This window comes from Scyliorhinus torazame, chromosome 11 (assembly GCF_047496885.1).
Source record: "Scyliorhinus torazame isolate Kashiwa2021f chromosome 11, sScyTor2.1, whole genome shotgun sequence".
Taxonomy (NCBI): Eukaryota; Metazoa; Chordata; class Chondrichthyes; order Carcharhiniformes; family Scyliorhinidae; genus Scyliorhinus; species Scyliorhinus torazame.
The window spans coordinates 155,572,713-156,149,428 of record NC_092717.1 but is presented as its reverse complement, the minus strand read 5'-3'; the positions used below and the strand labels follow the sequence as shown (position 1 = coordinate 156,149,428).

The 576,716-nt window shown below is 48.0% G+C and overlaps 2 protein-coding genes and 1 long non-coding RNA gene across 5 annotated transcripts; 1 reads left to right on the top strand and 2 right to left on the bottom strand.

Moving 5' to 3' along the window:
- Positions 1 to 1,066: 1,066 nt before the first annotated feature.
- On the bottom strand, positions 1,067 to 27,042 carry LOC140385596 (myosin regulatory light chain 2, smooth muscle minor isoform). Its single transcript, XM_072467910.1, has 4 exons — positions 26,869 to 27,042; positions 5,956 to 6,157; positions 3,485 to 3,646; positions 1,067 to 2,059 (listed from the first exon to the last, which is right to left on the bottom strand). The coding sequence occupies exons 2-4, from the start codon at positions 6,137 to 6,139 to the stop codon at positions 1,887 to 1,889; spliced, it is 519 nt and encodes a 172-aa protein (XP_072324011.1). The 5' UTR covers positions 6,140 to 6,157; positions 26,869 to 27,042; the 3' UTR covers positions 1,067 to 1,886.
- Positions 27,043 to 180,851: 153,809 nt separating this feature from the next.
- myom1b (myomesin 1b) lies at positions 180,852 to 427,584 on the top strand. 3 transcript variants are annotated; one of them, XM_072467907.1, is made up of 38 exons: positions 180,852 to 181,097; positions 220,536 to 220,727; positions 256,666 to 256,755; positions 269,195 to 269,390; positions 276,068 to 276,225; positions 287,728 to 287,820; positions 304,237 to 304,325; positions 304,424 to 304,483; positions 310,158 to 310,322; positions 330,088 to 330,249; positions 331,079 to 331,220; positions 334,583 to 334,782; positions 337,445 to 337,501; positions 338,309 to 338,433; positions 339,260 to 339,443; positions 340,189 to 340,363; positions 342,417 to 342,538; positions 348,702 to 348,719; positions 357,526 to 357,722; positions 358,987 to 359,113; positions 360,052 to 360,236; positions 360,841 to 360,955; positions 370,979 to 371,135; positions 376,737 to 376,843; positions 378,820 to 378,864; positions 379,000 to 379,136; positions 385,766 to 385,910; positions 387,246 to 387,305; positions 389,376 to 389,443; positions 390,875 to 390,988; positions 397,327 to 397,414; positions 402,501 to 402,539; positions 402,626 to 402,731; positions 403,371 to 403,534; positions 407,264 to 407,300; positions 423,644 to 423,666; positions 426,543 to 426,598; positions 426,947 to 427,584. In XM_072467907.1, exons 2-38 carry the CDS (start codon positions 220,591 to 220,593, stop codon positions 427,223 to 427,225), a joined length of 4,422 nt encoding a protein of 1,473 aa, XP_072324008.1. In that variant the 5' UTR covers positions 180,852 to 181,097; positions 220,536 to 220,590; the 3' UTR covers positions 427,226 to 427,584. The 3 variants fall into 3 exon arrangements, with proteins under 3 accessions (XP_072324008.1, XP_072324010.1, XP_072324009.1); XM_072467909.1 differs by lacking the exon at positions 256,666 to 256,755; XM_072467908.1 differs by lacking the exon at positions 348,702 to 348,719 and having other exon boundaries at positions 180,854 to 181,097.
- LOC140385595 (uncharacterized) lies at positions 359,025 to 490,002 on the bottom strand. The gene is made up of 3 exons (XR_011933407.1): positions 489,473 to 490,002; positions 432,200 to 432,326; positions 359,025 to 359,164 (listed from the first exon to the last, which is right to left on the bottom strand). It is a non-coding gene; the product is annotated as an uncharacterized lncRNA (long non-coding RNA).
- Between the last annotated feature and the right edge of the window lie 86,714 nt (positions 490,003 to 576,716).

The following is a 576,716-nucleotide window of genomic DNA, read 5'->3' as shown; positions in this document are numbered from 1 at the left end:
TGATGTCTGTTGATGTAGCATGACTAGTCTATCATTCTACCACAGTTGCCAGGGTATTTGCATGCTATGCCATCAGGGATACTGCATTGTTCACTTGTGAAAATTAGGCAGAACAGGATGAAGTCACAGACATCATTAAGGCAGGCATCAAGTATGACTCAGCAACTGGAAGTACAGAAATATATTAGGCGGAGAAATTTGTTACCCATTGCTACAAGTGCATCCTTTCAGCCCACACACAGTGAACCAAGGTTGGAGGAGGCGGTAACAAAATGCATTCAAGAGATTAAAATTCCAATGTGGTGTAGACAAGGGTTATAGAGACTTGTATTTATTTCTAAAGCAGCTGTGAATAAATGACAGGTCTTTTATCCAAATTCCCCCAAAACACAGGTTGTGATTCAAACATCTACACAATTCAAATTTTATATCTTTCCCAAGCAGCAGGAAATTCTTTGAATATTGCCTGAAAAGTTTCCATTTGTTTGTACAGTGTTTTGTTTTTAAAACACGGACCAGTTAAAAGACTAACAACAAATACAGATTGTGAAACTTGAAGATTCTCATTACTAAACTTCATTTGTTCGATGGATACAGTTCCGTAGTCACTGGGCAGCATTGCAACCAGACATTCAGTTGACCAAACTGCAGACAATTATAAACAGCAAATGGTAGCAACCAAATGTTTGCAATTCCCTCAATCAAGTTCAGGCCTGCTCTATTGGAGGTTTTCCAACAGAAGCCTTTATAGTACTTGTTTTTCTTTCAGTCCTTAGCATTTAAACCAATTTTATGCTCTACCACTTCCTGGCTGAGATCAAGCCAACTCCAGCCAAATAAGGAATTAAGTTGGGACTATTCGGGTCCATGTTGACTACCACACCATGCAATAAGTTTAGTCAGTAGAGCTAGAAATTAATCCACAAGTGTTTTGGGTTGGAAAGAGGCAGGAAAATTGTGATTACACCAGGTCCGTGGCCATGTTTCAGCTTCACATGGTCCATTTATCAGAATTCAATAGACTTGAATGCTTTAAATAACTGCTTCAAATGAAAATTTAAACAAATTCAAATGTAGAACTTTTATTTTTTAAAAAGGAAAAATTTGGACAGGATGTAAAGTACGATCAAGAATAAGGCAGAACATATCTACACCAATCTGCATAGTCACTTGGGACACCTTGGTCAAGGACAGGGAAAAAAAATCTGCATATTAAACGGAAATCTTGTCATTTGGATAATTTCCCACTACCTCAAGATATAGCTTACTACTCTTCATACCCCTTTACAATCATTCACAAGTATTGCCAAATATCATTGATTAAATGAGTATCTTATATATTTAAACAAATATAGTTCCAAGAATGGAAAACCCAAATAGACAAACATCATAACTCAGACTTGCATATCAAGTGTGCTGTGCCATCGCCACTATACCATGATCTCCAATGCAAAACCAACTGCTTTTACAGGACATATCGTTAAGGTAGTCTGAAGAGTGTGTAAAGGTTTGAGTTAGACAAACCAGTATATTGATCAGAATACAGTTATATGAACAATGTGGTATATTTTCCCTAGTCCTGCAAATAACATTGGATGACAAATTTTAAAAGTATGTTTGATACATAAATCTGAAACAAAAATTCTGACAAGGCATTTATTCAAAGTGATCTGTTTCTATACTTTTGCTCCGCTGCCTTGCTCCCTGCCACTAGTCTTCCCCTTACTCCAAATGTGTACTAACATGACTGGAAAAATATATAAATAATGAAAAAGCAATGTTTATTAGAGAGCCAAGGCATGCAATATGTTCCAATGGGCATAAATTCTGCAAGTAAAGGAACAGGGGTATTTATTTACCCCCCTCCCCCCACAGTTTATATTACATTAGTCATCTTTGTCCTTAGCACCATGTTTCAGTATGCGAGTAAACTCAATATAATTGAAGTTGCCCTTGTTATCAATTGGTGCTTCACGGAAAAGTTCATCCACATCCTCATCAGTAAACCGATCACCCATTGTTGTCAACAGATCTCGCAGGTAGTCTTCCTGGATATAGCCTGCAAAAGGGAACACAGTCGGAACAGATGCTTCCACTGAAACTAAAATTACCCTCGTCAGAACCGAAACTGTACTAGAATCACATATGAATGATTAGAAACAGAATAACTTCTTGCATACTGCTGTGTCACAGTATAAACTTAAACTAACGCCAAATGCAACACAAGGCAATGTGCAAGGGACCAGATGGTTTGCCACAAAAAGCAGCAGGGTTAATAACCCACTAAGAAACAGCTTGTGCCTAATGGCAACCTGATAAAGCAGTATTGCCAGAAGTTTCAGGCAGATTATGGCTGGAAGATTGCATGCATACCTGTTCTGCTTCCCATATCTAAAGGAAAGTGAACAAAATAAAGGCAAAAGCAAAGAAATGGCCATTCAATCATGGGATTTCAACTGAAAATTCTCTGAACCATTTACATTAAAATACAAAAGACATTTATCCAGAATTTACTTTAACCTTGGTATTCCTACTCCCTTTCAATTTTTTATCTTACCCCATCCAATGGATGGCAAATCCTTTTGCTGGCACAGTTCGTAAAATTATTCTGTATATGAGCCCAATGAGAATCAGCAGATTCATAACAGTCTAAACCACTTACCCAGGCCAAAATTGGGGCAGAATTCCATCCACCATGGTGAGATATTCTTGACCACACCTGTTTTTTCAGTTCTAGGCATTTACATGCTACAGATAGAGCACTCTACATTTCAGCAAGAGTTGCTTTAGACTGGAGGTTTCCACACAAGACAGCAATTGTGCTGCTTGAATAAAAGTCTTCCAAGTCAGTACCAACTCAGTAGTTACAAGGGATTTTAAATGTGCCTGCATTTATTTTTGAATGAAGGGCCTGACAGATAGCCCATGTAACACAAACTGGGCCGATGCATGAAACATATCACAATTATAACCACCCACAATATACAAACAGGCAGAGCTGCCACAATGGCCCTGGGAACAGAATGGATTAAAAAAAAAAAATTTAAAGTACCCAATTCTCCTCTTTTCTACAATTAAGGGGCAATTTAGCGTGGCAAATCCACCTGCCCTTCACATCTTTGGGTTGTGGGGGGTGAGACCCACGCAGACACAGGGAGAATGTGCAAACTCCACAGGGTCTCCGCCCAGGGCTTGGATTGAAACTGTGGCCGTGGCACTGTGAGGCAGCAGTGCTAACCATTGAGCCACCATGCCGCCCCAGAATGGAGTATAGAGGTATATGCGGAATACATTCCTAGCTCAGTTCACCCAGATCCATTGGAAAGCTAAGAGAAGTGGGACCAGAAATCCTAGATCCCAATATCTAGATTGCTTCGAACTGAGTCACTGATGCCAATAAAATTAAAAACCTATGAATCTTCGGCCTAGTATCAGCATGCTAAGATCGACTATAGCGCTCCTGCAGTTTGACCACTTTTCTTACCTGTTCCTTCTTCATCGAAGCATGCAAAGGCATTTCTAATGACATCTTCAGGGTCTGTCCCATTCAGCTTTTCACCAAACATGGTCAAAAACATAGTGAAGTTGATAGGCCCTGGGGCTTCATTCATCATTGCCTCTAGGTATTCATCAGTTGGGCTCTTTCCTGCAGAAAATTCAGAAGTTCAAAATAGTTCATCACTTTACCTTAGAAACACAATGGTTCACAATGCAAAGAGCACTGGAGAACAAGGATCAAAACTATTCCTGTCCCCAGGCATTGCTGTACAGTAAATGCAGACATTTTTCTTTATTTTTTGATAGGATTTGGGCATCAATATTTATTGCCCATTCCTAATTGCCCTTGAACAGGGTAGCTTGTTAGGCCATTTCAGAGGGCAGTTAGAGTCACTCTTATTGTTATGGGTCTGGCGTCATGTAGGTCAGACCAGGCAAGGATGGCAGATTTTCGCCCAAAAATGATTAGTGAACAGATGGGTTTTTAGCAACAGTTCATGATAGCCACAGTCAATATTAGTGACGAATGTGATATAAAATAGTTACTTTAGAGATATTAGTTACTATAATGTAGATAGGCCAGTCTCATTCTGGTGAGTTCACAGACAAAGGATTTCAGACCGCATGGCAAAGCAGGAAGAGGTGTCCACCAAAGGAGGAGAAAAGGATGCTGGGTAATAGGGGCCAGAGGAAGGGATTGGAAGTGAGCCAATCAGAATATATCAACAGGTCAGGAGGGATATAGGATGACCTATGGGCATCGTGTATGTGAAACTTGATGCCATTTGAATGTATCAGTACAGACTCCTTTGTTCCACAGCCTCACTTGATTCCAGAAGTCTACGAAGCAGGATGTGCTTCGTGCTCCTGAGAATTGAGGAAAGCTTGCAAGCTAAATAAAATAACTAATGCTGTACCTGCAAATCCATCTAGACTTTTATTGAGGCCAGACTGACAGGTAAAGAAACTTGGGATTTCACATTAGAGACCAGTATTACATTACATTTTTTTATTATTCGAATTTTAATTCAACCAACTGCTATGGTGGGATTTGAACCCATGTCCCGAAAGCATTAACCTGGATTATGCCCAGTGACAGAACCACTACACCACTGTCCCCTGTAAAATCATTCAAGTATCCATTAGCTCCTCCCCTGAAATCAGTTAGTAGATCAGGGATCTTTCTAATTTGCATGGCTGTTATTCCCTGGGTCAATTAAGTCCAAATGTTTTTTTAAAAATAAACATTTTATTGAGGTATTTTTGGTATAGTAACAACAAAATAAACAATATACATGAAACCATAAACAGTGCAAAAGCCATTTACCTTTCGTACAGGTCCCACCCTTATTACCCCCCTACTCTAACCTAAACTACTCCCCCACCCCCATCGCCAGGCTACCAGGGAAGCAAAGGCCAGAACACCTGCCTCATTCTCCTCCAGGATTCCCAGATCTTCCGACACCCCGGAAATCGCCACCTCTGGACTCAGCGCCACCCTTGTTTTTAAAACCTTGGACATGACATCCGCAACCCCTGCCAAAATCCCCTAAGCTTTGGACATGTTCAAAACTTGTGGACATGGTTCGCTGGTCATCCTGCGCATTTTGTGCACCTGTCCTCCACCCCAAAGAATCTGCTCATCCGGGCCACTGTTAGGTGAGCCCGGTGAACAACCTTAAATTGTATCAGGCTGAGCCTGGCAACACTCAACTCAACACGTCTGCCCATAGACCATCCTCTATCTCACCTCCCAGCTCTGGAAATTACCCTGTCCTGAATCCCCCTCAGCGGTAGGAGCGGGAAGGTTGACACCTGTTTACGAAGGAAGTCTCGCATCTGCAGATACCCAAATTTGTTTCCCCTCGCCAGCCCAAACTTTTCCTCCAATGCCCTCATACTCGGAAAGCTCCCCTCTATGAACACATCCCTCATCCTCTCAATCCCCACTCTCCGCCATAGCCAGAATCCCCCATCCATACTCCCTGGGGCAAACGGGTGATTATCACAAATTGGGGATCAGACCGATGCTCCCATATGCCGCTTTCACTGGCCCCAAACTCTCAGGGCCGCCACCATCACGGGGCTGGTGGAGTACTGTGGCGGCGGGAGTGGCAGAGGCGGTTAACGCACCCAGACTGGTGCCCTTACAAGAAGCCGCCTCCATACGCACTCATGCCGACCCCCCCCCCCCCCCACTTCATGATCATGGCTATATTAGCCACCCAGTGTCCCAAGATGTCTTTATAGAATGTTTGAACGTTGCTGCCTAGAACATGAGGAAAAAGGCACATTACACCAGGGTGACAAAATGACCGCAATAACACCATGTAGAATGCAAAACCAAACAGTTACAACCTGTGCAATATTTAAGGGAGCAGGGAAGGTGGAAGCATTCCTAAGTATCTTCATTTTTATCTTTGATATGCATGGTATAAGCAAACACAAACTAATTACCAAGTGAAGCCAACATGTCATGCAAATCCTCCTTATCAATGAAGCCATCACGGTTCTGATCGATCATGTTGAAGGCCTCCTTGAATTCTTGAATCTGCGACTGATCAAACATGGCAAATACATTGGAGGTTGCACGCTGAGGGCGCTTCTTGGTGGTCTTTCCCTTGGCTCTTTTGCTCGACATGGTGGCTATGTATTGAATCTAAGAGAAAAACACATCCGAAGATAATCAACCGGAATCTATTAACGGTTCTTGCTGAACTGCTGAGTGTTTCCAGCAGTTGTTTGATTGCAGATGTAGATTGTGGACTTTTCCCAAAGCTTCAGAAGTGAAGAGAGTGCATTTTCCTTAAAGTTCAACATTCTCTTTAACTCTTGGATTCACAAAAAAATAATTGTTAAAAGGAGCAATGCTAAAAATCCCTAGTTTTAGATCAGACCACTATTCAGTGAAGGCACAAGGGAATGTCACAAATTGCAAGAAAGCATTTACACTTCATGTGCCCCCCCCAGCTTCATTTATAGAATCATTAAACCTCCCTTCTTAGCTGGGGACAGCATGTAGCACAAGATAAAGTTTTTCTTTCTTTAAACACAAGCTCAAATTTATCAGATTAAAGTTTTAGGATTGGAGTTAGTTTTGTTCCACAAATACCCCATTTGCTTACTCCCAACTTTTATTAGCACAGATGGCCCAAGATTACAAGTGCAAAACGTACCACAGACCGGAGCTATTTTGGAAAGTAGGAAAGATTGACATATTGGCTCTGTTGCATATTATGATATTATTCAGACTTGAATAAATGAGTTTCAGGATTTATAAAGCACTTCACAACCAATGCATAGCGACTGCATATCAAGCAGTCACAGATAAACAGTCAACTTTCTTTGTACTGAGCCATAGAAATGTGGTTGCTGCACATGTTCATATTCTGGAAGCATTCTTGAACGTAACCACTATTTCAAAGAATTTACTGTGCAAGAGGCCATTGGGCCCATTGAGTCTGCACTAGTCCTTGGAAAGAGCACCCTACTCAAGCCCACGCCTCCACCCTATCCCAGTAACCCCACCTAACCTTTTGGATACCAAGGGGCAATTTAACATGGCCAATGCACCAAATCTGCATGTCTTTGGACACTGGGAGGAAATCCACACTACCCATACAGTCACCTGAGGCTGGAATTGAACCCGGGTCCCTGGAGCTGTGAGACAGCTAGGCCGCCTAGTTAGTTGAGCAACTTCTGTATATCTGCCATGCAAGCAGTTTTACCTGTTCAAATTTAAATAGGGAAATTACTGTCACCAAAACTGGCTTTGTAGCATCTGTAAAAGTGAAGTGGCTACAGAAACCACCCCACAATAAGTTGGTAGAGGAGTGACAACCAATAATGTAGCACTAAATTCTTCCTGCACAACTTGTTGTTAGAGGAAGCCCTACAACCTACTCAACTCAGGGGCCCCCTAGTGATAGGAAAAATTAAATGCAGACAGATTTCAAACAAATAATTTCACAGGATCAGATCCTTACACTACACAGGATCAGATCCTTACACTACACAGGATCAGATCCTTACACTACACAGGATCAGATCCTTACACTACACAGGATCAGATCCTTACACTACACAGGATCAGATCCTTACACTACACAGGATCAGATCCTTACACTACACAGGATCAGATCCTTACACTACACAGGATCAGATCCTTACACTACACAGGATCAGATCCTTGCACTACACAGGATCAGATCCTTGCACTACACAGGATCAGATCCTTGCACTACACAGGATCAGATCCTTACACTACACAGGATCAGATCCTTACACTACACAGGATCAGATCCTTACACTACACAGGATCAGATCCTTACACTACACAGGATCAGATCCTTACACTACACAGGATCAGATCCTTACACTACACAGGATCAGATCCTTACACTACACAGGATCAGATCCTTACACTACACAGGATCAGATCCTTACACTACACAGGATCCTTACAGAATAATGAATGCCTGGAATCAATTGCATGATTTTTCAATACCCAGATTTAACACTTGGGTGATTCATTGATTATGAAATGCTTTGCAACACCCAATTAGAGTATCCAATTTTTTTTCAAATTAAGGGACTAGTTAGCATGGCCAATTCACCTACCCTGCACATCTTTGGGTTGTGGGAGCAAGACCCACGCAGACATGGGAAGGATGTGCAAATTCCATACGGACAGCGACCCGGGGCCAGGTTCGAGCCCGGGACCTCAGTGCCGTGAGGTAGCAGGATGTATATAACTTGCAGAGGCAGGCTGCATTTGAAATATTTTCAAATTCTATCATAGAGGGAGACAAGCATAAACCATTTTCTGCAAGAGATTTTCCTCCTTTACTACAAGTTCAGTAAGACTTCCCAAGCACTACCAGCTGTAACAATATTTATAGTGGAGGAGCTTTCCATGCAACAGTTTACCCATCTTCAGGTAGGACAAAGTACAACACGTTAAAGCTGTAACAATTAAATTTAGCTAAAGCCATCTTATTTAAAGAAGTGTCTGCTGTAGAATATGTAGCCTTATCGATTGCAATGCAAAATCTTAACTGGCCCCAACATCAGCAAGCATAATTTAAAAAAAAAAGTAAAGCAGTAAAGATTTTTGGCTCGAATACTATAAATTTCCGTGTCAAAAGGGAAGCGGTGAAGTAACCACACAGCCAAGTTTCTGTTAAAGATGGATTCCAGTTTATAAATTACATACATCAAGAGTTTACTGTTTTAAATAAGTCAGTCTTCTTCAGCGATCACTAACTAGTCATGGGTCATGGATTGTGTTCCTGGTCATGGATTGTGGGTCCTTGCATGGCTGATGAGCCAGATCTTAAGAGTCGCATCTTTGACCAAACACTTGGTAGGCATTTCTGAGAGTTGGGGTTCAGTCCTTGGGACTCTAGATCACTGGTATGCCTTTCTCAGACTCCTTTTCTGGACCTCCACGAAGAATTATATCCCTTTAATCTGGAGGTGACTCCAAGTAGGTCTTTTCTGAACAAGGATCTCCTCGGTATGGACGTCTAGTTGCATTTTTTGAGGCTGTCTTTCTAAAAAAAATTTTTTTATTTTTTTATTTTTTTAAAGAATACCCAATTCATTTAAAAAAATTTTTTTTTACAATTAAGGGGCAATTTAGCGTGGTCAATTTACCTACCGTGCACATCTTTTTGGGTTGTGGGGGAAAAACCCATGCAAACATGGGGAGAATGTGCAAACTCCACACGGATGCTGACCCAGAGCCGGGATCGAACCTGGGACCTCGGCGCTGTGCTAACCACTGTACCACCGTGCTGCCCCATCAGGAGCCTGTCTTGAGCTGGACAGAGATTTGCTTTGGCAATCATCGCATTCTAAGCACATGGCTGGCAAAGCAGAGTTGGTTTCAGATGATTATGGTCTCAATGCTGGTGAGCTTGGCTCCTTCAAGGACGTTGATGTCAGTATGCCCGTCCTCCCAGCTGAATCAGTCTCAGACAACATTGATGGTACCTTTCCAGGGCCATGAGATGGTGTCTGTACTAGTCCAGGTTTCAGAGAGAAGAGTTGGGAAGATGACTACTTTGTACACGAGGATCTTGGTGTTAGCACGGATGTTGCAGTCAAAGACTCTTGTCCTTGGGCATCTGAAGGAGGATTGAATAGGATGTTGGATCTCCACATCAATGTCAGCCTTAGGTGAGAGGTGGCTCCCTAGGTAGGGGAAATGTTCCACGTTTGGAAGGGTTTTTTTGTCGATTCTGGCGGGAGTGACTGGGTTTTGCCCTGGGGCAGGTTGGTCATAGTATTATATGAGAAAAAGACCACCAGAAAGAAACTAGGATAACAAAACTGGATATCTAACAAAACTGAACGTTTACACACAAACACCATTTATCGGGTATCAGCAGGTCCTTTGTCAAAGTTAATTGAATTTCTAGGACATTCAGCACATCCCCACCGCACCTGCACCAACCCTCCGAAAAAGCACCCTAACTATGCCCCATCCCCCACCATACCCCCATCTAACCGTTCGACACCAAATTGGCATGGCCAATCCACCAAACCGGCACATTGTTAGACACGTGTGAGACGACGGAAACATAGAGGAAACCCACACAGCCATGGAGAGAACGTACAAACTCCAGTCACCAGAGATCAGATTTCAACCCGGTCTGGCACTGAGACAGCAGTGCCATCGTACTAACCCACTGTGCCACCGTGCTGTCCACTGTTAATGATTTCCAAGACCTCATGTTTCTCATTCATATATTCAATTTTCCCTAAAAAATAATTGTGCAACAGGCCTCTCAATTAAACAGGCAGTGCTCCTAACAGACAAAAAAAAGTTTGTAAAAACAGAACAAACATGTAGAATTTACCATGGCATTTTGCAGCCAATTATTCGAAAGTGTAGTAATCTTGGTTTCTTTCGTAGATAATTCAGTGCAAGGTCTCACAAACAGCAATTAGAATAAATTAAGTAATGGCTGTGGTTGGATTAATGTTAGGTCAGACATTAGGAAACCTCTTTCAATGAAGAGCACCAAGGGATCTTTACATTTTTACTCAAGATAAAGTGCCTTGGTTGGCCCACTCAAAAGTTACAGCATTCCCATGAAATCCCAGCTTGGACTATGGGGTCAAGTCCTAAAATACAGTTTATGCCTTTTTTTTTTTGAACATAAAATTTAGATAATTCAATTATTTTTTCACAAGGGGCAATTTAGTGTGGACAATCCACCCACCCTGCACATCTTTTGGATTGGGGGGGGGGGGGGGTGAAACCCACTCAGACACGGGGAGACGGGGCAAACTCCACACAGACCGTGACCCAGGGCCAGGATTGAACCTGGGACCTCGGCGCAGAGACAGCAGTGCTAACCACTGCACCGCCATGCTGCCCTCAGCTTAAGCCTTCTGATTAAGATGCGTGCTGGCATTGAACCAAAGTCAACACCATGGTACCAATTCCCACGAGTAGAATACCAAAGTTCAACGGTAACCTCAAAATAAAGATTTGCTGATTTCTTTTCACACTGACCCCACTTTTAATTTTAAAAAACTCACGCATAAAATAACCCATAAGCTAAAGCTCAGTATTCATAGCTCACGAGATGTTCTTTGAAAAGATGGCATGTAGATTTGAATGCAAGTTTTACGGAGATCTATCTTCTACTTGCCCCAAAGTCTGTAGAAAGTGGAAAACCTATTTCCGAGCCTTAGGAAGGAGGTCAACTGCAAGAGATCAGCTAACAAGCATCAGTCTATGGTCAATGTTAATAGCAAAATATCTATCACCAAATGGGCTGCAGAGATTTTCAAATTGCTATTAATTTTCTGCAGCAATCTACTACTTTAGTAATCAGGCACGGTTGCTTCACAGCTCCAGGGTCCCAGGTTCGATTCCCAGCTTGGGTGATTGTGTGGAGTCTGCACGTTCTCCCAGTGTCTGCATGAGTTTCGGTGCTCCGGTTTCCTCCCACAAGTCCCGAGATACATGCGGTTAGGTAATTTGGATTTTTTGAATTATCCCTCCGTGTACCCGAACAGGCGCCGGAATGTGGCAACTAGGGTTTTTTCACAGTAACTTCATTGCAGTGTTAATGTAAACCTACTTGTGACAATAAAGATTATATTCTAAAACTGACTTTGAAACAGATTTAATGTGGACCCAAATGATAGAAACGGAGTGTTTGGGAAATAAAATTCTACTGAAAATCCTCTTTTTCAGGATATGAACTTGCTTTTTGGCTTGCATTTCATACCCATATGTCCCAAAGCATGTTACAGCCAATGAAGCCATATGAAGTGGAACAATTTACAAATAACAAAGCTTCACAAAAAACAATGCTGCATTCACAGGTCAGCGCAACATCAAGAGCCGAAGGGCCTGTACTGCGCTGTAATGTTCTATGTAGTAAAACAAAACGTGAACAACACGGACTAGCTCACTTTTATTATCCATCTCCAATTGCCCTCGAGAAGATGGTATGCTGCATGCTACAACCACTGCAGTCCATGTGGTGTAGGAACACCCAGTACTGTTAGGGAGTTCAGATGATGTGGGGCTAGGAGGGGAACCTGTAGGTGGTTGTATTTCCAGGTGTGTGCTGTCCTCGTGTCCTTCTAGGTGGAAGAAGTCATGGGTTTAGAAGTTGCTGACAATAGAATCGTGTGAGCTGCTGCAGTGCACCTTGTAGATAGTATGTACACTGCTGCCACTGTGATTATGTTTTAGCAATGTTAGTTGGAGGATAATTGTTGGCCAGGACAATAGAGAACTCTACTGCTCTTCAAAAGTGCCATGGCTTGCTTTATGTTGAGCAGAGGGCTGCAGACAGGCACTTACCAACAGAGAACAATTTCCTCACTCCACTGAACTGTCAGTTTGACTAAACACATGACATGCTGGCTCTTGCAAGGGTATTACCAATGAGCAAAGTTTAAGTTACACCTGGAAGCTACCTAAAGCTATCAAAAACACCACAAACAAACCTGTTTACAGTTGCTGAGTATGCCTATTTTGGTTAAAATAGCCAGATCTAAATTATAGACATGTGGCTTTTAAAATTGGTTTGTACAGAAGGAATAGTTTCACAAGATTGTACAGGGATTAACAAAACTGCAGGGAAACTGGAGGCATTGAATTTTTCAAATTCCTTTTCATCAATTTCTATTGTATCCCACCCATGGCATTAGGCAGAGGACAAAAAAAGGTCAAGCTGCCTATGGACAAATGATCGCGTTAGATGCCATTTCCCCCTCCCCACCCAGACAAGAGAGTCAGTTTCATTGGGATTCCAAATTGTATCTATTGAACTTATATCGGTTAACACCATTTATTGCTTAGAGGAATAGGAAGACAGTGCTGCCAAAGTAGGCAGTTTTACAAGACAGGAAAATACAGGATGACTAATACATTAGAAGTACTTAAAAAATGCAAGCATGTCACTGCATACAGCATTTTGATGTATTGTCAAAAGCTTTTAACAGACAAGTACTTGCAAGTAAACCAATTTCCCCAAGCCTCAAGGGCACAGGAAAAAAAAACATAAAGTTTAAGTTTCTTTACCATTTAACAGTTCAATTTAGGGAGTGGCATCTTTTGACTGGAAGGTTAAACCAATAACCTTAAGAGCAGAAATTTCCCCTGTTGCCCATATATTATCCCTCAAGTAATACCAAATTAATTGACCATTTCTCAATCGTGCAGAGCAAGATACCATAGACAACAAATCAATCCCAGTAGTAGTAAGTGTGGAAGGTACTGAAAGTATATTGCTCTTTCAGCTCTGCCTTGAACAGTGAAAAGCTTTCTGGTCAATGATTAGGCAAATCTATTTAAAACATTTTTCTTCATTAACAAAAATTCCTTTCCATCAATCAAAAGCAGACCACAATCTGTTTCTAGTTCTGTCGATGCCAGATGTGGTCAATTTGCCCAATTTCTTAAATGCATTTGAACCATCTTCCAACTGTGATTCAACTAGCATTACAGCCCTTGCACGTATACTGGAGACCTTAAAACAGCACACTTCCTAATTTTCTAACTCAGTAGTGTGGAGGGGGAAAAGGTGAATCCTGCCAACCGAAGCGGAAATTGGCAGCCTGGGGAACTGGGAAAGAGCAGACTTGCAACACTCTGGAAAGGCAGAGGCTAACATGGATTCTGGGAGACTGTAGTCAATACTAGAGACATTTACCATCCACATTGTAAAATATTTTAATTCAACTGACTAATACATACGCACAAGCCTGGTTAAGTGTCAGAGCTAGTCAAGTGAAAGGCCACCACAAGAATCTCAAAAGCAGTCTTCATCCATTGTTTGTTCACATTTCCATGAGTTCACAGATTACCAACATGGTATCAATCTTGACCACAGATTTCTGGAGCACTACACTGAATAACCAGTTAGAGATCCGGCTATTTTACATAGACAAGAAAGGACTAATTCCTAACCTTACAGTACAGGAGCCATTAGGAAATACTAACTAACATGATAGAGCTTTATGTTAAGCCCAAAAGTGATATAGTTCATTCTGAAACTCTGGTCCCAAATCTAAACAAATGGAATTCTGAAGGTATGAAGGTGAAGTTGGCTATGGTGGATTGGGAAAATACATTAAAAAGATTTGATGGCAGACAGGTAATGGCTAGAATCGCAGCAGACAGGTAATGGCTAGAATTTAAAGATTTGCCTCGTCTACAACAATATCATTCCTCCAAGACAAAAAAAAACAGGAAAGGTGGCGAATCAACAGTGGCTAACAAAATTTAAGCACTGCATTAGGTCAAAGGAAGTGGCTTAGAAATTTAAGAAAAAAAAGTGGTAAACCCAAGGAATGGGACTAATTAAAAACCCAGTAAAGGAGAACCTGCAAGCTAGCAATTAACAAAGGTTCACTGCGAAAGCTTATTTAGGTATGTGAAAAGGAAAAGATTAGGGAGAATAAATGTGGGCCCATTACAGGCAGAGGCAAGAGAATTTATAACGCAGAATAAAGAAATGGCAGAGAAACTAAATGACCTTGTGGGTGTCTTAAGACACAGAAATCTCCCAGAAACATTAGGGAATCAAGGAACTTGTGAAAATGAGGAACTGGAAGAAAATAGTATTAATAAAGAGGTAGCACTCAAAAAAATGTTTAGAATGGGGGGGGGGGGGGGGGGGGGAGCTGCCTGGGGGGGTGGAGGAGCAAGAGATAACATGAAGAGTCAGGGAAACTGGCACATATGGGAGAGAGCCAGTGTACAAAGCTATGTAAATATACTATTTTGCCATGTATATATCTTGCTCCGTGCGATTTCTCGTTTCTTTTTTTTGTTACGCGGGGGGGGGGTTATTGTTTGTAAGGGAGAAAAATTGTGTTAAAAACTTTAATAAATATATATATTTTTAAAAAATGGTTAAATTGAAGGTTGATAAATACCAGTGACCAGATAAGGTATATACCAGAGTAGTGAAAGAGGAAGCAGTCTTTCAAAATTCTTTTGGAAAAGTTCCAGCAGACTGACAAGTTGCTCAATATAACCCCCAATGTTGAAGGGAGAAAGAGGGAAAACAATTACAGACCTGTTAGGAGTAGGGAAAATGTTAGAATCTATTATAAAGGATGTGATAACTGGACAATGGGTGGGGTTCATATGGATTAATGAAAGTTGACAAGCCTGAGGTTTTCAGGATGGTAAATGTAGCACAGATTTTAAAAAAGAACCAATAAAGGGGACATTTGAGATTTTCAGAAGGCTTCTGACAAGATCCCATACTAGGCTAGTAAACACAATTCTAGCACTTAGGACTGGGGGGCAATATATTGCTGTAGATTGAGAATTGGTTAATGAACAGAAAATAGGAGGAACAAAGGGGATGCCACAAGGATCAGTACTTGGACCACAGCTTGAATAACTGTTTCAATATGGGGACTAAATATAATATTTGATGACAAAACTAGGTGGGAATATGAGAGTTGAGGACATAAGGAGGCTTCAAGAGGATTTAGACTGGTAAGTGAATGGACAGGAACACAGGATGGAATATATGTGAATAAGTATGAAGTTTATACACTCGATAGAAAAAAAAAACAGAAAGGCAGAATTTCATACATGGTGAGTGTTGGTGTCCAAAGGGACCTGGGTAACCTTATTCTGAGTTACTAAAAGTTAGCAAGCAGTTGCAGCAAACAATTAGGAAGGCAAGTTGTATGTTAACCGTCACACAAGGGGAATGGAGTACAGGAGTAAAGATATCTTGCTGCAATCATAGAGAGCCTTGGTGAGCCTGCACCTGGATTACAATTTTGGACTCCATATCGAAGTTATACTTGCCAGAGGGAGTGCAGAGGCTCACCAGACTATTCCTGCGACAGCAGGATTGTTTTATGAAATTGAGCCTGTATTCGCCAGAGTTCTGAAGAATGAGGGGTGATCTCATTGAGAAAATTCTTACAGGAAGATGTAGATGGGATGGTTTCCCTGGATGGAGTGTCTAGAATCAGGTGACAGCCTCAATAAGTGGCAAGCCATTTAAGAATGAGACAAGGAGGAATATCTTCATTCAGTGGTGAATCTTTGGAATTTCTGTCCCAGTGGGCTGTGGAAGCTCAATTTTTTTTATTTTTTTTATAAATACATTTTTTAGAGTACCCAATATGAATTCATTTTTTCCAATTAAGGGGCAATTTAGTGTGACTAATCCACCTACCCTGCACATCTTTGGGTTGTGAAACCCATGCAAACACAGGGAGAATGTGCAAACTCCACATGGACAGTGACCCAGAGCCGGGATCAAACCTGGGACCTCGGCGCCGTGAGGCAACAATACTAACCACAGCGCCAGTGCTGCTCTTATGGAAGCTCATTGAGCATGTTCAAGGCAAATCAATAACTTCTTGGATTTTAATGACATCAAGGGATGTGGGGAAAAATATCAGTGATAGATGCCAGCCATGATCTGTTTGAATGTCAGAGCAGGCCTGACTGGCCAAATGGTCTGCTCCTATTACCCATGTTCTAACTTCTTGTGCCTTCAATATTAACTGCTGCACAGTCATCTGCTTTGGCCCTAGAATTCCTATCCTAAATTATTCCCTCTCATGCAATAAAACTTCTCCCCTGGTGGATCAATGTCAAATTGTTTGATAATACAGAAGTATCTTAGATGTTTAAACAAGTTAAAAGGAGTCCAAGTAATGTGAAAATTGGATTGTTGGCTGTAGGTCTGCAGGGTAATTGATCAACAGCACTGGAGGCAGTTTGACACCTATATTTCAGCACCTCAGCTACCTATAGATTTGACACCATTTGAAGTTGGAGCACATTTGATGTTGGAGCAAGAAAAAAACACAAGGAACATCTGGCATTTTAGAATATGGCTAATTTTGTAAAGCATTACATTCTCCAAGAGGAGACAAAACAAACCTCAGGACATTTAAATGAAACCCCAGCACATCCAGTTCTTGCTTAGTGTTGAAGCAGTGAAAATATGAACTGCCTTAATCAAGAATGACAACTGTACATATTCATGATTTGTAATGGAGTAATATTAAAGTAATGTAACTCACAAAAGGGGCAACAGGAGATTCTCTCCCTCTCCCCAGCACCTTCTTTGACTGTATTTTTCAATGTTGTGGACTTTCAGAGAATCCCCCCCCCCTCCGACTCTCAGGTTTGTGGGAAACTAAAGTTCCTGGTTGCACGCTTTTATAGAGCAAAAAGTCCTTGCAGATACCGGCCAAATTTTAAAATTTTTACAAGTAAAACCATTCAATATATCACAGAAGAACTGTCAAGAGCAGGAGGCAACCATTCGACATGCAGTGCCTGCGTCAGCTCTCCAAATAAGCAATTCGCCAAGAGGGATTCCCCACATTCTCAAAAGTCTAATTCCCCTTTGAATGACTCAACTGAACCTGTCTTTGCCACATTCTGGCAGGGCGTCCAGACTAACTACTCACTGCATGAAAAGGTTTACCCAAGTCATTTTTGCTTCTTTTGCCAATTATCTTAAATCTGTGCCATTTCTTCTTCATTCTTTCACAAGTATTAAGGGGAAATTAATGGGATTGAAGGTGGACAAATCTGCAGGGCCTAGTAATCTTCATCCCAGTGTATATAAGGAAGTGGCCCGAGAAATAGTAGATCCGTTGATGGGTCATTTTCCAAAATTCTTTGGACTCTGGAATGGTTTACAGGTTGGAGCGTAGCGAATGTAACCCCTCTATTCAAAAAGGGAGGTAGAGAAAAACACAGGGAACTATAGACCAGCGAGCTTAACATCGGTTGTAGGGAAGTTGCTGGAGTCCATTATCAAGGATTTCATAGCACAACATTTGGAAAGCAGTGGTGTAATTAGACAAAGTCAGCGTAGATTTATGCTTGATAAATCTACTAGAATTCTTTGAAGGTGTAACTAGCAGAGTTGGCCAGTGAGAACCAGCGGGTGTGGTTTATTTAGACTTTCAGAAGACTTTGGACAGGTCTGACCTAGCCTAAAGTTAAAGCATATGGGATTATGGATAGTGTATTGAGATGGATAGAAAGCTGGTTAGCAGACAGGAAGCAAAAAATTGGAATAAATGGGCCTTTTTCTGGTTGGCAGGCACTGACTAGTGGGGTACTGCAGGGATCGGTGATAGGACCCCAATTGTTCGCATCATATATTAATGATTTGGATGAGGGAACTAAATATATTCTCTGTAAATTTGCAGTTGACACAAAGTTGGGTGGGAGGGCGAGCTGTGAGGAGGATGCAGAGATGCTGGAGTGGGATTTGGACAGGCTCAGTGAGTGGGCACATGCAGTATAATGTGGATAAATGGGAGGTTACCTCTTTTAGCAAAAATAGGAAAGTAGATTATTAAAATGGGTGTAAATTGAGAGGCGGATACTCAGCGAGACTTTGATGTCCTTGTACAGTCGCTGAAAGCAAGCACGCAGGTACAGCAGGCAGTAAAGGTGGCAAATTGTATGGTGGCCTTCGTGGCGAGAGGATTGGAGTATAGGAATAGAGATGTTTTACTGCAATTGTGTAGGGCATTGATGAGGCCATACGTGGAGTAGTGTGCACAGTTTTGGTGTCCTTATCTCAGGAAGGATGTCTTGCTATGGAGGGAGTGCAACAAAGGTCTACCAGACAGATTCCTGGGATGGTGGGACTGATCTATGAGGAGAGACTAAATTGGTTAAAATTATATTCATTGGAGTTTAGAAGAGTGATAGATGTGGTGAATCTGTGGAATTCGCCACCACAGAAAGTAGTGGAGGTCAAAACTGTGCAATTTCAAGAAGGAATTTGATACAGCTCTTGGGGCTAAAGGGATCAAGCGATATTGGGGGTGGGTGGGGAAGAGGTGGGATAAGCCATGATCATACTGAATGGTAGAGCAGACACGAGAGCCTGAATGGCTTCTATTTTCTGTTTGCACCCCATCTACTCAGTCCAGTCACCTGATTTTGAGCACCTCTATCAAATCTCCTCTGTCTTCTCTTCTACGAGAAAAGCCCTAACCTCTCCAATCTATATCACCATGACTGACGTTCATCCGTGGAACCATTTTCAGGAATATGTTTTGCACGCTCAACAATTAGTTCACATCTTTCATAAAGTGTGGCACCAAGAACTGGTCACAATACTCCAGCAGAGGCTGAATTAGTGTCTTATACAAGTTCCACATAACCTCCTTGTAAACTATTCCTATAAATAAAGCCTAGGGTGTTGTATGCAGTGTTTTCCAAACTCTCCCCCCCCCTCCCCAGTGACAAACAGCCCCTCAAACACGGTCACAAACATCCCCCACCTTTCCTGAACCCCTCTGAAGAGCACTGTAACTTATACGTTATCTTCTTTAATCGCAGGAATCCGTACAGGTCACCAAACCAAGTCACTACTGGTGGCGATGCCGACCGCCACTCCAGCAAAAGTCACCGCGCAATCAGAGAGGCGAAGGCCAAGACATCGGCCTTCCTCCTCTCCATATCCGGCTTCTCGGAGACCCCAAATATCATTACCAAAGGGTCTGGATCCACCTCCTCCTCCACTACCCTGGCTAAGACTGCGAACACTCCCGCCCAGAATCTTCCCAATTTTTCGCAACACCAAAACATGTGCGCATGATTTGCTCGTTCCCGCCCACACCTCACTCCTCTGCTACCCCTTGAAAGAACTCACTCATTCTCGCCCGAGTCATACGCATCCTGTGCACCACCTTAAACTGTATCAGGCTCATCCTTGCACATGAGGTTCCGTTTACCCTACGCAGTGCCTCACTCCATGCTCCCCAATTGATCTCCCGATGTTGTGACGAGCTAGTCTGAAGCGAAGATCAAATCAACCTACTCCCAATCATTCTAGCGCACTCCATATGCCTATCCAATAACCGCTTGAAAGTTCCTAAAAAGTGTCCCACTCCACTACCATAGCTGGAGTGCGTTCCACGCCCCAACCACTGAGTGAAGAACCTACCTCTGACATCCCTCCTATATCTTCCACCATGAACCTTATAGTTATGCCCCCTTGTAACAGCTATAATGAGGTGACCAGAACTGCACACAATACTCCAAATGTGGCCTAACCAAGGTCTTGTACAGTTGCAGCATAACTTCACAGCTCTTAAACTCAGTCCCCCTGTTAATAAATGCTAACACTATAGGCTTTCTTCACAGCTCTATCTACTTGGGTGGCAACATTCAGAGACCTATGGACATGAACTCCGAGATCTCTCTGCTCCTCCACATTCTTCAGAACCCTGCCGTTAACCCTGTAATCCGCATTCAAATTTGTCCTGCCAAAATGAATCACCTCACACTTATCAGGGTTAAACTCCATCTGCCACTTTTCAGCCCAGCTCTGCAGCCTATCAATGTCTCTTTGCAGCCTACAACAGCCCTTCACATTATCCACTACTCCACCAATCTTGGTGTCATCAGCAAATTTACTAACCCAACCTTTAACTCCACCATCCAAGTCATTGATAAAAGTCACAAATAGCAGATTACCCAGCACTGATCCCTGTGGTACACCGCTGGTGACTGGGGAACAGGATGAAAATTTACCATCTACCACCACCCTCTATCTTCTATGTGATAGCCAGCTACTCATCCAATCGGCCAAATTTCCCTCTGTGCCATGCCTCCTTACTTTCTGCATGAGCCGACCATGGGGCACCTTACTAAAATCCATGTGTACGACATCAACTGCTCTATCTTCATCTATGTACTTAGTTACCACCTCAAAGAATACAATCAAACTTGTGATGCAAGACTTACCCCTCACAAATCCGTGCTGACTATCCTGGATTAAGCTGCATCTTTCGAAATGATCATAAATCCTATCCCTCAGGGCCCTTTCCAATAATCTACCTATGACCGAAGTGAGACTAACCGGCCTATAATTCCCAGGGTTATACCTATTCCCTTTCTTGAACAAGGGGACAACATGCACCTCTGTCCAGTCTTCTGGCACTCTTCCTGTAGACAATGAGGACAAAGATCAAAGGCTCTGCAATCTCATCCCTCGCCTCCCAAATAATCCATTCTTAACATGGTTTGGTGCTCATTTCAACCTTAAGACCAGTCTTTGGGCATATTTATATCTAAATGTTTTGTAGTTGCGATGGTTATTCTTTGGAGAGGTGACGAGAAGGGAGCAAATGGAAAGGTGGCAGGGACCTACTCGTTTTTGAACTTGTAGGCTATGCACTATTTTCTTTGACTATCATATTTGTGCTGACTGTATTTTAACATTGACATTCTTTATTTGGGATTTAAAATACTAATGGTAGAAAACGTGCGCTGTTTTTATAGTTAAATTCAGTCCTTGTGGTTTCTGTCTGTTTGGGTCTGAAGTTCCAGCTCACGAGCTTGATTGGCTCGGTTTGTGTAGTTTAGTTTTTAAAAAAATTTAGAGTACCCAATTCATCTTTTCCAATTAAGGGGCAATTTAACGTGGCCAATCCACCTAGCGTGCACATTTTTGGGTTGTGGGGGCGAAACCCACGCAAACACGGGGAGAATGTGCAAACTCCACATGGACAGTGACCCAGAGCCGGGATCGAACCTAGGACCTCAGCGCCGTGAGGCCGCAGTGCTAACCCACTGCGCCACCGTGCTTGTGTAGTTTAGTTAATTCATTTTGGCCCCTCCTTTGTGATGTTACATGCTATGTAATTTTAATAAACAAATTATGTGTTTTTGTTTCCTTGAAGTTTAAAATGCATTATGGTGAAATAATGAAAGGCACAAATTAAACACAGCTAGAAATGTGGCTTTAATTTCCACTCTTCTCTCCTCTCTCAAACAAAAACTGTCGGTCATCAATCCTTCAGTACCAGAGATTGTAGTGTTGAAAAGTCTGCCTCATGACCTGACTCCAGGAAGGGCAGGACTGGGTGTAACATATTCCTGATGCAAGGTATTCAGGAATGATGGGAAAGGGGGAAGACTAATGGTGTTGATTTAAGGAGTGCATTGTGTGCCGGAGGAATAAGGTATCTCAATTTGGCTAGAGCTAAGGAACATAAAGGTGCAATTACATTGCTCAGTGTAGCCTATAGGCCACCAACGAATGAGAAGGGTGTAATTGGAGAGGAACACATTTGCAAGCAAGTTATAACAGGGGACTTTATAGGAATACACACTGGGATTGTAGTGTAAAAGGAGAGGGCGGCAAGAGTTCCCAGAGTGTGTTCACAAATTTTTTAGCGCGTTTCCAGTCCAGCATTTGGGGATCAAGTGGATTACATATCAGTAGGAGAATATTTGGGGGACAGTGACCATGTATCATAATGTTTGGGTTTACTATAGAAGATGACCAAGAACAATCCAGAATAAGAATGATTAACTGGGGGAAAACCAACTTCAATGGGGTAAGAAAAGATTGGGCCAAATAAATTAGAATTGAAGATTGGCAGAAAAAAATGGTAGCTGGTAGGCTACCTTCAAAGAAGTACTTCAGGTATAGGTACTTCAGGTGTATTCCCTCAAAGGGGAAAGTTAATCCAGAGCAAGCTCCCTGGGTGATGAGAGATAAAAGTTCTGTGACAGTTGTCAGGTTAACAATAGAAGTGAGAACCAGGCTGAGCATAGATGGTTCAGAGGGGAAGTAAAAAAAGCAAACGAAGAAGCGGGTGGGAGTATGAAAAGCAACTGGCAGCTAACTGGGAGGGTGGTAGAGTGGGTTGCCTCTCATCGTTTAAAAGGTACCTGGATGAGCACTTGGCACACCTTAACATTCAACGCTATGGGCCAAGTGCTGGCAAATGGGATTAGGGTTGGCAGATCAGGTGCCTTTCATGCGGCGGTGCAGACTCGGTGGGTCGAAGTGCCTTTTCTATTTTTCTGTGATGCTGCCTGTCATGGTCCCGATCGAGGGAGAAGCACCCAACAGCTGCTACTGACTTTTACATTGAGAATGGCAGCCACTGCTGCCTTTTAAATGAAAATAAATGAGGCTGTGTGACATCTTCTGTCCAGGAGCAGCAGCAGTAAGATGATCACGTGCCCTGCATGTACACTTGACATCAAGTGTCCTCCAGGTATATGCTTTTGGCATCAAATCAGAGCAGTGTTGCTTCCATTTTCCATCTGGGGCAAGTGAACTGTGAAGATGAATGGTTTTCTTAAAAGACTGTAAGAAGTCTTACAACACCAGGTTAAAGTCCAACAGGTTTGTTTCGATATCATTAACTTTCGGAGCGCTGCTCCTTTCTCAGGTGAATGAAGAGGCAAGTATCACATACCTCTTCATTCATCTGAGGAAGGATTTTCACCCAGTGGTGGGTGAAAAATCTGGTTGAGGTTGTCACCCCAGTCAGTTACTAACTTTAAGAGTGGACTCTAAAAGACTGCGCTGCTTTGGCTGACTTGTAATAGCACAATAAAAACATGCCAAAAGCCCATTAGGTTGTCAGCATTCTGGTGAAGGGCCTGTACTGTACAGTTCTATGTTCTATTCTTAAACACTAACATTTTCAGAGAAACAGGGTGTGCTTTCATGAACACTAGAAGGAAAGAGCAGCAGATTCTTGAGATACCACCTACAAGTTCGGCTCCAAACCATCCTGACTTTAAACTAAACCGTTGCTTCATGGTCAGTTAAAATCCTGGAACTCTTTAACAACACCTGTGTGCCTACACCACATTGACTTCAGCAGTTTAAGGCAGCAGCTCAGCACCACCTTAAAGGGTAACAAATACTGACACTGCCAGCAATCTCCACATCCCATTAAATTCAACTATTCCAGTCATGTTTAATGAATCACGGGACACGGGAAGCCATTAGCTATGCTGACATCCAACAAAAGAACTGCCCCACTCTAGTGTTCTTTTCCCATGGTGCTGCATTTACATAGATGTCAAATTGCCTATGGAAAGGACCATTTAATGTTTCTACTGCCCCATCAGCAGTGCCTTTATTGTGCTGCCAAATATGCTCGATTAAAGCTGCCATCCTGGTTACTGCAGGTTCTCATAACAGAAACATTACTACGATACTCAAACAGCTGCACATTCACAAGTACCAGCATGTATCTGATGCTCATATTCTACTTCAACTTGAACAACCACTACGTATTCTTAGGACCGAGTACAGTTTACACATGTAATTTGTTGAACTATCTTGGTTGCTTCCCCCAACCAAGTCATCTCTACTGGGCAAAAATCTAGCTATTAAGAATGAGCAATACAATTTGGGGCCACTTGCAAATACTGACAAATTTAGTACACAAGTACCCAGTGTTATGTTAATTGGGATTGGTCATTTTTATTTAATGCACTTAAAAAAAAAGGGGGAAGTAAACAGGCAAATGCAATTTCACACTTAACTCAAATGAAATTCGCAGTTTGAGACAAGTTTTCCTTTTCATCTTCCCAAAAATAATAAAATGTTTGTGGACATATTATTCAACAAAGCTCCAGGCATCTTGTATCCATTGAATCCCTACAGTGCAGAAGGAGGCCATTTGGCCCATCGAGTCTGCATCGATCCTCCAAAACAGCACCCTATGTGGACCCACTCCCTTACCCCATCACCATAAACCCACCTTACCACCACATCTTTGGACTGTAGGAGGAAACCCACAATCACCCAAGGATGAAATGGAGCCCAGTCTGGGGAGTTGCGAGGCAGCAGTGCTTGCCACATGCTTTTTCCCTTCCTTATCTCGAGGGTCAATGATCGTTAATCCCATGCCTACTTACCCGATTCAACAAATAGTATTTGTCTGCCCTACTCAGCTATTTACTATATAGTTAGCTAATCCAATGAAACCGTTAAGGCAAGAGATCACAAATTTTCAGTATTCCAATTTGTGGAAACATGCGATAAAGTTACAAATATTTAACATGTCACTACAAACTGAAGGCTGCAAATACCGAGATTAAATGTTGGTACACACAGACCACCAATTCTTTTTCCACTGTCAGATTCAAAGACGGGCATATGTAGATCTGAAGTACTCAAAGTGGATAATTTCCAAACAAGATCAGAAAGTAAATCAATCATTTAGCTATTGCCCAACTGGAGACCAGCTAACTTAGAATCAGAACTCCTACAGTGCAGGAGGCAGCCATTCAGGCAATCTAGAGAACACCTCACTCTTCAAAACTCTAGAGAGTACAAGCTCAGTCTGCCCACTCCCCCTTCATAAGTCAGTCCCACCATCCCCAGAAAAAGTCTGGTGAACCTTCATTGCATTCTCTCTATGGCAATAATATCCTCTTGTCATGGGACCAAATCTGCAGTCCCCAAGGTGCTTTTCAAGCAAGACCTCAATACTCCTGTACTCAAATCTCTTGTGACAAAGACCAACATTTCATTAGCCATTCTAATAGCTTGTTGCACCTGCATAATAGCCTTCAGAAACTTTTGCACAGAACACAGTTCCCATTGCACATCTACACAATTTCTTACCATTTAGGAAACACTCTACACATCTGTTCCTTCTACCAAAGTAGATTACCTCATTATATTGTGCTTGCCCACTAGCCAAATAGTAAACCTCGTGGCAACCATAGCCTTTTGCTCCTTCCCCACCCCAACCTACAGCCTAAGTAACCAAGTTACGCTTTACAGTAATTGGGAGCTCATGAAAAAAAATTGCACTCAGTCAATTCAAGAAATAGGCAAAGAAATTTGCATTTGTGAAGAACCTCACTACAATGCATAATTAGTGAATTCTAGGCAAACTCAGCTGATATGACCATAGCCAAAAACCTAAAAACAGCAAATGGGAAAAGTGACCAGGTACTGGCTGAATATGGCAAATCGCTTGGTGTTTGAAGCACTTCATGGCATGCAATGTCATGAGTTATGAACACAGCCCAGTCCATCACACGAACCCGCCTTCCATCCACTGACTCAGTCTATTGTTCTGCATAGAGGCCAGACAGATCATTCCATAGGTGAAAAAAATAATAGGACATGCAAAAATATACAATGCAAATAGATAGGCACAGGCATCGGGTTGGGTGAGCATAGAGTGTAGTACTACTCAACAAATATGTGAGGAGATCAGTTCAGTCCATAAGAGGGTCATTCAGAAGTTTGGTAACAACGGGGAAGAAGCTATTTTTGAACCAGTTAGTGCATGTTCTCAGACTTTTGTATCTCTGCTCGATGAAAGAAGTTGAGAGAGAACAACTCTCCCAGGTGGGAGGGGTCTTTGATTATGCTGCCTGCGTTCCTAAGACAACAGGTGGTGTAGACAGATTTATATAGCACCTTCCACAACCACTGAATAGCCCACAGGACTTGGCAGAAACAGAACTGGAGCCACTGTTTTTATGTAGGAAATAATGGAAAACTGAGGACATCAAAGGCATGACAGCAACATTTGGCTGTGGGGACAATTTCATAGCAACTGCATCCCATGAATGGGACACCAAATTATCGATCTCCTTCAAAAAATTTCTTACGTATTTGGAAAAGTTCTTCAAACTGAGTTAAATTAACATCCCAAAATGTTGTCAGCACTTTTGCTCAAGTCTTTAAGAGAAATATCGTTCCCGTATCAAAACTATAAGACGACCCTTCCCGAATTCGACGCAATGGCGTCCCAGAGTTACAACTTCAAAACTTCACAGCCCCATAACATCCCCTTCCGCGAAAAGTGCATCTTGAGAGATGCGCAATCTGTTTGTGGGGCGCCACACGGCAGCTTTGACACCGGTGCCACTAGGTTGGCGGCGGCTGCAACGATCCCTCCCTCCCGGGCCCGCGCGCGCTGCCCGAGCTATTGCTGGGCCTCCATCCCCGAGGGGAACCAACTCCCCGAACCCCAGACAGGTAACCGCTCAACACTCCGACCGCCAGCTCTCGACAGCCCACCACGGAGTTAAGGGAGTGAGAGGCGCCCACCCATGGGATAAGAGGTGACCCCCTTCCTTACCTCGCAGGACGCCTATAAAACTCGGAGTCTCTCCAATTTCCTCACTGCCGCTGCCGCCGCCCAACTTCCCTGATAACCATCAAGCCCGGGGCAACCGCCGGAAATAAACCCATCACCAACCTCTCTCCAAAAGAGGGGGGCAGAACATTACAGAAACCAGATGATACTGAACCAGAGACCGGTTTCAATGTGAAAGGACACCAATGGCTCTGTAGAGCTATTTAATTACACAGGCCTCTAAAATGTTAACGTTAAAGGCGTCGTTTGTTGCTTGAGAAATGTTACACATCTCTATTCACCCCCCCCCCGGCAGTTGAAAGTGGTAGAGCCGGTTACGGGGGGGGGGGGGCCGTGCCAGCATTCCTGAGGTGTCACGTGCGCGCGGAGGAGCGCCAGACATTGCCTTATTAGGCGGTGGAGAGCAGCGTTTCCTGCGCCGTGTCACTGCGTCACTGCGCCGTCCGGCGCGCTAGCGGCCGGGAATAGCGCGTGCGCTCATGGTGGCAGCTGGCAGTAGAGCGATGGCGCATGATGCCGCAATTTGAATGGGTGTCAGTTCATACAGACTCCGAGAGCAGCAGCTCCCGCCCGGGGTCAGTTCTGACCGAGTCGTCACCGCCTGAATTCCAGTGGCTCAAAAACCTATTAACGCTTCTCTCTATTCCTTCAAAGTTCTGATGAAAGGTCATGATCGACCATTGACTCTTGTTTCTGCCTCCACAGATGCTGTCTGGCCTGCTGAGTATTGCCGGGTTTTTTTTTATCTCAAATTTCCAATATCCACACAGTATTTTGCTTTTAGCTTATAAATTTATCCGGCTTCCTTGCCTTTTCTCTTTATGGGATGCCCTTTCTTGATTTAAACGTTAAGGACACACTGTTGCTTCCATGCTCTTGAACAAAAACAAACTTTGGGTGAATTACCCTGAACGATTATGAAAGGGTCTCTCTTTTGCTGTGTAATTCATTTCCTTCTTTGGGAGGAAGGAATGGTTAGAGATTGTTCTACAGAAGGAACGTTTAGATCCGAAGATTAACTCTGTTTTTCTCTCCACCGATACTGCCAGACCTGAGTTTATCCAGCACTTTCTGATCTTATTTCAGATTTTCAGCATCCATAGTACCTTGATTTTATATTATTAGAGATATGGTGTTAAATAGATTGGATGGAGGGGTTGAGTATGGGATCTTGAGTAGAGGTAATTACAGTAGTTTTGAGGGGTGGCGAGACTGAAGTAACGGAGTCATCGATTATGTTCAAGCAGTGGTAATTGTGTTGTAAGAATTGGTTGAGAGGGGATTTGTCATGGAGATCTAGAATTACCACATAGAAGAAGGCCATTTGGCCCATTGTGTCTGCTGGCTCTCCTTAGGAGCAGTTAGCATACTGCCACACTCCTGTCCTCCCCATCCCTGCGCATTCTAACTTTTCAAATATGTATATGGTATAGAAAAAAATGCAACACTGGAGACCATACTGCCAATTGTGTCTGTGGGCCAAAAGATGAGCACCCCCCCCCCCCCCCCCCAAACCACACACCGATGACCCCCATTTTCTGGCACTTGGTCTGTAGCCCTTCCAGGCACCTTTTAAATTAATTAAGAATTTCTGCCTCTACTACAGACACTGAGTTCCAGATCCTTACCTCTGGGTGAAAATATTATTCCTTGTATCCCCTCATTCAAATCTCTTCTCAGCCTCCTCTGTTCCAATGAGAACAGCCCCAGTATATTATCTTTTCTCATAGCTGCAATTTTCCAATCCTCGCAATATCCTTGTAAATCTGCTCTGCTCCCTCTAGTGCAATTACAACCTTTCTTTAATGAGGCGACAAGAACTGCACACAGTACTGAAGTTGTGCCCTAACTAGTGTTTTATATATTTCAAGTGTAATGTCCCTGCTGTTGTATTCTTCGACTAATATAGGAAAGAATTCCAGGTGCCTTTTTAATCACCGGCGCAGACACGATGGGCAGATGGCCTCTTTCTGTGCTGTAAAACTCTATGACTCTGACACCTTTTTGACCTGTTTGGCTCCCTTCAGAGATCTGTGCACACATACTGTAAGGTCCCTCATTCCCTCTACACCTCTCGGTATCCTCCCATTTATTGTGTTACCCTTTGTGTTTTTTGACTTCTCGTGATTAAATTCCATTTGCCACTTTTCTGTCCACCTGAGCAGTCCATTGATATCTTATTGCAGCCTACAGCTTCCCTCCTCTCTCAGCTTCCCTCCTCTATTAAGTAAGTGGCCAATTTTTGTGCCAGCTGTGAAGTTCTTGATCATGTCCTTTACATTTAAGTCCAAATCATTAATATACACCACAAAAAGCAGTGTACATGGTACTGAGCCTTGAGGAACCCCACTTGAAGCAACTTTCCAGAGTCTCGGATCACCTGCCAACCATAACCATTTGCATTCGGAGCCAAATTCCTCTGGATCCATTGGACTTTTATTTTTTTAATCAGTCTGCCTTGTGTGACCTTCTAAGACTTGCTAAAATCCATGCAGAACACATTGGGTGCACTATCCTCGTCAATCCTCCCTGTTACCACCTCAAAAAATTCAATCAAGTTAATCAGACACAATCTTCCTTTAATTGATTCCAATAATTTTCCCGCTATCAAAGTTAGATTGACTGATCTGTAATTATTCCTCCCTATCGCCATTTTTAAGCTAATATTTGCAGTGCTCCTGAATCCAGTGAGAAGATTATGCTCAGAGCATCTGCTATCGACCCCCCCCCCCCCCCCCCCCCCCCCCCCCCCCGGCTTATTTTAACAGCGAAATGTGCGCTGGCGATTTATCCCTTTTCAAGGATACTAATTCCCTTCATATACCCCCTCTCATGTTTATCACATCCTCCTCTTTAACTACAATAGCTGCATCCTCCTTTTTTGTGAAGTAAGAGATTTAAGTGTTCGTTCAGAACCATACCCTTCTGCCTCTACACACAGAATAGCTTTTTAGTCTTTTATGGGCCCTACTCTTTCCTTGGTTATCCTCGTAATCTTAATATATTGATAAAACACCTTTGGTTTCAACTTCATTTTACTTGCCAACATTCTTTCATGCCCTCTCTTTGCTTATACTTTCAGCTTTCTCTGGAATTGAGTTCTTGATGTCTGACATGAGCTTTCCTTTTCTGCCTCATCTTAGCAATTTAGCGTGGCCAAACCACCGACCCTGTACATCTTTGGGTTGTGGGGGCGAAACCCACGCAAACACAGGGTGAATGTGCAAACTCCACACTGAAAGTGACCCAGGGCCGGGATTGAACCTGGGACCTCAGTGCCGTGAGGCAGCAGTGCCAACCAGTGCGCCACTGTGCTGCCCGTCTCCCACTGATCAGATACTGATTTACCTTCAAGAAGTTGTTTCCAATCCATTCTTGCTAAATAACTCCTCTGTTTAGTAAAATTGGCCTTGCCCCAATTTAGAACTTTAACTCCTGTTCTATTTTTGTACTTTTCCATAATTTATGTTAAAACAAAATGAATTATGATCACTCAGCAAAATGCTCTCCGATTGCCAGTCTTTCCATTTGCTCAGCTTCTTTTCCTAAAACTAAGTCTGGAACCATGCTCTTGTCATGTTGGACTTGCTACCTATTGGGCAAAAATAATCTCGTAAGAATTTTGTTCCATCTATTCCTTTCGCACAAAATCCATTCCAGTTAATATTGGGGATAGTTGGATTGGATTTTGTTTATTGTCACATGTACCGAGGTAGTGAAAAGTATTTTTCTGCAAGCAGCTCAACAGATCATTAAGTATATGAAAATAAAATGCATAATAGGGCAACAGAAGGTACACAATGTAACTACATAAACACCCACATCGGGTGAAGCATACAGGGGTGTAGTGTTAATGAGGTCAGTCCCTAAGAGCGTTGTTTAGGAGTCTGGTAACAGTGGGGAAGAAGCTGTCTTTGAGTTTGTGCGTATTCTCAGACTTTTGTATCTCCTGCCCGATGGAAGAAGTTGGAAGAGTGAGTTTGCCTGGTGGGAGGGGTCTTTGATTATGCTGCCCGCCTTCCCCAGGCAGCGGGAGGTGTAGATGGAGTAAATGGATGGGAGGCAAGTTTGTGTGATGGACTGGGAGGTGTTCACGACTCTGAAGTTTCTTGCGGTCTTGGGCCAAGCAGTTGCCATACTAGGCTGTGATGCAGCCAGATAGGATGCTTTTTATGGTGCATCTGTAAAAGCTTGTAAGAGTTAATGTGGACATGCCGAATTTCCTTGTTTCCTGAGGAAGTATAGACTCTGTTGTGCTTTCTTGGTGGTAGTGTCGACGTGGGTGGACCACAACAGTGGTTTGGAGATGTGTACCCCATGGAATTTGAAACTGCTAACCATCTCCAACTCGGCCCCGTTACTTTGCTTCCTGAACTCAATGACCAGCTCTTTAGTTTTGCTGGCATTGAGGGTTAGATTGTTATCGCTGCACCACCCTGTATTCTGACTCATCGTTATTGGAGATCCGGCCCAGTATGGTCGTATCATCAGCAAACTTGCAGATGGAGTTGGAACCAAATTTTGCCACGCAGTCGTGTGTGTACAGGGAGTATAGTCGGAGGCTAAGTACGCAGCCTTGCGAGGCCCCGGTATTGAAGACTATTGTAGAGGAGGTGTTCTTGTTTATTCTTACTGATTGTCATGGAATCATAGAATTTACAGTGCAGGAGGAGGCCATTCGGCCCATCGGGTCTGCACCGGCTCTTTGAAAGAGCACCCTACCCAAGGTCAACACCTCTACCCTATCCCCATAACCCAGTAACCCCATCCAACACTAAGGCCAATTTATCATGGCCAATCCACCTGACCTGCACATCTTTGGACTGTGGGAGGAAACCGGAGCACCCGGAGGAAACCCACGGACACACGGGGAGGATGTGCAGACTCCGCACAGACAGTGACCCAAGCCGGAATCGAACCTGGGACCCTGGAGCTGTGAAGCAATTGTACTATCCACAATGCTACCGTGCTGCCCGTGGGCTGTGGGTCAGAAAGTCGAGGATTGAGATGCAGAGTGAGGAGCCAAGTCCTAGGTTTTGGAGCTTTCATATGAGCTTGGCTGGGATTAATGTGTTGAAGGTGATCTGTAGTCAATAAATAGGAGTCTGATGTAGGAATCCTTGTCGTTGAGATGCTCTAGGGATGAGTGTAGGGCTAGGGAGATGGTGTCTGCTGTGGACCGGTTGCGGCGGTATGCGAATTGCAGTGGATCAAGGCATTCTGGGAGTATGGAGGTGATGCGCTTCATGACCAACCTCTCAAAGCACTTCATTACGACTGAAGTCGGGACCACCGGACGGTAGTCATTGAGGCACGTTGCCTGGTTGTTCTTTGGCACCGGTATGCCGGTATGATGGTGGTCTTGAAGCAGGTGGGGACCTCTGAGCGGAGTAGGGACAGGTTAAAGATTTCCACAACACATCTGCCAGCTGGTCCGCGCAGGCTCAGTGCACGACCAGGGATCCCATCCGGACCCATTGCCTTCCGAGGGTTCATTTTCAGGAAGGCCGATCTGACTTTGGAAGCTGTGATGGTGAGTATTGTTGTGTTATGTGCTACCGGGGCACTCGACAGCGGATCGTTGGTTTCCTGCTCGAACCGAGCATAGAATGCATTGAATTCATCGGGAAGGGGTGCGCTGCTGCTGGCGATACTGCTTGGCTTCACTTTGTAGCCCATTGTTTAGGCCTTGCCACAACCACCGAGAGTCTGTAACGATAGTCTGTGACTCTAACTTGGTCTGATATTCTCTCTTGGCATCTTGGATGGCTTTGCGGAAGTCATACCTGGATTTCTTGTATAGGTCGGGGTTGCCTGGCTTGAACGCCTCAGACCTGTCCTTCAGTAGGTAGTCAATCTCGCGATTGAGCCATGTTTTCCGGTTGGGGAATGTACGTACTGGTATCTTTGGCACGAAGTCATCCACACATTTGCTGATGAAGTCTGTGATGGTGGTGGCCTACTCATTTAAGTTGGTCGCTGAGTTCTTAAATATGGACCAGTCCACTGTCTAAGCAGTCACGTAGGAACTCTTCTGTTTCCTTGAACCAGCACTGCACGGCCTTCTCAGCTGTATTCTCCCGCTTGAGTTTCTGCTTGTATGCCGGGAGAAGGAGCATCGTCTTATGGTCTGGATAGTTAAAAATCTCCTGCTTTTGTTGCTCTATTAGTTTTGCACTTTTCAGAAAATTGCATACATATTTGCTTTTCTATTTCCCTCTGACTGGATGTCTATAGTACACTCTCATAATACGACTGCACCTTTTTTATACCTTTACTCAACCCATACAGCCTCATTTGATCATCCTCCTACCCCATCATCCCTCCTCATAGCTGTAATTGTTTCCTCAACAATATTTCCACCCCCTTTTTATACTTTCTTTCCCATCCAAAACCCTGTAACTAGGGCAGACGGTGGCGCAGTGGTTAGCACTGGGACTACGGCGCTGAGGACCCGGGATCGAATCCCAGCCCTGGGTCACTGTCCGTGTGGAGTTTGCACAATCTCTCTGTGTCGGAGTAGGTTTCACCCCCACAACCCAAAAGATGTGCTGGTTAGGTGGATTGGCCACACTAAATTGCCCCTTAATTGGAAAAAAAATAAGTGGGTATTCTAAATTTATAAACTGTAACTAGGAACATGGAGCTGCCATTCATGTCCTTTAAGCCATGTTTTTTAATTAGCTATGATATCATATTGCCACATTTCTATCTGTGCCGTCAGCTTGTCTGTTTTATTTGTTATAGTCCTGGCATTGACGTATATACACTTGAGCACTTCCAAACTCACTTTTATTTTCTAACCTTTATCTCCTCTGCCTCCCAGACTTGTTGATCAATTTTATGCCTTCTATTTCCATTTCTGATTTTGTCCCATCTGAATTCACCCATCGGTCCCATTCCTCTGCTAAACTAATTTAAACTTTGCCTAATAGCACCCACAAACCTCCTGGCAATATTATACTGTTAAGTGTAGTGAGAAGATAGAAATTGCACATTGATAAGTGGATAAAGTTAGAGTATGACAGGGCGGTGGAGTATGACAGGGCAGTGCATGGGGAGGAGCTAGAGAAAACTGAGGTGACCAAGTGGATCATCTTGATCTTTCATATGAAAAATATCCATGAGCTCATCACACTTAACGAGGATCGGAGTGGGAGGATTCAGTTTGTCACCAAAAAGGAATGGTTTGGGATTATTTTTATCCTTTGGGATAATCTTTACTTAAGGTTGTTCAGCGACATTTAGTGGTGAATGATCAGGCCAATCGTGCCAGGTGAGATCAAATCTGGGGCTTTCAGACACTCCGGAAGTAAAAGTTAATCGGCACTTAGTTTTGGGAATCAAGGCAGCATTGTTGCCACAGAATTTTCCTGAATTTGGCTGAATGAATGAAGTTCAGTACAAAAGTGTGATAGATCAACCATGTTTGACTAACTTGATTGAGTTCTTTGATTAACATATGGAGAAGAATGACAAGAGTAGCGTGGTTGGTGTGTACGTGGACCTTTTAAAGGCATTTAATAAAATATCACAAAACAGACTTCTTACAAAATTGAAGACAATGGGATTATGGGGACAATGACAACACAAACAAAACTGGCAGAAAACAGATTTGTGACAAATGTTTTTTTTTCACCAGAAAGAAGGATACACTGATATCCCCCCAGAATATTAACAGCACAACTCTTTTTATTGTATTAATGATTTGGACTTGGGTATACAGAACACCATTTCACTATTTTTAGATAGCACTAAACATGGAGAAGTAGTAAACAGTGAGTATTACCATTGTTGAGTCCACCCCATCAACTTTCTGGAGGTCACGATTGGACAGAAGCTTAACTGGACCAGCCTTATAAATGCTGTGGCTGCAACACTAGGCCAGATTTGGAATTCTGAGACAAATATCTCGCCTCCTGAATCCTCAAAACCTGTCCACTATCTACAAGGCACAAGTCAGAACTATGAAAAATGTTCCCTACTTGCCGAGATAAGTGTGGCTCCAACTACATTCGAGGAACTTGATAACCATCCAAAAAAGATTAACACTCCATTCACCACCTCCACTACAGCTCCAGTGTGTACCATTTGCAAGTTGCACCAACAGTTTAACAGGAGCTTCCAACTGGTGACCTCAACCACTTAGGACAACAGGAAACTGGCACACTTGGAGAACACTTTCCTGACTTGGAACAATATCATCATTCCTTCACTATTGCAGGGTAAAAATCTGGAACACTCTCCCTAACAGCTAACTGTGGGTGTACCTATACCACAAACTGTAGCAAGGTTCATTCAAGAAGGTGACTCACCACCATCTTTTCAGCGCAGTTATGGATGGGAAATAAATGCTGGCCGTACCAGCGACATTCACATCCCAGGAATGAGTAACAAAAACATGGTAAGAGACTTTAGGAGGCCATAGATCGCTGAAATGGGCAAATGATTTCTCTCGGCAGGAGGTCACTTATTCTCTTTGGCAGAAAAGGAGACATGAGTCCTTCATGTGCAAGCTTACTAAAGGTCTAAAACATGGAAAACTGTGCAAATAATGCTCAAATGCTAAAGAGCTTGGTGTTTACCCAGAAGTGACCAAACCCTGAATGGGGTGTTGGTTGGTTCAAGAAGAACTCTAGAAAGCTATATATATCATCAGGACTGTTGCGGCCTGACGGAGAGAGGTTTTGTGGAAATGTGCCTTGTCGATGATGATAACAGTACTTGTGAAACTTTGATGTGAAAGCTGTTGTCTGATAGGATGCCTATAATACTCTGAATAAAGAACAGAATATTATGAAACTAACTAAAGTAGTGCCATGTAGTAAAATGAAATGTATCTTTTATTTGAAATGTAATTTCCTGTTGATGTTTATTTTACGTTGGTTCTGAATTGTGTTAAAGTACAGTTTCAGAAAGTGAAATCTTGTTGGTAATTTCATTCATTTAAGGATCATTCAGTAAACTTGGTTATTTTATAATTTGTATGTGCAGCTTTATTTATTTTAATTTCCTTCTTGTTGGTCAAGGGTGTCAGATCACATTTCTTATTCAAGAAAATTACAATTGATCCCTTTATATTCAAGCAGGCTTGATGCACGATCAATGACCACTAAAGCGAGGTTGTAGTCCAACTGAAGGCTTTAATAAGCTAGATGTTTCCCCCAGCAGCTCAGGTACAGAATGAAGGCTGCTGGGCCGGCACTGGTTCTTATATCCCGCCTAGTAGAGCGGAGCTATCATACATTCTAACCAATAGAAAGCATACAGTTTCCACCAATGGTGCTTTAGCCTATCAGGTACCGTAATTGATGGTTTATATTTACAGTTTACAATTAAAATGAAGCAATCAGTTGATCGGGGGCCCTGGCCATCCTCTGTGATCGTCGCAGCTTCAGTGGTGACTCCGGTGGAGGCTCGGGAGCGTGGCTTCGATCTCAATGGCAGCTTTGGCACCCCTAGACGGCGCTGGTGGGGAAAACGTTTGACCTGGGAAGGGAGCGCCTGCGGGAGGGCGTCGGTGGGTGGAGGGGCCTAGACGGGGCTGGCGGAAGGACCGATCCTCGTGTAAGGTGCTGCGGTGGAGGGGAGGGTGGGACTGGGGGCTGGGATGTGCGTGGTGCTCCGGCGGGCGCCAGGTCCCATAAGGAGACCGTATCTTGTCGGCTGTCGGGGTACGCCACGTAGGCGTAGTAGGGGTTAGCATGGAGCAGATGGACCCTCTCAACCAACGGGTCCGACTTGTGCACCCGCACGTGTTTTCGGAGCAGGATGGGTCCAGGTGCTGCCAGCCAGGTCGGGAGCGAGGTCCCAGAGGAGGACTTCCTAGGGAAGACGAGGCGTTCGTGAGGTGTCTGGTGGTCGTACAAAGCAGTGACCGGATGGAGTGGAGGGCATCCGGGAGGACTTCTTGCGAGTGGGAGACTGGCAGGTTCCTGGACCGTAGGGCCAGTAGGACGGTCTTCCAGACCGTTCCGTTCTCCCTTTCTACCTGTCCGTTACCCCGGGGGTTGTAACTGGTCGTCCTGCTCGAGGCGATGCCCTTGCTGAGCAGGAATTGACTCAGTTTGTCGCTCATAAAGGAGTACCCCCTATCACTGTGTATGTAAGCAGGGAACCCGAACAGTGCAAAGATGCTATGGAGGGCCTTGATGACGGTGGTTGCGGTCATGTCGGGGCAGGGGATGGCGAATGGGAACCGAGAGTACTCGTCAATCACATTCAGGAAATGCGTGTTGCGGTCGGTGGAGGGGAGGGGGCCTTTGAAGTCCATGCTGAGGCGTTCAAAGGGATGGGAAGCCTTTATCAGATGCACTTTGGTCGGTAGAAGTGCGGTTTGCACTCCGTGCAGATTTGGCAGTCCCTGGTTGCTGCCCTGACCTCCTCGGTGGAGTAGGGCAGGTTGTGGGTCTTGACAAAATGGAAAAAGCGAGTGACCGCCAGGTCCTTGTGGAGGGCTCGGAGGCGGTCCACTTGTGCGGTGGCACATGTGCCGCAGGACAGGGCGTCAGGAGGCTTGTTTAGCTTCCCGGGACGATACAAGATCTCGTAGTTGTAGATGGAGAGTTCGATCCTCCACCGCAAGATCTTGTCGTTTTTTATCTTGCCCCGCTGTGCATTATCAAACATGAAAGCAACCGACCGTTGGTCCGTGAGGAGAGTGAATCTCCTGCCGGCCAGGTAATGCCTCCAATGTGGCACAGCTTCTACTATGGCCTGGGCCTCCTTTTCAACTGAGGAGTGACGGACTTTGGAAGCATGGAGGGTACGAGAGAAGAAGGCCACAGATCTGCCTGCTTGGTTGAGGGTGGCCGCCAGAGCTACGTCGGACACATCGCTCTCGACCTGGAAGGGGAGGGACTTGTCGATGGCGTGCATCGTGGCCTTTGCAATGTCTGCTTTGATGCGGCTGAAGGCCTGGCGGGCCTCTATCGACAGGGGAAAAGCTGTGGATTGGATCAGGGGACGGGCCTTGTCCGCATAGTTGAGGACCCACTGGGCGTAGTAGCTGAAAAACCCGAGGCAACGTTTCAGGGCCTTGGAGCATTGAGGGAGGGGGAACTCCATAAGGGGGCGCATGCGTTCAGGGTCGGGGCCTATAACTCCATTTCGCACTACGTAGCCGAGGATGGCTAGGTGGTCGGTGCTAAACATTCATTTATCCTTGTATGTAAGGTTAAGGATTTTAGCCGTCTGGAGAAATTTTTGGAGGTTGGTGTCGTGGTCCTGCTGGTCATGGCTGCAGATGGTGACATTATCGAGATACGGGAATGTTGCCCGTAAACCATACCGGTCAACCATTCGGTCCATCTCGCGCTGGAAGACCGAGACCCCATTGGTGACACCAAAGGGAATCCTTAAGAAGTGATAGAGCCGCCCATCTGCCTCGAAGGCAGTGTATTTGCGGTCACTAGTATGGATGGGGAACTGGTGGTAGGCGGACTTGAGATCCACCGTGGAGAAGACCTTATAATGCACGATCCTGTTTACCAGGTCGGATATGCGGGGGAGAGGGTACGCGTCCAGCTGCGTAAACCTGTTGATGGTCTGACTGTAGTCTATGACCTATGCTTCTCCCCGGTCTTTACCACCACTACTTGAGCTCTCCAGGGGCTGTTACTGGCTTCAATGACCCCTTCCCTCAGTAGCCTTTGGACCTCTGACCTAATATAGATCCGGTCCTGGGCACTGTAGCGTCTGCTCCTGGTGGCGACGGGTTTGCAATCCGGGGTGAGGTTCGCAAACAGGAAAGGCGGGTCGACATTAAGGGTCGCGAGGCCGCAGACAGTAAGGGGGGAGATAGGGCCGCCGAATTGGAAGGTCAGACTTTGAAGGTTACACTGGAAGTCTAAACCCAGGAGTGTAGCCGCGCAAAGGTGGGGAAGGACGTAGAGACGGAAATTTTTGAACTCCCTTCCCTGGACTGTGAGGTTTGCTACACAAAACCCCTTTATCTCCACTGAGTGTGAACCGGAAGCCAGGGAGATTTTTTGATTAATGGGGCGGATGAGGAGAGAACAGCGCCTTACTGTGTCAGGGTGTATGAAGCTGTCCGTGCTTCCAGAGTCGATTAGGGAGGACGTCTCGTGCCAGTTGATTAATACGGTCGCGTAGCAGTTGAGTGTGTTCGAGGCCGAGACTGATCCAGAGTCACCGAGGCTAATCGCAGCAGTTGAGAGTTCTCTTTGGGCAGTGCGTGGTCAGCCGAGCTGGGGTCCTGGGGGTTCATCCAAGATGTCGGCTCCCATTCGTCGCACATGGCTGGGGGTGCACAAAATGGCGGCGCCCATCCCTCCAACGTGGCGTCCGCGGAAGAAGATGGTGGCGCCCAGGGTCCGCACTGGGCCCTGGAATATGAAGATGGCGGCGACCGCTGGCCGCACGGGATCCGTAGAGACGTTTGTGGTTGCGGTCCGCATTCGCCGCCGGAGACCGCGGCAACCGCACGGGCCTGGCATACCCCCACGAAGTGGCCCTTTTTGCCGCATACCTTGCAGGTGGATACGCGGGCCGGGCAGCACTGGCGCTTGGCCTGCCCGCAAAAGTAGCAGCGGGGCACCTCGGGGTTGCCAGGCCGCCTTGCAACGCAGGCCTGTGGGGGAATGGGGGAAGTCTCTGGGTCGGCCGCTGAGAGGTTCCACGCTGCCCAGGGGGCTACCGTGCGGTCAGGAACGTAAGCGCGGGCGTTCCTGGAGGCCACGTCCAGGGAGCCTGCAAGGGCCCGTGCCTCCCTGAGACCCAGGGTGTCCTTTTCTAACGGACGCTGGCGGATTTGTGAAGATAGCATACCTGCCACGAAAGCGTCTCGGACTAAGAGTTCTGTGTGTTCGCTCGCTGAAACTTGCGGGCAGCTGCTGCAGCTTCCCAACACCAGGAGTGCATGGTAGAATTCCTCTAGCGATTTCCCCAGGGATTTGTCGCCTTGTTGCAAGCAGGTGCCGGGCGTAGACCTGGTTTACCGGGCGAATATAGTGTCCTTTTAGCAGCTCTATTGCTGCATCGAAGTCTTCCGCTTCCTCGATGAGGTTGTAAATTTCCGGGCTCACCCTTGAGTGCAGGACGTGCAGTTTCGGCTCTCCTTTGGGTGTGTTTTTGGCCGTCCCAAGATACCCTTTAAAGCACGCCAGCCAGTGCTTCAAGATTGCCGCTGAGTTTGCCGCGTGGGGGCTAAGTTGCAGACACCTCCGGCTTGATTCGGAGCTCCATCCTTTCTTCTTAAAAAAAAAAACTAGCTTATTACATTGATGCACGATCAATGACCACTAAAGCAAGGTTGTAGTCTAACTGAAGGCTTTAATAAGCGAGATGTTTCCCCCAGCAGCTCAGGTACAGATTGAAGGCTGCTGGGGCGGCACTGGTTCTTATACCCCGCCTTGCAGGGCGGAGCTATCATACATTCTAACCAATAGAAAGCATACAGTTTCCACCAATGGTGCTTTAGCCTATCCGGTACCGTAATACCTATTATACCACAAGGCTCTTGAGACCTTTTCAAACATTCTTAGAAACAGATTCCACAGAAAATTTAAGGAAATTACAAATTTCTATCCTACAGGAACTGTAACATTGGGTGTCTCCTTCCCAGCAGCAACAGATTGTGCAAAGTGCAGCAAAAGTATCACAATCTGGGAGATCCTCACTGGGTCATATTGAATTGTCCCAGGGGTATATTCCAGGCACCTGAATCACACCTTCAGGAGATCTATGGTCTGCTCAATGGTGGCTTGAGATGCCCCGTGACTCGTGTTGTATTTCTCCTCTTCCTCTATCCTGGGGTTCCTCGTAGGTGTCAACAGCCATCACTTTAATGGGTAGCTTTGACAGCAAGTATCCTCCCCGTAAGACATGAGTGGATGGGGTGGGGGTTGAAAACTCTGGCATTGAGAGTGTCAGAATATGTCGGCATCATGGCTGCTCTCTGGTTACCAAACACATACCTGCAGTTGGCGGTGGTCGCAAAGCAGTTGCACATTGATAGAATGCAATCCCTTCCTGTTAATGAAGGCTGCCGGCTGGCTTGTGGGAGATTTGACCTTACACCTGAGGGAATCCAACAATGGTGCCAAATCCTCTGGCTCTCTTAACCTGACTGTCAGTTTGATTGTGCAAACTTTGGCTGGCCCTCTTGAGGGCACCAGTCGCCACTTTGATGCAATGATGTGCGGCTAATTGTGAAATGCCACACATGTCCAGTGGGACCCTGGAATGAACTGAGATGTAGACTGTAATGGACTCTGGCATTGTGTGACCATCAAAGCCATTGGAGCTCTGCTATTCTGTCATCATGACACATAGATAGGTCATGGTCTCTTGGGTCTCTCTGACATCTGGAGGTAGCTCATTCTCTGTCTCTATATCTTGTTGAATAGTACCTTCATCTCTGCACTAACACCTACTTGTGGTCCACTCTGCGGCATTTTGCCACTTCCCCATTCTGAGGCTGTCCCTGCAGGTAGCCATGAGATTGCTGCTGTCTAGATTAGTGTGTTTGCATGTCCCTCCCTTTCAGATTCTCCTCCTCGCTGGAGGATCCATCTCCTGAATGGATGATTCCACTTGGGTACAGTTAGTCTGAAAATCGATTCTACCAGTTGCTTCCTCTACACCACCAAGTCCAGCCCCCTCTTAGGACTCTGGACCCAGAAGCTTGATGAGCTAAATCTCTTGGTACCTCCCCCTCCTCATTGCAAATAGCTTTTGTCACACTACACCAGCCTTACTGCCTGACTCAAGGCTGCCAAATGCAGCAATGACCTCAGCTGCCACCCTCTTTCCAAACTACTCAATACAAACATGTGCATCAGAGAAATAAAAATCACACTTGCATTTCTGTTGCTCCAATTGACCTTGTGTTGAAAGTATTGCACTGGTGCTACTTTTCTATCTTATCTGTTGCCAAGCTAATGCTGCCTCCCTGTGGCAAAAAGCACAGTGACTCAAGTCTGCAACTACACAGGCCATTCAACACTTAAATTGTCCCCCCCCCCCCCCCCCCCCCCCCCCCCAATTAAGGGGCAATTTAGCGTGGCCAATCCACCTAACCTGCACATCTTTGGGTTGTGGGGGTGAAACCCACGCAGAAATGGGGAGAATGTACAAACTCCAGACGGACAGTGACCCAAGGCCAGGATTCGAGGCCTGGTCCTCAGTGCTGCAGTCTCAGTGCTAACCACTGTGCCACGTGCCGCCCTTGGGCAATTAAACGCTTATACACTGACCATACTGCTGCTCCTCCAATGTTCATGCTGCCAAAGTTTGTGAGTTTATTGCGAAGGCACCAAATCAGCATAGTGAAGCAGAGGTCAAAATATGCCTAAATCACTATGCGTAATTCACAGGCACTTTAACTGCTGCAACCTGCTAGGAAATCTGGTCTATAGCTTCAGGTTTCCTTGGGGAGAAGTGGCGGGGTGTGGTGGTATGTTGATGAGATGGAGTTGGGCAAGACCCTAAAGATGGACTCTCTTGCCATTAGGTTAACAGCCAGTATGTCTCTTTTCACTGGGCATACTGGTCACCACTTCAATGGCAGACCACGGACATGACAGGCTTTGGCAGAGGAAACTCAGTTTTTAGGAGGCCCCACCTATAACTGATGTCAGGGAAAAAAAACTGAGGTGAATGGAGGTTTAACCCGGCCGCAGATGAGTCCAAAATAAGAGGTGTAAAGAAATTTATCTTATTGCAAAAACTATTTACACGATACACCCCAAGTCCCAGCCAGGACTACTCATGCTTGGTTCTCATCTGGGCTAGGGTTTATGACAGAGTCCATTACTCTGCTGATGGGGAAGTTCATATTTTACAAGGCTCTCAGGAAGGCTAATTGGCCCGTGCCCGTAGGTCTTGTGTGGGGCTATAACAAGCCCAAACAAAACCACACACTGAAACAGCATCCTTTTCTGCACTTCTGCTGAATCTACTGCAATCATTTTCCAGGTGATTTTTCAAAATGATATGTCTGAGAAGCATAATGGATATTAAATTGTAGAATCATATCAGTGTCTAGACTTGTATTGAATCATTAAACATGTGTGTTTTAACAGGGTGAGCTTTCTTTTCATACTAATGACCTCTGCTTTTGAAAACTTTGTAGGTGCAATATATCAGTACTAGTCAACTTTGGACATCTTAACTAAGTGGACAGATTTCATGGATCTAACTATTGCCCCTTGACATTAAATAGTACTACCATAGTTTAATCCCTCACTATCATTAAAAAAAAAGTTTATTAAAAAATTTCATTAAAAAACGAAATCATACAAAAGAACCAACCAGTTATACACAATAAACACAAAACAAGACTAACAAAAAAATGTACCTGTTAACTTAACCCCAAAAGACTAAACTGAATCTCTTAACAGCTAACGGTAACTAGCTCTGTAAAAAAGGAAATGAATGGCTGCCATCTTGGGTAGAACCCTTCTACTGACCCCCTGATAGTATACTTAACCTTCTCCAAATGTACGACTGACATGAGGTTACCCACCCAAGCCGAGGAACTGGGAGTAGGAGACCTCCACCCAAACAGAACTCGTATCCGGGCAATTAATGAGGCAAAGGCAAGGACATCCACCTTCACCCCCGGCTGGAGCACTGGCGAGTTTGACACCTTGAAAATAGTCACCAGCGGACATGGCTCTATATCAACATTAAGTATCTCTGACATGGTGTTGAAGAAAGAGACCCAAAAGCTTATTAACTTGGGAAAAGACCAGAACATATGAGTGTGGTTAGCTGGCCGTTGAGAACAACACTCACACTTATCCTCCACCTCAGAGAAGAATCCCTCATCCTCACTTTAGTCAGGTGTGCCCTGTGCACCACCTTGATAGTGGGCGGCACGTTAGCACAGTGGGTAGCACTGATGCTTCACACCTGGGTCCCAGGTTCGATTCCTGGCTTGGCTCACTGTGTGGAGTCTGCACGTTCTCCCTGTGTCTGCGTGGGTTTCCACTGGGTGCTCTGGTTTCCTCCCAGAAGTCCCAAAAGACGTGCTGTTGGGTAATTTGGACATTCTAAATTCACCCCCTGTGTACCTGAACAGGCGCCGGAATGTGGTGACTAGGGGCTTTTCATAGTAACTTAATTGCAGTGTTAATGTAAGCCTACTTGTGACAATAAAGATTATTATTAAATTGGATTAGACTAAGCCAAGCATGTGAGGACGTGGAATTGACCCTGTGAAGGGTGTCGCTCCATACCTCATCGTCCAGAATGAGACCCAACTCACCATCCCATTTCACCTTCAGCTCATTCAGCGGAGCTGACTCCACTGTCGTATATGCACAAAATAGTCTCCCAGCCAAAGACAGAATCCTCTTCAACAGTAAGGAGTGTGGTGCCAAGGGGAAAGGCCTTGCACGAAAAATCACATCAGAAAAGACTGGAACCAGGCAGTTGGAATTTCTCTGTCAGCTCCTGAAAGCTGGCAAATCTTCCCTTCACAATCAGGTACCAACGCCTTCCCCTCCCAGGAATTAAACTTTGAGTCCAAACCCACTGGCAGAAAAGGTGGTTGCTGCAGATGGGGCTAACAAAGACATGGGGCTGGATTCTCCGCCTGCGGGATGCTCCGTTTTGCTAGCAGCCCGGCGGTTTCCTGAGGCTGTGGGGCTGTCCCACAATGGGAAACTCCATTGACCAGCCGGCGTAATGGTGCATCCCGTCGGCGGGGTGAACCTGAAATGTGGCGTGGCGGGACGGAGAATCCATGGAACAGAATTAAAATGCTGCCTGAACTGCTTCCATATTATCAGAATGGACACCACTACCCGATTCAAAGAAAATCTTGCCAAAGAAAAAGGCAACGATGCGGTTACTACAGCACCCTGGCGAGAAACCTTGCAGGAGCTCACTTCCATTTGTCCCCATATGGAGCCTGGATCACTGAACCACAACAGTACCTTCTGAATATTGGCTGCCAATAGTAAAATAATAAATTGGGTAGAGCCAAGCCTCCTAACTGCCTACCTCTCTGGAGCAATGCCACCACGGATCTTTGGTGTCTTATCCGCCCAAATAAATGAGAACACTAATTCATCCACCTTGACAAAGAAGGACTTGGGGAGAAAAGTGGGGAGACATTGAAAAATAAATAAAAATCTCGGGAGTCTGAACCTTGCCAGCCAAGGACAGGGGGAGATAAAAGCAAATTACTGCGGATGCTGGAATCTGAAACAAAAACAGAAAATACTGGACAATTTCAGCAGGTCAGACAGCATCTGTGGAGAAAGAAGGGAACTAACGTTTTGAGTCTGGATGGTGCTTGTCAAACCTTTGACAAAAAGTATTCCAGACTTGAATGAATGAAAGAAAATCGCTTATTGTCACAAGTAGGCATCAATGAAGTTACTGTGAAAAGCCCCTAGTCGCCACATTCCGGCACCTGTTCGGGGAGGCTGTTACGGGAATTGAACCGTGCTGCTGGCCTGCCTTGGTCTGCTTTCAAAGCCAGTGATTTAGCCCTGTGCTAAACTTGAAACGTTAGCTCCCTTCTCTCTCCACTGATGCTGTCAGACCTGCCGAGAAGGACAGGGGGAGGTTGTCCCACTTAATCAGATTTGACACCATTAACCAGATTAGTATAATTAAATTTATGAAGCAAGGCCCAATCATGGTCCACCCGGATACACAGATAACAAAAGCTAGTCCTGGCAAGGCGAAAAGGTGATGTCCTCAGATGGCCACTTTTCCCTGGGAGGGTTTACCAGGAAGCATGGCAGATAGTGTTGAGGATTGTCAGAGGATACAGCAGGACATAGATAGGTTGGAGACTTGGGCAGAGAAATGGCAAATGGAGTTTGATCCAGACAAATATTTTTTTAAAAATTTAGTGTACCCAATTTTTTTTTTCCCCAATTAAGGGGCAATTTAGTGTGGCCAATCCACCCAACCTGCACATCTTTGGGTTGTGGGGGTGAAACCGACGCAGACATGGGGAGAATATGCAAACTCCACATGGACAGCGACCCAGGGCCGGGATTCGAACCCGGGTCCTCAACGCCACAGTCCCAATGCTAACCACTGCGCCACATACCGCCCCTAATCCAGACAAATATGAGGCAATGCATTTTGGTAGGAGTAACATAGAGGGGAAATATACCGTAAATGGCAAAACTCTTAGGAATCTAGAAAATCAGAGAGATCTGGGTGTGCAGGTCCACAGATCTTTGAAGGTGGCAACACAAGTGGACAAGGTAGTCAAGAAAGCATACGGAATGCTTGTCTTCATTGGCCGGGGCATCAAGTATAAAATCTGGCAAGTCATGCTACAGTTGTATCGAACCTTGGTAAGGCCGCACTTGGGAATATTGCGCACAATCCTGGTCGCCACACTACCAGAAGGATGTGAAGGCTTTGGAGAGGGTGTAGAGGAGGTTTACCAGGATGTTGCCTGGACTGGAGAGTGTTACTGTGCAGAGAGGCGGAACAGACTCGGACTGTTTTTATTAGAAAGACGGAGGTTGAGGAGAGACCTGATAGAGATCTACAAGATTATGAGGGGCGTGGATATAGTGGATGGGCAGACACTCTTTCCCAGGGTGGGTCAGTCACCAAGGGGCATAGGTTTAAGGTCCATGGGGCAAAGTTTAGAGGAGATGTACGAGGCAGGTCTTTTACGCAGAGGGTGGCGAGTGCCTGGCACGTGTTGCCAGGGGAGGTTGTGGAAGCACATACATTAATGGTGTTTAAAAGGCATCTTGAGAAACATATGGATAGGATGGGTATAGAGGGATACAGTACAAGGACGTGCTGAGGGTTTTGGTCAAGGTTGGTATCGTGACCGGTACAGGCATGGAGGGCCGAAGGGCCTGTTCATGTGCTGTATTGTTCTTTGTTCTTTATCCAACTTCAACTTGTACCGAGAGAAGGAGCCAAAACTCCCAAGCAGGTTCATTATCTCATCCATGAGATACTGGATCCATAATGTAAAGAAGCAGGTCATCTGCATACGGGAACACCCGATGCTACACCCCTCCCCAATTTATTCCCCTCCACTTAACAGAAGATCTCAGCGCTATGGCGAGTGGTTCTATTGTCAAAGCAAAGAAAATGGACATCCCTGCCTTGTGTCCCTCTTCAGTGGGAAGTAGGCAGAATTCAAAACATTCGTGCGAACTCTAGCAGTGGGGGCCCTTTACAGTAAAGAAATTCAGGATATAAACTTTTGTCCAAGTCCAACCCTCCCAAGAATTTCAAAGAGATATTCCCACTCCACTCTATAAAACACCTTTTCAGCATCTAGGGAAACAATCATCTCTGGTTCGGACACCGAGGAGGGGGAAAGGACAACATTCACTTTGGCCATCAGAGATATCTCCACTTCCAGTGAGGAAATCTGGTCACTATGCCTCGAAAGGGCCACCTTCATGCCTTTTATCGGAGCTCCATGGGCCTTATTGTTTCATTGGCCCTCTTCAAGGCCATTCGGATGGAAGCCAAGGTCTCTTACATCGATTTGCGGAAGTCCACCGACACAAGCTTGCCAGTGTTTGTCAAATTCTATCGCCAAGGTGTTAGTACGCATCTTTACCATTAGTGGAGTGGCTGAAGCCCTAGAGGCAACCATCGCCTACTTTTCCACTGACGAGCCTCGAACGGCCTCTGACTCTGTCAATGAATGTCTACTTTCAGCCTTTCTTCCCCTGATCTTTCTGAGCATTTCACCTGTAGAGAATTCTTACTCCATTAAATATGTGGGTTTTCAAAAGACAAATTCCTTGGAACTAAAAGAAAAGGTCTAAAACTGCAGTACTCAAGCGGGAGCCGACTCGTGCACAATGTAATGCCATCGGGAGTTCCCAATCCCCCATTATCAATGCTCTGGGGGTCTCATTGACCAGAAACTGAACTGGACTAGCCATATAAATACTATGGCTACCAGAGCAGGTCAGAAGCTAGGAATCCTGCGACGAGTAACTCACCACCTGACCCCCCCAAAGCCTGGTCACCATCTACAAGGCACAAGTCAGAAGTTTAATGGAATATTCTCCACTTGCCTGGATGAGTGCAATCCGGAAACACTCAAGAAGCTCAACACCACCCTGAACAAATCAGCCTGCTTGATTGATACCCCTTCCATAAAAACTTAATCCCTCCACCACCGATGAACAGTGGCAGCAGTGAGTACCTTCTGCAGGAACTCACCAAGGTTCTCTTTTGTTATGCTCTTGACGTAGCATAAGCTGCTTCCTTGATGTGCACTCTGACAAAGGAAGGTTCAGACTTGGAGATAGCTTCAACACGTTTATTAAACTGTTAACAATTCTCCTACTTGGATTCGACGCTACTGTTAATCCTTCTATAGCTACTCAGACTGACTAACCAGTCTGCTACAATCCACGTGGTGGGAGTGATGTGTTTCAATCATCCCTGTGTCTGTACTCGCTGAGAGTCTCCACTGGAAAGAGACTGAGCATGTGTGATGTGTCCTTTTATATGGGTTGGTGTAATGCCCCTCTGGGTAGTGTCAGCTCTGTGTGTATCGTGAATGCCCATTGGTCATGTCCTATCCTACTGACCTATTGGTTGACTGTCTGTGTGTCATGTCTCTGGTGTTCCCTCCAGTGTCTAGCTAGGTGTAGTGTATGTACATTAACCCTTTGTGTACTTAGTGATGTATATCACCACAGGTTCCTTAGGCAGCACCTTCCAAACCCATGGCCACTACCATCTGGAAGGACAAGAGCAGCAGATATTTGGGAACACCACCACCTGGAAGTTCCCCTCCAAGTTACTCATCATCCAGACTTTGAAATATATCCGTTCCTTCACTGTTGCTGGGTCGAAATCCTGGAATTTCCTTTCTTACAGCACTGTGGGTGTACCTGCACCTCAGGGACTGCAGTGGTTCAGGAAGGCTGCTCACCACCACCTTCTGTAGGTCACCTGGGGATGCAGAATAAAATGCTTCTCTAACCAGCAATGCCCACATCCCATAAATTAATAAAAACATGTGTGAGCCATGGCAGTCATTGTTCATGGGTTATTCCATTGTATTGGCTGTGGCATCACAGGCAAGTCTGATTCTGTTCTCACCTGATGCCCACGTATGCACAATCACCAGCAGGAGACACTGCATGCATTGGAACAGGAGCCTAGTATGATTTTGTCCGTATCTAGCACAGAGGCAGTGAGTCCAATTGTATCACCATTATTGTCATCCAGAATACAAATCGATTCTGGGATGTTTTCACTGATACAGTTGCATCATCATCTCAAGAGTGCTCCAAGGTTCCAGCCTTGTTTCCCGATTATTTCAGGTGAGATGAATGTAGGAATTTCAGATATATTGTATTGTAAGAATTTGGTGAAGTTAGGGTTAAAAGCCTGGTGTAGAGTGTGTGTTTGACTGCTGAAGTCATGTTTTAAACGATTCTTAGGTTGAAAGAAAACAAAGCTCTTCGGAGTTAGAGGTGCAATTAACAATCGTAAAAAGCTTGGGCCAATTTTGTTTTGATTAAGGAGATTCCCAGGGGAGTTCAATAATTTTCAGTTTGGTGAGATGATGTCATTGCTGGGCGGAGCTAAGGCATCGAGCTTTTCGGGAAAGCATTTTTAATTCAGTTCGGATCTGGCTGAAGCTGTGTGCACACTGAAACAGTTCTGCTCTCACTGTAAGTTAGTCAAAAGAGATTAACAGCATTTAAAGCAGTGCAGACTTGTCTGAGGTAAAGGGGGTGATGAAACAAGCCAGTTGAAACAGCTTTTGAAGACATAGAGCCAGATTTACAGAAAATACAATGTAGGAGAGGCCCTTCAGCCCACCAAGTCTGCACCGGCACATGAAAAACACTTGACCTACCACCTAATCCATTTGCCAACACTTGCCTCATAGCCTTGAATGTTATGACCTGCCAAGTGCTCATCCAAAGTACTTTTTAAAGGATGTGAGGCAACTTGCCACTACTACCATCCAAGGCATTGCATTCCAGACCGTCACCACCCTCTGGGTAAAAAAGATTTTCCTCACATCAACCTTAAACCTCCTGCCCCTCACCTTGAACTTGTGTCCATTGTGACTGATCCTCAATTAAGGAGATCAACTGCTCCCTATCCACCCTGTCTATGGCCCTCTTAATATTGTATACCTTGATAACATCACCCCTCTGTCTTCTCTACTCCAATGAAAACAACCCAAGCCTATCCAACCTCTCATCTTGGCTTAAATGTTTCATCCCAGGCAACATCCTGGTGAATCTCTTCTGCCAGGAGTCCGATCTTTTCTGTAAAGCAGTCAAGGGATATCTTTCTCAAAGAATAATTCTGTAAAACAAGTATTCCCCTGTGCCAATGATATTTAAGATGGATTGAGAGCAGAGATGGGTGTTTTGTTCTTGGTGTTTAAGTGGGAATAAAGATAGCAATTACAGGTATATGGGCCGGGATTCTCCGAGCCTCCGCGCCGAAATCACACTCTGCACGGGGGCGGACAATGGGGCTTCAGACCCACGATCGGGTCCGGCGCCTTCCCGTGATTCTCTGCGGACCAGAGAATTGCCGCCAGTCGACCGAACAAGGGCCATTCAAAGAGGCCCCCACAGCGTTTCTCCGCTGGCAGCTGGCCGAGTTCTAGCCGGCGTGGTTCTAACATGGTTCCACCCGGTGGGCACTTGGAGTGGCGGCTGCCGCGGACGCCCTGGTGGGGGATGGAGGGATCCGTCACCGGGGGGATCATCCAGGACGGCCAGGGTCCCGATCAGGGGCCACCAATCAACAGGCGTGCGTGATCTCGGGGGGGGGGGGGGGGGGGTCTATTTTGTTGGGGCCGGCCCGCTGTGTGGGTCCGCCATATTGCGCGGGGCCGCCGCCACAGGTGGCCGCCACGTGCATGCGTGGAACAGGAGCCTGGTATGTTTTTGCCCCTATCTAGCACAGAGGCAGTGAGTCCAATTGTATCACCATTATTGTCATCCAGAATACAAATAGATTCTGGGATGTTGTCATTGATACAATTGCATCATCATCTCAAGAGTGCTCCAAGTGCTGGATGTGCAGGGCCCCGTATCGCAGCCGGAGCTGCACAGAGCACTCCGGCGCCCTGCTGGCCCCTTTCAGGTAAGTGAATCGCTGGGCCAAGGGGCCCGTTGACGCCGGTGTTTACGCCGAGGTCAACACTTAGCCGCCGTTTCGGAGAATCCCGGCCATGGTATTGTATAAGGGATAATTGTAAGCTATTTTCAGGTGTGGGGCGCAATTCTCCCATCAGGAGACTAAGTCCCGACGCTGGAGTGAAAACCGGAGAGTTTCACTCCGGCGTCGGAGGCCGCTCCCAGCCCCCTATTCTCCCGTCCCCGGGAGGCTAGGAGTGGCGCCGCGTCATTTACATGCGCCGGGCCTTGCCGCCGCGTAAATAACGTCATCCGCGCATGCGCGGTTGCCATCCTCCCCGCGGCCGCCCCGCAAGAAGATGTCGGATGGATTTGCGGGGCGGCGGAGGAAAGGAGGTCCTCCTCCAGAGAGGCCGGCCCGCTGATCGGTGGGCACTGATCGCGGGCCAGACCCCTTTTGAGTCCCCCCCCCCCCGGCGCAGGAACCCCACTCCCCCTCCCCACAGGCCGCCCCCCCCCCAGCGTTCCCGCCGGCAGCGAACAGGTGTTTCTCGCCACGCGGTTTGGGGGGCGTAGGAGAATCGCTTGCGGGTGCCGGGGTGGTGTGGCGGGACTCGCGCGGCGCCCCGGCGATTCTCCCACCCGACGTTGGGGGGGGGGGGGTGAATTCCGCCCATGATGTTAAAGATTTGAATACCGTGCTATTAATAAAGTTTGTTTTAATATACCATATCCCTATTGCTTCGTGTAATCGAAACCTGGAGCGTCCTTTCCTCACAGTCTTACAAAATTAAAATAAATTATTAGGGTTTCTGTCCAGTATCCTAGCCACTGGTGGGATCTGGTCTGGGATTGTAATACAGGTTTAGATGCTATCCTTTCACATGTGATGTGAATCACAGTCACCTTTACCCCAAAACAACTTCCGATGGCAGCCATGGAGTGAGCAGTCACACATTTGGTGGCTCCCACTCAAGGTGGATTTTTTCGGTCTTTTCCTCGCCCGATGGGTGAAGTATTCGAGTGTAAGAGGTGCAGGAGTGCTTGAGGAAGGCTTTACTCCTCTGGTTTGGCTGGTATTAGAAGTGGAGCAAGAGGAAAAAGAGCGGCTGGAGCAGGAAGGTCTTCATGGTGCGCCACAGGATAAGATGGCGGAGGGCAAAGGGAGCTGTTCTGCCTGCCCAGTAGTCAATGGAGCAGCTAATAGATTTCTTAAATGCAAAGTTCTGTCAGCAGAGAAAGGAGGCCCTGGAAGACCTGGTCAAGGCGATGGAACCGATTAAGCCGGGGATCAAGAGAGTGGAGCAGAGGCTGGAGTACCAGGGCCGGGCGATCCAGAAAGCAGAGGAGGTGTTGGGGCAGCTGGCCTCATTGGCGGCTGAGGTGGGGGTGATGCGGAAGACCCAAAATAGGCTCTAGGTGATGGTGGAGGATCTGGAGAAGCGCTCCAGAAGACAAAATCTCAGGGTCATGGGATTGCCCGAAGACATCGAAGGTGCGGAGGCTGGCGCGTATGTGGCCAAGATGTTGGAGAAGTTGATGGGTGACGGGGCCTTTGACCGGCCCCTGGAGGACGACCGAGCGCACAGGGTGCTGATGAGGAGGCCGCAGGCAGGTGAGCCGCCAAGGGTGATGGCGGTGTTGTTGCATCGCTTTCGGGACGAGGAGAGTATTCTCCGGTGTGCGAGACAGACTAGGAAATGCACCTGGTTTTCTGGAGGGCAGGTTTTTCATGAGGTGAGTGTACCTTTTGTTGCTCTTTAGGGGGTATGGTTAAAGTGGGAGGGGAGCTGGGAGTGGCAGGGAAGTTGGAGGCTTGGGCGGGGACACCATGCTAGTTGGGCAGACTAGTTAATGGGAGTGAAGTCCGGGTTGTCAGGAGGTAGGCGCAAGAGGGGATGGGGCTGTGTTTAAGGGTGGCGCAGTTGAAAAAGGATTGATGATGGTGGACATCCGAGGGTAGGCCTGGAGGGTGGCGGGGGTTGGCCCAAAAATGGATATGGTTGATCGGCAGGGGATGGGGGCGGGGGGCCCCCCAACCAGGCTGGTCATGTGGAACGTGAGGGGCCTGAATGGGCCGGTCAAACAGTCATGTGTGTTCGCGCACCTGAGGAGTCTGAAGGCGGATGTGGCCTTTCTGCAGGAGACGCACTTAAAGATAGTAATAATCTTTATTGTCACAATTGGCTTACATTGCAATGGAGTTACTGTGAAAAGCCCCTAGTCGTCACATTCTGCCACCTGTTCGGGTACACAGAGGGAGAATTCAGAATGTCCAATTTACCAACAGCACGTCTTTCGGCACTAGTGGGAGGAAACCCACGCAGGCACGGGGAGAACGTGAAGACTCCGCACAAACAGTGACCCAGCCGGGAATCGAACCTGGGACCCTGGCACTGTGAAGTCACTGTGCTACCATGTTGATAGGGAACCAGACAATAGAGTTCATAGAATTTACAGTGCAGAAGGAGGCCATTCGGCCCATCGAGTCTGCACCGGCTCTTAGAAAGAGCACCCTACCCAAGGTCAACACCTCCACCCTATCCCAGTAACCCCACCCAACACGAAGGGCAATTTTGGACACTAAGGGCAATTTATCATGGCCAATCCACCTAACCTGCAGATCTTTGGACTGTGGGAGGAAACCGGAGCACCCGGAGGAAACCCATGCACACACGGGGAGGATGTGCAGACTCCGCACAGACAGTGACCCAAGCCGGAATCGAACCTGGGAACCTGGAGCTGTGAAGCAATTGTGCTATCCACAATGCTACCGTGCTGCCCCTCATTATAAACTTAAACGCTGCCTCAACAAGGTTGAGGAAAGGATGGGGCAGGTGTTCCACTCGGGACTGGACATGAAGATGAGGGGGTGGTGGTGTTGGTGAATAAGTGGGTGGCGTTTGAGTTGGAGAACATTGTGGCAGATTCAAGGGGGCGGGGAGGTTCGTGATAGTTAGTGGGAAGCTGGAGGTGTTGCCGGTGGTTTTGGTAAACGTTTATGCCCCAAATCGGGATGATGTAGATTTCATGAAGCGAGTGTTAGGGAAGATCCCAGACTTGGACTCGCACTGGTTGATTATGGGGAGTTTTTAATGCGGTTATAGAACCGAGCTTGGACCGGTTGAGCCCGAGGTCGGTAAAGGTGTCGGCAGTGGTGAAGGAGCTAACGGGGTTTATGGAGCACATGGGGGATGCGGGGCGGGGAGAGGACCCGTGAAAGTTCAGGAGACCGATGGCGAAGGGATTTTCACATTTCTCCCCAGTGCACTGGGTGTATTCCTGGATTGACTTTTTCTTGTTAGACAAGGCGTTACTGGCGGACTGGTTAACTCGGGGTACTTGGCGATCGTGGTCTCCAACCACGCGCGCATTGGGTGGATTTACGATGGACCTGGATGGGGGTGGGGACTTAACACCCGCAGTGGAGACTGGATGTGGGGCTGTTGGCAGATGAGGAGGTGTGCGAGTGAGGGCTGCTATTTGGGGGTATGTGGAGCTAAACAACACGGGGGAAGTCATGGCCGCCACTCTGTGGGATGCACTCAAAGTGGTGGTTAGTGGGGAGTTTATCTCAATTCGAGCGCATAGGGAGAAAGCTGAGCGGGCGGAGATGGCAAGGCTGGTAGATACGATTCTGAGGGTGGATAGGAGGTATTCAGCGGCCCCCGAGGCAGGGCTGTTGAAGGTGAGGCAGAGGCTCCAGATGGAGTTCTGGAGGGCCAGGGTGGCAGTGTATGAATACGGGGAGAAGGCGAGCAGGATGCAGGTTTATCAGTTGAGGAAGTATGAGGAAGTGAGGGAGATTGGCAGAGTAAAGGATGATAAGGGCAGGATGGTTTTTGACCTAGAGAGGTGAATGGTGTTTCTGAGGTGTTTTATAGAAGGCTATACAGGTCGGAGCCCCTGGCCGGGTGGGGAGGGGATGCGGCGGTTTTTAGACGGGCTGGAGTTACCCAAGCTGGTGGAGAAGCTGGTTCAGGGATTGGGGGTCCCAATTGGGTTGAAGGAGATGATGAAGAGTATGGGATCGATGCAGGCAGGGAAGGCCCCTGGTCCGGACGGGTTCCCAGTGGAATTTTCTAAATTGTTTGGGGTGGACCTGGGGCCGCTGCTGGTGAGAGCTTATAATGAGGTGAGGAAGAGGGGGAGCCCACCCCATACTATCACAGGATTCCATCTCCATGATGTTCAATAAGGACAAGAATCCGGAGCAGTGTGGGTCGTACCGCCCGATATCTTAACTGAACGTAGATACCAAGCTGTTAGCGAAGGTGTTGGCCTCGCAAATCGAGGATGCGTCCCAGGGGTGATAGGCGAGGACAAACGAGGTTTGTGAAAGGGAGGCAGTTGACCGCGAACGTGAGGAGGCTGCTCAATGTAATTACGATGCCTTCAGAGGGGCAGGAGGTGGAGTTAATGGTGTAGATGGACATGGAGAAGGCGTTTGATTGGGTGGAGTGGGAGTATTTGTGGGAGGTGTTGGGGTGGTTCGAGTTCGGGCAGAGGTTTATGGACTGGGTCCGGTTGCTGTACAAAGTGCCGGGCGCAAGTGTGCGGACGAACCGAGTTAGTTCAGGATATTTTAGGCTGTATTGGGGGACGAGGCAGGGGTGTCCACTCTCCCTGTTGCTCTCCCCGTATTCATACACTGCCCCCCTGGCCCTCCGTAACTCCATCTGGAGCCTCCCTGTTGCTCTTCACTTTGGTGATAGAGCTGCTGGAGATGGCGCTTCGGGCGTTGAGGCACTGGAGAGGGATTGTGCGGGGGGCGCCGAGCACAGGGTCTGGCTGTATGCAGACAACCTGCTGCTATACATCGCAGACCCGCAAAGCAGCATGAAAGAAATCATGAAGCTCTGGGAGAGTTCAGAGCCTTCCCGGACTGCAAACTCAACCTGGGCAAAAGCAAAGGTTTCCCAGTGAACCAGAGAGGGGGAAGGGCCAAGCTGGATGGTCTTCCATTTAAAATAGCCTGAAACAAATTCCGCTATCGGGGGATCCAGATTGCCCACGTCCCATCATGGATCCACAAGTGGAACCTGACCATTCTGGCGGAGGAAGGCTGAAATGACCTGCAGAGATGGGATGTACTCCCGCTCTCCCCAGAGGGGAGGGTGTAGACAATCAAGGTGAATGTACTGCCCAGGTTCCTCTTCCTGTTTCGATCCATACCGATCTACATCCCCAAGGCCTTTTTCCAATTCAATAGACAAGATGTTTATGCCGTTTGTTTGTGAGTGTGGAGGAGAGGGGGGGAGATCCAAGAATCCCCAAAACAGTACGACAAAGGTGAAGAATCACGGGAGAACCTGGCCCTCCCAAACTTGCAATACTACCATAGGGCAGCCACTGCGGAAAGAGTGAGGTGATGTGCAAAGGACCCAGACACAGAGAGGGTGAGGGTGGAGGAGACCTCCTGTACAGGGACAGCCATCCAGGCCCTCACCACAGCAGCGCTCCCATCCCAGTGGTGGTAGCGACCTTGATGAACCAGATGAGGCAACACTTCGGTCTGACCGATGTGTCCATCATGGTCCCCATCTGTGGCTGTTGAAGAAATTCTAAGTCAGCACGTCGAGTTTTCACCAAATACCCTTTAATTAAACACAAAGTTCGTGGGGGGATTGGAGAGACCACCGTCATTCCAAATGCCCCTGCTTTACAGAGGTAAAGGCAGACAATTTATATGATACAGTAAGCAATATCTAGGACAGAAAGCATTCTTTAGATTAGAAAGAGACAGAAAACTGAACAGGCTGGAGTTAGATTTTAATAACAGGCCTTGGATTCCTTGCCTAAGAAAAATAATAATTATATGCTGTCAGCAAAACAATATGCAGCTGTAAGCTTGTTTACATTGTATGACCTTCTGACTGTTTCATACAGAATTCCTGACTGAAATAAGGCTAAATATCCATCATGCTTTGCCAAGTGCCTATTTCAATGAAATGTAGTCAAGCAGCTGGTTAAAATGAATACAGGGTATTAAGGCAACTAAACCGCCAACTAAAGTCCCTTCTACAATTCCCTCCTTGTTGATCTTACGATCAACATACTGTTAGTACATTACAGTGTCCTCAGCAGCAAAGAGTGGGTTATAATGTAAGGGGAATGGATGTATGACAGGCACCTGATTGTTACATTGCTGGCAATGCTGAGATACTCGCCCCCATGCCCTGACAACATCCAGAGCAACATTTAAACAGTAACCATACAACAATCAGGATTACAACGATGATTATAATCCAAATCACAATCCTCTGTCCTAATGATCCCTACCACCCAAAGCCAATGTCCCATCCCCCATCCTAATGCAATCGTGTTACCTCTCTACGAATGTGATCAACCAGGTTATCAATTTTCTCTGAGTTATCAGGGATGTATGTGCAGCAGTCACTGCCAATCAGGGCACAAGTACCTCCCTTTTCAGCTAACAAGAAATCAAGGGCCATCCTATTCTGCAGGGCAACCACTCTTATAGCAACCATCTCAGTTTATATCTGGTTAACAGCTTCTGCAGGGTCATTAGCTACCTGCTCAAGGATGTCTCATAATTCACGTAGTTCGTATGCAGTAGTGGCATTGTGTACAAATCCAACAACTGGATTTATTTACCCTCTCTGCATATGAGTGGTACATGTATGTCAACGTGTTAGTGTTCAGTTTACTCTCTACATGATGTTGGATTAATATGATAATATATAAGAACAGTAGCGCCGTCATTCTCTTCAGTCAGCGTTTCGCTAGTACTCTCAATGTTCCGTATGATGTAGTTTACACGAGTTGCGTGGATCCCATCTGGCTTTTCTTTTACTTTAACGGCTGTTCGGGTTGTTAGCAGCACTTGGCAGGGTCCATTCCACCTAGGAGAAAAATAATCTTTATTTAGTGCTTTCACACATACTTGATCTCCTGGTTTAAAGGGTGTGCATGTCCCTCTTTTGAAGATTGTGAGCAATGCTCCTGTAGCGAGGCTTGCTCCTGTGCTTGTTTTAACTTTGGTTCTGTTGTGGTGGACGGAAGTTCAACTGCAGCAGCTTGTAGTTGTGGCTGCTGTTTGAGAGCTACTTCCTTTGCTATTTTATCAGCAAATCTATTGCCGCATGAGACTTCATCGTCTGCGGTAGTATGCGCTTCACACTTTAAAACGGCTATCTTGCTGGGTAGCTGACCAGCATCTAGTAAATTTAAAACCAATTTAGCATGTTTAATAGGTTGGCCAAAGGAAGTTATGAATCCCCTGTTTTTCCATAATTGGCCAAAATCATGTACTACCCCAAAGCGGATCGGGAATCAGTATAAATATTGGCTGTTTTATTTTTAGCTAGAATACATGCTTTAGTAAGGGCAAACTATTCGGCCGCTTGAGCAGACGTTCCCGAAGGCAGAGCAAAAGCTTATCATACATATACAAAGAACAAAGAAATGTACAGCACAGGAACAGGCCCTTCGGCCCTCCAAGCCCGTGCCGACCATGCTGCCCGACTAATCTACAATCTTCTACACTTCCTGGGTCCGTATCCCTCTATTCCCATCCTATTCATGTATTTGTCAAGATGCCCCTTAAATGTCACTATCGTCCCTGCTTCCACCACCTCCTCCGGTAGCGAGTTCCAGGCACCCACTACCCTCTGTGTAGAAAACTTGCCTCGTACATCTACTCTAAACCTTGCCCCTCTCACCTTAAACCTATGCCCTCTAGTAATTGACCCCTCTACCCTGGGGAAAAGCCTCTGACTATCTACTCTGTCTATGCCCCTCATAATTTTGTAGACCTCTATCAGGTCGCCCCTCAACCTCCGTCGTTCCAGTGAGAACAAACCGAGTTTATTCAACCGCTCCTCATAGCTAATGCCCTCCATACCAGACAACATTCTGGTAAATCTCTTCTGCACCCTCTCTAAAGCCTCCACATCCTTCTGGTAGTGTGGCGACCAGAATTGAACACTATACTCCAAGTGTGGCCTAACTAAGGTTCTATACAGCTGCAACATGACTTGCCAATTCTTATACTCAATGCCCCGGCCAATGAAGGCAAGCATGCCGTATGCCTTCTTGGCTACCTTCTCCACCTGTGTTGCCCCTTTCAGTGACCTGTGGACCTGTACACCTTGATCTCTCTGACTTTCAATACTCTTGAGGGTTCTACCATTCACTGTATATTCCCTACCTGCATTAGACCTTCCAAAATGCATTACCTCACATTTGTCCGGATTAAACTCCATCTGCCATCTCTCCTACAAGTCTCCAAACAATCTAAATCCTTCTGTATCCTCTGACAGTCCTCATCGCTATTCGCAATTCCACTAACCTTTGTGTTGTCTGCAAACTTACTAATCAGATCAGTTACATTTTCCTCCAAATCATTTATATATACTACAAACAGCAAAGGTCCCAGCATTGATCCCTGCGGAACACCACTGGTCACAGCCCTCCAATTAGAAAAGCATCCTTCCATTGCTACTCTCTGCCTTCTATGACCTAGCCAGTTCTGTATCCACCTTGCCAGCTCACCCCTGATCCCGTGTAACTTCACCTTTTGTACTAGTCTACCATGAGGGACCTTGTCAAAGGCCTTACTGAAGTCCATATCGACAACATCCACTGCCCTACCTGCATCAATCATCTTTGTGATCTCCTCGAAAAACTCTATCAAGTTAGTGAACCATGACCTCCCCTTCATAAAACTATGCTGCCTCTCACTAATACGTCCATTTGCTTCCAAATGGGAGTAGATCCTGTCTCGAAGAATTCTCTCCAGTAATTTCCCGACCACTGAAGTAAGGCTCACTGGCCTGTAGTTCCCTGGATTATCCTTGCTACCCTTCTTAAACAGAGGAACAACATTGGCTATTCTCCAGTCCTCCGGGACATCACCTGAAGACAGTGAGTGTCCAAAGATTTCTGTCAAGGCCTCAGCAATTTCCTCTCCAGCCTCCTTCAGTATTCTGGGGTAGATCCCATCAGGCCCTGAGGACTTATCTACCGTAATATTTTTTAAGACGCCCAACACCTCGTCTTTTTGGATCTCAATGTGACCCAGGCTATCTACACACCCTTCTCCAGACTCAACATCTACCAATTCCTTCTCTTTGGTGAATACTGATACAAAGTATTCATTTAGTACCTCGCCCATTTCCTCTGGCTCCACACATAGATTCCCTTGCCTATCCTTCAGTGGGCCAACCCTTTCCCTGGCTACCCTCTTGCTTTTATGTACGTGTAAAAAGCCTTGGGATTTTCCTTAACCCTATTTGCCAATGACTTTTCGTGACCCCTTCTAACCCTTCTGACTCCTTGCTTAAGTTCCTTCCTACTTTCCTTATATTCCACACAGGCTTCGTCTGTTCCCAGCCTTTTAGCCCTGACAAATGCCTCCTTTTTATTTTTGACGAGGCCTACAATATCTCTCGTTATCCAAGGTTCCCGAAAATTGCTGTATTTATCCTTCTTCCTCACAGTAACATGCCGGTCCTGAATTCCTTTCAACTGACAATTGAAAGCCTCCCACATGTCAGATGTTGATTTGCCCTCAAACATCCGCCCCCAATCTAGGTTCTTTAGTTCCCGCCTAATATTGTTATAATTAGCCTTCCCCCAATTTAGCACATTCACCCTAGGACCATTCTTATCCCTGTCCACCAGCACTTTAAAACTTACTGAATTGTGGTCACTGTTCCTGAAATGCTCCCCTACTGAAACTTCTACCACCTGGCCGGGCTCATTCCCCAATACCAGGTTCAGTACCGCCCCTTCCTTAGTTGGACTGTCTACATATTGTTTTAAGAAGCTCTCCTGGATGCTCCTTACAAACTCTGCCCCGTCTCAGCCCCTGGCACTAAGTGAGTCCCAGTCAATATTGGGGAAGTTGAAGTCTCCCATCACCACAACTCTGTTGTTTTTACTCTTTCCCAAAATCTGTCTACCTATCTGCTCCTCTATCTCCCGCTGGCTGTTGGGAGGCCTGTAGTAAACCCCCAACATTGTGACTGCACCCTTCTTATTCCTGATCTCTACCCATATAGCCTCACTGCCCTCTGAGGTGTCCTCCCATAGTACAGCTGTGATATTCTCCCTAACCAGTAGCGCAACTCTGCCACCCCTTTTACATCCCCCTCTATCCCGCCTGAAACATCTAAATCCTGGAACGTTTAGCTGCCAATCCTGCCCTTCCCTCAACCAGGTCTCTGTAATGGCAACAACATCATAGTTCCAAGTACTAATCCAAGCTCTAAGTTCATTTGCCTTACCCGTAATACTTCTTGCATTAAAACATATGCACTTCAGGCCACCAGACCCGCTGTGTTCAGCAACTTCTCCCTGTCTGCTCTGCCTCAGAGCCACACTGTCCCTATTCCCTAGTTCTCTCTCAATGCTCTCACCTTCTGACCTATTGCTCCCGTGCCCACCCCCCTGCCATACTAGTTTAAACCCGAGGCCTGCTTCCGAGGGCGCGGGCAAGAGTGTAGCAGGGTTGACAGCTGGCACTCGCTTGTAGGTAAAGTTGGTTTTAGAGAGGATTACTTCATACCCAGTGCGTCGAGCCGCAGATAAATGCTGCGTTATGGATGAATTAAGCAGCAGCAAAACAGAGTGAGGAACCAATACTGCACAAGGATGGTTGAGTACAAGGGATCCTGTTTTTTTTTTACTGTGGCCGCTGTGGCTGCTACTGCTCTTAAGCAACTTGGCATACCCTTTACCACAGCACATCGGGCGATCGAGTGATAGACAAGGGGTCTTTTCCCTCCTCAATGCTCTTGCACCAGGACCCCTGTTGCAATCACCCTGCTTCATTCACATAAAGAGTAAAGGGCTTGCTGAAATTAGGAAGTCCCAAGGCAGCGGCGCTAATCATGGCTTGTTTCAAGTTACAAAATGCTTGCTCCCTCTCTGGGATCCAGGTAACAACTGAAGGGGCGTCCTGTCGGGTAGCCTTGTGCAGTACTGCGTCCATCTCTCTATAGTCTGGTATCCACTGCCTGCAATAGCCCACCATTCCGAGGAAGGTAAAGGTTTATTTTTCCTTTTTGGAACCCTTGCTACAGCCTGTACACTTTCAGACCCAAGCCTCTGCTGTCCTTGCTGCAGCTGAAATCCCAAATACTGCTGTCTCCTGACAGAATTGCAGTTTGTCCATTGAGACCCTATGCCCTCTTTCTGCCAGATGTGATAATAACAAAAGGGTATTCTGTTGACAAACTAACCCTCCCTCTGAGGCTATCAATAAATCGTCATCATATTGATGGAATCTTGAGCCTGCAGACAACTGGCACTCGTCCAAGTCTCTTTTAATACTGTTGATTCCGTATGTAAAGGCAAATAGATATTGACCTTCCGGGTGCAATGGTATGGAGAAAAATGCTGAGAAAGTATCCGTTGTTGGTGGTATAGAAGACGAAATGACATTTGTGTCCGCCACTAATGGAGCAATAGTGATAACAATTTTATTGATAGCTCTGAGATCTTGCACAAACCACCACTCATTGGATCTTCCTACCTTTGGAATGGGGAGTATAGGGGTGTTACAGGGGCTTTGTGATCTCTTCAGCACCCCTTGCTGTAATAGTGCATTGATCACTCCCACTCTGGGATCCCTTTATCTGCTTCCAGTGCCAACCTGTATAGATTTAAGCAGGGCAGGGCAACATTCTTCTGTAACTGCATCCTATGCGCTGGGGCAGAATGTACTTTTCCAACATGGTTTTTATGTTGGGCCCATAGATGTGCCAGTACCTGGGCCAGAATTGAAGGGAGTAAATGATGGCTCTCTAGGGGAGGTTGTTGTCTTTCAAATGTAGCAGGCCATTGCTCATCTTTCCAGGTCACTTTGCCCTCCTGTTTGCCATAAAACCCTATCAGGCAATTTTGTCCGTCTATTTCAACATCAATCTGATGTATTACTTTTTTTTTCTTTGGCCTCTTTCATCAGTTCTCCTATTTGCTTTGCCTTAGCGGGATGTCTTACGGTCAATGTTAAATGGGATTCTGAAGTTAAACCCATCCTAAAGAAGTCCCTCTAACTATGGGTCAACTGTCCTAACATTCCTAATCCCACAACACCGAAAAATAAAAATGGGGTGACATGCAATGTTGTCCGCTTTCCTAGGTAACATTGCGCTTGTAAATTGTATGCCTGCTCATCCTCACGAACATACCAAGCCATGCAATGGGTCACTATATTCTCTTGTCTGGACTCTATCAGGTGTTTTAATGGTTGTGCCCAAGGATCATTAACCTTTTGTAAGACTTCCTGCAGTTTAAAAAAAACAATTAAAAAAAAACAGTGGTACTGTAAGGGTTAACGTTCAGCTGCCAGCATACAACACAGACACAGAGTGATCGGGTGCAGGCTCAGAAGTTGTTAAATTTTGCAGCTGGTGAGCTCGTATTTGAGATAGTTCTATAAACATTCCATTGTCAATGCAATGTATTACCGCTCCTAATTTGCAGAGTGTCTGTCTGCCTAATAGGGGAAGGTGACGCTAGGTGGGGTCCATCCTTCCTGGGGGTTAAATGCTTCTTTGCCCCTTGCATGATAGCCTCTTTCCCTCTATTTGTTGAGCAATGTTCAAAGGACTCATTTCCTTCATTCAAATGATGATCATTATTGGGAACCCAGTCCCCATTTATGCAGGGTGGGACTGCAATCCTATCCTTCAAAGCTGGCCAAGATGCACCATAAGAGTATTTTAGAAGCAGCAAAACATCCCATGGGAGGGGGCGAAAGTACCACACATTTAAGTTAATTTCCAATGATTGATTTTATAGGCATTAGCTATTCTTAGAGAAGGTAACTGTAAGAGGGACTGGGAAAAAACAGTCAGTGCAGGGATCCCCTGTGGTCGTTCCCCTGAGAAACAAGTATACCGCTTTGGATACTTGTGGGGGGGACGACTTACCAGGGGTAAGCCATGGGGTACGGGCCTCTGGCACGGAGTCTGTCCCTGTTGCTCAGAAGGGAAGGGGGGAGAGGAGCAGAGCATTAGTAATTGGGGACTCTATAGTCAGGGGCACAGATAGGAGATTTTGTGGGAGCGTGAGAGACTCACGTTTGGTATGTTGCCTCCCAGGTGCAAGGGTACGTGATGTCTCGGATCGTGTTTTCCGGGTCCTTAGGGGGGAGGGGGAGCAGCCCCAAGTCGTGGTCCACATTGGCATCAACGACATAGGTAGGAAAGGGGACAAGGATGTCAGGCAGGCTTTCAGGGAGCTAGGATGGAAGCTCAGAACTAGAACAAACAGAGTTGTTATCTCTGGGTTGTTGCCCGTGCCACGTGATAGTGAGATGAGGAATAGGGAGAGAGAGCATTTAAACACGTGGCTACAGGGATGGTGCAGGCGGGAGGGTTTCAGATTTTTGGATAACTGGGGCTCTTTCTGGGGAAGGTGGGACCTCTACAGACAGGATGGTCTACATCTGAACCTGAGGGGCACAAATATCCTGGGGGGGAGATTTGTTAGTGCTCTTTGGGGGGGTTTAAACTAATGCAGCAGGGGCATGGGAACCTGGATTGTAGTTTTAGGGTAAGGGAGAATGAGAGTATAGAGGTCAGGAGCACAGATTTGACGTCGCAGGAGGGGGCCAGCGTTCAGGTAGGTGGTTTGAAGTGTGTCTACTTCAATGCCAGGAGTATACAAAACAAGGTAGGGGAACTGGCAGCGTGGGTTGGTACCTGGGACTTCGATGTTGTGGCCATTTCGGAGACATGGATAGAGCAGGGACAGGAATGGATGTTGCAGGTTCCGGGGTTTAGGTGTTTTAGTAAGCTCAGAGAAGGAGGCAAAAGAGGGGGAGGTGTGGCGCTGCTAGTCAAGAGCAGTATTACGGTGGCGGAGAGGATGCTAGATGGGGACTCTTCTTCCGAGGTAGTATTGGCTGAAGTTAGAAACAGGAAAGGAGAGGTCACCCTGTTGGGAGTTTTTTATAGGCCTCCTAATAGTTCTAGGGATGTAGAGGAAAGGATGGCGAAGATGATTCTGGATATGAGCGAAAGTAACAGGGTAGTTATTATGGGAGACTTTAACTTTCCAAATATTGACTGGAAAATATATAGTTCGAGTACAATAGATGGGTCGTTTTTTGTACAGTGTGTGCAGGAGGGTTTCCTGAAACAATATGTTGACAGGCCAACAAGAGGCGAGGCCACGTTGGATTTGGTTTTGGGTAATGAACCAGGCCAGGTGTTGGATTTGGAGGTAGGAGAGCACTTTGGGGACAGTGACCACAATTCGGTGACGTTTACGTTAATGATGGAAAGGGATAAGTATACACCGCAGGGCAAGAGTTATAGCTGGGGGAAGGGCAATTATGATGCCATTAGACGTGACTTGGGGGGGATAAGGTGGAGAAGTAGGCTGCAAGTGTTGGGCACACTGGATAAGTGGGGCTTGTTCAAGGATCAGCTACTGCGTGTTCTTGATAAGTATGTACCGGTCAGACAGGGAGGAAGGCGTCGAGCGAGGGAACCGTGGTTTACCAAGGAAGTGGAATCTCTTGTTAAGAGGAAGAAGAAGGCCTATGTGAAGATGAAGTGTGAAGTTTCGGTTGGGGCGATGGATAGTTACAAGGTAGCGAGGAAGGATCTAAAGAGAGAGCTAAGACGAGCAAGGAGGGGACATGAGAAGTATTTGGCAGGAAGGATCAAGGAAAACCCAAAAGCTTTCTATAGGTATGTCAGGAATAAGCAAATGACTAGGGAAAGAGTAGGATCAGTCAAGGACAGGGATGGGAAATTGTGTGTGGAGTCTGAAGAGATAGGCGAGATACTAAATGAATATTTTTCGTCAGTATTCACTCAGGAAAAAGATAATGTTGTGGAGGAGAATGCTGAGCCCCAGGCTAATAGAATAGATGGCATTGAGGTACGTAGGGAAGAGGTGTTGGCAATTCTGGACAGGCTGAAAATAGATAAGTCCCCGGGACCTGATGGGATTTATCCTAGGATTCTATGGGAGGCCAGGGAAGAGATTGCTGGACCTTTGGCTTTGATTTTTATGTCATCATTGGCTACAGGAATAGTGCCAGAGGACTGGAGGACAGCAAATGTGGTCCCTTTGTTCAAAAAGGGGAGCAGAGACAACCCCGGCAACTATAGACCGGTGAGCCTCACGTCTGTAGTGGGTAAAGTCTTGGAGGGGATTATAAGGGACAAGATTTATAATCATCTAGATAGGAATAATATGATCAGGGATAGTCAGCATGGCTTTGTGAAGGGTAGGTCATGCCTCACAAACCTTATTGAGTTCTTTGAGAAGGTGACTGAACAGGTAGACGAGGGTAGAGCAGTTGATGTGGTGTATATGGATTTCAGCAAAGCGTTTGATAAGGTTCCCCACGGTAGGCTATTGCAAAAAATACGGAGGCTGGGGATTGAGGGTGATTTAGAGATGTGGATCAGAAATTGGCTAGCTGAAAGAAGACAGAGGGTGGTGGTTGATGGGAAATGTTCAGAATGGAGTACAGTCACAAGTGGAGTACCACAAGGATCTGTTCTGGGGCCGTTGCTGTTTGTCATTTTTATCAATGACCTAGAGGAAGGCGCAGAAGGGTGGGTGAGTAAATTTGCAGACGATACTAAAGTCGGTGGTGTTGTCGATAGTGTGGAAGGATGTAGCAGGTTACAGAGGGATATAGATAAGCTGCAGAGCTGGGCTGAGAGGTGGCAAATGGAGTTTAATGTAGAGAAGTGTGAGGTGATTCACTTTGGAAGGAATAACAGGAATGCGGAATATTTGGCTAATGGTAAAGTTCTTGAAAGTGTGGCTGAGCAGAGGGATCTAGGTGTCCATGTACATAGATCCCTGAAAGTTGCCACCCAGGTTGATAGGGTTGTGAAGAAGGCCTATGGAGTGTTGGCCTTTATTGGTAGAGGGATTGAGTTCCGGAGTCGGGAGGTCATGTTGCAGCTGTACAGAACTCTGGTCCGGCCGCATTTGGAGTATTGCGTACAGTTCTGGTCACCGCATTATAGGAAGGACGTGGAGGCTTTGGAGCGGGTGCAGAGGAGATTTACCAGGATGTTGCCTGGTATGGAGGGAAAATCTTATGAGGAAAGGCTGACGGACTTGAGGTTGTTTTCGTTGGAGAGAAGAAGGTTAAGAGGAGACTTAATAGAGGCATACAAAATGATCAGGGGGTTGGATAGGGTGGACAGTGAGAGCCTTCTCCCGCGGATGGATATGGCTGGCACGAGGGGACATAACTTTAAACTGAGGGGTAATAGATATAGGACAGAGGTCAGAGGTAGGTTCTTTACGCAAAGAGTAGTGAGGCCGTGGAATGCCCTACCTGCTACAGTAGTGAACTCGCCAACATTGAGGGCATTTAAAAGTTTATTGGATAAACATATGGATGATAATGGCATAGTGTAGGTTAGATGGCTTTTGTTTCGGTGCAACATCGTGGGCCGAAGGGCCTGTACTGCGCTGTATTATTCTATGTTCTATGTTCTATATTTTTCTTTGTCAATTCAGAAAAGGTCAACTGTCTGCTGAAATGGTTAATGTTTCCTGCAGAACCTAAGGGGGCGGAGAACTTGGAATGATGCCATTTACGTCTTTTCACGTAATCTAAAAACTTATTCATTTTCAATTACTTTTATTCGTAAAGGCACTTTCTTTCTTTTAAACTGATTTTAATTTCCAATGTTTCAGTGCATTAGAGAAATCTCAACACAAATCACTTAAGTTATAATCTTGGGACTCCGACAACAAAAAATACAACCCACTTAGCACTTCATGCTTTGACTAAAATTAATTTGTTAAAACAAAACACACAGATTCTCACAGCTCACACATATCACAGTTAACCGTTAGCCTTATCTCACAGCTACACACAAATCTGAATTCCCTTTTTCTACAGGAACTCATCTGTTACGCTTTTACCTTAATCTTCTATTTACTTTTACTCCCCTGTTTTTTTTTTTTGTTTTGAGAGGGGGTCAGCTTCATTAGATTCCTATGCGGGACATATGGGTTTTCCTACCTCATTCCGTTGCTTTACAATTGTTTCTTTTCATTTTCTTACTCATTTTGACTCCCTTATCTGTCTTGTTTAAGGAGTTCACCTTCTTTCTCGCTCCAGATGTCTTTACTGAGGCTTCAGGATGACCTGTAAGGGGGCGTCCAAGTTTATTGCCCATCATGGCTTCTGAAAAATACTTTAGAGCATATACATATAACAACAAGGACTGCAGGAAATGATTAACAAATACTCCAAGGAGCGCTCACGGGTGTCAGTCCTTTTGTGAATCTCGAAGCCTGTTGATTGTTCAGTTCTTTTTCAGTCTCTAAGGCATCTTTATTCTTCTCATGCAGCTATCATTAATTTATTAATTAAGATAACTCTCTAAGCATGAGTCACTAGCCAGTAATTAAGGCTGCCGAGCGACAGACCCACTTTCAGCTTGGGTCGCGCTATGGCTCTCTCCCTTTCAGCTGAGAGAGTCCTGTTTAGAGATTCGTTTTGGGGTTCACTTCCTATTAAATTAGGGAAACTGCACGACTACGCCAATTTGTTGAAGAAATTATAAGTCAGCACTTAGAGTTTTTGCCAAAGGTCCTTTAATTAAACACAAAATTTGTGGGGGGGTTGGAGAGACCACAGACATTCCAAATGTCCCCGCTTTACAGAGTTAAAGGCAGACAATTTATATGATACAGTAAGCGATGTCTAGGACAGAAAGCATTCTTTAGATTCGCAAGAGACAGAAAACCGAGCAGGCCGGAGTTAGATTTTAATAACAGGCCTTGGTTTTTTTGTCTAAGAAAAATAATAATTATATGCTGTCAGCAAAACAGTGCGCAGCTGTATGATTGTTTACATTGTATGACGTTTTGACTATTTCATACAGAACTCTTGACTGAAATAAGGCTAAATATCCATCATGCTTTGCCAAGTGCCTATTTCCATGAAATATAGTCAAGCAGCTGGTTAAAATGAATACAGGGTATTAAGGCAACTAAACCGCCAACTAAAGTCCCTTCTACAGTGGCCATCAAGAGGTGGAGACAGGATGGGGGAACACCGACTGTTCGGGGCTTTTACACGGGTGACAGACTAGCGACCTTAGAGCTGACGGAGAGACTGGACGTACATCTACAGGTCAAAAGCTTTTTCCAGAAGGAGTCGACTACATAACTACAAACCCCGAAAAGCACAAGGCTAGAGGAGTTACTGGACGCGGACATTCTGGGGAAGGGAAACTGTAGGGACCTGTACGGATGACTTTTAGAAAAGACATGCTCCCCACTGGACAAAATGCGAGAAAATGGGAGGATGTGCTCGGGATGAAAATTGGGTGCGGACTCTGGAGCGAAGCAATTCCACCTCCCCATGCACAAGGCCTAATGCAACTGAAAGTGGTGCACAGACTGCACCTGACAAGAGCCAGAATGAGCAGATTCTTTCAGGAGGGGGAGAACAGATGTGAATGATACCAGAGGGGCTTGGCCAACCACACCCACAGGCTCTGGGCATGCCCCAGACTTGTCAGGTTTTGGACACCATTCTTTGAGGCAATGCCCAAGGTTGTAGGGACAAGGATGGAGCCGTGCACAAAGATGGCAGTCTTCGGGGTTTCGGACCTGCCAGAACTATTCATGGGGAAGAGGGCAAACGCCCTTGCCTTTGCTTCTCTAACAGCCCGCCAGTGAATCCTGCTCAGCTGGCAATCAGCAACACCACCCACAGCTGCAGACAGGCTGGCAGACCTATTGGAATTTCTTCACCTGGAGAATATCAACTTCACCATCTGAGGGTCAGAACATGGCTTCCACAGAGAGTGGAAGCCATTCACCAAGTTGTTGCAGGACCTGTTTGAAGCCAACAGCCAATAGAATGGGGGGAGGGGACGCACAGCAGCCAATGGGACCACAGGGAGCAGACAGGAAGGGGAGAGGGAGGCCAGAAAACAGCCAACACAGAGACAGCGAGTCTAGAACAAAAACATAAGAAAAGGAACCCCCAAGGGAAGGCCTAAAACAGGACAGAGAGAAGGAGGGAACAAAGAGGGGGCCCAACAACATAAGGTGGGGGGGAGGGGAAGGGAGGGCACCACCCACTTGTAAATAGCAGATAACTACCCATTGTAGATTGAAGGGCCCAGGAAAGAACTGTAGCCATCTTTGCTGGCCATTTCCAACTAGGTACAGGGAAACTCGCAAAGCCTAGTGGGTAAAATGGACAAGCCAAGACTCAGGCAGGCTCAGAGCCTGAAATGCATATTTGTAAGCAAGAAGTCCAGACGGTATCGAAACTCCGTCCAATTAGCATTTTAATGGGGCCGATTAGCATTTGATGGCGCATCTTCACCAAAACAAAGTTAAAGGCAGACAATTTATATGATACAGTAAGCGATGTCTAGGACAGAAAGCATTCTTTAGATTCGCAAGAGACAGAAAACCGGGCAGGCCGGAGTTAGATTTTAATAACAAATAACAATTTGTCTAAGAAAAATAATAATTATATGCTGTCAGCAAAACAGTGCGCAGCTGTATGATTGTTTACATTGTATGACATTTCGGCGCCACTCCCTGTTCAAGGGAAACGCAAACAACGGGGTCAGAGACTGCTTGGGACACGCCCAGCCATTCAGATCCCCACCCACTTATTGGTTAGGAATCGAACGGAGTGATCAGGGATCATCCAATTAGTAAGGCCCAAACCGGAGGACCACCCAAAAGAGCGTGAAAACCCCCGAGTATAAGAAGAAGAGTTCGCCACATGTTCGTCCTCTCTTGGTCCTGGTACCCCGGTCACGGTCATCTCCAAGTGCAGCAACACCAGAAGCAAGTACAAGATCAACGCTCGCTACCAGATGGATGGGCCTAGGTGAGCAGCAGTTACTCCTTCGGACCCGAGAAGATCCAGAATCGAACAGCGGCCACTGTTCTCTGACCTAAGCCGGGTACCCGAAGTTAAGTACAGGTTGGCTTAGTCGATAGGTGTAGTTAACTGGTAGTGTTTATGTTGCATGACTAATTGTGTGTAAATAAAGTACCCTTGACCTTGAACTAACTAACTGGTGTTTGGCTCTTTGATCGATAGCCGGTTGAAACTTGTGGTGGTATCATTTGATACCTGGCGACTCGAAGCATAAGGACATAGATAGTATAAGAAAGAAGAGCAAATTCACTGATTGCCATAATTGGAATTGAGCCACGGAAAGGACAGAGAAAAAGTGTATAAGAAAAGAAAGGCAACAGAACCCTGAAAGAACGAGTGAAGGGGGTGGGGGGAGGAGACCAGCACAAAGGAAATTGATATGTACATTGTAATCGGCACAGTTATCCTTACTGCTTGTATAGAGTATAATATATAAAAACCTCAATAAAAAATATTTTAAAAAAAAGTTTTTGAATCCAATAAATTGCCGGAGCAAATTGCCTTCCATCGAGCCAATCTTGGCAATCATTCTGGGGACGACAGGCCACCTCCGGAACAACAATTGGAACTGCAGGCTGCCATTTCTGCAGGTTGAGTTTGAAGTGACGGGACTACTCCTTTCTCTGTGCTACCGACCTGAGAGAGAAAATCTGGACCTAAGTGTTATTGAATTACCATATTTACATGGCAATGATTTAATGAATGAATTAAATTAGAATGGCAAAGCCTTCAGGCTGCAGATTGAATATGTGTGCGCTGCTCAAGTATGTGAATGTATGACCTATAATGCAAAATCTGTGAGGTATTATGAGGTCTGGGCCAGGGCAACAGTAAGTATGGAACAGGCTGATGGGGCATATTTTTTGCCATGCAATCTTTGGCCATGGAATTTTTCAGTAAACCTATCTTCCCAGGTGCCTTAAAGTGTGCTTTCCTCTCCTGCATTTGTTCCCATGTTATCTAGATGAAGCTTTCAGTTTTGGGTTCTGACATCAACCCCTCAAGTCCCACTTCTGAGGAAGGTGCCCAGCAATGATAAAGGGACCAATGTCTTCTGACACGCATTTCATGCAACAACACTTGCTCTGACCAGCCATCAAACAGGAGATTGACTGTTGTTCTACTTCTCCAATTACCCATCAACTTTGTTTTGTGCCTCTGCATTGGATTTGCCTCCTCTTGATTTTGGCCTGCCATTTTTGTCTCCGCATACATCCTCACAGAAAGGCTGACAAACAGCTGAAGGCTATCGTCAGCATATCTGGAAGAATTTCCCCACCCGAGAACACCGACAGGCATATTAAAGGTCAGTGGAGGATAGCCCTGGTATTTATACATATCAACATTATCCTACATTCCTTAGCATTAAATCCTGTTATTACTTCCCCTATCTGGCCATCCTTAAGTCCTCTGCAGATTTGGATATTACTTATGGTAAATTTGTCAAGGTTATTAGTGATGTTTCTGAACAGCAGGGGTCCCTGCTGCTTACAAGATTACTATTTAGGGAAATATAAAGCATTGTGAATTGATACTACAGCATTTGTGTTTAGTGCATATGAGCTACTTCGTAACTGAGCAAATGTATTAATCAAGCTGTCAATACCTTTGCTGATGGATATGGTAGCATGTCCGTCAGCATTGTTCTCTTGACCTTTCTTCTTCCTGATTTAGTATTTGGCAACTACGAGTCCAAAGCCTCAGCATTGTAAATATAAGGCTCTGCAGGAAACGGTAAGATGCATCTGAGCATGCTGAGGGAAGTAAGGGTGGAAATTACAAAGGCATTGGCATATTCTGCCAATCTACTTTCGATACATGAGCAGCACCAGGGGATTAGAAAATTGCAAATGTTACATCCTTGTTCAACAAAAGCTGCAAGGATAAGCCCATCAATTAATCTTGGTGGTGGGAAAGTTTTTAAAAACAATAATTCAAGGCAAAATGAACAGTAGTTTGGACAAATGTGGATTAATTATGGAAAGCCAGCATGTATTTGTTAGGGGCAAATTTGATTTAGTTTTTGTCATGAGATATGAGATAAATGAGAGGGTTGATGAATATAATGGGCTGGATTCTCCTTCCCTTCACTGTATTGAGATTCTCTGGTCCTGCTGCACTGAATGAGAAGTTTGACTGAGCGCACAATTTCCCGTTCTCGCTAGCAGAGGTAGCAGGGCAGACTCGCAACAGAGAAACCTGGCCAGTATGTTTAACATGGTGTACAAAAAGTATTTGATAAAGTGCCACATAACAGGTTTTTGAGCAAAGTTAAAGCCCATAGAATAAAAGGGACAGTGGATATGACAGTGGTCAGCACTGTTGCTTCACAGTGCCAGGGTCCCAGGTTTGATTCTGGCTTGGGTCACTGTCTGTGCGGAGTCTGCACGTTCTTCCCGTGTGTGCGTGGGTTTCCTCCGGGTGCTCCGGTTTCCTCCCATAGTCCAAAGATGTGCAGTTTAGGTGTATTGACCATGCTCAATTGCCCTTAGTGTGCAAAAAGGTTAGGTGGGGTTACAGGGATAGTGTGGAGGTGTGGGCTTAGGTAGGGTGCCCTTTCTATGGGCTGGTGCAGACTCAATGGGCCTTCTTCTTCACTGTAAATTCCATGATTCTATGATAGTGATGGACTTCAGGAGAACATGGACAGGCTGGTGGACTGGCAGCCATGAGTTGAATGAAATTTCATGAATTCAGTTTATAGCATGAATGAGGAGAGGCAATATAAAATAAATAATACAATAATAAAGGGAGGTGAGGGAGCAGAGGTACAGAGAAGATAGCACACAGTCATAGGAAGAGGTGGAGACATAGACAGGCAGGGAGGGGAGGGTGGGGGTGGGGTTCGAGTGGGGGGGGGGCAGAGGGGGGTCTCCACTGAGTGCCAACTTGACCATTGGCCATGTGTGTCCACCGTTACCACCAGGAAGGAGATCTTGTTCCAGACGTCTGCAGATGTCAATAACAACCTTCCATTAATACTGGGCCTCCTGAGGCATTCGTGCTCACAGGTGTCAAGAGAGTTGCTCCTCTGCCTATAGACTTTCTCTAGACCTTTACATTCCTTCTTCCAATCTAGCCCCTTGCTTTATATTCACAATAGGCTCCAACCTACCCCACTCTGACCCTGACAAATCTGTCCTTAACAAAAGCCTCAGCTTCATCCCTTTACAGCACCACCCTCAATGAAGTTTGAGCTCAGTATGATGCTGAGCTCTTCTGCTCTCTTTGCCTCTGTGCCAATTTCTTTGTTCAGAAACCCACCGTGACCATATACACCTCTCTAGTATTCTCCCTGCACCCTGAGCCCTCTCTCTGACATCTTTCCCTCTCTACATCTTCTCATTGAGTATTGCTGGTATGGGCCACCTCACTCACTCTAACCTATCTCCCTCCAAACTTGCAGTACTCTGTTTTTACAGGTCCAATCCTAACATTGTAATGGACTTCCAATTGCTCTAAATCTTCACACCCACCAGAATGTTCGGAATCTTCACCTCGTCCATGATTGTAGGCCAAACCAGTCCCCATCCACCACCACCACCCTCTTCTGTCTGACTGCACGTATTCTCAAAATGAACAACTTATCCTTCAACTCCACTCATTTCCTACAAATAAAAAGTGTTTGAGCACGGGTCCTAGCTAGAGCTTCCTTTTTGTGGAATATATGGTGCATTCTTTGTTTCAGTCCTACTCAGGCCCCCTCCCTCATCTCTTTATCTGATACATTGACAACAATGTTGGTGCTATTTCCTGCTCCTACCCTGATATGCAAAATGTCATTGACATTGTTTTCATTTCCACCCATCTGCTGTCGATGTCCAACACTTCCCTTCCCTCCTTTACTTCTTGGTCTCAGTTTCTGGGGACATGCTATTAATCAATATCCACCATGGCTCATTAACTCCTGTAGCTACCATGACTACAGTCCCTCACACCCATGTTCCCAAAGGATTCAGCTGCATTCTCCCAGTTTCTCGGTCTCCCTTCCATAGGTGCAGATGATGCAACCATCCATACTAGCGTTTCCAATATGTCTTTCTCCTTCCTCACCCAAGGATCCCCCACAATAACAATTGACAGAGTCCTTGACCATTTATGTTCTCTTTCATGCACTTCTGCTCTCCTCCTACGTTCTCCCTCCCAGAACAATAATTGGGTTCTGTTGTACTCACTTTCCATTCCACAAGTCACTGTATTCAGCAAGTCATCCTCTGACTTTTCTGCCACCTCTGGCATGATGCCAACACCAAACCCTCAATTCCCCTCCCCTTTCAGCATTCCAAAGGGACAATTCATTGTGCGATATCCTGATACACCCCTCAGTCAGCGCCTACCTCATCGTTCTGTTGCCTTTTCTTTTCCTTTACTCTTTTTCTCTGTCCTTTCTGTGGCTCTGTTCCAATTATGGCAATCAATGAATTTGCCCTTCTTTCTATGTTATCTATGTCCTAATGCTTAAGAGTCACCAGGTATCAAATGATACCACCACAAGTTTCAACCGGCTATCGATCAAAGAGCCAAACACCAGTTAGTTAGTTCAAAGTCAAGGGTACTTTATTTACACACAATTAGTCATGCAACATAAATACTGCTAGTTAACTACACCTATCAACTCAGACAACCTGTACTAAACTTCGGGCACCCGGCTTAGGTCAGAGAAACAGTGGCCGTTGTTCGATTCTGGATCTTCGCGGGTCCGAAGGAGTAACTGCTGCTCAGCTGGGCCCATCCGTCTGGTAGCGAGCGTTGATCTTGTACTTGCTTCTGGTGTTGCTGCACTTGGAGATGGCCGTGACCGGGGTACCAGGTCCAAGAGAGGACGAACATGGGGCAAACTCTTATTATTATTCTTGGGGACTTTCGTGCTCTTTTGGGCGGTCCTTCAGTTTGGGCCCCACTAATTGTGTGATCCCTGATCACTCCGTTCGATTCCTAACCAATAAGTGGGTGGGGATCTGGATGGCTGGGCGTGTCCCAAGCGGTCACTGACCCCGTTGTTTACGCGTCCCCTGAACAGGGAGTGGTGCCGAAATGTCTGGGACTGTACCGGTTGCTCGAGTACCAGTCCTTTGTCTTGGTGAAGATGGGCCATCAAATGCTAATCGGCCCCATTAAAATGCTAATTGGTCGGAGTTTCGATACTGTCTGGACTTCTTGCTTACAAATATGCATTTCAGACTCTGAGCCTGCCTGAGTCTTGGCTTGTCCATTTTACCCGCTAGGCTTTGCGAGTTTCTCTGTGCCTAGTTGTAAGTGGCCATCCCAGATGGCTACAGTTCCTACTGGATGTTTAAGTTCTGAAACATCTGCGTTGATTCTGTCGCAATTTTAAGCTGGGTGTGCTGATGAGTGGAAAATGTTACACACATTAGTCACTCACTACTGTATTTCAAACTTCCTAAAATCAGTTGTGGCACCAATCGGATGAGATGTAGAGGAGCTCCACCTACGTTCTCTTGATAATGTGCCGAAATACCAACTGCAGGTCATCATCCTTTAATACAGCATTGTAACCTCTATCATTTGAGCCTTTTAATCTTTCCAAGAAAACAAATCTGGCAAATTTAAAGGTGGAATCTTGCTGTTGGCTGATACCCATTTGAATTTGATTTGGCATCACTTCAAAATAATTTCACTTTGTGTCCTTGGAATAGTAGATAGCTGATAGTAAAACCGAGAAAAGATATAAAAAGGACACTCACTTTCTGGCAATTGGATTGAAAGGTCTATGTGCTATTTGGATTGCCGGGGGAGATTCCAGCTTCTAGAACCCCTCTTTCCCTTGTCTTTTTGCCATACTTGGCCTCAATAAGCTTCATCTGTTTATCGTGGGTGCTGTTAAGGACAGCTTCATTTGGATGGAAGAACACTTGGAGGAGGAAGAGCAGCAGCAGCTGCACCTAGTAAAAATAACAGGTGAGGGAGATGCATGTAAGAGACAATGCCAGGTTACAGTGGGCTCAGGCCTAGAGCCACCTTCCTTGGGTTTATCTGAAGAGCAGTTCATCAAAAGGCTGCACTTGCCTTGGTAGACTATTGCAAACCTCCACAGGCCCCTGCAGCAGGACCTGGTGAACTGGGTCAGGGCAGGGATTGGAGACATCAACATTAGTCCTGTGGCTTTTCCTGTGGCTGTCAGAGGCAACACAACCCTTAAGTGATTCATTCCAGTCCACTATAAGAGACATCAACTGCATCTCCCAGTCTGCAGTTCACAGCTGCTTTAAGCAGGTCATTGAAACTCTGCTTGTCAAGCCTATCAAGAAGCAAAGGTAGTTTTAAGTGATATATGTTTGTATTGTTGCATACTAGAAATAAATAAAGATTTAAGTAAATTTAATTTAGTGTTTCTGTGTAAAGAAAGGTAAAACTCTAGTTACATTCATGTTAAACAAAGGTGATTTTATGTATGAGAGCTTTTGGTTTCAGTTTAAACTGTGGCTGTATTGTGCTGAAAGAGTTTACGACATGAAAAGTAAACACAAACTTTGAGAAAGAATGAGATGTTGCACGGCAACCAGGACCCACTGTAGGAGAGACAGACCTTGTGATTGGTGTTTTAGCTGAATTCAGAGCAGGTGGAAATAGGAAGCTAGAGAGAGAACAGTTCTCTTAGCTTTGTCAGAAGCAGAGCTGCAAAAAGCAACCTTTCCAAAAAGCCTACCAGAAACCAAGGAACAGTTAATTATGGAAAGTACAGAATGAAAAGAGATGTCCCAGGATGTTTTGAAGTCAAAGGAACAAACCAAAACTGGATTTGGAACAGGGTATTGTTCATTGAAGTCAAAGACAGAGCTGAAACGTGAAACAATGGGGGAAGTTGGCTAGTGAGGAGCCAGAGACAGATCTGAAGGTAAGGTTTGGTGTCCTTATTCCCAGTCTTTGAAACAATAGTATTCTGTTGAGGACTGAATTCCTCAGGTTTTGTGTAGAAGTTTGGATGCATTTGGCAATTTAAGACAGAGGAATACTGAAAGGAGACTTGGAAAACCTGGAGGCAAAGGATCCTTGCAACAACAACTGAATGAAGCCTCGTTTAAAATGATAGTTGGAACACCTGGAGGTGGACCCTTGATGAAAACAGCTGAGGGAAAGCATTGTTTGAAAGAGAATTTTAAAGCGTGTCTTTTTGAGAGTGTAGTTTGGAAACACTCGGGTGACAATCATCTGGGGGGAATTTGAGAAGAAATCCACAGAAGATCGATTGAATGGCATCTGCCATTGGGTTTCAAAGTGGGGTGTTGGCTGACTACAGCCTTTTGGGTTACAGCACTGTGTTTATTGAGAACATTATAGCATTAGATATGGCATGTAATCTGTGTTATCCTTGAAATCTGAGTGCATTTCTGAAGATATTGTCAAACTTTTCAAGTTTAATATACTTTTTTTCTTGCTATTGAAAGTTAATTGGAAGTCCTGTGACTGTTCTTCCATGTTTTCTAAAAAATGTAAAGGTTTTGCAGTGGGATTCTCAGTTCAATGCATGCTGCCCAGGCATTGGGTAGCTGGTAGCTTCAGTGGCCAGGGTACCTGGCTATGGCAGCCTATAGTGGTGCTGGCATGTGGTGCAGAATGGGGGTTCTGCTGCCCTCCTGGTGGGGGTTGATAGTCGCAGGTGTGTGGGACGGGGGTTGGTGCCGGCGCGCAGTGCTGCCTACTCACCCTGGTCGTCCTGAGGTGGTTGTGCCGTTTTTATGCCACGACAGGCTGGTCCGGGTAGTGTTTCCGGTGGCGTTGACGGCCTCTGCCACCTGTGCCCAGGCACGGCGAACGGCGGCGGCTGGCAGCCTCCTTCCCGGACCATGGTACAGGGTGGCCTGCCTCTCCTCCATGGCGTCTGGTAGGTGAATTGGCCATGCTAAATTGGAAAAAAAAACAATTGAGTACTCTAAATCCATTAAAAAAAACCACTTAAACTCAAGAATGGAGAATCCCGCCGATGGTCTTTTAAGCCAGGATTCCATTCTGGGATCTTCCGCTCCAGTCATGGGTCGTAACACACCTTAAAAGTACATCACCTTCTTCATTGATCATGACATGCGACAGCTCAGAGATCTTCAACAGTGTCCAGGGCATGACTGACTGCACTCCTGTAGCCATCAGTGCACCAGTACACCAATTTGTCCATTGAAAAGGCTACCATTCCATTAGTTTCTGAGTAATGTATGTTTGTACCCAGGCAACTGTCACAATGCTGCAACAGTATATCACCCACCCACCCCCATCCTCCAAAAATCTTTCCTTTACAAGAACATTGCAAATGGTTGCTGATGACCAAGGGATAAGGAATATCACTGATACATCTGGCTCTTAGTACCCCTCCACAACCCACCATTCAGAGCAGGTTGAGAGGGCAGGGGTGAAAAAGCAGATGTGGTGGTATCCTGAAGGATGGCAACATGTACAGCTTCAATTGTATCACTCCCAGTCCTGTGGAGCTGGGGCTCATTGCTTCCACTGAGACTGAGCAGACTGCAGAAAGAGAGCGACTTCTTGAAAGCTCTTAACTGTTTGATCCACCAAAATCTCGAAGTTTGACATCTGTCTCTATAAAGCGCGTGTTTGCCTCTTAACCCATATTAGATGTTTGAGCCAAGTGTCAGCATGGCAGCCATCTGAGCTCCCACTAAAGATGCACAGGCTGGTGACCCTGAAAGCCCAGCTGCGGAGTCCCTGGAGATGACTGTAGCCCAAGGGTAGACTGTTTTTTTCCCCAATAGAAGATGACACCACCACACATTTAGCCATAGTGCTGAAACTCCTTATCAGGTCTTCCAATACCTCACAAGGCTGCATGTCTGAGGCCAGCAGTTTACTTTGACTGACCCCCTGTATTCCTTAGCTCTGTCCTGATCAGCGGATCTTTGAGAGGATCTCATAATGAGTTCTCAGCTGAATGGTCGCATCCACCAGTACCTACTGTGATTCACTTGGTGCTGGGTGTTTCAACAAGTTTAGACCTATGTCTTATTATCTAACCCACACTGTGTGATAGCCCCTGTGCTAGAATTCATGGGAGATGAAACATGTGATCATACATCTTCAGGAGGATTGTCCTTCTCGGAGGTATCTTCTTTACACTCAGAAGGACCAAGAGGAAAATGCATTGATAAAAGAGAATGGCACCGAGAGGCTAAAAAGAGAAGCTAACAGTCTTGAGAATGCAGCTTGGAGCTGTGAACATTGCTGAATACGTGCTGAGTTAAAAGAAGGATGATAAGTAATATCAAGAGTAGTGAGGCCGTGGAATGCCCTACCTGCTACAGTAGTGAACTCGCCAACATTGAGGGCATTTAAAAGTTTATTGGATAAACATATGGATGATAATGGCATAGTGTAGGTTAGATGGCTTTTGTTTCGGTGCAACATCGTGGGCCGAAGGGCCTGTACTGCGCTGTATTGTTCTATGTTCTATGTTCTAATAGCAGACACCCTGCTGGCTTCAGACTATACTATCTCAGCAATCTGTGCTGCAGCAGTCCTGGGCTGGCTGCCTGACACACAACAGCAGTGGAATGGCAGGGCCGCAAGCAGCACTGCTGTCACCCGAGGGAGGACAGTTCGGCTCCTGTGTCATGGAGGAACAGCCACTCTTTCAGGACAACACTACAGCAATTCCATTGCTTTGTTAGGGAACAAACTGATGAACTATTGTGATGTTGTGACATCCTGGGAACCCAGGGGAGCAGTGACATCCAGAGTCATGATGACAGAATCCAAAAAGCAGCAGTCTGAGATTCTAATGCAGCACTCAATAGAGGCAGTGATAAAGGCATCAAACAAAGCTTTGTGATTGGTTCCACAGGCGTTTTGAAGGAAATAAGCACTCATTCCAGCTTGGAAAGGATAGGCTCTAATAAGATCTGTGCAATGCTTTGTTCCAAATTAAGCTGGACTCCATGCCTTGACATTGTATTAAGGCTTTTTGGCAGTCTTGCCAGTTCACTATGTGAATGCCTGTCATCCTTCCTTTGAGGCACAGGCCAAAGTCCTACTAAAATTCCGTAAGCTTTCGGATACTCATGAAAAAGGTACGGCCAATGGGGGGCACTACTTTGGCGGTCCAGGTCCACGGGCTGTGACCGCCATGGAGCACAGCACGGTCGCTGCAGGCTGCCGCCGTGCGCATGCAGCGGTCTCTGAACCGGAAGTGCTGGGGCCGTATCGGCAGCTAGAGCTGCGAGCTCTACGCTGCCTCCCTGCCAACCCCCAGCACAAATGGGGAATCGGTGGCCTTTTGACACCAGCTTTCCTGGTGTAAAAGACCACCGTTTTCACGCCGACGTGGGGACTTAGTCTCCAAAACGGAGAATCCAGACCAGGATCTATGCACATTTGGAAGTGAATGGCCTAATTAACAACAGGCAGCATGGTTTTGTACGAAGGAGGTCATCTCTCACTAATTTAGTTGAACACTTTGAGGAGGTGACAAAAATGATTGACGAGGGAAGGGCTGTGGATGTTGTCTACATGGACTTTAGTAAAGCATTTGATAATGTCCCGCAATAATAATAATAAAATAATCGCTTATTGTCACAAGTAGGCTTCAATGAAGTTACTGTGAAAACCCTCTAGTCGCCACATTCCGGCGCCTGTTCGGGGAGGCCGGTACGGGAATTGAACCCATGCTGCTGGCATTGTTCTGCATTACAAGCCAGCTGTTTAGCCCACTGTGCTAAACCAGCCTCTCATGGCAGGCTGGTGCAAAAGATTAGATCACATGGGATCACGGGTGAACTAGCTGGATGGATTCAGAACTGGCTTGGCCATAGAAGACAGAGGGTAGCAGTGGAAGGGTGTTTTTCCGAATGGAGGTCTGTAACTAGTGATGTTCCACAGGGATCAGTACTGGGACCTCAGCTCTTTGTAATATATACAAATGACTTGGAAGAAAACGTAGCGGGTCTGATTAGCAAGTTTGCGGATGATACTATGTTAGTTATATAGAACGTTGGTTCGGCCACATTTGGAATACTGTGTCCAATTCTGGTCACCGCACTACCAGAAGGACATGGAGGCTTTGAAGAAAGTACAAAACAGTTTTACCAGGATGTTGCCTGGTATGGAGGGTATTAGCTATAAGGAGAGATTGAATAAACTGATTGTTCTCCCTCGCGAGACGGTGGCTGAGGGGCGACCTGATAGAAGTTCATAAAGTTATTAGGGGTATAGATAGGGTGAACAGTTGGAGGCTTTTTCCCAGGGCGGAAATAACAATTACAAGGAGGTACAAGTTCAAGGTGAGGAGGGAAAGGTTCAGTGGAGATGGGCGGGGGAAGTTTTTTACACCGAGGGTAATGGTGGCCTGGAATGCATGCCAAGTGAGGTGGTTGAGGCAGATACATTAATGACCTTTAAGACTTATCTGGATAGGCATATGAACAGACGGGGTATAGAAGGATACATGCGGTTGGTCTAGATAGGACACGTGATCGGCGCAGGCTTGGAGGGCTGAAGGTCCTGTTCTTGTGCTGTACTGTTCTTTGTTCTTTGTTCTAAAAAGAACTACTTCAGTACTCTGCAAGGGCACCCAGCCATTGAGGTTCCCTCTCTCTGGAGCTGCAGCTTCAGCGATGGCCACTGTTAACAATGGTGCTGCTCTGGCTGCTGAGCTGCCTAAAGCTCTTTAACCCACTATCCTTATTGGAAGCAGGGTTGCCTCCCACCTTTGGCCCTGGTAGTGTGGCTCGCCATAAATCAACAAAAGTCAGCCCAAGATTTTCCCTCTAAACCTTTGGAGAGTTGTTACTTGATTTTGACAGAATGTTTGCCTGTCAATTTTTAAAGACTTTGTGTAAACTGATGATGTATTGTCAACATGTTTGAGTTAGAACGACTCCATTAACAAAATAGCTAGTGATTTAGAAAAAATAATAAAATGCCTGGAAGCAGAAATGAATTATTAACTTACTGGAAGCAAACATCAATCAATGTACATTTTGTTCAGAGTGGCATGAAGATCACATGGCACCAGCCTTACATCATTGTGCTATCAAAGCTAGTTTGAAATATGCCAGTGATTTATCTAAGTACCTGTCACAAAGCAAGCTAATGAGCACTGTAGTTTAATGAATCTTTGTCTCAAAATAGCTTAGACCATTTGAGCCTCTACAGACCAGCCCTTGTGACCCATCGGATAAAGTATACAAAACAACATTCTGTGTAGAATGTTCTTGATCATTTTCCGTATTGTTTTCCCACACCATTTTCCCCATCCTTTCTGGTTAAACATGTTGGGCGGGATTCTCCTACCCTCTGCGCCGAAATCGCGCTCGACGCAGGAGCGGAAAATAGAGGGGCTGGTTTAGCACAGGGCTAAAGAGCTGGCTTTTAAAGCAGACCAAGGCAGGCCAGCAGCCTTCAATTCCCGTACCAGCCTCCCCGAACAGGCGGTGGAATGTGGCGACTAGGGGCTTTTCACTGTAACTTCATTTGAAGCCTACTTGTGACAATAAGCGATTTTCATTTCATTTCATTTCAAAAGAGGCTCCCATGCCGGCACGCGATTCTCCGGCGACCGGAGAATCGGCAGCAGTCGCGCGCTGCGCGCCGCGGTGACGGTTGGGGGCTATTGAAAGCAGCCCCCGCGGCGATTCTCCGCGCTCGACTTGCCGAGTGCCTGCCGAATTCCGCCGAGTCCCGTGGCGTGGTTCACATGTGGTCTCACCCAGCGGGACCTCGGCGTTCTGGCTGCGGCTGCCATCCTGGGGGGGGGGGGGCAGGGGCATCCGACCTCGGGGGCAGGGGGGGCCTCCACGGTGGCCAGGCCCGCTATCGGTGACTACTGATTGCCGGGCTCATTCATTCCGGGGGGGGGGTGGGTGGCCTATGTTCCCCTGCGCCAGGCCCCTGTACAGCTCTGCCATGTTGCGTGGGGCCGGCATGAAGACGGCCGCCGTGCGAGCGTAACTGCACGGCCCGGCCGTCAGCCGGAACTGCGGGACGCACGCCGGGGCTCTGCTAGCCCCCTTGAAGACAGAATCACCCCGGACTTTCTAGGAAAAATTCTGGAGCGATTCCTGCCCGTTTTCCGGTGTGTGTGGGGACTTAGTCCCCAGAAGGGAGAATCCCGCCCCCTATCTTCTTACTCTGGTACAGTTCAGTGGGTGTTGGTTGCCTTTAGATTACCTCATCCAATAATCACTATTTATGCTATGCTTTTACTGAACAGTGAATGTTCACAGACTGTACAACGATTGGAGATAACACTCATGCCCAGCGTTAACCTCACACAATGCCAACATGATGGGAATACATATCCCAAACATTTTTCCCTTTTCCACCTCGGTGTTCTGTGGACAATTGTATTGCCCATTAATTGTCTTGGTTGAGATCAGCTGAATCTGTACAGGCCATAGGTTATATCTGGGATCGTCTTGGCCTGTGGATTTAGCAACTCATTAGTTAAACTTGCTGGCCAATTGGGGAAACCTCCTCTTGATTTCATTCAAAGCCTTAAAAAAAATATATATATATTTTGTTCTGAGCACAATTTTTAATTTCAGGATAAAGAAAGCAATTATATTGTTAGCGGATAGTTACTTTCAGATTTTTGAAATAATCAGCAAATATCTTTGTTTCTAAATATCACATCTCTGTTACCATTTTGCATTTTAGAAACATATTTGTGCTCACAACTCTTTAAAGGCCATTATTAGCATTTTTATAGTGAGTCCACGTTGTGGACAAAGCTAATTCGCATGATGGAAAATTCAGTTTGTATCATCAGGAACAATACTAAGTTTTCAGAATCCAGGTGATAATGTAATTTCTTCCTTAGAGCCATATTTGTAGAAATTTCTTGGAATAATTAACTACTGTAACAAAAGCTATTGATTCACTGGCATCAATTCTGCGACCTCCTTTGTTCATATATTATTGCCTACATAAAATTTATTTTGAAAACAAGTTACAAGAAAATATTATTTCCTCTGTCCAAAAGTCATAAAAAAATAAGAACATAAAGGAATACAGTATAATGCTTAGGATAGGAAATTAGTTATGAGAAAAGACATCAGACTAGGGGGCTATTTCTGTTGGAGCACAGATTGTTAAGAAGAGATTCAAGACTAGCTTATAATTATGAGGATTTCCCCCCCCCCCCCCACTGTTGGTCGTGCTTGCTGAGCCGTTAGCCATCGCGTTGAGGAGTTCGGAGGTGACAGGGATAGTGTGGGGGTGGGGGGGTGGTGGTGGTGGAGTAGATCACAGGGTATCTTTGTACACGGATGACTTGCTGTTGTGTATATCGGAACCGAGTGCGTCGATGGGGGCATATTGGAGCTGCTTCGAGTGTTTGGGTCTTTTTCGGGATTCAAAACTAAATTTAGATAAAAGTGAATATTCTGTGGTGTCTCGGCCAAAATCAAGTAACAACTCTCCAAAGGTTTAGAGGTGTCATAATATGCACCCATGCACATCATGAGGTAAAAGCAGGCAGTGACAGACATCCAGGTGAGCCAATCAACAAACAGAACAGAACACGACCAATCACAAGACAGGATACCAGAGGGGGGCTTACACCTATAAAACACACGAGGCATCAGCACTCTGCCTCTTTCCACTGGTGACAACTGTAGCGACAGTCAGGGTGTACAAATCATTCAACACCTCCTACATGTGGATCAGAGCTAACCTGGTTTAGATAGTTAATTTTAGTTTACTTAGGGTAGTAGAGAGTCAACCCACAGGCAGCTGTGTGTTCCGTTACTAGAGTTCAATAAATCTCATATTGAACCAATGCCTTGGTTTGGTGTATACTTGATCAGTTAATTGCATCGTGTGCAATCCGTGTTACTCCAGGGTGAACAACCCGACAGGGTGGAGGCAGCAAGGGGGGGGGCTACCATTCCGTAGGGCGGGGACTCACTTTAGGCGCAGGTGGCATGGGATGGGGGGGGGGCTCTGCAGGTATAACATTACTAGTCTGGTGGGGAGGGTGAAAGGGGATCTGACCAGGTGGGATGGTCTCCCTCTATCGCTGGCAGGTCGGGTACAGGCAATTAAAATGAACGTGTTGCCGCGATTCTTGTTTATTTTTCAGTGGCTGCCAATCTTTCTGCCAAAGATATTTTTCAAGGAGGTTGAAAAGATGTTTACCTTGTTATATGGGGGTGTGAGGGGTGTGGGGGGGGGGGGGGCGGGGGGGGTGAAGGTGGCCAGGATTAAGAAGGTGCTATGGCAGAGAGGATGGCGGTCGGGGGTTGGGTCTTCCAAATTTATTGTATTATTACCGGGCGGCGAACGTGGAGAAGGTGAGGAGCTGGGTTAGTGGGGGGGATTCCCAGTGGGTCAGGATGGAGGAGAGTAGGGGTTTGGGGCTGAGGGCGTTGGCAACAGCGCGGCTCCCGATGGCCCCGGGGAAATACTCAGGGAGTCCGGTAGTAGTAGTGCCGTTGAATATCTGGAGGCAGTTGCGCCAGCACTTTAGGCTGGGGGCGGGGTCAAGGGAAATGCCAATTCGGGGGAATCACAGATTTGAGCCAGGGAAGTGGGATGGGAGTTTTCGGAAATGGGAGGAGAAGGGAGTCAGGGCATTAAAGGATTTGTTTCTAGGGGGCCGGTTTGCGGGATTGAAGGAACTGGGAGCGAAATATGGGTTGGGGTAGGGGGAAATGTTTAGATTTCTGGGGTGATTCTGGGAGAAGAGAAGCCACCGCTGGAGGGGATTAAGGCAAAGTGGGAGGAAGAGTTGGGAGAGGGCAGGGAGGAGGGGTTGTGGTGTGAGGTGCTTCAGAGGGTGAATGCCTCAACGTCATGTGCGAGGTTGAGCCGACTCTTTGAGAGGATGAGCCGACTCTTTGAGAGGATGTTTGTGAACTTTGCGGGAGGGGGGCCCCCGCAAACCACGTTCATATGTTTTGGTCCTGTCCAAAGCTGGAGGGGTATTGGAGGGAGGCGTTCAGGGTAATTTCGAAGGTGGTACATGTGAGGCTTGAGCGGGTCCACTGGAGGCCATATTCGGGGTATTGGATCGGCCGGGATTGGAAGCGGGTGCGGAGGCAGATGTTTTAGCCTTTGCCTCGCTGATCGCCCGAAGGGGGATCCTGTTGGGGTGGAGGTCAGTCTGTACCCTGGCGTGATGGGGGGATCTGTTGGACTCTTTAACACTCGAGAAGGTGAAGTTTGAGTTGAGGGGAAGGATGGAACGGTTCTACAATTCATGGGCTTTGTTCATTATGCACTTTCAAGAATTGGATGACACTGAACATTAGGGTTGGGGGTTGGAAGGTGAGGCGGGTGGGGGACTTTGTATGTTGTTGATGACTATGTATGGGTGGGTGGTCGATTCCGGATTCCTTTTCTTTGATGTTTGCATTTAAAATGTTGAGGGTTGGTGGGAGGAAGGAATTGGTGGCCAGGGGATTGACATTGTATTTGTTACCATTAATTGTTTGTTGGTGAATGTAAATTTGGATAAAAATGTGAAAAAGGAGGAGAATAAAAATATTTAAAAATAAATAATTATGAGGAGTTTTGAGAGAGTGAATCGGGAAAGACAATTTTTTCTGGTTGGGGAGTTAGTGATGAGGGGCTCAACAACTGAACATTAAAGCAAAACATGGGGAGTGTTTAGGATAAATTTAATGTGCTGTGTTCACATCATTTGTCCATAAATTCTATTGGGAGATGGAAACTTCAATTTAAAAAGCAACGTATAATATGGACTTTGGACCTTCACAAGCTGGACACCGGAGAGTGAGGCAACTTCTTTTGTAGTTTCTGTACAGACAGCAACATGTCTGAGAAATTAAAATTATCTCTGAGAAATTAAAATGCAAACATCCTTCCAGATGCTGATTGACTACCGCATACAATTTCAATGGAAGAGATTTAAAGTGACAGTGGCTGCCAGTCTGGCTGTCCTTATGAAAATGGAATTTCAAACAAAGCTGATCAGAACTGGAAAGTTGATAAGATAGCAAACACCTTCCATTGTGTGTTGAATTTCTTAGCCATCAACCCATTGTACCCAATGTATAGATGATGGAAAGCATCAATACATGACAGAAACTGGCTCTGATTCTATGCATTCTATGCTCCGTTCGAGCAGGAGCCCGAGCAGCCCCGGACACAACAATACCCACCATCACAGCTTCCAAAGTGAGATCGGCCTTCCTGAAAGGGAACCCTCGGAAGGCGACGGGCCCGGACAGGGTCCGTGGTCATGCACTCAGAGCCTGGGTGGACCAGCTGGCAGATGTGTTTGTGGACATCTTCAGCCTGTCCCCACTCTGTTCTGAGGTCCACACCTGCTTCAAGAAGACCACCATCATACGATGCCAAAGAAGAACCAGGCAAGGTGCCTCAATGACTACTATCCGGTGGCCCTGACATCAATCATAATGAAATGCTTTGAGAGGTTGGTCATGAAGTCATCAACTCCATACTCCCAGAACGCCTAGATCCACTGCAATTTGCATACGCCATCTCCCTGGCCCTACACTCATCCCTGGAGCATCTCGACAACAAGGACTCCTACATCAGACTCCTTTATGTATTTTTATAAGTTTAGAGTACCCAATTCATTTTTTCCAATTAAGGGGCAATTTAGCGTGGCCAATCCACCTACGCTGCACAACTTTGGGCTGTGGGGGCGAAACCCACACAAACCTCCACACGGACAGTGACCCAGGGCCAGGTTCGAACCTGGGACCTTGGCGCCGGGAGGCTGCTGTGCTAACCACTGTGCCACCATGCTGCCCTATACATTTTTATATAATTAGCAAGCCCCCCACCACATGATTTTAATCCTCACTGATGTTATGTCACAACAGCCAATTAAAAACATGAATCAGTCGAGGGGATCCTCCATGGGCAGTGCACCAAGGGAAGTCGCAATCTGGCCAGGAGGCACTGCCATGGGCAGTTCTAACCTGTGCCAAGGGGCAGTGCTAGGGGAGGAACTTCTATGGAGCCCTATGGGGGGCAGGGTTCGCATTATGGTTGTTGGGGATGGGCCTGGGGTGTTAATTACAATGGGTGATTGTGGTATAAGAATCACTCCGGACTGGTCTTTAGGGTCAAGCTATTTAATTGCAGGCCTCCTCCACAGGGCAGCTGGCCTACAAAGATTTGAACCACAAAAGTGTTGCAGCTATCTGAGTTGTGCTGGCAATTCTCTTAACGAGGTAATTACCACACTAATTTGTAGTGTATTGAGAGATTCCCCGCTTTTCTTTTTTAAAACCAAAGCCACGAAAGAAAAAATAAAACATTAAAAACATTCTTTTGAATCTTAAGTAGAAATATATCATCTCACATTTTCATATCTATGAATCCTGTAGCTCCTTTAACCAATATACATAAGGCATTATAAAAACAGACATTCGTTTTTCATTTGACCATTATAACATAAGATGCCCGTCTTCTAATACATTAAGTAATTTCTTAGAGCAGACACTTCTTTTTGTAAAACAGTCGAACAGTAGATGACTTGTGACAACCCAGTGTAATTTAGAGATTTTCCTTCTTTCTCGGTAACTTCATTGCAGTGTTAATGTAAGCCTTCCTTGTGACACTAATAAAGATTATTATTATTAACATTTATTTTATGCTGGCTAGGTCTATCCTTAACCTTTTTTCAGTTACATTCTTTGTTGAATGAACATTGTCCCAAAGAGATTGGTTATCTACAAAACATTTTATGGGTAAACGTTTCTGACATTCCCCCTTATGTAAAACAGACATTCCCCCTTATGTAAAACAGGGGGGGGGGGTGAGAGGCTGGCACGCCGATTGGCGGGCCCTGATCGTGAGCCAGACCCCATCGGAGGCCCCCCCCCACCGGTGAAGGAGCGCTTTTCCCCGACCCTATGCGCAGAGTTCCCGCCGGCTGCGAGCAGGGGTGAACGGCGCCGGCGGGACTCTGCCGTTTCCGGGCGGCCGCTTGGCCCATGCGGGCCGGAGAATCGGCGGCCCGGCCGTGGACAGTGGCCCGCTACCGGCGCCACGCCAAACGCTCTGAATCGGCCAAACGCCGATTCTCCGCACCTCAGAGAATCGCATGCTGGCATCGTGGCGGTGTGGCGCGGTAGCGGCGATTCTCCGGCCTGGAGCGGGGCTAGGAGAATCGTGCCCAAGATGTTCAAAGTTGTATCAAGATTTACAGTTGTGGGTTTAACCTACACAACTGGCACAATTCTGTGACATTTGTAGATCATTCATCTCCACTCGTTTGCACAGTATTGTGTTTTGAATATCGCATTCACATCTACCCCGGTAACCTTCTATTCTCTTGCTTAACAAGAATCATCTCCCTCTGCCTTACCAATATTCAATGACCCCGTCTCCACTGCCGTTTGAGGCAGAGAGTTCCAAAGTCGCACAACCCTTTGAGAAACAAATTCTCCTCAACTCTGGCCAAAAAGGACGACTTCTAATTTTAAAACAGTGCCCCCTAGTTCTGGACTCACCCACAAGAGGAAACATCCTTTTCACGTCCACCTTGTATATAAGATCCGGAACAGTATTGACATCAGTCAAGTCGCCCCTCACTCTCCTAATCTCCAGTGGCAACTAAGCCTGGCCTGTCCAACTGTCCTCATAAAACAACTCCCAAATGACCTCTGGCTTTCTTTTAAATCCCCCCTTCCATTTTAACATGTAAGATTACAGAGACATTCAAATAAATGCAATTCAGAATAACTTTCTGCATTTCTCTCTTAACAAGTGCTCGAGACCTAGCTGTAACAAGAACTAAGAAGGTCGTAAGATGCTGCGACTGAAATTTATTGTCATTTTCTTTCTATTTTATGCTAATACATCACTTCTGTCCATAAATTCAGGCATGAACATTCCTGAAAAATCAAATTTTTTCCACGTGAGACCATTGTGATAAGCAGCCAGGCAGTGTCAAGAAAACAAATGAACATATTTTTATTCCTTGTGATGTTTGGAGTTTGGCAAACAGTTATCAAAGCTGCACTGCTCTCACTGCTTATAAATAGCAATGACATACAATGCATATAATGTAGCTGTGTGGTATTCCAGACTGCCCTGGAGTACCACTTCAATTACCAAATTATTCTCAGCTCCCATGAAAGCAGCTTTAACCTCTGAGTTTCCCTTGTGCATATTCTTTCTGCAACCAAATGCGACTATTTCAAAGGAGCATTATCAAACAAAAACTAACACCAAGCCACATAAGGTGCTATTAGGACAGCATGTCAAAGAGAAAGGCATTAAGGAGTGTTTTAAAGGAAGAAAAAGGTAGTGAGACAGAATGTTTTGGGGAGGGAATATCAACGTTTAAACATTTTAGACCAGTTGTAAAAAATTACAGTAGTCCAAATTGATAAATCAGTCCAATTGCTGTTGTGTTGCTATAGCTCTCTGTATAACATTTAAAACGATGTAACAATTCAAATAAATTTACTTCTCTGTAAGATACTTTGACTCCCCCACCCTTCCCCGGCCACCCCTCTACAATAAAAATCCTGAGTATTTGGTTGGTATATTAAGCACTGCTTAATATGGAATTTTGTCATAACTGTTCTTTAAAGTTCAAAGTATGACCACGTTTTCAATTTATTATTCTCTGGTCGAGCCTTAGACTGGTAAACAGGGTTGGAGCATTGGCTCAGCTACTATTCCTGCCTCCCTTATTTTCCTGCCTGGTCCCCTCATACCAACCTGTACGAAAGAGTTACAGACACAAGAACAGCGCCAGCTTTTTTGGGTGGTCCTTGTATTGCATGATCATTGAAGAAAAATACAGTGAAAAGCTTGTGAATACCCCTCCTTCCTTATTTCCATGGTTTCCCTATGTGCTGGGAAGAAGAACAGAGGGCCCACATAATCTGTCCATTTCTGAATTATGATGCAGAGATTAGAATTTTTAATAGGGAAATATAATGGGTGGAATTTAATTCCTCTCCCCTTCCCCTCGGGAAGATGTGGGGGGCGGGGGTGGGAGGGGGCGGGAACATAGAATTGGGAGGCAAGGCATGTGGCAGAATACCCATCCTCTTCCTGATTACCCCTGAGAAGTTGGGGTGTTAAAGATGGAAAAGAGCCTTCCTGCCCAAAGGCCAATCGAGATCCTTAAGTGGTCAATTCATGGTCAGTTAAGTACCCCACCCCCACAGGGACCATATACCAACTGGAAGGCCACCCAGTAAAAGCTGGCAGTCTTGTTGCTGGCGCGACGAGGGTCCTTCTGATTGGGTGGCCTGTGGCCCATGGAGGGTCCCCTTGTGGAAAGTGCTAAATGGGTAACCCTGCCTTCCACAGCAACCAGCTACCACCCTCGCGATGGCCTGCCAGGCTGGCCTCAATGAGCCCTACCAAATTACCTATGCCCTCAGGCCTTTCCATGCTCTTCTCTCAGTGACACTGCTGGGACTGAAGAGTTGCTAGCCCTCTGATTGGTCTGCAACTTTTGAGGCAGGTTCTCCACCCTTCAAGGCACAGAAGCCCTGATGGCAGTCAGTTATCTGCCTGATTAACTTTGAATCCCATCAGGACTTCTGAAAATGGTCGTGGCAGGGTTGCTCATGGCTCTCTGACCAGTGGATGGGCCCGTAACTTTGGACCTATGGGGAAATTCTGCACCCGCGTTCACCATCAGCGAGAATAGCAATGTGGATTCAAAATAACACGAGAGTTGGGATACAAGATTCTCACTTACCCTTCCCGGTGACATGGCACGATTTCTGCCCACAAAAGACAGATACCTCATTTACATACATTTTAATGAATTTACATGTTATTAAAGGGCGTACACACCACATGATTCCCCCCTCACTGAATATTCAAAGCTCACTGAATATTCAAACAGCTTTCCGAAGGCGGGAAATAGTCAGTGGGATCCTGCTGGGGCCGTCAAGATCACAATAGCTCCTGGGGGATGAGGGGCATGCCTGGGCATTGCCCTGGCACAGGTTGGCACTGCCAGCCTGTGCTAACATCTGTCAGGGGGTAATGCTTGGGGTGGGCCTTTTGGGGAGCTCAATGGGCGGGGGCGAGGGTTTCCCATTATGTGTGGTGGGCAGGGGTAGAATGCTGACCTCTTTGAAGTCGGGGACTTGGCAGTGATGGGTGGAGCAGACTTTGAAAGGGACGGAATGGGCATTGAGGGGGAAAACCTTTCATCAAGAGGGGGAGCGGGCAATGGGGGGAAGTGGCGGTGAGACTGCTGCAGAGGTTGTGGAGGGGGGGGAAGATACCTTTATAATCAAGCTGAGGGTGGGGGGAGAGCCCTTGATAATTGTGCCGTGGGAGGAGAGAGCCCCCGATACCGTGTTGGTGGTGGTGGTGGGGGGGGGGGGGGGGAGGGGGGGGGGTGTTTTGGAATTGGGTGGGTGGCGCTGGGGAGAGTTTAACGTCAACTCTGATCAGGATCTTTAAAGATGGCACCCAGGTCTCTGTGGAGCCGGCCTTGCTGGTTCTATCAGGACCTGCCTGCCAGACTGATGGCCTAATCCATACCCCCCCAATCTTATTTTTGTCAGATTGGCTCAAGATCTCTGGTCTGAAAACGCGGCATTGCACCTGGAGAGAGATTGAAGTCAGAGCCTGACACTGACAAATAATGGGAAAATTCCACCCTATGAGTGCATTTTATGAACAAAAGGAATGAGACAGATAAGAAACTTATTGAAATTCATACAATTTTAACAATAAAATGCATCAGAATCGATTTTGGATCAAATCAAGAAAATTTCAATCCAAATGAGATTTGACAGGACTGAATTCACATATATCTAATATTTAAATATATTTCCCCCTCGGCTCTGTGTCAATGCCACTTTTTATATGGTCTCTAAGAGATACATGGGGCGTCATTCTCCGACCCCCCGCCGGGTCGGAGAATGGCCGTTGGCCGCCGTGAATCCCGCCCCCGCCCCCGCCGAAGTCTCCGAAGGGAGAAAAGTCGGCGGGGCGTTAATGGCGCCGCTGCCGCGGAGAATGTCACGGGTCTGCGCAAGGCAGCCGATTTTCGGCCTGCCGATATTCTCCCTTCCGGATGGGCCGAAGTCCCGTCGACGTGATGACCGTTCACGTCGACGTCAATCAAACCTCCTTTTCATCGGCGTGACCCGGTGCTCCAGGCTCACGCCGACCAGCGAGGAGGTGAGTGACGGCCTGGGGGGTTGGCTCTGGGCAGGAAATGGCGTGGCCGCAGACTGATTGCCTGAGGAGAGGTGTGTCTCGGCTTGTGTGTGTGTGCGGCGGGGGGGGGGGGGGGGGGGGGGGGTGGTTAGAGTAGGCTGGGCTCCGGGGGAGTGCCGGGAGGGGGTCCGTGCCGGGGTGGAGGTTGGGGGTTGTGGAGGGGGTCCGTGCTGGGGTGGAGGTTGGGGAGGGGGTCCGTGCCGGGGTGGAGGTTGGGGGGGGTCCGTGCCGGGGTGGAGGTTGGGGGGGGTCCGTGCCGGGGTGGAGGTTGGGGGTTGGGGAGGGGTTCCGTGCCGGGGTGGAGGTTGGGGGGGGTCCGTGCCGGGGTGGAGGTTGGGGGTTGGGGAGGGGGTCCGTGCCGGGGTGGGTGATGGGAGGGCAAATGAGTTGGTCCACCTGGCCAGGTGCCAGCCTCCAACAGTTGGACCCATGCGGTCCATGCCACCTGGCTGGGGGGAGGAGGGGATATGGGCAATGATGACATGTCGTCGTTCCCCTCCCCCCCACCAGGTCGTCATGTTTTCAGATCATCCAGCGATGTTGGCCGCCGTGGTGGCAGCCGCTCATGTCTATGTTGCCCTGGATGAGGAGGAGGAGGAGGAGGAGCGTGCCAGAGAGGCGGCGCAGGCTGCCGCAGAGGGGCAGGCGGCAGCCGCCCAGGCTGGAGGGACACCTGACCGACAGGACGAGGAGGGGGAGGAGGACGTCGCGGCCCCACGGCAACGGAGGCACCCGAGGGCGCCCCGTGTGTACCGGCCCCGGCAGTCATACCAGGACCTCACGGACCGGGAATGCAGGAGGAGACTCCGGATGAGCCGGGAAACCGTGGCACACATCTGCCACCTGCTGGCACACCTGTCACCGCGTGGCACTGGCGGGGGACACCCTCTCCCCGTGTCCGTCAAGGTTACGGTGGCCCTGAACTTTTATGCAACGGGGTCATTCCAGGCACCGAGTGGGGACCTGTCCGGCATATCGCAGACATCGGTGCATCGGTGCATCCGGGCAGTGACAGATGCCCTTTATGCCATGGCGCACCGCTACATCCGCTTCCCCGTGGACCGGGCCAGCCAAGATGCCCGGGCCGTGGGCTTCTCTGCCATTGCCGGGTTCCCCATGGTCCAGGGCGCGATCGATGGGATGCACGTCGCCGTGCGGCCACCTGCAGATAACAGGGCCGTGTTCACTAATAGGAAGGGGACCTATTCGATGAACGTACAGGTGGTCTGCGACCACCGCATGATGATCCTGCACGTCTGCGCCCGTTACCCAGGCAGTGTACACGACTCATTCGTGTTGTCGCGGTCATCCATCCCCGGCATGTACGAGGGACGCCATCCCCGGCTGAGGGGCTGGTTGCTGGGCGACAGGGGCTACCCATTGCGATCGTGGCTGATGACGCCTATACGGAGGCCACGCAATGAGGCGGAGAACCGCTACAATGATGCCCATGTAGCGACAAGGGGAGTGATCGAGAGGTGCTTTGGCGTGCTGAAGATGCGTTTCAGGTGCCTGGACCTCTCTGGGGGCGCCCTCCAGTATCGGTCAGATAGGGTCGGCCGCATCATTGTGGTGTGCTGCGTCCTGCACAACATAGCCCAGCAGAGGGGCGATGTGCCGCAAGCAGAGGAGGGCGGAGTGGAGGAGCAGCAGGAAGAGGCCCAGTCCTCCCCAGATGAGGGGGATGGGGGCAATGGTCAGGGCAGACGGGGTAGACACAGACGGGTGGCTGTCCACCGTTACCGGCTGGCCCAGCGGGCACGGGACAGACTGATAGACGCCCGCTTCACTGACTAGATGGGCGTGGGAATCGGGTAGTATGGCCACAGACCGCACACCATGACAACAGCCGACGACCCACACCCCCCACCCATCCATCCACCCAGCACCATCACCCCCCTCCCCAACCCCACACACCCCACCCGCATGCACACCACCCCCCCACTCCCAATTGCCGATCCACCGGCGGCACAACGGGCCGGGCTCACCCAGTTGCGGGTGGACGCGTGTCTATCGCAGGCCATGGAGAATGATGACAACCCGCCTCCGATGAGCTCCTGGCTCTACATCGTTGGACTATGTCTGACCCATGTCCACAGTACCACCATCCACCCGGACCATCCCTGCATGCGGCTGTGACACTGCAGCGCACGGTCCCGTCCTCTGCCCGGGGGATGTTGATGGCGGCCCAGGGGGAAGGGGGCAGACTCACCTGGGGCTGAGGTAAGACCACCCCTCACACACACACTTGCGCTCAACGTACATGACACCCCCGCACACTTTGGACAGAGCACAAAGGCAGCTTCGGTAGGTGTAACATTGACTTTAATAACCAAAGGAGTTCATGCACGTGCCCTAGCGCCTAAAACTCATCTGTGCCCTGCACCCGTGCCAACTTACTCAGTGTCTAATTGTTTGGCCTTACGGGCCCTTTGACTACGTCTACGTGGTTCCCCAGACGGTACAGCAGAACTGGAGGTGGACTCCTGTGATTCCTGCCCTCTGACACTGGATCCCTTTGGCGGCCGTTTCCTGGGGCGTCCTGGCCTAGATGGGCCAGGCTGCGGCCCGGGCGACTGGGATGGCGAGCTGCCAGCCTGTCCTGCCCGTTGCCCACCCGATGCACCTGGGACGGAAGGGGGGGAGTCCGAGGTGTCGCGGTGTACCGGGACCTCCCCTACGGAGGGAGCCGGGACGGACCACACCACCTCCTCCTCCCTCGGGGTGCCCGATGGCCCCCAGGCCTCTACATGGGTGGGGGATGCGAACGGACTGGCCATCCGACGCGCCCCCGACATCTGGCGCTGCCAGTCCTGGAGGCCCGTGCTGGTATCGACAGGGGTCTGCAGGTTTGCAGCCATGGAGCCCAGGGGGTTGTCGAACCCTGTCTGCGACAGTGCGACGCCAGCTCGCACATGGCCACTGGCGCCGATGCCCTCAGCGATGGCCTGCTGAGACTGGGCCATGGCCTGCAGAGACTGGGCCATGGCCTGCAGAGACTGGGCTATGGCCTGCTGAGACTGGGCCATGGCCTGCTGAGACTGGGCTATGGCGTTGAGCGCCTCTGCCATCTGGCGCTGGCACTGGCTCATGGCCTCCTGTGAGAGGGCAGCCATTTCCTGGGCCACAGACGCCGCCTGCACGGAAGGCCCCAGGCCTCGCAAACCGTTCCCCATGTCTGACACCGTCGCACCCATTGCCTCCACCGCGGACGCCACCCGTGCGGTGTCAGCCTGGGTGGCACGCATGACCGGGACCACTCCCAGCTCCTGGACGCGGGTGGACTCCTCCACCTGCGACCGCAGCCGCCGCAAGCCACCCGTCACCCTATTCGCTCGTCTCCGTGTCGGTGGTTGCATCGGATCTATGTGTGGGTGTGGTAACTGCAGGAACCCGGGATCCATCTGGGCGGCAGATGTTCGCTTGGCCTGGGCTGCCCTCCGACCGCCCGGTCCCTCTGCTGCTCCTACCTCCACCTGCTGTACCGGGACGGCTGTGTTGTGCGCACCAGTGAGTGTACCAGACGCCTCATCACTAAAGTGCCCAACCGTGGTGAGTGTTTCTGCGATGGTGGAGGGTGTTGGTGACAGCAGTGGCGTTGTGTCGTGCTCTTCGTCCCACTCTGAGTCCATGGCACTTTGGGGTGGGGGTTCGTCTCCACCCATCCACTCTGAGTCACTGTCCGGTCTTTCGTCTTCCCGGGTAGGGGTGTCCTGGGTAGTGCTGTCCCGGGTAGTGCTGTCCCGGGTAGTGCTGTCCCGGGTAGGGGTGTCCTGGGTAGTGGTGTCCCGGGTAGGGGTGTCCTGGATAGTGGTGTCCTGGGTAGTGGTGTCCTGGCTCGGATGTGACGGGGGCCTGTGGCTGCCCCCCTCATCGCTGGGTGGTCGCTCCCGCACGTGACGGGGGTGTCGTCTCCCTGTTGCTCCAGGTCTCTCCGTCTCCCGTGGTCTCCGAGGGGCATCCTGCGGGCGTCGCATGCTGGAGGGTCCGGGTCTCTCCGTCTCCCGTGGTCTCCGAGGGGCATCCTGCGGGCGTCGCATGCTGGAGGGTTCGGGTCTTTCCGTCTCCCGTGGTCTCCGAGGGGCATCCTGCGGGCGTCGCATGCTGGAGGGTGCGGGTCTCTCCGTCTCCTGTGGTCTCCGAGGGGCATCCTGCGGGCGTCGCATGCTGGAGGGTTCGGGTCTCTCCGTCTCCCGTGGTCTCCGAGGGGCATCCTGCGGGTGGTCTGCATCTGCGGGGATGGGTGCCTGGACGTTTGGTCCTGCGATACACAATGAAGCATGCATGGTTAGACATCAGGCAGTGATCAGGTGATACGGGAGAGGGGGATATAGGGGAGGGGTGATATGGGGACGGGCTGTTGGTGGCTCACTTGCTCGTGGGGCCCCGACCTCTGCATCAGCAACCTCCCGGTCCTCAGGTCCGCCAGCCAGTTCCAGGGCCCTTTCCTCGTGTACGGTCAGTGGCCTCTCATCAGCGGGCCCTCCTCCAGTCCTCACATGCTCCCTATTGTTGTGTGCGCGCTTCTCCTGGGGGGGGGGGGGGTGGTGGCAGGGGTAAAAGGCAACAGTGTTAGGCAAGTATATGAATGCACGCCATCGGTTGCGCGTGCATTGCAGAGGTTAAGGTTAGAGCTGGATTCACTTGGGGATATGGGGGATATGGGGAGGGGGGAATATGGGGGATATGGGGGAGGGGGGATATGGGGGAGGGGGGATATGGGGGAGGGGGGGATATGGGGGATATGGGGGAGGGGGGGATATGGGGGAGGGGGGGATATGGGGGAGGGGGGATATGGGGGAGGGGGGATATGGGGGAGGGGGGATATGGGGGATATGGGGGAGGGGGGATATGGGGGAGGGGGGATATGGGGATATGGGGGAGGGGGGATATGGGGGAGGGGGGATATGGGGGAGGGGGGGATATGGGGGATATGGGGGAGGGGGGGATATGGGGGAGGGGGGGATATGGGGGAGGGGGGATATGGGGGAGGGGGGATATGGGGGAGGGGGGATATGGGGGATATGGGGGAGGGGGGATATGGGGGATATGGGGGAGGGGGGATATGGGGGATATGGGGGAGGGGGGATATGGGGGAGGGGGGATATGGGGGATATGGGGGAGGGGGGGATATGGGGGAGGGGGGATATGGGGGAGGGGGGATATGGGGGAGGGGGGATATGGGGGATATGGGGGAGGGGGGATATGGGGGATATGGGGGAGGGGGGATATGGGGGAGGGGGGATATGGGGGATATGGGGGAGGGGGGAATATGGGGGATATGGGGGAGGGGGGATATGGGGGATATGGGGGAGGGGGGATATGGGGGAGGGGGGGATATGGGGGATATGGGGGATATGGGGGAGGGGGGATATGGGGGAGGGGGGATATGGGGAGGGGGGATATGGGGGATATGGGGGACGCTCACCCTGCCTGCTCTGACGAGGTCGTTCACCTTCTTGTGGCACTGGGTGCCTGTCCGTGGTGTTAGGGCCACAGCGGTGACGGCCTCTGCCACCTCCCTCCACAGACGCCGGCTGTGGCGTGGGGCAACTCTGCGGCCGTGCCCGGGATACAGGGCGTCCCTCCTCTGCTCCACCGCATCCAGGAGCGCCTCCACATCGCGTGACTCGAACCTCGGGGCTGAGCGACGGCCAGCCATCAAGTCGGGTGTTGCGGTCGGCTGTTCCGGTCGGGTGGGGGGGAGCTGCGCGGCCTTATGAGCCGTCACGCCGTGCAGCGCGTATGACGCTGCACGGCGTGAACCACTGCGCAAGCGCGGATCCCGTTACGTCGCTGCTAGCCCATTTCGGGCCGCAGACTATCGGCCCATTTTTATGACGTGACGCAAGTGGGATTTGCGCCGTTTTTTGCGCCGATCGGCGGAGTTTCCGCCGATAACGGAGAATTTCGCCCATGGAGTGGCCTGATTTAATGTAACCTGTTTTCCTATTATATTTCCAATTCCTTTCTTTTTGTTGAGGACCCACTTTACACTTGTGCCATATTGAGAATAAATGGGAAGTTTAAGGGACAGATAAAAAATCTTCATCTTGAACAAACTGGTGAGTCTGCACAATGCGGAATCTATTATTTTAAGCAGGGCCATTCCACACAAAGAATAATAGTGACAGTGAACATGTTACCTGGGAAAGCCATTAAAACATTTCTTATAAATTGATTAAAGAGTCAACTAAATAGACTGCTGGAGGAAGATTGTGAACTTAGCATAAGGGTGAGCAGTTATGATATTACAATTTTAAGGGCAGCACGGTGCGCAGTGGTAGCACTGCAGTCTCACGGCGCCGAGGTCTCAGGTTCGATCCTGGCTCTGGGTCACTGTCCGTGTGGAGTTTGCACATTCTCCCCGTGTTTGCGTGGGTTTCGCCCCCACAACCCAAAGATGTGCAGGCTAGGTGGATTGGCCTCGCTAAATTGCCCCTTAATTGGAAAAAATGAATTGGGTACTCTAAATTTAAAAACAATTTTAAAAAAAATGATATTACAATTTTTTATGAACATTTCTTTGAAGACCACATTTTTTAAACCTTGGACTAAGTTTAAAGGCTGTTTCCAAAATGGACTCTGAGAGTCTGGAAGCCTTTCAGCCAGATAGACGGGCTGTTTAGCACAGGGCTAAATCGCTGGCTTTGAAAGCAGACCAAGGCAGGCCAGCAGCGCGGTTCAATTCCTGTACCAGCCTCCCCGAACAGGTGCCGGAATGTGGCGACTAGGGGCTTTTCACAGTAACTTCATTTGAAGCCTACTTGTGACAATAAGCGATTTTTATTTTTCATTCATTTCAGAGAGGAGACATCCTCAGACATATGTAATTAAAATTCAGTGAGACTAAACCGAAACCCATTGGGCTGGATTCTCCGTTCCTGAATCTAAGTACTGACACTAACGGAAGATCCGTGGAGTTCCACGTCAGAAATATCGGTCCCACACCGATACCACTACTGGTGAGGGGCTAGCACCGATGACACGTGGAACACCAACGTGGAACACCAGAACACAAAAAGAATGGTGCGGGAATCGCCCGGTCTGTGATGGACACGTGCAGGGCTGACAAGCTGCAGCTGGGCGTAGATTATACACCCCCCCCCCCCACACACACCGATCACGTTTGAAAAGATGGCACTGGTTGTGCTGGACCGTGACCCCATCCACCCTGACCCTACAGCCCACCTCCTGGCCATCCCCCACTACACGCCCCAACCCTGGCAGAAGCCCTCCCAGCCAGCGGCACGACTGTCGGTGGACTATGGCGGTGCTGGACACCGTCCGTACGCCCTCGCTCTCTCTCCACAGCCAACATGCCAGGTTCACGACTGTTGAGAGCACATGTGGACCGCAGCGTCGGGAACTCGGCCCATCAGAGGCGGCGCATCGTGAGTGGGCCTGCTAATGAGATGCGAACTTGGTTGCAACTACGAGTGGCATGCAGCGCAATGACGCTGTTTTTGAGGAGGCGGAGCATCATGATTCAGCGTCAAACTGGTGCCTGCCGCGTGTTTGGCATCGGGAGCTATTCTCCACCCGATCGCGTGGCCCGATTTCGGCGTCGGCCAACAAAGAATCCCACCCATTGACTTATGGATTTTCTTCCAAATGCAAAGACACTAACTGATAGTCACTGTAACCTTGCCCGTTTTGATAATTATTATAGGGGGCAAGGAGACGTCAGGTAAATGTAATGGAATTACCACTTGTCTTGTATGGAAAGTTTGTCAGCATTCTTGCATAGGTCATATGATAATGGTGATTATCTGCAAAAAGCACTGAAAAGGGCAGGACGCTGGCTGCAACACAGAGATCCATTTTGAACAGTCTGGAAGAAGCTTCAACCAGGAAGAGATGGAGAAAAGCATCTAGAAACAGCCACGGTTTCTGCTGTCAGGAATTAAGCAGGTTGATAGTGCCAAACTTGCAGACCAGAAAGGATTGTTCTCTACTCCCTGTAAATCTAGTTCCACCTACTAAGCTCTTCTGATAAAAGCAAACTCTGGCAATTTTACACCGATAGCCATCATAGCTGCAGAGACAGCTATACAACCTCTAGACCTTCTCGACAACGCAAAAGGTGCAATTTTCCCAAAAGAGAACAAAGCCCCCTAGCGTGAACGTTTAGCCGTGTGTTTCCCGCCATTCGCAGTGCCGAGAAACACATGGTTATTCATCGCGCGTTGAGTAAGGAGCCTGAACGGGGAACGGGCGGCTGAGGCTGCACATAGCCCCGTTTTGTACAGTGGGGAGCTCCGCTCGTCGGAACCCCCGAATGTAGCAAAAGATCGAGACACCATTTTTAAATGGCGTCCCGATCTCAGAGACCCCCCGAATCAATCCCTGAACTTCTCCCCAGCCTGAATACACAGTGGGAGGGTCCCTGTATCCCCCCCTCACAACCCCAACACCCACAGCGGGCAACCCGTGTACATAAAATGCCAGCTTGGCACCCTGGCAGTGTCCATGCCAGGGTGCCAAGCAGGCACTTCCAGGTGCCCAGGTGGCACTGCCAGGATGCCCAGGTGGCATCAGCAGTGCCAGAGCACCACCCTGCCCAAAGGGCATGCGGCTGTGGGCCTCCAATCTCCTGGGAGACCCCCAGGAGTGCCGTTCCCTCTGGTCCCCATTTGTGGGGACCAGCGCTGAACGGCGCTCGCCCGGAGTCTCTGAGGCGAAGGGGTTGGGAATCTGCACATTAGAGTGAGGCTTGCTGCCTCGCTCTAATATGCAGATTTCCAAAAAGTGACCAGCCGATTGTGGACAGGATTTTCATCACAAGGTCTCGCGAGATTGGGTTGAATTTTGAGAGGCATGGCTGGGTAGATCCCCGGAGTGAGGTCTCCCGGCTTTCAATGGCCACGCTGCGTCGCAGTGAGCTGTTTTTCAGGCACTTTGGATCGCGCCCAACACCTCCACTTCAAAACATATTGGGCCTGCCTCAAATACTGACTAAACATGATTCATATTTATAATTCTTGTTTTATTTTCATTTGCAACTAATCTTAATGGATGGGCCATTGATGAACACAGCATGACTATCAAGACAGCATGTTGTGTGCAGCAAGTACCATTTCAAGATGTTTACTAAGAGCTGAAGATTTTCCTGATTGGAATAGCAAGAAGAGGAAAGAGCAATTCCAAGTGTGTGCTGCCCATGAGGCTCTTTTGGACCAGTCAAGAATATAGAACATCAACTGGTGATATTCTTACTGACTGCTGGAGGCTGCTGTCCGCAGACAGAAACATCTCATTATATCACATATAAAAATACATGCAAATTTGGAGGAATTTTGGAGTGGAAGTAAAACGAAATACTGGGCGCAATCTAACTGTAAAATAATAGTCAGTTCTGGGCGGGATTAGCGAGGGACATTCCCAGCGCTAGACACCGCTATCTAACAGCACTCTGTTTGATTTTAGTGCCCCGGTGGGGAATGCCTGCACTGAGGATGCCCTTGGTGCCATTTCCTGCACTGAGGAGTTCCGACGAGCGGAGCTGCCTCAGTGTAGGAAGAGATCAGGACGTAATTTTAAAATGCCGCCCTGATCTCTCAACCCCACCTCTCTCTTCCACCCCCCCCCCCCCCCCCCGCCATAACCCCTGAACTGGCCCAACTCACTTATAAGGGGATAACTGAGTCCCCCGCACCCCACCGCACATGGAAAGGGCACCCCCAAGCCCAATCCCGGCACAGGCAAAACGCCTGCCTCTCACCTTGGCATTGCCAACCTTGCAGTGCCCCTGCCAGACCTGGCAGTGCCACCTGGGCACCCTGGCAGTACCAGTCTGTCATCCAGGTGGCACTGCCATGGTGATGCTGCTAAGGTGCCAGTCTGGCAGTACCAAGGTGCCTAGGTAGCATCAGCAGTGCCAGGGTGCCCCCCTGCCCGGAGGCCGACCACCCGAGGGCCTCCAATCGCCTGGGGGACCCACCCCCCAGGTACCCTTCCACCTGGTTCCACTTTTGTGGGCACGGGTACTGAACCACACCTGGCTGGGATCTCCCAGGGCAGCAGTTAGATCCAGTGAGTGCACGGCTAAGTGGGTTCTTAAACTCATGTAGCCATGTGAGACTGGGTCCCGCCCATTGTGGCCTCTACCAGCCGGGTCACGTCCCAGTTCTGGAGCAACGTGGCTGGTACATCGCGCCCATTGAATCTCAGGAATCAAATGTTAGAAACTGGGAAAAGTTCCTTTCATAGTTTATGGAGGAAAAATTTGTTTTCATGGCACTATTTCAAGCTGGGGAAGACAGCGTGTCCAGCCATGGCTGCACAGGTTTCTTCCTCGGTATAGTTGAAAAAGCCCACATGGGTTAATCAGCTAGCAGCCAGCGCTATCTGTTCTCAGTGAATTGATGTGGTCTGCTTAGCGCTACTTGAGATGATGCGACGTGACCAAACCCTTCCCCAATGAATCTGTCAGAGGCAGAGGAGAGAGGCAAAATAAAATCATTCTTTCTCTCCCTGTCTGTCTGAAAGCAAACTTGTTTTAATTTTTTAAATAAGCTTTGACATGTTTCCCCAAACCCTCTATTTGCGAAGTCAGTTTTAAAGTGATTCACAACCAACTCTCGGGTTAAATCAGCAGTATTGTTTATTCATACATTCAAACCAGGGGATGGTCATCACAACTTAACTACATACACACACAAACAAGCACACACAAGAAGGAGATAGGAAAGAAGAGTTCTACAATTAAGAATAACTTAAAACAAAACCCCCTCTGCCAAAGATCTGAATATTAATTCATGCGAATGTCAGAATCCCGAATATCAGAGTCCAGTGAGGGTTATTTCATGTGGAGTTAAAATTCAGATGGGTTCAACTAAGTGAAAGCAGACTTTGTTGAATTCCTTCAAAGTTAATGATGATGCAGGACGATGACTTGGTCCACTCTCCAGGCGATGAGCAACCATCATCCAGAGAAGGTTTAGGCTTGAGACAGGCTTTTCTGTCAGCCTGGAGTCCATCTTTAGTATTGACAGGCTGGATGCTAACAGCAGCTTGCCTTGGGAGTCAGGAATGTAACATTAAAACTTCCAAAGGTCAAAGGAGCTTAGGCACATGTTGTTGCCCATACTTTCAGGTTAACAATCAGTTTCCATTTCTCTGGTCTAAATCCATTGTTCAACTTGGGAGAGAGATGGTGGTTATTCACACCTCTGTTGGTACAATGGGCTGGATTTTCCGATCGCCGATGCCGAAATCACGTTCGCTGATTGGCTGGAGAATGTGTTTTTCCGCTGGAATCGGGGGCGGTGCCATTTTTCCAATGTTCCGTCCCCTCAAAAACAGCGTACTCGAGGAGCATGCCGCACGTTGCCGGAATGGCCTCAGGGCGTCACCTGAGGCCCACCCCCGATGCTCCGCCCCCAATGGGCCGAGTCCCAGACGGCGTGGGGCTGCGGACTATGTCCAGTGCCGCCACAGTCGTGAGGGGGGGAGCCCGTTCCGCTGGCAGGGGGGGCTTTGGTGGGGGCTGAGGGACTGGTGGGGGTTGGTCCGGGGGTTGCTAGGGGGGTTATGGGGGGCAGTCTTTGGCAGGCCAGGTACGTGCGCGGCCGGCGTCATGTTGTACGGCGCGGCCGCCGCAGGCTGCCACCGCGCCCATGCGCGGCAACAGACCTGGATATTCTGCGGCTGTAGCGCAGGTAAAGCCAGGGCTTTACGCGGCGTGGCTGCTAGCCCCCCACCGGGCGGAGGATCGGTGCAGGGGCTGATGTTTTGGTCGTAAGACCAGACAGATCCTGCAGACATAGCCACAGAATCGGAGGATCCAACCCAATGAGTTTCAATGCCTCTCTCTCGCTCTATGTTATAAATCTAAGCTGGGAGACAGACCAATTGCTGCTCCCTTATTTCATTGCTTGTAATGGGTCACCACAATGATAAGTGTGAAATTCTACGATGATCAGGCTTGAGCTTTGTCATGCAATGGAACTTTTCATAACTGTAGCCAATTTGCAAATCATGTGATTTGTAGCAGACATGTTTTTGGTCCAGCAAAGTCAACTTTTAAATAAACAAAAAGTAAGGCTAAACAGTTTATGATCTCTTTCATATCTTATGGACATGACTAATCAATGTGACCATTGATATAATTGTAAAAAAACTAATTTGTATTTCTCACAGCACCTATCATGACCTCAATGTCCCAAACTTTACAGAAAACTAATTACTATTGAAGCATTGGCCCTGTTCCTTCCAGATATTCTCAATAATTCAGCAATTGATTTCAAATAGGAGTTACTGTCAGCAACAAAATGAATATTGAACTAATCAAATACAATCAAATTTCAGAACGCCGTCAAAATACTTAAAAGTCTTAAAAAAAAGTGTTTTCCATCTGAAATAGAAATGATCATTTCAGTAATCCATGCTATTTCAGTGGCTCAAACGTTTGTTAAGAGGATGATCTTGAATGTGATGAGCACATGGAAAGTTATTTAATTTACAAGCAGAAACTGGATAACTTGACCATGTCAAAAGGGGAATGATAGCAACAATTGCTGGGATGAAAATAGATTCCAGGGAACATTTGCCTATCATTGTAATTTATTATACTGCGAATTGCAGAACGGAACCACTAGTTCGCTACCTTAATCACACTGAGCGAAGAGCATTCTGGGAATTGGACAGTGTTTAATACAACATATTTTTGGCCTGTTGTAAGGTGTCTGGAGATGAATAAACTCAAACATTTTAACCTTTGTAAGATTCTCAATGACCTTGGGGTTTGTTTTAGGAAATAGAGAGAATGGGAAGAGGAGGAGGAAGAAAAACTCATCTGTTATGAGCATGTGCTAACCAATTCCTTCATTAACACTTCATTTAGATTTGTGCCATTTCCTTGTGCAGAAATTGTCACAAAACCATATACTTAAAAAAGCTGCTAATGCACCTCTGATAATTGTACAAAGCACTCTCGTTGCAAAATACTGTGCTCACTGATGGCTCAGTCAACTTGTTCAGTGAGTGCAAGGGAGTCCCAGTTCTAATCCCTAAATCGGAATTTAATCCTCAGTAAACTTTATCCTCAAAGTCAGAGTGACGGGAATGGATCTGAAACCCATTCCCACCTGAGATCATGTTGTTAAAGCATTATTATACTGAGTGACCAATTAAGGCCCACCTAGCATGTAACATGTCTACCGGTTGGGTCTCTGTGTCGGCTGGTGGGGGCAGGAATGCAGCACACACCAGGTCCAATGAGAATCTGGCGGGGAGGGGCTTAAAACCAGAGGAGGCAGTTCCCTGAAAGATGCCAGGATTTGTGGGGGAGGCTGAGGGAGCTGTGTGGCTTATGACCAATAATTTTATTGCTGTCCAGCAATGTCACCAGCGCCAGGAGGTCATGGAAGGCATGAGGACAAATCGGGTCGGGTAAGTGTCACCTGTTTCACAGATGAGTGCTTTGTCTGTACTAATGCAGGAGGTCAGTGCCAGGCACAACATTCTAATGTCCAGGGACGGCAAGAGAAGGCAGCCCTACCTGACTAAGAAGGCCTGGACTGAGGTAGCTCTTCAGATCAGTGGCCATGCCATTGTGCGCCACACTGTTTTGTGGTCAGCAATGGGGAAATGGCATAGTTCTTTGTGGTGAGGTGTAGTTGGGTGTCAGTTCTCCCGTGTCCTCAGGGGTCTGTATTTGACAATGCCACGATGACTGAGGAGCGCCCAGCCATGGGGCTGAATTATCTTCCCGGGCTGAAGCCAACTCAGGTTCTGATGGCAAGAGGGCATCCACCTACTTGCTGAGGTGAAAGAGAACCTCTATTGCTCTGAAAGCAGCGAGTGCCTGGCACATCCTTTGCTGGAAACCTGAATTGATGCTGAATCTGCAGAGAAGATGGACAACCTTGCATGAGAAAACCATCTCAAGCCTAGAAGGAAGAAGTACCAAAATGAAACCGGAGACTTCGGCGGGGGCGGGGGCGGGATTCACGGCGGCCAACAGCCATTCTCCGACCCGGCGGGGGGGTCGGAGAATGACGCCCCTGTTCTCACTCGCGTGGATCTTACGGGGTAAGGATGATCCATTACCCCGTGGAGCTTGCAGAATATGAGCTCTCACAATAAGGGGGCGGGGAACCCTTAAGTCAATGCACCTTTGTATGAATAGAGTCCAGGGCAGCACGGTGGCGCAGTAGTTAGCACTGCTGCCTCACGGCGTCGAGGTTCCTGGTTCGATCCCGGCTCTGGGTCACTGTCCATGTGGAGTTTGCACATTCTCCCTGTGTTTATGTAGGTTTCGCCCGCACAACCCAAAGATGTGCAGGGTAGGTGGATTGACAATGCTAAATTGTCCCTTAATTGGAAAAAATGAATTGGGTACTCTAAATTTATTTTAAAATGTATAAATAGAGTTGGCCAGTCACGCACCGACTAAAGAAGACCCAGTAGGGAACTACTGAAGCTGTGGATATAATAATAATCTTTATTGTCACAAGTAGGCTTACATTAACACTGCGATGAAGTTACTGTGAAAAGCCTCTGGTCGCCACATTCCGGCGCCTGATCGGGTACACAGGGGGAGAATTCATAATTTCCAAATTACCTAACAGCACGTCTTTCGGGACTTGTGGGAGGAAACCGGAGCACCCGGAGGAAACCTGTATATTGTTAACGTATTAAAGAGAAATAAGTTTTGTTTTACTCCACAACTCTGCTTGGACTCCTTCTGTTGCCCCTTACAAAACCACCAAAACTGGTAGGTACGGGAAATCCCTTTGTTTTTGGTGGCATTTTGTAATTCAGAAAGTTGTTAAAGCAAAACCTACGCTTTTAATAATGTAACCATCAGAATTCAACATTTCCAGATCAATTTGGACTAATCCAAAACCCAGATCAATCCCATATTTGGGAAGTTTGGAGGAAGAGTTTCCTAAGATAAAGCATAATTTCAGGTCCAGACAAAAGTCAGAAGCAGAGCAGGTTAATACACTGCTTTACTTGGTAGATCCAATTGTGGACAACATAATTGCAACATTGAGAAATAAATGAATAATCTGTTAACTTTGAATAAGTACAAAATCACTTTTTTAAAATCTCAGAAGCAATGAAATACTTGAAAGAGCTAAAGTTAACAAGCAACTCCAGCATCCAGGAGAAGCTTCCGACTCATTCACCAATGATCTGTATAGGATGGTAAAAGGTAGTGAAAGCAGAGACAGAATAGTGGTAGGAGAAGCTGATGATGCTAATGGAAAATCTATTTACTATTCCCTGTAAAAGTGGATCCAGATAGTTAGGCGGTCAGAACTCTTGTGAGCAGGTTAGAACCATTTTAAGGGGAGAAAATAAACTGTGGTGCAGAGGCTGAGCAACAGTTCAGCGAGGTAAGCATCAAAGATACAGGGACATTCCAGTCCAGGGAAAACAATACACAAACCAGCCAGTAGATTGACCAGTCTCAGGCTGTGGAGCCAAGTGTCCCCACAGGTGATTTGATATGATTGATTTAGAACAAGAACAAAGAACAAAGAAAATTGCAGCGCAGGAACAGGCCCTTCAGCCCTCCAAGCCTGTACTGACCATGCCGCCTGTCTGGACTAAAAACGAATACCCCCTACCCTTCCGGAGGGGATATCCCTCTATTCCCATCCTATTCATGTATTTGTCAAGACACCCTTAAAAGTCACTATCGTCTCTGCTTCCACTACCTCCAACATTGTGACTACATCCTTCCTATTCCTGAGCTCTACCCATATTGCCTTGCTGAATGAACCCTGCAAGGTGTCCTCCTGCAGAATGGGTGTGATATTCTCCGAAACCAGTAGTGTAACTCCCCCACCCCTTTTACATCCCCCTCTATCCCGCCTGAAACATCTGTATCCTGGAATGTTAAGCAGCCAATCCTGCCCTTCACTTAACCAAGTCTCTGTAATGGCACCAACATCATAATTCCAAGTACTAGTCCAAGTTGTAAATTCATCTACCTTAACTGTTACACTTCTCGCTTTCAAACAAATGCACTTCAGTCCACCAGACCCTCTTTGATCAGCAACCATACCCTGCCTGCTCTTCCTCTGAGTCTTTCTGGCCCATCCCTCTAATTCCACTTCAATTAATTCACCTTTACTTTGGTTCTCACCCTCCTGATTTGATTTATATGTCAGTGAGATCTTGTCCTGCAATATCAGCCCAATGCTTTCAGTGCAAGAGGATTGGACACTGCAGCAAACTGTGCAAGACAAAAACTCTGAAATGCACAGAAGGACCAAAGATTATCCTCGAGATTGAGATTGCAATCACGGAAGACATATAGCTATGCTTCTTGGGTGAGGTCAAAGATCTTTAGTTTGTCATTTTGGAATGTGGATACTCTGGGAGACCTTTGCTCCGGAGAGACCTACTTGGAGGAACGTCCTGATTGAAAGGACACAATTGTTTGAGGATACCCGACGGCAAGAAGAGGCCTGAAAAGGAGCCTGAGAAGGGAATACCAGCATTCCAAGGACCAATCCCCGCCCCCAGAAACACCTGCCAAGTGTGCGGTTGAAGATACGGTTCTAGATCAGGCTTATCGGCCATGCAAGGACCCACAGAACCCATGATCAGTAACATAGAGTTTCTTAGGTGGACAACCATGGAACTTACAGTGCAGAAGGAAGGCATTCGGTCCATCGAGTCTGCACCTGCCCTTGGAAAGAATACCCACTTTAAGCCCACACCTCCACCCTATCTCCATAACCCAGTAACCCCACCTAACCTTTTTGGACACGAAGGGGCGTGGCCAGTCCACCTAACCTGCACATCTTTGGACTGTGGGAGGAAACCGGAGCACCCGGAGGAAACCCATGCAGACAAGTGGAGAATGTGCAGACTCCACACAGATAGTGACCCTAGCTGGGAATCGAACCTGGGACCCTGGAACTGTGAAGCAACTGTGCTAACCACTGTGCTACCATGCTGCCCATTGCTACCATGCTGCCCATACTCATACTCGTTAGCGTGTGGTCACCAAAGGAGAAGAATTTCAGTCAATGGCCATTTAACAAGTGTTAAATTAGGCACGAGTCAGCATAACAGTCCTGTTGGAAAAAGAACCGTGACTAAAAGACTTATGGCTTCAAACAACAGACACACCACTCCATGTGCCCAAACTTTTAGTCATAGGCATGATTCAAGAATCGCTAATTGCCAGCAAAGCAAATCTTTGAGCTGATGTAGATCACCAATAACCTGCCTTTCTCTCTCTTGAGCAGAGATGCCTGTGTAGCCCTGGATCTCTCAAGATAGCAAAAGATGTCAAGGCTACTGTTGTTAATCATACAAAATTGCAGCTTCCCAAGTACTCAAACAATAAAGAATATCCTGACTGGGACTTGCCTCTGTATTGGATTCTCTCTTTGTGGAGCAGATTGTCCACTTTCTTTATAGGTGCTGGAAAATCCCCAATGGTCAAACCAGCCAACCACCCAACAAGTAACCATGATACTTGCAGTGGAAGATGTAAAAGAGAATGATCACAGCCCAATAAGCCTCAACCTCCCGCTCTGAAGACAGTACAGCTGGTCAACGTCCAGTCAACATGACAAAGGCACAAAAGATGCTGGAACCTGGTAACAGCCAGCCATTGCTGACAGCGAAACAGAGGTGAGAGAATGGTGAACATATATATATATATATATATACAGGTTTGTGCCCGAGCCCCTAAAGCTATACGATGAGCTGTGCCTGTGCCACTTAACTGGTGTTTACCTTTCTGGCCTTATGGGTCCTAACGCTACATGTAGGTGGATCTCCAGGTGGAACATGAATGGAGGCAGCATGCTGCATTCTCGCTCGGTGACCTTGGTCCCCTTTGGCGGCCGTCTTCTGGGGCGATCAGGCCTTGATGGGCCCGTGTTCTGCCCGCTACCCATCAGATGCACCAGAAACGGCGGGAGGGGGGTGGGGGTGGGTGGGCGCGGGGTGGGGGTGATATACAAGATGCTGTGGTGTTCTGGCCCTCTGCGAAGGTCACCGGCAGGGGCCTCAGCACCTCCTGCTCCTTCGAGGTTTCCAATGGCCGCCGGGCTACTCCTTGGGATGGGGGTGCAGGCGGACCTAATCCCCAAGACTCCACCACCATCTGACGCTGCCGGTCCTGGAGGCTGCTCCTATCTCAACCAGGATCTCAATGTTCATGGCCATGGACCATTTCCCTCTAGGACTGTGCCACATCACCCAGTGACTGTGCCACCACCTTCTGGGTCTGTGGCACAATCAGCCAGTGACTGTGCCACCTCCATCTGTGACTGGCTCAGGTCAGCTAGCACCTGGGCAATGCCGCTGATGCCATTATCCATGACCCGCTGTGACTGGGCCAGGCTCAGGAGCGCTGCTGCTATGTCCAGTTGGTCCAGGAACATGGCTGCCTGTGAAGGGCAGCCTTGTCCTGTGGCTCAGCCACCGCCTGCACAGAGTGCCCCAGGCCTTGGAAATCCGGACCCATGGGCAATACCTTCGCCCCCGAGGCCTCCACCTTGGGCGCCACCCTTGCGGTGTTGGCCTGGGTGGCACGCATGGTCGACACTGTCTCCTGCCCTGCAGGCATTTGGACTCCTCGAACTGCACCTGCAGGTACTGGATGCTCACCGACAACCCTTCATGTAGCCCCTGGCACTGTGACTGCATCTCCACTACCGATGGGACTGCCCTTTCCAGAAGCCTGAAACCCATCCGGACGGTAGCTAGTCCCTGCGGTCGAGCCGCCCTCCGACTGTCCGCTCCCTCAGGGGTTCCTACCTCCGCCTGATGTACCACAGCATGTCTGTGGTGTGCACCAGATAGTGCCCCAGGAGCCTCTTCACTAAAGTGCCCAACCGAGGTGAGTGTCTCTGGGATGTTGGAGAGTGTTGGAGACAACTATGTCGGGAAGTCAGTGTCGTCCCCGGACTGATGCTCCAGGTTATCTCGGGCTGCGGTTCGAAGGCCACCGTCGCAGTCCATTTCCTCTTCCTCGCTGCTGTCCGCTTGGGAATGGGGATGGGGATGGGGGACACCAGAAGGGCCCATCTGGATTGGATTGGATTGGATTTGTTTATTGCCATGTGTACCGAGGTACAGTGAAAAGTATTTTTCTGCGAGCAGCTCAACAGGTCATTAAGTACGTGAGAAGAAAAGGGAATAAAAGAAAATACATAATAGGGCAACACAACATATACAATGTAACTACATAAGGACTGGCATCGGATGAAGCATACAGGGCATAGTGTTAATGAAGTCAGTCCATAAGGGGGTCATTTAGGAGTCTGGTGACAGTGGGGAAGAAGCTGTTTTTGAGTCTGTTCGTGCGTGTTCTCAGACGTCAGTATCTCCTGCCCGATGGAAGAAGTTGGAAGAGTGAGTAAGCCGGGTGGGAGGGATCTTTGATTATACTGCCCGCTTTCCCCAGGCAGCGGGAGGTGTAGATGGAGTCAATGGATGGGAGGCAGGTTTGTGTGATGGACTGGGCGGTGTTCACGACTCTCTGAAGTTTCTTGCGGTCCTGGGCCGAGCAGTTGCCATACCAGGCTGTGATGCAGCCTGATAGGATGCTTTCTATGGTGCATCTGTAAAAGGTGGTAAGAGTCAATGTGGACATGCCGAATTTCCTTAGTTTCCTGAGGAAGTATAGGCGCTGTTGTGCTTTCTTGGTGGTAGCATCGACGTGGGTGGACCAGGACAGATTTTTGGAGATGTGCACTGTGGTAGTATGTATTAGGGGTCATGTGGGACTGGAAGCCCTAATGTCATTGGCTGACAGATCCCGGGTCCTGGTTGGCCGTTGACCTCTAGCTCCGCCCTGAAGGCGGAGTATAAGAAGCCGGAGTCCTTCCCCGCAGGCCATTCTACTATCGAGCTGCGGGGGAACAGACACGCTTAATAAAGCCTCATCGACTTCACTCTATTCGTCTCACCGAGTCTTTGTGCGCTACAATTTATTAAGCGTGCCTAAAAAGGACTATGGAGCTCAGGATCATCCCGGAATGCCTTAGGATCAGCCCCCACGCAGTGAACGCGGCAGCAGCCTTCAAGCACTGGCAGACTTGTTTCGAGGCCTACCTCAGAACGGCCACCGGCCGGGTCACAGAAGACCAAAAACTACAGGTCCTGCACTCGAGGGTAAGCACAGAGATTTTCTCCCTCATCGAAGACGCGGAGGATTTCCAGACGGCGTTCGCAGCACTGAAAAGTCTCTATGTCCGCCCAGTTAACCAAATGTACACTCGCTACCAGCTCGCGACGAGACGGCAAGGTCCCGGAGAATCGATGGACGAATTCTACGCCGCGCTGCTGATTTTGGAACGAGCCTGCAGCTGCCCTTCGGTGAACGCAAATGAACACACGGACATGTTAATGCGCGATGCTTTTGTGGCAGGTATGAATTCCTCCCAAATCCGCCAAAGACTTCTAGAAAGAGAGTCGCTAGGACTCTCAGAGGCCCGGGCCCTAGCAGCCTCCCTAGACGTGGCCGCGCGTAATACTCGCGCCTACGGTCCCGACCGCGCGGCAGCCCATTGGGCTCCGTACATACCCGTCGCGACAAACCCTCCCCCCCCCCCCCCGGACACCCCACAGGCTTGCGCAGTCCAAACGCCAAGTCGCACCGGGGGCGCCCGCTGCTATTTCTGCGGCCAGGCGAAACACCCCCGCGCAGCAATCTGCAAGAGCTGCGGGAAAAAGGGCCATTTCGCGGTTGTGTGCCGGTCCCGCGAGGTCGCCGCTGTCCCGGGAGAACAGGGAGCCCTGCAAGCCGTTTACGCTCCCCAACCCCCCCAGCGCCCCATGTACGACCCGCAGGCGCAACCGCTCTGGGTCCCGACCACCGCGGTCCCGGGAGAACAGGGAGCCCTGCACGCCGCTTACGCTCCCCAACCACCCCCCCCCCGCGCCCCATGTATGACCCGCCGGCGCTACCACTTTGGGTCCCGACCACCGCTCTCCCCGGAGAAGAGGGAGTTCTGCGCGTCTCTAACGCCCCCCAAACCCCCTCCCCCGCGCCCCACGTCTGACCCGCCGGCGCTACCAACTTGGGTCCCGACCACCGCTGTCCCCAGAGATGAGGGAGCCCCGCACGGTTCTAATGCTCCCCAACCCCCCCAGCGCCCCATGTGCGACCCGCAGACGCCGCCATTTTGGGTCCCGGCCACCACGAGGGGAGGAAGGGCGCCGCCATCTTGGACCACCCCAGACCTGTACGACGCGTGGGGGCGGCCATTTTGGCCACCCCCGCCGCCATCTTGTGACCCCCCCAGCCATGTGCGATGTATGGGGGCAGCCATTTTGTTCATCCCCGACGCCATCTTGGACGGCAACAACGGACCCCACTCCACTACTACAACCACGTCTCGCTTCAATTACGCTCGATCAAGCTTGGCACCGGCCACTCCAGATGACGACGACAACGGTGCTAATAAACGGCCACGAGACACCATGCCTAGTCGACTCCGGGAGCACGGAGAGCTTTATCCACCCCGACATGGTAAGACACTGTTCCTTGACCACCTATCCCAGCGCACAAAAGATTTGCCTAGCTGCAGGATCCCACTCCGTACAGATCCAAGGTTTCTGCATAGTTACCCTAACGGTGCAGGGGAGGGAGTTCAAAAACTACAAACTACACGTCCTTCCCCAACTCTGCGCCCCACTTTACTGGGATTAGATTTCCAGTGCAATCTACAGAGCCTTGCGTTCAAATTCGGCGGCCCAATACCCCCACTCACTATCTGCGGCCTCGCAACCCTCAAGGTGCAACCCCCGTCCTTGTTTGCGAACCTCACGCCGGATTGCAAACCCGTCGCCACTAGGAGCAGACGGTACAGCGCCCAGGACCGGACCTTCATTCGGTCCGAAGTCCAGCGGCTACTAAAGGAAGGCATAATCCAGGCCAGCAATAGTCCCTGGAGAGCACAGGTGGTAGTAGTGAAGACAGGGGAGAAACAAAGGATGGTCATAGACTATAGCCAGACCATCAACAGGTACACACAACTAGACGCGTACCCTCTCCCCCGCATATCCGACATGGTCAATCGGATTGCCCAATATAAAGTCTTCTCCACCGTGGATCTCATGTCCGCCTACCATCAGCTCCCCATCTGCCCAAGTGACCGCAAGTACACAGCCTTCGAGGCAGACGGGCGATTATACCATTTCCTAAGGGTCCCATTTGGCGTCACAAACGGGGTCTCGGTCTTCCAACGGGAGATGGACCGAATGGTTGATCAACATGGGTTGCGGGCCACGTTCCCGTATCTCGACAATGTAACCATCTGCGGCCACGACCAGCAGGACCACGACGCCAACCTCCAAAAATTCCTCCAGACCGCCAAAGCCTTGAACCTCATGTACAACAAGGACAAGTGCGTTTTTAGCACTAACCGGCTAGCCATTCTGGGCTACGTAGTGCGCAATGGGATAATAGACCCCGACCCCGAACGTATGCGCGCCCTCATGGAATTTCCCCTCCCGCACTGCTCAAAAGCCCTGAAACGCTGCCTGGGGTTTTTTTCATACTACGCCCAGTGGGTCCCCCAGTACGCAGACAAGGCCCGCCCCCTAATACAGACCACGACCTTCCCTCTGTCGACAGAGGCTTGCCAGGCCTTCAGCCGCATCAAAGCGGATATCGCAAAGGCCACGATGCGCGCCATCGACGAGTCCCTCCCCTTCCAGGTCGAGAACGACGCCTCCGACGTAGCTCTAGCGGCCACCCTTAACCAAGCGGGCAGACCCGTGGCCTTTTCCTCTCGAACCCTCCACGCTTCAGAAATCCGCCACTCCTCAGTGGAAAAGGAAGCCCAAGCCATAGTGGAAGTGGTGCGACATTGGAGGCATTACCTGGCCGGCAGGAGATTCACTCTCCTCACCGACCAACGGTCGGTAGCCTTCATGTTCGATAATGCACTGCGGGGCAAAATCAAAAACGACAAGATCTTAAGGTGGAGGATCGAGCTCTCCACCTTCAACTACGAGATTTTGTATCGTCCCGGAAAGCTGAACGAGCCGTCCGATGCCCTATCCCGCGGCACATGTGCCAACGCACAAATTAACCGCCTCCAAACCCTCCACGAGGACCTCTGCCACCCGGGGGTCACTCGGTTTTTCCACTTTATCAAGTCCCGCAATCTCCCATACTCTTTAGAGGAGGTCCGTACAGTCACAAGGGACTGCCACATCTGCGCGGAATGCAAACCGCATTTTTTCAGGCCGGATGGTACGCACCTGATTAAGGCTTCCCGCCCCTTTGAACGCCTTAGTCTCGATTTCAAAGGGCCCCTCCCCTCCACCGACCGCAACACATACTTTCTTAATGTGGTGGACGAATACTCCCGCTTCCCATTCGCCATTCCCTGCTCTGACATGACCGCGGCCACAGTCATTAAAGCCCTGAACACCATCTTCACACTGTTCGGTTGCCCCGCATACGTCCACAGCGACAGGGGGTCCTCTTTCATGAGTGACGAGCTGCGCCAGTTCCTGCTCAGCAAGGGCATAGCCTCAAGCAGGACGACCAGCTACAACCCCCGGGGGAACGGGCAAGTAGAGAGGGAGAACGGCACGGTCTGGAAGACCGTCCTACTGGCCCTACGGTCCAGGGACCTCCCAGTTTCACGGTGGCAGGAGGTCCTCCCGGACGCTCTCCACTCCATCCGGTCGCTATTATGTACGAGCACTAATCAAACGCCTCATGAGCGTCTCCTTGTCTTCCCTAGGAGGTCCTCCTCTGGAACGTCGCTGCCGACCTGGCTGGCGGCCCCAGGACCCATCTTGCTCCGAAAGCATGTGCGGGCACACAAGGCGGACCCGTTGGTCGAAAGGGTTCACCTACTCCACGCGAACCCGCAGTACGCTTACGTGGAGTACCCCGACGGCCGACAGGACACGGTCTCCCTGCGGGATCTGGCGCCCGCCGGCAACACACACACCCCCCCGACACCATTCACCCAACCCCCCCCCCTTCCTGCCACCGCCGCACCCCGCGACCGCCCCCTTCCCAGGAGGATCGGTTCCCCTCCCCTCAGGCCCGACCAAGAATAAAGCCCAAGCTGAAACCGTAAGGCTCCCGGAGATGACAACACCGGTACAAGCACCACCACCACCACCGGGGCCGAGGCGATCGACACGGACGACCAGACCGCCCGACCGACTCGTGGCGTCGATCTAAATCAATATATGGACTTTTCACAAGAACATTTTGCTTTTCTCCCGATACCTTCTGTAAATAGTTGAAACAGGACAAAATTGTACATACTGTATTGCCATGTGAATGTTTTCCTCCCAGGACCAGCCCTGTAAACCCTTACCACCATGCGAAGCATCACCCCGCCGGGTTCATTTTTGACAAGGGGTGAATGTGGCAGTATGTATTAGGGGTCATGTGAGACTGGAAGCCCTAATGTCATTGGCTGACAGATCCCGGGTCCTGGTTGGCCGTTGACCTCTAGCTCCGCCCTGAAGGCAGAGTATAAGAAGCCGGAGTCCTCCCCCGCAGGCCATTCTACTATCGAGCTGCGGGGGAACAGACACGCTTAATAAAGCCTCATCGACTTCACTCTATTCGTCTCACCGAGTCTTTGTGCGCTACATGCACCCCTAGGAATTTGAAACTGCTAATCATCTCCACCTCGGCCCCGTTGATGCTGACAGGGGTGTGTACAGTACTTTGCTTCCTGAAGTCAATTACCAGCTCTTTAGTTTTGCTGGCATTGAGGGAGAGATTGTTGTCGCTACACCACTCCACTAGGTTCTCTATCTCCCTCTTATATTCGGACTCATCGTTATTCGAGATCCGGCCCACTATGGTCGTATCGTCAGCAAACGTGTAGATGGAGTTGGAACCAAGTTTTGCCACGCAGTCATGTGTGTACAGGGAGTAGAGTAGGGGCCTAAGTACGCAGCCTGGCGGGGCACCGGTGTTGAGGACTATTGTGGAGGAGGTGTTGTTGTTCATTCTTACTGTTTGTGGTCTGTTGGTCAAAAAATCGAGGATCCAGTTGCAGAGTGGGGAGCCAAGTCCTAGGTTTTGGAGCTTTGATATGAGCTTGGCTGGGATTATGGTGTTGAAGGCGGAGCTGTAGTCAATAAATAGGAATCTAATGTAGGAGTCCTTGTTTTCGAGATGCTCTAGGGATGAGTGTAGGGCCAGGGAAATGGTGTCTGATGTGGACCGGTTGCAGCGGTATGCGAATTGCAGTGGATCAAGGCGTTCTGGGAGTATGGAGGTGATGCGCTTCATGATCAACCTCTTGAAGCACTTCATTACGACTGAAGTCAGGGCCACTGGTCGGTAGTCATTGAGGCACATTGCCTGGTTCTTCTTTGGTACCGGTATGATGGTGGTCTTCTTGAAGCAGGTGGGGACCTCGGAGTGGAGTAAGGACAGGTTAAAGATGTCCGTGAATACCTCTGCCAGCTGGTCCGTGCAGGCTCTGAGTGCATGACCAGGGATCCCGTCTGGGCTCGTCGCCTTCCGAGGGTTCACTTTCAGGAAGGCCAATCTGACTTCGGAAGCTGTGATAGTGGGTATGGGTGAATTATGGGCTGCTGGGGCACTCGCCAGCGGATTGTTGGTTACCTGCTCGAACCGAGTATAGAATGCATTGAGTTCATCGGGGAGGGGTGCGCTGCTGCCAGATACTGTTCGGCTTCGCTTTGTAGCCCATTATGTTGTTTAGTCCTTGTCACAACCGCCGAGAGTCTGTCTGTGAGTCTAGCTTGGTTTGATATTCTCTCTTGGCATTCCGGATGGCTTTGCGGAGGTCGTACCTGGATTTCTTGTATAGGTCAGGGTCATCTGCCTTGAACGCCTCAGATCTGTCCTTCAGTAGGGAGTCAATCCCGTGATTGAGCCATGGTTTCCGGTTGGGGAACGCACGTACTGCTTTCTTTGGCACGCAGTCGTCCACACATTTGCTGATGAAGTCTGTGACGGTGGTGGCATACTCATTTAAGTTGGTCGCTGAGTTCTTAAATATGGACCAGTCCACTGTCTCTAAGCAGTCACGTAAGAGCTCTTCTGTTTTCTCGGACCAGCACTGCACAACCTTCTTAGCTGGATTCTCCCGCTTGAGTTTCTGCTTGTATGCCGGTAGAAGGAGCACCGTCTTATGGTCAGATTTCTCAAAGTGTGGTCGGGGGATGGAACAGTAGGCGCCCTTGATTTTTGAGTAGCAGTGGTCAAGAGTGTTGTCCCCCCTGGTGGGACAGGAGATGAGCTGGTGGAATTTTGGCAGTACACTCTTGAGGTTGGCCTTGTTGAAGTCTCCGGCCACGATGAACAAGGCCTCCGGGTGTTCTGTTTCGTCGTTGTTTATTTCTGTGTGTAGTTCGTCCAGCGCCTTCCTCACTACTGCCTGGGGTGGGATGTAGACCGCTGTGATAATGGCTGAAGTGAACTCACGTGGAAGATAATATGGGCGGCACTTCATGGTCAGGTATTCCAGGTCTGGGAGCAGTAGGTCGCCAGAGTCGCCACAGGTGATCACCAGGTGATCGTGCAAGACATGACACATGATTGGATCATGGGATGGGATGGGATGGTGGATGGTGGTGGAGAGTGGTGTGGGGGATGGTTGGGGGGTGGTGGTAGGGGAGGGGGAGTGGGGGTGGTGTGGATGGTGGTGTGGGGGTGGTAGTCATGGAGATGGGGTGTGGGGGTGGTCAAGGGATAATGGTGACACGCGTGCCATGGGGAACCGTAAATCAGCAGACTCTCACTTGCTTGCCCGATGACGACCTCCGCCTCGGCGACTGCCCTCTCTCCGGGCCCACAAACCAGGTCAGTGCCCACTGCTCCATTGAGGTGAGGGGCCGCAGGTCCGGCGATTCGTCTCTGGTCTTTTCCCTAACCCGGTGGCCCGCTTTCTCCTGGTGAGGGCGGGGGAGACAGAAAGCACACACACTGTTTGACAGTTGGACACATGCAGCACAGGGGTGGGTAGCTGGTGGTCTTCGTGGCCAGGGCATCTGGCCGTGCGGCCAGTATAGGTGCTGGTATGTGGTGCAGGGAGGGGTGCATGCACACCACCGGCGGGTGGGGTCCGGTCGCCTTCCGGGTTGGGGTTATGGGGGTGTGGGACGAAGGTTACTGCCAGGGGCGCAGTGCTGCCTACTCATCCTGGCTGTCCTGAGGTAGTTGTGCAGTTTTTTGCGGCACTGCTGGCCGGTCCTTGCAGTGGGGCCCACGGCGTTCATGGCGTCTGCCATCTGCGCGCAGGCATGGTATCCGGCGGCAGATGGCAGCTTCCTTCCCACCTGGGGTACAGGGTAGCCTGCCTTTCGTTCAAGCAAGGTCCAGCAAGGTCTCGAGCTCTTTGTCCACAATCTGGCGTGCCGCTGTCTGTGCTGCCAACTAGTTGGCTGGGATGTGTGTGTGTGTGTGTTGCGGGGGGTGCGGAGTGCTAATATGCGGCTGCAGCTTGTTAACCTCTCGAGTGACAATCCTGGCCCGGCGAATCCGACACCATTTCTCATTGGAATCGCTCATGTTCCACGTGCCGCCAGTGCTAGCCCATTAATGGTTGTTGAACTGCTCTGGGACCAGCACTGTAGAAACCGTTGCTGTCGTAGAAATCCACCGATTCTGTTCTGGCGTCAGCACTGTCTCTGAAATGGAGAATCCCGCCCATGATTTTTAAAGTCTGGACAAATTTCATCAACACGGTGGACTTTAGGGGCAGCACGGTGGTGCAGTGGATAGCACTGCTGCCTCATGGCTCCGAGGTCCCAGGTTCGATCCCGGCTCTGGGTCACTGTCCGTGTGGAGTTTGCACAACCCAAAGTTGTGCAGGGTAGGTGGATTGGCCACACTAAATTGCCCCTTAATTGGAAAAAATGAATTGGGTAATCTAGATTTATGAAAAAAACCAAGGTGGACTTTGTGGTGTTGGGTGCTCTGGTGCACAGATGAGCCAACACAGTTGTATGTGGTACAACTCTATTTTATTTTAACTCTTGTATACAGTTCGTTCTGGATACTCTGCACGTACTGTCTCCCTGAGTGTGTCGTGTAGCAGGTCTGTCCTTGTCCTCGTCTCCAGCTAATACTGACCACCAGGTGTCGTGTTTGTGCTTTTACATCTTTCTGTGATTGGTTGTGGTGTTGTGTGTTCTGATTTGTCTGTAGGTGTGTCTATCATGATGTGTATGTTTGAATATCATGACATCCCCCCTTTTTTACAAAGATATGTGCCTACGTGGTTATAAATATGACCGTGTCGTGAGTGCATCTAAGAGTGTGTGTGTGTGTTGTGTACAGCGTGTGTATATGACGTAACTATTTACATGGGGCGATGTCGGGTGCGTCACACTAACAAGGTTGTACCATAACAAAACATGAATGCGAGAAAAAAACAACTTGAACAGTGGTCCGGTCAGACGATATCTGGAACGATAAACAACAACAGGTTATAATACAGAAGTGTTTGACTTTTTGAACGTATGAACAGCGTTATAAGTCCAGTCTAATGGGTGACCGCCTCAAGAATAGGCTGGTCCTCAAGCTGGTTCAGCTGTGGAGATTTGGGTTCACACTGGTTCACCTTGGACTGTTGGAGGTGATGCTGTTGCCGAAGTCTCTACTTTTCCATTTGTTGTACTTCGTGCAGTGCTTGGTTTTTCATTCGTGCAAATATAACATTCAACATCTTTGTTAGTGTTGCCTTGGCTGTGGTTTGGTTTACTAAGTTTTTTTGCTGGCCAGGTGTATATTGTAGCGCGTTCTAACAGCCTGTAACACAGTTCCTTCGTGTATTTCTATGTGCTGAGATGTTACTGTAGTTAGTAAGGCCTTAATTATCTGCAACTGGACACCTTCGTCGGTTTGTGGTCCTTGAGAACAACCACATATTGTCTCTATAATTCTATCAATTAATTTCTGTAAACAGTCAGATGATGTGCTGACTATGCGGGGACATTTCGACTGGCATGCCAACTCAAAAGGGAGAAAATACTTGTCTGCTTCAATAAAGTTTGCCCTGGATTTGACAGGTGGCAAGGTCCCAGAAACAGCCTTAGCTTCTGCATGGGGAGGATTTTAGCTGCTGTGGCCTGGTCACGGGTGGCGATGGAAGGGGCATGATCCGTGGCATCTCCACGAAGTCATCCTTGGGAACCAGTGGAGGATCCGGCGTGTGCGTACGGTTCAGTTGCGAGCGTGGAAGGCGGCGCAAAGCTCGCTGATTGCGCCTACGCCCCAATCCATCCGCCCTGCATGCCAGGAACAAGGTGGAGTCTTTTTTCTTTTTATGTTTGTGGTGGACGGCATCTTGTAGCCGATGGGTCGTTGCCATCGAAGAAGCACCATCACTAATATCATGCAAGGCGATGACTGTGCCAGATGTGGAAGTTGGCCGAAACCGTGCACGCTGGTTCCGGCCACCTGCTGTGCCGGAAGGGCGACTCCGCAGAGAAACGTCGAAGCATGTCGCCTTGGAGAGAGAATTGTTGCTCGCATCAACGTCTGGCGATGGCGCGAATTGGTGTGTCCGTCTTGGACCGCCGGTGCTGGTCGCCACTGCCGACCCAGTGGGACCGCCACGCGATCCATTCCCTGTCGCCGTGGCATCCGCCGTCACCCTGAGCGTGCCATCACCGAGGCCGCGACACCGCCTGTCCGGAGCAAGGTCTGGCGTGCGCGAATCAGAGTCGGCGCTTGGCTGCTCCCCATCTGGAGTCCGGTCTGCCTTCCGTCGATGCTCCCCGTCCGGAGTCCCAACAGGTTCACTGGAGGCAGCCGAGATTCCCTGAAGCTGCACTTCTGGAGTCGGAACATGCAGGAATGCACCGACCAGTGGAGAGGCTCGAGCCATCGAGGGTGGAAGCGGTGCGCCGCCACCGCAGTCGTCAGTGGTCCCACCGTGATCGTCGAGTGCCTCGGTACGCACTAGGCGAGGTCTGTCACCTTGCACCTTTTGCATGGGAAGTGGGATGCTGTCGTCACTCGTCTCACATCCCGTGGATAGATCCTCATTAGCAGCTTGCTGTTCACTAGGGTTGGGTAAATTGTCAGAGTTTTCATCTGGTGGTGCACACCATGTCGGTGGACTGTCATTGTCTTGCCGTTGTCCTTCATTTGGGCTTTTCTTCTTTGGAATTTTAAATCTTCCCCCAGACATTGCAGAACCTTGTTTATTACCCCCAAATTCTCCCATATGTATGGTCTCGAATATAGGATCCAATGTTTCTATCGACATTGTACTATTTTCCAAAGAACATTCCGTTTCACTTTTCTTCTCAGGTACCTCATATGTATCTTTGTCTAATGTACATGCCTTCATGGTCTCTGGGTCTGATTTTGCTGGGACTGGCATGGTCACAGTCTCTCTTTTACTGTTCTCAATTGCCCACATTATACTCCCCATACATAACTGCTTAATCACTGGGGTTAGTGTGGTTAAACATACAGGTAATTTCTTTAGCAAATCCTCAGTATCCTTCTGTGACCGTGCAGCATTATTAATCTCTGTTCGGCTACAATGATTCTGAAGGTCAGCGCATGAACCTTTTTCCTTCGGGCTTGGAAGAGGCGATTCCTTTGGCTTGTCTTCAGTTGGGCTTGAACAGTCATCAGCGCTGTGCCCTTCATTGTAGCATGAGAGACCGTCATGGTCATGCTGCTGTGCAGTGGAGCATGGTAGGCTGTCATAGCCTTCGCGCTGTTCACGTGAGCATGGCAGACTTGCATCGTCTGCCGCTGGTTGGTCAGGAGAGGTTGCTCGACCCTCATGGTCTTGTTCCTGCAAGGACTGCGCATCGGAATCAAGCGTTTCTTCTATCGTGGAGGCTGTCCACGAGCTCTCTGTGGAGGCTTGTGACACTGGAGTCACTTCTTGTTCGTGCAAGGACTGCGCTCTGGAGTCTTGCGTTTCTGCAATTGTGGAGTCTGTCCACGAGCTTGCTGTGGAGGCTTGTGACACTGGAGTCACTTCTTGTTCGTGCAAGGACTGCGCTCTGGAGTCTTGCGTTCCTTCTATCGTGGAGTCTGTCCACAAGCTCGCTGTGGAGGCTTGTGACTCTGGAGTTACTTCTTGTTCATGCAAGGACTGCGCTCTGGAGTCTTGCATGTCTTCTTTCATAGAGTCGGGAACGCTGAGCGGGACGTGGACCATGCTCTGTGTGGCAGCAGGGCGCTCTCCGTGTGCTTGCACCGCTCCCTGTCTGTTAATGTCAGGCTGCAGCATCATCCGGCACTGATAAGTTGGGACGTCATATCTGCTGGGTTGAAGATCTTCAAATCCGAAAAATGAATCCGCATCTGCGTCGGATTCAATGTGAGGGCCGCCAATGTGCAACACGAAAGGTTCGTCCGAGTCATAGTCGTATAGGACCACGGAGCTATCATTGGGCTCGCGAGGTCCGGAAACACTGTAAAGATCGTCATTGAAGTATTCGAGGTCGGAATCATCGGCTTGTGCGTAGGTAACTGCTTGTCGGAGGGTTCTTTGGAGGTCAAATTCATCTCCTGGGTCAATTTGCGGCAATGTGCTGTCATTCCAGGTGAGGGAAGGTTGTTTTACAGCTTTAACAGATTTTTGTTTTTTTGATTTGGGACGTTTCCCTTTTAAATTGGATTTGGGACGTTTCCCCTTTAAATTGGTGCGGTCTGGGGCCTCTGACATCCTGACGCTCGGTATGTAGCACGTAGGAAGCGACTGCGAATGCGCAGATCGCTGTTCCTTTACCGATGGCCGTTTTCTTGACTGCGCATGCGCAGCATCTCGCGCATGCGCAAACGAAACTTCCGGTTCTGCGCACTGCTCGCGCAACTGTGCTAGCGTGATACCTTTAGCAAGATGGCCGCCGACCTCGACCCAGCCCTCTCTCAGGCCCGGGATTTCGGACTCTGGGAATTCGGGCTCCGGGATCCCGGCCACGAGGTGAGTACTGCCGCTTTTCTTACCTTTACTTGCCGATTGGATTGCGTTTTCTTCACTGTACTTGGAGAATTTGTCCAGGACTGCGTGGTAATCGTACCTTTGCTGCCTCCTGAAGAACCTGAACCTTGTGAATATTTCTCTTGCCCTTGCACCAGCGATGGTGAGGAGAAATTCAATTTTTTCGCTATCATCCAGGTCTTGGAGTTCAGCTGCCACCAGGAACAATTCGAACACTTGCCGGAATCGCCGCCAGTTTTCGCGGAGATCGCCGTGGCACTGGAGCGGCTGCGGAACCGGGAGCTCTATCATTTTGCCTGGGCACTGCTGGTTGTCTGTGTACACTGAGGTATGCCGGCAGGTATCGATCCACTCCTGTACCATGTGGTGTTGGGTGCTCTGGTGCACAGATGAGCCAACACAGTTGTATGTGGTACAACTCTATTTTATTTTAACTCTTGTATACAGTTCGTTCTGGATACTCTGCACGTGCTGTCTCCCTGAGTGTGTCGTGTAGCAGGTCTGTCCTTGTCCTCGTCTCCAGCTAATACTGACCACCAGGTGTCGTGTTTGTGCTTTTATATCTTTCTGTGATTGGTTGTGGTGTTGTGTCTTCTGATTTGTCTGTTGGTGTGTCTATCATGATGTGTGTGTTTGAATATCATGACAGACTTTGGGCGAGTTAGAGTAGGATGATCCTGAAGATTTATGTGATCCTTGCGATTTGGGTGATCTCAGAAATTTGTGTGATGTCCTCGAAACTGACATTTTATACTTGTTATCTAGATAATGTTTGCAACACAGATATTTCATTGAGAATTGTTAAGCAATCAGTCAAGACCTTCAGGACAGGAGGCAATGGGAAAACTGGATGGGAAAATTAGTTGTGGAAATTGTTATTCCTTTGCTTGAATGGTACAGCTCCCTTTGTGCAGTCAGGTTTGAACAGCGATGCAAACAAATGATAGTTACAAACCGAAACAGACATAGCCAGGCAATATTATTTCAATTCTCAAAAGATAATTAGAGTGCTCATGTGATACAGATTAGATTTGCTGAGAGATGTAACTTTGAGTCGGTGCTGGCTTGCTGATTATATTTCAGCAGCTTCCCTTTCGAAAGCATGAGTGCTGCTGACTCTCCTACTGAAGCAAAGGCACGATGAGAGATGTATCAAATTAACACTGCAGCTTCGGTACATTGAGCTTCCACTCGACATGGGTTCTGTTTCTCAAACACCCTAATCTATCGTTACCTACAATTAATTTATTTTTCTTCTTCCATTCCTTTCTTCGTTGTTTGTCTACCCTTCATTGCCTCCTTTGCCTTTGTATAAGAATGGTAATCAGCTGAATAAGGAAGGGGTGCTTTCAAGATGTGACATCTACTGAGATTCAAAGAAGTAGAAATTGGGTATGTAACACTTTGGAGATATTTCATCACTTGTTTGTCAGTTTATGGGAAAATCTTTGACCTTATCACATCAACGTTAATCTGACGGGGAGGATCACCCAGCCTTTACAGAACCTATCCCATTTTTCATGAAATCAATTTGTTTTCTGTCCCTATGTGCTTTGTAAGCCAGCACCCATGGAGATTATAACATTTAAGGCACTGAATGTTCCCATAATTGTTACACCTGATCCTGCTTAGTAACAAGAGTGGGATTCTCTTGGAGCGTTTTGTTGGGTCACTTAAATCAGATTAAGGATTAGTGAAGACCAGTTCAAAGATCAGTCAGTTTTCGTCAGAGAGGGGCAGCACGGTGGCGCAGTGGTTAGCATTTCTTCCTCATGGCGCCGAGGTCCCAGGTTCGATCTCGGCTCTGGGTCACTGCCCGTGTGGAGTTTGCACATTCTTCCCGTGTCTGCGTGGGTTTCGCCCCCACATCTCAAAGATCAGAAGCATGACATCACTGGAAAGGAAGTGTGTCATGTGATTCTGTTTCAGTTTCACTTTGGCCCGTGAGGTGAACACTGTACACACAGCTCTGCCTCTGACGTCTTCAAGCTTTCTATCTTTGTACAGCTGTTCTTATGTACCAGATCTAAATAAATGAATCCATAACATGTTCACTCTACCCCTTAGGAATGATTGGTGCCTTTGTATCATTGTAAAAAACATGGCATAGTGTTCTGCAATGGTCAAAAGGCGTGGCGGCAAGATTAAGTATGGGTAACATATGGTGACCAGCCTCAGATCATATTTAATAGCATGAGTCCTCAACAAAGTTTCAGCATCTGAGACTGTTGAAATCACAGAAGGGTGACTGTGCAAGAGACACAGCACCGAGATAGAGCTCAATTAATGAGCAGATGGATTCCTTGTGGTGAGATTTCACTGCATGGCCTGTCAGTTCACTGAGAAGGACAGTGCATCGAGAGGACCGGCACAGTGTTAGCTCAGTTGGAAAAGGTGAGTGAGCAGTATGTGGGCCAGAAGATAGCAAGGCAGAGAGAGTCAAACAGAAAACCCAATAAAGCCATCAAAAACATTCGGTCAGAGAAAGTTGTGATTCTAACAAGTGGCTTCAGGAGTGGCTGAACAATAAATTGAATAATGTTCTCAGAATTCCCCAGTTTGAATTGAGATGCAGCTGACCTACTATCCAAATTCAAAATGTTTAAGCAGTGTACAGAGCTATACGGCAGAATTCTCCGATCCTGAGACTAGGTGTTGACGCCGGGGCAGGATTTGTGGACTTCTACAGCAGTAAAACTGGCGCTGCACCTGGACCGATTCAGTGACTGTTGAGGGGCTAGCACCACGTGCAACACAATTCAATCCAAAGTGAAACGGTGCTGGATTTGCCGGATTCACGATTGACACTCAGGAGGCTGACAAGTTGCAGCCGCACATACACACTTCACTCTCCACACACAACATCCCAACAAGATGACAGCGAGGAGAGCGGCACCCCATTTTAAGGAGGCTGAGCTCGAGACCTTGCTGGACTCCGTGTAGGAGACCCTACGTAATCATCATCGATTACTTTTCAAATTATCCAGAGGTCATACACCTGCACGATTTAACATCGTCTGCTGTCATAAGCGCCTGCAAAGACACCTTCGCTCGACATGGCATTCCGATTACTGTCATGTCGGACAATGGGCCCTGTTTTGCAAGCCAAGAATGGTCTTCTTTTGCTGCTTCGTATGGCTTCACACACGTGACGTCCAGCCCTCTGCATCCCCAGTCAAATGGCAAGGCGGAAAAGGGCATTCATATCGTCAAGCGGCTCCTCTGCAAGGCTGCTGATGCCGGATCGGATTTCTGCTTAGCCCTGCTGGCCTATCGCTCGGCCCCACTAGCCACAGGCCTCTCAGCAGCCCAGCTGTTGATGGGTCGCGCCCTCAGGACCACTGTGCCATCCATTCTTGTCCCTACACTCGACCACATTCCAGTACTGCAAAGGATGCGACAGCAGTGTGCTCAGCAGAAGGTGGCACACGACACTCGGGCAACTGATCTTCCTACCTTGGCGCCTGGAGACAACATCCGCATCCACCTACCGGAGGGTGGCTGGTCGGCAACTGCCGAAGTTCTCTGACGCGTGGCTCCCTGCTCGTTCCTGGTTCGCATGCCTGATGGCTCCATTCGCCGGCGCAATCGCTGGGCTCTTCCCTGCTTCCGCGCTCGCTACGTGATCATACGCCGGTGCCACGCCCTCCTGTTGTTCCTGATGTCGAATTCGTGGAGCTTCCTGCCACCATGCCCATTCCTCTGCTGCCTGTGGTCAGGCCCATTCCTCAGCCCGTGGTTCCTGAACCACCCTTGAGGCGGTCAACCCGAATTCATCGCCCACCTACTAGGCTGGACTTATGAGCCTGTTTAAACATTGGACACACAAAATGTTTTATGCCACTATGTTAATAAGTTTCTCTTTTATCATTACAGGAGTTCGTTTTTGAAGCTTGACGTTTACACTTGTTTTGTTGATGGTACAACCTCGTTGCTATGTTGCACCTGACACCTTCCGATGTATATAGTTTAGCCTCATGTACATGTTGTAGATATTGCACACACACACACATTCAGCTGCACTCAGTACACATCTATATTTATTACTACATAGGCACATATTCTTGTAAAAAAGGGGGATGTCATGATATTCAGATAAACATCATGGTGCAAACATACATACACACTGATGGACAGATCAACGGACCAATCAATACACACGCAACATCACAGCCAATCACAAGCAAGAGCAGACACACTATAAAACAGGGAACACGACACTTCCGAAGCATTCCAGCAGGAGACAGCTCAGGGCACGGAGATCACAGCAAGCCACTCAGACATTCACCATGTGCTGAGTGCCTCTCCAAGATAGTGTTAAGGGCTGGGTCCATAGGTTTCGAGGGTAATGAACGAACCACAGTAACCAGTTCATAAATGTTAATGTTGTTAGTAATAAAACAGTTGTACCTTCCGCAACCGTGTTGGTTCGTCTGTGTAGCAGAGCACCCAACACGACACTAACCCATCCTTCACAGTTGCTTCACAGCTCCAGGGTCCTCGGTTCGATTCCAGCTTGGGTCGCTGTCTGTGCGGAGTCTGCACGTTCTCCCAGTGTCTGCGTGGGTTTCCTCCGGGTGCTCCGGTTTCTGCCCACAGTCCAAAGATGTGCAGGTTAGGTGGATTGGCCATGATAAATTGCCCTTAGTGTCCAAAAAAGGTTGGGTGGGGTTACTGGGTTATGGGGATAGGGTGGAGAGCTTAAGTGGGATGCTTTTTCCAAGGGCCGGTGCAGACTTGATGGGCCGAATGGCCTCCTTCTGCACTGTAAATTCTATGATCCTTGGCCCAAAATTGCATCTGACATCTTTCATGTCCATGGCACTGACTTTATCATCATTGTCAACTCCTTTCTGAAGTACCCATTTTCAATAAAAACAAAGAACAAAGAAAAGTACAGCACAGGAACAGGCCCTTCGGCCCTCCAAGCCTGTGCCGACCATGCTGCCCGTCTAAACTAAAATCTTCTACACTTCCTGGATTGGTCACTCACACTCTAAGGGCTATTTTCAATTAATTTGACATCTGTACCAAGAATGGTGTTTAATTTGTTTGTAAGCCCTTTCAAAATATGTGCGAGAAGTAGAATACCGATCACAAAAGAACCAATTTCTAATTTTCATAGGCTACAAAACATCATGGTCTTTCCAAGGTCTGGTTCAAGAATAAGCTTCATTGTTTACCAAATGATTAAGTTGACTAAGTAAGGAACTATTGTTTTCCATATACTCTTCTTTTGAACTGATGTGTTATCATTGAAAGATGTAATTAAGGACCAATCAATGAGCTAACAGCGTAGCATCCACAAAAATGGTTAAAAACCCGTCTAAAAAATGCACATTGCTGGCTGTGGAGGCGGCACGATGGAGCAGTGGTTAGCACTGCTGCCTCAAGGCGCCGAGGATCCGGGTTTGAGCCTGGCCCCTAGTCACTTTCCATGTGGAGTTTGCACATTCTCCCCATGTCTCCCCATGTTCCCCCACAACTAAAAGATTCACCTGAGGAAGGAGCAGCGCTCCGAAAGCTAGTGACATTGAAACAAACCTGTTGGACTTTAACCTGGTGTTGTAAGACTTCGTACTGTGCTCACCCCAGTCCAACGCCGGCATCTCCACATCATAACTAAAAGATGTACAGGGTAGATGGATTGGCCATGCTAAATTGCCCCTTAATTGGGAAAAAATAACCAGGTATTCTAAATTTATATATTTTTTAAGTTGCTGGTCGTGTATTGGAAGTACCTGAAGAAACAAGATTCTAGAAAAGAATTTTTGTCAAAGAAGAAGTATTGAGGGTTATGCTTCCGCAGACTGACCAACTGTTAGGGTCCCAGGGTCACTGTCAGTGTGGAGACTGCACGTTCTTCCCGTGTCTGCATGGGTTTTCTCCGGGTGTTCTGGTTTCCTCCTGAAAGATGTGCTGCTAGTGTAGCCATCTGGGATGGCCACGTCCCGATTACAAAATGGACACTTGCAAAGAATGCAGGGAAAATTGGACAATACCGAAAAAGCAAGCAGGTGCAAGGTCTGTCTGTTGATTAGAGCCTTAGCTCTCAGACAGGACCGGTACTGCTAAGCCATCTACATACAAATGAGCCATCCCCAGGAACAAAAGGCAACATTTAGGTAAACAATGCTAAGACAGACATCCCAGCGCCAGAGGAGACTAAAACAAAGCAAACCAACGGCCACCTAGGACATGCCCAGCAACCAGGGAACCCACCCCTCTATTGGAGGAAAATCGATCAGGACAATTGGGAAACGGCCCAATTAATTGGGGCCAAGTTCAAGGCCCGCCTAAAAGCGCGCAAAGTCCTTTTGGGGTATAAAAAGGACTCCCCAAGAGAGGATCTTTCTCTTGGCCTTGGCTCTCAGCGAGGAGAGATCTGCCTAGCAGCTACGTCAGGCCAAGTAAGTTCCAAGTCAACGCACGCTACAAGATAGACGCTCCTAGTTGCTATCCTGTAAACAGCTCAACCCAGCAGCCTCAAAACCGAGCAACAGCCATTGTTCCTCTGAATGAGTGGGCACCCGAAGCTAAGGATAGGCTTTTAGTAATAGTGATAGAAATTTACAATGTGCAGACATTTGCAGGAATAATGCTCCTTCTTTTTTTTTAAATATAAATTTAGAGTATCCAATTCATTATTTCCAATTAAGGGGCAATTTAGCGTGGCCAATCCACCTACCCTGCACATCTTTGGGTTGTGGGGGCGAAACCCACGTAAACACGGGGAGGATGTGCAAACTCCTCACGGAGAGTGACCCAGAGCCGGGATCGAACCTGGGATCTCGGCGCCGTGAGGCAGCAATGCTAACCACTGTGCCATCGTGCTGCCAGAATGCTCCTTCTTTTTACATGTCTTTGGTATTGAAAACATAAATAAAAGTGAAAAAATGAATCTGAGTAAACAAAGTCCTGATGAGTCAACCCATGTTTTTGGTAACTGACTATATGACTTATAAATGTTCTCCCAGGACTTCCGGTTGCGGCCATGCCTGAATAGGTTGCACATTCAGCAGCTCCCGCCGGGAACGGACTTTAGGGCTCTCTAGAGGGGCCCCAACGGCACTTGTTCGATGGCTTCCAGTGTGTTAAAGTGACAGCAAGGTCCCCCCGACAGTGTATGGATTGGACCAGGAGTGGAGTGGTGAAAAAAGGGCACCAATGAAGGCGGCGATTGAGAAGCTAGTGGAGACCCAGAGGGCCCAGGGAGCGGCGATCTGGGAGGTGCGACAAAAAGCCTCGGAGAACGAGGATGAGATCTTGGGCCTGGCGGTGAAGGTGGAGGCACATGAGGCGCTGCACAAGAGGTGGGCGGAAAGATTTGAGGACCTGGAGAATAGGTCGAGGAGGAAGAATCTTCGGATTCTGGGTCTCCCTGAAGGAGTTGAGGGGCCCGATACCGGGGCATATGTGAGCACGATGCTCAATTCACTGATGGGCGCGGGAGCCTTCACGAGCCCCCTGGAGCTAGATGGGGCTCATCGGGTCCTGGCAAGGAGACCCAAGGCCAACAAGCCACCAAGGGCTGTAGTGGTGAGGTTTCACCGCTTTATGGATAGAGAGTGTGTCTTGAGATGGGCCAAGAAAGAGCGGAGCAGCAGGTGGGAGAACACGAAGATCCGAATCTACCAGGACTGGAGTGCAGAGGTGGCCAAGAAGAAAGCTGGCTTTAATCGGGCCAAGGCGGTGCTCCATTGGAAGGGGGTGAAGTTCGGTATGCTGCAGCCAGCGCTATTGTGGGTCACATTCCAGGATCGGCACCACTATTTTGAAACGCCTGAGGAAGCTTGGAACTTTATACAGGCTGAAAAGTTGGACTCAAATTGAGGGTCTGTGGTTGTGGGGGGGATGTCTGCTGTATATATGGTTGTAACTACGTGTAGGGAATGTTTGCTTAGTTGGGTGCTGGATGGGGATGGGTGAAGGGATTTGATGGGGAGACAGTGGGAGAGTGTGGGCGCCGGTGTTGGAGGGAGGGGAGGCCCGGGGATGGGGGAATTGAGATAAGGCCGCAAAAGGAGCTGCGCCAGAGGGGGCGGGGCCGGCTCAGGATAGCGTGGGCTTTTTCCCGCGCTAGGGAAGGACGGCGGTGGGGGTCGGAGGAGCGCACACTGACTGAAGGGGAGGGGGGATTCCCACACTGGGGGGGTCGATGGGAAGGCGGGAGAGGCCGGGGTCAGCAGGAGTCAGCTGACTTACGGAGTGTTATGGGGGGAGCAAAAGAGCTAGATATGGATCTAGCGGGGTGGGGGTGGGGGTTATAGGGTTGCTGCTGCATTGGCCAATGGGGAACTGGAAATAGGAGAGGTGGTCGGGGCGGGAGTCCACCGTCTGGGGGACTGGAGGGTGCGGGATGCGCGGGCACGTGACTGGCCTAGAAAAGGAGATGGCTAGTCAGTAGGGCGGTGGGGGGGGGGGGGGGGTGAGAAGCCCCCCAATCCGGCTGATAACCTGGAATGTGAGGGGCCTGAATGGGCCGGTTAAGAGGGTTCGAGTGTTCGCGCACTTAAAGGGACTGAAGGCAGACGTGGTCATGCTTCAGGAGACACATTTGAAGGTGGCGGACCAGGTCAGGTTGAGAAAGGGATGCGTAGGACAGGTATTCCATTCGGGGCTGGATGCGAAGAACAGAGGGGTTGCAATACTGGTGGGGAAGCGGGTGTCGTTTGAGAGCAAGAATATTGTAGTGGATAATGGAGGTCGATATGTGATGGTGAGCGGTAGGTTGCAGGGGGTGTGGGTGGTATTGGTAAACGTATATGCCCCGAACTGGGATTTATGAAACGCATTCTGGGTCGGATTCCGGACCTGGAGGCAGGAAGCTTGATAATGGGTGGGGATTTCAACACGGTGCTGGATCCAGCATTAGATCGCTCCAGATCTAAGACGGGGAAGAGGCCGGCTGCGGCCAAGGTGCTTAGGGGGTTTATGGACCAGATGGGGGGAGTGGATCCATGGAGGTTTGCTAGGCCCCTGGCCAGGGAATTCTCATTCTTTTCCCATGTACATAGAGCCTACTCCCGGATAGATTTTTTTGTTTTGAGTAGGGCGCTAATCCCGAAAGTGGAAGGAATGGAGTATTCGGCCATAGCCATCTCAGACCACGCCCCGCACTGGGTGGAGCTGGAGTTGGGAGAGGAGAGGGACCAGCGCCCGCTGTGGCGTCTGGATGTGGGATTACTGGCGGATGAGGAGGTGTGCGGGAGGGTGCGGGGTGCATTGAGAGATACTTGGAGGCCAATGATAACGGAGAGGTGCAGGTGGGGGTAGTCTGGGAGGCGCTGAAGGCGGTGGTCAGGGGAGAGTTAATCTCCATTAGGGCCCACAGGGAGAAGAGAGAGGGCAGGGAGAGGGAGAGGTTGGTGGGGGAGCTCTTAAGGGTGGACAGGAGATATGCAGAGGCCCCTGAGGAGGGGCTACTTAGGGAGCGGCGAAGCCTCCAGACGGAGTTTGACCTGTTGACCACAGGGAAAGCAGAGGCACAGTGGAGGAAAACACAGGGGGCGACGTACGAGTATGGGGAGAAGGCGAGTCGGATGCTGGCACACCAGCTCTGTAAGAGGGTGGTCAGCGGATCCTGTACACAATTAAAGTCACTCCCCATAATCAGTTGCTGTGTGTGTCAATGTTGGGGATTCCTGCCTTGGTTTTTAAAACAATTTTTTTTAAAGAGTACCCAATTCATTTTTGCCAATTGAGGGGCAATTAGTGTAGCTAATTCACCTACCCCGCACATCTTTGGGTTGCGGGGGTGAAACCCACGCAAACATGGGTCACATGGTCAGTGACCCAGGGCCGGGATCGAACCTGGGGCCTCAGCGCCATGAGGCAGCAATGCTAACCATTGTACCACCGTGCTGCCCCGGTAATGTCCTTTTTAATGCCATTTCCCACAAAGTGGGAAGTACAACACTTGACACTAACATGAACATCCTTTCACAACAAAGGAAATATCCCAAACTCCACTGTAGCCATCAATTAGGCTTGTTGGTATATTTAGCTCTCTGACTAAGTGACTCTCAATAAATGACAGTGATGCACAAATGAATAAAGTGAAGCCAATGTAATGTGCAATATTTACACATGAAAGTTAATTTTGAAAAACACCCATATCACCTTTGTGCTCTCAAGTCTCATGCTAATGGTTATGCAGTTGAGCAGGAAGGTTGATGCCATGATATAGATATATATATGATATATGTTTGACCAGGCAGCTCTTTAATAAACCGCCCATACCTGCTGCATTGTCAGCCGACAGCAGGTTTCAGCAATTAAAAGCTTCCCTGTCTTTGAATTGCATGTGTTTTTCATGCACGCTACCAACACTTAGAATTTTAATTGCAATTTTGTGGGAAACGGGAAAGAGAGAGAACATAAATGACACATAGTTCCGGGGCGAGATTCTCCGACCCCCCGACGGGTCGGAGAATCGCCGGGGGCTGGCGTGAATCCCGCCCCCGTCGGTTGCCTAATTCTCCGGCACCGGAGATTCGGCGGGGGCGGGAATCGCGGCACGCCGGTTGGCGCCCCCCCCAGCGATTCTCCGGCCCGGATGGGCCAAAGTCCCACTGCTGGAATGCCTGCCCCGCCGGTGTGGATTAAACCACCTCTCTTACTGGCAGGACAAGGCGGCGCGGGTGGGCTCCAGGGTCCTGGGGGGGGCGCAGGGCGATCCGGCCCTGGGGGGTGCCCCCACGGTGGCCTGGCCCGTGATCGGGGCCCACCGATCCACGGGCGGGCCTGTGCTGTGGGGGCACTCTTTTCCTTCCGCCTTCGCCATGGTCTCCACCATGGCGGAGGCGGAAGAGACCCCCTCCACTGTGCATGCGCGGGGATGCCGTGAGCGGCCGCTAACGCTCCCGCGCATGCACCGCTCGGCAATGTCATTTCTGCGCCAGCTGGCGGGGCACCAAAGGCCTTTACCGCCAGCTGGCGGGGCGGAAATCAGTCCGGCGTGGGCCTAGCCCCTCAAGGTTAGGGCTCGGCCCCCCAAGATGTCGAGGATTCCGCATCTCTGGGGCGGCGTGATGCCGGACTGATTTGTGCCGTTTTTGCCGCCGGTCGGCGGACATCGCGCCGATTAGGGAGAATTTCGCCCCCGGTTCTGACAATGGAATCGACACAATGGGCGAAATTCTCCCGAAACGGCGCGATGTCCGCCGACTGGCGCCCAAAACGGCGCCAATCAGACGGGCATCGTGCCGCCCCAAAGGTGCGGAATGCTCCGCATCTTTGGGGGCCGAGCCCCAACATTGAGGGGCTAGGCCGGCGCCGGAGTAATTTCCGCCCCGCCAGCTGGCGGAAACGGCCTTTGGTGCCCCGCCAGCTGGCGCGGAAATGACATCCCAGGGCGGCGCATGCGCGGGAGCGTCAGCGGCCGCTGACAGTTTCCCATGCATGCGCAGTGGAGGGAGTCTCTTCTGCCTCCGCCATGGTGGAGACCGTGGCGGAGGCGGAAGGGAAAGAGTGCCCCCACGGCACAGGCCCGCCCGCGGATCGGTGGGCCCCGATCACGGGCCAGGCCACCGTGGGGGCATCCCCCGGGGCCAGATCGCCCCGCGCCCCCCCCAGGACCCCGGAGCCCGCCCACGCCGCCTTGTCCCGCCGTTCAAAAGGTGGTTTAATCCACGCCGGCAGGACAGGCAATTTATCGGCGGGACTTCGGCCCATCCGGGCCGGAGAATCGAGCGGGGGGGGGGGCCCGCCAACCGGCACGGCCCGATTCCCGCCCCCGCCGAATATCCGGTGCCGGAGACTTCGGCAACCAGCGGGGGCGGGATTCACGGCAGCCCCGGCGATTCTCCAACCCGGCGGGGGGTCGGAGAATGACGCCCAATGTTGCAAAATCCCGGCCACTGACTCTGTGGCTCAGCATGCAAATACACTGCCCACTGTGGTAAAGAAATGAAATAATTTTCATCACAATCATGAGCTTGGCCAGAATTCTCTGGTCATTGCGATTCACTTTTCTCGCTGGCAGCGCACCCCCGCCAACAGGTTTCGCAGCGGCATGGGGTTGGTACAATGGGAAATCCTATTGACAAGCGATGGGAAGATAGAATCTGGCTACCAGTGAATGGTACGCAGTCAAGAAACATGAGGATGGGGGACCGGAGAACCACACTCCTTATCTTTTCCTTAGGATTTCCCAAGGTGCTTCACCGTCAGTGCTACTGTTGTGGTACTGTTGATTTCGGGAAATAGGTACAAGTGTGATTACTAGATTATTGTGTCACTAGTCACTTTATTAATTTGGTTGTTGATATTTTCTGCAGCTTTGATAAGCAGCAGAGCTCAGCATATCTATATTTTAGTATGCTCAGTCTTACTTAAAAAGTACTAGAAAGTTTTATTTCCTCATTTTAAGGAATGATGATGACATGCTTAAAATTAGGTTGGTTCCCTTTAGAAAGAGGTCTAATTTATAGTTAACATAGTAGACCTCCACAATCCCTCTCTGCTAATTATACTTCCATAAATTCCTTGCAAAACTCCAGTTGTCACTTCTTGTTTCTATTTGCACCACTGCTGCCGTTCTTTGTGTCTGCAAATAAACATTCCATAGTTAAAGCATGCTCTCACCATGCAGAAGTATTAAAAAGATTAAAAGATGAATGGATCTTACATGTTCATTCTACTGTGCAGTCAAATTGCAAAATAACTGGCTGGGTATGAAGAGCAGATGGGGATAACTCTACGTCTGTGCGCACAAAACACGTATTTGTAAAGCTAGAAAGGGAACAAGGTTTTGGTGAGATTTACTGTCCATTAATTGAAATATTCCAATCAATGTAAACCTCCTGTTAGTAATCCTGATCATGTACCATACTGGTAAGCATCATGAAGATATTTGATTATCTTGTCAAAATTAATTCTTGTATGTTGTGTTAATTATTGGAGCAGCCAAAATGTGGGATTTTGCCACACTTTTTGGCACCCTATCTTCAAAAGATAATTTTCCGGAAAGAATTCAGAGGAGTTCAAACAAGGTGAATTTGAGAGTGCGATTCAGCGGTCTTATCTCACCCGACTTGGTGTCGGCACAAGGCCGATGAATCTCATGGGTGGCCTCTCAGGGGTTGGACTTGGCCGGAGGGTTTAAGCATTCCAGGTCAGGGATTGCCCCTGGGCCGGGGGGGATGAGGGAATTTGTATCTGTGAGGTTTCTAAGCCTCTTTAAATATTGTGGAGACCCATAACAGAGGTAACCACAGCTGCAGTCTCTCTGTCCTACCAATCACTTGCAAGACCGAGCCCTGCTGCAGCTTCTCTCCTGAATGTTAATTTCACCCCTTTGACTGTGAGCCCCTCCCCTGATCCACACACTTACCCTTTAGCCATGAGAAGATCCCCAGTGTCTATATGGTGTCAGCAACATAGAGACACCATAGAGACACCATATAGACAGCTGTCAATAATCAAACACTAAAGATTGGGCTCCAGCACTGGGGATCTTCTCATGGCTAAAGGGTAAGTGTGTGGATCAGGGGAGGGCACCTGAGCAGGGTCTCCTGAATGTTTCCGGCAGAGGTCTGGGATCTGGGAGTCTAGAGGCTTCTGATGTGGCCAGAGACGAGTGTGCAGAGCAAGGTTTGCCAGCACAAGAGGCTCGCTGGATGGCAGCCTGAGAGAAGACGGGACATGTAAGGAAGGGGGAGGCTTGTGGGATTTGAGGGTCCCGGGATGGAAGCTCTAACTGATTGTTGGTCTATCCCCTTCTCAAATTCCTTCCATATACCAATGGCGGAGAATCGCCAGGCTGGGCGCTATTCACGCGGCGATGCCCCGACGCCGGTCTGCTGATTATCCGGTCACCGGAGGATCGGTGCCATTGGCGCCGACAAGGTCGGCGCAGTGCCAGTCAGGGGCCGCTATCCATGGCCCCCCTGCCGATTCATCGTGCGGGATGGGCTGAGTGGCTGCTGAGATAGGCCGAATCCCGCCGGCGCCGTTCACATGTGGTCTTACCTGGCGGGATCTCGGCGTCCATCCTGCGGGGGGCGGCCTGGTGGGGGGGAGGGGGTCCGACCCCGGGGAGGGTCCCAACTTCGGCCTGGTCCGCGATCGGTGCCTACCGATCGGTGGACCGGCTTCTCCTGGTGGCGGCCTATTTTGCTCTGTGTCGGGCCCCTGTAGCTCTACGCCATGTTGCGTCGGGGCCGGTGCGGAGAAGGGAACTAGCGCCTGTGCGCGAGTTCGTCGGGATGCAGTGCGCATGCGCAAATTCGCACCGGCTGCAGCTCGCATGCGCAGACCCGCGGCGCCCGGTTGACGCTGGTATCCATAAGACCATAAGACCATAAGACACAGGAGCGGAAGTAAGGCCATTCGGCCCATCGAGTCCACTCCACCATTCAATCAAGGCTGATTTCAACTCCATTTACCCGCTCTCTCTCCATAGCCCTTAATTCCTCGAGAAATCAAGAATTTATCAACTTCTGTCTTAAAGACACTCAACGTCCCGGCCTCTACTGCCCTCTGTGGCAATGAATTCCACAGACCCACCACTCTCTGGCTGAAGACATTTCTCCTCATCTCTGTTCTAAAGTGACTCCCTTTTATTCTAAGGCTGTGCCCCCGGGTCCTAGTCTCCCCTGCTAATGGAAACAACTTCCCTACGTCCACCCTATCTAAGCCATTCATTATCTTGTAAGTTTCTATTAGATCTCCCCTCAACCTCCTAAACTCCAATGAATATAATCCCAGGATCCTCAGACGTTCATCGTATGTTAGGCCTACCATTCCTGGGATCATCCGTGTAAATCTCCGCTGGACCCGCTCCAGTGCTGGTATGTCCTTCCTGAGGTGTGGGGCCTAAAATTGCTCACAGTATTCTAAATGGCCATCTGGCAGCTGGAGCTGCGTGAGTCGCTCCAGTGTCATGCTGGCACCCAGGATCACTGCTCCTGGGGGCCTGTTGACGCCGTTGTAAAACGACGGTCCCGCAGCGGCTGCCCTCACGTTGCTGGTGGCAGCCAGGCAGCCAGGCACTAGAGAAGGCAGTTGTGATGATGCAGGCTGGAGGCGGTACCCCATGTGCAGGAGGCTGCCACACACACTGAAGATCCCAGCCGCCCATCAGGCTGAGGAGGAACTCAGAGGAGGAAGCCAGTGATGGCCCAAAGTGTACAAGCGTCATTGGTCTTTCAATGAGATGATGGATAGCATGTGCTGCAGAAGACTCCGTCTCAGGAGAGAGACGGTGCGGAACCTGTGCCACATCCCCGTGGACAAGGCACCCGTGCAGGAAACCCGCTTCCGTTGGCTGTGAAGGTCACTGCACCCGTCAGCATTTATGCCATCGGCATAGGCTTGAGCGGGGACCTGTGCGGCATTTCACCAGCTACCGCTGGTGCATCTGGGAGGTCACGGATTCCTGAATGTTCAGATTGCGTGCAACCACTGCCTCCGTATCCAGGGAGCGGCATGACAGCTACATCCTGGGGCACTGGAGGAACCAACCCAGGATGTTAGTTTTGCTCTTAGGGAACACGGGATACCTGCTGAGGTGCTGGCTGATGACACTGGTGAGGAGGCCTGAGACTGATGCGGTGACCCGTTATAATGAAGTCCATGCTGTCATGGAGCGGTACATTGGACTGCTGAAAATGCGGTTATGATGCCTGGACCACTTTGGTGGTGATCTGCTGTACACCCCCCAGAGGGTCTCCCATTTTGTGGTGGTCTTATGTGCCCTCCACAAAGTGACACAGCAGCGGGGTGACATGCTGGAGGAGGAGAGGGAGGGACATGCAGCCTAATCTGAGGAGTAGGAGGAAGCAGAGGAGGAGCCACAGGGTGAAGGACTGGCGGCAGCAAGGGTCCGACATGCATGAAGGACTAGGCAGGCCCTCATCCTCACCAGATTCTCATAAGATAAGGCTGTGTCCATCAGCTCAACACCTCCCCAATTTCCCTTCTCACCCGTCCCTCCTTCCACATCTCCCTGCCCCATTTCCCTCCTTCCCCCACAATCCTACTACTCCCCATTTCACCCCCCCCCCCCCCATTTCCCCCTAACCCACTCATTCTCCTCCACCCCCCCCCCCCCCCCCCATCACACTGCCTCCTCCCTGACTGCCATATTCCTCCCCTCCAAGGGTCTGTATAACATCACTCCAGGCTGATGGGCCTGTGTCGGCACTGTCAGCGGGTCAATATACAAGCTCCTGTCTTTCTGCTGACGGGTTCTGCATCGGGGGCATTTGATCTGGGACTACTGCACCGGGGAAAGGGGGCAACAGGGGGTAGGGGTGCAGGTAGGCCTGCTGTGAAGATTAACGTGGCAGAGGCTCAAATGTATCAGGTGTAACTTGTTTTATTTTTTATTTTTTAAATTTTTCTTAAATTTAGAGTACCTATTTTTTTTTTCAATTAAGGGGCAATTTAGTGTCCAATTCATCTATCGTGCACATCTTTTTGGGTTGGGGTGGAGGGTGGGAGAGACCCATGCAGGCACGGGGAGAATGTGCAAACTCCACACGGACAGTGACCTGGGGCCAGGATTGAACCCAGGTCCTCGGCACCATGATGAAGCAGTGCTAACCATTGCGCCACCATTCCGCTCACATGTAACTTGTTTAAATCATGAATATTTGACATTGAAGAGTTTACAGAGAGTAAACTCCCTAATTCCCACTCAGTGCTCCTCAATCTTCTTAATCTTTCGTGGTCTACTGCTACGCCTCGGTGTGTCCCCAGGATGCACATCAGAGGTGGAGTCAGCCTGCTCCTTTCTGCGTTTTGATGCCCTTATCAGGCGACCTCTGGAGGGCCTGGAGCTGGAGGGCCTGCCCATCTTATCGGTGTCGCAGACGTCGCCGTGCCATCCTGTTCTGCCCGCTGCCCTTGAGATGCACCGGGGTCTGGAGTGGGAATTCGGAAGAAGTGGAAACCACCATAGTCTCCTTGGTGGATGGCCATGGGTTGACATTCAGCACCTCCTCCTCCTCCCTGAAAGTGTCCGTAGGAGCCTGGGGACTCCATGGCAGGAAGGGGCAGCTCGAGTGATTTCCAGAGGCCTCTATGTCATCTGGCTCTGCCAGTACTGGCAGCTTCCCATTGTCTACACCATGGCGTCGACACCCTCAGTGATGATCCTCAGTGACTGGGCAATGCTCTGCAGTGCTTCAGTAATGTCCACCTGTGCCTGGGACATGGCCATCAGTGACTGGGACATGATGTTCAGGCCCTCCGCCATGCGCCCCTCCATAGGACTGGCAGCTACCCACCGGGGGACCACCCAGGGCCACACCCAAGGCAGACCCCAGTGAGGGAAGTGCCAGCCAATGATGCCCCTGGCAGCAGGACGGGCGCCAGGACCAGGGGCACCGACGGCGCCGGATACCGATGGGGCAGGGGTACGGGAGTGGGGGAAACATGCGTTGGTGGGACCCGCGGTGCCCCGGGGCCACTGTGTAGCCCATGGAAACTGGATGGGCACGGGAGTGTGCGCCATGCTTACATGTTGGCCTTTCACCCGTTACAGACAATGGCATTCGGACACCAATCCACGATGCTGGCCTCTGTGGTGATTGCCACAGCCCTGCGAGATACCCTGCGCTGTGTGAGCGGGGGCCGCTCGGAGAGGAGGGGGAAGCTGCAGCGTGCTGCAGAGGACCGGGCTGCAGAGGGGCAGGTGGCGGCCACACAGGCCGATAGACCTGCTAGATTGGGCATGCCGACGGAGACTGCGGATGAGCAAAGGGACTGTGTGACACATCTGCCAGATGATGGCACACCTGGCACCGCGGGGATATGGGGGAGGACACCTGCTCCCAGTTACCGTCAAGGTGACACCCTGAACTTCTATGCGACGGGATCCTTCCAGTGACTGTATGGAGACCGGTCTGTGATCTCGCAGCCCTTGGCACATAGGTGCATCCGCGCCATCATGGACGCCCTATACGCCCAGGCAGACCAGTACATCCAGTTCCATGTAGACCGAGCCCACCAGGATGCCTGGGCAGCGACTTTCGTTTCACTTGCGGGATGCCTCGGGTCCAAAGGGGTGATCGGCGGAATGCATGTTGCCCTACAGGCACTGGCAGATAAGAGGCCGCTCTACACCAATCGAAAGGGTTTGCACTCCATGAACGCCTAGCTGGTCTGCGATCAACAGATGCGCATCATGCACGTCTGCGCCTGATACCCGGGCAGTGTACATGAATCATTCATCCTGGCACACTCGGTGATCCCCGACATGTTCGAGGGGAACCCCACCGGCTGCGACAGAGCACCGAGGCAGGTTTCAACGGTGTTAACAGGTGTTTATTGTGGAGAAATATATGCTAGCCCCTATATCTCAACTGTGCCCTGCACCCGTGCCAACTTAACTGGTGTCTAACTTTCTGGCCTTACGGGCTCTAACACTACGCCTAGGTGGTTTCCCGGATGCCAGGATGGAGGCAACCTGCTGTGACTCCTGCCTTGCGACAAGGGTCCCTTTTGGCGCACGTCTCCTGGGGTGACCTGGCCTGGATGGGCCCGGCAGCTTCTCGGGCGTCCCGGGTGGCAGGGTGCCACCCTGTTCTGTCCGCTGCCCACCAGATGCATCAGGGACAGGAGGAGGGCCCGATTGCCAATGGGCTGCTCCATGGGACAGGGGTACGAGCGGAGCCATCCCCTGAGGCCCACCCCCCCCAACCACCTCTGTTGTCAGTCCTGGAGGCCCGCTCCGGTGTCTCAACCAGGGTCTGCACGTTCGCAGCCATGGAGCACAGGGAGTGGCCCATCTCCATCTGCGACTGTGCCACCACCCTGAGGGTCTGTGCCACATTAGCTAATGACTGGGCCACTTCGTTCTGAGACTGGGACACCTCCCTCTGTGTCTGCGCAATGCCGGTCAGCGCCTGGGCAATGCCACCGATGTTCTCAGCCATGGCCTGCTGTGACTGGGCCATGCTGAGGAGCGCCACTGCAATTTCCATGTGGCTCTGTCACATGGCTGCCTGTGAGAGGGCAGCTTTGTCCTGGACCTCAGCCACCGCCTGCACAGAATGCCCCAGGCCTTGGACACTCTGACCCATAGCCGACGCCGTTGCAACCAGGCGCCACCCGTGCGGTGTCGAACTGGGTGGCACGCATAAATGGCGGCACACCCTGCTCCTGAAAGCAGATGGACTCTTCCACCTGGAGCCCGGGACCCGTCTGGAAGGCAGCTGATTCCTGGAACCGACCTGCCCTCCGACCGTCCGGCCCCTCAGCTGCTCCTGCCTCCACCTGCTGTACCGGATGCAATGTGTAGTGCGCACCAGATAGTGTCCCAGGGGCCTCTTCACTAATGTGCCCAACCGAGGTGATAGTGTCTGGGATGCTGGAGGGTGTTGGAGACAGCAGTGATGGAAAGTCGGTGTCCTCCTCCCACCCGAGTGTCCTAAGTCTCGGGCAGAGGGCTAGTGTTCAGGCTGCTCTTTCCGTCAGTACTTGGCCATCTGGGGGGCACTGGCTCTGGCACTGGCTGGGGGCGGGCGGATTCGGATGGAGGGTCCCCATCTCCAGCAGATCCTGTGAGACGCACAACGACATGTATGGTTCAAGAGCGGGCCGGGATGGGTGGGGTGTGTGTGTGCGGGGGCGGGAGGGGGGGGGGGTGGGGGGGGGGGTGAAGGAGGTGAGGGGGGTGATGGGAGTGAGGAGGTGAGGGATGAGGGGGGTGAAGGGGTGTCCGCACACATGTCATGGGGATCCGCAACTAAGCGGGGTCTCACTTGCTCGCCCGCCGCCGACCTCCACCTCGGTGACCTCCCTTTCCTCTGGGCCGCCAACCAAGTCCAGTGCCCTCTGCTCGGGCATGGTGAGGGGGCCACAGGTCTGGTGGTTCCCCCTCCGGTTTCTCCCGCTCGCGATGGTTGTGTGCGGCCTTCTGCTGTGGTGGGGGGGGGGGAGGGGGGGCGAACACAGACATCGACACTGTTAGACATTCATAGAATTTACAGTGCCGAAGGAGGCCATTCGGCCCATCGAGTCTGCACCGGCTCTTGGAAAGAGCAACCTACCCAAGGTCCACACCTCCACCCTATCCCCACAACCCAGCAACCCCAACCGACACTAAGGGCAATTTTGGACACTAAGGGCAATTTAGCATGGCCAATCCACCTAACCTGCACATCTTTGGACTGTGGGAGGGAACCGGAGCACCCGGAGGAAACCCACGCACACACGGGGAGGATGTGCAGACTCCGCACAGACAGTGACCCAAGCCGGAATCGAACCTGGGACCCTGGAGGTGTGAAGCAATTGTGCTATCCACAATGCTACCGTGCTGCCCCTGAACATTCTGACGCATGCAGTCCAAGGGTTGGGTAGATGATGGCATCAGTGGCCAGGGCACCCGGCCATTGCAGCTGGCATGGGTGCTGGCATGTGGGGCAGGATGGGGGTTCGGCCACCCCCGGGGGGTGGGGGGGGGGAGAGGGGCCGGGTTGCGGGTGTGTGGGGGGGCGGGGTTAGTGCCAGGGGCACATCGCTGCCAACACATCCTGGCCGCCCTGAGGTTGTGCAGTTTCTCCCGGCACTGCATGCCAATCCGGATGACGTTGCCTGCGGCGCTAACCGCCTCTGCCACCTGTGCCCAGGCACGGCGAACAGCGGCACCTGGCAGCCTTCCTCCCGGGGTACAAGGTTGTCCTTCTCTCCTCCATGGCCTCCAGGAGGGTGTCCAGATCAGCTTCCCTGAACCGTGGCGCTGCTCTCCTTGCAGCCATCTTGTTGGCTGGGACGGTGAGTGTGTGGTGAAGGACCATTTAAGTGCGGCTGTCACGTGTGAGCCTCATGTGCATCAATCACGGACCCGGCGAATCCGGCACCATTTTGCATAGAACCATTTGCGTTCCACGTGGCGATGGTGCTAGCCCATTTAGAGTTGCAGAATCAGTGCAGCAGTCGTAAAACATCACTGTTCCCACTGGATAAAAGCAAATTACTGCAGATGCTGGAATCTGAAACGAAAGAGAAAATGCTGGAAAATCTCTGCAGGCCTGCCAGCATCTGTAGGGAGAGAAAAGAACTAACGTTTCGAGTCCGTTGACTCTTTGTCAAAGCTAACAGAGAATGTAGGAAATATTTATCCTGTGGACTGAGAGTGAAAGATGAGTCATAGCCACAGAAACCCAGGGAAACCGGGTGCTAATGGCAAGCAACAGGAAGATCAGGGTTCTGAATGCGCACAGACCGAAGATTTCCCACCTACAGTTGTGGACAAGGCCCTCAACAATGTGCGGTCCATCTCCCGCACCACTACCCTCACCCCCTCACCCCCTCCACTCCCTCCCAGAACAAGGATAGAGTTGCCCTCGTTCTCACATTTCATCCCACCAGCCTCCGTATGCAAAGCATAATCCTCCACCATTTTCACCAACTCCAGCGTGATGCCACCACCAAACACATCTTCCCTTCACTCCCTCTGTCAGCATTCCGCAGAGACCGTTCCCTCCGAGATAATGTAGTCCACTCCTCCACCATACCCAGAACCTCTCCCATCACCCATGGCACCTTCCCATGCAACCGCAGAAGGTGTAACCCCTGCCCCTTTACCTCTTCCGTGCTTAACATCCCAGGCCCAAAACACTCATTCCAGGTTAAGCAGCGTTTCACTTGCATCTCTTCCAATTTGGTCTATTGCATTCGCTGCTCCCAATGTGGTCTCTCTATATCGGAGAGACCAAACGCAGACTGGGTGATCGCTTTGCTGAGCACCTTCGGTCTGTGCGCATTCAGGACTCTGACCTTCCCGTTGCTTGCCATTTTAACAAAAGACCCTGCTCCCATGCCCACATGTCTGTTCTTGGCCTGCTGCAATGTTCCAGTGAAGCTCAACGCAAACTGGAGGAACAACATCTCATCTTCTGGTTACGCACGCTACAGCCTTCTGGTCTCAACATCGAATTCAACAACTTCAGATGATCAGCTCTCCCCCACCTCGACCCATTTGTTTTCATTTCATTTTAACTGTCTTTTACCATTTCTTTCTTTCTTAATATATATTTAATTCCCCCCCCACCCCCCTCTTACCCACCTTTCCTTCACCTTTCTCCTCTTTGCTTCCCCCTTCCCCTCCCCCCACATCTACAGTTCATCCTCTGATGTTAGTTTCTCTGCTGTTTGACCTTTCACATCTTTTGTCCTTCTGGGGACTGCCATTAACACTCTTTCCCCTTGGTTTCTGTGGCCATTAGCACCCGGTTTCCCTGGGTTTCTGTGGCTATGACTCATCTTTCATTCTCAGTCTACAGTATAAATATTTCCCACTTTCTCTGTCTGTTCGCTTTGACTAAGAGTCATCGGACTCGAAACGTTAGCTCTTTTCTCTCCCTACAGATGCTGCCAGACTTGCTGAGATTTTCCAGCATTTTCTCTTTCATCACTGTTCCTACACCGGCGTCAGCACTTAGTCTCAAAATTGGAGAATCCAGCCCATAGTCCCCATAACCCTGCTTTACAGAATACCAAAGTATCCCACAAATATTTGCAAATCTGCCACTTGTCTGCCCAACCCACCAATATGTCTATGTCCTTTTGAAGTAATATTTCCAATCGTTGTATCATCTAAAAGTGCTGTAATCATGCCCTGAATACCATAGTCTAGTTCATTAATATATATCAGGAAGTGCAAGAGTTCCAATACTGTCCCTACACTGATTATGGCTGATCGGATTGCAGGAATGATAATCAAGTCTGGGAAATATTTTGTCCTGGTCCAGTGGAGATATTCAAACTGCCTTTACAAAGGTTCTGCGCTGCCTTACCACAACACTTTAGAGGCTGTTAGATATAAAACTTGGTTTCCAGGCTGCCAGCTGGAAACTGGCTTGTCTGCTTGTGAGGCTGCTAGGTGTCAACTGGCCTGCTTTCATTCTAGGGGTTCTGGCAATTATACCCTTGTTCCCCTTTGATTGGGCCTTCTCGATATTTGGCTGTCGGCCTCTCTCAAATTCCTTGGGCTGGATTCTCTATTATTTGGCATCAAAATGGTAGAGTTTTCGCCAGAAAAACATGGATCAAAGGGACACGAATTCCCAGGTCAGCAGGGGGCTAGCAGGGACCCGGAGTAGATCTTGCAGCTTTTGCTGCAGATACGGGCTCCCGCACTTCCGGGTCGGAGGCCACTCATGCACACGGCGGCGGCCTCCAGTGGCCGCGCCATGCTCCATGGAGGACTCGGACCGTGGAGCTAGGCCCACAAAAGAGACCCCCCGATCAGGCGCGCGCCCGACCATCAATCCCGCACATGCACTCCTCGGCCCCTTCTGGCCTCCAATCCGCCCGCCCCTGACCAGGGCGGTTGCGGACTCAGTCCGCAGCCGCCACGCGTGTATCCCGACTGGCTGGAGCACATTAGTTCCACACTGTCGGGATTTCGGCCTGTTGGGGGCGGAGAATGGCTGAGCGTGCCTCTGGCAATGGCCCTAGGTAGATCCCAGGCAGTGTGGCGAACTCCCCGAGTACGGCGCTTTTCAGGGCCCGAGGAATCGGTGAACCGGCACTGGTCCCGATTTCTTGCGGGAACATGGATTCTCCGCCCCCGTATTGGCCACGATTCCAGCGCGAGGGTGCGGAGAATCCAGCCCCTTGACTCTACACATTAGCCTCATGGTACGTGTATACCTCATTGATTTCCCAATCGTCCAGCTGATCTGTTTCTCCGAATAGGAGATACACCTGATCCTATCTGTTAATCTCAATACTGGGAAAAATGCACCCCATCCTGCCTTTTGTAGGCTAGCTACCGCTGTTCTGGGCAGATTTGTACCTGCTGCTGGGTAGATCGTATCCTATTATGTCTCGTTAAATACATGTTACTGTTGGTACTCGACAAATCCAGGACACATCTCCCTTTTGAAAAAATGAAATGTCTTAATTTGCAAGATGTTTCATTTGTCAATCTTTCGCTTAGGCTTCTTGGTGTCAAAAGGCCAGCCTTCCTTCTGGGGGTCCTGGCAATTATGCCCTTGGTCCCCTTTGATTGGCGTATTTGGCTGTCTGCCCCTTTCAAATTCCTTGACTCTAGACATTAGCATGTTTATACCTCACTGATCTTACAATCGTCTCGTTGATCTGTTTTTATAGAGGATTCATTCCTGATCCTATCTACTATTCTAGTTACTGGGAAAGACGCATCCTATCCTGCCTTTTGTAGGCTAGCTACTGCTGTTGCTGGGCAGATTTCTACCTGTTGTTGGGCGTATCGTATCCTAATATGTCTTGTTAAATTCATGTTTCTCCTGGTACTAAGCAAATCCATGACAATAATTATGTAACCTCGAGCCTTTTCTGCTCATTTATTCTTAGATTTATACTTTCTGTTCCTTCCTGTCATTGTCTGTTTATCACTTCATATTAATACCTATCTCTCTTGCCCTGTCTCTACTCTTTGATATACCACCTTTCCAAATTTGATCCTTTGCCCCCACTATTTAGTTTTAAACCATCTCTACCTCCCTAGTTATGCAGCTCACTGGAACACTGGTCCCAGCACAGTTCAGATGTAGACCACCCGAATGGTAGAGATCCCATTTTCCCCAATACTAGTGCCAATGCCCCACGAAATGTAATCCACTTCTCCCACACCCAAATTATTACCTTTGAGGTTCTGCTTATAGGTGGCACAGAGCACAGTGGTTAGCACTGTTGCTTCACTGCGCCAAGGACGTGGGTTCGATTCCCGGCTTGGGTCACTGTCTGTGCTGAGTCTGCACGTTCTCCCCGTGTCTGCGTGGGTTTCCTCCGGCTGCTCCGGTTTTCTCCCTCAAGTCCCGAAAGATATGCAGTTGGGTGAATTTGGACATTCTAAATTCTCCCTCAATGTACCCGAACAGGCGCCTGAGTGTGGCGACTAGGGGCTTTTCACAGTAACTTCATTGCAGTGTTAATGTAAGCCTACTTGTGACACTAATAAAGATTATTATTAATTTGGTGCCTAGCTCCTCATATTGTCCATGCAGAACCACATTCCTTGTCCTGCTTATGTCATTGGTACCTACATGGAGCACGGCTACTAGATCCTCCCCCTCCCACTTCAAGTTCCTCTCCAGCCCTGAGCAGATAACCCGAACCCTGCAAACTAGGCAGGCAGCACAGCCTTCTGGACTCACGCTTTTTACTACAAAGAAGTGTCAATCGTTCTCACTATATTGTGACCTACTACCATTACATTTCTGAGTGCACCCCCTGCTTGATTGGCTTTCTGTACAAAGGAACTGTGGCCAGTCTGCTCACCCACCCTGTAGACTCTGCTTTCTATCACATAGGTTGCAAGCACCTCAAACCTGTTTGACAATTGCAAAATCTGAGATTTATGGGTCTTTCCCTTGCTCTCTCTTTCTCTGAACTCCATAATGCTTTATGGGCTCTTGTTCACTCTTTCTGAACTCCGCACTGTGTTATGGGCTCTCGTTCACTCTCTCTTTGTACTCCATGCTGCTTTATGGGTTCTCTCTGGCTCTCTGTGCTCCTTGCTGCTTTATGGGTGTTGTGAATGTATTATATCAATAATCCACCATTGTATCTGTGCTATGCCGTTGCCCTTGTATTTGTATCTGTGCTATGCTGTTGCCCTTGTGGGCTCCACCTATGGGCCATTGTATGGCATTATCCATAAGGGAACATGTTGGGGCCTGTATGGGCTCCGCCCATGGCTCCTCCCCTTGAAGGGAGGTATAAAGAGCAGTCGACCTGTAGACGGTTCTCAGTGTTAGAGCAGGCAGGCACTGTTCTAGTTGATTAAAGCCACAGTTTATTTCTACTCATGTCTCGAGTGAATTGATGGTCGCATCAATGGGTTCACTCTGGCTTTCTGAACTCTGTGCTGCTTTATGGGCTCTCACTCTTATTCTCTCTCTCTCTGAACCCCATGCTGCTTTCCGGGCCCTTGCTCTCTCTCTCTCTCTGTGAGCTCCTGCTGCTTTACGGGCTCTTGCTCTCTCTCTCTCTCTGAGTTCTTGCTGCTTTACAGGCTCTTGCTCTCTCTCTCTGAGCTCCTGCTGCTTTACGGGCTCTTGCGCTCTCTCTCTCTCTCTCTGAGCTCCTGCTACTTTACGGGCTCTTGCTTTGCTCTCTCTCTCTGAATTCCTGCTGCTTTACGGGCTCTTGCTCTCTCTCTCTCTCTCTCTCTCTGAGCTCCTGCTGCTTTACGGGCTCTTGCTCTCTCTCTCTCTCTCTCTCTGAGCTCCTGCTGCTTTACGGGCTCTTGCTCTCTCTCTCTCTCTCTCTCTGAGCTCCTGCTACTTTACGGGCTCTTGCTCTCTCTCTCTGAGCTCCTGCTGCTTTACGGGCTCTTGCTCTCTCTCTCTCTGAGCTCCTGCTGCTTTACGGGCTCTTGCTCTCTCTCTCTCTGAGCTCCTGCTGCTTTACGCATTCTGTATCCCTCCTTACTTTTTATAATTCTGTTTTTCAATAAATTTAGAGTACCCAATTTATATTTTCCAATTAAGGGACAATTTAGCGTGGCCAATCGACCTGCCCTGCACATCTTTGGGTTGTGGGTGCGAAACCCACGCAAACACCGGGAGAATGTGCAAACTCCACACGGACAGTGGTCTTAAGCCGGGATTGAACCGGGGACCGCGGCGCGTGAGGCAGCAAGGCTAACCACTGTGCCATTGTGCTGCCCATGTATCCCTCCTTTCTTTAATAGAGGAGTTAACTTCACTATTTTCCAATCTGATGGAATATTTCCAGAATTCAGGAAATTTTGGAAAATTACAGTTGCTACAATCTTAGCAGCCACTTATTTTAAGACCCTAGGATGCAGGCCATCAGGTCGTGGGGACCTGTCCATCTTTAGTTCCAATGGTGTTTCAGCAGCTTTTCCCTGATGAGTCCAATTACTTGAAGTTCCTCCCTCCCTTTCACCTTTTGATTTACTAGTTTTTCTGGGATATAAGAGCATTAGGTTTTTTCTGGGATATAAGGGCAGCATAGTGGCACAATGGTTGGCACTGTTGCCTCACAGCACCAGGGACCCGAGTTCAATTCCGACCCTGGGTGACTGTCTGGGTGGAGTTTGTATATTCTCCTCGTGTTTGGGTGGGTTTTGTCAGGGTGTTCCAGTTTCCTCCCACAGTCCAAAGATGTGCTGATTAGGTGGATTGGCCATGCTAAGTTGTCCCTTGGTATCCAAAGATTAGGTGGGTTTGCAGGGGAGTGGGCTTGGGAGGGTGTTCTTTCGGAGGGTCGATGCAAACTTAATTGGCTGAATGGCCTCCTCCTGCACTGTAGGGATTCTATTCTATATTATTTCTGTTCAAAACTGAAGACAAACACAAATATCTTTTCAGCACTTCCACCATTTCCTCATTTCGCATTATTTATTTCCCAGACTCAATCTCTAGAGGAGCAACAATCACTTTACTTACATTTTCCTTTATAAATAATTGTAGAAACTCTTACTATCTGCTTTTATATTTCTAGCTAGCTTTCTCTCCTACTCTAATTTCTCTCTCTTTATTTTTTCTAGTCATTCTGTGCTGTTTTAAATTCTGTCCAATCTTCTCGCCCTTTGTGGAATTATGGAATTGTACGCTTTTTCTTTCAACTTGATATCATCCTTTTCTTGCTCAGTTGGCCACGGATGGTACATGCTCCTCCTGGAGATGTTCTTACTTACTGGAATATATCTTTGCTGAGTGCTATGAATATCTCCTTAAATATATAAAACAACAGATTTCCTGAAGAGTGTCAGCAAGAACATAGCTGAGGAGAAGCGTAACAGTTTAAGATTTTGCTGGTTCTTCATCATTTGCAGGGTCAAAATCTGGGAACTCCCTTCCTAACAGCATGCAGAGAACGCTGGCTCACGATCTTCCCAATGGCCATTAGGGATGGGTAATAAATGCCAGTCTTGGCATGTATGCACACATTCCGGGAATATATAATAAAGGGGTTGGTTAGCTCAGTTGGCTGGATGGCTGGTTCATGCTGTGAATTGATGCCAACAGCATGGGTTCAATTCCTGTACCGGCTGAAGTGATTCATGAAGGCCCTGCCTTCTCAACCTTTCCCCTCGCCTGAGGTGTGCTGACCCTCAGGTTAAATCACCACTAGTCAGCTCTCTCCAAAAAGGGAGAGCAGCTGATGGTCCTTGGGGACTATGGCAACTTTCAATTTCAATATTTTAAAATCACAGTGATTTGGACCAGCCAATTACACTATAAAGTATCATGGGCCTAATTATGATCCCCTCACTTATTTGGAAAAGACTAGTAGACATCAGGTTTATAGGAGGATAAGAACCGAACTCCAATCTGATATTTTTTCAAACAATTCTTCTAAAATGTAGGGAATTCATTATTTTAAATGTTTTGAGTCAAGGAACTGTAGGGCAATCATGTTGAGCACAGGATTTTCAACCTCAGCAACAAAATTATTTGCTTCAATAATTATTAGTGCAAAAAATCCAATCCCAATGTTAACTTTGAATTTTACCACTTTTCAAAAATATATATTGGGCGGGATTCTCCGTTGCCCGTCGCTGATATCGTAATCTGTCGCCCAAATCGGGCCCGGCGTCAGTTTGACACCGGTCAGCCATGCTCCGCCCTCTCGGAAGTGGCATAATCGTGTCGTGCTGCACGCCGGTGCAATTGCGTTACCGCGTCATCCGCAGGCCCTCCCGCGATGCTCCGCCCCCGATGGGCCAAGTTCCCGACTGCGCGGGGGACGTGTGGTCTCAGCTGTGTCTAGCGCAGCCCCACTCAGTAAGGATCCATGCCGCTGGCCGGGAGGGCTGGTGAGGGGTGGCCTGGGGGGTCACGGATGCAGGTCGGATCTGCGTTTGGCTAGCGCCATGTTGTTCACCGCGACCACTGCAGGTCGTCGTCATGCGCATGCGTGGCCAAGGACCTGGCCATTCTCTGGCCATTTTCAGCCCGGGAGCAGGGAGTTTCACCCGGCGCTGCTGCTAGCCCCTCACCGGTCCCGGAATCAGTGAGGGTTCAACGCCAATTTTCGGGTTGTAAAACGCCCGGGAATTCTTCGTTTGAGCCGGCACTTAGCTGCTGAAATGGAGAGAATCCAGTCCATTATTTCATGGGATGTGGGCATTGCTGGCCAGGGGAGCACTATTGCCCATTCATAATCGCCCTTAGGGTGGTTGTGAGCTGTTTCCCTGAACTGCTGCAGTCCATGTGGTGTAGGTACATCCACAGTGCTATTAAGGGGGTTAAGGATTTTATTCCAGAGACAGTGAAAGAACAAAAATATATTTCCAAGGCTTGGAGGGGAACTTGTAGGCGGTGATGTTCTCATGAATCTGCAGTCCTTGTCCTTCTATGTGGTAGATGTTGTGGCTTTGGAAGGTGCTGCTGAAGGAACTTTGGTGAATTGGTCCAGTGCATCTTATAGATGGTACACACTGCTGCCACTGTGTGTTTGTGATGGAGGAAATGAAAGTTAAAGCTGGTGAATGGGGTGACAATCAAGCAGGCTGTTTTGTCCTAGATGGTGTCAAGCTTCTTGAGTGATGTTGAAACTGCACTTGTCCAGGTAGATGAACTGTATTCCATCACACTCCTGACTTGTACTTTTAGATGTTCAGGCTTTAGGGAGTCAGGTGGTATGTCACAGAAGTCTCAGCATCTGATCTGCCAAGTAACCACTATATTTATATGTTTGGTCCAGTTCAGTTTTTGATGTTGATAATGGGGGATTCAGTAATGGTAATGCCATTGTATCCCAAAGGGATATGGTTAGAATCTCCCTTGTTGGAGATAATCATTGCCTGGTGCCTGTGTGGCACAAGATTTACTTGCCACTTATCAGCCCCGACCTGAATGTTGTCCAATGAGGCCAAGAGTTGAGTGGCCCTGGTGGAACCTAAACTGGGCATCAGTGCACAGGTTATTGCCGAGTAAGCGTCTTTTGATAGCACAGTAGATTATCTTTTTCATCACTTTGCTGATGATCGAGAGTAGACTCACGGGGTAGTAATTGGCTGGGTTAGATTTCGCCTGCTTTTTATGGACAGATATACATGGGCAAATTAACATAGAACCATAGAAGGTAAGATCGGGATTAGACCATTTGACATATCAAGACTGCTGCATCATTCATTATGATAATGGTTGATCCAATGCCATACTCCCACTTTCTCCACATACCCCTTGATGCCCATAAAATCTAAAAAAAATGACCTATCTCTTTCTTGGATACATTCAGTACTTTTGCTAGAATATTTTTAGGGCTTATAGCTTTTGCAGTATACAATACCTTCACCTGAGGAAGGAGCAGCGCTCCGAAAGCTAGTGACATCGAAACAAACCTGTTGGACTTTAACCTGGTGTTGTAAGACTTCTTACTGTGCTCACCCCAGTCCAACGCCGGCATCTCCACATCTTGGATACATTCAATGACTAAGCTTCCACATCTGTTTGTGGTAGAGAATTCCATAGGTTCACTACCCCTTTCCCACATTGCTGGGTAGGTGTCACTGTTGTAGCTGTACTGGAACAGCTTGGCTGGGGGCGTGACTAGTTATGGAGCACAAGTATTCAGTACTTTTGCCAGAATATTTTTAGGGCTTATAGCTTTTGCAGTATACAATACCTTCAGCTGTTTCTTGACATCACGTGGAGTGAATCAAATTGGCTGAAGATTGACATCTGTGATGCTGGGGACAAGAGGGATCATCCACTTCTGGCTGAAGATTGTAGAAAAATTCTTCAGCCTTGTCTTTTGCATATTTGTGCTAGGCTCCTCAATTACTGTGGATGGGATATCTGTGAAGCCTCCTCCTCCAGTTAGTTGTTTAATTTTCCACCACCATTCACAACTGGATGTGGCGAGATTGCCGAGCTCAGATCTGATCCATTGGTTGCGTGATTGCTTAGCTCTGTCTATCACTTGCTGCTTATGCAGTTTGGCAGACAATTAGTCCTGTGTCGTAGTTTCACCAAGTTGACACTTTATTTTTAGGTATGCCTGGTGTTGCTCCTGTGATGCTGTTATGTATCATCCCTGCTTTTTAAGTTTCACAAGATGTGTAGTGACATCAGCAAAGTGCAGGAGCCTCTTGAATATATTCAAAGTTTTAGCATCAACTACTTCCTGTGGTAATGAATTCTACAGGCTCACCACTCTTTGGATGAAGAAATATCTCCTCATCTCTGTCCAAAATGATTTACCCTGAATCCTCAGACTGTGACCCCTGGTTATGGACACTCCCACCATCGGGAACATCCTTCCTGCATCTATCCCCTCTGGTCCTGTTAGAATAGGTTGCTATGAGATCTCTCCTCATTCTTCTGAACTCCAGTGAATACAATCCTGATTCAATCTCTCCTCATATGTCTGTCCTGCCATCCCAGGATTCAGTCTGGTAAACCTTCACTGCCCTCCATCTAGAGCAAGAACATTCTTCCTCAGATAAGGAGACAAAAACTGCACACAATATTTCAGGTTTGGCCTCATTAAGGCCCTGTATAATTGCAGCAAGACATCCCTGCTCCTGTACTCGAATCCTCTCACTATGAAGGCCAACATATAATTTGCCTTCTTTACCACCTGCTGCACCTGCATTTTTACCTTCAGTAACTGGTGTACGAAGACACCCAGGTCTCATTTCACATTTCCCTCTACTCCTTTGCCCACTCAATCAACTTGTCCAAATCACACTGAAGGATCTCTGCATCCTCCTCACAGCACACCCTCCCACCTAACTTTGTGTCATCTGCAAATTTGGAGATGTAACATTCCATTCCCTCATCCAAATCATTAATATATATTGTGAATAGGTGGGATCTGTAGAGGGTGCCATCTCCGCTACTCCACTACTGGGCCGATATCTGGGGTTTGAATATCTGTGTGTGTCTCTCTCCAGCTGGCACTGAAACTTCAGAGGCCAGGGGATGTCGCACTGGGACACTTCCACTGAAGAGAGCACTGATTCAAGCCTGCCGTTTATTCCTGACCGACAGCCTGAGACTTATATCACACAGATCTCCAGACCCCTACCAATACCCAGGTGATTCTCTCTCTTGCCGGTGGTGCAACAGCCACCCGGTTCCTACTCCACTAGAGTAGCTTTCCCAAGAGAGAGAATAGGACACTGCTGTTTATTCCCTAACCAGCAGTCTGTCCTGAGTGAATCGCTCAAGATGACCCTCGATTCCTGAACCCGGAATTAAGGTGAGGAGTATTTTAACAATGACTTGGTCAGAGGTCGCTGGTGAAAGATTGAAGAATTTAAACGACTCCAATTGTCATCAAATCAAGGTTTATTGTAAAACCCAGGTCAAAATCATCAACAGAAGAAACACAATACAATCTTATGCTCTAATATACACTATGTCTATTCAAAAGTAATATAGCGGACACAACGAAAATTCTTATGCTTACACAGCTTTTAGCAATATCACAAGGCACAAAACAAGTTCCCTTCCCCAAAGCCTCAACCACTATTAAAGTCAAGGGAGTTTCGTAAGCTGCTGCGGAGTACTTACGGTCACAGGCTGCAGAGGTCAAGTCAGGGGTGCAGAGGTCGAGCCACGAACCAAGAGACCCCTCTCGAAAACACAGCCCCTTTTATATAGTTATACCTGGCTTTGTTCTGTGATCGGCCAGCCCCTTTTGCATTGAGAAGGTAAGTTTTTAAAAGTTCCCGCTGGTCCCGCCCCCTTTGCCGGTCAGAGCTGTATGTTTCCGGGGTATTCCTTGCAGGTCCGCTTCTTCCAGCTGGGCAGACCTGCGCGATTTGAATTTGGCGCTGGCTCCGCCCCCTTCCTTCAGTGAGTTTCAGCCGGCAGCTTCTGTCAAGCTTGGAGTACCTCCCCCAGGTCCGCCTCCAACTTGGTTTTTCTGCCGGTAGCTTCTGTCAAGCTTGGAGTACCTCCCCCAGGTCCGCCTCCAACTTGGTTTTTCTGCCGGTAGCTTCTGTCAAGCTTGGAGTACCTCCCCCAGGTCCGCCTCCAACTTGGTTTTTTTCAGACTTGCGCGATTTGAATTTGGCGCTGGCTCCGCCCCCCTCCTCCCAGTGAGTTTCTGCCGGTAGCTTCTGTCAAGATTGGAGTACCTCCCCCAGGTCCGCCTCCAACTTGGTTTTTCCTCTACCGCTGATTTTCTAGGGGCTTTTCCAGCGCAATATGCTGGACTCAGACAGTCTGATTTCTAGTTTTAATGAGGTTAGGCTCTTCTGTGGAGAATTTCAGTGTCTTCCAGCTGCTCCGGAGATGGCTGCTGTTCTCACCTTGCTATGTTGATGGGGTGCTAATTGGATTCTACTCTGGTGGAGGCCAGGTCATTTACATTTGCATGGGGCTATGACCATCCCATTGTCCTGCTTGCATGCAAGCCTCCTGTGTATTCCCGTGCCCCTTTGTCTGTGTCTTGATGTTATCTTGTTGTCTGGCTCCTTCTTCCTTGTAGCTCCTAGGGGGGTGTTTGTAAATATTTATGTGCTTATGTCCCCACTCAGCTCAGCGGGCCAAGCCTGCTGGGAAAACTGGTTCTGTTCCCTTGGCTGGAAAGTCAGTTTACAGTCTCTGAGTTTCTCCAAAAGGGCCGAATTGCCCGAAAACCTTACAGATGCCCCTTCGATACGTCCCTACCTGCTTGGACCGTATCGACACAGGTGAAGGGCAATTATTTCCTTTTGTGTGGACCGTAGGTCCCCCCCCAACAACATGCGAAACTACAAGTCCCAAGACAGTTCCCTTAATCTAGGCTACCCCTGATTTCAATGAAAGGGAAAGACAAGACCATACTTAATTCAAGCAGACAGTAACATATACACATTTCACCGGAACCCCAAACGTAAGGGTCCCTGTACATATATCACGCTCAAGTACACATTTCACCGGAACCCCAAACGTAAGGGTCCCTGTACATATATCCCAGTCAAGTAACTGGGACCCGCGAATCCATACAACTATTTACAATTGCATCTGTTTATTTCATCAAGGATCCTCCTTTCTTGGCTGCACTTCGCTTCTTCCCGTTGAGGGCTCTTCATTTATCCTCCATCGTCGATACCTGCAGCTGAAAGGTTTAGTCCAACTGAGGCGGCAGCATAATGTACCCCCTGTACAACATTTCCTTTGTGGGGGCAAACACTAAACCATTCTCAGGCTCCCCCCTGGTGGTGATCGGACAGTTGTGAGGGTCGATCGGTTGGGCTGTGGGCAGGGGTCGCTTTACCTGAACCAGCAGTTCGGTAGCTTCTACAGTCATCCCTTCCCTGGGCGTTACACATCCCTCCCCACTGCGGTCAATTTATCCCGTTCCCTGGGTTCTGCCACCACCTTACAAAAGTGATTAATGCCCCCTGTGGACATGCCTTGGTAGATCCCCATGAACACAAATAAATGCCCTGGTCAGAAGCCCACCCCTTATCCCCGCAAACGGTGATCCTACCCGGTGACCCCGTGATGGTCCGTTAGGTGTTGTCCAGTCCGTTCCCAGTCCGAGGACCGATCCCTCATGTCCAGCCTCAGCTTCCTGGGCCACCACCGTCTCCCCAAAGGAACGTCCCCCTCACAGGTTGAACACACCCGCCTGCCCTCAGTCACCCTAACCCGGTCAGTCGAAGGACTCTTCTGTCTCGCCTCTGCGGAGTTCTCCCGGTCCCACCATCGCCAAGATCAGCAAACTCCACATCGTCGGGTGCCCCATCTGTAAAAACAAAACACATTCTTGCCTCTACAGCCCTACCTACCTTGAAGTGCATGGGTGCTATCCGGTGGCGGCAGCAGCTCCTGCTTTGAAGTTGCCGCAGCCTGTCTGGGGTTCTGTGTTTACAGCCCGGCTCCCCAGGGTCCTAGTGCCTGCCGCTATCCGGTTGCAGCAGCAGCTCCTGCTTTGAAGTTGCCGCAGCCTGTCTGGGGTTCTGTGTTTTACAGCCCGGCTGCACCAGGGTCCTAGTGCCTGGTGCTTCATCATTTTACCCTTGCACCAGGCGCTTCTGTGTTCCCACGATCCTAAATACTTCACACACAACTACACACTAATTAGAACTAACAGGGGGGGAATGCTATATACAATGCCACCCGTCTCCGGGTGGCCAAATTAAAACTGTGCCCCGCTAAACTGGGGCAGTTCACCTGTTTGGTCCAATGGCTCGGGCCAGACCGTCCCCTCCCGGGGGTTCGGGCTGCCCCTTGCCTCTCCTTTCCCAACAGGGTTCGGTGATCCCTCATCGCTCCCTTCCACTCGGGCCCCCTTACTGCGGGACCGGGTGACAGGGAGGTGTGATGGGGACCATCTTACCGGGGGCTTGGAGACCCGATTGCTCCCTCGTCCCCCGACTGGTTCCCAAGCCCAAGGTGATACCTTCACTTCCTCCGCCTCCTTAGCCTCTATACTAAGGCAGGCTACCTGACCCACAGGTAAGGGCTTGGGAATCCTTACTGTCCCTGGGCTGGGTGCTTGCAGCACGGTCGGTTTCTTTGGGACTGCCCCTTCGGGACAGCACCTTGTCACCGGTTGTGTGACCGTGGAGTCAGGGACCTCCCCCACCGTCGTTAATTCTACGGGGGGTTTCTCCACTACCACCCCCCGTCTTCCCCCCACCTTGCTCTTTTTTGTCCTTATGGGGTGGAACAATTTAAATTGACTGATGTGGCGTTCGCATGGGTCCCACCTTAAGGGATTTAAACTGCAAATAGCCCCTGAGGCAGCCTCCAGAATGGGACCCTGCACCTGGACCGGACCAGGGTCTGGGGCTAGAACTACCCCTGCGCTCCCTTTTTCCTGAGGCTGCTCCCTGGGTAGTCATACGGGTTCTTGTGGTGTTGGTGCGGGCAGGCCCTGGCCCGTTGCCATTGCCACCTGTCCTGAGCCTTGCAAAAGGGCTAAAATTTTACTTATTTCGATGGTTCCCGGGGCAGCTGCTCCTACCGCCGGGGTCTGACTCTCTACTGCGGGAGCCCTCTCCTGCTTGCTAGGGTTTCTACATTCCCTCTTGAAATGCCCGGCCTTCCCACACCCGTAGCATACCGGTTTCTCGTCGGAGGTCCGGGTGCCCACATGCTTCCACTCTCTCTTAGGGGCTGCTGGCGCGATTTCATGCACCCTACCCTTAAGGGGCTTGTCCTCACCCCTCTCCCCATTACGATATGCAAGGGTGAGTTTCCTAAGGACCTCTGCCTCATTAAGGTCCGGACTCTGCGGGTCGAACCAGTGTTCGGCCTTTGCCCTAACGTGAGGGAGACAGTTAGCTACGAGGGTCTTCAGCCAGTGGGCTGTTCTCTCATCTAAATTCTGCCTATCCGCGGGAGCCCCACACGCCTCCACATAGACAGTCCACAGCCTGTCTGCGAACATAGTGGGAGATTCCCCTGGTTGCTGCTTGGTTTCCCCCACCCTCATGAAAGGGCTCCCCAGATTCAAGCCCATTGCCTCCAGAACAGCAGTCTGTGCTGCCGCCCAGGTGTCAGGTCTTCCCCCATTCCCAGAGGTCACTGTCCTGCATAGCTGGGCATCTAGGGTTATCAGGAGCATCTTTATTTGCTCCCCTTCGTCGCAGTCATTGATGTTGGCAGCCTGTTCCACCTCCATAAAATGCAGCGACGGATCCCCCTTTGGAGTTAGTCTGGGAACGTGGGCCACCATCCCCCTGAGCGCGGATGCCCCATGAGGAACGATAATGTCGCCCTCAACCGGTCCCCTGTTTGCCATCCCCGCCGGGGGACCATACCTTCTTTGCCTGACAGGGCACATCTGCCCTACCTGGGGTTCCTGCTCCTCCTCCCCACTGTCCAGCTCTCCTGCCTCGTTGGGTAGCCCCCCTGTCCCCGGGCTAACTACCCATATAGGAGACGCCGCTATCTGGGGATACACCACTGACCCCCCTTGGACCTGCCCCTGACCGGGCGGTCCAAACCCTACCTGCTGACCCGGCCCCATCACCGGCATCCCAGGCAGCGGTCTGTCCCCATCCCATGGGGACCCACATACGAAACCAGGCGGACACGCCGCCAGCTGGGGGTACCCTGCCGACCCCCCTTGGACTTGCTCCTGAACGTGCAGTCCGATCCCCCCCTGCCGACCCGGACACAATCCCGGTGCCTCAGGAGGCGGTCTATTCCCCTTGGCCTTTGGGGAATCATCCGCTGCGAGGAGCACCTTGCCCCTAGGGAACCCCCCTGGACCTACCAGGTGTATCTGTCCCCTGAACCTGGACAAGGCCTCCTCCAACTCCGTTATTCGTGCCTGGCACGGCCCATGGGCACAGTCCCCTACTTCCTCGCGAGCCACTCGGTATGCTGCCTGGATGTCCCGGAACTTCCCCTCCAGCTTCCTACACTGCTCTGTACTCCGAGCATAGAGTCCCTGGAGCCTCCGTTCCTTTTCTTTACCCTCCACTATCTGGCAGTGGAGATAGTCCTTCTCACATCTGTTAGACTCGCTTTCCTGTTTCATTTCTGCCACTTCCCCCCGCAGTCGTTCCGCTGCGCTAGCCTCCTGCTCTAACTCTTCGATTCTTTGCTCTGCGTTGACTACCTGCTGAGACAGGCAAACCAGCCAAACTGCCTTCTCCAAGTGCCTTTTGTGCGCCTTGCTTTCTGTCCATGCAGCAGCTGCCATTACCGGTTGCTCCGCATTGATCAATTCTGAGACCCAAGGTTTGGTGAGGTTGACCTTTTGCCACAAATATGAGGATATTCTCTCCTCCATTTTGCTTCGTTCCCTCACCCCCTCTGCCAAGTCACATACTCCAAACCACCGGGGTCCTGCCGCGGTCGCCATTGTAGAGGGTGCCATCTCCGCTACTCCACTACTGGGCCGATATCTGGGGTTTGAATATCTGTGTGTGTCTCTCTCCAGCTGGCACTGAAACTTCAGAGGCCAGGGGATGTCGCACTGGGACACTTCCACTGAAGAGAGCACTGATTCAAGCCTGCCGTTTATTCCTGACCGACAGCCTGAGACTTATATCACACAGATCTCCAGACCCCTACCAATACCCAGGTGATTCTCTCTCTTGCCGGTGGTGCAACAGCCACCCGGTTCCTACTCCACTAGAGTAGCTTTCCCAAGAGAGAGAATAGGACACTGCTGTTTATTCCCTAACCAGCAGTCTGTCCTGAGTGAATCGCTCAAGATGACCCTCGATTCCTGAACCCGGAATTAAGGTGAGGAGTATTTTAACAATGACTTGGTCAGAGGTCGCTGGTGAAAGATTGAAGAATTTAAACGACTCCAATTGTCATCAAATCAAGGTTTATTGTAAAACCCAGGTCAAAATCATCAACAGAAGAAACACAATACAATCTTATGCTCTAATATACACTATGTCTATTCAAAAGTAATATAGCGGACACAACGAAAATTCTTATGCTTACACAGCTTTTAGCAATATCACAAGGCACAAAACAAGTTCCCTTCCCCAAAGCCTCAACCACTATTAAAGTCAAGGGAGTTTCGTAAGCTGCTGCGGAGTACTTACGGTCACAGGCTGCAGAGGTCAAGTCAGGGGTGCAGAGGTCGAGCCACGAACCAAGAGACCCCTCTCGAAAACACAGCCCCTTTTATATAGTTATACCTGGCTTTGTTCTGTGATCGGCCAGCCCCTTTTGCATTGAGAAGGTAAGTTTTTAAAAGTTCCCGCTGGTCCCGCCCCCTTTGCCGGTCAGAGCTGTATGTTTCCGGGGTATTCCTTGCAGGTCCGCTTCTTCCAGCTGGGCAGACCTGCGCGATTTGAATTTGGCGCTGGCTCCGCCCCCTTCCTTCAGTGAGTTTCAGCCGGCAGCTTCTGTCAAGCTTGGAGTACCTCCCCCAGGTCCGCCTCCAACTTGGTTTTTCTGCCGGTAGCTTCTGTCAAGCTTGGAGTACCTCCCCCAGGTCCGCCTCCAACTTGGTTTTTCTGCCGGTAGCTTCTGTCAAGCTTGGAGTACCTCCCCCAGGTCCGCCTCCAACTTGGTTTTTTTCAGACTTGCGCGATTTGAATTTGGCGCTGGCTCCGCCCCCCTCCTCCCAGTGAGTTTCTGCCGGTAGCTTCTGTCAAGATTGGAGTACCTCCCCCAGGTCCGCCTCCAACTTGGTTTTTCCTCTACCGCTGATTTTCTAGGGGCTTTTCCAGCGCAATATGCTGGACTCAGACAGTCTGATTTCTAGTTTTAATGAGGTTAGGCTCTTCTGTGGAGAATTTCAGTGTCTTCCAGCTGCTCCGGAGATGGCTGCTGTTCTCACCTTGCTATGTTGATGGGGTGCTAATTGGATTCTACTCTGGTGGAGGCCAGGTCATTTACATTTGCATGGGGCTATGACCATCCCATTGTCCTGCTTGCATGCAAGCCTCCTGTGTATTCCCGTGCCCCTTTGTCTGTGTCTTGATGTTATCTTGTTGTCTGGCTCCTTCTTCCTTGTAGCTCCTAGGGGGGTGTTTGTAAATATTTATGTGCTTATGTCCCCACTCAGCTCAGCGGGCCAAGCCTGCTGGGAAAACTGGTTCTGTTCCCTTGGCTGGAAAGTCAGTTTACAGTCTCTGAGTTTCTCCAAAAGGGCCGAATTGCCCGAAAACCTTACAGATCCCAGCACCGATTCCTGCAACACTCCACTAGTCACTGCCTGCCATTTGGAAAAAGACCCATTAATTCCTATCTGCCAACCAGTTTTCTATCCATCTCAATACACTACCCCTAATCCCATGTGCTTTAATTTTATACACTAACCTCTTATGTGGGACTTTGTCGAAAGCTTTCTGAAAGTCTAAATAAACCACATCCACTGGTTGTCCCTCATCAACTCTACTAGTTACATCCTCAAAGAATTCCAGTAGATTTGTCAAGCATGATTTCTCCTTCATAAATCCATGCTGACTCTGTGTCGTCCTGCCACTGTTTTCTAAGTGCTCGACTATTAAATCTTTGATAATGGATTCTAGAATTTTCACCACTACCGTAGTCAAGCTTACTGGTTTCCCTGGCTTCTCTCTACCTCCCTTTTTAAATAGTGGGGTTACATTAGCTACCCTCCAATCTGTAGGAACTGCCCTAGAGTCTATTTCTAGGACCACTTCCTTAAGAACTCTGTGATATAAACCATCGGGTCCTGGGGATTTATCAACTTTCAATCCCATCAATTTCCCCAACACCATTTATCTACTAATATTGATCTCCTTCAGTTCCTCCCTCTCGCTAAACCATGTGTTCCCCAACATTTCTGGTATCTTATTTGTGTCCTCATTTGTGAAGACAGAACCAAAGAATGTATTTATTTGCTCAGCCATTTCTTTATTCCCCATTATAAATTCCCCTGTTTCTGACTGTAAGGGACCTACATTTATCTTCACCAATCTTTTTCTCTTCACGTACCTATAGGAACTTTTACAGTCATTTTGCATGATAATATCCTTCCTCATTATTGCGTTAATTTCCTCTTTAACCAGTAATGCAACTCCACCGCCTTATCCCTTTTGTCTTTCCTTCCTAAATACTGAATATCCCTGGATGTTCAGTGCCCATCCCTGGTCACCCTGCAGCCATGTCTCCATAATCCCAATTATATCATACCCGTTTACATCTATTTGCACAATTAATTCATCCACTTTGTTGCGAATGTTCTGTGTGTTAAGGTACAAAGCCTTTAGGCTTGTCTTTTTCACTTTATTTTTTCTCATGTTCAAAGATATACAAGAATTGATCCAGTGATGGGAAGGTGATGGATATGTTCCAAAAAGGAACAATGTCAGACACTCATTGTTAAAATCCAGACCTCAAACCCTACATCACACAAAGACTTGAGTTGACAGTACAGAAGAACGTTCTATTATGGAAATCTACGTGATAATTCCTCCATGCTTAATTAGTAGAGTCCTTGACCAACTGCATGATGGACATCCTGGCGTGATAATGATGAAGGAATTGATATGCAGTTATTTGGTGGCCAGGATTAGATGCTCAAATTGAAGAGAAAGTAGGGCAATATCAGTCCTGTGCAAAACTAAGAAATAATCCACCATTACATCTGTGGGAATGGCCAACTCAGCCATAGCAGAGAATACACATCATCTGCTGGTCCACTGCATGGTCACATGTTCTTAGTGACTGCGGACGCACACTTGAAATGGGCAGAAGTCGTAATAATGAAGCCAATGAGAAATTAGCAGACGATTAATAAAATAAAATAAATATTTGCAAGATTTGGAACACCGGAGCAGATTGTCAGTGACAATGGTACTCAATTTATTTTGAAGGAGTTTGAGGACTACTTGAAGGGAAATAGTAGACACTATGTAAAGTCAGCTCCGTATCATCCTGCAATGAACAGATTGGCCGAGCATTTTGTGCAATCATTAAATCATTCTGTCATAGCGTTGAAAGACCAGGGGACATTGGCAAGATGAGTGAACAAATTCTTAATGTCTTACAGGAAAACTGTACATGCTACAATGCAGAGTTCACTGACAATGTCATTGTTTAAGAGGAAACTACGAACACAGTTTGATTTGTTAATTCCACCTGACACTTCAAAGATTGTCAAATGATAAACAACAAGCACAAAATACAAGGAGGGAGCAAAACTCTAAAAAGTGAGTATTTAACCAGGGAGAGAGAATATTAACTAAGAGCTATACCACCAACAAGAAATGGGTACCTGCTGTGATCCTAGCAAAGACGGGTCCAATATCCAAACAGGAGGATGTTGAAAGAGTTTGGTGACCTCATGCTGATTAGTTACTTGCTTCATGAAATGAAACTTCTCAAGAGGTTCTTCCCTTGGAAAATCTAGGGAGCGATACTTTGGAACAGAGACCAGGTACAGTGACATGGTCAGATTCTGTTTCTGAGGACTTTCCAATACCTATAGTGACAGATAGTGGAATAACTACTCAGGAGATATCATCTACAGAAAGGAATGAAGATACTTCTGTTGCTAACTTTGGTTGGCTCTTAATTCGTTGCCCGTTGGGTATTTACTGAATTTGCTCTGTTTCTATAACCTTTGCTCTAGAGTCGCCAGGTATCTTTATGATATCGGCACGAGGTTCAAGTTCAAGTACTGATCAATAACTCAACACACCAATTAGTAAGATTCAAATCAAAACACATTTATTATACACAGTAAATCACTACTCATGCATAAACTCTACTTTCTAGACTCTTCTCTATCACTAAAAGGCCTATATTTAGCTTCGGAACTGGCCCACCAGGTCAGGGGAACAAATGGCCTTTTGTTCGATCTGAGTCTTGTAGCCACGTAAAATGGCTGCGTTCCCATTAATCTGGCCAAAACCCAGTTTGAAATGGCTAACCCGAAAGACTGCTGGGAAAAGCAGCTAACAAGACACAAGCAGGCAGCTGCATACAGTATTGCATATTCGGCTCTGGGGAAGTTAGCCCAGATCGATACTCAGGGCTATCAACAGCCCATCAACCCAGGTATCCGCAGTTGCATTCAGGACTGTTTACACCTAATCTACTCAGACATCCACAGTTAAATCGGCTATCCCCGGGAACAATTGCAACATATTAGCAATTGAATACCGGGCCAGACCTGTCGGCGCCTACAGTGGCCGAAACAAAGACAGGTGAACGACCACCCCCCGATCGAGGAATCACCTCACCATTGGACACATCGACCCCAGGGATTGGGGACAAATCCAATCACTTGGGACTCAGGGTCAAGGGCCGCCCCGGGAGGCGGGAAGCCCCTGGGCCCTATAAAAGTGAGGGGCCAAGTTCAGATCTCTCTCTCTCTCTCCTCTTCGCCTGCTCGAGACCTTCGCAAAAACAGCAACCGGCAACAGTAAGTTTGAATCCAGCGATCGCTATCTGGTAGAGACACCTAGCCACCGACCTGTAGCAGCCTTTTGAATCCCACGGGCCAGATCTGATTGGACAAGCCATTCATTTCCCTGACCTGGTGGGCTCTTCCTAAGTTAAGTATTGGCCAGTAGTGATAGGTTTATTATATAGAAAGTAGTAATATTGCTTGTTGTATATAATAAATGACCGTTGTTTTAATCCTTACTAAGCGGTGTGCTGTATTATTAATCATAACCTGAACTTGAACCATGTGGCGGTATCATAAAGATACCTGGCGACTCGTGAGCAAAGGTGATGTAATCAGAGTCAATAGACTAAGGCTAAAAAGAGCAACATAATTGGCGACATCCTGACGGGACCCGACTTAGAAGTGGAAAACCACTCCGGGAGAACCCCAACATTTGAATTAGAATCCAATCGGAAACAACAACAAAAAAACCACAAGTGTTCAAGCGGCTCTGGTTAATAATTCACAAATCAGAAGTGTGGATATGCATGCGTAACTAACAGGGTTATAAGGCAAAACTGATTGGTTTTGTTGCGTCAAAACTATCGGCAGTTGGTATTTCGGAAATTAGCGCAAGCCGTACCCGCATCTACCACACCACCTTAGCCCCCGTTCCAAATTTGAACGTTACGAGCAGATAAGAGAAAGCAATGCAGGCAATGCAAGCGATGCAATGCCTCATGAACCCCGAAGATTTTGCTGTCGCACCAGTCAGCAGAATTTGGGAAGTGGAAATCCGCAAATTTCTGCAGGGCAAAGGATGGCCCGTGTGGAAGGATTTCTGCAATGACGACGACTCAGGTCCTGGAAGTACAGGGCATACTTGGTGGGAGAACCTGAGTGAGATCCACAGAAAGAGTTTAGCAAAAGCGCGCAAGCCGATGGCAATTGTGTCCTGTCTGGCACAATTGCGAGGCACAGAGGAGGTCGTCAGGACGCGCCGCAAGGAAATAGAAGGCATGCATCGGATGAGTAAAATCGATGTATGCGTAATTGAGAAAGAGAACCTGGAGTTAAAAGGGAAATTAGCAGCAAAAGACGAAGAGGTGGCTGACACCAAACGGGGTCACCAATCTTGTCTGGCGCACTTGAGTAGTTTCCAGTCACAATATGAAAAGGCTTATCAGGACCTGCAGCGTGCAGTCCTGGTAAAGAAAGAAACAGAAAACCAGTTAGAGACGCTCCAGAAACAACGCAGTGATCTCAAGGCAGCCTTGAGAGCGCTCCACGCCACAACCACGGATCAAAGGCAGAGTACTTTGGACCATGCAGAGTGCCGAAAGCAGATTGCAGACTTGAAAGCACTGCTTTCTGTCCAAAAGGGATTTCAAGAAACCTTTGGGGAAAGTTTAGACCAGGAAGACGGGCCTGATTGGGAAGAATTGCAAGAGACAGCGCAGAGATATGTTCAGGGAGCATGTGCGCAGGGAAAACCCCAAAGGAGGAAAGCACCCCCACCCCCCCACACAACAGATAATACAGGCTCCCATGAACCCTGTAACAACCCACCGCACCGCCACAGCAGACGAGGCGGAGGTCTTATATTCCACCCCCCTCACAGTGACCCAATTACGGGACGCGTGTGCCAAAATCACACCATTCCTCCCCGCTTCAGACCCACACCATTTCTTTGCCACCGTCAAACACCAGGCGACCATGTACGGCCTGGATGAGAAAGAGCATGTAAAGCTCACGGTCCTCAGCTTAGACCCATCGGTCGCAGCAGCCCTTCCCGACCCACAGAATGTAGGAGGAGGCACCCTTGCAGAAATGCATACCGCGATCCTGGATGCGATCTGGTACAACCGGGGCGACCCCGTAGACGGTCTAAATAAGTGCAGACAGAAAAAGTCTGAACACCCCACAGCATTCGCACGACGCTTGTGGATTCACTTCGAAGCCGTTTTCGGAAATGTAGACCGTGCCCATTTGTCCGCAGACAATATGGCCAAATGGACCCGCACCCTTATCTCCCATGCCACAGAGGCAGGACAAAAGCCTGTACAAATTATGACCCCTCAGAGGAAGCCCACAATGAGAAATGGGTTTTAAAAAGATTGTCCCGCGCCTGGGAGCAGTCTGTACAAAGTAAACCCACAGTTAAAAATCCTGAAGAACAGCAGGCAGAAGCAGACAAACCCGCAGTTAGGGAACCCGAGGAAGAGCAGGCAGACATGCATCTAGTTAAAACGCACCAGAACCACGCATGGGTAAAGGAAGGAAGGAACAGCCCCCCACAGAAACCACCGGAATGTTACAATTGCGGACAATTAGGACATTACGCACGAGAATGTCAAGCCCCCCTGAAACAGCAACGGGATAAGCCCACAAATGCCCCCCGAACCAGCAAAGAAACCAACAGCCCCGACCCCCCACCCAGGGAACCATACCCAAGGGAACAATGCACCAGAGAGCCTGCTCCACCTTATGTGCCTCAGGGGTCATGTTACAACTGTGAGCAGCCAGGACACTTCGCCCGAGATTGCAGGAGACCCCCACCAGCTAGACTATCCCCCAGATATGAAAGAGAACACCACCCACAGCAGCTACAAGGTCCCAGCTGCCCCATGCAAACTGTGAGCGCTTACCCACCACTTCTCATGGCAGCGTTACCTCAGCAAGGCCACTTCATTTTTGTTTCACTCCTCCTTCCTTTTCTTCTTTGGTCACGCTGCACTCCCTCCATATGCTAATTACACCCCAGCCCAAATGTGATTTACGATGTCCCGTATTCTGATGGAACCTGCAGAATTTTTTATGTTGGCTGTCTGTTTGTTAAATGTTATTCGTCCTACAGGAGAATTTTCTCACCGCCCCACACCCATTCACCTGAACTTTTTAGCTCTTTTCCAATTGGACAAGCCAGACGCTTGTTCAGCGGTACCAACTTGTCCACAGATACCTGGTCACCAGACCAGACGCCCATTCAGAGGAACTAGCTTTTCAGCTGATACGTGGTCACCAGACCAGACGCCCGATCGTAGCTACTCTTCCGATTTGATGGTAGAATCAGAACAGTAACCCCACCATGATGACTACATTTCTGTCCGTTCTTTGGTCGCTCAGGCAGTGGAGAAACGGCGTGAGACCCGCCCTGCCTGGGGACCCCCCCCGTTGGTCAAAAACGCTCGGGTAGGGAAGATACGGTAGTGGTAGCCGTCCTACCCGGGGACTCCACCCAAATCTTACCCGTCGCGGCCCACACGCACCTCATCCAAACTTTTCTTTCAAAAACAGTTTATTTTATTTAGGCAACCTTTGGGTTGCTGCCACATGCTATTTACATCCTGGAACATTTGGATGATAAACCTGGCATTGGTCCACCATTGGGAAGTGTGCCGTGTCCAAACATTTGTTTTGAAAAAAAAAAATGGGGGGAGAGTCACATACTGTGACCAATTATAAGGGTTTAATTGGCCCCAAGAAGGACAGACACACTAACACACCAGATATTAAACCGAAGTATTTACACACACTACGCTTGTCTTACAGAACTCCAGAAGTTCCAAATACGGAGAAAACCAGCGAACACAGGAAAAGGAAAGAAAGAAGACAGCCATGAGGACTCCTTTCATCGTGCTCAACATGTTCGTTCTGGACTTTTGGTTGCGCGGGAACGCGGACCCCATCATCCAAACCCCTTTACTGTTCACACTTCACGGCCCAGTAGTACCGAGGGCACAGTCACCAACCACGCTGCATTATCCTGGTGTGCCAAGTTCATAACTTGGTACTCCTTATCGTACATCATTGAGGCACTGTTAGCATTGGCTATACTCGGTTGTGCAGTACAGACCATGCGCCTCCGCAAGTGGAAAAGGAGAGCGTACCGCGCTCGAACCCCGGTCTATCGGATCCGATCCCCGATATTCGACTATGACCAGACCCCCGCGACATATGAATAATAAAACATGCACTGGCGGTTTTTCCTGTAAATAAAAAGAAAAATGTATGGAAATGTATGACCCTGAGCTTGACTGCCAAGCCAGGAAAGAGTATATTAAATGTTGTGATTGTTATTGTATGTTTAGAGAGACAAGATTGTATAATGCTTGAAGAATTGTTTAGGTAAAATTAGAGGTTCCCAGTTTATTTTTGTATAGATACATGCCCCTGCCTGACATAGCGCCCTCAAGAATTGTTTAGGTAAATTTTTGTGCATAGCTAGGGTCAGAGTAGTGGCCATGTAGGAGGTGCCCCCCCCCCAGTCAGGAAACGAAGAGGACAACATTTGTGTGATCCTTCACGCTTCGCGTTAGGATCACAAGGCTGGAATGTAGCCACGTAAAATGGCTGCGTTCCGATTAATCTGGCCAAAACCCAGTTTGAAATGGCTAACCCGAAAGACTGCTGGGAAAAGCAGCTAACAAGACACAAGCAGGCAGCTGCAGACAGTATTGCATATTCGGCTCTGGGGAAGTTAGCCCAGATCGATACTCAGGGCTATCAACAGCCCATCAACCCAGGTATTTGCAGTTACATTCAGGATTGTTTGCAGCCCATCTATCCAGGCACTGCAGTTAAATCGGCTATCCCCGGGAACAATTGCAACATATTAGCAATTGAATACCGGGCCAGACCTGTCGGCGCCTGCAGTGGCCGAAACAAAGACAGGTGAACGACCACCCCCCGATCGAGGAATCACCTCACCATTGGACACATCGACCCCAGGGATTGGGGACAAATCCAATCACTTGGGACTCAGGATCAAGGGCCGCCCCTGGAGGCGGGAAGCCCCTGGGCCCTATAAAAGTGAGGGGCCAAGTTCAGATCTCTCTCTCTCTCCTCTTCGCCTGCTCGAGACCTTCGCAAGAACAGCAACCGGCAACAGTAAGTTTGAATCCAACGATCGCTATCCGGTAGAGACACCTAGCCACCGACCTGTAGCAGCCTTTTGAATCCCGCGGGCCAGATCTGATTGGACAAGCCATTTGTTTCCCTGACCTGGTGGGCTCTTCCTAAGTTAAATATTGGCCAGTAGTGATAGGTTAATTATATAGAAAGTAGTATTAGGGTATTAATATTGCTTGTTGTATATAATAAATGACCGTTGTTTTAATCCTTACTAAGCGGTGTGCTGTATTATTAATCATAACCTGAACTTGAACCACGTGGCGGTATCATAAAGATACCTGGCAACTCGTGAGCAAAGGTGACGTAATCAGAGCCAATAGACTAAGGCTAAAAAGAGCAACAGTCTGCAGGATTCAAAAGCTGGTATGGACTGGTAGCTAGGAGCGCCTATCTCGTAGCGTGCATTGACTGGAGACTTACTTGGTTGATGCGGCAACTTAGGCAGTTCACTCTCAAGGGTTGATTTGAGTTGCTGAGTGATCCTGCCAAGAAGGATGATTTGAACTTGGGGACTCTACTTTATAGTCCCAGGGGCTCCACGCCCTCTTCGGGACGGAGCCCGTATCTGGTTCCAAGTGATTGGACTACGTTCCGACCACTTGGATCAATTTCTCCAATACTGGAGTTGTTCCCTGATCGCTGGGCAGTCCCTGAGTGTCTGTTGGCCTCCCTTTGTCTTGGCTTCTGCTGGTGCTGAGGAGTCTGGCTTGACCTTAAATGTTTCGATTGTTCCCGGGGATCGCTCATTAGTATGCAGATTGCTGTGAGTTTCAGTGCTGTCTGGGCTTTTGCAAGTTCTAATACACAGGACTTTTGCACTTGCTAGTTCTTGCCTGTGTTGGCTGTATTTCCCTGCAGTCTTTGTGGATCTCCATTTTAAGTCAGGAAGTGGCCAACCCAGGTGGCTACACTCCCTCCTTGTGATAAATGGAGGGGGAGTTGTGGAATCCTTGTGGAAGGCATGTCCACGTGTACTGCTGACCTTTAAAAGTGAAGGAAAATTTGTATTGGCATGCTTTTGCCAATGAAATGGACCAGAAACCGTCACTGACATCCAAAACCGTAAAATATTGTGAGTTGAGTCCCTGTTTGAGCATGGTCTCGGGACTTGTGGCTACCGTGGGGGCTGCTGCGGGGGTGACTTTGTTGAGTTTCCGGTAATCGATGGTCAGTCGCCATGATCCATCGGGCTTTCTCACTGGCCAAATTGGGGCATTATTAGTAGAGGCTACTTACTGATCTAAGTACGCCCTGCTCTAATAGGCTATCGATAACTTTTGAAATTTTTCCCTCTGCCTCTTGGGGAAATCCGTATTGCTTTTGGGGTCTAGGGTCAGGTCCTGTGATTTGAACGGAACCAGTCGTCCGGCCACAGTCGTGTTTGTGGGTCGCGAATGCTGTCCTGTGTTTCTGCAGAACTACCCTAACCTGCTTGTCTGTGCTAATCGTCGTCGGACCAAACTAGAAATCGGCGACTGCGCTAATCTTGTTTGCATACTCACCTACTGTGAGCGTTGCGGGGGCTCCTGTGGATTTTGCCATTTTCCAGACACATTGGTTTACTGGATCAAATGAAAGGTGGTGGGAGTTCATAAAATCAATGCCCAAAATGTGTTCTGCTGTGTGGGGTAGATCGACTAAAACTATGGGGTGCCTTGTCGTAATAGTGCCAATTTGAATGGGTACAGGGGCTGTGATTTGTCCCTGCTGTGAGTGGCCTGTGAAGCCGCTGAGGGTGATTGTGGCTGTAGTGGGCCACGTGTCTTTTTGGAACATGGTTGAAGGAATCTTTAATTTATGGGATCTTAACCTGTCGAACTACGCCAAGTTTGGGGGAAGCTTAGTTGATGAATCAAGTCCTGGCGCAATACGACAAGTTGTAAGATTTGTACTATTTCTGGTATTCCAAGTTGTTCGATTCCTTGTATTATTCGACTGTTAAAGTTGAAGGAATTTATATTATCTCTGCTATTCGGTTATCAGTAGCACTTTGCGAATACTGGAACTCAGCAGAAATTTGCAGTATAAACTTCTCAGGTGCCAAAAAGAATTGTTTTATTTGTAGTCGCTTGATTACAATTTGAAAGTCATTTAAAAGGCAATTCGTAGAAAATTCGAAGCTTTCAGAGAATTACAGACATTATCTTTCTTTGCTTAGGCAGACAGCTCGAAAGTAACTTTTAAAAGGTCAAAGTCTGGCAATGAAACATGAAGAGAGAGAGAAAGCTAATCTTCAGCTAAACTCAAACTCAAAGTCAAAAGTGGACTAACATCACTGACACAGACTGGTAGACTGACAGAACCCCCAAAAGACACCTCTAAAATGGAGACTAGAATCAAAGACAGAAATTAAGGACAGACAACACCAAAAGACATCTCCAAAATGGCGGGCGGAAACTTTTCAGTTATACACTTTCATATCTGTTTTAAGTCATCTAATTACACCCCAATATAATCCTAATTGGTTTGGGTTAGACTCAAACACATTTGATTTGATGGCAAGCCGTCCATCTTCAATGTGCAACATCAGCTTTTTAATTGTTTCATGTCTACATGTTATGGAATGTGATATTTTGCTAATCTTTTAGCTGGCTTGGCTAATGTAACAATTGAGACTTCATATCGAGAATATATATATGATTCAATGCTCTTACAAACTGCATTGGACTCTTGCCACCTAGTTGCCATGGAACTCAGTCCTTGGCCTTGACAATCAGCACAAGCAGTGTCAAATTGTTTTGCAACTGTGCTGTTTTAATGTCACACTGTCTTTGAAAATATGCATTTGCCAGAACAATGGACTTCAGTAAAAGTGAATTATGCTGTATAAATGGGTATTTAAAACTGGGGCTCAACATTTATGCTTAAACAGCTATCTTTTACCTATACTAGTTGTATTCAAAATACCTGGCTTCTACAATGGTGGAGGAATTAATTGTGGTGCGGGGCCCTCCTGTGTCCCAGAGTAATTCGATGGGCTATCCCCGTACTTTTGCTGCAACTACTGGTCGGCCGGACCTATCCCAAAGGGTGTCGCAGATCCAGGTGGGGAAGCCCGAACACCGTCAGTCAGTTCCGTTCATGTCTGTCTGGTCTGAACGGGTGCTCACACTATGTATGGGCTCTGTCCTATTCTTATTCAGAGTGCCTGCCTGCTGGGCTCTCTGTGGCTTTCGTGGGGCATTGCACTCTCGTGCAAAGTGACCTAATTGTCCACAGTTATAACACTCCTGTGGTTTCTGTGGGGGGCTGTTCCTGCCTTCGTTCACCCATGGGGGGTTCAGGTGCATCTTAACTGTGTGGATATCTGCCTCTGCCTGCTGTTCTTCGGGTTTCTTAATTACGGGTTTGTTTTGGACAGATTGCTCCCAGGGGCGGGACAATCTTTTTAAAACCCACTTTTTGTTGTGCGCTTCTTTTGAGGGGTCATAATTGGTACAGGCCTTTTATCCTGCCTCTGTGGCATGGGAGATAAGGGTGCGGGTCCATTTGGCCATACCGTCTTAGGACAAATGGGCGTGGTCTAAATTGCCAAAAACAGCTGTAAAATGAATCCACAGGCGTCCAGCAAACACTGTGGGGTGTTCTGTCTTTTTCTGCCTGCACTTATTCAGGCCTTCTACTGGGTCACCTCTGTTGTAACCGATCGCGTCTAGGATCGCTGTGTGCATCTCTGCAAGGGTGCCTCCTCCTACATTCTGTGGGTCGGGAAGGGCTGCTATGACCGAAGGGTCTAAACTCAAAACTGTGAGCTTCACTTGCTCACGCTCATCCAGGCCGTACATGGTCGCCTGCTGCTTCACTCTAACAAAGAAGTGGTGGGGGTCTGAGGTGGGGAGGAACGGTGTGATCTTTTCGCACGCGTCCCGTAATTGGGTCACGGTTAAGGGGGTGGTGTAAAGGAATTCTGCCTCTCCTTCCGATGTGACTGTGCGGTGGGTGGTTACTGGATTCATGGGTGCCTGACCTATCTGCTCTGTGGGGGGTTGGGGTGCTTTTCTCTTTTGGGGCTTTCCTTGCGCACATGTTCCCTGAACATACCTATGCACGGTTTCGTTTAATTCTTGCCAATCAGGGCCGTCTTGCTCATCTAATTGGGATCCAAAGGTGCTCTGAAACCCATTTTGCACTGAAAGCAAAGACTGCAATTCCGCAATCTGCTTCCTGCATTTCGCATGATCCACTGAGCTTTGTCTGTGCCCCGTGGTGGCAGCATGGAGTGCTCGTAACGCTGCTTTTAAATTGCTGCACTACCTTTGCAATGCCTCTACCTATTTCTCTGTCTCTTCTCTTACCAGGACCGCACGTTGCGTGGCCTAATAGACCATTTCATATTGGGTTTGGAAGCTGCTCAGATGCGCTAGGCAAGACTGGTGTGCCAACTTGGCATCATCCACCTCTCCGTCCTTTGCTGCCAACTTCCTTCTTAATTCTATATTCTCTTTCTCGATCTCGCTAACATTGACCTTGCTCATTCGATGTCTCTCTTCTATCTCTTTGCAGAGCTTCCAAACGACCTCCTCTGTGACTCGCAATTGTGCCAGACAGGACACGATTGCCATCGGCTTGCGAGCTTTCCCTAAGCTTTTCTTATGGATCTCTGACAGGTTCTCCCACCAAGTATGTCCTATACTCTCGGGTCCTGTTTCCTCATTATCACAGAATTCACTCCAAAGGGGACATCCTTTCCCTTTGAGATATTTTCTGATCTCTTCTTCCCAAACGGGACACTGACCTATTCTGCTGCTGGTCGCTGCGACCACAAATTCTTCAGGGTTCATGAGGCGTTGCATTGCCTGCATTGCCATCTTTCCTCTCTAAATACTCTCTTAAAATTTGGAACAAGCGGCACTAAGGCGGTGCTGTAATTACTGGTACGGCTTTCGCTATTTTCCAGAATACAAACTCCCGACAGTTTTTTCGCAACAAAAATCTATCAGTTTTACCTTATAGCCCTGTTAGTTACGCATGCATTAACACACTTCCGAGTTATGAGGATTGATCAGAACTGCTTGAACACTTGTGGTTTTTCTGTTCCCAATTGGATTCTAATTCAAATTTGGGGTTCTCCCGGAGTGGTTAGGGCCCCGTCTAAGTCGGGCCCCGTCTAAGTCGGGCCCCGTCTAAGTCGGGTCCCGTCAGATGTCACCAGTAATATGTTGCTAACTTTGGTTGGCTCTTAATTCGTTGCCCGTTGGGTCTTTACTGAATTTGCTCTGTTTCTATAACCTTTGCTTTAGAGTCGCCAGGTATCTTTATGATACCGCCACGAGGTTCAAGTTCAAGTACTGATCAATAACTCAACACACCAATTAGTAAGATTCAAATCAAAATACATTTATTATACACAGTAAATCACGACTTATGCATAAACACTACTTTCTAGACTCTTCTCCATCATTAAAAGGCCTATACTTAGCTTCGGAAATGGCCCAACAGGTCAAGGGAACAAATGGCCTTTCGCTCGATCTGAGTTTGCAGGATTCAAAAGCTGGTATGGACTGGTAGCTAGGAGCGCCAATCTTGTAGCGAGCATTGACTGGAGACTGACTTGGTTGATGCAGCAGCTTAGGCAGTTCACTCTCAAGGGTTGATTCGAGTTGCTGAGTGATCTTGCCAAGAAGGATGATTTGAACTTGGGGACTATACTTTATAGTCCCCAGTGGCTTCACGCCCCCTTCGGGGTGGACCCCGTATCTGGTTCCAAGTGATTGGACTACAATACTGGAGTTGTTCCCTGATCGCTGGGCGGTCCCTGAGTGTCCGTTGGCCTTCCTTTGTCTTGGCTCCTGCTGGCGGCGAGGAGTCTGGCTTGGCCTTATTCACCTTAAATGTTTCGATTGTTCCCGGGGATCGCTCATTAGTATGCAGATGGCTGTGAGTTTCAGTGCTGCCTGGGCTTTTGCAAGTTCTAATACACAGGATTTTTGCACTTGCTAGTTTTTGCCTGTGTTGGCTGAATTTCCCTGCAGTCTTTGCGATTCTCCATTTTAAGTCGGGAAGTGGCCAACCCAGGTGGCTACACTTTCAAGGTTTTGAGTAGCCAATTTCCAGAATTCCAAATTCTAACAAAAAGAAATAGACATCCACAACAGAGACTGACTTATTGAATTGTATATATGTATAGAAATAATATGTAAGTGGATCTGTTGTACAAATGTTTATTTTTGTCGTTGCACTAATGAAGTAAAGGGGAAGGGGTGTTATGTCTCAGAGAATACATCCTTGCTGGTTATCCATCATGAGATGTGTGTTGACGGCAGCAGAATGTATGTGCGGACTTTCGGCAGATCACCAACTTGTTTGCATGAACAACACCCTTAATAAGCCTCTCATCATGTTTTACAAGAATACAGAGCATGGGCACCTCCATACCTTCTCTCTTTGCGGCAACAAAGAAATATAACACATGTCCTCCTGCACTCTTTGTGAACCAGGGTTGATCCCCGGTTTGATGGTAATGATAGAGTGAGAGATATTTTCACTGAATGACAAAATTGTTACGGCGCAGAAGGAGCCCGTTTGGTCCAGCGTGCCTGCAGTGGCAGATATGGCAGACCATGTAGTTACAGAATATGGTTGAACAGAATTCTGTTGCTGCTGATGACCCACAGCAACTCATGAATGCCCACTTTTGAGTTGCTAGATCTGTTCTAAATCTATCCAATTTAGCACGGTGGCAGTATCACATAATATGATGGAGACTATCCTCAATGTGGAGACTTTATCTCCTACCAATACTGTCAAGGACAGATGCATCTCCATTGGTAGATTAATGAGAATGAGGTCAAGCAGGGTTTCCGAAGGGCCGCATGATAGCACAAGTGGGTAGCACTGTCGCTTCACGGTTCCAGGGTCCCAGGTTCGATTCCCCGCTGGGTCACTGTCTGTGCGGAGTCTGCACGTTCTCCCCGTGTCTGCGTGGGTTTCCTCCGGGTGCTCCGGTTTCCTCCCACAGTCCAAAGACGTGCAGGTTAGGTGGATTGGCCATGATAAATTGCCCTTCGTGACCAAAAAAGGTTAGGAGGGGTTATTGGGTTACGAGGATAGGGTGGAAATGAGGGCTTAAGTGGGTCGGTGCAGACTCGATGGGCCGAATGGCCTCCTACTGCACTGTATGTTCTATGTTCCATGTTCTCTTATTGTTTCCCTCACCACTTGCATGTTTCAATTCTTGCCATTGTTCCCTCCACAATTTTTTGATTTAAAAGTGGCTATACTTATACTGCCCAATGTATATAGTGATCCCTGTATCTTTCAAACCACAAATGTGTATTCAATCACTAAGGAGGCTTAGGTCCAGCTATCATAAGTCAATCCCGTGCCAGGAGCAGAGGGCCGCTAATATTCATGTAATCGGATCCAGATTTGAGGAGCCACAGAGTGTAAAAGGGGGCAGCCAATTGGAACTTTAACTCAAGTATTTCCAAATTGCGATTTCGGTGCATTTCACCCGTCCTTTACCTGCAGTTGAATCGGTGGTGGTTACAAACGGCGAGGGGGCTGCTCGCTTGCTGCCAGTGCTATATTTATCAATCCTCCTGGCCATAAAAGGTCGGGATTCTGGCTTTGACATTCCACTGACGGGAGACACTTATTTTTGTCCAACCCTGGAGCCGAGTCTGCAGCCTGCCACCGCTTTGCTCGACTCGTCACCCCGGGTCTTTTCGCCAGCATTTACATCAAAAAACCCAAAACATCTGACAATCGGTAAGCGCGCTTGGTTCTGAATCGGCGGAAGTTTGTGATTCAAATGTTAAGTTTTCTTTGTTAAACGTTGCATGGGCCCCGCCAGCAGCTGACTGGTGCAGTTCTCAATGTAATTTCAACACGGCGCTGAGAGGGCAATCTCCCCCCGCCCCTCATCACAAACATGGGGCATTTGCCCCATTGTTAACCGGTGTTTGGGGTTCACTGACCAACAGGTTATATTTCAAATCAGCCGAATGCGATTTGGTATCAATTCTGTCCCGGATTTGAAATTGAAAAGTGAAGATGGCCGAAAGGAAAGTTTGGTCAAAGACTAAATGTTGTATTTAAAATTAAAATTGTGGACTCGGTTTTTTTATAAAAAATGTCATTCGCATGGGGACCAGTTAAATTCACTATCGATTTTTCCAATCAAGTCGAAAACATCACATTCTATTTCGCATGAAGGCTGACCGAAAGGTACAGGAACAACATTTCAAAATAGGCAGCAGATTTTGAGACGTTCGCATTTCTTAAAATGTATAATGCGAGTGCATTGTCGCACATTGTTGGCTCCTGAATACGTTTCTGAAACCTTAGCTGAGGCGTCTTAAATGTTACTTGCTTTGGCTATTCGAGGGCCAGACCAGAAAAGGGCAGAAAACAAACCGGGCAGGCAGACTGAAAATGCCCACACCCTTACACAGAGAATGCCCAGTCCCTTACACAGAGAATGCCCAGTCCCTTACCCAGAGAATACCCAGTCCCTTACACAGAGAGTGCTCAGTCCCTGACACAGCGAATGCTCAGTCCCTTACACAGAGAATGCTCAGTCTCTTACACAGAGAATGCTCAGTCCCTTACACAGAGAATGCCCAGTCCCTTACCCAGAGAATACCCAGTCGCTTACACAGAGAATGCTCAGTCCCGAACACAGAGAATGCCCAGTCCCGAACACCGAGAATGCTCAACCCTTACACAGAGAATGCTCATTCCCTTACACAGAGAATGCCCAGTCCCTTACCCAGAGAATACCCAGTCCCGTACACAGAGAATGCTCAGTCCCTGACACAGAGAATGCTCAGTCCCTTACACAGAGAATGCTCAGTCCCTTGCACAGAATGCCCAGTCCCATACACAGAGAATGCTCAATCCCTTACACAGAGAATGCTCAGTCCCTTACACAGAGAATGCCCAGTCCCTTACACAGAGAATGCTCAGTCCCTTACACAGAGAATGCTCAGTCGCTTACACAGAGAATGCCCAGTCCCTTACACAGAGAATGCTCAACCCTTACACAGTGGATGCCCAGTCCCTTACACAGAGGATGCCCAGTCCCTTACACAGAGGATGCCCAGTCCCTTACACAGAGGATGCCCAGACCTTTACACAGAGAATGCCAAGTCCCTTACACAGAGAATGCCCAGTCCCTTACCCAGAGAATACCCAGTCCCTTACACAGAGAGTGCTCAGTCCCTGACACAGCGAATGCTCAGTCCCTTACACAGAGAATGCTCAGTCCCTTACACAGAGAATGCCCAGTCCCTTACCCAGAGAATACCCAGTCGCTTACACAGAGAATGCTCAGTCCCGAACACAGAGAATGCCCAGTCCCGAACACCGAGAATGCTCAACCCTTACACAGAGAATGCTCATTCCCTTACACAGAGAATGCCCAGTCCCTTACCCAGAGAATAACCAGTCCCGTACACAGAGAATGCTCAGTCCCTGACACAGAGAATGCTCAGTCCCTTACACAGAGAATGCTCAGTCCCTTGCACAGAATGCCCAGTCCCATACACAGAGAATGCTCAATCCCTTACACAGAGAATGCTCAGTCCCTTACACAGAGAATGCCCAGTCCCTTACACAGAGAATGCTCAGTCCCTTACACAGAGAATGCTCAGTCGCTTACACAGAGAATGCCCAGTCCCTTACACAGAGAATGCTCAACCCTTACACAGTGGATGCCCAGTCCCTTACACAGAGGATGCCCAGTCCCTTACACAGAGGATGCCCAGTCCCTTACACAGAGGATGCCCAGACCTTTACACAGAGAATGCCAAGTCCCTTACACAGAGAATGCTCAATCCCTTACGCAGAGAATGCCAAGTCCCTTACACAGAGAATGCTCAATCGCTTACACAGAGAATGCCCAGTCCCTTACACAGAGAATGATCAATCCCTTACATAGAGAATGCCCAGTCCCTTACACAGAGAATACCCAGTTCCTTACACCGAGAATGCCCAGTCCCTTGCATAGAGAATGCCCAGTCCCTTACACAGAGAATGCTCAATCGCTTACACAGAGACTGCCCTGTCCCTTACACAGAGAATGCTCAGTCCCTTAGACAGAGAATGCCCAGTCCCTTACACAGAGAATGCTCAGTCCCTTACACAGAGAATGCCCAGTCCATTACACAGAGAATGCCCAGTCCGTTACACAGAGAATGCCCAGTCCCTTACACAGAGAATGCTCAATCCCTTACACAGAGAATGCCCAGTCCCTTACACAGAGAATGCCCAGTCCCTTACACAGAGAATGCCCAGTCCCTTACACAGAATGCCCAGTCCCTTATACAGAGAATGCTCAGTCGCTTATACAGAGAATGCTCAGTCGCTTACACAGAGAATGCCCAGTCCCTTACACAGAGAATGCCCAGTCCCTTACACAGGGAATGATCAACCCCTTACACAGAGAATGCTCAATCGCTTACACAGAGAATGCCCAGTCCCTTACACAGAGAATGCCCAGTCCCTTACACAGAGAATGATCAATCCCTTACAACGAGAATGCCCAGTCCCTTACACAGAGAATGCTCAGTCGCTTACACAGAGAATGCGCAGTCCCTTACACAGAGAATGCCCAGTGCCTTACACAGAGAATGCCCAGTCCCTTACACAGAGAATACCCAGTCCCTTACACAGAGAATACCCAGTCCCTTACACAGAGAATGCCCAGTCCCTTACACAGAGAATGCTCAATCGCTTACACAGAGAATGCCCAGTCCCTTACACAGAGAATGCTCAATCCCTTACACAGAGAATGCTCAATCCCTTACACAGAGAATGTTTAATCCCTTACACAGAGAATGCCCAGTCCCTTACACAGAGAATGCTCAATCCCTTACACAGAGAATGCCCAGTCCCTTACACAGAGAATGCCCAGTCCCTTACACAGAGAATGCCCAGTCCCTTACACAGAGAATGCTCAGTCCCTTACACAGAGAATGCTCAATCCCTTACACAGAGAATGCCCAGTCCCTTACACAGAGAATGCTCAGTCCCTTACACAGAGAATGCCCAGTCCCTTACCCAGAGAATACCCAGTCGCTTACACAGAGAATGCTCAATCCCTTACACAGAGAATGCTCAGTCCCTTACACAGAGAATGCCCAGTCCCTTACACAGAGAATGCTCAGTCCCTTACACAGAGAATGCTCAGTCGCTTACACAGAGAATGCCCAGTCCCTTACACAGAGAATGCTCAACCCTTACACAGTGGATGCCCAGTCCCTTACACAGAGGATGCCCAGTCCCTTACACAGAGGATGCCCAGTCCCTTACACAGAGGATGCCCAGACCTTTACACAGAGAATGCCAAGTCCCTTACACAGAGAATGCCCAGTCCCTTACCCAGAGAATACCCAGTCCCTTACACAGAGAGTGCTCAGTCCCTGACACAGCGAATGCTCAGTCCCTTACACAGAGAATGCTCAGTCCCTTACACAGAGAATGCCCAGTCCCTTACCCAGAGAATACCCAGTCGCTTACACAGAGAATGCTCAGTCCCGAACACAGAGAATGCCCAGTCCCGAACACCGAGAATGCTCAACCCTTACACAGAGAATGCTCATTCCCTTACACAGAGAATGCCCAGTCCCTTACCCAGAGAATACCCAGTCCCGTACACAGAGAATGCTCAGTCCCTGACACAGAGAATGCTCAGTCCCTTACACAGAGAATGCTCAGTCCCTTGCACAGAATGCCCAGTCCCATACACAGAGAATGCTCAATCCCTTACACAGAGAATGCTCAGTCCCTTACACAGAGAATGCCCAGTCCCTTACACAGAGAATGCTCAGTCCCTTACACAGAGAATGCTCAGTCGCTTACACAGAGAATGCCCAGTCCCTTACACAGAGAATGCTCAACCCTTACACAGTGGATGCCCAGTCCCTTACACAGAGGATGCCCAGTCCCTTACACAGAGGATGCCCAGTCCCTTACACAGAGGATGCCCAGACCTTTACACAGAGAATGCCAAGTCCCTTACACAGAGAATGCTCAATCCCTTACGCAGAGAATGCCAAGTGCCTTACACAGAGAATGCTCAATCGCTTACACAGAGAATGCCCAGTCCCTTACACAGAGAATGATCAATCCCTTACATAGAGAATGCCCAGTCCCTTACACAGAGAATACCCAGTTCCTTACACCGAGAATGCCCAGTCCCTTGCATAGAGAATGCCCAGTCCCTTACACAGAGAATGCTCAATCGCTTACACAGAGACTGCCCTGTCCCTTACACAGAGAATGCTCAGTCCCTTAGACAGAGAATGCCCAGTCCCTTACACAGAGAATGCTCAGTCCCTTACACAGAGAATGCCCAGTCCATTACACAGAGAATGCCCAGTCCGTTACACAGAGAATGCCCAGTCCCTTACACAGAGAATGCTCAATCCCTTACACAGAGAATGCCCAGTCCCTTACACAGAGAATGCCCAGTCCCTTACACAGAGAATGCCCAGTCCCTTACACAGAATGCCCAGTCCCTTATACAGAGAATGCTCAGTCGCTTATACAGAGAATGCTCAGTCGCTTACACAGAGAATGCCCAGTCCCTTACACAGAGAATGCCCAGTCCCTTACACAGGGAATGATCAACCCCTTACACAGAGAATGCTCAATCGCTTACACAGAGAATGCCCAGTCCCTTACACAGAGAATGCCCAGTCCCTTACACAGAGAATGATCAATCCCTTACAACGAGAATGCCCAGTCCCTTACACAGAGAATGCTCAGTCGCTTACACAGAGAATGCGCAGTCCCTTACACAGAGAATGCCCAGTGCCTTACACAGAGAATGCCCAGTCCCTTACACAGAGAATACCCAGTCCCTTACACAGAGAATACCCAGTCCCTTACACAGAGAATGCCCAGTCCCTTACACAGAGAATGCTCAATCGCTTACACAGAGAATGCCCAGTCCCTTACACAGAGAATGCTCAATCCCTTACACAGAGAATGCTCAATCCCTTACACAGAGAATGTTTAATCCCTTACACAGAGAATGCCCAGTCCCTTACACAGAGAATGCTCAATCCCTTACACAGAGAATGCCCAGTCCCTTACACAGAGAATGCCCAGTCCCTTACACAGAGAATGCCCAGTCCCTTACACAGAGAATGCTCAGTCCCTTACACAGAGAATGCTCAATCCCTTACACAGAGAATGCCCAGTCCCTTACACAGAGAATGCCCAGTCCCTTACACAGAGAATGCCCAGTCCCTTACACAGAGAATGCCCAGTCCCTTACACAGAGAATGCTCAGTCCCTTACACAGAGAATGCCCAGTCCCTTACACAGAGAATGCCCAGTCCCTTACACAGAGAATGTCCAGTCCCTTACACAGAGAATGCCCAGTCCCTTACACAGAGAATGCCCAGTCCCTTACACAGAGAATGCCCAGTCCCTTACACAGACAATGCCCAGTCCCTTACACAGAGAATGGCCAGTCCATTACACAGAGAATGCTCAGTCCCTTACACAGAGAATGCCCAGTCCCTTACACAGAGAATACCCAGTCCCTTACATAGAGAATGCCCAGTCCCTTACACAGAGAATGCTCAATCGCTTACACAGAGACTGCCCAGTCCCTTACACAGAGAATGCTCAGTCCCTTACACAGAGAATGCTCAATCCCTTACACAGAGAATGCCCAGTCCCTTACACAGAGAATGCCCAGTCCCTTACACAGAGAATGCCCAGTCCCTTACACAGAGAATGCTCAGTCCCTTACACAGAGAATGCCCAGTCCCTTACACAGAGAATGCCCAGTCCCTTACACAGAGAATGCCCAGTCCCTTACACAGAGAATGCCCAGTCCCTTACACAGAGAATGCCCAGTCCCTTACACAGAGAATGCCCAGTCCCATACACAGAGAATGCTCAATCGCTTACACAGAGAATGCCCAGTCCCTTACACAGAGAATGCTCAATCCCTTACACAGAGAATGCCCAGTCCCTTACACAGAGAATGCCCAGTCCCTTACACAGAGAATGCCCAGTCCCTTACACAGAGAATGCCCAGTCCATTACACAGAGAATGCTCAGTCCCTTACACAGAGAATGCCCAGTCCCTTACACAGAGAATGCCCAGTCCATTACACAGAGAATGCCCAGTCCCTTACACAGAGAAATCCGAGTCCCTTACACAGAGAATGCTCAATAACTTACACAGAGAACGCCCAGTCCCTTACACAGAGAATGCTCAATCCCTTACACAGAGAATGTTCAGTCCCTTACACAGAGAATGCCCAGTCCCTTACACAGAGAATGCTCAATCCATTACACAGCGAATGCCCAGTCCCTTACACAGAGAATGCTCAATCCTTTACACAGAGAATGCCCAGTCCCTTACACAGAGAATGCCCAGTCCCTTACACAGAGAATGCCCAGTCCCTTACACAGAGAATGTCCAGTCCATTACACAGAGAATGCCCAGTCCCTTACACAGAGAATGCTCAATCCCTTACACAGAGAATGTTCAATCCCTTACACAGAGAATGCCCAGTCCCTTACACAGAAAATGCTCAATCCATTACACAGCGAATGCCCAGTCCCTTACACAGAGAATGCCCAGTCTCTTACACAGAGAATGCCCAGTCCCTTACACAGAGAATGCCCAGTCCCTTACACAGAGAATGCCCAGTCCCTTACACAGAGAATGCTCAGTCCCTTACACAGAGAATGCTCAGTCCCTTACACAGAGAATGCCCAGAGCTTACACCGAGAATGCCCAGTCCCTTACACAGAGAATGCCCAGTCCCATACAAAGAGAATGCCCAGTCCCATACAAAGAGAATGCCCAGTCCCTTACACAGAGAATGCCCAGTCCCTTACACAGAGAATGCCCAGTCCCTTACACAGAGAATGCCCAGTCCCTTACACAGAGAATGCCCAGTCCATTACACATAGAATGCCCAGTCACTTACACAGAGAATGCCCAGTCCCTTACACAGAGAATGCCCAGTCCCTTACACAGAGAATGCCCAGTCCCTTACACAGAGAATGCCCAGTCCCTTACACAGAGAATGCTCAGTCCCTTACACAGAGAATGCTCAGTCCCTTACACAGAGAATGCTCAGTCCCTTACACAGAGAATGCCCAGTCCCTTACACAGAGAATGCCCAGTCCCTAACACAGAGAATGCCCAGTCCCTTACACAGAGAATGCCCAGTCCCTTACACAGAGAATGCTCAGTCCCTTACACAGAGAATGCCCAGTCCCTTACACAGAGAATGTCCAGTCCCTTACACAGAGAATGCCCAGTCCCTTACACAGAGAATGCCCAGTCCCTTACACAGAGAATGCCCAGTCCCTTACACAGACAATGCCCAGTCCCTTACACAGAGAATGCCCAGTCCATTACACAGAGAATGCTCAGTCCCTTACACAGAGAATGCCCAGTCCCTTACACAGAGAATACCCAGTCCCTTACATAGAGAATGCCCAGTCCCTTACACAGAGAATGCTCAATCGCTTACACAGAGACTGCCCAGTCCCTTACGCAGAGAATGCTCAGTCCCTTACACAGAGAATGCCCAGTCCATTACACAGAGAATGCTCAGTCCCTTACGCAGAGAATGCCCAGTCCCTTACACAGAGAATGCCCAGTCCATTACACAGAGAATGCCCAGTCCCTTACAAAGAGAATGCTCAATCGCTTACACAGAGAATGCCCAGTCCCTTACACAGAGAATGCTCAATCCCTTACACAGAGAATGCTCAATCCCTTACACAGAGAATGTTCAATCCCTTACACAGAGAATGCCCAGTCCCTTACACAGAGAATGCTCAATCCCATACACAGAGAATGCCCAGTCCCTTACACAGAGAATGCCCAGTCCCTTACACAGAGAATGCCCAGTCCCTTACACAGAGAATGCTCAGTCCCTTAAACAGAGAATGCTCAATCCCTTACACAGAGAATGCCCAGTCCCTTACACAGAGAATGCCCAGTCCCTTACACAGAGAATGCCCAGTCCCTTACACAGAGAATGCTCAGTCCCTTACACAGAGAATGCCCAGTCCCTTACACAGAGAATGCCCAGTCCCTTACACAGAGAATGCCCAGTCCCTTACACAGAGAATGCCCAGTCCCTTACACAGAGAATGCCCAGTCCCTTACACAGAGAATGCCCAGTCCCTTACACAGAGAATGCCCAGTCCCATACACAGAGAATGCTCAATCGCTTACACAGAGAATGCCCAGTCCATTACACAGAGAATGCTCAATCCCTTACACAGAGAATGCCCAGTCCCTTACACAGAGAATGCCCAGTCCCTTACACAGAGAATGCCCAGTCCCTTACACAGAGAATGCCCAGTCCATTACACAGAGAATGCTCAGTCCCTTACACAGAGAATGCCCAGTCCCTTACACAGAGAATGCCCAGTCCATTACACAGAGAATGCCCAGTCCCTTACACAGAGAAATCCGAGTCCCTTACACAGAGAATGCTCAATCACTTACACAGAGAACGCCCAGTCCCTTACACAGAGAATGCTCAATCCCTTACTCAGAGAATGTTCAATCCCTTACACAGAGAATGCCCAGTCCCTTACACAGAGAATGCTCAATCCATTACACAGCGAATGCCCAGTCCCTTACACAGAGAATGCTCAATCCTTTACACAGAGAATGCCCAGTCCCTTACACAGAGAATGCCCAGTCCCTTACACAGAGAATGTCCAGTCCCTTACACAGAGAATGTCCAGTCCATTACACAGAGAATGCCCAGTCCCTTACACAGAGAATGCTCAATCCCTTACACAGAGAATGTTCAATCCCTTACACAGAGAATGCCCAGTCCCTTACACAGAGAATGCTCAATCCATTACACAGCGAATGCCCAGTCCCTTACACAGAGAATGCCCAGTCTCTTACACAGAGAATGCCCAGTCCCTTACACAGAGAATGCCCAGTCCCTTACACAGAGAATGCCCAGTCCCTTACACAGAGAATGCCCAGTCCCTTACACAGAGAATGCTCAGTCCGTTACACAGAGAATGCTCAGTCCCTTACACAGAGAATGCCCAGAGCTTACACCGAGAATGCCCAGTCCCTTACACAGAGAATGCCCAGTCCCATACAAAGAGAATGCCCAGTCCCATACAAAGAGAATGCCCAGTCCCTTACACAGAGAATGCCCAGTCCCTTACACAGAGAATGCCCAGTCCATTACACAGAGAATGCTCAGTCCCTTACACAGAGAATGCCCAGTCCCTTACACAGAGAATGCCCAGTCCCTTACACAGAGAATGCCCAGTCCCTTACACAGAGAATGCCCAGTCCCTTACACAGAGAATGCCCAGTCCCTTACACAGAGAATGCTCAATCGCTTACACAGAGAATGCCCAGTCCCTTACACAGAGAATGCTCAATCGCTTACACAGAGACTGCCCAGTCCCTTACACAGAGAATGCTCAGTCCCTTACACAGAGAATGCCCAGTCCATTACACAGAGAATGCTCAGTCCCTTACACAGAGAATGCCCAGTCCCTTACACAGAGAATGCCCAGTCCATTACACAGAGAATGCCCAGTCCCTTACACAGAGAATGCCCAGTCCCTTACACAGAGAATGCCCAGTCCCTTACACAGAGAATGCTCAATCGCTTACACAGAGAATGCCCAGTCCCTTACACAGAGAATGCTCAATCCCTTACACAAAGAATGCTCAATCCCTTACACAGAGAATGTTCAATCCCTTACACAGAGAATGCCCAGTCCCTTACACAGAGAATGCTCAATCCCTTACACAGAGAATGCCCAGTCCCTTACACAGAGAATGCCCAGTCCCTTACACAGAGAATGCCCAGTCCCTTACACAGAAAATGCTCAGTCCCTTACACAGAGAATGCTCAATCCCTTACACAGAGAATGCCCAGTCCCTTACACAGAGAATGCCCAGTCCCTTACACAGAGAATGCCCAGTCCCTTACACAGAGAATGCCCAGTCCCTTACACAGAGAATGCTCAGTCCCTTACACAGAGAATGCCCAGTCCCTTAAACAGAGAATGCCCAGTCCCTTACACAGAGAATGCCCAGTCCCTTACACAGAGAATGCCCAGTCCCTTACACAGAGAATGCCCAGTCCCTTACACAGAGAATGCCCAGTCCCTTACACAGAGAATGCCCAGTCCCTTACACAGAGAATGCTCAATCGCTTACACAGAGAATGCCCAGTCCCTTACACAGAGAATGCCCAGTCCCTTACACAGAGAATGCCCAGTCCCTTACACAGAGAATGCTCAATCGCTTACACAGAGAATGCCCAGTCCCTTACACAGAGAATGCTCAATCCCTTACACAGAGAATGCTCAATCCCTTACACAGAGAATGTTCAATCCCTTACACAGAGAATGCCCAGTCCCTTACACAGAGAATGCTCAATCCCTTACACAGAGAATGCCCAGTCCCTTACACAGAGAATGCCCAGTCCCTTACACAGAGAATGCCCAGACCCTTACACAGAAAATGCTCAGTCCCTTACACAGAGAATGCTCAATCCCTTACACAGAGAATGCCCAGTCCCTTACACAGAGAATGCCCAGTCCCTTACACAGAGAATGCCCAGTCCCTTACACAGAGAATGCCCAGTCCCTTACACAGAGAATGCTCAGTCCCTTACACAGAGAATGCCCAGTCCCTTACACAGAGAATGCCCAGTCCCTTACACAGAGAATGCCCAGTCCCTTACACAGAGAATGCCCAGTCCCTTACACAGAGAATGCCCAGTCCCTTACACAGAGAATGCCCAGTCCCTTACACAGAGAATGCCCAGTCCCTTACACAGAGAATGCCCAGTCCCTTACACAGAGAATGCCCAGTCCCTTACACAGAGAATGCTCAATCGCTTACACAGAGAATGCCCAGTCCCTTACACAGAGAATGCCCAGTCCCTTACACAGAGAATGCCCAGTCCCTTACACAGAGAATGCCCAGTCCCTTACACAGAGAATGCTCAGTCCCTTACACAGAGAATGCTCAGTCCCTTACACAGAGAATGCTCATTCCCTTACACAGAGAATGCTCATTCCCTTACACAGAGAATGCTCATTCCCTTACACAGAGAATGCTCAGTCCCTTACACAGAGAATGCTCAAGCGCACCCACAGAGAATGCCCAGTCCCTTACGCAGAGAATACCCAGTCCCTTACGCAGAGAATGACCAGTCCCTTACACAGAGAATGACCAGTCCCTTACACAGAGAATGCCCAGTCCCTTATACAGAGAATGCTCAATCGCTTACACAGAGAATGCCCAGTCCCTTACACAGAGAATGCCCAGTCCCTTACACAGAGAATACCCAGTCCCTTACGCAGAGAATACCCAGTCCCTTACGCAGAGAATGCTCAGTCCCTTACAAAGAGAATGCTCAGTCCCTTACACCGAGAATGCCCAGTCCCTTACACCGAGAATGCTCAGTCCCTTACACCGAGAATGCTCAGTCCCTTACACAGAGAATGCTCAGTCCCTTACACAGAGAATGCCCAGTCCCTTACACAGAGAATGCTCAGTTCCGTACACAGAGAATGCCCAGTCCCTTACACAGAGAATGCCCAGTCCCTTACACAGAGAATGCCCAGTCCCTTACACAGAGAATGCTCAATCGCTTACACAGAGACTGCCCAGTCCCTTACACAGATAATGCTCAGTCCCTTACACAGAGAATGCCCAGTCCATTACACAGAGAATGCTCAGTCCCTTACACAGAGAATGCCCAGTCCCTTACACAGAGAATGCCCAGTCCATTACACAGAGAATGCCCAGTCCCTTACACAGAGAATGCCCAGTCCCTTACACAGAGAATGCTCAATCGCTTACACAGAAAATGCCCAGTCCCTTACACAGAAAATGCTCAATCCCTTACACAGAGAATGCCCAGTCCCTTACACAGAGAATGCCCAGTCCCTTACACAGAGAATGCCCAGTCCCTTACACAGAGAATGCCCAGTCCCTTACACAGAGAATGCTCAGTCCCTTACACAGAGAATGCTCAGTCCCTTACACAGAGAATGCTCAGTCCCTTACACAGAGAATGCCCAGTCCCTTACACAGAGAATGCCCAGTCCCTTACACAGAGAATGCCCAGTCCCTTACACAGAGAATGCTCAATCGCTTACACAGAGAATGCCCAGTCCCTTACACAGAGAATGCTCAGTCCCTTACACAGAGAATGCCCAGTCCCTTACACAGAGAATGCCCAGTCCCTTACACAGAGAATGCCCAGTCCCTTACACAGAGAATGCCCAGTCCCTTACACAGAGAATGCCCAGTCGCTTACACAGAGAATGCCCAGTCCCATACACAGAGAATGCTTAATCGCTTACACAGAGAATGCCCAGTCCCTTACACAGAGAATGCTCAATCCCTTACACAGAGAATGCCCAGTCCCTTACACAGAGAATGCCCAGTCCCTTACACAGAGAATGCCCAGTCCCTTACACAGAGAATGCCCAGTCCATTACACAGAGAATGCCCAGTCCCTGACACAGAGAATGCCCAGTCCCTTACACAGAGAATGCCCAGTCCATTACACAGAGAATGCCCAGTCCCTTACACAGAGAATGCCCAGTCCCTTACACAGAGAATGCCCAGTCCCTTACACAGAGAACGCACAGTCCCTTACACAGAGAATGCTCAATCCCTTACACAGAGAATGTTCAATCCCTTACACAGAGAATGCCCAGTCCCTTACACAGAGAATGCTCAATCCATTACATAGCGATTGCCCAGTCCCTTACACAGAGAATGCTCAATCCCTTACACAGAGAATGCCCAGTCCCTTACACAGAGAATGCCCAGTCCCTTACACAGAGAATGCCCAGTCCCTTACACAGAGAATGCCCAGTCCATTACACAGAGAATGCTCAGTCCCTTACACAGAGAATGCCCAGTCCCTTACACAGAGAATGCCCAGTCCCTTACACAGAGAATGCCCAGTCCATTACACAGAGAATGCCCAGTCCCTTACACAGAGAATGCCCAGTACCTTACACAGAGAATGCCCAGTCCCTTACACAGAGAATGCTCAATCACTTACACAGAGAATGCCCAGTCCCTTACACAGAGAATGTTCAATCCCTTACACAGAGAATGTTCAATCCCTTACACAGAGAATGCCCAGTCCCTTACACAGAGAATGCTCAATCCATTACACAGCGAATGCCCAGTCCCTTACATAGAGAATGCCCAGTCCCATACAAAGAGAATGCCCAGTCCCATACAAAGAGAATGCCCAGTCCCTTACACAGAGAATGCCCAGTCCCTTACACAGAGAATGCCCAGTCCCTTACACAGAGAATGCCCAGTCCCTTACACAGAGAATACCCAGTCCCTTACACAGAGAATGCCCAGTCCCTTACACAGAGAATGCCCAGTCCCTTACACAGAGAATGGCCAGTCCCTTACACAGACAATGCCCAGTCCCTTACACAGACAATGCCCAGTCCCTTACACAGAGAATGCTCAGTCCCTTACACAGAGAATGCTCAGTCCCTTACACAGAGAATGCTCAGTCCCTTACACAGAGAATGCTCAGTCCCTTACACAGAGAATGCTCAGTCCCTTACACAGAGAATGCCCAGTCCCTTACACAGAGAATGCCCAGTCCCTTACACAGAGAATGCCCAGTCCCTTACACAGAGAATGCCCAGTCCCTTACACAGAGAATGCCCAGTCCCTTACACAGAGAATGCTCAATCGCTTACACAGAGAATGCCCAGTCCCTTACACAGAGAATGCCCAGTCCCTTACACAGAGAATGCCCAGTCCCTTACACAGAGAATGCTCAGTCCCTTACACAGAGAATGCTCAGTCCCTTACACAGAGAATGCTCAGTCCCTTACACAGAGAATACCCAGTCCCTTACACAGAGAATGCCCAGTCCCTTACACAGAGAATGCCCAGTCCCTTACACAGAGAATGCTCAATCCCTTACACAGAGAATGCTCAATCCCTTACACAGAGAATGTCCAGTCCCTAACACAGAGAGTGCCCAGTCCCTTACACAGAGATTGCTCAGTCCCTTACACAGAGAATACTCAATCCCTGAGACAGAGAATGCTCAATCCCTTACACCAAGAATGCCCAGTCCCTTACACAGAGAATGCCCAATCCCTTACACAGAGAATGCTCAGTCCCTTACACAGAGAATGCTCAGTCCCTTACACAGAGAATGCTCAGTCCCTTACACAGAGAATACCCAGTCCCTTACACAGAGAATGCCCAGTCCCTTACACAGAGAATGCCCAGTCCCTTACACAGAGAATGCTCAATCCCTTACACAGAGAATGCTCAATCCCTTACACAGAGAATGTCCAGTCACTAACACAGAGAATGCCCAGTCCCTTACACAGAGATTGCTCAGTCCCTTACACAGAGAATACTCAATCCCTGAGACAGAGAATGCTCAATCCCTTACACCGAGAATGCCCAGTCCCTTACACAGAGAATGCCCAATCCCTTACACAGAGAATGCTCAGTCCCTTACACAGAGAATGCTCAAGCGCACCCACAGAGAATGCCCAGTCCCTTACACAAAGAATGACCAGTCCCTTACACAGAGAATGACCAGTCCCTTACACAGAGAATGCCCAGTCCCTTATACAGAGAATGCTCAATCGCTTACACAGAGAATGCCCAGTCCCTTACACAGAGAATGCCCAGTCCCTTATACAGAGAATGCTCAATCGCTTACACAGAGAATGCCCAGTCCCTTACACAGAGAATACCCAGTCCCTTACGCAGAGAATACCCAGTCCCTTACGCAGAGAATGCTCAGTCCCTTACAAAGAGAATGCTCAGTCCCTTACACCGAGAATGCCCAGTCCCTTACACCGAGAATGCCCAGTCCCTTACACCGAGAATGCTCAGTCCCTTACACAGAGAATGCTCAGTCCCTTACACAGAGAATGCCCAGTCCCTTACACAGAGAATGCTCAGTTCCGTACACAGAGAATGCCCAGTCCCTTACACAGAGAATGCCCAGTCCCTTACACAGAGAATGCCCAGTCCCTTACACAGAGAATGCTCAATCGCTTATACAGAGACTGCCCAGTCCCTTACACAGATAATGCTCAGTCCCTTACACAGAGAATGCCCAGTCCATTACACAGAGAATGCTCAGTCCCTTACACAGAGAATGCCCAGTCCCTTACACAGAGAATGCCCAGTCCATTACACAGAGAATGCCCAGTCCCTTACACAGAGAATGCCCAGTCCCTTACACAGAGAATGCTCAATCGCTTACACAGAGAATGCCCAGTCCCTTACACAGAGAATGCTCAATCCCTTACACAGAGAATGCCCAGTCCCTTACACAGAGAATGCCCAGTCCCTTACACAGAGAATGCCCAGTCCCTTACACAGAGAATGCCCAGTCCCTTACACAGAGAATGCTCAGTCCCTTACACAGAGAATGCTCAGTCCCTTACACAGAGAATGCTCAGTCCCTTACACAGAGAATGCCCAGTCCCTTACACAGAGAATGCCCAGTCCCTTACACAGAGAATGCCCAGTCCCTTACACAGAGAATGCTCAATCGCTTACACAGAGAATGCCCAGTCCCTTACACAGAGAATGCTCAGTCCCTTACACAGAGAATGCCCAGTCCCTTACACAGAGAATGCCCAGTCCCTTACACAGAGAATGTCCAGTCCCTTACACAGAGAATGCCCAGTCCCTTACACAGAGAATGCCCAGTCGCTTACACAGAGAATGCCCAGTCCCATACACAGAGAATGCTTAATCGCTTACACAGAGAATGCCCAGTCCCTTACACAGAGAATGCTCAATCCCTTACACAGAGAATGCCCAGTCCCTTACACAGAGAATGCCCAGTCCCTTACACAGAGAATGCCCAGTCCATTACACAGAGAATGCCCAGTCCATTACACAGAGAATGCCCAGTCCCTGACACAGAGAATGCCCAGTCCCTTACACAGAGAATGCCCAGTCCATTACACAGAGAATGCCCAGTCCCTTACACAGAGAATGCCCAGTCCCTTACACAGAGAATGCCCAGTCCCTTACACAGAGAACGCCCAGTCCCTTACACAGAGAATGCTCAATCCCTTACACAGAGAATGTTCAATCCCTTACACAGAGAATGCCCAGTCCCTTACACAGAGAATGCTCAATCCATTACATAGCGAATGCCCAGTCCCTTACACAGAGAATGCTCAATCCCTTACACAGAGAATGCCCAGTCCCTTACACAGAGAATGCCCAGTCCCTTACACAGAGAATGCCCAGTCCCTTACACAGAGAATGCCCAGTCCCTTACACAGAGAATGCCCAGTCCATTACACAGAGAATGCTCAGTCCCTTACACAGAGAATGCCCAGTCCCTTACACAGAGAATGCCCAGTCCCTTACACAGAGAATGCCCAGTCCATTACACAGAGAATGCCCAGTCCCTTACACAGAGAATGCCCAGTACCTTACACAGAGAATGCCCAGTCCCTTACACAGAGAATGCTCAATCACTTACACAGAGAATGCCCAGTCCCTTACACAGAGAATGTTCAATCCCTTACACAGAGAATGTTCAATCCCTTACACAGAGAATGCCCAGTCCCTTACACAGAGAATGGCCAGTCCCTTACACAGACAATGCCCAGTCCCTTACACAGAGAACGCCCAGTCCCTTACACAGAGAATGCTCAATCCCTTACACAGAGAATGTTCAATCCCTTACACAGAGAATGCCCAGTCCCTTACACTGCGAATGCTCAATCCATTACATAGCGATTGCCCAGTCCCTTACACAGAGAATGCTCAATCCCTTACACAGAGAATGCCCAGTCCCTTACACAGAGAATGCCCAGTCCCTTACACAGAGAATGCCCAGTCCCTTACACAGAGAATGCCCAGTCCATTACACAGAGAATGCTCAGTCCCTTACACAGAGAATGCCCAGTCCCTTACACAGAGAATGCCCAGTCCCTTACACAGAGAATGCCCAGTCCATTACACAGAGAATGCCCAGTCCCTTACACAGAGAATGCCCAGTACCTTACACAGAGAATGCCCAGTCCCTTACACAGAGAATGCTCAATCACTTACACAGAGAATGCCCAGTCCCTTACACAGAGAATGTTCAATCCCTTACACAGAGAATGTTCAATCCCTTACACAGAGAATGCCCAGTCCCTTACACAGAGAATGCTCAATCCATTACACAGCGAATGCCCAGTCCCTTACATAGAGAATGCCCAGTCCCATACAAAGAGAATGCCCAGTCCCATACAAAGAGAATGCCCAGTCCCTTACACAGAGAATGCCCAGTCCCTTACACAGAGAATGCCCAGTCCCTTACACAGAGAATGCCCAGTCCCTTACACAGAGAATACCCAGTCCCTTACACAGAGAATGCCCAGTCCCTTACACAGAGAATGCCCAGTCCCTTACACAGAGAATGGCCAGTCCCTTACACAGACAATGCCCAGTCCCTTACACAGACAATGCCCAGTCCCTTACACAGAGAATGCTCAGTCCCTTACACAGAGAATGCTCAGTCCCTTACACAGAGAATGCTCAGTCCCTTACACAGAGAATGCTCAGTCCCTTACACAGAGAATGCTCAGTCCCTTACACAGAGAATGCCCAGTCCCTTACACAGAGAATGCCCAGTCCCTTACACAGAGAATGCCCAGTCCCTTACACAGAGAATGCCCAGTCCCTTACACAGAGAATGCCCAGTCCCTTACACAGAGAATGCTCAATCGCTTACACAGAGAATGCCCAGTCCCTTACACAGAGAATGCCCAGTCCCTTACACAGAGAATGCCCAGTCCCTTACACAGAGAATGCTCAGTCCCTTACACAGAGAATGCTCAGTCCCTTACACAGAGAATGCTCAGTCCCTTACACAGAGAATACCCAGTCCCTTACACAGAGAATGCCCAGTCCCTTACACAGAGAATGCCCAGTCCCTTACACAGAGAATGCTCAATCCCTTACACAGAGAATGCTCAATCCCTTACACAGAGAATGTCCAGTCCCTAACACAGAGAGTGCCCAGTCCCTTACACAGAGATTGCTCAGTCCCTTACACAGAGAATACTCAATCCCTGAGACAGAGAATGCTCAATCCCTTACACCGAGAATGCCCAGTCCCTTACACAGAGAATGCCCAATCCCTTACACAGAGAATGCTCAGTCCCTTACACAGAGAATGCTCAGTCCCTTACACAGAGAATGCTCAGTCCCTTACACAGAGAATACCCAGTCCCTTACACAGAGAATGCCCAGTCCCTTACACAGAGAATGCCCAGTCCCTTACACAGAGAATGCTCAATCCCTTACACAGAGAATGCTCAATCCCTTACACAGAGAATGTCCAGTCACTAACACAGAGAATGCCCAGTCCCTTACACAGAGATTGCTCAGTCCCTTACACAGAGAATACTCAATCCCTGAGACAGAGAATGCTCAATCCCTTACACCGAGAATGCCCAGTCCCTTACACAGAGAATGCCCAATCCCTTACACAGAGAATGCTCAGTCCCTTACACAGAGAATGCTCAAGCGCACCCACAGAGAATGCCCAGTCCCTTACACAAAGAATGACCAGTCCCTTACACAGAGAATGACCAGTCCCTTACACAGAGAATGCCCAGTCCCTTATACAGAGAATGCTCAATCGCTTACACAGAGAATGCCCAGTCCCTTACACAGAGAATGCCCAGTCCCTTACACAGAGAATACCCAGTCCCTTACGCAGAGAATACCCAGTCCCTTACGCAGAGAATGCTCAGTCCCTTACAAAGAGAATGCTCAGTCCCTTACACCGAGAATGCCCAGTCCCTTACACCGAGAATGCCCAGTCCCTTACACCGAGAATGCTCAGTCCCTTACACAGAGAATGCTCAGTCCCTTACACAGAGAATGCCCAGTCCCTTACACAGAGAATGCTCAGTTCCGTACACAGAGAATGCCCAGTCCCTTACACAGAGAATGCCCAGTCCCTTACACAGAGAATGCCCAGTCCCTTACACAGAGAATGCTCAATCGCTTATACAGAGACTGCCCAGTCCCTTACACAGATAATGCTCAGTCCCTTACACAGAGAATGCCCAGTCCATTACACAGAGAATGCTCAGTCCCTTACACAGAGAATGCCCAGTCCCTTACACAGAGAATGCCCAGTCCATTACACAGAGAATGCCCAGTCCCTTACACAGAGAATGCCCAGTCCCTTACACAGAGAATGCTCAATCGCTTACACAGAGAATGCCCAGTCCCTTACACAGAGAATGCTCAATCCCTTACACAGAGAATGCCCAGTCCCTTACACAGAGAATGCCCAGTCCCTTACACAGAGAATGCTCAGTCCCTTACACAGAGAATGCCCAGTCCCTTACACAGAGAATGCTCAGTCCCTTACACAGAGAATGCTCAGTCCCTTACACAGAGAATGCTCAGTCCCTTACACAGAGAATGCCCAGTCCCTTACACAGAGAATGCCCAGTCCCTTACACAGAGAATGCCCAGTCCCTTACACAGAGAATGCTCAATCGCTTACACAGAGAATGCCCAGTCCCTTACACAGAGAATGCTCAGTCCCTTACACAGAGAATGCCCAGTCCCTTACACAGAGAATGCCCAGTCCCTTACACAGAGAATGTCCAGTCCCTTACACAGAGAATGCCCAGTCCCTTACACAGAGAATGCCCAGTCGCTTACACAGAGAATGCCCAGTCCCATACACAGAGAATGCTTAATCGCTTACACAGAGAATGCCCAGTCCCTTACACAGAGAATGCTCAATCCCTTACACAGAGAATGCCCAGTCCCTTACACAGAGAATGCCCAGTCCCTTACACAGAGAATGCCCAGTCCATTACACAGAGAATGCCCAGTCCATTACACAGAGAATGCCCAGTCCCTGACACAGAGAATGCCCAGTCCCTTACACAGAGAATGCCCAGTCCATTACACAGAGAATGCCCAGTCCCTTACACAGAGAATGCCCAGTCCCTTACACAGAGAATGCCCAGTCCCTTACACAGAGAACGCCCAGTCCCTTACACAGAGAATGCTCAATCCCTTACACAGAGAATGTTCAATCCCTTACACAGAGAATGCCCAGTCCCTTACACAGAGAATGCTCAATCCATTACATAGCGAATGCCCAGTCCCTTACACAGAGAATGCTCAATCCCTTACACAGAGAATGCCCAGTCCCTTACACAGAGAATGCCCAGTCCCTTACACAGAGAATGCCCAGTCCCTTACACAGAGAATGCCCAGTCCATTACACAGAGAATGCTCAGTCCCTTACACAGAGAATGCCCAGTCCCTTACACAGAGAATGCCCAGTCCCTTACACAGAGAATGCCCAGTCCATTACACAGAGAATGCCCAGTCCCTTACACAGAGAATGCCCAGTACCTTACACAGAGAATGCCCAGTCCCTTACACAGAGAATGCTCAATCACTTACACAGAGAATGCCCAGTCCCTTACACAGAGAATGTTCAATCCCTTACACAGAGAATGTTCAATCCCTTACACAGAGAATGCCCAGTCCCTTACACAGAGAATGCTCAATCCATTACACAGCGAATGCCCAGTCCCTTACACAGAGAATGCCCAGTCCCATACAAAGAGAATGCCCAGTCCCATACAAAGAGAATGCCCAGTCCCTTACACAGAGAATGCCCAGTCCCTTACACAGAGAATGCCCAGTCCCTTACACAGAGAATGCCCAGTCCCTTACACAGAGAATGCCCAGTCCCTTACACAGAGAATGCCCAGTCCCTTACACAGAGAATGCCCAGTCCCTTACACAGAGAATGGCCAGTCCCTTACACAGAGAATGCCCAGTCCCTTACACAGAGAATGCCCAGTCCCTTACACAGATAATGCCCAGTCCCTTACACAGAGAATGCCCAGTCCCTTACACAGAGAACGCCCAGTCCCTTACACAGAGAATGCTCAATCCCTTACACAGAGAATGTTCAATCCCTTACACAGAGAATGCCCAGTCCCTTACACAGAGAATGCTCAATCCATTACATAGCGAATGCCCAGTCCCTTACACAGAGAATGCTCAATCCCTTACACAGAAAATGCCCAGTCCCTTACACAGAGAATGCCCAGTCCCTTACACAGAGAATGCCCAGTCCCTTACACAGAGAATGCCCAGTCCCTTACACAGAGAATGCCCAGTCCATTACACAGAGAATGCTCAGTCCCTTACACAGAGAATGCCCAGTCCCTTACACAGAGAATGCCCAGTCCCTTACACAGAGAATGCCCAGTCCCTTACACAGAGAATGCCCAGTCCATTACACAGAGAATGCCCAGTCCCTTACACAGAGAATGCCCAGTACCTTACACAGAGAATGCCCAGTCCCTTACACAGAGAATGCTCAATCACTTACACAGAGAATGCCCAGTCCCTTACACAGAGAATGTTCAATCCCTTACACAGAGAATGTTCAATCCCTTACACAGAGAATGCCCAGTCCCTTACACAGAGAATGCTCAATCCATTACACAGCGAATGCCCAGTCCCTTACACAGAGAATGCCCAGTCCCATACAAAGAGAATGCCCAGTCCCATACAAAGAGAATGCCCAGTCCCTTACACAGAGAATGCCCAGTCCCTTACAAAGAGAATGCCCAGTCCCTTACACAGAGAATGCCCAGTCCCTTACACAGAGAATACCCAGTCCCTTACACAGAGAATGCCCAGTCCCTTACACAGAGAATGCCCAGTCCCTTACACAGAGAATGGCCAGTCCCTTACACAGAGAATGCCCAGTCCCTTACACAGAGAATGCCCAGTCCCTTACACAGAGAATGCCCAGTCCCTTACACAGAGAATGCCCAGTCCCTTACACAGAGAATGCCCAGTCCCTTACACAGAGAATGCCCAGTCCCTTACACAGAGAATGCCCAGTCCCTTACACAGAGAATGCCCAGTCCCTTACACAGAGAATGCCCAGTCCCTTACACAGAGAATGCGCAGTCCCTTACACAGAGAATGCCCAGTCCCTTACACAGAGAATGTCCAGTCCCTTACACAGACAATGCCCAGTCCCTTACACAGACAATGCCCAGTCCCTTACACAGAGAATGCTCAGTCCCTTACACAGAGAATGCTCAGTCCCTTACACAGAGAATGCTCAGTCCCTTACACAGAGAATGCTCAGTCCCTTACACAGAGAATGCTCAGTCCCTTACACAGAGAATGCTCAGTCCCTTACACAGAGAATGTCCAGTCCCTAACACAGAGAGTGCCCAGTCCCTTACACAGAGATTGCTCAGTCCCTTACACAGAGAATACTCAATCCCTGAGACAGAGAATGCTCAATCCCTTACACCGAGAATGCCCAGTCCCTTACACAGAGAATGCCCAATCCCTTACACAGAGAATGCTCAGTCCCTTACACAGAGAATGCTCAGTCCCTTACACAGAGAATGCTCAGTCCCTTACACAGAGAATACCCAGTCCCTTACACAGAGAATGCCCAGTCCCTTACACAGAGAATGCCCAGTCCCTTACACAGAGAATGCTCAATCCCTTACACAGAGAATGCTCAATCCCTTACACAGAGAATGTCCAGTCACTAACACAGAGAATGCCCAGTCCCTTACACAGAGATTGCTCAGTCCCTTACACAGAGAATACTCAATCCCTGAGACAGAGAATGCTCAATCCCTTACACCGAGAATGCCCAGTCCCTTACACAGAGAATGCCCAATCCCTTACACAGAGAATGCTCAGTCCCTTACACAGAGAATGCTCAAGCGCACCCACAGAGAATGCCCAGTCCCTTACACAAAGAATGACCAGTCCCTTACACAGAGAATGACCAGTCCCTTACACAGAGAATGCCCAGTCCCTTATACAGAGAATGCTCAATCGCTTACACAGAGAATGCCCAGTCCCTTACACAGAGAATGCCCAGTCCCTTACACAGAGAATACCCAGTCCCTTACGCAGAGAATACCCAGTCACTTACGTAGAGAATGCTCAGTCCCTTACAAAGAGAATGCTCAGTCCCTTACACCGAGAATGCCCAGTCCCTTACACCGAGAATGCCCAGTCCCTTACACCGAGAATGCTCAGTCCCTTACACAGAGAATGCTCAGTCCCTTACACAGAGAATGCCCAGTCCCTTACACAGAGAATGCTCAGTCCCTTACACAGAGAATGCCCAGTCCCTTACACAGAGAATGCCCAGTCCCTTACACAGAGAATGCCCAGTCCCTTACACAGAGAATGCTCAATCGCTTACACAGAGACTGCCCAGTCCCTTACACAGATAATGCTCAGTCCCTTACACAGAGAATGCCCAGTCCATTACACAGAGAATGCTCAGTCCCTTACACAGAGAATGCCCAGTCCCTTACACAGAGAATGCCCAGTCCATTACACAGAGAATGCCCAGTCCCTTACACAGAGAATGCCCAGTCCCTTACACAGAGAATGCTCAATCGCTTACACAGAGAATGCCCAGTCCCTTACACAGAGAATGCTCAATCCCTTACACAGAGAATGCCCAGTCCCTTACACAGAGAATGCCCAGTCCCTTACACAGAGAATGCCCAGTCCCTTACACAGAGAATGCCCAGTCCCTTACACAGAGAATGCTCAGTCCCTTACACAGAGAATGCTCAGTCCCTTACACAGAGAATGCTCAGTCCCTTACACAGAGAATGCCCAGTCCCTTACACAGAGAATGCCCAGTCCCTTACACAGAGAATGCCCAGTCCATTACACAGAGAATGCCCAGTCCCTTACACAGAGAATGCCCAGTCGCTTACACAGAGAATGCCCAGTCCCATACACAGAGAATGCTTAATCGCTTACACAGAGAATGCCCAGTCCCTTACACAGAGAATGCTCAATCCCTTACACAGAGAATGCCCAGTCCCTTACACAGAGAATGCCCAGTCCCTTACACAGAGAATGCCCAGTCCCTTACACAGAGAATGCCCAGTCCATTACACAGAGAATGCCCAGTCCCTGACACAGAGAATGCCCAGTCCCTGACACAGAGAATGCCCAGTCCCTTACACAGAGAATGCCCAGTCCATTACACAGAGAATGCCCAGTCCCTTACACAGAGAATGCCCAGTCCCTTACACAGAGAATGCCCAGTCCCTTACACAGAGAATGCCCAGTCCCTTACACAGAGAACGCCCAGTCCCTTACACAGAGAACGCTCAATCCCTTACACAGAGAATGTTCAATCCCTTACACAGAGAATGCCCAGTCCCTTACACAGAGAATGCTCAATCCATTACATAGCGAATGCCCAGTCCCTTACACAGAGAATGCTCAATCCCTTACACAGAGAATGCCCAGTCCCTTACACAGAGAATGCCCAGTCCCTTACACAGAGAATGCCCAGTCCCTTACACAGAGAATGCCCAGTCCCTTACACAGAGAATGCCCAGTCCATTACACAGAGAATGCTCAGTCCCTTACACAGAGAATGCCCAGTCCCTTACACAGAGAATGCCCAGTCCCTTACACAGAGAATGCCCAGTCCATTACACAGAGAATGCCCAGTCCCTTACACAGAGAATGCCCAGTACCTTACACAGAGAATGCCCAGTCCCTTACACAGAGAATGCTCAATCACTTACACAGAGAATGCCCAGTCCCTTACACAGAGAATGTTCAATCCCTTACACAGAGAATGTTCAATCCCTTACACAGAGAATGCCCAGTCCCTTACACAGAGAATGCTCAATCCATTACACAGCGAATGCCCAGTCCCTTACACAGAGAATGCCCAGTCCCATACAAAGAGAATGCCCAGTCCCATACAAAGAGAATGCCCAGTCCCTTACACAGAGAATGCCCAGTCCCTTACACAGAGAATGCCCAGTCCCTTACACAGAGAATGCCCAGTCCCTTACACAGAGAATGCCCAGTCCCTTACACAGAGAATGCCCAGTCCATTACACAGAGAATGCCCAGTCCCTTACACAGAGAATGCCCAGTACCTTACACAGAGAATGCCCAGTCCCTTACACAGAGAATGCTCAATCACTTACACAGAGAATGCCCAGTCCCTTACACAGAGAATGTTCAATCCCTTACACAGAGAATGTTCAATCCCTTACACAGAGAATGCCCAGTCCCTTACACAGAGAATGCTCAATCCATTACACAGCGAATGCCCAGTCCCTTACACAGAGAATGCCCAGTCCCATACAAAGAGAATGCCCAGTCCCATACAAAGAGAATGCCCAGTCCCTTACACAGAGAATGCCCAGTCCCTTACACAGAGAATGCCCAGTCCCTTACACAGAGAATGCCCAGTCCCTTACACAGAGAATGCCCAGTCCCTTACACAGAGAATGGCCAGTCCCTTACACAGAGAATGGCCAGTCCCTTACACAGAGAATGCCCAGTCCCTTACACAGAGAATGCCCAGTCCCTTACACAGAGAATGCCCAGTCCCTTACACAGAGAATGCCCAGTCCCTTACACAGAGAATGCCCAGTCCCTTACACAGAGAATGCCCAGTCCCTTACACAGAGAATGCCCAGTCCCTTACACAGAGAATGCCCAGTCCCTTACACAGAGAATGCCCAGTCCCTTACACAGAGAATGCCCAGTCCCTTACACAGACAATGCCCAGTCCCTTACACAGACAATGCCCAGTCCCTTACACAGAGAATGCTCAGTCCCTTACACAGAGAATGCTCAGTCCCTTACACAGAGAATGCTCAGTCCCTTACACAGAGAATGCTCAGTCCCTTACACAGAGAATGCTCAGTCCCTTACACAGAGAATACCCAGTCCCTTACACAGAGAATGCCCAGTCCCTTACACAGAGAATGCTCAATCCCTTATACAGAGAATGTCCAGTCCCTTACACAGAGAATGCTCAGTCCCTTACACAGAGAATGCTCAGTCCCTTACACAGAGAATGCTCAGTCCCTTACACAGAGAATGCTCAATCGCTTACCAGAGAATGCCCAGTCCCTTACACAGAGAATGCCCAATCCCTTACACAGAGAATGCCCAGTCCCTTACACAGAGAATGCCCAGTCCCTTACACAGAGAATGCTCAGTTCGATACACAGAGAATGCCCAGTCCCTTACACAGAGAATACCCAGTCCCTTACACAGAGAATGCTCAGACCCTTACACAGAGAATGCTCAGTCCCTTACACAGAGAATGCTCAGTCCCTTACACAGAGAATGCCCAGTCCCTTACACAGAGAATGCTCAGTCCCTTACACAGAGAATGCTCAGTCCCTTACACAGAGAATGCTCAGTCCCTTACACAGAGAATGCTCAATCCCTTACACAGAGAATGCCCAGTCCCTTACACAGAGAATGCCCAGTCCCTTACACAGAGAATGCTCAGTAACTTACACAGAGAATGCCCAGTCCCTTACACAGAGAATGCCCAGTCCCTTACAGAGAGAATGCCCAGTCCCTTACACAGAGAATGCCCAGTCCCTTACACAGAGAATGCCCAGTCCCTTACACCGAGAATGCTCAGTCCCTTACACCGAGAATGCCCAGACCCTTACACCGAGAATGCCCAGACCCTTACACCGAGAATGCCCAGTCCCATACAAAGAGAATGCCCAGTCCCATACAAAGAGAATGCCCAGTCCCTTACAGAGAATGCCCAGTCCCTTACACAGAGAATGTCCAGTCCCTTACACAGAGAATGCTCAGTCCCTTACACAGAGAATGCTCAGTCCCTTACACAGAGAATGCTCAGTCCCTTACACAGAGAATGCTCAATCGCTTACCAGAGAATGCCCAGTCCCTTACACAGAGAATGCCCAATCCCTTACACAGAGAATGCCCAGTCCCTTACACAGAGAATGCCCAGTCCCTTACACAGAGAATGCTCAGTTCGATACACAGAGAATGCCCAGTCCCTTACACAGAGAATACCCAGTCCCTTACACAGAGAATGCTCAGACCCTTACACAGAGAATGCTCAGTCCCTTACACAGAGAATGCTCAGTCCCTTACACAGAGAATGCCCAGTCCCTTACACCGAGAATGCCCAGACCCTTACACCGAGAATGCCCAGACCCTTACACCGAGAATGCCCAGTCCCATACAAAGAGAATGCCCAGTCCCATACAAAGAGAATGCCCAGTCCCTTACAGAGAATGCCCAGTCCCTTACACAGAGAATGCCCAGTCCCTTACACAGAGAATGCCCAGTCCCTTACACAGAGAATGCACAGTCCCTTACACAGAGATTGCCCAGTCCCTTACACAGAGATTGCCCAGTCCCTTACACAGACAATGCTCAGTCCCTTCCACAGAGAATGCTCAGTCCCTTACAAAGAGAATGCCCAGTCCCTCACACCGAGAATACCCAGTCCCTTACACAGAGAATGCTCAGTCCCTTATACAGAGAATGCTCAATCGCTTACACAGAGAATGCCCAGTCCCTTACACAGAGAATGCCCAGTCCCTTACACAGAGAATGCCCAGTTCCTTGCACAGAGAATACCCAGTCCCTTACACAGAGAATGCTCAGTCCCTTACAAAGAGAATGCTCAGTCTCTTACACAGTGAATGCCCAGTCCCTTACACCGAGAATGCCCAGTCCCTTAAACCGAGAATGCCCAGTCCCTTACACAGAGAATGCCCAGTCCCTTACACAGAGAATGCCCAGTCCCTTACACAGAGAATGCCCAGTCCCTTACACAGAGAATGCTCAGTCCCATACACAGAGAATACCCAGTCCCTTTCACAGAGAATGCTCAGTCCCTTACACAGAGAATGCTCAGTCCCTTACACAGAGAATGCTCAGTCCCTTACACAGAGAATGCTCAGTCCCTTACACAGAGAATGCTCAGTCCCTTACACAGAGAATGCTCAGTCCCTTACACAGAGAATGCTCAATCGCTTACCAGAGAATGCCCAGTCCCTTACACAGAGAATGCCCAGTCCCTTACACAGAGAATGCCCAGTTCCTTACACAAAGAATACCCAGTCCCTTACACAGAGAATGCCCAGTCCCTTACACAGAGAATGCCCAGTCCCTTACACAGAGAATGCCCAGTCCCTTACACAGAGAATGCCCAGTCCCTTACACAGAGAATGCCCAGTCCCTTACACAGAGAATGCCCAGTCCCTTACACAGAGAATGCCCAGTCCCTTACACAGAGAATGCCCAGTCCCTTACACAGAGAATGCTCAGTCCCTTACACAGAGAATGCTCAGTCCCTTACAGAGAGAATGCCCAGTCCCTTACACAGAGAATGCCCAGTCCCTTACACAGAGAATGCCCAGTCCCTTACAGAGAGAATGCCCAGTCCCTTACACAGAGAATGCTCAATCGCTTACACAGAGAATGCCCAGTCCCTTACACAGGGAATGCCCAGTCCCTTACACAGACAATGCCCAGTCCCTTACACAGAGAATGCCCAGTCCCTTACACAGAGAATGCCCAGTTCCTTACACAGAGAATGCCCAGTCCCTTACACAGAGAATGCCCAGTCCCTTACACAGAGAATGCCCAGTCCCTTACACAGAGAATGCCCAGTCCCTTACACAGAGAATGCCCAGTTCCTTACACAGAGAATGCCCAGTCCCTTACACAGAGAATGCCCAGTCCCTTACACAGAGAATGCCCAGTCCCTTACACAGAGAATGCCCAATCACTTACACAGAGAATACCCAGTCCCTTACACAGAGAATGCTCAGTTCCGTACACCGAGAATACCCAGTCCCTTACATAGAGAATACCCAGTCCCTTACACAGAGAATGCTCAGTCCCTTACACAGAGAATGCTCAGTCCCTTACACAGAGAATGCTCAGTCCCTTACACAGAGAATGCTCAGCCCCTTACACAGAGAATGCCCAGTCCCTTACACAGAGAATGCTCAATCCCTTACACAGAGAATGCCCAGTCCCTTACACAGAGAATGCCCAGTCCCTTACACAGAGAATGCCCAGTCCCTTACACAGAGAATGCTCAGTCCCTTACACAGAGAATGCTCAGTCCCTTACACAGAGAATGCTCAATCGCTTACCAGAGAATGCCCAGTCCCTTACACAGAGAATGCCCAGTCCCTTACACAGAGAATGCCCAGTCCCTTACACAGAGAATGCCCAGTCCCTTACACAGAGAATGCCCAGTTCCTTACACAAAGAATACCCAGTCCCTTACACAGAGAATGCTCAGTCCCTTACAAAGAGAATGCTCAGTCCCTTACACCGAGAATGCCCAGTCCCTTACACCGAGAATGCCCAGTCCCTTACACAGAGAATGCTCAGTCCCTTACACAGAGAATGCTCAGTCCCTTACGCAGAGAATACCCAGTCCCTTACAGAGAGAATGCCCAATCCCTTACACAGAGAATACCCAGTCCCTTACACAGAGAATGCTCAATCCCTTACACAGAGAATACCCAGTCCCTTACACAGAGAATGCTCAGTCCCTTACACAGAGAATGCTGAATCCCTTACACAGAGAATGCCCAGTCCCTTACACAGAGAATGCTCAGTCCCTTACACAGAGAATGCTCAGTCTCTTACACAGAGAATATCCAGTCCCTTACACACAGAATGCTGAATCCCTTCCACAGAGAATACCCAGTCCCTTACACAGGGAATGCCCAGTCCCTTACACAGACAATGCCCAGTCCCTTACACAGAGAATGCCCAGTCCCTTACACAGAGAATGCCCAGTTCCTTACACAGAGAATACCCAGTCCCTTACACAGAGAATACACAGTCCCTTACACAAAGAATGCCCAGTCCCTTACACAAAGAATGCCCAGTCCCTTACGCAGAGAATACCCAGTCCCTTACGCAGAGAATGCTCAGTCCGTTACAAAGAGAATGCTCACTCCCTTACACAGTGAATGCCCATTCCCTTACACCGAGAATGCTCAGTCCCTTACACAGAGAATGCTCAGTCCCTTACACAGAGAATGCCCAGTCCCTTACACAGAGAATGCTCAGTCCCTTACAAAGAGAATGCTCAGTTCCGTACACAGAGAATGCCCAGTCCCTTACACAGAGAATGCCCAGTCCCTTACACAGAGAATACCCAGTCCCTTACACAGAGAATACCCAGTCCCTTACACAGAGAATACCCAGTCCCTTACACAGAGAATGCCCAGTCCCTTTCACAGAGAATGCTCAATCGCTTACACAAAGACTGCCCAGTCCCTTACACAGAGAATGCTCAGTCCCTTACACAGAGAATGCCCAGTCCATTACACAGAGAATGCTCAGTCCCTTACACAGACAATGCCCAGTCCCTTACACAGAGAATACCCGGTCCATTACACAGAGAATGCCCGGTCCGTTACACAGAGAATGCCCAGTCCCTTACACAGAGAATGCTCAATCGCTTACACAGATAATGCCCAGTCCCTTACACAGAGAATGCTCAATCCCTTACACAGAGAATGCTCCATCCCTTATACAGAGAATGCTCAATCCCTTACACAGAGAATGCCCAGTCCCTTACACAGACAATGCTCAGTCCCTTCCACAGAGAATGCTCAGTCCCTTACAAAGAGAATGCCCAGTCCCTCACACCGAGAATACCCAGTCCCTTACACAGAGAATGCTCAGTCCCTTATACAGAGAATGCTCAATCGCTTACACAGAGAATGCCCAGTCCCTTACACAGAGAATGCCCAGTCCCTTACACAGAGAATGCCCAGTTCCTTGCACAGAGAATACCCAGTCCCTTACACAGAGAATGCTCAGTCCCTTACAAAGAGAATGCTCAGTCTCTTACACAGTGAATGCCCAGTCCCTTACACCGAGAATGCCCAGTCCCTTAAACCGAGAATGCCCAGTCCCTTACACAGAGAATGCCCAGTCCCTTACACAGAGAATGCCCAGTCCCTTACACAGAGAATGCTCAGTCCCATACACAGAGAATACCCAGTCCCTTTCACAGAGAATGCTCAGTCCCTTACACAGAGAATGCTCAGTCCCTTACACAGAGAATGCTCAGTCCCTTACACAGAGAATGCTCAGTCCCTTACACAGAGAATGCTCAGTCCCTTACACAGAGAATGCTCAGTCCCTTACACAGAGAATGCTCAGTCCCTTACACAGAGAATGCTCAATCGCTTACCAGAGAATGCCCAGTCCCTTACACAGAGAATGCCCAGTCCCTCACACAGAGAATGCCCAGTTCCTTACACAAAGAATACCCAGTCCCTTACACAGAGAATGCTCAATCCCTTACACAGAGAATGCCCAGTCCCTTACACAGAGAATGCTCAATCCCTTACACAGAGAATGCCCAGTCCCTTACACAGAGAATGCCCAGTCCCTTACACAGAGAATGCCCAGTCCCTTACACAGAGAATGCCCAGTCCCTTACACAGAGAATGCCCAGTCCCTTACACAGAGAATGCCCAGTCCCTTACACAGAGAATGCTCAGTCCCTTACACAGAGAATGCTCAGTCCCTTACAGAGAGAATGCCCAGTCCCTTACACAGAGAATGCCCAGTCCCTTACACAGAGAATGCCCAGTCCCTTACACAGAGAATGCCCAGTCCCTTACAGAGAGAATGCCCAGTCCCTTACACAGAGAATGCTCAATCGCTTACACAGAGAATGCCCAGTCCCTTACACAGGGAATGCCCAGTCCCTTACACAGACAATGCCCAGTCCCTTACACAGAGAATGCCCAGTCCCTTACACAGAGAATGCCCAGTTCCTTACACAGAGAATGCCCAGTCCCTTACACAGAGAATGCCCAGTCCCTTACACAGAGAATGCCCAGTCCCTTACACAGAGAATGCCCAATCACTTACACAGAGAATACCCAGTCCCTTACACAGAGAATGCTCAGTTCCGTACACCGAGAATACCGAGTCCCTTACATAGAGAATACCCAGTCCCTTACACAGAGAATGCTCAGTCCCTTACACAGAGAATGCTCAGTCCCTTACACAGAGAATGCTCAGTCCCTTACACAGAGAATGCTCAGCCCCTTACACAGAGAATGCCCAGTCCCTTACACAGAGAATGCTCAATCCCTTACACAGAGAATGCCCAGTCCCTTACACAGAGAATGCCCAGTCCCTTACACAGAGAATGCTCAGTCCCTTACACAGAGAATGCTCAGTCCCTTACACAGAGAATGCTCAATCGCTTACCAGAGAATGCCCAGTCCCTTACACAGAGAATGCCCAGTCCCTTACACAGAGAATGCCCAGTCCCTTACACAGAGAATGCCCAGTCCCTTACACAGAGAATGCCCAGTTCCTTACACAAAGAATACCCAGTCCCTTACACAGAGAATGCTCAGTCCCTTACAAAGAGAATGCTCAGTCCCTTACACCGAGAATGCCCAGTCCCTTACACCGAGAATGCCCAGTCCCTTACACAGAGAATGCTCAGTCCCTTACACAGAGAATGCTCAGTCCCTTACGCAGAGAATACCCAGTCCCTTACAGAGAGAATGCCCAATCCCTTACACAGAGAATACCCAGTCCCTTACACAGAGAATGCTCAATCCCTTACACAGAGAATACCCAGTCCCTTACACAGAGAATGCTCAGTCCCTTACACAGAGAATGCTGAATCCCTTACACAGAGAATGCCCAGTCCCTTACACAGAGAATGCTCAGTCCCTTACACAGAGAATGCTCAGTCTCTTACACAGAGAATATCCAGTCCCTTACACACAGAATGCTGAATCCCTTACACAGAGAATACCCAGTCCCTTACACAGAGAATGCCCAGTCCCTTACACAGAGAATACCCAGTCCCTTACACAGAGAATACACAGTCCCTTACACAGAGAATGCCCAGTCCCTTACACAAAGAATGCCCAGTCCCTTACGCAGAGAATACCCAGTCCCTTACGCAGAGAATGCTCAGTCCCTTACAAAGAGAATGCTCACTCCCTTACACAGTGAATGCCCATTCCCTTACACCGAGAATGCTCAGTCCCTTACACAGAGAATGCTCAGTCCCTTACACAGGGAATGCCCAGTCCCTTACACAGAGAATGCTCAGTCCCTTACAAAGAGAATGCTCAGTTCCGTACACAGAGAATGCCCAGTCCCTTACACAGAGAATGCCCAGTCCCTTACACAGAGAATACCCAGTCCCTTACACAGAGAATACCCAGTCCCTTACACAGAGAATACCCAGTCCCTTACACAGAGAATGCCCAGTCCCTTTCACAGAGAATGCTCAATCGCTTACACAAAGACTGCCCAGTCCCTTACACAGAGAATGCTCAGTCCCTTACACAGAGAATGCCCAGTCCATTACACAGAGAATGCTCAGTCCCTTACACAGACAATGCCCAGTCCCTTACACAGAGAATACCCGGTCCATTACACAGAGAATGCCCGGTCCGTTACACAGAGAATGCCCAGTCCCTTACACAGAGAATGCTCAATCGCTTACACAGATAATGCCCAGTCCCTTACACAGAGAATGCTCAATCCCTTACACAGAGAATGCTCCATCCCTTATACAGAGAATGCTCAATCCCTTACACAGAGAATGCCCAGTCCCTTACACAGAGAATGCTCAGTTCCTTACACAGAGAATGCTCAGTCCCTTACACAGAGAATGCTCAGTCCCTTACACAGAGCATGCTCAATCGCTTACCAGAGAATGCCCAGTCCCTTACACAGAGAATGCTCAGTCCCTTACACAGAGAATGCTCAGTCCCTTACACAGAGAATGCCCAGTCCCTTACACAGAGAATGCTCAGTCCCTTACACAGAGAATGCTCAATCCCTTACACAGAGAATGCTCAGTCCCTTACACAGACAATGCTCAATCCCTTACACAGAGAATGCCCAGTCCCTTACACAGAGAATGCCCAGTCCCTTACACAGAGAATGCTCAGTAACTTACACAGAGAATGCCCAGCCCCTTACACAGAGAATGCCCAGTCCCTTACAGAGAGAATGCCCAGTCCCTTACACAGAGAATGCCCAGTCCCTTACACAGAGAATGCCCAGTCCCTTACACAGAGAATGCCCAGTCCCTTACACAGAGAATGCTCAATCGCTTACACAGAGAATGCCCAGTCCCTTACACAGAGAATGCCCAGTCCCTTACACAGAGAATGCCCAGTCCCTTACACAGAGAATGCCCAGTCCCTTACACAGAGAATGCCCAGTCCCTTACACAGAGAATGCCCAGTCCCTTACACAGAGAATGCCCAGGCCCTTACACAGAGAATGCCCAGGCCCTTACACAGAGAATGCCCAGTCCCTTACACAGAGAATGCCCAGTCCCTTACACAGAGAATGCCCAGTCCCTTACACAGAGAATGCCCAGTCCCTTACACAGAGAATGCCCAGTCCCTTACACAGAGAATGCCCAGGCCCTTACACAGAGAATGCCCAGGCCCTTACACAGAGAATGCCCAGTCCCTTACACAGAGAATGCCCAGTCCCTTACACAGAGAATGCCCAGTCCATTACACAGAGAATGCCCAGTCCCTTACACAGAGAATGCCCAGTCCCTTACACAGAGAATGCCCAGTCCCTTACACAGAGAATGCCCAGTCCCTTACACAGAGAATGCCCGGTCCCTTACACAGAGAATGCCCAGTCCCTTACACAGAGAATGCCCAATCCCTTACACAGAGAATGCCCAATCCCTTACACAGAAAATGCTCAGTCCCTTACACAGAGAATGCCCAGTCCCTTACACAGAGAATGCCCAGTCCCTTACACAGAGAATGCCCAGTCCCTTACACAGAGAATGCCCAGTCCCTTACACAGAGAATGCCCAGTCCCTTACAAAGAGAATGCCCAGGCCCTTACACAGAGAATGCCCAGGCCCTTACACAGAGCATGCTCAATCCATTACACAGCGAATGCCCAGTCCCTTACACAGCGAATGCCCAGTCCCTTACACAGAGAATGCCCAGTCGCTTACACAGAGAATGCCCAGTCCCTTACACAGAGAATGCCCAGTCCCTTACACAGAGAATGCCCAGTCCCTTACACAGGGAATGCCCAGTCCCTTACACAGAGAATGCCCAGTCCCTTACACAGAGAATGCCCATTCCCTTACACAGAGAATGCCCAGTCCCTTACACAGAGAATGCCCAGTCCCTTACACAGAGAATGCCCAGTCCCTTACACAGAGAATGCCCAGTCCCTTACACAGAGAATGCCCAATCCCTTACACAGAGAATGCCCAGTCCCTTACACAGAGAATGCCCAGTCCCTTACACAGAGAATGCTCAGTCCCTTACACAGAGAAGGCCCAGTCCCTTACACAGAGATTGCTCAGTCCCTTACACAGAGAATGCTCAGTCCCTTACAAAGAGAATGCTCAGTCTCTTACACAGTGAATGCCCAGTCCCTTACACCGAGAATGCCCAGTCCCTTAAACCGAGAATGCCCAGTCCCTTACACAGAGAATGCCCAGTCCCTTACACAGAGAATGCCCAGTCCCTTACACAGAGAATGCTCAGTTCCGTACACAGAGAATGCCCAGTCCCTTACACAGAGAATGCCCAGTCCCTTACACAGAGAATACCCAGTCCCTTACACAGAGAATGCTCAGTCCCTTACACAGAGAATGCTCAGTCCCTTACACAGAGAATGCTCAGTCCCTTACGCAGAGAATACCCAGTCCCTTACACAGAGAATGCCCAATCCCTTACACAGAGAATACCCAGTCCCTTACACAGAGAATGCTCAGTCCCTTACACGGAGAATGCTGAATCCCTTACACAGAGAATGCCCAGTCCCTTACACAGAGAATGCTCAGTCCCTTACACAGAGAATGCTCAGTCTCTTACACAGAGAATATCCAGTCCCTTACACACAGAATGCTCAATCCCTTACACAGAGAATACCCAGTCCCTTACACAGAGAATGCCCAGTCCCTTACACAGAGAATACCCAGTCCCTTACACAGAGAATACCCAGTCCCTTACACAGAGAATGCCCAGTCCCTTACACAAAGAATTCCCAGTCCCTTACGCAGAGAATACCCAGTCCCTTACGCAGAGAATGCTCAGTCCCTTACAAAGAGAATGCTCAGTCCCTTACACAGTGAATGCCCATTCCCTTACACCGAGAATGCTCAGTCACTTACACAGAGAATGCTCAGTCCCTTACACAGAGAATGCCCAGTCCCTTACACAGAGAATGCTCAGTCCCTTACAAAGAGAATGCTCAGTTCCGTACACAGAGAATGCCCAGTCCCTTACACAGAGAATGCCCAGTCCCTTACACAGAGAATGCTCAATCGCTTACACAAAGACTGCCCAGTCCCTTACACAGAGAATGCTCAGTCCCTTACACAGCGAATGCCCAGTCCATTACACAGAGAACGCTCAGTCCCTTACACAGACAATGCCCAGTCCCTTACACAGAGAATACCCGGTCCATTACACAGAGAATGCCCGGTCCATTACACAGAGAATGCCCGGTCCGTTACACAGAGAATGCCCAGTCCCTTACACAGAGAATGCCCAGTCCCTTACACCGAGAATGCCCAGTCCCTTACACAGAGAATGCCCAGTCCCTTACACAGAGAATGCCCAATCCCTTACACAGAGAATGCCCAGTCCCTTACACAGAGAATGCCCAGTCCCTTACACAGAGAATGCTCAGTCCCTTACACAGAGATTGCTCAGTCCCTTACACAGAGATTGCTCAGTCCCTTACACAGAGAATGCTCAATCCCTTACACAGAGAATGCTCAATCCCTTACACAGAGAATGCTCAGTCCCTTACACAGAGAATGCTCAGTCCCTTACACAGAGAATGCTCAGTTCCGTACACAGAGAATGCCCAGTCCCTTACACAGAGAATGCTCAGTCGCTTACACAGAGAATGCCCAGTCCCTTACACAGAGAATACCCAGTCCCTTACACAGAGAATACCCAGTCCCTTACACAGAGAATACCCAGTCCCTTACACAGAGAATACCCAGTCCCTTACACAGAGAATGCCCAGTCCCTTACACAGAGAATGCTCAATCGCTTACATAAAGACTGCCCAGTCCCTTACACAGAGAATGCTCAATCGCTTACACAGATAATGCCCAGTCCCTTACACAGAGAATGCTCAATCCCTTACACAGAGAATGCTCAATCCCTTACACAGAGAATGCCCAGTCCCTTACACAGAGAATGCTCCATCCCTTACACAGAGAATGCCCAGTCCCTTACACAGAGAATGCCCAGTCCCTTACACAGAGAATGCCCAGTCCCTTACACAGAGAATGCCCAGTCCCTTACACAGAGAATGCTCAGTCCCTTACACAGAGAATGCTCAATCCCTTACACAGAGAATGCCCAGTCCCTTACACATTGAATGCCCAGTCCCTTACACAGAGAATGCTCAGTTCCGTACACCGAGAATGCCCAGTCCCTTCCACAGAGAATACCCAGTCCCTTGCACAGAGAATGCCCAGTCCCTTGCACAGAGAATGCTCTGTCCCTTACACAGAGAATGCTCTGTCCCTTACACAGAGAATGCTCAGTCCCTTACACAGAGAATGCCCAGTCCCTTACACAGAGAATGCTCAGTCCCTTACACAGAGAATGCTCAGTCCCTTACACAGAGAATGCTCAGTCCCTTACACAGAGAATGCTCAGTCCCTTACACAGAGCATGCTCAATCGCTTACCAGAGAATGCCCAGTCCCTTACACAGAGAATGCCCAGTCCCTTACACAGAGAATGCCCAGTCCCTTACACAGAGAATGCCCAGTCCCTTACACAGAGAATGCCCAGTCCCTTACACAGAGAATGCCCAGTCCCTTACACAGAGAATGCCCAGTCCCTTACACAGAGAATGCCCAGTCCCTTACACAGAGAATGCCCAGTCCCTTACACAGAGAATGCCCAGGCCCTTACACAGAGAATGCCCAGGCCCTTACATAGAGAATGCCCAGGCCCTTACACAGAGCATGCTCTATCCATTACACAGCGAATGCCCAGTCCCTTACACAGAGAATGCCCAGTCTCTTACACAGAGAATGCCCAGTCCCTTACACAGAGAATGCCCAGTCCCTTACACAGAGAATGCCCAGTCCCTTACACAGAGAATGCCCAGTCCCTTACACAGAGAATGCCCAATCCCTTACACAGAGAATGCCCAATCCCTTACACAGAGAATGCCCAGTCCCTTACACAGAGAATGCCCAGTCCCTTACACAGAGAAGGCCCAGTCCCTTACACAGAGAATGCTCAGTCCCTTACACAGAGAATGCCCAGTCCCTTACACAGAGAATGCTCAATCCCTTACACAGAGAATGCTCAATCCCTTACACAGAGAATGCTCAGTCCCTTACACAGAGAATGCCCAGTCCCTTACACAGAGAATGCCCAGTCCCTTACACAGAGAATGCCCAGTCCCTTACACAGAGAATGCCCAGTCCGTTACACAGAGAATGCCCAGTCCCTTACACAGAGAATGCTCAGTCCCTTCCACAGAGAATGCTCAGTCCCTTACAAAGAGAATGCCCAGTCCCTCACACAGAGAATACCCAGTCCCTTACACAGAGAATGCTCAGTCCCTTATACAGATAATGCTCAATCGCTTACACAGAGAATGCCCAGTCCCTTACACAGAGAATGCCCAGTCCCTTACACAGATAATGCCCAGTTCCTTGCACAGAGAATACCCAGTCCCTTACACAGAGAATGCTCAGTCCCTTACAAAGAGAATGCTCAGTCTCTTACACAGTGAATGCCCAGTCCCTTACACCGAGAATGCCCAGTCCCTTACACCGAGAATGCCCAGTCCCTTAAACCGAGAATGCCCAGTCCCTTACACAGAGAATGCCCAGTCCCTTACACAGAATGCCCAGTCCCTTACACAGAGATTGCCCAGTCCCTTACACAGAGAATGCCCAGTCCCTTACACAGAGAATGCCCAGTCCCTTACACAGAGACTACCCAGTCCCTTACACAGAGAATGCCCAATCGCTTACACAGAGATTGCCCAGTCCCGTACACAGAGAATGCTCACTCCCTTACACAGTGAATGCTCAGTCCCTTACACAGAGAATGCTCAGTGCCTTACACAGAGAATGCTCACTCCCTTACACAGAGAATGCTCAGTCCCTTACACAGAGAATGCTCACTCCCTTACATTTTGGAAGCTAGCCCTCCATTCCTGATTGGTGTTGTTTTTAAAAAAAAAAAATCAGCTTTTGAGATTAATCCAGCGAATTATTGTTTTCCGTCCCTGAATGTTTCTCCATTTATCTATCAACAGCTTTGGGGAATTGGTTCAGCAGACTGGGAACGATTTGGATTTTACGTGCCGAAGCATGTCGTCGGTGTCTTTACCTTTCTACCAGAAACATCACCGGCACTATGACCGCGGTTACCGTGACACCATGCTGTCCTCCACCATGCAAGAGTACCGCCAAGAGGAGAAGCGCAGTACTGCATCTCACTCTCACAGGTAAGACACAAATTAGGGTCAGACACATACACACACATCCTGTCCGGGCTCAACCCGGGACCCCAGATTCCACAAAAAATCCTCCGCAGATGGAATGATAACGTTGCATTTCAAAGTATATTAATGTGCAATTACCACGATTTAAACTTCACGAAGGGCCTCCTTCTCGACCTTGCCGCTCGCCTGAGTTGTGGTGATCCTCAGGTTAAATCAACACCACTCAGCCCTCCCCCTCAAAGGGAAAAGCAGCCTGTGGTCGTCTGGGACTGTGGCGACTTTACTACCACAACTTACACCAATATATATACATATGAAAAAGCTGTGGATGCTGGAAATCCGAAACAACAGAAAATGGTGGATAACCCAGCAGGCCTGGCAGCATCTGTGGAAAGAAGCCCATCCCGCCGTTAAAAAAACCAAATCTTTATAAATTCATGGGGTGGGATTCTCCGTTAGCCACTCCGAAATCGGGAAAGGCGATTTGGCGGTGAATCTTTTCTGACACCGAAATTACGGCAGACGCCAATTTGACGCCAAATCGCAATTGTCCAGCACCTCAAAAACGGCGTCAATACGTTTCACTCCGCATGTACAGTAGGCACTGCTTGCATATCATTAGTGGGCCCGACCTGATATTCTCCAGGGCCTCTGCGATGTTCTGCCTCTGATGGGCCGAGTTTCCAATGCCATGATTCACTTGTGCTTTTAAAAATCGTGATACCGGCGTGGCGGCTGCTGAGGGAGAGAGAGCGGGTATGGAAACTATCCAAACATCACCATAGTTTGCTGTCAGTTGTGCCGCTGACCGCGGTCCTCTGCCAGGGCTGGGGAGAGTAGTGAGGGGTGGCCAGGAGGTGGAGCAACATTGCCGCAGCCGGCAAGGCAGCCATGCAGCTGCGCACACCGCTAACGGCCTACTGTGAGGCTCTCTGGCCCTAACCGACCCCTCAGCTGTATGGGCGTGCCGCAGCACAACCAGTGCCATCTTTTTGGTTCAGATGAGTGTGTGTAGGAAATGTAATGTGTATGTGCGGCTGCAGATTGTCAGCCTCCTGAGTGACGATCACGGACCCGGCATATCCCTCATCGTTTTTCAGTGGAATCGAGTGTATTCCCATGACACCAGTGTTAGCCCCTCAACGGTAGTGGAATCAGTCCGGGTGCAGCACCTGCTTTTCTGTCGTAAAAGTCCAATGATTCTCTGTTGGTGTCAACACTTAGTCTCCGATTTTGAGACTATGTCCGGAGCCTGTGACTGGTCTTATGACCAAAACGCCGGCAACGTCCCCGTACCGATGCTCCGCACGGTGGGTGGCTAGCAACCACACCATATACCTACAAATATGAATGGAGAATGGCCGGGTCCGCGGCGGCGCTGGACACAGTCCGCAGCCGCCATGCGAGGTCCCCGAAAACTGTGAGCACACGCAACCGACGTTGTCGGGAAGTCGGCCCATCGGGGGGCGGAGCATCGGGGGAGGGCTTCAGGTGATATCCTGAGGCTGTCCCAATGGCATGAGGCTTGCTTAGCGATTACGCCAATTTTGGAATAAAAATGGATTCTCTGGCCAATCGCCGAACGCGATTTTGGCATCGGTAATTGGAGAATCCCGCCCTTAGTCTCAGAAACGGAGAATACCAACAAACAAAGAACAAAGAAATGTACAGCACCGGAACAGGCCCTTCGGCCCTCCAAGCCCGTGCCGACCATGCTGCCCGACTAAACTACAATCTTCTACACTTCCTGGGTCCGTATCCTTCTCTTCCCATCCTATTCATGTATCTGTCAAGATGCCCCTTAAATGTCACTACCGTCCCTGCTTCCACCACCTCCTCCGGTAGCGAGTTCCAGGCACCCACTACCCTCTGCGTAAAAAAACTTGCCTCGTACATCTACTCTAAACCTTGCCCCTCTCACCTTAAACCTATGCCCCCTAGTAATTGACCCCTCTACCCTGGGGAAAAGCCTCTGACTATCCACTCTGTCTATGCCCCTCATAATTTTGTATACCTCTATCAGGTCTCCCCTCAACCTCCTTCGTTCCAGTGAGAACAAACCGAGTTTATTCAACCGCTCCTCATAGCTAATGCCCTCCATACCAGGCAACATTCTGGTAAATCTCTTCTGCGCCCTCTCTAAAGCCTCCACATCCTTCTGGTAGTGTGGCGACCAGAATTGAACACTATACTCCAAGTGTGGCCTAACTACAGCTGCAACATGACTTGCCAATTCTTATACTCAATGCCCCGGCCAATGAAGGCAAGCATGCCGTATGCCTTCTTGACTACCTTCTCCACCTGTGTTGCCCCTTTCAATGACCTGTGGACCTGTACTCCTAGATCCCTTTGACTTTCAATACTCTTGAGGGTTCTACCATTCACTGTATATTCCCTACCTGCATTGACCTTCCAAAATGCATTACCTCACATTTGTCCGGATTAAACTCCATCTGCCATCTCTCCGCCCAAGTCTCCAAACAATCTAAATCCTGCTGTATCCTCCGACAGTCCTCATCGCTATCCGCAATTCCACCAACCTTTGTGTCGTCTGCAAACTTACTAATCAGACCAGTTACATTTTCCTCCAGGACCACCCAGGATCTGTTGTTTGGATCTCGATTTCAGGGAACTATAGTATATAAATTACGTCAGGATTTTTTTTCGGAAAATGTACTTTGTCCATAAGATCTCTGAAAAAGTCATTACAAAAACACGTCAAGTTTCGTAATAGTTCGGGGGAACCATAGATTTGAGCCAGGGAAGTGGGATGGAAATTTTTGGTGATGGGAGGAGAAAGGAATTAGGACATTAAAAAATTTGTTTCTTGGGGGTCAGTTTGCAGGATTGAAGGAGCTGGGAGCGAAGTATGGCCTGGAGCAGGGAGAAATATTTAGTTACATGCAGGTTTGAGACTTTGCCAGATAGGAGATACAGAGCTTCCCAGTTGCTGGAGGAGGTGCTGACGACAGGGGGACTGGAGAAGGGTTAGTATCGGCGGTTTACGGGGCTATTTTGGAAGAGGAGAAGGCACCGCTGAAAGGGATCAAGGCAAAGTGGGAGGAAGAGTTGGGAGAGGGTATGGAGGAGGGGCACTGGTGTGAGGTGCTCAGGAGGGTGAACGCCTCCACCTCATGTGCGAGGTTGGGGCTGATACAGCTGAAGGTGGTATATGTAGAGCACACCCTACAAGGGTGAGGATGAGCCGGCTCTTTGAGGGAGCAGTAGATGTATGTGAACGTTGTGGGTGGCCGCAAACCACATTCATTTGTTTTTGTCCTGTCCAAAGCTGGAGGACTACTGGAAGTGTTTAAGGTAATCTCTAAAGTGGTGCACGTGAAACTGGACCCGGGCCCTCGGGAGGCCATATTCGGGGTGTCGGACCAGCCGGGGTTGGAAACGGGTGCGGAGGCAGATGTTGTAGCCTTCGCCTCATTGATCGCCCAAAGGCAGATCCGGTTAGGGTGGAGATCAACCTCTCCACCTTGTGCCCTGGTGTGACGAGGGGGCCTGCTGGAATTTTTGACTCTTGAGAAGGTCAAATGTGAACTAAGGAGAAGGATGGAGGGGTTCTACAACTCATGGGCGTAATTTATTATGCACTTTCGAGAATTGGATTACATCGAACATTAGGGGTGTGGGGGCTGGGAGAGTTGTGGGGAGAGGGACTGTATGTGTTAATGGGTGATTCCTGATTCCTTTTTGTCATTTGTTTATGTTAACATGCGGGCTAATGTTTGGGGGTTTGGTGGGAGGATGCGATTGTTGTTATTGATATGGGGATTGACATTGCATTCGTTACTGATTATTGTTTATTGTTGGGTGTAAATTAGGGAGAAATGTGAAAAAGGATGAGAATAAAAATATTTAAAAAAAAATAAAAATTGTCATAACAAGAAAGTACAATGATATTCACATTTTCTCCAGAGGTCAAGATGCACTCTGAGGTGCTTCAATTTTGTAATGAGAACAGTACATCCATTTCAATCACAGAGAGTACAGTTCCTTTCAAACTCCTTCAGGACTTCTCCTGCAGCTCAATACAAGTTAAAAAGCTCATAAAACTGTGGAGTAATGTGGAAAAAGTTTATTGCTGGCCTTAGATGAACTTTTATAGTAGGCTGACTATATTTAGTTGGCTGTCCTTTCGACATGTGAAGCTATGATCTATTCATAAAAAGAGTCCGGCAGCTTTGGCAATTTCTTCTAATTAAACTGACGTCAGAAAGTGTTACTTTCTGTCTGGTCCTGTAGATTTACATGTTGCTGGCCTCTGTATTCCACTCAATTTCATTGGATAGATTGGCTATTCTGAATTTACATTGCGATTTGATAGAAATGCTAGCAATCTGAATGAAAAGGAGAAAATGTTTAAAATGCAACACTTGAAAAGCAAAGAGCAAGCTAACCATTTGGGCACAATGATTCTCCAGACACTGAGTTCTGATGAACGATCCCATCCAAAAATGATAACCCTATTTTTAAGATGCTGACAACCCCTACTGTATACTTTTAGCATTTCTTGTTTTGAATTTACGTCACGGTTCTTTGTTTTATATGGATCATTAATCCCACGGTAGATTATTGTGGATTTTAAGTTAAAATCATGTTATGCAGCACCCAAATGCAGTCTAGCCTTGAGAAGAATGCTGTGCAGTGAAGCTACCCCTGCACCACTCCAACCATGGTCAACCTCAGCACCTCACCAGACATAATCCCTTGTCTGCTTGGTTGATTGCCAGAAGGTGCATCACCCTACACCTGCACCCCCTCATACTCCTCCCCCCCCCCATGAAAAATTCCAAATTTCTTTACCCGTCAGTCTGGCCTCAATAAAAGTCGAGATGGATTTGCAGGTACAGCATTAGTTATTTTATTTGACTTGCAAGTCTTTCTCAATTCACAGCAAGTACAAAGCACATCTTGCTTCGTACACCTCTGGAATCAAGTGAGTCTGTAGGACAAAGAGATCTCTACTATTAACACAAATGGCATCAAGTTTCACATACACGATTCCCATAGGTCATCCTATACCCCTCCTGACCTAGCCATACACTCTAATTGGCTCACTTCCAATCCCCTCCTCTGGCCCCTATTACCCAGCATCCTTTCCCCTCCGTAGCTGGACACACCTCTTCCTTTGCTTTGCCCATGCGGTCTGAAATCCTTTGTCTGTGAACTCACCAGGATGAGACTGGCCTATCTTTACATTACAGTAACTAATATCTCTAAAGTAACTATTTTATATCACATTCGTCATTCCCTCCTTTTATCATTCCATGATAACCGAACTATCCAATCCATAGCTACGGTCCCTCATCTAAAAGGATGCGTCGCTGCATTTCCAATTCCTGGCGTAGCCCCCCCCTCATCTGCTGCACCCTCATGGATTTTGACAGCCAAGATTTTAGGGGCGTTGATCTGTTCCAGTGCACCCCGCATTCTACCCATCACACATTTAAGGATGGCCAGGCCCACAAAGATGCAGCCGATAGCCACCACTAAATACATGGCCATATTTATCAACCAGTCCTTCCAACCTCCAAATCCCCAGTTACCCCAAGAGCCAGGATCCTGCATTCCGTCCAGGTGATCCCGTATGTGATCCATAAATTTAGTGATGTTAGCGGTCAAGTCCTGAACTCCCATGATACACTTGCCCTGTACTATGGCGCATACCCCACCCTCACGGGCCAGAAGATAGTCAAGAGCATACCAGTTCTGCATTGCAAACAACCGCAGCTGAGACAATTCCTTGGTTATTGCCCAGAGGGCTCCCAAGGTTTCATTTCCCAAGATGGTAAGGCCACAAATAAAATAATTCCTATCGCTGACAGCCAAGGAACCCCCCACACCTCCCAGTGTCAATACCCTCAGAATCCCCCACCCGGCTGAGTGGCCCTGGTTGGGTGCGAGAACCTGAGGTTTTTTCCAGTTCTCGCAAAATTCAGCTGAGACTGCCCGGCGTGCTAACTGATTATGCAGCATCCACGCCGAAGGGCAGGGGACTGTGGTAGGGACTAGAGTCCCAATAGCAATTTGGCAGGGAAATGGGGGTGACAAAACATTGGTCGCTGTGCCATTAAATAAAAAGTAGTATCCTTGCTCCGTGTGCAGGCTAGCATCACAATCAGTATATCGGTTGCGTAAGGATCCCCCAGTAGCCCAGTTTATCCAACTTCGAAACGCCCATTCGGGCCGCCTAGCAATGCGGAAAGCCCTAGTCCCAACAGTGATATGAGAGATATTCGCCCAGCCACAAAGGAGCTGGAGGCTGGCGTTCAATGGAACGCAAGTGGTGTTGTAACAAACGCATTGGCCAGACGCCTGGGTGATATGGCACCTCCTGTCCGTACAGGTGGGGAACAGACATGTTATATTCGTTTCCACCTCTACCAGCAAACAGCCGTATCCTTCACTGCTGAAACAATTCTCGTACGACCGGGAATCCCTATTGGGAGTGAAGTGGCTCGGTACTTATGCCCTCCACCATTGCAGCCTATCATACTGTGAGTGGGAATTATCCCGAGGAAGGGGAAGGCAAATAGCCGGTGGTGCTGAACCCGGATCGTAAGGAAGAGTGACTTGCTCGGGCGGTGGCTCGGAACGCTGACAATGAACCACCGTTTGGAGAGTGCCCCAAAGCGGTGAAACAGAAAATAACCTAGACACCGCTGCGGGGTGCGGGTAGCAGACAACCCGTCCGTGGCCATACAAGCGGTGGTAAATCTGGTAGAAGAGATTCATACTACCCGGGTTTTCCTCAGTTTGGCCTTTAACTAAATTAAGTGTATCTCCTGATAACCTACGTTCTAGCTGTACTTCCCTTCTCACACGCCCCGTCCTCTCTCTAGTCCCCCTCTCTCTCTCACAGGCTCTTCCTACGCTCTCCTGACGGCCTGATGTTACCTTTATCGCACCAATCTTAACACATCCAAAATCAAATTTACATGTACTCCAAAAACAAGGCAATGTCCATATAATGTTCCCTTCCCATCGCCGGGACCGGTGGAATTGCTTCATGAGTCCTGCATTCTCCTTAACTTTGACGACCTTCCATGAGTCGATACCATGTCCTCGTATATGGGGGCAGCGAAGAACATCACCTTTGCATAAATGAAATGTCCTTGTAGATTGGTTGGGGTTACAAATGTAGATAATATTCCCCTTTTCCATGTCCGTCGCCAATAACACTCCAAGCGAGGTGAGGCCGTAGATCACACAGGCGGTGCGTAGACACCCCATCATATTCCACACCTGTAAAATGGCACTGGAGAAGGGAGGCAGGTTAGTAACCGACCTTATACAGTAGTGGAGATGGACCCAATTTACAGTGATGGAGGTGGACCCAAGCACTTCGCCCCTCCACTTTAACTGCTGTGGGGGTGGTAAGGAGAATTAGATACATACATAGAATTTACAGTGCAGAAGGAGGCCATTCGGCCCATCGAGTCTGCACCGGCTCTTGGAAAGAGCACCCTACCCAAGTCCACACCTCCACCCCATCCCCATAACCCAGAAACCCCACCCAGCACTAAGGGCAATTTTGGACACTAAGGGCAATTTAGCATAGCCAATCCACCTAACCTGCACATCTTTGGACTGTGGGAGGAAACCGGAGCACCCGGAGGAAACCCACGCAGACACGGGGAGAACGTGCAAACTCCGCACAGACAGTGACCCAGCGGGGAATCGAACCTGGGACCCTGGAGCTGTGAAGCAATTGTGCTAACCACCATGCTACCGTGCTGCCCCAATTGGAAGGGCCCGTCCCATCGCGGCTCCGACCCCTTCCTAGTCCAATTTTTGATCATGACATAACTGCCGGGCTGGACTGAAAGTGAGCTAGGTACTGGGTGCGATGGCTGGTGAGCGACGCGGACCTGGCCATGGAGCTCCTTGAGCAGCTGCGTGAGGGCTAGAACATAGGTGGTCATCTCTTCAGTCATATGGTGAAACTGAACCAGTCTGGAAGCATGCAGGCCCCTGGGAGTTCTAAGAGGCCTGCCATAAAGAATCTCGGCAGGAGGGAGCCGGGCCGGTACCGCAGGTGTAACCCGCAGCTGGAAGAGGGCAACGGGGAGCAACTTAAGCCATGTCAGTCCCGTGTCTGCTCTTAATTTAGCCAATTTAGTTTTGAGGGTCTGATTGTGTCTCTCAACCAACCCGGCCGCCTGCGGTCTGTAAGCACAGTGTAACTGCTGGCGTATGCCCAACTGGGAGCAAAACTCCTCGTTAATTTGTCCAATAAAATGAGGCCCATTATTAGAACTTAACTGAGCTGGTATACCGTACCGAGGAATGATTTCCCGCATCAAAACTTTAACCACAGTAGCAGCTTTATTATCGATAGTCGGATACGCCTCGACCCATCTGCTGAACACATCCACAATGACCAAAACATATTTATAACATTGACACCTTTCCAACTCAATGTAATCCATTAGGAGCGTCTCAAAGGGACCACTGGGCAACGGGGTTTGCCCCATCCCACAAGGGATACCTTTTCCGGTGTTATATTGCTGACAAATCAAACACCGATTACTGATACTCTAGGCCAACCCCTGCATTTTAGGGTGCCACCAAGTGTCCAGCAACAAATCACTAGTCCCCCGAGCCCCACAATGAGTTGCAAAGTGTACACATTCGATGACCCATAAAGCCAGTACATCAGACATACAAGTCTGATGTGCTGGCGTGGTCCACAAAGAGGAAACAGAATCATATGTACAACCTAACCGTTTCCACATTTGTTTATCACTCTCAGGAGCGTCCTCCTGTAACCTTATGACGTCTTGGATGGTTGGCATTGACTTGTCAGAAGCAGACATATTTATAGTAGATCGTTTAGTCTGACTTAACATTTTAGGCACCATCACTTGCTGAATTTGCGCGGCTGTCCGCGCTGCACAATCTGCTCGTTCATTACCAACGTCAACTGGGGTCTTACCGTTTGTGTGGGCAGCGTATTTAATAACGGAAATCTGCGCGGGCATAAGAAGGGCCTGCAGTAGGTCATTAACTAAACCCTGGTGGGATATTTCCGTGCCTGCCAAGGTAAGGAATGCCCTATTCTTCCAGAGTTGTCCGAAGTCATGAACTACCCTGAAAGCGTATCGGGAGTCAGTGTAAATATTTACCCGACGATCTACCCCAAGTATACATGCACGGGTGAGGGCAAAAAGTTTGGCTTGTTGAGCTGAATAAGGGGTCTGGAAAGCTGCTGCTTCTAGAATCAGACCATCCTGTTCTACGATTGCATAACCGGACAGTCTCCGGCCAGTGGGGCTTACTAATGCACTGCCATCAACATACATAATCATGTCAGGTTGTTCTAACGGAATATCACTCAGATCGTCCCTTATTGTTGTAGTTTCCTGAATCAAGGCTAAACAGTCGTGACCAGGTGCGTCCTCATGGACAGGGGGACCGCTAAGAAAACAGGCTGGATTGATAGTGGTACAGTATTTAAATGTCAGACGTGGATTGTTCAAAAGGTATATCTCATACCTATTCTGACGAGCTGCGGTAAGATGTTGAGTTTGAAGTTGCCCCAATAGTGCGATTACCGAGTGGGAGCTATACACCGTAATATCCTGTTGGAGAGTGATATTGGCAGCAGCTTGCAAACTATTGTATATCGCTGCCAAGATCTGGGTGCAAACAGGGTGGCCCAACGCCACTGGGTCGAGTTTGGAAGAGTAATATGCTATGGGCCAGTGCTTGTCCCCATGTTGCTGGGTGAGTACCGCTGTTGAACATCCTTCCAGAACAGTACAGTATATCTGGAATGGTCGGTCGTACAAGGGCCTCCCGAGGGCCGGTGCTTGTAACAAGGCCTGCTTCAGGCAACGGAAGGCCTCGAGTGCCTCGGTGGTGAGAGTAAAGTTCCCCCCTTCACTAGTGTAAGGCGTCAGCAGCTTTGTATAGACAGCGATGTTTGGTATCCACTGCCGACAATAATTCACCATACCCAGCCAATGACGGACCTCCTTGGCTATTGTAGGGGTGGGGAATTGGCATATTGGTTCAATCCTACTGGGTTCGAGACGTCTTTCTGTGGCTGTAAGTAAAACTCCTAAGAACTTAACCTTTCTCTGAACCACCAAGACCTTTGATTGTGAGACAACATAACCCAACGAGGATAGGTGGTTTAATAATTGGATCACATCATCCCTATTACTGGGCTCGTCAGGACTTGCCACCAATATGTCATCTACATACTGCACTAGAGTGGAACCATGCTCCAATGTCAAGGCCTGGAGTTGGGTCTGCAGACATCTGGAGAAGAGTGTAGGTGAGTTGACGAACCCCTGTGGCAGTCGGGTCCAGGTATACTGCTGTCCATTGTAAGTGAAGGCAAACAAATATTGGCTTTCAGTTGCAAGTGGGAGGGCAAAGAAGGCGTGCTGAAGGTCAATTATGGCGAAGACACGGGCTTGAGCTGGAATTTGAGGCAGTATGTGGGCAGGGTTAGGGACGAGAGCATGTAACGGCTGTGCGATGGCATTGATTGAACGTAAATCCTGTACTAATCGGTACTGGTCTGGTTTGGCTGGTTTAGGCACAGCAAGTATGGGGGTGTTACATTCTGATTGGCAAGGGACCAAAATACCCTGTTGCAACAGCTCTTGAATTAATTTGTCTATAGACGGGCGGCTTGGGATTTCAGGGGGTATTGCCGAATGGAAGGCAGCTTTACATGATCCTTAATCGTTACCTTAATAGGTGTAACATTTGTCTTTCCCACTTGTGATGGGTAGTCCGCCCAGACCTGTGGATTGACATATTCCAACACATCATGTCCCCAGTGATGCTGCAGTCGAGTGTTAATCGTTTCAGGGACCTCAAAATATTTTATGGCAGTGCCGTCCGGCGTGACTTGAAGTGCGTACTCTGTTGGATCCGAATGATCCACTGCCCTCCTTACCATAGGCCCCAGATCCCTGGCATGGTACTTGTCGTGGACCTGACGCGTAATATGAGGGTTTACCGAAGGTGACTGTGGCCATAAATGTGGTGGTATTGTAACAAAATTGGCTGTACCTTCTTTTCCCGTGACTGTGGCTGTAACCTTGACATTCGGTCCCAATTAATGGCTGGTATTTGTCCTCCAACTCCCTGTTTTGTCCGGTTCTGTCATAGGCCAGGGTAACGCGATGCAGTGAATGTTCAATGTCTAACGTCCACCACTGGGGGGTGATAGAAATATAGCACTGTTGTCTCATCCTCCATGATTTAACCGTTACCCCCTCGTCTTCGCACTCTAGCTGTAGCTGGAAGATACACAGTAAATCTCGGGCCAACCAGTTACAGTCCAATCCAGTAGTCACTACAAACTGATGATCTGCAGACTTATTCTCGTAAGTGACTGTCACAGGTTCAGAAATAGGATACTCACACACCTGTCCTTGGAACCCCGACAATTGCTGCGTGTGGTCGGATAATGGTAGTAGAAGTTCTGATTGCACAGAAGACATGGCTGCTCCAGTGTTGATTACAAATGAGTGATGTTGATCTCCTATCTGCAGAGAAATAATAGGTTCCCTGTCCGATTGGAGAGTCCTTATGACTAAATTAGCTAGTCAATCCTGTGTTGGGAAAGGGTTTGCCTGGGAGAACTCAGTGTATCTCGTCTGTCCTCCCCTTGGTGGGTACCCCCTCCTTCTGCTGCCTGTCTTTTAAAGGGGCATTCCTGTTGCCAGTGATCTGCACGGCCGCAATTAAAACATGCATTGCTCCCTCTATATCTGCCCCGTCCTCTTGTCCCAGTAGACCAATGGCCCCTCAGAGGGGGCGGCGGTTGTAAAGCTGTTGGTGCATACGGTGGGCCATAAAAAGGAGCTGAGGGTCCCTTTGCGTAGGTTTGATATCCTCCCCCCCCGCTGATCCACCCACCCAAAGTCACAATATTGGGGCTCCAGCTGGTAAGCTACCATTTCTGCCGCTTGTTGGGGTCGCAGATCATCCTTTTTCATTACATACTCAGTCTTAACCTTTGTAACTGAGCCTCCTTCCTGGCCTACACCCTCCTTCCAATAAAATCTGACTGCCCTTGCCATCTGGGAAGGGTCGTTCTCTGTCCAATTCATGTCATTACATTTCACAGCAGTAGCCACGGAAGGTGGTAGGCAAGCATTAACATAGCACAATATTGAGGGGAATTCTGACCATTTTGATATGGCAAGTCGCCTGACTGCCCACGGTAGATTTCATTAAAACGTTCCAGAAATTCCTCTGGCTCTTCAATCTTCTTAGGTTTTAGGTCTAAGATAGCAGAAATATTTATGCGCTTTTGAAATGTGCTATTCAACGCATTCAGGATTTGTGTCCGTCTATCGTCGTTTAACGCATGGGCTTGCTGAAGTGCGGCGTGGCTAGCATAATTCAAGTGATTAAGATAATTGCGGTACTCTGCTGGGGTTAAAACCTGCTGGACTAGGGCCCAGAGGTCCCTAGAATCAGCGTGATAAATTGAGATGGTAGTTCTCAGGGAATCCACAAAAGCAGCAGGAGATTTTTTTCTATCTGGGATTGTAGCCATAATAGCCATCATCTCACTGGGTGTCCATGGGAAGTAAACGTCTATCATGGGCTGGGCCCCGGCAGTCACCGCGTCAGGGTTTGGTATCTTCCTAATTGGCAACTGTCTCCGAGTCTCACCAGGGGGCACTCTAGCTATTTCCTCTGGTTCTTCCAAGACTTCGACGTCCCTCCCTGTCACTAGAGGGAGTTCTTTCTCTTCAGAATCATCCCTGGCATCTCCCTTTGTTCTCGAAATTTGCGGTTTCCCCTTGGTCTGAAGGGATTTAGGTGGTATGCTTAATTGTTTCTGGTTAGGATCAAGTCCGTCTCTCGCTGTCCGAGATCGGGTCCTAGAGCTAACTGGGCTTGTGGAATAGAGCTCCTCTTCCCCTACTGATCGTGAAGATGGTAAATCGGGACCCACACTATCAACCAAAAGGGCTGGAGTTACTGGCATGATTGGAATCTGGGGAGCAGTGACTGGATATAAATTATTATACTCTGGTGGTTCTGGAATTAGTGCAGACAATGCTACAGGTGCAGTCGGAACTTTTGCTGACATTTTCAAATCATCGAATTGATCATTTTCTGTCAATTCAAGGTCAGCCATTGAACTACGTAGCCCATCTTTTGTTTGACCCAAGCCTTTCCTGTCTTTACGTGTGCGTTTTTTGAATGCACATTCCTTTTTCAAGACCTGTAATGTTTTATGGTTACCCTGTTCACTAATTGGAATTCCCATTTTAAGGGCATTGTCCTGCCAACTTGATAGCATGATCTTATCTCTTTCCTCTTGACAATATTGTCTCCATAATCCAATTAATTCTTTTGCTTTCATACTTTGACTCTTTTTCCAGATGTGTCCCTGAATTTTCTTAATAATCTCTAGGTCTTTGGTGCCCCCTAGTGGCCATTCATCACTCATTTTACTCCTTAACGTTGCTGACATTTTCCTGAAATCTTTTGCTTTATCCGGATACATATCGCACAATATTTGCAATGGCATGCCTGGATCATTTGTGCTATCCAAGGAATTCCCCATAATCTCAACTAGTCCTCAGAACTGTGTTTTTCGCCACTACAGTCCAAGGGTACAATTTTAGCTTAATCAACTATAGATTTAAAACACTCACACATGGAATTGAATCATCTTCAGATTTAAAAACACTCATTGAACTGAACCTTCATCTGCTGAAGTCCCATCAGTCTTAAAAACACTTACTTAACTGAACCTTCATCTGCTGAAGTCACATCAGTCTTAAAAACACTTATACATGGAATTGAATCATCGTTTTAGATGTCACATCAACCCAAAACCTAACCCAAGCCGAATCAACAATATGAAATCCCATCAATTAAATTTCTAATCCCCAGACTGACCTTTGATTTCGTCGAGACGATCTTTCCGTACCAACCGCGAGTGACCAGACTAATCAGACGATAAGAAGAGGGGAAAAAATCAATGCGCGGTCATTTTCCAGCTGTACATTGTGGGCCCTTTTTTCCCATCCTCCTGTTGATAATCAGTCTATTTCTGATTTCGCAGTTGGTCAGAACCGTCTTGAGAAATCCCGGGTTTCGTCACCAAATGACAAATTCCAAATTTCTTTACCCGTCAGTCTGGCCTCAATAAAAGTTGAGATGGATTTGCAGGTACAGCATTAGTTATTTTATTTGACTTGCAAGTCTTTCTCAATTCACAGCAAGTACAAAGCACATCTTGCTTCGTACACCTCTGGAATCAAGTGAGTCCGTAGGACAAAGAGATCTCTACTATTAACACAAATGGCATCAAGTTTCACATACACGATTCCCATAGGTCATCCTATACCCCTCCTGACCTAGCCATACACTCTAATTGGCTCACTTCCAATCCCTTCCTCTGGCCCCTATTACCCAGCATCCTTTTCCCCTCCGTAGCTGGACACACCTCTTCCTTTGCTTTGCCCATGCGGTCTGAAATCCTTTGTCTGTGAACTCACCAGGATGAGACTGGCCTATCTCTACATTACAGTAACTAATATCTCTAAAGTAACTATTTTATATCACATTCATCACCCACACACACACAATAATTAAACATACGGATAAATCATCTTTCGTGCATATGTCAAGCAGAACAAGTGGTGCACCAGCTGCATGCGTAACAAGGGCAACACCAGGCTTAGACTAAGAAGGAAGGAAATTAGGTTAAAAAATGCATGCATGTGAATACATGTGATAAATAAGGTTGTTGTGCTGCAGATACAGGTAGACACATAGGATTATGACCTTGTGGTGAAAATGGAGACTGACCTCAAAGAAGGGAAAGACTGGGTAATAAATTTTCCTGCATACAAGGTGTTCAGGAAAGACAGGGAAGGGAAGAAAGGAGGAGGGGTGGCGGTATTGATGAAGGAGAATGTTACAGTGCTGGAGAGAGAGATGTCCTCGAGGGAGCATCAATAACAGAATCTGTTTCATTAGAACTTTGGAACAATAAATGTACCATTATACTATAGGATGTATTCCATAGAATATCAATTAGTGGGAAAGATATACGGGGCGGGATTCTCCCATGCCGCGCCGTATGGAAGAATCGGCGTTCGCGCATTTTTTTCCCACGGTGCCGGTCCGGCGCCGGCACGTGATTCTCCAAGGAGTGGAGAATCGGCGCCATTTGCACTGGCGCGTTTGACATGGAGCCGGCCGTGGCTGGGCCGCCAATTCTCCAGCCTTGATGGGCCGAGCGGCCGCGCGGAAACGGCAGTGTCCTGCCGGCGCCATTCACACTTGCTCGCACCCGGCAGGAACTCTGCACATAGGGTCGGGGGTGGCCTATGGGCGGGGGGGGGGGGGGAAAGAGAGGGGCTCCTTCACGGGGAGGGGCATCCGATGGGGTCTGGCCCGCGTTCAGGGACCACCGATTTAGCGGGCCGGCCTCTCCAGCCCCGGTCCTATTTTATTACGTGGCCGGCCCCTGACCCCCACGCCATGTTGCGCAGGGCCGGCGCGTTGAGGAAGTCCCCCACGCATTCGCAGGTTGGCGCGGCGCCACTTCACATGCGCAGGTTGGCGTGGTGCCCAGTTGGCACCGGGAAGGGAAGCTGGAGCGGCATGAACTGCTCCAGCGCCATGCTGGCCCACTGTGGGGGCCAAAACTGGTAGTGTCTGCACCCGTTTCGCGTCGTGAAACATGACGGCGTTCACGACGGCGTGAAAACTCTGCCTCCATTTCGGAGAATCCCGCCCACGGGAACACGTTTGCAAGGATATTGTAGAAAGGCGCAAAAACTATTGAGTAGTTATGGAGCCTTAATTATCCTAATATGGTAGAGTATGGGATAATAATAAGGGCAGAAAGGGGAAAGAGTTTCTGAAGTGTGTTCAGGAAAATTTCTTGATCAGTAAGTTTCTAGCCCAGCAAGGAAGGAAACATTTCTGAATCTGGTTATGGGAAATAAGGGGCAGGAATCTCCCCTACTTGGCGGGGCGGGCCATACCGGCCCCGAGGAGTGGCGTGAGCAACTCCGGAGTCAGACCGCCCGGAAGGTGCAGAATCCTCCACACCTTCAGGTGCTAGGCCGGTGCTGGCGGGATTGGCGCCGTGCCAACCTGCGCCGAAGAGCCTCCGCCGGCTGGCATGAGTTGGCGCATGCACGGGAGCGCCGGCATGTGCTGGCGTCATACCAGCGCATGTGCAGGGGGGTTCTTCTCCGCGCCGGCCATGGCGGAGGTTGACAGCAGCCGGCGCGGAGGGAAAGAGTGTCCCTACGGCACAGGTCTGCCCGCGGATCGGTGGGCCCCGATCGCAGGCCAGGCCACCATGGGGACACCTCCCGGGGCCAGATCCCCCTGCGCCCTCCCGAGGACTCTGCAGGCCGCATGTAGAGCCAGGTCTCGCCCGTACGGACCTGGTTTGATTTACGCCGGCGGGACCAGACGAAAACGGGTGGCTGCTCGGCCCATCGCGGGCCGGGGAAATCGCCGGGGGGGTGGGGGGGGGGGCGCTGCTAGCGGCCGCCAACTGGCGCAGCGCGATTCCTGCCACCACCAAAACCCCGGCGCCGGAGTATTCGGCAGCCGGCGTCGGGGCGGCGGGGCGGGATTCACGCCGCCCCCCCGGCGATTCTCCGACCTGGTGGGGGGGGGGGGGGGGGGGTGGGGGTATTGGAGAATCCCGCCCAAGGTGTGTCAAGTGGATCAAGTGCCAGTAAGAAACATATGGGATGGTGATCAAAGTGTCATAAGGTTTAGGCTAAGTATGGAAAACAACAAGGAACAATCCAGACTAAATACATTTAAATGGAGGAAGGCCAATTTCAGTGGGACCAGAATGGTAGGAAAAACTGTAGTGGAACAATCGGCTCCCTTTAAAGAGGAGATAGTTAGTTTTGTACATTTGCATGGTAGGGAAAGGCACGACAAAGAAAATCAGAGCTCCCCGAATGATGAACGCGATAGAGAACACGATGATGCAGAAAAAGGGGGTTTATGACTGATGTCAGGTTGATAATATAAGCGAGAAACAGATTGAACATAGAAAGTTCAGGAGAGAAATGAAAAATAAATAAGAGAAACTAAGAGAGAATTTGTGAAGGGATTGGCAGTTAACATAAAAGGGAATACAAAGTCTCTCGGCATAAAAATACCGGGCTGGATTCTCTGGCTTCGCAGCCACGTGTTTTTCAGCAGTGCAGCACTCGCTGGCGGTGGGATTCTGTCTTCCCGCCCCTTTTCAATGGGATTTCCCATTGAAGCCACCCCACGCTGCCGGGAAACCCTGGGGTCAGGGTGCGCTGTTGGCGGGAAAAGAAAATCACAATGCCCGGACACTTCCAGCCACTAAAAGGGTGGTAAAAGGAGGATAGGATTCATAAGGGACCAAAAAGGGTATTTACAAATGGAGGCAGGGGCATGACTGAGGTACTAAATGAGTACTTTGTACTTGGCTTTCCCAAGGAAGAAGATGCTGCCCAAATGATAGTGAAAAAGGAGGTAATTGAGACAATGGATGAACTAAAAATAGATAAGAGGAGGTATTAAAAGTCTTGCTTTACTTAAAGATAAGTCACCACGTCAGGACAATATGCATTTAAAGATATTGAGCTGGATTCTCTGGTTCCCCAGCCGCGTGTTTCTCGGCAGCGCACCTCTTGTTGGCGGTGGGATTCTATATTCCTGCCGCTTTTCAATGGGATTTCCCATTGAAGACCACCCCAAACCACTGGGAAACCCACAGACGGGGTGCGTTGCCAGCTGGAAAAGTGAATTGCAACGGCCAGAGAATTCCAGCCATTGACGGAGGTAATTGGGAGGCATTGGCCATCATCTTACAATCCTTCTTAGATATAGAGGTGGTTTAAGAGGATAAGAGAATTGCAAATGTCATATTCTTGTTCAAAAATGGGTGTTGGGATCAACCCAGCAAATAGAGATCAATGAGTTTCAACCTTGGTGTTGGGAACGCTTTTAGAAATCATAATCCAGAACAAAGTTAACAGTCACTTGAACAAATATGGATTAATTAAGAAAAGCACACACAGATTTGTTAAAGGTAAATTTTGTTTAACTAACATGATTCGTTATTTGAGGAGGTAACACAGAGGGTCGATGAGACTAATGCAGTTGACATGGTGTACATGAACTTACAAATGGCGTTTGAGGAGGTGTTTTATAACAGAAACTTAAAGTCCTTGGAATAAAAGGGACATGGATACAAAGTTGACTGTGTGACAGGAAACAGAAAGCAGTGGTGATTGATTGTTTTTTGATACGGTGGAAAGTATACAGTAGAGTTCCCTAAGCCTGGGACTAGGACCACTGCATTTCTTGATCTCTACTAATGACCTAATCTTGGGTCTGCAGGTCACAAGTTCAATACTTGCAGACAACACACAATGTGGATGTATTGTGAATTGTAAGGAGGAGAGTGACAGTCTTCAAGGGATCATAGACAGGTTGGTGGAATGGATAGACATATGGTGAGCGGGAAAGTAGAGTTGCCCAACAAGACTACTTACTTTCCCTCCTTTCATATTTCATGATATCCCTATTCATAAACATTCTCACCCTAGTGCAGAGGGTTTTATAGTTTGTGTACCATCATCAATGTATTCACCTATAAACATAGTGTAGCATGCAGACTAAACTTACTCCACATTCTGTGTTTGGCAATGACCCCCTAAAACATTAATGTAAATTCCTGTACATCTCAGGAAAGAGAACATAATAATAGTCCAAAGATGTGCAGGTTCGGTGGATTGGCCATGCTAAATTGCTCCTTTGTCCAAATATGTGCAGGTTAGGTGAGGTTTGCGGGGGATTGGGTCTAGGTAGGGTACTCTTTCTGCACTGTAGGGATTCTTTGATTAGAACTTGCATTTATTTAATGCATTTACCATTGATAAAAATCCCAAGATGCTTCACAGGAGTACAATCAAACAAGGTTTTGCAGTGAGCCACATCAGGTTATTTTAGGACAGGCAACCAAAAACTTGGGCAAAGAGGTAAGTTTTAAAGAGGATCATGCAGTAGCTATTAGAGAGGGAATTCTGGGTCTTAAGGCCCACAGGGTGAAGGCCCACACGGTTGAAGGCATGACCCAAAAAATGGTGAGCCGAAGACAATATGGGATGCGCAAGAGGCCAGAATTGGAGGAGTGCAGAGATCTTGGGGAATTATAAGTTTGGAAAAGATTATAGAGATGGGAAGGAGCAAGGCCATGGGAGTTTTGAAAACAAAGATAAGAACGGTTCCAGGGATGAGGAACCTCAGTTATAATGGCAGGATTGAGAAGTTAGGATTATTTTCTTTTGAGAAAATAAGGCTGAGAGGGATTTGACAGGGCTATTCAAAATCATGGGGAGTCTGGACAGAGTAGGCAGGGAGAAACTGTTCCTACTTGTGAAAGGATTGAGAATGAGAGGGCACAGATTTAAAGTAATTAGTAAAAGAAGCAAAAGTGACACAAGGAAAAAGTATTTTCATGCAGTGAGTGGTTAGGGCCTGAATTACTCTGCCTGAGAGTGGGGGGTGACGGATTCAGTTGAAACATTCAAAACGGAATTAGACTGTTAACTGAAAAGAAAGAATGTGCAGGGTTACATGGAGAAGGTGGGAAAACAGAACTAGGCGGGTTGTTCACTTGGAGAGCCGGTGCAGACGTGATGCGCCAAATGGTCTCCTTCTGCACAGTAACGATTCTGTGACTTCGTGAATTTTAAAATCAAGAATTTGCCAGGTTGGGTGTGGAGGTCAGTGAACACAGAGGTGATGGGTAAATGGTGCTTGATGCAAGTTAGGATACAAAGTAAATTATGAAGAGAATGGAAATTCCACTTAGAATGATACTTTTTACTAATATTTCAATGTTTGTGTTAAATTATTTTATTTAACTGTTCTGACAAAGATATTAACCTACTTTTGAAAGCATTTTTATAACTAATACCATACAGCATGTCACCCTCTTGATATTGATTTATTTGTATTTGCCTTTGTTATTTCTAGGCATGACTATTCTCATGCGTTTCTGGTCAACCTTCTACATTTTACCCTTCATAAACTTGCGGTCATCTAAAACCCTATGGCCTGCATCCTAACTCAGACAAAACCCCATTCACCCAACACCCTGTGCTTGCTGACCTATATTAGCTCCTGGTTTGAAATATCTTGATTTTAAAATTCCCTTTTTTGTTTTCAAATTCCTCCATGGTTTCACCCTTTCCTATCTATGTAATTTACTCCAACCTCCGAGATGTCCGTGTTCCTTCAGTCCTGACCTCTTGAGAATCCCTGATTTTAATTGCTCTACTACTGGCAGCCATTTCTTATTCTCCCGAAGCCTCGCCACTTTTCTTCCTCTTTCCTTCTTTAAGATGAGCAGCATGGTGGCACAGTGGTTAGCACTGCTGCATCAGGGACCCGGATTCGATTCAGACCTTGGGTGATTGTCTGTGTGGAGTTGGCAGATTCTCCCCAATGGGTTTCCTCTGGGTGATCCGGTTTCCGTGCATGTTAGGTGAATTGGGCATGTTAAATTACCCTTTAGTGTCCAAAGTTAGGTGCAGTGGGGCGGCACGGTGGCATAGTTGTTTGCACTGCTGCCTCACGGCGCCGAGGACCCGGGTTGAATCCTGGCCCCAGGTCACTGTCCGTGTGGAGTTTGCACATTCTTCCCCTGTCTGCGTGGGTCTCATCCGCACAACCCAAAGGTGTGCAGGGTAGGTAGTTTGGCCACATTAAATTGCCCCTTAATTGGAATATTAAAAAAAACTGGTTAGGTTCAGTTGCGGGGGAGTGGGACTGTGTAGAGTGCTCTTTCAGAGGGTCAGTGCAGACTTGATGGGTCGAATGGCCTCCTTCTGCAATGTACAGATTCTATGCTCTGTAATACCTGCTTCTTTGTCCAAGATTTAGGTTATCTGCCCTAATATCTTGCTCACTGGAAATTTTGTTTCATGACACTCCTTTGAAGCAGCTTGGGATGTTTGGCTATGTCAAAATTAGTACAAAAATACAAGTTGGATCTGTTGTCGTTTGCATTTGGTGCTAAAAGCTACAAATAAAAAGGAAAATCAAGCATCTCCATAAACCTTATTTTTGGGCAGCCACAGCATTTGTTCTATGCAGCCTGTCCATTTCAGTGCATGGCCCCTTTAAATTTCTTTGCACGGCCACACATGGACAGTAACTTAGAGGGGCTAACTTGTGCTTGGCCTGTGCGGGAACGTTTGGATGGCCGCGCAGCTGAGAGGAAACGTTGTTAGTCACATATGGAATTAATATTTTTTAAAAAGTACTCGCCCTATTTAAAATTTAGCTAAAGTACCAAGTGCTCCCAAAATAATACAGCTGTAGTATGGGCAGGGCAGGAGTGGATAGTTAGAGGGAGACGTTGTTGGACAAAAATGTAAATGGTTACTTTGCCAGCAGGACGATGAAGGTGCGACTACACAGAGCCACCTACAAAATATAATAAAGCTATTGCAGTTGAATCAAGAATTTTAGACATTGAGTAATGGGATTATGGCAAGGCACTAACATATCAAAAAGTTGCATTAAAGTTATAAAGTGATTGGGCCTTGCTTATCTTGCCACCACCAATATTGTGCACCTTGATATGCACACTCTCACTTTTGCTATATTTTCGCATGAAGCACACGTATCTGACTCTCAAAAACAATTTTATTAAATTCTTGGTCAACTTTTTTTCAATCACCGGAGTTAAGTCAGTCACGGCTGTCACCAAGTTTCTATAGTTAAATGACATGATTTGAACTGGAATATTATTACACCATGTGAAGAAAAGCAAAATCAATATGAGCATTTATGCAATCTGAATTGCAGTGACATTAGGTTTTATTTTGCAGTATATTTTCCCAGGAATAACAATTGAAATCACAATAATATGGTAAAAGTGTTTAGGCAGCAGGTATAGAAAGCCCAGTTGCTTTAACTCCCGAACAATCTGTGCATGAACATTCTATGATGTATTAAAACACTGAATAGAACTAGTTTGCTGAACAGTTGATACAAAAATAATGGGCCAGATTTTGTACTCAGTGACTCAGTGACTAAGGAACTAATGAACAGAGCCAGTTGGCTCAGTTGCCCACAGACATTATATGGGGTTTTGAAATGGAAATTGCTGTGATTAGAATGCCATTTGATGCAGTGCCTTCTACAAGGGATTTGGACATGTATGAACAGGGCAAACAACTGTGCATTCCCTTAACCAATCAGACTGAAGAATCATTAATGAGGCACACTGAGTCAGACCAGGAAGTGACATTAAACACTTTTAAATTTGAGATCAAGTGCTACTCAAAAAATGAAATAAATAGAGGGAATACATTTAGGATTAAGAAAGAGATAAATGAGACAGAAAGAAAATGTGTAAAAAAAAAAAAAATCTCCAACAATAATTAAAATCTAAAGGAATAAATTGGGAAGCCCTAACTTTCAGTGTCCCTCGTGTACATCTACTACAGGAGTACAGCAATTTCACACCATTCTATGTCTTTCAATGCTGAGTCTCTTAGCAAGATATTATTATAGTGCAACGTCTGGATGAATAGGGTAACTCTGACAGCAACTTCCTGATTTCTGCATTTAACTGTGTAGCAACCTCTTACAACTGCATATATGCGGTTAAATTCAGAAATCAGGAAGATTCTCTGATATTTTTCTTCTGGCTTCACTGGCTTGGCCAACATTCGTTGCCCATCCCTAATTGCCCCTGAGAAGGTGGTGGCGAGCCGCTATATTGAACTGCTACAGCCCTTTTGGTTTAGGTGCATCCTTAGTTCCATTAGAAAGAGAATTCTAGGATTTTGACCCAACTACAGTGAAGGAATGGTGATTATAGTCCCAAGTCAGGTTGGTGTGTGGCTTGGAGGGGAACCTGTTATTCCCATGCATCTGCTGTCCCTGTACTTCTAGGTGGTACAGGTTGTGGGTTTGAAATGTGCCATCGAAGAGGGCTGGGTAGGTTGCTGCTGTGTATCTTGTAGCTGGTACACACTGCTGCCACTGTGCATCAGTGGTGGAGGGAATGAATGTTGAAGGTCGTGGATGCAGTGTCAGTGAAGCAAAGCAGGCTGCATTATCCAGGATGGTGTTGACTTTCTTTAGTGTTGTTGGAGCTATACTCATCCAAACAAGTGGAGAGCATTTGATCACACTCCTGACTTGCTGCAGAATTCCCAGTTTCTGACCGGCATACAAGCAGAAACTCAAGCGGGAGAATCCAGCTAAGAAGGTCGTGCAGTGCTGGTCCGAGGAAACAGAAGAGCTCTTACGTGACTGCTTAGAGACAGTGGACTGGCCCATATTTAAGAACTCGGCGAACAACTTAAATGAGTATGCCACCACCGTCACAGACTTCATCAGCAAATGTGTGGACGACTGCGTGCCAAAGAAAGCAGTACGTGCGTTCCCCAACCGGAAACCATGGCTCAATCACGGGATTGACACCCGACTGAAGGACAGATCTGAGGCGTTCAAATCAGACGACCCTGACCTATACAAGGAATCCAGGTACGACCTCCGCAAAGCCATTCGAGATGCCAAGAGAGAATATCAAACCAAGCTAGAGTCACAGACAGACTCTCGGCGATTGTGGCAAGGACTAAACAACATAACAGGCTACAAAGCGAAGCCGAGCAGTATCTCTGGCAGCAGCGCACCCCTCCCCAATGAACTCCATGCATTCTATGCTCGGTTCAAGCAGGTAACCAACAATCCGCTGTCGAGTGCCCCAGCAGCCCATAACTCACCCATACCCACCATCACAGCTTCCAAAGTCAGATTGGCCTTCCTGAAAGTGAACCCTCGGAAGGCGACGGGCCCGGACGGGATCTCTGGTCGTGCACTCAGAGCCTGCGTGGACCAGCTGGCAGAGGTATTCACGGACATCTTTAACCTGTCCCTACTCCACTCCGAGGGCCTCACCTGCTTCAAGAAGACCACCATTATACCGGCGCCAAAGAAGAATCAGGCAACGTGCCTCAATGACTACCGTCCGGTGGCCCTGACTTCAGTCGTAACGAAGTGCTTCGAGAGGTTGATCATGAAGCGCATCACCTCCATACTCCCAGAACACCTTGATCCACTGCAATTTGCATACCATCGCAACCGGTCCACAGCAGACGCCATTTCCCTGGCTCTACACTCATCCCTAGAGCATCTCAAAAACAAGGACTCCTACATCAGACTCCTATTTATTGACTACAGCTCCGCCTTCAACACCATAACCCCAGCCAAGCTCATATCAAAGCTCCAAAAGCTACGACTTGGCTCTCCACTCTGCAACTGGATCCTCGATTTTCTGACCAACAGTCCCCAATCAGTAAGAATGAACAACAACACCTCCTCCACAATAGTCCTCAATACCGGGGCCCAGCAAGGCTGCATACTTAGCCCCCTACTCTACTCCCTGTACACATACGACTGCGTGGCAAAATTTGGTTCCAGCTCCATCTACAAGTTTGCTGACGATACGAACATAGTGGACCGGATCTCGAATAACGACGAGTCAGAATACAGGAGGGAGATAGAAAACCTAGTGGAGTGGTGCAGCGACATCAATCTCTTCCTCAATGCCAGCAAAACTAACGAGCTGGTCATTGACTTCAGGAAGCAAAGTACTGTACACACCCCTGTCAGCTTCAATGGGGCCGAGGTGGAGATGGTTAGCAGTTTCAAATTCCTAGGGGTGCACATCTCCAAAAATCTGTCCTGGTCCACCCACGTCGACGCTACCACCAAGAAAGCACAACAGCGCCTATACTTCCTCAGGAAACTAAGGAAATTCGGCATGTCCACATTAACCCTTACCAACTTTTACAGATGCACCATAGAAAGCATCCTATCTGGCTGCATCACAGCCTGGTATGGCAACTGCTCGGCCCAGGACCACAAGAAACTTCAGAGAGTCGTGAACACAGCCCAGTCCATCACACAAAACCTGCCTCCCATCTGTTGACTCCATTTGCACCTCCCGCTGCCTGGGGAAAGCGGGCAGCATAATCAAAGACCCCTCCCACCCGGCTTACTCACTCTTTCAACTTCTTCCATCGGGCAGGAGATACAGAACTCTGAGAACACGCACGAACAGACTCAAAAACAGCTTCTTCCCCACTGTTACCAGACTCCTAAATGACCCTCTTATGGACTGACTTCATTAACACTACGCCCTGTATGCTTCATCCGATGCCAGTCCTTATGTAGTTACATTGTATATGTTGTGTTGCCCTATTATGTATTTTCTTTTATTCCCTTTTCTTCCCATGTACTTAATGATCTGTTGAGCTGCTCGCAGAAAAATACTTTCCACTGTACCTCGGTACACGTGACAATAAACAAATCTAATCCAACCTACAACCTTTAGCCAGAGTATTTATATGGCTGGTGTATTTCAGTTTCTGATCAATGTAACCGGCAGGATGTAACAGGGGGATTCAGCGATGGTAATGCCATTGATTGTCAAGGGGAGATGCTTAGATTCTCTCTTGATGGAGATGGTTATTGCCTGACTTTTGTGTGGCAGGGATGTTACTTGCCACTTATAAGCCGAAACCTAAATGTTGTCCAGGTCTTGCTGCATTTGCTGTTTCGTAATGGTGAGTGTACCACACCTCAGAGTTATTTTTCCAGCAATGTCTGGCTCGCTGCTCAAATATAGGTGATGTCAGTAATTCATCTTATTTTTGAAAAAACAAATAACCTCAAAAAATTACTGTTTGTCAAAGTGGCCCATTTCAAATGACCAGGAAAACAAAGGCCCGATTCTCCGTCCACGCCGCGTGCAACCGGAAAATCCTGCTTGAGGTCAATGGACCTTAAATTGTCCGCATCCCATCCGTGACGATCTTGCGGCAGCTAATGCAGAAAAATGCAGCCCAAAGTCTTTACAATATAATTTTTCAATTATTCTAGACAATAGCATTCATTATGCAATTATGTAAACACAAGAATATGTGACAACACCCTAGGCTAGGACATGGTCAATTCTAGCCCTACTTGACCCGGAGTTGCAACACCATTGAATTGACCAATAATCCTCAGAACAATACCCAAAGTATTTGGCCCTTGGCTGTCCAATAATTACAGTCACCAAGTTTGTAAATTTAAACATAAGTACTTTTTATTAATAACAAGAACTATAATGAAATATGGTACAAATAGAAGTGGTTAACTGTTATCTAATTCCTAATCCCACTTTAACTTGCCCCCCAGCCCTCTATATACACACATGGCAAACAAAGAGAGGGGAAGAGACGGGTGAATTTAATGAGTAAAAGGAAAAATAGTATTTGTTTCAGGTGGTTGTCTTTAGCACACTATCCTTAAACTAGGCTTTCAAGTTGCGATTTCTGCTTTCCAGTCTGTAATGGTTTTCATGTAGATTTCTTCAGGTCACTGCAGTTTCAGAAATACAGCAGCTCACAGCATTCCTGGAGAAAACATGAGGGAGGAGAGAGAGCAGGGTCTTTTCTCTGTGTGTCCAGGTCTCAACACTGTTTTCCTTAGGTCTCTGGAAATCATCCTAACCAGGCAGGAACCAATCACCACCTGTTACCAGGCAGAATACAGTCTTTTCGCCAATTCATTGGTCATCAGCCAACCAATCAAACTGAGCCACAAAGTCTGGGTTCTATTGTCCAAAGCTAGCAGCACCATATACTATGTTGCAACTTCTTGAATTCCTCCTTCTCTCTGCTGCTTGCTTAAAGATACAGGTCCATTAAGCATCCTTGGATCAAAAACGATAACGGCAAAATTAAAGATTGGGGAAATAAGGGAATCAGCAGGACCTTTATAAATAACATTGTGAATTATTTGAAGAATGCAGATTAGATATTCAGGCATATGAATCCAACCACATAATTTTCTGTTTATTAATTTTATTCCTGATGTTTGGAACTCCACATGGAAGTCCAAGGTTGTAAAATTACCCTTTACATAAAGATAAATGGTTGAAATCACTGCTGTGTGATATGCTGACACCATTACTATGATAGTGAATAGGACTTAATTTGTTACTAATATTCTGCGAACTAATTTCAACCCAATGCATCTGCCAGATGTCTTAAGTTAATTAAAGCTATCCAGGTTAAGAATTCAATTAGTGTCCAATTAATACAAATGAATTTACACAGCAGTTTCACTTGACAAAAAGGGGGGATGGTGGTGGGGGTGTGGGGGGTGTGTGTGTGGGGGTGTGGGGGGGGTGTGTGTGCGGGGGGGGTGTATGTATGGGGTGGGGGGGGGAAAGGAATGAAGAGTTCCTCGCTGAGGTCCCGAATCTACCCGAATGGGAACAGAGTCCCGTTTGACACGATGAGGTTTCTCGGCGCTCCAAGCGGCAGGTAACACCTGGCTAAACGCGCACAACTTTGTCAACATTTTCATTTTAAATTCTTATTTGCACATATATAGTTGAAACTGCCGTTAATCCACTTCAAATACAATTTATGTCCATTGGTGGCACTGTATGTAAACAGATATCTATCATGCAAACGATGAAATAAGGACAGAATACATAACTTAAAAATGGGAATTAAAGAATGTCTAATGATTCTAGTATTTCCCTGCTTCAAACTATGCTTCAACCAAGGAATTTTAGTTAAAGTTGAAACTCATTGAATTGAAGATGAATCATTGATTTGATTATGAAATTGGAGCAGCAGGAGACAGAGAGTACAGATAATAGATAGATATTCTAAATGGGAGGGTGTAATGACTAGCGTCAAAAGGAATCGGTGTTTCGGCCGAAAATATTCACCATATTTATGAAAAAGTCAGATGATGGGATAGATAACTACATATCCAAGTTTTCGGATAAATCAAAGATAGGTGGCAGTTTGAAACAGTTCAAATTTACAGATAAATATTAATAGATTAAGTGAATGAGAAAACTGTGGCAATAAAAACAGGCAATTGTGAAATCATCCATTTAGAACCCAAGAAGGGTAGATCATAGTACTATATGATAAAAAGCTACATATGGTGGAGGTCCAAAGACACTTTAGTGGTCCAAATATAGAGGTTAAAATGTTAGGAGCAAAATACTGCAGCTGCTGGAGTCCTGTGTTATAATTCCTGTAGAGATCGATAACTTTCAAAAAGAAATTCAAACTTCCAGTGAATGGCAGAAAAGATCACATTTGTTTCAAGACTTTTACTGGAATGAACAAACTAAAGGCAACATCGACTTCCCAATATTCCAGTCGGCAACTTACATTCTAAGCTACAGAAAAGATCGCCCATTTAAAACTGAAAATTTCCTTGAACAGCAATACTCTACTCTGTTCCATAAACATTCGCTTAATTCTCCAGGAACAAGTCCAAAGTGATTCTTAGCTCCTTTACCCTTTTCCAGCTGGATAACTTGAATCCGCCAAACTGACTTTCACGGTGTTGGCTACCCTGGAGATATTTTCATCGAGACCGAGCAAAGTGAATCTTCCAGCTTCATTTAAACCCTCACAACATTGGTCTCTTCAATCCGGGTGTGAGCTCCCACACGTGTATTTAATGGGGAACAATGGAGGTTTTAAAGTCTCTATCTCTCTGCTCTTTTAAATTCTTGCAGATTGTCCTTGTCTATGAGGTTTAGTGATATTTATGAAAATATACAACCTTATCCTACTATTGCTTCCTATGGACTCTTCCTGTATCAAAACCCATCACCATGGTAGCATAAATCACATGGCTCTTGCATTCAGGGAAAATGCTAATTAGCTGTCCCCCAGACTTTTCAAACTCCATAAAACAACAGTTTAAAATATAACTACTTATAAAACCTATCACCTGACCAGTAGTGATCCCTGGGATTTGGACCCAAGGACGCAATTCTCCCAAAAATGTGTAGCCTCTGTCGGGTATGATTTCCGCTGGGTTTTTCGCTGTGATCCTTTTTTTGGAGCCAGTGGTGATTCACACTAAAAATGTGACTTGTGGGACCCGAAAACACGGCAAGGTCAGATCGTCAGAGATTGGGGCACCATTTTTAAAAGGCACCTCAATCTCAGAATAACCCTACAGGCCCCCAAATTCTTGCTGGCAAAGACCCCTCCCTTCTCTCCGGTAAAGACCCCCCTCCCATCGCTGTGAATGGGGTGTGAAATTTAATGTAAACAACCAAGTACAAGGGGATAAAAGCAGGCATAATGCAATGTTGAAACTACAGAGCTTATTGAAACTAACTTCTTTTTTTATTTAAAAAAAAATTTAGAGTATTCAATTATTTTTTTCCAATTAAGGGGCAATTTAGAATGGCCAATCCACCTATCTTGCACATCTTTGGGTTGTGAGGGTGACCCCAGGCAGACACGAGGAGAATGTGCAAAGTTCATACGGACAATGACCCGGGACGGGGATCGAACCCGGGTCCTCAGTGCCATGAGGTAGCAGTGCTAACCACAGTGCCACTGTGCCACCCCGCCTATTGAAACTTCAGGAGGTGTGAAATGCTTCTCCAAGAAACAAGCTACATAATTGCTCTGTCCTGTGAGAGGATGTTCGGACAGACAGACTGCAGCTATGTGTGTGCTGTTATGGGGGTTAAACATGAAAGAATGCAGGGTCTAAGGCTTTACAGATTCAAAGTGACCCCCATCCCAGGGGAGACACCTGACCTGGTTCCTTCCATCCCAGTCTGAGACCCTCCCAACTGCCAGCTCCCCTGAAAGAATCACCGCCCCCATGGCATTTAGCCAGCGGCTGCTGTGCGTTTGTGCTCCCCGGAGTAAGCGGAGATGGGCACTGACCTCCTTGCTCCCCCTCGGGGTCCATGGCGTCAGGCCCCCGCTCTTAGGGACCAGTAGTGATTCGTGCCCAGGTGACTTCCGACTGGGGAGGGGGAGGGGGGGGGGGGGGGGGGGGCGGATACTGTGAGGCCGCTGCATTTGACTTTAATCTCACTAATGACATTAAAATGAATGCAAATGACCTACCATCAGTTTCTTGCCCTTTCTGGGTGAGATTCTGATTACGCCAGCTGAAGCAGGCCAGGAGAATTGGAAACTACTTTGTACCCAGCGCATATCCCGTTTCGGGTATCTCTTGGAATTCTGCTGACACAAATGGATTTATGACAGGCACAACATGGCTGGAGAATCGCTCCCTAAAGTCTATCCAACAGTCGCCTCAGGGCATTGTTTACACATGTGCACACTTCACACCTTCTTCCCAATAAAATAACCCGAGTCCCCTCTTCAACATCTAACAGCTAAGCCTCACAAGCTTGTTGGAGGTCACATGGTCCCCTTCATTCCTCTACCTCTTCCTAAATTAAAGACACAGCCCCAACAATAACAATCTTATAAAACCTGATATTTGTAACACCTGAAATAAAAATGAAAATGCTGGAATTACTCAAGGAGTTCTGGTGAAATCTCATCAAAATTAGATGTTAAAACTATTTTTAACTTCATAGATGCTGCGAGAACTGCTCAGTAGTTATAACATTTTCTGTTTTTATATTAAAATATCATTAAGAGAAATAAAAGCTTAATAACAAAAACTCTGAGTGACCACCAGTGGATAAAGGCAACAACTATTTATTTACAGGCAAAAAAGTATTTACAAGCAACCATTTACTAAACATAACAACACCAAAATAACAACACCTCAAAACTCTGGTCCAGATTTGATCCGTGTGAACTCTGGATGGGATTTGCCAAAACCTCGGACGAGGAAGTTGCATGGTCTCCAAGGTTCACTATGATATCCTTCCCTCTTCATGTCCCCTAGTGCCTGAAAATCTCAACATCAATATCCCAGTTATTGGGGGGAACTTCATTTTAGGTTCAGAGAAACAAAATTTCACTGGTTGGCGTTTTTCATCAGGAGTTGGCTCTCTTGGACCAGCCTCTCCATATACTTCTCCTGATACCAGTAGCTCCTCAGCTGCTACTTCTCCAACCCCTGCAGCAAAGGGTTCTGGGTTTACAACAGCCTTTTTGTTCCCCTCAATACTTTGATCATACTAACAGCGGGCATGTCTGGGGTTGGTGATGCTACCAGCTCTTGTGAAGACTCTTTTCCTTATATGGTCTAAATGTTTTCTCAGGATCATATGCTAGATTCTTACTTCTTACGGTACTGGCCCAGTCTTAGCCACAATGATCCCAGAGACCCAGTTAGGACCACTTCCAAAGTTTCTTCCAAAAACTGGGTGGTTCACCTCAAATGTCCTCTCCGCATTTGAGGAGTCATGATTTATTTTTTGAATACCTTGCCTTGCCTCCACCCTTCCCACCAAATTTGGGAATACGAGGCTCAGTTTGATATGCAAATGACAAGCCATTAGCAGTTCTGCTGGGGCTATGCACCATACATAAGGGGTGGGATTCTCTGATACCCGGCAGGGCGGACGGTCCCAGCGCCGAGGAATGGCGTGAACCAGTCCTGCGTCGGGCCGCCCGGAAGGTGCGGAATCCTCAGTTGGTGCCGTGCCAACTGGCGCCGAAGGGCCTCCGCTGGCTGGCGTGGGTTGGCGCATGCGCGGGAGCATCAGCGTGTGCTGGTGTCATCCCAGCGCATGCGCAGGAAGGTTCTTCTCCGCACAGGCCATCGCGGAGGTTCACAGCAGCCGGTGCGGAGTGAAGGAGTGCCCCCACGGGCCAGGCGGGGGCACCCCCCGGGGCCAGATACCCCCGCGTCCCCCCGGAGGCAGCCCGCAGAGCCAGGTCCCGCCAGTAAGTACCAGGTCTAATTTACGCCGGCGGCCCCTCGGCCCATCGCAGGCCGGAGAATTGCCCGGGGGGCCGCTGCCAGCGGCCGCTGACCGGTGCGGCGTGATTCCCGCCCCTGCCAAAACCCGCCGGAGTGTTCGGCAGCCGGCGGGGGCGGGATTCATGCCGCCCCCCGCCGATTCTCCGGCCCGGCGGGGGGTCGGAGAATCCCGCCCAAGATTTGTTGAGTGTGGGGTGCTTCTTTATGCTAGTACAAGTCACGTAATCTTGGTATCTATGGATGCCGTCGACTGCTTCTTCATCCTGGATTTGAAAGTTTGTATAGCCCGATCCACCAAACCGTTGGACGACAGGTGGTATGGTGCTTTTCTGATGTTCTTGATGCCATTGAAAACCACAGATTGTTGAAACTCCATGCAGGTAAAAGCAGTCCCGTTATCTGAAACCAGGAGTTCAGTGCTCAGTGAATACAAAAACTCTGATGTGATGTTTCGACCATTGCATAAGAGGTAGTGGACTTCATCTGGTACACATTCATTCATCTGGAGGGTGCATCCACTAATAAAAGGAACATTGAGCCCATGAAAGGACCTCCAAAGTCAATGTGTATTTTCACCCAAGGCCGACCAGGTCTCATTCCCATGGGTACAAAGGGGTAGCAGAGGACAAGTTCCGATGTTCCTGACATTGGTCATATTGTTCAATTATATGCATTATATTTGTGTCGATGCTGGGCCACCATACATAGCCTCTTGCAAACATTTTAATTTTAGATACATCCTGGTGGGCGTTATGTAATTCTTCCAATAATAATTGTCTTCCGGGATTGGGACCAACCACAATCCCCAAAGGAGCACCTCATCTTCACAGCTTAGTCCACCTTTACTGGTCAAATAAGATTTCATTGCCTCTTAAAGTTTGACCATAGAAACTCCTGCTTAATGCCATATTCTTGATTTTCGACAAATCAGGATCTGAGTTCTAATTTGTTTTGCAGATACAGGCAAAGAAGTTTTTTCTAAGAAGTTTAAAGTGATGACAATTTCTTCAGGTCCGGTGGGGGTGTTGAACTTACGGGTAATGGAAAATGGCTTAAAGTATTGGCGTTAGTTATCTGGGTCCCGGGTCGATGCTCCAATGTGTACTTGTATGCCGAGAGCTTTAATGGCCAGCGCTCTAACCAGGCAGAGTCAATGGGAGGGATTGCCATATCTTCTTTGAATAACCTTAATAATGGTGTATAGTCTGGCACAATTGTGAAATGCCTTCCATATATGTATTGGTGCAATGTCTTTTATGTTGAACACAACCATTAACCTTTCTTCTTTGATTTGGGAGTATCCCTTCTCAGCCTTGGAGAGATTTCTCGCCACGTAAGCGATCGACCTCTCTGTTCCATCATTCATAGAATCAAATAATTTACAGTGCAGAAGGAGGCCATTCGGCCCATCGAGTCTGCACCGGCTCTTGGAAAGAGCACTCTCCCCAAGCCCATACCTCTATCCTATCCCCATAACCCAGTAACCCCACCCAACACTAAGGGCAATTTTGGACACTAAGGGCAATTTAGCATGGCCAATCCACCTAACCTGCACATCTTTGGACTGTGGGAGGAAATCGGAGCACCCGGAGGAAACCCATGCACACACGGGTAGAACGTGCGGACTCCACACAGGCAGTGTCCCAAGCCGGGAATCGAACCTGGGACTCTGGAGCTGTGAAGCAATTGTGCTAACTACTATGCTACCGTGCTGCCCCCAGCAGCAATCTATGAGAAAGTACTATCTAATTCCATGTGGAGACGTCACTGGTAAAGTCAAGCTCCTTTTTTGGGTTGAAATGGGCCAGTAAACTAGTGGGCAGTATTTGTTGTTTTACATAATTGAAAGCCTCATTTGAGGTCCCCTCCAAAACCACTTTTGGTGTTTCTTCAGCATGGTATCCAAGGTGCTGACAAGGTGTCCAAATCCGGATGAATTGACCGCTAATAGTTTGTCCTCCCCAAGAAGGACTTCAGCTCGGTAGTATTTTTGGGGGCAGGTGTTTTCCTTGTGGCTCTTTCTTCTAAGTGTGCAGCCCTTTTGCATTTACTTTGTAACTCAATTAGGTCACCTCTCTGGGTTTCTCTCTCATTAAACGCACACTAGCGTTCATGAACTTCTTTAATACATCATCCAAGTTGGTTATATGCTCCTCTCCTGTGGAACCGGTAATTTGTACATCATCTAAATAAACTGCAACTCTGGGCAATTCCTGTAGTAAATTTTCCATTGTGTGTTGAAAAATCCAACATATCGACAATATCCGGTAACCGGGTATAGTCATGCAAACCCTTGTCTGTTGATGTCACACACTCTCGGGATAATTCGTCTAATTCCAGTTGCAAGTAAGTGTGACTCATATCTAGTTGAGTAAATGTCAAGCCACCAATGAGTTTAGTGTTCGATCCTTGATCTTGGGTATGGGATATCTGTCTAATTGGCTGCTCGATTGGCAATCAGTTTGTAATCCCCTCAAATGCAGACTGTCTTGTTCGGTTTGAAAACAGGGACGATAGATGTGGCCACAGTGTGAACTGCATTGGTCTCCTGATGCCTAGGACTTCAAAGGTGCTTAGGTTCTGCATCCATATTTTCCAACATGGAATAAGGGCCTTACCCTGTAAAATCTCGGTGTGGCTTCAGGATCTAAGTATATCTTAGCTTGGAGCCCCTTTATTTTCTCAGGTCTTCTTGGAAGACCTCGGGATATTTCCGGATGACTTCATGTAGGCTCCCCCCTCGCCCAGTTTGAATATTTCTACCCAGTTTAATTTAATATGTTGGAGCCAGTCATGCTCCGTTCAACTTGGTCCTTGTCCCAATAAGCAGGAGCGAGTTGACAGCTGTCTGTGAGTTATCAGGATCATTGTGGTCCCCTTGATTTTAAGTGCCTCTCCCGTATAAGTGGCTAGCCTGGCCATGGTGTTCTTCAGCCTCAATGTTTGGCCCAGTCCCGTAAATAATGGCAAGTTTGTTGCCCAACGACTGTGGCCGAAGATTCACTGTCCACTTTCATAATTGAGATGCAGATCAACAGTGATCAAATTCTATGATAATGGAGCTACGGTTGAGGCTTGGGGACCGAATGGTCTACTACTGTTCTTCTATTCCTAAAATAGCAATCAGGAATGAGTAACATTGGGGACATTTCTCAATCTCAGTCCAGGGACATTGAAGCCAATTGTAATGTCTTGTTGTGATCAGCTAATACAGCAAAGGCCACTCCAATCTCCAGCCATGTATGACTTGAACTCTTAATCAGCTCTGTTTCAAAGTAAGTATTTGTTTGCTCACCTGAGAAATTAGGGAGTCAGTCTATAACCCATCCTAATCATACTGCAACTGGGGATGATGCATGGATAACTTGAAATCAATAAAAACATTAAATATTCTACCACCGAACAGAATATATTAGCTAAATTTAGGAATTCAAAAGCCATTAGCTTGGCTTTGTATTTCAGGTTGGTTGTGTTAAAACAACAAATTGTATTTATATAGCACCTTTGACATGATAAAATACATCTCAAGCAGCTTCACAGGAGCATCAAAGCAAAAGTTGACACCAAGCCACATAAGAAGATGTTAGGGCGAAGCACCAAAACATTGGTCAAGGTGATAGACTTGAAAGAGCATTTCAGTACTACTAAGAAAATCCTCACGATTATAAAAATTACCCCAGCTATGAAAGATAAATGAGAAAAATACCCACCAACCATCATTTTCTGGGATGTCACATTTTGAGGTCACATGGCGAGGTTGGTCTGCTTTGGAACCACAGGTTGGATAGTTCTTTAGGTGCTGATGTCTATCTCCAGTTCCTTCTCTCTCCCACGCCTTTGGGTGCTGCTGTCTATCTCCAGTTCCTTCTCTCTGCCACTCCTTTAGGTGCCTCTGTCTTGTTCCGGGCTCATCCCTTTTCTACTCTTTGGAAAGAGAAATTGAATTGTGGAGAGATTTAGGGAGGGAATTCCAATGCTAGAGTTGAAGGCATGACAGTCAATGGTGGAGCAATTAAAATCAGGGACATACAAGGGACCAGAATCAGAAGATGCGGGTATCTTGGAGGATTGTGGGGCTGGAGGAGATTACAGAGATAGGAACTGAGGGATGAGGCCACTATACATTTAACTTAAGTATGCAATAACGAAGAATACCACCAATAAATCTTGCTTGATTTTGTTACTATTGCAGAGTACGATCCAAATATTCAGATGAAATGCTAGAGACCTCGTCTGAAAGTCCTCAAATGAAGAGAGCAAAGCAGAACTACTATTCGGAGGGGTAAGAGAATGAAGCTGTTGGCTATACAGTGTCTGAATTCAGAGGATGATATGACTGAACACCTCCAGTATAACATAATTATGCAAACAAGGGAATTAGAGATTCTATTGCTGTCTTAGGAATTAGAAAAGTATTTGAGAGAGTATTCTAGAATCTGTAGATGCATATCAAGTCTAATTGAACATTCCAGAGATCACATATAAATGCAAAGCCCCTATATGTTATTGGCAGTCCATTACAGTCATTTATTTTATAACTGTGAAAACACAACAATTTCTAGGTCTGTACATGTTCCACCAGTTAACTATTGGAAGTCTGCAATTCTCATTGAGAGAAGCACCACTTCACTCACAAAGCACCACTTCAACTGATTCACTGGGGTGGGCAATGCTGTGTGCCACTACCTGCGGCATTCTCCATTGACACCAATGAGGACCACCACATGCCGCACACAAGTAGCAGCCTGCGACACTGTTTGCCAATGAGTCGTGGGTAGAGATTCAAGTGGAGCATCAGTGTCTTGCAGGTGATGGGTTTCGGGGGAACATGGTTGTATTGAGGAACAAACTTCTTCTTGATGCTACTAGTCTTTTCCCTCAGGCATCTTCCACAGTCTGGTGAAGACAGGTGGATTGGAGAGAGCGAGAGGAGTGTGTTGGACTGGTATTTAAATATGGTGCTGGGACCTTCAAACTCATCAGCTGAGGGCGGGTGGACGAATCCGCTGCTGGACTGCCAGCAGAGTTGAAGGCGAACTCGCCTGTGCATAATTAATGAGGTTCCAAATACAGAATCTGGCGCGAGATCCCGTCATCCTGGTTGGCAGGAAAGGCGCCACTGGAGCCACTCGTCTGGCCACCTAGTCTGCCCTCGAATTCTGCCCTAATGATAAATGGGGAATTTTCCAGTTGACAGTTTGTAAGCAGCAGTGTCACAAAGATCAATGCAGGGGCCTCTGCTATTCACTGTCATCTCTTAGTTGAGGAGACCAAGGGTGGAAGTTTACCTGTATTTGGTACAGTGTGACAGTGGGTGGGAAAAGTGGCATTGAAGCCACTGGCACCAATGGCTGCTTTCTCTGCCATATCATTGGCAAAAAAATGATAAAGGGCCGGTCCAACGACACCAAACAGCAACTTAGTTTTTTTAAAATTGGGGCACCATTTTAAAGGCCGCCCAGAGCACATAGGTTCAGATAGAACATTACAGCGCAGTACAGGCCCTTCGGCCCTCGATGTTGCACCGACCTGTGAAACCACTCTAAAGCCCATCTACACTATTCCCTTATCATCCATATGTCTATCCAATGACCATTTGAATGCCGTTAGTGTTGGTGAGTCCACTACTGTTGCAGGCAGGGCATTCCACGCCCTTACTACTCTCTGAGTAAAGAACCTACCTCTGACATCTGTCCTATATCCACCTCCCCTCAATTTAAAGCTATGTCCCCTCGTGCTAGACATCACCATCCGAGGAAAAAGGCTCTCACTGTCCACCCTATCCAATCCTCTGATCACCTTGTATGCCTCAATGAAGTCACCTCTTAACCTTCTTCTCTCTAACGAAAACAGCCTCAAGTCCCTCAGCCTTTCCTCATAAGATCTTCCCTCCATACCAGGCAACATTCTGGTAAATCTCCTCTTCACCCTTTCCAATGCTTCCACATCCTTCCTATAATGCGGTGACCAGAATTGCACGCAATACTCCAAATGCGGCCGCACCAGAGTTTTGTACAGCTGCAACATGACCTCATGGCTCCGAAACTCAATCCCTCTACCAATAAAAGCTAACACACCGTACGCGTTCGTAAACAACCCTTTCAACCTGAGTGGCAACTTTCAGGGATCTATGTACATGGACACCGAGATTTCTCTGCTCATCCACACTGCCAAGAATCTTACCATTGGCCCAGTACTCTGTCTTCCTGTTATTCCTTCCAAAATGAATCACCTCACACTTTTCTGCATTAAACTCCATTTGCCACCTCTCAGCCCAGCGCTGCAGCGTATCTATGTCCCTCTGTAACTTGTAACATCCTTCCGCACTGTCCACAACTCCACCGACTTTAGTGTCATCTGCAAATTTACTCACCCATCCTTCTACGCCTTCCTCCAGGCCATTTACAAAAATGACAAACAGCAGTGGCCCCAAAACAGATCCTTGTGGTACACCACTAGTAACTGGACTCCAGTCTGAACACTTCCCATCAACCACCACCCTTTGTCTTCTTCCAGCTAGCCAATTTCTGATCCAAACTGCTAAATCTCCCTGAATCCCATGCTTCCGTATTTTCTGCAGTAATCTACCATGGGGAACCTTATCAAACACTTTACTTAACTCCATATACACCACATCAACTGCTTTACCCTCATCCACCTGTTTTGTCAACTTCTCAAAGAACTCAATAAGGTTTGTGAGGCACGACCTACCCTTCACGAAACCGCGTTGACTATGTCTAATCAAATTATTCCTTTCCAGATGATTATACACCCTATCTCTTATAAACCTTTCCAAGATCTTGCCCACAACAGAAGTAAGGCTCACTGGTCTATAGTTACCGGGGTTGTCTCTACTCCCCTTCTTGAACAAGGAGACAACATTTGTTATCCTCCAGTCTTCCTGAAGATAAAGATGACTTAAAGATCAAAGCCAAAGGCTCAGCAATCTCCTCCCTAGCTTCCCAGAGAATCCTAGGATAAATCCCATCCGGCCCTGGGGACTTATCTATTTTCACCCTTTCCATAATTGTTAACACCTCCTCCTTATGAACCTCAAGCCCTTCTAGTCTAGTAGCCTGAATCTCAGTATTCTCCTCGACAATATTGTCCTTTTCCTGTGTGAATACTGACAAAAATATTCATTTAGCACCTCTCCTATCTCCTCGGACTCCAATCACAACTTCCCACTACAGTCCTTGACTGGCCCTCCTCTTACCCTAGTCATTCTTTTATTCCTGACATATCTATAGAAAGCTTTAGGGTTATCCTTGATCCTACCTGCCAAAGACTTCTCATGTCTCCTCCTGGCTCTTCTTAGCTGTCTCTTTAGGTCCTTCCTAGCTAACTTGTAACTCTCGAGTGCCCTTACTGAACCTTCATGTCTCATCTTTACATAAGCCTCCTTCTTCCACTTGACAAGTGTTTCGACTGCCTTAGTAAACCACGGTTCCCTTGCTCGACCACTTCCTCCCTGCCTGACAGGCACATACTTATCAAGGACACGCAGTAGCTGTTCCTTGAACAAGCTCCACATTTACATTGTGCCAATCCACTGCAGTTTTCCTCTCCATCTGATGCATCCTAAGTCTTGCCTTATCGCACCATAATTGCCTTTCCCCCAGATATAACTCTTGCCCTGCGGTATATACCTATCCCTTTCCATCACTAAAATAAACGTAATCGAATTGTGGTCACTATCACCAAAGTGCTCACCTACCTCCAAATGTAACACCTGTCCTGGTTCATTACCCAGTACCAAATCCAATACGGCCTCGCCTCTCGTTGGCCTATCTACATACTGTGTCAGGAAACCCTCCTGCACACATTGGACAAAAACGGACCCATCTAAAGTACTCGAACTATAGCGTTTCCAGTCAATATTTGGAAAGTTAAAGTCCCCCATATCAACTACCCTGTTGCTTTCGCTCCCATCCAGAATCATCTTTGCAATCCTTTCCTCTACATCTCTGGAACTTTTCGGAGGCCTATAGAAAACCCCTAACAGGGTGATCTCTCCTTTCCTGTTTTTAACCTCAGCCCATACTAGCTCAATTGACGAGTCCTCATCAAACGTCCTTTCTGCCACCGTAAAACTGTCCTTGACTAACAATGCCACCCCTCCCCCTCTTTTACCACCTTCCCTGAGCTTACTGAAATATCTGAACCCCGGCACCTGCAACAACCATTCCTGTCCCTGCTCTATCCATGTCTCTGAAATGGCCACAACATCAAAGTCCCAGGTACCAACCCATGCCGCAAGTTCACCCACCTTATTCCGGATGCTCCTGGCATTGAAGAAGACACACTTTAAACCACCTTCCTGCCTGCCGGTACACTCCTGCAACTTTAAAGCCTTACTCATGACCTCACTACTCTCAACCTCCTGTATACTGGAGCTACAATTCAGGTTCCCAAGCCCCTGCTGAACTAGTTTAAACCCTCCCGAAGAGCATTAGCAAATTTCCCCCCCAGGATATTGGTACCCCTCTGGTCCAGGTGCAGACCATCCCGTTTGTAGAGGTCCCACCGACCCCAGAATGAGCCCCAGTTATCCAGAAATCTGAAACCCTCCCTCCTGCACCATCCCTGTAGCCATACGTTCAACTCCTCTCTTTCCCTATTTCTCATCTCGCTATCACGTGGCATGGGTAACAACCCAGAGATAATAACTCTGTTTGTCCTAGATCTAAGTTTCCACCCTAGCTCCCTGAATTCCTGCCTTACATCCCTATCCCTTTTCCTACCTATGTCGTTGGTACCTATGTGGACCACGACTTCGGGCTGCTCCCCCTCCCCCTTAAGGATCCCGGAAACACGATCCGAGACATCACGCACCCTGGCACCTGGGAGGCAACACACCAAACGAGAGTCTCTCTCGTTCCCACAGAATCTCCTATCTATCCCCCTAACTATGGAGTCTCCAATGACTAATGCTCTACTCCTCTCCCCCCTTCCCTTCTGACTAACATGTATCCCCCCCCCCCCCCATCCATAGAGACTTGGATGTCCTTTAACAAGGAACACAAAAAGCTAGCATGCACTTACAGCAAGCATCAAGAAAGCAAATAGCATGTTTGCCTTTATTGCAAGGGGATTGGAGTACATGAATGAGGAAGTCTTGATTTAATTGTACAGGACTTTTATGAGACTACACTTGACGTACTGTACAATTGTAGTCTCTATTTTTAAGGAAGGATGTACTTGCAATGCAGACAACACAGTGAAACTTCACTAGATTGGTCTCTGGAATGATAGGTTTGCTCTCATTGAGAGGTTAAGTAAATTGGGTCAATATTATCTGGAGTTTAGAAGACTGAAAGGTGATTATATACCTTGAGAGTTTTGAACCCTCGGGGAAATCAAGCGATATGGGGAATAGGCAAGAAAGTGGAGTTGAGGCTGAAGATCAACCATGATTTTACTGAATGGCAGGTCAAGCTCAATAGTCATATTATCTACTTCTGTTTCTATTTCTTATGTTATTTGTTGTAAAAGATCAGGGGCGGGACGCTCCCCTACCCGGCGGGGCGGGGGGTCCCGGTGAGATGGAGTGTCGTGAACCACTCCGGCGTTGAGCCACCACAAAGGTGCGGATTTCGCCGCACCTTTAGGGGCCAAGCCCTCACCGTGAGGTGCTAGGTGCGCGTCGGAGTGGTTGGCGCGTTGCCGGACGTCGGGAAAGGCCTTTGGCGCCATGCCAGCCGGGGTCGAAAGGACTTCGCCGGGCGGCAGAAGTCTGCTCATGCACGGGAGGGTCAGCGGCTGCTGACGTCATCCCAGCTCAAGTGAACGACAAGAAGACACTGAGGCTCTACCCACTGTATGTGCGACAAATGACGACGACATCCCTCTTCCCATACAAGATGTGCAATGTGACAGACCTCAGCTAGAATGTACAGAGGTACTCGACAATCACAGTGAGACTACTGGTGACTCTGGTGACACCACGTTACTTCAAACCTCATTCGCTCGAGCCTCTCCACAAGCAAATGCATTCCTGAATGTTTTGACTCTGGACGGGGAGCATCACAAAACTTCAGAAGATGCAAGTGAACCTGAAATGACTCCGGACAGGGAGCATCGACAAGCCAAAACTGACTCAGGTGAAACAGACCAGACTCCAGACGGGGAGCATCGACAAGCCAAAGCTGATTCAAATAAGCCGGACATGACTCCAGACGGGGAGCGCCGCAAAATCAGTGACGGCACGCTCAAGGAGACATCAGATGCCACAAAGCACGCTAACACGAGTAACTGTGTGAAGGATTCGTATTATCCACAGAGTGTGGTCCTTGAGCGCAGCAAACACGGCAACAAAACCAACCACCACAACAACAACATCAAAGACAATAGCAAGAAGCGTACTAAAGGCAATAACATCGACAACAAGCACGACAAAGACAACCCACTGGAACTACGACTGGTACAACATGGTACAACTCTGCAAATGCGGGATACTGTTACTGCTCAGCTCAGTACAATGACATGCCATGGCAGGACGATGCATATTACCAATTCATGTTTGCTGCACTACCAACAGGCAACCTGGCTTTCAGGACAGATGCCATCAAGAATTACCACCACAAGTATCGAAAAAAAAGAGTCCAAATCCGACAACGAAGTGATTTGACCACTTCTTGGTTCCTTCAGCACAGGGACACTGATGGCGTTTACAATGCAATGCCACCATCAACATCACCAACTCACCAACCAAACAAGAAAACCACTCGACCATAATAATTAATGAACTTTGGACTCCTGCATATGATTTGGACTTATTGTTTAATGATCACTGTTATCATAACTTGTACAGAGTATCACTCATCTACCTAGTTTATTCAATTTTCTTTAACACTGTACAGAAAATATGTAACATGAAAAAAGGGGGGATGTGGTGATATACATCACTGTAAGTACACAAAGGGTTAATGTACATACACTACACCTAGCTAGACACTAGAGGGAACACCAGAGACATGACACACAGACAGTCAACCAATAGGTCAGTAAGATAGGACACGACCAATGGGCAGTCACGATACACACAGAGGTGACACTACCACAGGAGGGCATTACACCAAAAGGACACATCACACATGCTCAGTCTCTTTCCAGTGGAGACACTCAATGAGTACAGGCACAGGGTTGATTGAACATCATACCCACCATGTGGATTGTAGCAGACTGGTTAGTCAGTCTGAATAGCTATAGCAGGATTAACAGTAGCGTTGAATCCAAGTAGGAGCATTGTTAATAGTTTAATAAACGTGTTAAAGTTATCTCCAAGTCTGAACCTTCCTTCGTCAGAGTGCACATCAAGGAAGCAGCTTATGCTACGTCAAGAGCATAACAAAACAACGGGCACAAATCCAATAACAGCCACTAAATCACGTGAACGGCCATAAATGGGTTTGGACTGGCGAGATCTCAGTTTGAGGTAATCTCCGCCCTCCGCCATTGATGTGATCAAGTTCATGCCCAGAAAGGATGTGAACCTGATTTCCATCTATTGTACTAAATTATCATATCATTACCGGGTTTGAGGGCATAATGCCTATCCATGGTGTTCCTTCCCCACCCCTAGCGGCGCAACATCACGCCGGCGCGAATTATTACTGGTTTTCAAAAATAAAAACCCATCGTGGTGACCATGTTGTGGGTTTGGAAGTGCCTGTAGACCCCAAGGATTGTGGGACAGGCCTGGGCGTGGCCCACTGGCGGTGCCCCCAGCACTGCTGAGGGCAATACCAGGGGTCAGTGCCAGGGGGTAGTTACGCTCTTGGTGTGGGGAAGCGGCTCCCTTTATCTATGGGGGAGTGCGTGTGTGCAGGGCTATCCCCTTCTGCATGTTGGGTGGGGTTTAGGGATGTTCCCCTTTTCTGCCGGGGGTCCCGATGTCTGTTGTGGGGGCATTAAATTTAACTTTGCGATAAAGGGTGCCCCGATCTCAGATTCCCTGTGTTTTTGGTGTTGAGGGTCTGCCCCTCCAGCTGGCTGTGATCCTCGCCAGCACCATGAAATTGCAGAGTGCTGTTAACTCGGGAGAGAAAATGCGGCTGTGTAGCCTATGAGTTGCACAAATCTTTTTGTCGCCTGATCCAACACTCATTAACTTTTGGGAAGATTGAACCCTAAATCTCTAATATTATCAAGCTCTGCCCTTGCATCTTTTCATCTGCCAACAAAAGTCTTATCAATGCCCTTCTCACGTCCTCAATTTATTCGAACATTCTTCAGGCCAGCCTTCCATCTTCCGCACTCCGTGATCTTCAGCCCTTTCAGAATACTGCTGTTTGTATCTTAAGCCCCACTCACCCATTGTCCCTCTCCTTGTTGACCTATATTAACTTCTGGTAATTCAATGACTCTATATTAAAATGATCACCCTCACATTTAACTCTCTTCATTACCTTGGCCCTCTCTGTCTCAGTAATCATCTCCAGGTCTGCCACTCCCAAAAACCTCACATTTCTGTGACCCGGTATTCTTGTGCATTTCCCATTCCTTTGTTATGCCATGCATTCAGACATCTAACCCTAATAGAATTTGCTTTCTAAATCCCTTCGCCATTCCACTTCCTTACCCATATTGAAAACCATCCTGAAAATCCATTTCTTCAACCAAGCTACTGATCATTTAGTATTTGGCAGGTGTATTCTGGACTGTTATGATCTCCAGGGCCCAGTGGCCTGTTTTTGGTGGCCTGCTGTGGGGTAGGTGCATTCTCCTCGAACTTCACAGCTGGAGCTGGTGGAGGTCACAGACAGAGGGGTGGGGATCAGTTGGATACTCTCTGAGTCATCAAGATGGATGGACCCGGGGTCACCAGCTGCTGGTTCTCCTCCCTATGAGTGTCCGTAGGCCACTGCCTGACTCTGAGGAGAAGGGGCTCCTGAAGGGAGTTCAAGGTGCCCCGCCCCCTCACCTAGCCACTGCTGGGTCCCACCAATTTATTCTAATTACAGTCCCACCAATGCTTATAGCGATGGAGTGCAGGTCCGAGTGGAAATCCAGCAGGACCAGGCTCTCCATAACTGCCACCATTCTTCCCATGGAGACCTCGAGGTGATGGAATGATCTAAGACAGAATGCAGACAGACTCCTCCATCCTTCTCTCTATTTTGTTAACTACCTCTCACAAATCTGCCTGATGTTGGGCCAGCTGTCATTACATCTCCAGCATGTTAGACATGGCTGCTTGCAGTGGCTCATCATCAGGCTCCGAGGATGCTGGCCTCCAGCAGTTCTCTGAGTGCCAGAGACTGGGTCATCACTGTCTCTGATTGCTGTCAGTGAGGTGTTACCCAGAATGTGACCCGAGCCTCATCTAGATCTATGATCCACTGGGGTGTCTATCTCTGCATGGGTGGAGGTGAATGCAGTGACCGTTTCTACATCTGATGCACCTTCAGCACCCTCCTCGAAGGTGGCCTGGGGGATGGAGCTTATTCATAGAATTTACAGTGCAGAACGAGGCCATTTGGCCCATCGCATCTGCACCGGCTCTTGGAACGAGCACCCTACTTAAGCCCATACCTCCACCCCATCCCATATCCCAGTAACCCCACCTAACCTAAGGGCAATTTATCACGGCCAATCCACCTAACCTGCACATCTTTGGACTGTGGGAGGAAAGCGGAGCAGCCGGAGGAAACCCACGCAGACACTGGGAGAACGTGCAGACTCCGCACAGACAGTGACCCAAGCCGGGAATTGAACCTGGGACCCTGGAGCTGTGAAGCAACTGTGCTAACCACTGTGCTACCATGTTGCCCTTATGGTTGGACCTGAGCTCTGCCTGGGCCTGATGATGCCTTTAAAAGAGGGAAGATGGAGTTAGTTCATAAGCAAGCAGAATACATGTCATTCGCTGTGATTATCGGGATGTGATCAACTCATGGAGGGCTCATCCATACAGGCTTGCTGGGAGAGGCTGGTCTTTCCTCCCTCATAGATCTTTGACTTTGCCTGCCAAATCAGTGGCATCCTCTCAAACTGGGACAGCTCTTGGATGTTTGCCATCTCTCCTCCCATCTGGGATATTGCCCTCTGGTTATGGGCAAGCTTGGCTTGCATAAAACAGTGGAATGTGATGTGATGAGCACGGTAGCATTGTGGATAGCACAATTGCTTCACAGCTCCAGGGTCCCGGGTTCGATTCCGGCTTGGGTCACTGTCTGTGCGGAGTCTGCACATCCTCCCCGTGTGTGCGTGGGTTTCCTCCGGGTGCTCCGGTTTCCTCCCACAGTCCAAAGCTGTGCAGGTTAGGTGGATTGGCCATGATAAATTGCCGTTAGTGTCCAAAATTGTCCTTAGTGTTGGATGGGGTTACTGAGTTATGGGGATAGGGTGGAGGTGTTGACCTTGGGTAGGGTGCACTTTCCAAGAGCCGGTGCAGACTTTATGGGCCGAATGGCCTCCTTCTGCACTATAAATTCTATGATAAGAGATGGGAGAAGAGATTGTGAAGCATGCCGGCCTGCGGTGTGTGCTGATCCCTCCCCAGTAAGAGCTGAGGATAGAGTTTGTGCAGTATGGTAGATGAGATGCTGGTGATGTCAAGGTGTTCTTGAGACACTTTAGCAAGGGGTTGCCTGGAGCCACCCCTCGGGTAGAGGACATCCTGATGTCCACAGATGAGTGCCTTAAGGGAGTCATTGCTGAAGTTGAGACCAGTTTTTTCTTTGGTGGAACCATATCAAGAGAGTTCAAGCACACAGCTGATAGTGAATGTGTGTTCGGGTGACATACAAATATGTGCTTCGGCCCCATGAGTTGACAGCTGGGTGGGCAAATCAGTGCCCACCCTGCCACGTGATTTGGAGAGCTACTCACCAATGCATAACCGCCATAACCGGTGCACAGCAGACGCCATCTTCCTGGCCCTACACTCATCCCTGAAGCATCTCGACAACAAGGACTCCTACGTCCGACTCCCATTCATTGACTACTACTCCGCCTTCAGGACCATAATCCCAGCCAAGCTCAGATCAAAACTCCCAAAACCTAGGACTAGGCTCCTCCCTGTCAACTGGATCCTCGATTTCCTGATCCATAGACCACTATCAGTAAGAATAAACAACACCTCCTCCGTGATAGTCCTCAATATCCGGGCCCCGCAAGACTGCGTACTTAGCCCCTACTATATTCCCTATATACACACAACTGTGTGGCAAGACTTGGCTCCAACTTCATCTACAAGTTTGCTGATGACGCAACCATAGTGGGTTGCATCTCGAACAACAAAGAGTCAGAGTACAGGAGGGAGATGGAGAACCGAGTGGTGTAATGTAACGACAACAACCTTTCCCTCAATGTCAGCAAGACAAAGGAGCTGGTCTTGACTTCAGGAAGCAAAGTATCATACACACCCCAGTCTACATCAATGGTGCTGAGGTGGAGATGGTAGACAATTTCAAATTCCTTGGTGTGCACATCACCAACAATCTGTCCTGGTCCATCCACATCAATGCTACAACCAAGGAGGCACAACAGTGCCTATACTTCCTCAGGAAACGAAGGAAATTCAGCATGTCATAGATATCGTGGATACCATAGAATTTACAGTGCAGAAGGAGGCCATTCAGTCCATCGGGTCTGCACCGGCCCCACCTAAGCCCACACCTCCACCCTATCCCCGCAACCCCACCAATGTCCACATTGACTCTTCCCAGTGTTTACAGCTGCACCATAAAAAACATCCTATCTGGCTGCATCACAGTCAGGTATGGCAACTGCTTGGCCCAAGACGGTCAGAAACTACAGAGAGTTGTGAACACAGCCCACTCCATCTTGTGAACCTGTCTCCCATCCATTGAGTCTGTCTGCACCACCTGCTGCCTTCGGAAAACAGGCAGCATAATGAAAGACCCCTCCCACGTGGGTTATTCTCTCTACCAACTTCTTCCATCAGGCAGGAGATGCAAAAGTCTGAGAACACACACTAACAGGTTCAAAAACAGCTTCTTCCCCGCTGTTACCAGACTCCTGAATGACCCTCTTAGGGACTGATCTCATCTCTTCACACATCTTCTCTACTGAGTAGTACTATACTTCCTATGCCTGTGCCTCTGTATTTACATTGTGTATTTATGTATGTCCTATGTTTTTTCATATATGGAATGATCTGTCTGGACTTCACGCAGAACAATACTTTTCACTCTACCACGATACACACGACAATAAAGCAAATCCAAATAATTAGTGAGCTTCCAAGCATAAATCGGGCCTGAATTCCCACCCCTCCAAACAGCAGGAAATGTACCATGAAACATGCCTGCAGTCCAAAATAGAAAATTCCATCCAAAGTGTGATTGGAGCACCAAATGCTTTGTCATGTGGGTGAGGCATAAAGTTCTGCACTCGCTATAGGAAGCTAGGATCAATATTTGACACAGTGGAGGATAAAGAAGGCAGCAGGCAATAGGGCTAATTTGTATTGGTCTAGTATGGCATAATGAGATAAATGACTTCCATCAGTGCTGTAAAATTCTGTAGTTTAATTTAATGGCTGTAATAGATCAAGAACAATGTTATGATGAAGTTTGCCTGTAATTACAGAAGAGCTTGTCCATTGGCAAATACACAATAATGGAAGTGAAGTAACCAGTTACAACGTGAAAGTGAAATACGATGTTAAAGAAACTGGGGCAAGCTCTGCATGATGAACAGTAATTGTTAATAAGAGCGATTTGAGTTATGTGTTGTTTTTCTTTGTTTAGCCATGAGCATATCAGTGGAATTACTGGCAGAAGAGATGAAAGAATCAAACATTCTAAAACAAATCTTTTTGCTGGAGAATCCTATTTTGCCGAAAAGGATGCTATTGAAGAACATGGTGTTGAGAAGACTTCAATGCACAAGTCAAGAAAAGTTGCCACCCGGGAGTCTGCTGAACGCATCTCGCTGAATAAACATGTGAGTATAAAGAGCAATATTCAGTCCAGGCAGTGCCACCAGATACTGAACCAAAGCTTTTGTCAGTAAAAAATTCTGATTATCTCAGTGAAAGGTATAATAATATAAGAAATTTTAGTAGCAGGAAAATTTCAGGCAACACAAGCCCCCCTCTTTTTGAAAGGTCAGCCCATTTTTCCCCCCAAATCCCACAATCCCTTTCTTTTAAAGAAGTACATCGAGTTGCCTCTGGAACCCATTAGTGACATGTGGTAGTACCAGGTATTGCGGTACCTGAGAGGCTGATGACCATTGGTTAAGACCCTGAAGTCTACCATTGGCTGTGTTACGTAGCTCCGCCCTGACAGGCGGAGTATAAGAGATGGTGCCGTCCCAGCAGCTGTTTCTGTATTTCTGTATTCTCACTTTCTGTACCAAAGCTGCTGGGGAACAAGTTCTAGTGTATTAAAGTCTTCAGTTATGGACTCACTTCGTCTTGAGCATAATTGATCGTGCATCATGACAGAAAATCAATGGTCTTTACTGGTAATTATTTCTCAATTCTACAGCTGTTTGGGTAAAGTAGTTTTGCCTTCCTTTCCTTCTTGCTCCTAACTCGCAAATTATAAATGTTTTGTGGCACTTATTTTCTCCCCTTTTCCTGTCCTCTTCCACTTTTGAAAAGCAGTAAACTCCCCTCACCTCAGCATTGAGAAGCATGGGAAATTTAAGCTCCTGGGACCCCACCTGCCTGACTTTGGACAGTTGCCTCCTCAAAACTGGCAGGAAACGACAGATGGCCAGTGGATCAGTATGGAATGTTAGAGGTAGAATGCTGTCAGCCGGAAACACAGGAATGTTTGCCAGTAATGAGCTAAGAGTAGGTTTTTTGGAAGGATATTGCAAAGTGGGTAGTATGCAAAAGCACAATCAAGGGCATATTGTTGGAATGAGTTAATCTGCCATCTGGTTAAAATGAATGATGCTCTTCATTATTGCATACCATTTACATATGTACAAAGCAGTAAATGAAGAATAATAACAAACAACTGGTGTTGGATTCTCTGCTGCCCAATGCGGCCAAGAGATCTGTGATTGGACAAAGAATCCAATGTCGTCAAAAAATGGCGCTGATTTGTTTCCGATGCTCTGGTCCCCCGTTGGTGGTGGAATCGAGCTTCACAAGGAGGATGCAAATAAGTTGAATTGACCCATTTCCAATCTAATAAAGGGGTGGATACCGGATTCTCCATGCCTCCATGATTCTCCAGACCTCTGGGCCGGGATTCATGTGGGCGTGGATTGCTGCAGGTATTTGTCAGCCCTGGTGTGGACCTCATGGTGGGCCAATGGGGATAAGTCTTTAACGTAGGAGCCCCCAAAGTACATCGGAGAGCTCCCTCCCCCCACAATGCAAATCTTATCCACTCCCCCCAGAGACCCTCCAGTCCAGCTTGACCACATTTAAAGCAGTTAAGTGCTCTCACTTCCAAATGGAGAATCCAGCCACAGATTAAGGCGTTGCAGTTAGAAACTGTAGAAACTAAGAAGGTGTGAATGCAACTTCTTGATACTATCTCAGTGTGTTAGTGACAAGATAACCTCTGACTTTACACTTTGTAACTTGAGCTGAATTTTTCCAATACATTTAAAACTGGTGGAGGCAGCATTAAGTTTCTGAACTTAATGCCCTTCGTCAATTGAATGTGTCCTTTGCATTTTTATTTTTGTACTTTGCAATTACACGACCTCTTTAAGCAGTGGGTATTCATTTTGAACACAGCATTATTTCCCTGTTAGCAGTCATGGTTATACCAACAATTTTTACATAGCACTTTAGAATGACAGAACATCCCATTGCACTCCATTGTTCAATATCAAGCCAAGACAGAAATAGTTTTGAAAGCTGAAAACTTGGCCAAACAGCTTGGTTTAAGGATGGTTTTGGAGGTGGGGAGTGATTTAACAAAGTGGAGAGCATTGAAATGGAAGTGGGTGTTAGTGATAAAGTACTATGACTGCCACATGTGGTAACACAATTAAAATGGGGTAACTTAACTAACCAGGAATGGAAGTATGGAGGATGCAAACTGGGACATAGCATTGGGAAAGGTCAGAGAGGCAGGATGAAGTGAAACCAGATTTTTGAAGTCAGTAAAATTAAGGAATGGGGAGAGGTTAGCAAAGATACAAGGGAGATAGGAGAGAAGGACTTTGTGCGACCCAAGATAGATAGCAAAGTTCTGGATGTATTAGCGTTCATGGAGTTTGGAGGAATTGAAGTGACAAAGGCATGAATAAGAGCTGGATCAGGCTTGGATGTACTTTTAGAATTACAAATAGATAGTTTTGTAAGAATGTGGAGTTTGAAGTTCAACTTAGGAAGTTCAATAAAGAATAACAGGAAGACAGAATACTAGGCTAATGGTAAGATTCTTGGTAGTGTGGATGAGCAGAGAGATCTCGGTGTCCATGTACATATGTTGATCCCCAAATTTCTTTCTCTGTCAGTCTGGCCTCAATAAAAGTTGAGATGGATTCGCACGTAAAAAGAAGTTATTTATTTAGCTTGCAAGCTTGATTCATTTCATAGAAATATAAGAGACATCCAGTTTCCTATATCCCAGAAAGCGAATGAACAAAGAAACAAAGGGATCTCTGCAAATCAATTCAAATGGTATCAAGTTTCACATACTCGACGGACATAGGTCAGCCTATGTCCCTCCTGACCTGTTCGATCTATTCTGATTGGCTCACTTCCAATCCCTTTCTCTGGCCCCTATCAATGCAGCATCACTCTCATAGACACACCTCTTCCTGCTTTTTCCATGCGGTCTCAAACCCCTTTGTCCCTAACTGCCAGAATCAAAGTGGCTTATTTCTACATTACATTAACTAGTATCTCTAAAGTAACTATTTTATATCACATTCGTCACATAGATCCCTGAAAGTTGCCACCCAGGTTGAGACGGTTGTTAAGAAGGCGTACAGTGTGTTAGCTTTTATTGGTAGAGCGATTGAGTTTTGGAGCCATGAGGTCATGTTGCAGCTGTACAAAACTCTGGTGCGGCCGCATTTGGAGTATTGCATGCAATTCTGGTCGCCGCATTATAGGAAGGATGTGGAAGCATTGGAAAGGGTGCAGAGGAGATTTACCAGAATGTTGCCTGGTATGGAGGGAAGATCTTATGAGGGAAGGCTGAGGGACTTGAGGCTGTTTTCGTTAGGGAGAAGAAGGTTAAGAGGTGACTTAATTGAGGCATACAAGATGATCAGAGGATTAGATAGGGTGGACAGTGAGAGCCTTTTTCCTCGGATGATGATGTCTAGCACGAGGGGACATAGCTTTAAATTGAGGGGAGATAGATATAGGACAGATGTCAGAGGTAGGTTCTTTACTCCGAGAGTAGTAAGGGCGTGGAATGCCCTGCCTGCAACAGTAGTGGACTTGTCTACATTAAGGGCATTCAAATGGTCATTGGATAAACATATGGACGATAAGGGAAGAGTGTAGATGGGCTTTAGAGTGGTTTCACAGGTTGGCGCAACAGCGAGGGCCGAAGGGCCTGCCTGCGCTATAATGTTCTATGTTTTATGTTCTATGAGAGTTGAAAGCGAGACTGAGACTTAACAACTTTGGGGCGATCTTGATTGAGAATCCAAGAAGGGGGATAGAATCAGGACATGAGGCAGAGAATCAAAAACACCAAAGGTGGGGCATTAACCTCCACTGTTGAGCTGCAGGAAGTTTTGGTTCATTCATGAATTGACCTCAGACAAGTAGTCAAGTAGCAGAGAACTGGTCAATGAATCAAAGTATTAGCAAAGTTGTCAATTGTTGACATGACTGCTAATGGAGATTGTCACTGAGGGGCAACATAGGAGGACCCATGTGGATGAAACACCAGGTAGTCCACATGGGTATTAAAAAAGAAGACATTGCAGGAGGTGTGCTGGGTGCAACGCAAAAGGTAGAAATAGAACCATGTGTAGACAATGCCACAAAAGCTGATAAATAGAGGAGCTGGTGGTGGATGATGGTATGGTCTATCATATAGAATGTTGCAGAGGGGGTTAGTAGGATGGTGATAATCCATGGTCATAATCGCACATAACATTATAGTGACTTTAATTAGGGTGGTCTTGGTGCCGCAGCCAATTGGAACCAGACTGAAGATATTGAACAGGGAGCAGTGGAGAGTTGAATACTCAGCTGGGTAGTCTGTTAGAGAGGAAGGAAAGGTTGATGATGGACTGGGCACAGGGATGGAGGATCAACCTTATTTTGGAGCAATTGCAAAAGTGCGAGGAGTCTCTTAAGAATGAATGCTTACAGTAAGGAGAGTAGGCTTTTTAGAAATGGGCCTATTAAAGATCTCTTTCTAATGCATTGATTTGGCTCCAAACAGCGGAAATGTTTCTCGTGCTGACCTGAAATGCATATTACAGGCATGTTGTAAATGGTGTGGGTGACTGCTGGCAGCATAAAACTGTTACTAACCTTGAAATTTAGCACAGGGTCAAAGGCACATCAATGCTAAGGATATTGGATGATGGGGATGTGGGGTTTAGAAATTTTGCTCATCTCACTTCAGCCCTCGAAGGTCTCCCCTGGAAATTCACCCACTTCCTGTCTCTAGAAGTAGCAACATTGACCATGTACAGTTGACAAAAGGACACACTATACCTTCTCTGTGAAATATTAAACAAACAAACAACTTCTGTGATACTGACAGGGTTGGGCCTAATATTTCAATGGCACCCAGACGAGAAGGATGGAAAGAGAGCCCCTTTTCTCATTGGCCCTGTAGTGGAACCTATAATCACTCCAAGCATATTACAAAATGTTAAATACAAAAGCGGTGCTCACTGTTTGCAGATCTTAAGCACAACTGCCACACTACGGTAAAATTTTAATCTGAAAGCTGAATAAATTTAATAAAGGTAAAATAGTAGAAATGAAAAAATACAAAGATTGGCCAAGATGCCGGTGTGTATATTTGCACAGTTGGTCCATGGGAATCACCAATTTCATGAGCAATACAAATCATTCATTCTTTATGTTGACGTCACAATGATTGGGATTTTCCATACCTCTTACGCAGCATATTTTCTGGTGATGGAGGCAGCTTGCCATTAGTTGCCAGTGTGATCTTCCAGTCCAGCCAAAGTCGCCACGCCACTGGGGAACCCGTCACAGGAGGTGGGGTGAGGGGGGGGCTCGGAAAATCCTGGCCTATGTTTTTAACACGACCCACCAGTAGTCCTGTCATTATAATGAGATCTACAGAGCTACAAATTTAATTGGGCTTGCTCATTTTTTTTGGTTGCAACCCCTGGTTAGGCCACCTCCCGTCAGGGAAAATCTGAGACAAGCAGGTCATCTCAGGATAGCCCATTTTCCCGAGGGCTACAGAACAGGTGTGATGCCTATCAGTTGTATATGGAAGGGCCCGAACATCTGTTTTAAATAGTTTGCCCAACAACCTAAACAATCAGTTATGTAAAAATCCCAGCTGAGTGAGAACCGACTGGGTATTTCAACCAGCCCAATATAACTGCCCACCTGCCGCAAGGAAGGTTAAAATACTCCACAATGACTCAATGTCATGACACTTGCATCAAGACATTGGCCAGGATTCTCCGCGATCCGTCGAGGCGAGCCGTACCAGCGCTGAAAAGTGGCTTGAACCACTCCGGCGTCGGGCCGCCCGGAAGGTACTGAATCCTCCGCACCTACAGGGGCTAGGCCAGCGCCAGCGGGCATGAGTTGGCGCATGCGTGGGAGTCCCAGCGTGTTCTGGTGCGAGTTGGCGCATGCGTGGGGGGATTCTTCTCCGCCCCGGCCATGGCGGACCGTTACAGCGGCCGGCGTGGAGGGAAAGAGTGACCCCACGGCATAGGCCCGCCGCAGATTGGTAGGCCCTGAACATGGGCCAGGCCACCATAGGGGCCGCCCCCAGGGCCAGATCCCCCCGCGCTCCCCGAGGACTCCGCAGGCCGCCCGCAGAGCCAGGTCCCGCCGGTAAGGACCTTGCTTGATTTAGGCCGGCGGGACTGGGCAAAAACCGGCGGCCACTCGGCCCATCGCGGAGCGGAGAATCGCCGGGGGGGGGGGCACTGCCAATGGCCCCCCGACCGGCGCGATGTGATTCCCGCCCCCGCTGAAAAACCGGCGCCAGAGAATCCGGCAGCCGGCGTCGGGGTGGCGGGACAGGATTCACGCTGAACCCCGGCAATTCTCCGGCCCGGCGGCGGGGTCGGAGAATCCCACCCATTGTGTACTTATGGACAGGTCACAGTAGATGTCCACATACTTTTCCATAACGAATGTGAAGAATACTAACTTTTCTTAATTGCAGACGCTAATATTATCTTTCGGAATGCAAACTTGCTTAATCGATATTAAAAAACCGGATGAACAAGAGTTAAATGATAGTGGGTGGAATTCTCTGGTCCTCCAGCTGCGTGTTTTTGGCGGCGTGCCTGGCGTTGGCGGCGGGATTCTATCCACCCGCCAATTGTCGATGGGGTTTCCCATTGAAACCACCCTGCATCGCCACGAAACCCGCTGTTGGGGGTACGTTGCCAGCAGGAAAAGTGAATCCCGACCACCGTGAGCACCGCTTTTGCATTTTGCTAATGCTGAAATTCTTTTGCATTGGACCAGCCTCATGTTCTTCTGCGTCTCACCTCAGATTTACGAAACTCAAGAATTTCACAAAAGACTGAGGGAGGACAGCCTGCTTCGTTTGCCTGAGTTTATTATCAAGCCAAGATCGCACACCGTCTGGGAGAAGCAGAACGTGAAGTTACATTGCACTGTCTCAGGATGGCCTGAGCCTCGGGTTACATGGTAAATAAATACCTCTATTATATTCAGACAAATATATCACCTCTGCCACAACATCTCTATTTGTTTACCAAAGCAAGATAAAATTCTACCTATTTAGAGAAAGTAAAACAGTAGTCAGCTCCACCTTTTCTTTCTAAATATGTTGCTGAGATAATATGGATTTAAAAAGAAAGCTTCAGGCTCAGTATTGTAAAGTGCAAGGATATTGCTGTTCAATTTAATCTATGCAACAGGGAGAAACTTACCACTGGTTGGAGGGTCAGTAACCAGAGGACACAGATCCTAGAATCTTAGAAACTCACAGCTCAGAAGGAGTCCATTCAGCCCATTATGCCTGTCCTGAGTCTCTGAAAGAGCAGTTGTACTTAGCGTCACAGTCCAGCTTTTTGTTTGTTAGCCTGTAGGTTCCTCATCCTCAAATACCTTGGGGCAATGAATGCTGGCCTTGTCAGCGATTAACCACATCCAGTGAATACAATTTAAAAAGTCTCCCTTTTAAAATTATTTATGGAATACATTTTCTTTTCAGATAGAGAGATAACAGCACCCAACAAGTCAGTGAAAATAAATTCTCCTGATGTCCTATCTAGATCTTGGGCGAGATGTCGGAGAATCGCCGGGGGCTGGCGTGAATCCCGCCCCGCCGGTTGCCGAATTCTCCGGCACTGGATATTCGGCGGGGGCGGGAATTGCGCCGCGCCGGTTGGCGGCCCCCCCCCCCACGATTCTCCGGCCCGGATGGGCCGAAGTCCCGCTGCTAAAATGCCTGTCCCGCCAGCGTAGATTAAACCACCTACCTCACCGGCGGGACAAGGTGGCACGGGCGGGCTCCGGGGTCCTGGGGGGGGGGGGACGTGGGGCGATCTGGCCCCGGGGGGTGTCCCCACGGTGGCCTGGCCCGCGATCAGGGCCCACTGATCCGCAGGCAGGCCTGTGCCGTGGGGGCACTCTTTCCCTTCCGCCTCCGCCACGGTCTCCACCATGGCGGAGGCAGAAGAGACTCCCTCCAATGCGCATGCGCGGGAATGCCGTCAGCGGCCGCTGACGCTCCCGCGCATGCGCTGCCCGGAGATGTCATTTCCGTGCCAGCTGGCGGGGCACCAAAGGCCTTTTCCGCCAGCTGGCGGGGCGGAAATTCGTCCGGCGCGGGCCTAGCCCCTTAAGGTTGGGGCTCGGCGCCCAAACGGTGCGATGCCCAACTGATTTGCGCCGTTTTGGGCGCCAGTCGGCGGACATCGCGCCGTTTCCGGAGAATGTCGCCCCTTTTGTCAATGGTTTGGAATCTATGGTCTCAGTTATTGACCCACTTGCTAGAGGGAATATTTTTCTCTATCAAAACGTCTCATTATCCTGGAAGTCTCTGTTAGTTTACCTCGTAATTTCTCAAGGAGAACAGTCCTAACATTTCCAAGTCCCTCATCCTCCATGGTTTGCAATATTGTTCACGAAGAGTCAGTGTGTTGCCCAATCTTTACAATTTTTATAAACAACCTGGATTTTCATTTGGAGAGGAGCAATATAAAATTTGCAGATGATTTGTTACTTGGTGAGGTGGGAGTTAATAATGAGGATAGTTAAAGGCTTTAGGGTGACTGGATGGTGAAATGAACAGAAGCAAGGTAGGTGTGACATGATGTAGTTTGGGAGGCTAACGTTGAAAGATAGTGTACTGTAATTGACAGAATTTCAAAAAACACTGATGAACCGACAGACCTTGGTGTCCAAATCCACAAAGGTGATAGGGCATGTTGATGAGGTGGTTATAAAATATCTACATCATTCAACACAATCAGCACCATTCAGAACAAGCAGCTCACAGAGTATACCCATCTACAAGATGTGCTGCAAGAACTCACCAAGGGTCTTGAGACAGCACCTTCCAACCCCATGACCGCCACTATCTAGAAGTACAAGGGCAGCAGACACATGGGGACACCACGACCTGGGAATTCCTCTCCATTCGACTCACCATCCTGACTTAGAAATATATTGCTGTTCCTTCACTGTCGTTGGGTCAGAATTCTGGAATTCCCTCCCTACACAGCACTATGGGTGTACCTACACCACATATACTGCAGTGGTTCAAGAAAGCAGATTGAAACCATTTTCTCAAGAGCAACTAATGATGGGCAATAAGTGCTGGTCTAACGATGGCCACATTCTGATGAAAGAATAAAAAATGTAAGGCCATGAATTTATGACCCCACCATGGTATTTCTGCCCCCCGGCAGATATGGCGGACCATTTAAATTGCCATTTACTTTAACGGGTCCATAATATCCCACCAGGTGGAAGGAGCCATATAATCCTTGTGGTAAACCACTGTTGCACCTCTATTAGGTGATGTATGGCAGGACCTGTATTACAGGTACGCTGGTAGTCCCTGCCTGCTGGCTCCGCCCAATAGGCGGAGTATAAATATGTGTGTCCTCCATGCGGCAGCCATTTCGCCAGCTGCTGTGGGAGGCCACACATCTTCGAGCAATAAAGCCTCAGTTGTACCCAACTCAAGTCTTTGTGCAATTGATCGTGCATCAATTTATTGCTCGAAGATTTTTAAAAGATGGACCTCTGTATCAAACCGTATCGCCTGCAGCTGGATCCGCATTCAAGCGACGCCAAAAAGGACTTTCAACACTGGCTAGCTTGTTTCGAGGCGTACATCAACTCGGCACCCAGCCTTTTCTCGGAGGCTCAGAAGATACAGATCCTGTACTCAAGGTTGAGCTCCAGCGTCTTTCCGCTAATCCAGGACGCGCCGAACTACGCTGAAGCCATGACGCTTCTCAAAGAGAATTACGCTCAGAAGACGAACACGCTCTTCGCCAGGCACGTACTCGCCACTCGCTCTCAACTCCCTGGTGAGTCCATAGAAGATTTCTGGCGGGCCCTAATCCCACTCGTCCGGGACTGTGACTGTCAGTCCGTTATGGACACTAAACATTCACACCTCCTTATGTGGGACGCATTTGTTACGGGGATAGGGTCGGACCTCATACGCCAGCGACTGTTAGAAGGGGTCACATTCGACCTAGCAGAGACAAAGAAACTAGCGGTCTCTATGACGGTCGCCTCGCACAACGTTCAGGCCTACACCCCCAGCCGCGCGGCCCACCCCTCCTACGCATCGTGGACCCCACAGACAGCCGCCCCAGCAGGGGCCTTACCCAGCCAATTCGCCTGCGCCATGCGCCAGCCAGCAAACCCTGGAGGTCCCCGATGTTACTTTTGCGGCCAGCAGAAACACCCCCGCCAATGCTGCCCGGCCGGCGCTGCCCTTTGTAAGGCTTGCGGCAAGAAGGGGCACTTCGCCACAGTGTGCCAGGCCCGTGGAGTCGCCGCTATCGCCCCCACTCCCCTCGTTTATGGACAATGGGTGCCGCCATCTTCACCTCCCCGGACCACGCGCGGCCAGTGGGCGCCGCCATCTTCACCCCTCAGACCACACACGGCTAGTGGGCACTGCCACCTTCTCCCCCTCAGACCAAGCGCGGCCAGTGGGCACCGCCATCTTCCCCTCCGAGCAACACGTGTGACCCATGGGCGCCGCCATGTTCTTCAACCCCCGCCACGTGCGGCCCATGGGCACCGCCATTTTGTCCTCCTCAAGATCTTCAGGCGCTGCCATCTTGTGGCCACGACACATGTGCACCGCCAGCGTTCCAGGACCAGTGTCCCCCGGGCTCCCCATCATCTGACGCCAGCGACGACCGTCCACGACTCGCCTCAGTGACCATCGACCAGTCTAGTCCGCACAACCTGGCCACCGCATCGCCCAGCATTAAAATCACTGGACACGTGACCTCTTGCCTGCTGGACTCCGAGAGCACCGAAAGCTTCATCCACCCGGATACGGTAAAGTACTGCTCCCTTGCGGTACACCCCGCCAACCAAAGAATCTCCCTGGCCTCCGGATACCATTCCGTGGCGATCCGGGGGTACTGTACGGTCACACTCATGGTCCAGGGTGTAGAATTCAGCGGCTTCCACCTCTACGCCCTCCCCCAACTCTGCGCTGCCCTACTACTCGGCCTTGACTTCCAGTGCAATCTCCAGAGACTAACCCTGAAATTCGGCGGGCCCCTACCACCCCTCGCTGTCTGCGGCCTCGCGACCCTAAAGGTCGATCCGCCTTCCCTCTTCGCTAATTTAACCTCAGATTGCAAACCTATCACCACCAGGAGCAGACGGTACAGCACCCAGGACAGGACCTTCATCAGGTCCGAGGTCCAGCGGCTGCTTTGGGAAGGCATCATCGAGGCCAGCAACAGCCCCTGGAGAGCCCAAGTTGTAGTAGTTAAAAGTGGGGAGAAACACAGAATGGTCGTGGACTACAGCCAGACCATCAATCGGTACACGCAGCTTGATGCATACCTACTCCCACGCATATCTGATATGGTCAATCAGATTGCACAGTACCGGGTCTTCTCAACATTAGACCTCAAATCCGCCTTCCACCAGCTCCCCATTCATAAATCGGACCGTCCATACACTGTTTTCGAGGCAGATGGCCGCCTCTATCACTTCCTCAGGGTTCCCTTGGGCGTCACCAATGGGGTCTCGGTCTCCCAAAGGGAGATGGACCAAATGGTCGATCTGTACGGTTTGCGGGCCACCTTTCCGTACCTAGACAACGTCACCATCTGCGGTCACGATCAGCAGGACCATGACGCCAACCTTGCCAAATTTCGCCAAACCGCCACTCTCCTAAACTTCACTTACAACAAGAAGAAGTGCGTGTTTAGTGTGGTAATACCAGGTATTGCGGTACCTGAGAGGTGGATGACCATTGGTTAGACCCAGGAGTCTACCATTGGCTCAGCAGATTAAAGCCTCTTTGTTATGCCTCACCTTGTCTTGAGAGTAATTGATTACGCATCACTTTAATCTGCTGTAACTTCAGTTGAAAGGATGGATCTCCATATCAAACCGGAGTGCCTTCAGCTCAGCCCCCACGCGGACAACTCTGCTGCTATTTTCAAACATTGGCTGGCGTGCTTTAAGGGCTACCTCGACGCGGCCGCCGACACCTCCACGGAAGGACAAAAGATGCATCTCCTACGCTCACAGGTCAGCCCTGGGATCTACCCTCTTATCGAGGAGGCGCCGAATTATGCTGCCGCGATCGAGCTGCTAGAAGGACATTATATCCGCCCTGTGAACCAGGTCTACGCTCATCACCTGCTGGCGACTAGGAGGAAAAGCCCCGACGAAACGTTGGAAGACTTCTACCGGGCGCTGCTGGGCCGAAACTGTGGCTGCCCGCCAGTTTCGGGGAACGAGCACACAGAACTTTTGATCAGGGATGCTTTCGTGGCAGGTATGACCTCCCCCGATATCCGCCGAAGGCTCCTAGAAATGGACACTCTGGGACTTGCAGAGGCACGGCCCCTGGCGGGGTCCATGGATGTTGCATATAAAAACGCGCTGTCCTTTGCTCCCGATCGCGCGCCAGCCCCCTGGGCTGCGTGGCACCCCGTAGCGGCAGCCCCTCAGACCTTTCCCCTCACCCCGCAAGCCTGCGCGGCGAGACGGCCCGCTAACGCCGCCGGACACCGCTGTTTCTTCTGCGGGCAGGCGAATCATCCCCGCCCGCGCTGCACGGCCCGCACCGCCACCCTTACTGACTGCGGCCTCACGACCCTTAAGGTCGACCCACCTTCCCTGTTTGCGAACCTCACCCCGGATTGCAAACCCGTCGCCACCAGGAGCAGACGGTACAGTGCCCAGGACCGGACCTTTATCAGGTCGGAGGTCCAGAGGCTGCTGAGGGAAGGGGTCAACAGTCCTGGAGAGCTCAAATAGTGGTGGTAAAGACCGGGGAGAAACATAGGATGGTCATTGACTACAGTCAGACCATCAACAGGTTTACGCAGCTGGATGCGTACCCTCTCCCTCGTATAGCCGACCTGGTGAACAGGATCGCGCAATACAAGGTTTTCTCCACGGTGGATCTCAAGTCTGCCTACCACCAGCTACCCCTCCGTAATGGTGACCGCCAGTACACTGCCTTCGAAGCAGACGGGCGGCTCTATCACTTTTTAAGTGTTCCCTTCGGTGTCACGAACGGGGTCTCGGTCTTCCATCGAGAGATGGACCGAATGGTTGACCGGTACGGCTTACGCGCAACGTTCCCGTATCTGGATAACGTGACCATCTGCGGCCATGACCAGCAGGACCACGACACCAATCTCCGCAAATTTCTCCAGACCGTGAAAATCCTTAACCTGACATACAATAAGGATACATGCGTGTTTAGCACTGACTGTCTAGCCATTCTAGGCTACATAGTGCGAAGTGGAGTCATAGGCCCCGACCCTGAGCGCATGCGCCCCCTCATGGAGTTCCCCCTCCCTCACTGCCCCAAGGCCCTAAAGTGCTGCCTCGGGTTCTTTAGCTATTATGCACAGTGGGTCCCCAATTATGCAGACAAGGCTCGACCCCTGATCCAGTCCACAACCTTCCCCCTGTCGACGGAGGCCCGCCAGACCTTCAGCCGCATCAAAGCAGACATTGTAAAAGTCACGATGCGTGCCATCGACGAGTCCCTCCCCTTCCAGGTCGAGAGCGATGCGTCCGACATAGCTCTGGCGGCCACCCTCAACCAAGCGGGCAGGCCCGTGGCTTTCTTCTCCCGTACTCTCCATGCTTCCGAAATTTGCCACTCCTCGGCCGAAAAGGAGGCCCAGGCCATAGTGGAAGCTGTGCGATACTGGAGGCATTACCTGGCCGGCAGGAGATTCACTCTCCTCACGGACCAACGGTCGGTTGCCTTCATGTTCGATAATGCACAGCGGGGCAAGATCTTGCGGTGGAGGATAGAACTCTCCACCTACAATTATGAGATCTTGTACCATCCGGGGAAGCTGAATGAGCCTCCTGATGCCCTGTCCCGTGGCACTTGTGCCACCGCACAAGTGGACCGCCTCCGATCCCTCCACGAGGACCTCTGCCATCCGGGGGTCACTCGCTTTTCATTTTATCAAGACCCGCAACCTGCCCTACTCCATCGAGGAGGTCAGGACAGTCACCAGGGACTGCCAAATCTGCACGGAGTGTAAACCGCACTTCTACCGGCCGGAGAGGGTGCACCTGATAAAGGCTTCCCATCCCTTTGAGCGCCTCAGCATGGATTTCAAAGGCCCCCTCCCCTCCACCGACCGCATCACGTATTTCCTTAACGTGATTGACGAGTACTCCCGGTTCCCATTCGCCATCCCCTGCCCCGACATGACCACAACCACTGTCATCAAGGCCCTCCAGGGTATCTTTACACTGTTCGGTTTCCCCGCTTACATACACAGTGATAGGGGGTCCTGCTTTATGAGTGACGAACTGCGTCAATTCCTGCTCAGCAAGGGCATCGCCTCGAGCAGGACGACAAGTTACAACCCCCGGGGAAATGGGCAGGTAGAGAGGGACTGGAAGAACGTCCTGCTGGCCCTACGGTCCAGGAATCTCCCAGTCTCCTGCTGGCAGGAATCCTCCCGGTGGCCCTCCACTCCATCCGGTCACTGCTCTGTACAACCATGAATCAGACACCTCCGGGACCTCGCTCCCAACCTGGCTAGTGACACCCGGACCCATCCTGCTTCGGAAACATGTGAGGGCGCACAAGTCGGACCCGTTGGTCGAGAGGGTCCACCTGCTGCACGCCAACCCCCAGTATGCCTACGTAGCATTCCCTGACGGCGGCCAAGACACGGTCTCCCTTCGGGACCTGGCGCCCGCCGGAGCCCCATGCGCACCCGCACCATTGCCCCCACCCTCCCCACAGCACCTAACTGGAGGGTCAGTACTCCCGCCGCTCCTGCCTAGGCCCGAACACACACCGACGCCCCCTACAGGCGCCTTCCCCCCCCTGTCCACCTTTTGCCCCAACAGCGCCGCCTAGGGGTGACGAAGCTGCCTGGGAGGACGACACCACGTTCCCGGAGCCGCAACCGCTGGGACCCCCATCAGGATCACCGCCGAAGCCCAGACGCTCCAGAAGGACGACTAGGCCACCCGATCGACTGATTGCTGCACCATGAACACTTTGTTATTAACCTCGACATCACGGTACCTCCATACCTGATCATACCATGCGAAAGGCGACTATTAACGCTGGCCATCACCCCGCCGGGCTCTTTTTTAACAGGGGATGAATGTGGTAATACCAGGTATTGCGGTATTGAGAGGTGGATGACCATTGGTTAGACCTAGGAGTCTACCATTGGCTGATGTACATAGCTGCGCCCTGAGAGGCGGAGTATAAGAACCGATGCCATCCCAGCAGCCTTCACTTTCTGTATCGAAGCTCCTGGGGAAGAGTTGTAGCAGATTAAAGCCTATTAGTTATGCCTCACCTTGTCTTGTTGAGAGTAATTGATTGCGCATCATTTAGCACGACCCGCTTAGCCATCCTCGGCTATGTGGTCCAGAATAGAGTTCTGGGGCCCGATCCCGACCGCATGCGCCCCCTCATGGAGTTCCGCCTCCACCACTGCCCCAAAGCCCTCAAACGCTGCCTGGGGTTCTTTTGCTACTACGCTCAGTGGGTCCCAAACTATGCGGACAAGGCCCGCCCACTCATACAGTCAACCCATTAGCCCCTGACGGCCAAGGCACAACAGGCCTTCGCCCGTATCAGAGCCGATATTGCCAAGGCCTGGATGCACGCAGTAGACGAGACACTGCCCTTTCAAGTAGAGAGTGACGCATCAGACGTCGCCCTAGCCGCCACCCTCAATCAGGCAGGCAGACCCGTAGCATTCTTTTCCCGCACCCTTCATGCCTCAGAAATTCGGCACTCATCCGTCGAAAAAGAGGCCAAAGCTATCGTTGAAGCTGTGCGGCATTGGAGGCATTACCTGGCCGGCAGGAGATTCACTCTCCTCACTGACCAACGGTCGGTAGCCTTCATGTTCAATAATGCACAGCAGGGCAAGATCAAGAATGATAAGATCTTGAGGTGGAGGTACGAGCTCTCCACCTACAATTACGAGATTTAGTATCGCCCCGGGGCTGTTTAGCACAGGGCTAAATCGCTGGCTTTGATAGCAGACCAAGGCAGGCCAGCAGCACGGTTCAGTTCCCGTAACAGCATCTCCGAACAGGCGCTGGAATGTGGCGACTAGGGGCTTTTCACAGTAACTTCATTTGAAGCCTACTTGTGACAATAAGCGATTTTCACTTTCACTTCCAACGAGCCCCCAGACGCCCTATCCCGAGGTACATGTGCCAGCGCACAGTTAGAACGACTCCGGACCCTGCACGACAGCCTTTGTCACCCCGGGGTCACACGGTTGTACCATTTCATAAAGGCCCGCAACCTGCCCTACTCCGTCGAGGAAGCACGGACAATCACCAGGGACTGCCAGGTCTGTGCGGAGTGCAAGCCGCACTTCTACCGGCCGGACCGTGTGTGCCTGGTGAAGGTCTCCCACCCCTTTGAGCGCCTCAGCGTGGATTTAAAAGGGCCCCTCCCCTCCACCGACCCTAACACGTATTTTCTCAGTGTGGTCGATGAGTACTCCAGATTCCCCTTCGCCATCCCATGCCCCGATATGACGTCTGCCACCGTCATCAAAGCCCTCATCACAATCTTTGCTCTGTTCGGTTTCCCCGCCTACATCCACAGTGACAGGGGATCCTCCTTTATGAGTGATGAGCTGCGTCAGTTCCTGCTCAGCAGGGGTATCGCCTCCAGCAGAACGACAAGCTACAACCCCCGGGGAAACGGGCAAGTAGAGAGGGAGAACGGGACGATATGGAGGGCCGTCCAACTGGCCCTGTGGTCCAGGAACCTCCCGGCCTCCCGCTGGCAGGAGGTCCTCCCTGATGCACTACACTCCATTCGGTCACTACTGTGTACCGCCACCAACAACACACCCCATGAACGTCTTTTTGCCTTCCCCAGGAAGTCCACATCCGGGGTGTCGCTCCTGACTTGGCTCGCAGCTCCAGGACCCGTCCTGCTCCGTAGGCACGTCCGACTCCACAAGGCGGACCCGGTGGTGGAAAGGGTGCAGTTGCTCCAGGCAAACCCCCAGTATGCCTACATGGCATACCCCGACGGCCGCCAGGATACTGTCTCCCTCAGGGACCTGGCACCAGCAGGTTCCACACACACACACCCCTCCGGCCCGATGCCACCCTCCCTCCCCCGGTGCTCCCAGCAGCAACCCCGCCGGGACCATCCATCCTCCCCTGCCCACGCCCGAGGATGAAGAGGATTTTGGCACATTCCCGGAGGCACCGGACATCGGACCAGCATCGGCATCTCCGCCACCACTACGTCGCTCCCAGCGGCACATCAAGGCTCCGGACCGGTTAAACCTCTAACTGGTCCACTCGACTTCAAAAGACATTTTTTTTCTCTCTGTCAAAAATTGTAAATGTAAATGTAAAAAAACCAAACCATTTGTTGTATATAGTTCTCCACCACCCCCGCCGGACTCAATTTTAACAGGGGGTGAATGTGGTAAACCACTGTTGCACCTCTATTCGGTGATGTATGGTAGGACCTGTACTACAGGTATATTGGTAGTGCCTGCCTGCTGGCTCCGCACAGTAGGCGGAGTATAAATATGTGTGCCCTCTATGCGGCAGCCATTTCGCCAGCTGCTGTGGGGGCCACGCATCTTGGAGCAATAAAGCCTCAGTTGTACCCAACTCAAGTCTTTGTGCAATTGATCGTGCATCAATCCTGATCTAGGTCTTTGCTATCTATTACTATAAGTCCATAAATTCCCTCTCATTTAAAATAACTTTGACATCATCTACTTAGTGAAAAATATCAATTTCGTACTTTAACTATGCCCTCAGCAAGAAGATTTCCATCTGGGTCCTTAATAAGCCCAACTTTCCCTAGCGGACCATTTGAAATTTACTTAGGTATAAAATGTTTCAGGATTTGATTTATTGTTGCCTGCTAATCTTTTCTCTATCCTCTCTTTAGTCTGGATTTAATGCAGTCCATTGTGACAGGAACCATGGTGGCTAGGCCCACTTAATCACGTGAGGGGCCCCACTTCAGACACCCGGCGGAAGCTGAACACATTAAGTCAGAGGGTGGAAGATGTTGACGCTAGATTTCTGGCCAAGGCTAGGACCCAGGAAGCTGCAAGCATGACTGCTACTGGTGAAACATATAGTACCCTTTCTGAAACAAGTGCATTTGTTTCCCATTTCCACTTTCTATCCCAGTTATTCTTACGTCCAGTCTGATTAGAACTGCCACTTCTGGACCAGTGCCCACTAAATCTGGATTGATGTTGCTTCAGAATATTTCACATAGGATTTAGCAGAATGTTAACAGGAGACATTTCTTAATAAAATCAAGCTACTGAGCAGTACTAGACAACATTTTATTCGAGTTATTGATGTTGATATACCTTTTATTTTTGTATTCATGAGTTTACTTGCATATATAATGTTCATGACTGGAAAATGTATCAGTGTAAAGCAGTTGTGATACTTATCTTTACATTTTAACTAAATTTTTATTCTAACACCCAGGTACAAAAACAATGTGACCATCAATGTCTACACTCATCCTGGGAAATATGTAATCAACAGTAAATTTGGCGTCCATTCTTTGGAAATTAACAAGTGAGAAGCTATTTTCTTTCTTCAATAGCAATTATAGTTTGTGTTAAAGAGGAAGTAATGTTGGTAATTCTGTGAATGACTCAGTAACAGCTGCAGAGTGACTCAGACATTAATGGAGGTAGAAAATTATATCTAACAGGAGTCCACTAGCAGTCAGATGTTTTGCTAAGAGTCCTGACACTTGCAAAGTTTTAAAAAGAAAATTTAGAGTACTCAATGCTGATAACTTGTTCAGCTAGGGATGCAGGGCATGCACCAGAGAAAACAACAACATTTCCTTAACCTAAGAGATTTAACAATTGTGAGCTAAACAGAGGAAGAAATGAGAAAAAGGGTAAATTAACTGGGTGAATTTAATGTCAAATTGGTACAGAAAAATAAGGGGCAAGAAAGGTTTGATTGAAAGAGAGAGAAAAGCAAAAAAGGAAAAGTAAACAAAAAGTTTAAATTTACCTTTTTAAATCTCCCCAAAATATTCAAAACTTGCATACTTGCAAAAATTTATATTCAGTGCTAGAGAAATTAATTGGCAGCAATTTACATTTATTGTGTCAGTACAAGTAACTATATCATATTCAATGCATGTTGATGCGAGCTATGTGAAAACTGCATTTTCGCAAATGGCAGAGTGGTGTAAAATCGGCCAGCAACATTTGAATATTTGCATTTAACCGTGCATCTGCTCCTCACCTGATGTTGCTGCATCATCTTCCCATAAATAATGGTGAGCACCATTTAGCCGCACTGTTAATTTGACAGCCAAATCTGGCCAATGTAAATTTGATAAGCGGGTAACAAGATTGTGAATGGTGCAAATGCACCATTTCGCATTGCAGTAAAATAGACAATTGCACTGTTATAATTGGCTGCTGACTTCGGCCAGTTGCAGGTTCTGCCTTTACTTTTTAAAAATAAATTTAGAGTACCCAGTTCTTTTTTTCCAATTAAGGGGCAATTTAGTGTGGTCAATTCACCTACCCTGCACATCTTTTTGGGAGTGGGGTGAGACCCACACAGAGACAGGGAGAATGTGCAAACTCCACATGGGCAGTGACCTGGGGCCAGGATCGAATGCGGGTCCACACCGATGTGTGACAGCAGTTCTAACCACTGCGCCACCGTGCTGCCCCAGGTTCTGCCTTTACAGGTGACTTGTTCACCCCTTTTCCAGGCTGAACAAAGGATGTTTTCCAAATTGTTACATGTGAAGAGTTATCTTGCATGCTACAAATGCGCACCGGAAAGTTGTAGGACATGTTCCTGGCAGACTTTACCTGATTTGAGTACAAGCACATGGAAGATCAACTGTAAGGAAGAAATCTGGGTAGCAACAATGCCACCAAATAAGTAAAAAGAAAAGTGTTAGAAATTGTCACTAATTTGAAGGCAAGATACAATAGAATTGCATCCAGAATATAGTCTGACATAAATTTAATATTTAGATTCCTTGTACCCTACTTTTTTTTTTTAGAATAAAGTCATGTTACAAGCTACTGTCAAATATGACATGAAACAATTATAACTATGATCTTTAAATTACTCATCATGAATCTGAATATTATACGCTTAATGCATATTGTTATTTCAACTGAGACATAAATCCTTTTATTAAAATTCCTGTATTAAACAAGTGGAAAAATAAATGCAATAAGGCTTTGTATCTTAATGTTTGTTACTTAAGAGGCTTTGTGTGTTTTCCTTTTTTTTTCTGTAAGCTTAAGAATTAGTTTGATGAAATTAATAATCACTGTCTTAAACTTGCAATAAATAGATATTTTGACCATTAAATGACAATGCAGAATAGTTTGATGAATAATATTTTGCCGATAATTCAGGTGCTCATATGTAGCAGCTTAATTTAGGTATGACAGATATAGAAGAGGGAAATAAAAGACAGGCATAGGAATGCACAGATCATTTTGCACTTGAGGGAGTTGGAGAAATCTTTTTTAAGAATGGAAGAAAGTATTACATTTGGTAAAAATGAAATTTAGAAAAATATTATGCTTTATTGTCCTTTTTGAAGAATTTGCAGGTACAAAGCATATTTCAGTATGCCCCATTGAAAAGTTTAGAAAGAAACAAAGAAATTTATGGCATGGAAGGAGACCATTTGGCCCATCAGGTCGATGCTGGCTGAATAAGAGCAATCCAGACCAATCCTATCTTCCAGCACGTGGTCAGTAGCCCTGTAGGTTACAGCGCCTCAAGTGCATATCCAGGCATTTTTTTCTAAATGCACTCTAGCTTTCAGTTCCTACCACCCTTTCAGGCAGTGTCTTCTAGACCCCTACCATCCTCTGACTGAAAACATTTACTCGTCAAATCCCATCTACTTCTTCTACGAATTACTTTATATCTATGCATCCTGGTTAATGAACTCTCAGCTAATGAATATAGATCCATCTATTCTACCTAGCATCTCAATTATGTATACCGTAATTTAATCTTTCCTCCACCTTCTCAGTTCCAAACAAAACAATCTCAGCCTATCAAATCGTTCCTCTTGGCTAAAATTCTCCTTTCCTTGTAATTCCATTTTGTACTCTCGAGTGTGATCACATCATTCCTGTAATCCAGTGACAAATACATAGTACTCTAGCTGCGATCTAACTAATGTTTTATATAGTTCTAGTATAACCTCGCTGCTCTTATACCTTAGGCCTTGGTCAATAAATGCTTGACCATCTTATCTACCTGTACTGCTACCTTCAGAGATCTGTGGATTCTCTTTTCCTGTCCACTCTAGAGTCCTACCATTCCTATGCCTTGTTTGCCCTCCTCAAATACAATGCCACACACTGCTCTAGGTTGAATTCCATTTGCCACTTTCCTGCCTATCTGATAAGTCCATTGATATCTTCCAGCAGTCTACAGTTTTCCCCCTTACTATCAACCAAACAATCAATTTTCATATCATCGACAAATTTCTTAATCATGTTTCCTCGGAAACTATTTTGTGCCTGGTGCAAATCCCGTTTCAGGGCTCTCCCGCGATTCTCCTGTCATGACAGGATTTAGGCTGGGCGTAATGTGGCCAGAGAATCGCCCCCTAAATCTTTGATAATGCCATGAACATCAAGGAACCCAGACCTGAGCCCTGAGGTACCCCACTGGAAACAACATCAACAGCCGTCCACCATATCCCTTTGCTTCCTGACACTGAGGCAATTTGTATCCAATTTTCTGCCCTTTGATCCCTTGAGCATTTAATTTACTGACCAGTCTCCCATGTGGGGCTTTGTCAAATGGTTTGCTCAAACCCATGTAGACTGCACTAAATATGTCACCCTCATTTACTCACCTTGATATTTTCTCAAAACATTCAATTAAGTTAGTTAGACGTGACCTTCTCTTTACAAATCAATTCCGACTGTCCTTGATTAATCTTGGGCGGGATTCTCCGAGCCCTGCGCCGGGCCGGAGAATCGCCGCAACCGCGCCCCGACGGTGGCATCATCGAGGCCTCAGTGGATCCATGAACAAATTGCAGTGATCAATCTACTGAGCATGATCTTTTCAGGTTTGCGCCTATCTCTGAGTCACCAAGCCAGTGCTAAGCCCAGTGTTTGGCTTCCACCTAGACATGGCAACCATACCCCACTCCACCCATCCAAAACGACCCTCCTCCCATTTCTAGGCATCGCAGTTTCAGAGTGACAGCATTGCATAGCTGAGAATACCAAAACGGAGCACGTCACATTCGAGCCTCACTTCACCTGCTTCTACCCTCTCCCTATCACCCACCAACTTCTCCCCATCACCCTTGACCCAACCAATATCAACATTCCTCTCCCCAGTGTCACCCTTGCACCTCCCCATTACCCTTCTACCTGTAACCATCATCACATGACTAGTAATCCAGAGACCCAGGGTAATGCTCTGGAGACCCACCTTTGAATCCCACCATGGTAGTTGGTGGAATTTGAATCAACAGTCTAATGATGACCATGAAACTGTTCACATAATCGTAAAAACCCATCTGATGTCCTTTAGGGACGGAAATCTGCCATCCTTACCTGGTCTGGCACACGTGTGACGCCAGGCCCACAGCAATGTGATTGCTTCTTAAATTCCCTCTGAAATGGCTCAGCAATCCACTCAGTTGTATCCAACTGTTACAAATCTACAAAGGTAATGAAACCGGATGGACAACTCGGCAATGACTGAGGCATTGGAAACAAAAAGAGCAAACCTAGCCCTGGTGACATTGGCTTTTGCCAAAATTGGGAGAGTTGTCTCACAGACTGGTCAAACATCAGGCTGACATAAGTCATATTGATGGAATCATACCTTATAAACAATATCGCTGACACCATCGTCGCCATTCCTGGGAATGTCCTATCCCACCAGCAGGAGAGGCGCAGCAGAGGTGGCGCACAGTGGTAAATAGTTGGGAGGGAGTTGCTCTTGGAGTTCTCAACATTGAGCCCAGATCTAATGAAGTCTTATGGCATCAGGTCAAACATAGGCAAGGAAACCTCCTGCCGATTACCACATACTGCGCTCCCTCAGTCCTCCATTTTGAACATCACTTGGAGGAAACACTGAGGGTGGCAAGGGTGCAGAATGTAATCTGGGTGGGGGACCTCAATGTCCATCACTAAGAACAGCTTGGGAGCACCATCACAGACTGAACTGGTCGATTCCTAAATGACATAGCTGATAGACAAGGTCTGCGACAGGTGGTGCCTCTCATCCTCATCAAGCTGCCTGCCGCAGATGCATCTGTCCAACACAGTGTCGGTAGAAAGTGACCAAAGCACAGTCCTTGTGGAGACAAAGTCCCGTTTTCACATCAAGGATACCCTCCATCATGTGTGGCACTCCCATCATGCTAAATTAGATAAATTTCAAACAGATCTAGCAACTCAAAACTGAACATCCATGAGGCACTGTGGGCCATCAGCAGCAGCAGAATTGTACTCAACCACAATCTGCAACTTCATGGTCCAGCATATCCCCCACTCTACAATTACCATCAAGCCAGGGGAGCAAACCTGGTTCAATGAAGAGTGCAGGAGAGCATGCCAGGAACAACATCAGGCATATCTAAAAATGAGGTGCCAACCTGATGAAGCTACAGCACAGGACTACTTGTGTGCCAAATAGCATACGTAGCAAGGAATAGACAGAGCAAAGCGAATCCCCAATGAACGCATCAGATCGAAGCTCCGCAGTCCTGCCACATCCAGCCATGAATGGTGGACAGTTAAACAACTCACTGGAGGAGGAGTCTCCAGAAACACCCCCATGCTCAATGATGGAAGAACCCAACACATATGTGCAAAAGACAAGACTGAAGTATTCGCAACAATCGTCAGCCAGAATTGCCGAGTAGAATATCTCGGCCTCCTCCAGATGTCCCAACGTCACAGATGCGAGTCATCAGCCTTTTCAATTCATTCCACATGTTATTAAGAAATGGCTGAAAGCACTGAAAAGGCTATGGGCTCTGAAAATATTCCAGCAATAATAGTGCTCCAGAACTTGACGTACCCCTAGTCAATCTGCTCCAGTACAGCTACAACACTGTCATCCATCCGGCAATTTAGAAAATTGCCCAGGTATGTCGTGTACACAAGAAACAGGAAAAATCCAACCTGGTCAATTACTGCCCCATTAGTCTACACTCGATCATCAGCAATGGGGTCATCAACAGCACTATCAAGCAACATGCACTATGTATTCACTGAGGCATCCATTTAAAAAATATTTTCTGTTGCAATTAATGGGTTGCATTTGTCAACATTAGAAATCTTTTGACTATTCAGTATGGTATATAAATCATAAATTATTGCCCTAAATTTTGTGTCTATGAGCACCAAGGGTTAAAAATCCACAATGACTTTGAATTAGTGAAGCATAAAAAGTAATGCAGCAATTATAAATAAACCAAGCACCGAACTCTGACACAACAATTAAACCAATAACCTGCGCATGGACATTCAGTTTGGCTTCCGCCAGGGCTACTCGGCTCTTGACCTCATTACAGCCTTGGTTCAAACATGGGTCAAAAGATCTGAATACCTGAGGTGAGGTGAGAGTGACCACCTTGAAATCAAAGCAGCATTTGACCGAGGATGGCTTCAAGGAGCCTCGCAAAACTGGAGTCAATGGGAATCAGGGGGCAGGATTCTCCCATTCGGCGGCAGAGCGTCCACGCCATCGGAAACACCGTCGCCTTTCACGACGGCGTGATCGGGCCGCTGGGAGTACCGATTCTGGCCCCTACAGGGGGCCAGCACGGCGCTGGAGCGGTTCATGCCGCTCCAGCCTCCCATACAGGTGCAAACTGTGCGACGCGCCAACCCGCGCATGCGCAGTGGCACCGGCGTCAAGGAGGACATGCGCATGGCGCCGCCGCCAACCCGCGCATGCGCGGCGGCCTCCCTCAACGTGCCGGCCCAGACGCAACATGGCACGGGAGTTCAGGGGCCGGCGGGTAAGAAAACAAGCCCGGGGAGCGAGAGGCCAGCCCGCCGATTGGTGGGCCCCAATCGGGGCCAGGCCCCATCGGAGGCCCCCGCCCGAGGTCGGAGCCCCCTTCCCCTCCCCCCACAGGCGCCCCCCCCCCCAACCCTGCGCGCAGAGTTCCTGCCGGCTGTGACCAGATGTGGAGGATCGCGTGCCGGCTTGAGGGCGGCGTGGCGCGGTTGTGGGGATTCTCCGGCCCAGCGCGGGGCTGGGAGAATCCCGCCCAGGGGGTACACTCTCCGCTGGTCGGAGTCATGCCTGGCACAGAGGAAGATGGTTGTGGTGGTTGGAGGTCAATCATCTCAGGTCCAGGACATCATTTCTGGAGTTCCTCCTCACAAAAGTATAGGGGGTAAGAGGGCCAATCCATGACTCACAATGGAAATTAGAAATAGTATCCGATCCAAGGAAGAAGCATACAGATTGGCCAAGAAAAATAATAGGTCTGAGGATTGGGAGCAGTTTAGAATTCAACAAAGAAGGACAAAGGGATTGATTAAGAAGGGGAAAGTACCGTACGAAAGGAAGCTTGCAGGGAACATAAAGACTGACACTAAGAGTTTCTACAGATATGTGAAGAGAAAGAGATTGGTAAAGAGAAATGTAGGCCCGCTACAGACAGAAACAGCGGAATGCATAATAAGGGACAAAGAAGTGGCTGAGCAATTGAATGCATACTTTGGTTCTGTCTTCACAAATGAGGACACAAATCCCAGAAATGTTGGAGAATGAAAGGTTTAGTGAGAGGGAAGAACTGAGGGAGATCAACATTAGTGGAGAAATGGTCCTGGGAAAACTGATGGGATTGAAGGTGGATAAATCCCCAGGGCCTGAGAATCTGCATCCCAGAGTGCTTAAGGAGGTGGCTCTGGAAATAGTTGATGCATTGGTGGTCATCTTCCGGGATTCTGTAGACTCTGGAACTGTTGCTGCAGATTGGAGGGTAGCTCATGTCACTCCAATATTCAAAAAGGGAGGTAGAGAGAAAGCAGGGAATTATAGACCAGTAAGCCTAACATCGGTAGTGGGGAAAATGCTTGAATCTATTATCAAGGACATTATAGCGGAACATTTAGAAAGCAGTGGCAGGATCAGTCAGAGTCAGCATGGATTTATGAAGGGAAAATCATGCTTGACAAATCTGTTGCAATTCTTTGAAGAGGTAACCAGTACAGTCGACAAGGGGAAGCTAGTCGATGTTGTATATATGGACTTTCAGAAGGCGTTTGACACCCGCATAAGTGATTATTGTGCAAAATTAAAGCGCATGGGATTGGGGAAATGTATTGAGGTAGATAGAAAACTGGTTGGCAGAGAGGAAACAAAGAGTAGGGATTAATGGGTCCTTTTCAAATTGGCAGGCAGTAACCAGTGGGGTACCACAGGGATGGGTGCTGGGACCCCAGCTATTCACAATATATATTAATGATTTGGATGAGGGAAAAAAATGTAACATCTCAAAGTTTGCAGATGATACCAAATTAGGTGGGAGGGTGAATTGTGACGAGGATGCAGGGATTCTACAGCAAGAGCTGGACAGGTTGGGTGAATGGGCAAACCAATGGCAGATCCCATTGGATAATTTGGATAAGTGTGAGGTTATTCATTTCACACTTGAATGGTTGTAAATTGGGAGAGGGGAGTGTGCAGCGGGTCCTGGGTGTCATTGTGCACCATTCGCTGAAGGTAAGCATGCAGGTGCCGCAGGCGGTAAAGAAGGCTAATGGTATGTTGGCCTTCATTGCAAGATGTTTCAAGTATAGAAGCAGGGATGTGTTGCTGCAATTGTACAGTGCCTTGGCGAGGCCACACTTGGAGTATTGTGTGCAGTTTTGGTCTCTTTCTCTGAGGAAGGATGTTGTTGCTCTCGAGGGAGTGCAGCGAAGGTTTACCAGACTGATTCCAGGGATGGCGGGATTGTCATATGAGGACAGATTGACAAGGTTGGGATTGTCCTCGCTGGAGCTCAGAAGGATGAGGGGTGGTCTCACAGAGACTTATAAAATTGTAACAGACCATACAGGGTAGATGCAGGGAAGATGTTACCAATGATAGGTGTGTTCAGAACCAGGGGTCACAGCCTGAGGATTCAGAGTAAACCTTTTCGGACAGAGATAAGGAGACATTTCTTCACACAAAGAGTGGTGAGCCTGTGGAATTCATTACCACAGGAAGTAGTTGATGCTAAAACATTGAATATATTCAAGAGGCGGCTAGATATAGCACTTGGGGAGAATGGGATCAAAGGCTATGGGGAGGAAGCAGGATTAGGCTACTGAGTTGGATGATCAGCCATGATCGTGATGAATGGCGGAGCAGGCTCGAAGGGCCAAAGGGCCTCCTCCTGCTCCTATCTTCTATGTATCCATGTAATGTCCTCGGCCGAACCATCTTCAGCTGCTTCATCAATAATCTTCCTTCCATCATAAGGTCAGAAGTGGGGATATTCGCAGATGACTGCACAATGTTCAGCACCATTTGCGACTCCTCGGATACAGAAGCAGTTCATGTCCAAATGCAGCAAGACCTGGACTATGTCCAGGCTTGGGCTGACAAGTACCATTCACGACACATAGATGGCAGGCAATGGCCATCTCCAACAAGAGAGGCTCTCACCATCACCCCATGATGCTTTTGAGTCACAGGGCTAATTTTCTTATTTCACTTTCAATTCTTCAATTTGGATGGAGGAATACTAACTCACTCTTCAAAAGATTTGACGAATTCTCACTAAAAACCCAGTATAAGACCTGCTTTCTCTTTCCAGTAAGGCTGCATGCCATTTTATGCAAAGGATTGAGATTAAAACTCAGGCTGGAAGCTAAGTTTGATGTGAGACAAAGAATCTTAAGAGAGAAGTAGACTCAAGGGTGGACCTTTGAGCTAAAGGCTCTGTTCAATAAAGGCTAAGATACACTCCAGAAGAAATCCTACTGCCTGTGAATGTTTAAAAAAAAATTGTTCATCAGATATGAGTGTCGCCGGCTGTGCCAGCATTTATTGACCATCCCCAATTGCCCTTGAGGGGGCAGTTAATACTCAATCGCATTGTGGTGGATCTGGAATCACATGTAGTCCAGACCAGGTAAGGATGACAAATTTCCTTCCCTAAAGGGCATTAGTGAACCAGATGGGTTTTAATGACAATCAACAATGGTTTCATGGTCATCATTAGGGTTTTAATTCCAGATTTGTACTGAATTCAAATTTCACCATCTGTAGTGGTGGGTTTTCAACCTGGGTCCCCAGCACATTACTCTAGGTCTCTGGTTTATTAGTTCAGTGACAATACCACTATGCCACCTCCTCCCCTTTCTGCTAGAAGACCATCAGCAACTATGCACCAGTGGCTTCAGTCAATCAATGTTCTGGGAGTAAAGCCTACGGCAAAGAAATTCAACATTGAAAGCAAGAACTCTTATCCTTTTTACCTTAATCTTTTTCACTTTCACTCCTTTTCACCCCTCTGTGTTTGCTTGTCTTGTGTGTGTGTGTGTGTGTGTGTGTGTGTGTGTGTGGGTAAAGGGTGGGACATTTAAAGGGGGGGGGGTAGAAGGTTAGCTTGCTATTATTCCATTGTATTTCCTGCATATTTCTTCTTTATTTCTGTTATTAACAAACAGTAATTGCGTTTCCACCTACAAAACTGGTGACTGTAAATTATTGGGCAGCCAAGGGCCAAGGTTTCAGGAATTTTAAATTATTGATTAATTCACTTGTGTCAGGACTCCAGCGCTGGAATCGACCGCGCACTAGTTCAGGGTGTCGTAACAATCGCAATAAGATATTTCAACACGTATATAACTATCACTATAGGGCTTAGAACATAGAACATAGAACATTACAGCGCAGTACAGGCCCTTCGGCCCTCGATGTTGCACCGACCTGTGAAACCACTCTAAAGCCCATCTACACTATTCCCTTATCGTCCATATGTCTACCCAATGACCATTTGAATGCCCTTAGTGTTGGCGAGTCCACTACTGTTGCAGGCAGGGCATTCCACGCCCTTACTACTCTCGGAGTAAAGAACCTACCTCTGATATCTGTCTTCTATCTATCGTGCTAGACATCACCATCCGAGGAAGAAGGCTCTCACTGTCCACCCTATCTAATCCTCTGATCATCTTGTATGCCTCAATTAAGTCACCTCTTAACCTTCCTCTCTTTAACGAAAACAGCCTCAAGTCCCTCAGCCTTTCCTCATAAGATCTTCCCTCCATACCAGGCAACATTCTGATAAATCTCCTCTGCACCCTTTCCAATGCTTCCACATCCTTCCTATAATGCGGCGACCAGCGTTGCACGTAATACTCCAAATGCGGCCGCACCAGAGTTTTGTACAGCTGCCAACATGACCTCATGGCTCCTAAACTCAATCCCTCTACCAATAAAAGCTAACACACCGTACGCCTTCTTAACAACCCTCCCAACCTGGGTGGCAACTTTCAGGGATCTATGTACATGGACACCGAGATCTCTCTGCTCATCCACACTGCCAAGAATCTTACCATTAGCCCAGTACTCTTTCTTCCTGTTATTCCTTCCAAAATGAATCACCTCACACTTTTCTGCATTAAACTCCATTTGCCACGTCTCAGCCCAGCGCTGCAGCTTATCTATGTCCCTCCGTAATTTGTAACATCCATCCACACTGTCCACAACTCCACCGACTTTAGTGTCATCTGCAAATTTACTCACCCATCCTTCTGCGCCCTCCTCCAGGTCATTTATAAAAATGACAAACAGCAGTGTCCCCAAAACTGATCCTTGTGGTACACCACTAGTAACTGGACTCCAGTCTGAACATTTCCCATCAACCACCACCCTTTGTCTTCTTCCAGTTAGCCAATTTCTGATCCAAACTGCTAAATCACCCTGAATCCCAGGCCTCCGTATTTTCTGCAGTAGCCTACCGTGGGGAACCTTGTCAAACGCTTTACTGAAATCCGTATACACCACATCAACTGCTTTACCCTCATCCACCTGTTTGGTAACCTTCTCAAAGAACTCAATAAGGTTCGTGAGGCACGACCTACCCTTCACAAAACCGTGTTGACTATGTCTAATCAAATTATTCCTTTCCAGATGATTATACATCCTATCTCTTATAAACCTTTCCAAGATTTTGCCCACAACAGAAGTAAAGCTCACTGGTCTATAGTTACCGGAGTTGTCTCTACTCCCCTTCTTGAACAAGGGTACAACATTTGCTATCCTCCAGTCTTCTGGCACTATTCCTGTAGACAAAGATGACTCAAGATCAAAGCCAAAGGCTCAGCAATCTCCTCCCTAACTTCCCAGAGAATCCTAGGATAAATCCCATCCGGCCCAGGGGACTTATCTATTTTAACTTTCCAGAATTGCTAACACCTCCTCCTTATGAACCTCAAGCCCTTCTAGCCTAGTAGCCTGAATCTCAGTATTCTCCTCGACAACATTGTCTTTTTCCTGTGTGAATACTGACAAAAAATATTCATTTAGCACCTCTCTTATCTCCTCAGACTCCAAGCACAACGTCCCACTACTGTCCTTGACTGGCCCTACTCTTAACCTAGTCATTCATTTATTCCTGGCATATCTATAGAAAGCTTTAGGGTTATCCTTGATCCTACCTGCCAAAGACTTCTCATGTCCCCTCCTGGCTCTTCTTAGCTCTCTCTTTAGGTCCTTCCTAGCTAACTTGTAGCTCTCGAGCTCCCTAACTGTACCTTCACGTCTCATCTTTACATAAGCCTCCTTCTTCCTCTTGACAAGTGTTTCGACCGCTTTAGTAAACCACGGTTCCCTTGCTCGACCACTTCCTCCCTGCCTGACATAATTATCTGATACATCCTTCCACAGAACATCTACTTCCTCCAGCCTACCCATCTGATTTCAACCGATTTCAAAACTTGATTTCAACGTAGCAAGAATTCTTCAATCCACGTTCATTATTTGCTGGCTGGCAAATCAAGGAAAATTTAACTGAGGGGTGCATCCTGATGAGTCTTATTTTCATCTGCCAGAACTAAAATGATTTACTATATAGCATATAAGTCATGTGTGACTTTATATATAAGTCATGGGTGACTTTAACTTTCCAAATATTGATTGGAACCTCAATAGGTCGAGCAGTTCGGATGGGGCAGTTTTTGTACAGTATGTGCAGGAGGGGTTCCTGACACAAATGTGGATAGGCCGACAAGGGGAGGGGCCACATTGGATTTGGTACTGGGTAATGAACCGGGCCAAGTGTGAGATTTGTTTGAGGGAGAGCACTTTGGAGATAGTGACCACAATTCGGTGTCTTTCACTATTGCAATGGAGAGGGATAGGGCCATACGGCAGGGCAAGGTTTATAATTGGGGAAGGGGTAATTATGATGCGATTAGGCAAGAATTAGAGAGCATAAGATGGGAACAGAAACTGTCAGGGAAAGGCACAAATGAAAAGTGGAGCTTGTTCAATGAACAAATACTGCATGTCCTTGATAGGCATGTCCTCAGGCAGGGAGGAAATGGCCGTGTGAGGGAACCATGGTTCACAAAAGAGGTTGAACGTCTTGTTAAGAGGAAAAAGAAAGAGTATGTAAGGATGAGAAAACAAGGTTCAGTCGGGTCGCTTGAGGGTTACAAAGTAGCAAGGAATGAGCTGAAAAAAGGGCTTAGGAGAGCTATGAGGGGGCATGAGAAATCCTTGGTGGGTCGGAAAACCCCAAGGCTTTTTACTCTTATGTGAGAAATAAAAGAATGACCAGGGTGAGGGTAGGGCAGGTCAAGGACAGTAGTGGGAACTTGTGCATGGAGTCAGAAGAAATAGGAAAGGCACTGAATGAATACCTTTCTTCAGTGTTCACAAAGGAGAGGGGCCATGTTTTTGAGGATGAGAGTGTGATTCAGACGGGTAGGCTGGAGGAAGTAGATGTTCTGAGGAAGGATGTATTAGCAATTTTGAAAAACCTGAGGGTCGACAAGTCCCCTGGGCCAGATGGGATATAGCCAAGGATTCTTTGGGAGGCAAGAGATGAGATTGCAGAGCCTTTGGCTTTGATCTTTGGGTCCTCGCTGTCCACGGGGATAGTGCCAGAGGACTGGAGAGTGGCGAATGTTGTTCCTCTGTTCAAGAAAGGGAATAGGAATGACCCTGGTAATTATAGGCCAGTTAGTCTTACTTTGGTGGTCGGGAAGATAATGGAAAAGGTCCTGAAGGATAGGATTTATGACCATTTGGAAAGATGCAGCTTAATCCGGGATAGTCAACACGGATTCGTGAAGGGTAGGTCTTTCCTCACAAATTTGATTGAATTATTTGAGGAGGTAACTAAGTGTTTAGATGAAGGTAGAGCAGTTGATGTCATATACATGGATTTTAGTAAGGCGTTTGATAAGGTTCCCCATGATCGGTTGGCGGTGTGGGATAGAGGAACATTTGGCCATTGGATAAGTAACTGGCTATTACATAGAAGACAGAGAGTGGTGGTGGATGGAAAATTTTCAGACTGGAGACCAGTTACCAGCGGTGTACCACAGGGATCAGTGCTGGGGCCTCTGCTATTTGTGATTTTTATCAATGACTTGGAGGAGGGGGCTGAAGTGTGGGTCAGTAAATTTGCTGATGACACCAAGATTGGTGGAGCAGTGGATGAGGTGGAGGGCTGTTGTAGGCTGCAAAGAGACATTGATAGGATGCAGAGCTGGGCCAAAAAATGGCAGATGGAGTTTAACCCTGATAACTGCGAGATGATTCATTTTGGTAGAAAAAATTTGAATGCGGATTACAGGGCCAACGGCAGGGTTCTGAGGAATGTGGAGGAACAGAGAGATCTTGGGGTTCATGTCCACAGATCTCTGAAGGTTGCCACTCAAGTGGATAGAGCCGTGAAGAAGGCTTATAGTGTGTTAGCATTTATTAACAGGGGGCTTGAGTTTAAGAGCCGCGGGGTTATGCTGCAACTATACATGACACTGGTGAGACCACATTTGGTGTATTGTGTGCAATTCTGGTCACCTCATTATAGGAAGGATGTGGAAGCATTGGAAAGGGTGCAAAGGAGATTTACCAGGTTGCTGCCTGGTTTGCAGGATAGTTCTTATGAGGAAAGGTTGAGGGAGCTAGGGCTTTTCTCTTTGGAGCGGAGGAGGATGAGAGGCGACTTAATAGATGTTTATAAGATAATGAGGGGGATAGATAGAGTGGACATTCAGAGACTATTTCCTCGGGTGGATGTAGCTGTTACAAAGGGGCATAACTATAAGATTCAGGGTGGGAGATATAAGAGGGATGTCCGAGGTAGGTTCTTTACTCAGAGAGTGGTTAGGGTGTAGAATGGACTGCCTGCTGTGATAGTGGAGTCGGACACTTTCGGAACTTTAAAGCGGTTATTGGATAGGCACATGGAGCACACCAGAACGACAGGGAGTGGGATAGCTTGATCTTGGTTTCGGACAATGCTCAGCACAACATCGAGGGCCGAAGGGCCTGTTTTGTTCTGTACTGCTCTATGTTCTATGTATAGCACTGTCCAATATTGAAATTCATTCACCCATGCTGGCATTTCCAAGGCCCAACTTAATGAGAACTGCTAAGCTAACACCTTGCAGTCAATTGGTGCAGGAATCTATTACCACCAGTTATAAATAACCGAATGATATCAGAACTACAGAACTGCCCTGTTTGTCTCATCAAACCGCTTATTCCTGGTTTAGGCAATGCTCATTTAGCTGCAAAGTTACTACTTTTAAACATGTTCACGGATTTTACTTTCATTGTTTCTATTCATGACATATCAGTTCTACCTATACTGATACATGCTCCTTTGTTGCATTAGTGCACAATTGATTTGCATTTGTAAAATTCCAAAGTGGGATTGAAATGCAGACACTGTTGTAAAGTAAGGAAACACAATAGCCAATTTACACACAGAAATGTCCCTCAAACAGCAGTCAGACAAATAAGCAAATAATCTGGTTCAACAATGTTGGTTGGAGGATAAATGTTGGTTCACACACCAGGACAACACCCATGCTGCTCTTCAAATAGCGCTATTAGATTATTTATGTTGGCGTGAGACAGTACACAGAGCCTTAGTTTAACGTTTCATCTGAAAGGCGGCAGCTCTGACATTACATCACTGAGTACGACACTGAAATGTTAGCTTAGATTATGTGAAGTCTCAGAATTGGAAAGGATGTTTCCACTAAACAAGAAACATTATACTGCTGCAGTTACATTTCTTAACTTTGTTGCCTCCTCCAAATGTGTCTCTGATTTTTCCCCTTGCCTTTTATGGGCTGCAGACCATTCACTCCGCTAAGAGTCAATTTATACAGTAAAGCCACAGAAGCTCTGTGATGAGCAAATAAAGATTTTGTTCAGTTTCAGGATCATAGAGAAACTACAGATTCTGTTTATCTGCCCTCAGATAAAAAGCATTAGAAACATTAGGTGTATAAAGCAGAAATCCACATAAAGTATCCAGTAGCTAGCACCCGCAGGAATATAGTGGTGGATGTCATTGCAATTGGCAAGTAATGGGATCATCAGATGGCACGCTAAACACAAAGTGCCATTCTTTGAATCTGAGTTGTTAAGTGTAATTGCAGTGCCCCTGTCACTTCGACAGCTAACCTGCACAGAGCAAATGCAACTATAGGCAGTGCATTAACTGTGCCAACTGGATCACTAGCTGGAGAGCTTAACATGCAGATTTCATTTTAGAAATTGAACAAAATCAAATTTTTAGGACTTACTTTTTGAACGACATGGCAAATTGAGCTGCTAAATCATGACCAGCACTTATGCAACCCTATCCCAACTACTGGGGTCAGTATCTTCTGGAGAGGAGGAAAGGGGACAAAATAGTGAATTGAAAAGCTAACTGTGGAGATATCTTTGCCAAATTATGCATTTAGTTTTGTTTTCTTTTGAGTTTAATTCTGCAATCTGCTTCCATTTCAGTTGTGACTTTGATGATACTGCCCAATATCGGGCTTCAGCCATGAATGTAAAGGGAGAACTTTCAGCTTTTGCGTCAATTGTGGTGAAAAGTATGTCCACAAAATGATTTTTTTCTTGTTATTCAGCTTTACTCGCTTGGATGCAGCTTTGCACCAACAATCCTCCATCTGTTTCTTATTTGTTTCAGGATTCAAGGGAGACCTTGGTGATTTCTCATTCCATCCTCGAGGATTTGCACCTCCTTCTTGTAGGTATCCTGCTTATTAGTATAACCAGCTTTAATAGCGATACCTACTCCTGGATAAAAGAATACAGGATAATGTCTGCTCTAAATGTTGACATGCATTCAATAATCTGTGGCCTTTAAAACCTGAAGCATGGCATTGCCTAACCAATATGTCTTGTAATGTTTTCTGCTCTTTTCAACTTTCTTGATACTCTGTTATAGTTTTCTCAATTAAATGAAGTTTTCTCAATTAAAAATAATACCGCTAAAAGTTTAGAATGAATTCTGTGGTTGCTGAAACTGGACCACTTCTAGTTTAAAGAGGGTGCAATATGTAAGGTACAACCAAAATATCATAGAACATAGAACATTACAGCACAGTACAGGCCCTTCAGCCCACGATGCTGTGCCAACCATTTATCCTAATCTAAGATCAACCTAACCTATATCCCTTCAATTTACTGCTGTCCATATTCCTGTCCAAGAGTCACTTAAATGTCCCGAATGACTCTGACTCCACCACCTCTGCTGACAGTGCATTTCACTCACTCACCACTCTCTGTGTAAAGCACCTACCTCTGGCGTCTCCCCTATACCTTCCTCCAATCACCTTAAAATTATGTCACTTGTGAAAGCCATTTCCACCCTGGGGAAAAGTCTCTGGCTAGCCACTTTAGCCATGCCTTTCATCACCTTGTACACCTCTATCATGTCACCTCGCTTCCTTCTTCGCTCCAGTGAGTAAAGCCCTAGCTCCCTCAACCTTTCTTCATAAGACATGCCCTCCAGTCCAGGCAGCATCCTGGTAACTCTCCTCTCCACCCTCTCCAAAACATCCACATCCTTCCTATAATGAGGCGACCAGAACTGGACACAATATTCCAAGTGTGGCCCAACCAGGGTTTTATAAAGCTTCAGCAAAACGTGGCTCTTAAGCTCAATCCCCCTGTTAATGAAAGCCATCACACCATACGCCTTCTTAACAACCCTATCAACCTGGGTGGCAACTTTGAGGGATCTATGTATGTGGACCCCAAGATCCCTCTGTTCCTCCACACTTCCAAGAATCCTGCCTTTAATCTTGTATTCAGCATTCAAATTCGACCTTCCAAAATGAATCGCTTCACATTTATCTAGATTGAACTCCATCTGCCACTTCTTAGCCCAGCTCTGCATCCTGTCAATGTCCTGTTGTAACCTGCAACAGCCGTCGACACTATCTACAACTCCACCAACCTTTGTGCCATCGGCAAACTTACGAATCCACTCTTCCACATCCTCATCCATGTCATTTATAAAAACTACAAAGAGCAGAGGTCCCAGAATGGATCCCTGCGGGACACCACTGATCACCGATCTCCAGGCGGAATACTTTCCATCCACTACCACTCGCTGTCTTCTTTCGGCCAGCCAATTCTCTATCGAGACAGCCAAATTTCCCTGTATCCCATGCCCCCTAGCTTTCTGAATGAGCCTACCATGGGGAACCTTATCAAATGCCTGATTGAAATCCAATATAATATCAACCTGTTCGAGTCTATTAGTCTGGTTCACACTTCTCAGGGCAACAAAGTCCCTCTCTCTAGTGAATACTGAAGCAAAATATTCATTTAGGGCCTCCCCTACCTCCTCAGACTCTAGGCACAAGTTCCCTCCACTATCCCTGATCGGCCCTACTCTCACGCTGATCATCCCTTTATTTCTAACACAAGTGTAGGACGCCTTGGGATTTTCCCTAATCCTTCCCGCCAGGGCTTTTTCATGCCCCCTCTAGCTCTCCTAAGTCCATTTTTGATTTCCTTCCTGGCTACCTTGCAACTCTCTAGAGCCATGCCAGATCCTTGCTTCCTCAATCTCATGTAAGCTTACTTCTTCCTCTTAACTAGAAGCTCCACTTCTTTTTGTCATTCAAGACTCCTTCACCTTACCATTCCTTACTTGTCTCAGTGGGACAAAATTATCCAGCACTCGCAGCATGTGCTCCTTAAACAACCACCATATTACTGTTGTGCATTTCCCCGAGAACAACTGTTCCCAATTTATGCTCCTCAGCTCCTGTCTAATAGCAGTATAATTTCCCCTCCCCCAATTAAATACCTTCCCATACTATCTGTTCCTATCCCTCTCCATGACTATGGTAAAGGTCAAGGAGTTGTGGTCACTGTCACCGAAATGCTCTCCAACCGAGACAACTGACACCTGGCCTGGTTCGTTGCCAAGCACCAAATCCAAATTGGCCTCCCCCCTGAATCGGCCTATCTACATATTGAGTCAGGAATCCTTCCTGACAAAATCTGCTCCATCCAAACCATTTGCACCAAGGAAGTTCCAGTCAATATTAGGGAAGTTGAAGTCACCCATAGACCATAGAACATAGAAAAATGCAGCACAGAACAGGCCCTTCGATGTTGTGCCGAACCTTTGTCCTAGATTAAGAACAAATTAATCTACACCCCATCATTCTACCGTAATCCATGTACCTATCCAATAGCCGCTTGAAGGTCCCTAATGTTTCCGACTCAACTACTTCCACAGGCAGTGCATTCCATGCCCCCACTACTCTCTGGGTAAAGAACCTGCCTCTGACATCCCCCCTGTATCTTCCACTGTTCACCTTAAATTTATGTCCCCTTGTAATGGTTTGTTCCATCCAGGGAAAAAGTCTCTGACTGTCTACTCTATCTTTTCCCCTGATCATCTTATAAACCTCTATCAAGTCGCCCCTCATCCTTCTCCGTTCTAATGAGAAAAGGCCTAGCACCCTCAATCTTTCCTTGTAAGACCTACTCTCCATTCCCATGACAACAACTCTGTTACTTCCGCACCTTTCCAAGATCTCCCGCCCAATCTGTTCCTCCATCTCTCTGCTGCTATTGGGGGTCTATAGAAAACTCCCAATAAAGTCACTGCTCCTTTCTTGTTTCTGACTTCCACCCACACTGACTCCGTAGACAACCCCTCCTCGACTACTTCCTTTTCTGCAATCCTTAATTAACAGTGTCACTCTCCCTCCTCTTTTACCTCCCTCCCTATTCTTCTTAAAACATCTAAATCCCGGAACATCTAAAACCATTCCTGCCCCTGTGAAACCCATGTCTCCGTAATGGCCACAACATCGCACTTCCAAGTACTGATTCCTTGTTCTAACTGGGCAGCCCGGTAGCACAAGTGGATAGCACTACGGCTTCACAGCGCCAGGGCCCCAGGTTCGATTCTCCGCTGGGTCACTATCTGTGCGGAGTCTGCACGTTCTCCCCGTGTCTGCGTGGGTTTCCTCCGGGTGCTCTGGTTTCCTCCCACAGTCCAAAGATGTGCAGGTTAGGTGGATTGGCCATGGTAAATTGCCCTTAGTGACCAAAAAGGTTAGGAGGGCTTATTGGGTTATGGGGATAGGGTGGAAGTGAAGCTCAAGTGGGTCGGTGCAGACTCGATGGGCCGAATGGTTCCTTCTGCACTGTATGTTGTATGATGTTCATCTCCCTTATTCTTGACACTCCTTGCATTGAAACAGACACACTTTAACCCATTCCACTGAGTGCAATTTTGCCCTATCAACTGTCTATCGTTCCTCACAGAATCGCTGCATATTATTTCTGCCTGTTCAACAGCTGCCCTATCCTCTGATCTGTAGCTCTGGTTCCCATCCACCTGCCAAACTAGTTTAAACCCTCCAGAAGACTCTAGCAAACCTCCCACCCAGGATATTGGTGCCCCTCCAGTTTAGGTGCAACCCATCCTTCATGTACAGGTCCCACCTTCTCAGAAGGTATCCCAATGATCCACATATCTGAAGCCTTCCCTCCTGCACCAGCCCTGTAGCCATGTGTTCAGCTGCACTCGCTGTATGTTCCTTGCCTCACCTGCAGGCACCGGCAGCAATCCTGAGATTAGTACTCTGCCTGTCCTGCTCTTTAGCTTCCAACCAACTTCCTAAAATCACTTTTTAGATCCTCATCCCTTTTCTTAGCTATGTTGTGGTGCCTATGTGCGCCACGACTCCTGGTTGCTCCCCCTCCCCCTTAAGAATCCTATAGACTCGATCGAGACATTCCTGACCCTGGCACCTGGGAGGCAACATACCTTTCGGGAGTCTCGTTCGCGACCACAGAATCTCCTATCCATTTCCCTAACCATTGAGTCTCCTATCACTATTGATTTTCTATTCTCCCCCCTTCCCTTCTGAGCCACAGAGCCAGGCTCAGTGCCAGAGACCTGGCCGCTATGGGCTTCCCCTGGTAGGTCCCCCCCTCCAACAGCATCCAAAACTGTATACTTGTTTTGGAGGGGAACGGCCATGGGGGATCCCTGCACTGTCTGCCCATTCTCTTTACTTCCCCTGACTGTAACCCAGCTGCTCTTGTCCTGAACCTTGGGTGTGGATACCTCCCTGTAACTCCTCTCTATCACGTCCTCTGCCTCTCGGATGATCTGAAGTTCATTCTAAGTAATTGAAGAGAAAAAGACGAAGATATGCGGGCTGTAGAATGTCAAATCATGAGTCGATAATGTGAACTTTATTCAATAAATAAAACCCAATAGTTTCATTTAAATAACCCTTGAAACAAATTTGACTTCAAGGCTAGACAGGTTGGGAAAAAAACCTGGTAACGGTGAATCAGCGATACTGAGGCACCATTTCTTTAAGAAAAGAGTGAAAAAAATGAACGTTGTACATCTGAAGTAAAAACAAACTATGCTAGAAAAGTACAGCTGGCTGATCAGCATTTTGAGGAGACCTATAGACCGATGTATTTGGTTTCCTTAACTGGTGAACATGCAATGGACACAGCAAGTCAATGGCATACATCAGATTTGAATTGTTGGTGACTACTGATTATTCTCCTCTACCCAATGGTTTTGAGCTATCCCTGTAGTCTAACAAAAGGGTGTCTCTAGCCTAACTCTACAAACTCTGAACGGATCTAAAATATAAATCTTTCTCTTTCAACTCGCGGATCAAGCTGGTTTCAACTCGAACCTTTTATTTTGGACCTTTTTGTAACTCTGTATATTTAGAGATGATATTTTAACAGAAATAAAGTAGTATCATTACAAATAAAGTTTGATTTAGTTTTGCAGTCTAGTGGTGTTTTATTGTATGTGAATTTACTGTACAAAATGTTGGTGTTTTATCTTGACAACTGGGATCAATATGGGTTTTTAAAACTCTATTCCTTTAAGTTTAGGTTTCACAATCATGCATTTGCACTTAAATTAAGTAAATAAGGTACAGAAATGTCATAATTCGAAATCCCTCCAAAAAACTCTGGGCATAATCTGTTGAACAATTTATTCCATGTAATGAATAGGTTAGCAATATCCCTAGTACTTTGATTGATTGTTTCTAAATATGTGCCCACACCACACTGATAGAATTGGTTCTAACCTCAGCTTCGCTAACTCACTGCAGTAGCTGCCAAAGGCTTAGTAAAAGGAAAACAAAGAGGAGACCCTCTCTCGTATTGGACAGATCTGGCAAATCCTGTACCGAATTATAAACCTTCCACGAGTTGCTAATAATACCTGGGAGAGTGCGACTCACCACCTCTTTGCAGAATATCCCAATTCCAAATAATTACTCGCAGGGTCCTCTATCAATAATTACTTATGTGAATGGGAATGGTGAAAGAAAATGAAACAAAACAGTGAAAGAGAAGTGTTTAAAAAAAACTAATTTGATCTATTTTTCGAACAGATGACTTTTTCCCTGGTGATCCTCACATGAAGTTTGAGGTGCACATCGTTGAGAAGTTTGATGTGTCATTTGGTCAGGAAGGCGATACAATGAGTTTGGGCTGCACTGTCGTCGTTCACCCCAACCTGAAGCGATTCCAGCCAGAGATTCAGTGGTGGCGCGATGGTAAGTGTCGTCTGCGCATGGGGGAACCATCATGAAATTGCATTTGGTAAGAAACCGAAGATCAAACCACTTTTAATAGGTTCCTTAATTATCTCCTCGCTTCTCTCACAGCATGGAATATTACTGTAGTATCTGCCGTGTCTGCACATTGGCTGCCAATCCTCCATCCCCAACTCCTCACTGTTGCGTTGGGCGCTCTGGATCCGTGGAACACATACAGGTCACCAGCACTTGAAATAGTGCAACACTATTTTATTGAATCATTAACTGTTTAATATACTCTCACTGTGGGGTAACACGATACTAGCTTTAACTAAAGACTTTTGCCTTGTCCTAACCAGTCGATGCACTCAGCACATGGTGAATGTCTGTGCTGCAGGCTGTGAGCTCTGTCCTACTAGCTAGCTGCAGCTCGAATGAGCGGGAACTCTGATGCCCCCTGTCTTTATAGTGCGTGTGCGCTAACTGGTGATCGGCTGCGGTGTTGTGAGTGTTGATTGGTCCCACTGTGTGTCCATCAGTGTGTGTCTGCACCATGATATACTGGTGTATATTATGACACTCACCACCACCAACTCCTGTGTCTTACAAAAGAGGTTCTTTGGCTGTGGGATCTTGCCATTAAATCCAAACCCTCATCATCTGAGGATAGATTTCAAAAATCCATCAGCGTCAGGAATGGCGTTTGATAGGTGTTAAAAATGACACCTCCGCCTGGCATGCCAGTTCCCCGCTTCCATCCTACCACTGGACCATTTTCCTGGAGGCAGGATAGGGGGCTGTTGGGCTATCTGCCGTTAAGTAATGAGAAGCCCACCAAACTAATTAAATCCCATTTAAGGCCAATTGAAGGAGACAAACTGGGATTTTTCAGTAAGCCTCCAGATTCGTGGGGAGAATGGAAGTTATTTTCATAGAATTTACAGTGCAGAAGGAGGCCATTCGGCCCATCGAGTCTGCACCGGCTCTTGGAAAGAGCACCCTACCCAAGGTCAACACCGCCACCCTATCCACATAACCCAGTAACCCCACCCAACACTAAGGGCAATTTTGGACACTAAGGGCAATTTATCATGGCCAATCCACCTAATCTGCACATCTTTGGACTGTGGGAGGAAACCGGAGCACCCGGAGGAAACCCACGCACACATGGGGAGGATGTGCAGACTCCGCACAGACAGTGACCCAAGCCGGAATCGAACCTGGGACCCTGGAGCTGTGAAGCAATTGTGCTATCCACAAGGCTACCGTGCTGCCCCCTCATCACCTTTTAATTTTAGCTGCCCTGAGGCAGCAACGGACCAGTATTCTAAGCTAGGCCCTTTCTTCCAGCATGGGCCCAACAACAGCCGGCAGTCATTATAATAAGAGGTGTCCTGGCGGTTTGTCTGCAAAAACCTTTTTAAAATTTAAAGTTTGAAAAAGATGGAGAGGGGATGCCTCCATTTTGAAGCGCATTATCTGGGAGAACATTGCACTACTCTTTCAATCATTTCCCATACCTTGGGAGCCTCTTCTCGGTGTGAACGGACATTGAAGATGGAATATAATACCGACTTCAATGCAGCAGTGCAGTCTTCGGACACATGAGGAACAGAGTGTTCAAAGACTGAGACCTCAGACCCAGCACCAAGCTCATGGTCTACGGAGCAGCCGTGGTCCCCGCCCTCCTGTATTCATCAGAAACATGGACAATGCACAGCAGACACCTTAAATCTCTGGAGAGATATCACCTTCATTGCCTCCACAAAATTCCGCAAATCCACTGACAGGGTAGGTGTACCAATGTGAACGTCTTCCCCATGACAATATCCCTGGTTTCGAGGCACTGGTCATACTTGACCAGCTGCGATTGGTGGGCCACATTGTCCGCATTCCCGACATAAGACTCTACTCTGAGCTCAGCAATGACAAGCAATTAGTAGGGTGACAGAGGAAACGCTGCAAGGGCACTCTGAAACCACCCTTAAATAAATTAAACACCCCCTTCGACTCGCGGGCATCGCTTGCCTTAGAATGCACAAACTGGAGAAGAAGCATCAACGAAGGTACCTATCACCTCGGGTTTCACAGAGTGGAGCACGCAGAGGCCAAGTTTAAACAGCGGAAAGAGAGCGCAGATTTCAGAGCATCCCACCCACCCAGGTCATCAAACACCACCTGCCAAACCTGTGGCAGAGTCTGCAAATCCAGGATTGGACTATTCAGCCCACAGCACAAAACCCACCTCCCCGGAGTGGAAGCAAGTCATTCTCGACCCTGAGGGGCTGCGTAAGAAGAAGAATGGTGCCAGAAGGGAGGGCATGGGTCCAGGCTCAGGCAGTAAATGAGTGGGAAAAATCAGTAGAGGGAAAAATCACTGAAAACTGAAGATTTAAGCAGCATACGAGTAATATAGTGTGCTTTCAATGTGGGGGAAATCAATCCCCAGAAGTATAAATTCAAAGGAGCTAAGTGCTACAGGTATGGGAAAAGAGGCCATCTAAGGCACAAATGCAGAAGCAAACAGGGCCAGCCCAATGCAAACAGAGCAAGTAATCAAGCATTGGTAAATAACATGGGGGATTGACCAGTGGGAGAACATATGTCTTGTCCTTAAACAAGGCCCCATCACAGTCGTGCTGATGGTAAATGGTGGGCCACTAAAAATGGACACAGGGCATCAACTACTGTTATAAACAAATGCAGTTACCGGTATCTGAAAGAAGGAGTACAACCTCTAAAGTTACTGAACATTACAGCAAAATTAGCCACGTATACTGGAGAGGTTATAAAGAAAGTAGGAACAACTACAACGCCTGTGAGTTACAGACTGCAGTCAGCAAAGAACAAACAAAGAACAAAGAACAAAGAAATGTACAGCACAGGAACAGGCCCTTCGGCCCTCCAAGCCCGTGCCGACCATACTGCCCGACTAAACTACAATCATCTACACTTCCTGGGTCCGTATCCTTCTATTCCCATCCTATTCATATATTTGTCAAGATGCCCCTTAAATGTCCCTATCGTCCCTGCTTCCACCACCTCCTCCGGTAGCGAGTTCCAGGCACCCACTACCCTCTGCGTAAAAAACTTGCCTCGTACATCTACTCTAAACCTGGCCCCTCTCACCTTAAACCTATGCCCCCTAGTAATTGACCCCTCTACCCTGGGGAAAAGCCTCTGACTATCCACTCTGTCTATGCCCCTCATAATTTTGTATACCTCTATCAGGTCGCCCCTCAACCTCCTTCGTTCCAGTGAGAACAAACCGAGTTTATTCAATCGCTCCTCATAGCTTATGCCCTCCATACCAGGCAACATTCTGGTAAATCTCTTCTGCACCCTCTCTAAAGCCTCCACATCCTTCTGGTAGTGTGGCGACCAGAATTGAACACTATACTAAGGCCTAACTAAGGTTCTATACAGCTGCAACATGACTTGCCAATTCTTATACTCAATGCCCCGGCCAATGAAGGCAAGCATGCCGTATGCCTTCTTGACTACCTTCTCCACCTGTGTTGCCCCTTTCAATGACCTGTGGACCTGTACTCCTAGATCTCTTTGACTTTCAATACTCTTGAGGGTTCTACCATTCACTGTATATTCCCTACCTGAATTAGCCCTTCCAAAATGCATTACCTCACATTTGTCCGGATTAAACTCCATCTGCCATCTCTCCGCCCAAGTCTCCAGACAATCTAAATCCTGCTGTATCCTCAGACAGTCCTCATCGCTATCCGCAATTCCACCAACCTTTGTGTCGTCTGCAAACTTACTAATCAGACCAGTTACATTTTCCTCCAAATCATTTATATATACTACAAAGAGCAAAGGTCCCAGCACTGATCCCTGTGGAACACCACTGGTCACAGCCCTCCAATTAGAAAAGCATCCCTCCATTGCTACCCTCTGCCTTCTATGGCCTAGCCAGTTCTGTATCCACCTTGCCAGTTCACCCCTGATCCCGTGTGACTTCACCTTTTGTACTAGTCTACCATGAGGGACCTTGTCAAAGGCCTCACTGAAGTCCATATAGACAACATCTACTGCCCTACCTGCATCAATCATCTTAGTGACCTCCTCGAAAAACTCTATCAAGTTAGTGAGACACGACCTCCCCTTCACAAAACCGTGCTGCCTCTCACTAATACGTCCATTTGCTTCCAAATGGGAGTAGATCCTGTCTCGAAGAATTCTCTCCAGTAATTTCCCTACCACTGAAGTAAGGCTCACCGGCCTGTAGTTCCCGGGATTATCCTTGCTACCCTTCTTAAACAGAGGAACAACATTGGCTATTCTCCAGTCCTCCGGGACATCCCCTGAAGACAGCGAGGATCCAAAGATTTCTGTCAAGGCCTCAGCAATTTCCTCTCCAGCCTCCTTCAGTATTCTGGGGTAGATCCCATCAGCCCCTGGGGACTTATCTACCTTAATATTTTTTAAGACACCCAACACCTCGTCTTTTTGGATCACAATGTGACCCAGGCTATCTACACCCCCTTCTCCAGACTCAACATCTACCAATTCCTTCTCTTTGGTGAATACTGATGCAAAGTATTCATTTAGTACCTCGCCCATTTCCTCTGGCTCCACACATAGATTCCCTTGCCTATCCTTCAGTGGGCCAACCCTTTCCCTGGCTACCCTCTTGCTTTTTATGTACGTGTAAAAAGCCTTGGGATTTTCCTTAACCCTATTTGCCAATGACTTTTCATGACCCCTTCTAGCCCTCCTGACTCCTTGCTTAAGTTCCTTCCTACTTTCCTTATATGCCACACAGGCTTCGTCTGTTCCCAGCCTTTTAGCCCTGACAAATGCCTCCTTTTTCTTTTTGACGAGGCCTACAATATCACTCGTCATCCAAGGTTCCCGAAAATTGCCGTATTTATCTTTCTTCCTCACAGGAACATGCCTGTCCTGTATTCCTTTCAACTGACACTTGAAAGCCTCCCACATGTCAGATGTTGATTTGCCCTCAAACATCCGCCCCCAATCTATGTTCTTCAGTTCCCGCCTAATATTGTTATAATTAGCCTTCCCCCAATTTAGCACATTCATCCTCGGACCACTCTTATCCTTGTCCACCAGTACTTTAAAACTTACTGAATTGTGGTCACTGTTACCGAAATGCTCCCCTACTGAAACATCTACCACCTGGCCGGGCTCATTCCCCAATACCAGGTCCAGTACCGCCCCTTCCCTAGTTGGACTGTTTACATATTGTTTTAAGAAGCCCTCCTGGATGCTCCTTACAAACTCCGCCCCGTCTAAGCCCCTGGCACTAAGTGAGTCCCAGTCAATATTGGGGAAGTTGAAGTCTCCCATCACCACAACCCTGTTGTTTTTACTCTTTTCCAAAATCTGTCTACCTATCTGCTCCTCTATCTCCCGCTGGCTGTTGGGAGGCCTGTAGTATACCCCCAACATTGTGACTGCACCCTTCTTATTCCTGATCTCTACCCATATAGCCTCACTGCCCTCTGAGGTGTCCTCTCGCAGTATAGCTGTGATATTCTCCCGAACAAGTAGCGCAACTCCGCCTCCCCTTTTACATCCCCCTCTATCCCGCCTGAAACATCTAAATCCTGGAACGTTTAGCTGCCAATCCTGCCCTTCCCTCAACCAGGTCTCTGTAATGGCAACAACATTATAGTTCCAAGTACTAATCCAAGCTCTAAGTTCATCTGCCTTACCCGTAATGCTCCTTGCATTAAAACATATGCACTTCAGGCCACCAGACCCGCTGTGTTCAGCAACTTCTCCCTGTCTGCTCTGCCTCAGAGCCACACTGTCCCTATTCCCTAGTTCTCCCTCAATGCTCTCACCTTCTGACCTATTGCCCCCGTGCCCACCCCCCTGCCATACAAGTTTAAAACCTCCCGTGTGACACTAGCAAACCTCGTGACCAGGATATTTATGCCTCTCTGGTTTAGATGCAACCCGTCCATCTTATACAGGTCACACCTGCCCCGGAAGAGCTCCCAGTGGTCCAGATAACGGAAACCCTCCCTCCTACACCAGCTGTTTAGCCACGTGTTTGTCTGCTCTATCTTCCTATTTCTAGCCTCACTGGCACGTGGCACAGGGAGTAATCCCGAGATTACAACCCTCGAGGTCCTGTCTTTTAACTTTCTGCCTAGCTCCCTGAACTCCTGCTGCAGGACCTCATGCCCCTTCCTGCCTATGTCGTTAGTACCAATATGTACAATGACCTCTGCCTGTTTGCCCTCCCCCTTCAGGATTCCCTCTACCCGTTCGGAGACATCCTGGACCCTGGCACCAGGGAGGCAACATACCATCCTGGAGTCTCTTTCACGTCCACAGAAGCGCCTATCTGTGCCCCTGACTATAGAGTCCCCTATTACTATTACTCTTCTGCGCTTTGACCCTCCCTTCTGAACATCAGAGCCAGCCATGGTGCCACTGCTCTGGCTGCTGCTGTTTTCCCCTGATAGGCTATCCCGCCCGACAGTATCCAAAGGGGTATATCTGTTCGAGAGGGGGACAACCACAGGGGATTCCTGCACTGACTGCCTGCCCTTTCTGGTGGTCACCCATTTCTCTGCCTGCACCTTGGGTGTGACCACATTTACATAACTGCGATCTATGACGCTTTCCGCCACCTGCATTCTCCTAAGTGCATCCAATTGCTGCTCCAACCGAACCATGCGGTCTGTGAGGAGCTGCAGTTGGGTGCAATTTCTGCAGGTGAAGCCATCCGGGACGCTGGAAGCCTCCCGGACCTGCCACATCTCACAGTCAGAGCACAGCACCCCTCTAACTGACATTGCGTCAATTAATTAAAATTAAAATTTGTCTTTTTTAAAAAAAATACTTTTTTTTTTAAATTGCAAAGTTACTGTCAACTATCTGTTTCCTAGCACTAGATTTCTAATAGAAATGCGATAGCTAACTATAATACTCTCCGATCTCTGGCTTAGATACCCTCTAAAGTATAATTAAGTTATTATGTTTAATTAGTTCCCAAATACTCAAATTTTTTTTAAATTTAGGTTAGAATCCCAACCAGCCACTCTGGCCACAGCTTTTCTGTGATGTCACTTCAGTTTCCCCCCACACACACAATTTGAAAAAAGGTATAAAAGTAAAAATCACTCACTTACCTTCTGAGTGTCTGAGATGTTCTCAGGTTCTCTCGCTGACAGAGACTGCTCCTCCACCTCCGATCCTTGACCTGCACAATGCTAATAATATAATAATATAATATGGCACTTACCTTACACCAATGGGTCTTATTATTAGGTTAGAGGAGGAGGGCGGGTGGGAGACACTACACGTGTAGTGTCTCGGGTTTCCTCTCCACCAGAATTTATTGGTTGGGTGGGGGGGACATGCCAGAGGTCGAACTTCCGGTTCCCGCCTTATATAAAAACAAATAAAACAGAAAAGAAGAACAGACACGGGACCAGGCAAGGCTTTTTAAATTCACTACTCACCTCCCAGAAGGCCCCTGCGCACCGCTGCCGCCGAAATCCAAAGGGCTGCTCCTGTAAAGGTAAGAGCTTTTAAACTCACTACTCACCTCCCAGAAGGCCCCTCCCTGCGCACCGCTGCCGCCGAAATCCAAAGGGCTGCTCCTGTAAAGGTAAGAGCTTTTAAACTCACTACTCACCTCCCAGAAGGCCCCTGTGCACCGCTGCCGCTGAAATCCAAAGGGCTGCTCCTGTAAAGGTAAGAGCTTTTAAACTCACTACTCACCTCCCAGAAGGCCCCTGCGCACCGCTGCCGCCGAAATCCAAAGGGCTGCTCCTGTAAAGGTAAGGCTTTTTAAATACACTACTCACCTCCCAGAAGGCCCCTGCGCACCGCTGCCGCCGAAATCCAAAGGGCTGCTCCTGTAAAGGTAAGAGCTTTTAAACTCACTACTCACCTTCCAGAAGGCCCCTGCGCACCGCTGCCGCCGAAATCCAAAGCTTCCACTGATGGTGGTATCAGGCCAGGGACCGAGCTTGAAGGGACATGATTGGCTCTGGGAGATAAAATTAAACTGGCTGGAGAGATTTCCTCAGTGGAAGGAAACCAGAGAACCCGGAGGGAAACCCACGCAGACACGGGGAGAAAGTGCAAACTCGACACAGACAGTCACCCAAGGCTGGAATTGAATCTGCGTCCCTGGCACTCTGATGCAGCAGTGCTAACCAGTGTGCCAACATGCCGCCTGCCTTTCAGGGAACTGTGGAGCGCTTACTGCAAGGGTTGTCTAAAGTTACCATTTACTTAGATGATGTCCTGATTACATGGTCCACTGAGGAGGAACATCGAGCAAGTCTGAGTAAAGTTTTAAAGAGGTTCCAGGAAGCAGGGGCGTCATTCTCCGACCCCCCCGCCGGGTCGGAGAATGGCCGTTGGCTGCCGTAAATCCCGCCCCCGCCGAAGTCTCCGGTACCAGAGATTGGGCGGGGGCGGGAATCGGGCCGCGCCGGTCGGCGGGACCCCCGCTCAATTCTTCGGCCCGGAAGGGCCGAAGTCCCACCCAGAAATTGTCTGTCCCGCCGGCGTAAATCAAAGCTGGTATTTACCGGCGGGACCAGGCGGCGTGGGCGGGCTCCGGGGTCCTGGGGGGGCGCGGGGCGATCTGACCCCGGGGGGTGCCCCGACGGTGGCCTGGCCCGCGATCGGGGCCCACCGATCCGCGGGCGGGCCTGTGCCGTGGGGGCACTCTTTCCCTTCCGCCTCCGCCACGGTCTCCACCATGGCGGAGGCGGAAGAGACTCTCCCCACTGCGCATGCGCGGGAAACTGTCGGCGGCCGCTGATGCTCCCGCGCATGCACCGTATTTCCGCGCCAGCTGGCGGGGCAACAAAGGCCATTTCCGCCAGCTGGCGGGGCAACAAACGCCATTTCCGCCAGCTGGCGGGGCGGAAATCCCTCCGGCGCCGGCCTAGCCCCTCAATGTTGGGGCTCACCCCCCAAAGATGCGGAGCATTCCGCACCTTTGGGCCAGCGCGATGCCCGTCTGATTGGCGCCGTTTTTGGCGCCAGTCGGCGGACATCGCGCCGTTGGGGGAGAATTTCGCCCCAGGAGTGCGGCTGAAGATAGAAAAGTACAACTTTCAGGCTAATGAGGTGGCCTGTCCTGGATACAGGTGGATGCTCAAGGGCAACACCCAATGGAAGATAAAGTGAGAGCCATTAAAGAGGCACCATCCCCGAAGAAGATTTCTGAGCTCTGGGCCGGAATTCTCCGAGCCTGCGCCGGGTCGGAGAATCGGCGGTGATGCCGGAAATTCCTGCCACGCCGCTCTGACGCCAGAATGCAATTCTCCGGCGACCGGATAATTGGTGGCAGTCGCGAGCGTGCGTGGTCAACGCACCGCCAGTCGGGGGCAGTTTTCAACGGTCCCAGCGGCGATCAACCGGCTGAGTTCCGCCGGCGTGGTTCCAACCTGGTTCCACCCGGCGGGAGTTTGGACCCACGGCCGCGCTGGCCATCCTGGTGGGGGGACGGGGAGGATCAGTCTCTGGGGGGGGCCTCCACGACAGCCAGGCCCGCGATCGGGGGCTACCGATCGGCGGGCACACACGAGCTGGGGGGGGGCCCTACCTTCTTCCACTCCGGGCCACTGTGTTGCTACGCCATGTTGCGCGGCGCTGGCGTGGTAACGGCCACCACGCACATGCACCGGTGCGGAAACCGCCACCACGCACATGCACCGGTGCGGAAACGGCCACCACGTGCCTGTGTGGACCCCCGGCGGCTGTGCAAGGCCACGTATCGGCGCCGGAGCTGCGTGCATCACCCCGGCACATGCTAGCCCCCTGTGGGCCACTGAATCGCTGGGCCAAGAGACCCATTGACGCTGGCGTGAAACACTCCAGGATTTTGGAGATTCCCGGCCCAGGTCTTTCCCGGGAATGGTTCACGACTACGGACGGTTCCTTCCTCACCTATCAACATTGTGAGATCCGTTACATGTGTAGTTGAAGAAGCATCAAAAATGGTACTGGAAGAGTCCACAAAAAGCTTTCAATCAAGTGAAGCAAGTGTTTCAATCTCCAAGTTTATTAGTACATTTTGATTCAAAGAATAAAATAGTGCTTATGTGTGATGCATCACCATATGGAGTTGGACTGTATTATCCCACGTAATGGAATACAGGGGCGAGATTCTCCGACCCCCCGCCGGGTCGGACAATCGCCGGGGGTTGGCGTGAATCCCGCCCCCGCCGGTTGCCGAATTCTCCACCACCGGATATTCGGCGGGGGTGGGAATCGCGCCGCGTCGGTTGGCGGGCCCCCCCCCCCCGCGATTCTCCGGCCCGGATGGGCCGAAGTCCCGCCGCTAAAATGCCTGTCCCGCCGGCGTAGATTAAACCACCGACCTTACCGGCGTGACAATGCGGCGCGGGCGGGCTCCGGGGTCCTGGGGGGGGGCACGGGGCGATCTGGCCCCGGGGGGTGCCCCCACGGTGGCCTGGCCTGCGATCGGGGCCCACCGATCCGCGGGCGGGCCTGTGCCGTGGGGGCACTCTTTCCCTTCCGCCTTCGCCACGGTCTCCACCATGGCGGAGGCGGAAGAGACTCCCTCCACTGCGCATGCGCAGGAATGCCGTCAGCGTCCGCTGACGCTCCCGCGCATGCGCTGCGCGGAGATGTCATTTCCGCGCCAGCTGGCGGGGCACCAAAGGCCTTTTCCGCCAGCTGGCGGGGCCGAAATTCGTCAGGCGCCGACCTAGCCCCTCAATGTTGGGGCTCGGCCCCCAAAGATGCGGCGCATTCTGCACCTTTGGGGCGGCGCGATGCCCAACTGATTTGCGCCGTTTTGGGCGCCAGTCGGCGGACATCGTGCAGTTTCCGTAGAATTTCACCCCAGGTCTGAGAGACCCATTGGTTATGTATCAAGAACTTTATTGGATGTAGAATGGAGATATTCACAGATAGAAAAGGAAGGTTTGGCCATCAGTTATAGCATTAAGAAATTTCACCAAATGTACACGGCCACCACTTCACCATTATTACAGGTCTAAAGCTGCTTTTAGGGATTTTAAAGAAGACGAGGCGATACTCCCAATATCTTTGGCATGAAATCTGCAGTGGGCATTGTTCCTAGTGGCCTATGAGTATATTTCTGAGAATTGGCCAGAGGCCTCAAGTCACCTACCGTTACTTGAAAGAACATCATCCCCCTTAAGTACTGCAAGAGATAGTGATGGCTCTCAACTGTATGGATTCCTTGTCCATCACAGTGCAACAAGTCAAATATTGGAGTAACGGGGACCCTTTGTTGTCAAAGATTAAGTACATTATATTGTATGAATGGCAAAATGTGAAAGTTCCTGAAGAGATGAAGCTGCATCAGCTCAGAAAGAATGAGCTTATTTGCGAGGATCCTTTGGGGATCTAGAGAGGTTATCCCAAACCAGGAAGATAGTTGTTGCTAGAAGCGTTACTTAGTGCCCATCAGGGCGTATCTGTTAGCAAGGAGTTACGCCTGGTGGCCTGGAATTGATGTGGACATAGAACAGATGGTAAAACAGTGTGACCAGTGCATCGGGGCGTCGTGGCACGGTTGCAGCTATTCTCCGGCCCGGCATGGGACTCGAAGAATCGCGCCCCTAGCCTCAGGATCAGAGAATCCCGCCCAATCTTCCTGTTGCTGGTGGATGCCCATGCAAAATGTATCGAGGTTTTCAAAATGAAGTCTGCAACATCCCATGCTACACTTGACAAGTTGAGTCAATGCTTTGCTACCCATGGTTTGCCAGAGGTGCTAGTTTCAATCAATGGCACAGCGTTCATTAGTGCCGAGTTCCAAAGGTTCATGGCCTTCAATGGCATTAAACACATTTACGCGACACCTTACCAACCCTCATTGAATGGGTTAGTAAAACGGATATAACATTTTGGATACATTGCGGGGGGGGGGGGGGGGGGGGGATGAGTGGGGGGGGGGGGTGGCCTCTCAGGGGAAAGCAGCAGCAGCCAAGTCTGTGGCACCAACAGTTGCCTCCGTTGGACAGCAGGGGATGGAAAGGACAAAGTGAGCTATAGAGGTGGGGGATTCAATTGTGAGGAGAACTGAAAGGTGGCGAGCATGACTCCAGAATGGCACATTTCCTCCCTGGTACCAGGGTCAAGAATGTCACGGAGTGGCTACTGGGCATTCTGAAAGGGTGGGGTGATCAGCCAGAGGCCATGGTACATGTTGGTACAAATGACATTGGTAGAAAGAGGGATGAGGTCCTGCAACATGAATTTAGGGAGTTAGGCAGAAGGTTAAAAAACAGGACCTCTAATATTTCCTGTGCCACGGGCGAGTGAGTATAGAATAGGATGATAGGTCAGGTAAACGTTGGCTGGAGGGACAATGCAGGAATGAGGGCTTTAGATACTTGGATCATTGGGATCACTTCTGGGGCAGATGGGACCTGTATAAGCAGGATAGGTTGCACCTGAATTGGAGGGGGACAAATATCCTAGCAGGGAGATTTGTTCATGCTACTGGCCAGGGTTCAAACTAATTTGGAAGGGGGATGGGATCCAAAGTAACAACACAGTGGGTGAGAAGATGGAGTCAAATATAGAGGATAAACCAGGCAAATCCAATGGGCAGAGCAAAGGCACATGGGAGTATTGGAAGGCTAAACTGCATTTATTTCAGGCAAGACAGGCAAGACTGATGCATTCAGAGTGTTGATCAGCACATGGAATTATGACATTATTGCAATCACAGAAACTTGGTGGAAAGAAGGGCAGAAGACAGCTGAACATCCCAGGGTATAGAGGCTTCAGGCGTGATCGAGGGGAAGGGAAGGAGGAGGAGGAATTGCATTATTGATTAGGAGAACATCACCGCAGTACTCAGGGATGATATCTTAGTAGGTTCCTCAAATGAAGCGATAAGGGTAGAACTTAGTAACAAAAATCACAAAGCTCAAAGCTCACATTGCTAGGAGTGTACTATAGGCTCCCATATAGTCAGGGAGAGATAGGAGGGCTGGTATGGAAGCAAATCACTGAGAATTGTAAGAAGAATAGCGTAATAATAGTTGGGGATTTCCCCAATCCCCAACTTGCCCAATACTAACTGGGATAGTCAAAGTGTGAAAGGCTTAGAGGGGGCGGAACTCTTAACATACATTGTTATGGGCCAGAGTTTAGAGGACCCCAATTTGTTACGGGCCAGGGTTTAGAGAACCCCAAAGTGTATCATGGAGTTCACCTGACCCACAACTTTTAACAGATTCTGGTATGGGAGAACATACGGCCCACTCTACAGGTGTGGTACAGCAGAAATCGAAAAGTATTTTTTAAAGCAAAATAATGTTTATTCTATGAACTCAAGTTAACCTTTTTAAAACATACAGTGAACATCTTAGCAACCATCAATTCAAATATAACCCCCAAAGAATACAACACTAAGTAATCCTTAAGCTGTTCTTTTAATGAAATGAATGAATGAAAATCGCTTATTGTCACAAGTAGGCTTCAATGAAGTTACTGTGAAAAGCCCCTAGTCACCACATTCCAGCGCCTGTTCGGGGAGGCTGTTACGGGGATTGAACCGTGCTGCTGGCCTGCCTTGGTCTGCTTTCAAAGCCAGCGATTTAGCCCAGTGTGCTAAACAACCCCGCCATAAGACTTAAAAAAAACCTTTAAACAGAAGCACATCAGGTTAAAGTCACTACTGAGAGCAGTTATTAGTTTTAAATCACCAAAGGATCGATTTACAGTCTTTAGATTACAGAGAGAGAGACTCATACACCTTCTGGCTGTGACTGCAGCTATCCAGCTCTGAAAATGAAACTAAAACACACCCTGCAGCAAACAGCCTAAAACGAAAGTAAAAAGCTGACAGACAGCCCAGCTCCACCCACTCACTGACATCACTGCAGTAGTAAACATCCATTTCATTTTTTAAAATTTAGAGTACCCAATTCATATTTTCCAATTAAGGGGCAATTTAGCATGTTTAATCCACCTACCTTGCACATCTTTGGATTGTGGGGGCGAAACCCACGCAAACATGGGGAGAATGTGCAAACTCCACACGACAGTGACCCAGATCCGGGATCGAACCTGGGACCTCGGCGCCGTGAGACTGCAGTGCTGTCCGGTCACCGTGCTGCCCTAACACCCATTTCTTAAAGGTACTCTCACTACAGATATTTATATACACACCCATTTATAAACACCCATTTCTTAAAGGTACTCTCACATGACAACATCCAGGAGAGCTTTTTATGCCAATATGTTGAAAGTCCTACAAGGGATGGGATGGTGCTGGATATAGTTTTAGGCAATGAAACTGGGCAAGTGGATAAAGTTTCAGTGGGGGAGCATTTTAGAAACAGTGACCATAATTCAGTAGAATTTAAGATAGTTATGGAAACCAACAAAGGTGGACCAGAAATTAAGGTTCTTAATTGGGGGAGGACCAATTTTAATAAAATAAGACAGGATCTGTCCAAAGTTAACTGGGAGCAGCTACTTGTGGGAAAATATACATCAAAGCAGTGGGATTCACTCACAAAGGAAATAGAGAGAGTATAGGGCCAACATGTTCCCATGAAAATGAATGGAGGGAGCAATAAGTCCAGAGAGTCTTGGATGTCAAGGGATATCGATGGTTGGATAAGAAAAAAAAGGAAGTCCTAGAGGAATATAGAAAATGCAAGGGGTTACTTAAGAAAGAAATTAGGAGAGAGAAGAGGAAACATGAAAAAGCACTAGTGGGTAAAATAAAGGAAAATTCCAAGATGTTTTATAAGTGTATTATGGACAGGAGGTTGGTCCCCAATAGGGTCCAACGAGGTAATTTGTTTGTGGAAACAGAAGAATACAGGTGAAGTTTTAAATGAGTACTTTGCATCTGTGTTCACCACGGAGAAGGATGATGTAGGTATAGAAATCTAGGAGGCGTATTGTGATTTACTTAAACAACTTAACATTGAGAGGGAGGAGTCATTAACAGTTTTAACGGTGCATAAAAGTGCATAAATTCCCAGGGCCAGGTGAGCTGAATCCCAGGCAGCTGTGGGAAACAAGGGAGACTATTGCAGTGGCTCGAACAAAAATGTTCCAAATCTTCTCTGGCCACAGGAGAGGTCCCAGAGGACTGGAGGACAGCTAATGTGGTGCCATTATTCAAGAAGGGAAGTAGAGACCAACCAAGAAATTACTGTCCAGTGTGTCCAACTTCAGCGGTAGAAACACTGCTGGACAAAATTCTGAGAGACAGAACTAATCTCCACTTGGAGAGGCAAGAATTAATCAAGGATAATCAGCATGATTTTGTCAAAGGAGATCATGGGGGCGATTCGCCGAGCCCCGCGTCGGGCCGGAGAATCGGAGCAATCGCGCCACGACGCCCCGACGCTGTGCGCGATTCTCCGAGGTGCGGGGAATCGGTGCCATTTGCGTCGGCGCGTTTGGCACGGCACGCCGGATGGGCCGAGCGGCCGCTCCGACATGACAGAGTCCCGCCGGCGCAGTTCACCCCTGGTCGCTGCCGGCGGGAACTCTGCGGAAACGCTCGTAGGGCGGCCTGTGTGGGGGGGGGGGGGGGGTGGCTCCGATGGTGTCTGGCCCACGATCGGGGCCCACCGATCGGCGGGCCGGCCTCTCTGTCGGTGGGCCTCCTTTCCTCCGCCGGCAATGTCACATCCCTGCGCCATTGTTGTGCGGGGCGGCCTGGGGGAGGACGGCCATTGCGCATGCACTAGTTGGCACCTGCCCAACTGCGCATGCGCGGATCCCAAGGCGCTGTGTCTTTTACGCCGCGCCGAGGCCCCGCTCCCGCAAATCGCACCACGCCCCTGCCAGCCCCACGGAGGCCCCACAATAGGGGTCTGGGAATGGGTGCCGACGTCAGAGTAAAACACTCCGGTTTTTACTCCGGCGTCGGCACTTAGACTCTGGTCACTACACTATAGAAAGGAAGTGATTGCACTGGAGAGGGTGTAGAAGAGATTCACCAGGATGTTGCCTGAGTTGGATAATTTCAGCTATTAAGAGAGATTGGCTCGGCTGGGATTGTTTTCCCTGGAGCAGAGAAGGCTGAGAGGGGACCTGATTGAGGTGTATAAAATTATGAGGTACTTAAATAGGAATGCACTTGTCCCCTTAGTGGAGGGGTCAATAGGCAGGAGGCGTAGATTTAAGGTAATGGATAGGAGGCTTAGAGGGATGTGAGGAAAAGCTTTTTCACCCTGAGGGTGGCAGGAATCTGGAACTCACTGCCTGAAAGGGTGGTAGAAGTGGGGGTCATCAACTTTTAAGAAGTATTCAGATGAGCACTTCAAATGCTATTGCATAAAAGGCTATGGTCCAAGTGCTGGAAAATGGCATTAGATTAGTTAGGAGCTGGATGTTTGGCGTGGATGTGATGGGCCGAAGGGCCTCTTTCCATGCTGTAAAACTCTTCTCTGAAATCCCGGCCAAGTATTGACGCCGGCGTCAAAACCGGCGTGAGCGACTCCGGCGTCAACATGCTTCCAGGCCCAGGCATTCACCCATTCCGAGGGGGCTAATAGGGCGCCGGAGTGGTGTCCGCTGTTCTGGTGCTTGAAAGCCGAGCGCCACAGCCCGCGCGGATCCGCGCATGCGCGCGTGTTGCCATCCCCGCGCCGGGCCCCTGTAACATAGGTACCCACCGGAATTAGCTCGCCCACCGATCAATCGGCCCCGATCGCAGGCCTGGCCACTGTGGAGGCCTCCCCCTGGAGTCGGATACCCCGCCCTTCCACCAGGACGTCCCCCGCAGCCAGAACTCCGAGGTCCCGTTGGGTAGGACCATACGTAACACATGCCGGCAGGACTTGGCCAAACTCGGCGGGCATTCGGCCCATCGAGGCGCGGGCGCAATTGGCACAGATTCTCCGGTCGCCGGAGAATCGGCGCCTGGCGTCGGAGCGGCGTGGCGCGATTCTCGTGACCCCCGCCGATTCTCCAACCCGGCGCGGGATTGGAGAATCCCGGTCCATGACTCTATGATAGGAGAACCCTGGTGAGATAACTGCAGCAGAAGCTATCTTGACAGTCGAGCCGAAGTCAGTTGAGCTACGTTGCTCCCAGAGGAAGAGAAAGTCACTTGACTGACTGAATTTTTGTGTGTACAAGAAGTGTTTCTCAATGCTGGTGTTTTGTTAATGTTACAGGTATTTCCTGTATTGTATAATAAGGGACTTAAAGTGGAGGGATGTAGGAGCTGGCCCCTTTAAGGGGTGTGCTGGCCCCTTTAAGGGGTGTACATCGGGAGGGTCAATTGACCCCATCACCCAATGGGATTCAAGCACAGGGATCTAGGTGCAGAGGGTGGGCTTTTGCAGCCAGAGTAGATCCTAGAGCTGGTAGTGATAACATCATGAAAGACTGTGCGCTCCGGCCACATTGCAGTCTCGCTTGAGCACGGTGTGGCACCGGTGAATGCCGGGAGAGCCTTCACGCAGACATTCCGGCTGTCTTCGCGTCTCGCAGGATTCACCCATTCCCGCGAGGCATCGGAACCTGAAACACGGCCACAAGAGGTAGAATGGCACCTGGGGTCTCTCAGGCCATCAGACACCCCAGGGTGGTAAGGGTAAGTGCAGGGTTCCATCCTCCCAGAGGCTCCTGCTTAACTGCCTGCACCCTCCACCCTTCAATTTCACCCTCCACCCATGGGCATGGCCCCCTTGCCCCCTGGCCCTTGGCACTGCCACCCCGGCACCCGGGCAGTTCTCCTGCCAGCTTGGCAGTGCCACCTGGGCACCTTGGTAGTGCCAGGGTGGCATTGCCAAGGTGCCTTCGTTAAAGAGGCAGTTAGATGCTGAGGGGTGAACATTTTGCCTTCAAAAATATGAAAAAGTGAAAAGGAGGCATTAAAATTGAAAAGTGACACGCTGGTTGGAGAGGTGATGAGTGGGGTCCCGAAGGGAGGGAGTGCTGTAAGGGAACTTGGGGGAGGACTTGAAGAGGGGTGACCCCCAGGGACCCCTTAGTGGGGTGTCCTCACTTCGGGGGTGTGGGTACTGCCCATATGTGTGGGGGTGCCACCAACCCACTTAGAGATCGGGCAACCTTTCAAAATGGCGACCCGATCTCAGAGTTCAGCTCACAAGTGCTAAAAAGAATTCTAATTGTGGGCTACACCAGTGAGAAGCTCCCCAGGGCCCAAAAAGGTGAGAAAGGGTGGGATTCTCTGGCTGCATTCGCCCGGAGACCAGAAAATCCCATCCGAGGTCAATGGATTTTTCCATTCTATGCTTCTCGCCGTGGCGTTCTTGCGGCGGGCGGGATGGGAGAATCCAGCCCTAAATGTCATTGAATAGCGGTGGGGAACTCCTTGCAGAGCTGGCGGGGAACTCCCTAAAACACCCGCCATAAATCGCGCCGTGTGTGTGAATACCGTTTGTAAATAAACCATTATAATTCACTACACACACTGACTGGTGGTCAGCAATCCTTCCTTGACTATTAATAGAACTTGAGCAAATAAAATGGTGCGCGGCTGGGACGTTGAGTGGGCGGGGGTGGAACACCCTCTGTCCTCCGACTTCACTTGCTCGATATCCATTACATCTCTAACTTTTCCCAGTTCTGATGGAAGATCACTGACCGAGAACATTAACCCTGTTTCCCCCTCCACAGCAGCTGACAGATCTGCTCGGTAATTCCAGCATTTTTTGTTTTAAAAACGGCACTTTTTGTCTCAATGTTGTTCACTGTGGACACGACCAGCAACAAGAATTACAGCGGTCTTTGCCATTTTTCCCTGTCCTAACCCAGAACATTACATAGTGTACAACCGCTGGCCTGGGTGAGATCACCTGAGGCAGCACAGACCAGGGACACAGTGTGGAGACTTCCTGGTCTGTACCGTTTAACACTACAGCGCACAATACTGCTTAGTGTGCTATTAGGAAAGTCAAATGCAGATTTTTATGATCAAATCAAATGTCACTTCTTTAAAAATGATATGAGTCACCATTATATGAAGGGGAGTAGGCCATTGCACCGCTCAAACCTTTTCCACCATTCAATGCAATCATGGCTAAAAGACACCTAATTTTAATCACCCACCTTTGCCTCATATTCCTTAATGCCTCACAAAAATCTTACCAATCTCAGATTTAAAATTAATAATTAATCAAAAATCAATTGCCGTTTGCAGAAGAGAGTTCCAAAATACTACACACTGTGGTTGGTGGAAGTGTTTCTGACTTTTAATCATGGAAGATTTGGATTTATGTTTATATGCTCCCTAGTCCTAGACACCGCAATCAGTGGAAATAGTTTCCCTCTACGCTATCAATTTCCGTTCATATCTTGAAAACCTCAAGCCAGATACCCCTTTAACCCTATAAATTCCAGAAAATAAACTTTCCTTGTAATTTAACCTTTGGAGTCCTGGTATCATTATGGTAAATCTAGACTGCAAGTCCTCCAAGGCTAATATATCCTCTCTAAGATGAAGTGCTCGGAACAGCTCACAGTATTCCATGTGTAGTAACCATAATTGGATGGCCTCACATTTTATGGCAGTGCCATAATGTTACCCATGCTCTTAATGTATTATAATCTCTTTGTAATTTTATGCTGCTTACAATACTGTCTGTCTTTTCAAGGACAGTTATTAACCATTGTTAATCCTGTGTATTTATGATTTCACGTTTAGCAGTTATAACTTGCAGCAAAAACCTAAGCATGTACAAAGAATGCCAAGTATACATGTAAAGACAATAAATTTCAAACATCCAACATTGTAGTGTCTTTGTATTAACCTCAATACCTGCTCCACTCTTACATTTCTATTTCTACTTTTCTCCATTTTCTTTGTCAGGTGTTCAGTTGCAGGCATCCCAATGGCTTCAGATGCACTGGAGTGGTGAAACTGCCACACTGACTTTTACTCACCTAAATAAAGAGGACGAAGGATTGTACATTATGCGTGTGTTGACAAAGTCTGGCTATGAACAGCATTGTGCATATGTGTTTGTCAGAGGTATGTGTTCAGATAGACATGGCAACCCATATGTCATGTGAGAGCCTGGACAGTATCTGCCTTCCCACAAATTTACCCAACCCTATTCTCATGCAGCTCCACATCATGCACTTGGAAATCAGTAAATAATAAGAAGCTGTTTTCTACCACACAACCATGCCCCAACAACTAGAGGCCCTGGAGCAATTATAACACTTGTGCCACCACCAAGGTAGCAACAACAAACTCAGTTTGAAGCAGTGAGCATAGTTGATGTCCTTCTAGTCACCACTTCTCGGGAACATAGTGAGTGTATTTGACTGAATCATGTTAGGTATCTGCTATACCCATTACCTTGAGCTTTTGAAGCACAAGAGAGATTGCCTGCAAATACTACAGACTTCATGAGAGAAATGCCTTGGACACTGTCAGATAGGAACATAGGAGCAGGAGGAGGCCATTCAGCCCATTGAGCCTGCTCCGCCATTCAGTAAGATCACGGCTGATCATCCACTTTAATGCCTTTTCCTCACACTATCTCCATATCCCTTGGTGTCTGAGATTCTGCAGTCCTCTGGGGTAGGAAATGCCAAAGATTTACACTCTTGGGTAAAAAAGCCTCTCCTCGCGAACTGGTCTCCAGCTCCTTGGACAATGACATGTCAGCTGTGAGTCTGCCTTAGGGGAAGTAGAATGCATCGTCTCCTCCACTTGAATCTGTGGATCTGCTAAGTCCATTTCAGTGGAGAGTGGCCCATACGTTTGCTATATTGGTGCTGCATTTCCCAGGAATGAGATAAACTATAATGTAGTCATTATAATCAGAAAGCTTTTTGTGCCTCATTTACAGATACTGATGCAGAAGTTGCAGGTGCCCCAGGAGCTCCTTTAGATGTCTATTGCTTGGATGCCAATAAGGATTATGTAATTGTAAGCTGGAAGCAGCCAGCAGTGGATGGTGGTAGCTCTATCCTCGGTTATTTTGTTGACAGGTGAGTGGTAAAAGAAATTGATGATTGGGATATTTCTCCCGATATTAATTTTCTAGTTGAATAAACAGGAATTCTGTAAAGGTAGATTCTTTTACTTTATTTGTTTTGTTTCTTTCCTCCTCACCTTAAAGTTTGGATTCATGTCAGAGTAAAGTACCCTGGGTGCCATCTTTCTTCCACAATTCTAACGAAATGCTTTTTCCTTAGGTTTGAATATTTGTGAGCTTCAGGGAAGCACTGGGAATGTGTTTTATACTCAAGTAAAAACAGGCATAGATCACTTGGCCCTTGCAGCCATTCAATGCAATCAAAACTCATCTGTTCAATGATTAGGATTTCTGACCTGGATGTCTCACTCTTACTAGTCTGCTTCTGACTAAGCCACCGAAAGAAGGAAAGTTATCTTCCCATACAAACAGAACAGCTCTCACTAGAGGGAGATTGTTCTTCCAGCTTTGAAATTAGTTAATAGCTTTCAATTACATTCTGGTGGGCATTGTCCAGGTTAAGTCGCTCAACACGAAATTGTTACGTTTTCAGCATGGACCGTTGTCACTTAGGTCATCCTAATGAGTGTCTAGGAATTTTAAACTTATTCAATGTAACAAACACATCATTTTTTAGTGTGGTGTTATTACAAACATTTAAAAATATAAAACAGAGTTACAGAGTCTACGAAATTTAAGTCTGCAAACAATTTGTCATTAAAACCTGGATATCCAGAAATTATCTCTACTTCAGAACTTTTAAAAGAGTAAGAGAAGCATACTCACAAAAGTCTTGAGAGACTTGTTTGACAAAACAGACGGGGAAACAGAACTACTTGACTCTACCCTCTTGCAGGAGAGAGGAGTGAGTGCTGGTTCTATCAAATCTGTCTCTTTTTATACATTTTTCTCCCCTTCTTTAGAATAGGCTGATGATAAATAGCCAATTGAGGCTATTTTAGAGATGGCTATTCATATTTGTAGATTTATATTTTTTATAATAGCCTGATGGTAAATAGCTAAAGTGGGTCATCTTAAAGATGGCTATTCACAGGTATAGAGAATTGTTTACAGGTCATGTTAGTTGTGTTTAATTGCGGTGCTTGTGTCCAAACATCTTGAAATATGACCAAACTAATGGGTTTGTGCAACATGTTATCTCTGTGGGCCTCTCACTTAAGCTTTTACTAATGATGTTACAAATAATTTTATGTTTATCAATTCAATATGGAGTAAAATTTATTTGCTTTGTTACATTTGATGTTTGGGATAGTTTGAACTATTAAAATCTTATTCCCAATTCTATTTGTTATGTTTCTATCCCAATGGGCATTAGGGATTCTGAAATTTTATATTGATTTTACTTGTGTCACACATGTCGTGCACCAGAATCATAGGAAATAGGAGCAGAAGTAGGCAATTCAGCATCTCGCTCCTGCTCCGCCATTCAATCTAATCATGGCTGATCTCTTCCTGGTATCAAACCCACCTCCATGCCTGTTCCCCATATCCCTTTAACCCATTTTAAAAATTAAAAATATATCTATCTCCTTCTTGAAACCATCTAACGATTCAGATTCCTCTGCACAATGGGGCAGCAAGTTCCACAAATTCATCACCCTCTGCGAGAAATAGCTCGTCCTGGTCATGAGTTTTGATTCTTGCGAAAGCTTTTTATTTTACTTGACTCTGTGATCAGTGTAATATTCATCACATTTCTTCAATTCCACTTTTCCACACTATCTCCATATCCCATAATTCCCTCAGTACCAAAAAATCTATTAATCATTAAGTTGAATTTTGACTGACTGAGCATCCACTGTTCGCTCGGGTAGAGAATAAAGAACCACAACTGTTTGAGTGAACATTTCTCTTCACCTCAATCCTAAATGGTCAACCCATGCTAGACTCCTCAGGCAGGAAAACATCCTCCCAGCATTTACCCCATCAAGCCGTTTAAACGTTTTATGCTTCTCATTCTTCTAAATTCCTCAAAACGACAATTCTTCTTCTCAGAAATGAATCCAGTGAACCTTTGTTGAACTCACTCTCAGGCTTGTATATCCTTCCTTCGATAAGGAGACCAAAACTGTACATATTTCCACAAGTGTGGTCTCACCAACAATTGTAACAAGGCAACTTCAATCTTACCCTCCAATCCGTTAAGAACAAAGGCAACATACCATTCGCTTTCCTAATTGCTTGCTGTACCTGCATGTTAGCATCTTGTGATTCATTTGCCAGGCCATCCAGGTCCCTCTGAATGCCATGATTTCCAGTCTCTGAAAAATATTCTGCTTTTTCAATTTTTCCCTCCAGGAGAACTTCACACTTTCGCACATTGTATTCTATCAGCCGTGATTTTGCCCGTTCATTTAATCTTTCTATGTTTCTTTGCAACCTCTTTGCATACTCCTCACAACTTACTTTCCAACCTAACATCTTCAGCAAAATTGGATGTGTTACATTCAGCACACTCATCTAAGTCGCTGATATGCACACTCATCTAAGTCGTTGATATACATCTTCTCCTTATTTCCCTTTAGCTCTTGGGAGGTAGGTGCTGTCCTGACACACTAGCAGAGAAATGAGTCACTCAGAGAAATGAGCTACATTTTGGTATGCGAGTTCTTCAAAGGTAGAACTTTCAATTATTGAGCAAAAAATGGCAATGAAAATAATTTCAGAGATCACTTTAGAAATTTACTGGAACTGATGGCTGGATTATGCAATCATGGTGGTGACAGACTTTCACCATTTAATCACTATTGAAAATACTTCTAGCACCCCTTGCAGGTGTAACAGTAGGAACTGAAAATTATTTAAAAAAATGAAATGCACATTCCACATACAGAATTTAATAAACACCAGCGTTGCAAATATTTCCAAAGTTTAAATTTCTGAGATCTTTGAGTGTGAGCTTATGATGAGCAAAACAATCACACTTCTCTATCTTAGGCAAGCTGCTTCATAATACTTCCTTACCTCCTTGTTATATTGTACCATCTGGATTAGGGCTGTCACTACAGTCCTAATTTTCTACACTTGGTAGTGCTAACCAAACTTTGCCCAACAGCCGAACCTTCCAGAATCATCCTTTTCTATATGAGCTTCCACATGAAAATGTGTATTTCGGTGAGGTCACCAAGGAGCTCAATACTTTACCCATAACCTTCAGGAGAGAAGAATGAATAGACGAGAATCTGCAAGTGGCACAAAAAAAAGTGTTTAAACAATAAATAAATGTCCCTACATGTGTTGTGCCATGGTCACCCGTGATGTTTTGTATAGTAGTGATGGCAGATGAGTTTCAGAATGGTAAATGACCAGATTTTCTGTTTATTCCAACAAACAACTAAATTCCTTTGTTTACAGATGTGAAGTAGGAACCAGTCATTGGGTTCAGTGTAATGACACTCCAGTGAAGTTTGCCCGCTTCCCTGTTACTGGGTTGGTAGAAGGCCGTTCCTACATCTTCCGTGTGCGTGCTGTCAATCATGTTGGAATCAGCAGGCCATCCCGTATATCTGAGCCTGTTGCAGCCTTGGATCCTTCTGATAGAGCGAGACTGAAGGGTATGTCTCATTTTTTTTTACTGTTAACTCTGAGAAAGGAACTCTTTAAAGAGCAAGTCCCTTTGGTACCTTCATTAACAGCTCATGTTTGGTTACAGTCTTAATGTGAAGGACAATAGGCCAAATATTAAATCCAACTTTTGCTGCTCAGAATGAATTTGTATTGCATGCTAAGTAAGTAATAGAAAGAGAAAAGTAGATTACATTCAAGCTGTGGCAATCCTCTGTATTTATGGGAGCACCATACATTACAGCACCAATACGTGCTGCCATTGAGAAGGTGGGACATAGATTTGAACTACCATAGGAATGAGTTCCAAAATCAGGTGAATCAGCCTGAGGGCAGGATCTCCCATAGCGATAGATAGAAAGCCAGGAGGATGAATTCTTGTTGATCTGATCTCTGGTCCAGAGCAGTTTTGGAAATATACCTGGTTTCTTGTCTTAAATCTTGAAAATATGCAAACATTGTGCCTATCAGTGCTAATTGACCTATCATTAATCTGCACAGGCACAGCCCAGAAAGTGTTAGGTATTTTGACCAGAGTTAGTTTTATTCTGCTTGGGAGAGGGTGCAAGGCCCATTCTCTCCACAGTGATGCGAGCAAGGAGGAGTTTCACTGAGTCCGACATATTCCCATCTCTATGGGAGAGGAAGTGAATGCTCTGACTTGTTCTGTCCTGAAACAGAATCTGTGAGCCAATACACGTCATAAGCATACTGCCCCATTTTGTAGCCATTGCCTCCCCATTAAAAAAGTTCAAATAAGCCACTGATTAACTGTCTAAACTCCTGCTCTTTATTTCTTCTCTTCTGAACAGTTTTTAATCCAATTTCCTTCTCTTCCTCCATCCTCTCCTTTAACTTTCTCCAATCAGAGGGCCATAACAGGATTTGCCCCGGGGAATTCTCAGAATGAAATCTTCTCCGTTCCCAGCCGGCGACACAGGTTCATGTCCAGCGAGGGTTTGAACCTGATGACCACAAATTTAAATGATATTAAATATTCTTAAACAGCTTAACGCCATTCCTTCTGGGGTTGTCAGATGTTCCCACCCATCAGTGATGTAATGCCGGTGGGAATCACTGCTGGTTTCCAAAAACGGAAATCAGTTGTGAGACTATGCTGGGGGCTCAGGTGTCACCCTGGGTGGTGAGGGACATAGCTGGGCAGTGCCCTGGCACAGGACCTTACCAGTACCAACCTGGCAGTGTCAGGGAGTGGGACCAGGGACAGAGCCTCTACGAAACACTATTATTGCCATTATATTGAGGGGGGTGAATGATTGACCGGTGTCGGCGATATGCAGGGGGCGTGGTCAGATCACCTTGATGCCTGCATTGTAGGGGGGAGGGGGTGGGGGCGGGGAGAGAGGGGGTGCGGTGACCCGAACATTGAGAGATTGCCTCTTGGTCTTCTAGGTTTGGGGGTGTTCCCTTTGTCTGCCAGAAATCCCGATGTCCATGGGGATGGTTGATTTGAGGGTGGCCTTTACATAGGGCGCAATTCAGTGGACTTGAAACAAATTCAGCTTTCGGGCACGTTTCTTCGGGTGTTTCTCGACAGCTGCAGTGCCGAGATTCATCCCGCTCTTCACCGGCACTTTGCTAGTTTTTTGGGCCTCGGGGAGATTCTCAATGCCGAGCCCATTTCCTACACTGGTGAGCTGAACTCCCCACAGATCGGAGTTATTTTGATTGGTCTCTGCATCCCCCCACTTTCAGATGCTCCCCCACTTTCTGGACCCTCCACTCCTTCTTGTAGCCCCTGGAACTCCGGAACCCCTCATCCCCCACTCTAATGGACTCCTCTCCCCCTGAACCCAACCCCTAGCAGTGTCAACCTGGAACCCTGGCTCTGCCAGGGTGCCCAGATACCAGGGGGAATGTCAGGGTGCCACCCTTCCCTGTCCCTGACCACCCAGGGATCACCAATGGTCTGCAAGACCCCCCCACTCCCCACACAAGGTGCTGTCGTGCCTGGTCAACATTTGTGGAATCCAGTGCTAAGCGGCTCCTGGTCAATACCTCAAAGGCATAGCCGTCGACTCCTGAATGCCGAGAGAAAGCGGCGTCCGGGTATTTAAATTATGCCAATTTAAATATGCTGTTCTAGATCACACCCAGCGATGGCCAGGTGGAACAAGTCAGGGTGACTCGATTTGGGGCTCTCGTGGATTCGCCCATTGCACCTGACTTCACGTCGGATGCAATGGCGTGGTTGAATCGCGCCCTTAGACTTTAAAGGTGGCGTCCCGATCTCTATGGAGCCGGGCTTGCTGGCATTATCAGGCCTTGCCTGCTCATATGATGGCACAAAACACACCTCTGCTTTTTTTGACAAAGTGTCAGAAGATCTGGTGTGAAAACCTGGCTGTGGCTGGAAATTTCCGGTCATTGCTGTTCATGTTTCCTGCCAGCAGCGCACCCACACCCGTGGGCTTCCCAGCAGCATGGAGTGGCTTCAATGGGAAATCCCATTGGCAAGAGGCAGGAAGATAGAACCCTGCCACCAGCGAACGGCGTGCCGCTGAGAAAGACGCGGTGTTTTGTTTTAAACTCTTATATCCTATTTTTCCTACACAATAAAAAAGCTTTGAAAATTCCTCTTAAGGTTTGTTCAAAACAAAGTTTTATCTTTTTGTGTTATTTGATTATCAGGAATTCCATTAGCCCCATGGACAGGACAGATTATTGTGACAGAAGAAGAACCAGCAGGTAAATACATCTTCTTCTAATCTGTGAGATCAAACTCAACCTGAAACAGTGTGGAATCAATCAAAACATTTATTCTCCATAATCTGTATTTTCCATTTTCTTTTTCTCAACAGATTTTCTTAAACTCATAAGAATGGGTATTATCAGTCATAATTTGGGAGATTTTAACTTTTGGGTCCGTGACTCGTGGAGTCAGCCAGCTCCCGTTCCAGTGACAATGAGCCCCCCCTCCAGGTTATGATTATAAGAGCAGGTACCAAAGGCCGACAGTCATTTTTGTTGGGTCCAAAGGCGTTTTCCTGCGACTGATAATACTAAGAAAGAGGAAAGGAGATTTAATAAATTTGAAGGCCAAATTTGATGCGGTCAACTGGCTGGACACGACAAATTATCTTAGCAGCAACTGGCAAAATTTATATGTTTAATTAAGTTTTTTAAATCTTCCTTTCAGTCCGCACCACAGCAATTTTTCAACTTCCCTCTCCTCCACGAACCCCCCCTTCATCCCAGCCTGGGGCAGCCCAGTTGCACTCTAAATTGGCCTATAAATGAAATGCCTTTCATTTGTAAACACACTGCGTTCTAAAGCGTCCAAAATCAGGGATATGCAGACAAGGTGTGGGTAGAAGCCCCATGTGCTAAAACACCGCAGTAGCTGTGTGGGGATAATTAGACCCAACTATCTGCAGGTATTTTGAGCCTAGCAGCATCAGAGCCTTTCACCACATGATGATCTGGAGGGGGGAATCCCTGGACAATTTTTCACTTCTAAAGTAAAGGGCTGTTGTCCCATTCCTGTCTCAACAGAGGGTGTGGTGCCTGGACAACCTACAGAACTTACTGTGACTGAAGCCACGAAGAATTATGTTGTCCTAAGCTGGAAACCTCCTGGCCAACGTGGCCACGAAGGAATCATGTATTATATAGAAAAGGTAAATATTTCAAGGCACACGAGTAAAAAAGTAACACCATTCCCAAATTTGTCAACACACATGGCTAAAATTATGCTGTAGAATATTAGCCCATGATCATCAAATTACTTTTGCATGAAATTCCTTTGACTGCTTCAAAAAAAAACCACAGGAATTAAGCTATTTAAGAAAAATCCAGTCATGTTTTACTGATGCAAAATTTAACTGTGACTGTGTACTTGATGCAATAAATTGCCACCTTTCTAAAATGGCTTTATAAAAGTTATTAATATGAAGGGAGTCCTTATTATCCATACTAAGCCAATTTTCAACCCCTTTTTATTCTGATAAAATTAATTATGGACAAATATAGAACCTTCCAATTTGGAAGCTTTTATTCAGCATCAAAGGGGCATCTCTGAAATCTTGGCAATTACTTTTATAATTATTTACAGATAAGTGACATGTTGCTAAATGTTGCATCAGATATCATTGTGTCACTTGTGCATGACATCATCAATGTGGTATAATACTCGACTCTTTCGGACTTTTTATATTTCTACAAACAAAATGTTAATTCTTCCAATGGGGCTACTTAAAAGAGGCAACCCAGTGACAATGCAAATACTACTAGGAACTTCCCAATAACATGTAGATTAATATGATCCCAGCAGGTTCACCAGTGGCTGTGCTCACACAGAAAATCCAGCCCTAAGTGAGTCATTAACTGGTTTAATTGAAAGCACTTCTACTTCCCAACCCATATATATTTTAACGATTCCTAATTTGCATTTTCTACTCCTGAATTTTTATGCTAATTTGTCCTTTTGTGGCTTTCTTGCATTAGTGTGTTGCAGGCACCGAGAACTGGCAGAGGGTTAACCCAGAGATCCCAGTGAAGTCTCCACGGTTCGCATTGTTTGACCTGGCAGAGGGTAAATCTTACCGTTTCCGTGTCCGCTCCGCTAACTCTGCTGGCATTGGTGAGCCTTCTGAAGCAACAGAATTTACTGAAGTAACAGATAAGCTTGGTAAGTATGAACAATACATGACCCTTAACTCACTCGGCCTGCCTGCTTTACCATAATACCTTACAATGATTGTTGCCAGGATGTCACCATTCCCTAGTCAGAATTGTGCACGGTACACCAGGTAGGGATTTGATCAAAGTGCTTTGTTAATTACCTGTGATTGATGCTCTTATCGCCCCGAATGTGCAGCCTAAATCGCGTTTGCTTTTTTAAAGAAAAGTGCTGTTGCACACGCTTTCCAATGTGGCACCATCCTCCTTAAAACAGATTAAGAGGTTAGACTTGAGAGACAAAGAAGCTGGGGGCAGCACGGTGGGGCAGTAGTTAGCACTGGTGCCTCACGCCGCCGAGGACCCGGGTTCGACCCTGGCCCGGGATAACGGTCCATGTGGAGTTTGCACATTCTCCCCGTGTCTGTGTGGGTCTCACCCCCACAACCCAAAGATGTGCAGGATAGGTGAATTGACCGCGCTAAATTGCCCCTTAATTGGAAAAAAGAATTGGGTATTCTAAATTATAAACAAGAAAAAAAAGAGACAAAGTGGCATACGTGTGGCCCACAAATTCTGAAGGATGAAGTTTTAAAGTATTTTACCCGAGCATATTCTCTTTCGACTAAATGCAAAAAAATACAGTTGCCAATTACCTTCAATCAACGGCCACTTATACAGACTATGAAGCCTTTGAGACGAGTCGAAACGGCCACATTTATTCCAGTAACTTTTCTTTGCCATTTTTGTTTCAGATATTCCAAAACCTCCTCATCATGTTGTTCCTTCAAGGAACACAGACACGTCTATGGTTGTCACTTGGGAAGAGTCAAAAGACGCAAAAGAATTGGTGGGATACTACATTGAAGCAAGCATCAGTGGATCTGGAAAATGGGAACCGTGCAACAACAAACCAGTGAAAGGGAATAGGTAGCGATAAAGGCGATTTGAGAGTCTGACAAAAACAAATCAAAATGAGTGAGATAGAGGGAGAATGAATATGTGTGAAGAGTGTTTGATTCAGAGGCCGGAATTCTTTGGCCGTTGGGATTCTCTGTTCCTGTCAGCAGTGCACCCCTGGCCTTTGAGCTTCCCGGCAGCGTGGGGTGGCTTAACTGGGAAATCTCATTGACAAGCGACTGGAGTAGAGAATCTGGCCGTGAGCGAAGTGTGTGCCACAAAGAAGAGTGCGGGTGGGGCTCAGGAGAATCTCATCCAGAATTTGTCAGTAATCATTTGTGGGGAGGCATGGACTAGTAATCCACAGACCCAGGGTAATGCTTTGGGAACGAGGGTTCATATCCCACCAGAATAGATGGTGAAATTTAAATTCAAGAAAAATATGGAATTAAAAATCTAATGAAGAAAATCTGCCATCCTGATCTGGCCACGTGTGACTCCACACTCTTAAATGTCCCAAAAGGCAGTTAAAGATGGGCAATAAATGCTGGTCCAGCCAGTGATGCCTATAGGAGATGCTGATGTAATTTATGTCTAATTATGTATGAAGTAAAGAGAAAAGTGAGGTCTGAAAATCTTCTTGTTTTCCATATATGTATTGCTTCAGTTACTGCTCTTCATATCTGTATAGGACATATCATGCTAGAAACAGAGAAAATGTCTGTAACACCAAACCCCTTCTATTTGTCTTGATGACTGGTTCAGCATAATGCACTCTTTTTAATATTTTTCTCAGATTTCATTTACTTTTCACAGGGAATCGGCCGACCACAATCCAACAGGTGGAACACATTCACCTAATCAATAGAAATTGAAAGCACATTGGTATCAGCTGGCAGGGTCAGGCACTTTAAGATTGCTCTCCGATTGTTTCAAAGCTCCAACCCCCATTATAAAGGAGTAGAACAGTGTATAAGTTCTCAACATCAATGTCATGACCAGTGGCTTCGGGGAGAGGAAAATAAAAAATTGTGTGTTTTTTTTGGACAGCAAGTTTTAATTTTTTCCTTTAATACTCATTTTCTTAAACCAAACGGTGATGGAATAATTTGAGCACAAAGTACTCCGCTTAACTTTCCCTGTAAACCTTATGAACAAAATCAACTCCCCAACCCCTCCCCCATTCTCATTTAGGCTGCAGCACAAACGGGTTCAGGACCTGCTCAATCTAGAAATCCCATGTCTCACCTCGTCAACTTCGCCAACCTGTTCCAACCTAGGAAAGTTAGGTCAGTTAACATCTTTGCTGAAGACAAATCATTTCATACTAAAACATCAACATGTGGGGTTGCCAACCTTACCCATTTATCAAGTCACCAGGAATAGAAGATTAAACTCCTGGGTACTGCTGCTGCAAGCACCAGGGCAAAAAAACAAAAGTAGATTGTGACTTATGCTAGCATGCATCAGACAGCACACCAATGGTTTGTGTACACAGGAAGAACCGTGATAACCAGCCTTGTACTCGGTCTACTCCATGTGTCAGGAAGGAGAACTCAGCTGTGTGGAACATTAAACATCAGGGAAATGGTACGGGCAACAAGCCTGAGGTTCCTAAATTTAACCAAAGAAGAGATGGGATAGATCCACAAAATACGTTGAGCCAAAACTGGGCAAAAACCTAAATATACATGAACATGCCTAAATAACAGGGCATACCACAAGATATCCAGTCCAACAATGTATGGTTGGGTAATATTTGCAAACTGTGGGCAAATGATTAGACCTTCAGGAATGCATCTAATCTGAGTTGGTAGCCCTTGTTCATAAGCTACTACCACATAGTTTCACCTTAGTCATGTAACATTTGTTTTCATTTCATCTGCACAGAAGTGTGGGAAAACAATATTGTTTTGTAATATAGTTATCCATTGAATGAAAACACTTATGTATACAGGTACTTATAGCCAAAAAGTGTAAGAAAAATACTAACTGAAAAATGAATAAACTACTACGGTGACACATCTTTATAAATCTATAAAAACAATAATTGATGTTGGAAATGAAGTATTTTGTTTTACAGGTTTATTTGTCATGGGCTACAAACAGGACAATTATACAAGTTCCAGGTCAGGGCTGTTAATGCAGCCGGACTCAGTCAATTCTCACCTGAATCTGAGGCACTAGAAGTCAAAGCTGCTTTAGGTAAGTTGTAACATTTGAACTGCTGGCATATGCAGCAGGTTTTTCAAAAGTGCATTTACTTACATTATGAAAATACATTTACTTATTTTTGAACTGGATTTAGTTTGAAAATTCATCTACTTATTTTTAAAGTGTATTTATTTATTTCTGGAAATTAAATAATTTACTTTTGGAAGTGCATTTATTAATATATGAATTTGCTCTTTAATTAATGACACACTATTTCCACAGTGTCATCTGTATCACTTTATCATCCATGATGCCATAAGTCGCTGTTCTGATCATGCACTGTGCCTGTATCACATGGAAAGCGTATTCTTATTCATTGAGCCATTAGCCACTGTAAGAAATCGCACATGAGTCTGTCTCACAGTCATATGTTACAAAGCTTACCTGAACCATGGATTACCAACATTGCTCCAGCATAATGTAACGTATCTCATAACTCCACCATGTGCATATCTTATTCATACATAAAATCATCTAACTTTCTTTCTGATCTGCATTTACGACAGCTTTTGCTTATTGCCTGTTAACAGTACAAGAGCACATTTAATGTCTGACCCCATGACTGCCGATGCCTGCTTTAACAGATTGTCTTGTCTCATGGAAGTAAACATTGTATAAGCTCTATTAAGTGTGTGAAATTCTCACCTTGCAAAGTCCTGCATTTATCAAAAACTAATCCATGCACCTCTTACTCATTATCATTTAGCATTTTCATGTTAGATTTAAATGAATCAACTAAAGTGGTAATAAATATAAATTAGATGTATTTAATTATTAATTGGCATTGCACCCCTTCAATGCAATTCCAGTTCAATCAGCAATTAGTTTACTGAGGAAACTTTGAGGTCATTATGCATTAGGTATATTGTGATGATTCGGTTGTATTGGTGTAACCATTGGCGTAATTAATACAACTGTTTGTAAGATAGACTGAAGCAACTTATTTTCTTCATTGGCCAAATATTTTATGATGCTAATAAATCTGCCAGGGTGTTGTTCATGAATAGTTTTACAGTATAGAATTCCATACATATTAACTGTACTGAACTGGTGTTGCTGATTTATTTTTCACTTAGGTGTTGTAGTTATCTTCAAAGACATTATTTGTCAGGATAGAAGTTGGACAAGGAAAAGTTAGAGGTGAATTTTAGGGCTGAGAAGCTAGGTTTGGGCAGCATTTATTGATACTACTTGTGGAGCATGTAACACTTCTCTGAGAAGGAAAACATGTGAGAGTTTGGGTGATATTGGTGTTTTTTTCAGTCCATCTCAAGGGATTCAGAGTCCAGTGGAATTACTGCTTGTGACTGTGTACTGTAGTTCTGTTTTTCTTTCTATGTCTTTCTCCCTGATACATCCATAAAAACTCTGTCTCTCTCCCTCTCTCTTTCTCTGTTCGTGGGTATTTTGGGGGGCAGGAATGACAGAGGGGGCAGAGAATCAAGCGGGAGATCCAAAACGGCTTTACACCTGCAGGATATCCTCACTTGACCTTTTCCATCCCCTGCCAACGACAAAACGGGGATCCCGACATTCATGTCATTAGCAAAGCAAGTCAGGCATTTATGGCTGACTGTCCCCCAATGTTGGACTGTCCGTTCACATTGGTATGCAATCATGACAGATCCCCCATGTCATGCACCTGGCGGACAGAACCTGCCGGAAGCACACAGGTAAGTACAGTCCCTTGGGGAGAGGGTCATGCCTGGGTAATACCCTGGCACTGCCCCTGGCACAGGCGTAGCATTGGCTGAGGCTACTGCCAGCTGACATTGCCAGGAAATTCTGTGGGGTAGATGCCGGGTGTTCAGTATCCATGGTGTGGGGTAATCTGTTCTGGCAGGAGGGAGGGAGGGCATTCTGTGGTCTACTTTACTTACTTAGCAATGCGGGACCCAGGATCGATGCTACTAAGTGGAAAGGATGTCCCGAAGCATGGTACATTGGCGAGACCATGCAGACGCTGCGACAACGAATGAACGGACATCGCGCAACAATCACCAGGCAGGAATGTTCCCTTCCAGTCGGGGAACACTTCAACAGTCAAGGGCATTCAGCCTCTGACCTCCGGGTAAGCGTTCTCCAAGGCGGCCTTCAGGACGCGTGACAACGCAGAATCGCCGAGCAGAAACTTATAGCCAAGTTCCGCACACATGAGTGCGGCCTCAACCGGGACCTGGGATTCATGTTGCATTACGTTCATCCCCCACCACCTGGCCTGCGAAATCCTACCAACTGTCCTGGCTTGACACAATTCACACGTCTTTAACCTGGGGTTACCCCATCTCTGGATCTGTAAAGAGTTAATCACCTGCTAATGCTCGCATTCCAAGCATTGTCTTGCATCTTTGAATTTGGCTATATATATGTTTCTGGAACATACCTCTTCATTCACCTGAGTAAGGAGCAGCACTCCGAAAGCTAGTGATATTGAAACAAACTGGTTGGACTTTAACCTGGTGTTGTAAGACTTCTTACTGTGCTCACCCCAGTCCAACGCCGGCATCTCCACGTCATGGCTTTATTTTCATGATGGATTTTTTCTACTCTGAAGTGCTTCCTAGAAAGAGCAGGTTCTCTGTCTGACGGCAATTTTGTAGACTGGATCTTTCTTAACCTCTGATGCCAAAACAGCATGCCTCCACTGGAGGTACGTTTCCACCATAGAAGCAGCTGGCACCACTCTGTCATTAAAGTACAAGGGTTCCTCAAAGAGGACCTTCTTGCAACACTGTTGAATTCTTTGGATAGATGTGATGACCATGCCGGGGGCTCGGAGGCCTTGTATCTGTTGGGTGGTCAGGGACATGGCTGGACAGTGTCAGGTTGACACGGCCAAGAATGGGGCCTGACGGGTGTCCCTGAAGGACAGGGCCTTTGGTGGCCCTATCGTTGTGTGTCGTTCACTTGGGGGTATGGTCTGCTGATAGCGATGGAGGAGTGGGTCAGGCTCTGTAAGGTTATTCTGAGATTCGGGTGCCCACACATCACATTTCGGTTGTGAATCACCCCAGCTCCAAAAAAATGACGAAGTGTGGGAATATCATGATGGGAATCGTGCTGACTCTTCCACATTAATTTTCCTGCCCAAAATGACATTTAGGGCGGAAACCTACCAGAATTTGGCAATGTGACAGGTTCAGCCAGAACACTGGCGTGTAATTCTCCAGTTGTACAGACCAGGGACGAAATTCTCCCCCAACGGCGCGATGTCCGCCGACTGGCGCCAAACACGGCGCCAATCAGACGGGCATCGCGCCGGCCCAAAGGTGCGGAATTACCCCCAGGACCCCGGAGCCCGCCCACGCCGCCTGGTCCCGCCGGTAAATACCAGGTTTGATTTACGCCGGCGGGACAGGCAATTTCTGGGCGGGACTTCGGCCCATCCGGGCCGGAGAATCCAGCGGGGGGTCCCGCCAACAGGCGTGGCCCGATTCCCGCCCCTGCCCAATCTCCGGTACCGGAGACTTCGGCGGGGGCGGGATTCACGGCGGCCTACGGCCATTCTCCGACCCGGCGGGGGGTCGGAGAATGACGCCCCAGTTTTCTCACAGAATCTTGAGCTTCTTTGCCAAAAAAAGTGTGTGTGTGGTTTACGCAATCACTCTGGCAGGCCTGGGCCTCAGAGAGGCCAGGTACCAGCTGTAAAGAAATAGGGGTGCAATCTTTAAAGGGCGTCTCGATCAATGCTGCAACCTAACAGCCCCCAGCTCCAATCATTGAGGTATCGTGGGGTTTTAACCCCCTGCCCAGTATTCATCGCTGGCAAACATGTCCCCCACACACCGATAATCATCGTCAGCAACCACCCTCCGACCAGCAACAATCCTAGCCGGTACACCTCACATCCCCTCAGTGTCGTCCCCACCCCCCCCCCCCCCCCCCCAACCACACATCAGAGCATTCACCCCCCAATTGGGTCAGCCCCTGGCACTGCCTCTGTCACAGGTTGGCACTGCTAGATTGGAACTGGCGGGTTGGAGATGCCAGGTTGGCACTGCCCCGCACCCCCCCCCGAGCCAAACTTACCTCTGTGTCCATGGATGGATCCCCTCGACTGTCTCACACCTGGTCAAATCTGTTGGGAACCTCACCGACGTGACACCAACGCTGACTTTACCCTGCTCTCTGCTGCACCCTCCCCCCCCACAAACTTTCCTCCCTTTTTATTTTTTGTTTCCCTTGAACTTCTGTGTTCCCGTTCCCTCCTGCAGGCCTCCTCCTTCACTGTACCTCCGTACACCAGCCTATTAGCTAGTACAGTGGCTCCCCTCAATGGTCGGATTCCCCCCCAAACTCCATTAAACTCACCCACCCCCCGACTGATGTGATCGGTTCTCCTGATCGGCGATTTTCTCCTTCAGCCCTTTATCTTCCTGAGCAGCCTTGTCAAATTGGATTCGAGGGCCGTGATCCGATCCCCCTGGTCCGTGGTGGCTTTCTCAAGGTCCCATGTCGTTGCCTCTTGGACCTCAAGCCACCGCTACATTTTGCTCACTAATTTTCATGGGGGCCATCGCGGCCTCAACTGCCGCCTCCACGGCCGCTGTGAGGTCCTCCCTCATTGCCTCTCTGTGCTTCTAGAGCTCGGAGGTGATGAGGCCCATCATGTTCTCTATGAGTGCATGGGTCTGCGCTTGAAAGTCCATAGGACCATCCGTCATCATTTCCTTGCCGCCACGCAGACTCCCCTGCTCCGAGGTATCCCTCTCCTCCTCTTTGGATGTTTTTTGGCTGAGTTGCTGGTTCTTTGGTACTTTGGGCGGCATTGCAGTTGATGGAGGGTTTTGACTTGGGGTATTTTTCATTTTGTTGGTGCTCGTTTGTTGGGGTTAAAGGACCTTAACCAGGGTTTCTAAACGAGAGCCACCTTTTGTGTGACCGCTCAGCTCATGACCACCACCAGAAGTCCACACCTGGTGCTTTCTTCCTGTTATTCCAGTGGTCTCGGTGAACCACATTGTTTTTACTTTCACTGAACTGCGATTGCTGCCTTTCCCCTCCTGATCTATGGCAAAGGGATCTGGATGAGCGAGCAAGCAAGAGAGTGCAGCACAGCTAGAGTCAGTGTTTTGTGGAGAGCAATGAGAATCCAAGGTAGCACTGGAGCATAAGGAACCATCAAGGTATTAAAAGTGAGCATGCCTTTGGCCTTTTGTCAGGTTATATTGCTATGAAGTACAGTATGATGTTTTCCTACATTGAAGACTTTTAAGTGCAAGTTGTTACTATTGCTGCAAATATATTTTTCATGTTGGCCGAAGGGTGGCAGAGAATTAATTACACAGGTGTGGGAAGTTATGATAGTGTGTACTAACTGGAAGAGTTGTATCTATAGTGCAGGCTGTTAATTTTGTGTGGATAATAGGGGAAGACACTGGGTGATGGGGTTGGGTGCTTTATGTGTAAGCGTGTAACTTCTTTTTGTCAATTATTGTATTTGTGATTCTGTGATGAAGTTTATTTTTAAATGTTTGCAGTGGGGTGGAGGAGAAGCTATGTCAATGGATCCATCTTAATGAATTGTTTCTGCGGCAGAACAATTGGGCAGAAGTTCTTTTGGAAAGAGAAATGTTCTGTGCAGTAAGATTGTTGAAGCATGAAAGTTGAAAAACATTTTGAAAGGAGAAACCCAGTCATTTGTCCAATGAGGAAAAAATAAAATGAGGGAAATTCAAACAATTAAGCTGAAAATGATGCTCATGATAGCTACTAGATTCAGAAGATGAAGATATTTACTGTTGTCACAAACCGTTTCAATTTATGAAAAGAAAGACATGTTTATAGGTTTTCTTATTAAAAACATGTGAATGGTATTTAAAACATGTGAACGCTCTGTTTAACACATGCCAGGACAAAAGTTTTGCTTGCGTAAAATTTCATACTCTTCTACTTTCTAATGTGCAATGCTATGTGTTAGTGGTCAGAGCATTGTGTTTCTGTCCATTATAGAACTGATGCATCTTATTCATTGTTTTGAGCTTTGCTTGTTGCTATATTAAATGTTGAGCAAAACATGCTTTTGTACCTCTTTCCTTTTTCTTTGTATGACGTGTTTGTCTTCATTACTTCATCCTTGGAAAAATGGAGTATATCTTGTTGCACAATCAGATCTGTTCATGAATGCCTGATTAATTACTTTATTTAACTCTAGGAGGAGGAGTGCCTCATGGTGTGTTTCCTGAACAAAGTGGTAACACTGGTGGACTAACAGAAAGATGTGCACACTGGGATGGCAAGCATGAGGCATCTCAGCCCGCACGTGACACTTTACTAAGTTGTGATGCAGTGCTTAACAGACACCTGCTACCCACTGGCTATGATAATTTGCCATGCGTAGAACCACATACACCAGAGGAGGTAAATGCAGAACGGACAAGCAAGTCTAATCTCAGAAGTCGAAAGGTACAAGACTTGTACGAGGAGGTCCCAAAGAATAAAGATAAGCATGAGAAGGGCCCAAAAGTAAAAGCTATGCAAGAAAAGGGCCCAACGGTACAAGACAAACATGAGGAGGGTCCAAAGATAGAAGATAAGCAGGAGGAGGGCCCAAAGGTACAAGATATGCACAAGAAGGGTTCTCAGGTACAAGATAAACATGAGAAGGGCCCTAAAGTACAAGATATGCACGAGAACAAGGATAACCTAGGTGAGAAATCAGGGAAACAATATTAAAAATAAACTCATAAAGAGGTGGAATCATATTCTGTGAAGAACTTATCTGGTCTCAGTGAATGTGATTAATGTTTAATTGTTAGGGAGGTTTTATTGATGGTAACAAAAAGCTATTTACCTTATAACGCCTCTCACATCAAAGGAAGTCTCCAAATACTTCAATATAATAATATTATACAAGGAGCAAGAAGCACTTTAACCAAGTGGTAGGAATAGATTGGAGGCGGAAGCAAAACATGGTTTAAGAAATACATTTTCGAAGACTTTGAAAGGAAGAGGGAGAGACATCTAAGTTACTTGTTTTTATACAGCATTTCAGGGAGCAAGGGCCTAACAGCAGAAAGATTGTTCTCTGACGTTCAATTGGAACATGAACAGTGTGTCTGTCTGTGTCTGTGTCTGTGTGTGTGTGTGTCTGTGTACTGAATTATGTGATCACAGCTGCTTTGTTGGGAATGACATTCTGAATTGAACAGTTCAACCAGAAAGATAGTTGAACAGGTTATTTTTTCAATTTATGCTACCAGGAAATTACTGCCATTCATGGGGACAACAAACTGCAGTTGTCGTTCTCAGTAAGGTATTATTCCCCATGGCATTACTTTCAGAATCCCATTAAAAGCAAAGCTGCATGAAAGATACTTTAGCATTTCATTTGATAAGCCCATTTCATATCCAATGTTAATTGTTTTTAATTGTTCTTTGGATGTGGGAAAAGCAATATTTATTGCATGCACCTGGTTGTCCTAAGAGGATAATGTCAGTCACAAAATATGAGATGCAAGAAATATGTAAACAGTGAAGTCTGTATAAGACTTAAGAAAGAAGTAGACAGGTTAGCAGAATGGGTAAGCAGATGACAACCGATCAACTTTAAAAAAAAAAATCTTTTTATTGGCACTTCCCATATTTATAAACAGTTGTATATATACACATTACATTTTTCTCACCCGCGCTAATTTCCTTTATTATACAGAGAGGTTTAATTTGTCCTTCGTTTAACTGGCCCTCTGTGCATTTCGTTGCCCTCTAGATCGGTCCTTGGTCCCTCCCCCTTCTCCGTTCCACCCCCCACTCCGGCTTCAGTTGTGCTTTACTTTCATTTTCCGGACAGAATGGAAAAAAAAGGGGGAAGGTAGCCCCCCCCTCCCCCATCTCTCATGGTTTCCCCACCTTCCTTCCGCCTCCATCCGCCCCCCCCCCCCCCCCAACCCCGGGTTGCGCAGTGTTTTGGTACCTCATCTATCTTAGTGTTTTAAAAAAAACTTCTTATTAGGTTACTCCTCGTTGCTGGCCTCGAACAGATTTTGGAACAGACCGACAAACTGCCCCCAAGTATCCAGGAAGCCTTCCTCTGACCCTCGGATGGCGTACTTAATCTTCTTCAGGTGGAGTAATTCCAAGAGGTCAGCGAGCCAGTCTGCAGCTGTGGGTGGTGCTGCTGATCGCCAGCCGAGCAGGATTCTCCGGCGTGCGATTAGGGAAGCGAAAGCAAGGGCGTTGGCCCCCTTCCCCATGTGTAACTGGCTGATCTGCTACCTCGAAGATTGCCACTATTGGGCATGGCTTCACCCTTACCCCCACAACCTTGGACATTGCCTCAGAGAAGGCTGTCCAGAACCCAGCAAGCTTGGGGCAAGCCCAAAACATGTGGGTGTGGTTGGCCGGGCCCCTCTGGCACCGCTCACATTTGTCCTGTATCTCCAGGAAGAACCTGCTCATTCGGGTTCTGGTCAGGTGCGCTCTGTGCACCACTTTGAGCTGCATTAGACTTAGCCTTGCGCAGGAGGAGGTGGAGCTCACCCTGCTCAGTGCTTCGCTCCAGAGTCCCCATCCTACCTCTGTTCCCAGTTCGTCCTCCCATTTTTGTCTGGTCTCGTCGAGTGGAGTCCGGGCTCTGTCCGGTAACTGCCCGTATATTTTCCCACATAGCCCACCCTTCTCGTTGCTTGTGCCTATCAGGTCCTCTAGTAGTGCGGTTTCTGGGGCCCTGGGGTACCCTACCCTCTCTTTGCGGAGGAAGTGTTTTATTTGGAGGTGTCTCATTTCCTGTCCTTTTGCTAGCTTCCACTTCCTCGTCAGTTCGTCTAGTGTCGCCAGTCTGTGCCCTATGTAGAAGTCCCCGACCGTCAGTGTACCCCCGTCCCGCCTCCATCTTTTGAAGGTTGTATCCATCATGGCTGAGGGGAATCTGTGATTGCCGCATATGGGAGCCATGGGGGATATTTTGGTTATCCTGAAGTGTTGTCTCAGCTGGGTCCACGTTCTCAGCGTGGCCGCTACCACTGGGCTCGTTGTGTATCTTGTTGAGGAGGATGGGAGTGCTGCTGTGGCCAGGGCCCGGAGGGTTGTTCCTTTAAAGGATGCCTCCTCCCTTTGTACCCAATCTGTGTCGGGTTCTTGTACCCATCCCCTCACTATTTCTGCCGTTGCTGCCCAATGGTAGTATTGTAGGTTTGGTAAGGCCAAGCCCCCTTTGATTTTCCTTCTTTGCAGTGTCTGTTTGGGAATTCTGGAGTTCTTACCCCACCCCCACACAAACGCCATGATTAGCCTGTCTACGTTTTGGAAAAAGGCCTTGGGGATGAAGATCGAGATGGATCTAAACAGGAAGAGGAACCATGGCAGTACGTTCAACTTGATCATCTGCACTCTCCCCGCTAGGGAGAGTGGGAGTGAGCCCCACCTTTGAAGGTCTCTTCTTACTTCCTCCACCAGGCTGGTCAGGTTCCACTTGTGGATTTGTGTCCAGTCTCTGACTGTCTGGATCCCCAGGTAACGGAATCTGTTTTGGGCTGTTTTGAACAGGAGCCCCTCCAGCTCTCTCCCTCCCCCGTTTGGGTTCACAGGGGATGCCTTACTTTTTCCCAGGTTAAGTTTGTATCCCGAGAAGGTTCCAAACTCTTTCAGTATTTGCAGTATTGCCTTCAGTCCCTCCTGTGGCTTTGAGACATAGAGGAGCAGATCATCTGCATAGATGGAGACTCTGTGCTCTCTGTCTCCTCTCCAGATTCCCTTCCAGCTTTTTGCATCCCGCAGGGCTATGGCCAGGGGTTCGATCGCTAGCACGAACAAGAGAGGGAACAGGGGGCAGCCCTGTCTTGTTCCTCTCTGTAGCTGGAAGTAACAACCAAACAACTTAATGTGATTACAAAAACAACACCAGGTTCAAGTCCAACAGGTTTATTTGGAATTACTAGCTTTCGGAGTGTAGCTCCTTCATCAGGTGAGTGAAGAGGTAGGTTACACAAACACATGTGTAGACAAAGTTAATGATGCAAGATGATATTTTGAATGCGAGTCTTTGCAGGTAATTAAGTCTTTACAGGTCCAGACGGTGCGACTGCAGAGAGGGATAATCACAGATTAAAGAGGTGTGAATTGTCTCATGCCAGGACAGTTGGTAGGATTTCGCAAGCCCAGGCCAGATGGTGGGGTTAAATGTAGTGAGACATGAATCCAAGATCCCAGTTGAGGTCTTACTCATGCGTACAGAACTTGGCTATCAGTTTCTGCTCTGCGATTCTGCATTGTCGTGCGTCCTGAAGGCCGCTTAGAGAATACTTACCCGAAGATCAGAGGCTGAATGCCCTTGACTGCTGAAGTGCTCCCCAACTGGAAGGGAACATTTCTGCCTGGTGATTGTTGCGCAATGTTCGTTCATCCTACTAACTGTCCTGGCTTGAGGCAATTCACACGTCTTTAACCTGTGATTATCCCTCTCTCCAGTTGCACCATCTGGACCTGTAAAGACTGAATTACCTGCAAAGACTCGCATTCAAAATATCATCTTGCATCATTAACTTTGTCTACACATGTGTTTGTGTAACCTACCTCTTCACTCACCTGATGAAGGAGCTACGCTCCGAAAGCTAGTAATTCCAAATAAACCTGTTGGACTTTAACCTGGTGTTGTAAGACTTCTTATTGTGCCTATCCCAGCCCAGCGCCAGCATCTCCACATTTAAAAAAAAAAGAAGGAATGGGATTACATACTTATACAAAGACACTGAAAGATGTGAATGAACATATAGTTCCTTACATGTGTTAGTGCAAAACGTTCATGCCTTTGGAAAAGGCAATTTAATTTAGAATTTTATAGTTAGGGGCATGGCACACAAAAGTAACAAAGTAATGATTTTTTTTAACAAACATTAGCTCAACACAATTAAAGTTACATGTTACATGTACAATTTTAGGCATAGAAAGTGAACATACACCCCATTATTTTTAATTAATAAAGACATTTTGCTTTATAATCATTGAAACTAATTGAAGGGTAAATGCTAATAAATAACTTTCCTTTTAATGTAGTAATATGGATTAGTATGATTCACTTCCAGGGAGACAGTTAGACAGTTTCTGTAATTCACTCAGTTCAGCAAAGGAAATGTAAGCAGATTGTGGGTCTGAATCCTGATCATGGCTGAAATTACAGCTTGAAGAACCATATATGCAATAAGTTTTAACCATATGGGTTTAGCTTCTCATCTTAGGGACTAATTCAAATTCTGCTTGTATTATCTTTTGATGACGTAATTCTTCTTTCACCACTCCTATTCTCATTAATTTACATTTGCTCACGCTTGTCCCGATCCAACAATGCTTCGAATTTAAAGTTCTCATCCTTCTTTTCAAATCCCTCCTTGGCTCCACCATTTCCTAATTCTATAACCTTTCCGGATGTGTAACCCTCCAAGAACTCTGGATGTCTCCAATTGTGGTCACTTGTGCATTTCCGGCTTCCCTTGTTCTGCCGCTGATGTCCATGCCTCCAACTGTCTAAGACCAAGTCGTTAGCACTGCTGCCTCACAGTGCCAAGGACCCGGGTTCAATTCCGGCCTAGAATCACAATCTATGTGGAGTTTGCATTTTTCCCCTGCGTCTGCGGATTTTCTTTCCGCGGATGCTCTTTCAGTGGGTAGGTGCAGATTTGATGGGCCAAATGGCCTCCTTCTACACTCTAGGGAGTCTATGATATTGTGACCTAAGTTCTGGAGTTCCTTCCCAACATTTTCCATTTCTCTCTCCTCCTTTAACACTCTCTTTAAAACTATCCTTCTGATCAAATTTTTAGTCACCTGTCCTAATAGCTCCTTTTTTGCAACACTGGCAATTATTAAAAATCTGATGACATTCCTGTGAAGGGTCTTTGGATGTTTGAGTACATTAAAGATGTAATTATTCTGATTAAATAGAATTTTCTTCTTTTGTTCTAGCACCTAGTATCAATTTTATTGCGGGATTTCTGACTTAAAGCATGAAGCCAGGCATTTAAAGAACGAAATAAACCGTCTAATGGATATACACTTTTCAGCTGGGAATAATTCACCCTTGGCTGTGCACATAATTCAATTCCTTTAAGACCTACAGTTTAAATAAAACTATTCGAAAATGGAAAAGATAAATAAAAAGATGATAATGTTCGTTGGATTTGTTTAATAATTATATGTTCTGCTAGTGAATAGATATATCTATTTTTCTGGTGCGGATGTTAGTTTCACTATCCAGCAATGTGGCAACTTACCAATATGTCTGAAAGCTTAGTCCAATTTTTTTTGGAAGATGTCAAGTATTGACAATGCATTATAGATGTTCTTTCACTTGTGTGAAACACCTTTGCAACTCATAAACACAATATAGTGACTTGGTACCGTTTGAGCAAATGATTCTAACACACTCTCACCAGTGTGACAGCCTTGATCAATATATGTCATAGTTTCAAATCTATAGATTTTCCTTGAATATGATTGCTTTCCTCCAATTTACAAAATGTCAGTTTTTCTTCTTTCAATATCCTATCTTATATTTTACCACACCCTGTCTTCCAACCATGGCTCTGGAACTCAGTAACTGACTGGTGGGAGAGGACCGTGAACAACACTGGATGTTTCACAATATAATATCCCCTCATGTTTTGTGGAGATGTACAGAGGCTCCATTCTGACACTCTATGGCACTTTTGAACTGGAAAATTCACAATATATTTGAGCCATGGGTGTGAATGTGGGTATTAACTCTCATTTTAAAATGAGTTTAAGCCTCCTTTAAAAGAGACAGAGCAGTCACACTGCTCGGCATTCTATAGCTAATATTGCGAATAGTAAAGATCACAACCGTCCTGATACATTTATTCTTAATTTCTAAACTGAAAGTTAAGTTTGATTCGGTATGTGATCTAATGATATCTCACTGACTTTACAGTGATTATTAAATGTAATAGAAATGAATGCTACCTGGGTGATAACAGCAAGCAGGGACACTATTTGGTTTAACAGCTAATTGAATAATCATTTACGGTGATTTCTCTCAAGTTACACAGTTAGTTATTCTACTCACTGAAACTATGTTACCCTATTGGAATGATTGACTGGCAGCAAGATGTAACTTACAATCTAAGCTTGTGAAGCTTGGTTCTGGTAGGAGTATAGATTATTTTTTGCAGTCAATGTTTCCTCCTTTTCCCTTCCCTTGGTCTGAATTCATTGGCTTCTGCTCAAGTTATGCTCAAGACACTGACAGCTAGCCCCCTTGTACTTTGTGGTGTGATTTAACCGGATGGGAACAGAGTCCCACAATGAGCGCGGTTAACTACTCTCACAGCGCCGAGAAACACCATGATGTCTACAGGGACTCTGGTTATATTCAGGGCCTCAGCGGGCAATTCTCCGATGAGGTTGCACTTAGTCCCGTTTCCGGCACTGAGGAGCTCCGCTCGCCAGAACCCGTCAGCGCAGGAGAAGATCAGGTCGCCAAACCCCTTCCCCCGAAGTGATCCAAAGCCCAAACTCACCTAAAAGGGGGTTCTCGGGGCCCCGCACCCGACCTCACCCACGTAGGACACCCCTGGGCTCAATCCCTGGCACGGGAAAAATGCCAGCCTGGCACTGGCAGCCTGACACCATGGCAGTGCCCCTGCTAGCTGTCAGTGCCACCGAGGCACTTTGGCAGTGCCAGCCTAGCACAGAAATAATAGCACCAGGTGGCACCACCAGGGTGCCAAGGTGGCCATGCCAGGATGCCCAGGTGTCACCAGTGGTGCTAGAGTGTCACCCTGCACAGAGGGCAAGCTCCTGGGGGCATCCAATACCTTGGGAGACTCCCACGAGTGCTATTCCATCTGGTGCCCGCTTGTGGAGACCAACACTGAAGAGCACTCACCCAAGACCTCCGAGGGTTAGATCCCACGGCCCGGGTAGATCAGAGGAGCACATATTGGAATGAGACTAGCTGTCTCCCTCTAATATGCAGATTTGCAAAATAGTGATTCCCCAACAATGGGTGGGATTCAGATTGTGACATTTCGCGAGATCGTGTTAGATCTTGGGAGGTGTGGCTAGCCAGGTAGTTCCAGGAAGAGGGAGCCCCTGCATTTACTGACTGTTTTGCGCTGTCTTTCAGGTGCAACATGGCCTGTAGACTGCGTCCTTCATGTGTAAATGTATACAGTGTGTATCAGCAAGTGAGTGCTGGGCATTAGAGAATCAAAAATCAGTACAATCTTGTTTTCATCTGACACCGGCACACAAAGGTGCTTTCCAGTAAGTGTCACAAGACAAGAATCAAGAATTGGAACCCTTGCTGATGTTCCTTGCGCTAACGTAGAGCAGTAAGGCTGGTTTTAATGCTCCACCTGGTGCTCAGTTACATGTTGCATTTACCAACCCATTCCAGGAAGCTCAAGAGGTGGTATATTTAATTTTTGTTTATGTTCTACCATATACCAAGAACTGCATAGCACATGTCATACAAAGCCTTCAATCCTTTTTCACATTACACTGAGAAATATTTGAAAGAAATTGCACTACATGATATTGGGAATGAACATGTTATTTCATTTGTACATACATTCATAACAAAGCTGTTGACATATTCATTATTAATCCTGCACATTAAGATTTTAATCTATTGGTAGGGAAACATTTTGCAGGGAATGAATTGTAATGGTGTTCCAGGTTGAAACCTCAAGAAAGGGACACTGCAAAGCTATTATTTCTGTTTCAGTAAAATATGGCACATTGAAAAGTGAGTCTGAGACAAGTTTCACTGTCATTTCTGCTTACGATTCCACTGTAATGGAAAGTTCCACATCAGTTGTAATTCGAAGTCATACCAATACGTCACATGAAAACTCACTGTACTGATAAGACCTAAGGTTACTTCATTCATTCCTTGTAAAATACACAGAAGACTTCCTTTCTGTCAGAGCACACAAGTTATTGAAATGGTCAGGCTTGCACTGAAAAGGTTGAACAGTTAAGTGGAATTAAATAACAACCTAATGTACTCTATCTTCAAACAGCTCCTCCAGCCCCACCTTATGCAATTACAGTTCTTGAAAGTGTCCATGACTCTATGGTGTTAGGGTGGAAGCAACCTAAATTCCAAGGTGGCTCTGACATTACTGGCTACTTTGTGGATTATCTTGAAGTTGTTGATGGCATCCCTGGAAAATGGAAAGAAGCCCATATCAAAGCTGTCAGTGATCGGGCTTACAGAGTAAGTAAAACAAGACTCGTTTCCTGAACATGTATTTAGAAATTGTAAGGGAGAGCTCTCAGTTTAATATTCTTCCCAAATGTAAGAATATATATCTATATATATAGCAGTTTTATTGAAATAAGTTTGATTTTGTTCCCCACCATTTCAGGTCTCCTTTCTTTCACTTTCATCAGTTGTGCAAGAGATACTACCTGAATGGAAATAGATTGTAATTGGATACAGATGCATAATCAGCAGTCCACATGCATCTGCAGAGTTGAGCATCCCAGTGCTGGGACTGTCTGTATAGAATTAAATGGATTCTAACTTTCCCAGAATAAGTTAATCAATGTGAAATAAAAACTGTAAAGCTGGGAATACTCAGCAGGTCAGGCAGCATCAATGGAGCAAACAGAGGATGGCGTAGTGGTATTGTCACTGGACTGATAATCCAGAAATCCAGACTAATGCTCTGAGATCCTGGGTTCGAATCCCACCGTGGCAGATGGTGAAATTTGAATTCAATAAAAAGTCTAGAATTAAAAGTCAAATGGTGACCATGAAACAAACCATTGTCGTAAAACCCATCCGGTTCACTAATGTCCTTCAGGGAAGGAAATGCCATCCTTACCTGGTCTGGCCTACATGTGGTTGACTCTTAACTGCCCCCCACTGAAATGCCCTAGCAAGCCACCCAGTTCAAGGGCAATTAGGGATGGCCAGCAAGCGACGCCCACATCCCAAGAACAAACAAAACAAAATTCATCAGCCTCCACATCCTGGAGTGAGTTGTCACCTTCCCAGCTCTACCAGTGAAGTCTGGGGTGGAAACAGTCAAGGTTAGCCTCTCCTACGCCAAATGAGGATTCTAAATGACCAATGAAGGGGTCTGCAGCCGGATGTGGGAAAGGATGAAAGAGATTGTGATTGGGTGTAGGAAAAGAGTGATTAAATGTCAGAAGGGATGATAGTGTCAGGCAATAGGGGGTGATATAGGGTCAGGTGTAGCAAAAAATGCTGCATCCAGAGGAATTATATTTGCAGAATAGCAAAGGCGGGCGAGAGCATGGAAAATCCGGCAAGCAAGGAGGTTTGCTATAGCTTGAAACGTTAACTCTGTTCCTTTCTCCACAGATGTTGATTGTTTCCACCATTTTCCGTTTTAATTTCTGATTTCAGCATCCAAAGAATTTTGCTATTGTTTTAATAATAATCAATATATCTGGTGAAGTATCTATACTGTATTCCTCTAATGCTTGATCTTACTGCATACTTACTACAGATTCATGACCTGAAGGAAAACATGGTTTATCAGTTCCAAGTGCGTGCAGCAAACGTGGCAGGAGTTGGCCTTCCATCCCTGCCGAGTGACAAGTTTAAATGCGAAGAATGGACTATTGCTGTTCCAGGCAGGTCTACTTCCTTTCTGAAGTAATATTCTTACAGTGGTGATGCAAATCCTGAAAGCAAGAATGAGGAACAATGTTCATTAGAAACAATTGTGCTTGGGATCAGGGAGCAAGAACAGACTGGAAGTCAGTTGGTAGATCCTTGTGGGGCTGGGAGGAACTGTCCTCCTGTTTCTGATCTGACAACATCTTCAAAGACCCCCCCACCCAGAACGTACCTTTTTGGAGAGCGAGGTCTCCAGCCTGGAGAAATGAAACTGGTGTATGCCATGCATGCTCTACCCATTTCCCTTCATAAGTTGCAATCAGGGTTTTATAGGAGGCATAGGGACCTGGTTTTAATAACTAACCAGCCTCCATTTAATGGCCTACTGAAAGTTGCCTCAGGTGGAAAAGTAAGTTCACTAAATTTCAAACTGTTGGCTATGACAGATGGAGCACACTGCTAACCATGTGATTAATTGTGGCAACAATTGATAATATAATATATCGTTAAAGCATGGATAATAATTCCTCTGGTCCCTATTTTTAGAAGGACATGATTATATGTCTTGTTTAGCACAGTGGGCGAAACAGCTGGCTTGTAAAGCAGAACAAGGCCCGCAGCGCGGGTTCAATTCCCGTACCGGCCTCCCGAACAGGCGCCCGAATGTGGCGACCAGGGGCTTTTCACAGTAACTTCATTTGAAGCCTCCTTGTGACAATAAGCAATTTTAATTTCTTTTCATTTATACTAGAAATATCCAGCAGAATGTAATGGGGATGTTCTTCGACTTTTTTTTCTTCAGATATACGATAATTGATTAAACTACAGTATATAGTATTTAGAGAGGACACCAATTGGTAATGTTTAAAACATTTACTGTAAGTATGCTATCATTACCACCCTGTCCTGGCTGTATTTTATGTTAATTAATGCATTTTACAAATGAATGCAGGACCACCTCATGACATTATGTACACTGAGGTCAGACAGAATTCACTGGTACTCCTCTGGAAAGCTCCAGTCTATTCGGGTCGCAGTGAGGTGACTGGGTATTATGCTGACATCCGGGAGGTTGATGCAGATGACGAAATGTGGAGAAGTGTGAATGAAAAGGAAACGTCAAAGAGATACATAAAGGTAAAATAATTGGAATTCCTATTCTCTTAAATTATTTTGATAAACACAATTTCAGGTTAGGATTGTTTGATGAAATGTACAAGCTTTGTATCATGTCAACATTTCAGTTTTACAAAGTGAACTACATATCTATCATTAAAGGCAAAACATCTAGTCATCTTCTGAAGTTGATATTTCAGTTATTTATACAAACTCCAATCTGTACGATATTTACTGATCACCTAGAAAGGTGCTAAATAGTCTCACTAGCCTTCAGGTAGAGAGTGCATGTTCATAATGTGCCTGTAGTGCACCATATTTGTAAAAGCCAAAACAGTGCCTATGCTGAGACAACCATTAGGATCTATGCTCAGTAACATGACAAAAGGCCCAACATGTGTTTGTGGGCCCCATTGCACAGCTGTCAGTCTTCATCCCTTAGATGCAGCTTGTTTACTGCCAGAGCCTGGGATAAAGGATGGGGAAGGAGATGGGCATTAGTCGTATATGGAGAGTTGGCAAGATGTTATCTATCATATTTATTGATGAAATATTGATAAAAAGCAGCTGACAAATTAATTTTAATACTTTCAAAGTCTCACTAAAACCTTAATATTGCCAACAGGTACAAGGTCTGAAAGAAGGTGTGACCTATGTTTTCCGTGTGCGAGCAGTAAACAGGGCAGGGGTTGGAAAACCATCTGATTTAACAGAGCCAGTCACCGCAGAAACACTCCCAGGTTTGTTTTGCCATTTTGCAGAAACATGTGACAAAGAAAAATGATCTTATTCACAAAGGGCGATGATATCTTGTGGAGGCGACCAGGGTCTCTGCCATTGGCTGGAGAGCTGGTGATATGGTATTGCCTCTTTTCGAGAAGGCCCACTGCATTATGCACCAATCAGGCACTTGGCAGTTCAGCAGCGGGCCCTGCCCAGTATCAATGATCTGCCTCGAACTGCTGGCCAATCAGAGAGTGGCAGTTCAATTGAACAGCAGTGTCACTGGGGAGGCAGTGGCTGCTGTTGATATGACACTCACTTGAGGCCTCAGATTTACATTGGATGCCAGGTCAAGATGAGTGATAGCAAGGTGGGGGTGATGGGTCAGGGGTGAGGATGAAGATCGGAAACAAGGGAAATGGAATGGCTCTTAGCGGCCTCCCCATTCCCTCATTCAGGCACTGAGTACCTTTAAATGAGGTACTCCCCTCTGGGCACCAGCAAACAAACCTGCCAGGGTTTGCTTGTTGTGCTGCTTGCACGGCCAACTCTCTGCCCACATGTCTGTCCTTGGCCTGCTACAATGTTCCAGTGAAGCTCAATGCAAACTGGAGGAACAACATCTCATCTTCCAGTTAGGCACACGACAGCCTTCCGGTCTCAATATTGAATTCAACAACTTCAGATTATTAGCTGTACCCCACCTCGACCCATTTGTTTTCATCCCATTTCATTTTAACTGTTTTCACCAATCCTTTCTCTCTTGTCTTTCTTTATATATATTCACCCCCCCCCCCCCCCGCTGCCCCCCATCTTATCCACCTTTTGTTACCCTTTCTCCTCTTTGCTTCCCCCTTCCCCTCCCCCAACATCTCCATCTGTCGCAGTTTACTCTCTGATGTTAGTTTCTCTGCAGTTTGGCCTTTCACACCTTTTGTTCTCTCTGGGGACTGCCATTAGCACTCCTTCGGCTATGACCCCGTTTCCCTGGGTTTCTGTGGCTATGACTCATCTTTCATTCTCACTCCACAGTATAAATATTTCCCACTTTCTCTGTATTATAGCTTTGACAAAGGGCCATCTGGACTCAAAACGTTCGCTCTTTTCTCTCCCTTCAGATGCCGCCAGACCTGCTGAGATTTTCCAGCATTTTCTTTTTGGTCTCTGCCCGCTGTTGTTTTTATACCATTTTTGAGGCCACTTAAGGGCCTCAATTGGCATGGGGCGTGATGGCCACCCATGAACCATGCACTTAATCCGTAATGTCCCCACCCATCACCCTCAAACCAAGAGCTTGGTTGAAGTTAAATAATAAGCAAGTTTTGTTTTTCCCTGTCACTTTACAGTTGCTTCTGTAAAATAAAGCAGATTATTGATTTGGACCTGGCCTCACCTTATTCAAGTGCTATTGGCTTGCCTGCTTACAGAAGTGCAGTTGAAAGCAAATGGGGAAGGCACAATATTCAGTTATGATCATTTTTTTGTCCCAAGTGCCAATATTGTATGATTTGATATTGAGCAATACACGTTCCTCAACATATTACACAGACAGAACGGTACCACTAAACCTAAGAAAGTATTTAACACAAGTCCAAATATTATAACACCCTGTTTGTGTTGAGTTAGCTGATTCCCAGCTGTGACAGCAATTAGATATTGCAATTAACCCAAATGTCCAGAAGAAATTTGACCAGGGTTCTTCACCTGATAGTGATCCAGTTGAAATAATTTTGTGTGCAAGCCAGGTTCAGTTCTGATACACTGTGAGGTTAAGTAGCTTACTGGCACTATCCAGTCTCCCACTTGAAGTGTATATACTTCGGTAAGGTATCAGACGCTGCCTCGGACTTCAGGAATTGAGCCAAGCATAAATCAAATGTCTTAATGCATTGATAATTCCCTGCTTTGTCCAAAAGCACTAAGGCTAGTTATAGCAGTCTTAACTGCAGTCTAACTCAGGTCATCTTAGCTAGCACAGCCCTATGGTAGAACTTTCCAATTTGGTTTGGGATCCCAGCTTTGGACCATGTGCAAGTCCCAACCTTGTTAAGAGCTCAACTCGACATTGTTCGGCCAATTCTGACAGAGAGCAGGCTCACCTTCCAATTAAAGATAGAGGTAGGTGGACCTTGGAGCTAGATGGCCAATAAAAAGTCCTTTGGAGCTTGATGGCCAATAGAAGGTCCTTTGGAGCTAGGTGACCAATAGAAGGTCCTCTGGAGCTAGATGACCAATAGGAGATCCTTTGGAGCTAGATAGCCAATAGGAGGCACTGAAGCAGCTGCAGCCTGCATTTGGGTAAATGAGTGAGAGGGCACCTCCATCTTTGGACACAGTCTTAGCACTTAAAATATTTGAAATAAGAAATGGCCACAGCTCCTCAACCACTATTGTGGAGGGGCTGCTCCCAGAGGGTGACCCGCAGCCGCATCTATGGCTAGGTAGATGGGATGGGGCGGTAGCCTTAACGGCACTCTGGAGCATGTGATGTTCTTGGGTAGAATCAGTAAGATTCAATAAGAATCATAATCAAAACTGCACATGCTGTTCTCCTTCTATTGGTGCAATTATGTATGGTTGCCTTAAGTGGACAAAATGCACAATACAACTTTCAATGCACGACAGAGCACTTGTTTCTCTGTCTTCTCCTGGAAGGCCACCTCCCGGCAGTTACTGTGCTCCCAACACTGGATTGGTGGGGTCGGGGGTGCTATCACCTTCTGATTAATGGGCTTCCTGGAAATAGCTCAGTCGTGGGAATGGCCAACAATGGGAAATTACGCCCACCCACCTTCGTTCCCACCCAAATTGGCCTTTGAAAATCCAGCGAAGGTGTGATTTCCATGAATTAAATAAATTTTAATATAATTGAAGGGCTTAATGCCATATCATCTGCCAATGATGTATTCTCACCCCTGGTGGCGTGACGTTACACTGGCGTGAATCACTACAGGTTTTCAAAAGCAAAGACCAGCCGTGATGACCACGTTGAGCGTATGGACGTGCCTGGAGGCCCTGGGAGCTGAGGGACAAGGCTGGACATTGCCCCTGCCATAGGGAGTCTGGCACAGGGGTACCTCGTGTCCATTTGCGGGGGTGGTGGGATTCCCTTTATTTGTGGTTCGGGGTGGGGTAGAGGGAAGAGCTCTGGTGTCTGTGATGGGGTGGGTGCCCCAATATTGGTGCTGTTGTGGGGGGTTCCAACCTCCATGGGAAACGGTCCCGATCCCTCTGGGGGGTGGCTTTAAATCGGGAAGCCCTTTAAAAATGGTGCCCTGATATCAGAATCCTGGCAGTGTGATCTTCACCAGAATTTTGAAACTACACAGAGTGCCATCAGATCAGACAAGAAAGGTGTCTGTGGTGATATGCCTGTGAATAGTATTGTACAACAGAAAAGTTGCGCATAGAGTAGTTCCAGGAGAGTTCATGGAACTCAAATAGTGACCTAGTCTGTATAATATTTTGTTTGTTATCTTTCCACGTGTTCATCAATAAATCATCATTCTAGTTAAGTCACCAGATGTTCTGTGTTCATCATTGCAACAGCAAGGTCACAGAACACAACATGGTACCAGCAGTATTGAATATTTAAAGGTAACAGCTGAAAAGACGAGGCAAAATCGTCCGAAGAACAAAAAAGGAAAAGATTCTTCCACTGACCTGGTGAACTACGGCTATTGGTGACTCAACACAAAAAACAACAGTGAAGTTTGAGATGGAAGGTTTAAAGGCACCTCACCAGCTTCAAGTTTTGGGTAACATAGACACAAACTGGCGCATTTTCAAACAGAAGTTTAAGCTCTATGTTTCAGTCCTTGGCCTGCAGGCACACCCTAACAGGAGGTGCATTGCATTGCTGCTCAAGGTGGCAGGCCCACAAGCAACCAAAATCTAAAATAGCGAGAAGGACAGCAAGAGCTACAATGAGGTGATAAAGTACGATCGGCATTGCTCTCCAAAAAAAATGAAACATTTGAAAGATACATTTTTCGAACGCGTACCCAGAAACCAGGTGAATTTTTTGAAAGCTTTGTAACCGACTTGAGGCTGTAGGCCCAGTCCTGCAATTTCAGCAATCTAAAATCATCGATGATCTGTGACCAAATAGTATTTGGCATATCGTATGATAAGCTGCAGGAGAGATTGTTATGGGAAGAAGAACTGAAATTGGAAAATGCGATTAAGATTTGCCACACGAGTGAGTTGGCTGCACAGCAGATCAGCACACTCAGTTTGAAACATTTTGGCGCCAACATGGAAGAAGACGCCAGCGCCATCAGCACTGTGATGCAGTTTAATAAAAAATGTGGCCTCAGTGCGGGCAGCCATTTTAAGTGGCTGACTGGAGTCGCCATCTTATGACAGAAATGTGGCAATCAACATGGCCCACGACACTGTCCAGCATATGGAAAAGTATGTTCCAGGTGTGGCCATACAAATCATTTTGCCAAACAATGTTTTTTGCAGCCTACAGTGGACTAAACAGGGTCAGTCAATGCAATTGATGAGATGCCCCTTGAAGAATTATTTTCCATTGATCTAATTTCAACCAAGGACATGATGAGTCCGAATATGAAGGAGGAAGATGGCTTAATGACCAGTTGGAATAACAGTGATGATCCAGCTGATACCGTCGAAAACAGATGGACAATTCCAGTGATGCTGAACGACACACTGATAAAATGCAAGCTCGACATGGGAGCGAGGACAAACCTCCTCAGTCTGTGTGATTTGCACGGGCTGCTTGTTCCACAAAAGTCGTAAGTCAACCGACACTGCTGATAGACTACAGTGTGAATGAGATTGAGACGCTGGGGGAATGTGAACATGAAGTATGGGTACACAACAGAAGTCACATCATTCCAATTCCATTGTGGACACAAAAAGGGAGTCTATCATAGGGGCGGATGCATGTGAGGCCCTGAACCTAGTTGAGCGGCTGTACATCCCTGTCAGCGAGATTACTGCGACTCGCAACTAGATATAGTGATGCAATTATCCGATGAGATACGAGCGATAGTGAAAGTGGAGGAAAACCAACCAGAGTCAGAGATGGAGGATCCAAAGGACACCTCAGAGTTCTGGTTGGCGGTCTTCGAAAATGAGAATATGCTCAGTGATATGATGAGCCCATCCTGCAGAATCCAGAAGATGTTGCCGTAAAGTTCTCAGATCCGGAACAGCCAATGAGCTTCACTCTGGAGTTCAAGTTTGAACCAAATGAGTACTTCACAAATGACGTGCTCGCAAAAACATACCAGATGGAGTTGCGGCCTGATGGGTCAGGCTGCTTCGTATTTACAATCACGGGGTGCACAGGCTGCCACATCGACTGGAAGAAAGAAAGAAATGTCACACTGAAAACATTAAAATGAAGCAGTTGCATAAGGGTCGGCCTACTCGTAAAGCAGTCACGGAAACTATACTAAATGACTCTTTTTTCAACTTCTTCATTTCTCCTGAGGTTCCAGAGCATGGAGTGTGAGATGGAAGCTCTGCAGCAAGACTCGCTGTTGATATGAAAAATGGTCAATTCCTGCATGAACACATAATTCCACGAGCAGTGTTACACTTCACGGAAGAGGATGATGATGATGCTGAATATGATGATGATCATTACGATGATGGAAACTTACGACGACCATGATTACGATGAGGAAAGTGAATACTCGGATGATGAGCCAGAAGATGACGGCAGTGAACCGCCGTTCCACTGGTTTGGCAGGAATGACGAGGTGATCACAAGGGACGCCCAGTCTTCGCAGGGCACCAAGAAGTGTGAAAGCCCTGAGATGGCGTGCGCAGAGACTGAAGTAAGATTGTGGTAGCAGACACCTCGGAGGAAAACAACTCAGCTGCGAACAAACTAATAACGGAAGATATAATACCCATTTAGGAGAAAAAGGCTCCAGAAGCATAGATGAATCATCTCAGGCCTTTGAAATGATTCCAGTAATGGACTCCCCAAGACTCAAGGTCACTCCACCGAAAGATGAGTTAGAGGAGCAGATGGCTGTATCTGTATGCAATTCCCCAACGACAAATGATACTGATACCATGTTACCAGACGTGGCTGTATCTATATGCAGTTCCACTGCAGTTCGGATGATACAGATATATTACAAAACGAGGATAAGCCATTACTTGATTCTTCAAAAAAAGATGACCTATCCATTGTCATTTCGAGTGACGAGGAGCCATTACTTGGGGCTCAAACACAGGATGTAGGGACAGCACCCAAGGTTGGAGATGTGGATCCAACCCAGACACCAGAGTGCGAGGCTCTGCAGCCAGCTGCTGAAGGTGCATACTTGACCACGACCGCACAGTCCCTCAGAAGTATGCCAACACGAACCGTCTCAGCAGACGATCCACAAGCAACCGCTCCCATGGCACAGGCCAACGGCAAAATGGGTGCTACCAAAACCAAGGGGAAAAAGAGGAGCAGGCACAAAATCAGTCACAAAATCGCACTCAATAAAAAAAAAGAGGAAGATAATGGGGGATACCATGAGTCCCACCGATGACACCAAGCAAGAAGACATCAGCAATGTGGCCGACACTCATGATGCTGAGCAAGAAGACATTGGCAATGTAGCTGACAGGCCAGAGAGCACACAATGACACAGCAGCTAAAAGCATCAGCTAGTGATGCAGGCATGGCCAATAAGGATACAGATTTTCAGAGCGCATCGCGTCAAAAGGCTAAGACACAAAAGACCTGCATGCAAACCAATCTTCCAGAAGCAAAAGCGACGTAGGAAAGCTGACAAGAGCCCAGAGGATCAGTGGGGTGATCCAGTCGGAGGTGCACAATGAACTGTGCACAAGGGACATATTTAGAAGGCATATCATGTTAATTGAAGCACAGTTGAATCTCTATATGCATATGTGTTGAACGATAATACAAATCATGTTTCCGTATATCAATGTTAACATCTCCAAAGTAAGAAGTGTTACAACACCAGGTTAAAGTCCAACAGGTTTGTTTCAAATCACTAGCTTTCAGAGCACAACTCCTTCAGATTCACCTGAGGAAGGAGCAATGCTCTGAAAGCAAGTGATTCGAAACAAACCTGTTGGACTTTAACCTGGTGTTGTAAGACTTCTTACTGTGCTCACCCCAGTCCAATGGCAGCATCTCCACATTATAACATCTCCAAAGGAAGGGGGATGTGGTGCTATGCCTGTGAATAATATTGTACATAATTATCAATGCGACCTCCAACCAGCTGATGACGTCAGATGTTGGCCATGTGACGTGGGACACTTGCGAGTTGGTAGTAGGGTGTACAACAGGATAGTCGCACATAGAGTAGTTCCAGGAGAGTTCATGGAACTCAAATAGTAACCTAGCCTGTATAATATTCTGTTTGTTATCTTTCCATGTGTTCATCAATAAATCATCATTCTAGTTAAGTCACCGGATGTTCTGTGCGTATCATTGTAGCGGCAAGGTCACAGAACATAACAGCATCTGTGAAGCCGACGAGTTTCACACAGCAATTCTCACTTGATCTAACACTGTGCAATTTTGGAAAACTACTGCCCAATGTATTCAAAGTGTCTGTACTCCAGAAAACTACAACGTAGGCTGGTTAAAGAGAGGCACCAGATCCTAAAGTCTGGATAGGTGAAAAGTGGTAACTGCAACATTGGAACGCAGGCAGCAATTAGGAAGAAACAATGGCAGCATAGAGACTTGTGCTTCTCTTTTCAAAAAACAGCCAACCCCTGTATACCTACAAACGTAAGAACATAAAAATTAGGAGCAGGCCACCCGGCCCCTCAAACCTGCTCTGCTATCCAATGAGATCATGGCTGATCTGATTCTGGCCTCAACACCACTCACTCGCAGCCTACCCCTGAAAACCTTTGACTTCCTCATTAGTCAAGAATCTGTTTACTTTTGCCTTAAAAATATTCAATGACCCAGCCTCCATCACACTCCAGGGAAGAAAGCTCCAAAGACTCACAACCACCTTAGAGACAAAAAATGTCTCCTCATCTTGGTCTTAATTTTAAACTGTGTCCTCTAGTTCTAATCTCTCTCACAATGGGAAAGTCATCATCCACCCTGTCAAGTCCTTTCAGGATCTTGTATGTTTCAATAAGATCAACTCTTATTTTTCTAAACAATGGATACAGGCCTAGCCTGTCCAACCTTTCATCATTAGATAATATCCTGGCCACAGGTATCAGTTGAGTGAACCTTCTCTGAGCTGCATTATTATCCTTTCTTAAATAAGAAGACCAAAATTGTACAATACTCCAAATGTGATCTCACCAATGCCCTGTACAATTGGAACAAAACATTTCTACTTTTATGTTCCATCCCCCTTGCAATAAACAACAACATTTCATTTGCCTTCCCAATCATTTACTGTAACTGCACACTAGCTTTCCCTAATTCATGTACCTGGACACCTAGATCCCTCTGTACCTTGGAGTTCTGCAATCTCTCTTCATTTAAATAGTGTACTGCTTTTCTATTCTTCCTGCCAAAGTGGACAAGTTCACAATTTCCCACATTACCTTCTACCTGCCATTTTTTTGTCCAGCCACTTAACCTCTGTCCTTGGACGCGCTCGAACAGCCTCATTGCACCCGACTTAGTGACGCGACGAGACTCTTAAATCACACAAGAAATTGGCGATGCTTGGAATGCCTTGCAAATCTAATGAGATCTTGCGAGACGTTACGAGGGCGAGATCCAGATTAACATATTTAGTGAGCCATTAGGTTCATTTAAATATATCAGCGCCCGATTCACCCGAAGCTCAGGACGAAGGCCCGCGCCTGGGAGACCTCGACATGGTGCCGTTTAGCACTGGTCCACACAAATGTGGACCAGACGTATCAGCATCGGAGGCCCCCACGTGGTCAGGCTCTGGGCAGGATGGTACCTGGCACCCCTGCTGCCACATGGGCACCTTGGCACTGATAGCCAGGTCCCTTGGCAGTGCCACCCTGATAGTGACACTTGGTACTGCCAGGGTGCCCAGGTGGCACTGCCAGGCCAACAGGGACACTGCCAGGGTACCAGGCTGGCAGTGCCCCAGTGCCAGGTTGCCCACACCAGAGATCAGGCTGGGGGTGCCCTGCCATTAAGAGGTGAAGTAAGGGGCCTCAAGGACCACCAAGAGGTAAGTTGGCGCAGTGGGGATATCCGGAGTCTGTGGTGTGGTGTCCGAGGGATAAGAGAGATCAGGGCAACATTTAAAAATGATGCCCTGATCTCTTCCTGCACTGGTGAGCTGAACTCGTCAGTACAGGAAGCGAAGTAAGTGCGGACTCGGTAGCACATTCCCAACCAGGGTTAGAAAAACAACAGAGTCCCATTTGATAGCAGGGTCATTCTCTGTGCTGCAGGCCCAAAACAGGGCTCTGATATTTGTATGTTAAATCGTGCCCCATATGTTCTCTTTGCAAAACATGTATGTGTCATCAGCAAATTTAGCAACCATACCCAAGTCATTGATATAAACTGTAAATAGGTGAGGTCCCAGCACTGCTCCCTGTGGCACTCCACTCATCACTTCTTGCCAACTTGTAAATGACCCATTTATGCCGACTATCTATTTCCTGTTGGCAAACCAACCTTTTGTCGAAGCTCACATGTTACCCCTATACCATGAATCCTTATTTTGCGTAGTAACCTTTGACGTGGCACCTTGTAAAATGCCTTCTGAGTACGGCACATCTGCAGGTTCCCCTTTATCAACATTGCTTTTTATTTCCTTTGATACGTAACTATTGGCATTTGTATGTAAGCATTTGTCACAGAGCAGAAAAGGTCATATAACTGATAAAGCCTGTCTGTTCAGCTCTGTGCCATGGGGAACGGGGTTCTGCTGCAGAGGTGTGGGATTGCAAAAAGTGAAATCATGTGAGACTCCCACCAATTACACAAGTCGGCAGGCCTGACAGTATTTATGCAAAAAATACTGCATACATTTTTCCAGGTGCTGACAGTCAGCCCCCGACATATAAGGAAAATTAGAACTCTGAAAGCAATCCTTTCTGTCTTATCTCAGGTACTAAAGAGATGTCTGTCAATGTGGATGACGATGGAGTTATTTCTCTGAACTTTGAATGTGGTGATATGCCAGAAGGTTCGAACTTCATTTGGTCTAAAAATTATGAAGAACTCATTGACTCACCAAGACTTACTATGGAGACAAAAGGCGGAAAGTAATTATATTTTTCTATTATTATGTCGCAATGGGCCCCTGCTGCCATGCTTGACTGTTTCTTTCTGGGAGATCTTGTTATTGTTACCAATTTTATTTGTAGTGTTGGATACACTTGGTGAAACAACGAGCAATTTATTTAGGCAGAAAAAAAGAATGGTATTTACAAAAGAAAGATGTTCTGTACTTTGCTGGAAATAATCTCAAAAATATGTGAAATCAAAATTTTAAAAATTGGCTCCATTCTGCATCAGTATATTTGATGCTCGTGTGTTTGTCAATGGGCAGAATTTAATGTCTCTCCTCCCCACAGCACACCGCCAGTTGAATTTGGAGCTGATGGAGAGGGAGGTGGCAATGGGGTGATCAGACAGTAGGGTGTAGGGTAAGATCCAGCCATTCTCCCACCGTCTTCCAGTCAGTCCAGGGTATAGTATTTGGGCAGTCTTTCCATTCAGAAGCCAATTAAGGCCCTTTGGTGGCACTTAAAGGCCTGATCCTGCCATTGCTGGTATTCAACTAATGGTGGGCAGGGCATTTACCATCGCCCAGCAAATCTTATTGGGTTTTCCAGGGGATTCCCTCATTCATGGGCATTCTATGGCCAACATGTTCCAATCAAGAAAAAGGGTGGGACCAATAAATCCAGTGAACACTGGATATCGAGGGATATACAGCATTGGGTAAGGAGAAAAAGGGAGGCTTATGGCAGATAGAGAGCAGAGGCCCTAAAGACATATGGAATGTGCAAAAGGGAATTTAAAAATGAAATTAGGAGCGCAAAAAGGGGACATGAAAGGACACTGGCAGGTAAAATGAAGGAAAGTCTTCAGTTGTTTTACAAGTTCACTAAGGGTAAAAGGATAACTTGGGAAAGGGTAGGTCTCATAAGGACCAAGTAGTAATTGTGTGTGGAGCCGGAGGACGTGGGTAAGGTTCTAAATGAATAATTTGCGTCGATATTCACTCGTGAAAGGGACGGCGTGGGTATAGAAATCAGGGAGAAAGACTGTGATAAAATTAAAGAAAATAACTTTGAGAGGGAAGAGGTCCTGAGTGGTTTGGCAGGCAAATGTCCAAGGCCAGATGAAATGTATCCCAGGCTGTTGAGTGAGGCAAGGGAGGGAGGAAATAGCAGGTGCGCTGGCAATAATTTTCAATTCCTCTCTGGCCATAGGAGAGGTGCCAGAGGATTGGAGGATAGCCAATGTGGTACTATTATTCAAGAAGGGAGGAAGGGAAACTACCAGGAAACTACAGGCTGAGGCGCAATCAATTACTCTCAAGACAAAGTGATTCATAACTGAAGGCTTTAATCTGCTAGAACTCTTTCCCAGCAGCTTCGATACAGAAAGTGAAGGCTGCTGGGACGGCACCGGTTCTTAGCTCCGCCCTGAGAGGCAGAGGATATGTACATCAGCCAATGGTAGACTCCTGGGTCTAACCAATAGTCATCCACCTCTCAGGTACCTCAATACCTGGTACTACCACACAGGCCAATCAGTCTAACCTCAATGGTGGGAAAACTATTAGAAGCAATTCTGAGAGATAGAATTAATCTGCATTTGGAGAGGCAGGGATTAATCAAGAACAGTCAGCATGGTTTTGTTAAAGGGAGGTCATGTCTGACCAACTTGAGTGAATTTTTCGAAGAGGTGACGAGGTGTGTAGACGATAGAAATGCATTTGAGGTCATCTACCTGGACTTCAGCAATGCTTTTGATAAGGTCTCACATGGGAGACTGATAGCGAAGGTAAGAGCCCATGGGGTCCAAGGAAATTTGACAAATTGGATCCAGAGATGGCTGAGTGGCAGGAAGCAGTGGGTGGTGGTTGAGGGGTGTTTTTCTGACTGGAAGCCTGTGTCCAGTGGAATCCCGCAGGGATCAGGGTTGGGACCCTTGCTGTTTGTGGTTTATATAAATGATTTAGACATGATTGTAGGAGGGTTCATCAGCAAGTTTGCAGATGATATGAAAATTGGTGGGGTGGTAAATGGTGAGGCGAATAACCTTAGATCACAGGAGGATGTAGACTGGCTGGCCAGATGTGCTGATCAGTGGCAAATGAAATTCAATCCAGATAAGTGTGAGGTGATGCACTTGGGCAGGATGAACAAGGCAAAGGGAATACATAATAAACTGCAGGACGGTAGCACGGTAGCATTGTGGATAGCACAATTGCTTCACAGCTCCAGGGTCCCAGGTTCGATTCCCGGCTTGGGTCACTGTCTGTGCGGAGTCTGCACAACCTCCCCGTGTGTGCGTGGGTTTCCTCCGGGTGCTCCGGTTTCCTCCCACAGTCCAAAGATGTGCAGGTTAGGTGGATTGGCCATGATAAATTGCCCTTAGTGTCCAAAATTGCCCTTAGTGCTGGGTGGGGTTACTGGGTTATGGGGATAGGGTGGAAGTGTTGACCTTGGGTAGGGTGCTCTTTCCAAGAGCCGGTGCAGACTCGATGGGCCGAATGGCCTCCTTCTGCACTGTAAATGCTATGCTATGCTATGCTATGCAGGACCCGGGGAAGCACCGACGATCAGAGGTAGCTTGATGTGTATGTCCTTAAGGTAGCAGAGCAAGTGGATACAATGGTTGCAAAGGCATGGTATACTTATCTTTTATTAGCCGAGGCAGAGAGTTGAAGAGCAGGAGGTCATACTGGAACCTTGGTTAGGCCAAATCTAGAATATTATGTTCCGGAATCCATATTATAAGAGGGATGTGATTACACTTGAAAGAGTGCAGAGGAGATTTACCAGAATGTTGCCTGGGCTGGAGAGTTTTAGTTATGAAGAGAGATTGGTAGACTGGTGTTATTTTCCTTGGAGCAGAGGAGACTGAGGGGAGACATGATTGAGATGTATAAAATTATGAGGGGCATAATTGATGGAGGGCTCCATGACCAGGGGGCATAGATTTAAGTTAAGGGGTGGGAGGTTTAGAGGGGATGTGAGGAAACATCTTCTCACCCAGAGGGTGGTGGGAGTCTGGAACTCATTGCTGAAAGGATGGCAGAGACCCTCACAACATTTAAGAAGTATTTAGATGTGCATTTGCAATACCAAGGCATTTAAGGCTATGAGCGAAGTGCTGGAAAATGGGATTTGAATAGTTAGGTGGTTGTTTATGACCGGCACAGACATAATGAGCCAAAGGGCCCTTTCTGTGCTGTAGACCCCTGTGACTCTGACTCTGTGCCTAATCGGGAGACCTGGGGTGGGATTCTCCGACCCCCTGCCGGGTCGGGAAATTGACGGGGGGCGGCGTGAATCCCGCCCTGCCGCTCCGACGCTGGCCCCCGAATTCTCCAGCACCGGTTTACGAGCGGGGGCGGGGATTGCGCCGGTCGCCGGCCGTTGGCAGCGGGCCCCCCCGGCAATTCTCCGGGCCCCGATGGGCTGAGTGGCCACCCGTTCCTGGCCAGTCCCGCCGGCGTGAAATGGACATGGTCCATACCGGCGGGACCTGGCTTGTCGGCCGTCCTTCCCTGTGATCCTCATCTCGCCCAAACTCACTTCTATCCAGTAATTCAGTGGTGATCCCTGGGGAAGGCTGGTATAATACAGGCAAAAGCCACCACTCCTGGGGGCACTGCCGGATACTGAAGCACTGGTCTGATTGGCCAGCAGCTCTCAAGGTGGGATTTCCACTCTACTCGGGGCTTGATCATATGGGAGGCCTGTCAGTGCCCGATTGGAATGTAATTGCATCGGGTCTACCAGAAAAAACAGCACGGGATCGCCCACTGGTAGGCGAGACCCCCATCACCCACATTATATCTCAGCCTATATCAAAATAATCGTAAGATAAAAGGATTATTGAGGCATTCGTTGATTCATCAGTACTTTGGCCTAGGGAACGTGCAACTTGATTTACACAATTGTCCAATACCTTGGCCGACAGATGAACTATTATTAGCTTGATATCAAGTGCTGAATACGTCACTAGCTTTGTCATACCATGTTGCACCATATCGAAGTTCAATCATTATACGAACAACATTTTATGGAAAAGTCATACGATGAACAGAGGTGAAACAAAAGAAAATAAACACTAAAGCAAAACTTTAGATTCAATATGTGGCTCAATAACATATATATAATGTTAATACAATGGAAGACAGAGGGCGAGATTCTCCACTCCCGCGCCAGTTGGGAGAATCGCCTGGGCCGCCAAAATTTCCCGGGATGCCGGTCCGACGCCCTCCCGCGATTCTCCCAAGCGGCGGGAATGACCCGGTCGAGTTCCGCAGGATGCAGGCCGGAGAATCGCTGGAGACACCCAAAATGGCGATTCTCCGGCACCCCCGCTGTTCTCAGGCCCGGATGGGCCGAGCGGCCAGGCCAAAATGGCGGGTTCCGCCCGGCGCCGTCCACACCTGGTCGCTGCCGTCGTGAACGGTGCGTGAACGCTGGGGGGGTGCGGCCTGCGGGGGGATCATGCACCTGGGGGTACCTCAAATGTGGGGTGGCCCGCGATCGGTACCCACCGATCGTCAGGCCGTCCTCTCTGAAGGAGGACCTCCTTCCTTCCGCGGCCCCGCAAGATTCGTCCGCCATCTTTTTGCGGGGCGGACTTAGAGAGGACGGCAACCACGCATGCGCGGGTTGGCGCCGGCCAACTCGCGCATGACGCCCGTTATGCGGAGCCGGCCGCGTCATCTATGCGGCGCCGCCTTTACGCGGGCGACGAGGCCAGGCGCGTGTAGATGACGCGGCCCCGATCCTGGCCCATTGTCAGGGCCTGAATCGGTCGGGATCGGAGCTGTTTCGCACCGTCGTGAACCTCAACGGTGTTCACGACGGCGCGGCCACTTCGGCGTGGGAGTGGAGAATCCCGCCCAGTGTACTGGGCTAATGGTAAGATTCTTGGCAGTGTGGATGAACAGAGAGATCTCGGTGTCCATGTACATAGATCCCTGAAAGTTGCCATCCAGGTTGAGAGGGTTGTTAAGAAGGTGTACGGTGTGTTAGCTTTTATTGGTTGAGGGATTGAGTTTCGGAGCAATGAGGTCATGTTGCAGCTGTACAAAACTCTGGTGCGGCCACATTTGGAGTATTGCGTGCAATTCTGGTCGCCGCATTATAGGAAGAATGTGGAAGCATTGGAAAGGGTGCAGAGGAGATTTACCAGAGTATTGCCTGGTATGGAGGGAAGACCTTATGAGGAAAGGCTGAGGGACTTGAGGCTATTTTCGATAGAGAGAAGAAGGTTAAGAGGTGATTTAATTGAGGCATACAAGATGATCAGAGGATTGGATAGGGTGGACCGTGAGAGCCTTTTTCCTCGGATGGTGATGTCTAGCACGAGGGGACTTAGCTTTAAATTGAGGGGAGATAGATATAGGACAGATGTCAGAGGTAGGTTCTTTACTCAGAGAGTAGTAAGGGCGTGGAATGCCCTGCCTGCAACAGTAGTGGACTCGCCAACACTAAGGGCATTCAAATGGTCATTGGATAGACATATGGACGATAAGGGAATAGTGTAGATGGGCTTTAGAGTGGTTTCACAGTTCGGCGCAACATCGAGGGCCGAAGGGACTGCGCTGTAATGTTCTAAGTTCTGTGTGTTCAATTATATTGAATTCTTTCTTTCTCAAATAGGACAAAAGCCATTTTCAATGACCCAGGGAAGGATGATTTGGGTATATACTCTTGTGTTGTCACTGGAACAGATGGAGTTTCTTCCAGCTATGCCATCGATGAAGCAGGTATATAAAATTGTATTTACCAATCCAATTTACAGAGATGCTACAAATAGATTTTAAAAACAATGTTGAATGAAATCACGCCTCGAGCTAAGGTCTCCATTGCATTCTTGACCATTGTAGAAAAAATTAAAAACTAAGGTAGCAACTGATGCTGTCTGGAGAAGTTGCATTTCTCATGTCAGTTTTAACTGGGCAGGAAGGACACATGTTCAGACCAGGCAGGCTCCTTTTTCAAATATGTAGAGTGGGTCCAATGACATCATCGAGGACTAACTGCAATTTTAAGCAGCGGTTTGAGGGCAAGGATACTTTGCCTTTCCTGCCAGGTGAAGGAAGTGGGAACAGGAGTCAGGGCAGGAGGTGTACATTTTCTTTCTCTTTTATTAAAACTGGTGGGACCAGGAGGAGTAGCCTGTTCCTTCATCTCCAGAAGGAAAGTTCAAGCCTCATGTGTTCCCTGGCTCCCCCACTCCCAATTGCAAGGCCTCCTAGAACTCATAGAACTTGTTCTTTGAGATTTACCTGGATCCTGCGAACAATACTGTGTGTCCCTACTAGCAGCCTCCGGCCTCTTGACATACTGCACATTGATCAGTCACTCACTGCATCCAATCTGTTTCCAATGGGTGACTGTCTCCATTGGGTGGGGGGTGGGGGGGGGGGGTGCGGTGCGGTTTCAGATGAGCCTTCCAAGCTTAAGAAGTGAAGAAAAGTGAAGCCCATCCTCCCACCAAATATCTCCAATGCCTTCTTTTGCTAAAGTAAAGTAAACTAAATAAGATGGGTTTTATTCTTAGAAAGTATGAAATAGTGTTAAATTTAGAACCTTTTGAGTAGCATTAACCCTTGATGTCTTAATGCTAAACTGTGGACTATGCACCCCTGATAAAGGTCTGGTAGATGGTTGCAGCTCGTTGCAACCAGATCACTTGATATTGAAAAACATTAAAGGATTATCGTGGCTCCATTCCATGTAAATTGTAGTATGCATCATTTTACAAAGGGTGATAACAATATAATTGGGGATAGAGTAATACTTTATTGGGTTGAGACAATATAATTTAAAAGACTTTTCAAAAGTGTGCTTACAAAATAAATGAAAATGTTTGCAGGATGAGCACTGAACCATGAAGGAATTTTAAACATGTGACACCAGGGCACTTGGAGCCAATCGGTCAGTGAGCACAACGCACAAAACTTTGTGAGAGACAAAATACCAACAACAAAGTTTGGGATGAGCTGAATTTTATGGAGGGAGAAGGATCGGAAGCCAATCAGAAGAGCATTGGAATAGTTGAATCTGGAGGGTCACAGACATGGATGAGGATATTGGTGGCATATGGCTGAGATGAAACAAAGACAAATGAGGTCCAATAATCTTTATTAGTGTCACAAGTAGGCTTACATTAACACTGCAATGAAGTTACCGTGAAAAACCCCGAGTCGTCACATTCTGGCGCCTGTTCGAGTACACAGAGGGAGAATTCAGAATGTCCAATTCACCTAACAAGCACATCTTTATTGACTTGTGGGAGGAAACCGGAGCACCCGGAGGAAACCCACACAGACATAGGGAGAACGTGCAGACTAGGCACAGACAGTTACCCAAGCGGGAATCAAACCTGCGACCCTGGAGCTGTGAAGCAACAGTGCTAACCACTGTGCTACCGTGGCGCCCGAAGTGCTTTGCGGGACTCATCCGGAATAAGAGGCCAATATTACAAATGATCTGTTTCAACCTGAGATACTGACTAGAGAAAGGGATGGAATTGATGACATGCAGAGATTATGGCAGGGGTTTGAAGAGAATGGCTTTGGCCTTCCCAATTGCAAGTTGTTGTTATTGTTTCATTGAATCCATTCCAGTATCTTGCAACCTGATTTAAAGGTTCTATGTTTAACTTAACAACTCGGGAAGAAGATCTTCATGTGGCTTTTCAAAGGTTGTTAGAACCTGTTTTTCTTTCTTTTTACAGAACTGCTGCGTCTGCTGGAGCTGAGTCATGAACATAAATTCCCAGGTAAGCATTCCAAATCGAGCCATCCCCTGGAGTTATACTTGTTGTAATCCTTTTGATTTAATGTGAGAACTCTATTTAAAAAGTAACATAAAAATTGACAGAATGACAAATAATCGTATTTTTTTGTGTTGACAGTTGTACCTCTGAAGTCAGAACTCGCAGTTGAGCTACTGGAGAAGGGAAAAGTGCGGTTCTGGTTGGAGGCTGAACGTCTCTCTCCAAATGGACAATGTAAATTTGTATTTAATGACAAGGAGATTAAAAATGACGAGGTGGGTTTCTTACTAATATCTGAAGCTCAGAAATGATTAACCAAGAATTTGTATTTATTTGGAGACTCCTTATCACCAGAGCTAAGGATAGCAAAACTGTAAATTTATTTCAAAGGAATATATTAACTTCCAGCAGAAGTAGTAAATACAGGAAATTGTCATCAACACATTCACAATGCTGAGACATCAAACGTAGAGACATTCTTACTTGAAGATTTCAAATGTGACCCAGGAAAGAAGTAGAAACATCACCTAATTAACATAACTATTTTGAATTTTCAAATCATAGTAAGTATATTTACTCCAGAAATATCTTCTTGAAGTAAATATTCACTTCCCTTCCCTCAGATTAATTACACAGCCATTCACAGATGTCAGAAAACAAGTGTACATTGGAGTTTTTACCTTCTTTCTTCCACCGATGGTTTAGTTGGTCAGAGAGAGCTCTTCACGAGACAACAGAATTCTGGAGCAGGATTTACTGGCTCGTCATGCCTGACTTGGTGACATGACAAGGCTGTTGAATCTCGCGAGATTGGCGACGCTTGAGATATTTTGCAAGATTCAACCGAACCTCGATCTGGATCTCGCCCTCACTGGGCGTGAACCCGATCAGCTTATTTAAATGAGCCATTCAGCTCATTTAAATGTTTGCGCTGTATTGTCCTGGGGCCCAGGAACTAACGGCCCCCCCAGCGAGGCCTCGACCATTCACCGTTCGTACTAATCCACACAAACGTGGACCAGTCATAATGGTACCTTGGGGGGGGGGGGGGGGGGGCGGGGTGGTCTCCCAGGCCACTGGAGACTTATGAGTGGGTGGACGGACATTGGGCAGGGTGATACCCTAGTATTCCTGATGGCACCCGGGCACCTTGGCACTGCCAACCTGGTATTATGGCACTGCCACCTTGGCACCCTAGCAGTGTCACTCTGGGTGCCTGAGTGACACTGCCATGCTGATAGGGGCACTGCCATGGGTGCCAGGCTGGGAGTGCTAAGGTGCCTGGGTACCAGGTTGCCCATGCCAAGGGATGGGCCCGGGATGCCTTGTCCTAAGAGGTGGTATGAGAAGGGGCTCGGGACCCCGGAAGAAGTACGTTGGGTGCAGTGGTGGAGGGTCGGAGGCCATGGCAGGGATGCTGAGGTGGGGGGGGGGGTCGAAAGATTGGTCTACCTTTAAAAATGGTGCCCCTGTCCACGAGTGCTCTTCCTGCGCTGGCGAGTTAAGCTAGTCAGTGCAGGTAATAATGTAAATGCGGACTCGATGGGGCATTCCCCGCCAAGGCCTAAAAAAGGCAAAGTGCCATTGAATAGTGGAGTGTTTCTCAATGCCGCAGCCGCCGAGAGACATCCTGCCATACCCGCCCAAAAGCGGACATTGATTTTTTTCCCATTAAATCGCACCCATGATGTAAGATCTTCTTCATCACAGATGTTGCCTGGCCTGCTGGGCATTTCCAGCATTTTGGGTTTTTGCAACACAGAATTTCTTGTTTTCAGCAGACCGACATCCATTTAGATATCAAACTCAAAAGTAGTCTAGTGTGGTGCCTTAATCACAATACAACCTGATTGGCACACAACCTGCTCATCAAGCCCCAATCTTGGTCATAATAACTGGATTGATTGTAAAATAACCTTTCCTTGAACTAACTGTAGAGATGGATTTTTAAAAGATAAAAGAGTGGTCATGCTGTTAAACTATCACCAACATTCAAGCAGTCAAAGAGACTGAGGCCAGGATTTTCCGGTCCCGTCATGGCTATACCAACCACAGGAGATTCGGCAGCACAATCAAAAGTCCATTGATTTTCGGTGGGACCGGACGAACCAGGCAGGGGGCAGACCCAGTAAATCCAGCCCATGCACTGTAATTGGCTGGCGGAATTCAGATTTCATAGGCTTCATAGCCAAGCTGGGTAAAATACAGACTTGATTAGCAATCATGACATTAAAGAAATTAAATGTATTTTTGGGGATGCAGGAGAAGAATTTAATTGGATTTTCTTTTCCCTTTTGCTCCCTTCCTCTCGAATGCGAGAAGGGATCTTTGCTGGGCTAAAACATTTTAGCTGCCGGAGTGCTCTGATACCTCAAATAACTATCATGTGTGAGCTGAGGCAGGCTATTTGATAGAGGATTTAACTACTCAGTTTCATTCTCTCCTCATCTAACATCTACATTTTCAACTTCGCACCCCTGCATAATGGATCTTGGGCCTTCACCTTGGCTTCTCAACAATAGAAAAATGCACAGAACTTTCAGCAGCAAAACTGGATAATTCTCAGCAGTGGGAACCTTGTTGATTTCTTGACATACTTAAACAAATTGTGATATCCCTGTCAATGTCGTCCTGATATCAGGTAGCTCAATCAGTACAAACTTGTGATCAAATCCGGTACTCCCCGGCCTGTATAATTCAGTACTATTACATAGCGCATTTACTCAGTATAGCATAAAACAGCTTATTCGCTAAACGATGCAAGTCAACATGAGCCTTCTTTTTTTAAAAATGAATTCATTTTTATTCCATTTTAGCCAACCTACAGGACTTTTGAGAGTCTAGTGCTGATAAAGATTTTATTCTCAAGTGATTTAGTGAAAGCATGCAATTACCATATTGGTGATCTAATTCTGGCCATTTATCTTACTGCCTCTGGAACTTTCCACAAGGAATTTCCACATCGACGGAGGTTCAGTGGCAACCCAGTTTTGTGTCCATCTGGGATTTTCACCAATCTTCTGGGGAAGTTGCGGCAGCTGTTTGGTAAAATCACGAGGAAGTTCCCATAATTTGTCTTTCAGCTGCAAGACCATAACTATGGACTCAGCATGATGAATTTGATTGACTAACAGGAAAAGCACATGCAATGGACAAGCCCAAAATATCAGTTATTACTTCCCCACCCACTCTGTCCAGTAGCCAAGTAGGTACAAGCCAAATCTCTTTCCAGCAATAGCTGCAAACTATGGAATGACTGCCACTCCTGGTATTCAAACCACCAGACTCTGTTACAAGTCCACTTATTTTTGGAAAATTCCATTGCAATATCATCAAGGCAGGAAGAAAGCCAGTAAATTATTCTAATATTAATTAATACTGTGAAACTGTTTTAATGTTTTTAATTATGGCTTATCACATAAGATAATGAGGCTGGGACTTTGTGGCATCCATTTTGGTTGGGGCTAAAATTTCAAACTCAGGCCAGTTTTCTGAATATGGTAGGCAGGAGAAGAATGCCTGTGGTGAATGTCTGGCATTTGCTGCAGAGTAACTTAGTACCCAACCACAAAGCTAGCTATTTAAAAAACACCTTAGCCTGTGCAACAGATCACGCTGCGATCACTGCACAAGCTCAGATGGATCTTTAATGTTTTAAGTTTAATTCTGCTCCATAGCAATGCTGGATAGCAAGAATATGTAAGTGTTCCTGGCCATCACTAAAGTGCAAATAAAGGACAATATGCTGGATGATATTACTTAGTCAGCTGATTGTCCTTGCAAGGCACTAGTCTACGGGTTGAGATGATCACTGCAATATTGGACTCCAGAGTGCATGTAGTCCTGATGTTGCATGAGCCCGTTCACAAAATAAAATGGCAGGTAGTCCACTACTTGAACACTCGCAGTACAGCCTGTGCTGATCACCATTTTGTGAAGGGTGATAGCGGGGGCATCTTGTGAATGCCGGAAGTATACAGAAAAGGCAGATCAGTCAGTGTGTAAATGCCCTCCTTGTAATTTTGGACTTTGCCACTCCTGTTAATGCTTCTGTTAACCACTCAAATGTTGACTCCATGAACTCCACATCCCCCCCCCCCCCAATCAACCCACTAGTGAGTGATACTTACAGAGATCACCATTCACTGTTCAGCTGAGGTGGTTTTGACGAACTATTTGCTGCTGCAGAGTTAGTAGAAAAATTGGGTGGGATTTACCGACCACCCCACCACCTGTTTTTTGGCGGAGAAAGCGGGAAACCTGTGTGGTGATGTGGGACCAGAATTTCCCACCAGCGCGAACAGCCGGTAAATCCCACCCATTGTGTTGCCGGGGTAGGCGACAGGAAACCTTTCAGTTGGAAGGGAGTTGTGCTGGACCTTTGGAAGAAAGCATTGCGTGGTTTGCAAAGGCCTCTGAATGTGCCACTTTCTTTCTCCCAGTCATGGAGATTACAGTTCCAATAGTAAAGTAAAGCAAGCAAAGGCACCATAGTCCCAGATGACCACAAAGGTTTCCCCTTTGACAGGGAGAGCTGACTGGTGGTGATTTAACCTGAGGATCACCACACCTCAGGTGAGGGACAAGGTTCAGAAGGCGGGGCCTTCATGAATAACTGCAGCCAGTCTGGGAATTGAACCCATGTTGTTGGCCTCGCTCTGCATCACATACCATCTGTTCAGCCAACTGAGCTAAACCAGTTGCAATACCCTTTGATTTGCTGCATCACAGGAAATGGAGCAGAGACAGGTGGCAAGAAGTTTCCAGAGGGAGGAGGAAACCCACTCTATGGCCTGCTGTATCATTCCTCAGGTTACTTCCTGCTCCTATTGTGTTTTCCTGCTGGAGGAATGAGCTTGTGCAGCCAGAATACCCTTCCCCTTCAAAAGTTACAGACTAGCTTTAGGAAGTGCAGGCTATAGCTTTAATTGGTACTAACTTCACACAGACCCAGGGCCCTCCCGCTGAGCATGGAGCCATTCAGAAGCACGTTTAGTGCTGAACTGTATGCCACTATGTGGGAACTAAGCAACCATCATAAAGCTAGCACACTACCTGCATTACTTTCAATGGATACTCGTTAATTACACATCATGGTCCCGGCGCCCATTAATCGGCTTTAAACTCATTATGCTTTCCCGGTTACTTAGAGCACAAAATCATGGTGAAGTAGTAAAGGAATGCAGAGAACTAGTTTAATAAGGGCACAGGGAGTCCACCCCGAGTAAAAATAAAGAATTGTAGTTTTATTTACAATACAATATATACACTGCTCGGTAGATCCCTACTGGGTTCCTGCCATGGTCGGTGGCTTACTGGCCGACCTTTAATACAGAGGTGAATAGAGATCCTCCCATATGGTCATTCACCTGTATCTGCACACGAATAGGAGTCTCATTGGACGCTGCCAAATAGTTCAGCTGCATCTCAGCATCATCCTCGGCCTCCTGTGGGCCATCCAGATGCAAAGCCCGGTCCCGGGGCTTATGTTTACCTCAATAAGGGTGCCTGGAGCGCTGGCCCTCCTGCTGCCTGCGAGTACGCCTTGATCAGTGCCTATGTCCCTTCAGCCGAGTCGGGGAACGTCCCGCGTCTCGGTGACCGGCGCTTCGCCAAGAGGTTGGAGTCGCTGAGACGGTCGGTTCGGGCTATGGGGATACCAAGTGAGGGGCGATGCCCTAAAACATTCACCTCCTTTATATCTCTTGGACACCGCGTTCCACATTTTCCCAGAACAAGGAGATCTGCTTAAAGGTTAGGGAGTTTTCACCCAAACGTTTTTTCAGTGTTTCCATATTATTTATACTGCAGACCAAACAGTCCCGGAGCATATTGGATAAAGCAGTTCCATACTCACAAAACTTGGCTATCTTATGTAGCCAAGATACAAACTCGGTGATGGACTTGCTGGAGGACCTCTCTGCTACATTAAACCAATATCTTTGAACTGTTACTGATGGGGTCGTGGTGAAGTGTTGTTCCACAAGTTGGTTGAACAATTGCGTACCTGCCAACACCGGGTATGTGAGACTCGGGATCACCCCGAGCATGTGCGCTCCACAGGCCGTCAACAGTATAACCATTTGGAACTCGTTCTCCATGATGTTGTTGGATCCGAAGAAATAATGCATCATTTATGCGTTTTGGTTCCAGTCTTCAACACCGGAGTCAAATGCATCTAACCGCCCCAACAGAGGCATGGTGAATTAAGTAATTCCAAACCTGGGTCCAGAAAATCGGGGAGATGGCTCAGCTGAGTAGGTCGCTGCGGCGACAGCAAACCAGTTTACTCCTTGTTGCCAGTTTAATAAGGACACGGAGAGTCCACACCGAGTAAAAATAAAGAAATGTAGTTTTAATTACAACACAATATGTACACTGCCCGGTAGATCCCTGTTGGGTTCCTGCTCTGGTTGGTGTCTTAATGGCCGACCTTTTATACAGAGGTTAATATAAATCCCCCACCGCTAGCAGGTGAGCTCATACTCCACAAGGGCCAAGGGAAGATACTAATTCCCATCCCGTAGGCCCCGTGTGGGACATGACAACTAGCATAATATTTTCTGGTGAATTTCTTCCTGCATTCTGCTGGAGATATATGGAGAAATTTCAGACAGAAAATACTGCCCTCAAAGCCTGGAGGTGAAAGCAGGTTCAAAAACTAGTGCCGCAAAATGATGAGATACAGATTTATTCTAGTAACTTTCATACCTTGAATTTTCAATCTCAACTGAATAACTGAGGGAGGCTCCAAGCAGAGGGAGAAAGAGAAAGCCAAAAGGCTTTCAGAGCAAACTGGTAGAAATCTGCGCCCTTTGTTTAGTTGCAAAATAGTTCACAGAATAAGGAAACCTTATATAAAGCTGCTTTTCATTTTGTTTCAAGCTCCCTTTCTACATTTCAGAAATATAAAATAAAGGTTGATCAGAAAACTGGCTTAGTGGAAATGACAATGGAAAAGTTGGAGGATATTGATGAAGGCACCTATACCGTCCAGCTTCAGGATGGTAAAGCAAGTAACCAGTCTAGTCTGGTTCTGATTGGAGATGGTGAGTCTTTTTACTGCTTTTGTCTTCATGAAAACAAACTTCAATCACAAACAGTAGAAATAGGATATCCTGGATGCTCTAAATATGAATGAGGATTCTAATTTTAAATGCCGCTATTATCAATGGAACCTATGGATCACCTCTAAGTCTTTTTCTAAAGCTTGCAATGCCCAATTGTGACTTGTCGATCAAAAGCAGACGACTCCAGCATGTCATTTACCTTTACAATATGTGGCCTGAAGAATAATTCTTGGTTCTCAGTAAATACCATAAGGTTCATTTTGCCATGTGTCTTTCCTTTGAGCCCATAAGGCCCATTAAGCCTTAGGGTTGATGCGTGGCATGAAAATGAGTTTACTGTTTCAGAGGGGAAAATTAAACAGAACAAAGCAGCAAATGACTCCATCCATCCTAACATTTCCTAAGTGCCCACACCCCAAAGTTCCTAATGGGGCCCTCCATTGTTTTGCCATCTTCCTCATGCACACTAGGCTGATCCAATTTTTAAAGTAACCTTTTCTCCTTGGTGTCCAATCTCCTCTTCCCTCTCATGGACCCTCCAGTGGGACACATTTAGGCTCCCGTGGAGGCCAGCACACCTTGTTTGATATAGCATTCCAGAATCAAATACTACGCCAGTTACCAACCATGCCTGGGAAATGTGGGCATCCTGTGGAGATCCCATCCTGGCTCCACACACATCCCTCCCTATTCTGACATCACACGTCTTGGACATGGGGATGTGAGCAGCATTGGCAGCAGTCCAGCAGAGCCAGATTCTGGCCATGTTTCAATGGATTTTAGTGGGCACTAAATAAATAGCAGGTCCGCCTAGACATTGGAATTATCCCCTTTTGAACCGTTTTAGGTTGAGCAATGTTCCCACTGCTGCAATGGGAATAAAAGATCCGAACGTTAACAAATTCTTAACAGGCTTTTTCTTGTCTTTTCTTTCAATGTTTACACATCAATAGTTTGCAAATATGAGAAAATCAATGCAAGGTTAAGAGAATTTACCAAACAGCTTTGGACTTGTTTTGTAACTGTTTACATCACGAGGAAAATACAGGTCATTTTTGACTATATATGTAGAATTCATTAATATTTAGAATTTATACAACAATTGTCAAAATTAAGCCAGTCTGTAAAAGCCTTCGATGACACAAATGTAAGTGGGATGAAAATGTATTCATAATAACACAACCACTTGCAAAACTTGACAGTGTACTCGTGCACAATTATTGGAGTTCACATTGATTAGTTTTAGCTGTGTGAAAGTTGGTTTCGTACAATGTTCAACTATTCTGCTATCAACGTGCGTACCTTTCTTTTCAGTGTTTAAGAATCTGAAGAAAGAAGCAGAATTCCAGAGAGGGGAATGGCTCAGGAAACAAGGTAATGAAACAACCTGAGTACTGTATTGTGCAGCACTTAATATTTCCTTGCATTAATCAATGAAGTAAGCCAGAGGAGAGACATATTTTCAGTGCAAACCAGCTGGGCGGGTGGTTAAAGCTGCTTTATAATTTAACTCAGTAAGAAGTCTTACAACACCAGGTAAAAATGCAACAGGTTTGTTTCAAATCACTAGCTTTCGGAGCACTGCTCCTTCCTCAGGTGAATGAAGAAGTAGGTTCCAGAAACATATATATAGACAAAGTCAAAGATGCAGGACGAATTTTGAATGCGAGCATGTGCAGGTAATTAAGTCTTTACAGATCCAGAGAGAGGGATAATCCCAGGTTAAAGAGGTGTGAATTGTCTCAAACCAGGACAGTTGGTAGGATTTCGCTAGTCCAGGCCAGATGGTGTGGTGTGAATGGAATGCGACATGAATCCAAGGTCCCGGTTGAGGCCGTACTCCTGTGTCCGGAACTTGGCTATAAGTTTCTGCTCGGTAATTCTGCGTTGTCACGCGTCCTGAAGGCTGCCTTGGAGAACGCTTACCCGAAGAACAGAGGCCACTGATCTTCGGGTAAGCGTTCTCCAAGGCAGACTTCAGGACGCGCGACAACGCAGAATCGCAGAGCAGAAACTTATAGCCAAGTTCCACACGCATGAGTTCGGCCTCAACCAGGATCTTGGATTCATGTCGCATTACATTCAGTTCCCATCATCTGGCCTGGGCTTGCAAAATCCTACCAACTGTCCTGGCTTGAGACAATTCACACCTCTTTAACCTGGGATTACCCCTATCTCTGGATCTGTAAAGACTTAATTACCTGCAAATACTCGCATTCAAAGTATCGTCTTGCATCTTTGACTTTGTCAATATATGTGTTTCGGGAACCTACCTCTTCATTCACCTGAGGACGGAGCAGTGCTCCGAAAGCTAGTGATTTGAAACAAACCTGTTGGACTTTAACCTGGCGTTGTAAGACTTCTTATTGTGCTCACCCCAGTCCAATGCTGGCATCTCCACATTAGAATTTAACTGACTGCTTACTCCCTGCGATCTTCAATTTTAAGCTGTTCTGCCATAGGGGTGGACTGCCAGAAATGGCTGGGTCTTTCATCATGCAGATTGGCCTCCAATGATATAATTGGAGCCTAACTGTGATTTTAACAAGAGGCCTGCAACCATTGTGGCTTTTCCATTACGCCAACCTAGCTGTGAAGAAGAATTTGGGTTTGAAGAAATATCAAAAGGTAAATTGTTTATTTTTAAAAAAAATTCCATGTGAAGTCTGGAAGAGCAGGAGTGCCTCTCTAGTCCACGCAAAGCAAGGTTACCCCTCAGGAGGTGCCACAGCATCTGTGGAGAAAAATAGAGCTAACTTCTTGAGTTGAAAATGATTCTCCTCCGGAAGAATCATATTCACCTCAAAACATTGACTCTTCTGTTTCTCTCTCCACAGATGCTGCCAGACCTGCCCCTATTTTTCCAGCACTTTGCTTTTATTTCAGATTTCTAGCATTTGCAGTATTTTGCTTTTGTTTACAGTTAGACCTCCCCGTCCCAGGACACCCCGCTCTACTAATCACAAGGTCCTCACAATTGCTTTACCAGTTACACAGCAGTATGCCAAACAGCTTCTTCCGGTATCAACAACATCCTCCTGCTTCCTGACCTTCTTGTGCTGCCCATTGATCAGCTGCAACCTCCTGTGAGAACTTAAGTGTGCCTACATGGGATGAAGCCCAGGAGAGGATGATTTGATGTTTGCCTTGGTACCCACTTTCATAACTACCAGCCTAAGTTAAAATTGAGACTATTATCCACAATCTTCAAATCTGGTACAATATCAATTTCAAATTAAACCACTTGATATACCATCATTGCTTCTTATGCAATATCTTGTATACCAGGCAAAAGAATAATATTAATAAAATCATTAAGGGTTTTTTCACAAAGATTAAGCCAGAATTTAAATCTTGATAGATGAATTCCATACTTACTATTACTGTTTGATGAACATATGAATTTTAAAAATATTTATAATGATATATCTTCTATGCTTACAGGCCCTCACTTAGTTGAGTACCTTGGATGGGAAGTTAATAATGATTGCAGTGTACTTCTGAAATGCAAGGTAAAAGGAACATTCTTACATGTGCTTTTGTTGCTATGGAACATTATTTTAAAAAATAGCTAATGCTAAAGTTTTTAGAGAGAAGCTGGATATTTTCGCCTGAATGGAAAGAAAACCATAGTGAGGCGGGGGAATTTTCCACTCCTGTTTTCATCGGGTGGGATATGTGACAGGAGCAGAAAATCCCATAAGAGGCCCAAATCACGTATCACGGCAACGTAAAGGCGTGACGGAATTGTTCCTATCCTGTACCTGTGATGTAGCGGAATTAAGCCCATTACAACAAATTTGCATCTAATTGTCAGGCCTCTATGCCTGAAAATCCCCCCCGTTACATTATCCATTCACATCGGCTTGAGGTCACCCACAGCGTGCACCTGGCGAGTACAATCTGCCAGAGGAGTTCAGGTGTGTGCATCACTTGGGGGCAGAGGGCTATGCCTGGAGAGTGCCAGGTGGCAGTGCAGGCATGGGGCGTTGTATGTTCTATTTTTAATTTGTGTTTTCCCCTTACAACTTGAATTCCCAACTATCTTTGTATTGTTAGCAAATTTGGCTACAATACACTCAGTCCCTACACCAGAATGTAAATAGTTGAATTCCCAGCACTGCTCCCTGTGGCACTCCACTGGTTAGAGTTTGCCAACCTGAAACTGACCCATTTATCCCAATTCTCTGCCTTCTGTTAGTTAGCCAACGGTCTTGTGACACCTTATTGATGCCTTTAGGAAACTGCATTTACTAGTGACCCTTTATTCACCTAGCTCGTTACATCCTCAAAAAACTCAAATAAATTTGTCAAACATGATTTCCCTTTCATAAAACTGCCAAGATTGTCATAGAATTTACAGTGCAGAAGGAGGCCATTCGGCCCATCGAGTCTGCACCAGCTCTTGGAAAGAGCACCCCACCCAAGGTCAACACCTCCACCCTATCCCCATAACCCAGTAACCCCACCCAACACGAAGGGCAATTTTGGACACTAAGGGCAATTTATCATGGCCAATCCACCTAACCTGCACATCTTTGGACTGTGGGAGGAAACCGGAGCACCCGGAGGAAACCCACGCACACACTGGGAGGATGTGCAAACTCCGCACAGACAGTGACCCAAGCCGGAATCGAACCTGGGACCCTGGAGCTGTGAAGCAATTGTGCTAACCACTATGCTACCGTGCTGCCCCAAAGGTTGGTACATATAAAATAGGGACTTGCATGGTTACACAAGATAACTGATGTTATAGAACCGTCATGCAATACGGGTATCAGCGATTAACTAGTGTTAATTGACCATAACTCAATGGGTCAGCATCAGGGGCTAACGAAAAAAAAGGTTGATTGGAAATGAAGTGAAATGTCATTTTTGTGGAAAGGTTTAAAATAAAGGAAGAGCTAAATTAACCTGTGATCTAACTTTTTTTTTCTACCTAGGTGGCTAACATCAAAAAAGAAACATCAATCATCTGGTACAAAGATGACAGAGAGATCATGTTTGATGAGAAGCATGATTTCAAGGATGGTGTGTGCACTTTGCTGGTTCAACAGGTACAGAAATAATATTTAACTACATTCTGGAGCTATGGCCTGGTTTAGCTCAGTGGGCTAAGACAAGCAGTAAAGCAGAACTAAGGCTAGCAGCGCGGGTTCAATTCCCGTACCAGCTTATCCGAACAGGCGCCAGAATGCGGCGACTAGGGGCTTTCCACAGAAACTTCATACTTGTGACAAGAAAAGATTATTATGCCTGTTAGTAAAAGACATATTGAGACTGCATATTGTTTAACTAAGTAAATAGCATTTATCACTCATTAATAAAATATTGTAAGAGAAAGTTTCATCCGTAATTGGGAGAATGTTTCAGCAGTAATTGGTGGAAACTAAGGCCAAGAGAACAATGGTAAAGATGGCGAGAAAGGTTTGGCAGAGACTGAAATTCCAATGGGGCCTGAAAACACTGGGACCGGGATTTCCTGCCGTTCACACGGGTGGTATCGTCTGGCCCTGCTGACCTGTCATGGGTTCTCCAGTGATGGGGGATGCATTCAATGGGAAAGCCTGTTGACAACAGCGTGACAGGAAGATCCTGCCACTGGTTAATGGCGAGCCCGGTGGGTGGGGGGTCTCCCTGCAGAAAGGTAGATGGGACTAATTCCTGCTGTGACCTGAAGTGGACAGAGGTTCTGTCCATCCCATCAAAGGTCATGATGCTGAAAGGAGACCGAGCTGATGGGATGTCTTAAACCTGCTAGATTTTTGGAAATTTCCAGCTTCTTTGTACCAGGTAACCTGGGTGGCAGCATGTTACCTGTGTTCATTATCAATGGATAGGCAGAAATGGCATCAAAGGGAGACCCCAGGCCCAGAAGCCTTTAACTGGCTCTCCAAAACAGGCCCAATAAACAGTTAGCATGGTTATTTAAGATGTCCATTAGAACGTTTTTGAAGTGCTGCTTGTTTTTTACCCCCCTCCTTCCTTACACAGAGACAGGTGGAAAAGAACTACTAATCAAACATAAACAGATAAAACCCACAAAATGCTTCTATTTGAATTGAATGGTTTGACCTCTCCCTCAGCCACCTGACCTGGTATAGGCCCTTTAATTCCATTGGGTCTCCAGCTATAATCCCTGTGGTAATCCCCAAAGTGGCCTTTTCCAGCCATTTACACTTTTCACTCGTAGTTTCTCCTGTAGGGAGTTATGGAGGGAATCTACAGAAGCTATGGAGTTATTCCTAATCAACACAACCTGTTGGAATCTGAGTGGGGAAAAGTGCAATTAAAATACAAAAGGGAATTTATCCATTCCATTCCCAGCCTAATCTGGTCATTTGCAATTCTAAATTGCAGACAGCATAATCAGCGGCCCCAGCTCTCTAAATAACAAAGACTGGTCCAACATCTAATTTAACCGTATTAGGGGAGCAGTGATGGCTTCCCTAATAGGCCACAGTTGCTGGGATTTGGATGCAGGACAAGAAGAATGTCAAAAAAGCATATTTATTTCATGTCTTCTTGTGTGTTAGGAGACCTCTGTTACCCTAGGCATCCACCTCCCATCCCTGAGTCCTGCGATGCACGTATCTTATGCCAGGAGCCTTCTCTTTGAGGTCCTTGCTGCATCCTCTAAGCTGCCTGCCAGCTGCACAGAAAATGAAATGAAAATCACTTATTGTCACGAGTAGGCTTCAATGAAGTTACTGTGAAAAGCCCCTAGTCGCCACATTCCGGCGCCTGTTCGGGGAGGCTGGTACGGGAATCGAACCGTGCTGCTGGCTTGCCTTGGTCTGCTTTAAAAGCCAGCGATTTAGCCTAGTGTGCTTACTTCCAGTTGACCACCAATCATTTTGGTTTGGGAAATCAAAAATTTAGGATGCTAATGACACCTGGCCAAGTCTTCCTGCTTCTCCCCCAGGCACTCACAAAGCCGAATTACTCCAAGGAGTGAAAATCAACCCCATCCTGTCTATTGTATCAAACCTAGTTAGGCTTCTTTCAGTAAATGAGCTTAGTTTTGCCCCGTTTTTATATATCATGGACAGAAGCATGATACATTATACAGAAAAGGTGCTTCATTTTTACCACATTTGATTTCTCCCCATAGTCACCAGATCACTGAATTATTTTTGGTACCTGCATCAATGTGAGGACATGCTGAGTGGAGGTCAGGCCCTTTCCAACAGTGAGAAGGGGAAATTAAGCAGCTGCTTAATTGTTGCCTCCTTGCGACTGGTCATGATCAGCAATGGCAGGTGTTATGTATCTGGGAATACATTCCAGCTGGTTCTGCATCACGTGGTGTGTGGTGATGTCTGCAGATTACTTGCATGGACATTGAGCAGATCACCATCTTGATTGTATGAGAAACACCCTTAATAGACCTCTCATTATGATTTAGAAGAATCCAGAGTGTGGGCACCTTCAAAGCTTTTCTCTTTTCGGCAATAAAGCAATATAACAGGAGAGAAAACTGGAGATGAGGATTGAGGCAGAAAAATCACTGGAAAGAAGATTTTCGTCGACTAATTGTGGGACAACATTGGAAACAACAGAAGAATCTCAGGACCGAACACGCACACACATATACACACACACAGATGGTGTGGGGGAGGGGGGAATGCGAAGCACTGCCACCGATGTGAAGGTTTAACAAAAGTTTTTCAATAGCAACTGTGAGTAAAAAGACCAACAGTTGGGGAAGACTTGTTTGCGTTGAAGTAAGTGTGGTCTGGCCATGGTGAAGCTACACGAGCTGCGGGAACAGGAATTTTGAAGTTTGCCCACACTGCATGGGCCACTACTCAGGCAAAAAGTCAAAATATTCAGGTGTAAAAGGGAAATAATTCCTAGTTGCTTGTTCAAGGGATTGTTTGTACCATACTTTTCAACACAGTCGGAAAGGAGGAAGTGTACACTCTTGGAGCTGGGATCCAAAAATGGCAGAAAAACAGGCCCTATGGTCATGTTTGCTGAGAACTATGAAACGTGGAATTCATATGAAGAAATATGCCAGTTCTTTTTAATTGCTAATCAGACACCGGAGGACATGAAGGACGCCACATTTTTCAGTTCCGTTGGCTGTGAGACACTTATGCTGCTGCAGAATCCTGTTCACCCAGTCAAACTAGGAGATAAGTCCCACAGTGAATTAATTAAAATCTTAAAGGGACCTTTCTCTCCTAAACCGTTATCGATTTAAAAGGCTTCAGTTCCACCTCCGTAGTCAGAAAGAAGGTGAAAGTCTTTTACAGTTTGTACATCTTGGAAGATTAGCTAGATATTGTGAATTTGGTACAACACCTGATGATACTCTTCGAGACAGGCTGATTTGTGGACTCTGCAGTGAATCTAATCAGAGGAAGCTGCTCACTGTAAGTGATTTAACTCTAAAGGCTGCTGTGGAAGTTCCCACGTCTACAGAGCTTTCAATGAGAGAGGTTTCACAGATAGGGGCTGGAGTGAAGATCCACAAAATGGATAACTCAAGAAACAAGGCTGCAAAGGTGCAACTATGTCACTGTTGTACACAGGTTGCACAGTCAGTAGGGGAATACTGGAGTACATCAAAGACATGCAAGTGGCAAGAAGGGGCACATTTCCAAGATGTGTTGGGCTCAGAGAACTTCTCCTACACCAAGAAAGTGTAAGAAGAACAACACAGTTAAATAATCTAGTCACGTCTACAAATTTGTGGATGAAGCTCAAGATCACTCAAAAGATAGCAAAATTGAACTACTGCACTAGCTAAATGCAGGGCGATCAACAACATTTTTGGACATGTCCAAAACTTGAAGGTCATGAAATTAAACTGGAAGTGGATACGGGTGCAACAGTATCACTAATACCTGAGACAATTTATCATCAAAAGCTGAAGCATCTGTCTTATAAACTGTCAAATGTAATCCTAAGGAAATACACTGAATAGGCTGTACCATTAAGAGGATGTATTAAGGTGAAAGTGGAAGCAAATGGACAGACAGGGAAGTTGCCTCTTCACATTGTCTGTGGAATCATTCCTGCTCTATTTGGCAGAGGTTGGTTGGCTAAGATTTGGCTTAACTGGGAAATATTCAATCAATTAGTGGATTCTGAAGAAGGAAGAGAAGGTTTTCAAAGATACATTGGGCGGCTCTATGACTGGAATTGAGGAACCAGACAGCACATCCAAATGCCTCAAAGCTAGAACATTTTGTACCATACTCCATCAAGCCTAAAGTTGAAGAACTAGAAAGATTGGTAAGGACAGAAGTCATTGAACTTGCTGCTACAAGTGATTGGGCAACACTAATCATTCCTGTATTTAAACACGATGGCTCAGTGAGAATTTGTGGTTATTTAAAAACTAGTGTTTACCCAATTTTGTGCGTAGATCATTATCAACTGCCGCTGATTGAAGACTTGTTCGCTGCACTTTCTGGAGGGCAGAAATTCAGTAACATTGATCTTTTGTAGGCATATCTGCAGGTGAATGTGGCTGCCGAATCACAGCCACTACTCACCACAAAACTCTGCTTCGTTACAGAAGATTTCCTTTTAGAATAACATCAGTGTCTGCTTTTTTTCAAAAATCTGGGAGTGCAATATTATTTAGATGACATACTCATCAACAGTTCAAATGAACAGGAACACTTGAACAATTTGGAAGCTACCCTGAAGGCAGTTACAGAGCCACAACCTGAGAGTCAAGAAGGAGAAATGTGACATTTTCAAGTCATCCATAAATTACTTTGGTCATATTATCGACAAAAGTGGTTTGCACAAAGAGTCAAAAAAAATGTCAACAACCTTAGGAGACAATTATTAGTCTTCAAAATGTTTCACAATTAAAGTCGATTTTTAGGATTGATCAATTATTATGGTAAATTTGTGCCAAATTTAGTAACGCGAATGAAGCCTTTACACATGTTGCTATGCGTCAAACAGACAGGGCACTGGTCAGAAGAATGTTAAAATGCATACAATGAAGTGAAAGAAGCTTTACTGAAGTCAAGAGTTGTTGGCTCATTATAATCCCAAGATGAGGTTGCAACTTGCTTGCGATGCCTCACCCTATGGAGTTGGTGCCGTTGTCTTGCACATTACACACAGCAACAACAAGCACAAAAATTGCTAGAAGGGAGAAAATCTCTAAGTTGTCAATTAGGGCGAAAGAGTGTTAGCTAGGAGCAACACCACCAACAGGAAATAGCTACCAGCTATGAAGTTAGCAGGGACATGTCCAATATCATACACTGTACAGATGTATGATGAAAAAGTTTGGCAATGTCACGCTAATCAGTTACTTGCTGAATGAAGTGAGTTTGCAGAAATCTCTTAAGAGGTTCTACCTTTAGTAGATTTAGAGAGCTGTACTTTGGATCAGAGTCCAGAGACGGTGACAAGTTCAGATTCTGGTTCAGAGGACTTTTTAATGCTGATAGTGACATATACTGATATGACTACTCAAAGTACAATCTATAGAAAGGAATCAGGACACTTTTGAAGTTGCAAGTAACCAGGATCAATAACGCCAAATTCTACCAAAAAGGAATAGACATCCACCCCGGCGACTGTCTTATTGAATTGTATTTATGTATAGAAATAACATATCAGAGGATCTGTTGTATAAATGTTAATTTTTGTCACTATACTAATGAAGTAAAGGGGACGAGGTGTTATGTATCTGGGAAAACATTCTTGCTGGTTCTGTATCGTATGATGTGTAGGGACGTCAGCAGAGTATTTGTGTGGGCTTTGAGCAGATCACCATCTTGATTATATGAGCAACACCCTTAGTAAACCACTCATCGCATTTTCAAAGAATCCAGAGTGTGGGCACCTGCATACCTTTTCTTTTTGCAGCAATAAAGAAATATAATACAGTGGAACCATTTCAGTCCACAAAGAACCACAGGCATCTCAGAGAACAAGAGAGAGGGACAATTGGTTATATAGCAGGAACTATCACAGCCGATACAGGGATTGAACCAATGCTGGTGGCATCATTCTGCATCACACTCTAGCCAATTAATTTAACCGATCACTTGTCCATCTTTTTGACTGCAGTTGTGTGTGTTATAGTGAGAACAGAAGAGTGGTGAAAAACAGAGTTCTATAGTGGCAGAAAATCCAGGTCTACGCCAAAATGTCGGCACAGTACTTTGTTGTACCACCGGAGTGACAGGGGTATATTTTCCAACCAGCAATTCTGCAGGAATATTTAACATGCTTATTTAAACGTCCTCAGAAAAGGAATCTAATATGAACAATATAATTGTTATTGTGGGAACATTGGCGGTCAGAAAACATAGCGCATAATTCCAAATGGCTTCTGAGAGTTGAATATAACTATTTGTGCGTAAACAGACACTGTTGTTCCAATAAAATATTTTAATTATGCCAACAGTTTTCAAAGAAGGATGCTGGTGTTTATGAAATCGTGCTGAAGGATGACCGGGGAAGAGATTCAAGTGTGCTCCGATTGCTTGAAAAAGGTACATTTGGCAGAGATTAACAATGTTGTGCAAGTTTTAATAAAACAGAAAATGTCCATTAAACATAACCTAAAGTAAAACATCATGGGGTTGAAATTTGTTTACATTTGCATCAGGGCAATTAAATAGATCTTGGGGCCAAATTTAACTCAATTGTGTGAGATGAATGGGAGAAAAATGTGAGAATGTGAAATCTCTAAATCTTCAAAGGATGCTGCTATGTCCTATCATAAGCCTTCCATTGGCTTGTGACTTTAATAATATGGTTACCGTAAGTCGAAACAAAGATGAAAATATCTTTATTCTGCATTTCATCATCCAGATGACCAGATTTAGTCTTTCTGCAATAATATATCGTAAGGCCAAAAGAGTCTTGTAGACAAAAGCAGAGAGAAATGAATGGGACAAACAAGTACCGCAGCAAATCCTCTGACTAATAATGGAGGGGGATTTGCCAAGGACGTGTTTAGAGATTTGTGAAAATATAAACATCAAGGGTCGGCTTTGACTGAAAGGTCCCTCCAGTGGGAAGGGCCGTAAAATCCCACCCATTAGTTTAGATATTAAGCAAAGTAGACCGGGAATAACTTGATATCAATAATCCCATTTAGAGAGTTACTTCCATTTAGTACAACAATAATACCATAGTAAGCCAAAGGGCTCTTGTAGAAAAATCGAAGGGAAATAGATAGGACAAAACAAGTACAATAGCAAGAATCTGATAATCTACTAAATCAACACAGAAAGATGATGTCATATAGAAAGAAGAGACAGAAGAACTACAAAGCTTGATTAATCAATTGAACTGGTTGTATACTCAGATTTGACCAGATGCTAGTTGCGATTGGTTGGAGTTAAGCACTATAATGAAATACCCTAAAGTAGATAATGTTATAAGGGCAATTAAAACATTACAAAAATTAAAACTGGGCAATGGAATTTTGAAGTCCACATCCTTAGGTGACATGAAAAACATTAAACTAGTCATTTATGACAGATGCTTCACATGCTATTCTCCTGCAGCTGGATATATATTGGGCTGGATTCTCCGAGCCTCCGCACCGAAATCGCGTTCAGCGCGGGGGTGGAGAATGGGCATTCACATGGAAATCGTGCCCAGTGCCGCTGAAGCAATTCTCCCGTCCCCGGAGAATCCCTCAGGAACGCGCGCGATCTACGTGGCATGGATAGGGGGCCATTGACAGAGGCCCCCCCGCGATTTTCCACGCGCAACTGGCCGAGTTCCCTACAGCATGTTCCAACCACGCATCGGCTGTCGGGAACCTTGGGAGGCGGCTGCGGACTCAGTCCGTGGCCGTGCTGGTGGGGGTGTGGGGATCAATTACCGGGGGCGGGGGCGGGGGGGGGGAGGCGATTGAGCGGGTAATATGGAGCGGCGCGGGGTCGATCGTTGGGACCTTCTTTCCTGGTCCAGGTGCGCCGGCTGAGTCCTCCATGTCGCACGGGGCATAGGCCGCCGTCGTGCGCCTGCGCGGACGCCCGACGGGAAGTGTGGGGCCCCATATCCGCAGCCAGAGCTGCAAGAAGCACTCCGGGGTCCTGCAAGCCCCCTGCAGGTTGGAGATCACTCAGGACTTTCTTAAGGAAAGTCCAGAATAAAACACCAGCGTTTTGACCCTGGACGTAGCCCGATTTTTGGAGAATCCAGCCCATTATTTCTGATGAATGAGGATAGAAAAAAATTGCCCTTTAGCTTGGGAAACAAAACAAATAAAAAGGCTTGTTAAATGTGCTCTGGCTGTAAAAAGAATTACTGGTTGTTGTGGAAGCAGTAGGTATGGGATTCAATTTTGTCCAATATTTTAATTGAGATTCTACACAATAGGCATTATGAAGATAGTATACTGATTGAATGGTATGTAGGTAATCATTCCTTGTAAGATAATTTACATGCTTCAAAAAATGTGAGTGAGAAAAGACACAGACCCACCCTGTTGTGGTGAGTCAAATGCCCTGGAGAGGAAAAAAATCTCTAAACTTAAATGGGTGGATGCAAGGCATCAGCTATCCAACTGTGTTACAAAAAGAAATGTATGTATGAGAAAATTGTTAGGTGTCCTAGAGGGCATCTTGTAATGTAATGCTTTCTATAGAATATAGAGGTCTTTGATTTCATTGGTTTTGAAATTTTGATTGTACGTATAAACTCCTATTTTTTATTTCAAGATTGAGAAAGGAATCTGTTAATTGTCCGTTGTTTTTAATTGTAGGCGGGTGTTGGGCATTAAGGGCGTGATTTAACTAAATTAAGTCCCATCGTGAGTGTGTTTAGTCACGTGTTTCCTGGCACTCGCAACACCAAGAAACACAATACTATTAAACATCACTCTGGTTAGATAGAGGGCCGCAGTGGGGAACGCACGGCTGAGGCCGCACAAAGAACAAAGAAATGTACAGCACAGGAACAGGCCCTTCGGCCCTCCAAGCCCGTGCCGACCATGCTGCCCGACTAAACTACAATCTTCTACACTTCCTGGGTCCGTATCCCTCTATTCCCATCCTATTCATGTATTTGTCAAGATGCCCCTTAAATGTCACTATCGTCCCTGCTTCCACCACCTCCTCCGGTAGCGAGTTCCAGGCACCCACTACCCTCTGCGTAAAAAACTTGCCTCGTACATCTACTCTAAACCTTGCCCCTCTCACCTTAAACCTATGCCCCCTAGTAATTGACCCCTCTACCCTGGGGAAAAGCCTCTGACTATCCACTCTGTCTATGCCCCTCATAATTTTGTATACCTCTATCAGGTCTCCCCTCAACCTCCTTCGTTCCACTGAGAACAAACCGAGTTTATTCAACCGCTCCTCATAGCTAATGCCCTCCATACCAGGCAACATTCTGGTAAATCTCTTCTGCACCCTCTCTAAAGCCTCCACATGCTTCTGGTAGTGTGGCGACCAGAATTGAACACTATACTAAGGCCTAACTAAGGTTCTATACAGCTGCAACATGACTTGCCAATTCTTATACTCAATGCCCCGGCCAATGAAGGCAAGCATGCCGTATGCCTTCTTGACTACCTTCTCCACCCGTGTTGCCCCTTTCAGTGACCTGTGGACCTGTACACCTAGATCTCTCTGACTTTCAATACTCTTGAGGGTTCTACCATTCACTGTATATTCCCTACCTGCATTAGACCTTCCAAAATGCATTACCTCACATTTGTCCGGATTAAACTCCATCTGCCATCTCTCCGCCCAAGTCTCCAAACAATCTAAATCCTGCTGTATCCTCTGACAGTCCTCATCGCTATCCGCAATTCCACTAACCTTTGTGTCGTCTGCAAACTTACTAATCAGACCAGTTACATTTTCCTCCAAATCATTTATATATACTACGAACAGCAAAGGTCCCAGCACTGATCCCTGCGGTACACCACTGGTCACAGCCCTCCAATTAGAAAAGCATCCTTCCATTGCTACTCTCTGCCTTCTATGACCTAGCCAGTTCTGTATCCACCTTGCCAGCTCACCCCTGATCCCGTGTGACTTCACCTTTTGTACTAGTCTACCTGAGGGACCTTGTCAAAGGCCTTACTGAAGTCCATATAGACAACATCCACTGCCCTACCTGCATCAATCATCTTTGTGGCCTCCTCGAAAAACTCTATCAAGTTAGTGAGACACTCACAAAACCATGCTGCCTCTCACTAATACGTTCATTTGCTTCCAAATGGGAGTAGATCCTGGCTCGAAGAATTCTCTCCAGTAATTTCCCGACCACTGAAGTAAGGCTCACTGGCCTGTAGTTCCCTGGATTATCCTTGCTACCCTTCTTAAACAGAGGAACAACATTGGCTATTCTCCAGCTGAAGACAGTGAGGATCCAAAGATTTCTGTCAAGGCCTCAGCAATTTCCTCTCCAGCCTCCTTCAGTATTCTGGGGTAGATCCCATCAGGCCCTGGGGACCTATCTACCTTAATATTTTTTAAGACGCCCATCGTCTTTTTGGATCTCAATGTGACCCAGGCTATTTACACACCCTTCTCCAGACTCAACATCTACCAATTCCTTCTCTTTGGTGAATACTGATGCAAAGTATTCATTTAGTACCTCGCCCATTTCCTCTGGCTCCACACATAGATTCCCTTGCCTATCCTTCAGTGGGCCAACCCTTTCCCTGGCTACCCTCTTGCTTTTTATGTACGTGTAAAAAGCCTTGGGATTTTCCTTAACCCTATTTGCCAATGACTTTTTGTGACCCCTTCTAGCCCTCCTGACTCCTTGCTTAAGTTCCTTCCTACTTTCCTTATATTCCACGCAGGCTTTGTCTGTTCCCAGCCTTTTAGCCCTGACAAATGCCTCCTTTTTCTTTTTGACGAGGCCTACAATATCTCTCGTTATCCAAGGTTCCCGAAAATTGCCGTATTTATCCTTCTTCCTCACAGGAACATGCCGGTCCTTAATTCCTTTCAACTGACACTTGAAAGCCTCCCACATGTCAGATGTTGATTTGCCCTCAAACATCCGCCATGCAGCATGGCACAGTTGCTGCAGGCCTCCGCCGTGCGCATGTGCGACCACGGACCCGGCAATTCTTTGGGCCGTATTAGCAGCGAGAGCCGGGTGCTATATGCTGCCAGCATGCTAGCCCCCAGCCAAACGGAGGATCGGTGGCCGTTTTACCCCATTGTCTCTGGCATAAAATCCCATCGTTCCCACGCCGGCGTGGGATCATAACTTCAGAATAGGAGAATCCAGCACAAGTAGTTTGGGAAAAAAAGTACAATTGCTTGATATTTACAGGAATGCGCAATTAAAAGGAATTCATTGAAATCAATGTAAAACCCTGATCTACGAGCATGTAATTTTCTGAAGAGTGCCCTCTGCGAATGCAGTTCCACACTCAAAATGCACAGATGTTGATGTATTATCATATCTAATGGTAATACAGAGGGGAGGAGTGGGACACTATTATCAAAACGCAGGATGTGAAGCAGAGCACAACACTGCAAATTTGAAGGCACCATTGCAATCATGAAATTTAGGGTAACTGTGATGGAAAGAATTTAATTGTAATTGTGAAATCTGTCATATTCAACTTGTTTATCCTTAATTTAACAGCTTTCGATGATGTGATAAGTGAAGTTTGCCGTGCGGCTGGTAAGTGTTCTCAGAACAAGCCTTGTCAACACTTTCCAGTGCTTATAAATTGGGTATTAAAATAAATGTTTCTGTTAACAATATAGCTCAGACTGCAACAGATCTGAAGGTACAGAGTACAGAACATGGTATCAGAATCTACTCTTTTATTTCTTACTACTTGGACGATTTGAAGATCATCTGGTACCACAAGTAAGAGATTACTTTCTTCTGTACATTTGGCATGGGAAAATTAGGAGCAATGCAAGTTGGAAGAACCTGCATTTCCAATTCGCCAACCCATGCTCCCCACAAGTGAGGCTCACATAACCTACCCCACTCCTTTATTATATCTTTACAGGGAAAAGGTCGAGGGGTGTAAGGCTTTGTGTCTGTTATTGAAACTGTCATCTTCTTCATCGTCTACAAAATTATGAGGGGCATAGACAGAGTGGATAGTCAGAGGCTTTTTCCCAGGTTAGAGGGGTCAATTACTAGGGGGCATAGGTTTAAGGTGCGAGGGGCAAGGTTTAGAGTAGATGTACGAGGCAAGTTTTTTACGCAGAGGGTAGTGGGTGCCTGGAACTCGCTGCCGGAGGCGGTGGTGGAAGCAGGGACGATAGTGACATTTAAGGGGCATCTTGACAAATACATGAATAGGATGGGAATAGAGGGATACGGATCCCGGAAGTGCAGAAGATTTTAGTTTTGACGGGCAGCATGGTCGGGACAGGCTTGGAGGGCCGTACTTTTCTTTGTTCTTTTGTTCTTTGTTCTTAGATTGTGGGGAAGCTAGAAATAAAACATATCCTAAGTTTAGATTGTTTTCTAATGCCTTGTGTCTTTCTTCAGCGACACAAAGCTTGCGTCCACAGAGAGAATGAAGAGCGGTGTTACAGGAGAGCAGCTCTGGCTGCAGATCAATGAACCCACTGAGAAGGATAAAGGCAAATACACTCTTGAACTCTTTGATGGAAAAACAGGACACAAAAAATCAGTTGAATTATCAGGGTCAGGTAAGAAAAACACAACTACTTCCATTCATGTTCATTTAATATTGGAATAAAATATTACTGTTGATCTATTTGCATGTTGATACCAACCCAGCAATTCTGGGGGAGGACCCTTCGCACAAGATCTGGGTAAAACTTGAATTCCCCCATGGATGTAGCACATTCCACGCACATATGGCTTCAGGAGAATTTACTGGCAGGCATCCCTGCCACTTTTGTCTTCATATATAAACATGATATAATGACAGTTAAAATGATTATAATACTATAATAACACTAACAGTTTTTCTTTTCTGCGACTTGAGTTCTATTGTTTTTTTTTTAAATTTAGAGTACCCAATTCAATTTTTTCCAATTAAGGGGCAATTTAGCATGTTCCATCCACCTATCCTGCACATCTTTGTGTTGTGGGGGCGAAACCCACGCAAGCACGGGGAGAATGTGCAAACTTCACATGGACAGTGACCCAGAGGGGGATTGAACCTGGGAACTCGGCTCTGTGAGGCTGTTGAGTTCTATTGTTAATAGACCCCCCGGCGGGGGGGTCGGAGAATGGCCGTTGGCCGCCGTGAATCCCGTCCCCGCCCCCGCCGAAGTCTCCAGTACCGGAGATTGGGCGGGGGCGGGAATCGGGCCGCGCCGGTTGGCGGGACCCCCCGCTGGATTCTCCGGCCCGGATGGGCCGAAGCCCCGCCCAGGAATTGCCTGTCCCGCCGACGTAAATCAAACCTGGTATTTACTGGCGGGACCAGGCGGCGTGGGCGGGCTCCAGGGTCCTGGGGGGGGGGCGCGGGGTGATCTGACCCCGGGGGGTGCCCCCACGGTGGCCTGGTCCGCGATCGGGGCCCACCGATCCGCGGGCGGGCCTGTGCCGTGGGGGCACTCTTTCCCTTCCGCCTCCGCCACGGCCTCCACCATGACGGAGGTGGAAGAGACTCTCCCCACTGCGCATGCGCGGGAAACTGTCGGCGGCCGCTGACGCTCCCGCGCATGCGCCGCATTTCCACGCCAGCTGGCGGGGCACCAAACGCCATTTCCGCCAGATGGCGGGGCACCAAACGCCATTTTCGCCAGCTGGCGGGGCGGAAATCCCTCCGGCGCCGGCCTAGCCCCTCAATGTTGGGGCTCGGCCCCCAAAGATGCGGAGCATTCCGCACCTTTGGGCCGGCGCGATGCCCGTCTGATTGGCGCCGTTTTTGGCGCCAGTCTGCGGACATCGCGCCGTTGGGGGAGAATTTTGCCCCAGATGTTTGCAGAGATCATAAGGAAAGTGTGCTGGAAATAATCTCAATGTTTTTGTGGTGGACACTTCATTTAGAAAAATAATAATGTAATCATCACACAGGTACAGAACAGTGTCATATATATTTGGGACTGAGGTCTGCTTTTATGTTCATTCAAGTAATGTGGACGTCGTTGACTATGCTAGCATTTATTGCCCATCCCTAATTTCCCTTGAGAAGATGTTGGTGAGCTGCCTTCCTGAACCTCTGCAGTCTAGTTGTGTAGGCACCCCAACAGTGCTGTTAGGGAGGGTGTTCCAGGATTCCGATCCAACGACAGTGAAGGAGTGGCGATATATTTCCAAGTCAAGGTGGTGAGTGACTTGGACGGGAACTATCCGTTCCCAATCCTTCTAGATAGCTGTGGTTGTGTATTTGGAAGGTGCTGCCTCAGGAGCCTTCGTGAGTTTCTGCAGTGCGTCTTGTAGACAGTGCACACTGCTGCTATTGTGCATTGGTGGTGGAGGGCTGAATATTTGAAGATGTAGTCAATCAAGTGGGTTGCTTTGTCCTGGATGGTGTTGAACTTCTTGAGTGTTGGTGGAGCTGCACTCATCCAGGCAAGTGATGAGTATTTCATCAAACTCCTGACTTGTGCCTTGTAGGTGGTGGACAGGCTTTGTGAGTCAGGAGCTGAGCTATTTGCTACAGGATTCCTAGTCTCTTATTTGCTCTTGTAGCCACAGTATTTATATGGTTAGCCCAGTTCAGTTTGTGTTCAATAGTAACCCCCAGGATGTTGATAGGAAGCTTTCCATACTGTAAATGAGCTGAGTGTGCATAATATTAGTACTGCTCAAAGGTGGAGAAAAAACCATTCCATTCCTCTGACTGACATTACTCTTTATTATAAATAGGACCAATTCCTAATGTTAAAAGCAAAATAAAAGTGATAGTTTCAAATACAAGTACAACGAATGTTCTGGAAATTTTCTTGATGAATGGGCTCATTTGTTTCATATAACAGTTCCATTCATCAATAGAATGATATTGATGAGGATAACGGACTGGAATTTCATCTATCAATTATGTGCGGGTGAAAATGTTAACCTGTGTATGTTGGGTACAAGAATAAAGATATTATGCAGAGATTTATAAGGCTGAGTGACGATGGAATCATAAATACTAGTTGCATAGTATTGATGCCATCTGACTATTATCATCTAGTAATATTACCCCCGGCTGTGTTAAAGCTACTTTGCATATGGAGGGCATAGTTTAAAACATCTAGCAGTTGTTTACTATGTATGAATTTTTTTCTTCTTCTTTTATAAGTTTTATTTCTATTAGAGGATGTTTAATTGCTTCTGACAAGTACAGTAAAATATCAGAATGAATGCTACTTACAGGCTCGACTGAATCATTTCCTGCTTCCTGTCTGCTACATACTGAGCCATACATTTCAAATTCCTCAGTATGTGAGGCTTATTAGCAAGTTCAACAAGGATTGTCAAAACCAGGAGTAGGTAATCCAGCTAATTGAACCTGCTCCGCCATTTTATCAACCATATGACACTAAAGCACTTTACCTCACAGATCTTTCCATAACATCTGTCTTTCTGCCAGATTAAGACAGGTTAAGGCATCAGCTCTGTCACCATTTGTATTAGGAGGTGGTATTCAATTACAATGGTTCTTTACAAACAAGTCAGTTTGCTGACTTCAGTTTTCTTCTGTCATAACATCCGGGCATAAAGTTGTATCTTATAATTTTTATGATGAATTAGTGCAGTGGCAAAGAACCTCACTGGACTACACTTTCAGTTATCAACTCAGAGTTGTGACCTGTGAAAACATAGAATAGAATCCCTAAAGTGCAGAACGATGCCATTCGGCCCTTCAAGTCTGCATTGACCCTCCGAAAGAGTACCCTTCCTAGACACAGTCCCCCACCCTATTCCCATAACCCCACCTAACCTGCACATCTTTGGACAGTAAGAGGCAATTTATCATGGCCAATCCATCTAACCTGCACACCTTTGGACAGTAAGGGGCAATTTAGCATGGCCAATCCACCTAACCTGTATATCTTTGGACTGTGGGAGGAAACCGGAGCACCCGGAGGAAATCCACACGGATATAGGGAGAAAGTGAAAACTCCACCCAGTCACCCAAGGCTGGAATTGAACCAGGGTCCAGTGCTAACCACTGTGCCACCATGCCGCCCAAATAAAAACAAATAAAATCTGATAGCAGCAGTAATAATATAAACATAATGGGTGGATTTTCAATTGGTCGCTTTGGTGTAAAATTGGCATTGTAAATTGACAGCTCATTTGAAGCAATAGAAATGATAATCGGGCCATTTCTGCGACAGGCAACTGGTAAAGCCAGTTCTTTACCGAGCATGAAATTGATATAGTTTTCATTGCAATGTAGTTGGTGAACTAGGTGAACTAATGTGTTACATACACATTTACCAACCATTCTGTTTCTCTTCTTCTTCAAGTTTTCGATGAAGCCTTTGCAGAATTCCAGAGGCTGAAGTAAGTACACCCAATTTTACTAAAAATTGTTTGCCTGTATTTTTTCCTAAAGACTTGGGGCGGAATTTTTTCATATTTTTTCAGAATGATTCCTTGCTGGAGTGTACTCCGCAGGTGGTTCCTTTCACAACTTAATTCTTTATGTGTGACCTTTGATATGGTATGACAGCCATACATTCCGTGTGAAAACAAGCACTTTTTAGAGTTTAAGTTAACATCTAGCATAATTTTTAAATATTAAGTGAGTTACTACATTCCTTTTCTTAATGCATTGAAAACATACCGAAATACTATTAAATTTAATTAAATGTATTAAATTTACCCATTTGTCCTGTAGGTGGGGCTATGACACTGTTTTTTGCAATGCTACTTGTGAATGTCAGGAACACTTCATTATAGTGGGATGGGCCTGTAGCAGTTTTTGAACTCCGTATTTGCTGGATTTCAGAACATGTGTTAAACCATTAAGCTGTTAAACCGTTCCATCAATTCATAAATCTATCACTATAACTATGCCCACTCTCCAACCTACACAGCCATTGTTTCAACTTATCACAAGTATTCAACTGGGAGACATCGTTCTCCCTCACAACAATGTGATAACGTTTTATGTTCCTGCACCTCACAATCATTCAACAGTAGTGTATCCTTGGCCAGCAGAGCTACCCTCATGAAAATGCCCTCTCCACGCCCACCGCCTGTGTGAAGCCCTCATAAGTTCACAAATTCCCCGAGTACTGAAGAAATAGCAGAAAACTGATACATCAGGGAAGTAACATTGGTCGCAGAAAGCAGATCTGCTGAACAGGAAAACCAAACAAGAAAGAACTCCCAAAGTACTTTATAGGAAATGAATTATTTTGGCAGTGCAGTCAGTGTCGTTTTGAGGGAATGCAGCAGCCGCCAAGTTACAGAATGCTCCGACAAATAGCAATGAGATAAATGATGAGTTAATCTGCTTTATGATGCTGCTTGAGAAATCATTATTGACCAGGAGCCTGCCTCTGCTCCTTCTCAAATAGCACCGTGAGATATTGGATGTCATCCTAAGAGGACAGACCACATTGTGTCCAAAACATGGCATTACTCAGTGTAGGCTCAATCGATTCACTCACTCAAGTTCTTTGATACAGAACAGGAATAGTACCGCTGAGGTAACGCTTTGAACAGCGGGTATCAATACTGCACACCCCCTGCCCCAGCCGAACCACATCGCTTCCACCAAGCGCACAGGCAGTACAGAGCGGCAGGTTTTGTAACTCTCCATCACCCCTTTCCAGACTCACTGAGTTGTGGGTCAGCACTGAGGCTGCAATATCCTTTCACAACTCTCATAACACTGAGCAAAAACTGACAATACCGCGCACGCCCACTTTCTCTCCCACCCCACCAAATTATATTTCTGTAGGAGGGAAGGCAAATGGAGCATACTCCATCAATGAAAGTATGTTAGGTTCAAACTGGATCAAATGTCATAGCCTAAGGGAGTATGGCCGAGTCCTTCATAATCCTTTCATCCCCAGTTAAAAACATAAAGACAAGTCTTCAGGAAGAGAGTCACTTCACTCAACATCCCCCTCTCCTGAGGGGTGGGATTTGCCACTATTTGCTTTTTCTCTTTCCACCCCACCCTGGCCCCTGTCCAACTTTCTTAATCCACTCTCTCTTATCTCCTTCCATATAACCTGTCTCTCTCTGTCTCTCTCTCCCCCCCCCCCCCCACAACCATCTCATTAATTTCATGCCTTTCAACCCTGCATGGCTTTGATCATGACAGGGTGGCACGGTGGTGCAGTGGTTAGCACTGCTGTCTCACAGCGCCGAGGATCCGGGTTCGATCCTGGCCCCGGGTCACTGTCTGTGTGGCGTTTGAACATTCTCGCCATGTCTGCATGGGTCTCACCCCCTCAACCCAAAGATGTGCAGGATAGGTGGATTGGCCATGCTAAATTGTCCCTTAATTAGATGGATAAACACACAAACGAAAGAGTTTGGTTGTAGCAATGTGGATGGAATTTTGACATGGGGAGAATATGGTGGGATGACCAGAAATCTGTTTCATAGTGAATTCGCAGCAGGATCTTCCGCTCGTGCCCACCATGATGGGTCGGAAAACTTGCCAGAAGCCAGCATAAACCTTATTTGCATTCTGTTAAGCCCGATCCTCCCACACCAGATTCTCTACGATGCCAGTGGGAAAACACATCGGCGTGAAACACGTTTGGAACAACATTACATTAAGATGTGGGGACTCATATGAACAATGCCTGGGGCTGCCTTCGGACTTCCGGATGGAGACCCTTGACAATCCTGGACCTGGAACACTACAACAGTGGGTCAGGGGAGCATCTGCAGATGGGCCTTCCAGTTTAATGTTCCAAATTAATGTCCTGGAGAGAGACCATCTTCTAGCCTCAGAATGTTCCTGGAGATCCTTCTCCATTATCAAAAGGTCCATTTTCCGGTTCCAGAATGTTCCTGGAGATCCATCTCCATTCTCAGGAGGTCCATCTTCCAGCCTCAGAATGTTTCTGGACATCCATCTCCAGTCACATGAGATCCATTTTCCAGCCTCAGAGCGCACCCAAAGATTCATCTTCAATTTCAGGAGGTCCACCTTCTTTCTTCAATAGTGGGTCAATGATGTTAGGCGCCTTTTCATCAAGGCACCCAGTGATGGTGGACTTTCCACCATCCATGCCTGCGCAGTCACTGAACACAGCGTGAAACATCCAGGTGCATAATTAATGAGGTCATGGTCAGAAGATTTGGTGTACTTTCCCACCGCCCACCCAGCAGCAGAGAACATCCCACATTCTCACCCCCACCACAGCATTTAGCCTCAGAATGGGAGAATTCCACCCTCTCTGTGAAATGCCACAGATGATTGAGCAATATTTCTGAAACACTTCAGGCGGGATTCTGCGGGAATCGGCGGGGCGGGCAACTCCGGCGCGAAGCAGTGGCGTGAACCACTCCGGTGTCGGGCCGCCCCAAAGGTGCGGAATCCTCCGCGCCTTCAGGGGCTAGGCTGGTGCCGGAGTGATTTGCGCCGCACCGGCGAGTTGGCGCATGCGCGGGAGCTTCAGCGTGTGCTGGCGTCATCCCAGCGCATGTGCAGGGGGGGTGTGGTAATACCAGGTATTGCGGTACCTGAGAGGTGGATGACCATTGGCTAGACCCAGGAGTCTACCGTTGGCTGATGTACATAGCTCCGCCCTGAGAGGCGGACTATAAGAACCAATGCCGTCCCAGCAGCCTTCACTTTCTGTATTGAAGCTGCTGGGGAACAGTTCTAGCAGATTAAAGCCTATTCCTTGTCTCGAGAGTAATTGATTGCGCATCAATTTAATCTGCTACAACTTCAGTTGAAAGGATGAATCTCCGTATCAAACCGGAGTGCCTTCAGCTCAGCCCCCACGCGGACAACTCTGCTGCTATCTTCAAACATTGGCTGGCGTGTTTTAAGGGCTACCTCGACACGGCCGCCGACACCCCCACAGAAAGACAAAAGATGCACCTTCTATGCTCGCGGGTCAGCCCTGGGATCTACCCTCTGATCGAGGAGGCGGAGAATTATGCTGCAACTATCGAGCTGCTAGAAGGACATTATATCTGCCCTGTGAACCAGGTCTACGCCCGTCACCTGCTGGCGACTAGGAGGCAAAGCCCCGAAGAAATGCTGGAAGACTTCTATCGGGCGCTGCTGGTGCTCGGCCGAAACTGTGGCTGCCCACCAGTTTCGGGGAACGAGCACACGGAACTTTTGATCAGGGTTGCTTTCGTGGCAGGTATGACTTCCCCCGATATCCGCCGAAGGTTCCTAGAAATGGACACATTGGGACTTACTGAGGCACGGGCCCTGGCGGAATCCATGGACGTTGCGTATAACAACGCGCTGGCTTTTGCTCCCAGACGCGCGGCGTTCCCCTGGGCTGCGTGGCACCCCGTTGTGGCAGCCCCTCTGACCCTGCAAGCCTGCACGGCGAGACGGCCCGCTAACGCCGCCGGACAACGCTGTTTCTTCTGCGGGCAAGCGAATCATCCCCGCCCGAGCTGCCCGGCGCGCATCGCCACCGGCAAAGGTTGCGGCAAGAAGGGCCACTATGTCGGGGTTTGCCAGGCCCGCGCCGTGGCCGCGGTCTCCAGCGACTATCGGCAGCCCCCTTTTCAGGCCCCGGCCATCCAGCGGCCGTGGTCATTTTGTCCCCCGGCCACCACGCTGGACGGATGGACGCCACCATTTTGTCCCTCGCCGCCGCCATCTTCTTCATCCCCGGACTCCATGTGCGACCCATGGCTGACGCCATCTTGGATGGGGCCCCGGGCCCCCAGTACAACCGACTACACGCTGCCCGACCAGAACTCTCCATTACTGCAGCTGGCCTCGGTGACTCTGGACCAGAGTCGGCCCGGACGCTTGCGAAAGCTACAACGACGATCTCCATCAACGGCCACGTGACGTCGTGCTTGATCGACTCTGGGAGCACGGAAAGCTTTGTTCACCCCGACACGGTAAGGCGCTGTTCCCTTGTCACCCATCCCGTAAACCAAAGGATCTCCCTAGCCTCCGGGTCACACGCGGTGGAGATAAAGGGGTTCTGCCTAGCGAACCTCACTGTCCAAGGCAGGGAATTCCGCAATTTCCGCCTGTACGTCCTGCTGCACCTCTGCGCAGCCACTCTCCTTGGGCTGGATTTCCAGTGCCATCTGCAAAGCCTGACTTTTAAATTTGGCGGCCCTATACCCCCCCTTACTGTCTGCGGCCTCGCGACCCTTAAGGTCGACCCGCCTTCCCTGTTTGCGAACCTCACCCCGGATTGCAAACCCGTCGCCACCAGGAGTAGACGGTACAGTACCCAGGACAGGACCTTTATCAGGTCGGAGGTCCAAAGGCTGCTGAGGGAAGGGGTCATCGAAGCGAGCAACAGTCCCTGGAGGGCTCAAATAGTGGTGGTAAAGACCGGGGAGAAAAATAGGATGGTCATTGACTACAGCCAGACCATCAACGCAGCTGGATGCGTACCCTCTCCCCCGTATAGCCGACCTGGTAAACAGGATTGCGCAATACAAGGTTTTCTCCACGGTGGATCTCAAGTCTGCCTACCACCAGCTACCCCTCCGTAATGGTGACCGCCAGTACACTGCCGTCGAGGCAGATGGGCGGCTCTATCACTTTTTAAGGGTTCCCTTCGGTGTCACGAACGGGGTCTCGGTCTTCCAGCGTGAGATGGACCGAATGGTTGACCGGTATGGCTTACGCGCAATGTTCCCGTATCTCGATAACGTAACCATCTGCGGCCATGACCAGCAGGACCACGACACCAACCTTCAAAAATTTCTCCAGACCGCAAATATCCTTAATCTGACTTACAATAAGGATAAATGCGTGTTTAGCACCGACCGTCTAGCCATTCTAGGCTACGTAGTGCAAAGTGGAGTTATAGGCCCCGACCCTGAACGCATGCGCCCCCTCATGGAGATCCCCCTCCCTCACTGCCCCAGGGCCCTAAAGCGCTGCCTCGGCTTCTTAAGCTATTATGCACAGTGGGTCCCCAACTACGCAGACAAGGCTCGACCCCTGATCCAGTCCACAACCTTCCCCCTGACGACGGAGGCCTGCCAGGCTTTCTGCCGCATCAAAGCGGACATCGCAAAAGCCACGATGCGCGCCATCGAAGAGTCCCTCCCCTTCCAGGTCGGGAGCGATGCGTCCGACGTAGCTCTGGTGGCCACCCCCAACCAAGCGGGCAGGCCCGTGGCTTTCTTCTCCCGCACCCTCCATGCTTCCGAAATTCGCCACTCCTCGGTCGAAAAGGAGGCCCAGGCCATAGTAGAAGCTGTGCGACACTGGAGGCATTACCTGGCCGGCAGGAGATTCACTCTCCTCACGGACCAATGGTCGGTTGCCTTCATGTTCGATAATGCACAGGGGGGGCAAGATTAAGAACGACAAGATCTTGCGGTGGAGGATAGAACTCTCCACCTACAATTACGAGATCTTGTACTGTCCCGGGAAGCTGAACGAGCCTCCTGATGCCCTGTCCCGCGGCACTTGTGCCCCGCTCAAGTGGACCGCCTCCAATCCCTCCACGAGGACCTCTGCCGCCCGGGGGTCACTCGTTTCTTTCATTTTATCAAGATCCGCAACCTGCCCTACTCCATTGAGGAGGTCAGGTCAGTCACCAGAGACTGCCAAATCTGCGCGGAGTGCAAACCGCACTTCTACTGCCCAGAGAGGGAGCACCTGATAAAGGCTTCCTGTCCCTTTGAACGCCTCAGCATGGATTTCAAAGGCCCCCTCCCCTCCACCGACCGCAACAAGTACTTCCTGAACGTGATTGACGAGTACTCCCGGTTCCCATTCGCCATCCCCTGCCCAGACATGACCACAACCACCGTCATCAAGGCCCTCCAGGGTATCTTTACACTGTTCGGCTTCCCCGCATACATTCACAGTGATAGGGGGTCCTCCTTTATGAGTGACGAATTACGTCAATTCCTGCTCAGCAAAGGCATCGCCTCGAGCAGGACGACCAGTTACAACCCCCGGGGAAACGGGCAGGTTGAGAGGGAGAACGGCACGGTCTGGAAGACCGTCCTGCTGGCCCGACGGTCTAGGAATCTCCCAGTCTCCCGCTGGCAGGAAGTCCTCCCAGTGGCCCTTCACTCCATCCGGTCGCTGCTCTGTACTACCACAAATCAGACACCTCATGAATGTCTCCTTGTTTTCCCCAGGAAGTCCTCCTCCGGGACCTTGCTCCCAACCTGGCTAGCGACACCCGGACCCATCCTGCCATGGAGACATGTGAGGGCGCACAAGTCGGACCCGTTGGTTGAGAGGGTCCACCTGCTGCACGCCAACCCCCAGTACGCCTATGTAGTGTTCCCTGACGGCCGCCAAGACACGGTCTCCCTTCGGGACCTGGCGCCCGCCGGAGCCCCATGCGCACCCGCTCCAGTGCCCCCACCCCCACCCCCACCCTCCCCGCAGCACCTGACCGGAGGGTCAGTACTCCCGCCGCCCCTGCCTCGGCCCGAACAAGCCCCGACGCCCCCTACAGGCGCCCCCCCTGCCCACCTTTCGCCCCAACAGCACCGCCTAGGGGTGACCAAGCTACCTGGGAGGACGACACCACTTTTCCGGAGTCGCAACCGCCGGGACCCCCATCAGGATCACCGCCGAAGCCCAGACGCTCCAGAAGGACGACCAGGCCACCCGATCGACTGATTGCTGCACCATGAACACTTTGCTATTACCCTCGACATCATGGCACCTCCATACCTGGTCCTACCATGCAAAAGGCGACAGTAACGCTGGCCATCACCCCGCCGGGCTCTTTTTTAACAGGGGGTGAATGTGGTAATACCAGGTATTGCGGTACCTGAGAGGTGGATGACCATTGGCTAGACCCAGAAGTCTACCATTGGCTGATGTACATAGCTCCGCCCTGAGAGGCGGAGTATAAGTACCGATGCCGTCCCAGCAGCCTTCACTTTCTGTATTGAAGCTGCTGGGGAACAGTTCTGGCAGATTAAAGCCTATTCCTTGTCTCGAGAGTAATTGATTGTGCATCAGGGGGTTCATCTCCGCGTCGGCCATCGCGGAGGTCCACAGCAGCTGACGTGGAGGAATATCCGCCCCCCCATCTTTTTGCGGGGCGGACTTAGAGAGGACGGCAACCACGCATGCGCGGGTTGGCGCCGGCCAACCCGCGCATGCGCGGATGATGCCCGTTATGCGGCGCCGGCCGCGTCATGTATGCGGCGCCGCTTTTACATGGGCGACAAGGCCTGGCGCGTGTAGATGACGCAGCCCGGCTCCTGGCCCATTATCGGGCCCTGCATCGGTCGGGATAGGGGCCATTTTGCACCGTCGAGAACCTCGACACCGTTCACGACGGCGTGGGCACTCGGCGCGGGAGTGGAGAATCCCGCCTTCTGTGTTCCAACAGAATTCTCTGCACGTGTCAATTCTCTGTGTTCCAACAGAATTCTCTGCACGTGGCAATTCTCTGTGTTCCAACAGAATTCTCTGCACGTGGCAATTCTCTGTGTTCCAACAGAATTCTCTGCACGTGGCAATTCTCTGTGTTCCAACAGAATTCTCTGCACGTGGCAATTCTCTGTGTTCCAACAGAATTCTCTGCACGTGGCAATTCTCTGTGTTCCAACAGAATTCTCTGCACGTGGCAATTCTCTGTGTTCCAACAGAATTCTCTGCACGTGGCAATTCTCTGTGTTCCAACAGAATTCTCTGCACGTGGCAATTCTCTGTGTTCCAACAGAATTCTCTGCACATGGCAATTCTCTGTGTTCCAACAGAATTCTCTGCACGTGGCAATTCTCTGTGTTCCAACAGAATTCTCTGCACGTGGCAATTCTCTGTGTTCCAACAGAATTCTCTGCACGTGGCAATTCTCTGTGTTCCAACAGAATTCTCTGCACGTGGCAATTCTCTGTGTTCCAACAGAATTCTCTGCACGTGGCAATTCTCTGTGTTCCAACAGAATTCTCTGCACGTGGCAATTCTCTGTGTTCCAACAGAATTCTCTGCACGTGGCAATTCTCTGTGTTCCAACAGAATTCTCTGCACGTGGCAATTCTCTGTGTTCCAACAGAATTCTCTGCACGTGGCAATTCTCTGTGTTCCAACAGAATTCTCTGCACATGGCAATTCTCTGTGTTCCAACAGAATTCTCTGCACGTGGCAATTCTCTGTGTTCCAACAGAATTCTCTGCACGTGGCAATTCTCTGTGTTCCAACAGAATTCTCTGCACGTGGCAATTCTCTGTGTTCCAACAGAATTCTCTGCACGTGGCAATTCTCTGTGTTCCAACAGAATTCTCTGCACGTGGCAATTCTCTGTGTTCCAACAGAATTCTCTGCACGTGGCAATTCTCTGTGTTCCAACAGAATTCTCTGCACGTGGCAATTCTCTGTGTTCCAACAGAATTCTCTGCACGTGGCAATTCTCTGTGTTCCAACAGAACTAATGGCAGGTAAAAACTATAAAAAGACAACAAGCAAGGAATTACAAGCTGAGTCTGATAGCTACCACAAGAAAGCTCTAATCTGCTCTAGTGTGATGAATAAGGTTGAATATGGAGTTTATCAGTAAGCTAAATGTTACTCAATCTTCTTGCAATAAGCCATTTATGAGATAAATCTGATCAAATAAATGCCACAACCATACACATGTCCGGTAGAATATAAATTCAAGCATATTAAAATCTCCAAAACATTAACTTCTTCTTTTCAACAACCTAAAAGCTGAAACAATTGGTCTAGAAGGCAGGGCAAAGAAAACTGAAGGCTGAAACAGAATCTGGGTGCGATTTAACTGAAATATTTCTTAGTGTCATTTTGGGCGTGATTGTCAGAGTGTCTCTCGATGGCGCATTGGCGAGTTCGCGGCCCATATTTTACGGCACTTAGTTCCAGAAATGGGCCCCCCACAAACTTCTCGCCATTACTGGCTGTCTCGCCGTCTGATTCGCCAGACTCACGCCTCAGCGTCTTGCCCCTAACAAGGGAAAGCTGCTTTTAAATTCTCCCACTCCAATCAATACATAAGCATGGCAGAGCGCAGACCTGCCCCTTGCTTTGGGATGCGGACCTAGCCAGTCTTCTCGATGCCATTGCTGTGAGGCAGAACATCCTGTTCCCCCAAAGGGGTTGGAGGGCCAGTAGCAGGGTCAGCAATACCACCTGGGAGGCAGTGGCAGCAGCTGCCAGTGCAGGCAGCATGATGAGGAGGGCCAGCGTCCAATTTTGGAAGAAGACCAACGACCTCCACCGAGCTGTAAGGGTAAGTTACCACCTTTCTTCTGGCATCAGTTCCGCCTGCCACCCCTCAAATTCCCACACCCCCCTCTCCGCCACAAATCACTGGCTGACACATCGCACCCTCCCCACATCCGATCTTCATGCTCATTATTCAGCTAATGCAGGTGCCCGACACGGCCGGGAGATTCAGGAGGGGATACCAGTGACATTCCAGTGATTGGAGAAGTCCCATAGGTTATGGGCACAGGAGATAATGTCAACAATGAGTGGCATCGAGGCCAACACTGCTAGGGTGGTGACCACAGTGGAAAGCCTGCAGCACGAGGTCAGCATCTTGAGTGGTGGTGAGAAGGCATGGCTCAGCCCCTGATGACCATTGCTGATGGCCTCGACATTGTATCCCAGTCGAAGAGGGACATGTTCCAGACATAGATGAACTTGCCAAGGCACTGCCGAGCATGTCTCAGCCACTGAGGGACGTGTCTCAGACGTAAGTGGACATTGCTAGGGCACTGCAGAACGTGACCCAGTCGCTGAGGAGCATAGCTGAGGGCATCAACACCATGGTGCAGACAATGGGGAGGTTCCAGGACTGGCAGAGCCAGATCATGCAGAAGCCTCTGCAGCTCACTCCAGCTGCCCTTCCATCCCATGGAGACTCCCAGGGCCCTACGGTCACCGTCATGAAAGAGGAAGTGTTCGAGGCCAACCCTGGGCCTGCCACCAAGGAAACGACGGACGGCTTCAGTTCTTCAGAATCCCCCCTCCTGACACTAGCATTTCGCAAGGACAGCGGGCAGAATAGGATGGCACGGTGATGTCTGTGAAAATGGTAAGTCAGCCAGGGCCCTCCTGCTCCAGGCCCTCCATAGGATGTGCACCAAGAGCATCAAAGGCCACAGGGCGCAGAAAGCAGCAGGCTGCCTCCACTTCTGATATGCATCCTGGGGACACACCTAGACGTAGCAGTAGACCACAAAATATCAAAAGAGAGAGGATCTCTGAGTGGGCACTGGGGGGGGGAGGGGAGGGGGGGGGGGGTTGCGGGGGTCACTATCTCTAGCTAGAGGCAATGGGAATTTCCAATGTTCATTTTTAAAACATGTTACACCCGATACATGTGATGCCTCTGTCACGTTAATTCTCACAGTAGGCCTGTCTGAACCCGCACCCCCTGTTGCCCTCCACTCCCCACACCCTCAGCCCCCGGGTCCAAGGGTCCAAGATCAATCTCCTCTGATGCAGACCCCATTCAGAGGATGGGGGTGAGCGTGCTGTCAGCAGAAAGACATGAGTTAGACTTTAGCATAAACTGAGGCACAGCAGAGGTTACCTCACAGCGAGTGATCATCACTCGCCTGCTTTGTATATTGACCCGCTTGTTGATCTCCAAATTTCTTTCTCTGTCAGTCTGGCCTCAATAAAAGTTGAGACGGATTCGCACGTAAACAGAAGTTATTTATTTAGCTTGCAAGCTTGAATCATCTTACAGAAATGTAACAGGACATCCTGCCTCTTACACTCCAGAAAACGACTGACTAAAAGACAAAGAGATCTCTGCAAAATCAATTCAAATGGTATCAAGTTTCACATACTCGACGGACATAGGTCAGCCTATGTCCCTCCTGACCTGTTCGATCTATTCTGATTGGCTCACTTCCAATCCCTTTCTCTGGCCCCTATCAATGCAGTCTCACTCTCATAGACACACCTCTTCCTGCTTTTTCCATGCGGTCTCAAATTCCTTTGTCCCTAACTGCAAAAATCAAAGTGGCTTATTTCTACATTACATTAACTAGTAACTCTAAAGTAACTATTTTATATCACATTCGTCACGCTGACAGATCCGACACAGGCCCATCACCTTGGGAGGGTGGGACAGGGTAGTTTGGGTTGGGAAGAGAGGAAGTGTGGGAAGGTCGGTTGGTAATGGGGGAAGGAGGGGAATTGGGGGAGGGGTTCAGCTTATGGTCATAGGCCTGTCTAATGAGAGGTAGGCAAGAATAAGGGCCTCCCTGGTCCTCCAGACATCCAGATCCTTGTCACCGCCTGTCCTCCAACTTCCAGCCCCTCCTGCAACTCCTGCCCGGGCTTGTCCATCATCCCCTGCTGGTCCAGCTCCTCCTCTGCCTCCTCAGGCAAGGCCGCATGTCCCTCCTCCTTCTCCAGCATAGTGCCCCTGTGCTGTGCCAGGTTGTGGAGGACACAGCAGATCACCACAAAGCAGGAGACTCACTGGGGGGATGTGGAGGGGGGTGTATTGTATTGCGCCATCAGAGCGGTCAGGCATCAGATCCACATTTGCAGCAGTTGGATACACTGTGTCCTCCTCTGAGTTCCTCCTCGGCCTGATGGGCAGCCAGGTCTTCAGAGTGTGCAGCGGCCCCTGCACCTGAGATGCCACCTCTAGCCTCCGTCGACGTTGCTGCCTTCTCCAGAGTCTAGCCGCTTGGGTTGCGCCAGTACCCCGAGAGGTGCCTCCGCGGGACTGACACCACCATCGATTTTGGTATCTGTAAGGAATTGGAGGAGAGAGACCAGCAATCAGTCAGAGCTTCCACCCCATGACCCGCAAATCCCCAAGCCTCCCTACCCTTACGTATCCGGCCTTCTCTCTGAGTGATATCCACCAAATCAGTTGTGCTGGAGAATCTCGCTTTGCACACTCACCTCCGGCCACATCAGGAGCTCCAAATGCCAGACTCTAGACCCCTGCAGGAACATTAGGGAGACCATTCTCAGCTACCCTCCCCTGATCCACACACACACCCTTTGATCACGAGGATATCCCCAATGCTGAATTCCAGCTCTTTGAGTGTCTGATTATTGGCTTCTACCTCTTATGCTGCTGATGCAATAATCATCGTCTGAGACATGGAACATGCACCCACAAGAATCCACTTGAGAATATTTAGTTTGTTAAATGGTCAAGAGTAACAAAGATTTGAAAATCAACTACATAACATTCCACATGTCACACTAACCATTAAACAGCAAGGAAACATCACCTTCTATATTGGTACCAATCCAAGGCTATATCAGCTCATTTTCACGAACAAAAAACAATCAAAAAAACCCTTGTAGGTTCCTCAGCTAAAACGGACGATAATCCTGAAAATGTGTTATCATGTCCAGAACTTTGTTATAGAAATGGGCTGGGATTGTCCGATCCCGCGCCGGGTCAGAGAATCGCCGGGGGGGGGGGGGGGGCGCGCGAGTCGCGGCACGCTGCTCTGACGCCTAGCCGCCGATTCTCCGGTGACCGGAGAATAAGCAGCAATCGAGCCCGCGGCGAGTGCCCACTGAGTTCCGCCGAGCCCCGCCGGCGTGGGTTACATATGGTCCCACCCGGCGGAACCTCGGTGTTCTGACTGCGGGGGCGGTTCTGGTGGGGGGCGGGGGGATCCGACTCCAGGGGGCGTCCTCCACGGTGGTCAGGCCCGCGATCGGGGCCTACCGATCGGCGGGCGGGCTAATTCCGGGGGGGGGGCCTATGTTGCTCCGTGCCGGGCCCCTGTAGGGCTCCGCCATATTGCCCAGAGGCCGGCGCGGAGACGGCAACCCACGCGAATGCGCGGATCCGCGCCAGCCGTGGTTTTCGAGCGCACAGCACTCCGGCGCCGTGCTAGCCCCCGAAGAAAGGGTGAATACCTGGGCCTGGAGGCCTGTTGACGCCGGCGTCGCTCGCGCCAGTTTTGACGCCGGCGTCAACACTTGGCCGGGATTTCGGAGAATCCCGGCTATTAATTGTTCATCAATGTGTTACTTGTTTCACATATCGGTGCCAATTTCCATCCACGAGCCACAGCTGTGCAGACCCTCCCACACGACCAAATCTCACCAGAACCAAATCCTGGCGCTCAAGGTGCAGTTGAATACCCTTACCAGCGTGCTGAACCCGCGGTGACATGCCAGTTACATGCACCGCTCACTAAACCATGAACAAAACCATCAGCAACCTGTGATAGCTTTTCTTCAATGACGTTAGTAGGTGGCCCATTGGAACAATGCCCGCACCAGGTCCCACAGCGTCTTCTTGCTTCAAACCGGATTGCCTCCTGGACTCATGCGTCCCCCTAAGCCCAGTGTTCCAGGACCCAGGTATCTTAGAAAAAAATTGCCTTTCTTTCCGGCGACTGAAAAGGAAGGAAATAGCAACAGCAGCCTCCAGGCAGCCTCGGCCGCCAGAAGGAGCAAGCCGAAAACACAATCTGGAGCTGTGAAGTGCTCGCACAACTAACAAGGCCAATCCCTTATTAGCAATAGCCTTCAGCTGTGAAGTTAGAGGCTGCTCACAGAAAAAGGGAATAAAGTGACCTTCAGCATATAACCAAGAACAGGGCTCAGTCCTGGAAGTGTTTGGTAGGACAGACAGGCAGTAGCTGTTGTTACCCCCATTATGGGTATCCATAATATTTACAGATGGCTTGGCAGCCTTACAGACAAAAAGCCCCTCACCCCTGACCTGGAACGCTTCAGCTCCTGACCAAGCCGTACCCCTTTGATGGGTTCCGTTCCCCCACCCCACCTCGAGACAGGGACAGCAGCTCCAGTGCCCTTGAGCTGCATACCCGAAAATGGAAATGGCTACTCACCTCCTCAATTCCCCTCAGCAGCCATTGCACCAGCTTCTCATTTTTTAAAAAGAGTACGAAACGATGCCCATGTGATTTCTCACTGGGGAGCCGTATAATTCCTGGGAGGCTGTTACATTTGACTTCAATCTCGCTAATGAGGTGGAAATTGATGCTAATTGGGATGAATGATATGCTCGCCATATTTGGGCGAGAGCCAGAACTTTCCATCAGGATCAGGCCGGTTAGATGGCAAATTGATTCTTGCCTGGCGGGAATCTCGATTTTGGCCTTTCCCGCTATTGAACTGGCGCACCCAGATCTGCACCGGGCGCATCATGGGCAGCACGGTAGCACAGTGGTTAGCACTGTGGCTTCACAGCGGCAGGGTCCCAGGTTCGATTCCTGGCTGGATCACTGTCTGTGTAGAGTCTGCACGTTCTCCCCGTATCTGTGTGGGTTTCCTCAGGGTGCTCCGGTTTCATAGAATCATAGGATTTACAGTGCAGAAGGAGGCCATTCGGCCTATCGATCTGCACCGGCCCTTGGAAAGAGCACCCTACTTAAGCCCACACCTCAACCCTATCCCCATAACCCAGTAATCCCACCTCACCTTTTTGGACACGAAGGACAATTTAGCATGGCCAATTCACCTAATCTGCACATCTTTGGACTGCGGGAGGAAAACGGAGCATCCGGAGGAAACCCACGCATACACGTGGAAGAATGTGCAGACTCCGCACAGACAGTGACCTCCCACTAGTCCCGAAAGATATGCTTTTAGGTAATTTGGACATTCTGAATTCTCCCTCTATGTACCAGAACAGGCGCCGGAATGTGGCGACGAGGGAATTTCCATAGTAACTTCATTGTAATATAAGCCTACTTGTGACAATAAAGATTATTACTATTACTAAGTGGTGGTTAAATTGCACCCTCAGTCTTTTCTTTGGGCAATGGGGCAGGCTGAGAAAGAGAGCACCTTCAGGAAAAGGGGTGGAGAAGCGACATTTGAAAGAAATGGTGTAAACTTGCAACCTCCAGCCCTTAGATAATTCAGCAGCTCATTCCATCCTGAGTCAATCTGCTGTCCACGCGTATGTATTTTCAAGAATCATTATTGGATGGTAGTCTGAAGCAGCAGCACATTCAATTTTACATTTCCTTATCTTAGTTCCTGCACTAATGCCCACACCCAGATAAGCAAGTACAACGCATGCTGGAGATTGCGCCTGAGACTATCCTGGGTCTGTTTGAATGGTCGACTCATATGAACATACAAAACATCAGACTGGAAAAATTTTACCGTTTTATCTGGTTGTTGTGTGTCAGATCAAGAGACTCCACATCCCTTGGGTGCTGCGTAGTCTCTTGGGAGAAATGTAAAACAGAAGAGCCATTAGGGGAAAGAAAATCTATAATATTTGTGATTCTTTGGACAATTTTAACTATTCCAGGGGATTATGATGACCACAACAATGTACTATTTAGGACGTTCTTCTTGTATGATGCGATTGATGTGTTAAGTAACTGGATCCTAAGGGATGCACTGCACTGCTTTATTCATCTGTTTTTCAAAGACCTTATAGTAACAGTAAATAACAGTAAACCAGTAATAACTTTAAGAAAGTTAAGCATTTGTAAATTACAATATTCATTTCAGAGAATTGTAATTTGCTACCAATACGTTTTATTTATATATTTTATTTTTAAATGTCTCTAAAGTTTCTGCATTTAGTCAGTCACAAAGAAAAGATAACATCACCACACTGATTACTTCCCATTTCTCTTTAATGGATTTCTATTTTTAATACCACCATTAGAAAAATCAAGCAGAATCTGTTTTTATGGCATTGCTGTTCTGGCAATATCAAAATATCTTCATAATTCTCACCGTGTATGCATATAATTGCTTCATATGTAGATTAACAACTTTTGCTTTAATGTATTCTCTACTTTGTTTTTGATTTTTTAAACAGACAGGCTGCAATCGCTGAAAGAAGTGAGTATCATATTTGCAGATATTTTATAAAGATATTGTAAGTATTTTTATATAGTTAAATCGCAGTTTTAATAAATGGATTGTTCAGGTAATTGGCAATCATTGTACATAAAATTGCCAGTCTTTTATGAGGGTATAAATTCAACATGCCGATTAAAAATTCCATCATTTTTCTGGATGATATGTAGGAACATAGTTACAGCTGGGGGCCATTTAGCTCTTCAAGCTTATTCCACCATTCATTTCTTTTCAAAATGGTTTTATTGAATTTTCATATTTTATATTCATCAATTTATAAATTACAAAACTGAGCAAAAACCAACACATACATTCACAAGTGAGCATCTTCACAACAACTGTGGCCGAAACCCCCACTTTAGACAGCATTCATATTTTACATTCCCCAACATGGCCAAAACACATATTTACAGGCATTTATATATAATTTGGTTTGGGCTTTAGCCTGACCTTGGACCCGTCCCTTGTGACTTTGTTTCCCTCGCATTCATTTTGTGTGCTTTCGCCTCCCCTCCTCCTTTCCTCCCCCCTGCCCCCTTCCCTCCCCCTCTTTCCTTTTCCTCTCAGCCCAGTGGCTCACCTGTGCCTCTCCCCTTCCTCCCCTTACTCTACTGGTTGCTGACTTTGAACAAGTCTCGAAACATCAACTTGTCTTGTGGAAGCCTTCTTCCGACCCATGGATGGTGAATTTTATTTTTTCCAGCCTGAGAAATTGCACCATATTGTACAGCCAGTCTGCAGCCTTGCGTGGTGCTGTCAATTGCCAGCTGAGCAGGATTCTCCGGCAGGTGATCAGGGAGGCAAAGGCTAGGGCGTCGGTCCCCCTCCCCATGAAGAGTTTTTGCTGATTTGATACCCTGAAGACTGCCACCTTTAGGCATGGCCCCACCCTCACTCCCACAGCCCTGGACATGGCCTCAAAGAAGGTCATCCAGTACTCAACAAGTCTGGGGCATCCTCAGAGTTTTTGGGCGTGGTTGGCTGGGCCTCCCTGGCACCGTTAACATTTGTCCTCTACCTCCAGGAAGAACCTATTCATTCGTGTTCTGGTTAGGTGCACTCTGTATACCACCTTCAGCTGCGTTAGTCTCAGCCCTGCTCACATGAAGTTCACCCTGTGCAGTGCTTCAATCCAGAGTCCTCCCCTATCTCTTTGCCTAGTGACTCCTCCTATTTTTTCCTTGTCTCCTTCAGGGGGGAATGTGCCTCCTGCAGCAGTTGCCCGTACATGTCTGCACAGTTCCCCTCCCTTATGTCGCCCATGTCCTGCAGTTCCTCTATTAAGGAGTGTCCCAAATTGGGACTATGTCCCCACGCCGGTGTAAAAATGCTGCCATTTTATTCTGGAGATTCCTGGGGAAAAGTGGAGTTGATTCAATGACCTGCAGGGCGCTAGCAGGGATCCAGAGTAATTCACGCAGCTTTAGCTGCAGATACGGGCCTCCGCACTTCCGGTTTTGAATCTGCGCATGCGCATGGCGGCAGCCCCCAGCGGCTTCATCGAGCACCATGGCAGACTCGGACCGCGGAGATACACATAAAAACTAGACCCCCCTGATTGGCCGCCTGCCCGAAGATCTCAGATCTATCCCCCAGCCGCCTATAAGGCCCTCCCACCGGTGTCCGATCCCCCCTACCCCCCCACCAGGGTGGCCGCGGACTCCACGCGAGCATCCTGACTGGCAATAGCAGGTTAGTTCCATGCCATCTGAACCCGGCCGGTCAGGAGCATAGGATCGCTGGGCTGGCCTCTGCCAATGGACCCCCAGCCGCGCGGAGTACTCCACGATCCTCAGGTCCCGGAGAATCGCCGGACCGGCGGCAGGCCCGATTTCGGCGTGAAATTGTATTCTCTGCCCCCACGCCGAATGTGATTTTGGCACGGGACTGCGGAGATTCCAGCCCCTCGTATCTGGGGATACGTAGTTGTTTTTTTGCGGGGACGTTTATACCTGAATTTATCCCAAGTCATTTCCTCTTGGTAGCTGGAACTTCTCTGTGAGTTCCCCCAGGGTCACTACTCTATTGTCTATGTACATAACCATCAACATCCCCTCTTCCTGTCTCCACTTTTTGAAGGTGGTGTCCATTATCGTGGAAGTGAACCTATGGTTGTTGCAGATGGGATAGGTCATCCATACAGAGTGAGACTATATGCTCAATGTCTCTCCTCTGGATACCTCTCCATCCTTTTGCCGCTCTGAGGGCAATCACCAGTGGCTCGATTGCCAGAATGAACAGCAGTAAGGATAATGGCATGCCTGCCTCGCGCCTCTGTGCAGCTGAAAGTATGCTGAGCAGTGGTACACTCACCATGGGAGCACTGTATAGTAGTTTCACCCAGGAGGTAAACCCTGGCCCAAACCCAAACTCAAACTGTTCCAGTACCTCTATGAGGTACTTCCATTCAAAGGCCCTATTCCACCATTCATTTAGACTATTTCAATTACATACCTATAGATATGCAATTCCTTTCTGGGATACCCATGCAAGGGTTTAAAAGACTGTATTGTGATTGACTTGCCCTCCAATATTTCACATTCCCACATTGGAAGAACACCTCGGTGTAAGCGCTCCAGGCCCGCCTGCTACATGCATCGTCATGACTGGACAAAAAAGTTTGATGGATCATTTAAAGGTTTGTTTTCCTCGGGCATGAAAATCCCTCTAATTCTAACCTGGGCTGCTCTCTCCAAAGTGATCAAGGTGAATGTGGGAATTAAACTTGCTTTTTTCCACTGATTGGTTCTGAACAAATTGGGTTACAACTGCACAACTGTGTCATTTTGTATCAGGAAATCTATACTTTAAGATGTCCCTTCGTATTGTCATGCCTAAGAGAATTTTATTTCTGTTAGATCGTGCTCGTGTTATCGGGGGTTTGCCTGATGTTGTTACAATCCAGGAAGGAAAGGTAAGTAAAAGCAAAGAAATGCTGAAGTACAACAGCCGCAATATTTTCACTATTTTTTAGGGGAAAGTACATGTCGTCAGACATGTGGCCTTTTAGAACAAGAAAGTTTGCGATACATTAAAAAAAATTGGCTGGTATTAATATTTACTCGTCATGGAAGATATTTAACCTCTTTAGCTTTTGAATGATCAGCAGAAAAACTTGAGAGCTAATTATAAAATCTAATCCTTGTTTAAGCAGGTGAAACTACACACTTAAATGAATAAGATGCATGAAGTAATTAAATTTTACTGTTTAATGGCTCTTTTGCAGTTAGCTAAGAATTTATTTTTTTTCGTCTCTTTTTAGTCACTTAACCTTACTTGTAATGTCTGGGGAGAACCTCCTCCTACAGTTTCCTGGCTGAAGAATGACAGGGAACTGCTGGGAGATGCTCATCTGATACTGAAGTTCGAATCAGGAAAGTTTGCCTCGTTCACTATCACTGATGTCAGGACCACGGACTCTGGCAAATACTGCATCCTCGTGAAAAACAAATACGGCACCGAGACGGGTGATTTTACTGTAAGTGTGTTCATCCCTGAGGACGAAGAACCGCAAGCTGAACAAGAAGTAAAGAAAAAGTGAGGCAATTGTATTGAGGAAGAGCAAGCGAGCAAGCTCAGGCTAACATATAGTATCAGCAGTGTGTACGTTTTGTTGTGGAAGTTAGCTTATTGTTACTTGAAGAATGAAGGTGAGACTGGAGGAATGAATTTCAAGCAACAGTTTTTAAGACTTTCATTGGCTCTACTAAACTAGTCACTGAGTGCATCTGAAGCATTGAGTTAGAGAAGTAGAATTCCTTTAGATAGGTTGTTAGCCAGTTGTTTATTTTTGTGTCCCAACTTTCAATGTGAACACCAAATGATGTTGATGCTGTAACCAATAAAATCCCATAGCAATCCATGAATAAATGGTACTCATATCTTCCACACTTACCTTCACTTTGTTCCACTGTGTCTTCTTTCGAGGAATGTTTTCACATTTGTTCAACACTCTTTCTAACTCAATCAGTTCCTATTGTGTATTTAAAATTACAGTGTCCCTTGCCCATTTCAACTTTACCCATTGAAATTAATATGCCTAACGCCAGGCCCAGATTGGAATGAATCTTGTATGGTTGCTATTCAAGGGTGGCTCCCTTGTAGTGTGGTCATGCGCTAGATAGGTTCTGTTTCTCCTGTCACCAGATTGTTCCATGAGTTGAAGTCCCTACTCTGCCACCTTTGATGGATTATTTGTAATTAGCTCACTAGATTCTTCAACATGTTGTCAAGTTCAAGCTCCAGGCATTGATTTCATTTCTGGAGACAACTTACTGAGTGACTCCGAATAATTTGAAAAATTAGAAGCTCGGCTCCTGCAACAAAATGTGCATTACTGCCCCAAGAAGAATAATGTGAGTCAGTGATAGAGGTTCAAATATGCTAATTGATTCCATATTTCAGTAATAGATTAATACGAAAGCCCAGAAGAGACACTGTAATTTTAACTTGTCCAACATGGGAGCAGCAATGTGCACAAACTTATCTGAGTTAACACTTGTTTGTCACTTTGTATGAATAAACTTAAACAATGGTATTTATCCTCCTGTGGTGTTATGTGGTAAATGTGGTTTAGCTTACTTGCATGGGTGTTTCATGTAAGTCGCACTGAATTGAGAGCATCCCTTTGGCAAGGTGAAAGTTTAGCTTTAAAATTTCAAGAGAGAAAACATTGACGTTTGTTATATTAATCATCTCTTGATTATTGAATCGATTACTGACTTCACTCCGATCACAACAGCAATGATTTATTCCTGCCACAGTAAGGCACAGGTGCTTCTTGGAAACTTTACTAAACTCATCCTTTATTTATTTTGCAACACATACACTTTATTGGCACTTTCACATTTACAAACATTTATTTATTGTTCAAGGGCAAAACTTCAATTCACATGATTTTGAATGTGCACTAAATACAGGATGTAGAAAGTAATTTTTGGCAAGATATAGAAAACTTAAGTAATAAGTCATAAGTAAGGGAATAAGACCGTGTTAATTACTTAAATTTGCATCAATGAATCCCTGCAAGAATTATTAGTAAAAGGTAAACAAAATATTTTCAAAGTTATAGGAGGTAATATTTCTACGATAAGTACATATTGTGAGAAATTATTCGTTCATTGAGATGTGATGATGTGATTGACTTTGGCCTGTCTTAGTGTATTTACGTCATGGAAATTAAGCATTATAAGATGTGATTGCAATAGTTAATGGATTTATGACTCAACGAGGGGACTGCTTTCATGAGGGCCGAAGTTTCAGCGTTTATTCACTGATTATTTGTTTTATTTAGTATTAATGGCCCAGAAATTGCGGGAAAAATGTTGACGGTGCACACTACTATTCCCCAGCCCAAGAGCAGGCTGGGAGGTGGCAGGTATGGTGGGGTTGGGCATAAAATATGGGGGAATGCCCATTGCATTCCCAACTCTCCACCAATTAAGTCTGGGGTGGTGAAGATCGAGGAAGCCAACTTATAGGCACTTATAGCCCTTGTCCCTCTGCTTCTGGTACCCTATCAGTTGACGGATGCATGCCATGTTGCAAGGTTTGCAGGTATACCCTGGCTGTCTCGCTACAGGTTTTAGGGGAGGTGTCCTCCTGATCAGATACCCTGTTCCTCTTGGAGGACTTTGTGGCAAAGAAGATATACACGATGAATTGCCAATCACCGCATTTGTTCTTAACCTCGTAAGATCATAACATTGCTGTCAATCTTCCCAGGAGCAGCAAAGATTGCTGGCAACCACAAAGAAATCTCATTGCAGACAATTAGAGTTGGTTTTTCATGTTTCTGGTACCCGGTTAAACGATATATGATGAAGGGACTGAAGGTATGGTTGCTAAATTTGCTGACAACTCAAAGATAGGTAGGAAAGTAAATTGTGAAGAGGGCATAAGTAGGCTACAAAGGGACATAGATAGGTTAAGTGAGTGGACGGAAATCTGGTAAATGGAGTATAATGTGGGCAAATGTGAAATTGCCCTTTTTGGCGGGAAGATTAAAAAAAGCTTATTATCGAAATGATGAGAAATTGCAGAGCTCTGAGATTCAGAGAGACCTGCGTGCCCTAGTGCATCAACAAAAGGCTAGTATACAGTTATAGCAGGCAATTTGGAAAGCTAGTAGAATGTTATTATTTATTGTGAGGGGAGTTGATGACAAAAGAAGGGAGGTTATGCATCCGTTGTACAGAGCATTGGTGAGACCACATCTGGCCTCCTTATACAAGGAGAGATGTAAATGCATTAGAAGCAGTTAAGAGAAGGTTTACTAGACTAATACCAGGCATGGGCGGGTTGTCTTGTGAGGAAGGTTGGAGAGGTTAGATTTGTATCCACCAGAGTTTAGAAGAGTAAGAGTTGACTTGATTGAAACCTTTAAGACCCTAAGGCGTGTTGACAGGGTTGATGTGGAGCAGATTTTCCTCTATTTTTATTATTGCCACAAGTAGGCTTACATCAACACTGCAATGAAGTTACTCTGAAAATCCCCTAATCGCCACATTCCTGCGCCTGTTCAGGTACACATAGAGAGAATTCAGAATGTTCAATTCACGTAACAAGCACGTCTTTCAGGGCTTGTGGGAGTACACTGGAGCACCCGGAGGAAACCCACGCAGACATGGGGAGAACGTGCAGACTCCGCACAGAAAGTGCCGGGAATCGAACCTGGGACCCTGGTGCTGTGAAGCAACAGTGCTAACCACTGTGCTACAATGTCACCCAATATGTCAGAGAATCTAGAACTAAGGGCCCCTGTTTTAAAATAAGGGGTCGCTTATTTAAGGCAGAGGTGAAGAGCAATTCTTTCTCTCTGAGGGTTGTGAGTCTCTGGAACTCTCTTACTCAAAAGGCAGTGAACAAAGAACAAAGAAAAGTACAGCACAGGAACAGGCCCTTCGGCCCTCCAAGCCTGTGCCGACCATGCTGCCCATCTAAACTAAAATCTTCTACACTTCCTGGGTCCGTATTCCTCTATTCCCATCCTATTCATGTATTTGTCAAGATGCCCCTTAAATGTCACTATCGTCCCTGCTTCCACCACCTCCTCCGGCAGCGAGTTCCAGGCACCCACTATCCTCTGTGTAAAAAACCTGCCTCGTACATCTCTAAATCTTGCCCCTCACACCTTATCGCCCGAGTAATTGACCCCTCTACCCTGGGAAAAAGCCTCTGACTATCCACTCTGTCTATGCCCCTCATAATTTTGTAGACCTCTATCAGGTCACCCCTCATCCTCCGTTGTTCCAGTGAGAACAAACTGAGTTTATTCAACCGCTCCTCATAGCTAATGCCCTCAATACCAAGCAACATCCTGGTAAATCTCTTCTGCACCCTCTCTAAAGCTTCCACATCCTTCTGGTAGTGTGGCGACCAGAATTGAACACTATACTCCAAGTGTGGCCTAACTAAGGTCCTATACAGCTGCAACATGACTTGCCAATTCTTATACTCAATGTCCCTGAAGTAAGTATGTGTAAATATTAACCCATAAATTGCGATAGAAGTTAGCAACATGAATTGGATGTTTAACCTCACTCTTCGTGTGGGGTTGAAGTTACAATCAGATCAGCCCTGATCTTGTTGAATGATGGAGCAGGTTGAGGGGCCGAGAAGGGAATTCGCGCTCCTAATTCAAATATTTTTATGCAAATTATTCCGAGAGATTGTGAAAATATTACATCTTTTTTTCTTAATGAATGAAATGAAAATCGTTTATTGTCACAAGTACGCTTCCAATGAAGTGACTGTGAAAAGTCCCTAGTCGCCACATTCCGGCGCCTGTTCGGGGAGGCTGGTACGGGAATTATCTGTCTATCTGTCTATCTATTCTTTCGATTTCTCGTAATCCTATCATCCTTTGCTACCCTTTGTTTCTCTTTCTTTGTCTAACTGGACTCTAATTCATCTTAGTTCCTTCTCCATTATCTGTTTCTTTCTATATCCTTAAATTTTATTGGATGAGGAGATATAACATTAGACCCAACATCCAAAAGATTCCAGATATACTGTTGACCTCACCACACCATTAAACATTTGTATTTCCACTATTTTGCAGCTCAAAAACAATACAAGCTGAAGAGTGAGGTTAAAAATCCTTCATGTTGCTAACTTCTATTGCAATTTATGGGTTAATATTTACACATACTTACTTCAGCATCCGATTGTAATTTTGTAGCTCCATGGCAATCCAGCATTTAGATGATTTTTCAAAATTTGCCCATATTGGGAGGGTGAGGTGGGTGGCGTGACTGTGCCACTTGGTTAATACCAGTAGAGCTAGGCCTCAACCATTTTCAAGTTTAGGTCTTATGATTAGCGAGCTTGGTGAGTGTTTTGCCAGTCCAAGGGCATGGAAGGTCTGATGGTTCCATGGCAGAACTGCGCCAGAAAAAAACGATTGCAAGTACATTATGCAACAGTTACTACTTTTCAAAATGTACTTAATCGGCTGTAAAGTGGTTTGGAACATCGGACATCATAAAAGGAACTATATAAATATAAGACTTACTTTTCTTTTTCACTGAGCAGTCAGTGGCAGCTCACAATACTTTGTGGGGTGTAGTGGGTCTGCTCTCTAAGGCCCCACAAAATTCATTTTTTCTTAGATATAAGCAAATTACTGCAGATGCTGGAATCTGAAACAAAAGCAGAAAATGCTGGATAATCACAGCAGGTCACCATTTACATTCCCTTTGTCTTTTTGTCCATGACATCTTTGTCAATCTCCACCTATCACTGGCCCTGTATCCAGCCCCACTACTGCCCACTTTCCCTCCACAACATTATAAATCTCATCCTATTTCAAGTTCTCTTTAACTTTGACAAGGAGTCATCCAGACTCGAAACGTTAGCTCTGTTTTCTCTCCACAGATGCTGTCAGACCTGCTGAGATTGTCCAGTATTACCTGTTTTTGTTGCATATTTACTGGCTGTTTTATGAGCAGCCTCTAGTGATACATTTAAAGACCGCTGGTTAAGACATGCAAGGCCAAGAACCAATAGGTGCAGTGTACACAGTGCATGATCCATCTATTTGTACTGAAAAATACAAATAGAATCCTTAAACCAGCATAGGTACCTGACTTTTTTAGCCAAATAAAACCCTGCCTATTTCAGTCAGGAATTCTGCTCACCAATTTGTCGGGTTGCCTGAAAATCACATTGAGCAGGCCTAGGCAGCCAAAGGCTGTTGTTGTTCTAAAAATGGGGCAGGCACCAGTTGAAAATTGCCCCCATTGTGTCAGGTTACTAGTGTTAGACAATTGTCTAACCGTACTGCAGAAACCATTGAAGAAGGTCATTTTGTAAATTTTCATGTTACTAAATTTATTAGGTTATCCATTGGCTTGTGATTGAACCCAGCAGATGTGAGAACTATTCCTGTGCTAACGGTCATTGTCAGCTGTCCCTCTATTCGAAGGTGATGTCTACTCGGGGTCCCAGATTTCTACCACGGGTCAGAGTATGGCCAAGCAGGCACATGGGGCAGGGTATTCAAGCAGGCAGAGGGATCCCGAGTGCTTCTTTTTCTTTCTTTCCCTGTCAGTGCTGTACTTCATCGTTAAGGCATGATGACTCGGGAGATGATAAGTGGAAAATGTTTTGAACAGGTTGGCTCCATTCCGAATGATTGGTAGCAAGCTCCTCTCTGTCATTAAGGTCAATGCTGCTGTGCTTCAAAGGGAATTTCAGAGTGACTTTGAAGTAATTTCTCTGTTTGTCTCTGGAACGCTGATGATTTGAGCATTGAGAGGGCAGGATCTGGCAGGATAGATGCTGCTCGGCCATGCAGGTCATTCCTCTGAGGTCGATTTTTGCAGGTGTTTTACCAAGGACACCAGCCTTTGTTCAACAGTTCTCCTATATCCTCCAGTCCTCCAATCCAGAGGATGCAACGGAGGAAATACTGATGGAATGTCTCTGGAGTTCTTATATGTTGATGATACGCAGTCCAGCTCTCGCTGTTGTGTTAACATTTAATGGGTAGATTTCAGTTTCTGAGATGGATGGTGGTGGGTAAGACTCATGGGATTGGATGCAGGTCCCATTATATTTCCTGACTAATTTTACTTTCTGTTAATGACAATATAAGACATTTCAGCTCCTTCCAGATAGAACAGGACTTGGGTCCCATCACTTGCCTCAATCAACTGCATGAATATAGGCAAATCACCTAGCTAGAAGCCACATGTAACTTTAATTGTCTACTGAGCCAAGCGCCTGCCCACTTTCCACCTGCAAAATACCCTGAAAGCCCTCCGAGCTTACAACTTCTTCACTGGGTGATGCCTGAAGTGAATTGCTGGAGATGTTGGCAACGTTCATTATATGTAATGACCCCAAGAACAATATTCTATCTTCGGTTTCATACAGAAAAAAGTTAGAAGCTTGGTAGTACATTTACCAACCTGTGTAAAGAGCAGAACAATACCTAACAATACAAAAAAACATATAGATGGGCAATATTTCTACCTACTCAGTACCAATCAAATACATTTTCCTGGTTACTCTATGTCAGTCTTTGGGGCTCAATGAGAAGGCTAACGTGTGCTGGAATATGGACTCACAGATATGGAACATCCTTCATTGCATTGCCCTGGTGATCATTATTCATGTTCAAGCTGTGAGTATCAGCAGCTCATTGCATTGTGGAGGCATTACTATCCCATCCTCCCTCAACACCCACAAGTGAAAACTTTACAACACCGATCACTGTTATAACTCACACTAGACCTACGGGGTTGGAGCAATCAGTCTCCCCGTGAGTCTTGCCGAATATGAGCTCCCCCTTTGAGGGGGTAGGGAGCCCTGGATCATTCATGATTAAGAACTGTATAAAGTCGGCCAGGTTTGGAACCAACAGAGCATATATTATAAACAGAATTATTTTGCAATTCTTTTCACAAACACGGTTCGGACTCGTTTGTGGCCTGCAAAAATCACCCATTGGCATTTCAGAGTGGAAAAATTCCTGTGGTCATATTGCAACTGTTGGTCTTTTCTAAGTTAGCTATATACCACATTGGCAGTAATTGGAGCCCACTGAAGTTTTTTTATAGGCAACAAAATGATGACCTGCTTTTTTTTTAAAGCTTTTAGATGTTCAGCATTCCAATTTATTTAAAGTAGATTCTAAAGAACATTATACCTACCAACATGCTGAGTATTCACAGAAAGAGAAGCTGCCAAATGTATTTTCTGAGGTGTAATAGAGCCTGCCCCTGCAATACTAGACCAAGACACATTCTGTGACATGGGAGTGGAGAGAACGGTTTCAGAGAATCATAGAATTTACAGTGCAGAAGGAGGCCATTCGGCCCATCAAGTCTGCACCAGCCCTTGGAAAGGGCACCTCACTTAAGCCCACATCTCCACCCTATCCCTGTAACCCAGTAACCCACTCAACCTTTTTTGGACATTAAGGGCAATTTATCATGGCCAATCCACCTAACCTGTATATGTTTAAACTGTGGGAGGAAACCGAAGCACCCGGAGGAAACCCACACAGTCACGGGGAGAAAGTGCAAAATCCACACAGACAGTCACCCAAGCTGGGAATCGAACCTGGGACGCTGGAGCTGTGAAGCAACTGTGCTAACCACTGTTTCAACCGTGCTGCCCTTGTGCTACCGTGCTGCTCTGAGTAGTGGCTATATTATTCTATTGGGGTATCCTTTGAGATCTGAACGACATTAATGTACTCCATTTTAACATTCTTACAGACACTGCTATAAAATAAGGATTGTTGGGATGGTGTTGTTTACAGAATGTGCCTGTTAAAGAAGCCTTCGTAGTCTTCTGTATGTTGACAGCAAGTCTTATTACCTACTTGTAATGATATACAGATATACACTGAAGGGCGCCGGCAAAGATATCGAGGTCTTAACATGTCTGCATTCAACACCACACTAACACTAGGTCTGGGTAATGGGCCTTCTGACATCACTGTGTGGGTGATACTGTAGTCAGTCTCACATTAACCATGTGTGTGCCAGACCCTTAAACTACACCTCCCCTCAAGTCTTTACGCTGATATCCCTTGATATCTTAAGAGTCTCGAAATCTATATATTTCCTTCTTAAATATATTCAGCGGCTTGGCGCCTCAGTCTTCTGTGGTAGAGAATTCCACAGGTTCACCGCTCTCTGAGTAAGTTTCGCCTTATCTTAGTCCTAAATGAACTACTCCATATTCCGAGACTGTGACCCCTTGTTCTAGACCCCTAACCAGAGGAATCAACATCACTACATCCAGTTTGTCTAGCTCTGTCAGAATTGTATTCTGACAGCAGGTAGCACAAGTGGACAAGGGCAGCATGGTAGCACAAGTGGATAGCACTGTGGCTTCACAGCGCCAGGGTCCCAGGTTCAATTCCTGGCTTGGGTCACTGTCTGTGCGGAGTCTGCACGTTCTCCCCGTGTCTGCGTGGGTTTCCTCCAGGTGCTCCGGTTTCCTCCCACAGTCCAAAGACTTGCAGGTTAGGTGGATTGGCCATGCCAAATTGCCCTTAGTGTCCAAAAAGGTTAGGCGGGGTTATTGAGTTACGGGGATAGGGTGGAAGTGAGGGCTTAAGTGGGTCGGTGCAGACTCGATGGGCCGAATGGCCTCCTTCTGCACTGTATGTTCTATGTATACATTTCAATTAGTTACCCTCTTATTCTAAATTCCAGTGAATGCAGGCCTAGTTGACCCAATCTCTCCTCATACCACAATCCTGCCATTTAACGTGTCTGTTAAAGACATATTTCAGTCTTTGGACATTAACAGCAAGTCTTTATTAACTACTATGAACACTTACACACACCTTGCAAACAGAGTGATTAGACATAAGCTTGGTGAGGAAGGAATCGGCGAGGTCATGCTGCAGGTTAGAAGAATCCCTAGAAGCATAGAATCCATACAGTGCAGAAGGAGGCCATTCAGCCCATCGAATCGACACCGACCCTTTGAACGAGCACCCTACCTAGGCCCACTCCCCCACCCCATCCCTGTAACCCCATCTAACCTACACATCTTTCGACACTAAGGAGCAATTCTAGCATGGCCAATCCATCTACCCTGCTGAGGACTGTGGGAGGAAACTGGAGCACCCGGAGGAAATCTACACAGACACAGAGAACGAGCAAACTCCAGTCAGACAGTAACCCAAGGCCGGAATTGAACCGAGGGTTTGTGAGGCAGCAGTGATGATCACTGTACCAGAATGCCACCCAGAATGCAGAGAGATAGGGAATGGGTGACTGCAGGGCAATCTGAGAGAATCAGCCAGGAGTCTCCTGAGACAATCTCGCTTCCTGGTCAGGTTTCTATTTTGGTATTTTGGATACTGGTGAAGGCATCGGTCCCTCAGAGGATTGTAGTTAGAATCAAGTCCGTGTCACCATGGGTGGCTCAGCTGCACCGTGAGTGGAGGAAGAAGAGTGGAAGAGCAGTAGTGATAGCAGATTGGTTAGGGGAACAGACAGGCATTTCTGCGGCTGTAGACGTGACTCCAGAATGGTATGTTGCCTCCCTGGTACCAGGTTTAAGGATGTCACAGAACGGCTGCAGTTCATTCTTTTGGGTGAGGATGAATAGCCAGAGGTTGTTGTCGATGTTGGTACCAACGACTTAGAAGGGATGAGGTCCTGAAAGCAGGGGTGTTAGGGAGCTAGGAAAGAGATTAAAAAGCAGGACCTCAAAAGCAATGATCTCAGGATTACTCCCAGTGCCACGTGCTATTGAGCATAGGAAAATGAGGATTGAGTGATTGAACACATGGCTGGAGAGTTGGTGTAGAAGGGAGAGCATAAGGGGCGGGATTCCCCACTCCCACGCCGAAGTGGGCGCGCCGTCGGGAATGGCGTCGAGGTTCACGACGGCACGGAACGGCCCCGGTCCCGACCTATTCAGGCCCTGACAATGGGCCAGGATCGGGGCCGCATCATCTACGCGCGCCAGGCCTTGTCGCCCGCGTAAAAGCGGCGCCGCATAGATGACGCGGCCTGCGCCACATAACGAGTGTCAACCGCGCATGCGCGGGTTGGCCGGCGCCAACCTGCGCATGCGTGGTTGCCGTCCTCTCTATGTCCGCCCCGCAAGAAGATGGGGGACGGATCTTGCGGGGCCGCGGAAGGAAGGAGGTCCTCCTTCAGAGAGGACGGCCCGACGATCAGTGGGCACCGATCGCGGGCCACCCCACATTTCAGGTAAAGCCCGGTGCAGGATCCCCCCTCGACCCCCCCATAGGCCGCCCCCCCCAGCGTTCACGCACCGCCCACGACTGCAGCGACCAGGTGTGGACGGCGCCGGGGGGAACCCGCTGTTTTGGCCTGGCCGCTCGGCCCATTCGGGCCTCAGAATAGCGGGGGTGCCGGAGAATCGCCATTTTGGGTGTCTCCGCCGATTCTCCGGCCTGCGAAACTCGACCGGGCCGTTCCCGCCGCTTGGGAGAATCGCGGGAGGGCGTCGGACCGGCGTCCCAGGAAATTTTGGCGGCCCAGGCGATTCTCCCAATTGGCGTGGGAGTGGAGAATCGCGCCCAAGATTTCTGAGGCATTGGGACCAGGGGCGGGATTCTCCGACCCCCCGCCGGGTCGGAGAATCGCCGGGGGCTGGCCTGAATCCCGCCCCCGCCGGTTGCCGGGGGCGGGAATCACGCTGCGCCGGTTGGCGGGCCCCCCCGTGCGATTCTCCGGCCCAAATGGGCCGAAGTCCCACCGCTAAAATGCCTGTCCCACCGGCGTAAATTAAACCACCTACCTTACCGGCGGGACAAGGTGGCGCGGGCGGGCTCCGGGGTCCTGGGGGGGGCGCGGGGCGATCTGGCCCCGGGGGGTGCCCCCATGGTGGCCTGGCCCGCGATCGGGGCCCATCGATCCACGGGCGGGCCTGTGCCGTGGGGGCACTCTTTCCCTTCCGCCTCAGCCACGGTCTCCACCATGGCGGAGGCGAAAGAGACTCCCTCCACTGTGCATGCGCGGGAATGCTGTCAGCGGCCGCTAACGCTCCCGGGCATGCGCCGCCCGGAGATGTCATGGCGGGGCGGAAATTTGTCCGGCGCGGGCCTAGCCCCTTAAGGTTGGGGCTCGGCCCCCAAAGATGCGGAGCATTCCGCACCTTTGGGGCGGCGCGATGCCCGTCTGATTTGCACCGTTTTGGGCGCCAGTCGGCGGACATCGCGCCGTTTCCGGAGAATTTCGCCCCAGTTCTGGGCCAGGTAGAACCTGTACAAAATGGATGGATTGTGCCTTGGCCGAACCAGGAATACTATCCTCACAGTGAGATTCACTGGTGCTGTTGGCAGGGGGATGGGAACCTGAGAGGGAGCTCAGATCAGAGGGAAGTAAAACGAGAAGGAGAAAGTAGAAAAGCAGTCAGTATAATTAGAAGATAGGTGAAGCAGGGGCAAGCATCAAAAAGATCAGGGGCGAAATTCTCAGACCCCCCGCCGGGTCGGAGAATCGCCGGGGGCTGGCGTGAATCCCGCCCCCGCCGGTTGCCGAAGTCTCTGGCACAAGAGATTCGGCGGGGGCGGGAATCGCGCCGCACCGGTTGGCGGGCCTCCCCGCTCGTTTCTCCGGCCCGGATGGGCCGAAGTCCCGCCGCTAAAATGCCTGTCCCGCCGGCGTAAATTAAATCACCTACCTTACCGGCGGGACAAGGCGGCGCGGGCGGGCTCCGGGATCCTGGGGGGGCGCGGGGCGATCTGGCCCCGGGGGGTGCCCCCACGGTGGCCTGGCCCGCGATCGGGGCCCATCGATCCACGGGCGGGCCTGTGCCGTGGGGGCACTCTTTCCCTTCCGCCTCCGCCACGGTCTCCACTATGGCGGAGGCGGAAGAGACTCCCTCCACTGCGCATGCGTGGGAAGCTGTCAGCGGGCGCTAACGCTCCCGCGCATGCGCCGCCCGGAGATGTCATTTCCGCGCCAGCTGGCGGGGCACCAAAGGCCTTTTCCGCCAGCTGACGGGGCGGAAATTCGTCCGACGCCGACCTAGCCCCTCAAGGTTGGGACTCGGCCCCCAAAGATGCGGAGCATTCCGCACCTTTGGGGCGGCGCGATGCCCGTCTGATTTGTGCCGTTTTGGGCGCCAGTCGGCGGATATCGCACCGTTTCCGGAGAATTTCGCCCCTGAATACAGAATAATATTAAAAAGGCAGAGTTATAGACACTCTAGGTGAATGCACGCAGCATTCACAACAAGGTTGATGATTTGAAGGTGTAACTTGAAGTAAATGGCATTGATTTAATTGCCAGAACAGAGATATGGCTGCAGAATGATCAAGATCGGGAACTGACTATCCAAAGAGATTTGTCATCTAGGAAGAATGACAGCGAAAACAGTGCCGGAGGAGAGAGCCGGGAGATTTAAAAAGCGCGGGAGGAGAGAGCCGGGACAGCGAAAACAGCGTGAGAGGAGAGAGAGCCGGGACAGCGAAAACAGCGCGAGAGGAGAGAGAGCCGGGACAGCGAAAACAGCGCCAGAGGAGAGAGAGCCGGGACATTGAAAACAGCGCGAGTGGAGAGAGAGCCGGGACATTGAAAACAGCGCGAGAGGAGAGAGAGCCGGGACAGCGAAAACAGCGCGAGAGGAGAGAGAGCCGGGACAGCGAAAACAGCGCGAGAGGAGAGAGAGCCGGGACAACGAAAACAGCGCCGGAGGAGAGCCGGGAGATTTAAAAAGCGCGGGAGGTGAGAACCGGGACAGCGAAAACAGCGCCGGAGGAGAGAGCCGGGAGGTTTAAAAAGCGCGGGAGGAGAAAGCCGGGACAGCGAAAACAGCGCCGGAGGAGAGAGCCGGGAGATTTAAAAAGCGCGGGAGGAGAGAGCCGGGACAGCGAAAACAGCGCCGGAGGAGAGAGCCGGGAGATTTAAAAAGCGCGTGAGGAGAGAGCCGGGACAGCGAAAACAGCGCCGGGGGAGAGAGCCGGGAGATTTAAAAAGCGCGGGAGGAGAGAACCGGGACAGCGAAAACAGCGCCGGAGGAGAGAGCCGGGAGATTTAAAAAGCGCGGGAGGAGAGAGCCGGGACAGCGAAAACAGCGCCGGAGGAGAGAGCCGGGAGATTTAAAAAGCGCAGGAGGAGAGAGCCGGGAGACAGCGAAAACAGCGACGGAGGAGAGAGCCGGGAGATTTAAAAAGCGCGGGAGGAGAGAGCCGGGACAGCAAAAACAGCGCCGGAGGAGAGTGCCGGGAGATTTAAAAAGCGCGGAAGGAGAGAGCCGGGACAGTGCTGGGAGAGGTGAGTGCACAAAAGGTGTGGCAGGAGTGCCTTTAGTCACGGAGTGCTGATTGGAACAGAGTGCATCTGAGTTTAGGTGAGTAACTGAGTGCTGATTGGAACAGAGTGCATCTGAGTTTAGGTGAGTGACTGAGTGCTGATTGGAACAGAGTGCATCTGAGTTTAGGTGAGTGACAGAGTTCGGGTGAGTGGCGAGAGAGGGCTGTGTTTTTGTTGGTGTTCGGGTTTATCCTTGAGGTTCTATAAAGAATTTTTTTTTTAAATATTTAAATTAATTAACTAGTTGAATATGGCTGGACAGGTGATGTGCTGTTGCTGTATGGTGATGGAACTGATGGATCCCATTGAGACCGTCAGTGACCACATCTGCAGCAAGTGTTGGCTGCTCGAGGAACTTCGGCTCAGAATTGATGAGCTGGAGACCGAGCAGCACATACTGCGGCACATCAGGGAGGGGGAACATTACCTGGACGCTTTGTTTCAGGAGGCAGTCACACCCGGTAGAATAAGTACTGTTAATTCAGACAGTGGTCAGGGACAGAGTGGTGTGACTGCAAGGGAGGCAGGTTGGGGGATCCTGAGTTTAGGAGTTGAGGAGCCTCAGCCCTTGACCTTGTCCAACAGGTCTGAGGTACTTGCTCCCTGTGTGGATGAGGAAGAGGGCTGTAGGGAGGATGCGTTGACTGACCACTGCACCGTGGTACAGGAAGCCATTCAAGAGGGGGGAGCAAAAAGACAAGTGGTAGTTGTAGGGGATTCTATAATTAGGGGGATTGATGGCATCCTTTGTAAGCCAGATCGAGAGTCCCGCATGGTATGTTGCCTGCCCGGTGCCAGGGTGAGGGACATCTCTGATCGGCTTGAAAGGATTTTGGACAGGGAGGGGGAGGATCCAGTTGTTGTGGTCCACGTTGGGACTAACAACATAGGTAAGACCAGGAAAGAGGACCTGTTTGGGGATTATCAAACACTAGGGACTAAATTAAAGAACAGGTCCTCCAGGGTTATAATCTCTGGATTACTACCCGAGCCACGTGCCAATTGGCATAGGGTTGAGAAAATTAGAGAAGTTAACACGTGGCTAAAGGAATGGTGTGGGAAAGAGGGATTCCATTTCATGGGGCATTGGCATCTGTACTGGGGCAGGAGGCACCTGTACCGTTGGGATGGTCTTCACCTGAACCATTCTGGGACCAGTGTTCTAGCGAATAGGATAAATAGGTTGGTCACAAGGACTTTAAACTAGCAAGTTGGTGGGAAGGGAAATGTAAAGCTATGGACAGTATAATGGTTAATGGAGATCAAGGCAGCAGGTTACGTGACAGGTTATTATGTAGAGATATGGGTTCAAAGACAAGGAAAATTAGGAGAAAGGGTAAGAGGAAAAATAAATTGCGAAAAGTTACTGATCAAGGTGTTAGGATTCATAACAAAGACATAAAAAACAGCATAAGTGTACTTTACCTGAATGCTCATAGTATACAAAATAAGGTAAATGAGTTGATAGCGCAGATCATCGTGAATGACTATGATTTAGTGGCCATTACTGAAACATGGTTAAAAGATGGTTACGACTGGGAGTTAAATATCCAAGGGTATCAGACTATACGAAAGGATAGAATGCACGGTAAGGGCGGTGGTGTAGCTTTGTTGTTTAAGGATGGCATCCGGGCAATAGTAAGGGATGATATTGGTGCTATGGAGGACAAGGTTGAATCAATTTGAGTGGAAATCAGGAATAGTAAGGCGTAAAGGTCACTGATAGGAGTAGTTTATAGGCCACCAAATAGTAACAGGATGGTAGGGCAGGCAATAAGCAAAGAAATAACGGATGCATGTAGAAATGGTACAGCGGTTATCATGGGAGATTTTAATCTGCATATCGATTGGTTTAACCAGGTTGGTAAAGGCAGCCTTGAGGAGGAGTTTATAGAATGTGCCTGGGATAATTTCCTGGAACAGTATGTAATGGAACCTACAAGGGAACAAGCGGTCCTAGATCTGGTCCTGTGTAATGAGGCAGGATCGATTAATGATCTCATAGTTTGGGATCCTCTTGGAAGGAGCGACCACAATATGGTGGAATTTAAAATACAGTTGGAGGATGACAAGGTAAAATCAAACACTAGTGTTTTGTGCGTAAGCAAAGGCGATTACAATGGGATGAGAGAAGAACTAGCTAAGGTAGACTGGGAGCAAAGACTTCATGGTGAAGCAGTTGAGGAACAGTGGAGAACCTTCCGAGCAATCTTTCACAGTGTTCAGAAAAGATTCATACCGACAAAAAAGAAAGACGGTAGAAAGGGGGAAAATCGACCGTGGATATCCAAGGAGGTGAGGGAGAGTATCAAATTGAAGGAAAAAACATACAAAGTGGCAAAAATTAGTGGGAGACTAGAGGACTGGGAAGTCTTTAGGGGACAACAGAAAGCTACTACAAAAGCTATAAAGAAGAGTAAGGTAGACTATGAAAGCAAACTGGCTCAGAACATAAAAGCAGATAGTAAAAGCTTCTACAAATATATAAGACAAAAAAGAGTGGCTAAGGTAAATATTGGTCCTTTAGAAGATGAGAAGGGAGATTTAATAATAGGAGACGGGGAAATGGCTGAGGAGCTGAACAGGTTTTTTGGGTCAGTCTTCACAGTGGAGCACACAAATAACATGCCAGTGACTGATGGAAATAAAGATATGATAGGTGAGGACCTTGAGATGATTGTAATCACTAAGGAGGCAGTATTGGGCAAGCTAATGGGGCTAAAGGTAGACAAGTCTCCTGGCCCTGATGGGATGCATCCCAGAGTGTTAAAAGAGATGGCTAGGGAAATTGTAAACGCACTAGTGATAATTTATCAAAATTCACTAGACTCTGGGGTGGTCCCAGAGGATTGTAAAGTAGCAAACGTGACACCACTGTTTAAAAAAGGAGGTCGGCAGAAAGTGGGTAATTATAGGCCGATAAGCTTAACTTCGGTTGTAGGGAAAATGTTGGAATCTATCATTAAGGAGGAAATAGCGGGGCACCTGGAGGGAAATTGTCCCATTGGGCAGACGCAGCATGGGTTCACAAAGGGTAGGTCGTGTCTGACTAATTTGGTAGAATTTTTTGAGGACGTTACCAGTGCAGTAGGTAACGGGGAGCCAATGGATGTGGTATATCTGGATTTTCAGAAAGCCTTTGACAAGGTGCCACACAAAAGGTTGCTGCATAAACTAAAGATGCATGGCATTGAGGGTAAAGTGGTAGCATGGGTAGAGGATTGGTTAACTAACAGAAAGCAGAGAGTGGGGATAAATGGGTGTTTCTCTGGTTGGCAACCTGTAACTAGTGGGGTCCCTCAAGGATCAGTGTTGGGCCCGCAGTTGTTCACAATTTACATAGACGATTTGGCGTTGGGGACCAAGTGCAATGTATCAAAGTTTGCAGACGATACTAAGATGAGTGGTAAAGCAAAAAGTGCAGAGGATACCGGAAGTCTGCAGAAGGATTTGGATAGGTTAGGTGAATGGGCTAGGGTCTGGCAGATGGAATTCAATGTTGCCAATTGTGAGGCTATCCATTTTGGGAGGAATAACAGCAGAATGGATTATTATTTAAACGGTAAGATGTTAAAACATGCTGCTGTGCAGAGGGACCTGGGTGTGCTGGTGCACGAGTCACAAAACGTTGGTGTGCAGATGCAACAGATGATTAAGAAGGCTAATCGAGTTTTGTCTTTCATTGCTAGAGGGATGGAGTTCAAGACTAGTGAGGTTATGCTGCAATTGTATAGGGTGTTGGTGAGGCCGCATCTGGAGTATTGTGTTCAGTTTTGGTCTCCTTACCTGAGAAAGGACATATTGGCACTGGAGGGAGTGCAGAGGAGATTCACTAGGTCGATCCCAGAGTTGAGGGGATTAGATTATGACGAGAGGTTGAGTAGACTGGGACTGTACTCATTGGAGTTTTGAAGGATGCGGGGAGAATCTTATTGAGACATATAAAATTATGAAGGGAATAGATAGGATAGATGCGGGCAGGTTGTTTCCATTGGTCGCGGAAAGCAGAACTAGGGGGCATAGTCTCAAAATAAGGGGAGGTAGATTTGGGACGGAGTATAGGAGGAACTTCTTCACCCAAAGGGTTGTGAATCTCTGGAATTCCTTGCCCAGTGAAGCAGTTGAGGCTCCTTCTTTAAACGTTTTTAAGAATAAGATAGGTGCCTTTCTAAAGAATAAAGGGATTCAGGGATATGGTGTACGGGCCGGAGAGTGGAGCTGAGTCCACAAAGATCAGCCATGATCTCATTAAATGGCGGAGGAGGCTCGAGGGGCCAGATGGCCTACTCCTGTTCCTAGTTCTTATGTTCTTATGTAAGAACAGGCAAAAATGGAAAAGGAGGCAGAGAAGTAGTCTGAATAAGAGGCAAGGTCAGTACATTCATAAGAGAATCTTAGATCAAAGGATCAAGATTGCTGGACTAGTTTGAGTGGACCGAAGAAACAAATAAGTGCAGGAAACATTGATGGGAGTTGTTTGTAGGCTACCAAACAGTAATGGTAATGTTGGGCATGGTATAAATCAGGAAATTAGAGATGCGTATCATGTGGGTAATCAATTAATAATGAGCGACTTTAATTTACATATAGAGCAGTATTTAAATAAGTACTACATGGTCTACAGTAGATACACATTACTCTGAGATGCAAGCACTCAATTATAGAACATAGAACATTACAGCGCAGTACAGGCCCTTCGGCCCTCGATGTTGCGCCGACCTGTGAAACTACTCTAACGCCCAGCTACACTATTCCCTTATCGTCCATATGTCTATCCAATGACCATTTGAATGCCCTTAGTGTTGGTGAGTCCACTACTGTTGCAGGCAGGGCATTCCACGCCCTTACTACTCTCTGAATAAAGAACCTACCTCTGACATCTGTCTCCCCTCAATTTAAAGCTATGTCCCCTTGTGCTAGACATCACCACCCGAGGAAAAAGGCTCTCACTGTCCACCCTATCCAATCCTCTGATCATCTTGTATGCCTCAATTAAGTCACCTCTTAACCTTCTTCTCTCTAACGAAAACAGCCTCAAGTCCCTCAGCCTTTCCTCATAAGATCTTCCCTCCATACCAGGCAACATGCTGGTAAATCTCCTCTGCACCCTTTCCAATACTTCCACATCCTTCCTATAATGCGGCGACCAGAATTGCACGCAATACTCCAAATGCGGCCGCACCAGAGTTTTGTACAGCTGCAACATGACCTCATGGCTCTGAAACTCAATCCCTCTACCAATAAAAGCTAACACACCGTACGCCTTCTTAACAACCTTCTCAACCTGGGTGTCAACTTTCAGGGATCTATGTACATGGACACCGAGATCTCTCTGCTCATCCACACTGCCAAGAATCTTACCATTAGCCCAGTACTCTGTCTTCCTGTTATTCCTTCCAAAATGAATCACCTCACACTTTTCTCCATTAAACTCCATTTGCCACCTCTCAGCCCAGCGCTGCAGCTTATCTATGTCCGTCTGTAACTTGTAACATCCTTCCGCACTGTCCACAACTCCACCGACTTTAATGTCATCTGCAAATTTACTCACCCATCCTTCTACGCCCATTTTGGAAAGGTGAATCAACCATGGTTCACAAAAAGGTCAAAGAAAGTGGCTTATAAGGGATGCAATTCTCCCATCGAGAGACTAAGTCCCGACGCTGGAGTGAAAACCGGAGTGTTTCACTCCGGCATCGGAGGCCGCTCCCAGCCCCCTATTCTCCCGCCCCCGGGGGGTTAGGAGCGGCGCCGTGTAAATGACGTCACCCGCGCATGCGCAGGTTGACCGGCGCCAACCCGCACATGCGCGATTGCCGTCCTCCCCACGGCCGCCCCGCAAGAAGATGTCGGATGGATCTTGCGGGGTGGCGGAGGAAAGGAGGTCCTCCTTCAGAGGGGGCCAGACCCCTTTTGAGCCCCCCCCCCCCCCCCGGTGCAGGAACCCCCCCCCACAGGCCGCCCCCCCAGCATTCCCGCGCTGTTCCTGCCGGCAGCGACCAGGTGTGGATGGCGCCGGCGGGAACCTGTCGTATTGGGCAGGCCGCTCGGCCCATCTGGGCTGGAGAATCGCCGCTCGCCCGTTACAAATGGCGAGCGGCGATTCTCCCAGCGGCCAGCCGTGATTCTCTCTGCGCCGGTTTGGTGGGGGTGGGAGAATCGCGTGCGGGTGCCGGGGCGGCGTGGCGGAACTCACGTGACGCCCCGGCGATTCTCCCACCCGGCGCAAGGTTACCAGAAAAAGTGGTAAACCTCAGGATTGAATACTTTTGAACCCAGCAAAGGAGGACCACAAAATTGTTTAAGAAAGGGAATAAAGAACATGAATGCATGCTTACAAGAAACAATAAGGAGGATTATAAAAGCTTCTTTTGCGGCACAGTGGCACAGTGGTTAGCACTGCTGCCTCACAGTTTTAGGGATCTGGGATCAATTCAGGCCTTGGGTGACTGTGTGGAGTTTGCACTTTCTCCCCGTGTCTGCGTGTGTTACCTCTGGGTGCTCTGGTCACTAGTGGGGTACAAGGATCAGTGCTAGGGCCATTGCTGTTCATGGGGCATGATTCTCCCAACGGGCGGCTAAGTGCCGACGGCGGAGTAAAAACGGGTGTGTTTTACTCCTGCGTCGGCGCCCGTTCCGGGATCCCGTTCTGCGGCATACAGTTGGCTAGGATGGCGCGGGAGCGGCCTCCGCCGCCCCAGCTGCCAATCCCAGCCTGAACTCGGCGACCACGCCGGCGCCAATTCTCCGCACTGCGGAGAATTGCGTCCCGGCGACGGGACGGTGTGGCGTGATTCGCGCGGCACCGATTCTCCAACCCGGCGGGGGGGTCGGAGAATTCCGCCCATGATCTATATAAATGATTTAGATATGGGGACCAATTGTAATATTTCCAAATTTGCTGATGACATAAAACTAGGTGGGAATGTTAGTTGTGACGAGGATGCTCGAAGGTTTCAAATAAACTTAGACAGGCTAAATGAATGGGCTCAAAACATGGCAGATAGAATATAGTGTGAGTAAGTGTGAAGTTATCCACTTTTGTAGAAAAAACAAAATTGCAGAGCATTTCTTAAACGGTTGGAGGTTGGAAAATGTTGGTGTCCGAAGGAACCTGAACGTCCTTGTTCATCAGTCATTAAATATTTTGAAGTTTGCTGATGTCACAAAACAAGGTGGAATTGTGGGTGGTGAGGAGGAAGTAAAGAGACTTCAAGGCGATTTGGACAAGTTGAATAATGGGCAAATATATGGCAGAAGCAGTACAACGTGGATAAGCATGAAGTTATCCAATTCGGTAAGAAAAACAGAATCGCAGAGTATTATTTAAATGGTGATAGATTGGGAAACATTGATGTACAAAGGGACCTGGATGTCCTTGTACACCAGTCACTGAAAGCAAGCATGCAGGTTTTTTCTTTATTCGTTCATGGGAAGTGGACATCGCAGACTAGGCCAGCATTTATTGCCCATCCCAAATTGCCCTTGAGATGGCAGTTAAGAGTCAACCACGTTGCTATTGATCTGGAGTCACATGTAGGCCAGACCAGGTAAGGATGGCAGATTTCCTTCCCTAAAGGACATTAGTGAACCAGATGGTTTTTATGACACTCGACAATGGTTTCATGGTCATCATTTCAGATTTTTATTGAATTCAAATTTCACCATCTGCAGTGGAGAGATTTCAACCTGGGTCCCCAGAGCATTACTCTAGGTCTCTGGTTTAACACTCCAGTGACAATACCACTATGCTACCATCTCCCTAATTGCAGCAAGCAATTAGGAAAGCAAATGGTATGTTGGCCAACATTGCAAGAGGATTTGAGTATAGAAGTAAATATGTCTTGCTGCAATTGAAAAGAGCCTTGCTGAGAGTGCACCTGGAGTATTGTGTACAGTTTGGTCTCCTTACCAAATAAAATATATACCTTCCATTGAGAGAGTGCAGTGGAGGTTCAGCAGACTGATTCCTGGGATGGCAGGGTTGTCAGAGGAGAGAGTGGGTCGACTAGGCCTTTATTCATTGGAGTTTAGAAGAATGGGAGGGGATCTTTTTGAAACGTATAGAATTCCGACAGAACTGGACAGACTGGATGCCGGGATGTTGTTTCCCCTGACTGGGGGTTCTAAACCAGGGGTCACGGTCTGCGGTAGGCCATTTAGGACTGAGATGAGAAGAATTTCTTCACTCAGAGGGTGGTGAACCTGTGGAATTCTTAACCACATTAGGCTGTGGAGGCCAATTGGCATTGAATGTATTGAAGAAAACGGCACGGTTTTTAAGAAAGAAACAGATAGGTTTCTAGACATTAATGGCATCAAGGAGTATGGGGGAATATGGTGTTGCGATAGAGGATCAGCCATAACCGCATTGAAAGGTAGATCAGGCTCGTTGGGCCGAATTACCTACTCTTATTTTCTTTGTTTCTCCATTCTAAAACCTAGTATGCGGGTGCAGCAAGAAATTAGAAAGGCAAATGGTATCGTACAAGGGGATTTGAATACATAAGTAATGGTGTCATGCTGCAATTGTATAGGGCCTTGGTGAGACCGTACCTGGAGTATTGTGTACAGCTTTGGTTTCTTTATCTAAGGAAGGATATACTTGTCATTGAGGGAGTGCAACAGAAGTTCAGCAGACTTGGATGGCAAGATTGTCTTGTGAGGAAGGATTGAGGAAACTGGGCCTGTGTCTCTAGAGTTTTGAAGAATAACAGGTAATCTCATAGAGATTTTAAAAATTCTTACAGGGCGTGACAGCGTGAATGCTTTCCCTGGCTGTTGATAGAACAAGGGGTCGCAGTCTTAGAATAAGGGGCATGTCATCTAAGATTGAGATCAGGAGGAATTTCTTCACTCAGAGGGTGACGAATCTTTTAAATTCTCTACCCCAGAGGGATCGAAGCGCAGTTATTGAGCACGTTCAAGACAGAGATCAGTAGTTTTCTGGAGACTAATGGCATCCAGAGATAGAATCCCTATTGTGCAGAAGGGGGTCATTCGGCCCATTGAGTCTACACCGACCTTCTGAAAGACCACCCTATCCCACCTTATCCCTGTAACCCCCAACTAACCTCTGCATCTTTGGACACTAAGAGGCCTATCCACATAACATGCACATCTTTGGACTGTGGAAGGAAACCGGAGCACCCGGAGACACGAGGAGAACGTGCAGACTCCGGATACACAGTAACCCAAGGCTGGAATTGAACCCGGGCCCATGGCACTGTGAGGCAGGAGTGCTAATTACTGTGCCACCCTGCTGCACGGCATATAGAGATCATGTGGCAAAGTGGCATTGAGGTGGATGATCAGCCATGATCTAATTGGACGGTGGAGTAGGGTCAATTTGCTGAAGGGCCTTTTCCTCTTCCTGTGTTCCTATGTGCAGGGTGCAGGCAAGGAGCTATCTCCATGTCTATATACCGTTCTGATAAGCTGGGAAGAAGTGAGGCATAAATAGATGGTTGCTTTGAGAAAATTCTGAAGACTATTAAATGTTGTCAATTTTGGTGCAAAGTGAGTGAAATTCAATATCAGTGGGGATGCAAAACTGCCTTCACTGGAAAGGAAAAATCAGGCCAGCAACCAATTCTGTATCACCAGAGTACAAATTCATAACGAGCATCATCGTGGCTGACAAGTTGAATTATTTAGCAAAGTAACTCGTGACTGAAGATTATAAACACAATAAACACAACTATCTTCATTTGACACAGGCGGCCAGTAATTTCAGAATCCGCCTATCCATGGCTGATGTTGAAATTTGGCACCATTCCCAGCTCCGCCCTCAGATGGTTGATTTTCAGCCATGAGCATACTAGAAACTGCAATGTTCACATGACTGATATGTAGAGAATTTTAACAAACTGTGGATAAGAAATGCAAATGTACATCAGCTGTCCTGATGAATTAGAATTTAGAATCAATGAATATGAACAAACTGCACAGTTAGATAGGTTTTCTGTTGCTCCTCTGGAGTTGCAGAGCTCCCTTGACCAGGAGCATGGGTTAAGAAATGGACTGCACGACATTCATGTAATGGCCAGAAAATTGCGATTACCAAGTGCCCAAATTTCTGCTCTGCTCTCAGTGTGTGAAGTCTTGTAGAAAAAGCAATGAGATGGAAATTTATTGCATTGTATGCCGGATGTGGGAATTATCTAAAGTTGAAGGGAACCAAACAGTTATGGAAAATTTATTGAAAGGCAAATATGCATTCTTTGAAACCAAAGTGACAAATCCACCCCAGAAAAGACAAGCAAATGTATTAAAATATGGGTGAGATTCTATGACACCCCCCCGCCGGGTCGGAGAATCGCCGGGGGCTGGCGTGAATCCCGCCCCCGCCGGCACCGGATATTCGGCGGGGGCGGGAATCGCGCCGCGCCGGTTGGCGGGCCCCCCCGCGATTCTCCGGCCCAGATGGGCCGAAGTCCCGCCGCTAAAATGCCTGTCCTGCCGGCGTAGATTAAACCACCTACCTTACCGGCGGGACAAGGCGGCGCGGGCGGGCTCCGGGGTCCTGGGGGGGCACGGGGCGATCTGGCCCCGGGGGGTGCCCCCACGGTGGCCTGGCCCGCGATCGGGGCCCACCGATCCACGGGCGGGCCTGTGCCGTGGGGGCACTCTTTCCCTTCCGCCTTCACCACGGTCTCCACCATGGCAGAGGCGGAAGAGACTCCCTCCACTGCGCATGCGCGGGGATGCCGTGAGCGGCCGCTAACGCTCCCGCGCATTTGCCGCCCGGCAATGTCATTTCCGCGCCAGCTGGCAGGGCACCAAAGGCCTTTTCTGCCAGCTGGCGGGGCGGAAATTAGTCCGGTGCGGGCCTAGCCCCTTAAGGTTTGGGCTCGGTCCCCCAAGATGCGGAGCATTCCGCACCTTGGGGGCGGCGCGATGCCCAACTGATTTGCGCCGTTTTGGGCGCCAGTCGGCGGACATCGTGCCGATACCGGAGAATTTCGCCCATGATACAAGATAAAGTTAACATGGATGTAGGGAGGGCTATGGAGAAAAAAGATGATACAAAATCAGTGACTCAAAGGAAGCAGAAATAACATGAACAAACAATAGACCCAGGGGACCAGAGAAGCACAGATATGTCTAATCATATCTTAACATACATGCAATACATTACCACCAATGCTTTCTCCACGGGGAGAAAGTGCATTCCCAAAGTTTCAAGAGTCCATTAAGGAGACAACGGTGGAGTGATTTATTAACACGCTACCATCCATCGTGACATGCCCTGGCATGGCACCTAACTTAAAAAAGAAAAGATTTGTATTTATACTGCGTCTTTCACGACCACATCATTTCTAAGTACTTTACAACCATGAAGTACTTTTGAAGTGTCGACACTGTTATAAAGTAGGAAACACACCAGCTGATTTATGCTAGGTTGAGAAGTTTAGGAAGAGTATCAGAATTCAGCGACTTGTCAGTGAGCACATGGGTGGTGCATGAACGGAACTTATCAGGAGATGGGAAGTAAATTTTTGGATGAACACTAGATCATGGAAGGTGGGAGATGGGAAGCCAGCCAGGAGTGCATTGGAATGGTCTTGAGCTGACAAAGGCATGGAGAGGGGTTCAGCACCAGCTGAGGTAAAGCAGGAATAGTGTTGGGCAATGTTGCAGAGGCGGGAGTGGGTATTCTAAGTGGCAGTGTAGAAACAGGGTCAGAAACTCAACTTGTGGTCAAATACAACGCCCAAATTCAGCGTCTAACAGTTTCCAGGGAGAGGGATGGAGAAGTTAGCTAGGGAATGGAATTTGTGGTGTGGATTGAAGTCAATGGCTTTGGTCTTCCCAATGTTTAGTTGGAGGAAATTTCTGCTCATCTGGTACTAGATGTCAGGCAAACATTTTCACAATTTAGAAAGAAGTGAGGGATGGGAAAGGTGGCGGTGAGGTAGAACTGTGCATCATCAGCGTACATGTGGAAACTGGTGCTGTATTTTCATTTGATGTTGCCCAGGGACAGCACACAGATTAGAAATAGATGGGGGTCATGGTGGACCACCTTTGGTGGACTCCAGAGGAAATGGTGTGGGAGCAGGAAGAGGAACAATTGCAGAGGATTCTCTGATTGCACCCGGATAGGTATGAATTTAAAAAAAAAAAATTTAGAGTATCCAATTTTTTTTTTCCAATTAAGGGGCAATTTTAGCATGGCCAATCCACCTAACCTGCATATCTTTGGGTGTGGGGGTGAAACCCACACAGACATGGGGAGAATGTGCAAACTCCACATGGACAGTAACCCAGGGCCGGAATTCGAACCCAGGGCCTCAGCGCCGCAGTCCAAGTGCTGACCACTGCGCCGCGTGCTGCCCCCCGGATAGGTATGATTGGAACCAGGTCAGTGCAGTACTGCCCAGCTGAACAGTGATGTTGGAGGAGGATGGTGTGGTAAATGGTGTCAATGGCTGCAGACAGATCAAGAAGGAATCATTCACATTCACAGTCATTGGTCCTGCGGTGGAGCAGAACCAGGGGCGTCATTCTCCGACCCCCCGCCGGGTCGGAGAATGGCCGTTGGCCGCCGTGAATCCCGCCCCCGCCCCCGCCGAAGTCTCCGGTACCGGAGATTGGGCGGGGACGGGAATCGGGCCGCGCCGGTTGGCGGGATCCCCCTTTCAATTCTCCAGCCCGGATGGGCCGAAGTCCCGCCCAGAAATTGCCTGTCCCGCCGGCGTAAATTAAACCTGGTATTTACCGGCGGGACCAGGCGGCGTGGGCGGGCTCTGGGGTCCTGGGGGGGGGGGGGGGCGCGGGGCAATCTGACCCCGGGGGGTGCCCCCACGGTGGCCTGGCCCGCGATCGGGGCCCACCGATCCGCGGGCAGACCTGTGCCGTGGGGGCACTCTTTCCCTTCCGCCTCCGCTACGGCCTCCACCATGGCGGAGGCGGAAGAGACTCTCCCCACTGCGCATGCGCGGGAAACTTTCAGCGGCCGCTGACGCTCCCGCGCATGCGCCGCATTTCCGCCAGTCGGCGGACATCGCGCCGTTGGGGGAGAATTTCGCCCCAGATTTGAGGATGTCAAACATGCAGCTCAGGGAAGGACAAGATTGGACATAGGAGGCAACACAACTTGGGGAGAATTTTAACCTGTAAGTTTGGGCGGGCGACAGGTTAAAATGTCAGACGTGTTGGGAAGCAAGCATGAACATGGGCTGGGATTCTCCGAGCCTCCGCGCCGAAATCCCGCTTGGGGTGGGAGCGGGGAATGGGGGCGGGATTCTCCACTCCCGCACCGAAGTGGCCGCGCCGTCGTGAACGCCGTCGAGGTTCACGACGGCGCGGAACGGCCCCGGTCCCGACCGATTCAGGCCCTGACAATGGGCCAGTATCGGGGCCGCGTCATCTACCCGCGCCAGGCCTTGTCGCCCGCGTAAAAGCGGCACCGCATAGATGACGCGGCCCCGATACTGGCCCATTGTCAGGGCCTGAATCGGTCGGGACCGCGCCGCATAACGGACGTCATCCGCGCATGCGTGGTTGCCGTCCTGTCCAAATCCGCAAGAAGATGGGGGACGGATCTTGCGGGGCCGCGGAAGGAAGGAGGTCCTCCTTCAGAGAGGACAGCCCGACGATCGGTGGGCACCGATCGCGGGCCACCCCACATTGCAGGTGAAGCCCGGTGCAGGATCCCTCCTCGCCCCCCCACAGGCCGCCCCCCCAGCGTTCACGCACTGCCCACGACTGCAGCGACCAGGTGTGGACGGCGCCGGGGGGGAACACGCCATTTTGGCCTGGCCACTCGGCCCATCCGCGCCTCAGAATCGCGGGGTGCCGGAGAATCGCCATTTTGGGTGTCTCCGGCGATTCTCCGGCCTGCGGCCCGTGAAACTCGACCGGGCCGTTCCCGCCGCTTGGGAGAATCGCGGGAGGGCGTCAGACCGGCGTCCCCGGAAATTTTGGCGGCCCAGGCGATTCTCCCAACCAGCGTGGGAGTGGAGAATCACGCACGGGGGGCGTCATTCTCCGACCCCCCGCCGGGTCGGAGAATGGCCGTTGGCCGCCGTGAATCCCGCCCCCGCCGAAGTCTCCGAAGGGAGAAAAGTCGGAGGGGCGTTAATGGCGCCGCTGCCGCGGAGAATGTCACGGGTCTGCGCAAGGCAGCCGATTTTCGGCCTGCCGATATTCTCCCTTCCGGATGGGCCGAAGTCCCGTCGACGTGATGACCGTTCACGTCGACGTCAATCAAACCTCCTTTTCATCGGCGTGACCCGGTGCTCCAGGCTCACGCCGACCAGCGAGGAGGTGAGTGACGGCCTGGGGGGTTGGCTCTGGGCAGGAAATGACGTGGCCGCAGACTGATTGTGTGAGGAGAGGTGTGTCTCGGCTTGTGTGTGTGTGCGGCGGGGGGGGGGGGTGGTTAGAGTAGGCTGGGCTCCGGGGGAGTGCCGGGAGGGGGTCCGTGCCGGGGTGGAGGTTGGGGGTTGTGGAGGGGGTCCGTGCCGGGGTGGAGGTTGGGGGGGGGGTCCGTGCTGGGGTGGAGGTTGGGGGTTGGGGAGGGGGTCCGTGCCGGGGTGGAGGTTGGGGAGGGGGTCCGTGTCGGGGTGGAGGTTGGGGGGGGGTCCGTGCTGGGGTGGAGGTTGGGGAGGGGGTCCGTGCCGGGGTGGAGGTTGGGGGGGGGGTTCCGTGCCGGGGTGGAGGTTGGGGGGGGGGTTCCGTGCTGGGGTGGAGGTTGGGGAGGGGGTCCGTGCCGGGGTGGAGGTTGGGGGGGGGGGTCCGTGCTGGGGTGGAGGTTGGGGGTTGGGGAGGGGGTCCGTGCCGGGGTGGAGGTTGGGGGGGGGTCCGTGCTGGGGTGGAGGTTGGGGAGCGGGTCCGTGCCGGGGTGGAGGTTGGGGGGGGGGGTCCGTGCTGGGGTGGAGGTTGGGGAGGGGGTCCGTGCCGGGGTGGAGGTTGGGGGGGGGGGTCCGTGCTGGGGTGGAGGTTGGGGGTTGGGGAGGGGGTCCGTGCCGGGGTGGAGGTTGGGGGGGGGTCCGTGCTGGGGTGGAGGTTGGGGAGCGGGTCCGTGCCGGGGTGGAGGTTGGGGGGGGGGTCCGTGCTGGGGTGGAGGTTGGGGAGGGGGTCCGTGCCGGGGTGGAGGTTGGGGGGGGGGGGTCCGTGCTGGGGTGGAGGTTGGGGAGGGGGTCCGTGCCGGGGTGGAGGTTGGGGGGGGGGTCCGTGCTGGGGTGGAGGTTGGGGGTTGGGGAGGGGGTCCGTGCCGGGGTGGAGGTTGGGGGGGGGGGGTCCGTGCTGGGGTGGAGGTTGGGGAGGGGGTCCGTGCCCGTGTGGAGGTTGGGGAGGGGGTCCGTGCCGGGGTGGAGGTTGGGGGGGGGGGGTCCGTGCTGGGGTGGAGATTGGGGAGGGGGTCCGTGCCGGGGTGGAGGTTGGGGGGGGGGTCCGTGCTGGGGTGGAGGTTGGGGAGGGGGTCCGTGCCGGGGTGGAGGTTGGGGGTTGGGGAGGGGGTCCGTGCCGGGGTGGGTGATGGGAGGGCAAATGAGTTGGTCCACCTGGCCAGGTGCCAGCCTCCAACAGTAGGACCCATGCGGTCCATGCCACCTGGCTGGGGGGAGGAGGGGATATGGTCAATGATGACATGTCGTCGTTCCCCTCCCCCCCACCAGGCCGTCATGTTTTCAGACCATCCAGCGATGTTGGCCGCCGTGGTGGCAGCCGCTCATGTCTATGTTGCCCTGGATGAGGAGGAGGAGGAGGAGGAGGAGGAGCGTGCCAGAGAGGCGGCGCAGGCTGCCGCAGAGGGGCAGGCGGCAGCCGCCCAGGCTGGAGGGACACCTGACCGACAGGACGAGGAGGGGGAGGAGGACGTCGTGGCCCCACGGCAACGGAGGCACCCGAGGGCGCCCCGTGTGTACCGGCCCCGGCAGTCATACCAGGACCTCACGGACCGGGAATGCAGGAGGAGACTCCGGATGAGCCGGGAAACCGTGGCACACATCTGCCACCTGCTGGCACACCTGTCACCGCGTGGCACTGGCGGGGGACACCCTCTCCCCGTGTCCGTCAAGGTTACGGTGGCCCTGAACTTTTATGCAACGGGGTCATTCCAGGCACCGAGTGGGGACCTGTCCGGCATATCGCAGACATCGGTGCATCGGTGCATCCGGGCAGTGACAGATGCCCTTTATGCCATGGCGCACCGCTACATCCGCTTCCCCGTGGACCGGGCCAGCCAAGATGCCCGGGCCGTGGGCTTCTCTGCCGTTGCCGGGTTCCCCATGGTCCAGGGCGCGATCGATGGGATGCACGTCGCCGTGCGGCCACCTGCAGAGAACAGGGCCGTGTTCACTAATAGGAAGGGGACCTATTCAATGAACGTACAGGTGGTCTGCGACCACCGCATGATGATCCTGCACGTCTGCGCCCGTCACCCAGGCAGTGTACACGACTCATTCGTGTTGTTGCGGTCATCCATCCCCGGCATGTACGAGGGACGCCATCCCCGGCTGAGGGGCTGGTTGCTGGGCGACAGGGGCTACCCATTGCGATCGTGGCTGATGACGCCTATACGGAGGCCACGCAATGAGGCGGAGAACCGCTACAATGATGCCCATGTAGCGACAAGGGGAGTGATCGAGAGGTGCTTTGGCGTGCTGAAGATGCGTTTCAGGTGCCTGGACCTCTCTGGGGGCGCCCTCCAGTATCGGTCAGATAGGGTCGGCCGCATCATTGTGGTGTGCTGCGTCCTGCACAACATAGCCCAGCAGAGGGTCGATGTGCCGCAGGCAGAGGAGGGCGGAGTGGAGGAGCAGCAGGAAGAGGCCCAGTCCTCCCCAGATGAGGGGGATGGGGGCAATGGTCAGGGCAGACTGGGTAGACACAGGCGGGTGGCTGTCCACCGTTACCGGCTGGCCCAGCGGGCACGGGACAGACTGATAGATGCCCGCTTCACTGACTAGATGGGCGTCGGAATCGGGTAGTATGGCCACAGACCGCACACCATGACAACAGCCGACCACCCACACCCCCCACCCATCCACCCACCCAGCACCCTCACCCCCCTCCCCAACCCCACACACCCCACCCGCATGCACACCACCCCCCCACCCCCAATTGCCGATCCACCGGCGGCACAACGGGCCGGGCTCACCCAGTTGCGGGTGGACGCGTGTCTATCGCAGGCCATGGAGGATGATGACAACCCGCCTCCGATGAGCTCCTGGCTCTACATCGTTGGACTATGTCTGACCCATGGCCACAGTACCACCATCCACCCGGACCATCCCTGCATGCGGCTGTGACACTGCAGCGCACGGTCCCGTCCTCTGCCCGGGGGATGTTGATGGCGGCCCAGGGGGAAGGGGGCAGACTCACCTGGGGCTGAGGTAAGACCACCCGTCACACACACACTTGCGCTCAACGTACATGACACGCCCGCACACTTTGGACAGAGCACAAAGGCAGCTTCGGTAGGTGTAACATTGACTTTAATAACCAAAGGAGTTCATGCACGTGCCCTAGCCCCTAAAACTCATCTGTGCCCTGCACCCGTGCCAACTTACTCAATGTCTAATTGTTTGGCCTTACGGGCCCTTTGACTACGTCTACGTGGTTCCCCAGACGGTACAGCAGAACTGGAGGTGGACTCCTGTGATTCCTGCCCTCTGACACCGGATCCCTTTGGCGGCCGTTTCCTGAGGCGTCCTGGCCTAGATGGGCCAGGCTGCGGCCCGGGCGACTGGGATGGCGAGCTGCCAGCCTGTCCTGCCCGTTGCCCACCCAATGCACCTGGGACGGAAGGGGGGGAGTCCGAGGTGTCGCGGTGTACCGGGACCTCCCCTACAGAGGGAGCCAGGACGGACCATACCACCTCCTCCTCCCTCGGGGTGCCCGATGGCCCCCAGGCCTCTACATGGGTGGGGGATGCGAACGGACTGGCCATCCGACGCGCCCCCGACATCTGGCGCTGCCAGTCCTGGAGGCCCGTGCTGGTATCGACAGGGGTCTGCAGGTTTGCAGCCATGGAGCCCAGGGGGTTGTCGAACCCTGTCTGCGACAGTGCGACGCCAGCTCGCACATGGCCACTGGCGCCGATGCCCTCAGCGATGGCCTGCTGAGACTGGGCCATGGCCTGCAGAGACTGGGCCATGGCCTGCAGAGACTGGGCTATGGCCTGCTGAGACTGGGCCATGGCCTGCTGAGACTGGGCCATGGCCTGCTGAGACTGGGCTATGGCGTTGAGCGCCTCTGCCATCTGGCGCTGGCACTGGCTCATGGCCTCCTGTGAGAGGGCAGCCATTTCCTGGGCCACAGACGCCGCCTGCACGGAAGGCCCCAGGCCTCGCAAACCGTTCCCCGTGTCTGACACCGTCGCACCCATTGCCTCCACCGCGGACGCCACCCGTGCGGTGTCAGCCTGGGTGGCACGCATGACCGGGACCACTCCCAGCTCCTGGACGCGGGTGGACTCCTCCACCTGCGACCGCAGCCGCCGCAAGCCACCCGTCACCCTATTCGCTCGTCTCCATGTCGGTGGTTGCATCGGATCTATGTGTGGGTGTGGTAACTGCAGGAACCCGGGATCCATCTGGGCGGCAGATGTTCGCTTGGCCTGGGCTGCCCTCCGACCGCCCGGTCCCTCTGCTGCTCCTACCTCCACCTGCTGTACCGGGACGGCTGTGTTGTGCACACCAGTGAGTGTACCAGACGCCTCATCACTAAAGTGCCCAACCGTGGTGAGTGTTTCTGCGATGGTGGAGGGTGTTGGTGACAGCAGTGGCGTTGTGTCGTGCTCTTCGTCCCACTCTGAGTCCATGGCACTTTGGGGTGGGGGTTCGTCTCCACCCATCCACTCTGAGTCACTGACCGGTATTTCGTCTTCCCGGGTAGGGGTGTCCTGGGTAGTGCTGTCCCGGGTAGTGCTGTCCCGGGTAGTGCTGTCCCGGGTAGGGGTGTCCTGGGTAGTGGTGTCCCGGGTAGGGGTGTCCTGGATAGTGGTGTCCTGGGTACTGGTGTCCTGGCTCGGATGTGACGGGGGCCTGTGGCTGCCCCCCTCATCGCTGGGTGGTCGCTCCCGCACGTGACGGGGGTGTCGTATCCCTGTTGCTCCAGGTCTCTCCGTCTCCCGTGGTGTGCGAGGGGCATCCTGCGGGCGTCGCATGCTGGAGGGTGCGGGTCTCTCCGTCTCCTGTGGTCTCCGAGGGGCATCCTGCGGGCGTCGCATGCTGGAGGGTGCGGGTCTCTCCGTCTCCCGTGGTCTCCGAGGGGCATCCTGCGGGCGTCGCATGCTGGAGGGTGCGGGTCTCTCCGTCTCCCGTGGTCTCCGAGGGGCATCCTGCGGGCGTCGCATGCTGGAGGGTGCGGGTCTCTCCGTCTCCCGTGGTCTCCGAGGGGCATCCTGCGGGCGTCGCATGCTGGAGGGTGCGGGTCTCTCCGTCTCCTGTGGTCTCCGAGGGGCATCCTGCGGGCGTCGCATGCTGGAGGGTGCGGGTCTCTCCGTCTCCCGTGGTCTCCGAGGGGCATCCTGCGGGCGTCGCATGCTGGAGGGTGCGGGTCTCTCCGTCTCCTGTGGTCTCCGAGGGGCATCCTGCGGGCGGTCTGCATCTGCGGGGATGGGTGCCTGGACGTTTGGTCCTGCGATACACAATGAAGCATGCATGGTTAGACATCAGGCAGTGATCAGGTGATACGGGGAGGGGGATATAGGGGAGGGGGGATATGGGGACGGGCTGTTGGTGGCTCACTTGCTCGTGGGGCCCCGACCTCTGCATCAGCAACCTCCCGGTCCTCAGGTCCGCCAGCCAGTTCCAGGGCCCTTTCCTCGTGTACGGTCAGTGGCCTCTCATCAGCGGGCCCTCCTCCAGTCTTCACATGCTCCCTATTGTTGTGTGCGCGCTTCTCCTGTGGGGGGGGGGGGGTGGTGGCAGGGGTAAAAGGCAACAGTGTTAGGCAGGTATATGAATGCACGCCATCAGTTGCGCGTGCATTGCAGAGGTTAAGGTTAGGGCTGGATTCACTTGGGGATATGGGGGAGGGGGGATATGGGGGAGGGGGGGATATGGGGGAGGGGGGGATATGGGGGAGGGGGGGATATGGGGGAGGGGGGATATGGGGGATATGGGGAGGGGGGATATGGGGAGGGGGGATATGGGGGAGGGGGGATATGGGGGAGGGGGGATATGGGGGATATGGGGAAGGGGGGATATGGGGGATATGGGGGAGGGGGGATATGGGGGAGGGGGGGATATGGGGGATATGAGGGGGGTATGGGGGATATGGGGGAGGGGGGGATATGGGGGAGGGGGGATATGGGGGATATGGGGGAGGGGGGATATGGGGAGGGGGGATATGGGGGAGGGGGGATATGGGGGAGGGGGGATATGGGGGAGGGGGGATATGGGGGAGGGGGGGATATGGGGGAGGGGGGATATGGGGGAGGGGGAGGGGGATATGGGGGAGGGGGGATATGGGGGATATGGGGGAGGGGGATATGGGGGAGGGGGGATATGGGGGATATGGGGGAGGGGGGGATATGGGGGAGGGGGGATATGGGGGATATGGGGGAGGGGGGATATGGGGGATATGGGGGAGGGGGGATATGGGGGATATGGGGGAGGGGGGATATGGGGGAGGGGGGAATATGGGGGATATGGGGGATATGGGGGAGGGGGGATATGGGGAGGGGGGATATGGGGGATATGGGGGAGGGGGGATAGGGGGGATATGGGGAGGGGGGAATATGGGGGAATATGGGGGATATGAGGGAGGGGGGATATGGGGGAGGGGGGATATGGGGGATATGGGGGAGGGGGGATATGGGGGATATGGGGAGGGGGGGATATGGGGGATATGAGGGAGGCTCACCCTGCCTGCTCTGACGAGGTCGTTCACCTTCTTGTGGCACTGGGTGCCTGTCCGTGGTGTTAGGGCCACAGCGGTGACGGCCTCTGCCACCTCCCTCCAAAGACGCCGGCTGTGGCGTGGGGCAACTCTGCGGCCGTGCCCGGGATACAGGTCGTCCCTCCTCTGCTCCACCGCGTCCAGGAGCGCCTCCACATCGCGTGACTCGAACCTCGGGGCTGAGCGACGGCCAGCCATCAAGTCGGGTGTTGCCGTCGGGTGTTCCGGTCGGGTGGGGGGGAGCTGCGCGGCCTTATGAGCCGTCACGCCATGCAGCGCGTATGACGCTGCACGGCGTGAATCACTGCGCAATCACGGATCCCGTTACGTCGCTGCTAGCCCATTTCGGGCCGCAGACTATCGGCCCATTTTTATGACGTGACGCAAGTGGGATTTGCGCCGTTTTTTGCGCCGATCGGCGGAGTTTCCGCCGATAACGGAGAATTTCGCCCGGGGTCTCAGACCCGCGACGCCGGGACGTGATTCTCTGCGGACCGGAGAATCGGCGGCAACCGCACGCGCGCGGTCGACGTGGCGCCATTGAAAGGGGCCCCTGCGGCGATTCTCCACGATCGACCGGCCGAGTTCCACTGGCATGGTTCCTGTATGGTTCCACCCGGCGGGAGCTCAGATTCGCGGCCGCGCTGGCCGTCCTGATGGGGAGGTGGAAGGATCAGACTCCGAGGGGGGGAGTCCTCCGCCACGGCCTGGCCCGCGATCAGGGGCTACTGATCAGTGGTCATGCGTGATCTGGGGGGGCCTATCTTCCTCCGTGCAGGCCCGCTGTGTGGCTCCGCCATGTTGCGCAGGGCCTGGTGCAAAAATGGCCACGCGGCATGCGCGTACCGCAGCCGGACGTGCGGGGTCCCGTATCGGCAGCAAAAGCTGCGGGGCACACGCCAGAGCCCTGCTATCCCTCTTGAAATGGGAGAATCACTCCGGATTTTTTGGAAAAAGTCTGGAGTGATTCGCGCCCGTTTTCCGACGGGCGTGGGGACATAGTCCCATTTTCGGAGAATTCCGGCCAAGTTGTCTTACGCATTTAAGTTGAGCACATTGTTAGCACATGGGAATTCCCAAGCAATAGGCAGTTCTGGGATTTGTTCTGGGCTGGTTTAGCACAGTGGGCTAAACAGCTGGCTTGTAATGCAGAACAAGGCAGCAGCGCGGGTTCAAATCCCGTACCGGCCTCCCCGAACAGGCGCCGGAATGTGGCGACTAAGGGCTTTCCCCAGTAATTTCATTGAAGCCTACTTGTGACAATAAACAATTATTATTATTAAATATCTTAAATGGCAATCAAATGCTGTTTTAACCCATATTATGGCTTTACCTCTGATCACAAGGGCTTCCTGGGCTTCCAGGAGCTCTCCGGGTGAACAAGATGGAAGGCAGCAGGTATTGACAGGTCTGAGCAATTGAAAGACAAGGATAGCTTTAAAGACTGAGATATGTCAGCTGCTTCCTCGGCTAAGTGAAAGGTTTTTTCTCACAGGACTTGTTCTGAGAGTATGCTTGCACTGCTTTGGAGGCAATTTCCAATACGTTGCATGTCATATCTAGTACCTTGGAGACTTTTTGCCTTTGATTTGCATTTCCAGCTTTCAACCTTCAGATCAGCATGAGAGCCATTTATGCACCTCTACCTTAGACATCTAATGATGAACAAAAGGAGCAACACCACCAGCAGTGGGAGCAGCAGCTGCCTTCATCTCAACCACCTGCTGCTCAACAGAAGAGGAGGCGGACATAGAGCTCTGCTCCAAGAAGGCAATACATCCAGCACGGAGTATACAGATAGGGGATTAGGTCGCTTGACATAACTGAGAAACAGTGGCCAAAATCTAATGGCTGCCACCAAACCAGGGCACGACTCAGCTCGTAAGTCTCGCAAGAGGCCTCTCACAAGATTTACCCGGATCGCCACACCTCGCGAGATCGAACGCTATCTTGGGAGACGCCACAATATGGATCCCGCCCACAATGGTAGGGATCCAAACCTGGCTATTCTGCATTTAAACTGCTGCAGTAAGCAGCGGGGCCCAAGAGATTCATGGCCCCTGGGGTGGGGGGTGGGGGGTTCTCCCTGGGTGCTTAGTCTCTGGGCAGGGTGGTACCCTGGCACCCTCGATGACACTAGGTGCTACTGATGTCACCTAGGCACTCTGCATCTGCCAACCTGGGTGCTACCCTTGCACTGCCAGGGTGCCCAGATGGAACTGGCTGGGGCAGTGCCAGGTTGACAGTGCCCGGGTGGCATTTTGCCTATGCCGAGGATCGGGCTTGGGGGTGCCCTGCACTTATTATATGGGGTCTGGGGGGCTGTATGACCCACTTATAGGTGTGTTGGGGAGGGGTCTGAGGATCGCCTTGGGTGTCCTGAGATCGGGGTGCCATTTAAAAATCTCTTCCTGCACTAAGCAGCTCCGCTCCCCAATGCAGGAAATAAGACTAAGGCAGGGCGTTCCCTGCTGAGGCCCTGAAATGAAACAGAGTTCCATTCGAGAGCGGAGTCTTTCTCGGCGCTGATGGGATTCTTTTTTTTTTCATTAAATCGTGCCCAGTACCTCAGGCAATTCAGACCTTTGTCTCACATAGCTCTTCATGTGCAGCTTCCTGAAGAAAATCTCCTTCCATTCACCATGGCTCCTTCCAAGGATCTGCTGGTGATATTTACTCGTAAGTGCATCTCCCAGATGATTGATGCCATGCTTCGTTTTTGTGCACTTTGATAGTGATGTGATTGAAAGAGATCTTGGATTGTCTGCCATGGCTTGATTCCCACTCATGCAGGAAGTTGTAGCTTGCGCATATGTAGCAATCAAGGTGCCCACAGATCACCGAGCAGTATACATCAACAAAAAGGAATCCACTCTGTGGCAGCTTGGCCCCCTTAAGGGAATGGGCATGTGACCGGCTCAGGGCCAATCACGCAATAACATCTGAACCCCAGCCAATAGCAATGGGAGCAGCGGCCGTGCAGTGTGGATGTGGACGCCAGAGCTAAAGAGACAAGACCCATGCTATTGTGTTCTGTGCATGTATAATTACCAGCCTTTGCCCATTGTTAATAAACCCCTTTGTTACTACTGGAAGCCTCCAGAGTGTTTCTCGAGCCACCACACACTCCATCAAATGCAACAAGACCTGGACAATATCCATGCTGCGGCTAACAAGTGGGATTTGTTTTCATCACCATGAATAAGGGGCGGGATTCTCTGACCCCCCCGCCTGGACCACCCGCCCTCGCTTGCACAGCGCGAGCCGGTTGCACCGTATTCCATAGTTGAACCCGGTACCTGATTCCCTGTTGGGAGGGAAGCCGCCTACCCCCTGTCGGACACACGCAGCACAGACTGGCGACTCCGAACCGGCGTGTCCCGAGGGTCTTGGCAGCTTGACCACCACGATTGTGTTCACCATGCTTGTTCGGGTCACCCCCAACAACAGGACACCTACCAGAGGAACACGGGCCACCGTAATAGAGGCTGGGAACACCGTTGGATGTTCTCCCCTGACCAGGTGGAACTGGAATACGACCACCAGCCAGCAGGGGCTGAAACAGGCCACAGAAACCAGGGGAACAGGAGGCGCCATGAAGATCTACCTGCCCACTGATCTGCTATGCATGACAGCCGCCCACGTGACAGGGCTTACAATGTGAAGACAGCGACAGCACCTACCAGCAGTTCAACTGCGTAGCTGTGCCAAGAGTGGCACCCATCAGGATCTCCCTCCAAATTAATAGATACCCAATCTGCATGAAACTTAACACTGGGGCAACAGTGGGGGTAGTCAGTCGACATACGTTTGACCGTATCCGGTCTGGCCTCCTATTACTGACCCTTTTGGACACCAACACAAGGCTGGCCACTTATATGGGGGAACCACTGACAATAGCGGGCACTTCAACTGTTCCGGTCAAGTATGGTCAACAATTTGCAAACCTTCTTCTGGTGGGGGTCCTCGGGGGCGGTCCGAGCTTGTTAGGGTGTGACTGGTTACGCCACCTGTGGTTAGATTGGCAGCGGGTGTGCCACATGAACCCAACTGGCAGTGAAGGGGTTCCGTCAAGATTCCATCGGCATTCCAGGATGGCTTGGGCACCATAAAAGGGGCTGTAGCCCGAATAAGTATGGACCCAATGGCACAACTGCGCTATTTCCGCACCCGCCTGTCCTATATACCTTATGACCCAAGGTGGAAGCTGAATTGGACCAGATGGATAATCTGGGCAGCATACGGCCGGTAAAGTAAGATACCTCGGCTACCACATCGACTGACATGGCTTGCACCCAGTGGAAGAAAAGATACAGGCAATTCGGCAAGCTCCTGTACCAGGTGTCCCAACAGAACTCCGATGATTCCTGGGCCTAGTGAATTACTATGGCAAGTTCCTCCCAAACCTGGCCACGACTTTACCCCCTTCACCCTCTGTTAAAGAAGGGGCAACACTGGGAGAGGGCCCGAGAGCAGCAGGCGGCTTTCGTCAAGGTGAAACAACAACTCTCCTCATCAAGACTGCTAACTGATTTCACCCATCCTGACCATTGTTGCTGGCCTGCAATGCTTCTCCGTCCGGCCTGGGGCTGTGCTGGCCCACACCATGGACGATAGATCCTAATGTCCCATCACCTTTGCTTCGAGAACGTTGGTTGACGCAGAGAAGCAATATGATTAGATCAAGAAGGCGGGTTTAGTTGTCATGTTCAGGGTCAAGGAATTTCATCAATATGTCTACAGGCATTGCTTCATCGTTCTCACGGATCACAAACCCCTCCTGGGGCTCGTCAAGGAATATCGAGCGATTTTCCTCCCCCATTACTTCCACCCACATCCAGCGATGGGCATTGTTGCTCGCAGCATATAACTATGTTATGGAACACAGCTCCGGGACTAAGATTCCCACACTGATCGGCTGATCAAGCCGGAGATCAGCATAGAGGACGGCGTGCTCATTTGGGGGTCCTGCGTGGTGGTCCCTGAACATGAACGTGGCTAACTCATGATGGACCTCCACAATGGACACCCAGGCATGTCCAAGGTGAATATGTTAGCTCGAAGCTACGTCTGGTCGATGCAGACATTGAGCGGGTGGCCCAGTACTGTGTCCAGTGTCAGGCACACCAGATGTTGCCTCCTGCATCCCCACTCCATCCATGAGAATTGCCGTGGTCTCGCCTCCATACAGACTTTACGGTTCCCTTTCAGGTGGCAATATTCCTCGTCTTCATCGATGCCCACTGCAAATGGATGGAGGTCCTCAAAATACAGGTGACGATGGCCTGGACCTCCGTAGAGAAGCTCTGGCACATTTTCAGCATGCACGGCATACCCAGGTCCTGGTATCAGACAATGGTACAATTCTTACGAGCGCAGAATTTGAGGCATTCATGTCCGCCAATGGGATCCGTCACATGTCGACCACCCAATACCACCCTGCTTCGAATGGGTTGGCTGAGCGGGTGGTGAAAACTTTTCACCTCGGAATGAAAAAGCAAACATGGGGATCCTGGGAGATCTGCTTGGAAAGGTTCTTATTCTGCTATCGGACAACCCCGCATGCCAAGATGGGCATCACGCCAGCTGAGACGTTGATGGGTCGCCACCTCCATACCTGTTTCAGTCGCATCTTTCTGGATATTGCCAGGAAAAAGAACTACCTAGCTTAGACTCGGAAACCGAGTTAGACATTCTGTCACCGTCAGAGGCACCCATGCCGGCTCTCATTAACGCACCAGCAATACCACCACCGACCAGATGCTCAGTATGTAAACGCCACTCCCCGGTCCAGGATACGCCTCCTGACGCCGCAAGGTCTGAGCCTGAATGCCGTCCGCAGGCGAAACAGTCATAACATAGTCATATGCTGTGAGCACTTGACCATGGATGTGGACATTGCTCTGGACTTAGTGGGGGAGGAGTGTTGTAACCCCAATAGAGGTCCCGGGATCAGGACAATATGATTTCTCATGACCTCCCCGGAATATGAACTTCCACTTTAAGGGGGGGGGGGGCTTCCTCTCTACAAGGAGAGCCCCAGCTGTATAAAAACCCCGGCCTAGATGCAGGTCGGGGAAGGAGACCCCGAGGGGAGTAGAGGAGTATTAGAATTGTATTGAAATAAACCTTGTTCGTAATTTCTACTGTCGTCTATGTGTTCTACTTATCGCGGATTCAACACATTGCTGGTCATTAACTCTTACCACACAATTCTTCACAAGGCAGAAAGGCACTTGGCAGCCAGCAGGAATAAATGGGCAAGACAGGACAGTCAAGCTTTGAAATGAAGTTTATGATTGAAAAACATTAAACAGAATTGTGACACTTTTACATGGTGTTAAATACCCTTATACGACTTTTGTCCGACAATCGGCTGCGAATTGACGGAGTGGCAGGAAGCAGACGGTAATGGCCGAGGGGTGTTTTTCAGACTGGAAGCCTGTGTCCAGTGGGGTCCTGCAGGGATCAGTGTTAGGGCCCTTGCAGTTGTGGTTTATATAGATTATTTGGACATGAATATAGGAAGGTTGCTCCATCGCCCCATCAATTTGCATATCATCTGCAGACTTAGGATAGCCTTCAATTACTGGAGGATATAGACAGACTGGTCAGATGGGCTGATTAATGAAATTCAATCCAGATAAATGTGAGGTGATGCACTTGGGCAGGACAAACAAGACAAAGGAATACATAATAAGCGGCAGGACCCTGGAAAAACTGAGGATCAGAGGGACCTTGAGGTGCATGTCCACTGGTCCCTTAAGTTAGCAGGGCAGGTAGATACAGTGCTTAAGAAGGTATATGGTATACTTGCCTTTATTAGCTGAGGCATTGAGTTTAAGAGCAGAGAGGTTATGCTGAAACTGTATAAAATGTTGGTTAGGTCACAGCTCGAGTATTGTGTGAAGTCCTGGAATCCACATTATAAGAGGGATGTGATAGCACTGGAAAGGTTGCAAAGGAAATTTGCCAGGGTGTTGCCTGGGTTGGAGAGTTTTAGCTATGAAGAGAGATTGGATAAATTGGGGTTGTTTTCCTTGGAATAGAGGAGACTGAGGGGCAACATGATTGAGATGTATTAAATTATGAGGGGCATGCATAGAGCAGACAGGGAGAAACCTTTCCCCTTGGTGGAGGGATCAATGACCAGGGGGCACAGATTTAAGCTAAGGGACAGGAAAGGATGTGATTACAAATGTTTTCACCCAGAGGGTGATGGGACTCTGGAACTCACTGCCAAGGCATTCAAGCTATGGGCCAAGTGGTGAAAATGGGATTAGAATACTTAGATGGTTGTTTTTGACCAGCACAGAGACGATGGCCAAAGGGCTTTTTCAGTGCTGTCGAGCTCTATGATTCTATAACTACAAATCCTTTTTCTTTTATTGTTGACTGTGACTCAATTGGCAGCAATCTTGCCTCTGACCCAAGACTGCCTCCTGGGCTTGAGTACAAAGATCTCGACAGTGCTTCTTCTGCACTGTAGAGATTCTATGATTCTATGATTCAAGGCTGACACTCCAATGCAGTACCGAGTGAGCACTGCATTGTTGGAGGTTCTGTCTTTCAGAAGGTACAGTAAATCATGCTCCCCCCACCCCACCCCGGCCTGCATGGGTGAATACGAAAGGTTCCATGGCACTATTTGGAAAAGTAGGGAAGTCGGTTTCAGGCCTATATTTATTCCTCACTGAATATCACAGAAAACAGATTATCTGGTCATTATCACATTGCTGTTTCTAGAAATGTGATGTGCACTTTTTGTCTACCATGTTTCCTACTCAATGACGACATTTCAAAAGGTATCTAATTGGCTATACAGCATTTTGAGATGTCAGGTGGTAATGAGAAGTGTTATATAAAAGCAATTTTTTATTTTCTTTTTCTGATACTCCTACATGGTGCAACTGCTATAGTTCAGCTGGAGTCAAACTGCATAGATCACTGTTCTGGCTGACATCCTCTGGGTTATTTGGCTTATGAGGGCCCTGCTAAAGACCACCCTTCTTGCACCTGTGTAGGGGACAGACTAGACTATCGGGTTAGGAGATAGGATGTGGGACTCTGATTGGTGGGGAGATGGGAGAAAGAGTGGGCAAAGAGACAGGAGTGGAAGTTGACTCACCATTTCTCCATGCCCTATCTCCATCTTTCCCCTTGTGCCCCATCTCGACTTTCTTGGTAACGAAGAGCTGGGGAATATTTTGCTACATTTTAGCGAGGCATTGAGCAGCCCAAGGCAAGGGTTTCCTCAATCCTGCTTAAGGTCGTCATGAGTATGCAAGCGTTTGATGAGGATCAGCATGCACTCAGTTACCTGCTGCATTTAATGTCCCTTGCAGGTGGCCACCCTTCTAGAGGGAAGCTAGGAGTGTAAGAAATGGAATGTTTTGAGAGAATGGAAGGACATCATTTGTGGAAGGTCGCTGTGAGGGATGCTTACAGTATAGCCATAAGATGAAGATGACTGCATGTCAGTGGCAGTTGGTCAAATGGGAAAATGAGAAGGTGCCTTAACAAAAAAGGATGGGTGCACATGCAAGTTTTGCTTCTGTGCATAAGGCTATGGAGGGCAGAGTAAGAGGGCTTGTACTTGAATAATGGCATACCCTGAACAGAACTTAACCAGTATCCAGTTGCCCGGCACACACTTATGCGATTGAATTTTCCAGCCATACATGTTTGTTCTCTGTGGTAGGCTGCTTCGTCCCATCCATGGGCAAGCACATTTCCTTGCAATTGATTACAGCCACAACATGATGTTAAGAGACACATCTGGAAAGTGTGGTGCTGCTTTTGCACGTTGATACTCCAGCTCTCCAGTTGCTGGGTCTGTTTTGATACTTGGACAATGCTTCCACTCTGGCCCTCACATGGTAGCTTTAAACAGTGGAGCTGAAACAGATTGCTGTGGGTATCATTGTGCCTACCTGCTCTAATTGATTGGGAAATCCAGAAGTGAGATCCAAATGCTGTGGTTGAGTTCAAAAGCGCCTATCAGATTCACTTCTGAAACTTCCCAGTTCCAGGTGAGGTGCTGCTTCTACCCCTGACCACCACCACCCCTCAAGTGAGACAGAAAGTGAGGCCATCGTGTGCAAGATCTTTCAGCACAGATTGGCTATGGTCAAATACACACACTCTGCTCTGAACCCAAATTAGTGGTTTTGCTTTTCTCCTTAGATGAATGCCATATGAGAGTTTCCAAACTCTACTCCCAAAAATACGTTTTAAAGTCTTCTTTCACAATAATCCTTTCCAGTAGCAGTTTGCAGTCCAAAATCCAGTCCAGGTTTTACAAATGACTCTTTTAAACAACATTTCTACTCCACTTTTAACAGCGAATCCTGTCCAGGCTTTACACCAACCCTTTTAGGATTTCCTTGCCTTGACTGCTGTACAAACTGTTCATAATTGCTTCAGCACTCGATCAAGACTGATCAAGACTTTAATTTACCTCTGAAATCTGCTGTCCCACCTGAAATCTGATTACTGAAATTATCTCTTTAACTCAAAACACTTTATTTACTCTTACATGAATTCTTCTGAACAGTACCTTGGTGTCTGTTCTCTTAACTTCAGTCATCTTAAGGCATTCTTTCTGCCCCAATTCCATAGTTATCTGGACTGTAATGTGTTCCTTAGAAAGCTTGTATCTTTGTAACTCTCCTGTCATGTTCAGCTTCTCCTGGCAGAGTTGAGAAATGTTTACCCCCCCCCCCCCACCCCCTATCCCCCGTGTCCTGCCTCCAATTGCAATTTATCAGCTAAAATTAAAATGTAAATGTTTTGTACCCATAAAAGGATCTCCAGTTGCTAAACAATACCTACATACTTCTGCTGGCCTATTTATTCTTCATGTCATAGGCCTCTCTCAGCACAATGGAATCACAGTTGGACTTGAAACCAACTCCATACATACAAACACCTTTGTCCAGCATGAATCTAATTATAGGTTTTACTCTTCCAGTCACAGACACATTAAATTAAACCCACTTAAAACTACACCCCATGTTTACCAATACAAAACCCTTGTGTTTACCTAATACGAGGCCATTTCATAATGAATCTGGCAGATTCATTAACAACAATCACTTGATGATTACCAGTAAACCTTTCATTCCAGATTGCTACAGAATTCAAATTTCACCATCTGCTGTGGTGGGATTTGAACCTAGCACCCCAGAGCACTACCCTGAGTCTCTGGATTATTATGCAAAGACAATACACCACCGCTTCCCCTCTGAGTATTGAACGTTTATTTTAACTTTGTGGACTATTCATGTACAAATTTGCAATTTTTTTTATTTGCCCAGTATTGATTTCTATCACGTAGCAAAATTCCAAGTGGAGATATCTAACAATTATTGTATATTAACTTTGCTATATTTTCTTTTCTTATCATCTATCCATATAAATGATAATTCGGTTGCCTTCTGCAGGTGGGGAGCAAAACTTGCGATATTGCTGGTAATAGTCTGTTCCTGACCTGTGATTGTTTTTCCTGAAAGTGACAGGTCGTGTGTTTGCCATTTCCTCTGATATGCTCCCTGTCAGCCATACTCCTCTCTGGGAGCAATGGATCTTGAAACCACTAATAGGATTGCAAATCTTTCATTCAATGTATAAAATAGCATCAGATCTATTGTAGCAGAAAAATGTCATTGAGTTGATGTTACCAATTAACATTCCCAGCGCGGGGTTATATGTGCTAAGAGGACACACAGGATTGAGTCTACAGAATGATATCACATTAGAAATAAAAGTCATCTTGCTGACGGTGTGCGGACCCCAGATTTATAACCTCATTAGAAATTTTACATTCCCAGAAGTCACAAACACCAAGTCGTTTGATCAGTTAGTCATGTTAGTGAAAGAGAATTGCAACCCCAGTCCTTCTATCATACTGCAACGAATTCAGCTCTTCAATAAGTGACATGTTACGCGATCGCCTTGTTTGTGACGTTAACAATATCAATGTCCAAAGAAATGTCTTCGCCGAAACACAAATATCCCTGGATAAAGCAACAGAGATAGATTACGCCACTAAATATGTAGAAATGGGTGCTTCAGAGCTACAGTGCATGCCGGAAGATGCGGTGAATCAACTTTGGAGCAGAACAGCTGCTAGACGAAGACCTCAAGTGGCAGGCACAGAGGAGGCTGAACCGAGATCCCAGGAGCAGGGTTGGGGACAGAAGCAAAGAAGAAAAACGGGCTATCAGTCAAGGAATTTTGATGAGTGTTACAAATGTGGGGGAGAACACCCTCAAAATATGTGCCATTGCAAAGGTTTTTTTAGAAGGGTCACATTCAAGAATTTTGCCATGCCAGACAGGGCACAGCAAGTTAAAAAAAAACCCACCATGGCGCCAACACATGAAGTACAGAAAAATCCCGAGGGAAAATCTGAGGTTTATAAGTTAAACATGATGAAAATGAGCAAGGCGGCTCCCATTGAGATAGTACTTATGGTTAACGGGCAACCATTGAGTATGGAGGTTGACGCTTCAGCCATGGTGGTTGGTGAACAAACCTACAAATACCTGCGAGGAGGAGTGCAACCTCTGAGACTAAGCAGCACGGCTGCTAAGTTAGCAACTTATCCAGGGGAAACCCAAAAGATATTAGGTACCGCAACTGCACCGGTACCATATCAACACCAATTGGCTCAATTACCCATGATCGTTGTGGAAGATCAGGGGCCAAGATTCATAGGTGGGGATTGGCTATGACAGATAAAGCTAAATCGGTTAGAGGTTTTTAAAATAACGGATGATACATTTCAACAGAAGACATTTTTCAAAACGAGGTGGGCTGGGTACAAAGGGGCAAAGCCAAAATCTACGTGAACCCCGATTGCACACCAAAGATTTTCAAAGCTCGGCCCTTCCCATCATCAGAAAGTTGAGGCCGGGTTCACACATTTGGAGCACAGTTCCCTGAGTGGGCGGCTCCTATGTTCCTGTCCTAAAACCTGACCACAACATTAGCAGCTGTCGCGATTACAAATTTTCCAAAAACCAAGCAGCCCAAATCAACAAGTAACTGATTCTTCGGATAGAAGATCATTACATAAAGCTGGCAGGAACGCCTCACATATATAAAACTTAACTTAAGTCATGCTTACCTACAACTTGAACTACACAAAGACTCCAGGAAATTTGCAACAATTAACACACACAAGGGGCGGGACTTTCCAATAATGGGGCTATGTCCCCACGTCGGCGTGAAAACCGGCGCCAACCACTCCGGCATCAACGGCCCCCGAAAGTGAGGAATTCTCCCCTTTCTAGGGGGCTAGGTTGACACTGAAGTGGTTCCCGTAGCTCCAGTCGGCGCTGAAGGGCCAGTGCATGCGTGGAACGGCCGGCGAATTTCCGCGCATGTGCAGAATGGCTGGCGTATTTCCGCACATGCGTGGGGGTCCCCTTCACCACGCTGGCACCCGAGCAATATGGCAGAGCCCTACAGCGGCCCAGCGCGGAGGAAAGAAGGCCCTCACAGAACCAGCCTGCCCGTTGATCAGTAGGCCCCGATCGCAGGCCAGGCCACTGTGGGAGCACCCCACCTGGGGTCGGATCCCCCCCCCCCCCCCCCTCCCCAGGACTGCCCCGCACACTTACCTGCCAGGTCCTGATGTGTATGAGGGGAGTAATCCACACCGGCGGGACTGGGCAAAACTTGTCGGCCACACGGCCCATCGGGGCCCGACGAATCACCAGGGGGGGCGCTGTCAACAGCCACCGACCGGCGTGGCGGGAATCTCGCTGGCGCCCAAAAAATGGTTTAGAAGTGCAGACGTAAGACTTAAAAAGGAAAAGTGCACCTTTCAGTCCAACAAAGTTACATATTTGGGGTTTAAAGTTGATGCCAAAGGCCTACATCCTTTAAAAGATCAGCTGAAAGCTATCTGAGAGGTTTCTGCACCAAAACATGTTACAGAATTAAAATCATTTCTGGTCAAGGGGCTGTTTAGCACAGGGCTAAATCGCTGGCTTTGAAAGCAGACCAAGGCAGGCCAGCAGCACGGTTCAATTCCCGTACCAGCCTCCCCGAACAGGCGGCGGAATGTGGCGACTAGGGGCTTTTCACAATAACTTCATTTGAAGCCTACTTGTGACAATAAGCGATTTTCATTTTCATGGTCAATTATTACTTCCGTTTCATCCCAAACGTAACGAGGCCGGTGAATAGTGGGAGAGGCCAAAAACGAGATCTGCGCCAGGTGCCAAACAGTTTGCGATGCAACCGGCCCGCTGCCGTGGGTGAAATCGGGATCTCACCATAGCGTGGCGAGAATCCAATTATCACCGCTTAAGCCCATTTCCATACAATTACCGAGAACGACCCCATATCCAACGGCCTCCCATCATTCAGCGCCCTCCCCAGCAAGTGCTCAAGCGGTGCCAATTAGTGCTCCTTTTGAAAAATGTGAACCTGGCAGAAGGGTTTCTGTGGGAGCCAAGGAGCTCATAACCAAAACAGACCACGGATTCTGGCTTTGTCACCCCAATGCTCGGCAGTAGCGGATGTCATAATATGCACCCATGCACATCATGAGGTAAAAGCAGGCAGTAACAGATACCCAGGTGAGCCAATCAACATACAGAACAGAACACGACCAATCACCAGACAGAACACCAGAGGGGAGCTTCCAACTATAAAACACACGAGGCATCAGCACTCTGCCTCTTTCCACTGGTGACAACCGTAGTGCCAGTCAGGGTGTACAAATCATTCAACACCTTCTACACGTGGATCAGAGCTAGCCTGGTCAGGATAGTTAATGTTAGTTTACTTAGAATAGTAGAGAGTCAACCCACAGGCAGCTGTGTGATTCGTTACTGAAGTTCAATAAATCTTATTGAACCAACCCCGACGTTTGGTGTATGCTTGATCATTTAACTGCATCGTGTTGCAGTCCGTGTTACCACAGGGTGAATAAGACAACATGATACCAGGAGTAGCTACTGCTTCTAAGTAATTCACCTTAGAAAATTCACTGAAGACCAGCAACTGCCTTCCAGCGACATGGAAAAGGTCGTGGCACCTCCACAGCTCCGCATCTCTGCCAAATGGCGGGTCGTCAAGCAGAAATTCAGTCTATACCCTGAGTCCTCGGGCCTCGAAAGTGCGTCCGATGCCCGAAAAATCACGCTGCTACTGTCGACTGCGGGGGACCAGGGCATCCAAATCTTCAATTCGCTCACTTTTGCCGATGGTGAGGACAAGACCAAGTTCCAGACCGTCTTAGCCAAATTCGACAGTCACTGTCTGAGGTCGAGACGAATGAAAGTTTCGAGCGTTGTGTCTTCCAGCAGCGCCTTCAGGGTAAGGATGAGCCTTTCCAGTCTTTTCTCACTAATCTTCACATTCTAGCGCAATCCTGCAACTACGGTGACACCGCTGACTCCCTCATCAGGGATCAGATCATGTTTGGCGTCCATTCCGACGCCCTGCGGGAGCAGCTCCTAAAAATAAAAAATATGACCCTGCCAGTGGCCATCGAGACGTGCAAGGTCCATGAACAGGCGAAAAGTCGCTATTCCCACTTAAGTCGGCAGAGCAGGACCAACTTGCCTCCCACAAGCTGAGAGTGTACAGGCCATTGCCCGAATGCAGTGCCTGAGCATCGATGAAGGCGGCCATTTCGCGCGCTTTTCCAGGGGTCCCACGCATGCGCACCACGGTCGGGAGAATGAAGCGGCCGAAAACTACACTGCGCAGGTGTGAGCGGCGGCTGACCGCACTGCGCATGTGCGACGATGCACCTAGTGTCACGACGTCGACGTGATGACGTGCCCCAACTGCGGCACCGCCCATTTAAAGCAGCGATGCCCTGCAAGAGGCAGGCGATGTCTCAACTGCAAGCAGCTTGGCCATTAGGCGGCTTTGTGCAGATCTGCACCTCCGATAGGGGGCCAGCGATCCCAGTTCCAACGCAGAGGCGTTCGAAGTGTGCAGCAAGGGCTGATGGATTTGGAACCTGATCCCGTCACGGATCCAGAGGACGACTGCCCAGAGTCCCCATATCGAGTGGGCATCATAACCATGCATGACAAGGTCTCCTCGCATTCAGCAACACACACACCCATCCTCAATGTGGATTATGAGGACGAGTGGCGTGCCACAGTACAAGTCAACGATTGTAGCATCCGGTTCAAGCTGGACACCGGTGCTTTGGCCAATTTAATATCCCAAGCAGGTCTTGCTCGTATCCAAAGGCAGCCAACAATTCTTCCGCCAGCCTCGTCCAGCGTGTACATGCCATGTCCTCTGCCAACACCACTCTTCAGGCCGACATTGAGGAGCTACTATTGCAATACCCGGATGTGTTCAGTGGGATGGGTACGCTGCCCTACCGCTATAAAATTCTGCTCAGGCCTGATGCCACGCCTGTCATCCATGCGCCACGCCGTGTGCCGGCGCCCCTAAAAGACGGTCTAAAGGTGCAGCTTCAGGAGCTCCAGGATCAGGGAATAATATCCAAGGTGACGGAACCAACTGACTGGGTCAGCTCGATGGTCTGTGTCAAGAAGCCCTCTGGAGAACTGCGCATTTGTATCGATCCCAAGGATCTGAACCGCAACATTATGAGGGAACACTACCCGATCCCGAAGCGGGAGGAGCTGACAAGTGAGATGGAACATGCCAAATTCTTGACAAAGCTGGATGCATCGCGTGGCAGATACAACTGGAAGAGTCCAGCAGGAAGCTCTGCAAGTTTAATACACTCTTCGGAAGATATTGCTTCAACCACATGTCGTTTGGTATTGTTTCAGCCTCCGAAATCTTTCATCGAATAATGGAGCAAATGCTAGAGGGCATTGACGGTGTGTGGGTTTATGTTGACGACTTCATCATATGGCCCACGATCCCGGAGGAACATATTTCTCGTTTGCAACAAGTATTCAGGTGCATACATGTCAATGGCCTGAAATTGAACAAAACCGAATGCTCCTTTGGCACGTCGTCAATTAAGTTTCTGGGTGATCAGATCTCCCAGCAGGGCGTGCAACCAGACTTGGACAAAGTCAAGGCCACCAACACAATGAAGACCCCAGAGGACAAGAAGGTGGTCCCCCGCTTCCTGGGGACGGTAAATGTTTTGGGGAAGTTCATTCCCAACCTCGCGTCACACATCACGGCCCTCAGGCACCTGGTGAAGAAGTCCACCACTTTCCAGTGGCTACCCACACATCAAGCAGAGTGGCTTGAGTTGAAATTGAAGCTAACCACCGCTCCTGTTCTAGCTTTTTTTGACCCAGCAAGGGAGACTAAAATCTCCACAGTTGCCAGCCAGGGTGGCATTGGGGCGATGCTCCTCCAGAAGGACTACACCTCGTCCTGGGCTCCAGTGGCCTACGCGTCAAGGGCCATGACCCCTACTGAGCAACGATATACTCAAATAGCGAAAGAATGCCTGGGCCTTCTCACTGGCATCGTGAAATTCCACGATTATGTCTATGGTCTCCCGATCTTTACAGTAGAGACGGACCACAGACCCAGACCCCTAGTGCACATTATACACAAGCACTTAAATGACATGACGCCCAGGCTCCAGCGCATTCTCCGTCAACTCCGCAGGTATGATTTCGAACTGGTTTACACACCTGGAAAGGAGCTAATCATCGCGGATGCCCTATCCCATGCCATCACCTCGCCATGTGAACAGGTAGACTTCATACACGACTTTGAGGCACAGGTGCAACTGTGTGCCAGGACCCTCCCGACATCCGACGAAAGACTCGTCATCATTCGAGAAGAGACCGCCAAGGACCCTCTTCTGCAGCGGGTCATATATCACCTCACAAATGGCTGGCAGAAAGGGCAATGCCCCCAATACTATAATGTAAAGGATGACCTAACTGTTGTCGAGGAGATCCTCCTGAAATTGGATCGCATCGTCATTCCGCACAGCCTCCAGAGCTTGGTGCTCACGCAGATACACGGGGGACACCTCGGTATTGAGAAGTGCAGGCGCAGGGCCCGACAGGCTGTCTATTGGCCCGGCATCAATGAGGATATATCAAACATGGTCCTCAATTGCGCGACCTGCCAGTGCTTCCAGCCTGCTCAGCCCAAAGAAATGCTCCAGCAGCACGAGATCGTGACCTCTCCGTGGTCTAAGGTCGGCGTTGACCTTTTTCACGTCAACGGGCGTGACTACGTCCTGATAATTGATTACTTCTCCAGTTACCCCGAGGTAGTGAAACTATCTGACCTAACATCCAGGACTGTCATAAAGGCCTGCAAGGAGGCATTTTCCAGGCGTGGAATCCCGCTCACGGTTATGAATGACAATGGTCCTTGTTTCTATAGTCAAGAATGATCCAACTTCGCAAAGCAATCCAACTCCCAGCACATCACCTCGAGCCCGCATTACCCACAATCTAATGGGAAGGTCGAAAAAGGGGTCCATATCGTGAAGCAGATGCTCTGTAAGGCTGCGGACTCAGCTTCGGACTTTAATCTTGCTCTTCTGGCGTACAGGACAACCCCTTTGTCCAACGGTATGTCTCCGGCACAGCTCCTTATGAATCGTAACCTGCGGACGATTGTTCCAGCCATTCATGTACCTGACCTGGATCACCTTCCAGTCCTGCAAAAGATGCAGCAGATCAGAATCCAGCAAAAGCTGACATATGATGCTCCTGCTGCTGATCTGCCTATGCTCTCTCCGAAGGACGCGGTTTGCGTCAGGTTGCCTGGTGGAGGCTGATCAGCTCCAGTTGTTGTTATTCGACAGGCTGCTCCCAGGTCGTTTGTGGTTCGCATGGCTGATGGATCTATTGTCAGGCGCAACAGAAGGGCACTACGCAAACTTGCCTGCCCACCACCGGATCTCACGTTCCCAGATGTCGTTCTGCCTTATCCGGATACCTCGCTCCATGAGGCCACCAATCTGGCTGCAATCCCACCTGTCAAGACACCATCATCCCTGCCTCCACCTCTCAGGCGGTCCATAAGAATCCAACGACAGCCCCAATGACTGGACTTATAAATAGTTCCTTTGTATATATACTGTTATGTTTCTGCACGCGAGACACCTTACATGTACATATCCATTCACTCACCAATTGCTGTATATAGTTACTTTTGTAAATACGTCGTATGTGCTCTAAGCAACCGACAAATGTTTTTAAAAAGTGGAGATGTCATAATATGCACCCATGCACATCATGAGGTAAAAGCAGGCAGTGACAGTCACCCAGGTGAATCAATCAACATACAGAACAGAACACGACCAATCACCAGACAGAACACCAGAGGGGGGCTTCCAACTATAAAACACACGAGGCATCAGCACTCTGCCTCTTGCCACTGGTGACAACTGTAGTGACAGTCGGGGTGTACAAATCATTCAACACCTTCTACACGTGGATCAGAGCTAGCTTGGTCTAGATAGTTAATGTTAGTTTACTTAGAGTAGTAGAGAGTCAACCCACAGGCAGTTGTGTGCTTCGTTACTGAAGTTCAATAAAACGTATTGAACCAACCCCGACGTTTGGTGTATACCTGATCATTTCACTTCATCGTGTTGCCGTCCGTGTTACCCCAGGGTGAATAACATGACGTCTGGGAATGGGGCACCCTCAGCAGGGGTGGGCCGCCATGGGGGGGGGGGGGGGGGTGAGGCCCGTGGGGCAACTGCTCGCGGCACCACCATGCCAATTCTGGATTGTTTTTACCCGTTCCTGGGGCAACACTTGTCCGTACCCATCTGCCCCACCGATCACTCATAACCCCCACTGACAGCTAAAGCCTCTGGCTGCATGGCTGAACAGAGTAAGAAGTCTTACAACACCAGGTTAAAGTCCAACAGGTTTGTTTCGATATCACTAGCTTTCGGACCGCTGCTCCTTCCTCAGGTGAATGAAGAGGTATGTTCCAGAAACATATATATAGACAGATTCAAAGATGCCAGACAATGCTTGGAATGCGAGCATTAGCAGGTGATTAAATCTTTACAGATCCAGAGATGGGGTAACCCCAGGTTAAAGAGGTGTGAATTGTGTCAAGCCAGGACAGTTGGTAGGATTTCGCAGGCCAGATGGTGGGGGATGAATGTAATGCATGGCTGAAGGTTATTGCTGAAAGGGAATTGGCAATCATAGTTAAGTGAGCACTTCACAGATGCGAAGTGGATTCCCATGGGTGAGCATGCCATGTAGCATGTGGGAGTCGTTGCTTAGCAGCCCAATCAGATCTTGATGCCTGGACACTGTGCTGAAACACTGCAGGAGACAACTCCACATACGGAACGTACGAACATCCAGGGGATGGGACACAGCTGTCCACGATCTGAGGGTGGGTGAGGGCCATGGGGAGAGGGGGATGCCTGGAGAGATGGATAAAGGGTCCAGGGGTTCACGGAAGAAATTGACAAAAGCATCATAATGGTTATGCAAAAAGGAGTTTAATGTGTTGTACAATACCCTACTCCTGGTGGTGCTGCCCCTCCCCCCCCCAACCGCACCCCCCCCCCCCCCCCCCCCCCAACGGTGCCCTCAGTGATCTTCAACGTGCCTGGCCCTCCGAGCTCTGCCACTATGTCTAGGTGTTTCCCCAGGATGCACATCTGACATGGAGGCAGCTAGCTACCTATCTCATCCCATGGCCATGGCATTCTCTGTGTGCACTGGTCCAGAGATCCCCAGCTCACTTGTCGGCGATACTTGCACAGCCGTGCCGCCCAGTCCTATGTGCTGAACTCGAGACGCAGCCTCATCAGAGGGGTGGAACTCAGGGCAATTGGTGCCACCATTGCTACTCCATGGGACGGGTTCAGGTTGTCACTTAGCGCCCCCCTCCTCCCGGTCGGTGCAGTTGTGGCCCTATGTTTCACCGTGTGACAGAGGGGCAGCTGGTTCGAACCCTGGCTGCCCCTGCATCATGTGGATACCTTGCCCAAGTTTGGGACTCACATCAGGAACTGGACTCAGAGGGACATAGTCCTATCAAATGTTAAGTGGATGGTTTTATGTGGCTGGCATTATGATAACTTGGAGCAGCTCAGATCCTACCAACTGAGGGAGGGTGAACTCAGTTGCCAAGATGGGGTATTGCTCCAGGGTTCCCAGGTGATGATACCAACCCCAGCAAGAGAGCCGCTACTACAAGAACTGCAGAGTGCACATCCTGGTTAAACCATGATGAAAATGTTGGCCAAGGACTACACACTGTGGCCAGACATTAACAAAGACATTGAGAATCTAGTCCACCAGAGTGCCTATTGCCAGTCGCAGCTGCGGCTCAATTTCATCCCTGGGAAAGGCTAAACTGCCCTTGGACAAGATTGCATATGGATTTTGACAGCCCTTCCCGAGGCAAAATGTTCTTGGTACTGGTAGATGCCCACTCCAAGTGGCTGGATGTCCAAGAAATGAGTACAACAACTTTGGCAGCCACCATCAAAACTTTAAGAAGGATTTTCACAATTTATGGCCTCCCAGAAATTATAGTTTTGGATAACAGGGGGTGGGGGGAGGTGGTTACAGCATTTTGTCCAGACTAACGGTATACAATACATTAGCACAGCCTCCTGGCACCCAGACTTAAAAGGCCTGGCGGAAAGAGTAGTGCAAACTTTCAAGTCTGTGATGAAGAAGCAGTCAAACAGGCCATTGTGTCTCAAGCTGGCCAATTTCCTCCCTTCATACAAAACCAACCCCCACATTTCCACCAGGCTCACGCTTGCAGAACTGTTAAAGGGCCATGATCTCCTTACTTGGCTCGGCCCGGGGTTCCCTAATTTGGCAAGGAGGGTGGAGGCAAGCTACACAAAAGAAATTCCATGGCTTGACCAAAAGTAGCAGATCCTTCATAGATTTCATAGAATTTACAGAGCAGAAGGAGGCCATTCAGCCCATCGAGTCTGCACCGGCCCTTGCAAAGAGCACCCTACTGAAGCCCACGTATCCACCCTATCCCCGTAACCCAGCAACCCCCACTTAAAAGCAGATGATCTAGTTTTTGTCAGAACCAATTGGTTACCGGGAAAAAATGTAGCAAGCTCTGGACCTGTGTTTTATTTAGTGGAACTATAAGTGAGACAGGTGAGAAAGCATGTGGTCCACATAAGAAAGAGAGAAGTTGCAGTCCAGACAGCAAAACAAGTGGATCCAGTGGATACTATTAATGTTTCTTCATCAGAGCCAGAAAGGAGGAAACTGAGTGTTTCAGAAGAGGCCCCACCTTGCTACTTCAGAGGGAACTAAAGAGGGGAGTGACACCGCCACATCTTCTGAGACCTTTAGACAATCATCTGTTTCTGACGTCACCACTACCTTGATAGCTGACAAACCTGTCAGAGAACTGAGGTGTCCCACCAGATTGTGGAAGTTGCTTGGCAGACTGAACTTATGAGAGACTGTACCCTGTCACCCCCTTTTGTGGTTCTGCTCTCATTGTAAATAGTTACCTGTTATTATCTTGTAACGTATATAGTATTGAGCGACTTGAAGGGGGAGGAATGTGGTATTCTGGCCCCTTTAAGGGGTGATTGTTCGCAGGCCATGTGACCATAAGACCATAAGACATAGGAGCAGAATTAGGACACCCGGCCCATCCAGTCTGCTCCACCATTCAATCATTACTGATATTTTTCAAATCCCCATTCTCCTGCCTTCTCCCCATAACCCCTGATCCTCCTATTAATCAAGAACCTATCTATCTCTGTCTTAAAGACACTCAGTGATTTGGCCTCCACAGCCTTCTGCGGCAAAGAGTTCCACAGATGCACCACCCTCTGGCTGAAGAAATTCCTCCTCATCTGTTTTAAAGGATCGTCCCTTTAGTCTGAGATTGTATCCTCTGCTTCTAGTTTTTCTACAAGTGGAAATATCCTTGCCATGTCCACTCTATCTAGGCCTTGAAGTGGCCTGTAAGTTTCAATAAGACCCCCCCGAATCCTTCTAGGGTTCCCAGGCCTATTGAGTGAGCGAACCCTGGCCAATGGGAAGAAAGTGCTGGGCACGGTGAACAGGGACTCGGGGAGTGTGGAGCTGGGAGTCAATGAGTAAAGACCTGTATTTCAACTGCTCTTCCTGTACATAATTTAACCTTGTTATTTGTTCCAATAAAAGCAGCCTCGTTGATACCTCACACTATTACACTCCCAAAACCTTCAAAAGCTTTCAACTCTTCTGATAAGATCTCCCCCACCACTACCCCATGCTCATTGACCTACATTAGCTGCTGGTCCAGCAACGGCTCAGTTATAAAATTCTCATCCCTTTATTCAAGTCTCTTCAAGGCAAACCTCCAAGATATTTTCACACAACCAATTCTGGCTTCTTGTGCGTTTTTAATTACTCTTGCATTGGTGGCTATGTCTTCAGCTGCCTAGGCTCCAAGCTCTGGAATTTCCTCGCAAAGCTATTGCCCTTTAGTTCTTTCTCTCCTTCTTTAAGACATTCCTTTAAATTTGCCTTTTGAGCAAGCTTTTGTCTTAACATCTCCAATGTGACAATTTGTTTGATAGCACTACTGTGAAGCACCATTGAATATTTATATCAATTTAAGTTGTGGTTGCTATACAGAGTGTCCAAGATTGTCCATCAAAGAAAGCACACTAGTGAAACTTGTAAACTTGTAGCATTTTTCATGGGAGCCAAGGAGGTTGGAATAGTGACCTTTAAGATTATAAAGAGTAAATAGTGATTGATTCTTTCCATTGTCAGCCCTGGCAGGATGTGGATACTTCATCTTATTTATTACTGAAAAGTAATTATACGGTGGTAGAGTGGTTAGCACTGCTGCCTCATGGCTCTAGGGACCCAGTTCAATTCCGACCTCGGATGACTGTCTTCCGGTTCCTCCCACAGTCTAAAGGTGTGCCGGTTAGGTGGATTGGCCATGCTAAATTGCCCTTAAGTGTTCAAAAGATTAGGTGGGTTACTGGGTTACAAGGATAGGGTGGAGGTGTGGGCTTAAATAGGGTGCTCTTTCAAGGGCCGGTGTAGGCTCGATGGGCCAAATGGCCTCCTGCTGCACTGTAAATTCTATGATTTAAAAGGAATTTATGAGCAGCATTCTTCTACATTTCAACTAAATTCAATGCTATAGACAGGCTTGGTACCCTGAACAATTTCAAATTCAATAAGGTCACCAAACTTTATCCCATACTGTTTTTAATATAAGTATTTATTGTTGCTCTAACTTCATAAAAATATTAGGAAATATAGATTTGTCTAAAAGCAGGCAATGGCAAATCAGTGATCTATTTTTACGCTCCACCCAATTTTATTTTCTATTGATTTCATTAAGCACATCCATCACCACTCTCAGAATTAAGAGAATAGAGCATATAATTTGAGTCATCCCACAAGCTTGTGTCTTATTGTTGGATGTTGACGGCAATTTACCATTTGTACAGTAGCTTTAAGGTAATGCAACATCTAAGATGCTTACAGTCATATTGCTGCCCAGAATATTGTTAGTTTATAATGCTACTTACAATGTTAAATGCAGTATTTATCAATCAGCATTAGCTGGAATACAGAATACAAGACTTAGTAATTTAGTAATTTGAAGTGTTACTTATCAAAAGAAAGATGTACCAGCCATGAAATTGCTTATACATTATGGAGTTGGGGTGCTCTCTTTTACAGTTCTTTTTAATGGCTCATATAGAAGTAATACCATTCTTTCAAATTCTAAACAACATTTATACATTAACATTTGTATTTAAAATTTATACACTTTTTGAGGGAACTATTTTTTATATTATTACTGTCAAATGGTGACCCTGGGCAGAATTCAATCCAAGTGATAGGAGTCTTGTCCGTCAGTGAGAGAGCAAGAAAGAGCAGCGTATTTTCTATTTTGGAGCAAGCCCACCTTACGTGGCTCGTAACAGGCTTCCCCAAGATCAAAGACCCTGGAGGCAGAAATCTCACCCTCCCAGAACTGGCAGGCAATCAGAGACCAGAAGCTCCTCATTGCTGTTAGAGGCAGCAGGGGAGTGGTGGTAGGTGTCCGCAATGCACCCACCAGAGGCCCAGGATCAATGAGGAACTGAGGTCACAGGTGAATGATGGTCTCGTTGGCTGCTGGGAGTGGAGGCTAGAAGAGTCCGAGAAAGGGCAGGGGATAGCTTTCAGTGGATCTCCCCTCCTTCAAGATGCTGGGTTCCTCAATTTGGTACTGAGTCCCACCCAATTAGATGCCCTCCCCACCTCCAATCCTGCCGCATGTTGGAAATAAGTGGGTACTTTCAATAATCTCTTGGGGGGGATGCAAAATCGTTATTAAAGTTATGTTTCATATCTGGATTTCATTGCCTTTGCAAAATGTAACGTGTTTTCTCATAATCAATTAATGATTTTTCTGACTAGCTGATGATTTCCAAATCCTGTGGAGAACTTTGTGTAGCTATGTATGTTGCTGATACTGCTGGAAATGTTCAGGAAACTTTGACCAGAGATGCAGCAAAAACTACAACTGGAAGAAAAACCGTTGTCGATACAGATGTAGGTGAGTAAACTTGTTGTTTTTTTGTACTGGAAAAAAGTTTGTCAGTATACTCTACAATGGCACTTGCACAGCTCTACTTATATAACTACAGGCAGTCCTCGAAATTAAGACTTTCGATTTACTAAAAATGGCACTTACGGTGTTTATAAATTGTTTCCCATTCGCAAAATCAGTTTTAACTTTACGGTGTCATGCCAGTGAACATGTTCAAATATTCATACATGTGCATCGATGTTATGCGCCGTCCATCTTTTGTATTTTTATTATATGTTGGGTCGCTGGCCGTGAATAAGTAGCAGTCCCAGATTTTAAAAAAATTATTTTGCAATGCATTTTTGAAAAACATAAAACAGCAAATCCACAACATGCAATCCTAGACAGCAGATAGAAAATTCACTATGGCTGGGATTTTCTGCTCCAGATCACGTCAGGCGGGTTCAACGAAGAGAGTCAGAAAATCCCGGGAGAATAGCCAAATTGCGTTTCATGTCAACATGAACGCATGTCGCGATTGTCCCCCTCCCAAGTCAGTGATGTCGGGAACATCGTTTAAATTAATTGGCATATCATTACCAGGCCTCTACGCCTGAATCATTTAACCCCCCCTCCCACCCCCACCACCCCCACTGGCAGAAAAAACATCCAGAGGAGAACCACGGCATAAAACCTGATGGTCTCCCAAGGTGTGCACCTGGTGAACAGACCTCAACCAAATCAGATATGAATGATAACTGAAATTTACTTCCATTGACTAAACCACGTTAGTTCAGTCTTCCTGCCTGAATCTTAATCCTCATTTCCCATTATGTTGCCCTGTGAATTGCTTTAAAGCGAACATAGTCATAGCATTTGTCATATATTGTACAAGAGTCCCCGATGACAGCAAAATTGGAAATTCCAAAATGTGATAGGATTTATAGGTTTTTTTGAGTGATGTATGAAACACCAATGTATTAATTTAATAGCCATATTAATTCTGCCGCATGAATCTGCTGTTCAACTGTTAACCATAAGTTAGAAACTCCAATAATGGAGTTGCCGCTTTTATCCAACTTATCCAAGTCAGAGATCATTAAATAACAGCGAATCCTATTGAAGAGTTCTTAAATCAGCAATTTAAAAATCTAATCAATCATGAATCATAAATGAAGTAATTTTCACTTTATTTATAAATCAATTTAAAGTGATCAGAAAAGAAGGGTTCAATTAAACCTTTTGTTCTCAATCTGTCATTTCTTGAAATTTTTATGATGTGGAGATGCCGGCGTTGGACTGGGGTGAGCACAGTACGAAGTCTTACAACACCAGGTTAAAGTCCAACAGGTTTGTTTCGATGTCACTAGCTTTCGGAGCGCTGCTCCTTCCTCAGGTGAATGAAGAGGTCTGTTCCAGAAACACATATATAGACAAATTCAAAGATGCCAAACAATGCTTGGAATGCGAGCATTAGCAGGTGATTAAATCTTTACAGATCCAGAGATGGGGTAACCCCAGGTTAAAGAGGTGTGAATTGTACCAAGCCAGGACAGTTGGTAGGATTTCGCAGGCCAGATGGTGGGGGATGAATGTAATGCGACATGAATCCCAGGTCCCGGTTGAGGCCGCACTCATGTGTGCGGAACTTGGCTATAAGTTTCTGCTCGGCGATTCTGCGTTGTCGCGGGTCCTGAAGGCCGCCTTGGAGAACGCTTACCCGGAGATCAGAGGCTGAATGCCCTTGACTGCTGAAGTGTTCCCCGACTGGAAGGGAAGATTCCTGCCTGGTGATTGTTGCGCGATGTCCGTTCATTCGTTGTCGCAGCGTCTGCATGGTCTCGCCAATGTACCATGCACCAATGTAGCATGGTACATTGGCGAGACCATGCAGACGCTGCGACAACGAATGAACGGACATCGCGCAACAATCACCAGGCAGGAATGTTCCCTTCCAGTCGGGGAACACTTCAGCAGTCAAGGGCATTCAGCCTCTGATCTCCGGGTAAGCGTTCTCCAAGGCGGCCTTCAGGACCCGCGACAACGCAGAATCGCCGAGCAGAAACTTATAGCCAAGTTCCGCACACATGAGTGCGGCCTCAACCGGGACCTGGGATTCATGTCGCATTACATTCATCCCCCACCATCTGGCCTGCGAAATCCTACCAACTGTCCTGGCTTGGTACAATTCACACCTCTTTAACCTGGGGTTACCCCGTCTCTGGATCTGTAAAGATTTAATCACCTGCTAATGCTCGCATTCCAAGCATTGTTTGGCATCTTTGAATTTGTCTATATATGTGTTTCTGGAACAGACCTCTTCATTCACCTGAGGAAGGAGCAGCGCTCCGAAAGCTAGTGACATCGAAACAAACCTGTTGGACTTTAACCTGGTGTTGTAAGACTTCGTACTGAAATTTTTATGACATTGCAACATCCTATTGCAAATGATTGTTCCATTACTGCTATCATCTTCTTATGGTTATTAATACTAAATCAAACACAAAATAATCATCAACGATTATATTATTGGATTTTGGTAGGAAGCCATTTTTTGAACAAATATCTCTCATTAAACTCCTATATATCATTTTGCATTACTTGTTTTCGAACGATTAACCTGAAGATGCCGTACCAGAAAATATTAATGGCCATTTAGGCCTCATTATTAGCTGGGAGGAGGTAAAGGAGCAGGGGAGCAGTTTTAAGTTGGGAGATATGGAAGAATGAGTTGACCTCAGGTCTTGCCAAATTTAATGATCAATTACCATTTTTGCAATCTGTTTCCCTGCCACAGCCAGTAAGACTGAAAGGCTGACTGCCTGTCGGATGGTTACATTAAAGTTTCTAGCTGCAGTTGGGGAGCATAGAGGAGGATGTAGTAGAGTTAGTGGGGGGAGGGGAGGGGTGGGTGAAGGGGGTGTTGTGGGGGAGGGAGAATAAAGGGAAACATTCATGGGGTGTCAGTGGGTGATGAGGATAAGAACACAAAGAGCCAGAGAGATCGAGGGAGGATGGAAAAAAGAGGCGGAGAGTTGGAAAGATTGGAGAGTGGTGGCAGATCTAAAGTTGTGGATGACTTTGGAAGGGCATCAGATCAGCTGGGGGTGACAGTGGTGAGTCCAATCACTGGCATGGTGTTGCTTGGTGCGCCAGAGGGAGTACACCTCATGACCCACAAGCAGTGCTGTGAAGACACTTACCCGATCAATGCAGCAGTCTTCATCTTCTTGCTGCTGTGTTTCCCAATACCAACAAAATCTGGTCATCCAGCATTCAAACTGGAAGAGGGAAAAAAATCTGAGCGATGCAGCCTCGTTAAAATATTTAAATGAGGGATCCACCTCCTGGGAGTGGTTGATCTTCATCCTCCCTTGCCTCCATTTAAATTTGATGGGCTGGATTCTCCGCCGGCAGGATGCTCCGTTTTGGCGGCAGCCCGGAGGTTTCCCGACGCCGTGGGACTACCCCACAATGGGAAACCCCTGGCTGGATTCTCCGCAGCCCCGCTCCAAAATCGCTTTTGCTGCGGGGGCAGAGAATCACCTTTCACGCCGAAATTGGGCCCCGCGTTAGGCCGACGATTCTCCAGGACCCAAAAATTGGCGTGTTCGCAGAGTACTCCATGCTGTTGGGGGCCATTGCCAGAGGCCCGCCCAGCGATTCTCTGCTCCCAACTGGCCAAGTTCCCAACAGCGTGGTTCTAAGCATCTATCGCCGTTTTGGGAACCTTACGTGCTGGCTGTGGATTCAGTCCGCAGCCGCTCTGGTGGGGGGCCGAGGGGAATCAGGCACTGGGGAGGGGGGTGGGGGCCTTATGGGCGGCCGGGGGACAGATCGGGCCGGACGGATCTTCGGGCGGGCGGCCGATCGGATGGGAGCTCCATTTTGGCTGCTGTGCGCATATGCGGACTCTGGACCGGAGGTGCGGAGGTCCGTATCCGCAGCCAAAGCTGCGTGAATCACTCTGGGTCCCTGCTAGCCCCCTGCAGATGAGTGAATCGACTAATCTTTTTGATTGGAAACTCGAGAGTGAAACGCCAGTGTTTTTACCCCGGCGTGGGCACATAGTCCCATTTGGGGCGAATCTAGCCCCTCATTGAACAGCTGGTGTAACAGAGCATCCCGCCGGCAGGAGGAAACGGAAATGTGGTGCGGCGGGGCAGTGAATCCAGCCTGATGTGTGTGGGTTCAAGGCAGGTCCTTTTACATTCTTCTTCCTCACCTACTTTTGGCTTCATCACTGACTATGTTGTTGATCTGTAATGTATATAGATTTGAGAAAACCATGCGTGGAAGAGTTTATTGCAACTGAAGAAACCCCTGACCAAATCTTAATTCCTGAATTGCCTGTGGAGACTGTTCCAAGTTCAACTACAAACAAAGAAGCAGGTGGTGAAGTCAACTTCTCCGTGAAAACTGAACAGCTGTTTCAAAATCTAAATGACTGAAAGAATAAAAAGATGATGTTACAAAAATATCAAAAGAACATATATTTAAAAATGAAGACATCTAATTCACTCAAGAATTATCTTGTCAAGATTTCATGGTAGACAGAAATTCTGCATCATGTATGAGTGTGAAATATTGGGTACGTTAAATGTATGTACAGATCAAGAGGGCACTCAGTAGAGTGCATGCTCTTTTTTAACTCAATGCAGTTCATTGAGCCTTTTCCCTGCTTGGCTGATGCTCTGTAACTACATATTTGAAAAAAATAATTTTTATTAAGATCTTCCATCTCAGATGATGCTTCAGGCTAATCCATATTCAACAACCAGCTCTGAAAACTCTGCTCCCGTTTTTACCGTTGCGACAGATTCCACCACCGCAGCTGAAACAATCAATAACATTCTAACACAATCAACATAATTCTAATTACAGTAAAGTCCTGCCATTCGCGATTTCCTCTTTGATGAGTTTTCCTGTTTGTGCACAGGTCTTTATACACCAGTTCACTCATGGTGGGCCCAAATGTTCATTTATCCACGTTTTTAAAGATAGTCTCCTGTAGAAAATGCCGGAAAAAAGGAAAAGAATGTCTAAGTAAAGTTGTAAAAAAGAATTCACTACATATCTCCTACAGTAGGAAGTGTGCAATGCGTGTGCAAAATCTGCTATTGTTTGCATGTGAGTATTCCTGGTTGCTGCAATTTAATTCCTAATCACAGTCCACCTCCACTCTTAAGTAAAGCACTGTAAGCAAGACAAATTTTACATCTATCTTGTTTTACTAAACAATTTCTCCAGTAAATTTCTCTTTAAATTTATTAAAAACATAGTTTTTATTGCCTTTGATCCTTTCTACATGTGAAATTTTAGGTTGGCTGCAACCTACCTAATTGTAAAGTATGTCATTTGCGATTTTACCATTTGCAAGTTTTCACAGGAATAAACCCCCCCACCCTGTGAACGGTGGGACCTTACTGTAAAACAACCCACAACATTCTAAATCAAATGACAATTCTCCCCATCTCCCAATGTTAAGTGATCCTTTAAAAAATTTGAGGATCGAGATCCGGATCTGCACCTTCACCAAAAAGTAATCAGTTCTTCCTTGGGCCAGTCCCACGTAATATTTCATTGAAGTCCGCCCAATAGTTCACAGAAAAACAGCCTTACGGGGCAAGGAAAACAGGGCTACAGAGGCAGAACATTACTCCCAGTCTGCACTAGTTTCTAGCAAAGCTCTGACTCCAAACGCAGAGCACCACAAAATTTGCCCTCTTTACTTTCTTTGGTGGCTGACCACTCAGACACTCCCATAATTGAATTGCCATCTAAAGTCTCACTGTACCATGCAATCTGAACTAGAGAAATATTGGGTGTTATCACACTGCATGTGAAAGTATACCGCATGAAGGTAATTTTAGAATATCACATTTTTAGTGGTGAGTCTGACCCACTGGTAGCATGTTAAGTATTTGATCAAATGTCTGGGTTTCAAGGCATACTCTCAGCCAGCAAGGTTGTTAGAAGCAGTACAATGATGTCAAATTATCCTCTTCATTTATTATTGCGTGATAAATTGTGCTGTTTATTCAACTATTATGAGATATCCACCAGATTGGTCATATGTATTCACGGCATACCTACAATCTTTGAAAAAAACATCTAATTGTAATACATATGCTACTGGAATTTCTGTAGAAATTAATTGGAGATTTGATGGACGATCAGTAGAACTCTTGGAAAAATGGTACATGTTGTACCTACAGATTATTCCTGATTGTCTAGAGAAGGTTCAGTGTGTGATCAAAGCAATCCCACAGAAATTCTCCCCATAAATTGCTATGGAAGCAACTTGAAGTCCACTCTAACAACAGGAGAACCTAAAGTCCTAATATGGCAGTCGGGAAGCCTGTGCACTTATCCAATCACCTACCGTCAAGGGTGAGGAATTGGCTTGTTGAAACAATCAGGAATAATCCTGTAGGTACAACATGAACCATTTTTCAAGGAGTTCTACCAATCCACCGAGTAAGAGGCATTTTGCAGGTAGAAAAATGGTCCGGGCGCATGCTTGAAGTACTCTCTCCAAGACTGGTTTGTCCAGAGGGAGCCAATGCCACTTGCAGGCTGCACTCAGAGAAACAAAACCTATGGATTGCTTGCAATAAAGAAATCAAATAACTTACCTGAACATGGGATCAGAAAGAGGGGTGCTCTTCCAGCTTCCATACTAAAGAATCACCATCTGCCCCCTCCCTTATTAATTATATTCCCATCCTGACCCATGATCCAAATTTCCCCTCTGCTCCTTATCTAGTCCATTATTCCCAGCCATAAGCTTCAACATCACTTCCTGCAATCTCCCACTCTATCCCAGACCTAGAGCCAGCCTCCCTTTGAATGCCTCTCAACCCCTTCGCTGGTCTGAGTGCAATGGTCATCAGCTCGATTGATAGGGCAAATAATAGCGGGGACAGTGAGCATCCCTGCCTCATGGCTCTGTGCAGCTGGAAGCATTCAGAGCTGGTGGTGTTAGTACATGTGCTCATCATGGGAGCGCTGTACAGCAGTTTCACCCAAGAGGTGAACCCTGGCCCGAACCCAAACTATTCCTTTCATGGAAACCTCCATTCTACTCTGTCAAAGGCCTTCTCTGCGTCTAGGGAGATGATCACCTCTGGTTGCTCCTCCCTTGGTGGGGTCATGATCACGTTCAGCAGGCGCTTTATGTTCGCTGTTAATTGCCTGCCATTGACAAAGCCCATCTTATCTTCTGCGACTACCTCTGGCATGCAATCTTGAGTCGCCTCACCAGGGCTTTGGTGTCAGTGTTTAGGAGTGAGATGGGTCTGTATGACCTGGACTCCGTGACGCCGCCATTACTTCTCCAAGTTCTAATGATGCTTCCGGTCCCTGCCTCTTTTCCTCCCCCACGACTGGCATGTCCAGCCCGCCGAAGAACCGTTTTATCTTCAAGTCCCCCTCCGGGGGCTCGGAGGTGTACAGTTCTCAGTAGAAAGCCGCAAAGGCCCCATTGATCTCATCTGGTGCTGCGACTAGTTTGCCGTTCCAGTCTTTCACCTGCGCTATTTCCCTTGTGGCTGCCTGCTTTCTCAGCTGGTGAGCCAGCAGGCAACTGGTCTTGTTTCCATGCTGAAAAAGGTCCCCCGTGTCTGGCGGAGTTGGTTCACTGCTTTCCTACTGTAGAGCAGGTCAAATTTCAATTGTAATTTTTTCATCTCTGCCAGTAGTTCCATAGTCGGGGCCATGGGGTGAACCGCCGATCCACCTCCAATATGGAGTTGTCCAGCTGCTGCCTAGCCACCCTCTCCTGTCCCTTCCTGTCCCTGAGAGCCCTGTACATTATTATTTCCCCCTTATCACCACCTTCAGTGCCTTCCAAGTGTGGGGGAAGTGAGATCTCCCCATTCTGGTTGCAGGTTACATAGCTGTCGATGGCTTGTGACATTCTCTCATGGAATGCCTTGTCGTTGGGGAGGGCTGTGTCCAGCCTCCGTGGGTGGCGTTGGGCCCGGCCTGTCTCCAACTTCACATCCATATTGTGTGGCGCAAGGTCTGAGGTTACTATTGCAAAGTATTCTGCCCTTATCACCTCTGGGAGCACCGATTTCCCCACTACAAAGATGTTGAATCTGGTATAGACTTTGTGTACCTGGGAGAAGAAGAAGAACTCCCTTTTCCTTGGGTGTGTGAACCTCCATGTGTCCAACTTCCCCATCTGCTCCAGAAAACCACTCAGTTCTCTCACCATGACTGATTATTTCCCTGATTTGGGGCTGGATTTGTCCATCTGCAGGTCCTGTGCGCAGTTGATGTCCTGCCCCCCCCCCCCCCCCCCCCCCCCCCCTCACCCCACTCATAATAAGTAGGTGGGAGTCTATGTCGGAGATTTCTGCCATGCTCTTTTTTCTAAAGTCGGCATCAACCCCAGGGAGGTACACATTAACAAGCACCACTGGTGCCCCTTACAGGACACTGCTAACCATGGCACACCTTTCCCCCAAGTCTGTCACCGTCTTTGTTGCTATGAATGGCATCCTCCTACTCAACAGTATTGCCACACCCCTAGCCCTCACCCGTGCCACACTTGGTACGCCTGTCCTATCCAGCTCTTTATTACCCTTAGTTGGTCCTTCTCCCTCAGGTGTTTCTGTTGGAGGAAAACTATGGGCGTGATTCTCCCAGCCCCGCGCCGGGCCGGAGAATCGCCGCAACCATGCCACGCTGCCCCGACGCGGCGCGCGATTCTCCGAGGTGCGGAGTATCAGCGCCATTTGCGCCGCCGCGTTTGGCACGGCGCCGGTTGCAGGCCGCTGTCCGCGGCCGGGCTGCCAATTCTCCGGCCCGGATGGGCCGAGCGGCCGCGCGAAAAAGCAGATACCCACCGGCGCCATTCACCCCTGGTCGCTGCCAGTGGGAATATGCGCAAAGGGTCGGGGATCGGCCTGTGTGGGAGGGGGAGGAGGAAGGGAGGCTCCATCCCCGGTGGGGGCATCTGATGGGGTCTGGCCCGCGATTGGGGCCCACCAATCGGTAGGCCGGCCCCTTTCCCCCCCGGGCCTACTTTATGGCGCGACCGGCCCCTGAACCTCCACGCCATGTTGCGTCGGGCCCGGCGCGCTGAAGAGGTCCCCCCGCGGGTTGGATTGGCCCAACTGCGCATGCGTGGGTTGGCGCGGTGCCCATTTTTCACCGGGAAGGGAGGCTGGAGCGGCGTGAACCACTCCAGCGCCGTGCTGGCCCCCTATGGGGGCCCTGCACCCGTTTTGCGCCGTCATGAAACGCGAGGGTGTTCACGATGGCACAAACACTTAGACTCGCGCCCTATGTCGGCCCTCAGGCTTTTCAGATGGGTGAAGGCTCAGGATCTTTTCACCGGGCAGTTTAGCCCCTAATCTTCCAGCGGACAATCCTAAAAGAGCATTTCTGTCCCCCACTCCTGAAATGTCAGCCGTACTTACTATGTAGTATAATCTTCATTGGTGTCACAAGTAGGCTTACATTAACATGTGGGTGTGCCCTGACTCAGGGGTTTCCCATTTAACTCTGTCTGCGCTTGGCCAGGTCTGCCCCAATGTCTTGATGCACACAGATCTTGTGCCATTTTCACACACAGGACCAGATGGTTCATGCCCAGTTCAAGATCCGCTCCTTGTCCTGGAACTGATGGAGCTTGGTGACAACGGCTCATAGTGGTTCTCCTGCCTTGGGCCTCTGACGGAGAGACCTTCAGGCCCTGTTCACTTCTGAGGGCTTGAGGAAGCTTTCACCCCTGATCAGCTTACCCATCATCCACGTCACATACTCTGTAGGGTTTCTGCCATCGGTGCCTTCCGGTAGTCCCACAATCCTGAGGTTCTGGCGGGGAGACCTAATCTCTTGGTCTTCCACCTTCCCCTTAACCGCTCCCTGGGTCACCACCAATAGCCACCTCTGCTTCCAGTGAGGCGATCCGGTCTCCTTGGTTGGTGGCTGCCTTTTCAAGCCTGCACCATTGCTTCATGCGCTTCCATCAGCGCTCGGTCCTCTCCAGAGCCTCGCTGAAGGGGGTCAATGTATCTGCGACTGCCGATTTTACCATTGTCAGAATTTTCTTTTTTGGCGTCTCTGTGTTTTAGGAGCTCCTGTGTTAGGAATTCCAAACATTGTCCTATTGGTGGACAGGCTGGTGTTTGCATCAACGGTTTCCCTCGCTCCTCGTGTTCACAGCTTCATCATTCCTGTCCTGGCTTTTGTTGCCTTTATTATCTTTCCGGCTCCTTTGCAGGTTCGCAGGTATACCTTTTGGTATGTGGTGTTTTGTGGGAAGGATGGAGGAGTTTTAGTTAGCTTAGCAGCCAATTTTCAGGTCTAAAGCACTTAATTCAAAGTTCCCAAGAGGGGAGTCACCTTTCCTGCGATTGCTCAGCACATCCCTGCCACCGGAAGTCAATTGAAGGTATTATATTAATGCAAGTTGTTATTATTGCTTTTGTTATTTCCAGACATTGTTATTCCAATGATCACCTGATTTGCCTTCCACTCTCAATAAACTTCAGTGCATTCAAAACTAATTCTGTTGCCAATTCGCAGCAAAACTCTTTCACCCATCACCCCTGTTCTTGTTGACCTATTTTCCCAGTCTGGAACTGCCTCAAATTTAAAATTCTCAACCCTAGTGTTCAAATTACTCCATACCTCTTTGACCAAGTTTTGGTGACCTGCACAGTGCCTTCAAATGTGGTTTGACGTCAAAATTTGTCTGATAACACTCATGTGACGCACCTTGGGATATCTTCCTATGTTAAGTATGTTATATAAATGCAAGCTATTGCTGCTGATGTTATAAATGTGAGTTCTTTATTTTTTAATGTACCACAGACAATCTGTTTTACACATATATTAAAAACAGATACACATGTTGAGGTGGAGTTTCTGCTAAGTTGTGCCTGGTATTATTGCACTGGTTTTCAGGAATATCTTTTTACCCTTCAGTTTTCTTTTAATACATTTACATAATACCAGTTGGCAGTATTTTAGAATGTAGTATTTAAAAAGTTTTTCTTTCAAAAGTATCCTGTGATATATTTAAGAGTGCTGACATGGTATGTTATTTGCCTAATACAGCTGAACATGCATTTATCACAAACATAAGCATTTTAATCAGTGTCGAGTTTATCACCTGTGAGTAACCTATTTTGACTAACCCAAAAAGTAAAATAACTTTAAAACACAATACAGAACCATTGTTAGTTATATTGGAGTACTGTATTCAGATTTTACATAGATTAAATAAAGGTAATTTCAAATCTTTCAACCTATGCCTATATATGCCCCTGCATCTAAAAAGTTTAGTTATGAGTCTCCCAAAAGGTTTAAAACAGGCTTTTAGCTTTACGCTTTTAAAGTAACACACAAGGTCGTGGGTACTTGATTTATACTAGACATTTTTACACTTGAAATTCTGCAATCTTTTGGGTTGGTTTATCTGATTTTGGCTGAATTGCAATGAGGAAACGAGCGTTACTGAATGGAAACGCTAGGTCCTCATATTTGATGCACAATATTAAATTTTTTGTAATACTGGTTGATAAACCTCGATTGTGTGATAGTTTATTAAAGGTTTGCAATGATATTGGTGTCCATTCAAGTTCTTTGACCTCGACATATTTGACCAAAGAGAAACTTATTTTAAAATAAAGTTTAAAAGTAAAAGTATCAACTTGACAAGAGAATTATAATATTTCAAAATCCAGACCAGATGACGTGGTAAAAGAAGATAATTTTGGTACATCTTCTCCATCAATAATTATTCTGTCCATAACTCCCCACTCCTCTTTTAGTGTCACCTTCACATCATCTTCTTCCTTTATGAAGATATATATAAAGCAATAATTTAGCCACATCCTCTGTCACTACAGGTCCAATATCCTTTATCCAAAATCCTTCGTGGCAATTGGATTTCAGATCATTTCAGTTTTCGGATACCAGATGTAAATTTAGATTACAATAGTCTAAACCTCGGCTAGCTGTAGCTGAAAGTGAATAAAATGGGCACAAAAGTACGATGTATTACTGAATAATAAATATAGGAGGCTGGATTCTCCACTTCTGCGGCTAAGTGCCGGCTCGAACGGAGAATCTGCTAAAAAAATCGGCGCGAACCCTTCACCGATTCCAGTACCAGTGAGGGGCTAGCACCGCCGCTAGGTGGAACCCCCGGCTCCCGTGCCGCAAACGGCCAGAGAATGGCTGGATCCCCGGCCGCGCATGACGACCTACAGCAGTCACGCTGTACAGCATGGTGCGGCCATGCGCGGACCCGACCCGCCATCAGCGACCCCACAGGCCACGCTCAGGCCACCCACCACCTCTCGTGGAAGCCACCCCGGCCAGCACCACGGATCCCAGCCAAGTGTGGCGGTGCTGGACAGTCTGCAGCCGCCACACCAGGAACCACACGTGTTCCACGCCGTCGGGAACTCGGCCCATCGGGGGCGTAGCATCACGGGAGGGCCGGCCGATGACGTGCCATAGCCATTGCAACAACGCGCGCCGCATGATACGATGATGTCATTTCTGAGGGAGCGGAGCATGGCTGACCGGCATCTAACCACCGTCAGCTCCGATTTGGCCGTCGGAGTCAATTCTCCTCCCGATAATCGATTACGATATCGGCGTTGGGCAATGGAGAATCCCACCCAGGGTATCTGTAATAAGTTTCTTTTTGACATGTTCACCACAAAAAATCACAAGATAAACAGTGCAGACAAACAACTAGACTTCCCGTGTTAAACAACAATGAACATCAAAAAAGTGTGGTTTTGGATGTCGGTTTTCGAATCTATGAATAAAAGATACTCAAACTGTAAATGAAGATTTCCCCTTTGAATACATAATAGGTCTATCTGTTGCCACAGCAAACTATATAAACTTTACATCCTTATAAAATGTTTTGGAGTTGAAGTTAATGTTGCCTGCTAATCTTTTTTCTTAGCCTCCCTTTGTCTCTTATATTGATCTTTTCAATTTACTCATACCCTTTCCATCATCTTCCTGGTTATTAGTTGATACTTGCTCCTAACACTTGTCATTTGCTTCATTTTGCTGTTCTATTTGAATTTTATTTCCTTCGTCATCCAGGAAGCATTAACTATGGGTGTTCTTTTTCCTTCAAATGAATATGCCTTGTTTGAACCCAAATCCTCTCTTTCCTGATTGCATCCTAATATTGTGCTACAGCTTTACTCTGCAATTGTTTCTTCCAATTTATCTGCCGTACCTCCCTTCTTAAATCTGTGAAAACACCTAATTCCCACACAGAACAGGATGCGCTTGCAAGGGGCCCAGCTGATCTGATTTAGCAATCAATTGACTGACCTCTAATTACTGCAAACTTGACCAGTAAACACTTGACACTGAACTCTAAAAAATTGAGAAACTCATATCTAAAACACTGATCTATAAAATTCTAATGTCAAATGAAAGATCGAAATACTAAAATAGCAAAATATTGACTACTACAACTGGAAAGACACAATTGAATTCAGACATTGAGCAAAGGTAATTGGGGTATCTTAATAAAATGTGTTCCTTTTACAGGCTCTTCATTACTTTGTTAGAATATGCCCTTGAAGCAGAATACAACTTCTGTTTCAAATAGAAGATTCTTGAGTCACTTACCAAGGAAGAGAAGCTGAGGTCGCATTTACAGTTTTAATCTTCAGAGTCTTTCTGCTAGGTGGTTCAACCAAGGCTAAAGAATCCAACCTGCCTTTCAATAAGAGGTAGGAGGGGACATTCATCTATATACGTATTCCCACTGGATATCAACCCAGGCTTCTTAGCTGGTACTCAGCTGGGGCGGCACGGTAGCACAGTGGTTAGCACTGTTGCATCACAGCCCCAGGGACCCGTTTTGAATCCCGGCTTGAGTCACTGCCTGTGCGGAGTCTGCACATTCTCCCCGTGTCTGCGTGGGTTTCCTCCCACAAGTCCCGAAAGACCTGCTTGTTAGGTGAATTGGACATTCTGAATTCTCCCTCGTTGTATCCGAAAAGGCGCCGGAGTGTCTGACAAGGGGATTTTCACAGTAACTTCATTGCAGTGTTAATGTAAGCCTACTTGTAACACTAATAAAGATTATTATCAAGGGGATTTCAATGGTGAGAATAGAACAATACAATAAAACAAACACATGACATTGTAGAGGAAGTGAATGTTTAAGGAAGTAGATGGGTTGCCAGTCAAGCAGACTGCTTTGTCCCAAATAGTGTTGAGCTTTTTAATTATTGTCAGAGTTGCATTCATTCAGGCAAGTAAAAATATTCCATCACACTGTAAATTGGATCTCTTAGGTGGTGGAAAGGCTTTGCAGAATATTTTTTTCATTTTTTCATGGGACATGGGCATTTTGCCGGCTAGGCTAGCATTTATTTATACATTAAGTGCCCTTGAGATGGTGGTGGTGAGATGCCATCTAGAACCGCAGTAGTCCATGTGATGTAGGTAAACCTGCAGTTCCATTAGGGAGAGATGCCTCAGCAACAGTTGATATAGTTCCAAGTCAAGATGATGGAAGGAAATTAGGAGGTAGAGACTCACTCATTGCTGAATAATCAGTCTTTGACCTGCTCTTGTAGCCACAGTATTTATGTGGATGGTATTGTTAAGTTTCTGGTAAATGGTGAATCCCAAAATGTTAGTGGTGGGGAATTTGATGATGATAATAAAACTGTAGAATGGTTACGGCATGAAATAAGGCCGTTCAGCCCATTGTGTCTGTGCTGGCCCTCTGAAGGAGAACTCCCCTGCCTTTTCCCAGTAGCCCTGATTTCTTTTCTTTATCACATGATGATCCAATTCCATTTTGACAGCCTCAGTTGAGCCTGCCTCCACCATAGTCTCAGGCAATGCAATCCAGATTCTAATCACTCATTGTGTGAAAATCCTTTCTTCATGTTGGCATTGCTACTTTTGTCAATAACCTCAAATCTGTACCCTCTGGTTCTCAATCTTTCCACCAATGGAACAGTTACTTCCAATCTACTTTTCCAGATTCCTCATGAATTTAAATACCTCGATCAATTCTCCTCTCAAACTTCCCTTCTTCAAGGAGGATAGTCCCAACTTCTCCAGTCTTTCTCTACAACTGAAGTGCCTCAACCCTGGAACCATTCTCGTGAATCTTTTCTTTACTAATACCTTCACATCCTTCCTAAAGTGTGGTGCCCGAACTGGTAGCAATACTGCAGTTCAAACCAAACCAATACCTTAGAGAGGTTTAACATAACTTCCTTGCTTTTGTACTCCCATATTGGTAAAGCCCAATATGCTGCATTAACCACTCTTTCAACCTGCTCCCCCACCTCCATTAGTTAATACACATATACACCCACATCCCTCTGCTCCTCTACCCCCTTTAGAATTGTGCCCTTTATTTTCTAATGTATCTTTGCATTCTTCCCACCAAAATGAATCACTTCACACTTCTCTGCATTAAATTTCATCTTCCACTTGTCCACTCATTCCACCAACCTGTCCATATCCTTGAGATTCCACACTATCCACCTCATGATTCACAATACTTCCAAGTAACATACCATCAACAATTTTTTTAATTATGCACTATTCACAAATGTTGTTCATTTGTATTTGGAAGAATGGGTGTCATAACACCAAACATAGAACATAGAACATTACAGCGCAGTACAGGCCCTTCGGCCCTCGATGTTGCGCTGACCTGTGAAACCACTCAAAAGCCCATCTACACTATTCCCTTATCGTCCATATGTCTATCCAATAACCATTTGAATGCCCTTAGTGTTGGCGAGTCCACTACTGTTGCAGGCAGGGCATTCCACGCCCGTACTACTTTCTGAGTAAAGAACCTACCTCTGACATCTGTCTTATATCTATCTCCCCTCAATTTAAAGCTATGTCCCCTCGTGCTAGACATCACCATCCGAGGAAAAAGGCTCTCACTGTCCACCCTATCCAATCCTCTGATCATCTTGTATGCCTCAATTAAGTCACCGCTTAACCTTCTTCTCTCTAACGAAAACAGCCTCAAGCCCCTCAGCCTTTCCTCATAAGATCTTCCCTCCATACCAGGCAACATGCTGGTAAATCTCCTCTGCACCCTTTCCAATGCTTCCACATCCTTCCTACAATGCGGCGACCAGAATTGCATGCAATACTCCAAATGCGGCCGCACCAGAGTTTTGTACAGCTGCAACATGACCTCATGGCTCCGAAACTCAATCCCTCTACCAATAAAAGCTAACATACCGTACGCCTTCTTAACAACCCTCTCAACCCGAGTGGCAACTTTTAGGGATCTATGTACATGGACACCAAGATCTCTCTGCTCATCCACACTGCCAAGAATCTTACCATTAGCCCAGTACTCTGTCTTCCTGCTATTCCTTCCAAAATGAATCACCTCGCACTTTTCTGCATTAAACTCCATTTGCCACCTCTCAGCTCAGCGCTGCAGCTTATCTATGTCCCGCTGTAACTTGCAACATCCTTCCGCACTGTCCACAACTCCACCGACTTTAGTGTCATCTGCAAATTTACTCACCCATCCTTCTACGCCTTCCTCCAGGTCATTTATAAAAATGACAAACAGCAGTGGCCCCAAAACAGATCCTTGTGGTACACCACTAGTAACTGGACTCCAGTCCGAACACTTCCCATCAACCACCACCCTTTGTCTTCTTCCAGCTAGCCAATTTCTGATCCAAACTGCTAAATCTCCCTGAATCCCATGCTTCCGTATTTTCTGCCGTAGCCTATCGTGGGGAACCTTATCAAACACTTTACTGAAATCCATATACACCACATCAACTGCTTTACCCTCATCCACCTGTTTGGTCACCTTCTCAAAGAACTCAATAAGGTTTGTGAGGCACAACCTACCCTTCACAAAACCGTGTTGACTATGTCTAATCAAATTATTCCTTTCCAGATGATTATATACCCTATCTCTTGTAAACCTTTCCAAGATTTTGCCCACAACAGAAGTAAGGCTCACTGGTCTATAGTTATCGGGATTGTCTCTACTCCCCTTCTTGAACAAGGGGACAACATTTGCTATCCTCCAGTCTTCTGGCACTATTCCTGCAGACAAAGATGACTTAAAAATCAAAGCCAAAGGCTCAGCAATCTCTTCCCTAGCTTCCCAGAGAATCCTAGGATAAATCCCATCCGGCCCAGGGGACTTATCTATTTTCACACTTTCCAGAATTGTTAACACCTCCTCCTTATGAACCTCAAGCCCTTCTGGTCTAGTAGCCTGAATGTCAGTATTCTCCTCGACAATATTGTCTTTTTCCTGTGTGAATACTGACGAAAAATATTCATTTAGCACCTCTCCTATCTCTTCAAACTCCAAGCACAACTTCCCACTACTGTCCTTGACTGGCCCTACTCTTACCCGAGTCATTCTTTTATTCCTGACATATCTATAGAAAGCTTTAGGGTTATCCTTGATCCTACCTGCCAAAGACTTCTCATGTCTCCTCCTGGCTCTTCTTAGCTCTCTCTTTAGGTCCTTCCTAGCTAACTTGTAACTCTCGAGCACCCTAACTGAACCTTCATGTCTCATCTTTACATAAGCCTCCTTCTTCCTCTTGACAAGTTTTTCGACTGCCTTAGTAAACCACGGTTCCCTTGCTCGACCACTTCCTCCCTGCCTGAGGAACCCTGGGGAATTACACTATAAACCTTCCTCCAGTCCAGAAAACAACGGTTCACCACTACTCTTTGTTTCTTTTTCTTTTTTTTTTTCTTTTTCTTTTTTCTTTTAAAAAAAAATAAATTTAGAGTACCCAATTATTTTTTTTTTCCAATTAAGGGGCAATTTAGAGTGGCCAATCCCCCTACCCTGCACATCTTTGGATTGTGGGGGTGAAACCCATGCAGACATGGGGAGAATGTGCAAACTCCACACGGACAGTGACCCAGGGCCGGGATTCGAAACCGGGTCCTCAGCGCCGCAGGCAGCAATGCTAACCACTGTGCCACATGCCACCCTAACTCTTTGTTTCAAACACTCAATACATTTTGCATCCATGTTTCTATGATTCATTTAATTCCATGATCTCTAACTTTCCTCACAAGTCTATTGTACGGCACTGTGTCAAATGCCTTTTGGAAGTCCATGTAAACCACATCAACAACATCACCCTCATCAATATGCTTTGTTACCTCATCAAAACACTCAAACGAATTAGTTGAACACAATTTGCCTTTAACAAATTCACACTAGCTTCCTTTATTTAATCTACATTTGCCTGAGTTACTATTAATTATGCCGCAAGCATTGTTTCTAAAACCTTCCCTTTCATTGAGATTAAACTGACTGTAGTTGCTGGGCTTAACTTTACATTTTTCTTTGAAGTAGGGTATAACATTTGAAGTTATTCAGTACTCTGGCACCACACCTGAGTCTAAGGAAGACTGGAAAATTATACCTGGTTCATGAGTTTGTGTAATATACAGCATGAAATGATTTGATAAAGGTAGCCATTAACCTGCAGGATGGCCTTTAATTTGAAATAATACTTGGCAGTTAACTGTTGGTCACCATAAACTGGTGTCAATGTCTCTTCTAATCAGAGTCTACTTACCAATTAACCAATCTGCTCTTCTCAAACACTATAAATTAGTTGATTTCCCTAACATTGTATTCCTTGCCAATCTCCTGATGAGTGCAAGATGAAAAACTTTGACAAAAAATGTATCTTTTTTTTCAGCAATATTCTACTTCCCCAGTATCCTTGGTTGCATCCCATCCAGCCTGTGGGTGTTCCACCAGATATTCACACACCTTTGTTTTTTAATAATAATCTTTATGAGTGTCACAAGTAGGCTTACACTGCAATTAAGTTACTGTGAAACCTCCTAGTCGCCGCACTCTGGAGCCTGTTCGAGTACACTGAGGGAGAATTCAGAATGTCCAAATGACCTAACAAGCAATTCTTTCGGGACTTGTGGGAGGAAACCGGAGCACCCGGAGGAAACCCACGCAGACACGGGGAGAACATGCAGACTCCGCCAGACAATGACACAAGCCGGGAATCAAACCGGGGTCCCTGGTGCCGAGAAACAACAGTGCTAACCACTGTGCAACCATGCTGCCCATCTCATGCTGCAGATTGAGCATGTGTTGCCTTGTTGTTAACTCCGGGGGGCCTGTCCCCCATCTCTGCCAAGTTAGCTTAAGCCCTACCAACAGCACCAGCAAATCTCTGTCAGAGGAAATTGCTCCTGTCTCTGTTTATGTGCAAACACTTCCAGGGCAGAGTCCTGTCCTTGGTTATATGCTGAAGGTCACTTTAACTCCCTTTGACTGTGAGCAGCCTCTAGCCTCACAGCTGAAGGCTAATAAGCAATTGGCATTGTTAGAGAGCTGAAGGTTGCTGCTTGCTCCTGCTGGTGGCGACAATGCCTGGAAGCTGCGATTGCTGTTTCCTTCCTTTTCTGTAGCCACAATGAAGGACAATTTTTCTTAAGATACTTGGATCATGGAACAGAGGGCTCAGGGCCAGGTGAGTCCAGAAGGCAATCAGGTTTGAAGTCTGAATACGCTGAGGGACCTGGTGGGCAACATTAATCCCAATGGGCCCCTGATGTTGCAGTTGAAGAAATGCTTTCACAGAATGTTGATGCTTTCGTTGCTGATGTGGTGAGTGCTGCATGTAACTGGCACTTCACTGTGGGTTAAACATGCTGAAGATCATGGATGTTCAACTGCACCTTGAGCGCCAGTGGAATATGTGGATGCCAGCATTTAGTTCCGGTGAGATTGGGCCTACACAGGTGCAGCTCCAGGTCAGAGAATGACACTGATACTTGGGACAAGTAACATATTGGTGGACAGATCATTCCTACAACAAAGTTCTGGACATGATAATACATTCTCAGGCTTATCCTCCATTTCTGGTGAGGAATCTACGAGGGGTGATACCATATGTTTGGTTTACTTTGTGAAAATGAATTGATATAGCTTTGTATTGGTACCAATATGGAATGGTGATGTTTCCTTGTTGTTTAATGGTTAGTGCGATGTGCAGAATATTACATAGTTTATTTTCAAATATTTGTTACCGTTGACCTTTTAATAAACAAAATTTTTCAAGTAGCTGTGTAGTGTGTGTCTGCTGACTGTTCCTGCTTTTGCTGCACAATGCCTGTAGGCCTAGTGTTTGTGTGCTGCTGCCTATTCTGCTTCTGTGACCTGGAGTCAGGCAAGGGGAGGATTGGCTGGCCTACTACCAGTCTAAAGAAGGGGAGGAGGTGTTCTCTCACTTCTCTGCTATGCTTTGCATTAGTGTGGCTTTCAGGCAATGATAGTTTCTGCCTGGAAGCTGCCAGAAGGGGAGGGACAGGAGAGTGGCTTGGATGCTACTGCAGCTACCTGGAAGCTGTCCCTGTCTGTTGACTCCTCTTCTGCTTCTGTGATCTGGAGTCAAGCAAACGGAGGATTGGCTGGTCTATTACCTGTCTGAACAGGGGGAAGAGGTGCTCTCTCACTCCTCTGCTATGTTTTGTGCTTGTGTGGCTTTCAGGTATTGATTGTTCCTGCCTGAGAGTCTGCCGCTAGGAGCTGCCAGAGAGTGAGAGAGAGGAGGACTGACCTGACTGCTGTTGCTGCCACTTGAAAGCTGTGTGACTGCTTGCTGCTGCCTCTTTTTGCTTTTGTTGCCTGGAGTGAGAGATGGGAGAAAGTGAGCTACAACCAGTGTCAGTGTTGATGAAGGGGAAGCGTGGCCGCTAATTCAACTGGGCAGCTTGTTGGTGGTATGAAGAACTGCTCTTACAGCTTGCTGGTGTTTTTGTTTTCCTGCTGACTGTGCAATGTTTCATGCCTGGATGCCATATATTTGCTTGCTATTGCCTCTTTATTCTCTGTGGTTCTTGCACCGTTGGTGGATTGATATCTGAAGGCGGTGTGTTTGTCTGCTGCAGCCCCTTTTGTCTGAGGCCTGGAGTCTGCAAAGGGATGCTTTCTCACTCTTCCACCATGCTCTGTGTCAGTGTGACTTTCCAGTGTATTGTTGCATTATCCCCAGACGAATTTCCACTGATGCGAGTCTGCTGCGGGAGGGGAGAAGGTAGCGGGTTGATTCGGATGCTGGAAACTTTCTTGTATTATTGACTGTTTAATGTTTACCGTGTATTTGGTTTTCTTTGTATAAATCCACTGTTGTGGCTTTATGTTTGTACCAATATTCTGTAGTGAACAGGTGCCTGTGTGTATGGCATGGTGCCTTTTCCATCTGTTTAATGGTTAATGCGATATGTGGACTGTTAAGTAGTTTGTTTTTATCGTTTTTGTATAAAGGTATTGTTGACCGTTAATAAACAAAAGATTCTCAAGTGGATTCTCGTTGGTACACATGCCCTGTCCCAGACAATAATTATTGCACTGCATTTCAAACAAACTTTGAAGCCTGAACAGTGTGCCTGACCTCGCGAAGCATCAGAACCATAGAGGTGGCCACTAACATTCAAACACTCGAGATGGGCTTCAGCACTGGGGATATCCCAATGACCAGAGTGTGAGTGTATGGATCAGGGAGCAGCATCCAAGCATGGTCTCCCTATTGTTCACGGCAGGGTTCTGGGGTCTAGGGGATGCTGCTATGGCCGGGGATGAGTGTGCAGAGTGAAGTTTTGCAGAACAACTGGCTTGCTGGATGGCACTCCTGCACCAAGAGAAAATGGGACATGTAAGTGTGGGGGAGGTTTGGACGATTTGAGAATCCAGGGTAGAAGCCGTAAGTGATTGCCAGTCTCTCTCCTTCTCCAATTCCTGACAAATATAACAATATGGCTGGTGTTGTCTGATGTGTTAAGTAAGTTGGTTCAACGTTGACTGCAACTGGATGCAGTGAAACTAGAAACAGGCTTCTGACACAGGAGATGGTCCAACACTATTTTATTGAACTTCCTGATTGCTGTACACAAGCTATTGTGAGTTGACACTCTATCAATCTAACTGATAACCTCCGACTGGCTTGACCAGAATAACTCTCTACCTCATGGTGACAGTGCTCACTGGCTTGTGCGCTCTTACTATCTCAGTAGCTGTGTCCTGTAGAGAGAGGGTCTTAATGCCCTGTGTGCTTTATAGTGGTGGTGTCCTGTCTGGTGATTGGTTGTTATGTGTCGTGTGTGTTCATTGGTTATCCTGTGTGTTAATCACTGCCTGTCTGCATCTCATTATATACATGAGTGGATATTATGACATCTCCCCTTTTTGAAGTAAATTTTGGAAGGTGGCAATATATATACATGCATAATTAAAACAAGTGGTGAGTGAATTAACATATTGTTATGGGTCAGGCGTTTTCAGAACCCCAAAATGTATCATGTATCTAAACAATGTATATTCTATGAACTCAACTTAACCCTTTTAAATAAACACTGGATCTCTTAACACCCCTGACTTCAAAGATAACCCTGAAAATATTACAACACTAAATAATCCTTCAGTTATTCCTTTCAGCATCCAAGAGATCTAAAGCCCCGCTCCACCCACGCTCTGACATCACTGCATTTCTTAAAGGTACATTGCTTAAACATCCATTCCTTAAAGGCACTCTCACATGACACCTCCCCCCAAGAAAAAAAAAAACCCCATCAATTTCAAGATGGTTTCATTTTTCACTTTTGCACCATCCACTAAGAAATGCACACAGTAAATATACCTTCTCGTATTTAAAAAAAAACAACACACGCAAACAGGTATAATAATATAGTCCATTTTTCTTTGTTCTTCTTCCTCCAATCGAAATCCTTCTCGATTGACAGTCTCTTTGAACAAAGTCTCTGCACGATCCATCCATTCCTCTACTCCTCGGCATTTCTCTTTAGAATCAGATACTTTAGTTCAATCTGACCACAGAGTCGCTTGCAGTTCTCCAATACAGGAGAATTGGTGATCACAGCTTTCAGGCAGTCAAATGCCTGTTGAAAGTCCGCTGTCCATTGAACTTTTTAACGTTTCTTCAGCAATTCCATCAGTGGAGTAATCACGCCACAAAACATTTGCACAACTGTTCGATCAAATCCACTCATGCTAAGAAATCGCATTATTTCCCTTCGTCTTGAGGGTTTCGGAAACTCCTCAAGAAAAGTGATTCGGGCTTCTCCAAATTCACTTTCGGCTAGGTTCATCACCAAACCCGCCGCCTGAAGTCGATCGAAGAACTCCATATGATGTTTTAAATGTTCTTTCCATGTCTGGAAGTTGCAAATAAAAGCAGATTGACCCAATTTCTCAATGCAATCCTTCAAACGTGGAATAGGATAAGAATCCATTCTTGTAACTGCATTCACCTTTCGATAGTCTACACACAACTGTTGGGTACCGTCTGGTTTAGGTACCATCACTGTGGGTGAGCTCCATTGGCTGCAACCCACTTCAATTATGCCATTCTTCAGCATACTCTCAATCTCTCTGTTAACCTGTGCCAATTTTAAAGGATTAAGTCTATATGGATGTTGTTTGATAGGAACAGCATTTCCTGCATCTACATCATGTACAGCCATTTTAGTACTTCCCAATTTATCTCTACAAACTTGCCCATGTGATACCAATAACTCTTTCAGGTCAGTTCGTTTTTCCTCTGGAATTTAACAATTCATCCCAATTTTTAAGAACATCCTCATTTTCCAATTTAATTTGATGTATGTCAAATTCAGTCATCTGGATTTGGTTCATCACTTTGAGTTAGAATCATTGAAACCTCCTCCTTTTTCTCTCCATCCCTTTCAAAGTAACTTTTAAGCATATTCACATGACACACTCGGTGAGTCTTCCTTCTATATGGTGTTTTTACCACATAATTCACCTCACTTAATTTCCTTTCAATCTGATACGGTCCACAAAACCTAGCTTTTAAAGGCTCACCTACCATTGGTAGCAACACTAAAACATTATCCCCACTGACAAAACTACGGACTTTGGATTTCTTGTCCGTTACCCGCTTCATCACATTTTGTGCAACTTTTAAATGTTGTTGCGCCAATTCACCTGCTCTATTTAATCGTGCCCTAAAATTTGACACGTAATCCAATAGTGTAATTTCCGATTTCTCACCCACCAATTTTTCCTTAATCAATTTAAGTGGTCCTCTTACCTCATGAGCAAAAGTTAGTTCCAAAGGACTAAATTTGGTAGACTCATTAGGTACATCCCTAATTGCAAACAATATGAATGAAATTCCTTTATCCCAATCCTCTGGATAATCTTGACAATATGCCCTCAATATTGTCTTTAATGTCTGATGCCACCTTTCTAACGCTCCCTGCGATTCTGGATGGTACACAGTTGATTTAAATTGTTTTATTCATAAGCTATCCATAACTTCTTTGAATAACTTTGAAGTAAAATTTGATCCTTGATCCGATTGAATTTCTGCGGGTAGTCCATATCTAGTAAAGAATTTGAGTAACTCCTCTACAATCCTTTTAGCTGTAATATTACATACTGGAATGGCCTCTGGAAACCAGGTAGACACATCCATTATAGTCAAAAGATATTGATTCCCACTTTTTGTTTTAGGTAGCGGTCCTACACAAGCAATTAGGACCCTTGTAAAAGGCTCCTCAAATGCTGGAATGGGTATTAAGGGCGCTGGTTTTATCACTCCTTGAGGTTTCCCTATTACTTGACATGTGTGACATGATTGACAAAATTTAACTACATCTTTATGTAGTCCAGGCTAATAAAAATGTTTCTGGATTTTAGCTCGAGTTTTCCTTATCCCCAAATGACCTTCCACTGGTACCTCATGTGCCACTCGCAACACCTCCTTTCTATACCCTAACAGCAATGCTACTTGATGAACTTCTGCCCACTTTTCATCCGCCTGCATATGTACAGGTCTCCATTTTCTCATCAAGAGATCACTTTTACGGTAATAACACTCTGGTATACTCTCAGATCCCTCTTCCGTATATGCTTTCTGATATATCCGTTTTATTTCTACATATTTCTGTTGTAACTCCGCCAATTTTCCTGAACTAAAAATATCCGCCTCATCCTCCACCTGTTCTTGTTATTTTTCAATCACCTGATCAAAAATCGTTTCTGATAATTGCACTTCAACTTCATCTTCACTCTATGATTTCTCCTCTTGTCTTAACCTGTGACTTTGTGACCTTGTTACTACACAATCCGGAAAAATTCCAGGATATTCGTCCTTCAACACTTCAGTTGTCTGATTTTCCACTGACTTATCAACCACAGTAAGCATCACTCCCACCTGCGATCCAGCTATATCATTACCCAAGATAAACTGTATTCCTGGACAAGATAGTTTCTCTATTACTCCTACTACCACTTCACCACTCTTCACTGGACTTTCCAACCTTACCTTATATAACGGAACGCTACTCCTCTCACCCCGAATTCCACATATCACCACCTTTTCTGGCAACATTCTTCCCAAACTACATCATTCCTCAACTCTTACCATTAAAGATTGACTAGCCCCTGTATCTCTTAAAATTGTGACTTCTTTATCTGCTCCTCCTGATACACATGAGTAAACTTTACCCACACAATTAAATTCTTTGAAGACATCTGGCATCTTCTTTACAATTACTTCTTGAACAGGCTGTATAATCGTTTGCACCTCCTTCGCTTCCCTTGGGCTTTCCTTTACCACTCTAACAAATCCCACTGTCTTATCCTGTTTTATCACATCAGTATTCCCAGTGCTTTTCTTCAACCACCAACACTGTGACTTTACATGGCCCAGCATATTAGAGTGAAAACATTTGAAACTTTTCATTTCTTTTCCACCCTCTTGGATTTCTTTTTTAATCTGAGGTACACTCTCTTTAATGTCTCCCATCAGATCACCTTTACCTTTACCACTTGAGTATTTCTCATGTCCCCAGTTTCTATCCCTCACCAGCTGAAACTGATGTCGGAAACCAATCTTTGATTTATGAACTAATTCATAATCATCTGCCATTTCTGCTGCTAATCTCGCAGTTTTAACCCTCTGTTCTTCCACATGAGTTCTCACTACATCAGGAATTGAATTTTTAAACTCCTCCAAAAGAATAATTTCTCTGAGAGCTTCATACGTTTGGTCTATTTTCAAAGCTCTTATCCACCTATCAAAATTACTCTGAGCCTTTCAAACTCCATGTATGATTGACCAAATTATTTCCTTAAATTTCTAAACCTTTGTCTGTAAGCTTCAGGCACTAGCTCATATGCACTTAAGATGGATTTCTTCACCTCTTCATACGTTCCAGATACCTCCTCCGGTGGCGATGCAAACACTTCACTAGCTCTACCTACCACCTTTGTTTGAATCAGTAATACCCACATGTCCTGTGGCCATTTCATTTGTTTAGCTACCTTCTCAAATGAAATGAAAAAGGCTTCCACTTCCTTCTCGTCAAACCTTGGCAATGCTTGGACATATTTAAATAGATTCCCACGAAGCCTTTGACTATGACGCTCTTTCTCACTATCCTCATCACTATCATCCAACTGTACGTTTCCCTTTACGTCTGCCAATTTTAACTGATTGTCATGTATCATGGCCATTTTCTGAAGTTCAAATTCCCTCTCTTTATCTTTTTCCCTGATCTGTATCTCCCTTTCTTTTTCTTTTGCTCGGGCTATTCTTTCTTTTCTCCTTTCTTCTCTCTCCTTTTCTTTTTCCTCTCTCTCTCTTTCGTTTTCCTCTCTCTCTATTTCTCTCTCTTTTACCTCTCTCTCTCTCTCATAGTCAAGCCGCTTTAATTCTTTCTCATGTTCCATTTGTTTAATTTGCAACTGAAGTTTTGCCATTTCACATGAGTCAAACTCTATCTCAGGCAACTTTTAAATGCTTAACCACCGCCATAAATACCTCATCTTTTCGCATTTTGTCAGGTCATGTAAACTGCAATGTTTTTGCCAAACCCAACAGTCTGCGTTTAGTCTCTGTCCGTAAGGTACTGTGTGTGACAGTCTCCACCCCCAAAAACCTCTGAGCCTCTGAAAGAGCCATTGTCCACAGCACACTTAAACTAAAATACCACACCGGAAAAGCAACAATCCTTCACTGTCTTTAAGTTCACAAAAGCCAATCTGATAGACTTTTATCCCCTCGAGCCCCCAATTGTTATGGGCCAGGTGTTTTCAGAACCCCAAAATGTATAATGGAGTTCAACCAACCTCCCCCTATAATGTATTCTTGCTTTTCCGAGTGCACAGCTTGTTCTCCAGGTGTGATACAGCAATTATGGACAAATGGTTTTTAAACACAAAACAATGTTTATTCTATGAACTCAACTTAACCTCTTAAATAAACATTGGATCTCTTAACACCCTCTTACTTCAAAGATAACCCCGAAAATATTAAAACACTAAATAATCCTTCAGTTATTCCTTTCAACATCCAAGAGAGACTTCATACCTTTAAACAGAAACACATCAGGTTAAATGCTTTACTATTATGAGTTTAAATCACCCAACTGATCCAGAGATAGTCTTTCATGGCAGAGATCACAGCAGATCCAGCTCACTGCAAACACTGACACTCCCCAGCTCTTTTCAAACTGAAACTAAAAAGCTGCAAAATGGCTGATCTAAAGCCCAGCTCCACCCACACTCTGACATCACTGCATTTCCTTTCTTAAAGGTACATTGCTTAAACATCCATTTCTTAAAGGCACTCTCACATGACAATATGTACATGGGAATGTGTCTATCGTGCAGACACAGAGCAAACTGTACAAGATTTAAGTCTATAGATTCAGTCTTTGTGGCGGGCGACAAATTCTTGTCGATTGCCTCAGAGGTGGACAGGGGGACGCCGGCACTTGGACAGGCGGGATTGCTGCCATGTCAGTGGCCTCATGGAGAGGCGGGATCGCTGCCAGATTGGTGGCCTCGTGTTGCGAGATGTCCGGAGGAGGCATGATGACATGCGGAGAAGTGCGGCCAGGCGGTGGGCAGGGAACTTTCCGGTGCGCCCTCCTGTTGCACCGTAGAATGGAGCCATCAGCTGTTTGGACAACGAAGGACCTGAGGGCAGCCTGCCTGACAACAATAGCTGGGGCTGACCAACCTCCCTCAGGCAACTGGACACAAACAACATCGCCTGGAGCCAACGCAGGTAGATCCTTGGCATGAGCATCATACGTAATCTTCTGCTGGTCCCTGGATTGCTGCACTTTCTGCAGCACCATGAGGCGGTCAAGTTCTGGAACATGGATGGCTGGAACAGTCGTCCTCAGGTTGCGGTTCATGAGCAGCTGCGCCGGATACAAACCAGACGACAGAGGTGTTGCCCTGTATGCCAACAGTGTCAGGTTGAAGTCCGAGGCTGAGTCTGCAGCCTTGCTAACAGCAACCGCTTGACAATATGTACCCCTTTTTCGGCCTTCCCGTTTGATTGCGGGTAGTGGGGACTGGATGTGATGGGATTGAAGTGGTAGGATCGTGCAAAGTCGGACCACTCTTGGCTGTAGAAACATGGGCCGTTGTCACTCATTACTGTGAGTGGTATGCCGTGTCTGGCAAAAGTTTCTTTGCAGGCTTTAATCACTGACTTGGACGTAAGTTCCGACAGTTTCACCACTTCCGGGTAGCTGGATAAGTAGTCGACCAAGAGCACGTAATCACGCCCATTTGCGTGAAAGAGTTCTATCCCCACCTTGGACCACGGAGAAGTCACAATCTCGTGCTGTTGCAGTGTTTCCTTGGGCTGAGCTGGTTGAAACTTCTGGCATGTTGTGCAGTTGAGGACTGCGTTGGCAATGTCCTGGCTGATGCCAGGCCAGTAGACTGCCTGCCGAGCTCTGCGTCGACATTTTTCGACCCCAAGGTGACCCTCATGGATCTGTCTGAGCACCATGGCTTGCATGCTTTGGGGAATGACGATTCTATCTAGTTTAAGAAGGATCCCCTCGACAACCATTAACTCGTCCTTAACGTTGAAGGACTGGGGGCACTGCCCCTTTTGCCAGCCATGGGCAAGGTGTTGCATCACGCGCTGCAGTAGAGGATCTTTGGCAGTTTCTTCGCGTATCTGGACAACTTGTTCATCAGTGGCTGGGTGGTTGCTGGCACACAACTGCACCTGTGCCTCGATGTGACGAATGAAGTCGCCCGGTTCACACGGCATGGTGATGGATCGGGATAGCGCATCCGCAATGATCAGCTCCTTGCCCGGTGTATAAACGAGCTCGAAGTCATATCAGCGGAGACGAAGAAGAATTCGCTGCAGCCGATGTGTCATGTCATTTAAATCCTTCTGGATTCTGTGGAATAAAGGCCTGTGGTCTGTTTCCACCGTGAACTTCGGCAGACCGTATACGTCGTCATGAAACTTGACGATTACTGTCAGGAGGTGTTAAGATTCAGAACAGAGGTAAAAAAGCCAACATAAGTGTACTTTACCTGAATGCTCGTAGTATTCGGAATAAGGTAAATGAGTTGATGGCGCAAATCAACGTGAATGACTGTGATTTAGTGGCCATTACTGAAACATGGTTAAAGGATGGTCACGACTGGGAGTTAAATATCCGAGGGTATCAAACTATTCGGAAGAACAGAGTGGATGGTAAGGGAGGTGGCGTAGCTCTGTTATTTAAGGATGACATCTGGGCAACAGTAAGGGATGACATTGGTGCTATGGAGGATAAGGTTGAATCCATTTGGGTGGAAATCAGGAATAGTAAGGCGAAAAAGTAACTGATAGGAGTAGTCTATAGGCCACCAAATAGTAACATTATGGTGGGGCAGGCAATAAACAAAGAAATAACTGATGCATGTAGAAATGGTACAGCAGTTATCATGGGGGATTTTAATCTACATGTCGATTGGTTTACCCAGGTCGGTCAAGGCAGCCTTGAGGAGGAGTTTATAGAATATATCCGCGATAGTTTCCTAGAACAGTATGTAATGGAACCTACGAGGGAACAAGCAGTCCTAGATCTGGTCCTGTGTAATGAGACAGGATTGATTAATGATCTCATAGTTAGGGATCCTCTCGGAAGTAGCGATCACAATATGGTGGAATTTAAAATACAGATGGAGGGTGAGAAGGTAAAATCAAGCACTAGTGTTTTGTGCTTAAACAAAGGAGATTACAATGGGATGAGAGAAGAACTAGCTAAGGTAGACTGGGAGCAAAGACTTTATGGTGAAACAGTTGAGGAACAGTGGAGAACCTTCCAAGCGATTTTTCACAGTGCTCAGCAAAGGTTTATACCAACAAAAAGGAAGGACGGTAGAAAGAGGGAAAATCGACCATGGCTATCTAAGGAAATGAGGGAGAGTATCAAATTGAAGGAAAAAGCACACAAAGTAGCAAAGGTTAGTGAGAGACTAGAGGACTGGGAAATCTTTATGGGGCAACAGAAAGCTACTAAAAAAGCTATAAAGAAGAGTAAGATAGATTATGAGAGTAAACTTGCTCAGAATATAAAAACATAGTAAAAGTTTCTACAAATATATAAAACAAAAAAGAGTGGCTAAGGTAAATATTGGTCCTTTAGAGGATGAGAAGGGAGATTTAATAATGGGAGATGAGGAAATGGCTGAGGAACTGAACACGTTTTTTGGGTCGGTCTTCACAGTGGAAGACACAAATAACATGCCAGTGACTGATGGAAATGAGGCTATGACAGGTGAGGACCTTGAGAGGACTGTTATCACCAAGGAGGTAGTGATGGGCAAGCTAATGGGGCTAAAGGTACACAAGTCTCCTGTCCCCTGATGGAATGCATCCCAGAGTGCTAAAAGAGATGGCTAGGAAAATTGCAAATGCACTAGTGATAATTTACCAAAATTCACTAGACTCTGGGGTGGTCCCGGCGGATTGGAAATTAGCAAACGTGACACACTGTTTATAAAAGGAGGTAGGCAGAAAGCGGGTAATTATAGGCCAGTGAGCTTAACTTCGGTAGTAGGGAAGATGCTGGAATCTATCATCAAGGAAGAAATAGCGAAGCACCTGGATGGAAATTGTCCCATTGGGCAGACGCAGCATGGGTTCATAAAGGGCAGGTCGTGCCTAACTAATTTAGTGGAATTTTTTGAGGACATTACCAGTGCGGTAGATAACGGGGAGCCAATGGATGTGGTATATCTGGATTTCCAGAAAGCCTTTGACAAGGTGCCACACAAAAGGTTGCTGCATAAGATAAAGATGCATGGCATTAAGGGGAAAGTAGTAGCATGGATAGAGGATTGGTTAATTAATAGAAAGCAAAGAGTGGGGATTAATGGGTGTTTCTCTAGTTGGCAATCCGTATCTAGTGGTGTCCCTCAGGGATCAGTGTTGGGCCCACAACTGTTCACAATTTACATAGATGATTTGGAGTTGGGGACCAAGGGCAATGTGTCCAAGTTTGCAGATGACACTAAGATAAGTAGTAAAGCAAAAAGTGCAGAGGATACTGGAAATCTGCAGAGGGATTTGGATAGGCTAAGTGAATGGTCTAGGGTCTGGCAGATGGAATACAATGTTGACAAATGAGAGGTTATCCATTTTGGTAGGAATAACAGCAAAAGGGATTATTATTTAAATGATAAAATATTAAAACATGCTGCTGTGCAAAGAGACCTGGGTGTGCTAGTGCATGAGTCGCAAAAAGTTGGTTTACAGGTGCAACAGGCGATTAAGAAGGCAAATGGAATATTGTCCTTCACTGCTAGAGGGATGGAGTTTAAGACGAGGGAGGTTATGCTGCAATTGTATAAGGTGTTAGTGAGGCCACACCTGGAGCATTGTGTTCAGTTTTGGTTTCCTTACTTGAGAAAGGACGTACTGGCACTGGAGGGTGTGCAGAGGAGATTCACTAGGTTAATCCCAGAGCTGAAGGGTTGGATTAAGAGGAGAGGTTGAGTAGACTGGGACTGTACTCGTTGGAATTTAGAAGGATAAGGGGGGGATCTTATAGAAACCTATAAAATTATGAAGGGAATAGATAGGATAGATGCGAGCAGGTTGTTTCCACTGGCGGGTGAAAGCAGAACTAGGGGGCATAGCCTCAAAATAAGAGGAAGTAGATTTAGGACTGAGATTAGGAGGAACTTCTTCACCCAAAGGGTTGTGAATCTATGGAATTCCTTGCTCAGTGAAGCAGTAGAGGCTCCTTCATTAAATGTTTTTAAGATAAAGATAGATAGTTTTTTGAAGAATAAAAGGATTAAGGGTTATGGTGTTCGGGCCGGAAAGTGGAGCTGAGTCCACAAAAGATCAGCCATGATCTCATTGAATGGTGGAGCAGTCTCGAGGGGCCAGATGGCCTACTCCTGCTTCTAGTTCTTATGAGACCCAGACACCCCTTTTCGATCTGGGGATACCGTTGTTCGGTCGGATTCATGGCCCTGGAGGCATATGCCACTGGAGCCCAGGACGAGGAATTGTCTCGCTGGAGGAGCACTGCCTCAATGCCATCCTGGTTTGCATCTATGGATATCTTGGTATCCTTGGTTGGGTCAAAGAACGCCAGTACTGGGGCTGTGGTGAGCTTAGCCTTCAGCTCAAGCCACTCCGCTTGATGTGCGGGAAGCCACTGGAACACTGTCGACTTTTTAACGAGATGCCGGAGGGCCGTGGTGTGGGATGCTATGTTGGGAATGAATTTTCTGAGAAAAGTTACCATCCTGAGGAAGCGGAGGGCCGCCTTTTTGTCCTCTGGTGTCTTCATGGCATTGATTGCCAGCACCTTGTCGGCGTCAGGTTGCACACCTTGCTGTGAAATGTGGTCACCTGAAAACTTGATAGCGGACCGCCCAAACGAGCATTTGGCCCTCTTGAGCTGGAGGCCATTTTCATGAATCCTTGAGGCGAGCGTCGTGGACCAGATGATCTCGTCGTCCACATAGAATTGCACACCCTCGATGCCCTCCATCATTTGCTCCATTATGCGATTAAATACTTCGGAAGCTGATGTGATACCAAAAGGCATGCGGTTGTAGCAATACCTGCCGAACGGAGTGTTAAAAGTGCACAGCTTCCGACTGGACTCGTCCAGCTGAATTTGCCAGAAGCCACGGGAGGCGTCCAGCTTGGTAAAGAATTTGGCGTGAGCCATCTCAAAGGGTCAATTCTTCACACTTCGGGATTGGGTAATGCTCTCGCATGATGTTGCGATTCAGGTCTTTGGGATCAATGCAAATGCGGAGTTCGTCAGACGGTTTCTTGACGCAGACCATGGAGCTGACCCAGTCTGTGTTTTCCGTGACCTTTGAGATGATGCCCTGGTCTTGGAGCTCGCGTAGCTGCATTTTCAAACGATCCTTGAGCGGAGCCTTCACCCGGCGTGGTGCATGGATAACTGGGGTGGCATTCGGCTTGAGCAATATCTTGCAGCGAGATGGGAGCTTGCCCATCCCATCAAACACACTGTGGTATTGTGTGAGAACGCTGTCTATCTCAGCCTGGAGATTTGCATTGGGCTCGGCCGTTGCCGGTGTCGAGGACATGGCATGAACTCGCTGTACCAGATTTAGGAGTTTGCATGCGCGAGCACCGAGCAGGGATGTCTTGTCAGGCCGGACGATCTCAAATCTCAACGTCGCCTTGATTTCCTTGTGAGAGACACCTAGCTGACACGACCCACTGGCAGCTATGGCATTACCATTGTAGTCAAGGAGCTGGCAAGCTGGTGGAAGGATGCTAGGCTGGTGTAGGATGCTGTCGAGGTCCGACTGTGATATGAGGTTCCCAGACGCGCCAGTGTCCAATTTAAATCAGATGTGAGACTGGTTGACCGTGATGACGGCACACCACTCGTCGTCAGGATCCACACTAAGGATTGAAAGGTGGTTGGCAGGCACGGTAGAGACCCACTCGCGTGTGGTGATGATGGCCACCCAATATGGAGACTCAAGGCAGTCAGCATCGGGGTCCGTTGGGCTGTCTGGATCAGAATCCTGTATGCCTTGTCGTATGCAGCGGACACGTCTGCGCTGCAGCTGGGATCGCTGGCTGTTGTTCGGTGGAGCGGACCTGCAGAAGGCCGCGTAGTGGCCAAGCTTTCCACACTGTAGACATCGCCTGCCTTTGGCTGGACATTGCAGCTTTAAATGGGCGGAGCCACAATTCGGGTACGTCATGACGCTGACGTCAGCACGTTCTGTGCGCCATCGCGCATGCGCAGTGCGGTCGGCCGATGTTCGCGCATGCACCTCGGGGTCTTCGGCCTCATCGTCCAACCGGTTGTGGTACGCATGCGTGGGGACCCGAGAAAAGCACACAAAACGGCCACTCTCCTCGATGCTCAGGCCTTGCATTTTCGCTATGGCCTGCACCCTTTCTGCCTCGTGGGAGGCAAGTTTTGCAGTTTCTGCCGCCCTGATGCGGGAGTAGCGATTTCTGGCATGCTCATGGACAACACACGTTTGATGGCGACGGAGAGGGTCAACGGTTTGATTTTGAGGAGCTGCTCCCTCAGGGAGTCGGACTGGACCCCGAAAATGATCTGACCCCGGATCATGGAATCAGTCGTCGAGTCATAATTACATGACTGCGCTAGGATGCAGAGATGGGTCAAGAAGGACTGAAAAGGTTCATCCTTACCCTGAAGCCTCTGTTGGAAGATGTACTGTTCAAAGCTCTCATTCACCTCAATGTTGCAGTGGCTGACGAATTTCAGCAGAACTGTCTTGAACTTTGTCTTGTCTTCGCCATCGGCAAACGTAAGCGAGTTATAGATGTGGATGGCGTGATCTCCCGCAGTCAACAGGAACAGCGTGATCTTTCTGGCATCCGATGCTGCCTCGAAGTCGGAGGCCTCGATGTACAGGAGGAACTTTTGTTTGAAGACTTTCCAGTTGGCGCCGAGGTTGCCGGAGATCCGGAGTTGCGAAGGAGGCTGGATCTTTTCCATGCCGCTGGATGGCTGCTTGCTGGTCGTTGCAGATGCACTCGAGGTAGGTTCGTTAGGATTAATAGCACTCTGGTACCATGATGTGTTAAGTAAGTTGGTTCAACGTTGACTGTAACTGGATGCAGTGAAACTAGAAACAGGCTTCTGACACAGGAGATGGTCCAACGCTGTTTTATTGAACTTCCTGATTGTTGTACATAGTCTGCTGTGAGTTGACACTCTATCAATCTAACTGATAACCTCCTACTGGCTTGACCAGAATAACTCTCTACCTCATGGTGATAGTGCTCACTGGCTTGTGCACTCTTGCTATCTCAGTAGCTGTGCCCTGTAGAGAGAGAGAGAGAGAGAGTCTTAATGCCCTGTGTGCTTTATAGTGGTGGTGTCCTGTCTGGTGATTGGTTGTTATGTGTCGTGTGTGTTCATTGGTTATCCTGTGTGTCAATCACTGCCTGGCTGCATCTCATTATATACATGAGTGGATATTATGACATTGTCGGTCCCACAGAAGCTGCCCTCGCGGTGCTGGTGGCCAGGTGCCAGAGAAGGCAGCAGTGTCATGCAGGCTGGAGTCAGCATCCCATGTGCAGGGGACTGCCACACACCCTGACAACCTGGCCGCCTATTAGGCCAAGGAGGGACCCAGAGGGGGAGGCTGGCAATGGTCCAATGTGTACAGGCGTTGTTGGTCTTTCGAGGAGATGACAGAAAACATGTGCCGCAAGAGGTTCCATCACAATAAAGAGACAATGTTGCACCTGTGCCACATCCTCGTGAATTTGGCACCCCGTGGAGGAGGAGGACACCTGCTCCCTGTTGCCGTTAAGGACACCGAGCCTTGAACTTTGAACCGGTTCAATCCAAGACTTGAGCAGGGATTTGTGTGGCATTTCACACCCTACAGCCCACAAGTGCATCCCTGTGTTCACGGATGCTTTGTATGTCTGGGCAGCTGACTGTATCAACTTTGAGCTGGCCAAGCCCACCAAGATGACTGGGCTGCAGGGTTCCCCGCTATCACCAGGATGCCCCAGATCCAGGGGGAAATTGATAGCATGCATGTCGCCTTGTGTGCACCGGACCGACAGGTAGTGCCCTTCATTAACAGAAAGGGGTTCCACTCTCTGAATGTTCAATTTGTGTATGACCACCACCTCCGGATCATGTGCTTCCCAGGGAGCATGCATGACAGCCACATCCTGGGACACTCGGAGATCCCCAGCATCTTCGCGGACCACCCCAGGATGATGGGTTGACCCTTGGGGGATAAGGGGTACCTGCTATGGTGCTGGCTGATGATATCAGTGTGGAACTGCCAGGGGTCCCAGGTGACATTGCCAGGGTTCTAGACTGACAGTGCCAAGGTGTTCAGATGGCAGCAGGAGTGGCAAGGTCCCACCCTGCCCAGAGCTTGAACACCGGGGGACTCCGATGGACCGGGAGACCCCCCACCCAGGTGTTGTTACACCTGATTCACGTATGTGTGGACCAGTGCTAAATGGCGCCATGGTGAGGTCGCCAGCGGGTCAATATACAATACAGGAGAGTGATGATAACACACTCTGAGGAAAGCTTTGGTGCTCCTCAGTTCGATCTCAGGCCTTGGAAGAATCGGGCGGCAACATAATTAAGTGAGCATAACTCCAATACAATTACCAGCAATGCTACCCCATGTCCCTTTCCTTCCTTCTATCTTTCTTGCATATTGAATACCCCTGGATGTTGAGTTACCATCTTTGGTCACCAGGGAGCAGGTCTCCGTGATCCCGATACATCATATGCATTAATGGTTGTCAGCACAGTTAATTCATCAACATTATTACAAATGCTCCTCCCATTGAGACACATAGCCTGCAGGCTTGTTTTTTGACATTTATTGCCCTTTTAGAATTATGACCTTATATGGCCCTTTTTGATTTTTCCCTTTACTTCTGTTTGTTTCTGTCCTCACCTTACTTCCCTCTGACTTCCTGCATCGGTTCCCATTCCTGCCATATTAATGTAAACCTTCCCCATCAGCACTAGCAAACATTCCCCCTGGGGCATCTGTTTTAGTCCTGCCCAGGTGCAGCCCGTCCGATTGTACTGGTCCCACTGCCACAGAATTGGTTCCAATGTCCCAGGAATTTAAATCTCTTCCTCTTGCACCATCCCTCAAGCCACATATTCATCTTAGCTATCCTGCCATTCCTACTCTGACTAGCACGTGGCACTGATAGCAATCCTGAGATTACTACCTTTGAGGTCCTACAAAGAACAAAGAACAAAGAAATGTACAGCACAGGAACAGGCCCTTCGGCCCTCCAAGCCCGTGCCGACCATGCTGCCCGACTAAACTACAATCTTCTACACTTCCTGGGTCTGTATCCTTCTATTCCCATCCTATTCATATATTTGTCAAGATGCCCCTTAAATGTCCCTATCGTCCCTGCTTCCACTACCTCCTCCAGTAGCGAGTTCCAGGCACCCACTACCCTCTGCGTAAAAAACTTGCCTCGTGCATCTACTCTAAACCTTGCCCCTCTCACCTTAAACCTATGCCCCCTAGTAATTGACCCCTCTACCCTGGGGAAAAGCCTCTGACTATCCACTCTGTCTATGCCCCTCATAATTTTGTAGACCTCTATCAGGTCTCCCCTCAACCTCCTTCGTTCCAGTGAGAACAAACCGAGTTTATTCAATCACTCCTCATAGCTAATTCCCTCCATACCAGGCAACATTCTGGTAAATCTCTTCTGCACCCTCTCTAAAGCCTCCACATCCTTCTGGTAGTGTGGCGACCAGAATTGAACACTATACTCCAAGTGTGGCCTAACTAAGGTTCTATACAGCTGCAACATGACTTGCCAATTCTTATACTCAATGCCCTGGCCAATGAAGGCAAGCATGCCGTATGCTTTCTTGACTACCTTCTCCACCTGTGTTGCCCCTTTCAATGACCTGTGGACCTGTACTCCTAGATCTCTTTGACTTTCAATACTCTTGAGGGTTCTACCATTCACTGTATATTCCCTACCTGCATTAGACCTTCCAAAATGCATTACCTCACATTTGTCCGGATTAAACTCCATCTGCCATCTCTCCGCCCAAGTCTCCAGACAATCTAAATCCTGCTGTATCCTCCGACAGTCCTCATCGCTATCCGCAATTCCACCAATCCTTGTGTCGTCTGCAAACTTACTAATCAGACCAGTTACATTTTCCTCCAAATCATTTATATATACTTTTTAGTTTAACTCCTAACTCCCTAAATTCAGCTTGTAGGACCGCATCACGTTTTTTAGCTATATCGTTCGTGCCTGTATGCACCACGACAGCTGGCTGTTCACCCATCTCCTCCAGAATGCCCTGCAACCACTCCAAGACATCGTTGACCTTTACACCAGACAGGCAACACACCATCCTGGAGTCTTGTTTGCAGTCACAGAAACACCTATCTATTCCCCAGACAATTGAATCCCCTATCACTATAGATCTGCCACTCTTTTTCCTGCCCTCCTGTGCAGCAGAGCCAGCCACGGTGCCATGAACCTGGCTGCTGTTGCCTTCCCTTGGTGAGCCATCTCCCCTGTTTTGGATGGAGATGACCACAGGGGACCCCTGCACTGCCTTCCTACTTTTCCTCTGTCTGGTGGTCACCCATTCCCTATCTTCCTCAGTAAATTTTCCCTGTGGTGTGACCAACTTGCTGAACGTGCTATCCACGATTTCCTCAGCATTGCGGTTGCTCCGAAGACCGTCAAACAGTCTGACAGGAGCTGCAGTTGGACACAGTTCCTGCACGTGAAGGTGTCAGGGACTTCCTGCATTTGAAGGTTCCCAGTACCTTCTCAGCTACAACAGATTTTCTAGCAGCCTCTCTTAATCTCTCTATCATTTTTTTTGGGTTCGAGTTGACTTCTCCCAGAATCTTCTTCTGCCCCCTCTGCTGGATGATAATGAATTCTCGCAAGATCTCGTTAGATCTCACAAGGCGCTCTGAGCATCGCAAATCTGCGAGAGGAATTAATGGCCTCATCGTGTCCTGAGTTGATCGGACCCACATCTGCAAAGATCTATTTAGAACGATGACCTCAGAAGAATATGAGTGATACACATATCCTGTCCCCATTGGCAAGGGATCAAGGCAATCATCTGAGATATTCAACAGGGAATTCCCAGACATGAACTGATTAAGTCACAAGGGGGAAATACTAGCAACAACCATATTTGAATCCCTGGGTGGCAGACATGTGACAGGCCAACCCTTTGTGTGTGTTAAGCCTCTGCTTTGTCTGCAGTAAGAGAACAAGCAGCTGGGACGTTGATGAGAGAAGACCTGAGTGGGTTCCCTTCGTCCTCACTCTTTCCCCAACCCAATAAACGATTCCAATCCTGTTTGCTGACAGTGATGACTCACAGACAACCCTGCTGCAGACAGAGAATCCCAGAAGAAAATCAAGACTGCTCTGCTGTCTCCAGGAGAAGAGCCAGAGCAGCCATCTACATCTTAAAATTGCCATGATGCCGGAAGCATAGGGGATGCTGAGAGAATGTGGCAAGACCACTGAAGTCAGCCTGAAGCCAGACAAGTCACCAATCATCACAAACTGCATAACCCCTTTTATTTTTCTGGACGCTAATTCCACTAAGCTATCCTTCCCTACTCTATAATCTATTTGTTCTTATGAGTGCGTGTGTGCGCATGTGTGTGTGTTTGCGTGCATATGTGTACAGGTGTGGGTGCACACATGTACTTGAACTTTGTGTGTGTGCGAACTTCGAGTGTGTGTATTGTTATGGGTCTGGGTTTACAGAACCCCAAAGTGTTTCATGGATTTCAACCGACCCACAACTTTTAATGGATTGTAGTGTGGGGAGCACACGGCGTACTCTCCAGGTGTGATACAGCAGGAATGGATAAGTGGTTTTTAAAACAAAACAATGTTTATTCTATGAACTCAAGTTAACCTTTTAAAAACAAACATTGAATATCTTAACACCCATTACTTCAAAGATAACTCCAAAAAACTACAACATGAAATAATCCTTCAAACTGTTCCTTTAAACATCCAAAAGACTTTAAACCTTCAAAAACAGACATTAGGTTACATTCAATATATTTATAGTCTTTGGATTTGCAAAAATCAATAGATCAGCTCTGCGTTTCTTCCTGCAGTTCTCAGCAAAACACACAGACACTCCCAGCTGCCTTCTCAAACTGAAACTCAAAAAAAAAGAAGTGCGCTCAGCTCCCCCACCCTCTGACATCACTTCAGTAATATGATCAGCTCCATTTCTTAAAGGTACATTGATTAAACATCCATTTCTTAAAGGTACTCTCACATGACAATATGTGCACGGGTTTCTTATTAATTTTTACTCAGATCGGGTTAAGTATAATCAAGCTAACTATTTTATTTGTTATAACTCAAGAAACCTGTCCGATTGATTATCTTATGATCACTACATGTAAACGGTTAAACACTGTATATCCCTTTTTTTTTTAAATAGGGGCCCTCAAACGAGGGAGCAAGAAAGAGGGGAACCATCCAATTCATCCTCACATGATTGTAGTGCATTCTATTTCTATATACACTTACTCGTGATGATGGGAATAATCCAGAAATTATTAATTTTGAGGTCCTGCTTACAAATTTCACACCTTGCTTCCAAGGTTTGACAACAGGGCCACATCCATCTTTCGACATCTGTTGGTACTGATGTGTAGCATGACCACTGGTTGTTCATACTCCTGTCAGTTCAATTACCTCCTCAACCCTGGAACCAGGGAGGCAACATACCATCCTGGATTAATGACTGTGGATGCAGACATGCTTGTCTGTTCCCTGTCAAATCTCTTAGCACTATTGCCCTTCCAGTCTTCCTCACGTCCCCCTGTACAGTTGAGCAAACTGTGGTGCCATGGGTTTGACTCTGGATGCACTCCCAGAACCATTACTGTCATCAGTATTCAAAACTGAATGAATATTGTTGGAAAAGGAATTGCTCCTGCAATACCTGCCTATTTCTTCTGGACTTTAAAAAAATTAATTATTGGGATGAGGGCGTTACAATTCTACTCAGACGTTACTCTTTTCTAATGTGGGCATCGCTGGCTAGGCCAGTATTTATTGCCCATCCCTAATTGCCCTTGAGAAGGTGGTGGTGAGCTGCCTTCTTGAACCGTTGCAGTCCATGTGGGGTGCACCACTCACAGTGCTGTAAGGGAGGAAATCCCAGGATTTTGACCCAGCTAGCGTAAAGGAATGGTGATATCTTTCCAAGTCAGGATGGTGAATGACTTTGGAAGGGAACTTCCACGGGGTGGTGTTCCCATGTATCTGCTGCCCTTCCCTTCTGGATGGTAGTGGTCATGGGTTTGAAAGGTGCTATAGATGGAGCTTGATGAGTTGCTGCAGTGCACTTGTAGATGATACACACTGCTGCCACTGTGTGTTGGTGGTGGAGGGGATGTTTGTCAGGTGGTCATCCCTCTCCTTGGATAGGTTTAAGCTGAGGTAACCACATTTGTAAACATGATAGCCACAAAGTTCTCCTCTCACAGATGTGCTACAGTGCTGCCAAGTGCTTCTCAAACTAGTGCTGCTCATGCTTTGAAACCCAGAGTTCAAGCTGCTGCAACTGATTACACTTCCTGCACATATGGTTATCCAGAATTAGGAAATATCCTAAAGTTCTCACATGGAACAGGGTGCACACTCCAGGGGTCAGAGCAGCCGTGCCATTCTTCCATCTATTAGAAACAAAACTTACCATTAAAAAATATAAAAACTCACTCCTCTTCTTCTTTTATCATTTCAATACAGGGAGAATTATTGAAATGTTTTTTTTGAATCCTATTAACAAACACATTAAAAAAAATATTGCCCAGCCCCTTTGACTAACTTCATAAGGGAAACAAAGCTACAGTGCTCACCAGTCAATCAACCCATGGCCTTCCTGTATTATCACCATTTGATGTTATTCCCTATTCTCTCACTTCAGTGATCCTGACCTGTTTCACACTCTTCGCAGTCTGCTTCACAGTGGTGCTGACCTGCTTTGTACTCATCCTGACCTGCATCACATTTATCTGCTGTTCCCATTCATTGAATGTCATGGGGAGATGGTTAGATAATCTCTTGTTGAAAATTGTCATTGCCTGGCATTTGTGGATTTTTAAAAATTCATTTAAGGGATGTGGGAGTCGCTGGTTAGGCCAACATGTATTGCCCAATCACTGATTACCCTTCAGAAGGTGGTGCTGAGATGCCTTCTTGAACCGCTGCAGTCCTGAGGTACAGGTACATCCACTGTACTGTTAGGGAGGGAGTTCCAGGATTTTGCCCCAGCGACAGTGAAGGAACAGCGATATATTTCCAAGTCGGGGTGGTGAGTGACTTGGAGGGGAACCTCCTGCTGGTGGGGTTCCCAAGTATCTACTGCTTTTGTCTTTCTAGATGGTAGTGGTCATTGAATTGGAAGGTGCTGTCTGGGTGTGGTGGTATGTATTAGGGGTCATGTGGGACTGTGAAGCCGTGATGCTATTGGCTGACAGATCCCGGGTCCTGGTTGGCTGCCGACTCCTGGCTCCGCCCTGAAGGCGGAGTATAAGAACCCGAGCTTCTCCCCGCCGCTTCATTCTGTTGCTGAGCTGCTGGGGACAAGTCTCGCTTAATAAAGCCTGAATCGACTTCATCACTTCTCGTCTCTCTCGTAAGTCATTGTGCGCTACAATTTATTAAGCGAGCTTAAAAGACTATGGAGCTCCGGATCGCCCCGGAAGGCCTGCGGATCAGCCCCCACGCAGCGAACTCGGCAGCAGTATTTAAACACTGGCAAGCATGCTTTGAAGGCTACCTCCGAACGGCCCCCGGCCGGATCACAGAAGACCAGAAAATGCAGGTCCTGCATTCGAGGGTAAGCCCGGAAATTTACCCTCTCATAGAAGACGCAGAGGATTTCCCGACGGCGCTCGCATTGCTGAAGGGCATCTACGTTCGGCCCGTTAACCAGGTCTACGCGCGCCACCAACTCACGACGAGACGGCAAAGTCCCAGAGAATCGCTAGAAGAATTCTACGCCGCGCTGCTAATTTTGGGACGGGGCTGCAGCTGCCCGCCAGTGAACGCGATCGAACACACGGACATGCTAATTCGCGATGCATTTGTGGCAGGTTTGAACTCTCCCCAAATCCGCCAAAGACTTTTAGAAAGAGAGTCGCTAGGACTCTCAGAGGCACGGGCCCTTGCAGCTTCCCTAGATGTGGCCTCGCAAAACGCCCGCGCCTACGGCCCCGACCGCGCGGCAGCCCCTTGTGCTCCGTGGACCCCCATCGCGACAACCCCCCCCCTCGCAAGCTTGCGCGGTTAAAGCGCCAGACCATCCCGGGGGGGCCCGCTGCTATTTCTGTGGACAAGCTAAACACCCCCGGCAGCGCTGCCCGGCCCGCGCAGCTATTTGTAAAAGCTGCGGCAAGAAGGGCCATTACGCGGCAGTGTGCCGGTCCTGGGGGGTCGCCGCAATCCCCGGAGAAGAACGAGCCCAGCACATACCAAACGCTCCCCAACCCCCCCAGCGCCCCATGTGCGACCCGCGGGTGCCGCCATTTTGGGTCCCGGGCACCACGAGGGGAGGATGGGCGCCACCATGTTGTGACCCCCCAGCCACGTGCGATTCATGGGGGTGGCCATTTTGTCCACCCCCGACCACGTGCGATCCATGGGGGCGGCCATTTTTTCCACCCCCCGGCCGCGTGCGATTCATGGACGCCACCATCTTGGTTGACAACAAAGGACCCCAGCATCGACGGCTCCACGGGGTCCGAAGAAGACGCCGCGACACTACTACCACGACTGGCTTCGGTGACACTGGATCAATCGCGGCCCCGGACGCTCCAGACGATGACAACAACGGTGCTGGTCAACAGATACGAGACGCCATGCCTAATCGACTCCGGGAGCACTGAAAGTTTTATTCACCCAGACACGGTAAGACGCTGCTTTCTGACCATCCATCCAAGCACGCAAAAGATTTCCCTAGCTGCAGGATCCCACTCCGTAGAGATCAAAGGGTTCTGCATCGCGAACCTAACTGTGCAAGGGAGGGAGTTTAAGAACTACAGGCTCTACGTCCTTCCCCAACTCTGCGCGCCCACATTACTGGGATTAGATTTCCAGTGTAACCTGCAGAGCCCAACATTCCAATTCGGCGGCCCAATACCCCCACTCACTATCTGCGGCCTCGCAACTCTCAAGGTTGAACTGCCGTCCTTGTTTGCAAACTTCACCCCGGATTGCAAACCCGTCGCCACTAGGAGCAGACGGTACAGCGCCCAGGACCGGATATTTATTTGGTCTGAAGTCCAGCGGTTGCTGAAGGAAGGCATAATCCAGGCCAGCAATAGTACCTGGAGAGCCCAAGTGGTAGTAGTAAAGACCGGGGAGAAGCAAAGGATGGTCGTAGACTATAGTCAGACCATCAACAGGTACACGCAGCTAGATGCGTACCCTCTCCCCCGCATATCCGACATGATCAATCGGATTGGCCAGTATAAGGTCTTCTCCACTGTGGACCTCAAGTCCGCCTACCACCAGCTCCCCATCCGCCCAGGTGACCGCAAGTACACAGCCTTCGAGGCAGACGGGATTCTATACCACTTCCTAAGGGTCCCATTTGGTGTCACAAACGGGGTCTCGGTCTTCCAACGGGAGATGGACCGAATGGTTGACCAGCACGGGTTGCAGGCCACTTTCCCATATCTCGACAACGTAACCATCTGCGGCCACGATCAGCAGGACCACGACGCCAACCTCCAAAAGTTCCTCCAGACCGCTAACGCCCTGAACCTCACATACAACGAGGAAAAGTGCGTTTTTAGCACAAACCGGTTGGCCATCCTGGGATACGTAGTGCGCAATGGGATAATAGGCCCCGACCCCAAACGCATGCGCCCCCTTATGGAATTTCCCCTCCCCCACTGCTCCAAAGCCCTGAAACGTTGCCTGGGTTTCTTTTCATATTATGCCCAGTGGGTCCCCCAGTATGCAGACAAGGCCCGCCCGCTAATACAGTCCACTACCTTCCCCCTGTCGACAGAGGCTCGCCAGGCCTTCAGCCGCATCAAAGCGGACATCGCAAAGGCCACAATGCGCGCCATCGACGAGTCCCTCCCCTTCCAGGTCGAGAGCGACGCATCCGACGTAGCTCTGGCGGCCACCCTTAACCAAGCGGGCAGACCCGTGGCCTTTTTCTCCCCGACCCTCCACGCCTCAGAGATCCGCCACTCCTCAGTGGAAAAGGAAGCCCAAGCCATAGTGGAAGCTGTGCGACATTGGAGGCATTACCTGGCCAGCAGGAGATTCACTCTCCTCACCGACCAACGGTCGGTAGCCTTCATGTTCGATAATGCACAGCGGGGCAAAATTAAAAATGACAAGATCTTAAGGTGGAGGATCGAGCTCTCCACCTTCAACTATGAGATCTTGTACCGTCCCGGAAAGCTGAACAAGCCGTCCGATGCCTTATCCCGCGGCACATGTGCCAACGCACAAATAGACCGCCTCCAAGCCCTCCACGAGGACCTCTGCCACCCGGTGTCACTCGATTCTACCATTTCGTAAAGTCCCGCAACCTCCCCTACTCTGTGGAGGAGGTCCATACAGTCACCAGGAACTGCCACATCTGCGCAGAGTGCAAACCGCACTTTTTCAGGCCGGATAGAGCGCACCTGATCAAGGCTTCCCGCCCCTTTGAACGCCTCAGTTTGGATTTCAAAGGGCCCCTCCCCTCCACTGACCGCAACGCATACTTCCTGAACGTGGTGGACGAGTACTTTTGTTTCCCCTTCGCCATCCCCTGCCCCGACATGACAGCGGCCACAGTCATTAAAGCCCTTGGCACCATATTCACACTGTTCGGTTGCCCCACGTATATCCATAGCGACAGGGGGTCCTCCTTCATGAGTCACGAGCTGCGCCAGTTCCTGCTCAGCAAGGGCATAGCCTCGAGCAGGACGACCAGCTACAACCCCCAGGGGAACGGGCAAGTAGAGAGGGAGAACGGCACGGTCTGGAAGACCGTCCTACTGGCCCTACGGTCCAGGGATCTCCCAGTTTCCCGGTGGCAGGAGGTCCTCCCGGATGCTCTCCACTCCATCCGGTCGCTGCTGTGTACCACCACTAACCAAACGCCTCATGAGCGCCTCCTTGTCTTCCCCAGCAAGTCCTCCTCCGGAACGTCGCTGCCGACTTGGCTGGTGGCCCCAGGACCCATCTTGCTCCGGAAACATGTGCGGGTGCACAAATCGGACCCATTGGTCGAGAGGGTTCACCTTCTCCACGCGAACCCGCAGTACGCCTACGTGGCGTACCCCGACGGCCGACAGGACATGGTCTCCCTGCGGGACCTGGCGCCCGCCGGCAACAGACACCCCCCCCCCGACACCGATCATCCCCTCCCTGCCGCCGGCGCACCCCGCGACCGCCCCCTTCCCGGGGGGATCGGTCCTCCTCCCGTGCACGCCCAGGAGTAAAACAGGAACAAACACCGAAACGCTCCCAGAGACGACAACGCCTGAACAAGCACCTGCACCACCACCGGGGCTGAGGCGATCGACGAGGAAGACCAGACCGCCTGCTCGACTCGTGGAATCCACGTGACACCAAGAATGTTGTTGTAACCAAAAAAAATGTTTTGCTAATATTGTAAATAGTTTTGACAAACTTGTACATAGCCCAGTGTAGGGCTAAAACTGTAGTAACATGTCCGAACTTTTCCTTCCAGGGCCAGCCTTGTAAACCCCTACCACCATGCGAACCATCACCCCGCCGGGTTCCTTTTTAACAAGGGGTGAATGTGGTGGTATGTATTAGGGGTCATGTGGGACTGTGAAGCCGTGATGCTATTGGCTGACAGATCCCGGGTCCTGGTTGGCTGCCGACTCCTGGCTCCGCCCTGAAGGCGGTGTATACGAACCTGAGCTTCTCCCCGCCGCTTCATTCTGTTGCTGAGCTGCTAGGGACAAGTCTCGCTTAATAAAGCCTGAATCGACTTCATCACTTCTCGTCTCTCTCGTAAGTCATTGTGCGCTACACTGGGGAACCTTGGTGAGTTACTGCACTGCATCTTTTGGATTGTACACACTGCTGCCACTGTTCATCGGTGGTGGAGGGTTTGAATGTTTGTGGAAGGGGGAGCAATCAAGCAGGCTGCTTTGTCCTGGATGGTGTAGAGCCTCTTGAAAGTTGTTGGTGCTGCACTCATCCAGGCAAGTGGAGAGTATTCCATTAGGCTCCTGACTTGTGCCTTGTAGGCTTTGGAAGGTCAGGAGGTGAGTTACGCACCACAGGATTCCTAGTCTTTGACCTCCCCTGGTAGCCACAGTATTAATATGGCTAGTCAGTTCAGTTTCTGATCAATGGTAACCCTTCGGATGTTGATTGTGGAGGATTCAGCGATGGTAATGCCATTGAATGTCAAGGGGCGGTGGTTAGATCCTCTCTTGTAGGAGACCGTCATTAACGGCACTTGAATGACGTGAATGTAACTTGCCACTTGTCAGCCCTGGCCTGGATACTGTCCAGGTCTTGCTGCATTTGGATATTGAAAGCTTTATTGTATGAGGAATTTCGAGTATTGCTGAATATTGTGCAGTTATCCGCAAGCATCGACACTTCTGACCTTATGATGGAAGGGAAGCCATTGATGAAGCAGCTGAAGATGGTTGGGCCTAGGACACTACGCTGAGGAACTCCTGCAGTGATGTCCTGGAGCTGAGATGATTGACCTCCAATCACCACAACCATCTTCCTTTTTGCCATATATGACTCCAAACAGCGGAGAGTGTTCCCCCTGATTCCTATTGACTCCAATTTAGCTAGGGCTCCTTGATGCCAAGGGAAGTCACTCTCACCTCACCTCTGGCATTCAGCTCTTTTGTCCATGTTTAAACCAAGGCTGTAATGAGGTCAGGACCTGAGTGACCCTGGCGGAACCTGAAATTGAGCATCTGTGAGTAGGCTATTGCTGAGTAAGTGAGGTGATGTGAATATTATTTGCTCCTGATCAGCCAAAGTCAGAATGCAGTCTAGATTTTACTGCATTGGCCGTGAACTGCTTCATTATCTGAGGAGTTGCAAATAGTATTGAACAATGGAGGAGAGGCACAATCAATTGGACAAACGACGATAGTTGAATCCAACTGAGGCTTTATTGCTCTCAGATGTGTGGCTTCCCACAGTAGCTGGCGAAATGGCTGCTGGCTGGAGGACACGCATATTTATACAGGCAGGGGCTACCGCCGAACCTGTAGTACAGGTCCTAACGTACATCACCTAATACATGTGCAACAGTGGTTTACCACATTCACCCCCTGTTAAAATTGAGTCCGGCAGGTGTGGTGGATAATTATATACAACAATGAGTTAATATTTACAAGATTTGAGCAAACAAATGTCCTTTGATGTCCGGTGGACTGGTCAAAGGTTTAGCCGGTTCGGGGCCTTGATGTTCCTCTGGGAGCGACGCAGTGGTGTCGGCGATGTTGGTGCTGATCTGGTCGATGGTGACTCCAGGAGCGTGCTAAAATCCTCTTCATCGTCGGGCGTGGGTAGGGGAGGGACGGATGGTCCGGGGGGGGTGTGCTGTTGGGAGCGACGGGAGAGGGGAGGGTGGCGCCGGGGGCGGAGGGGGTGTGGGGGTGGAACCTGCTGGTGCCAGGTCCCTGAGGGAGACAATATCCTGGCGGCCGTCGGGGAATGCCACGTAGGCGTACTGGGGGTTTGCGTGGAGCAAGTGCATCCTCTCCACCAATGGGTCCACCTTGTGGAGTCGGACGTGCTTACGGAGAAGCACGGTTCCCGGAGCTGCGAGCCAAGTCGGGAGCGACACCCCAGATGTGGACTTCCTGGGGAAGGCAAAAAGACATTCATGGGGTGTATTGTTCGTGGCAGTGCAGAGTAATGAGTGAGTGGAGTGGTGTGCATCAGGGAGGACCTCCTGCCAGCGGGAGGCCGGGGGTTTTCTGACTGTAGGGCCAGCTGGACGGCCCTCCATACCGTCCCATTCTCCCTTTCTACCTGTCCATTTCCCCAGGAGTTATAGCTTGTCGTTCTATACCCCTGCTGAGCAGGAACTGACGCAGCTCATCACTCATGAATGAGGATCTCCTGTCACTGTGGATGTAGGCGGGGAAACCGAACAGAGTGAAGATTGTGTTGAGGGCTTTAATGGCGGTGGCAGACGTCATATCGGGGCATGGGATGGCAAAGGGGAATCTGGAGTATTCGTCGATCACACTGAGAAAATATGTGTGATGGTCGGTGGAGGGGAGGGGGCCTTTGAAGTCCACACTGAGGCATTCAAAGGGGCGGGAGGCCTTTACCAGTTGCGCACGGTCCGGCCGGTAGAAGTGCGGCTTGCACTCTGCACAGACCTGGCAGTCCCTGGTGATTGTCCTTACGTCCACCACGGACAGATTTCGTGCCTTAATGAAGTGGTACAACCGTGTGGCTCCTGGGTGACAAAGGCTGTCGTGCAGGGCCCAGAGTCAGTCTACCTGTGCGCTGGCACATGTACCTCGCGATGGGGCGTCTGGACGTTCTTTGAGTTTGCCAGGGCGATACATAATCTCGTAATTGCAGGTGGAGAGCTCGATTCTCCACCGCAAGATTTTATCATTTTTGATCTTGCCCCCCTGTGTGTTATTGAACATGAAGGCTATCGACCGTTGGTCAGTGAGGAGAGTGAATCTCCTGCCGGCCAGGTAATGCCTCCAATGCCACACAGCTTCAATGGTAGCTTTGGCCTCTTTTTCGACGGATGAGTGCCGAATTTCTGAGGCATGAAGGGTGCGGGAAAAGAATCCCACGGGCCTGCCTGCCTGATTGAGGGTGGCGGCAAGGGCGGCGTCACTTTCTTCTTGGAAGGGCAGTGTCTCTTCTACAACGTGCATTGTGGCCTTGGCAATATCAGCTTTGATCCGGGCGAAGGCTTGTTGGGCCTCGGCCGTCAGAGGAAAGTGGGTGGACTGTATGAGTGGGCGGGCCTTGTCCGCATAGTTTGGGATCCACTGAGCATAGCACGAAAAGAACCACAGGCAGCGTTTGAGGGCCTTGGGGCAGTGGGGGAGGGGGAGCTCCATGAGGGGCCGCATGCGGTCAGGATCGGGCCCCAGAACTCTGTTCTGGATCACATAGCCGAGGATGGCTAAGCGGTTCGTGCTGAACACGCACTTCTCCTTGTTGTAAGTGAGGTTTAGGAGAGTTGCGGTGTGGAGAAATTTAGCAAGGTTGGTGTTGTGGTCCTGCTGATCATGGCCGCAGGTGGTGACGTTGTCGAGGTACGGAAGGGTGGCCTGTAACCTGTACCGGTCGACCATTCGGTCCATCTTCCTTTGGAAGACCGAGACCCCGTTTGTGACGCCGAAGGGGACCCTAAGGAAGTGGTATAGGCGGCCTTCTGCCTCGAAGGCAGTGTATGGCCGTTCCGATTTACGGATGGGGAGCTGGTGGTAGGCGGATTTCAGGTCTACCATTGAGAAGACCCGGTACTGTGCAATCTGGTTAACCATGTCAGATATGCGTGGGAGGGGGTACACGTCGAGCTGCGTGTACCAGTTGATGGGTCTGGCTGTAGTCCACGACCATTCGGTGTTTCGCCCCAGGTTTAACTATTACCACTTGAGCTCTCCAGGGGCTGTTGCTGGCCTCGATGATGCCTTCCCGAAGCAGCCGCTGGGCGTTGGACCTGATGAAGGTCTTTTCCTGGGTGCTGTACCATCTGCTCCAGGTGGCGACGGGTTTGCAATCTGGAGTTAGATTGGCAAAGAGGGAAGGTGGGTCGATCTTTAGGGTCGCGAGGCAGCACATAGTAAGGGGTGGTAAGGGCCCGCCGAATTTCAGAGTTAGGCTCTGGAGGTTGCACTGGAAGTCCAGGCAGAGGATTAGTGCATCGCAGAAGTTAGGGAGGACGTAGAGGCAGAAGCCGCTGAATTCTACGCCCTGGACCGTGAGCGTGACCGTACAGTACCCCCGGATCGCTACGCAATGGGATCCAGAGGCCAGGGAGATTTTTTGGTTGGCGGGGTGTATCGTGAGGGAGCAGCGCCTTACCGTATCTGGGTGTATGAAGCTTTTGGTGCTCCCGGAGTCCAGCAGGCAGGAGGTTACATGTCCGTCGACTTTCACGCTGGTTGATGCGTTGGTCAGGTTATGCGGACGAGACTGGTCGATTGACATGGAGGCGAGTCTTGGTTGGTCGTCGGGTAATGGGGCGGCTAGTGAGCCCGGGTCCTGGAACGCTGGTGGTGCCCATGTGCTGAGGGGTAGACAAAATGGCGGCCCCCGAAGATCTTGAGGGTTACAAAATGGCGGCACCCATGGAACGCACGTTGCGGGGGTGAAACAAGGTGGCGCCCATGAAACGCACGTGTTGCGCAGAGGGCAAGATGGGGCGCCCACTGGCCGCACGTGGTCTGAGCGGGGGTGGCGGCGCCCATTGTCCGTGACCGAGGGGGGTGGGGGCGATAGCGGCTACTGAGCGGGCCTGGCACACCGCGGCCAAGTGGCCTTTCTTCCCGCAGGCTTTGCAAAGGGCAGCGCGGGCCGGGCGGCATTGGCGGGGGTGCTTCTGTTGGCCGCAAAAATAGCATTGGGGGTCCCCGGGGTTCGCTGGCTGGCATGCAGCGCAGGCGTATTGGGTGGGCAGCGCCCCCGCTCGGGTGGCTGTCTGTGGGGTCCATGAAGTGTAGGAGGGGTGGGCCTTGCAGCTGGGGGTGTAGGACTGGACGTTGCGCAGGGCGACAGTCATGGAGAGCGCTAGCGTTTTAGTCTCTGCGAGGTCACGCATGGCCCCTACTAGGAGCCGCTGGCATACGAGATCTGACCAAATTCCAGTCACAAGAGCGTCCCGCATAAGGAGGTCTGAGTGTTCCGTGGCCATAACGGCCTGACGGTCACAGTCCCGGACTAGAGGGATTAGGGCCCGCCAGAAGTCTTCTATGGACTCACCAGGGAGTTGAGAGCGAGTGACGAGTGCGTGCCTGGCGATGAGTGTGTTCGTTTTCTGTGCGTAGTTGTCCTTGAGTAGAGTCATGGCTTCGGTGTAGTTCGGCACGTCCTGGATTAACGGAAAGACTTGGAGCTCAACCTGGAATATAAAATCTGAATCTTCTGAGCCCCCGGAACAGGGGTTGGTGCCACGTTGATATACGCTTCGAAGCAAGCTACCCAGTGCTGGAATCCTTTCTGGCGTCGCTGGAGTGCGGATCCAGCTGCAGGTGGTCCAGTTTGATATGGAGGTCCATCCTTAGAAACTGATAGCAATAAATTGAGGCACGATCAATTGGACAAAAGGCGATAGTTGAATCCAACTGAGGCTTTACTGCTATCAGATGTGTGGCCTCCCACAGCAGCTGGCGAAATGGCTGCTGGCTGGAGGACACGCACATTTATACAGGCAGGAACTACCGATGAACCTGTAGTACAGGTCCTAACATATATCATTTAATATAGGTGCAACAGTGGTTTACCACAGGAGGAAAGGTTACTAAAGAAGGAGCTGAAGATGGTTGGGCCGAGGACACTGCCTTAAGGAACTCCTGCTGCAATATTTATGGGATGCTAAGGACAAAGTTGCTGCTGTGTTTACATACAAAAAAGCAACTGTAATGACACTTCAAAATTAGCTAATTGGACTTAGCTGTGGATGTTTTGCTGTATGTCAGGAGTTCCCAAACTGGGATAGGAGACTGCCAAGGAGAAGCCAGCCTCTGACTGGACAAGCGTGGACAGCAGAGTGATAGGAAGAGAGGGCCTTGTAATGGAAACTGGAGCGAGCATCAGAGCATGGGGGAAAGTGGGGTGGGGGGCGAGGTGGGGGGGACAGGAGACCCAACTGTCCTTGCTTGGGACAATTCCCACCTCTTTAACCTGAGGTTACCCCTATCTCAAGACTTAATTACCTACAAATTCTCGCATTCTATGCATTGTCTTGCATCTTTGACTTTGTCTATATATATATGTTTCTGGAACATACCTCTTCATTCACCTGAAGAAGGAGCAGTGCTCCGAAAGCTAGTGTTTGAAACAAACCTGTTGGGCTTTAACCTGGTGTTGTAAGACTTCTTACTTAGAGTTGATGCCAGAGCAGGGGCAAGAGCAGGGGTCAGAGTGGGTGCCTTAGCAAGAAGTCAGTGCGGGACTCAGAGCAGGCATCAGTGAGGGAGAGACATGGGTGTGTGTGTGTGGGAGAAAGGTGCATGTGACTGATATGAGTATCGGCTTTCCAACTCTTTCCCTTAAAAATAAGAAAACATTTTAGATTACACACTCCTAAAGTGGACACTACATCCAGAGGTTAATGTTTAGGGGCCATTGGAGGGTGGCTTGGACAGGGGTTGTGAGGGGACCAGGTAGCTGGAAAATGTATTTGTGACTTCTTAATTTCTAATATATGCATAGATATAGCTAGAAAAGACTTGTGTACATTTGATTTCTGTGTTTGCACCTATTTCATGGCAGAAAAGGGACATCAACATTATGAGAATGCTTGGGGTTCCCTGATGCATTTGGCATGTGACAAGGGGCTCGAAATGTTTGGGGAACTCTGCTGTATGGCAATCACTGATGTAGACTGGGTGGTCACATCGACGCTGGGATGACGCAAGTACAAAAGGGGTCATGTGTCGCGGCAGAGTTCTCCCCGGAACACAGACGGACACATAGCATTTAAGAGCTGTTCAGATTTAACAATAGACCTTTATTGTTCTAAGTCCTTGGTCACCAATCATTGCAACCCAGTCCTTCTGCATAGTGTGGCAGAATGGCACACGGTCTTCGCAGCATCGATCCACTCATGTTCGACGAAAACATCGTGGATGACTGAACAAAATTTGGAAAAGAGTAGCGTATCTACCAGTCTTTCAGACAAATCACAGAAGGTACAAGTGTACACCTTATTAAACTTAGCAGCCGGAGGCCATCAAGAGTATTGTTTTCAAGCAGAGGAAGAAAAGGTGGACTCTGAGATCTTGTTAAAAATGTTTGAGCACATTTGCATGCCAGTAAAGAACATTATATCGGATTGACACGCGTTCAAATACGCCAAAAATTTGACGAATCAATTCCGTTTTATACCTCGAGTTTGAAAATACTAGCATTTGGCACACTCACTGACGAGCCTGTGAAAGATCGCATTGTGTGTGGGGTCCATAGGTGATGTTGTCCACAAGCAGTTTCTTCATGAGAAAGGTTTAACAGTGCAATCAACAATCAATATCTGTATGCTGAGTGAGCAGTCAGAAAGAAGCAGCAAAGAGTTAGGGAGGGAAACAGAAGTTTTCGCAGTGCGGGCATGTCTTGGCCCAACTGTGGCAGCCAACATTTACAGAACACAACTGCGTGTTTGGTGTTTGGTAAACATTGTCACAAATGTGGCAAGTGGAACCCTTTTGTGAAATGCTGCAGATCCAAACCACAGCAGCCTGTCTATGCCACTAGTCACATTGCAGCCGGTCAATCGGAGCAACTAAGCCACTGAGCCTCCAACAATATTCTGCTGTGAGTGTGTCAACACCATCAGAGAGAACTGTGATATTTTCACCATCTTAAACATTGCCTGCAGCAATGCAAAACTAAAAGTAAAGATCAACACGAGAGCAAAGTGTAACATACTGCCCAGGCAATTGCTACGAGAAATGGATCAATAGGCTGCACCAAATCAGGTGAACATTGTGGTGAATGGCGGACAAACTATCCACACGGATATTTTATCCATTTCACACAGGGCAGCGTCCAGTTTCATATCGTTGACCAAAACATAAAGCCATTATTGGGTCTTTGGGACAGCATCACACTGGGGCTAGTCCAGATGTACACACTCTGCAGAACTGGGCCCCAGAAGTGATAGAATATAAACTTATCCAACTGCGATGTCATTGGATAGCTATGTGTAATGTACATATGAGGCTAGGTGACTCTACCATTAGCAGTCTTTGCTCTGAGAAGAATACCCCTAGCTATTAAACAGAAATTAGTCGATGATCTGGACCAGATAACAGCACTATGTGTCACAGACCCCATCAACAAGGCCACAGAGTGACTTTCAACAATGGTGGCTGCAGTAAAGAAATATGGCACAGTCAAGATCTGCATTGAACCAGTTCACCTAAACAAAGGACTGCTCAGACCTCATAATCCTATGAAGATGGTAGAACAAGTCACAGTTGACATGTCCAGTGCCAAGGTTTTCAGCATTTTGGATGCGAAATGCATGTTCTGGCAAATACTGCTGGATGAAGAATCTTAGAAACTCACTACATTCACGTTTTACGTAGGCAGATACTGTTTTCTCCGCATTCCCTATTGGATCTTCACAGGCAGTGAGGTTTTCAAACGGTGCATGGAGAAACTCTTTGCAGGACAACCCTGCATGCTCATCGTCGGTGACATCCTGGTCTGGCGTCGAACACTGCAAGAACACAATGCATGTCTTTGTTTTGTCCTCAACAGAATTAAGACCATACAGCTAAAGCTCAACCTTGCTAAATTCAGATTCAGGGTAAATCAAGTTCCTTATGTGGATCACTTATTCATAGCTGATGGCACGAAACCAGATACAGACAAGACAACAGCTATACAACAGATGTCCATTCCCGAGGACAAGCTGGCTTTGCAGTGTGTCCTTGGTGCAACAAATTATCTTTCCAAGTTCATTCCTTGCTACAGTGAGGTCACTGGACCCCTTCATCAGCTCCTCCATCAAGATGTTGAACGGTGTTGGCAGGAACACCATACTGTTGCATTCAACAAACTCAAGCAGGTACTTTCAGCCCCTCCAGTGCTACAATATTTCAATGTTCAAGCCCCTGTACTGCTATCAACAGATGTCTCCCAGCACGGACTTGGCGCAATCTACACCCTGAATGGCAGGCCAGTAGCCTTTGTTTCAAGGGCCCTCACTGATACTAAGACTCATTATGCCCAGATTGAGAAGGAACTCTTTGTCCTAGTCTTCACTTGTCAGAAATTCCATAACTTTACATATATTCATCTCGTAAATATTGAAACTAATCATCAGCTAATTCATAACTATTCTTTTTTTCATTAAGGGGCAATTTAGCATGGGCAATCCTCCAATCCAGAGACACTTTGCCACACACTGCATTCCTCAGAGTATAATAATAAACAATGCTGGCCAGCTCATTGCTCGTAAGTTCAGGGACTTTGTCCACATAAGGGATTTTGAGCACATCATGAATAGCCTCCTGCACCCACAGTCCAATGGCCTGGCAGAATAAGCAGTATGCTCTGCCAAGCATCTACTTGAGGAATGTGCAAAGATCACACAGACCTTTATGCTGCACTCCTCAGCCTACGAAATGTGCCAAGACAGAGTCTGCCTTCGGCAGCACAGCAAATGTTCTCCAGGTGCTCCAGGGCCACTATCCCCATTATCAAGGCTCTCTTGCAACCGAACATCAAAACCTCATGGAGCACCGACTTTAAGGGGAAAGAGGCATTATTCTCAAGATGTTCGCAGACTCTGCCCTTTCACACCTGGTCAAATGGTCAGGATCCGGACTACACACAGCTACGACAAATTGGCAGTGGTACACAGCCAAACAACCAGGTGGATGCTTCGAACAGTGCCCATTATTTACGAAACCGGTGTCACCTACTGCAGGTACCTGAACCAGCACTATCAACCACCATAGTCCCCCAGGCAGGACTAAAGATAGGGGGGAAAAGGAGACAATGAGTGGGCAACCAGCTGTAGTAGCGCAATCAGTGTTTTGCACAATGTAAATAACTATCTGTTTTTAGCCTGTTCAATTATGTATGTTGTAAGTAGTTTGCATCCAGTTACTGTTCTCGCACACTATTACACCTCAGTACTACCAGCTGTCCCAACGTAAATGGGTAAGATGTTGACCGGGTGGCCATGTGGGTGCTGTGATGACATGGGTACAAAAAAGGGGTCACGTGTTGGAATGGTGGAAGTTTTCCCTTGGAGTGTGATCAGATATACAGCATGCAAGAACTATTCAGTGCTATCAAAAAGCCTTTGTTCTTTGAAGTCATTGGTCACCAGTCACTGAAACCCAGTACTTCTACAACTGATTTGTATTTTTTATTGCCATTTTTGACCTGCTTGTTTTGTGAAATACTTTGGAATGTTTCAAGGCTGTGAAAGTCTACAGAGATGCATTCTTTCTTTCAGAAAATATCCAGTTCATGCTGAGACAAGCTGCATTATTTTTAAGACTGATTTCTTATCATTCATTGTCCAAACAGTTCACAAAATTTCCTGTCTGGATATGGAACCAATTTATATAACTGATTGCATGTTAATTTTAACACTGTGGTAAATTATACGGATTCAGTAAGGAGACTAAAAATAGAATACAACAAAGACCTTGAGTGGGGGAGAGGTAATTTTAACATTTACTACTGGGTGAAAAGTAGGTGATTTATGAATCAGCCCATCTAACACTCAGCTTAATTTAAACCCGGTCCAGTTTACCCCAGGCCATTTGCACCCACCTTGTTTTGCTATTTCATTAAAACCAGTGGAGAATAAAATTGGCTGGCCTTTACAACAGGCAACTTGTTTGCCACCATCCCAATATGCTCTGAGCTTTAACCAGTTTAACAGCTGGTTCTGTTAGGTGAGATTTTTCATTGTACCCTGTGAATAAGAAATCCGAATAAGCATTCTACTCAATATCTCCTCATTGGCCATTTTTTGGAATAGGAAGGCTGTTTACAGTGGTTTTCCGCAGGGCTCAATTATATGTCCCTTGTTTTTTGTGATATATAAAATCTTAAATGGAAGGGCATGAATCATAAGTTTGCAGATTATACAAAAGCTGGTTGTGCAGTACATACTGAGCAATGTAGAATAACGGTTTAATAGTTATGTTAATGAGACCATGATGATATTAACGATGTAACTGTGACATCAGTAGTCAGATGACCAAGAGCTAGGCGCAAAATAGCCTGTGTCCTGAAAACCATGTCCTTCCCGTGGGGTCTTTGAAATAGTTCTTTTTAAAAATACATTTAGTGTACCCAATTCTTTTTTCAAATTAGGGGGCAATTTAGCGTGGCCAATCCACCTACCCTGCACATCTTTGGCTTGTGGGGGTGAAACCCATGCAGACACGGGGAGAATGTGCAAACTCCACACTGACAGTGACTCGGGGAATTTGCAAACAGTTCTTAATAGACTGTTTCAAGTTAAACTATAGCAATTATCTCAAGTTTCTTCTAGGGGAGCAAAGCCCCATCATGGTACTGTAAGACAAGAAGACATAGGGCGTAATCGAACGGCCTCGTTGTAGGTGTAACATAAGCGGCTTCCTTGTGGTGCACTTGACGAAGGAAGGTTCAGACGTGGAGGTAACTTCAAAACGTTTATTAAACTATTTACATTTCTATTACTCGGGTTCGACACTACTGCTAATCCTACTATAGCTACCCAGACTGACTAACCAGTTGCTGCAATCCACGTGGTGGGTGTAATATTGAATCAACCCTGTGTCTCTGCTCACTGACTGTCTCCACTGGAAAGAGGCAGATCATGTGTGTGGTGTCCTTTATATATGGGTTGGTGTAATGCCCCCCTGTGGTCGTGTCACCTCCTTGTGTATCATGAATGTCTATTGGTCGCGTCCTATCTACCTGATCTATTGGTTGAGTGTGTGTGTGTGATGTCACTGGTGCTCCCTCTAGTGTCTAGCTAGCCTACATGCATTTACATTGGTGCACATCCCCCTTTTTTTATATGTTACATATTTTCTGCACACTTTTGAGAAAATTGAATAAAGAACAGGTAGATAAGTTAAGGTATATACAAGTCATGGGAACAGTGATCAAACAATAAGTCCAAATCATTTGTGTGAGTCCATAAACCATCAATCATCATGGTCAAATGTCTCTCTTGGTTCTGAACGCCATCAACGTCCCTGTGCCACACTTCGCTGTCTGATTTGGAGTCCCTTTCTTTTTTTGATGTTTGTGATGCTGCTGTCGGATGGCATGTTGTAGCTGATAAGATGTTGACGTTGAAGAGGTACCATCAACAGTATAATTCAAGATCATGGATGTGCCATATGGTGAAGTTGGATAAGACTGTACATACTGGTTCTGGCCACGTGCTGTGCAGGAAGGGTGATCCTGCTGAGAACCGTTGAAGCTTGTCGAAATGGAAACAGAATTGCTGCTCGCATAAATACCTGGTGATGGTGTGAAACTAGAACCTTGCATCTGATTGGAATATGCCATCTGGCCAGGCTGGAGTGCAGCAAATCCTGGGCTGTGACTAAGGCATCCAGTCTGTAGTGCAGATTGCGCTTGCGGTAGTCCTCCTTCGGTCTTGATTCCATTAGCGGGCAATCCGTAGTGCTGGCCTGTTTGAGAATATGCCGCATAGGCTGCTGGCTGCAGCATGCCTGAATACTGGGTTTGTCCAGCATGAGCTGTCATTGGCTGCACTGCTGGTGGGGAAACAATGTGTGGATATAGCTGTGGTGAATATTGGTATGTTCTTCTTGGACTGTAGCCGCTGCTTGATATTATTGACCCAGTGTAATTGTTAAGTGATCCATCTCCAGTCATTGTGGCATCTGCTGTCACCCTGAGCATGCCATCACTGAGGTTGCGGCACTCCCTGTCTGGGGTAAAGTCCGGCTTACGTGAATCAGAGTCGGCATTTGGTTGCTCCCCATCTGGAGTCTGGTCGGTTTTAACTGAGACAGTGTTGGTTTGTTGATGCTCCCCGTCCGGAGTCTTAACAGGTTCATTGGAATCAGCTGAGATTTCTTGAAGCTGCACGTCTGGAGTCGCAACATGCAGGAATGCATTGACTTGTGGAGAGGTTCGAGCGAATGAGGGTGGAAGTATTGTGGTGTCACCGGAGTCACCAGTGGTCTCACAGTGATTGTCGAGTGCCTCTGTACACACTAGCTGAGGTCTGTCACTTTGCACATCTTGCATGGGAAGTGGGATGCTGTCGTCACTCGTCTCACATACCGTGGGTAGAGCCTCAGTAGCTTCTTGTTGTTTACTTGGGTTGGGTAAATTGTCAGAGTCTTCATCTGGTGGCACAAACAATGTGGGTGGACTGCCATTGTCTCGCTGCTGTCCTTCATTTGGGCTTGGACTGTCATCGTCGCTTTGTTCTTCACTGTAGCATGATAGACCGTCATGGTCGTCCTGCTGTGCACTGGAGCATGGCAGACTGTCATAGTCTTGTTGCTGTGTACTTGAGCATGGCAGAATTGCATCGTCTGCCGGTAGTTGGTCAGAGGAGGTTACTAGACCCTTATGGTCTTGTTCCTGAAAGGACTGCGCGTCAGAGTTTTGCGTTGCTTCTATCTTGGAGGCTGTCCACGAGCTCGCTGCGGAGGCTTGTGAAACTGGAGTCACGCCTTGTGTGTGCTCTGGAGTCACGCGTTTCTTCTATCGTAGAGTCGAGAACCCTGAGCGGTGCGTGGACCAAGCTCTGTGTGGCAGCAGGCCGCTCTCTGTGGGCTTGTACCATTCTCTGTCTCTTAATTTCAGGCTGCAGCATCATCCTGCACTCGCGAGTTGGGATGTCATATCTGCTGATCCATGTGTGTGGTGTCCTTTATATATGGGTTGGTGTAATGCCCCCCCTGTGGTCGTGTCACATCCTTGTGTATCGTGAATGTCTATTGGTCGCGTCCTATCTACTTGATCTATTGGTTGCGTGTGTGTGTGTGATGTCACTGGTGCTCCCTCTAGTGTCTAGCTAGCCTACATGCATTTACATTGGTGCACATCACCACACCAGGTTCGGTTCCCGCTTGAGTCAGTCTGTGCGGAATCTGCATGTTCACCCCGTGTCTGCATGGATTTCCTCCGGGTGCTCCGGTTTCCTCCCACAGGCCAAAGACATGCAGGTTAGGTGGATTGGCCATGCTAAATTCCCCTAGTGTCCAAAAAAGGTTAGGTAGGGTTACGGGGTTAGTGTGGAGGTGTGGACTTAGGTAGGGTGCTCTTTCTAAGGGCCGGTGCAGACTCGATGGGCCTCCTTCTGCACTGTAAATTCTATGATTCTATGATTCCATGATAGTGATGGACTTCAGGAGAACATGGACAGGCTGGTGGACTGGCGGCCATGTGGTGAATGAAATTTAATTCATTCAGTTTGTAGCAAGAATGAGAGGTAATATAAAATAACTATTAATACTTAACATGCTGTATTCCTCTCAAAAGCCTATTGTGTGAAGTAAAACCATTTTAGGTCTCAAGCTAGTTTTGTGTCTTTAATTGATTTAGCCATTTTACTTAAAGTGTCTTAAAGAGAAACAGTCTATTGATTTTAAAGTATGTAACAGATCTGTGCATTAGTCTGGTTTCATATTAAGGTTTGGTAATCAGTTTTATAGTTCTGTAGTTCTTGTGACTTCAATTTTTTTTGAACATGTATTGAATATGTCATTCTGTAATGTGTATCCTGCTACCTCATAACACACCAATCATCTGTGCACTGATTTTATATGTACTTTGTTATAATAATAATCTTTATTAATGTCACAAGTAGGCTTACATTAATACGACAATGAAGTTACTGTGAAAATCCCGTAGTCACCATATTGATGCCTGTTTGGGTACACAGAGGGAGAATTCAGGATGTACAATTCACCTAACAAACATGTCTTTCGGGACTTGTGGGAGGAAACCGGAGCACCGAGAGGAAATCCACGCAGACAAGGGGAGAACATGCAGACTTCACACAGACAGTGACCCAAACGCAAACCTGGAACCCTGGCACTGTGAAGTAACAGTGCTAACCACTGTGCTACCGTGCCGCCCAGTTAAGAACCAGCTAAGAAGCCTAGGTTGACATCCAGTGGAAAACATGTATGGATGGATGTTCTCTCCTACCCCTTTCATGTAATTTCTGCATGTGTTTCAGATTGTCGACCTCTTGGACTCTTTATTTGTTTTTTTTACATAACTTGCTCCAGGCATCAGCAGTCATATGGAAGTCACATATAGGCATCTGAACACTCCAGAATGTCTACAATTTATTAAAGGTATTCGGATTAATCATCAGGAAGTGACACTACATATCCTCTTATCTCAATTAAGCAGACAGGCAAATTAACTTGTGGTACCACATTAATGAGAAGGGTGTTCCCATTAGTGACTAACATCTTCAGGAACAAGTCAGGAGTTAATGGAAGTGACATGAGTAATGTGAACATCACCCTGAAAAGATCAATAGGACACTGAGCATACACCACTTAGCCAGTCAGGGACTGATTATGGATTGACCAATCAGAACTGAGGAAGACAGTTGACCATGTACAGTGTGGTAATCACCACTGTTGTACATATTAGAAGATGTGTGGTAAGACTCTTTACTACAGGTATGGTGGTAGTCCCTGCCTGCTGGCTCCGCCCAGTAGACAGAGTATAAATATGTGTGCTCCCTATACAGCAGCCATTTCGCCAGCTGCTGTAGGAGGCCACACATAGGGTAATAAAGCCTCAGTTGTATTCAACTCTCGTCTCTGTGCAATTGATTGTGCATCACACAGGAGGTAAGAGCAACAGAACAAGAGATTATGCCACAGTCAACCAGAAGTCGAGAGCCTGTATTCCAGAGGGAACTGAATTTTGTACTATGTTTTGTACTTACTTTTAAAAGTCACAGAGGAGTCTGAAAAGGGGAGTCAACCGAATGATTTATTACCAAAATTAAAGTACAGATAAGTACAGTCCCAGTCGGGAGTACTCTGCAACTCGGCTCCTACCTGGGCCGGCTTTTAAGGTCCTGAGTCTGCTGATAGGCCTCCGCCCCTCAGTGGGGAAGCTTGTACTCCACGAGGCTAATGGGGAGATTAATCTGCCCCCCCCCCCCCGTGGGTCTCGTGGGGTTGTATCCTTCCCCTGTCCCCCGAAGACAGTAGGTTTCTCTGAAGAGAATCCAACTGGAGTGTGTCTGCTCCTCTTCGCCCGTGACTGTACTTCCGGTGGCTGCGGCGCTGGGCCTGAGGCCCCAGAGTGTGTCGGGTCTCCCCAATGACCACCTGGGAGGAACCACCATGGGTGACTGATCTCTGGCTAGGTCGTTGTCGGAAACCTCTGATGCCTGGGTCTCCATTTCCAGATCGGAGTCTACCACCTCTTGCATCTCGGTGTCGGGGGCCCCTAGCGGTGACGTCCCCAGGCTCCCATGTGTCCGGGCGATATATTTGTGGGGCATGGCCTAATGCTGGTCCCCTGCTCCTGAGGTGGTCACGGTGCTTCCGCACCATCTGTCCCGCGTCTTTACCTGCTACAAAACCAGTCTGGTCTGCTGTATCATACATGGGACCATCGGGCATGTCCCCAATGTTTTGACGTACACTGCGTCCCCTGGTTTGAAACTCCTGGTCTGTGTCTGCCTGTCTTGGCTATGGCTCTGCAGGTCTTGGCCATTTTGTACTTTCCCGCCAATACAGGGTGACGTAATGTTGAGGCGGGCCCCGAGTCTCTGACCCAGCAACAGTTCTGCCGGTGCTACACCAGTCATGACATGCAGCGTGGTCCGATAGCTGAACACAAATCTTGTCAGTCGCGTCTTGACGGGCGCCGTTGGCTGCTTCTTCATTCCTCCCTTGAAGGTCTGCACCACTCACTCAGTCAGCCCATTCGTGGAAGGGTGATACGGGGCTGTGCAGATTGCTGTTTGTCTTTATAAACCCCTCTAACTCGTTGCTGGTGACGGGGGTTCCATTGTCAGTGACCAACACCTCCTGAAGCCGTGGATGCTAAAGGAGAGCCATAGATTCCAGTGACATAAAATGGGCGTCAACTACGAATAGAAACATTGACCCTTGGAAAAGCACGGCAAAATCGACGTGTAAGCGCACCCAAGGCCGGCCTGGCCATTCCTGGGGCCGGGAGTTTCTGCTGTTCCTGGATGTGGCGCATTGTTGGGCCAGTCGCTCGATCACGCCATTCAGGCCGGCCACCACACATAGCTACGGGCCAGCATCTTCATTTCAACAGCCCTGGGTGTCCGTTCTACAGATCCTGAAGGATGGAGTCTCTGCCCTGGGATGGGTCGACAACATGAGCCCCCCACAGAAGGATGGCATCTTCCAGTCTGAGCGTCTGCATTTTGGCTTCAAAGGCCCATAGTTCTTCGGACAGCTTCCCTTTCTGGCCTCTGTGTAAGACAATGTGGCGTATATCCGCCAGTACTGAGTCTTTCTGTGTCGAGCCACAAATATGGGCTGCAGTGACCAGCACGGTGTCCATAAAGGTAAGTGTAGAAATGACTTTGTTGGCTCTCAGTGGACATGTAGTGGGAGCCTGTTCAACTCTTCCGCATTTGAAATTTGCATGCCTGGGCAATGCTCAAAGTGTACTTGTACGCTGCTAACAACAGGGCCCGGCGCTGAATCTGGGCGGACGCTATTGGCAGGATCGACTTGTCATGTGTCACAATGGTGAATCGGCTCCATACTCGTACTGATGAAATTTTGTTCACTGCAAATATGATGGCCAGTCCTTCTTTTTCTATCTGGACATAATTACTCTTCGCGGCGGCCAATATCCTTGATGCGAATGCTGTCGGCCTCTCTCTTTCACAGCCATACAGTGGGATAATACAGCTCCAATTCCGTAAGGCAAGGCATTGCATGTCACCAAAAGAGGCTTAGAGGGGTGGTAATGTATCCATGATCGCGACGAGGTTAGCTGCTACTTCACCCTGGCAAAATCGTCCTTCTGTGGCGCTCTCCACACCCATTCTTGGTGCTTCTTCAGCAATGTGTGCAGTAGGGCGAGGATGATCGCCAAATAAATTCCCAGTAATAGTTTACGGGACCTAAGAATGACCTTAACTCTGTCACATTTTGCCAGCACAGGAGCACAGTGGTTAGCACTGCTGCCTCAAGGCGCAGAAGTTCCAGGTTCGATCCCAGCTCTAGGTCACTGTCCGTATGGAGTTTGCAACTTCTCCCCGTGTTTGCGTGGGTTTCGCCCCCACAACCCAAAGATGTGCAGGCTAGGTGGATTGGCCACACTAAATTGCCCCTTAATTGGAAAAAATTTAAATTTAAAAAACAAACTCTGTCACATGCTCCGGAGTGGGGGCTTGGCTAGTCGCCCGCACCTTCTCTTCTACCGGGTGTAGTCCATCCGAATCCACATGATACACCCCAAGTATGTGAATTCCTTGGTGTAGAAAACGCACTTTCATCTCTTGAGGCGGACACCCATCTCAGAAACTCGGCACAGGCCTTCCTCCAGGCTGCTCAGGTACTCCCTTTCCATGGCCTCAGTGACCAGGACCTTGTTCAAGTAGACCACTACATGTGGTAGCCCTCTCAGGATGTTCTCCATAATGATCTGGAAAATTGCACAAGCCAATGTCACGCCAAACGGCAGCCTTGTATATTCGGCCTTGTAAATATAGGCCCTTGTGGGTATTAATGGTTACGTAATGCCTGGAATCGACATCCAGCTCCAGCTGGAGATAGGTGTGCTTCATGTTGAGCTTGGAGAAGGAATGGCCCCCAGCTAACTTTGCGTATAGGTCTTCTATCCGCGGCACTGGGTATCTGTCCAGTCGGGAGGCTTTCTTGATGGTCAACATATAATTACCGCACAGGCGTACGGTTTTGTCAGGTTTTAGTACCGGGGCTACTGCCGCTGTCCAATCAGCAAACCGATCCGGTTGGCTGATCCAGAGGCCTTCCAGTCGGTTAAGTTCATCTTCGACTTTCACAAGCATACTCAGTCCGGAGCCCTTCACTATTATTAACTGCAGCCTCACGGACTTCGGCCCATACCTTGTCGGGGTCATCATCGTGCAGGCTATGGCTAGGGGTTCCCCCATATAGGTCGCTAGCCTTGCCGTGATGTCCCGCAAACGTAACTGTTGAACTCCAGTCCTGATTCTCTCAAAGGTATGCCTCCCAATTACCAAAATTGCGGCCGCGTATCTAACTCCATCTCTACCGGCTGGCCATTCATCTGGAATGTAATCCTAATCGGGGCAATTCTTGGCGCAGCAATGCAATTTAACTGCATACATTGCTCCTCATCAGGTTGTTCTAAGTGGAGGTACCAGTCTCTGGGCTGGCATCCCCCTTAGGTAGGGCAGCGAGTATGCTGGCCAACCTGCAGTTTCCTATGTCTGTTGTTTCGCCAGTTTCCTATGTCTATTGTTTCGCCAGCCACAAGTGCTGCTCTGTCTTGGATTATCCGCCATTGATTTTGGGGAGGTGTCCCACCTGACTATAGTGACCCATGACCAATCGGCCCTGGTCCCCGGCTGTAGCGACCCTTAAACAATGGGCCAAGGTGAGGTTCAGTGGGTGCCCACCCTAGGGGGCGCCACGCACCTGAATGGGGAGGAGGCGTCATTCGCTGTTCACCATCATCCCTGTCATTGACTGGAGTCCCTTGACTCCCTTGTCTGCACTGTCCCATGAGAGGGGACGGTTCAGTCAGCAATTTCCATTGGGTCGCGATATTATTTACTCCACATGCATGGCGATCCCGTAGAATCTCAGGTAGTGATGACCCATGGTTGCAAAGCTCTGCTAATTTGTGCAATTGCACCAAAATCTCGGAACGGACTCCCCTGGGGTCGACCTGGCCATATTAAATTGGTACCTCTGTACGATAACTTTTTTTTTCTAATTATGGGACAATTTAACATGGCCAGTCCACCTATCCTGCACATATTTGGGTTGTGGGGGTGAGACCAATGCAGACACGGGGAGAATGTGCAAACTCCACATGAACAATGACCCAGAGCCGGGATTGAACCCGGGTCCTTGGTGCTGTGCGGCAGCAGTGCTAACCACTGCACCACTGTGCTGCCCCCTGTGTATGATAACTAATGGCTTGGGGTCATAGTGATTTCTCACGAGCTCCACTAGCTGTTCGAACGTCTTGGAGCCTGGGGCCTTGGGGATGTTAAAGATCTTCATGATGCTGAAAGTAGGGGGCCCACAGGTGATCAGAAGAATTACCATCTGGCGATCTTCCCCAACGTAAGCGTTTGCCTTAAAAAATAGAGCATACGCTCCACGTACTGAGTCCAGTCCTCTATATCTGCATCAAATACATCACGTCTGCCAAAGAACAGCGTTTTCCAAAATGGTGCAAAACTTATGCCTTCATGAAGGGATGTGGCTGTGTTCCAAATGGTTAGGAGCGCCAACAGTAGTTCTGCTTTATTCTCGTCACCAATTTAGTAGTCACAATGGAGCTCGGAAAGGAGAGTCAAGCAAATGATTTATTACCAAAAATAAGGTATGTACAAGTACAGTCCCAGTCGGTAACTATTCTTTTTTTCCCTTAAATTTAGAGTACCCAATTAATCTTTTCCAATTAAGGGGCAATTTAGCTTGGCCAATCCACCTACCCTGCACATCTTTGGGTTGTGGGGGTGTAAACCATGCAGACACAGGGAGAATGTGCAAACTCCACACGGAAAGTGACCCAGGGCCGGGATTCAAATCCGGGTCCTCAGCGCCGTAGGTAGCAGTGCTAACCACTGTGCCACGTGCCGCCCCTGCAGAGGGGATTTGCGAGAAAGTTACCAGGGATGGAGAATTTTAGTTGTGAGGTGTGGTAGTCACCACTGATGTATATATTGTATATATAGGATGTTGATATAGGTGCTTTACGGTAAGGCCCCTGTACTACAGGTACAGGGTAGACCCCTGCCTGCTGGTTCCACCCAGTAGGCGGAGTATAAATATGTGTGCTCCCAGTACAGCAGCCATTTCATCAGCTACTGTAGGAGGCCACACATCTCAGTGTAATAAAGCCTCGATTACATCCTACTCTCGTCTTTGTATAATTGATAGTGCATCAATTTATTACACTGAGTTTTTCAGAAGATGCACCTCCGCATCAAGCCGGATCGCCTGCAGCTGCATCCGCAAACAGACAATGCCAAAAAGGACTTTGAACATTGGCTAGCCTGTTTTGAAGCGTACATTGGGTCTGCGCCAGACAAAATTCCAGAAGCACAGAAGCTCCAGATACTTTACACGCAGCTGAGCTCCAACGTCTTTCCACTTGTCCAGGATGCGCCGACCTACGCAGAGGCCATGGCGCTACTGAAGGAAAACTACGCTCAGCGGACTAACACACTCTATGCCAGGCACCTCCTCGCCACACGGCGTCAACTTCCCGGTGAGTCCACACGGGGTGTAGGGGGCGGACTCTCTCTACCCCACTTAGGTGGGGGGGAGGGGTGCGAATGTTGGAGATTTGTAAGGGGAACCCACAGGGGATTGGAGGTGGCGGTGGGAGCGGCTGGGGTCAGCACGAGTCAAAGAACAAAGAACAAAGAAATGTACAGCACAGGAACAGGCCCTTCGGCCCTCCAAGCCCGTGCCGACCCTGCTGCCCGACTAAACTACAATCTTCCACACTTCCTGGGTCGGTATCCCTCTATTCCCATCCTATTCATGTATTTGTCAAGATGCCCCTTAAATGTCACTATCGTCCCTGCTTCCACCACCTCCTCCGGTAGCGAGTTCCAGGCACCCACTACCCTCTGTGTAAAAAAACTTGCCTCGTACATCTACTCTAAACCTTGCCCCTCTCACCTTAAACCTATGCCCCCTAGTAATTGACCCCTCTACCCTGGGGAAAAGCCTCTGACTATCCACTCTGTCTATGCCCCTCATAATTTGGTAGACCTCTATCAGGTCGCCCCTCAACCTCCGTCGTTCCAGTGAGAACAAACCAAGTTTATTCAACCGTTCCTCATAGCTAATGCCCTCCATACCAGGCAACATTCTGGTAAATCTCTTCTGCACCCTCTCTAAAGCCTCCACATCCTTCTGGTAGTGTGGCGACCAGAACTGAACACTATACTAAGGCCTAACTAAGGTTCTATACAGCTGCAACATGACTTGCCAATTCTTATACTCAATGACCCGGCCAATGAAGGCAAGCATGCCGTATGCCTTCTTGACTACCTTCTCCACCTGTGTTGCCCCTTTCAGTGACCTGTGGACCTGTACACCTAGATCTCTCTGACTTTCAATACTCTTGAGGGTTCTACCATTCACTGTATATTCCCTACCTGCATTAGACCTTCCAAAATGCATTACCTCACATTTGTCCAGATAAAACTCCATCTGCCATCTCTCCGCCCAAGTCTCCAAACAATCTAAATCCTGCTGTATCCTCTGACAGTCCTTATCGCTATCCGCAATTCCACTAACCTTTGTGTCGTCTGCAAACTTACTAATCAGACCAATTACATTTTCCTCCAAATCATTTATATATACTACGAACAGCAAAGGTCCCAGCACTGATCCCTGTGGAATACCACTGGTCACAGCCCTCCAATTAGAAAAGCATCCTTCCATTGCTACTCTCTGCCTTCTATGACCTAGCCAGTTCTGTATCCACCTTGCCAGCTCACCCCTGATCCCGTGTGAATTCACCTTTTGTACTAGTCTACCTGAGGGAACTTGTCAAAGGCCTTACTGAAGTCCATATAGACAACATCCGCTGCCCTACCTGCATCAATCATCTTTGTGACCTCCTCGAAAAACTCTATCAAGTTAGTGAGACACTCACAAAACCATGCTGCCTCTCACTAATACGTTCATTTGCTTCCAAATGGGAGTAGATCCTGGCTCGAAGAATTCTCTCCAGTAATTTCCCGACCACTGAAGTAAGGCTCACTGGCCTGTAGTTCCCTGGATTATCCTTGCTACCCTTCTTAAACAGAGGAACAACATTGGCTATTCTCCAGTCCTCCGAGACATCAGCTGAAGACAGTGAGGATCCAAAGATTTCTGTCAAGGCCTCAGCAATTTCCTCTCCAGCCTCCTTCAGTATTCTGGGGTAGATCCTATCAGGCCCTGGGGACCTATCTACCTTAATATTTTTTAAGACGCCCAACACCTCGTCTTTTTGGATCTCAATGTGACCCAGGCTATCTACACACCCTTCTCCAGACTCAACATCTACCAATTCCTTCTCTTTGGTGAATACTGATGCAAAGTATTCATTTAGTACCTCGCCCATTTCCTCTGGCTCCACACATAGATTCCCTTGCCTATCCTTCAGTGGGCCAACCCTTTCCCTGGCTACCCTCTTGCTTTTTATGTACGTGTAAAAAGCCTTGGGATTTTCCTTAACCCTATTTGCCAATGACTTTTCGTGACCCCTTCTAGCCCTCCTGACTCCTTGCTTAAGTTCCTTCCTACTTTCCTTATATTCCACACAGGCTTTGTCTGTTCCCAGCCTTTTAGGCCTGACAAATGCCTCCTTTTTCTTTTTGACGAGGCCTACAATATCTCTCGTTATCCAAGGTTCCTGAAAATTGCTGTATTTATCCTTCTTCCTCACAGGAACATGCCGGTCCTTAATTCCTTTCAACTGACACTTCAAAGCCTCCCACATATCAGATGTTGATTTGCTCTCAAACATCCCCCCCAATCTAGGTTCTTTAGTTCCCGCCTCATATTGTTATAATTAGCCTTCCCCCAATTTAGCACATTCACACTAGGACCACCCTTATCCTTGTCCACCAGCACTTTAAAACTTACTCAGCAGACGTACGGGAGTGCAATAAGGGGGGTAGGGGGGTTAAGCGGATGCTTGACTGGGGGGGAGGGGGGGTGGTTAAGGGGGGGGGGCTGGAATGCTGCTGTGCTGATTGAGGGGGAATCGATGTTAAAAGGGAGAGTCGGGATGGGGAGCCTCTGCCTGGGGGTGCTGGAGGGTGTGTTTTCGCACTTAAAGGGGCTAAAGGCAGACGTAGCCATGCTACAAGAAACGCACCTGAAGATCGTGGATCAAACCAGGCTGAGGAAAGGATGGGTGGGGCAGGTTTTCCACTCAGGGCTGGATGCGAAGAACAGGGGGGGGGTCGCAATTTTGGTGAGCAAGCGGGTGGCATTTGAGGTGGAGGGTATTGTGGCGGATAAAGGGGGTCGATATGTTATGGTGAGTGGCAGGTTGCAGGGGGCCCGGGTGGTGCTAGTGAATGTGTATGCTCCGAACTGGGACGATGCAGGGTTCATGAAGCGGATGTTGAGTAGGATTCCGGATCTGGAGTCATGCAGTTTGGTAATGGTGGGGGGGGGGGGGGGGGGTGACTTTAACACGGTCTTGTACCCGGCACTGGATCGGTGTAAGTCGAGATCGGGTAAGAGGCCGGCAGCGGCCAAGGTGCTGAGGGGGTTCATGGACCAGATGGGGGGAGTGGATCCGTGGAGATTTGCCAGGCCAAGGGCGAAGGAGTTTTCCTTCTTCTCCCATGTGCACAAGGCGTACTCGCGGATTGATTTTTTCATGGGAAGTAGGGCGCTAATCCCTGTGGTGATATACATCACTGTAATTACACAAAGGGTTAATGTACATACACTACACCCAGCTAGACACTAGAGGGAACACCAGAGACATGACACGCAGACAGTCAACCAATAGGTCAGTAAGATAGGACACGCCCAATGGGCTTTCACGATACACATAGAGGTGACACTACCACAGGAGGGCATTACACCAACCCATATAAAAGGACACATCACACCAGGGGCTGGTTTAGCACACTGGGCTAAATCGCTGGCTTTTAAAGCAGACCAAGGCAGGCCAGGAGCACGGTTCGATTCCCGTACCAGCCTCCCCGAACAGGCGCCGGAGTGTGGCGACTAGGGGCTTTTCACAGTAGCTTCATTGAAACCTACTCGTGACAATAGGCAATTTTTCATTTTCATGCTCAGTCTCTTTCCAGTGGAGACCCTCAGTGAGTACAGACACAGGGTTGATTGAAACACATCACTCCCACCACGTGGATTGTAGCAGACTGGTTAGTCAGTCTGAGTAGCTATAGAAGGATTAGCAGCAGCGTCAAATCCAAGTAGGAGAATTGTTAACAATAATAAACGTGTTGAAGCTATCTCCAAGTCTGAACCTTCCTTTGTCAGAGTGCACATCAAGGAAGCAGCTTATGTTACGTCAAGAGCATAACAAAACAATCCCGAGAGTGGAGGGGGTGGAGTATTCGGCCATTGCGATCTCGGACCATGCCCTGCACTGGGTGGAGTTGGGGCTGGGGGAGGAGAGAGGCCAAGCCCTCGGTGGAGAATGGACGTGGGACTACTGGCGGACGAGGAGGTCTGTGGGCAGGTTCGGAGGTGTATCCAAAGCTATGTGGAGACCAATGATAATGGGGAGGTTTCGGTGAGCGTGGTCTGGGAGGCGCTGAAGGCAGTTGTCAGAGGGGAGCTGATTTCAGTCAGGGCCCACAGAGAGAAGAGGGATAGGATGGAGAGGGAGAGATTGGTGGGGGAGATACTTAGGGTGGACAGGAGGTATGCAGAGTCCCCCGAGGAGGGGTTGTTGAAGGAGCGCCGGAGCCTGCAGACGGAGTTTAACTTGCTTACCATGGGGAAGGCTGAGGCTCAGTTGAGGAAGGTACAGGGAGCAGTGTACGAGTATGGGGAGAAGGCAAGTAGGATGCTGGCGCAGCAGCTGCGGAAGAGAGGCGGCCAGGGAGATAGGGGGAATTAGAGATGGGGGGGGGGGGGGGTAACAGGGTGCTGAGCTCAGCAAGGATTAACGAGGTCTTCAAGGACTTTTATGGCAAATTGTACGAGTCAGAACACCCGGAGGGGGCGGGGGGGGGGGGGGGGGGGGGATGAGGCAGTTCCTGGACCAACTGAGGTTTCCACAGGTGGAGGAGGGGCGAGTAGAGGGATTGGGGGCCCCGATTGAGATGGAGGAACTGGTTAAGGGGTTAGGGGGTGTGGTGAATGTATTATACTAATAATCCACCATTGCATCAGTATCATGCTTTGCCTTGTATCTGCATCTATGCTATGCTGTTGCCCTTGTGGGCTCCACCTATGGGCCATTGTATGGCATCATCCACAGGGGAACATGTTGGGACACGTATGGGCTTCGCCCATGTCTCCTCCCCTTGAGGGGGGTATAAAGAGCAGTCGACCTGTAGGCGGCGCACAGTATTGTATCAGTCGCAGGCAGGCACTGTTCTAAGTTGATTAAAGCCACGGTTTACTTTTACTCTCGTCACAAGTGAATTGATGGTCGCATCAGGGCGTATGCAGGCGGGCAAGGCCCCGGGACTGGATCGGTATCCCGTAGAGTTTTATAGGAAATTCTCGGAGCTGCTGCTGCTTATCCTCAAGCGAGATAAGGACCCGTTGCAATGTGGCTCCTATAGGCCAATTTTACTCCTTAATGTGGATGCCAAGCTGTTGGCCAAGATTTTGGCCACTAGGATTGAGGACTGTGTCCCGGGAGTGATCAATGAGGATCAGACGGGGTTTGTGAAGGGCAGGCAGTTGAATATGAATGTACGGAGGCTCCTGAAAGTGATCATGATGCCCTCGGAAGGGGGGATGCAGAAGTGATAGCGGCAATTGACGCGGAGAAAGCCTTCGATCGGGTGGAGTGGGAGTACCTGTGGGAAGTGTCAGACAGATTTGGGTTTGGAGAGAAATTTTAGGGTGGATCAAATTGTTGTATCAGGCCCCGGTAGCGAGTGTGTCGATGAACCGGCTGCGGTCGGGGTACTTTAGATTACATCGAGGTACGAGGCAGGGGTGCCCCCTATCCCCCCTGCTGTTTGCCCTGGCAATCGAGCCGCTGGCCACGGGGTTGAGGGAGTCCAGAAACTGGAGGGGGTTGGTTCGGGGGGGGGGGGGGGAGCATCGTGGTTCACTGTATGCCTCTCTAGGTCCCAGGGTGTCTTTTTCTAAGAGTCTTTGGCGAATCTCTGAGGAGCTCATACCTGCTACGAAGGCATCCCGGATTAGGAGTTCCGTGTGCTCGCTCCCCGAAACTTGCGGGCAGCCACAGTTTCTGCCCAGCACCAGTAGCGCACGGTAGAACTCCTCCAACGATTCCCCAGGGCTTTGCCATTTAGTTGCAAGCAGGTGATGTGCGTAGACCTGATTTACAGGGCGGATATAATGTCCTTTTAACAGTTTGATCGCAGCATCGAAGTCCTCCGCCTCCTCGACGAAGGTGTAGATCCCAGGGCTTACCCTTGAGTGCAGTAGATGCAGTTTCTGTTCTCCTGAGGGAGTGCCTCCGGCTGTCTCAAGGTAGCGTTTAAAGCACACCAGCCAGTGCTTAAATATCGCCGCCGAGTTCTCTATGTGGAGGCTGAGTTGTAGACACTCCGGCTTGATTCAGAGATCTATCCTTTCAGCTTAAGTGTAGTCTATTAGATTGATGCACGATCAATTACAATTAAACACGAAGTAGGAACAGAACTGAAGGCTTTAATAGACTAGAACTGTTCCCCAGCAGCTTCGGTACGGAATGAGGGTTGGTGGGACGGCACCGGTTCTTATACCCCGCCTGTCAGGGCGGAGCTACATACCAAACAGCCAATGGTAAACTCTTAGGTTTAACCAATGGTCTTCAGCCTCTCGGGTACTGCAATACCTGATAATACCACACCCGGCACTTACAGGATTCTGGAAAGGCTTCGCAAAGGCTATGTCCAAGGTCTTGGATACTCGGGTAAAACTGAGCTGGGGGGATAGCGATATTTGGGGTATCAGACGATCCGGGAGTGCAGGAGTCGAAAGAGGCCGGTGTACTGGCCTTTGCCTCTTTGGTAGCCCGGAGGCAGCTCTTGTTAATGTGGAGGAACGCGAAACCACCAAGCTTAGAGGCTTGGGTCAGTGACATGGCGGGATTTCTCAGGTTGGAGAGGATAAAGTTTGCCTTGCGAGGGTCCTTGCAGGGGTTCTCCGGGCGGTGGCAACTGTTCCTTGACTTTCTCGTGGAATGTTAGGTGGAGGTCAGCAGCAGCAGCAAACCAAATGTGGTGGTGGTGGGGGGGGGGGGGGGGGGGGGGGGGGGGGGGGGAGAGGAGGTGGCGGGGTGGTTTGGGCGGTGGATGGATTTCATTTGTAAAGGGCAGATACCCACCTTGTTTTGTTAAATTGTTAAATGGTTAAGTTGTTTTCTGTTTTATTGCTATGTTTTCTTTTCGTTGTTTTCCTTTTTGTAGTGGTTTGTAAAAAGTATTGAAAAATTTTGAATAAAAACAAATTTTAAAAAAAACTTCCCGGTGAGTCGGTGGAAGATTTTTGGCGCGCCCTGCTCCCCCTAGTTAGAGACTGTGACTGTCAGGCCGTTTCGGCCACGGAACACTCGAATTTGCTAACGAGAGACACATTTGGTTCGGGCATAGGGTCTGACTACATCTGCCAGTGCCTCTTAGAGGGGGCCACGCTCGACCTCGCGGCGACCAAAAAACTAGCGCATTCACTTATGGTCGCATCACGTAACATTCAGGCCTATGCCCCCGACCGCGCGGCCCACCCCCACTGTGCATCGTGGACTCCGCAGACGGCCGCCCCATCGTGGACTCCATCAGCGACCACCCTCAGCCAATCCCACGCTTGTGCCGCGCGGCAGCCAACCAACCCCGGGGTGCCCAAATGCTACTTCTGTGGGCAGTCAAAACACCCCCGACAACGCTGCCCAGTGCGGAGCGCCCTCTGCAAGGCCTGTGGCAAGAAGACATTTCGCTGCAGTGTGCCGGGCCCGCTCAATCGCCGCTATTGTCCCGGTACCCGCCACGTGCAGCCAGTGGGCGCCGCCATCCTGTTCCTCCCAGGACCAATGGGCGCCGCAATCTTGCTTCCCCCACGACACGTGCGGCCCGTGGGTGCCGCCATCTTACCCGACTCAGGACCCATGCCCATCAGGCATCTCATCCGGCTGCTCATCGCCTGCAACCGCCAACGACCAGCCGCGTCTCGCCTCGGTCACGATTGACCAGTCTCGACCACACAGCCTCGCGACTGCTTCAACTAAAGTGAAGGTCAATGGGCACGAGATCTCCTACCTGCTGGACTCCGGGAGCACTGAGAGCTTCATTCACCCTGATCCGGTAAGGCACTGCTCCCGGTACACCCCGCTAACCAGAGAATCTCCCTGGCCTCCGTGGCGTTCCGCGGGTACTGCATCACCACTCTCACTGTCCAGGGCGTGGAGTTCAGTGGTTTCCTCCTCTACGTCCTCCCCAACCTCTGCTCTGCCTTGCTACTCAGCCTGGACTTCCAGTGCAACCTCCAGAGCCTAACCCTGAAATTCGGCGTGCCCCTACCACTCCTTACTGTGTGCGGCCTCGCGACCCTTAAGATTGACCCACCTTCCCTTTTTGCAAACCTAACACCGGATTGCAAACCCGTCGCCACCAGGAGCAGATGGTACAGCGCCCAGGACAGGAACTTCATCAGGTCTGAAGTCCAGCGGTTGCTTTGGGAAGGCATCATCGAGGCCAGCAACAGCCCCTGGAGAGCCCAAGTGGTAGTGGTCAAAACTGGGGAGAAATACAGGATGGACGTTGACTACAGTCAGACCATCAATCGGTACACGCAGCTCGATGCGTACCCCCTCCATGCATATCTGATATGGTCAATCAGATTGCACAGTACCGGGTCTTCTCGACAGTAGACCTGAAATCGACCTACCACCAGCTCCCCATCCACAAGGCGGACCGCCCATACACTGCGTTTGAGGCAGAAGGCCGCCTTTACCACTTTCTTAGGGTTCCCTTCGGCGTTAGAAACGGAGTTCGGTCTTCCAACGGGAGATGGACCGAATGGTTGACCGGTACGGGCTGCGGGCCACTTTCCCGTACCTGGATAACATCGCCACCTGCGGCCACAACCGGCAGGACCGTGGTGCCAACCGTGCCAAATTTCTCCACACCGCCACTCTCCTCGACCTCACGTATAACAAGGAGAAGTGCGTGTTCAGCACAAACCACTTAGCCATCCTCGGCTATGTGGTCCAGAACGGAGTTCTGGGGTCTGACCCCTACCGCATGCGCCCCCTCATGGAACTCCCCCTCCCCCACTGCCCCAAGGCCCTCAAACGTTGGCTGGGATTCTTTTCATATTACGCCCAGTGGGTCCCAAACTATGCGGAAAAAGCCCGTCCACTCATTCAATCCACTGTTTTTCCTTTGACGGCCAAGGCTCACCAGGCCTTTAACCGTATCAAGGCCGACATCGCCAAGGCTGCAATGCTGCTCCCCTTCCAAGTCGAGAGCGATGCATCAGATGCCGCTCTGGCCGCCACCCTCAACTAGGCAGGCAGGCCCGTGGCATTCTTTTCCCGCACCCTCCATGCCTCTGAAATTCGGCACTCCTCAGTCGAAAAAGAGGCCCAAGCCATCGTTGAAGCTGTGCGGCATTGGAGGCATGACCTGGCCGGCAGGAGATTCACTCTCCTCACTGACCAATGGTCGATTGCCTTCATGTTTAATAACACACAGCGGGGCAAGATCAAAAACGAAAAAATCTTGAGGTGGAGGATTGAGCTCCCCACCTACAATTACGAGATTCTGTATTGCCCCGGTAAGCTCAACGAGCCCCCCGATGCTCTATCCCGAGGTACATGTGCCAGCGCACAAGTGGACTGACTCCGGACCCTGCACGACAACCTCTGTCACCCAGGGGTCACACGTTTTTACCATTTCATCAAGGCCCGCAACCTGCCCTCCTCCATCGAGGAAGTCAGGGCGATCACCAGAGACTGCCAGGTCTGTGCGGAGTGTAAACTGCACTTCGACCGGCCAGACCATGCGTGCCTGGTGAAGGCCTCCTGCCCATTTGAACGCTTCAGCGTGGACTTCAAAGGGCCCCTCCCCTCCACCGACCGCAACACGTACCTTCTCAGTGTGGTCGATGAATATTCCTGATTCCCCTTTGCCGTCCCATGCCCTGACATGACGTCTGCCACCGTCATCAAAGCCCTCAACACCACCTTTGCTCTGTTCGGCTTCCCCGCCTACGTCCACAGCGACAGAGGATCCTCATTCATGAGTGATGAACTGTGCCAGTACCTGCTCAACAGGGGCATTGCCTCGAGCAGGACGACCAGCTACAACCCCAGGGGAAACGGGCAGGTGGAGAGGGAGAATGGGACGCTCTGGAGGGCCGTCCAGCTGGCCCTACTTTCCAGAAATCTCCCGGCCTCCCGCTGGTAGGAGGTCCTCTCCGACGCACTTCACTCCATCCGGTCACTCCTGTGCACCGCGACTAATGAAACCCCCCATGAACGTCTCTTTGCCTTCCCTAGGAAGTCCACCTCCAGGGTTTCACTCCCGACATGGCTGGCAGTCCCAAGACCCGTTCTCCTCCGTAGACACGTTCGACTCCACAAGGCAGACCCGTTGGTTGAGAGGGTACAGCTACTTCACGCCAACCTGCAGTACACCAACATAGCGTACCCCGACGGCCGCCAAGGCACAGTCTCCCTCAGGGACCTGGCACCAGCTGGTTCTACCCCCCCCCTGCCCCGGCGCCACCCTCCCCTTCCCCGGCGCATCTCACCGCAGCCCCTGCTCTGGGACATTCCGTACTCCCCTTGCTCACATCTGGGGATGAAGAGGATTTCGACACGCTCTCGGAGTCACCGAAGACCAAGCCGCCGCCGGAGTCGCCACCAGCACTGCGGCGCTCTCAACGACAGATCAAGGCAACGGACCGCCTGAATTTGTAATATTATCTGTACTTTTAAAACACAACTTTCTGTATATAGTTCTCCACCCCCCCCCCCCCCCCCCCCCCCGGACTCATTTTTTTAAAAAACAGGGGGTGAATGTGGTAGTCACCACTGATGTATGTATTGTAAATATAGGATGTTGATATAGGTGCTTTAGGGTAAGGCCCCTGTACTACAGGTACGGGGGTAGATCCCTGCCTGCTGGCTCCACCCAGTAGGCGGAGTATAAATATGTGTGCTCCCAGTGCAGCAGCCATTTCATCAGCTACTGTAGGAGGCCACACATCTCAGTGTAATAAAGCCTCGACTACATCCTACTCTCGTCTTTGTGTAATTGATCGTGCATCATGAGGAAAGGTTAACTTTTTGGCAAATCTGTGTATTAGAGTGAGACTAGCTGGCTCCACTCTAATATGCAGTTTCGCAAGGTACCTGCGGCTTTGGGATCTATCCCCTTCGTCGCGGAGATCTGAGTTGAGCGCCATTTAGTACTCACCTCCACATACGGGGACCAGACAGAATGGCACTTGTGGGGCTCTCCCAGAGGATCAGAGGTCCCAGCTGCATGCTCTTTAGGCAGGGTGGTGCCCTGGCACTGCTGGTGCCATGTGGGTATACTGGCAGTGAAAGCCTGACACCTTGGTAGTGCCATCCTGGTATGCTGACAGTGCTATCTTGGTGCCAGCCTGACACTGCCAAGGTGCCCAGGTGGCACTGCCAGCAGGCAGGGGCACTACCAGGGTGCCAGATTGGTGGTGCCAAGCTGGCATTTTTTGGGGGGTACACAGTGTGGATGTTGGGGGGTGCAGGGGGAAACGGCGAGCGGAGCTCCTCAATGAACAAAATGGGGCGAAGCGCAGCCTCAGCCACACATTCCCTGCTGAAGCCATTTGTACAATCCGTGTCTCGGCACGTCGAGTGCCGGGAAACACATGGCTAAAGACGCTCGTTATGGGACTCTGTTCCCAATTGAATCACGCCCACAATGTTGGAATTATATATGTTTTTAGTTTTTATTCAGTTGTGGGATGTGGCATCGCTGATTAGGCCAGCATTTATTGCCCATCCCTAATTGCCCTTCAGAAGGTGATGGTGAGTTGCCTTCTTGAACCGCTGCAGTCCTAGAGGTATAGGTACACCCACTGTGCTGTTAGGGAGGGAGTTCCAGGACATTGCCCCAGCGACAGTGAAGGAACGGCGATATATTTCCAAGTCAGGGTGGTGAGTGACTTGGAGGGGAATCTCCAGGTGGTGGGGTTCCCAGGTATCTTCTGCTTTTGTCCTTCTAGGTGGTAATGGTCGTGGGTTTGGAAGGTGTTATCTAAGGAACCTCGGTGAGTTACTGCAGTGCATTTTGCAGATGGTACTGACAAATCCCAAATTTCTTTACCCGTCAGTCTGGCCTCAATAAAAGTCGAGATGGATTTGCAGGTACAGCATTAGTTATTTTATTTGGCTTGCAAGCCTGATTCATCTCAGAGGCATAAGACACATCCAGTCTCCTACACCCCGGAAAGCGAATGAACAAAGAGACAAAGGGATCTCTGCAAATCAATTCAAATGGTATCAAGTTTCACATACACGATTCCCATAGGTCATCCTATATCCCTCCTGACCTGGTCATACATTCTGATTGGCTCACTTCCAATCCCTTCCTCTGGCCCCTATTACCCAGCATCCTTTTCTCCTCCTTTGGTGGACACACCTCCTCTTTGCTTTGCCATGCGGTCTGAAATCCTTTGTCTGTGAACTCACCAGAATGTGACTGGCCTATCTCTACATTACAGTAACTAATATCTCTAAAGTAACTATTTTATATCACATTCGTCATTCCCTCCTTTTATCATTCCATGATAACCGAACTATCCAATCCATAGCTACGGTCCCTCATCTAAAAAGATCCGTCACTGCATTTCCAATTCCTGGCGTAGCCCCCCTTCATCTGCTGCACCCTCATGGATTTTGACAGCTAAGATTTTAGGGGCGTTGATCTGTTCCAGTGCACCCCGCATTCTACCCATCACACATTTAAGGATGGCTAGGCCCACAAAGATGCAGCCGATAGCCACCACTAAATACATGGCCATATTTATCAACCAGTCCTTCCAACCTCCAAATCCCCAGTTACCCCAAGCGCCAGGATCCTGCATTCCGTCCAGGTGATCCCGTATGTGATCCATAAATTTAGTGATGTTAGCGGTCAAGTCCTGAACTCCCATGATACACTTGCCCTGTACTATGGCGCATACCCCACCCTCACGGGCCAGAAGATAGTCAAGAGCATACCGGTTCTGCATTGCAAACAACCGTAGCTGAGACAATTCCTTGGTTATTGCCCCGAGGGCTCCCAAGGTTTCATTTCCCAAGATGGAAAGGCCACAAATAAAATAATTCCTATTGCTGACAGCCAAGGAACCCCCACACCTCCCAGTGTCAAGACGCTCCGAATTCCCCACCGGGCTGAGGGGCCCCGGTTGGGTGCGAGAACCTGAGTTTTTTTCCAGTTCTCGCAGAATTCAGCTGTGACTGCCCGGCATGCTAACCGATTATGCAGCATCCATGCCGAAGGGCAGGGGACTGTGGTAGGGACTCGAGTCCCAATAGCAATTTGGCGGGGAAATGGGGGTGACAAAACATTGGTCGCTGTGCCATTAAATAAAAAGTAGCATCCTTGCTCCGTGTGCAGGCTAGCACCACAATCAGTATATAGGTTGCGTAAGGATCCCCCAGTAGCCCAGTTTATCCAGCTTTGGAACGCCCATTCGGGCCGCCTAGCAATGCGGAAAGCCCTAGTCCCAACAGTGATATGAGAGACATTCGCCCAGCCACAAAGGAGCTGGAGGCCGGCGTTCAATGGAACGCAAGTGGTGTTGTAACAAACGCATTGGCCAGACGCCTGGGTGATATGACACCTCCTGTCCGTACAGGTGGGGAATAGACATGTTATATTTGTTTCCACCTCTACCAGCAAACAGCCTTCACTGCTGAAACAATTCTCGTACGACCGGGAATCCCTATTGGGAGCGAAGTGGCTAGGTATGTACGCCCTCCACCGTTGCAGCCTATCATACTGTGAGTGGGGATTATCCCGAGGAAGGGGAAGGCAAATAGCCGGTGGTGCTGAACCCGGATCGTAAGGAAGAGTGACTTGCTCGGGCGGTGGCTCGGAACGCTGACAATGAACCACCGTTTGGGGAGTTCCCCAAAGCGGTGAAACAGAAAATAACCTAGACACCGCTGCGGGGTTCGGGTAGCAGACAACCCGTCCGTGGCCATACAAGCGGTGGTAAATCTGGTAGAAGTGATTCATACTACCCATGTTTTCCTCAGTTTGGCCTTTAACTAAATTAAGTGCATCTCCCGATAACCTACGTTCTAGCTGTACTTCCCTTCTCACACGCCCTGTCCTCTCTCTAGTCCCCCTCTCTCTCTCACAGCCTCTTCCTACGCTCTCCTGACGGTCTGATGTTACCTTTATCGCACCAATCTTAACACATCCAAAATCAAATTTACATGTACTCCAAAAACAAGGCAATGTCCATATAATGTTCCCTTCCCACCGCCGGGACCGGTGCAATTGCTTCATGACTCCTGCATTCTCCTTAACTTTGACGACCTTCCATGAGTCGATACCATGTCCTCGTATATGGGGTGGAAATGATGTGGAGATGCCGGCGTTGGACTGGGGTAAGCACAGTATGAAGTCTTACAACACCAGGTTAAAGTCCAACAGGTTTGTTTCGATGTCACTAGCTTTCAGAGCGCTGCTCCTTCCTCAGGTGAATGAAGAGGTATGTTCCAGAAACACATATATAGACAAATTCAAAGATGCTAAACAATGCTAGGAATGCGACCATTAGCAGGTGATTAAACTCGTATATGGGGGCAGCGAAGAACATCACCTTTGCATACTGAAATGTCCTTGTAGCTTGGTTGGGGTTACAAATGTAGATAATATTTCCCTTTTCCATGTCAGTCGCCAATAACACTCCAAGCGAGGTGAGGCCGAATATCACACAGACGGTGCGTAGCCACCCCATCATGCTCCACACCTGTAAAATAGCACTGGGGAAGGGAGGCAGGTTAATCTGTCCAAGAAAATGAGGCCCGTTATCAGAACTCAACTGAGCTGGTATACTGTACCGGGGAATGATTTCCCGCATCAGAACTTTAACCACAGTAGCAGCTTTATTATCGGTAGTCGGATGCGCCTCAACCCATCTGCTGAACCCATCCACAATTACCAAAACATATTTATAACATTGACACCTTTCCAACTCAATGTAAGCCATTTGTCGCGTCTCAAAGGGACGACTGGGCAACGGGGTTTGCCCCATCCCACAAGGGATACCTTTTCCGGTGTTATATTGCTGACAAATCAAACACCGATTACTGATACTCTGGGCCAACCCCTGCATTTTAGGGTGCCACCAAGTGTCCAGCAACAAATCACTAGTCCCCCGAGCGCCACAATGAGTTGCAAAGTGTACACATTCGATGACCCATAAAGCCAGTACATCAGACATACAAGTCTGATGTGCTGGCGTGGTCCATAAAGAGGAAACAGAATCATATGTACAACCTAACCATTTCCACATTTGTTTATCACTCTTAGGAGCGTCCTCCTGTAACCTTATGACGTCTTGGATGGTTGGCATTGACTTGTCAGAAGCAGACATATTTATAGTAGATCGTTTAGTCTGACTTAACATTTTAGGCACCATCTCTTGCTGAATTTGCGCGGCTGTCCGCGCTGCACAATCTGCTTGTTCATTACCAACGTCAACTGGGGTCTTACCATTTGTGTGGGCAGTGCATTTAATAACGGAAATCTGCGCGGGCATAAGGAGGGCCTGCAGTAAGTCATTAACTAAACCCCGGTGGGATATTTGACCACACATAATCATGTCAGGTTGTTCTGACAAAATGTCACTCAAATCGTCCCTTATTGTGGTAGTTTCCTGAATCAAGGCTAAACAGTCGTGGCCAGGTGCGTCTTCATGGACAGGGGGACCACTAAGAAAACAGGCTGGATTGATAGTGGTACAGTGTTTAAATGACAGACGTGGATTGTTGAAAAGGTATATCTCATACCTATTCTGACGAGCTGCGGTAAGATGCTGAGTCTGCAGTTGCCTCAGTAGTGCGATGACCGAGTGGAAGCTATACACCGTAATATCCTGTTGGAGAGTGAGAGCATGTAACGGCTATGCGATGGCATTGATTGAACGTAAATCCTGTACTAATCAGTACTGGTCTGGCTTGGCTGGTTTAGGCACAGCAAGTATGGGGGTGTTACATTCTGATTGGCAAGGGACCAAAATACCCTGTTGCAACAGCTTTCGGATTAATTTGTCCATAGACGGGGCTGCAGTCGAGTGTTAATCGTTTCAGGGACCTCAAAATATTTTATGGCAGTGCCGTCTGGTGTGACTTGAAGTGCGTACTCTGTTGGATCTGAATGATCCACTGCCCTCCTTACCCTAGGCCCCAAATCCCTGGCATGGTACTGGTCGTGGACCTGACGTGTAATATGAGGGCTTACCGAAGCTGACTGTGGCCATAAATATGGTGGTATTGTAACAAAATCGGCTGTACCTTCTTTTCCCGTGACTGTGGCTGTAACTTTGACTGGCCATTCGGTCCCAATTAATGGCCGGTATTTGTCCTCCAACTCCCTGTTTTGTCCGGTTCTGTCATAGGCCAGGGTAACGTGATGCAGTGAATGTTCAATGTCTAACGTCGACCACTGGGGGTGATAGAAATATAGCACTGTTGTCTCATCCTCCACGATTGGACCGTTACCCCTTTGTCTCCGTACTCTAGCTGTAGCTGGAAGATACGCAGTAAATCTCGGGCCAACAAATTACAGTCCAATCCAGTAGTCACTACAAACTGATGATCTGCAGACTTATTCTCGTAAGTGACTGTCACAGGTTCAGAAATAGGATACTCACACACCTGTCCTTGGAACCCCGACAATTGCTCCGTGTGGTTGGATAATGGTAGTCGAAGTTCTGATTGCACAGAAGACATGGCTGCTCCAGTGTCGATTACAAATGAGTGATGTTGATCTCCTATCTGCAGAGAGATAATAGGTTCCCTGTCCGATTGGAGAGTCCTTATGACTAAATTAGCTAGTCAATCCTGTGTTGGGAAAGGGTTTGCCTGGGAGAAGTCAGTGTATCTCGTCTGTCCTCCCCTTGGTGGGTACCCCCTCCTTTGGGTCGGATAATCTCCTTCTGCTGCCTGTCTTTTAAAGGGGCATTCCTGTTGCCAGTGATCTGCACGGCCGCAATTATAACATGCATTGCTCCCTCTATATCTGCCCCGTCCTCGTCTCCCAGTAGACCAATGGCCCCTCAGAGGGGGCGGCGGTTGTAAAGCTGTTGATGCATACGGTGGGCCATAAAAAGGAGCTGAGGGTCCCTTTGGGTGGGTTTGATGTCCTCCCCCTCGCTGATCCACTCACCCAAAGTCACAATATTGGGGCTCCAGCTGGTAAGCTACCAATTCTGCCGCTTGTTGGGGTCGCAGATCATCCTTTTTCATTACATACTCAGTCTTAATCTTTGTAACTGAGCCTCCTTCCTGGCCTACACCCTCCTTCCAATAAAATCTGACTGCCCTTGCCATCTGGGAAGGGTCGCTCTCTGTCCAATTCATGTTATTACATTTCACAGCAGTAGCCACGGAAGGTGGTAGGCAATGCATTAACATAGCACAATATTGAGGGGAATTCTAACCATTTTGACATGGCAAGTCGCCTGACTGTCCACGGTAGATTTCATTAAAACATTCCAGAAATTCCTCTGGCTCTTCAATCTTCTTAGGTTTTAGGTCTAAGATAGCAGAAATATTTATGGGCTTTTGAAATGTGCTATTCAACACATTCAGGATTTGTGTCCCTCTATCGTAGTCTAACGCATGGGCTTGCTGAAGTGCGGCGTGGCTAGCATAATTCAGGTGATTGGTATCTTCCTAATCGGCAACTGTCTCCGAGTCTCACCAGGGGGCACTCTAGCTATTTCCTCTGGTTCTTCCAAGACTTCGACGTCCCTCCCTGTCACTAGAGGGAGTTCTTTCTCTTCAAAATCATCTGTTGCATCTCCCTTTGTTCTCGAAATTTGCGGTTTCCCCTTGGTCTGGAGGGATTTAGGTGGTATGCTTAATTTTTCTGGTTAGGATCAAGCCCTTCTCTCGCTGTCCGAGATCTGGTCCTAGAGCTAACTGGGCTTGCGGAACAAAGCTCCTCTTCCCCTTGATCGTGAAGATGGTAAATCGGGACCCACACTAACAACCAAAAGGGCTGGAGTTACTGGCATGATTGGAATCTGGGGAGCAGTGACTGGATATAAATTATTATACTCTGGTGGTTCTGGAATTACTGCAGACAATGCTACAGGTGCAGTCAGAACTTTTACTAACATTTTTAAATTATCGAATTGATCATTTTCTGTCAATTCAAGGCCAGCCATTGAACTACGTAGCCCATCTTTTGTTTGACCCGAGCCTTTCCTGTCTCTACTTGCGCGTTTTTTTTTTTGAATGCACATTCCTTTTTCAAGACCTGTAATGTTTTTTTTTACCCTGTTCACTAATTGGAATTCCCATTTTAAGGGCATTGTCCTGCCAACTTGATAACATGATCTTATCTCTTTCCTCTTGACAATATTGTCTCCATAATCCAATTAATTCTTTAGCTTTCATACTTAGGCTCTTTCTTTTTTTAAAATTAGACATATATTTTTTTTTTTTCCTTATTTATAACCAATGGCAATTTTTTTTTCCTTGGCAAAACGATTGAAAAGGTTCTAACAGTGTTCTTTTAAAACTTAAAAATGTTTGAAAATTCAAATTGAATTACTGCAACTTGCAAGCTTAGCTCTGATCTCAACTCAGAACTAAATTTACGATTTGCTTAACACAAACTTGTATAACATTTACAACTTAATTAATTCTTTATCTTAACAATTTTTCTTTTAACAAGTTTTTCTTACATTCTCAAAAATGTTGGCTGCTATCAATGAGGGAGGTGATGTATACCGGAGCAAAGTCAACTATCATCTCCAGATTTACACTTTTTAAAATAGTGTCAGTGATCTTCTTTAAGTTTCTATTAATTCACAATTAAAATGAGATAAACATTATTTCAAGTAAGTAAAACTTAAGATTCTGGCAATTTCAATCAATTGCTTTCGAAAATAATAACTTTTATCAAAGAGGTGGAGAAACCCACTGGTTTCCTTTAATTAATTCAAAACGTAACTTTGCGTAACGTAACATTCACTGACTCAAAGGAAAGGTATCCGATTACTCTACAGGCTGCTGCTGTTATCTCAAGGCCTGAGTGAGAAGCACTGTCTGTCGTCTTTAACATTGGCTGCTGCTGTTAACCCTTTGAGAGACTTCTGCTTCAACCAATATGCAGCATCCAGCTGTATGGATGTTCTTGTCTTGAAATTTATCCAAGCAATTCCCCACAATCTCAACTAGTCCTCAGAACTGCGCCCTTCGCCACCACAGTCCAAGGGTACAATTTTAGCTTAATCAACTATAGATTTAAAACACTCACACATGGAGTTGAACCATCTGTTTTAGATGTTACATCAACCCATAACCTAACCCAAGCCGAATCAGAACTCACACATGGAGTTGAACAATCTTCAGATTTAAAAACACTTATTTAACTGAACCCTCATCTGCTGAAGTCACTCAGTCGTCAACAACACAATTAACCCAAAACTGAACTATCAATTATGATATCCCATCAGTTTAATTTGCTAATCCCCAGACTGACCTTTGAATTCGTCGAGACGATCTTTCCGTACCAACCGCGAGTGACCAGACTAATCAGTCGATAAGAAGAGGGGAAAAAGCAATGCGCGGTGATTTTCCAGCTATACATTGTGGGCCCCTTCTTCCCACTCTCCCTGTTCATAATCAGTCTAATTCTGATTTCGCAGTTGGTCAGAACCGTCTTGAGAAATCCCGGGTTTCGGCACCAAATGACAAAGCCCAAATTTCTTTACCCGTCAGTCTGGCCTCAATAAAAGTCGAGATGGATTTGCAGGTACAGCATTAGTTATTTTATTTGGCTTGCAAGCTTGATTCATCTCAGAGGCATAAGACACATCCAGTCTCCTACACCCCGGAAAGCGAATGAACAAAGAGACAAAGGGATCTCTGCAAATCAATTCAAATGGTATCAAGTTTCACATACACGATTCCCATAGGTCATCCTATATCCCTCCTGACCTGGTCATACATTCTGATTGGCTCACTTCCAATCCCTTCCTCTGGCCCCTATTACCCAGCATCCTTTTCTCCTCCTTTGGTGGACACACCTCCTCTTTGCTTTGCCATGCGGTCTGAAATCCTTTGTCTGTGAACTCACCAGAATGTGACTGGCCTATCTCTACATTACAGTAACTAATATCTCTAAAGTAACTATTTTATATCACATTCGTCAGTACACATGGCTGCCACTGTTCGTTGCTGGTGTAGGGTTTGAATGTTTGTGGAAGGGAGAGCAATCAAGCAGGCTGCGTTGTCCTGGTGTCGAGCTTCTCGAGTGTTGGAGCTGCACTCATCCACGCAAGTGGAGAGTATTCCATTTACACTCCTGACTTGTGCCTTGTAGATGGTGGACAGGCTTTGGGGGGGTCAGGAGGTGAGTTACTTGCCGTAGGACTCCTAGTCTTTAACCTACCCTGGTAGCCACAGTATTAATGTGGCTAGTCCAGTTCAGTTTCTGATCAATGATAAGCTCCAGGATATTGATAGTGGGGGATTCAGTGATGGTTATACCATTGAATGTCAAGGGGTGGTGGTTAGATCCTCTCTTGTAGCAGATGGTCATTGCCTGCCACTTGTGTGGCGCAATGTAACTTGCCACTTGTCAGCCCAAGTCTGGATATTGTCCAGCTCTTGCTGCATTTGGACATGGACTGCTTCATTATCCGAGGAGTCATGAATGGTGCTGACCATTTTGCAGTCATCCGCAAACATCCCCACTTCTGACCTTATTATAGAAGGGAGGTCATCGATGGTTGGGCCTATGACCACTACCCTGACAAACACCTACAGTCATGTCCTGGAGTTGATATGATTGACCTCCAACCACCACAGCCATCTTTTTTTGTGCCAATTATTATTCCAACCAGCAGAGACATTTTCCCTCAATTCCCATTAGCTCCAGTTTAGCTAGGGCTCCTTAATGCCATATTTGGTCAAATGCTGCCTTGATGTCAAGGGCAGTCACTCTCACCTCACCTCTGGCATTCGGCTTTTTTGTCCATGTTTGAGCCAAGGCTATAATGTGGTCAGGAGCTGAGTGACCTTGGTGGAACCCAAACTGCGTGTCTGTGAGCAGGTTGTTAATAGCACTATTGATGACTCCTTCCATCACTTTGCTGATGATGGAGAGTAGACTGATAGGGCAGTAATTATAAAGTACTGCTGAGGCCACAACTGGGGTATTGTGCCCAATTCTTATTACCACATTACAGGACGGACATAATTGCCTGGGAGAGAGTGCAGAGGAGATTTACAAGAATGTAGTTAGAGCTAGGAAAGTGTAGCTACGAGGCGAGATTGATAGGTTGGGGTTATTTTCCTTGGAACAAAGAAGGCTGAGGAGTGACTTAATTGAGATGTACAAAATTATGAGGGGAAGTGATGGAGTGGACAGGATAAAATTATTTCCCTTGGTAGAAAATTCTAGAAGCAGGGGACATTGATTCTAGATAAGTGGCAGAAGGTGTAGAAGGAACATGAGGAAGACCCTTTTTACGCAGAGGGTGGTGGGTGTCTGGAATTTGCTGCCTGAGTTGGTAGTGGGGGCAGAGATCCTAAACTCTTATGAAAAGTACTTGGATCTGCACCTTCAGTGCTGTAAGCTGCAGGGCTACGGACCGTGTGCAGGAAAGTGGGATTAGAAAGGGCACCTAGGTATCCTCAGACTGGCATGGACAAGACGGGGTTGAACGGCCTCCTTCTGTGCTGTAACCTTTCTATGGTTCTATGCTGGGGTTGTATTCACTGGAATCATGACCGGTACAGACTTGGAGGGCCTGTTCCTGTACTGTATTGTTCTTTGTTCTCTGCATCTACACCCGCCCCCACAACCTAAATAGCTCTTCCTTAAATTCTTTGTCAGTTTTTTGAATTATTGACAATGGTCTGACTGTGCCTCGGAATACTTTCTGCTGCCACTGTACACCATGCTGTGGAGATAGATAAAGATGAAAGTGCCAGTCATTCATGCCTCTCCCTTACAACAGATCATCTTTCAGCACAGGAGGCCATACACAACTCCATATAATTTATATAAACAAGGAATGCAATGGTTATGATACAGAACCCTGGAAGACCCCACAGCATTGTGCTCTACAATCTGAGAAGTACTAATTCACCATTACACTCAGATGCCTATTCCTTGGTTCAGAGATTCCCGCAACTGACTTATTGCATCCTGTTTCCAGCTTTCCAGCTGCCGGCGTACTCCTGTCAGCAGAAGGGTTTAATATTTTAATCCTTTTAATACCAAAGCATTGCACAATATATACAAATTATAATCCACACGTAAAACCCAAACAATAAATCCACATTTCATTTCTTGTTTTATGCACATGAAATTAAAATGAAATGAAATGTAAATCACTTATTGTCACAAGTAGGCTTCAAATGAAGTTCCTGTGAAAAGCCCCTAGTCGCTACATTCCGGTGCCTGTTCAGGGAGGCTGGTACGGGAATTGAACCCGTGCTGCTGGCCTGCCTTGGTCTGCTTTCAAAGCCAGCTATTTAGCCCTGTGCTAAACCAGCCCCTACACATATATCAATGCTCCTAATGCTGAAATATTGGGGCCTTGTGCCATTGTTCTCCCTACTCAGTAAAAACATTTGTACATCACTACATTCTGGCTCCAAGTCCTTAGTCAATTAGTTACCCAAGTGTTTCTATTTTCCAAATAATTCTGTTATGTGGTACTTAATGAAATGCTTTTTGAAAGTGTAATAAAGCTTTGCGCAGGTCAAGGAGACACAGCCTGAGTGAGACACATCCAGAGTGGGAATAGGAACTTGGTAATTTGGTGCAGTGAGGTCATTCGGT

Coding starts and splice junctions, on each gene's coding strand:
- myom1b (XM_072467907.1), top strand. CDS start 220,591: ATGTCGTCGGTGTCTTTACCTTTCTACCAGAAACATCACCGGCACTAT. Junction 360,237..360,840: donor CGTCAAAGAGATACATAAAG/GTAAAATAATTG, acceptor TATTGCCAACAG/GTACAAGGTCTGAAAGAAGG. Junction 371,136..376,736: donor ATGGAGACAAAAGGCGGAAA/GTAATTATATTT, acceptor TTTCTCAAATAG/GACAAAAGCCATTTTCAATG.
- LOC140385596 (XM_072467910.1), bottom strand. CDS start 6,139: ATGTCGAGCAAAAGAGCCAAGGGAAAGACCACCAAGAAGCGCCCTCAG. Junction 3,647..5,955: donor TGACATGTTGGCTTCACTTG/GTAATTAGTTTG, acceptor AATTTTCTGCAG/GAAAGAGCCCAACTGATGAA. Junction 2,060..3,484: donor CTTCGATGAAGAAGGAACAG/GTAAGAAAAGTG, acceptor TCCCTTTTGCAG/GCTATATCCAGGAAGACTAC.